This window comes from Prionailurus bengalensis, chromosome C2 (genome assembly GCF_016509475.1).
Source record: "Prionailurus bengalensis isolate Pbe53 chromosome C2, Fcat_Pben_1.1_paternal_pri, whole genome shotgun sequence".
NCBI lineage: Eukaryota > Metazoa > Chordata > Mammalia > Carnivora > Felidae > Prionailurus > Prionailurus bengalensis.
The window spans coordinates 82,731,973-83,308,688 of NC_057350.1; the positions used below are offsets into that span (position 1 = coordinate 82,731,973).

Genomic DNA, 576,716 nt, shown 5'->3' on the forward strand with positions numbered 1-576,716 from the left:
CGTTTTATTTATTTTTGGGACAGAGAGAGACAGAGCATGAACGGGGGAGGGGCAGAGAGAGAGGGAGACACAGAATCGGAAACAGGCTCCAGGCTCTGAGCCATCAGCCCAGAGCCCGACGCGGGGCTCGAACTCACGGACCGCGAGATCGTGACCTGGCTGAAGTCGGACGCTTAACCGACTGTGCCACCCAGGCGCCCCCAAAGAAGTATGAATTCTTTTTCACTAGGCAGTGAGAAGTGTTAAGGGTGTTTAAGGCCAGATATGATATCGGATTTTAGAGAGTTCTCTTCTCAGCATTCTGAAGGAAGGATTGGAGCATGGAGAGTCTGTTGACGGGGAAGGTATTTGGAATGCTTGGAAGTGGGAAACTAATACTTATTGAGCATCTGCAATCTGCCAGATCCAGTGCTAGGCTCTTCACATATGTTATCATATTTAGTGTTCACTGCAAGTGTATGAGGTATGAATTCTAATTCTCATTTAAGAAATGAGGCTACGTAACTTGCCCAAGATCACCCAGCTAGAGGTGGTGGTGGAGCTGAGCTTTGATTGATTCCACCTGCCTGATTCCAAAGCCGCCCTTCTTTCCTTTATGCTGAAGGGGATGGTGAGGGTCTGAATTATGCCAGCGGCAATGCTAGAGAGGTGTCCTCCCTCCCCACAGAGGACTCCTCATTTAATTGTACCTCATTTGGAAGCTTCTCCAACTACTTCATCATTCGAATTGTTTTAATATGACAAATTGACCAATTACTAACAGGTTATTTATAACCATAGTGAAATTAGCTGCTTGGTTCAATCAAGCCACCAAAAAGTAACTGATTTGTAATGACTTGATTTATCAAAGTGTTCAGAACGGTTGGTGTAAATAGATGTAACTTACATTAGCATTAGACAAATATGTGCAATAGAATAGGAAGGCAATATCTGATTATTCACAAATGACATCTGAACCAAAAGGATTTTAACCCTAGCTCGATCTGTAACCAACTGGACAAGTCATAGCTTTGAGTGCAAAAAGATGTTCTGGGAAACCTTCTGTTTTATTTTGCTGATAAAGAAACGGAAGCCCAGAAAGCATAAGGGATTTGCCAAGGTCTCCCAGCCAGAAAACAACAGAGCTGAAAATACAGACTTGGACCATCTGTATTTTTCTGATGCCAGGTCCTGGAGAACTTTTCCCACTATGCCTGCTGCACTGTGACAATGACCAGTCACTTAGCCTCTTGAATCCTCAATTTTCCCACAAGAGAGAGTTGGTTGGTGGGTGTATCAGTTAGCTTTTACTGTGTAAGAAACAGCCCAAAACAACAGGTTTTACAACAATTGTTTTATGTAGCTCCTGATTCTATAATGTGTCCTGGTGGCTGTTCAGGTCAGGACTGGCTCAACCGATTTCTACTGGACTTGCTCATGCTTCTGTGGTTAACTAGTGGGTCTTGGATGATCTAGTATAGCCTCACTGATAGGGGTTGGTAGACCATTGGCTAGAGATCAGCTGTTCATCAAGTGGGGCACCTTCATTTTCCTCCACAAAGCATTTCATCCTCCAGCAGACTTGATCAAGTTTGTGTACCTGGTGCTCTCAGGGTTCTACGCACAAAAAGAGAGAAACCCCACGGAGCATGCTCTTTGGAAATCTTTGTGATGCCAAATTTGGTATTCTCTCATTGGCTAAAGTCAGTCACATGATGTGGCAGGCAGCTTGTGGAGTGGTTCCCAATAATTCCTACCTCCTGATATTCATGTCCTTATGGAATCTCCCCCTGTGTGAGGACTGGACCTCAAGATTGGCTTCTAATGAATAGATTCATTAGACCTCAAGTCAATAGACTGGACCTCAAGATTGGCTTCCGTGAAAGTGATGGGGTATAGCTTCTAAGATTAGGTTAGTGACACTCTCTTTGACTCTTTCTATGTGCTTGCTCTGGTAAAGCAAGCTGCCATGTGTGTACTGCCTTATGGAGTGGTCCATGTGGCAAGGAACAGAGAGAGCCCTCTAGCCAATAACCAGTGACGAACTGAGACCCTCAGTCCAACAGTTCCTTGAAGAACTGAATCCTGTCAACAACCGGTGAGTGAGTGAACTTGGAAGCGGACCCAACCCCCATTGAACTCTAGATGACACCGCAGCCCTGCCCCATAGCTTCATTGCAGTCTTGTGAGACTTTCAAACAGAAGACCTAGCTAAGTTATGCCTGACTCACAGAAACTGAGTTGTTTTAACCTTGTAGTGATTGGTTATATAGCAATAGATAACTAATACACACAGCTAAGTTCAGAGTCAGTAGGGAGGGTGAGTATCCAACAGTGTGGTTATAGGAAGAGTTATTATATAAACTATTCACACATATTTGCAAACAATTTACTACAGTTTTCCAGCCTTTGGGAGTCTGAGGTGGAATGATTTTCACTACTTCAACATTTATTCTCTGTGCAAAGAACTGGGAACAAGATGGTGAACAAGACAGATTTCCTGCCCTTAAGGAGCTTACAGTTTGTGGCAGGGGAGGGGAAGAATGGGGAAAGACATTAGTTCAATAATCCCTTCTTTTATTGTTTGTTTAAAGTGATATTAAGGGAGAATGTGTATAACAGTCTAGGTTGGTCAGAGTAAAGCTTCTTTGAGAAAGTGGCACATAAGCTAAAGAGGCAGGCAGAAGAGAAAGAGAGGGAAAGAGGAAAATTCCAGGTAGAACGGTGACATTCTTAAAGAGGAGGCAGAGAGGTTGTCAGCAGATATGGGCCAAGTTCCTATTTATGATCAAATTGTATCTTATTATGTAATAATGATGTTATGGGTTATGGTTTTAGAGATAAATGCAAAAATGTTTATGGATGAAATTATTTGAGGTCTGGGATTTGCTTCAAAACAATCCAGTGGCAGGATAGGGGTCAGGAGTGGGTGGAGCTATAAATGAAACAAGAATGAGTTAATTAATACATTTTTGTGTATTTTTCGTTTTCCATAATAATACTTTAAAAACTTGTATCTGGGGGTGCCTGTGTGGCTCAGTCGGTTGAGCATCCAACTCTTGATTTTGGCTAGGTCGTGATCTCATGTTTCGTGGGATCGAGCTCCGTTTTGGGTTCTGTGCTGACAGTGTGGAGCCTGCTTGGGATTCTCTCTCTGTCTCTCCCTGTCCCTCTCCCCCTTTCAAAATAAATAAATATTAAAAAAAAAATTTGTATCGTGACAACACATCCTGAATGCTGTATGTATATATGTTTGAGAGGTCACAGGACACTTATTTTCTCCTGCTCCACTGCAGAGTAGAGGTTAATAGCATCTTTAGGGCAAGGGGATGGAATGAGTTTTGTGTTACAGAAAATGTAAAGGCTTCTCAGCTTCAAATCTTGTGGCTAACATAAAGAAGGATATTTGGGTAATTTATCTTGCCTCCTGGTTATAAGGTGCTATATTGCATTATTTCTCATCCTCATTTGTCACTAGCTAAGATGGTATGGTTTCATATGTAATAGAATCTTATAACGTGGTTTTTACCCTAGAGTAAAAGGCAGTGGGAGGATGCTGTTTAAATATTAGTAAAATGCTGAAAAGATTCTGTTATAAGGCCTTATATAATCTGGGAAGTATTAAAGAGCTTATGGGTGGGGAAGGAGAAAGATAGGGTAGAAGAGATGGAAATCCCCCTTTGTTAAAAAAAATTCTGGGTTGGCTTGCTACAGCAATACTGGATTAAGGATTTATTTGATTAAGTTTTCCTTTTACTCATGTTATTCTGAGGTGGGTCAGACTGAAATTAATAGCGAGCACAGATAGATTTTATGAGTCAGGGATGTATTTCATTAGGATTTTTTTCAGGACAGGGGCACCTGGGGCTGAAGCTGAAGAGATGATGCCTCATATTTATAACTGTTTCAATGTTATTGGGGGAACCGTATTTTGTGATTTTGATTTACATCTTTCTTGAAAATTCCTTTACCACCAAATTGAGTCTCTCCCTAACCCCTAATAAATGAAGACTTCACTAGAGTCAGATATATGCAAATTACATTTCCCTTCTCAAGCTAAGGTTAAATAAAAGGGAAAATTATCAAAGATTGCTTATGGCAGCAAGGATTTTCAGTGCTTGAAGATGAATTTTGTTATTTCAAAACCATGATGAGTCTCCTCAGTCAGTGCAAAGCAGGAAAGGAATAAAGTAACGGAGAAAGCGGACCTGGGCATAAACATGTTCCCACACAACATTTGTGCTGAAAGGCTTTGTTGGTGTTCCCTGAACCTTGGCAATTACAGGCATTTTCCTTTGCTCGGAAAAACGTCTGGCAAATACCGAGAGTAGGTTCCCTCCTATTCTGTGTTCAAGGCTAGGTTCTGGCCTTGTTGCAGGGAAACACTAATTCCTAACCATGCTATGCTCCCTGGGAGCAAATGGTTTGTTTTCTCTTCACTGAATCCAGCCTGGGGTGGGTTCTCAGCAGCTGAGCCTGGCATGGAAAATCTATTTGGAGCAACTTGTCCCCAGGAGGGAAGAAGGCAAGCTGATTGTGCGGAGGAGTCGCAGCCACCATCCGGGTCAGCCACACTCGCTGGCCAGTGCAGGCATCAACACACAGAGGCACACACAAGAGTCCACAGCAAACAGGAGTCCTGTTTGTGTGCCCACACCCGCATGTATCACGCATACCCAGCTCTACCCATATATGCACTGTGCACCCACACTTCACATACCAGTCACATGTACCACAATGACACACAGACACCATACACATATACACAACACGTATATAACCACATCCACCCGCACATCGTGTACAAATACACACAGCTGCACATACTACACAGACCACATATACTCCACTACACACACACACCACCCACAACCCACCCTGGTCATATACATCCATACCACATACTCCTGTATACACACACCTCATCACACACCATGTAATGTCAGTTGCATCACGCACACCACATACATTCCGTACATACCACGTACACACTTGAACACATCCAACTACACACAGATACCCACCACACATACTCCGCATAGCAACCATACACACCTACATACCACACACACACACACACACACACACACACACCCATGCAACACATTCCACACACCAGTCCTGTGCACCACAAATGCATCTCTGTGTCTGAGACACCCACACACCCACCCCGGTTACTTTCCCGCTCAGCAAGGCGGGGCTGCAGTCCCCTGCGGGACTGGGGCGGGCGGGCGCGCTCAGGGCCGGCGGGCCTTGGTTACCGCGGGCGGCGAGGCGGCGGGGCTGGGGTCTCGGGGGCCGGCGGCCAGAGCTCCGGAGGCGTGGCTGAGCGGCCGCACCCGGAGCCGGTGGCTTGCCCTGGGGTAGTGAGCGCGAGCGTGAACGTGCGCGCGCCTCCGAGGGGCCTCTGTGCCCACTCCGGGAGGTGTGTACTGGGGGAAACGCGAGCCGCTCGAGGGGAGACGCTGTGTGTGCGAGAAAACCTCGCTGGCGGATGCGCAGGGACCGGCCCCCCGAGCGGTTAGGGTGGGCGTGTCCTCGGTGCGCCCGGCCCTCGGTGGAGTTCTCCAGACGACCCAGCTCGGCTGGAAGTGTGTGTGGGAAGCGCGCGCGCAAGCCGCTGTGCGTGTGAACACCAAGCCGCCAAGGCGTGTGTGTGTTCATAATGGCCGTCCGTCGGTTGGGGTCGGTCTCGGAGGAATGAATGAGTGTGTGTCAGAGACTCGCTGTGACAGGAGGGGACGCCGCTAGTGTGTGCGAAGAGGCCAGGCTAGCATCGGCCGGCGCCGGTCGGCGCGCGCGTGTGTGCGCGTGCGTGTGCACGTGGGGACGCGGCGCGCACCACGGCGGAGGGAGGCGGGCGGCGGCAGGCCCAGCCCCCGGTCGCAGCGCCCGGGGCGGCTCCTCTGCGAGCCTGGGACCGCCGTGCTCCCGCCACCACCACCGCCGCCGCCGCCACGCGCTGGCGTGACTCCCGGCCCGCGCCCTCCCACGTCTGCAGCCTGCTCGGCTTTTTGCCCGCCCAGACGCCGCTTCTCCCGGCTCCCGGCCTCGGCTCCGCGGAGGGAGCGGAAATGAGTGCGGCGTCGGCGTCGGCGTCCGAGCGGGGTTGGAAGAGCGAGAAAGTGGACGAGGCTCAGGCCCTGGCGCGGAGTTGCGCTGCCCGAAGACCGGACTTCCAGCCGTGCGACGGGCTCTCCATCTGTGCCACGCACAGCCATGGCAAGTGCTTCAAGCTGCACTGGTGCTGTCACCTAGGATGGTGTCACTGTAAGTCGAGCCGCGTCTCCCCTCCTTCCGCCGCCGTCCCAGGGCGCTCGGTGTCCCGGGTCGCGTTTGCCACTCTGCGGTCGCGGGTCTCGGCTCGGCGGGGACTATCCAGCTGCTAGCTGGAGCCACCCTGGGCTCCCGGCGGGCAGGCGGGAGCTGCCCGAGGCGCCGGACGCCTCGGTTGGCGCTGCCTTGGCAACGAGATGAAATCCCGTGGGGAGCTTAGCTTTAGCCACTTCTACAAAAGGGGATCTCCCCGTCCCAGGAAAACTGGAGTTTTTTTTTTTTTTTTTCCCTTGCTTTTTTATCTGAAATGACCAGGCACTGTGTTGAGAAATGGTAGAGCGCCGTCAGAGTTGACAGCCAGAGGGGAAGCCTTTTTTCAGGGCTAGTGGAAATGCTCCCCTTTCTTTCTCACTTTTGTTTTTTCAGGCTGCTCGTTAAAAGAAAGAGCCCTTGGAAATCGAATTGTGGCCCATTTATTGTATCCAAATTGAGAAAACACTGAAGTGTAAGAGAAAGCTTCCGAGAAGTTAATATTAACAGTTTGGAAGGGTGAACTCCTTCAATACCTAGTTGTAGCGTATAGAGCCAATATATGAGACTGTTTTAAAATTACGAAATAAAATAAATGAAAGTAAGCTTTAATAATCTCAAACCAATTTACAAAAGCCAGAGCTAACTGGTCTAGACCTTTTTTCTGTGGTTATCCTGCCTGTGATTTTTAAAACGTATTAAACTTAAGTAGCCATTTAATCAGAATTCCACAATTTGATTAGTTCACGATATTAGGCCTGCTGTATCCAATAAATCATCATTTAAAGAAATATGTTATAAACTTAAGTTTCAACATACCCTTATAATAGAGGTTTTTGGAGTGTTTATTCAGGACACACATTCTGGAAGTGATCTTAAGTTAAAATTGTTTTTTCCTTGTTGGTTAGGAAAAAATGGCTCCCAACAAGAGATGCAGTACATTGACAAGTCCTTGTTTACGTTAATTGAACACAGGGGGATATTTTAAATTGAATTTATGATTTGAAGAATAGGAGAATTCCTGCCTTTTCTTTACATTGAACAGTATTGATTTTTTTGTGTTGTCTGCTGAAGGGTCAGGTTCTTCCTATATTTCATTATTCCTATTGCTCTCAGATCCATTCCTCATTATAAAGCATCAGTTCAGTGGGGGACAGGATACAAAGTTGGAAGTAGCAACTGTAAGAAACCTGTGATGCTGAAGCGCACAAGTACGATGAATCTGGTGAGAGTCCATTTTCTAGGGAAGTATAGAATCATAGTACAGAATATGAGGAACATTAAAGACGGTCAGGTCAGTGCCTGTCTTATTTCAGCAGTCTCTCCACTAAGTACCAACATTCCTGATAGGAACCTTGCAGCCTTCTCAGGTAGCTTTGATTCTTAAAAATAGTCTCATATGGAGCTAAAATCAGTTACTTTCTAACTTCTTTCCACTGGTCTTATTTCTACCTTATGAAATCATGTAGAACAGTCTAATCCTTTTTTAGATCATGTTTTTTTTTTTTTCCAGCCCTTCAGATATACATATGAATATTCCACGGACATAGACTGTCTTCTCTCTGTATTCCCAGCCATTGTCACAATGTCTGGCCTGAAATAGATTTGAAATTCATGTTCGTTGAGTGACTGAATGAAAGTAGCCATCGTTTTCCTCTCGGGCATTGTTTTGTCCTGTTTATAAATCTCTAGTCCCTTCTGCCTCTCCTTGTGTGGAATAGTATCCAGGCTCCAGAGCATCCTGGTTGTTCTTTTCTGAATTTGTGCCAGTATGGTTATGATCCTTTGAAGACTGTGACCCTTAGAAGGGTACGTAATATCCCAATTGTGGTTTGAGTCGAGCAGGACTGCTGTCTCCCGTGTGTGAGATACTGCTACTGCTGCATCTAGCAGCACATTAGCTTTTCTCATATCCTCATCATATTGAGCTTGCTGCTGTCAGATTGAACTACGATTGCTGTCGACTAAAGACATTAAGCCCCTTTTTTGTTTGTTTTACGTACATGGCAGTTAAGTCATGATGCTTGCCCATTGCACAGTTATATATGGATTTCTTTGGACTCTGACACCTTAGATGTTTTTCCCCATTAAATTTCATCTTCATTAGAATTATCCATTTATCTGGCTTATCGTTGTTTTTTCAGATCCCAGCTCTTTCTTAGTCCATATTTGAGCCCCCTAGTTTCATGTGAGTCATATATGGGATGCCAACAGTAGTATAGTAACCTTTTGCATCTTCATTCAAATTATCGATAAAATTGTTGAATAGGAGAAGGCCACATACAAGAATCCTGAAGCTCACAGGTAGGACTGACCTTTAAGTTGATGGCAGTTCATTAAGAAGCACTCATTGTTATGGTCATTCAAATAATTAGCTAGCCACTTAGTATTGTATTTATCTTATCCATGTGGTATAATGAGAGCCTGGTCATATACCTTATTGAAATCCTACCTTGTTGATATCTGACACTATTTATATTGCTTCTTTTTAATACATGATCTATCTATAAACACACTCTCTAAACAAGAAAGGAAATTTGATTAGTCTGGTTATTTAGTTTGGCTCCATAAATGCTTACCATTTTCTTTTCTTAGGGATTAGAAGCTATTTTTTAAATAAAATATCTGAATTAGGAAAGGATTGATGTCGAGTCTACTGGACTATCGTCAGTTCTTTTCTTTAAAAATCAGATCTACATTTATTTGCTTGTTTCCAGTCTTTGGCAACCCTCCGGGTATCCATGCTTCCTCCACTGGCAGCAATTCAGTGATCACATTCACAAGAAGCTTCATTTCATTGAGAGCAGCAGCAAGGTGCTTTGTTACAGTCTTCTGTCCTATACTGGAAATCAATTCTTCCTATCCCTTTTTTAGTCCAAATATCATTTTTCTTGAAAAGATGCAGAGCTCACACATTTGAGAAGTTCTACTTTCTTTTTGGCACTCACAAACATTACAGCATCAGTCCTAAGCTGAATTTTTAAATTCTGTTTAATGTATATTGAGCCCTTTTTTCTTTGTGAGACATTATTATGGAAGTTAGAGATATAAATATGAATGCAGCTGGACCGTGCCATTTAAGCAGAGTATAAGGACATGATTAATACTATGTTTATTTTTGTATTCCTTTAAAATCACAAATGAGGGACATCTGGGTGGCTCAGTCGGTTAAGTGTCCGACTTCAGCTCAGGTTATGATCTCATGGTTCATGGGTTCGGGCCTGCGTCAGGCTCTGAGCTGACAGCTCAGGATTCTGTGTCTCCCTCTCTCTCTGCCCCTTCCCTGCTTGCACTCTGTCTCTCAAAAATAAATAAACATAAAAAAATTTTTTAAATAGAATCATAAATGGTAAGGGTGAGAAAACTTATCAACTTGTCCACCAAATCAGAAAATGGTAAAATGACCACTTTGATACTTGAGAGAGGAATTTCAGAACAAATGAAGAAAGTTCAGTTATATATGGTTCGTGTTAAACTTGTGAAATTCATAACCTTAGGAAATAGAAAAGACTAAAAATATATACATGTTCATAAAACACATATAAAACATGTATATATTCATAGATGTGGTACTTGATGTATTATTAAAGGAAATAGCGTTTGGATAATGGCAGAGTTTGAGAATCATGTCTGGGAGGAAAACTATGATACGTACTGTAGGTGTCACTATCAAAAATAGGTTATTTAGTTGAAGAAACTATGGCCCTGAATGTGTGACTTTTTTTCTTCCCCCAGTAAAGAGCGATATTGGATGGAATTACTGAGTGAAGGATTCCAAGAGGAGTTTTGAGAGGAAAAAAAAGACATAGCTTGGCTAGGGAAGAGGAATGGGAAAGAATAAATCACATGCAGATAAAAAGTAGATTTTGTGGCGAGAATAGGTAGAACATGTAGAAGGCATAACAAATTAGATTGTTGAAATGAACAGGGAAGGTGGGTAGTCTGAGGTTTCAGTTGATAGAGACCTTCACATGATAGCAGTGATATGGGCAGTAGAGGAATGAAACTAGCAAGGGAGATTATTTTGTTATTATCGTAAAATAGAAATTCATTCAATAATATCCATAAATGGATTGGAATAGATTATTAATTTGGAGATAGAGGAAGAGAAAAGTTATAAAGGATAACTTCTAGACTTCCGCCTCATGCATATAGGATGGATGGTAGTGCCATTCATTCACTAACAAAAAGAAAATATTAAAGAAGAGCTAGGGTTTGGCTGAGCATGGATTGTGAATCCAGTTTTGAATCATGAATCCTGGGAGACCAGGAATTCAGTTTTGGATCTATTGAGTTTAAGCTGCCTTGTCATCACATAGTAATAATGTGAGTAGGCAATTGGATGCAGGGATCTAGAACTTAGAGGAGAGGTCTTCACTAGAGATAAAATAGAAGTCATTTACTTATTTTTAGATTACAGTTGTGGCCATGGTGAAGCCAGAAGATCACCAAGGGAGGGACTATGGTATGAGAAATGAAAATCTTTAGGCTTTCCCTTTAGAATGCTAATATTTAGAACACTAATATCTGGGTACAGGAGGACTTGCAGCAGCTTGCAGCAGAGTCCGGGAGGGAAGAAAAATATGGAAAGTTATTTTTTTGCATATTTTATTGCAGAAGCAGAGGGAAATGAGTGTTTTAAGAAACAGTATGAGGGGCGCCTGGGTGGCGCAGTCGGTTAAGCGTCCGACTTCAGCCAGGTCACGATCTCGCGGTCCCTGAGTTCGAGCCCCGCGTCGGGCTCTGGGCTGATGGCTCAGAGCCTGGAGCCTGTTTCCGATTCTGTGTCTCCCTCTCTCTCTGCCCCTCCCCCGTTCATGCTCTGTCTCTCTCTGTCCCAAAAATAAATAAACGTTGAAAAAAAATTAAAAAAAAAAAAAAGAAACAGTATGAAAATTAGGGGTGCCTGGCTGGCTTAGTTGAAGTGTGTGGCTCTTGATCTCGGGGTAGTGAGTTTGAGCCCCATGTTGGGTATAGAGATTACTTAAAAATAAAATCTTAAAAAAAAGAAAGTATGAAGATTAAATCAGTTTTCGGCAGCTTATTTCTTAGAAATTGGCAAAATATACAAATAGTGATTTTCTTTATTGCTGAAGAAGAGGGTAAAAGGTTTAGTCTCACAACAGTAACTTCAAAAATATATTTAATTGCAGGGGCACCTGGGTGGCTCAGTTAGGCATCTGACTTCAGCTCAGGTCATGATTTCACAGCTCCTGGGTTCGAGCCCTGTGTCAGGCTTCTGTGCTGACATGACAGCTCAGAGCCTGGAGCCTGCTTTGGATTCTGTGTCTCCCTCTCTCTCTGCCCCTTCCCTGCTCACACTCTGTCTCTCTCTCCTTCAAAAATAAATAAACATTAAAAAAAAAGAATATATTTAATTGCAGTATTAGTCACAGCTATTTGAGACAGTAAATTCTTCAAACTAGAAAGAAAAGAATAGAATGACAGGAGCTGAGAATTAGGACACAGAAATTACAGTTAATATTTATTGAGTGATTACTTTGTACCAGAGTAAGCTTATTATGCTAAGCACTAAATAGACAATTATGTCATTATGTCCGTTCTACAATTGAGGAAGGAGGCTTAGGGAAGTTAAGCTAGTAAAAGTAGAGCCTGGATTTGGATCCAGGCCTGTCTGATTCTAGGACCGAGACTCTTAACCACCATAGGTTCTACAGAGTAATTTAAAATTAATGCACACAATCAACAGTTTTTGGCTCCACCAAAGCCAGTGATGGGAAAAATTGTTAAGAAATGAGTGGAAAATTGTAACACTTGCAAAAATGAAATACAGAAGAATGAGAACTGTAAAGAGGTCATGAGATGTGATGGGGAATGACATCTAAGTTAAGAGTTAAGGAAGAAAAAGTGATTAGAAGGTGACAGGGGTGGGTGGGTAGTGTACGTGGTATGATGTTGGTGCCACCAGCAGAACTCAGAGTTGGCTTAATAAAATCACATAATGGATTAGTTCAGTTTTTTGCAGAAGACATCTTAAAAGATGTCTGTCTTTTTCAGATTGAAAGCAGGAAGAGTGGGACTTGATGTAGTCTAATAGATGGTATTAACATATCTAAAGAAAGACTGTCGCAGCAGAAGGTGGATGGGCAGCATGGAAATATAGAAAAATGGGTATTGGAGAGGCAGAATTTGGAAGTGTTTTTTTCAGAACTGTTCAGAGAAGGTGATAACACTGCCTAGAACTTAAATATCTGGTCTGTATGATTGGACTGTCCTACAAATATTTGGCTATAAGTTGGTTTCCTATTTATAGATTTTCTGTAGAGAGAGGAGCTGATTAGAGAATTTAACTCTTAGGACCTTTTAGCAAATATACTTGTCTCCACTAGGTAGTGTATTAGCATTGTGGTTTTTGTGTCATTGTATTTGTTTTGGTTTCCTGCTTCTACACAACTTAGGGTAAACCCACAAAATCAAGTTCTGATTTAGCCAGGGTAATGCCTGCTGGTTTTCCTAAGGGGCATCTCAATCATATCAATAGCAGTTGCTACAGAAAAATATATTTAAGAAGTTTGATGGTGAAAACTATCAAAAAAAAATGGAGTGGTAGTTTTATTGGATGAAGGAGTCAGCGGAAGCTTTTTTTTCCCCCTAAGAATGAGGCTTCTTATCATGTCTAGTGGCTGAAGGAAGAGGATATGGAGTTAAGAAGACAAGTGTGACATGAAGTTCTGAGTGAGATTCCTCAAAGCCTTTCAAAGAAAGAGAAAACTGATGGGTGTTTTTCCATCCACATGGTGCTTCAATCATAACACACATCAACTTCAACAATAACAATAACGGTGCTTATTGCAGGCATCTCTTTTTGCATGCAATCTTTATATTTGCAGGCATCATCTTTTTGCATGTGTCACCTCACTTAAACCTTAGAACAACCCTGTGAGGTAGGTATTGCTACTACCGTCATTTTTTAGATTAGGAAACTTGCTGAAGGTTACCTGTAGTCGCTTGGGCTGTATATGGCAAATGTACATCAGAATCTTACAAACCAAGGGCCAACCAGGGCTCTGGGGCACTTGGTTCCACTCAGGGTACAGTGAGGATGACCTTCAGCTGTTTTAAATTCTTTCTGGAATAAGCAGGAATTCAGTAAATAAAGTAAAATAAGAACCGTTTCTGATTTTAAAAGAAGGGCAATTGTATGCAATATGAGCATTTTCAGAGTGGTTGCAAACACTATAAAAACTGTGCTTTTAAAAAACTACTTAACAGTGTATTGTATAATATGAATCTTCAGTCACCTCATATCCTCAGCTGATCCCTAACTGGTGCAAACCCTTTTGGTTGTTGTTAGATTTGCATGCATACCATTAATTATTGCTGGCTTCCAAGCCTGTTGCATTTAGGGATTTGAACTCGATAGCTTTTGAGGATGTTTCTGTGGTAATTTCCTACTTTCCAAGACCCCCATTTTGTTTAGGTTTATTCTCTCATACTGTAGAATTTCATTTATTAAAAGAATATTATAGAGAAATGTTATTAATTCCAAACAATAGTAGTAACATATGTTTAACAATCAAAAGTTGTCTAGTAGAAGATTTGCTTTCTTGAAAAATAAAGAATGGTTTATACATAAAATGAGGAAGCCACAGTGTAATCCTAGAAGGGACAAGGGCCATGGAGTCTGAAACACCTTAATTGGAATCATGGTTCCTCCATTTATTGGCAGTGTGACCTTGGACAGGTTAGTCAACCTCTCTCAGTCAGTCTTAATGTTCCCTCTGGAAAACAGGAATAGAGGTTCCTATTTCACAGGGTGGTTGTGAGGATTAAGTGACACACGCAAAATACTTAGTGCAAGTATTTAGTAGAAGTGGCTTGAGCCCCTCCTCAAGAAAACCAAACAAACAATATATAGAAATACCAGCTAGTATAATCATCCTGAGGGCAGGCTCTGGCTTGGACTTGGTGTTTGAATGCTGGATCTGCCCACTTGACCAGTTATATGGTTTGAGGGAAGTTAACCTCTTTCAGTTTCCTCACTTTTAATATAGAGATAATAATAGCACCAGTTTCATGGTGTAATGACTGCCAGTCTCCAGCTCCTTCTCCCTTCCACAAATGTTTAATGTTTAATCTGAAATTCACTTTGTGACCATACTCATTTGTTCAGTTAAACACTCAAAACAGCAAAGGTAGTATATACATTGTGAAAAATATATTTAGAAATTAATCAGTTTTTTGTTACCCTCCATTGGAAGGTCTGTTTTGTAATAGTTACTATGTGATGACTATCTACTTCTTGTCATGAAATCTGACAATGTGCTCCAACTCCCATGCCCCTCCTGCATCCTGTTTTCCACCATTGTTTAAGCAATGGATAGTTCTGGTTTATTAGATATACCAGTTAATAGCTTTCATATATAGCAAATAAGGGTCAGAAGGTTTCAAAGGATCAGAATATTATAAAAGTTACATTGTATTAAAGTGAAATGAACATGTTTAATTTTAATGATTTAGAAGCTTTGATAGGATCCTGTGGTCATACTTGGCCATCATTTGGAATGCTGATTTTATATGGAAAAATGGCCAAAGTACTAGTTGATACAGTAGTCCTGGCTGCTAGAATGTTGGACAAAGGACACTTAATTGTAGTCTTTGCAAATTACTTAGGTGGACAGAATTTTCATTCTGTGTTTCTCCTGTTATAATTGTTGGTTCTTCAATTTTCTGATAGTTAACAATATTCTGTAAGCACACTGCCAAAAACGTTCAGTACCGGAGTGCCAACAATATATAATAAATCCCTCCAGCTGTGTCTGCACAATGCCCTAAAACAGTCCTTTCAGGACAAATTCTTTAAACTTGCCTAGTGCTTATAAAACTAGATTATTTTGGTGTGATACAGATGTGTATTTCTTCCTCTGTATCTCATTACAACAGACTTTAGTGAAATAAAAACACTGAGAGTGTAATGATTTGGTATTTTCAGCATGCCTTTCTTAAGAATGAGGACATTTTCCTATATAATTACAATACTAGTCACATCTAAGAAAATTAACACGAACTCAGCAGTGCTATCTGATATACAGTTTCCTTAATTGTCAACAAATGACTTTTATAGCTGACTTTTTAAAAAATTCAGGGTCCAATCAAGATTCATACATCGGATTTCATTATTATATCGTTTTAGTTTCTTTTAATCATTCTAGAATAATCACACTTTTGGGGGGATGACATTGAAATTTTTGAACAATCCAAGTTAACTGCCTGTAGCGTTTCCCATATTTTAAGTTTGCCTAATTGTTTAATCATGATTAGATTTAGGTTAACATTTTCATTGAGTTATTACAGAGGTGATATTGTATCCTATCACGTGAGAAGACATAGAATGTTGAGGTGTTCCACTACTGTTAATGCTAAGGTGGTAACTGACAAGTCTTTTATAAAGATACATTTCCCCTTTATTGTTTTTCTTTTTAAAAACCTTTTTTATTCCTTTTGTTTTTAGCATACTATCTGTGGGATACTTTGACAATGAATATTCTGTTCTCTAACAGATTTTATCCTAGTGATTTTAGTATTGACTGAGGAGTCTTAAGTGGATCACTTATTACATTGGTGGTTGCATAACAGTGATTTTCTAATTCTGCCATTCTTTCTACCATTGATGGAATTGTTTTATAAAAAAGAGGTTGGGGGGGGCACCTGGGTGGCTCAGTTGGTTAAGTGTCCGACTCTTAATTTTTCGCTCAGGTCATGATCTCACAGTTTGTGATATCAAGCCCTCATGTGGTACTCTGCCCTGACAGCACTGAGCCTGCTTGAGATTCTCATTCATTCATTCATTCATTCCCTCTCCCTCCCCCTCTCCCCTCTTTGTGCGCATGCGCTGTTCTGTCTCTCAAAATACATAAATACACCTTTTTAAAAAAAAAAAAAGAAGAGGGTTTTCTTTTCTACATGCATACCATCTTTTTTAAGTATTACTATAGATTACTTGGTTCTCTTTTATTTGTTATAAGTAAACATCATAACTCTTGATGCTCAAACTGTCTTAAATTTGGTCAGTGAGAGCCCCTTCAAGCTGGCTTCTGTGTCCTTTTGACATGTTCCTGTCAGTTTTTTGAGTACTTCCCTATTTTCTGGAACACATTGTTCCAGGCTTACCTAGTAATTTCTGTGCCTCAGACCAGAAATGCATTGTTTTTCTAAGGATCCCAGATTCCTTTTAGTGATGAATGGCATGGAAACCATTATCTGGGCTTTTGGTGTGCTTATTTCTCCTGAGATGTTACTGCATTTAGGCCCGTTCAGTGGATAGGGTGTGTGTGTGTGTGTGTGTGTGTGTGTGTGTGTGTGTGTGTCCGTCCGTCCATCCGTCCTTGTGTGTCTGCCCATGCCCATTCCCATCACATTTCCCCAATACATATTTGTACCTTGCTTCTCTCTGAGTAAAAATCCTGGTTTCCAATACATCATAATATTTACTCATTTCCTTTATTCTCAGCTACACACAGGATAGTGTAGGGATTAGTACATTAGTACCACTACCAACAACAAACTGATGAATAAAGTTCAAGAATCTTTCTTTGCATGTTTTGGTCTTTAGGCTATATCCTAGGAACAATGTATAGTCAGAGCACTCTGTTCAAAAGTTTCTTGAGTTAATTTTTTTTTCTGTGTTATCAAGTTCATTGATTTCTGATTCTAATCAATTTCATGTTCACATTTTAATTTTTTTTAAATTGAACTTTTTATTTAGAAATAATTTATAGCTTTACATGCAGTTGTGAGAAATAATACAGAGATCTGGTATATCCTTATCCAGTTTCCCAGTGGTAGCATCTTGCAAAACTGTACTATGGTGTCACAACCAGGAAATTGACATTGATACAGGCAAAATAATATTTCCATCATTGCAAGACACCTCGTGCTGCCCTTTAATTAATGTTTATTTTCAAGAGAGAGAGAGACAGAGGGTGATCAGGGGAGGTTTAGAGAGAGGGGGAGACACAAAATCTGAAGCAGGCTCCAGGCTTCGAGCTGTCAGCACAGAGCCCGATGATGCAGGGCTCAAACTCACAAACTATGAGATCATGGCCTGCGCCAAAGTCGGATGCTTAATTGACTGAGCCACCCAGGCGCCCCTGGTGTTGCCCTTTTATAGACATACTTTCCCTCTTGCCCCAGCCCCTCATTAATCTCTGGCAATCACTAATCTGTTCTCCGTTTCTATAATTTTATCATTTCCAGAAGGTTTTATAAATGAAATCATACAGTATGTAACCTTTTGGGATTGGCTTTTCTTCACTCAGCATTATCTCTGAAGATTCATCCATGCTGTTGAGTGTATCAATAATTTGTTCCTTTGTACTGCTGAGTAGTATTCCATGGCATACATGTACCATAGTTTAATCATTCACACACTGAAAGGCATTTTGTGTTGCTAGTTTGTAGTTATAAATAAAGCTGACATAAACAAACGTGTACAGTTTTCTGTTTGAGCAGAAGTCTTCATTTCTCTGGGATAAATGCCCAGGAGTGCAACTGCTGGGTTGTATGGTAGTTGCATGTTTAGTTTTTTAACCATTTTCCATAGAGATTGCCCCATTTTATATTCCCACCCACAATGTATGAGTGATCCAGTTTCTTCGCCACATTCTTGTCAGCATTTGGTGGTGTTGCTCTTTTTATTTCACTTTTATTTCAGCCATTCTGATAGGTGTGTACTGATAGTTCATTTTGATTTTAATCTGTATTTACCTATTAACATTCATGTGCTTATTTGCCTTTTGTGTATCCTCTTTGGTGAAATACATTTTATCTTTTTTTTTTTTTTTAGGACTTTACTTTCTTAGAGCAGTTTTAGGTTTACAGAAAAATTGAGTTGGAGGTACAGAGATTTCTCACATATTTTGCTGCCACACATGTGCAGCCTCCCCTACTCTACTATCAATATCACTCATCAGAGCAGTACATTTTTTACCAAAAGTGCACCTCCATTGACACATCATAATCACCTTGACTATAGTTTACCTTATGGCTCAATCTTGGTATTGTACATCCTATTTGGACAAATGTATAAAGACCTATATCCATCATAATATCACTGCCCTAAAAATCCCTTCTGCTCTGCCTCTTTATTTCTTCCCACATGTCCCTGCCAATCACTGATCTTTTTATTATCTCCATAGTTTTGCCTTTACCATAATGTCATATAATTGGAATCCTACAGTAGCCTTTTTAGATTGGTCTTTTTCACTTAGTCATATGCATTTTCATTTCTTGATAGCTTGGGTTTTTTTTTTAGTGCTGAATAATATTCCATTGTATGGATGTATTCCATTTTATTTATTCACCTACTGAAGGATATCTTGGTTCCTTCTAAGTTTTGGCAGTTACAAATAAATCTGTTGAAAATAACCATATGTGGGTTTTTGTGTGGATGTTTTTTGACCTCCTTTGGGTAAATACCAAGGAGGGAGCACTATTGCCAGATTCTATGGTAAGAGTATGTTTAGTTTCCTAAGAAGCTGACAAGCTGTCTTCCCACCAGCAGTGTATGAGATTTCTTATTGCTCTGCATCTTTGCCAGCATTTTACGTTGTCAGGGTTCCATATTTTGGTCATTCTAATGAATGTGTAGTGGCATCTCACATTGTTTTAATTTGTGTTTCTATGATGACATATAATGTGGGTGGACATATGATGTGGGATACTCTATGTGGAGTATCTTTGACATGCTTATTTGCCATCTGCATATCATCTTTGGTGAGTTGTCTGTTAAGATCTTTGGCCCACTTTTAAATCAGAGTTTTAAGAGTTCTTTGTGTATTTTGGGGGCACCTGGGTGGCTTAGTCAGTTGGGCATCTGACTTCGGCTTAGGTCATGATCTCACAGTCTGTGAGTTCAAGCCCCGCGCCGGGCTCTGTGCTGACAGCTCAGAGCCTGGAGCCTGCTTCGGATTCTGTGTCTCCCTCTTTCTCTGCGCCTCTCCTGCTTGCTCTCTGTGTCTCTCACTCTCAAAAATTAATAAACATAAATTTTTTAAAAATTTAAAAAGTTCTTTGTACATTTTGGATAATAATCCTTTATCAGATATGTGTAATTCTTTTTATTATGTATTACTGAATTTTATTTGCTAATAGCTTTGTAAGGATTTTTATGTCTATATTTACGATGGGTGTTGGTCTGTAGTTTTCTTTTTTGTATTCTCTTTGGTTTTGGTATCAGGGTAATAAAGGTTCATACAATGAATTGAAAAGTTTTCCTTTTTTCTGAAATAAACTGTTTAGAAATGATGAGAATTTTTCTTTTAACATTTGGTGAATTCTCTAGTGCAACCATCTAGGTCTAGAGATTTTCTTCTTGGGAGTTTTAAATTACTAATTCAATTTCCTTAATAGTTAAGAGGTTCTTCAAATTATTACTAATGAGTAAATTGGGGTAGTTCATTTTTTAAAGGAATTGGTTCATTTCATTCTAAGTTGTCAAATTTATATGTGTAGAGTTTTTGTAGTATTTCCTAATTATACTTTTGATGTTTGCATGGTCTGTAGTGATACTGCTTACTTCATTCCTAACATTGCTAATTTGTATCTTTTTTATTCTTTGTCAGTCTGCTAAAGGTCTGTCAATTGTATTGATCTTTTCAAAGAAACAGTTCTTTGTTTCCTTAATTTTCTCTGTTGTTTTTGTTTTCAATGTCTGATTTCTGCTGTTGTGTTTATTATGTCCTTCTGCTTGCTTTGGGTTTGTTTTATGCTGCTTGTTTTAGCTTCTTGAGGATGAGAATTTAAGATTGTTGGTTTGAGATTTTTCCTCTTTTCTAATATATGCATTAAATTTTTTTTAATGTTTATTTATTATTGAGAGAGAGAGACAGAGTGCGAGCAGGGGAGGGGCAGAGAGAGAGGGAGACATAGAATCCAAAGCAGGCTTCAGGCTCTGAGCTGTCAGCACAGAACCTGACATGGGGCTCGAATTCACAAACCGCGAGATGATGACCTGAGCGGAAGTTGGTAGCCAACAATTTGAGCCACCGAGGCGCCCCTAACATATGTATTTGTTGCTGTAAAATCCCTCCCACAGCACTGCATTAGCTGTGTATCACAGATTTTGAGATGTTTTATTTCCATTTTCATTCAGTTCAGTGTATATTTTGATTTCTTTTGAGACATCTTTCTGACTCATGGATTCCTTAGAAGTGTTGGGAGACTTTTCTGTTATTCAATTGATTTATACCTTGATTCTATGTGGTCAGAGAATATACTTTGTACGATTTTAATTCTTTTAAACTTGTTGAATTTTGTTTTATGGCCCAGTATATGGCCCAGGTGTCATGGGCAATTGAAAAGAATGGGAATTCTGCTTTTTTGTTGGGTGAAACTCTCTCTATAAATGTCTATTAGATCCTGTTGGTTATTATGTTGTTGCTTATTTTGTGTCTATGTATTATGTCAGTTGTCAAAAGAAGAGTGTTGATGACTCCAACTAAATTATGAATTTGTATATTCTTCTTTCAACTCTGTCAGTGTTTGCTTCAGCTCTGTTGTTTGGTGCATATACATTTAGAATTATCATTATCAAATGTTCCTCTCTGCTCTGGTAATGTTCTTTGCTCTTAATTCTACTTTATCTGATATAGGTATAACATAACTGCTTTCCTTTGACGTATGCCTCCATAATATATCTTTCCCCCACCTGTTGCAATACCACTGACTAGATTTCTTACACTGTACCTCTTATTCTCATGACTTATTCATTCTGTAACTGGAAGCCTGTACTTGCCACTCCCCTTCACCTGTCTAGCCTATTCTCCCACTGGCAGCCATCAATTCTCTAGGTTTCTAAGTCTAATTTTTAATTTCTAGGTGTGATTCTGCTTTTTGTATATTTACATGGTTTGTGTTTTAGATTCCACATGTAAGTTAAATCATAAAGTATTTGTCTTTCTGTGACTGACTTATTACCTTAGCATAATACTCTCATGTTCCACCCCACATGGCAAGATCTCATCCTTTTTTATGGCTAAGTAATATGCTATTGTACATATATACCACTTTTTCTTTATCCATTCATCTATTGATGGACATTTGGGCTGCTTCCATAATTTTGCTGCTGTAAATAATACTTCAGTAAACATAGGGATATGTATGTCTTTTTGAATTAGTGTTTTCTTTGGTTAAATACTGAGTGATAGAATTATTGGGTCATACGGTATTTCTGTTTTTAATATTTTGAGACCTCCATACTGTTTTCCACAGTGGCTGTACCAATTTACATTCCCAGCAGTGCACAAGGGTTCCTTTTCTTCCACATCCTTGTCAGCACTTATTATTGTCTTTTTGATTCTAGACATTCTACCAGGTGTGAGGTAATATCTCAATGTGTTTTTGATTTGCATTTCTCTGATGAGTAGAGCATCTTTCCATGTGACTGTTTGATATCTGTATGTCTTCTCTGGAAAAATGTCTGTTTAGGTCCTCTGACCATTTTTAATCAGATGCTGATGCTGATGGTTTGGTGTTGAGTTGTATAAGTTCTTTATATATTCTGGATATTAACTCCTTATTGGGTATGTCATTTGCAAATATCTTCTTCCATTCAGTAGGTTGCCTTGCCATTTTGTTGATGGTTTCCTTTGCTCTGCAGAATCTTTTTATTTTAATGTAGTCCCAATAATTTATTTTTGATTTTGCTTCCCTTGCCTTAGGAGACATATTTAGAAAAATATTGCTACCACCAATGTCAAAGAAATTACTGCCTGTGTTTTCCTCTAGGAGTTTTATAGTTTCAGGTCTCACATTTAGGCCTTTAATCCATTTTCAGTTTATTTTCGTTTATAAGAAAGTGGTCCATTTTAATTCTTTTGTGTATAGAATCCAGCACCATTTGTTGGAGAGACTGTCTTTTCTCCATTGTGTATTCTTACCTACCTAGTCATAGATTAGTTGATCATTTGTGTCACACTCACACATTTGAGTGTGAGTTTATTTCTGGGCTTTTTATATTCTGTTCTGTTGATCTTTGTGTCTGTTTTTGTGCCAGTACCATACTGTTTTGATTACTACAGCTTTGTATTGTAGTATATCTTGAAATCTGAGATTGTGGTACTTCCAGTTTTATTCTTATTTTTCAAGGTTGCTTTGTCTCTTTGTGGGTCTTTTGTGGTTCCATACAAATAATAGGATTGTTTGTTCTGGTTCTGTGAAAAATGCTGTTGATATTTTGATAGAGATTGCACTGAATCTGTAGATTGCTTTGGGCAGTATGAACACTTTAACAATAGTTTTCCAGTCTGTGAGCATGGGATATCTTTCTATTTATTTGTGTCATCTTCAGTTTCTTTCATCAGCGTTTCATAGTTTTCAGAGTATAGGTCTTTAACCTCCCTTGGTTAAGTTTTTTTGGCATTTTATTCTTTTTGGTGCAACTATAAATGGATTTGTTTTCTTAATTTCTCCGTCTGCTACTTCATTATTAATGTATAGAAATGCAACCAATTTCTTGGTATTAATTTTGTATCCTGCAGCTTTACTGAATTGATTTATTACTTCCAGTAATTTTTTGGTGGAGTTTTTAGGGTTTTATGTATAGTATCATGCCATCTGCAGATAGTGATGGTTTAACTTCTTTCTTTCTAATATGAATGCCTTTTTTTTTTCTTGTCTGACTGGCATGGGTAGGACTTCTGTACTTTGCTGAGTAAAAGTGGTGAAGCGGACATCCTTATCTTGTTCCTCGTCTTAGAGGAAAAGCTGTCAGTTTTCCACCATCAAATATGATGTGAACTGCTGTTTTTTCTTATATGGCCTTTATGTTGAGGTATGTTTCCTCTAAACCCATTTTGCTGAGAGTTTTTATCATCAGTGGATATTTAATTTTGTCAAAGGCTTTTTTGTATCTATTGAGATGATCATACGATTTTTATTCTTTGTCAATGTAGTGTATCACGTTTGTGAATGTTAAATCATCTTTGTGTCCTTGGATTTAATCCCACTTGATTGTGGTGAATTATCCTTTTAGTGTATTGTTGAATGCAACTTGCTAATATTTTGTTGAGGATTTTTGCATCTATGTTCATCAGTGATATCGGCCTGTAGAGTGTGTGTATGTGTGTGTGTGGGGGGTGTCTTCGTCTGGTTTTGGTATCAATGTAATGCTGGTCTTGTAAAATGTGTTTGGAAGCCTTTGTTCCTTTTCTACTTCTTGGAATATTTTGAGGAGAATAGGTATTAGCTCTTTTTTAAGTGGTAGAATTCACCTGTGAATCCATCTGGTCCTGTACTTTTATTTTTTTGGTAGTTTTTTGATTACCAGTTCAATTTTATTACCAGTGGTTGATCTGTTTAGATTTTCTGTTTCTTCCTGATTCACTTTTGGAAGACTGTATGTTTCTGGGAATTTACTTATTTCTTCTAGGTTGTCTAATTTCCTGGCATAAATTTTTTTTTGTGGTAGTCTCTTATAATTCACTGTATTTCTGTGGTGTCTCTTGTTCTCTTTTGTTTTCAATTTTCTTTATTTGGGTTCTTTCTCTTTTTTTCTTCATGAATCTGGCTAAAAGTTTATCAGTTTTTTTTTCTTCTCAAAGAACCAGCTCTTGGTTTAATTAATCTTTTTTTTGTTTGTTTAGTTTCTATGTCATTTATTTCTGCTTTGGTCTTTATTGTTTCACTTCTCACCTTATGCATTATTCTTTTTCTAGTTTGTTTAGGTGTAAGGTTAGATTGTTTATCTGAGCTTTTATTTGTTCTCAAGTTAGGCCTGTGTCACTCTGTATTTCCTTCTTAGAACTGCTTTTGCCATATCCTAAAGAATTTAGATCATAGTGTTTTCATTTAAATTAAATTTTTTTAACATTTATTTATTTTTGAGAGAGAAACAGAACATGAAAGGGGGAAGAGAAGAGAGAGAGGTAGACACAGAATCTGAAGAGGCTTCAGGCTATGAGCTGTCAGCACAGAGCCCAGTGCAGGGCTCAAACCCACGACCTGTGAGATCATGACCTGAGCTGAAGTCAGACACTTAATTGAGCCACCCAGGTGCTGCTCATTTAAATTTAAAGTGGCTGTCTTATATATAGCATATATTAGTTATGTCTTTTTTAATAATTAAATTTTTTTTCTTAATGTTTATTTATTTTTGAGAGATAGAGACAGAGACAGGACATAAGAGGGAGAGAGGCAGAGAGAAAGGGAGATACAGAATCCAAAGCATGGTCCAGACCCTGAGCTGTCAGCACAGAGCCTAACTTGGAGCTCAAAGCCATGAACTGTGAGATCATGACCTGAGCCAAAGTTGGATGCTCAATCCACTGAGCCACTCATATGCCCCATATTAGTCATGTTTTCTAAGCCACTCTGCCAGTCTTTCTATTTTAATTGCTGTGTTTAGACCATTTATATTTAATGTATTATTGGTAAGTTAGGGATTAGGTCTGCCACTTAATTTTTTGCTTTATTTGGTCTTCCTGTTTTTTGTTTCTCGTTATTTTCCCTGTTTTGCTGTGAGTTACTTGGCCATTTATTTAGAATTTCATCTTGATTTATCTGTAATATTTCTGAATATTCTCTTTATGTAGCTTTTTAAGGTTTGCTGTAGTGACTACATTATATATCTGTAGATTATCGTAGTGTATTAGTGTCCATTTTGAGTGAAGTATAAAAACCTTCCCTTTTTGTCATTGTTTCCTACACTCATTTATAATATAACTATTTTAATATAACTATATCTCTATATACTTAGAACCATGTCACACAGGGTTATAATTTCTGTATTAATTGTCAAATATAATTTAGAAAATTAGGGGTGGAGCAGGTAAGTATTTTTCTACATTTTGCTTATTGTTTTTTATTTTTTCCTTTCAAAAGTTTCTTCTTTTATTATTCCCTTTTTGTTTATAGAACTTCCTTTAGCCATTCTTTTTTTTTTTTTTTTAATTTTTTTTTTCAACGTTTATTTATTTTTGGGACAGAGAGAGACAGAGCATGAACGGGGGAGGGGCAGAGAGAGAGGGAGACACAGAATCGGAAACAGGCTCCAGGCTCTGAGCCATCAGCCCAGAGCCCGACGTGGGGCTCAAACCCACGGACCGCGAGATCGTGACCTGGCTGAAGTCGGACACTTAACCGACTGCGCCACCCAGGCGCCCCTAGCCATTCTTTTACAATAAGCCTGTTGGTGACAAATTCTGTTAGTTTTTTTTCACATGAGAATGTCTTGATTTCTCCTTCATTTTTGAAGGATATTATTATTATTATTGGGTATAGGATTCAGGATTGATGCTCTTTCCTTTTTGGCACTTGAAAAAATTGTGCTACTTCCTTCTGGCCTCCATGATTTCTTCTTCGTTTTTTTTTTTAATGTTTATTTTTGAGAGACAGAGACACGGTGTAAGCAGGGAAGGGTCAGAGAGAGACGCACACACAGAATCTGAAGCAGGCTTTAGGCTCTGAGCTGTCAGCACAGAGCCCAACATGGGACTCAAACTCACAAACCATGGAATCGTGACCTGAACTGAAGTTGGCCACCCATGCACCCCATGGCCTCTATGATTTCTGATGAGAAATCCACAGACATTTGTATTTTTTCACCTTATAGGTAAGGAATTTTTTCCCCCTGGCTGCTTTTAAGATTTTTTTTCTTTTTCTTTAGTTTTCAGAAGTTTGAATATGATGTTTCCTGGCCTGGATTTGTGGGGGCTTACCCTGTTTGTGGTTTGCTCAGCTTCTTGAGTTGGTATAATATGTCTCTAGCCAAATCTGGAAGGTTTTCAGCCATTATTTCTTCAAATAGTTTCTCAGCTCTGCTTTTTTTTTCTTCTGGCAGCTTCATTAATGCAAAACAGTAGATTTTGTTGTTATAATCTGATGGCTTCTGAGGCTTTATCCCTTTTTTAAGTCTATATTCTCACTGTTGTTCAAATTGGGTAATTTCTGTTGTATCTTCGAGTCCATTGAAACTTTCCTTTTCCATTCTTCTGTTGAGCCCATCCACTGAGCTTTTTGTTTTAGTTGTGTTTTTCAGTTTTCATATTGGTTTGGTTCTTATTTTTCTATTTCTTTGCTGAGACTGTTTCTTTTCTGGGGCTTGCTTTATTTGCCACTGCTTCAAGCATATTTATAATTGCTCACTGAAGTGTTTTTTTGAAATAATGGCTGCTATAAATTCCTTGTCAGATAATTCTGACATCTCTGCCATCTCAGTGTTGGCATCTATTGTCCTTTTTCATTCAGTTTGCATTCTCCCTGGGTTTTTGGTGCAACAAGTGATTTTTAGTTGAAACCTGGACTTTCATAAGACTCTTGATTCTTTTTTTAAAGTTTTTTTATTTTGAGAGAGAGAGAGCACATGCACAGGAGGGGCAGAGAGAGAGAGAGGGAGGGAGAGGGGAACCCAAGCGGCTCCACACTGTCAGCATTGGAGCCCAGTGTGGAAATTGAACTCATGAAACATGAGATCATGACCTGAACCAGTCAAGAGTCAGTCACTTAACTGACTGAGCCACCCAGGTGCCCTGTAAGACTCTTGATCTTAAACCCTCAGTTTTTACTGGATATATATATATATATATATATATATATATTTTGACAGTGCACTATGAAGGGAAAGGGACACTGCCTCATTACTGATAGGAAGAGGTAGAAGTCCAGGCACCACCTTCAGCCTTTACTGACACCTAGTGGAGAGGAGTGTTCCTTGTCTCCTTGTTTCTGGTGGATGGGAGTGGGTTCTGGCTCTCCATGTGGTCTCCACTGGCACCACAGTAGAGATGACCTCATTACCAGACTTTCCAATGGGTCTCTGACACCACCAGGTTGGAGTGTTGAGAAACCTTTCTCTCCAGATTAGAAGTCCAGATTCTTTCTCTCCTCTTGGTCTTTGCTGTGATGGATTGGGTGGAGTACACAGTTTTTTCCCCTGATGTTTGGTTGGAATAGAGTGATAATTGTCTTCAAGTTTTCTGCTCCTTGTCCTTTGGCCAGAGAGAGCAGACATTTGTTGGGGTATCTTTTGTCTGGTTCCATTGGCTTTTTGTGGTTGACATTTTCTCCAACCCTGGCATATAAACCCACACAAAGAAACTGGGAACTAACTGTCATGTTAGTCCCTGAGGACGCTTGGGTCCTGAGGTCACTAACTGGTCAGCCTTCTTTTCTCCCTTGTTAGGAGTCACATTCTGTCTTTTATATTTAATGTCTAGGGTTTTTAGTTGTACTTATTAGTAAGGAAGAATAGGAAAAAGTATGTTTACTTAATTTTGCTGGAAGTATTTGTTTCTATTTTCTTGATTTGATTTTAATTTTTGGATACATATTCAAAAATCAAAACTATATAAAAGAATACTGAGAAAAATCTCATTTGTATTTCTGTGCCTTCAACCCTATTCCAATTCACCTCCTCCTATTCATTTTTTATTAATTTTCTGTTGTATTCTGTGTTTCTTTTTGCAGAAGTATGTGTATTATATGAGTGCGCACATACATTTGTGTATTTATGTATGCATACATATTCTTATTTCTCCTTCTTAAACAAAGGCTTATCATACTGTATTACTTGTGTATTTATGTACACATATATATTTTTTCTCCTTCTTAAAAGCCTATATATACTCTTATTATTTACCGCATTGTGCTTTTTAATTTTGCTATTTATTCCTAAAAACCATTTCATAGCCAGATCCTTCTCATTTCTTTATGCCTGTATAGTGCTCTGTTGTGTCTATATGTGCAATAGATTTTTAACTTATTTGTTATTGCTGGATATTTTTTTGTCATATTTTGTTACAAATAATGTTGCAGTGCATAACTCGCACATATACTGTTATATTTTTGTGGTGGTGTTTCTTTAAAGTTTTAGAAGTGATGTTGCTGGACCAATTATAAACGCATGCATATATTTATTTATTTATTTTGGTATTGCCAGATTTTGCTCCATGTGGGTTGTACCATTTGCCTTCTTGCTAGCAGCATATAAGCATACTTATTTTGGGGGCACCTGAGTGGTTCAGTTTTTTTGAGCATCCACTCTTGATTTCAGCTCAGGTCATGATCCCAGGGTAGTGGGATTGAGCCCTGCCTTGGGCTCTGAGCTGAATGTGGATCCTGCTTGAGATCCTGCTTGCCTGTTCTCTCACAGCCTTTCCAGTAGAGTGTATTGTCAAGCTTTTGAGTTTTGGCTGGTGTGATTGGTTAGAAATGGTATTTCATTTTAATAGCTTTAGCTTTCATTTCTTATGAGTGAGGTTGAGAATATTTGTTTTCACCCCCATTTTTCAAAGATATTTCCATTGAGTAGAGACTTTCAGTATATTGAATATATCATTCCACTTTCTTCTCATCTCATTGGTATTGTGGAGAAGTCAGCTGTCAGTTTGTTCATTTGAAAGTTATTTCTTCACTCTTAAGATAGTCTCTTTGTCTTTGGTGTTCTATATTTCTTTGTGTGTCTATATGTGGAATTCTTTTTCTTTATTCTGTTTGGGATTTGTTTAGAGTCTTCAGTCTGTAGATTGATGTCTTTCATCAGTTTCAGAAAATGCTTGGCCACTCTTCAAATTTTATGATTTCCCTATTCTCACTATTTTCTTTTGAAACTCTAATTAATTGAATTTTATATTTTCACTTTATCCTTGTCTTTTAACTTTGGCCTCATGTTGTGAATCCGTTTGTCACTCTGTCTTGCATTCTCAATGATTTTTTTAGATATGCCTCTGACTAGCTCTTCAAGTGGGTTTAAGCTGTTATTAGTTTAATCCATTGAGTTTTTTACTTTATTGTGTTATGTTATAGACATTCTATTTGATAGTTTATGGAATAATCATTTTGAAAAGACTTGCTCATTTAATAGTTAACTTGTTTTTACTCATCTTTTCAGTTCCTTTTATTTCTGTAAATATAACAAGTATACTTACTTTATATTGTTTCTGATTGGTCCAGTAGTTGAAACTTTATAGATCTGATTCTACTGGATTTCCTAAGAGTCTTGTTCATTTGTATATTTTGTGATTTTTTTTTTTTTTAACTGTGAGTGCCTCCTTCTTGGGATGTTACCCATAGGAATTCCTCCAGACAGGATTTGTGTTTATTTTTGCCTGATGTCATATGGGTACTATTAGTACAGGATTGCTTTAAACTAAACAAATAGCTTGATGTATTTGGACCACTTAGGAGGATGAAGTTTGGTTAAACCTGTTGAAGGACAGCTTTTGCTTATGAGATATTATTTTGCTTCCTTCTCTCCTCATATGTCTTAAGTTTCAGATTTGTAAAATCCCTGCAGGAATATTTTTATTTCTAATTTACTGTTATTACACTGATACCAACTTTATGGGGAGTTTCTTCTTAGACTATTTATGGCAAGAATTAAGCTTTGTCTCTTGGACCCCGAGCTCCCAAAAGGTCATAAACCAAAGCTCAAGTTCACCTGTTTCTGCAAATGTCTGCAAAGTAAAAATCATGTTCATTCATACACTCATTTTTCTGAATTTCTACTTTTAATTAGATTTTGGCTTGATAATTCCATACTTTTTTCAGTTCATCAGCGTAGTGGGAATATTAAAATTTTTTTTGGCGTTTAAAAATTGTTTTTTTCAGGATTAGTTTGGTTGCCTAGTAAACCATACAGTCAGAAACAAATCTATTTTTAAAATTCCTAACATATGGTATGTCTTTTTAAAAGTTGCTTCAAAGCTTTTTTGGAACGGCATAGAATATAAATACATTCCCATATGAATTCATTATAGTAAAAGGCAGTAAGTATAATAATGATCTGGTTAACAGACATTAGACTGTAGGCAAGCTCTAACTATAACAAAATATCATCACTTGGTTCCTTTTGTGGAGTAGTAAGTGCTTCCATTCAAACATTGAAGAAATTATCACCTGATCATAGACTTAACTGTGGTTAATTTTTGGGTCAAATTATCACTTCTGTAAAATTATTTTGATTTGGGTAAGGCAATAGTCATTTGATTTCTTATAATTTTAGGCCAGCAGGTCATTTAAGAATTACTTTTTAAAGCCACAGTGCGATACCACTTCACACCCACTATGAGGCAATAACAAAAGGGAAGATAATAACAAATGTTGGCAAGGATGTAGAGAGGTTAGAACCTTTGTGCACTTTACATTGGGAATGTAAAGTGGTATCCATTTTGGAAAACAGCTTGGCCATTATCAAAAATGCTAAACATGGAGTTATCATATGACTTAACAGTTTCACTCCTAGATATATACCCAAGAGAAGTGAAACATGTCCACACAAAAACGTGTCCAAAAATGTTATAGAAGCATTATCCATCATGTCCAAAAAGTAGCAACAACCTAAATGTCCGTTAGTTGATGAATGAATAAACAATATGTGGTATATCCACACATGGACTGTTATTTGGCAGCAAAAATGAATGCATTACTACTGGTACATGACTACAATATGGATGAACCTTGAAAACATTATGCTAAGTACAATAAGCAAGCCACAAAATCCACATATGGTATGAGTCTTTTTATATGAAATACCCAGAATAGGGAAATCCATAGAGACAGAGAATAGATTAGTGATTGACACTAGCTGGAGGAGGGAAGAGTTGAGAATGTTTTAGGGTTCTCCAGAGAAGCAATCTATAAAAGATGTGCATGCACACACACACACACACACACAACACACACCATACACACACACACAAAAGATTTATGATGATGAATTGGCTCATGTGATTGTGGAGGCTAAGTCCTACAGTCTACCATCTGCAAGCTAGAGACCCAGGAAAGCTAGTAGTGTAATTCATTTCGAGTCTGAAGGTTTGAGAACCAGGGTAGCTGATGGTTTGAATCCCAGTCTGAAGTTTGGAGAAGATGAGGTGTTCCAACTTAAGCATGCAGGCAGGCAGGAAGTAAAAAGGAAAGAGTTCTTTTTTCCTTTTCTTTTGTTCTTTTTAGGCCCTAAAGAATTGGATGATGCTTATTACCCACATGGGTGCAGGGGGTGGATCTTCTTTACTACTTCCATCTAGTCAAATGCTAACCTTATCTGGAAACACTTCTACAGACACACCCTGAGATACTGTTTAACCTAGGCACAATGTGATCAGTCAGGTTGACATAAAATTCATCACAGAGAGTGACTGCTAAGGGGTATGGGGTTTCTTTTCAGGCTGATGAACATGTTATGGAATTAGATAATGGTGATGTTTGCACAACTTTGTGAATATACTAAAAACTGCTGGCTGATACACTTTTTTTTTTTTAATTTTTTTTTCAACGTTTATTTATTTTTGGGACAGAGAGAGACAGAGCATGAACGGGGGAGGGGCAGAGAGAGAGGGAGACACAGAATAGGAAGCAGGCTCCAGGCTCTGAGCCATCAGCCCAGAGCCCGACGCGGGGCTCGAACTCACGGACCACAAGATCGTGACCTGGCTGAAGTCGGACGCTTAACCGACTGCGCCACCCAGGCGCCCCATTTTTTTTTTTAATTTTTTTTTCAACGTTTATTTATTTTTGGGACAGAGAGAGACAGAGCATGAACGGGGATACACTTTAAAAGAATGAATTTTATAGTGTGTGAATTATATGAATAAAAATTGTATGAAAAATTTTTAATTTTATGTCTTATATTGAGAAACAGATTTCCTTCATTATATTTATTTTTAGCCCAACCCTCAGGAAAATATTTTTACAGGGTTATTTTGTTGTATAATTTATATAACATGAAATGACTTCATAAGAAGAAATCAGCAGGAAGAATGTGTTTTGTGTATGTGGGTGTGTTTTGTTTCTTGTGGTTGTTTTTTTAAGTAGTGTCAATTTACCTTAGTTAAAAGATTGTGTGTGTGTGTGTGTGTGTGTGTGTACATATATATATATATATACATTTTTTTTTTTGAGAGAGAGAGAGAGAGAGTGAGTGCACATGGGGAAGGAGCAGAGAGAGGGAGAGAGAAAATCCCAAGCAGGCTCCGTGCTGTCAGTATGGAGCCTGCTGTGGGGCTCCAACTCAAACCATGAGATCACAGCCTGAGTCAAAGTCAAGAGTCAGATGCTTAACCGACTGAGCCACCCAGTTGCCCCACTTGAAAGGTTATATTTTAAGAGGTGCATGGAAGGATAAGCCAGCTCTTATTTTAGTTGCTCACTTTCAGAATGTCTCTAAACCAAATTATCAGTGGATATTTAGCTTTCATTATATAACTAAGGTAGAAATATTATTTTTGTTTTAATCTGTTTATTCTTAATATAGACTTTACTTTTTGGGTGTCATATCTTTTATTACTCTTTAGGCTTCTCTTAACTCAGAATATGAACAAGTGTGTTATAATTTTTTGTTTGAATATTTATATATTTTGGTAATAGGAAAGGTCTAAAATTGCCTTCTTAATAGTAAGAAGATTAATATTATCAGATTTGTTAAAATAACTGCATTTTTTATATTTACCTTTAATAAGTTTGTACATTCATTATATTTCCACCTCACCTTTTTGCCCTGGTAAATTGTTAACCTTGCTCTTGTTATTAATTTTGTTGGATGGCACAGTGTTTGTCTTATTAACCATGTTGCTCTGCCTATGTTATATAGTGGCTATTTTATTTATTTATTTATTTATTTAAATTTTTTTTTTTCAACGTTTTTTTCATTTTTGGGACAGAGAGAGACAGAGCATGAACGGGGGAGGGGCAGAGAGAGAGGGAGACACAGAATCGGAAACAGGCTCCAGGCTCTGAGCCATCAGCCCAGAGCCTCACGCGGGGCTTGAACCCATGGACTGCGAGATCGTGACCTGGCTGAAGTCGGACGCTTAACCGACTGCGCCACCCAGGCGCCCCAGTGGCTATTTTTTTTTTAAGTTTATTTATTTATTTTGAGAGAGAGAGAGGGAGGAAGGGCAGGAGGGAATATGAGTGGGGGAGGGGCAGAGAGAGAGGGAGAGAAAGAGAATCCCAAGCAGGCTCCAGTGCAGAGCCCAATGCAGGGCTTGAACTCAAAAAAAGCAAGATCATGACCTGAGCTGAAGTTGGATGCTTAACCGACCGAGCCACTCAAGTTCCCCTATACTGGCTGTTTTTATAAAATAATTTTAGATTTATAGTCATAATTCTGTTAATTCATCATTTAGTATATAACATATGAGAGCCCTAATTATTTGTGAATAATATTGACAAGAATGTAAAATTGGAGAAACTTAAACTATCTGAGTTTAACTTGTTACTTTGAATATTTTCTATAATCCTTTTTCAAAATGGTCATCAACCTCTACAGAGGCTTAGGATGCTATGAATTCTATCTTTGGCAGTATAATTATTAGCAAGTTGTTTCTTAAATTGAGAAGTCCTATTTCTTAGTCTACCTCTGATTTCTGCTCTTTGTCCTACCTGTCCCTACTATCCATCCACTATTTACTTAGCACCACCTGTGTGTAAAGCCCTGAGCTAAGTGCTGGGAATATTGCCTTGAATAAGATACCCATGATTACTACGTCATGGTGCTTACATTCTAGCAGGAGAGGCAGGCATTAAACGACTTATTACACAATTAAGTGTTTAATTACAAGTGCCATTTTTATTATGAAGGGAAGAGAGCTTAGAGTGTGATACCAATGGGTGGGGTGATAAGGGGAAAGGCTTTTTTGAGAAAGTGATGCTTGAGTTGAGAGCTGACGTACAGGTAGGAACTATATAAAGGACTCTGGGGGAGTGGAAGGAAAAGAGAGAGCCATCATAAACGGGTGGTAGGGAGGGAAATGCATGGAGATCCCTTGGGAGGAAAGGAGATTGGTTTCAAGGAGTCAAAAAAAGGCCAATATCAGTCTTCATTGTTGTCATTTATTTGCTTGTTGGACATGGAAGTGATCTAATCAAGATTTGTATTTTATTTACTTAACTTTTATTTAACTCTTCATTTTGAACAATTTTAGACTGAGGAAAATACTATAAAATCAGTATACATTCTTTACCAAGATTTCCCCAAATATTAATATTAATCTTATATATCTATGGTATAACTATCAAAATCAGGCCTACCGCATGTTTTGTAAGACCTATAAGTTAAGATTGATTGTACATTTTTAAAGAGTTATTAGAAAAGGACTGTGTGATGGAGACCTTATGTGGCCTATACATCCTAAGATATTTATTATCTGGCCCTTTACACAAAGGTTTCCTGATGCCTGATCTAATCCATAGACTATTCAAATTTCACCAGTTGTCCTACCAACATCCTTTTTCTGCTCCAGCATCAAATCCACGATGCCATGTTGCCTTTAGTTGGTATGTCTCTTTTACTATGGAACAACTCCTCAGTCGTTCATGACCTTGATACTTAAATGACTACTGGCCAGTTATTTTATTGGATATCCCTCAACTTGGGTTTGTCTTGTATTTCCTCATGATTAATTTCAGGGAACATACAATTTGGTAAACTAGCTTTTTAAAAAAATGAACATTTTATATAGATTGCAATCACATTGTTACAGAATTGTATCTCTAGGTTTTCAATATGAGAGCAATACAGGCATACCTCATTTTATCATTCTGTTGTGCTTCACTTTACAGTAGTACTTTGCAGATACTGCATTTTTTACAAATTGAAGGTTGGTGGCTACTGTGGAGCAAGTTTATTGGTGCCATTTTCCAACAATATTGCTCACTTCGTGTTTCTGTGTCACATTTTGGTATTTCATTACATATTTCAAACTTTATCTTTCTAATGGTGATCTGTGCTCAGTGATCTTTGATGTTACTATTGTAATTGTTTTGGGGTGCCACAGACTGCCCATATAAGATGGCAGACTTAATAAATGTTGTGTGTTCTGGCTGCTCTACCCATTGGCCTTTCCCCCTATCTCTTTCCCTCTCCTTAGGCCTCCCTATTCCCTGATACACAACAATATTGAAGTTAAGCCAACTAATAACCCTCCAGTAGTCTGTAAGTGTCAAATTAAAGGAATAGTCAATTGATGTGGCAAACTTCATTGTTTTCTTATTTTAAGAAATTGTTGGGACTCCTGGGTGGCTCAGTTGGTTGGGCATCTGACTTCGGCTCAGGTCATGATATCACGGTCTGTGTATTTGAGCCCCACGTCGGGCTCTGTGCTAACAGCTCAGAGCCTGGAGCCTGCTTCGGATTCTGTGTCTCCCTGTGTCTCTGACCCTCCCCCGTTCATGCTCTGTCTTTCTCTGTCTCAAAAATAAATAAACATTAACAAAAAAAATTTTTTTAAAGAAATTGTCACAGCCACCACCTTGGTCAGCAGCCATCAACATCAAGGCAGGACCCTCCATCAGCAAAAAGATAATGACTTGCTGAAAGCTCAGATGATGGGTAGTATTTTTAGCAATAACATATTAAAAAAATTTGTTTAACGTTTATTTTTGAGAGACAGTGCAAGCGGGGGAGAAGCATAGGGAGGGAGAGACAAAATCGAAGAAGGCTTCCGGCTCTGAGCTGTCAGCACAGAGCCTGATGTGGGGCTCGAACTCATGAATCACAAGATCATGATCTGAGCTGAAGTCTGACGTTTAACCGAGCCACCCAGGTGCCCTAATAAAATATTAAAAAAAATTTTTTTTGTTTACTTTTGAGAGAGACAGAGCGTGAATGGGGGAGGGGCAGAGAGAGAGAGGGAGACACAGAATCTGAAGCAGGCTCCAGGCTCTGAGCTGTCAGCACAGACAAGGGGCTCGAACTCACGAGCTGTGAGATCATGACCCGAGCCGAAGTCAGATGCTTAACTGACTGAGCCACCCAGTCACCCCTCCAATAAAATATTTTTAAGTTAAGATATGTACATTGCTTTTTTTTTTATACATAATGCTATTTCACACTTAATATAGTATCATATAAACATAACTCTTTTATATGCACCAGGATACCCCAGAATTAATTTGATTTGCTTTATTGTGATAGTTACTTTATTGCAGTGTTCTGGAATGTAATCTGTGATATCTCTAAGGTATGATTGTACAAACCATAGATGACTCCTCTTCTGTCCCAGTGTTAGAATGATTATTTTTCTATAGATTCTGAATGGTGCTAGTCTTTTGTTTTCACAATAACAGGAGATAGTCTCTGATGTTATTTATAATGGCTTTTTGTTCAAGAACTGAGTACATTAGCACTGTTACCAAGAATGAAGTTTTGTTTTAGTTTTGTTGGTTGCTTTTTGAGATAATATTATTATATTTAGATTAAAGAGCTAATAAGGGTTTTATTATAATTTGGTTTAATTTGATATTGACTGATGCTACCTGTAAAGTGCTTTTATTATTTTATCATTTAGCAATATCAAGCCTCATTTAAATAACAAAGACTTATTAACAGTTTCTAGCAGCTTGAGAAGCTGTTTTAGAATTGATACGCATTTCATATCATGCATGTGAATTTCAGTTGTGCAAATTTGCTAAAGTGGTGATACTAATCTGTATATTTTATATTCAGGCTATGATGAGTGTTGTTAATTTCTGTATTTAAATTTGGATTTACTTTAAACAGAATTATGGATTCATAGGAACCTCCATGAAAAGTACAACTATTTTATGTACAACTATTTTATGTACCACTATCATTTTGATAGACCTTTATTTTGAGAAGTGTGTAAAAATGGTAACTTAATCACTAAATCATTGCATTTCTCAAAAACGTAATAATTTAAAAATCAAGCTTATATACTTAGAAACTTTCTGTTTAGGAAAAACAGGTAATTGAATTTAAAAATGTAATCAATGTGGAAGACCCTCAGTGAATATTTGTGGAATGATTTAACACAGATAACATTATTTTAAATTACTTGATTAAATACCATGCATTCATAGTGTGATAGAACTTATCTCTTAAATTCTGTAGAATGTAGAAAAGAAAGTACCAGAGATCATATGTTTCAGAGTTTTTCAAATTTTGCTACAAAGTAGGGTCACCCTTCCAACATGTGAACGTAACCTATTTATTTATTTATTTTAAAAATATTTATTTTTGAGAGAGAAAGAGAGAAGGAGCACAAGTGAGGGAGGGGCAGAGAGACAGGAGACACAGAATCCAAAGCAGGCTCCAGGCTCTGAGCTGTCAGCACAGAGCCCCGTGTGGGGCTCGAACCCATGAACGGTGAGGTCATGACCTAAGCCAAAGTTGGACGCTTAACTGACTGAGCCACCCAGGCGCCCCAATTTATTTATTTTTTAAATATTTATTTATTTATTTTTGAGAGAGCTCGTGTGCTTGTGCACAAAAGTGGGGTGGAGCAGAGAAAGAAGACATAGAATCTGAAGCACATTTCAGGCTCTAAGCTGTTAGTGCAGAGCCTGATGTGGAGCTCGAACTCACGAACCACGAGATCATGACCTGCACCAAAGTTGGATGCTTAACTGACTGAGCCGCCCAGGTGCCCTGAAAGTAAACTTTTTATATCAAGTTCTAAGCATACTGGCTTCTTATTTTATAAACAAAGTACAATAATAATAGTATCACCACTAACATTTCTTTTACATCCTTTTTTTTTTCTGTTCCTCTCTCTTCTTCTTTTTAACTCGTAACCAGGAATACTGTTTGATTTTTAAAAATAGCTGGTTATTTTGGGCTTTTTTTTTTTTTTTTTTTTTTTTTTTTTTTTTTTTTTTACTACTGGGCTCTTTTGAAAGGAATTTCTACCAAAAGTTTGCTACCAGATTTGAGTACAGTGATTGCTGAAGTAATTGACTTTACTACCTCTTGGATTTTTGTTTCCCTTACCATACTCAGTATTCTAAAATGTACAACCATTATTGTTTCTTACAAAGTCCCTTCATTTGTTAGTTAACTCTTCAAAGACGTTTTAACTTACATGTTTAATGCCTTTTGGCTCTAAGAGCTCTTTTTTTTTATTAAGTTTTTATTTTAATTCCAGTGTAGTCAACATACATTGTTTTATTAGTTTCAGGTGTACCATATAGTGATTCAACACTTCCATACATCACCCAGTGTTTATCATGACAGGTGCCCTCCTCATTCCCCATCACCAATCTCACCCATTCCTCCACCGCTCTCCCCTCTGATAACCATCAGTTTGTTCTCTGTGGTTAAGAGTCTGTTTCTTGGTTTCTCTCTCTTTCTTTCTTTTTTCCTTTTCTCATTTGTTTTGTTTCTTTTTTCTTTTATATACTTATTTTGAGAGTGAGCGTGAATGCGGAGGGGCAGAGAGAGAAAGGGAGAGAGAGAATCCCAAGCAGGCTCTGCACTAATAGTGATGAGGGCTTCAATCCCATGAACAGAACCATGAGATCATGCCCTGAGCTGAAATCAAGGCAGACACTTAACTGACTAAGCCACCCAGGTGTTCCTCATTTGTTTCTTAAATTTCACATATAAATGAAATCATATGGTTGTCTTTCTCTGATTTATTTCACTTAGCATTGTACTCTGTAGCTCCATCCACATCATTGCAAATGGCAAGATTTTATTCTTTTTTATAGCTGAATAATATTCCATTATAAATATATGTATATATTATACACATATATGTATATATGTATATATATGTATATATATATTTTTAATTTTTTTACGTTTGTTTATTTTTGATAGAGAAAGAACACAAGTGGGGAAGGGGCAGAGAGAGGAGGAGACACAGAATCCAAAGCAGGCTCCAGGCTCTGAGCTGTCAGCACAGAGCCTGATGCGGGGCTCGAACTCACAAACTGCAAGATCATGACCTGAGCTGAAGTCGGATGCTTAACTGACTGAGCCACCCAGGTGTCCCTATGTATATATTATACACATATATACCACATCTTTTTTATCCATTCATCTATCAGTGGACACTTGGACTGCTTCTATAATTTGAGTATTGTAAATAATGCTGCTATAAACATAGGGGTACACATACTCTTCTGAATTGGTGTTTTTGTATTTTGGGGGTACCCAGTAGTATGATTACTTGATTGTAGGGTGGTTCTATTCTTAACTTTTTGAGGAATCTCCATCGTGTTTTCCACAGTGGCTGCACCAGTTTGCATTCCCACTAACATGCAAGAGTGTTCCTCTTTTTCCATGTCCTCGCCAACACCTGTTGTTTTTTGTATTGTTGAGTTTAGCCATTGTGATAGGTGTGAGGTGATACCTCATTTAAGTTTTGCTTTGCATTTCTCTGATGATGAGTGATGTTGAACGTCTTTTCATGTGTCTGTTGGCCATCTGAATGTCTTCGTAGAAGTGTCTGTTCATGTCTTTTGCACATTTTAAAATTGAATTATTTGTTTTTGCAGTGTTGAGTTTTACAAGTTCTTTATATATTGTGGCTACTAACCCTTTATCAGGTATATAATTTGCAAATATCTCCTCCCACTCAGTAGGTTGTCTTTTAGTTTTGTTGATTGTTTCCTTTGCTGTGCAGAAGCTTTTTATTTTGGTGTAGTCCTAATAGTTTATGCTTGCTTTTATTTCCCTTGCCTCAGGAGACATATCTAGAAAATTGTTGCTATGGCCTATATCAGAGAAATTACTGCCTGTGCTCTCTTCTAGGATTTTTACAGTTTCAGGTTCTTAAATTTAGATCTTTAATCCCTTTTGAATTTATTTTTGTGTATGGTGTAAGAAAGTGGTCCAGTTTCATTCTTTTGCCTGTAGCTGTCCAGTTTTTTCAAGAGCATTTATTGAAAAGACTTTTTTCCCACTGGATATTCTTTCCTACTTTGTTGAAGATTAATTGATCATCTAATTGTGGGTTTATTTCTGGGCTTTCTATTCTGTCTTACTGATATGTGTGTCTATTTTGGTATCAGTACTGTACTGTTTTGATTATTACAGCTTTGTAATGTAACTTGAAGTCTGGAATTGTGATGCCTCCAGCTTTGCTTTTCTTTTTCAAAATTGCTTTGGCTGTTTGGGGTCTTTTGTAGTCCCATACAAATTTTAGGATTGTTTGTTCTAGTTCTGTGAAAAATGTTGTTAGTATTTTAATAGGGATTGTATTAAATCTGTAGATTGCTTTGGATAGTATGGACATTTTAACAATATTTGTTCTTCCAGTCCATGAGCATGGAATACCTTTCCATTTATTTGTGTCATCTTCAATTTCTTTCATCAGTGTTTTCATTTTAGAGTATAGGTCTCTCACCTTTTGGGTTAAGTTTTTTCCTAGGTACTTTATTATTTTTGATGTAATTGAAATGGTATTGTTTTACTTATTTCCTTTTCTGCTGCTTTATTAGTATATAGAAATGGAATCAGATTTCTGTACATTTATTTTGTACCCTGAGACTTACTGAATTCATTTTTCAGTCCTAATAGCTTTTGGTGGAGTCTTTTGGATTTTCTATATGTAGCATCATGTCATCTGCAAATACTGAAAGTTTTATTTCTTCCTTACCAATTTGGATGCCTTTTATTTCTTTTTGTTGTCTGATTGCTGTGGCTGGGACTTCCAGTACTATGTTGAATAAAAGTGGCGAGAGCGGACATCCTTGTCTTGTTCCTGACCTTAGGGGAAAGGCTCTCAATTTTTCCTCTTTGAGTATATTTGCTGTGGGTTTTTCATATAAGGCCTTTAATATGTTGAGGTATTTTCCCTCTAAACTTACTTTGTTGAGGGTTTTTATCATGAATGGATGTTGTACTTTGTCAAATGCTTTTTCTGCATATATTCAAATGATCATATGGTTGGGTTTTTTTTATTATTATTATTTTAGACAAAGAGTGCAAGCAGGGGAGAGGGGTAGGAAGCAGAGGAAGAGAAAGAATCCCAAGCAGGCCCCATGTCCAGTGCATAGCCAGAAGCAGGGCTCAATCCCACAACCCTGGGATCATCTGAGCTGAAATCAAAAGTCAGATGCTCAACTGATTGAGCCACCCAGGCATCCCAATCATATGTTTTTTAGCCTTTCTCTTATTGGTGTGTCACATTTGATTTGCTAATATTAAGCCACACTTGCATCCCAGGAATAAATCCCCTTGATCATGGTGAATGATTCTTTTAATGTATTATTGGATTTGGTTTGCTACTATTCTGTTGAGGGTTTTTGTATCTGTGTTCATCAGAGATATTGGCCTGTAGTTCTCTTTTTTTGGTGGTGTCTATCTGGTTTGGGTATCAGGGTAATGCTGGCCTCATAAAATGAGTTTAGAAGTTTTCTGTCCTCTTCTATTTTTTGGGAAAAGTTTGGGAAGAATAGATACTAACTCTTCTTTGAACATTTGATAGGATTTGCCTGAGAATCCATCTGGTCCTGGACTTTGTCTGTTGGGAGTCTTATGATAACTGATTCAGTTTCTTTGCTAGTAATTGATCTGTTCAAATTTTCTATTTTTTCCTGCTTCAGTTTTGGTAGATTATATGTTTCTAGGAATTTTTCCATTTCTTCTAAGTTGTCCAATTTGTTAGCATATAATTTTTCATAATATAGGCATATTTTTTATAGTATTCTCTTTTAATTGTTTGTATTTCTGTGGTATTTATTGGTTATTTCCCCTCTCTCATTTGTGATTTTATTTGAACCCTTTCTCCTCCTCCTTTTGCTTTTTTAAAATTAATTTATTTTTTGAGAGAGAGAGAGAGAGAGAGGGAGAGGGAGGGAGGGAAGGAAGGAGGGAGGGAGGGAGAGGCAGAGAGAGAGAGAAAATCCCAAGCAGGCTCCTCACTGTAAGTGTAGAGCCCGATGCAGGGCTTGAACTCATGAACCATGAGATCATTACTTGAGCCAAAGTCAGATGCTTATCTGACTGAACCACCCAGGTGCCCCCTTTCTCGTTTTTTCTTGATTAGTCTAGCTAGAGGTTTATCAATTTTGTTGATTTTTTTTTTTTCAGAGAACCATCTCCTAGTTCCACTGATCTGTTCTATTCTTTAAGTTTCTATATCATTCATTTCTGGTCTAATTTTTATTATTTCCTTTCTTCTACTGATTCTGGGTTTTGTTTGTTCATTTTCTAGCTCCTGTAGGTGTAAGCTTGGTTGTTTATTTGAGATTTTTCTTGCTTTTTTTTTTAAGTTTATTTATTTTTGAGAGAGAGAGAGAAAGAGAGAGAGCTCGCATAAGTGGGGGAGGGACAGAGAGGGTGGGGAGAGAGAGAGAGGGAGAGAGAAAGAATCCCAAGCAGGTTCCTCATGCAGAGCCTGATGTGGGACTCAAACCCACAAAACCATGAGATCATGACCTGAGCCAAAACCAGGAGTTGGACCCTTAACTGACTGAGCCACCCAGGTACCCCGAGATTTTTCTTCCTTCTTGAGGTGGGCATGTATTGCTATAAACTTCCCTCTTAGTACCACTTTTGCTGCATCCCAAAGGTTTTGGACCATTGTATTTTATTTTCATTTGTTTTCATGTAATTTTTGATTTCTTCTTTCATTTCTTAATTGACTCATCTATTGCTCAGTAGCATGTTATTTAACCTCCATGTATTTGTGGTCTTTCCAGATTTTTTCTTGTGATTTCTAGCTTCATAGTGTCAGGAAAAAATGCGTGGCATGGCTTCAACCTTTTTGAATTTGTTGACTTGCCTAATATGTGATCAGTTCTAGAGAATGTTCTGTGTGTGCTGGAAAAGAATATGTATTCTCTTTTAGGATGGAATGTTCTGAATATGTGTTAAATCCATTTGGTCCAGTGTGTCATTCAATGCCACTGTTTCCTTGTTGATTTTCTGTTTAGATGGTCTGTCCATTGATGTAAGCTGGGTGTTAAAGTCCCCTATTATTATTGTATTACTGTCTATCAGTACCTTCATATTTTTTATTGACTGTTTTACATACTTGGGTGCTTCTATACTTGGGTGCATAAGTATTTACAATTTTTATATCTTCTTATTGGATTGTTCCCTTTATTATTATATAGTATTTTTTTTTTGTCTCTTGTTACCATCTTTGTTTTACAAAGTCAATCTTGTCTTATATAAATATTGATACCCTGGATTTTCTCAGAGTTCTTTTGGAGAGTCTCTGCTCTATGACAGTGAACACATGGGCTGTGTCCCTTATGATCTTCCTTGAACTTTAATGTCATATTTGTACAACCTCTCAGACAATATGTATTTGCAGTATTTTATTAATTTTAATACAAAGCTTAAGTATTTTTTTTCTATTTCAGTTTTCCTAAAATATGAACTATGGAGATATTGTAAAGTTTATATTACTTACCTTTGTGAATTTGTTCTTTCTTTAATTACTTCAAGAACTATTCTTTGATTTGTTGATTCTTGTGTATATTCCACTTTTAGTAGCATTCTGACTTGGAAAAGACTTACAGAATGTGTGTTGTAGAAGGCATGGTGCTTTTTATTATTAAAAAAAAGAGACATTTTTGTTATTCAACAAATTGCTCTTGAATACCTAATGGTGCCAAGTACTGTTCTAGAAGTTGAGGCTTTAGCAGTGAACAAAACACAAAAATGCCTATTATTCTAGACTTTCTAGTTAGTGGTCATTAACAATGAGGTATAATTTTGATTATGAGATTATGAGATCATAGTCAATTAGAAAATACTTGTCTTTGGGTATTATCTTAGGTACTAGGAAGATAATTTCTGTGTGTACATTTCCTTTTTTTAATTAATGTTTGGATAACATGATCACAGAGATACTATACAAAGCACAGAGTTTGGGAAAATCATAGTCTTTATTGTCAGATACACCTGAGTTTGAATTCTAGCTTTACCACTTATATTCATTTGGCTAGGCAGTTTTGGATAAATAACTTATATGAGCTTTAGTTTACTAATTTGTCAACTGGAGATAATAGTTATATTGTAGAGTTATTGTGAGAATTAGAAATAATGTAGTATTTTGTAGCATCAGCAGCTACCATTATCTTGTCATTATATTCTTTATAATCCAGGTTCATAGCCAACAATGACAGCAACAATAGGAAGGCAAGGGCCTAAGCCCCAAGATTCAAAGGCTTCTGGATATCCATCTAAGTATTCAATTCGTTGGGATTGGGACTAGGTACTGACAATAAAGGGACATTTGGGGAGGCTAGTCAAGCCTTTTAGATTCAGAAAGATTAATCAGGTTAATGTCAACAGCATTGTCTTAGAAACATTGTTCTAACTTGCAATTAGGGTCCTAAAAAGCTATTACATTTTACTCAACACTTAAAAAATTTTCAAATGTTGATTTTATTGTGCTAATACTGGATACCTAAACTTGGGGTTCTTTGGGCAAGAAGAACAGATAACCAGGCACTGTAGAGCAATAGCTATGTATTTGCTCCTGAAAGAATCTCTTTATATAAGCCTGAACCAAGGACATGGGTGCCTTGATAAGGCTTTTACTTCAGCAATTTTCTAAAATGATACTGTTTATTTTGTTCAACATTTATTTATGGGGAGTGAAGAGAACTATAAAGTTGTATATCTTTATGTTCATAAGTAGAGTTTATTGTAGATTACTAAATGGAATATAACATTTTATTCTCACTTGCAAGTTGGAAAATACAGTAAAACCTTGGTTCGTGAGCATAATTCGTTCCAGAAACATGCTTGTAATCCAAAGCACTTGTATATCAAAGCAAATTTCTCCATAAGAAATAATGGAAATTCAAATTATTTGTTCCACAACCCCAAAATATTCATATAAAAATGATTACAGTGCTGTAATATAGTACAAAACAATAAAGTAAATACAAAATATAAAGAAAAATAAGTTAATCTGCACTTTACCTTTGAAAACCTTCATGGCTGGTGTGAGGGAGACAAGAGAGGAGAGGGTTATTGTGTAAGACAGCTTTCACTATCACTAACAGAATCACTGCTGTATATTGGCTCAATGGAATCTTTTTCTGCACGGGGTCATTGTATACATTTGCAAGGTTGTTGACTATAGTATTGATAAACTCTTGTCATATCCTGTATTTAATGTAACTGGCGATAAGGCAGCAGAAGAAAGGGTCTATATCTGCAGGCAGCCTGACCCAGAATGAAGCAAAGCATTCCTAAGCTTACTCTTGTATGGAAAGCAAAGGACTGTCTGTAGGCGCTTTGAAGTGACAAAAAATACACTAGTGCCAGTTGTGGGCACCTGCCAATGTTCTGAAAAATCACTGGTTTCTGCCAGACACTGGCCTGACACTGAGCATCTGAGCATGGGAGACAATCACCCACAATCCCACAGAGAGAGAGAGAGACAGAGACAGAGACAGAGAGAGAGGAACCATTGGCTCAGTTGTGATCATGTGACATTCGGCGTCACGTACTATTCTTATTGCAAGACATCGCTGGTTTATCAAGTTAAAATTTATTAGAAATGTTTGCTTGTCTTGCAGAACACTCACAGAGCAAGTTACTCGCAATCCAAGGTTTTACTGTAACAGAAATAGGTGACCTCAGCACTTTCCATTTAAAAAGCTGAGGTGCCTGGGTGGCTTAGTTAGGCCTCTGACTCTGGGTTTTACTCACGTCGTGATCTCATGATCTCATGAATTTGAGCTCTGCGCTGACAACATGGAGCCTGCTTGGGATTCTCTTTCTCTCTCTTCCTCTCCCTCCCTCCCTCCCTCCCTCTCCCTCTCTCTCTGCCCTTCCCCACCTTGTGCGCGCGCTCTCTCTCTCTCTCTCTCTCTCTCAAAATAAATAAACTTTTAAAAAAAGCTATCTACTTAGTATAACACATTCTAGCTCCATCCATGTCATTGCAAATGGCAAGATTTCATTCTATGTTAAGTGAAATAAGTCAGAGAAAGACAAATACCATATGATTTCACATGTGGGAAGCAGAGAGGTGGGAAGAGAAGAGAGGGAAATAAACCATAAGAAACTCTTAATGATAGAGACAAATAGGATTAATGGAGGGAGGTGGGTAGGAGATGGTCTATATAGGTAATGGGTGTTAAGGAGGGCGCTTGTGATGAGCACTGGATGTTGTATATAAGTGATGAATCACTGAATTCTACTCCTGAAGCCAATATTGCACCTTATATTAACTAACTAAAATTTTTAAAAAGCTATCTCTTCAGCCACAACAGTTCTGGTTTATACTTCTGTTTTTACTGTATCTTCATAGGAAAAGAACCTTATTAGGCCAGTAGTACCTTAAATTAGAAATAAAAGAGCATGCCCATGTGGAAGATGGGCTCTATGAGCCCTATGGACATGGGCTCCTATGTCTCTGGAAGAGACAGACCATTCTGCTATCCATTTATATGGACAGTTTGTCCCTATGTGTCAAGTGCATTCACTCTAGACTTATTTTTTGAGCACCTTTTATCTACCAAGCTCAGTACTAGATTTGTTAGAAAATAAAAATATGAGTAAGAAACAGCTGCTTCTCTTAGGAATTTAGAGTCTCTTAGAGATGGAAGAAAACTAACATTTAATGAACACCTACAGTGAAAAGCTATTTCACCTACAGTGAAAGCTGTTTACATGCATTGTCATATGCATTGTCTTATGTGAGTCTCTGTAAATGGGCAGATAGTATAGAGGTTCAGAATATGGAATCCACAGTCAGACTACTTGGGTTCAAATTCAGACTCCCAACACTACTTTTTCCAGCCAACTATCTTCTCTGGACTTCAATTTCCTCATCTGTAAGATGTAATAATACTACTAATAATACTAATATTATATATATATTAATTAGTATTATATATATTTTAAATAGTATATTATATAATAATACTAATAATAATACTAATAATAATAATACTAACCTCATAAAGCTATTGGGAGGATTGAATAAATTAATATGAACAAAGAGGTTAGAAAATTATGTGGTATGTAATAAGCACTAAGTAATTATTTATTTAAAAGTTAAATAGCTATTCATCAATTGATGGAACTGGAATTCAACTATCTCTTTCCCTTTACCTTTTAGTGGACATTGATATAAGACAATGGGACAATTTACTTCTTTTGTTAGAAGAAATAAAAAAAAGTTAATAGCGATTCAGAGGAGAGAGTACTTAGTTCTGCACTGGGGATTAGAAGGAGTCCTTAATCTGGGTCTAGATGGATGAGGGAAATTCCGTTTGGGAAAGGGATATTCTAGAAGGCAAATTCCTATAAAGCAGATACTATGTTTTTATAATCTTGTAGCTCTCATACCCCAAGTAGGAAGATAGTAGGCACTCAATAGCTAGTTATCAAACTGAATTGAACTTAGTAAGTGGAGAATGGAGAATGTATTGAAGGAGAATAGCTGAATGGGTCAAGCTGTGAGGGTGCTAGATCCTTGGTTACCTCCTTCTCTGTCTGTCCTGGAGTTTTACTTTTTGTTTTCATTTATCACAATCAGGAATGACCTCAATTATCCATATCCTATATCAATGTAAGTAAAAATCAGTGTAGGAAAAATTTCACAGTACTTTGTTATTCTGGTTTGACAGAGACTTGAAGAGAAGATCTGATAAAAAACAGTTGCTTCCCTTTCTTTGAAAATGTGTAAACATTATTTACTACTCTGGCCCACCAATGAAGTGAATCAGCAGATTTCTGTGGCTGGATACTTTGTATCTGGGTCTGAAATGATATAATTTGTTACTCCTGAAAATGGGAAGTGGAATAAATTAATTTAGAGAGACTAGCAGGGTGGAGGAAGTTACCTAGTGTCTAGATATATTTTGAGCCATTTTTATTGTTTTGATGTCATGGCATAGGATTTTTTTCTATTCTGACATTTTATATCCTAATTTCAAAGATGTGACAGGTTACATGTTATTTCTGCTTGCTTGTTTTAAAGTTATTGAACATGGGGATTTATTTGCAAGTTGTTTATTTGTTTTAAAGCATTTTTAGGATAGGGTAGGGATAAATTATTAAATCATTTCTGAGATTAAAGACCTTTCTTTCCACATGGATGTACACTATTGTTTCATGACCTTATTTTAAAAATGTAAAATGTAATGTTTTTAGAAGTATTGTTTCTACAACTACAGTTGTTGCTTAGTATCTGAGAAATGAAAGGTGTAAGTGTTGTGAATAACTTATTCACAACAGAATATAATTTATTTATTTATTTATTTATTTTTAAAAAATTTTTTTCAACGTTTATTTATTTTTGGGACAGAGAGAGACAGAGCATGAACGGGGGAGGGGCAGAGAGAGGGAGACACAGAATCCGAAGAGGCTCCAGACTCTGAGCCATCAGCCCAGAGCCCGACGCGGGGCTCGAACTCACGGACCGCGAGATCGTGACCTGGCTGAAGTCGGACGCTTAACCGACTGCGCCACCCAGGAGCCCCCAGAATATAATTTAAAACTAACTTCTGATTAGGTTTTAAAAATAAGAATTTGAGGGGGAGGGGCCAACATGGTGGAGAAGTAGAGGGAATCCATATTTCCCACGTCTCTCAAACAAAGAAGTGTAGAAGCCAAAGGACTTTGAACACCAGAGCCTGGGAGGAAAAGAGACTGAATCTACTAGGAAGAAAATGGGAAAGCGGGAGATAAAAAAAGGCCACGTGGGCATGGAGGGGAGGGACCCCCTTCTGCGGAGAGACAAAAGGAAGAGAAAGAGTGGCTAGGGAAGTGTAGGACTGTATCTGGACAGGAGAAAGACCTGGGACTGAGACTGAGAGGGATCCGATCTCTAACTGGGGGGCCTTCTTCGGACTGGAGCTGCTCCCTGTTTGTGCACCTGGGGAGGACGGCCTGGGTACAGTGGTAGGTCAGGGGCTCAGTCCACAGCTGGAAAAAGTGATTCCCTCCCTGGAAGGCTGCGTGATAGTACAGAACCTGCCTGCATCCACCACTCCCCGGCACAGTGGCTGGATTGAGGATGCAGTCTGCAGGAGGAAAAGGAGGCCATCTCCCTGTAGTGCTGTGGGAAAAGACAAAGCCTGCCTGCGTCCGCCATCCCAGGGGCTCGTGGCGAGGGCAGCGGCTCAGTCCACAGTAGGAGAAAGCTGTCCTCCCTGAAGTGCAGCGACACAGACAAAGCCAGCCGGGACCACATATTGCCGCACTAAGAGGAGCTTCCCTGGTGCCAGAGCACATGAAGCGGGACTTTGAATCCTAGCCAAGCACAGGGTTAGGGGAGCTGGTGGAGAGAGAAAGACCACCCCGTCTGCGCCCACGGCACAGTGAGGACGACTCAGACAGTCCACTGGGTCCGGATCCATGGAGAAGAGCCTGGGGAACCACCGTTTCTAACCCCCTGCCCCCATCACCACCACCAAGGTGGGGCCTTAGGGATCACTCCCAGGGCCCATAGTAGAGGTGGGTTCAGATTACGCCAAGCCACGCCCCTTTGCACTGGGTAACTGCGTTTCCATTGGAGCGGCACAGACCCTGCGGACAGCTACTACCTACAAGTGATGCAGCATTTCCTGGATTAACTCTAGGTCAATTCTGGATATATAGATATATTCTACCTTACCCCACCATTTCTCCTTCTTATATCTTCCCTCCCCTAGGCTGGTTACTCTGGTTATTGGTCTGTCTAAACAGGCATATTTAATCCATTGTCTTGATACCTGTTCTATACCTCCTTCTTTATACTCCTTTGTCTCTCTCTGAAATAATCAAGCCACATAGTTTGGGTAACTTTATCTTCGTTTCATTTTCCCTGCCTCCTTTATTTTCTTTCTCTCTCTATTAAGCCTTCTAGTCTCTCTGCCTAATCAGTGTTTATTCCCCCTGCCCCCATTCCTATCATTTCTCTCTTTGTATGTGCTTTTCCATCAGCACCGCCTCCACCCTCTTCTTTACTTGTAGTCAGTGTCTTTGGGTTTTTGTTTTTAGTCTTTAGTTTTTCGTTTTTGTTTGTTTGTGTTATTTGTGTGTTTGCATGTTTTTGCCTCCTGTTTGTTTTCCTCTACAGGGCTACTCCAAGGAACAAATCAAAGTACACCTAGTGGAGGGTCTGAAATATCACTACGAGTAGGGTAATAAAATAACCAAAGTCACGACAACAGAGAGCAAGTAACAGTCTCGGAAAAGACACCTCCTGAAGGGCTAGGCCCTGGACAGTGTATGACCCTCCTTTAATACAGTGGTGCTCGCAGGTGCAGAGCACACAACAAGCTTTTAAAATGCATAAAGGACAGAAAACTAGCCAAAATGACAAAATGGAAGAATTCTCCTCAAAAGAAATACCAGGAAGTAGCGACAGCTAATGAATTGATCAAAACCGATTTAAGCAATATAATGGAACAAGAATTTAGAATAATAGTCATAAAGTTAATTGCTGGGCTTGAAAAAAGCATAGAGGACAGCAGAGAATCTATTGCTACAGAGATCAAGGGACTAAAAAATAGTCATGATGAATTAAAAAATGCTATAAGTGAGGTGCAAAATAAAATGGAGGTGGCCACAGTCCAGATTGAAGAGGCAGAGGGGAGAATAGGTGAATTAGAAGATAAAATTACGGAAAAAGAGGAAGCTGAGAAAAAGAAAAATCCAGGAGTACGAGGGGAGAATTAGAGAACTAAGTGATGTAATCAAATGGAACAATATCCATATCATAGGAATTCCAGAAGAAGAGAGTGAGAAAGGGGCTGAAGGTGTACTTGAACAAATCATAGCTGAGAACTTCCCTGATCTGGGGAAAGAAACTGGCATTGAAATCCACGAGGCACAGAGAACTCCCTTTAGATGCAACTTGAATCAGTCCTCTGCACAACATATCATAGGTGAAACTGGCAAAATACAAGGATAAACAGAGAATTCTGAAAGCAGCTAGGGATAAACAGGCCCTGACTTACAAAGGTAGACACATAAGGGTAGTAGCAGACCTATCTACCGAAACTTGGCAGGCCAGAAAGGAATGGCAGGAAATCTTCAATGTTATGAACAGAAAAAATATGCAGCCAAGAATCCTTTACCCAGCAAATCTGTCATTCAGAATAGAAGGAGAGATAAAGGTTTTCCCAAACAAACAAAAACTGAAAGAATTCACTACCACTAAACCAGCCTTATAAGAGATCCTAAGGGGGACTCTGTGAGTGAAATGTTGCAGGGACCACAAAGTACCAGAGATCACACTACAAGCATGAAACCTACAGATATTACAATGACTCTAAACACATATCTTTCAATAAGACTGAATGTAAATGGACTAAATGGCTCCAACCAAAAGACATAGGGTATCAGAATGGATAAAAAAAACAAAAAACAAAAAAACACCGTAAGACCCATCTATTTGCTGTCTACAAGAGACTCATTTTAGACCTGAGGACACCTTTGGATTGAAAGTGAGGGGATGGAGAACTATCTATCATGCTTCTGGAAGTCAAAAGAAAGCTGGAGTAGCCATACTTATATCAGACAAACTAGACTTTAAAGGTTGTAACAAGAGACGAAGAAGGGCATTATATAATAATTACAGGGTCTATTCATCAGGAAGAGCTAACAATTATAAATGTCTATGCACCAAATACAGAAGCCCCCAAATATATAAAACAATCACAAACATAAGCAACCTTATTGATAAGAATGTGGTAATTTCAGGGGACTTTAATACTCTGCTTACAACAATGGATAGATCATCTAGACACAGAATCAATAAAGAAACAAGGGCCCTGAATGATACATTGGATCAGATGGACTTGACATATATTTAGAACTCTGCATCCCAAAGCAACACTTTCTTCTCGAGTGCACATGGAACATTCTCCAAGATAGATCACATACTGGGTCACAAAACAGCCCTTCATAAGATGAAAGAATTGAGATCATACCATGCACACTTTCAGACCACAATGCTATGAAGCTTGAAATCAACCACAGGAAAAAGTCTGAAAAACCTCCAAAAGCATAGAGGTTAAAGAACACCCTACTAAAGAATGAATGGGTCAACCAGGCAATTAGAGAAGAAATTAAAAAACATATGGAAACAGATGAGAATGAAAATACACCAATCCAAATGCTTTGGGATGCAGCAAAGGCGGTCCTGAGAGGAAAATACATTGCAATCCAGGCCTATCTCAAGAAACCAGAAGAATCCCAAATACAAAATCTAACAGCATACCTAAAGGAAATAGAAGCAGAACAGCAAAGACACCCCAAACCCAGCAGAAGAAGAGAAATAATGAAGATCAGAGCAGAAATAAACAATTAGAATCTAAAAAAACAGTAGAGCTGATCAGTGAAACCAAGAGTTGGTTTTTTGAAAAAAAAATTGATAAACCTCTAGCGAGGCTTCTCAAAAAGAAAAGGGAGAGGACTCAGATAAAATCGTGAATGAAAATGGAATTATTACAACTAGTCCCTCAGAAATACAAGCAATTATCAGGGAATACTATGAAAAATTATATGCCAACAAACTGGACAACCTGGAAGAAATGGACAAATTCCTAAGCACCTACACACTTCCAAAACTCAAACAGGAAGAAATAGAAAATTTGAACAGACCCATAACCAGTGAAGAAATTGAATCAGTTACCAAAAATCTCCCAACAAATAAGAGTCCAGGACAAGATGGCTTCCTTGGGGAATTCTACCAGACATTTAAAGCAAAGATAATACCTGTCATTCTCAAGCTGTTCCAAAACATAGAAAGGGAAGGAAAACTTCCAGACTCATTCTATGAAGCCAGCATTACTTTGATTCCCAAACCAGACAGAAACCCAGCAAAAAACAAAAACAAAAACAAAACAAAAAAAGAACTACAGGCCAATATCCCTGATGAATATGGATGCAGAAATTCCCAACAAGATACTAGCAAGTTGAATTCAACAGCATATAAAAAGAATTATTCACCATGACCAAGTGGGATTCATTCCTGGGATGCAGGGCTGGTTCAATATTCGCAAATCAATCAATGTGATACGTCACATTAATAAAAGATAACCATATGATCCTGTCAATCGATGCAGGAAAAGCATTTGATAAAATTCAGCATCTTTCTTAATAAAAACCCTCAAGAAAGTTGGGATAGAAGGAACATAACTTAAACATCATAAAAGCCATTTATGAAAAGCCCACAGCTAATATCCTCCTCAGTGGGGAAAAACTGAGCTTCCCCCCTGAGATCAGGAACATGACAGGGATGTCCCCTCTCACTGTTGTTGTTTAACATAGTGTTGGAAGTTCTAGCATCAGCAATCAGACAGCAAAATGAAATCAAAAGCATCAAAATTGGCAAATATGAGGTCAAGTTTTCACTTTTTGCAGATGACATGGCACTATACATGGAAAACCCGATAGACTCCACCAAAAGTCTGCTAGAACTGATACATGAGTTCAGCAAAGTTGCAGGGTACAAAATTAATATACAGAAATCAGTTGCATTTTTATACACTAATAATGAAGCAACAGAAAGACAAACTGTTCCCATTCACAATTGCACCAAGAATCCTAAAATACCTAGGAATAAATCTAACCAAAGATGTAAAAGATCTGTATGCTGAAAACTATAGAAAGCTTATGAAGGAAATTGAAGAAGATACAAAGAAATGGAAAAATATTCCGTGCTCATGGATTGGAAGAATAAATATTGTTAAAATGTCAATACTACCCAAAGCAATCTATACATTCAGTGCAATCCTAATCAAAATTGCACCAGCATTCTTCTTGAAGCTAGAACAAGAAACCCTAAAATTTGTATGGAACCACAAAAGACCCCGAATAGCCAAAGTAAAATTGAAGAAGAAGACCAAAGCAGGAGACATCACAATCCCAGACTGTAGCCTCTACTACAAAGCTGTAATCATTAAGACACCATGGTATTGGCACAAAAACAGACACATAGACCAATGAAATAGAATAGAGACTCCAGAATTGGACCCACAAACGTATGGCCAACTAATCTTTGACAAAGCAGGAAAGAATATCCAATGGAAAAAAGACAGTCTCTTTAACAAATGGTGCTGGGAGAACTGGACAGCAACATGCAGAATGATGAAACTAGACAGACCACTTTCTTACACCATGCACAAAAATAAACTCAAAGTGGATGAAGGACCTGAATGTGTGACAGGAAACCATCAAAACCCTAGAGGAGAAAGCAGGTCAAAAACCTTTCTGACTTTAGCCGCAGCTATTTCTTGCTTGACACATCTCCAAAGGCAAGGGAATTAAAAACAAAAATGAACTACTGGGACCTCATCAAGATAAAAGTCTTCTTCACTGCAACGGAAACAATCAACAAAACTAAAAGGCAACCTATGGAATGGGAAAAGATATTTGCAAATGACATATCGGGTAAGGGCTAGTATCCAAAATCTATAAAGAACTCACCAAACTCCACACCCAGAAAACAAATAATCCAGTGAAGAAATGGGCAGAAGACATGAATAGACACTTTTCTAAAGAAGATATCCAGATGGCCAACAGGCACATGAAAAGATGCTTAACATCACTCATCAGGGTAATACAAATCAAAACCACACTGAGATACCACCTCACACCAGTCAGAGTGGCTAAAATGAACAAATCAGGAGACTATAGATGCTGGAGGGGATGTGGAGAAACAGAAACCCTCTTGCACTGTTGGTGGGAATGCAAACTCTGGAAAACAGTGTGGAGGTTCCTCAAAAAATTAAAAATAGATCTACCCTATGTCCCAGCAATAGCACTGCTAGGAATTTACCCAAGAGATACAGGAGTGCTGATGTATAGGGGCACTTGTACCCCAATGTTTATAGCAGCACTTTCAACAATAGCCACATTATGGAAAGAGTCTAAATGTCCATCAACTGATGAATGGGTAAAGAAGATGTAGTTTATATATACAATGGAATACTTCTTGGCAATGAGAAAGAATGAAATCTGGCCATTTGTAGCAATGTGGGTGGAACTGGAGTGTGTTATGCTAAGTGAAATAAGTCAGAGAAAGACACCATATATTTTCACTCATATGTGGATCTTGAGAAACTCAGTAGAAGACCAGGGGGGGAGGGGAAGGGGGAAAAAAAGTTACAGAAAGGGAAGGAGGCAAACCATAAGAGACTCTTAAATACTGAGAACAAACTGAGGGTTGATGGAGGGTGGGAGGGAGGAGAAAGTGGGTGATGGGCATTGAAGAGGGCACCTGTTGGGATGAGCACTGGGTGTTGTATGGAAAACAATGTGACAATAAATTTCATATAAAAAAAAGAAACCAATTTGACAATAAATTACATATTAAAAAAATAAAATGCTAAAATAAATAAATATAAATTAAAACAAAAAATGAATTTTACATTCTTAACTGTATTTCATAGATTTGTTGATCATAAAGGTATAACATCTTGTTTGATGAAAAATTTCACTTTTTAGAGCTGACACACTCAACATGTGCTGTGGCAGGAGTACCATGGTCAGGTTTTAAGCAGTAATTAACTGTCTAAAACTCAGTATTATTTGTCACATCAAATTAATTTAATTAATTATACGATTATTGGTTTTGTTGCTTATATATTTCATTTGGAAATTAGTTTCTGCTTTGAAGTTGTATAAGAGCTATAAGCATAAGAGGTTTATATTTAATTTTGTGTTTCGGTGTTAGCATACTAATAAAATAATTGAAGCTTGAGCAGAAAATCATCTGGGCAAATTATCATGTGACTTAACTCATTAAAATCTCAGTCTCTCACGTTTTTTGCTTGTGTTGATCTGCTCTCCGTGTTTGCCACGTGTCGGTTAAATGGATTTTCTGAGGGGGTTCAGTTTACTTGTACATTAAAACAAGTGTTTTTATAAGGAATAATTTGTAGATCTTCTTAGATCCTTTCTGTAAGTTGATCTTACATATCTTTTCAAGGAGTTGGAGGTTAATTAGAGTTTTTCTTAAAAATTGAGATAAAAATGATAAAAACCTTATAGTTCTACCATACTTTTAGCTTTTCAGTAGTACTTTCATGTTTATTATATCATTTTTAGATCCACTGTTTAAACTGATTAATTTCTTTCCAGAAGTGTTAGCTTGTTTTAGGCTTAAGGACAGAATGCATTGGTGTTTTACTTTTATTATCACATCCTGTGGTTCTGGATAGACAGCCCCTAATGCTTTTCAGGCATAGAAAAGGGACATCATATAGGCAGTGATGGAAAGATATTTTCTGTTTTTCCTGGGTATGAGATAAAAGAGATGGGGAATTTCAATAGAAAAGATAAAAGATACCTGGAGAACTTTTCTGACACAGTAACATGGATTTTTAAAAAGCTGTGGAATCTCCTCTGGAGATTTGAATGTGAAGATTTAAAATAATATTTTAATGGTATAGTTATCAATGCAGTAAGGGAATGGACAAGAGATCTCTTGCATGTTTGTGAATTTGTGCACTGTACCTTCTCCCTGAAGCTGGTTTTGTGGCCATGTGACAGGGCAGTTGGACAGGCCCTACTCTTAGAAGGGCTTTGTGCTCAGTTTAATTATTTGCTGTTGTCATCTTGAAATTCTGAAAGTTTGAGGAAGTCTCCTGGATTTTCATTTTGCATTAGGAACTGTAGATGATGTAGCCTGTTTCCCAGCACTGTTTGAAGATGAGTTAAACATGTGAAAGTCCATTCTGAGCCTCCCCCAGTGCGCTGTGAGTTCTCTTTCCTATGTTATTTTCTGGGTCTCTCTTGTCAGCTGCATGTACCTTGAAGCACCCAGAGAAGTTATTTGGGACTCCTTGCTCTAATAGTAATGACTCCTTTCTATAGCTATTTTGTCACTTATCCCTGAATTTCACTTATCTGAAAATACAGTTCCTTTAATCTGGGACTCACGTATCCTTTCTATCATCTTGCAACAAATTCTCTAAGCTGTCTTACCTACAAAAACAACCCAGAGCTTTCAGCTGCCAGATTTTATTAGCTATGTTAAGACACTGGCAGCCTGAACTCAGACTACTATATTATGTAATTTGGTATTTTTTAAAATCAAGAAATAATTAAGTTAAAGATGGTTTTACAATGATAAAAATATATAAGAAACTGCTTAGTGAAGTTGAGCATTATAGAATTGTAAGATACTTCTCATTTTTACCTTTATTTTTTCATTGGTGCCCTTTTTGTACTTTCATGACCTTTGTTTTCTTTTTTTTAGAAAGTCAGGCTTGTTGACACATATCTCACATACAGTAAAATTCATACATTTTAAGGTGTACAGTTCTGTGCATTTTCTACAGACATATGCTGTTGTAAAACCACCCCCACATCAAGGTGTAGACTATTTCTGTCACCCCAAAAGATTCCCTCAGGCCCCTTTGTGGGCAATCCCCCATTCCTGGTCCCAACCCTAGCAACCTTTAATCTGTTTTTGTTCCCTGTAGTTTTGTCTTTTCCAAAATGTCTTGTAAATGGAATCATACAATATGCAACCTTTTTAGTGTACTTTTTATAATATTCCAGACTGTTATATAAATGGAATTATATAATATGTAGCTTCTTCCATTTGACATAATGCTCTTGATATTCCCATGCTGTTTACCGATGCAGTAGTTTGTTCCCATATATTGCAGTTTAGTATTCCATTGTGCTAATACACTACAGTTTCTTTATCCATTCATTAATTAGTTGTTGGGCATTTAGGTTGTTTATAGTTTTTGCTGATTAATAACAAAGCAGATATAGACATTTGCATGCATGTTTTTATGGGGACATAAATCTTCATTTCTGTCGAGTACATATCTAGGAATGGGATTGCTGGATTGTATATGTTTAATTTTCTCCAGAACTGCTAAGTGTCTTCCAAAGTGGCTGCACTGTTTTGCCTTCCCACCAGTAATGAATGGGTGTGCCTTTCGCTCTGCATCCTTGTCAGCACTTGGTGTTGTCAATTTAAAAAAATTATCCATTTAAATATGGGAGTACTATTATCTCATGGTGGTTTTAATATGATTTCTCTAATGAATAATGATATTGAGCATCTTTTCATGCATTTATTTGCCATCTGTTATAATCTTTGGTGAAATGGTTAAATTATTTGCTTAATGATTTGTTTGAATAATTTATTTTTTACTGTTGAGTTATGAGAGTTCTTTATGTATTTCAGTTATCAGTCCTTTGTCAGATATGTGTTTGCAAATATTTTCTCCCAGTCTGTGGATTGTCTTTTCATTTTCTTGCAGTCTCTAGTAAGGGGTTTTAAAATTTCATGACACCCATTGTAACAATATTTTCTTTTATGATAGGCTTTTTTTATGTTTATTTTTGTGTGAGAGAGTATGAGCGGGGGAGGTGCAGAGAGAGGGAGACAGAGGATCCGAAGCAGGCTCTGCACTGACAGCTGAGAGCCTGATGCAGGGTTCAAAATCACAAACCCTGAGATCATGACCTGAGCCAAAGTTGGATGCTTAATTGACTGAGCCACCCAGGTGCCCCTCTTTTATAGTTTATGCTTTTTGTGTTCTCTTTTATAGTTCTTTGCCTACTCTAAAGTCACAAAGACTTCTTCCCATGTGTCCTTCTAGAAGTTTTATAGTAGAAATTTCATATTTAGTTAATGTGATTCTTCCATTTCAAGTTAGTTTATACCTTGTGTATGGTGCTAGATATTGGTTGAGGTTTTTTTTTAAACACATGGATATTCAATTGTATCAGCACCCTTGTTGAAGATTCCTTTCTCCATTGAATTGCCTTAGTCTCTTTGCTGAAAATCTACTGGCCATAAATGTGCCGGAGCCATCTATTCTGTTCCACCAATATCAAAGTGTCTTAATTACTGTGGTTTTGTTATAGGCCTGAAAGCAGGCAGTGTGAGTCCTCCAGCTTTATTGTTCTTTTTCAAAATTGTTTGTGCTATTGTAGTTCCTTTTTCTTTCCATATATGTTTTGGAATCAGCGATTTTAAAACAAATCTCCTGGGATTTGAATTGGATTTGCATTGAATTTGCAGATCAATTTGGAGAGATTTGATTTCCCTTCATGTATTTTGAAGCTCTGTTGTCAGGTCTGTACATATTTAGGATTGTTATGTCTTTTTGGTCAATTGGTCCTTTTATGTAAGGGACTTTATGTAGCATCCCTCTTTATCCTTGGTAATTTAACCCTTGTTCTGAAGTCTGCTTTGATATTAATATAGTCATTGCAGCTTTCTTTTGATTAATGTTTGTATGGCATATTTTTTTATCCTTTTACTTTTAATAAGTTTATATCTTTAAAAAATTTTTTAATGTTTATTTATTTTTAAGAGAGACAGAGACAGAGACAGAGTGTGAGCAGGAGAGGGGCAGAGCGAGAGGGAGACACAGAATCCAAAGCAGACTCCAAAGAGCTGTCAGCACAGAGCCTGTTATGGGGCTTGAACCTGTGAACTACTAGATCATGGCCTGAGCTGAAGTCAGATGCTTAACCAACTGAGCCACCCAGGTGCCCCTTAACCAGTTTATATCTTAATGTTTAAAGTGGGTCTCTTGTAAATAGCATATTGTTGGGCCTTGCATTTTTTATGCAGTTTGGCATCATGACTTTCTTTGGTTGTCCTGCATGATCTGGCTTTGTCGTTTCTCCAGTCTCACCTATCTCATTACACTCTCTCTCCTCACTGCTGTCTATCAGACTATCATTAATTTAGTTTTTGGAACTCCTACCATGCTTTCTTGCTATAAACCATTGTTCTTGCTGTTGTCTCTGCCCTGAATATTCTTATCCTACACTCTTTTGCCCTGCAGCCCCCGCCCCATGCCATGCTGTAAACTTCTAGTAAATACCCTTCTTGTCCTTCAAGTCTCTTCTTCATAGACACCGTTCCTGATTTTCCTATCTAGAGCAGGCCCTTAATATCTGTAACAGAGTCATGCTTATTTCCTTCTAGCCATACTCCTAATAGTGCATGTCGGTTTGTTTACCATATGGGAGATACATGGGAGATATTGTAAGTTTAGTTCCAGACCACCGCAATAAAGTGAATATTGCAGTAAAGCAAGTCAAATGATTTTTTTTGGTTTTCTAGTACATAAAAAGTTATGTTTACACTGTACTGCACTCTGTTAAATGTGTAATAGCATTATGTCTAAAAAAAGTACATACCTTAATTAAAAATACTTGTAGCTAAACATATGGTAGCCATCAGCTGAGCTTTCAGTAAATTATAATCTTTTTGCTGGTGAAGGGTCTTGCCTGGATGTTGATGGCTGCTGACTGCTCATAGTGGTGGTGGTTGAAGACTGGGGTGGCCGTGGCAATTTCGCAAAATAAGACAATAATGAAGTTTGCTGCATTGATTTACTCTCCCTTTCATAAACAATTTCTCTGTAGCATGTGAGGCTGTTTGAAAGCATTTTACCAACAGAACTTTTTTCAAAATTGGAGTCCGTCTTCTAAAACCCTGCTGCTGTTTTGTCAACCAAGTTGATGTAATATTCTAAATTCTTTGTTGTCATTTCAACAGTCTTCACAGCCTGTTAATCAGAAATAGATTTCATTTCAATACACCACTTTCTTTTCTCATCCATGAGAAGCAACTCCTCATCCATTAAAGTTTTATCATGAGACTACAGCGATTTGGGCTCAACTTCTACTTCTCTTGCTGTTTCCACCACATCTGCAGTTACTTCCTCCATGGAAGTCTTGAGCCCCTCAGAATCATTCGTGAGGGTTGGAATCCACTTCTTCCAAACTCCTGTTAATGTTGATATTTTGACTTCTTTCCATAAATCACAAATTTTCTTAATGGCATCTGGAATGGTGAATGGTGAATCCTTTCCAGAAGGTTTTCAATTTACTTTGCACAGACCCATAAGAGGAATCACTGTCTATGGCAGCCATAGTATTATGAAATGTATTTATTAAATAATAAGACTTAAAACTAAAAAATTATTCCTTGATCTATGGGCTGCAGAATGAATGTTGTATTATCAAGAATGAAAACAACATTCATTTCATTGTTTGCCTCCATCAGAGTTCTTGAGTAACCAGGTGCATTGTCAATGAACAACACCACTTTGAAAATCATCTTTTTTTTCTGAACAGTAGGTCTCAATAGCAGGCTTAAAATACTCAGTAAACCATGTGTAGACAGTTGTGCTCTCATTCAGGCTTTGTTGTTTCACTTCTAGAGCACAGGCAGAATAAGTTTAGCATAAGTTTTGGATCCTAGGATTTGGGGGATGGTAAATGGACAGTGGCTTCAACTTCAAGTCACCAACTACATTAGCCCCTTACAAGAGAATCAGCCTGTCCTTTGAAGCTTTGAAGCCAGGTATTGATTTTTCCTCTCTAGCTATGAAAGTCCTAGATGGAATCTTCTTCCAATAGAAGGCTGTTTCATCTGCACTGAAAATCTGTTGTTTCGTGTAGCTACCTTCATTAATTATCTTAGCTAGATCTTCTGGATAACTTGCTTGCAGCTTCTATATTAGCACTTGCTGCTTCACCTCATACTTTTATGTGACAGAGATGGCTTATTCTCCCCTAAACCTCATGAACCAACCTGAGCTAGCTTCAGACTTTCCTTCTGCAGCTTTCTCACTGCTCTCAGTCTTCATAGAATTGAATGGAGTTAGAGCCTTGCTCTGGATTAAGCTTTGGCTTAAGGGAATGTTGTGGCTGGCTTGATCTTCTATCGAGAACATTCAGACTTTCTCCATATCAGCAATAAAGCTGTTTTTGCTTTCTTATCATTCATGTGTTCACTGGAGTAGCACTTTTCATTTCTTTTAGGAACTTTTTCTTTGCATTCACCATTTTGATCGCTGTTTGGTGCAAGACGCCCAGCTTTTGACCGGTCTCAGCTTTTGACGTGCATTCCTCACTAAGCTTAATCATCTCTAGTGTTTTGTTTAGAGAGAGAGCTGATTAGGAGAGAGGGGCAGAGGGAGAGAGAGAATCTCAAGCAGGCTCCACGCTCAGCACAAAGCCCAATGTGGGGGTTGATGCCATGACCTTGGGATCATGACTTGAACTGAAATCAAGAGTCAGGTGTTCAACCAACTCAGCCACCCAGGTTCCCCATTATCTCTAGTTTTTTATTTAAAGTGAAAGACCTACAACTCTTCCTTTCACTTCAACACTTAGAGGCCATTGTAGGGTTATTAATTGGCCTAATTTCAATAGTTTTGTGTCTCAGGGAATAAGGAGTCCTAAAGAGAGGGAGAGAGCAGGGAAACGGCTGGTCAGTGGAGCAGTCAGAACACACACAATATTTATTGATTAAGTTTGCTACCTTACATGGATGTGGTTTGTGGCATCCCAAAACAATTATAATAATAATATCAAAGATCACTGATCATAGATCAGTATAATAAATATAATAAATGAAAAAGGTCTGTTGCCACAGACCTTCAATTTGCACAAAATGCAATATCAGTGAATTTCAATAAATCCAAGTGCAATAAAATAAGGTATGCCTGTATTGTCTACCATCTCCAATTGGAATGCCAATATTATGAAGGTAAAGGGATCTTAATCTGTTCTCCATTGAATGGTTGGCATTCACTAATAAAATGTCTGGCATATAGTATATACTTAATGAACAAATTTCTAAAATTTGGCTCTAACAGTTATATAATATATGTATATTTGCATGTGTATGATACATGTGCATATATATGGTGTATGTTTATATGTGTATACGTTCATATATATGTGTGTATGTATGTGTGTGTGGTTCATTGTATATATCCTCCATTAGGCAGAACTGTGTTTATACTTGCTAAATTACTCTTTGCATATTAGCTGTCCCACATCTCAAGTAATCTGTAGTGGTGCTATTATATGACCAAGTATAGGATCTTTGTAAGACACTTTATAAAACTTAGCTTCATTTTTCTAAAAGTACCTGAAATTCTAAAAACTGCAGACATAACCAAGAGACACAAAACTAAAAATAGAGAAGTGATATACTTTTATGACAAATTCAGAATTAGATTAATTGAAAACCTAACTCAAAACTTCATAATCAGACATGCTTTTCAGTTCATTTTCCCATTTGAATATGTAATGAGATGTGGTGCAGTGTTTAAATTTGACTACCATAAAGTGGTAGTAAGCTAGTAGTAAGATGTTAGAGCTAATTTATCGTTAGTCCATTAGGATCAACAAACATTGGTGGTGGGAAGAGGGACAAAGTCTGCTTAGAAAGTAATTAGTACTTCTATTTTTAAGGGACATTAATGAAGACTTTAATGTTATGGGTGACATATTAAAGAGTAACTGATGGTAGTAAGGAATTTTCTGGTGAGATAACGGAATTTAAAGATAAAGGAATGTCCTTTTCCTGCTGCAAACCCAGATACATTTTGGATTAAATATAGCAACAACAAAAAAAATCTTTTCACGTATAGCCACGTTTGAAGGCTGGGGAGGCAAATATCCTTGAGCCAGAGGGAACTCAGAGATCGGAAGTTAAAGTCTAGAGGCCTATGAGACAGTAATTGGACTGGAGGTTGGCCTCTGGGGTTTTAACCCAGGCTGGGGATAAGAGTGGAGGTCATGGGCTGCATATATAAGTAGAAACTAGACAAAGACAGCTTACTGAAGATTTTTTTTAATGTTAGAGTGCATGTATGAGTTGGGGAGAGGGGCAGAGGGAAAGAGAATGAGAGTGAGAGTGAGAGAGAGGCGGGGGGGGGGGCGGAGAGACAGAGACAGAGATAGAGAGAATCTTAAGCAGTCTCCACGCTCAGCATAGAGCCAAATGCAGGGCTCCATCCCCTGACCCTGGGATCATGACCTGAGCTGAAATCAAGAGTCAGACTCTCAACTGACTGAGCCATCCAGGGGCCCCTAAAGAGTATTTTTACCTCATGAATCAAATCAGATACAAGAAAGAAACTCAAAAAATTTTAAATTAGTGTAATCCAATTGTTGCTCTTGTTCAGTAAAATAGAGTGATTGGGCAATGGATTATCTATTCAAATTTGAATGAAACTCAGTTTTTTGCCATTATTCTTCTTTTAGGTCTTATCTCTGCCTTCATTGAGTTTTCGTTTTATTGTATTTTTTTTTAATTTTTTTTAACGTTTATTTATTTTTGAGACAGAGGCAGAGCATGAACGGGGGAGGGTCAGAGAGAGAGGGAGACAGAATTGGAAGCAGGCTTCAGGCTCTGGGCCATCATCAGCCCTGAGCCCGACGCGGGGCTCGAACTCACGGACCGTGAGATCATGACCTGAGCTGAAGTCGGACGCTTAACCGACTGAGCCACCCAGACGCCCCTCGTTTTATTGTATTTTGATTAAAGTTGTAAGGTACAGAAAAGGGTAGTGTTTTGGCCATTAGCCTTTTATTTATTTCTTGAAAGCGTCACATGTTCTTGGTTAAGGAGAAACTAGCTCATAAGCATGGCAAATGTGTAGTCATTTATGAGCTGTGACAGAAGCAGCCAAATAATATAAACTTCTATCCTTATATTGTTTTAAAGATTGTCTATTAAAGAATCATTGGTGGGACGCCTGGGTGGCTCAGTTGGTTAAGCGTTCAGCTTTGACTCAGGCTCAGGCATGATCTCATGGCTCATGGGTTCGAGCCCCATGTTAGGCTCTGTGCTGACAGCTCGGCTACCTGCTACCAATTCTGTGTCTCCATCTCTCTCTGCCTCTCCCCTGCTCGTGCTCGGTTTCTCTCTCTTTTAAAAATAAATAAACATAAAAAAAAATAATCACTGGCAGAACATTTAATGTTTCAAAAGTCTGGAAGGATAGACAATGTGTTAAGAAAAATGAAGTTGCATTAGCAACCAACTCTTCTCTCAACATAAGGATGTAGGAGAAATTTACAGACATCATTATGTTGCCCATAAAGGGTTAACATCATTTAGAGTGGAATCCTTAAAGTATCCTTTCAATAATGGAATAACATGGTAGAGTGCTTCTTGAGATATCAGTATTTTAAAATGAGTCAGCTTGTACTGAGTGCAACCTTCAACTTTCTTATTTTCCTAGAACTGATTTATTATTGAAATTATTTTTAAATTTTTATTTAGTGTTCTGTTTCTGCTTTTAAGTTTTATTTATTTTTTATTTTTTAGTTTTTTTAATATTTAATTTTGAGAGAGAAGGGGGAGGGAAGGGGTAGAGAGAGAAGGAGACACAGAATCTGAAGCAGGCTCCAGGCTCTGAGCTGTCAGCACAGAGCCCAATGCAGGGCTTGAATCCACGAACTGTGAGATCATGACCTCAGCCGAAGTTGGAAACTCAACCTGCTGAGCCACCCAGGCACCCCTAAGTTTTGTTATTCTTAAAGCACACCAAGGAGAGAACATCGGTAAAAATGTTTTAAAAGCAATTTTGTAAGGTCACAGCCCTTTCTGGATAAGCTTTAATGTAATTTAAATGTTGGGGTTTTATTTCAGGCTTTATTTTTATCTTTGTAGTGTTTTCACTTAGTAGGGGTTTCTGCAGACAGGTGTGGACCTGTGTAATAAAATGCAGCATATGTACCTCTGTACTCATTCAAACATTAACTGAATGCCCCCTCTGTGTTAGGCACTGTGCTATCTGAAGAGTATATACAGATGACTGACACAGTGGGAGAGACAGGGAGAGATAAGTACAAAGAAAACTACAGTCAAGTGTGTATGCTGTATAAAAATATATTCGGGATGCTGTGAGAACACAGATGTGGAGTATCTAACTTGGCCTTAGAGATCAGGTTAGTTTTCCAGAGTAAATGATGCTGAGCTGCGTTTTAAAGGAAAACAAGAACTGGCCAGATAAAGAAGAGAAAGTTGTTACAGATAGAAAATAGCACCCTGAAAAGACTTGTAGATATAAAAGAACACTCATTTACTTACTTGACAAATCTTCATTGAGCATCTGCTGTATGCCCAGCTTATGTGAAACCTGCACTGGGGACATATTGGAGAGTAGAAAATACTTCCTGCCCTGTTGGAGTGTACAGTCTGTAGGAAAAAGAGATAAGTAATCACACAAATAATTTATAGAAACTATAGTTGTGATAAATTCAATGAAGGAGAAGTCCAAGGTGTTGTGAAAACATGTAATAGAGTTGGAGTTGGGGCAGTGTTCCTTGAAAAAGTAACACTAGACCAGACAACTAAAGGATAGGTTTGTAAACGAGCATTACACGCGGTTGTATTGATCTCATTTTTCCTGTGGTTATTAAACATAGGTTCTTGGGTATCTGTAAAGATCTTCAAGGAGTACAGAATGGTTGGAATTTAGGGTCCATATGGGAGAAGGAAAGGAGATGAGGCTGGAGAGGTGCACAGGAGCAAGATCATGGAAAGCCTTGCATACCAGTCTGGGAAGTTCAGTTTTTATCTTCAAGATGATGGATTGAAGGAACCATTGAAGGACTTAAAGCAAGGCTGAAAGAAACATAATCAGATTTGTGTTTTAAAAGGATCTTTTTGAGAAAGGTTACTGTGGAGGATAGGTTAGAGAAGGCAAAACTACATTAATACCCACTTCATTCTTTGTCAAGTAATACATCATACTTTTTATTAATATTTTAGTTCCTTTATTTCTGTCACATTAGTGGCTATTCTTCTGTCTTTATTTGTGATATACACACATATGATGAGAACCATGGTTTTTACCTTTAGTAGTAGGCATGACTTTTAAAGATTTCTCACAGGTCTTATAAGAGCAAGATTTGGAGAAAATGCATTTCATATATTTAAAAGTGATATGGCACAGCTCTAGAAATAATACTAATATTTTTAGGAGGAAAAACAAGTAGGGAATACCTAGCTTATGCTTCTGTTTGCATTTTTATCGACATGGTTGCTGATTTTAAACATGAGGTTCTGCTTCAATGAATGACTTACAATAATTATTAATATTTCCATAACTGTAATTTCTCTTCTATAAAGTGCTGGACTAGTTGAGCTGTAAAGACCTTTCTGGCCATTGTAATCTATGATTCCGTGTGTGGTTTTTCAACAGGTAGTCGCACTTTTGCTTTCCTGTACTGACACACCAAATTGAGGCAGTGATTCCAAACAGTGCGTGATTCTGGTACCTAGGGGACATTTGGCATGTCTGGAGACATTTTTGGTTGTTAGAACTAGGGGAATTGCTACTCATATCTAATGATGTAGTAAGGGCCCTGGATGCAACTAAACGTAGTAGAATGTAGAGAACAGCCCTCCCCAACAAGCATTAGCCCATTCTTTCAGAGGTGGTGGATATAGTTATGGAATACATTATGGTGATGGTTTCTGTGGGTATATTCTTCTCTCTGAACTCATCAAGTTGTGTACATCAAACATGAACAGCTTTTTGTATGTCAGTCATACTTCAACAAAGTGGTTTTGGGGGAAAAAAAAGAAGAAACTGTTCAGCTCAAAATGACATAATGACAAGGTTGAGAAGCCCTAAATTAAGCCAAGATTGTTAAGGCTACCTTTGGTTAAAATATAGTCTTTGAATAGATCTCTTCTGTTGTCTTAGTCACCTTGGGCTGCTGTAACAAATAGACCATAGTGGTTTAAACAATAAATACTTATTTCTCATAGTTCTGGAAGCTAGAAGTTCAGGATCAGGGTGCCAGCACAGTTGTGTTCCTGGTTTATAGATGGCCACTTTCCTGATGTAACCTCAGGTGGTAGAGAGATCTTTTCTTCTGGGTCTTTTCTTATAAGGGCACCAGTCCCATTTATTAGGGCTTCACCCTCATTACCTAATTACTTCCCAAAGGCCCCACCTCCTATTACTATCACAAATGGGGTTAGGATTTCAATGTGAATTTTGGGAGGACACATTCAGTTTGTAAAACGATATTTATTCACTCACTCTGAACATTGCCAAATGATAAGCACGTTATCTTTGTATTCCTGTGGAATTGTCAAATACAGAGTAGGCCTTGTTGAGGTATCTGGGAGGACCCAATAAAACAGCATTGCTCTTCATTTACTGAATTCTAAAACAGTTGCGAAGTAGAACAAGAGTAAATATTTGGGAACCAAAATATTACCCTCTTTCTAATAAAATGTGAATTAGAGGATGCAGCTTATATTTGTTGCCAGGTGGGCTTCTAAATTCTGAAACTCAGAAGCCTTATCAACATAGTCATAGCAGCACTGGACTGGGAGTAGTAACAGAGACTGTCCTTAGAGAACGAGGTCAGAATTTGTGTTCTCTGTGCTTGGTTCTTTCCCAGGAGGCACAAGGAAGCAGCTGAGCCAAGCATATACAGTTTATTCCTCCAAATTTGCCAACTAATAAACCATTCTGTCTCCTTGGATAGAGGGAAGAAAGACATAGATAGAGAGAGCCAAGACTTTGATACTAATTGAGCTCCCTCCATAGAGAAAGGTACACTAGGGAAGAGGAAGGTTTCTTCATAACAGGACTCAAGTGGTATAGAATCTACATATACCATGAATTTCTGCAGAGTCTAAAAGGGACTTTTTCTGGACTTGTGTGCATATGTGGTGTCTACCCATTAGTTAACCTACAACCAAAACAAGGAAAAAGAAATTTAAATTTTATATGATAAAAGGGACCTTCAAATATTAGTCAGTGGGCCTTAGTCTTGGTTGCACATTAGAATCACTTGGAAACTTTAAAAAATACTGATGCCAGCAGACAATCCCAGAACATTTAAAATAGAATCTGTGTGGGATAGGACCTGGGTGTTGCTGTTTTTAAAAGGCCACTCAAGAGGATTCTGCTGTATAGGCAAGATTGAGTGTCACTAATCCAGTCTAACCTTCTCATTTTATAGATAAAAACTGAATCCCAGAGTTTTGGTGACTTAACTAAGGCTATGGTTAGTGAGAGCTGGAGTAAGAATCTGGGCTTTTTCTACCTCAGGGTCTATGGCTTGTTATTGAAAACAAAGCTTTTGGGGCGCCTGGGTGGCGCAGTCGGTTAAGCGTCCGACTTCAGCCAGGTCACGATCTTGCGGTCCGTGAGTTCGAGCCCCGCGTCGGGCTCTGGGCTGATGGCTCAGAGCCTGGAGCCTGTTTCTGATTCTGTGTCTCCCTCTCTCTCTGCCCCTCCCCCGTTCATGCTCTGTCTCTCTCTGTCCCAAAAATAAATAAACGTTGGAAAAAAAATTAAAAAAAAAAAAAAGAAAACAAAGCTTTTGGTGGGTCCTTTTTTTTTTTTTTTTTTTTTTTCCCTCCCCAAATTTTAGCTCAGCAAAAGAATTTACAAAAGCACTAGTCTTATGTTGGGAGACTTGGGCTTTAATCCTGGCTCTGGCACTAGTTGGCTGAAACATTTGGCTTCAGTTTCTTTATCTTTTAAAATTAAGGGGTTAGACAAGATCATTTCCAAAGGTTTTTTAGTCAGTGAAACTCTGTGCTTCTTCTATAGTTTCACAGACTTATTGCTTCTTAGATGGTGTTAATTGCTACTGTGGTTTCAACTTTTACTAAGAATCCATTGTCTCAGGGAAGGAAAAATAACATAAAGTAGAGAGGAAGACAAACCATAAGAGACTCTTAAATACAGAGAACAAACAGGGTTGCTAGAGGAAGGTGGGTGGGGGAATGGACTAAATGGGTGAGGGGCATTAAGAAGGACACTTGTTGAGATGAGCCCTGGGTGTTATATGTAAATTATGAATCACTAAATTCTCCTGAAACCATTGTTACACTCTGTTTTAGCTAACTTGGATTAAATTTAAAAAAAGAATCCAGTGTCTAGCAAGTGTGATGCTAGCTGCTTTCATATACATGAACTCATCGTAATTGAAATATTTTAAGATAGAGCTAATGGGGAATCTTCAAAATAATTATTAAAATCTAGATATTACAACCACTTAAAATTATGTGTTGAAAATCTGAGCTGCTTTAATTTGTTTCATTAGTTTACTGTAGAAGTAGCCTCTAGGGATATGTTAACGTGGTAAAGAATATCAGGAAAAATGCTTCTAATTTTTCTTGGCTATTTCCAAGTCTGGGTGTATTCAAATATCTGAATAATTATTTCAGTCACTTTAATGTAATCCTAATATTTCTCAATATATAAGTAAAACCTGAAACAAAATTATTTAATCCAGTTATGTTCTTTTAGTTATTTTTATGTTCATTTCATCATTTTATAGTAATCAACTTAGTATTGTTTGAAATTTAAATTGTTAATTGTTTCAGCTTGTATTTCTAAGGGCAGGGCCTGTTCTATTCCAGGGATTAAGTTATGTACTTTTCCCTTCTGTACCCTACATAGCTCTGTCCCTGCCACTTAAGAAGTGGTTGGCTTAATTACCATTTTATACTCTGGTATTAACAGTCCACTGTGTCTTGTTTTTCCATATATATCACAAACTGGAATTTCCTTTTGGCACTATTTGATAATGAATTGTAATAGAAGGTCACTATGACTAATGAATAGAATTATTTCATTAAATGGTTCTACTAGTGTTATTTATAGTCAGTTATATGCTTATCCATTATTTTATGACTTGATAAGGTTTTCCTAACTTCTTTCTACATAAATCTCAGGTGAGGCAGGAATGAAGATCTTACTATTTTCAGCCATGTTTGAGAAAAAGGAATACTCTCTTTAGGCGATCATATTTCTTTCAACTCCTATTCCTATAATTCTATCAAAAAAAAGAATGGCACACTTCATTCTTTAGGAGTCTCATTTGTCTTTCATTTTAACTTTCTACATATTGTGTACCTTTTTTTCTAGTCTAGATAAAAGCTTCCACGGGAAGACAAATATTAGATATGCTACTTTACTTTTGCTACAATTCTCTATAGGACTTGTGTGCATGTCAAATGGCAATTATCAGTTTGGAGTAAAAATATTAAAAATTTAACTCCTGTTCAGTGATTCGGGTTTTGAAACAATGTCATAGGAGTTTTTTCCTGAACTTGCAGATTCTGGAATTTTTCTAAAGTACCATGATCATTATTAAGTATTATTTATTACATAGTGAGAGTTGGTTTATTACATAGTGAGAGTTGGTTGTATGTACTATGCAAAAGGTAAAATATTTTAATTACTGTAGACATATGGGGTCTAGAGATACAATGAAAAATATATTAGATAAAAATTTAAGCAAGGGGTACCTCTTGCAGTGATGGAGTTGGGAGAGGGCGGAATGAAATTGAGAATGAATAAACAGAGACGACTTCAACTATATTGCTAGTTTTATCTTTTAAACTGGATGGTGGGTACATGGGAGTCCTTTATATTTTTCTTTATACTTTTGTGCAAGACAAATATTTTCCAATGATTATTTTTAAAATGCTCAAAGTAAACTGGATGAAAATAGGTTGAATATGCAGACACCATAAGTGTAAATTTTTTTAGCCTATTGGGGATACTAATATGAATTATATATTGAAAAACTTTACAGAGATAAGTTTTCTAGTGAAATTTGAAAATACTGGAATTAGTTGGCAGTATAAGCAGAGTGTTTCCAGTCTAACAGGCAGGATGAAAGAAAGCAAGAATAGAGAAAAGGGATGCTTGCTGGGAAGTAAGGGAATAAGAGCCAGGTGGCAAATGACCATTGACTCAACCAATTTCTTTTGTGAGTCCGAATATTGTCACAAAATGAGCCATAAGGGACAACTGTGTACTTGACACAAAAGTCATCAGTGACACCTGCTGAAGTCTTGGGACTGGGAGGAATTTGAGAGTAAGGGAAACCAAAGACCTAACTTTTCTAAAGGAAGACCTACATAAATTTCACTTATGTCTTTGAATTTTTTGTTAATAAAAGCTTAACTTCTACTTGAGCATGTTGCTTTCCATAAAGGCTTAAATCAATACTTTTCACTACATGTGAAATTCCACATCTTTTTGGAGTAAGACTGAGTCAGAATCCAAGCTGTAAATTTCAGGCTGTCTGTGCTGGCAAATGAAGACTACCAGGCTCTTGAGAAGTCATCCAGACTATCTCTTGGCCGGGTTCCAGGGATATCCCAATTAAAACATCTCTTGGGAACTGAATTCCCTTTTGAGAAATTTGAGTTTAAAATACTTAACCATTTCACAAATCACAGAAAGCAAATATGCTTGCAAATTGCATAATGAAATATTTTTGTATGGTTTCCAGATATCTCAAGTTCGATCTCTGAAAAAGTTGTGAAGCCTTTTCTTTCTTTCTTTCTTCTTTCTTTCTTTCTTTCTTTCTTTCTTTCTTTCTTTCTTTCTTTCTTTCTTTCTTTCTTTCTTTCTTAATGTTTATTTTTGAGAGAAACAGAACATGAGCAGGGGAGGGGCAGAGAGAGAGGGAGACACAGAATCGGAAGCAAGCTCCAGGCTCCAAGCTGTCAGCACAGAGCCCAATGCAGGGCTCGAACCCATGAACCACTAGATGAGAACCTGGGAAAGTTGGACACTTATCTGACTGAGCCACCCAGGTATCCCAGGCCCTTTTAAGCTGTCTTCTCGGTCTGTAGCCTCTCCTTGTTTCCCTTCTTCCTTTCAGTGTTCACCGCTGTCTCTACTTTTATTGTCCAGTTACACTTTGTTTTTTCACTCCTTCTCTGTCACGGAGAAAGAATCTGATACTACTTACTGCTAATTGATTGATTATTCTTTAGTCTCTAAAAAGTTGAATGGTAGCTCCCAAAAGATACTGTCCAAATCCTAACCCATGGAACCTTGAATATGACCTTATTTGGAAAAAGAGTCTTTGAAGGTGTAATTCATTTAAGGTGGTGAGATCGTCCTGGATTATCTAGATGGGCCCTAAATCCAATGACGGATGTCTTATAAGAGACATAAGAGGAGAAGACATCAAAAGAAGGCCTTGTGAAGACAGAGGCAGAGATTAGAATTATGTAGCCATGGGCAGGGAAGCCTGGAGCCATCAGAAACTGTAAGAAGCAAGGAAAGATTCTTCCCTAGAGCCTCTGGAGGGAGCATGGCCCTGTTGATCCCTTGATTTTAGACTTCTGGCCTCCAGAGTTGTGAGAGAATAAATTTCCATTGTTTTAAGTCACGAGATTTGTGGTCATTTGTTATGGCAGCTACAGGAAGCTAATACAGATTTCATGAGATTTCTTGTTGGTGTCAAGGAAAGTGGGTATTGATCTACTTTTCTGGACCCTGACTTTTTAATCTGTAAATTAAGATAATTAGATTATATCTAAGGCCTTTTATTTCTATGAATGCTTTAGAAACAAATAATCTCAAACCAATTAAATGCTACAAATTCAAATTAGGGAGAGGGAGTGCCAGAGAAGCTGGCATTAGCCAGAAGAGGCAGTTTTTTAATAAAATTACATGTTTGTTTCTTCATCAGTGTAAGTGAAGAATACAGTTCTTCGTGTATTTGTCAAAACAAAATAAACTCTTCAAATCAAAAGAAAGTTTTAAAACCACCATACTAGAAAACAAAACAAAAATTTAAATGTTTATTTATTTATTTGGGAGGGCAGAGTGAGGTAATTCTACTATATGGTAATTCTGTTTTTAAACTTTTAAGGAACATACTCTCTTCCACAGTGGCCATAAGAATTTGCATTCCCACCAACATTCCACAAGGATTCTTTTTCTCCATATCCTCTCCAACACTTGTTGTTTCTTCTGTTTTTGATTTTAGCCATTTCAGCAGATGTGAGGTGACACACCTCATTGTGGTTTTGGTTTGCATTTCCCTGATGATGAGTGATGTTGAGCATCTTGTCATGTGACTATTGGCCATCTGTATGTCTTCTTTGAACAAACGTCCATCCATGTCTTCTGCCCATTTTTAATCAGATTATTTGTTTTTTGAGTGTTGAGTTGTGTAAATTCTATCCAAATATCCAAAATATATTTTAGATATTAACCCTTAATTGGCTATGTCATTTGCAGATATCTTCCCCCACTCACTAAGTTACCTTTTAGTTCTGTAGATTCTTTCTTTTGCTGTACAGAAGCTTTTTATTTTGATGTAGTCCCAATAGCTTGTTTTTGGTCTTCCTTCCCTTGCCTCAAGAGACATATCTAAGAAAATGTTGTTGTGGCTGATACCAGAGAAATTACTGCCTGTGCTGTCTTCTAGGATATTTATGGTTTCAGGTCTCACATTTAGGTCCCTGATCCATTTTGAGTTGATTTTTTTTTTTTTAATTTTTTTTTTTCAACATTTATTTATTTTTGGGACAGAGAGAGACAGAGCATGAACGGGGGAGGGGCAGAGAGAGAGGGAGACACAGAATCGGAAACAGGCTCCAGGCTCTGAGCCATCAGCCCAGAGCCTGACGTGGGGCTCGAACTCACGGACCGCGAGATCGTGACCTGGCTGAAGTCGGACGCTTAACCGACTGCGCCACCCAGGCGCCCCTTTTTTGAGTTGATTTTTGTGTATGGTGTAAGAAAGTGGTCCAGTTTCATACTTTTGCATGTGGCTGCCCAGTTTTGCCAACACCATTTGTTGAAGAGACTCTTTTCCCATTGCATATTCTTGCCTCCTTTGTTGACGATTAATTGACCATATAATCGTAGATTTATTTCTGGGTTTCTTACTCTGTTCTATTGATCTGTATGTTATCTGATCTGGTACCATACTGTTTTGATTACTACAGCTTTGAAGTATATCTTGAAATCTGGAATTATGATAATTACAGTTTTGTTCCTCTTTTTCAAGATTGCTTTTGCTATGCAGGGTCTTCTGAGATTCCATACAAATTTTAGGGTTGTTTATTCTAGTTCTGTGAAAAATGCCATTGGTATTTTGATAGGGATTGCATTAAATCTGTAGATCATTTTGGATAGTATGGACATTTTAACAGTTCTTCCAATCCATGAGCACGGAATATCTCTCCATTTATTTGTGTCATCATTAGTTTCTTTCATCAGTGTTTTATAGTTTTCAGAGTACAAGTCTTTCACCTCCATGGCTAAATTTATTCCTAGGTATTTTTTTTGTGCAATTGTAAATGAGATTATTTTCTTAATATCTCATTCTGCTTCATTACTATTATATAGAAATGCAACAGATTTTTTATATTGACTTTTTTATATTGATTTTGTATCCTGAGACTCCACTGACACTGAGCATCTTTTCATGTGTCGGCCATCTGTATGTCGTCTTTGGAAAAATGTCTATTCATGTCTTGTGCCCATTTTTTAATTGGATTATTCATCTTTGGGGATGTTGAGTTTTCTACATTCTTTATATATTTTGGATACTAATCCTTTATCACATATGTCATTTGCAAATATCTTCTCCCATTCACTAGGTTGTCTTTTAGCTTTGCTGATTGTGCTTTGCTGTGCAAAGCTTTTTTATTTTTGTATAGTCCTAGTAGTTTATTTTTGCTTTTGTTTCCCTTGCCTCAGGAGACATATCTAGAAAGAAGTTGCTATGGTCGATGTAAGAGAGGTTTTTGCCTGTGTTCTCTTCTAGGATTTTTATGGTTTCAGGTCTCACATTTAGGTCTTTAGCCCATTTTGAATTTATTTCTGTGTATGGTATAAGAAAGTGGTCTAGTTTCATTCTTTTGTATGTAGCTGTTCAGTTTTCCCAGCACCATTTGCATTTCTGTAAATATTCTTGAGCTTAGTTCTGGAAGCTAAGTCAGTTAATTAGAAATAATTTTATCCTATCAACAATAGCCAAACTATGGAGAGAGCCCAAATGTCCATCACCTGATGAATGGATAAAGATGTGGTATATATACATACTTGGGGTGCCTGGGTGGCTCAGTTGGTTAAGCATCCAACTTTGGCTCAGGTCATGATCTCACAGTTTGTGGGTTTGATCCCCACATCGGCCTCTTTGCTGACAGCTTGGAGCCTGGAGCCTGCTTCAGATTCTGTGCCTCCCTCTCTCTCTTCCCCTCCTCTGCTCACACTCTGTTTCTCTCTTCCTCAAAAATAAATAAATGTTTAAAAAACTTAAGAAGATGTAGTGTGTGTGTACACACACACACACACACACACACACACACACACAATGGAATATTACTTAGCCATCAAAAAGAATGAAATTTTGCCATTTGCAACGACGTGAATGGAGCTAGAATGTATTATGCTAAGCAAAATAAGTCAATCAGAGAAATACCATATGATTTTGCTCATATGTGGAATTTAAGAAACAAAACAGATGAACATGTTGGAGGAGAAGAAGAGAAGAGAGGGAAACAAACCACAAGAGACTCTTAACTATAAAGAAAAAACTGAGAGTTGATGGAGGGAAGTGGATGGGAGATGGACTAGATGAGTGATAGATATTAAGGAGGGCACTTGCTGTGATGAACACTGGGTGTTGTATGTAAGTGATGAATCACTGAATTCTACTCCTGAAATCAATATTACACTGTATGTTAACTAAAATTTAAATAAAAAAAATAGTTTTATCCTTTCTGGTTTTGCTTTTATGATTTGTTAAGTAGGTTATAAGCAGTGCTCAGTCAGGGCTAATTTTTCTCTAGTACGAGGCAAGACCTTCCTTAATACTGTCCTCAATGCCCTGAAAATTATGAATTTTTCTAATCTACCTGGTGGGGCCAGCTCTTTATAAGTGAGTAGTAGACCCTGTTCCCTCTGATCCTTTTCAGTCTTTTCTTGGCTGTGGTAGTTTCCTCATCAGTATGCTATTGAATACTCAAGGGGACCCTCTACAGGTCTCTGGGCTTATCTCTCTATGTAGCTCTCTCCTCCATGGTAGTCTAGCTTTCTTAGTTTACCGAGACTTTTAAGCTTTGTTTTTTTTTTACATTAATGAGAAATTTTTTGAGGTTTTTACTATTTTCTCCTTCCCTGTGCTGTGGCCAGGAAATTATCTCAGGGCAGTAAGTTTGGGGACTTGTAAGGCTTACCTTTTTTTTTTTTTTTTTTTTTTTTTTGTCTCTTGGCGTAATTGTCTTTTGTTCTCTGATGTTCATTGTCTTGAAAATCATTGTTTCATGTATTTTGTCTGTTGGGTTTTTTGTTATCTTGTTGTGAAAACTAATAACGTGGGAATCACCTTTGTCCCTTCATTTTCCCTTCCTTTACACATCAAATTAGCATGTCTCACAGAGTTTATCCCTTTCTAACCTACTCCTTTGCCATTGCCTTAATTCAATCTCTTTATTTCTCTCCTGCAACCTAAGTTGTCTTCCTGACCCTTTAGTCTGTCTTCATACTGTTGACAGAATGGTCTAAAACATAAATATTATCTGGCCCCATTCTTCTTTATTTAGAATCCTTCAGTGATTCCACATTATCTTCTGGATAAAATCTCTATACCCAGTCTCTATAGCATGCTCTAACACAGCCTTTTGTGATCAGGGCCTTGCTCATCTATTTGGACTCTTTTCCTTCTTAACACCTACGACTTTAAAGTGGTACTAAAGTGTTTTAATTCTTTGAAAACCTTTGCTTTTGTGCATCTTTGTGCTTTTACACGCCACACTATCTGCTTGGAATGTCTGACCTTTCCTAGCCCCACTAAGCCTCCAACCACCATACTCTGCTCAGACATCACCCCTTACGAGTGTTTCCTGAACCACCTGCCCTCCTGTGGTTGATTCCTCTCCTCTTTCTTTGTTCTTCCTCTGTGCTCTATATATCATCCTATTAAAACACTTGCCACATTGTAGTGCAGTTGATATTTCTGGACTGTTATCCAAGATAGAAATGACAGCCATTTAATAATAATCCTGAGTTATATAGGCATTTTGTAACTAGGAAAAGGATAAAGTATGCAAAATTTGAACTAGAATCCTATGAACAGTATCAAAACTCAAAATTCTTTAACATAATAATGGAAAATAAGTAAAATAACTGAAAGTATTTTAGGTACTTTTAACATACTTTTAATTTGATTTTACAGCGTTGGATTGGAACATAATACTCAGAATGCAGTTTGTCCTTATTCGCTGTCACACCAGAATGATAATGCATAAAGAATAATGTCAGGAAAAAATCGGTATTTAAAAATACTTAAGAATCTACACTGTTGGTAGCCAAAGTAAGTGGGGAAAAATCATGCTGACAAGCAATATTAGAACACGTGATGGAAAAATCTGAAAATAACCCATCAGTGTATATGAATTCTGTCATTTTGTTATATGTGAATGAGACTAGATCTAGGTATATAATTTAATCTATTAAAAAATATGTTACACATGTATGTATGCCCTTAAAAGAGGGAAATTGGGACTTCTCAGTGCTACTTCTCACCAGCTGGCAGGGAGACAATGATGAGGTAGAAGATCTCCTTTCGGGGTGGTATCAAGAAACAAGGGCACTGGAATAAGGAGTTGGGTATGTATTTTTCCTTATTAGTGGAAATTCACGTTGAACATATTTGATTATATTGCCATGCCAGTATCTTATAATCTCTTATTATCATTGCAGGTAAGTTGAGTCCTACTACATTAGAGGTGTCTCTAGAGAACAGAGCAAATAGGATATATGTGTATATAGAAAGGTTTATTATAAGGAATTGGCTCATACCATTATGGAGTCTGGTGAGTCTAAAATCTGTAGTGTGAGTTGGCAGGCTGCAGTCTCAGGAGGGCCAATGGTGCGGATGAAGTCCAAAGACAGTCTACTAGAGAAATCCCTTTTGTTCAGGGAAGCTGGTCTTTTTGTTTTAATCAGGACTTCAACTGATTGGATGAGGCCTACACCCACATTATGAAGGACAGTAAGCTTTACCCAGAGTTCACTGATTTAAATGTTAATCTCATACAAAAATACCCTCCAAATTGACACATGAAATTAGCCATCGCACCCACTGAGTGGCAAAATGAGTAGTTTTGTGATCAGTTTCCTCGGGCATTATATTAATGCATCTTTTTTTTCTTTGCGGGTTCATAAAAATGTTTACTGTAAAGGAAAATTCTATTTGCTTTTATCACATCATTTTGTAATCATTTGACATTTTGTGGGAAAACTATAGATCTTCTGAATTATCATTAATGAACCCTTGGGATATTTCTTTTGGTTAGAATGTGGCCTGCTTGTATTCTAGACAGAAGCAGTAATAGCCTCATTATTCTGTTTGACACCATCAGGAAGATCCCACCTAACATTTTAGGTTCATGGTCTGCAAAGGATTCACAGAAATAATATTTGGTTCTTCATTAGCAACATATTTTTTTAAATCCATAATTAGTATGCCTCTATCAAGAACATTTGGGGATCTCTGAGCCAGCCAAATGCACAGTTAGATAATTCCCAGGATGGTTTTATCTGCTTAGATTATCCTAGGCACGTCAGAACCACTGCATCTGGACATGCTTCATCCTTGCTGTGGGGCTGGTGACCCTGGAAGTGTTTTTAATCACAGCCTGTCTGTCAAAGGCCTGTGGCTTTGTTTTTCTGCAGGAGACCTATTTGTATTAGTGATATCTTTGTTCCCTTATATTTTCAAGTGATAATTTAAAGAGTTCATCAAACCCATAGAAATTTTATTTGGCCTTGAAAATCTGCATTATCATATTATCAGATCTCATAGATGTATCACTAGGCTAAAACCATACAAACATGTGCTGTGGTCATAAATTACCATACACACAATGTGGGCAAACAGCTCCCACAGTGCCCATCATGGTGCTGATTGTCTTAGGCTTCTTTTATATGCTGCTCCAGTTTGTCTGTTACTTTACCTGTAATCAGAATTTCTTTTCTTAAGTGGTTGATTCTGCCTTACTTTACAGGTATGGGTGATTCCTCTTTGTCCGTCTCCATTGTTCTCTTCCTAGGCAGTTGTATCCCAGGCTGTAGGGAAAAGAGCTGTATTACTATACTTTGCCAGCCACAGTGATGATCTGTTCTCACTCATAAAACTACTGAAAACCTACCCATTGATTTTTTTCAGTCTGGAATTAAGATTAACATATGTTGGTCTATTATGAAGCCTGGTTCAGAATATTCTTTCCTGTTATTTTTTCAGGGAAAGCACTTTTACTTCATAAGTTTTATATGTCATTCCTATGGAGGAGCATACTCAAGGATATTCAATAAGCTCTCTTTGTTTTATTGTTTTTTGACATTATTGATATAGAAATGTTAAGCAAATATAGCAAAAACAGTGCTTCTTTAAAAAAATAGGTTTTAGAATGCATTCTTCCAAAATCCCCTTCTGTTATATTAAAGTTAATTGTTTATCAGTTTTCTAATTTTCAACATCTAAAGAATTATTAGTATATTAATACATAACAGTATCTATTAATAGTCTAGGTTCCAAATCTATACACAACTTAATTTCTTAATATTGTGCTTATATTTTCTCAGTAGACAAGTCAGGAAAGTGCCACCTACCAGAAATCCCACACCCTAACCTTGATCACTGAATCAGTTTGAGTCCAATCAGGAAAATGGAAACCACACAATAGATTACTCGGGAAGTTTAATATAAAGAATTATTAAACTCTAAGAAATAAGTTAGTATAAGATGTAAGGAAAGTCTGTGTGGTTCCCATGGGTTGAAGGAAAATACCCACGAAGGATAAAGGTGGAAGGCAGTACCCTCCCCAAGGTTGGGGTTCAGCCCTCTGTTGGAAAAAGTGTCATTCTCCGACCGGACAGCAGAGAAGCTTGCTGCTTTACCAGGCTTTACTGGTATGCAGTTACTTGGCAAGCAGGAAGCAACCCTCTGGAGTGCAGGGAAGGCACAGGCAATCAGCAGTTAAGGGTGTGGGTGTGTAGAGGGAGTAGAGGCTTGGGTGGGCAGGAGGGCTTTGGAATGCTGGTTTCAATGTGGAGAGGGCCATGGGAAGCCTATCACCAGGCCAGGCCAAGACTGCAAATTTGCTAAGGAACTGCATGTTCTGAGTGCCTGGCTGGGGCAGAGCTCCAACAGATTTCTTCATGTCTGACCCCTCACATGTACAGCAAATGGTAGAGGAGCCCCTTACTTCTGCAGTGTCCCTCCAGTACCCTCTCCTGAGGAAATTTACCATCATGCCAACTGTAGTGGAAAATGCATTAAAAGTCGTGGGGGTGCCTGGGTGGCTCAGTTGATTAAGCATCCAGTTCTTTATCTTGGCTCAAGTCATGGTCTCATGGTTCCTGGGATTGAGCCCCAGATCAGGTTCTATGTGGACAGTGCAGAGCCTGCTTGGGATTCTCTCTCTTGAGGTTTCCTCTGTCTCTGCCCTTGTCCTGCTCATGTGCGCAGGTATTCTCTGTCTCTCAGAATAAACTTTTAAAACAATTATGTGCATTATAGCAGAGTGTATATTGAAGGGAATGTTTGGAATCGAGAGGCAGTTAATTGATATGTAGCACATTTCTTAAAATATTTTTGAGAGAGAGGGAGACAGAGTATGAGCAGGAGAGGGGCAGAGAGAGAGGGAGACACAGAATCTGAGGCAGGCTCCAGGCTCTGAGCCATCAGCACAGAGCTGGAAATGGAGCTTGAACTCATGAACCACGAGATCATGACCTGAGCTGAAGTCACACGCTCAACCAACTGAGCCATGCAGGTGCCCCGACATGGTAGCATATTTATAATCTCATTGTAATCTGGACCCCTTTTTCCCCTCTTTACTATTAGTGTGAAGTGGGGAGTGACTCCCTCCATATATTTACAACCCAACTATTGTCATGAAGAAGTAGTCCACAACACAGTTCCAAGTTGGGTTTTGGTGCCATCATCTGAGCCCCCTTTCCCCATTCAGGAGGACAGGCATATCTCTTCCTATTTTGCTTCCCTTATTGTACTGTTTTACAAATTGAAAGTTTGTGGCAACCCTGTGTCCACCAAGTCCATCAGTGCCATTTTTCCAACAGCATTTGTTCATTTTGTGTGTCTATGTCACATTTTGGTAATTCTAGCAGTATTTCAAACTTTTTTTTTATTATTGTATTTGTTCTGCTGATCTGTGATTAGTGATTACAGCTCACTGAAAGTTCAGATGATGGTTAGCATTTTTTAACAATAAAGTATTTTTAATTAAGGTATGTACATTAGCATAATGTGCATAGACTTAATGCTACTACACATTTGATAGACCACAGAATAGTGTAAACATAATTTTTATGCTGGGGAACCAAAAAATTCTTTTGAGTCACTTTCTTTCTTTTTTTTTTAAGTTTATTTTGAGAGAGCACAAGCAGGGGAGGAGAAGAGAGAGAGAATCACAAGCAGGATCTGTGCTGTCTGCGCCCAGCACAGGGTCAATCCCCTGAACCACCGTGAGATCATGACCTGAGCTGAAATCAAGAGTCGGGCACTTAAATGCTTAATCGACTGAATCACCCAGGTGCCCCGTCTCACTTTATTTCAGTATTCACGTTATTGCAGTAGTCTGGAACCGAACTCACAATATCTCCACGATATGCCTGTAGTTAAGTGGATAGTTAAGTAGAGATCTATTTAGTTGTGAATACCAAATTTGTTACTTCTTACTCCTTAACTCTTTGGATTCCGTGATTGGCACTGATTTTAAAATTGGCTGGCTTAGAGGCACCTGGGTGGCTCAGTTGGTTGAGTGTCCAACTGTTAATTTCAGCTCAGGTCATGATCCCAGGGTCAGATCCCGTGTCGCACTCTTCAGGAGCATGGAGCCTACTTGGGATTTGCTATCTCCCTCTGCCCCTCTTCCCTGTTCACGTGCATGCTCGTTCTCTCTCTCTCTCTCAAATTAAAAAGAAAATAATAGTAAAATTAGCTGGCCTAACCACAGGTCCAAGAGAAATGAAAGGTAATTATTACAACTGATTAAAGAAAAAACATACTTTCTTTTATATATCAAGAAATATAAATTCTTGTATATAATTATTAATAATTTGATTTGAAATTACATCTCATTGATAATTTAGAATGTATTTCATTGTGATTAATAAGAAAGTTCTAGAATGCCATATTGGTTTGTATAAATTTGGAAATTAAGTTTTTGAGTATGTACCTACATGTTCCCTACAAAAATAACCTACAACAAAGATACATTTTCAAAAATTCAGTAAAAATCTGCTGAATCCCTGCTGAGCCCCTGTGCTAAGCAGATACTTCAGATGTTTCAAGATCTTATTTTTCTTAGATCAGGTTAACTGGTTAGCATCCTTTTCTTGTGAATTTCTGAACTTTTCATCCCCAGATCAATAGATAAATGTGACAGATGTCTTATTCCATTTCCCTTAGCATTAGTCTGTCAAGAATATCTGTCCGTTGAATTAATGGCTGCCAATAACTTATTTGGGATCTGTAGAACTATATAGCTGTATGCTAGTAGAATGGTAGAAGCCCCACCAGGGTCATCATGTTCTAGCTCTCCAGTTTTGCTGCCTTCCTTAGGGAATTTCTTTGTTCTCAAATTTTTCTAACTGCAGTTTTAGAAATCTGTTGCCCAGTTTATGGACTGGGTAACTCAGCCCATATACTAGTGGTTTTTGCAGAAAAAGGTAGGAGGCTGAGATGGTCACATAAAATGCCCATAAGGTCAAGGCTTGTTATAAAGAAATCAGAGGTAATGACTATTATGATCATCCATCTTTAGATAAAAAAGGGTAGCACTCATAAAGCTTTTCTTACCTTGTAATGATCCGTAATTAGCCATTTTCTCATTAATTCCTCTTTCCCTCCATCAGGCTCATTAGTGTTTTCGTGCACTGTGATGTACAGACCCTTAATACATACTGGTTGAGTCTCTGTGTGCCCTGTCAGCTGCCATCTTTTTCTTTTTGAACATACCGTTTTCATCATCTCACTGTCAGTGGCTGACCCATCCTTGGGAGAAGACTCCCTCAGCTGTCCCTTTTTCTAAACAATTTACTATGTTTACAAAAGCTCTACAGAGCAGCTCTAGTGAATAAGTAGGACTTACAAATTAAGTGAAAAGAGGTAGACCTTATACGCTCCTACATGTGAAATAATGTTTGGCCACCTAAAAGGAAATGGTCCCTTGTTTGTGGCCTTATTTGGTCACCTAAAAGGAAATGGAAGCCCGAGAGTTCTCCTTCTCTGCCGGTTTTGTTTTAACTGTGGATTGTTTTAGCCAGACTTATCTGTTAGGATGTTTCTGAACTCTGGCCTTAGAAGAGGCTCTTTCCCAACTGGAATCATCTGTGTCTACAAGTCCAGGGAATTTCATTGTGCCAGGTTACTTAGCAGAGTATCTCCTATTGTATATAGTCTTCTAAGGCAAGGGAAGGGTGTTGCTCTCTTTCCAGATTATCTACGTGGTGAGACTGGTCTTGGTCATAGGAGAGCCTTGTGTTCCAGTCAGGCTGGTCACCCCACCATCCCTCCAATATCCCATACTTTTTCCACCCCTGGATTTTTGGAATGCCACTTTCTTTGGTCCAAGTCCCAGCTTCTCTTCAGTTTACATTCCATATTTTCTGTCTCTTTTTTTTAAAATGTTATTTTGAGAGAGAGAGAGAACGCATGTGCGCACGCACATGCGCACACAAGTGGGGGAGGGGCAGAGAGGGAGAGAAAGGATCCCAAGCAGGCTCTGTGTTGTCAGCACAGAGCCCAGTACCAGGCTCCATCTCACGAACCGTGAGATCGTGGCCTGAGCTGAAATCCAGAGTTGGATGCCTAACCAGCTGAGCCACCCAGGTGCCCCCATTCCATATTTTCTAAGCCCTTCCAGCCCTCATTTTTCTCTGCGGTCCTACACTGTGTATAGTACATGCCTTCACAGCTTAATACTTACCTTTCCTCTTGTGCTGTTTTGGATGTTTTGTATGACCCAACTAGATTGTAAGAGGGATGAATTTTATACTTCTTCTCTTTCCCCCTTGTTGTTTGCTGGCAGGCATTTGTAGAGTTTTTATTTCTTTTTCTTTTTTTTTTGTTTTGGTATTTGTTAAAATACACAAGAGTGTGTTACTTTTATCTGTCCTTAACTGTCCCTTAAACCAGAAGAATTGGCTTCAGGTAGAACCAAACACGGTTTAAAAAAGTATAGAGCCTTCACTATACCTCTGTTCAGACTGGCTGCTTTATAAAATGATAAATGTGGCAAACAGCTTCTCTTTCTGTTGTTGGTTTATGGAACTTTCAGAAATGATATTTTTAGGGAAGGTCTCACTATAACACCTGCCCATACCTCAAGGTGTCAGAAGTGTGGCTCAGAGCACTGTGGATTGTAGAAGTCTGTTGGTAAAGGGCTCCTGCCCAGTACCAGCTGCTAAGTGGTATTTCTTCTACCTCCTCCAGTTCGTCTCCCACTTATTTGACTGAAGTCCAGATCTGAGTGTGAAACTGGGAGAGAAGATGGTAGCTTAATTGTTAAGTCTGTTGAGTGCTTTGGATTAGCTTTGTGCCAAACTGTGAGAGGAGCAGATAGAAATGGAAGTGAGTAGAAAGGCAAAGCTGGTCACATTACTCTCTCCTTAAAGCTGTGCGGTGTCTTTCTAGCGTGCAGGATAAAATCCCCAATCTTTAACATGGTCTCTAGGGCCTTACATGGTCTGGCCCCCTCTTATTCATCATGCTTCAGCCACTCTGGCTCTTCTCCTTCTTTGCCTGGTAACTCCCACTCAGTCCTGAGGGGGCATTACTATGTATGGTCATCTCAAGGATGGCTTGCCTGACACCACCCTCCCCTCATCCCTCCCCTGGTCCAAATCATGCATCCTACATGTAATTGCTAATCACTAATTTTGCTTTTTCTATCGCTTTTGTCTATCACTTTCTATGGTTTGTAATTGTATGTTCAAATATACATATTCCTTCCATAAGGGCAGGGATGTGGTCCCTCTTCTTGCTACTTTAACCCCCTGACCCCTAATTTAAGGCCTGGCACACAAGTGAGGCTTAATAAATACTAGTTTGAGGGAGAAGTGAAAGCATACGTAAAAGTGGATTGTAGGGTTTGTAGGGTAGGTGATGAAGGTAGGGTGGCAGACAGCTGTGGTCAGAGAGAAGTTTACAGGCTAAACTGAATCAGGAAACTGGGTGCATTCAGAGAGTTGTAGAAACTGAGGACTAGGGGTGGTCATGGGCTTTGCAGGGCTTGGCCACATAGCAATCTGAAAAGCCAGTAGAGTGGCTTAGAGACTGGTAGGCAGCCCCTGCCTTCTGTAAGTAACACCAGTAATAGAATGTTTACAGTGTGCCAGACACTGAGTTAAAGCTTTTAAAAGGTAGACTCTGTGAACCTCCAGTGCCAACTGATCCTTCCAGCTCTGCAACTGGTCTGGAGCAGTTCTATGTGCTGCTCCACAGGTCCGTATCTTTTACTAGCCGTGTAAATTCCTTCAGTGAAGCCTGCAATCCTATTCTGGTGCTCGGTGAATGCCCTTGTATATTCTTACAGTTTTACTCAGTTATTGATTTCATTTTACTTTTTATCTTCTACCTTAGTTTGGAAACTTCTTGAAGCATCACTACATGTTGTATTTCTTTTTATTTCCCTGTAGTACCTGATTTAGTGGTATAAACTTGGTAGATATTCAATAAATGTTTGTTAAATGAATAAATAATTCATGCCTCTGGTATTCTGTCTCACTAGGGTTTTGTTTCACATTAATAAGTTCCATTGCACTAATGGTTATGTAGTTTGAAGAATGAAGAAACTACGATCTTGCATAAAGTTCTCATTGGGGACTTTAACATATTGGGCAGTATATGAACTTCAGTGTTCTCCTCGATTGAAGTACAAATACATGGTAGGGGCACCTGGTGGCTCACTTGGTTAAACGTCTGACCCTTTTTTTAAAAATTTTTTTGATGTTTCTTTATTTTTGAGAGAGAGACAGTGCGTGAGGGGACAGGGTCAGAGAGAGAGGGAGACACAGAACTGGAAGCAGGCTGCAGGCTCTGAGCTATTAGTGCAGAGCCTGACGTGGGGCTTGAACTCATGAACCACAAGATCATGACCTGAGCTGAAGTCAGATGCTTAACTGACGGAGCCACCCAGGTGCCCCTTGACTCCTTTTTTTTTTTTTTAAGTTTATTTATTTGGTGGGGGAGGGTCAGAGAGGAAGAGAGAGAATCCCAAGCAGGCTCTGCACTGTCAGTGCAGAGTCCGACACAGGGCTCAGATTCACAAACTGTGAGATCATGACCTGAGCTGAAATCAAGAGTCGGACACTTAACAGATTGAGCCACCCAGCACCTTAAGCATCTGATTCTCGATCTTAGCTCAGGTCTTGATCTCAGGGTCATGAGTGTAAGCCCTGCAGTAGGCTCTGTGCTGGGCATGATGCCTACTTAAGAAAAATAAAGTAAAACAAAAATATGATACATTGACTGCCAGTGGAGCAGGGTACAAGTAAGGCCACAAAAAATGTTGGTTATAATAAATATGTTCCTTTGTTTTTCGTTTGTGATATGCTGCTCAACTTAGTAAATGTATATTGCAGAAATAGCTGAATAAGGATATTTAACATTACTTTCAGTGTAATGAATGCCCTTGGGAATAAAATAAACATAATTGTGATTCACTATATAAAATCAAAGAACTGAACTGTGGATGCAATTTCCCTTAGGCCACTCAATTTTTTTTTTCAGTAGATTTACCTTTCTAATTGTGTTTTGCTTAGGCTAATTTTAAAATTACTTTGCATTCCCTGAGAGCAGTGTATTTCATGTGTCAAGGGGACACACATTTAATAGTCATAAAACTATCTGTAAAAGCAAAAAGCTCATTTCCCTCCCAAAGGATCTTTTTTAAGAATCAAAATGCACAACTGTTCTTTAAAAAATAGTTTAACAAAGTGCATACAGTAGCTTAACAGGGCATATAAATTATTTTTTACATTTACTGGGGTTTTATTTTTCTCTTCCCTTTGCGCTCTAGAACCAAATGAAAGAAACTCCTTCAAGGAAATAGATCTGCTGTTTATTTTTTAAATTTTTTTTAATGTTTATTTTTGAGATAGAGACAGAGCGTGAGCAAGGGAGTGGCAGAGAGAGAGGGAGACACAGAATCCGATGCAGGCTCCAGGCTCTGAGCTGTCAGCACAGAGCCTGATGCGGGGCTCGAACTCACAGACTTGAGATCATGACCTGAGCCAAAGTCGGACGCTTAACCGACTGAACCACCCAGGCGCCCCAGTCTGCTGTTACAAATTGGAATATTAGCTGTAGTTAATGGTAGAGAACAATAGTATAAGCTAATAAGAGCATTATCTAAACCTAATTAATGAAGTAATGAGTACCCTCATGAAGAACACAGATGTCACAAGGCTTGGGTCTTAGAACTGACTTCTGTTGTGTTACGTGATGTTGGAAAAGTAATTAAGTCTTACGTTTCTTCCTCCATTTTTTTTTTAAACCAAAGAACTAGGATGAGAACATAAATCTTTTTTAGTGTCTCATCGAGGCATTGTTTAAAAAGTATGTATTGGGGCGCCTGGGTGGCTCAGTTGGTTGGGTGTCCGACTTTGGCTCAGGTCATGATCTCGCGGTCCGTGAGTTCGAGCCCCGCGTCAGGCTCTGTGCTGACAGCTTAGAGCCTGGAGCCTGTTTCAGATTCTGTGTCTCCCTCTCTCTCTGACCTTCCCCCATTCATGCTCTGTCTCTCTCTGTCTCAAAAATGAATAAATATTAAAAAAATTTTTTAAGTATGTACTATATATTATTGCTAAACACCAAAGGGGAAGAATGATAAGGAAAGTTATGAACTCAGACTCCTAAAGAATACTAGAAGTTACTTATGTAGTGGTTTTGATCAGTCCTTGGTTGAGAAATAGCTGAAGGTGTTGGGCCAGGTTCCCAAAAAGAAACAAGATGTATGAAATTTATTTTTCACTTACAGATCACAACTGTTTTTTTTTTAATCTTGCTGTTGTATAGTCTATTTCATTATTAAGAAAGTGATTTCAGCTCCCTTGAAAAATATCCCAGATAAATTAATGGGTTTGTGACATTAATTTTTTATATTATTTTTAATGGGAATCAAGTACTGTAATGAGATTTAGTATTCACTTTCCTCTGGATGAGTTTAGTGAGTGATGGAATGAGTCATTAGCAAGCAAAGACTCTGCTTCCTGGGAATATTTTGAGAACAAACTTAAGAATGTGTTTAAGTTCGTAAGTGAAGGACTAGGGCTCCTTGGAGAAATGACTGATTCCTGGACTGGGGCAGGGGAGTACCAGATAAGCCAGTAACATCTATGGTGCCAGAAAGCATGGAAGTCTTCAAACAAGGATGATGGGGGCACGTTGAAAGGACTCAGGTGCTAACTTGAAGGAGCTGCCAGCAGTTAAATATGGGACAATTTGAGGAGCAAAGTAAATAATGATAGTAATGGATTACAATCCATAGAACAAAATAAATAGCTGTGAATCATATTTAATTTAAATAATTGAAAAAATAAACAAAGGGGAATTGCTTACATGGAATTCTATTAATAAATATAGGAGTAATGATGGAAATAGGAAATGACTGTTGGGAAAAATACTAACTCTTCAGTGGAGAAACCTGGACAGATACCACATTAAACAAGTGTTCAAAGTTAATATGAGATGGAGCCACAGCATGTTATCTCCTGATAAATAATGCACCAGAAAGGGTACAACATCACTTCTGTAGTGATTTTTCCCTGTTGTTTTGAATTATATTTTTTAGTTTGAAAAAATTAAGATTCAGATGTAGTTTTACAAATAATACAGAGATTCCATGTATCCTTTACCTACTTTCCCCTAGTGACAACTGTAGTTGCAAAACAGTAGTTCATTGTCATAACCAAGATACCGATAGTGATGTAGTCAAATTACAGAGCATTTCCATCACGACAAGGATTCCTGGTATTGCTCTTGCATAGCTTCACTGCTTTTTAAAATTGGGTTGCTTGTTTTTTGTTACTGAGTTGTAAGAATTCTTTACATATTCTGGATCATACGGAGTTTCCCCTCCATATAATGAATTATACTAATTTTTTTAGTATTAAAAATTATGTTAAAATATACATAAAATATACCATCCTGTTTTAAAGTGTTCAGGTCCATGGTATCAACTACATTCATATTGTTGTACAACCATCACCACTATCCATCTCCAGAACTCTTTTCATCCTGCAAAACTGAAACTCTGTACCCATTAAACAGCTTCCTGTTTCTTTTATCTACTGCCCCGTGACAATCACTACTCTATTTTCTGCCTATATGAATTTGATTAAATTAGGTGGCTTATATAAGTGATACCATACAGTATTTGTCTTTTTGTGACTGGCTTATTTCACTTAGCGTAATAGCTTCAAGGTTCATCCATGTTGTACCCTGGATTTCCTTACTCTCTAAGGCTGGATAGTATTCCGCTGTATGTATATCCCACATCTTGTTTTCCCATTCATTGATCTGTCAATAGACAGTTGGGTTGCTTTCTCCTTTTGGCTACTGTGAATAATGCTGCTATGAACATGGTTATGCAACTGCTGTCTCTTTGAGACCCTGCTTTCATTTGAGTATATGCACAGAAGTAGGATTGCTGGATTATATTATATCTAGATTTTTCTTTTATTCTCCCTCTACTTTCTACTTCAAACCCTGTCTATCTCTGAGTATCTTTTCCTTTTAGAGATTTAAGTTTTAAAAGTTCTCATCTACTTCTTTCTTTTTTGTTTTTAAAAGTTTATTTATTTTTGAGAGAGAGGGAGAGATAGAGTGTGAGCAGGGGAGGGGCAGAGAGAGAGAGGGAGACGCAGACTCTGAAGCAGGTTCCAGGCTCTGAGCTGTCAGCACAGAGCCTGATGTGGGGACCAAACTTACGAGCCATGAGATCATGACCTGAGCTAAAGTTGGACATTTAACCAACTGAGCCATCAAGGTGCCACTACTTACTTCTTTAAATAACATACTAGGGGCGCCTGGGTGGCTCGGTCGGTTAAGTGTCCGACTTCGGCTCAGGTCGCGATCTCGCAGTCGGTGAGTTCGAGCCCTGCGTCGGGCTCTGTGCTGACCGCTCAGAGCCTGGAGCCTGTTTCAGATTCTGTGTCTCCCTCTCTCTCTCTGACCCTCCCCTGTTCATGCTCTGTCTCTCTGTCTCAAAAATAAATAAATATTAAATAAATAAATAAATAAATAAATAACATACTAAACTCTTAATTAAAAGGACTGTTCAGAGAATAAAGTATAGTGGTTGTGGAATTTTGGCCAGGACCCCCCCTCCCTGCTTTGTCCATGGTATTGTAGTGTGTTAGTTCATTTTATTCCCTTAGTAAGTACAGTATAGCAGACATAATTGAATTTCTCTGATAATTCAGGATCTTGTGATGCTTTGGGGCTATCATTACAAACATAGATTCACAGTATAGTAAGCCACAGGGCAGAAGTTACCGGGGAATGGTGCAAAGTACAAACCCCTCTGGACTCTTTATAAAACTAAATCCTTGATTTCTCCTGTTAATTATGTATTTATAAGAAAATTAAACAATATAGTTTTATATAATTAATTGATGTTTGAAAGATGTTTACTAAACTTAGTTTCTCATCTGGCTGCCTCTGCTATTTTTCTTCTCTGCCTTCCTCTTTGCATCTGTGTCCCCATATCACCAGATAAATGGGCTGTCACCTAACTCAGAGTAAGCATATTTAACAAGTACAACTTATAGAAGCAAATGAAGTGTAGAATACAGTATTCTGCATACTTTCTCTCCCAGCTGCATTTCCCTTTCTTTTACTACACTTCAAGGAAGAAAAACAGAGTTTTCAAGAAGACAGGGTTAGAGAAAGGAAGAGGTGGAAGAACTGAGATGAAGAGGAAGAACAAAGACATTATGAAGAAGCAGAAAGGAGGAGAAGAGAAAGGAGGGTGGGTCGAGGGCAAGTGAGAGTAGGACAGGGTGGTTACAAAAGTTCCACAGTCAGTCTTCATGGAGTTCCTCCTTCTTTGAACTAAATAAAGCCCTGATCCCTGTGAGTCTGAGTAAGAATTTTCAGGAACTTCTACAGTTGTGACAAGTGGATAACTAAACCAGAGGTCACTTGGGCCAGAAACTTAATCAGCATTTTGCAAAAGGCATTTCTTGAGTGCCTGTCATCCATAGCCTCCTGAACTCAGTAACCACCAGTCCACTAACTAAGAATAGAAAAGACCAATGTCCATTCCAGATGATTTATTCACCACTGTGAATATAAGGGACTGGAAGATTGGAGGGGAGGTTCGAAGTTCTGCCTTCTTTGCCCCTTCAGCTGATAATGCCAGTGGTGCTTGGATGCAGAGGTCCTACTATACCAAACTCTAGTGATTTGAACTTTTCTTGAAAGAAATAGTACTGTACTTCCTTACAGATAACAGAGAAATAAAGGTACTGGCATATTTGAAACCTACTCCCCCAGGCAGGTGTGACGGATTCTTCTCACCTCTGTTTTTATCAGACCATTTAGGGTTTACATGATACATGTCCATGCTTTGAAGCAGACCTAGGAACCCAAAGGACTAACAGTTTTAAATGTACCTTTTCCATGTGTTACTCCAGAATGAAACTGAATATATTTTTGAGTAATTTAGTTACAATGAAATTATAGCATCTAAGCCTACACTTTTGTACAAGAGTCAGGAACCAGAAATAAAAAAATATAGGCAAGCTGATTGATCTTAATAGATTGCTGATGTTGTACTATTTATGGCCTAGTTTGCTTTTCTGATCTTAAATTGCTTTTCTTCCATGGCCTAAATAAATTGTTAAAAAATCTAAGGTAATTTTCCATACAAATGTGATTTCTGTCCTAGAATTTCCAGTCTGACCGAGAAATAAACAGGAGCCAGGTGCATGCACAATGAGTGAATTGCTTGTAAAGAGATGCTCATGACGGGCTCATAAATCAGTAGTTCTCATCCGGGGCGATTCTGACCCTTAGGGGTCTATGATAATGTCTGGGAACAGTTTTGTCATACCTGTGGAGGAGGTGCTCCTGGCTTCTAGTGGGTAGAGGCCACGGATGCTGCTAAACATCGTACGGTGCATAGGACAGCCCTCTACAACAAAGAATCGTCTGGTCCAAAATGGCAATAGTGCCATTAGGTTAAAAAGCCCTGTCATAATTATGTGCTGAAGATACAGTATGGACTGGTTGATACTCAACTACATTAGGAGAAACCCAAGATGGTGCCTACAGTTGTGGCCACTGTTTCTGAGTTTTTCAAGATTTTTTTTTTTTTACTTCCAGATTTCTATATTGAAATCATTTTAGATTTACAGACTGGATAATTTCCATCTCTATCTCTGTTTCCTTAGCACTTGGTACACAGGATCCTGGCTTTGCAAATGTTGAGTGAAGTGAAAGAACAAAGAAAGACACACATTAGGACAAGATCGGTTTAGGTTGCACTTCTAGGTGTGCTGTGTGAAGCCCTGCTCAGAGCAGAGGGGAAGGTGTGGAGATAAGCTTCTTGGTTTCCTAGAAACACTTGGTAGGTTACCCCCTACACCACCTGTGCCTTTGTTTCTGCTTGGCCTGGGCTGCTTAGTACCAGGGGAGCTGGTGTCAGGGAGAACATCTCCTAATTAGGCCATTGATGCACTTGGGCCTTGAACGAGATCATTTCCCACCTTATACCTTACCCCAGCCCTTGCCAGTGGCTGGGACAGTCCTGTAGGCCATTACCTGTTAAATACGCATGTGTATATGTATTCCGATTAAAACAGAAACCTAAAATGTGAAAGTCTTCTGTAATCCTGATAATAAATTGGTATATATTTCTCCAGTTTTTAAATGTATGTATTAGCATAAATATTAGCATATGACTATTAAAAATAAAATGGAATTATAATTTTATAGTATGTTATTTTACAGTGTGTTTTTACCATACTTACATACTTACAATACATATATTGTGGGCTTTCTTTATTCTAATGTAAGGGATAAATCATTTAAGACTGTTGTTAAAATAAGAATTTTAGTATATACCCACTTCAGAAGTACTAGAAAGACATCAATATAAATTAAAATTTGTAGTGTGTGAGTTTTCTTAGATGGAAATACCATGATGTTATTATGTATCATGCTATATTTTTCATTGATTATAACAATGTAGAATGATTCTATTACTGGTTTCTTTTGATGGTGAAATATTTTAAAAAACATTCTGAATCCTCAGAAGGAAACCATTATAGCTGTGTTAATGTACTTTGTGTAATACTCTTAGATTTCAACCACTTTTTTTTTGTGTTCCTCACAGGCAAGTATGTGTATCAGCCTATGACCCCTGTGGAGCAGCTTCCAAGCACTGAGATTCCTGCAAAGCCTCGGGAACCCACGAACACCATTCAGATCTCAGTCTCACTCACTGAACACTTTTTGAAATTTGCATCTGTCTTCCAACCACCCCTCCCCCCTGATTCACCAAGGTACTGTATGATCTCAGACCTCTTTATCGACAACTATCAGGTTAAATGTATTAATGGGAAGATGTGTTACGTGCAGAAGCAGCCGGCGCCACATTCCCACAAAATGAGCCCTGAGGAGGTCTCTGCACATGATGCCTTAATTTCAAGAGAGAGCAGTACACCAAAAATAGATCACTGCTCTTCTCCCTCAAGTTCTGAGGACTCCGGGATCAATGCCATTGGGGCTCACTATGTGGAATCATGTGATGAGGACACAGAAGAAGGAGCGGAACTGAGTTCAGAGGAAGATTACAGTCCGGAGAGCAGCTGGGAACCGGATGAGTGCACCCTTCTGTCCCCTTCACAGTCAGATCTGGAAGTGATTGAAACAATAGAAACCACCGTGTGAGAGTCCGAGCAGGAAGCCACGGCCTCTGATCCATGCTGAGCTTTTGTACTTTGGTCTGATGGATCCTTTTTCCACTGCAGTTGGTATTTTCTACCCCTCTCTGACAACCATAGTGGTTCAGTGGTCTGCTGATTAGCTTCACTCTTAAATTAGTCTTAGAACTAAGACCTTCTTTTTCTTATAAATGGTTTTCTTTTGTATCTTGACTTATTTTCTATGTAGCATCTGGTGTCATGAATTGTGACCCAGCCTTAATTTCACTGGGAACTCTGAAAGCAGTGAAGTGATGATTACCATGGATCAGGTTGAGGAGCTACCCACAGCGAAGGAGACAGTATTTTCTACATAGCCAGTTCTTGACACACACACACACACACACACACACACACACACACCCCACTTGGCGTTCCTTTTGGTGTGCCCACAGGCACCCCTACCCTGCTAGTCTCTTATGGGAATCAGCTCAGGAGCGGGGAACAGAGTGTGCACTGTAGATGCCATTCTGTCTCTTTTCTCTTCTCACCACCTGCATCGGTCTGGGCCCTGTTGTCTCAGTTTATTTCTGGGAGGTTACTGGAGGTTCGCTCGACCCCTAGTTATGGCCAGTGTCTGCATACCCTGCGTGACCTGGGGCAGAGCCAGACCTTCATTTAAGAAGAGATGACGCCTTCAGTTTCATGTTCAATCCACCTTTAGCTGAGTGCCTACGCTCTGCAGGGTGCACAGTGGGATGCAGACTGAGTAACACCTGACTCCTACAGGAAGGGGCCTGCAGTCCAGCAGAGGGCTGTGCTAACACATGCGGGTAATGGTACCCAGAATGCTCTGGAAACCCAGGGGAAGGAGAGTACTAGGCATGCAGCTGGAGAACGTGTTGCCACGTTTGAGCTGGCCTCTTGGGTGGATTCCTCAACATTTCCCCATTTTTCTTAATTGTTCTTCAAATCTGGGGAAAACTTTTAGGAAGTTATATAGGTATTATATTTAGGAGGCAGCCACATCTGACGTCTTAAGAAAAAAATCAATAGTTTTAGTTAGCATGGAAATGCTAAACACAGCAGTCCTTTAGGGATTAGGAATGAATCTAATAGGTTTGATTAATTCTGCTTCATTTGGTTGTATGAAGCATTAGAATGGCTTAGGTGAGAAATTGATTAGAATTCAGTATGATGCATGGATTTTTTATGCAAATGCAAAAGCAGTTGAAATAGTTTGCTGCTAAGTCAGAAGATATTTTGTGTAATATTCATTCACTTTACTACAGTAATATTCATTGTCTGTTGTACATGTTCTCTCTTCGCACACACACAAAATAGTGAATAATTCTTTCTTACTTAGCTCTCTTCCGAATTCTCCTAATTTCCATTTATACAAGGTGTTATTGTGTGAGTTGCTTATCTGCCATTTCTCCACGTCTCCTCTCTGTGAGGCGTAGTTAAGAGTTCAGGAAGTTTAAAATACAGCCTGATACACCTGCCAAAGTTTGGAGGTTGAGAAATACTTCTTATGCCCTCACTTTCTGTGAGCGTGCTCTCGTGGCACTATCTCGTGCTCTGTCCGCATTTTGGCACATCTCTTCTGTGTCACTTTAGTTTGTATTTTAAGAAATAAGACAAGGCCTGTTGTGTTCCACCCTGAAGCCTCCATTTGGCATCCTTCACAAATCACTCTAGGCAGAGTCTGCTGTCTTGGTCGTACATGTAGTTCAAGTGATTGGCTAGAACACTTTGTTAGGTCTAGGTGCCCAAAACAGTGCTAGGGTTTAGAAAACAGAGTACACGTATTCCTTTGAAAGCAGTGGCAGTTAAAGCTTCCTGTGCTAGATGAGAATGCAGCATAAAGTTCCCACTGACTGAAATGTAAAGACTCAACAAGTCAGACCAGTAAGGTGGTGAGAGGAGCTCCAGGAACAGCAGGCTCCAGGAAAGGGCAGGTGGAGGAGGGGGTGCAGAGAGGGCCTTCCCCGGCCTGATGGCTTAGGGACAGACATCTGATGAGCCTGTCTGAGGTTCTCAGTGCCTCCCATGATTTACTAGCCAGCTGAAGGCAGGCATGGAAGCCCAAATCCCATGAGCCGAGCAGTGTAGCCAGCCACTGTGTACTCAGGATCGAAGCAGCGACCCCAGGGTCCTGTCTGCACCTACCCTGTGGTTGAGCTCAGTGAAGCCCCTGGGTGGGCATATGGAGGGTCTCCTTTCTCCGCACAGTTTTATCAGTTCTGTACTCTGGGCTCACATTCCTGTTCATTAAACTGATCAGAGTCAACCACCAGGTCTCCAAAGCTGTGGAAATACGTGGTCACAGGGCCATGTTTCTGAAGCTGGCTGTGTCAGGGTTGGGGCCTTCATCTGTAATATCTATGACTTTTGCCTAGGTTCCTGTTTTTTAAACTCCTGAACTGCCATTCAGATTACCCATGATTTTAATGAAATTTTTGGATTTAATAATGGTTGATAATCACTTTAAATATTTGCACAATCTCTTTATAATTAAAAATTCACTAAGCTTCACTTACTACTCTTTTATAGAATTGAAGATGTTCCATTGGATTCTAAATATCAGATGCTCCTGGATCTCAAAATAGCCTTTTCTGAACAAGCACAAGCAAGGGTTTCTTTGTCATAGCACTGTTAATAATTCTCTGAAAATCATACATGATTGAACCAGAATTGTTTCTTAATGCTTGCATTCCAAAAACAACTGATAAGGATATGAAAATGGGTATTTACAACTTAAATTCTAGGCCTATCTGTTATATATTAGATAAAAGAATTTCTCTGTAAACCTGATATTATATTGCTCATTTGTATAAGCATATTTATAGGCACTTTAGAAAATGTTTAGACTGCAATGTGTATTATAGACATCGAACACAGTCATGTTAAATAGTCTTTGGGTTAATACTTGTACGTTGACAGGTACTAAAACTTAATTTGAACCTGGTAGTTCACTTGGAGTGAAGGGTTGGGCTGTGTGGATGGAGAAAGTGCTTTGGGGGCTTTTATGGAAGCCTGGCACCGTTCCCACTTCCTGAAAGTTGATGTACGAGCTGTTAGGGTGGAAGATGCAAAAGAAGTGCTGTATGGAATTCAGCTTTATTACCTAACCAAGACTTACTTTGGAATTTTCCAGTTTCAGATATTCTAACTCTTCTGAGAAATGACAAAGCAATTAAAATGCTTTTGTGGTTATAACGATTTGGTACATTAAAAATGAGGCTTTTACAATCAAACCTAGGTATTTTTTACCTTGTAATTTTTAAGATTTGAAGTAAGAATCTGAGGAAAACCATGAAGAAAAACGGTTGCTTTCCTGGGAAAGGAAGACTTGTACTTCAAGGTAATACAAAATAAAACCAAATAAACCACCCAGACTAAAACAAAACGGTGAAGTCGTTGTCCTCAAGTACCTTTTGGATTTGATCTCAGATTCGATACTGTTGTGGGGCTGGTGCTTTTATTTTTTAACCTCTACTTCCTGGCCGATTTGAAGCAGTTCTTTTGAGACTAATCAGAACAAACTCATTTTATACAAATTTCTCTATTTGGGTATAGGACACAACCTATTTTAGAAAACTGCCAAAATACCCAGATAGGTTTGGCGGTATAAAGACTATTAGGCAGGGGGTCGGGGGGAAAGCACAAGTTAAACTAATATTTATATGTCCGCTCTTGATTATTCCATCTTGTTTGCAAAATTGTACTGACATGTTTTGGCCTTTCACATGAGGGAAACAACATTTTAACAGTTTTCTTTCCTATCCCCTCTCCACAGGAGATGAGGGCCAGAATTGAGGAGGACGGTTGCATTTTAGGTTTGTCTGAATAGTCTGGGATTGTGTCTGTTCCCACAGGGGAGGAGAGGGGAAGGAGGTGGGAGTCCTCACTGTCTCAGTGCCGTGAACTCCAGGGATGTTGGTATTTCTCACATCCAAACATAATTATGAGGGCACGCCTCAAAATTAATTTTGGGATTACCTTTTAAAAATGTTACGTCACTGCTCCCTTTCATTACTCTAGAGACTGGAGAGTTGACTACCGTGAAAGGGCCATGCTTCTGTTAGTGCTTTGAGTTCCTTTTTCTGTTAAGATTGAAGCAGTGCTCTCTTCACAGTATGAACAATTCTGAAAGCGGATCATCACTAGAGGCTTTAATATTGACCTTCTGTATCGTTGTGTCCACATACACTTTTTAAGGCTGTTCATACCTTGCAATATTCACTTACTGTGCTAATTTTTTCACCTATTTCCAAGTTTTAAGCACAATGTTGACCCCTCTGTAATTTCCTAAAATTATATTCTGTTTTCCTAAAGACAGCTCAAGTTTCCTCTATGTATAATATTTTAGGAAGATACTTAACTTGTAAAATAAATGTAATTTTTTTCTTTTGTACCAGCACAAATCTGATATTTTGGAGTCTGGAATATTCTGTCCCCCTCACTTTCTCCTTTGGAGAGGTTCTGATTCAAATAACATTGTGAACTAAAGAAAACAACCCGCATTTATAAAACATGAAACTTGTATACTGAGTGCTTAGTTTGTGCTAAGAAATAAGCAGTTTACATCATTATCACACTTAGACTTTAAATGTTTTTTTTTTTTTTTTTCAACGTTTATTTATTTTTGGGACAGAGAGACAGAGCATGAACGGGGGAGGGGCAGAGAGAGAGGGAGACACAGAATCGGAAACAGGCTCCAGGCTCTGAGCCATCAGCCCAGAGCCCGACGCGGGGCTCAAACTCACGGACCGCGAGATCGTGACCTGGCTGAAGTCGGACGCTTAACCGACTGCGCCACCCAGGCGCCCCATCACACTTAGACTTTATAAAAACTATGAAGTGCAGGTAAGTGTTATTATCCATAATAGGCACTCATGGTCAACTGCTCACAACGACTCCCAGAACACTTTGTAATAGGAACTTTTTTATCAGCCACATGAGGTTTATGCAAATAAAACTTACATTCCCCCATGGTCTTTATTTCACACACAGCTACGGGCTTGCATGTGGTTCATATGTGCCGTGTGAGACACTTCTACCCATAGGTCCCAGGCGGTGCACTTTGTCACCCAGGCTCAGGGTCCAGACCTCAGAGTGGCAAATCCAGAAGCTCAGTTCTTTAATTCACACCTGGAAAAGAGCAGCTTGTGGGCTGGATTTCATTAAGTAACTTCACTAGGGACCGCTAAGTAAATTCATTTATCAGTAATAGTAATAATGCCATTGTTAATATTATTAATAGTTATAGCCCAACCTTACTGCTTTCCACAAGTAATCCTTAAAGCAGCCCTCTGAGGGACATTTCAGTACTGCATTTCACAAATCAGGAACAGTGCTCAAGGAGGATATATTTTTGCCCCAAATGGCACAGCTTGTAGGTAGTAGGAGTCAGAATTGAACCCAGTTACTTTGGCTCCAGAGCTCACGTTCTTGGCCCTCTGCCTGAGTTGCTCACTCGTATAGCACCTCTTCCCACCCTCACGGTAGTTGGAGGCTGAGTCAGGAGGCAGCTAGTGAACCTGGGAGCAGAGTGGAGGGTGTTCCATCCCTGTCCCTAACCCAGCGAACACCTTCCCACGGGCTGGTGGCTCATTCCTCACCCAGTGTGGCTGCTCTCCAGGTGGTGTTGGGAGAAACACCAACAAGATTCCTTCCTCCCTCCCCCTTTTCTGTGCTCCACACAGACCTCCTCCCAGCGCGTGTATGCACGTGCGCGCGCGCACACACACACACACACACACGCCAACTTACTGCAAATATCTCCATGCTTTGATGAGGCTATTGTTTCTTCCATGTTTAATCACATCTTGACGAGCATTCTAGCTCTTTCTGCCTTCACGAAAGATGACTTGTCTCAAAATGACTTTTGCCGACAGCTAATCTCATCTGTGTGTGCATTTTACTCACTTAACTCTACATAATTGTATTGCCAAGTTCTAGAAGGCATCTCATTGTAGCCTCTTAAACAACTGCTGACTACATACACTTTTATTCTGCAATAAACTTTAATTTAGCATCTCGTCCTCATTACAATTCAGTCATTGCGAACTGCTAATGCCTTTAACCTGTGCTGTGCTGCCTCAGTTCTGCATTGAATGCAAGGAGTGAGGGAGGACCTAGGAACTCAGGCTTGTTGCAGTAGAGTTCAGGGAGGTGTAATCAGAGGTCAGATGGAATTCTGCAGGAATCAGATACAGGAACTGTTGGAAATAGAAGCAAAAACAAGGCAAAGCAAGTATGCCGGATATTAGTGGTGTTTTTGTTTGCTTTTTTGAATTTTCCTGGTTCTCTAAAATGAGTTGATACTACTTTTATAATCAGAATCCCAGTAAATTATTTTGAGGACGATGAGTCCTAGGACAGTGAGTACAGGTGGAGCATTTGCTGGGTATGTGGGGTGGAAATGGAGAGCGCGCAGGTCTGAACAGTGACTCACCTACTCAGGCACCTGCTGGACAAGACTAAAGGCTGGACTGGGGAGTGTGTGTCCTTTAACTAACTGGCCTCCACAGGCAAGTGACCCCATTCCAGCCCTCCAACCATAGATGGAAAGTTCTCGCACTGGTGGGTTGGAGAAAGAGGAGAGGATTTGCTTCTCATTGTCTTTCTCAGTCCACAGCCTGAAGCTCTGCGTGTGAATTTGGAGATGGCAGATCAGAAGGCTTGGCTTTGGTGGGAAGCCTCAGCCCACTTTATCATCTAGTGTAAGACCCCAGATAATTTATCACAAGAAAGAGATCTGGAGCGTCATTGTGAGATGATGACCGCACAGCACCGTGAATCAGCAAAGCACTGCAACATCAGAATGGGATGTGACCAACCATTTCCCAAAAGGTCAGCTTATCAGCCACACCCAGTAACTCTGTGTGGTCGGAGGGACAGGATAATTTTGTGAGTTTATGGATGAAGCAACCAATAGTTAAGTCAGCTCTAAAGGTGGGTAAGTTAGTCATACATGGCTGGTAAGTGGCAGGGCTGGAGCTCCAAATGTCTGCTGAGATTCCAAATCCAACTGGGGTGACTTCCTCATTGTTGAGCCTGTGCAGTCAAACCCTCCTCAGGCCTACTCCATCCGCTCTCCCTCACCTGTCTGTCTCTTCCTCAATGCACGCCCAGGCCTACCACAGTCTGGACCAGCCCTGGCTCTAGGTGGAGGCATCAGCGAGCCACAGCTCAGCCCTCTGGGCATCGCCTGGTGTTGCCGTTGTTGCCAAATTACTCTGGCTTGACCTGGGCCTGGGTCTGGCCTTGGACCTCAGATACTGACATGTGCTCAGGGGTGGTCCTGGATCTAAGAGCTCTGTTGGGGATTGCCCTCAGATTGTAGCACTTTTTAATCAGCTGCTTCTGCCTTCTCCCCTTCCTAGCCCTGTTAGGGTGGGACCTTTGATACCAACTGCTCTCTTAGATATTGCATGTCCTCAGTCATCACCTGTTTTGGATTTGCCTCTTGGGGCCAGTTTGCTTCAGAGGACTGTGTAGACACTGACTCCGATTCCCAGTGACGAGTATCTGATGTCTGCTTAAACAGGGCCCCATGCAGTAGACAAAGTTTCTGCCTTCATGTTTAGAATCTGTATGAACTGTGATGCCAAAATTCACAGAGCAAGTGTAGACACATCCACATATCTGTAGAAGGACCTGGAAATTCCATTGTAGTATGTCCATAATGCCTAAGAGGCCACACAGGCCAGGAGATTTTGGGAAGACCCTGGGTGGGAAACTGCTCTGTGTCTGTAGGGAGTGCTCGCTGAGGCTAGGATGGGATTTTCACAGGGATATACACAGCCTGTCCAACCTTAGAGCCTTGAATAATGAGAGGTGACCACAATGATGCACTGAGTGTATGGAGAGGACACCAGGGATTTGAGTTTCCCAAGGAACTCAAGGCCCTAGATAAATGTGGGAGCCACAGTGGGCATCTCTGGATAGATAGGTCATTGAGAGGGCAGTGTAAGATCATTGGGTCCAACTAGAATTCACTGAACATCCTTTTAGATTACTGGGGGTCCGAAAGTTGTCAGTTCTTTTTTTTTTTTTTTTTTTCTGAAATTTATTGACAAATTGGTTTCCATACAACACCCAGTGCTCATCCCAAAAGGTGCCCTCCTCAATACCCATCACCCACCCTCTCCTCCCTCCCACCCCCCATCAACCCTCAGTTTGTTCTCAGTTTTTAACAGTCTCTTATGCTTTGGCTCTCTCCCATTCTAACCTCTTTTTTTTTTTTTTCCTTCCCCTCCCCCATGGGTTCCTGTTAAGTTTCTCAGGATCCACATAAGAGTGAAACCATATGGTATCTGTCTTTCTCTGTATGGCTTATTTCACTTAGCATCACACTCTCCAGTTCCATCCACGTTGCTACAAAAGGCCATATTTCATTTTTTCTCATTGCCACGTAATATTCCATTGTGTATATAAACCACAATTTCTTTATCCATTCATCAGTTGATGGACATTTAGGCTCTTTCCATAATTTGGCTATTGTTGAGAGTGCTGCTATGAACATTGGGGTACAAGTGGCCCTATGCATCAGTGCTCCTGTATCCCTTGGATAAATTCCTAGCAGTGCTATTGCTGGGTCATAGGGTAGGTCTATTTTTAATTTTCTGAGGAACCTCCACACTGCTTTCCAGAGCGGCTGCACCAATTTGCATTCCCACCAACAGTGCAAGAGGGCTCCCGTTTCTCCACATCCTCTCCAGCATCTATAGTCTCCTGATTTGTTCATTTTGGCCACTCTGACTGGCGTGAGGTGATACCTGAGTGTGGTTTTGATTTGTATTTCCCTGATAAGGAGCGACGCTGAACATCTTTTCATGTGCCTGTTGGCCATCCGGATGTCTTCTTTAGAGAAGTGTCTATTCATGTTTTCTGCCCATTTCTTCACTGGGTTATTTGTTTTTTGGGTGTGGAGTTTGGTGAGCTCTTTATAGATTTTGGATACTAGCCCTTTGTCCGATATGTCATTTGCGAATATCTTTTCCCATTCCGTTGGTTGCCTTTTAGTTTTGTTGGTTGTTTCCTTTGCTGTGCAGAAGCTTTTGATCTTCATAAGGTCCCAGTAATTCACTTTTGCTTTTAATTCCCTTGCCTTTGGGGATGTGTCGAGTAAGAGATTGCTACGGCTGAGGTCAGAGAGGTCTTTTCCTGCTTTCTCCTCTAAGGTTTTGATGGTTTCCTGTCTCACATTCAGGTCCTTTATCCATTTTGAGTTTATTTTTGTGAATGGTGTGAGAAAGTGGTCTAGTTTCAATCTTCTGCATGTTGCTGTCCAGTTCTCCCAGCACCATTTGTTAAAGAGGCTGTCTTTTTTCCATTGGATGTTCTTTCCTGCTTTGTCAAAGATGAGTTGGCCATACGTTTGTGGGTCTAGTTCTGGGGTTTCTATTCTATTCCATTGGTCTATGTGTCTGTTTTGGTGCCAATACCATGCTGTCTTGATGATGACAGCTTTGTAGTAGAGGCTAAAGTCTGGGATTGTGATGCCTCCTGCTTTGGTCTTCTTCTTCAAAATTCCTTTGGCTATTCGGGGCCTTTTGTGGTTCCATATGAATTTTAGGATTGCTTGTTCTAGTTTCGAGAAGAATGCTGGTGCAATTTTGATTGGGATTGCATTGAATGTGTAGATAGCTTTGGGTAGTATTGACATTTTGACAATATTTATTTTTCCAATCCATGAGCAGGGAATGTCTTTCCATTTCTTTAAATCTTCTTCAATTTCCTTCATAAGCTTTCTATAGTTTTCAGCATACAGATCCTTTACATCTTTGGTTAGATTTATTCCTAGGTATTTTATGCTTCTTGGTGCAATTGTGAATGGGATCAGTTTCTTTATTTGTCTTTCTGTTGCTTCATTGTTAGTGTATAAGAATGCAACTGATTTCTGTACATTGATTTTGTATCCTGCAACTTTGCTGAATTCCTGTATCAGTTCTAGCAGACTTTTGGTGGAGTCTATCGGATTTTCCATGTATAATATCATGTCATCTGCAAAAAGCGAAAGCTTGACTTCATCTTTGCCAATTTGGATGCCTTTGATTTCCTTTTGTTGTCTGATTGCTGATGCTAGAACTTCCAGCACTATGTTAAACAGCAGCGGTGAGAGTGGGCATCCTTGTCGTGTTCCTGATCTCAGGGAAAAAGCTCTCAGTTTTTCCCCGTTGAGGATGATGTTAGCTGTGGGCTTTTCATAAATGGCTTTTATGATCTTTAAGTATGTTCCTTCTATCCCGACTTTCTCAAGGGTTTTTATTAAGAAAGGGTGCTGGATTTTGTCGAAGGCCTTTTCTGCATCGATTGACAGGATCATATGGTTCTTCTCTTTTTTTTGTTAATGTGATGTATCACGTTGATTGATTTGCGAATGTTGAACCAGCCCTGCATCCCAGGAATGAATCCCACTTGATCATGGTGAATAATTCTTTTTATATGCCGTTGAATTCGATTTGCTAGTATCTTATTGAGAATTTTTGCATCCATATTCATCAGGGATATTGGCCTGTAGTTCTCTTTTTTTACTGGGTCTCTGTCTGGTTTAGGAATCAAAGTAATACTGGCTTCATAGAATGAGTCTGGAAGTTTTCCTTCCCTTTCTATTTCTTGGAATAGCTTGAGAAGGATAGGTATTATCTCTGCTTTAAACGTCTGGTAGAACTCCCCTGGGAAGCCATCTGGTCCTGGACTCTTATTTGTTGGGAGATTTTTGATAACCGATTCAATTTCTTCGCTGGTTATGGGTCTGTTCAAGCTTTCTATTTCCTCCTGATTGACTTTTGGAAGAGTGTGGGTGTTCAGGAATTTGTCCATTTCTTCCAGGTTGTCCAATTTGTTGGCATATAAGTTTTCATAGTATTCCCTGATAATTGTTTGTATCTCTGAGGGATTGGTTGTAATCATTCCATTTTCATTCATGATTTTATCTATTTGGGTCATCTCCCTTTTCTTTTTGAGAAGCCTGGCTAGAGGTTTGTCAATTTTGTTTATTTTTTCAAAAAACCAACTCTTGGTTTCGTTGATCTGCTCTACAGTTTTTTTAGTTTCTATATTGTTTATTTCTGCTCTGATCTTTATTATTTCTCTTCTTCTGCTGGGCTTAGGCTGCCTTTGCTGTTCTGCTTCTAGTTCCTTTAGGTGTGCTGTTAGATTTTGTATTTGGGATTTTTCTTGTTTCTTGAGATAGGCCTGGATTGCAATGTATTTTCCTCTCAGGACTGCCTTTGCTGCATCCCAAAGCGTTTGGATTGTTGTATTTTCATTTTCGTTTGTTTCCATATATTTTTTAATTTCTTCTCTAATTGCCTGGTTGACCCACTCATTCGTTAGTAGGGTGTTCTTTAACCTCCATGCTTTTGGAGGTTTTCCAGACTTTTTTCTGTGGTTGATTTCAAGCTTCATAGCATTGTGGTCTGAAAGTAAGCATGATATAATTTCAATTCTTGTAAACTTATGAAGGGCTGTTTTGTGACCCAGTATATGATCTATCTTGGAGAATGTTCCATGTGCACTCGAGAAGAAAGTATATTCTGTTGCTTTGGGATGCAGAGTTCTAAATATATCTGTCAAGTCCATCTGATCCAATGTCTCATTCAGGGCCCTTGTTTCTTTATTGACCGTGTGTCTAGATGATCTATCCATTTCTGTAAGTGGTGTATTAAAGTCCCCTGCAATTACCACATTCTTATCAATAAGGTTGCTTATGTTTATGAGTAATTGTTTTATATATTTGGGGGCTCCGGTATTCGGCGCATAGACATTTATAATTGTTAGCTCTTCCTGATGGATAGACCCTGTAACTATTATATAATGTCCTTCTTCATCTCTTGTTACAGCCTTTAATTTAAAGTCTAGTTTGTCTGATATAAGTATGGCTACTCCAGCTTTCTTTTGGCTTCCAGTCGCATGATAAATAGTTCTCCATCCCCTCACTCTCAATCTAAAGGTGTCCTCAGGTCTAAAATGAGTCTCTTGTAGACAGCAAATAGATGGGTCTTGTTTTTTTATCCATTCTGATACCCTATGTCTTTTGGTTGGCGCATTTAATCCATTTACATTCAGTGTTATTATAGAAAGATATGGGTTTAGAGTCATTGTGATGTCTGTATGTTTTATGCTTATAGTGATGTCTCCGGGACTTTGTCTCACAGGGTCCCCCTTAGGATCTCTTGTAGGGCTGGTTTAGTGGTGACAAATTCCTTCAGTTTTTGTTTGTTTGGGAAGACCTTTATCTCTCCTTCTATTCTAAATGACAGACTTGCTGGATAAAGGATTCTTGGCTGCATATTTTTTCTGTCTAGCACCCTGAAAATCTCGTGCCAATTCTTTCTGGCCTGCCAAGTTTCAAAAGAGAGATCAGTCACGAGTCTTATAGGTCTCCCTTTATATGTGAGGGCACGTTTACCCCTTGCTGCTTTCAGAATTTTCTCTTTATCCTTGTATTTTGCCAGTTTCACTATGATACGTCGTGCAGAAGATCGATTCAAGTTACGTCTGAAGGGAGTTCTCTGTGCCTCTTGGATTTCAATGCCTTTTTCCTTCCCCAGTTCAGGGAAGTTCTCAGCTATTATTTCTTCAAGTACCCCTTCAGCACCTTTCCCTCTGTCTTCCTCCTCTGGGATACCAATTATGCGTATATTATTTCTTTTTAGTGTATCACTTAATTCTCTAATTTTCCCCTCATACTCCTGGATTTTTTTATCTTTTTCTCAGCTTCCTCTTTTTCCATAACTTTATCTTCTAGTTCACCTATTCTCTCCTCTGCCTCTTCAAGCCGAGCTGTGGTGGTTTCCATTTTGTTATGCATTTCGTTTAAAGCGTTTTTCAGCTCCTCGTGACTGTTCCTTAGTCCCTTGATCTCTGTAGCAAGAGATTCTCTGCTGTCCTGTATACTGTTTTCAAGCCCAGTGATTAATTTTATGACTATTATTCTAAATTCACTTTCTGTTATATTATTTAAATCCTTTTTGATCAGCTCATTAGCTGTTGTTATTTCCTGGAGATTCTTCTGAGGGGAGTTCTTCCGCTTGGTCATTTTGGATAGTCCCTGGCGTGGTGAGGACCTGCAGGGCACTTCCCCTGTGCTGTGGTGTATAACTGGAGTTGGTGGGCGGGGCCGCAGTCAGACCTGATGTCTGCCCCCAGCCCACCGCTGGGGCCACAGTCAGACTGGTGTGTGCCTTCTCTTCCCCTCTCCTAGGGGCGGGATTCACTGTGGGGTGGTGTGGCTCGTCTGGGCTACTTGCACCCTGCCAGGCTTGTGATGCTGGGGATCTGGCGTATTAGCTGGGGTGGGTAGGCAAGGTGCTCGGGGGCAGGAGGGGCAGGCTTAGATCGCTTCTCCTTAGGTGATCCACTTCAGGAGGGGCCCTGTGGCAGCGGGAGGGAGTCAGATCCGCTGCCGGAGGTTTGGCTGCGCCGAAGCGCAGAGTTGGGTGTTTGCGCGGAGCGAGCAAGTTCCCTGGCAGGAACCGGTTCCCTTCGGGATTTCGGCTGGGGGATGGGCGGGGGAAATGGCGCTGGCGAGCGCCTTTGTTCCCCACCAAACTGAGCTCTGTTGTCAGGGGGCTCAGCAGCTCTCCCTCCCTTTGTCCTCCAGCCTTCCCGCTTTCCGAGCAGAGCTGTTAATTTATGACCTCCCAGACGCTAAGTCGCGCTTGTTGTGGGAACACAGTCCGCCCGGCCCCTCCGCTTTTGCAGGCCAGAGTCGGGGGCCCTGCCTGGCCGGCGAGCCGCCCCTCCGCCCCGGCTCCCTCCCGCCAGTCCGTGGAGCGCGCACCGCCTTGCCGCCCTTCCTACCCTCTTCCGTGGGCCTCTCGTCTGCGTTTGGCTCCGGCGACTCTGTTCTCCGAAAGTTGTCGGTTCTACCCCAAAGGATTTATTCTCACCCCATAATCAGCGTATACAAGAGTCAGGCTATGAATTCCTGGAGCTGTAGTATGTTCCTGGAGTCTAACAGGAAATAACGTGGGCCCCATGTTATGTCTGATAAAGCCATTCAGAAAGGCTGTATGGGGTCACAGAGAGGTCAGCAAAGGGGAGGGTGAAGGGAGAAATCACCGTCTCAGGTGGAAGTGAGGGTGAGTGTGGGAGTGTTGAAGGGTGATGGCCTAACAATCTCCTTCTAGAGAGAAGAGGCTGGGTTCACAAACCATGAGGTACTGGGGCATGGCACGCCCCCCAGACCATTAGGAACAAATCCTGATCTTTGAGATGGATGTGGTACAGAGTTCTGAGGGAACAGAAGTCAAGCAGGAACAGATGTCAAGCAGGGGGCTACCGGACTATTCAGTTAGGGAGAAGTGCCCCAGTGTGAAGCCGAGGCCCAGCCCTACCAGCAGCTTAACAAGCAGATCCTGCAAGGCTCCTGAGCCAACTACCTACCCCCTGGTTGGGGCAGGAGATAGATGTCAGGGCCTGTGCACCAAAAGCCAAGTTTAGGAAAGGACTGTGCAAGGGTGGTGTGCACATCTCCTGTCTTACTATCCCATGGTCCCCCGAAGCTGTAGACATTCGTTAGTTCATTCAGGCAGGCTGTACCCTTTGACCCTGAAAACTCATTCCTAAACTTATACCCAACAGAAGTGTGTACATATATTCAGCAAAAGACAGGAAGAAGAATGGTAATATCTGGAAATAATCCTAATGCCCACGAACAACAGAATGGATAAATTATGGTAGATTCATATGATAGACTACTATACAGCAATGAGAATGAATAACAATTCTCACCAACATAATTGGAGTGAAAGTCATTTCCAGAAGAGTACATAATGTATTTTTATAAAGTTCAAAATAAGCAAAACTATTTATGCCAATGGAAGTCAGGATAGTGGTTAACTTGGGCGACATGAACAGAGAATTCAGGGGACCTCTGTGGTCCTGGTCATTTCTTTTTGCTTGATCTGGGTGCTGGTTATACAGGTGTGTTCACTGAATTAATCCAGCTGTACACATAAGGGTTTCTTAACGTTTTTGGCCCATAAAAAAGTGACTTGAAAGAAAATGTGACATATTACATTTTAAGCACTGTGCTATGGAAGACATGGGAGTGTACAGAACACAGTTCTGCTCTCAGGAGTGATGGAGACAGGCAGGAAGCCACCCAGGTGTGGACAAAAGGTAAGTCAAACTGCCATTTTCCTCACGGAGTTGTGGAAGGCTTCATAGAGTATCAACGTGTGAAGGAGGCTCATGGCAGAAAGAGGGACCCCTGGGATATAACCTGATGAGCCAGGTCTGCCCTTTGGGAGCTGAGGGGTGCTCAGACTCCCCAGGGCCTGGAGTTGGCTGTGGGCTGCCCAGAGGACAACACACACAGGACTGCCCTGCATCTTTGGGCACATCACAGGCTTGTGATTCTGGAGATGAACCTTTAGAAAAACATTTTCAGTGGGCAGAGCTAAGTGGAAACATACTGTTTCTAAAAGGATCCCCAAAGCTCTGAATTATTTATTCACTAAAGCATTCATCATTGATGAGGCCCCTGTTGGCTCTCCTCTTCCACAAATGCCTTCCCTCCTCCTCACCACAGAAGGTTCTAGTTGGCAATGTTATCCTTGTAAAGCATCTTCCCACCCATCACTTGGACCTTTGCTATAGATGGAGCAGATTGCTTTTATTTTTATTTTTCAGAAGAGCAAACAGCCTTCCTCAGCTGACAAGTGGGCCCATGGTGGGGCTGTGCCCGCAACCCCAGGCTCCTGATTGGCAGCCCAGGGCTCTTTCTAGTAGTCCATTCTGGCTCTTGTGGAGAACTGAGTGAGACCCTATCCCCCTGATGGCAAGAGCGAGGGGCAAGTATGGTGGGAAGGGGAGCATTCAGTGGAAGCTGGGAGTTGAAAGTAACCGTTTTCAGGTGGGCCAGAGTAATATTCAAATACTTACCATTTACCAGGTACAAGGAAGAAAGAAAACTGTGATGGACACTGCTGTGTTATTGACCAGCGAGAATCCACTAACCTCTCCCATCAGGGCCTTAATGTCCTTTCAGAGGATCATCTCTCCCTCCCCCACAGGGAGCAGCATGAGAAGAGACTGTTTAGACCAGGTACCTGCCCTCCCCAAATGGTAGCTGAAGGGTCTATGGAACCTTCTCTCCTAGATCCTTCCTTTACCGCCTGTCACAGCCAAGGGGTGAGCAAAGCAGCTGGGGCTCGGCACTAGGGCTGGAGTGGGGGGTACTTAGAGCTGTCTGCTCTTCGTCTGCTCCTTGATCTTGTGAGTTCCTCCATTCCTCTCTGTGAGCTCCATGGAGATGTCAGCAGAACCACTGCTGTTGTTGACTGGAGTCTAGAAAGATTTCCAGACAAATCTTTGCCCCCGAGGAACTGCTTTGAAGCAGGACCTGACATCACTGCAAGGTAGAACATCTGCTCAGTGCCATGGGAGAGGTCAGGGACAGTGGCTTCCAGATGGCAGGGATTGGGGCTCAGCTCAGGCCTGCCACATCCCCAGTGCCCAGTGCTGCCCAGCACTCAGAGTCCGTTTCTCATCTACTCTGAGGTGAGACCAGAGGGCTCTTCAAATCCAATCCAGAGTATACTCTTAGGAAGGCATGACCTGAATATAAAGATGCTGTAATGTATCCATTGGTGCTGTGACTTGAATGAGAAGGTGAAGAACTAAGGACTGATAGAACAGGACAGGGGCTAAAGAAGAGTGATTTGCTGTTTACTGGCCCTGATTTGAACAGAGGTTCTGATATTCCAACTGCTTTTGCTCTTTAGACTATATAATGAAGAAGGGCAATCACCAAATTTTGCTTTGAGAATATCAAGTGCCTTTGTCCTTAATTTTAGACTCATCAAGAAACCTTCTGATAGGTAATTTGGGCAGGGAGCATCACTAGATCTGGAATCACAGTTGAGTTCAAATCTCTGATTTGTTCCTTGAAATATATATATATGTTTCATGTGTGCAGCTTTATAATTCAACATCTGTATGCACTACAGAGTGATCACCGCACATCACCAAACAGCTGGCCCCTTCACACATTTTGCTCACCCTCCAACTCCCCTCCCCTCTGCTGGTAACCACGAGTCTTTTCTCTGTATCTATGAGTTTGTTTTGTTTTATCTTGTTTGTTCATTTGCTTTTTTTTTTAGATTCCACAAAGGAGTGAGATCACACAGTATTTGTCTTTTGCTGTCTGACATATCTCACTTAGCATAAGTGAATAAGAATATCAAGGTCCATCCATGTTGTTGTAAATGGCCAGGTCTCATTCTTTTTTATGGCTAATATTACATTAAAAAATATTTATTTCATTTTAAGAGACAGAGAGCTAATGGGAGGAGGGCAGAGACAGAGAAAGAGAGAGAAAGGATCCAAAGCAGACTCTGTGCACTGACAGAGTGTGTCTGTTTTTGTACCAAAACCATACTATTTTGATTATTCTAGTTTTGTGGTATGACATCAGGGAGTACAGAATCTCTGGCTCTGTTATTTTTTTCTCAAGATTGCTGTGGCTTTTGGGGATCTTTTGTGGTTCCATGCACATTTTAGAATTATTTGTTCTAGTTCTGTGGAATATTCCATTGGTATTTTGAATCTGTAGATTCCTTTGGGTAGTATGGACATTTTAACAGTATTAATTCTTCCAATTCATGAGCATAGAATACCTTTCCACTAGTGTCTTCTTCAGTTTCTTTCATCAGTGTCTTAACAGTTTTCAATGTACAGGTCTTTCACCTCCTCAGTTTATTTCTGGGTATTTCATTCTTTTAGATGCAATTATAACTGGGAATGTTTTCTTAATTTCTATGTTTTGTTGTTAGTGTGTAGAAATGCCACAGATTTCTGTATGTTGATTTTGTATCCTGTAACTTCACTGAATTCATTTATCAGTTCTAGCAGTTTGTTTGTTTGTTTGTTTGTTTTTTGGTAGAGTCCTTAGGGTATTCCACATAGAGCATCATGTCATCTGCAAATACTGGCAGTTTTACCTCTTCCTTTCTGTTTGGATGCTTGTTTTTTCTTCTTTTTGCCTAACTGCCTTGACTTAACTGCTTTTGGCCTAACTTCTTTTTGCCTAACTGCTTCCAAGTTACTTTGGATTGGACTTGAAGTATTTGACTTCCAATACTATGTTGAATAAAAATGGTAAGAGTGGGCACACTTACCTTGTTCCTGTTCTTAAAGGAAAGCTTTCAGCTTTTCACCATTGAGTGTGATGTTAGGTTGTAAGATTGTCATATGTGACTTATTATGTTGAGGTACCCACTTGGGTACTTGATACCCACTTTGTTGACAGATTTATTTTTAAAAAAAAATTTTTTTTCAACGTTTATTTATTTTTGGGACAGAGAGAGACAGAGCATGAATGGGGGAGGGGCAGAGAGAGAGGGAGACACAGAATCAGAAACATGCTCCAGGCTCTGAGCCATCAGCCCAGAGCCCGACGCGGGGCTCGAACTCACGGACCGCGAGATCGTGACCTGGCTGAAGTCGGACGCTTAACCGACTGCGCCACCCAGGTGCCCCTGTTGACAGATTAAAAAAAAATGTTTTATTATTTATTTTTGAGAGAGAGTGTGTGTGTGAGCGAGGCAGGGTCAGAGAGAGGGAGACACAGGAACCAAAGAAGGCTCAGTGCTGAGTGCAGAGCCTGGCGCAGGACTCCTACTCACGAACCATGAGATCATGACCTGAGCTGAAGTCAGACACTTAACAAACTGAGACACCCAGGCGCCCCTATTGAGAGATTTTTTTTTAACCATAATTGGATGTTGCATTTTGTCGAGTGTTTTTTCTGTATCTATTGGGATGAATATATGATTTTTATCTTTTATTTTGTTAACGTGACATATGTTGATTGATTTGCAGACATTGAACCATCCTTGGATGGTATACTGGGAATAAATCTTACTTGACTGTGGTGTATGATCCTTTTGATATACTGTTGGATTTTATCTGCTAATATTTTGTTAAGAGTTTTTGCATCTATGTTCATCAAAGATATTGGCCTGCAATTTTCTTTTTTTGTGGTGTCCTTATCTGGTTTTGATATCAGGGTAATGCTGGCCTCATAAAATGTGTTTGGAATCTTTCATTCCTCTTCAGTTTTTTGAAATAGTTGGAGAAGAATAGGTAGTAAAACTTTGAGTGTTTGGTAGAATTTGCCAGTGAAATCATCCAATCCCTGACTTTTATTTTCATTGGGAGGTTTCTGATTACTCTTTCAATCTGCTTACTAGTAATTGGACTATTCACATTTTCTGTTTCTTCATAATTCAATCTTAGAAGAATGTATGTTTCTAGGAATTTATCCATTTCCTCTATGTTGTCAAGTTTGTTGGCATATAATTATTCATAGTAGTCTCTTACGATCCTTTGTATTTCTGTGGTATCAATTATAACTTCTCTTTCAGTCTATTTTTAAAGTTTATTCATTTATTTTGAGAGAGTGAGAGCATGCGTGAGCTGGGAAGGGGCAGAGAGAGAAGAATGAGAGGGAGAGAGAGAGAATCCCAGGCAGGCTCCACACTAGCAACATGGAGCCTGAAGCAGGCCTTAAACCCACAAACCATCAGATCATGACCTAAGCTGAAGCCAAGAGTCGGATACTTAACCGACTGAGCCACCCAGGAGCCTACTTCTTCATTGTTGATTTTATTTATTTGAGTCCTTTTTTCTTGTGCTGTCTAGCTAAGGGTTTGTGGATTTTATCTTTTCAAAGAACCAGCTCTTAATTTCATTGATCTTTTGTATTGTCCTTTTAGTCTTTATTTCATTTATTTCCATTCTGATCTTTATTATTACCTTTCTTTCACTCCTTAGGTGTGAAGTTAAATTGAGATTTTTCTTGTTTTTTGAGGTAGGCCTATATTGCTATGAACTCCCCTCTTAGAACTGCTTTTGCTGCATGCGATAAATTTTGGTATGTTCTGTTTCAGTTTCCATTTGTCTCTAGGTAATTTTTTATTTCTCCTTTGATTTCTTTGATGACCCATTGGATGGTTAGTAGCATGTTATTTAATTTCCACTTTTTCGTGGTTTTCCCCATTTTCTTCTTGTAATTTCTAATTTCATACCATTATGATCAGAAAAGGTACTTGATGTGATTTAAATTTTCTTGAATTCACTGAGACTTGTTTTGTGGCCCAACACACGACTGTCCTGGAGAATGTTCCATGTATATTACATCTGTTTTTGGATGGAATGTTCTGTATATATCTAGTAAATCCATCTGGCCTAATGTGTTTTTTAAGGCCAATGTTTTCTAATTGATTTTTTGTTTGGATCTATCCATTGATGAAAGTAGGGTATTAAAGTCTCTTACTATTATTGTATTGCTTTCAATTTATCTCTTTAGATCTGTTAATATTTGCTGTATATACTTTTATGCTATGTTGTGTGTATATACATTTACAAATGTTACATCTTCTTGCTGGATTGACCCCTTTATCATTATGTAATGCCTTTTCGTTCTCTTATTAGTCTTTGTTTTAAAGTCCATTTTATCTGATGAGTATAGTTACTCCAGCTTTCTTTTCATTTCCATTTTCATGGAATATCTTTTTCTCTTGCTCCACTTTGTGCATGTCTTTAGATCTGAAGAGAGACTTTTGTAGACACCGTATAGATAGTTCTTGCTTTAAAAAAAATCTATTCACGGGGCACCTGAGTGACTCAGTTGGTTAAGCCTCTGTCTCTTGGTTTGGGTTCAGGTCATGATCTTGCAGTTCGTGGATTTGAGCCCCGCGTCAGGCTCTGTGCTGAGAGCTCAGAGCCTGGAGCCTGCTTTGGGTTCTGTCTCCCTCTCTTTCTATCCCTCTCCCTTCTCAAAAATAAATAAACATTAAAAAAATCTATTCAGCCACCCTATATTTTTTGACTGGTGAACGTAGTCCACTGACATTGAATGTAATTACTGGTAAGTATAAATGTATTGCCATTTTATTGTTTTCTGGCTGTTTGGGTAGATTCTCCCTCCCTGTTCTTTCTTTTCTTGGTCTCTTCCCTTGCAGTTTGATGTCTTCCTTCCTCCCTTCCCTTCCCTTCCCTTTCTCTCTTCTTTTTTGTGTATCTATTGCAGGTTTTTGGTTGTAGTTACCATGGGGTTCATATATATTGACACAAAGAAACACAGAGCAGTCTATTTTAAACTGATAGTTGCTTAAATTTGAACACATTCTAAAAGCACTACACTTTTACTGCCCTTCCCCAGTTTTTTAAAAAATTTATTTGGTGGGGGAGGCGCAGAGACGGAGAGAGAGAGAGAAATCCATGCTGAGCATGAAGCCCGATGTGGGACTCGAATTCACGAACTGTGAGATCACGACCTGAGCTGAAGTTGGATGCTTAACTAAGCCACTCAGGCACCCCCAGTTTTGTTTCCTATGTCCTATCTTACATCTTTTATTTTGTGTATCTCTTAACTACTTATCATAGGTACAGTTGATTTTATTATTTTTGTCATTTGACCTTCATACTAACTTTGTAAGTGACTGATCCACTGCCTTTATCATGTGTTTGCCTTTACCAGTGATAATTTTTCTTATGTTTTCTTATTTCTGGTTATAGCTTTTTCTTTTCCACTTAAAAAAATTGTTCTTTAACGTTTATTTTTGAGACAGAGACAGAGCATGAACAGGGGAGAGTCAGAGAGAGAGGGAGACACAGCATCTGAAATAGGCTCCAGGCTCTGAGCTGTCAGCCCAGAGCCCGATGCGGGGCTTGAACTCACAGGCCGCGAGATCATGACCTGAGCTGAAGTCAGATGCTTAACCGACTGAGCCACCCAGGCGCCCCTCCACTTAAAGAAGACTCTTTAACATTTCTCGGAAGGTTGGTTAAGTGATTAACTCCTTTAGGTTTTTTGCTTGTCTGGGAACCTTCTATTCTAAATGATAATCTTGCTGAGTATTCTTGGTTGGAATACTCCCAGTGCTTTAAATACATCCTTTCAGTCCCTTTGGGCCTGCAAAATTTCTGAAAAATCAGCTGATAGTCTTATGGGATTTCCTTTGTGACTTTTTTTTTTCCTTGCTGCTTTTAAGGTTCTCTTTTTAACTTTTGCAATTTTAATTATGTCTTCATGTGGCTCTCTTTGGGTTCATCTTATTTGGAATTTTCTGCTTCCTGTACCTGAATGTCCATTTCTTTTGCCATGTTAGTGAAGTTTTTAGTCATTATTTCTTCAAGTAAGTTTTCTGCCCCCCTTCTCTCTCTTTTCTCTTTCTGGGACCTCTATAATGTGAATTTAGTATACTTGATATTTTCCTAGAGGTTCCTTAAATATTGTTTTTACAAAATTCTTTTTTCTTTTTCCTGTTCTGGTGATTTCCACTATTCTGTCTTCAAGATTGCTGATCCATTCTTCTGCATCATCTTATCTGCTGCTGATTCCATGTAGTGTATTTTTCATTTTAATTATTATATTCTTCAGCTCTGATTGGTTAGGTCTTACATTTTCTTTGTTGAAGTTTTCATTGTGTTCCTCTATTCTCCCAATTTCAGTGAGCATTTTTATGACTATTACTTTGAGCTCTTTATCAGATAAATTACCTCCATTTCTTTAGGGTTTTTTTTTTTTCCTGGGATATTTATCTTGTTTGTTTGGAACATACTTCACTGTCTCCTTATTTTAGTTTTATTTTCTGTGTTTGTTTCTATAAATTAGGTGGAATAGCTACCTGTCCTGGTCTTGAAGGAGTGGCCCTGTACAGGACCATATCCTGTGTAGACTGTGACTGGAAGCTTTGGCAGGCTGGTTGGAGGTAAGCAAGTGGGCTAGGTTTGGGGTGGGTGCGGTGTCCCAGGGCACTCACTTGGTATGGTGGTTGAAGCTGGAGTGGGCATAGGCCAGGGAGTCCTGGATGCACTGTGCTAGGGCCACCTTGATGCCAGAGTGGCATGGACTGGGGGATCTAGGGTGTGCTTTGTCAAGGCCATCTTGTGGGGTAGTCCCTGGGTACCCTGCCTAGAGCTGCCCTGGCAGGATGGCTGGAGCTGGAGCAAGCTGGGGGTCCTGGGGTGAATCATGCCAGGGCCACCCTGGTGAGATGGGCACAGGCCAGAGGCATCCTGGGGCACACCATGTCAGAGCTGCCCTTGCAAGACAGCAGGCATGGGCTGAGGGGAATCCTCAGATGCGCTGAACTGGGGCTGTCTGGCTGGTGGGATGACTGGGTTCGGTGTGTGCTGGGGGTGGAGGGAGGAGTCCCAGAGTGCACTGTGCCAGAGCTATCTTGGGGGGATGACTGGAGCTGGTGTGGGCCAGGGGTTCAGGGTCCACTGGGGCAGCCCTGACAGGCTGGCTTAAGCACCTGGTCCCTGCTCCTGCTTGTGCTGTCAAGGTGGAGGAAGAGTGTAAAAAATGACATTCACCGTGCCTCCTATCCTGGAGAGTTCCAGCAGTTTCCTGCCAGTTTGATGGATGCCCTAAGGTTAGTAAACGGATTTCCTTTGCTCATAGTTTAACTAACCTGTTTTTCACTGTGCCTCAGGGTAGATGAATCTGGACTGGGCCCCTCAAGTGACATCTCTCCCTATTGCAGGTTGCTGCTTTGAGGGTGGGGTTCTCATGGTATCGTGTCTCCTACTGTTCTCTGTGTGGTCCCTCTATTGTTTGTTGGGCAGAGACTGCTCAATCAGCTCTCACTTCTTCCTTAGGAGGAACTGCTCTATTATATGTGTGTCAGTGGGAAGAGATGAGTTTAGGGTCTTTCTATGCTGCCATCTTGGGCCACCTCCCTTAATTTTACTACTTTGGTCTTTTAACCTTCATGCTGGCTTTGTAAGTGATTGATCCACTGGCTTTGTTATTTTTCCAGTGAGATTTTTACTTTCCTATACTTTATTGGTGCCATTTCTTCTCAGCTTAACGAAGTCCCTTTAAAACATTTATTGTAGGGCTGGTTTAGTGGTGATGAACTCCTTTAGCTTTTACTTATCTGGAAAGCTGTTAATCTCTCCAATTTGGAATAATCTTGCTGGGCAGAGGATTCTTGGTTGGAAGTTTTTTCCTTTCTGAACTTTGAATATGTCATGCCATTTCCTCCTGGTCTGTAAAGTTTCTGCTGAGAAATCTGATAGCTTTATGGAGTTTTCCTTATATGTAATAAGTTGTTTTTCTCCTGCTGCTGATTTTGTCTTTATTCTTAATTTCTCCATTTTAATTATAATGTGTGTTGGTGTGGATCTCTTTGTGTTTTTCATGGACTTGGATGTCTGATTCCTTTCCCAGAGAAGTTTTCAGCCAGGATTTCTTCAAATTATTTTTCTGGCCCTTTCTGTCTTCCCCTGGGATCTATATAATGTGATTGTTATTCTGCTTGATGTCTGTTAAGGTATCTTCATTTTTCTTAATGCTTTTTTTATTTTGCTGCTTTGTCTGGGTGAGTTCCATAGGTCCTCCTCCAGCTCACCTGATCTATTCTACTTCATCCAGTCTGCTTTGGAACCCCTCTAGTGTATTTTTCAGTTGTTATAACTTCTGTTTGGTACTGTCTTATATATTCTCCTTGTTGAAGTTCACACTGCGTTCATCTGTTCTTCTCCTGAGTTTGGTGAGCATCTTTATGACCATTCCTTGGAACTCTTTATGAAGTAGTTTGTGTATCTCTGTTTCCCTTTTTTCCTGAGGTTTTGTCTTGTTCTTTTGTTTGGAGATATTCTTCTGTCCCCCTCATTTTGTCTGTGTGTGTTTCTGTTAATAGGTAGGTCAGTGACCTCTCTCAGTCTTGAAGGAGTGGCCTTATGTAGGAGATGTCCTGTGGGACCCAGAAGGGCAATCTCCTTTTGTCACCAGGCCAGGTGCCTAAGGGTGTCCTCTATGTGAGCTGTGTGCTCCCTTCTATTGTGGTGGGCTGTGACTGTGGTCCATTGGTAGGCAGGGCTGGCCCCTGGCCCATCTGTGGGGTGTATCTAGGACTACTGGAGTGTGTTGGGTGGGGCTGTCAGTGGAGTATACCCTTTCTGGGGCTAGCAGATTAGAGGGAGAATTCCAGGATGGCCCCCAAGTACTGGTATTATTGAGGTAGACTGAGATTGTAGAAGTGGCTCATACCAGTGTCTCCGTCCCCAGGGGGAGTTTCTGCTGTTTCCCGCTGCTGTGACGGATGCTTTAAGGTTAGTAAATGGATCTCCTTTACTTATGGTCTAGCTTTTTAAAATGGTGTTTTTGCACTGGTCTCTGGGTACAGTGAGTCTGCAACTCAGCCCTTTAAGAGTGCGTTTTCCATTCTCTACAGTTTTATAGTTTTTCTGAACATAATCCTCATTGAGTTTCAAAACCTGGTGTTTTGGCTGTGGAGGATCTAAGGTTTGGGGTGCCTGATGTAGAGCTCAAATCCATCACTCCTCAGGGAAAAGTTCCATACCTTTGAGATCCCTCCTAGTTGTGCTTCCCCATGGCTGATGTGTTTCCCCCCCTGGCAAGTCCACATCTCTGTGTCTCCTCCTTCCCATCCTGATGTTACCCTTTCAGCCTTTGTCGTGGAGGCTTTGGTCATCCAATTTTCAGGTTCCTTTCAGAGGGCATTATTCCATATGTAGTTGTAGATTTGTTGGTTTGTGGAAGGAGGTGAATTCAGGGTCTTGTTACACTGCCATCTCGAGACCAACTCTGTTCTGCCATTTCTTGAGTGTGTTGCCTTGTAATAATTATTTATCGTGTGGCTCTCAGCTTTTTTATCTGTAAAATAGGGTTGAGACTATGTCATGTAACTGTAACCAGCATCCCATTGGTGATCACTTAATGCTCAAACACCTCCCCTAATTTGACCTCCTTTCACATCCCCATCATGAGGCAGCTAGCTGCCTGTGCAGCCAGGTCTTGGGAGGAGTTCCATAATAAAAGCTAAACTCACATTTTGGGGGCATCTGCTATATGCCCACACAGTGCTAAATGTTAACATGGATTGTCTCATTCAGTCTTCACAATGGCTTTGTTAAAGTCGAAGCTTAGAGAAGTGATCTGCTCAGGATCACAGCACATGGCAGGATCGATTTTCTATTCAACGTCAACATATTTGCTTCTAGTTTATGTATCTATTTCCTGTGGGCTTGGTTAGTGTAAGCCAGTATTGATCCCTGAGTGAACAGATGAAAGGAGCACCTCGACCTGTGAGGTGGAAACCTGGTCTCTGTAGTTGTGACCTCTTGTGGCTGTTGGTTCAAGGATGTCCAGAGTCCCAGGGCCAAGGAATGGAAAAATACTGCTCTGGCTCATCTACTCGCTGCCATAGGAGCACTTGGGTGGCTGGGCCACTCTGAATGGAGCCTGTGATGGAGCTGATCATGTGAATAAAGGCAGGGTTGCCACAATCAGGGTCCCTGACTTTGAATTAATAGAACCAATTGTAGCAACAAGGGTTCTGAATGTCCTTCGTGACTTAGACTGAGAGCTAGACAGACAGCCAGAAGGCCTGCAGAACTTAAACACAGAGGCATTTATTGTCAGAGAGGGCAAATCTTACACTCAAATGGGTTTTGCCATATACGCATCAAAAGGGAGATGCCCCCACCTCCCCCCACGGTGCAGGTTCCAGTTATCCTGTGGCCTGGCAACCCCTGTTCTCTTTTCCCAACAGCAGCAGAAGTTGAAGTCCCTCCAGGTTACCCAGCAGCTAGAGGGGATGAGGCAGGACAGACTCCTGAATGCCATCTGCCTTAGTCCCACCTATTCTCTAAGCTTCAGGGAAACTGGAAAACGTCCCAACTGGCAAAGCGTACTTTCTTAAAAAGCTGGACAAAAGTATGGGACATTCCGTTGCTTAACAAAACAAAATCAACTGGTCTGGTGACCTGATGCTGCAGCAACATCTTGGAAGAGACAGGGAGTCTCCCTGGGGAATGAGGGGCAGGAAGAAAGGCCCAGGCATAGATGTCCCCCTCGGAACCTCTGCTCAGAAGGGGGCAGACGGAGGGGCCAAGCCAGTTAGAGAGGGGGTCCCTCCCTGGCTGCATTAGGATGGTCTCTGGTCTTCAGTGCCAGGCCTCAGTCCTCAGTCACAGGTGGGGGAATGAGCTGCAGCTGGAAGTTCTCATTCTGGAAGATGCTGTTGAAAGCAGGGCCACTCTGGGAGCCACTGAACGGCCTGTAGCTGTCACTGCTGCGATTCTGGGAGAGTTCTGTAAGGAGGGCCAGCTGCAAAGGAGGGGACACACATCAACCAAGGTGAGTAGGGGAAGACACTGTGGGTGGGTTTCGCAGGGGGTGTGGAACAGAGTGGAGGGTCCTCAGTTCCTTGGCCTCGAATACACAAGGGACAGCACTGTGCTGCAGGGTATAGACCCCAGGGCTGCATCTCACAAACAAGTAATGTGACTTCGGGCAAGTTCATTTCACTTTCAGGGCCCAAATTTCCTCCTTTAATAATGATGAGACTGCACTGGGGATGTCTCATTCCGAACCTCCCTTGCTCTGAGCACTCCCACCCTGGCTAGCACAGGACCCTGCCGCCCCCTCCCCACACACGCCCTGAGCTGAGGTTCTCAGCAGAGCTTGTTCCACACTCTGCCTCTGACCTCTCCTTTGCAACCTGGATAGCTCCAAGTGTCCAGCTGCCACTTTAAATTCAGGGACTCTACCTGTCCTCTTAGAGTCCTGCTTCCACCAATGACACCAGCAAAACCCTCTGTTAGTGGCTCTGTTCCGAAAGATCAGGTAAGGTTAATACCAACCCACTGGGAAGCCAGACTGTCACTCTGAGGGCCATCCCTTTTACCTCAAAGGCTTTCTGCAAAAGTAGGGAGCAGAGAGCCTGGCCCTCATGATCACAGAAGAGACAAATTTTACACCCAAAGTCCTTCACCTGGACAGGGCAGCTGTGAGGAGTGAGCCATCCAAGTCTGTGTCAGGCTCTGGACCCAAAGTCCACAGGTACTTCTGATAGTCCAAGGTAACTGTAATGAGTGCCTTCTAGGTGCCAGGCACTGTGCTAGGTCCTTTACATATGTACTATTTTTTAAAAACTTATATAAACATTAAAAAATACGGTATTTTGAGAGACAGCGAGCATGTGCGTGAGTGGTGGAGGGGAAGAGAAAGACTCCCGAGCAGGCTCTGCACAGTCAGGGCAGAGCCCAACATGGGGCTCGATCCCACAAACCATGAGATCATGACCTGAGCAAGAATGAAGAATTAACCAACTGAGCCACCTAGGCGCCCCCACATGTGTACTATTTCTAATCTTCCACAACCCTCTGGGTAAAAAACCCAGAGCCCCAAGAGTTAAATTAACTTGCCCCAAGTTACTCTGTGGTGAGTGGCAAATGGTAGTGTGGGATTCAAACTCAGGTCCATGTGGCAAGTTCTGCTCAGCTGAGCCACCGACAGTTGTGCCTTCCCTAGAGGTAACTTGTCTATCACCTGCTCCATACTCACCTACCCTGCCAGGAACCCGGTCTTCTGGCTGACCCAGCAGCTGTTCTCTGATCCTGGCAAGGGGTTCTCTCTCCATCCAAGCACTAATGGCACAAGACTCGCCTGTCTCATTTGTCACTTTTGTTGAAAATTTACTACCAGGATTATGGTAACTGGAGAGACACCCAAAGGACCTCTAAGTTCAAAGTGCCAATTCATCTAAAGCAATCCAGTGACACGTGTGGGGCCCAATTCACAGCACTGGCTCAGAAGCTCCAAGTCACTCAGCTAAGGACACACAGGAGGTACACTTGCTCAAGTATATGCACTGCTGGTCAAGCAGGTTGCAAAGAGATGTCCCTCGCTCTGCTCGAGCCCCATCTCGTGCCACTTCTTATCCTCTACAACCCTCTCAGCTGCCCATCGGCCTGTGAAGTTCTCCGCAAGAACAATTCTGTACAGTGCTGGGAACAGAACGGGCGACAGATGTTACATAAACTCAAAGTTCTTTCACATTCAGACACTGTGAGGTAGAAAGATCAACCACAAAGATATTTTCTATTTCCTAAGAGAAGACATTTCTGTGTTCTACTTCTGTAACTTTGTGATCTGGAATCAAGGAGTCCTGAAAAACGGCTCAACAGTTTGAAGCCGTGGACCTTGCTGAGAAGGCCCAGAAAACCAACTCCTGGGGCAGAGCTTGGCTGAGGCTGAGAAGGGACACAGGTGATGCCAGTTCAATAAAGCTGCTGGACCACATTCAGGAGACCCCTGGAGAAGTCCCCTGGGATAAAAACCAACTCTCAAAGAAGGAACACAAGTTTTCCTCTGGGCTACCAAACCACCCAGCAGGCATCTGCATAAGAACAGGGTGGGAGAAGGGAGTCCAGGCCTAAAAGACACACAGTCTGTGCAAGCTCAGGATAAGCTCAGAGGACAAATCTGGCCGGACAGGAATTTAGGTATGACTTGGGGAGTGGAGAAGGTGGTAATCTGGACTCCACCTTCAGGTTACAGAGGTCCAGGAAAGTGTTTAAACAAGAGGGTAACAAGACATTGGGGTCTGGAGTGAGCACCCAGACAGCAGCATGGAGCAAGGACAGAAGATCTGCAGCGGCCTCTGTGAGTGACAGTTTGGAGGGGAGGGGAAGGGAAGAAATACAGAGGAGGAAAAAAAAAGATGCCTACCCGATCTCTGGGGGAAAGGGCTGTTGTGGGGTTTCTGCTCTGGGTGACTGGACAGGCCACCTGGAGATAGGCAGTAGGCAAGGAAGGACAGGCTGAGAAAGTTACTGAGCACGCCTGGGACGGGCCTGTGGGGCACCCAGACGGACGCTGGGGCATGACTGCTAGCAGCTCTTCCAGTCTGTTCTCTTCTACAGTTCTAGACAGGCACTCAGAGTTTGAGCTCAGGGCCTTTGGAATGAAGACCAATCTTCCTAGTCTCCACTGCAGTTCCCACTGGCTCTGTATCCTCTGCTAAATCCAGAATGCTCCCTGGGGCTGGGGCTCCACATGGCCTTAACCAGGGTTCCAAACTGAAGAGGCAGTGGGAGGACCTGAGGACACTGCATTTCCCAAACAGTATCTATAAATAGGGAAATACAAATCTAAACCACTACATAAACATTACCCGGGAACTTCCTCGGTAGAGACGGCAAAGTTGATCAAACGCTTGGATTTGCTGTGGGTCCAGAACAGGTTCTGAGGCTGCCTGTAAATTAGAAAAGATAAGGTAAACAAAACCCATGGTCGGCCTCTGCACGTGGCCAATGCTGAAACAGAACAGGGTCTTCCTTTGTGCTTTTCAGAGGAAACCCACGCCACCAGCAAACAGATTTTACTGAACATTGATTAGAATTGGGCGCATCTTTTCCTCCTCAATATTTTTACTGTCTTTGGGGGGGAAACGTACTAAGAGCTCAGAGAAAATGGAAGCAAGAGTACCCTTGAAATCACTCATGCCGGCCTAGGGTGGAACTATGTTACCGCTTCAGCCCCTATCTGGGTGAAAAGGATCTCGTTTTCGGTCCAGAGAGCAGCTGTCAGTGACGAGGCTCACACCTCATGCGCTTCTGGAATCCCACAGTTGTGGCCCCAAAGTAACACTTAGTTCTTGTGATGCTGTCAGTGGTGTGGGGATGGCTGAGGACAAGGTGGCTCGGTGGAAATCCTGGGAGGGGCGGTATGATCCAAAACAGCCCGAAAGAGAACAGTAGACCCATGGAGGCTCTGTTTTTCATTCTGTTCCATGTCTCTGAGTCTGCCAGACACATGGAGAGATCATTCTCTAATGAGAACGTTTAAACTTGCCTTGACACTTTTTATTTATTTTTAAAGGGGTACCTGGGTGGCTCAGTTGGTTAAGCAACCGACTTTGGTTCAGGTCATGATCTCATGGTTTGTGGGTTCGAGCCCCCACATAGGGCTCTGTGCTGACAGCTCAGAGCCTGGAGCCTGCTTCAGGTTCAGTGTCTCCATCTCTCTCTGCGCTTTGCCTGCTTGTGCTCTTTCTCTCTCTCAAAAATAAACAGAAAAAAAAAATGAGAGAGAGAAAGCGTACTTTCAAGTGGGGGAGAGGTAGAGAGAGAGGGAGAGAAACAATCCCAAACAGGCTTAGCACCGAGTGCAGAGCCTGGCACAGGCTCAATCTCATGACAGTCAGATTATGACCTGAGTCGATATCAATAGTTGGATGCTCTTGTAGGAAAAATATCGTATTTTTGGAGATAAAGTGTGTGGAGTGTTACACTTCTGACAAACACTAGGTAAAATACGCAGGGGAGATCCAAGCTAAAGACGATCTGTAAGTCTAAGAAAGACTATACACCTAGCTCCAACAAAGCAAAACAAGAAAAAAATATAATTATCTTTGAGACACTTAACGAAAAACATGGTTTTGCCACCTGGTTTCCTGAATCCCTTTAGTATTACTAAATACTAAATAATTACTTGCCACTGCCACAGTCCATATGACAAGGGACCAGCCACCCCCATTTCACCTGTGCTTATTCCCTGGTTACTCTGTAATAAGGTTTAACTAGGAAGGCCCACCCAGAAACAAGTCAGCAGTAGACTGAGAAGGGTGTTGGGAGGTGGGGGTGATGGTGAGGGGCAAGGCAAGTTAATTAAAAAGAAGATTTAAATGTTAAGTTTGCATATGATCAAGCGGCAAGAGCCAGAAAAGGTCTCCCCTTATAGAAGTATTTTTATAAAACAGTCCTTTGCCTTGAAGGGATATTGTAAGAAAAAAATCTCATGAAATGTACTATTGTACTTGCTACAAAAGTGTGGATAGTACAGGCCACTTACAGCGATCCACTGAAAAAAGTCCCATCAGACTCTGCACTGAGAAGAGCTGTACTGGACCCAGACTTGCTAATAATTGTATTTTCTTTTCTGCTTTTATCACTAGGGAACGCAGGGCTAAAGAGTCAGCTGCATAGACTAGCAACTGCTGAGGACTTGGTGGCACACATTTATGTATGCAATTACAACCCAGTTTTATATTCTTCTTCAATCATATAGTTGTTTTTTTTTTAAATCTAATTTCCTCATTTATTTACTTCATTTATGGATGTATTTTGGAACCAACTCAAATCATTGAGGCCGGAAAGTGAAGGCCGGGTCAAGTCATAAGTAGAAAATGCCACTGCTAAAAACAGAATCATGCTTTCACCACCCCCGCTGCCCCCCAGGAAATACTATGTGGCAGAAGAGTCTATTCCAGGCACAGAATAAATGGCTCCAGCCTCTGGGAGTTTGCTCACCGAGGCAGAAAGTGCAAAAGTCAAAAATGATGGTCCAGCTCATGTTTTATGAGCCAGTACCTCTCAGATTTTAAGGTGCATAATAATCACTGAGAGGTCTGGTTAGCAGGTTTGGGGTGGGGTCTGCGATTCTGGGTTTCTAGCATATCTCCCCCACCCCACCCCCCACCCCCCGGAGTGCTGAGACTGCTAGCTAGTCTAGCTAGTGTCAGTCTGCACTTCCAGGCCCAGGTGCTAATCTGTACTGCAAGAACAGTTCAGGGCAGCCAGAGACGTCCCGTCCTGAGTCCTGTGGTAACAGGAGGCTCTCGGATTACGAGTATTTTGCCCCCCATTGATTCAACTGTACCAAATCAACCACTCAATTAGCATTTCTTTTTTTCTAATGCACTAGGGATTAGTGGTTTTCAACTAGTGGTTTCAATTAGTGGTTTTCAATTAGACTAGGGATGTTGGTTTTCAACACTTACTAGGTTCACACGCACCTACCAACCCTTGGATATAATAAGAAAATTATTTAATAAGGATGTTCCTGCCACATGCTTTGTTTTGAATCTTATGGAACTGCAAGCCCTACACCTATTTTACTAAATAAGTGCTCACGACTGTGTAAACTGAGGAAGAGAAGGCTAGGAGACTTGCCTAATATGAATAAAAATTTCGGAACCAATTAAGGGTCCATAAACAGGACCTTTACCTTATTAACCCTAGTCCTCCCCTTGTCTGAGGAAATCCTCAGCGTCCTAGAGCCTGGAAAGCAAGAGCTTTTTGGTGAATGTACTGACTTCTTCCCAGCCCGCTGTTGTGGACCTGAGCTGCGGCCTCCAGCCCTGCTATCCCTCCTGCACACTGGCTCCCCCCATAGCCATTTCTCTGTTCTCATGGAGTGTTTGTGCAGCCTTTCGTCCATGGGAAATCTTGGGAAACCAAGGACCGGTTTTCCCTCTGATATCTGTGAATGCCTTAACCTCCTTTATTCTACATTAAGTCCTAGTTCAGGTTCTTTTGAGAACGGGGGGTGGGGGTGGGGTGGGGGGGGGAAGGGGCAGAGAATCCGAGCGGGCACTGCTCTGGTAGGTTAGCTCAATGCAGAGGGTCACCTGAGCTGAAACCAAGAGTCCACATGCTTAACTGACTCAGCCACCCAGGCACCCCAGTCCTATTTTAGCCTTAGAACTCCAAATGGTGAAACACTTCAATAAAATAACCATGATTTTGAAAACAAAAACAAAAACAAAACTCTAGTTCTCCTTTGCTAGGAGAACACATAAACACACACATACACAGACTCAGAATTTCCAACAATATGACATGCCCAGATCAGTGTGCAGTGGTGGCTTGTCAGGGTCTTACTCCTCCTCGAGGCCCTTGAACTCCTTGGAAATACCAAAAGAAGGAGTTTCCAACAATGGCATCTTTCAGAAACTGAAAAATGCAGTTGTTCCACGGGTGTGAAATAACTGAGGATTACAGGTCCTATCTTACAATGCAAGCCATCATCCTGGACAACCAGAGACTGAACTAAGGAGTGACTGCTGGGGCTTCCCCGGAACCCCCTGGAAGCAAAGTCACTGCAGGTTGGAGACGCCCTGTTCTTGCCTGAGCCATAACGCTGTCACTGCAGTAAAGTTAAGGCAAGTCATTTGAGGCAAAATGGGAGAGCTGGTTGTAGACGTGCCCGGGACCTAGTAGACGTTCACCTGATTTAAAGGCCTTCCTAGAATAAGACAGTACTTTTAAAAAGGAAGCATTCAGGAAATGACTAGTCAATCACTGAGGCAAGCATTTCTGTACTCTTTTTCCTGGTGCAGGCTTGAAGAGTGGGATGGGGAGACGATGAGAGGAGGGACAGGGTCTCTGGGATGGCAGCTTGTGTGCTGAAGACCCGTTTAGCTGGTTTGTGCCCTGCCTATGCAGGCTCCTGCCCTATCACCTCCAGGCCTCGTGAGCGGAAGACCCAGTTCTACGGTTTAACAAGTATCTCTGGAGTCCCTGCTATTATCAGGCCTGAGGCACAAAGATGAACAAGAAGAGCCTAACATCCCAGCATCTGTGGGGCATGAAAACCCCGCAAAAAGATTTCACCTTCTCCAGTGCCGATAAAATAATATATGGTTGTTATTGTGCCTCAGCAGCCTCTCAAGCTCTGCTTACTCGCCAGAGCAGGCCTCATTTGCAACATGCTCTCACATCGTCTACATAAACCAACAGGACGTCCCTGCTATTGCAACATTTTTGGGCCCAGATTACACCTTTGCACGTGAGACATGGAAGCGTCAGGTCGGCACGCTCTCCGGAACGCCTCCTCCGTGCGCCCCAGTCCTGTCGACCGATCAGCTTCCACGTGAACCCTGCAGAACCGCTGTGTCACATTCACGGTGGTGTGATTCTGTTAGACCGTGAGCCACCTGAACACCAGTGCGGTGTCTTGGTCACTCTTCTGTCCCCCATGCTCCATATCCAGCAAACGCTCAAGAAACTGCTGCTGAACAACCACATACCCTGGTCCATTTGGAACTGTCCATTTTAGGTGTCTGAACCTACAGTCGCTTGGCTCTCCTGGTCCAGTGTGAAATCACTGGCCCTTGTCTTCCTGTTTCAAGAACTCGGGACCTGTAAAGATTTTTTGTGATTTCTGGCATATCTGCCCTATATCTCAGAGAAGACGTCAATGTCATTTTATCTAATTCGCTTTCGGAGCAAGGATTATTTTTAAAATATCAAAAATATAGGTATCAACCCTTTTAAGAGGTAGGAAAATTTACCAAGCAAGTGGGGACTTGTAGTTAAAAGCCTCTTTCTGGTGTTGCCTTAGTACTTCCGAGGGCAGACCTTCCACTTGGTGTGACTGTGGCCTGTGGTGGGGGGGAGACCGGGCCTGCTCCCCATGTGTGGCTGGTGGTTAAGAGCTTACACACTGAAGCCATCTGCCTAAGCCCAAACCTGACATCGCCACTCACCAGACCACACGTAGGCAAGTTACCTGTTCTGAGCTGGTTGGTTTTTTCGTTTTTCTTTTGTAATGTGGGATAAACTAATAGCTGTGCCACAGAAGGTGGCTGGGATTGGGAAGTGATGCATACAGCACTTGGGAAATGCCCAGGGAGCTGTAAGTTCTCATTTGGGGTTATTTATTGGACGAGGCACACAAGGGCCCTGCATGCACAACCACACCCAGAGCCAGTCTAACACGGGACTCTGGTCGTGCACACCTCCTCCTAATGTGGCCAATGAAAGGGAAAGAAAGCAGACATAGAGCGCAGTGCAGTCCAAAGTGGCAAAGGTGGCAAAGGAAGGGGTGTCAAAGAGAGGGAGTGGGGGGAAAGCTTTACAAAAAGGAGAGCTCCCCAAGGACGGGGCCTCTGTCTTCTCCTGCTTATGGGCACCCGCACTGGATTTGGCACAGAGCACTTGTGAAATAATTGCCTGTGGGTGAGATGCAGGAAGGGACGGGAAGGGCAAGCAAGCATTTCTCTTGGTCACATGCTCATAGGAGCTTTCTCAAGCCCTCTGCGGTGCAGCAGGAACACAGGCACGGACTCTGGCAGACCTGGGCTCCACCAGGATTCTGCAACAACTAGCCGAGGGCCTCTGGCCAACTTATTTAGCTTTTCTCAGTCTCTGTCATTATCTGTAAACTACATTGCAGAACTGTTGTGAGGACCGGAGGTAACATGTGGGCCTGGTGCCTATTTGATGTTCAATAAACGGCAGCGATTACTGCAACTGTGTCATCTATACTCCCAGGAGAAGAGCCTCGGGGAAAGAACAATGGGCTGGGACTCAGGAGCCCTGAGCTCTAATTCTGTCACAGCCCCTTACATAACTTGAGCAGGTCATGGCACTCCCCCGGGTCTATATTCTGATCAAGAGGCAAGGTCACCAGGGGCCACTCTCTACCACCAGGGAGAGATTACCATGAGATAATAAGCATTTAGAGCACAAAGGTTTCAAGTAAGTAAGTAAGTAAGTAAGTAAGTATGTAAGTAACATTTACTGAAATTACTCATGGCAAAGGAGGAGTTAAGATGGTGGAGAAACACGGGGACCCTGGGCTTTCCTTGTCCTTCAAACAGAGCTGTTTTGAGGTCAGACCACTTGAACACCCAGCAAACTGATCTGCAGAGTGGCAGAAGGATCTCTACGGTTGGAGGGAGACAGGTGGCAGGTGCACGGTGTGTGGATACGAATGGGGGAGAAAAAAGAGCATTGCCGCAGAGCGGAGGGAACTCTTCCATGGAGAGACAAAAGGGAAAGAAAAAAGAAAAGGGTTGAGAAAGTGCAGCATTGGATTCACACAAGAGGAAAACCTCTCTGGACCACAGACTGGGCAGCGAGAAGTACTGAGTGTCCCGGATCTTTTTTGTAAACAGCGTTTGGAGCTCAAAATCCAAGGTTTTGGAAGTGCGTGACTTTTTCCAGAATGGAGCCTTGGCATGTGCTCCCGGGCAGGAGGGAGCTGGCCTAGAGAGCATAGCATAGGGTGGTGTAGAGATCTCTGGGGCACACTGGGAAAGAACATTCCCCTTCCTAGAGTACTTTTGGAAGAGGGTTTTTTGCATCCCCTAGGATAAAAGACCCTGTAGGTGCCAGCCAAAGGCCTTTCATCAGTAGAGTAGAGAGCCTCTATTCTGGAAGATGGGGGAAGATCCATGCGGTGCCAGCTCCTTTAAGGCTGAGTTTTGAATCCCAGCCACACGTCAAAGAAAAAACACAGGAGATCTGTGGCACAGGGCAAGCTAAGTGCCCTTGCTACTCTGTGAGGGGGGCCTGACAGCAGGGGTTGAGATCCTCGGTCGGTCCAGGATGAGAGACTGGGGTGGTGCCATTTTCCCCCAATACCAACATGGTGGGACCTCAGAGAACACCACAGTGGCCCCAGTGAAGATGGGACCTACTTACACCAAACACCCTCCCCCCAACCCGTGCCTGACAACTGTTCATTTACTGGGGCAAGAAGGACTCTGAGCCAGCACAGGGGACCTCTCCTCCAAAGACCAGCATGGGCAGCATTCCCTATGCCCTAAGTGCACTGAAAATCGTGCCTCAAAATGACACTGACAGTTCTTTTTTCTTTTGTTGTTCCTTCTTCTTTTCTTTTGGAATCAAGCTCAGAGTTTCTTGTTTGTTTTTTTCAATTCCTTTTCTTTTTTTTTTTTTTTTTGGATCAGGCTTTTTTTTCTTTCTTTCTTTCTTTCTTTCTTTTTTTCTTTCTTTCTTTTTCTTGTCTTTGTCTTTGGAATCAGCCTTATGGTTTTTTATTCTGTTTTGTTTTTGTTTTTGTTCTCTTCCCTTTTCTCCTTTTTTGGGATCTGGCTCCCCCTGCTTTTTTCCAGGATTGTTTTAACAAACAAATCAAAGCACACCTAGTAAAAGGTCCAAACACTCCTCATGGCAAGCAAGGAGGAGGTCTGCAGAGGACTGAGCAGTGGGAAAGGGCAGCCAAAACCCAACAGCAGAGTGCACACAGCATACACCAGAAACACTTCCTAAAGTGCCAGGCAGGCCCCGGACAGTGTACGACCCCTTTTTGATACAGCAGTACGCTCAGGTGCAGGAAACATGCAAGCTTTTAAAACACACACAAGATAGAAACTTAGTCAAAATGACAAGATGGAGGAATTCCCCCCCAAAAGAAAGGTCAAGAAGAAATCACAGCCAGGGACGCACTCAAAACAGATGTAAGCAATATATCTGAACAAGGATTTAGAACAACAGTCATGAGACAGGTGGCTAGGTTTGAAAACAGCATAAAAGACACCAGAGAGACCCTTGCTGCAAGAGACGAAAGGCCTAAGAACTAGTCAGGATGAAACAAAAAATGCTGTAACTGAGATGCAAAATAAACTGGATACAGTGAGAATGAGGAGGAAGCAGAGGAGAGAATAGGTGAAACAGAAGATAAAATTATGGAAAATAATAAAGCTGAAAAAAAGAGCGAAGAGAAATAACTAGAGCACGAGGAGAGACTTAGAGCAACTAAGTGATTCCATGAAATGAAACAGTATCTGTTATCAAAGGAGTCCTGAAGAAGAGCAAGTAAAAGGGGCAGAAGTTTTATTTGAACAAATCATAGCTGAGAACTTCCCTAATCTGGAGAAGGAAACTGGGCACAGAGACCCCCCCTCAAAATCAACAAAAACAGGTCAGCACCATGACATATCATAGCAAAACACAAAGATAAGGAGAGAATTCTGAAAGAAGCTAGGGACAGAAGGTCCTGAACCTACACGGGTAGACACGTAAGGTCAGCAGCACACCTGTCCACTGAAACTTGGCAGGCCAGGAAGAATGGCAGGAAATATTCAATGTGCTGAATGGGGAAAAATATGCAGCCAAGAATTCTTATCCAGCAAGGCTGTCATTCGGAACAGGAGAGATAAAGAGTTTCCCAGACAAAACGAAAGGAGTTTGTGACAACTAAACCAGACCTGCAAGTAATTTTAAGGGGGACTCTGAGTGGAGGAAAAAAAAAAAAAAAAAGACCAAAGCAGCAAAGACTACAAAGGACCAGAGGACATCACCAGAAACACCAACTCCAACACAATGGCACTAAATTCATATCTTTCAATCATGGAAATGGACTAAATGCTTCAATCAAAAGACATAGGGTATCAGAATAAAACAAAAACAAAAAACCCCAAGATCCATCTAGATGCTGCCGACAAGAGACTCATTTTAGACCTAAAAACACCTGCAGATTCAAAGTGAAGGGATGGAGAGCCATCTATCATGCCAAGGGACAGCAAAAGAGAGCCGGAGTAACTATACTTATATCGGACAACTAGATTTGAAAATAAAGACTGCAACAAGAGATGAAGAAGGGCGTTCCATCATAATTAAGCGGTCTATCCATCAAGAAGATCTAACAATTGTAAATATCTATGCCAACTTAGGAGCACCCAAATATATAAATCAATTAGTAACAAACATAAAGAAACTTACTGATAATAATACGATAACAGGAGACTTTAATACCCCACTTATAGCAACGGACAGATCATCTAAGCAGAAAACCAACAAGGAATCTAGGCTTTGAATGACACACTGGACCAGATGGACTTAACAGATACATTTAGAATATTTCATTCTAAAGCAGCAGAATACACATTCTTCTTGAAACTACTCGTGGCTTTTACTGCACAATTATATGCAAACTAGGGCAACCAACTACAGGCATTAGAGACACTGTCACAAAGACCCAAGATAGCCTTGAAGAGGAATAACAGATTTAGTCTAAGATGCTGTACAGAGAACGTGATTTGCCAAATCACTGTCATGCACAAAATCAAAGTGGGAGCAAGCAGATTTGAATTCGATCCCAGTATGGCAAATCTATAAACACAAAGCACCCTTCCCAGTGTTCCCAGACCATCTAACCCCCCAGCAGAGGACTGATTATGAGTGATTTTCCAATTGGAAGAGAAGGAAAAACACATTTGATGCTATCTGCCAGAGCACATTTCTTTCTTCCCATGTAATATAGTGACAAAAGCTGAAAATTAAACTGCAGCTAAACATGAGAGGGATAAACGGCAACAGCCCCGGAAATGACCTTGTAACACTCAGTGTTAAAGTACATCTGGTGGAAAATGAGGTCCCGATGATGGAGGAAAGCCCTGGGCAGAAGGACACTGGACTAAGATAGTGTGCCAGCACATGTCAGAAGCTCAATGACTCACATGGGGTAGAAATGAGAGCTGTTAATTACCTCAGCTGGAAGGAAGGAAAACAACCTAAGACTTTCAGGAATCCACAGACTTAACTAGAGCATCAAGCTTCACTATAGGAAAGCCGCCATGACCCACTCTCGCCCTAAAGGCTGGATTCCTAGGAATGGGGATAACATAATACTAGGGATCCTGGATACAAAGGCTTTCAAATCACACATGAAGCCAGGGCAGTCACAGAATCTCTACAATAATTAAGGTCATGAAATCAAAACCCCAACATTTCTTCTCCTAAGCATCTTCCCACACTAGCACACAAGCAGGCCAAACCTAGTTTACCAGAGATGTGGGATGCTGGATATGATTCTGGAACAAATTATTTGTCTTTCCTGCATTCCAGGAAACTTCTGGCATTTTTGTAACGTGCTGGTAGGGGTGGAGCTGGAGGTGGAGTAGGACGAGTGGAATGAGAATCGTATTTCCTCACTTCTCCCCCTCCCTGCCTGCTATTGGCCTCGCTTTTAAATCTTTCTGTTACAGGCTTCAGTCAGACTTTTGCTACAACCTAAGCTGTTTCAAACTAGAGGTCCTTAATATTTTGCCTGCAATGAAACCCTGTCCTCAGAGATACGTATGAGTGAAGCCACATTTCCTTTCTCCCTGCAAACAGGAAAGGAAACACCCTTAAAATTCCCATCCCCAGCACAGTTTGCTCCAGACAGAACCCTCACCTCTCACTCATCTTTATTTCCTAAGGTCACAACACTCTCAATAGGTCACAATTAATAATGAACTAGGTAACGAAATAATAAAATAAGCACGTGTGTTGCTGAGCTGAATGGAGAGAGGAGGGAAACACCTGGCGGAATCTCTCTTAAGGAGATTTCACTTAGAGTAGTAACCATAGCTTGCTCTAGAATGAACAGCTCTCGGGCAGAGAGTGCATCAGGTGGGAGATGGAATTTATGAATATCTGACTAGAAAATACCCATAAAAACCCCAAAACCTTTAATACTACAATTAAAGAGAAACAACACAGGGGCGCCTGGGTGGCTCATTTGGTTGAGTACCCAACTCTTGATTTTGGCTCAAGTCACAATCCCAAGGTCATGGATTAAGCCCTGTTTTAGGCTCTGTGCTGAGCATGGAGGCTGCTTAGGATTCTCGCTCTCACACCCTCTGCCCCTCTCCTACTGGCATGCTGGATCTCTACAATAAAAAAAAAAAAATAATAAAACAATAAAAAAAAAGAAACAACATAGTGACTTCTCAGCAGTAGGAAAAAATGCTGGATTAAGTCAGCTAGGATATGAAAGGAGTAACAATAACCACTACTACAGCAGCTAAGTTATGGAGCAATCACTACTGTCTGCCACTGTTCCAAATACTGTGCATGTATTATCTCATTTAATCACCACAAAAACCCTATGAGGCCAGTACTTTATCCTTATTTTACAGTTAAAGCAAATAAGGTCCTGGGGTGCAGCGCTGTGCCTGAGGTCACTGTGGTTGGTGGTGGAACTCACACCTGAATTTGGGCAGTCCAATTCCAGAAGTTTCTTTCATTTGCCTTGCTCTTGGCATCAGTCTGGAAGAGGTCAGACAGTCCCTTTCAAGGGACACAAAAGGTGGTGTCAGGAGCAGAGCAGGACCAACTGGGGACCAATATGCCTATGCCGTGCTCTTAAAACACTGATGGCCTCTGACCTCTTTGGGATTTTTCATGATTCTGCTTTCTAGTTAAGGAAACTGGGCCTACAAAGTCTTAATAAAAGAACCAGGAGGGAGAGCAGCTGATGAAATGAGCTACAATGATTAGTGTCACGCTTAAAAATACATTTTGGAGAGGTAAGCTGCAGAAGACCAGTGAAAGTTGACAATATTAAGAACTAAGCTAAGTTTTTAGAACAAACAATCCTAAAGTTTGTATGGAACCAGAAAAGATCCCCCACCCCCAGAGCAATCTTAAAAAAGGAGAACAAAACTGGAGGCATCACAATCCCAGATTTTTTGTAGTATATCTACAAAGCTGTAGTAATCAAAACAATATGGTATTGGCACAAAAACAGATACAGGGATCAGTAAAACAGAATAGAGAGCCAAGGAATAAACCCATGATTATATGGTCCGTTAATCTCTGACAAAGGAGGCAGGAATATGCAGTGGAAAAAATACACTCTCTTCAAGAAATTGTGTTTACAAAACTGGACAGCAACATGCAAAAGAAAGAGAAACTGGACCACTTTCTTACACCATACACGACAACAAAATCAAAATGGATGAAAGACCTAAATGTGAGCCTGAAACCATAAAATTCCTAGAAGAAAGGACAGACAGTAATTTCTCTGACATTGACCATAGCAACGTTTCTCTAGATAGGTCTTCTCAGGGAAGGGAAACAAACAAAAAGCTACTGGGACTACATCAAATAATTTCCTTCCGCACAGCAAAGGAAATAATCAACAAAACTAAAACACAACTTACAGAGTGGGAGAAGACTCTGCAAATGACATATCTGATAAAGGGTTAGTATCCAAAATACATAAAGAATTTATACAACACAAAACCCCAAATAATTAAAAAATGGACAGAAGACATGAACAAATATTTTTCGAAAGAAGACATCCAGAGAGTCAACAGACATGAAAAGATGCTTAACATCACTCCTCATCAGGGAAATGCAAATCAAAACCACAATGAGAGATCGATCACCTCACACCTGTTAGAATCGCTGAAGTAAACAACTTATGAAACAAATATTGGTGAGGATGTGAAGAAAAGGGAACCCTTGAGCACTGCTGGTGGGAATGCAAATTGGTGCAGCCACTGTGGAAAAAAGTATGGAGGTTCCTTAAAATATTAAAAATAGAATTACCATATGATCCACTGCTGGGTATTTACCCAAAGAATATAAAAACACTAATTGAAAAAGATATATGCACCCCTATGTTTAAAACAGTATTATTTACAATAGCCAAATTATGGAAGCAACCCAAGTGCCCACTGATAGATGAATAAAGATATGGTGTGTATATATAACAGAATAATATCCAGCCACAAAAAAAGAATGAAATCTTGCCATTTGCAACACTGATGGATCCAGTGGGTACAGTGCTAAGTGAAGTAAGTCAGAGAAAGACAAATAACATCTGATTTCACTGATATATGAAATTTAAGAAACAAAACAAATGGACAAAGAAAAAGAGAGACAAACCAAAAAACAGACTCTTAACTATAGAGAGCAAACTGATGGTTACCAGAAGGGAAGTGGTTGGGGAGTGGGGGGTGAAATAGGTGAGGGGATTAAGAGTACACTTATCACGATGAATGCTGAGTATAGAATTGTTCACTTGAAACTAATACAACACTGTATGTTAATTATACTGGAATTAAAAAAAACAATCTAAATTCTTCATTGACAGATCTCAGACACAACACACAGTGAGAAGGCAGTTTTGTACACACACTAGGTGCTCATGAATATTTTCTGCCATTACAGAAGAAATTCTGAACTTGGCTCTGACACTAACTAGTTGTGTTGATATCCCTGATGTTAGAATATCTCGTTTATAAAACAGAGAAAATATCTGCATAGCCTACCTCATGAGGCTCTCGTAGGGATCAAAGTGGGGAGGGGAAAATGGAGAAAATACATTTCCTGTCATCTCTTTAGTCTCTGGCCTTACTCTAGCTGCTTTCATGTTTAATGCATACATTAGCCCAATGAGGTAGACCTTACTGTCTCTAATTTACATGTGAGGAAACTGAGGTTCAGACATGTCAAAAATTACAGCTTGTAAGGCACATGTTAAATTACCTCCCGATGACCTATAACGCACTATACACATGTTGGTGACAAATGTAAGGTGCTATGTATGTATGAGGTGTTATGGACTTCCCATGGACCATCTCAGCTGCTCGGTGTGCTGGGAGTGCATTTACCTGAATACCCATCAGGATCCTTGGTGGAATGACTCATAACACTAGCACCATGTCATGCTGCGTCATTAAATAAAGGAACGTGATAAGTTTTGTTTGGCTTGTCTATCCTTTTTGCTTCCTCACAAAAATTATTGTCCCCACTTGGGTTTAAAGTCTCTGATACCTGAACATTCTACCTGTTCATGCTTGCCTACTCCTTGCCTAATGTGCTTTAAAAGGCAACAACCTGGGGAAATCTGCCATGGCAAAAACTGAAAATCTCATTATACCTAAAAAAAAAATGGACTTTTAAAAAGTTTTAGACAACTGCACAATGTAGTTTTAAACTTTAAATAACTAGTATCACTCCTGGGTCAAATTCATTAAAATCTGTCAATTATCTTGACAGGGATTATTATAATTATTACAAAAGTTTGGTCATCTTAGTTTAAATGCCTCACGGGCATGGGAAACTCAAATTCTCAAACACATTAAAGAAGAACTGCTTGGGTGTTGCTGCCCCCGGTGTGATGCAGCATTATAAGCAGAAATAAAAAAAGGCAATACTGGGAAATAAAATGGTTGACAACTGGGCTAGGACCCCCACCTCCTTCCTTCCTGAGAGAACTGTCTTGTGCAAACTCAGGTTCTTGCTTCATGGTGTACTGTGGTCTTTCCTTTTTGTCAGCAGAGGAAGATCTAAAAAAAGTCCAGTAAGGGCTTTATTGTTGCTTAGTTAATTTCATTTCACCATTGGCTTCAAATATATTGAAGGTGGTGTCAGGATTCTCTTGTCTGGAGAGCTTAGTATCTGAATATTGGCAAGTTTTCAGACATCTCTCAGAAGCTGAGTCCCCAGCTTTCTGAAATGCAGAAGATTTCTCTCTGTTTTATTGCCTGTCAAATGTTTTTGGCTTATCCTTCCTGTGTTTATTCTTTAAAAAAATTTGCATATACATGCATATTTTTATTTCTTCTTTCTTACAGAAAAGGTAGCATAGTATACTACTCTTTTGTGTTTTGCTTTTTTTTACTTAACAATATACCTTGAAAATAATTTTATGTTACAGAGATGTTATTTCCTTTTTTTTTTTTTTTACAGTTGTATATAGTACTTCATTGTGTATATGGGCCATGATTTATTTATTTGATCTCCTATATTTGGATATTTACCTAGTTTCCGGTATGTGGCAATAAAAAAATTGATAAATTTTTTTATGATAAATAAAAAATAAAAAATTTAAAAAAATTAAAAAATAAAAAAAGTCTAGTAAGATTTATTTTTATGGTAAGTAGAGTTAAAAGAAAGATTCTTAGTGGAGTGGAATTTTTTCTTTTTTTTTTTTAATATGAAATTTATTGTCAAATTGGTTTCCATACAAGACCCAGTGCTCATCCCAACAGGTGCCCTCCTCAATGCCCATCACCCATCCTCTCCTCCCTCTCACCCCCCATCAACCCTCAGTTTGTTCTCAGTTTTTAAGAGTCTCTTATGGTTTGCCTCCCTCCCTCTCTTTTTTTTCTTCCCCCTCCCCCATGGTCTTCTGTTAAGTTTCTCAGAATCCACATAAGAGTGAAAACATTTGGTATCTGTCTTTCTCTATATGACTTATTTCACTTAGCATAACGCTCTCCAGTTCCATCCACATTGCTACAAAAGGTCATATTTCATTTGGAGTGGCATTTTTCTAATGCTAATCAGAAATCCTCCTTTGTCTTATCATTGACCTTTTTAAAAAAAAAATAGAAACAGGGAAATCATTCACTTCATATATGTAATTAAGGCCTGCTACCCTTTGATTATCTAACTGACTATTGCCTACTTAAGAAGAAAGTTGAACAATTATCTTGATGGATGTCACTGTGGGATAGCAATTATGACAAAGAGCTCTTCTGAGGGCAGGGTCCTTAATGATTTTCTATCAGAGCCAAGATTGCTGGAACATTTTCAGTTCTAGTATTCCTGCCCATCTTAACTAGATAGACCTAAAAAATGATTACCTAACAAGAGGAATATAGAATCATATGGAAAAGCACATTTAACCCTGAAATTAGCAAAACCCAATAAAAGTTCACAATGTAATTACAAATCAAAAAAAAAAAAAAAAAAAGAGCACTGATGCCCTGTGGTTGTACTCTACCTAGTTTAGATGTCAATTCACTGGTGAAAAGAGAGAAAAGCTTTTGGACCATTTCTCTCTGTAGAACTTGGTTGCTGGGAGGAAAAGGGCAGGAAGTGGAGTGATAATATGGAAACTGAGTGAAATTAATAAATTAAGTTATTGTTTACTGTACCTTAAAAATCTCCCCCCAAACTGCAGAGATTTCCAAATCTTGCCATTATGAAGTAATGGTACTGAACTAGCCTAGCTCTCCCATAATAATATAAAACTAGCCAAAATACATATACCTGTTGTTTTCTAACTTTGGACAAAAGGCGGAAAAGGACTATAATCCTTGACAGAAGAGAAACATTCAAAGTGAGTCCCATGATTTCCCTGGAATTGTATCTGGAGACACTTTCTGGATTGTGGCACATGGAGACACTTTCTGGATTGTGGCACAGGGAGGGAGAACCTAAGCAGACCATGGAAGTCTTGCTGAGCTGAGGAAATAGGAGTTTGGGGATAGGAATTAGGTAAATTTGAAGAGGAGGAAGCTGAGTTGAAATTGAGCTGAGCTAAAAATCTATATAGGAGTCCTCTGAGGTTTATGGCCTGATACTCAACTGCACATATATGGGCAAGACTCCAGAAGCCTTGCAGAGAACAGGTGCTAGAGAGCTATGAGTTAAATGGAGATTCTAGAGGTTGCAAAGTCCTAGAAGATATGAAAATACTAACCAGGCAGAGTGCAAGGACCTTGAAAAACACTCTGGGTATCCAATGAGACCATCAAGATGCAGGGGTATTCTAGACCTGCCTGAACACAACTCAGAAGTCTCTAAAGGAAGACAACAAAATCCAGATGCTCAACAACACTGCATTCACAATGCCAACCACACAATCAAAAGTTTCTAGATACGTGTAGTAGGAAAACATGATTTATAACCAGGAAAGCAATTGATAAAAACAGACTCAGAGAGGACAGAGGTACTGAATTAGCAAACAAGGAATTTAAAATATCTGTTTTATAGGGGTGCCTGGGTGGCTCAGTTGGTTAAGTGTCTGACTTTTGATTTTGGCTCAGGTCATGTTGGAGATTGAGCCCTGCATCGGGCTCCACGTTAGGCATGAAGCCTGCTTGAGATTCTCTCTCTTTTCCTCTCCCTCTGCCCCTCCCCTGTTCATACTCTCTCTTGCTTTCTCTCTCTCTCTCAAAAAAAAAAAAAAAAAAAAAAAAAAAAAAGCAAGACCCAATTATATACTGTTTTCAAGAGATGCACTTTAATACAAAAACAAAAATAAACAGCTAAAGGATGGAAAAAAGATATATAATCAAAACATGAATCACATGAAAGCTTGAATGGCTTATGTATAGAGAATAGATTTTGATACAAGGAGTATTACTAGAGGTAAGGAAAAACTAAAGACAGACAAATCAATAGTCACAGTTGGAGATTTTTAACATTCTCAGTCAGTAGTTAATAAGATAACTAGATAAAAAAAATCAATAAGCATACAGAAGATCTGAGTAATACTAACAACTGCCTTCACTTAACATTTACAGGAATTATACCCAACAACTGCATATTACAGTTTGTTTCAAGTGCACAAATAATGTTCAGTTAGGTAGAATGTATGCTTGCCCATAAAAAAGTCTCAGTGACTTTCCAAAGAATTATATCATACAGGGCACGCTCTCTGACCGCAACAGAATTAAAATAGAAATTCTTAACAAGATATCCAAAGACGCCTCAAATATTAGAAATTAAGTAACCAATAAGTGAGCGAAATAAATCACAAAGTAAATTAGAAAATACTTCATGGGGCGCCTGGGTGGCGCAGTCGGTTAAGCGTCCGACTTCAGCCAGGTCACGATCTCGCGGTCCACGAGTTCGAGCCCCGCGTCGGGCTCTGGGCTGATGGCTCAGAGCCCGGAGCCTGTTTCCGATTCTGTGTCTCCCTCTCTCTCTGCCCCTCCCCGGTTCATGCTCTGTCTCTCTCTGTCCCAAAAATAAATAAACGTTGAAAAAAAAAATTTAAAAAAAAAAAAAAAAAAAAGAAAATACTTCAAGGTGAGTTCTAATGAAAATACAACATTAGCAAAATTTGTTGGATGGAGCTAAAGTAGTGCTTACACAGAAATTTACAGCTTAGAAATTTCATATTGGGTAACAAGAAAGGCTTAATATTAATGACCTAAGTCTCCACCTTAGGAGGCTAGAAAAAAAAAGTAAGTTAAACCATAAGTGAAGGAAGACAAAATAATAAAATGGAAATTGTAGAAAGGACACTGAGCGGATGATCTAGACAGCAGATTTGATAATGCAGAAGAGAAGATCTGTGAATTTGAAGACAACAGAAACTATTCAATTTAAGCAGACAAAAAATAAGGTAAAAATAATGAAAAAAGTGTCAGTGACCTGTGGAACATTACACTAACATACATGTAATTACAGGTTGAGAAAAAGAGATCTTGGGGCAGAAAATATATTCAAAGAAATAGCAGCCAACTGTTTTCCAAATCTGATGAAAATCATAAACATACAGATCCAATATATTTAATGAACACCAAGAAAGAACACAAAACCACACCTAGTCATGCCACTGATGAAAACAAAAGATAAAGCAAAAAATACAAAAGATACAAAAGATGGGGAAAAAGATGCATTATAAACACACAAGGTGTTATTGGTTGGCTTCCCTGGAAAAAAGACTCTGAAGTGGAGATCTGTGTGCCAGAACTTACTGGTGGGTAAGTTCTTACTTACTTGGAATGGAAACCTACGGAGAAGTAAAGGAAGCAGAACTAGGCATAGGGAGAAGTTCTATTGCGATGCGATTACCACAGAGGCCCTCAGGTGATCCCAAGGAGAGCTCTGGAGCTAAGATGGCCTTGAAGAACTATCCTGCATTAATTAATTAAGGGGGTTCTGCCCTTTTTAAGTCTTCAATGACTAGTCATCAGATGCTGGCTGCTCTCAGGCAGAGAGGCTGTCATTGTTGGCAAAGTAGATCTCTTTAGCTGAGGACAATTCCTAGAGAAGGAAGAGCTGATAGCTATCAGTTGCTAAAACTCCCAGCAGCAAAGGGAAGGAGAACTTCTCATTCTCCTGAAAGATGGGAAAAGAAGGTGTCATTGCAACCAAAAGAAGATAACAGTAAGAATTACCACCAATGACTTATTAGAAACAATGCAAATCATGAGACAGTGGAACAGCATTTTAACATGAGCTGAAAGAAAAAAATATATAATGTGATCATCATGGACATTTTTCAAGTAACAATCAATAAAAACTTCTCGAGGAGGAAAGTCCTTACAGATCCCTTTGTGGGATGAACTTGCACTTTGGCTCAGGAGATTCTTGGGTCCTGTAGTGCCTGTCCAGGACTCCTAGGCCTGTGAGTAAACTGTGCCAGACATTTACTCCCAGCACACAGGCCTCTGCACATGCTCTTCTCAGTAAGTTTCATGGCAACCACTGTAGTCCTTACCAAATATTTCTGACACGACAGTGTAAATTGTAAGGAATCACTATCCCGAGTACATATGAAACATTTCCCCTGGGAATCGAGGTGAATGTGAGAGGCAAAAACTGAGGCAATGCAAATGTGGGTTTCACTGTAATGTTACAGGAATGCTGTGAAGATTTTCCAATTTCAATAAAATGTCTGTTTTAGGTATTGGAGATTTCACAAAGTTTCATTCAAGATTCCTCCTCCCCAAATATGTTAAGCTATTACTGAATTCTACTCAGATATATTTTCATTATTTTTTTGACACCTTCAACTGTTCATTTTTGTCCTTTTCTGCTGTGTGCATATTGAAAGCTGCCTTAAAGCAGCAGAGGAGCCAGGTGAGGTATAACATTTACGAAAAACAACAAATCACAAGTTAGAAACTTAGTCCAGACACCAAACCTGTAATAGAAGGAAGTGCACGCCAAGTGCCAAATGAAGAACGGGCAATGACTGCTGCAAGAACTCAGAGTAGGAGGGGATCGGTTCAAAGCCATTTAATTCATGACTCTGAAATGCAAGTGGCCTGAGACTTCCTAGTCTACGCACTCCACCACTATGCCAGGTGCTTAGTTCATATCTTGACCTCTCTCTTCAAACCTCCAACATTTCTCACCGCCCCCCCCCCCATTCTCAATTATTTCCACAGATTTCTATTCTCTCAGTGAACTAGAAAACAAGGATGAAGAGAACCTCCGAGAGTGTTCACCACCACACCCACCAGGCTGCATGCCCATGCACAGTGGTCCCATTATTCCTGGGACACATCAGGAATTCTCCTGCTTCAAGACCTCTGCATTTGCTGTTCCTTCTGCTTGGAATGCTCTTTCCTCTCATGTTCACATCGACTGTAACTTCACAGTTTTTAGACAGAAAATATGACCTATCAACATTCCATGACCACTCTGTATAAAACAGCAATATCCTTTTTATCTCCCTCATCATGCTTTTCTTCCACAGCCTTATCAAAATCTGAGATACCTTCATATCATATCATATCTTCATTTGTTTAATATCTACCCCCTGCCACCAGAATGGGAGCTCTGTGAAGGCAGAGACTGGTCTTGTTTCTTACAGGATCCCTGGCACTTAGACCCATGCTTGCTACATAGTAAGTGCCCAATACATATTTTTTGGTTTTTTGTTTTGCTTTTTTAGAGAGAGAGGGAGAGAGCTGGAGCATGAGCGGGAACAGGGGAGAGGGGCAGAGGGGGAGAGAGAAAGAATCTTAAGCAGGCTCCATGCTCAGCAGAGAGCCCAACACAGGGCTCGATCCCACAACCCTGGGATCATGACCTAAGCTGAAATGAAGAGTCGGGTGATCAACTGATTGGGCACCCCCAATACATATTTTTTGAATGAATGAAGCAGAACTTGAACTGGAGGCTAAAAACAAAGTATTACCTAAGAGGGGAGAGAAGGAAGGACATACCAGATTATGAAAAGGCAAGGAAGAGTAGATATATGGACATGGTATTGGTTATGTTTAGGAAACCATGAGAAATTTCCTTTGATTAAAGAAGAAAGAAAAGAAGATTAAGATATGTGGGCTGGTGTTGCATCAAAAGCTGACACTGTCAATCTAAACCAATTTAGACTTAACTTTGTTAGCGATGGGGCACCACTGAAGTTTTCCAAGCATTAGAAGAGGTGGAGAATGAACTGGAGCCCCAGAAGACAGAGACTGTGGGGTTGATGAAGACTTTTGGAACAGTGGAGGTACACACTGACTGGGGATGAAGACACTGTGGAGGTAACTGGGAAGCACAGAAAGCCTCTGGGAGCTCAGTGAATGCAGACAGAGGGCACTGTAACTGGAGAATTTCTTCCTTCCAAGGAATGCAAAGACATTTCTGTATAATTTTATTTTATATTGCTATGAAGTTGCCAGAGACAGACATGGACTGTCCCATTTAGTGCCATATAAACTGAGTCAATAAATGAAAAAGTGATGTGACTTAAGCCTATAGAGAGGAGTCTCTCCTTTTAAAAATATGCTGTATCTGAAATAATATCTACCATTAGTAGATATTTCACTGCAAAACAGGGAGCTACGGCTTATTTATGGCACAGGGGAAGAGCCAATGTAAATTGCAACTAGAATGCCCCTAGAATAAGTGCAGAAAACAACAAAACACAAAAGACCCAGGGCAGTCGCTTTTGATAGAACAGACTGTAGTAAGGACCAGCTTACATTTCATCTGCATCTTTTCCTTCTACTTTAACCAATGATTTCTCGCTGTTTCTTGAACATACTCAACCCGTGTTCTGATATTACATGAAAGGAGTATAAGCTCTCAGGGATGGCACATTCATTGATTCGGAACAGCAGTCCAGACAGAAAGCTATATTCTATGGTAACAGTCTATCGGACACTCAAGAACAACACATACATTAGAGCAGCTCAAACTCTGCAAAGCTCTGCTGTCTGGATTCTATGACCTTTACAAATGGATGATCATTCAGCACAGTGCAATTAAGAATGGCCTACTGAGTTGTTTTAATGCAAAATAATAGGCTGTTAGTTGCTCTGTCAAATATACTGAAGAGAAAAAAAGACACCTGCCACGTATTGTAGGAAATTCCTAAAAGCTTCATCTGGAAACACTGTTGGAAGGGAAAGGCCCATTTGTAACTCGATCAATACTCTTAACTTCAGTAGGGTCCAAAAGTCCAAGGAGATGGTGGACATGATGACATCATTTCTTTTGATAAGGGAGTTCACTTCCATACACTGAGAGGGTACAAAGATGGAGTAAAGAACCACCACTGGCCCTGACACAGTCTCAAATACAATCCCATTGGGAGAAAAGAAACTCTTATGATCTGACTCCATTCAGTGAAAACAATCTTGTCAACTGTTCATGATGGAGTGTCATATTAGAAGCAGAAAAATCACACCCATTAACTCTTAATTAACATAGCATGGTGACTAATAAAGAATACTATCCAAGTCTCTACCCTTGGCTTTGTTGTATACAAATATTTTATCAGTGACATGGAATGAAAACACGTGATCCCCAAAGGGATAAACTGAAACAATAAGAGTCTTGCACTTGGCTCTACAAACCAACAGGAGTTACATAGGATGGGATCAGTACCATGTGTGAACAGATTCAGGAGTTTGCGATCAATATAATGGCTGCTAAAAAAGCTAATATGCTTCTGGTTTCATTCATAGAGCCTAGAATGAGGAAAGTGATGATCTCATTCTGCTCTAAATTGACCTCCTGAAGCACCTTGGTGATGGCTGGAGATGAGGTATGACAGGGTAGAGGTGAGTAAGGAACAGAACTATGAATGTTCTGCCTTGACAGGAGAAGACTAGGGGCTGGGGATTCATGATTTCAATTACATAAAGCACTGGGATGGTTGCTATCTAAAAAAGGACTTAGACATCTTTTTGATGGCTTCTAGAGGCAGGGCCAGGATCAAAGGGTAGCAAGGTGTCACCCAGAATAAGGAAGAACTTTCAAAGATGGAACGTCCTGCCTTAGGACGTGGTTTTCTTTTCTTTCTTCTTTTTTTTTTCAAGTTTGTTTGTTTGTTTATTTGGAGCAGAGGAGGAGCAGAGAGAGAGAGGGAGAGAGAGAACCCAAGCAGGCTCCATCCTGGCAGAGCCAGACATGGGGCTCATTCTTATAAACGGCATGATCATGACCTGAGCCGCAATCAAGAGTCTAATGCTTAACTGACTGAGCCACCCAGGTGGCCCAGGAGGTGGTTTTCAATCAGATGCAGGACACTGCTTGTTAGAAATGGATGAGGAAAGAGATCAACTCCTACTAGCATGACGGTATGAGATACTCTGATGACCTTTTCAGCACTGACGCTAGCTAGCTAGCTACACCTGTCTGTCTGTCTGTCTATCTATCTATCCATCCACCCATCCATCCATCCATCCATCCCAAAACAACCATTTATAGACCTTGGAAATTGTCCTAAGGGCAAATAGCAAATGAAGAAGTAACTCCTTCAAAAAAAAAATCTATGTAAATTCAGTAAGAAAGTGGAGTGTGTGGTTTCTGAACCAAGACCTCTCCCTCCTCCCACCTCAGCTTAATGAGGTAGAGACTTTACTGCAGAGTGTTGCAGCCAAGAACACCGGCTCCTTCTCTCCCAAGCTCCTAGCTGGACAGCTTTGGACTTTAGCACTTCTCATCCTGCCTTTAGCTACATGCTGCTGAGGCCAATTAGGCAAGCATAGTCAAGGAGTGTTGGGGCTCCATTTTCCCACCCACACTCCACTCACAGAATACAGGCTTTATCCTGGGTGCTGTCCACTGAAAATACTGGCTCTCTGATCAGCCCTGCTCCAGTCTGTGAAGCAGTGGTTCCATGACAGGAAAGGCAACCCAAGCAGACCTCAGGCTTTTCCCCCTTGCAACAAGAATATAAATCCCACAGTGGGCATGCCATTCAGAGAGAATCTTGCCATTGTACCTACTTCCAGAAACAGAGTCCTGGTTCACAGATTATTCCTTGGGGAAGAAGCACACAGTACAACAGGTCCTAAACTCTTCTCAAAGGAACTGACTTGGCTCTCAACTGTGTGGAGAAGTTCAAACCTAAGTGTATCGTAAGAACAGTGGAGGGTGTGGTGAAAGGCAACTGGGAGGAGATTCATAGATTTAATGTAGACACAACCTAGACTAGACGAGCTAGTCTGTAGAAGAGAACTGACAGAAATGATAGCTGGGAGGAGCCCTAACAAGGTCAAAACAAGTATCAAAAACAGACCTCAGAAACTATTCCTTTTCAAAGGAGTCACAATTTCACTGGATGACTGTGTAGAGCAATTTTTGCAGCCAGGACATTGTTGAAAACAACAGAGCAATCAGTGGAGTTTAATGGCTGGGTGTGGTCAAGGAAAAAGAGAAAGAGAGCCCTACCAATACCACTGCCATCCCCCCAGCGACTTTGGGTAAACCCAAGGCCATACCTCCTAAGGAGCAATATGAGAGGCTTAACACTTGGGGATGAGCAGAGGCACAGACTTCACTAAAATAACCTAACCAGTCACTAAGTGTAATAATAGTTTGGGCTGCAGCAGTCTGGAGTGGAGTGGATCAAATAAGAGTAATTCCACGAGTGGGGGAATCAATGCAGAGTTTCTAACCAGAAATTACAGTTTCTAACCAGAAATTACAAGGCATGTAAAGAAATAGGAAAGTACGATCACATACTAGGGGAAAAAAGGCAAACAAACACAACCTGCCTGAGAGAGTAGCCAGATGTTACATTTAAGAGAAAGACTTCAAACCAACCATTATAAATATACTTGCAGAACCAAAGGAAAGCATGATTTTAAAAGTAAAGTATGATGCCAATGTTGCACCAAATACTGAGTGCCAATAAAGAAACAAACTACAAAAAAGGATCAAATGAAACTTCTGGAGCTGAAAAATAACTAAAATAAATTCAGGAGAGGGGCTCAACAGTAGATCTGAACTGGCAGAAGAAATAATTAATGAACTTGAAGATAAATCAAGAGAGTGTATGCAAGGGGCACCTGGGTGGCTCAGCTGGTTAAGTGTCCGACTCTTGATTTTGGCTCAGATCTCATACTTTGTGAGTTCAAGCCCCACATCGGGCTCTGAGATAATGGTGCAGAGCCTGCTTGGGATTCTCTCTCTCTCTCTCTCTCTCTCAGTTCCTCCCCCGCTTGTACTCTCTCAAAATAAATAAATAAACTTCAAAAAAAAAAAAAGACCCCACAAAAAAACAGAGTATGCAAGCTAAAGAACACAATGAAACAATGAAACTGGACAGAGAAATTCAGGACACCAACAGTACAACAACAAATATGTAATGGAAGAACAAAATGAGAGGACAGAAAAGGGAGAAGAAAAAATATTTGAAGAAATTATGGTTGAAGAGTTCCAAATTTACTGAAAAACAGTAACCTACCCACCCAGGAAGCTTAACAACTCCAAGCAGGATAAGGGCAAAGAGATCCATAAATACCTCACAGTAAAAATGCCACGAGTCAAAGTCCTGGAAAAAAGCTTGAAGAGAAAAAAGACTAGTCATTTACAAGGGAACCCCTGTAAGATTAATAGCTGAATTCTCAGCAGAAACAATAGAGGCCAGAAGACAATGGGATAACACAGTCAAAGTGCTACAAGAAAAAACCTGTCTATCAATAATCCTATATCCAGTAAAGCTATCTTTCAAATATGAAGATGCAATAAACACTTAACCAAGTGAACAAAAACTGAGAGAATTTGTTGCTAGCAGACTCACCTTATAAAAAATACTAATGTAAATTCACCAGTCACTGTTCACAGGGTCACTAGTGGAAAGCAATTCAAATCCACATAAGAAAATACAAAAGAGAACTGGTAAATATAATTATGTAATTTTAATATACAGTACAAATGAGTGTATTTCTTCCTTCTCAAAACTGATTTTATAAGGCAATTATATAATAATACAATTGCATACATTGTACAATGTAATGTTGGCCTATAACATGCAGAAATGCAATGCATGGGACACATAATATATTTGCACAAAGGAGATGAGTGGGGGCAAATGCTTTACTGGGTTAAGAAAATGGCTACAGACTATAAAGCAGTAATTATCACAATGTGTTATTTGGTTTGTAACACTAATACATGTATTATGTATAAAAAATATCACAGAATGCAGGAAAAGGCAATAGAGCTAAATAGGAGTAACAATTCTCTCTATATAACTGGAATTAAGCTAGTTTAGACCAGAAGCTGAATCAGAAGAGTTAAGCTGTATAGGGTAAACCCTAGAGCACCACTATAACAAAAAAACCAAAACCAGAAAAAAAAAAAAAAACCTCAAAAACATTTAAAGATTTCACCAAAGAAGATATAGAGATGGCAAATAAGTGTATGAAAAAATACTCAACATCATATGTCATTAGGTAAATGCAGATTCAAACGAGACACTGCTTCACACCAATAGGAATGGCTAAAATCCAAAACACTGACAACACCAAACACTGGCAAGGATGTAGGGTAATAGAAACTCACATTCACTGTGTGGGAATGCGAAAATAGTGCAGCCACTTTGGAAGATGGTTTGGCAGCTTCTCAGAAAACTGAACATTCTTAACCATACAATCTAGCAGTTGCTCCTTGGTATCTACCCAAATGGGCTGAAAACTTATGTGCACACAAACCTCTGTACGCATGGATGTTTATAGTAGCTTTTTGACAACTGCTAAAACCTGGAAGCAACCAAGATGTCCTTGAGGAGGTGAATGGATGAGTGACAAACTGTGGTATATCCAGATGATGGAATATTATTCAACGCTAAAAAGAAATGAGACATCAAGACACAAGAAGACATGGAGGAACCTTAAATGGGTATCACTGAAGTAAGAGAACCAATGTGAAAAGGCTACATACTATGCAACTATATGGCACTCTGGAAAAGGCAATACTAGGGAGACAGTATAAAAAAGATTAGCAGTTGCTGGAAAGTCTGGGTGGTGGGAGGGAAGGATGAATAAGTGGAGCATGGGATTTCTGGGGTAGTCTAACTACTGCAAGATGCTGTAATGGTGGCTACATTTCATTCTACATTTGTCAGAACCCACAGAATGTACAACACAAGGGGTGAACTCTAATACAAACCATGGACTTTTATTAATAATAATGTAGCTATGTTAGCTCATCAATTATAATAAATGTACCAGGGGAATGCAAGATGTTAATGACAGGGTAAAGTGGAGGGGAAATTCATGGGAACTCTGTACTCTCTGCTCAATTTTTCTATAAATCTAAAATTGCTCTGAAAAATAGCCCATTAATTTAGGAAATCGTTAGAGAAATCCAAATGCTACATTAGAAAATATTCACTTAATACAAAAGAAATGGGTGAGGCATTGATTTGCATACTGGGTAAGATCTCTGAGATCCTTTGAAACCCTTAGCTAGTCTTACTTTTTAGGCCAGAAGATGTGCATAATTATCAGCAAGACAGTACCAGAAACAAATCGTCCCCAGTGTCCCTCTCTGTAACTATTTCCAGCTGACATTCTCTCCCTCTGCAGGAGGACTCATGAGCAGGTTTCAGAAAGGCCCAGGCCATGGACTGCAGACCATAACCATGGAGAAGAATAAGAAAAGAACACGGCAGCAGCAGGAAGGCCCAGGACTGTGTTAAACTTCACATGAGCCCACAGTTCCTGGAAAACAGCTACAGTTAAGGAAATCATCATACCCTGTTCTGGGAAACAGCTTACTGCAAAGAGCCCTCCTTTGCCCTAAGTCTGAGACAAAATCCACCATGCTACCAAGTTCATCTATGACAAAGCCAGATACAGACCCACCAAATTTCCATTCTTTACCTCCTAAAAGACTAATGGAACTGTTTGTCCCGATTCAGGGAACAAAATGTTAACTGACGACCAAGCTTTAGTTAAGCTTCTTTCCTTCCCCAAGCCTTTGACACACCCTCAACCTGAGCCAGCCTACAACCCCTCAATGGTTCCTTCTGAGAATAGGCTGACTGTAAGGAAACATTTCTAGTTAACTATCTGATTCTACCACCGACTCCCTCATATCTGATTCTTTCTAGCCCTGTTTACTAGCCCCTGTAAATAAATTCCTTCCTTCCTTCCTTCCTTCCTTCCTTTCTTTCTTTTCTTTCTTTCTTTCTTTCTTTCTTTCTTTTTCTTTAAGTAATCTCTATGCCCAACGTGGGGTGGGGCTCAAACTCACGACCTCAAGATCAAGAGTCGCATGCTCTACCAAATGAGCCAGCCAGGCACCCCTGCCTGATTTTTTGACACGCTTGTCATCTTAAGGTCGGACTAGTCTCCTAATGGCAAAAGCCCCTCCTTTTACTGCAATGATTCTTTTGAATAAAGTCTCCCCTGACTAAAGTCAACATTTTTGTTTTTGTTATTTTTTTTATAGACAATATACTCTATTAGCTCAGGCTAGATGTTAGGGTCCAGCTGAAATCACCCAGCACATCAATGAAAATGTCACTTGAGTTTTATGCAACCGTAGGCTCAGAAAAGCAGCCCAACTTCTCACCCAGGGCGGGAAAAGCTCTGCAGGAGCTCTGAGTGGCAGACCTCCTGCCAAGGATCAAACACCTCCACTAACAGATAACGAATGTGCCATCTCAGAAGGCAACTTCGTCCCCTATTAGAAAATTCTCGTAATTAAGCTGACATTTCCATCTCTGTGGCTGTGACCCACAGGCACCAGTTCTGTCCTCTGAACTACACAGAATTCCTATGTTTCCTTTTAAGTCTTTCCGCTGTCTGAAGGCAGCTGCACCTCATCTACTTCACATCGGTGTAACAAGGCACCTGGCCCGTAGAGACCGTCCACTCTGTCTACGCCCAAAAAAAAAAAAAAAAAAAAAAAAAAAAACCAAATCTTGTCCTCAGTTTGCTTATTTTAAAGAAATTTTTAAAATGTTTTTTAAAGCTTATGTATTTATTTTGAGTGAGTGAGAGAGAGAGAGGCAGAGAGAAAAGGAGAGACACAATCCCACGTAGGCTCTGTGCTGTCAGTGTTGACCCTGATGTGGTGCTCGAACCCATGAACCATGAGATCGTGACCTGAGCCCAAATCAAGATTTGGATGCTCAACCAACTGAGCCACCCAGGCACCCCCTTTTAAAAATCAGCAGAGGCATGGAAGTCACATTTGGATATTAAGTTCTACTAAGAAAAATTAGGAAAGAGGCAGCACACATCCAGCAAGGGCTATCTATCACTATTTGTTCAGGAGGGTCCAGTCAGCTGAGACATTGCAGCCAGCTTTTCCTGTTGTTATGGAAACAGTGCCTCTGTGAGAGGCTTTTTCCCTTAAAAATAACCCCTCAGTCTCCCCCCTCCAATGATTCAATAAAAATCATGAGTGAGTATAGTCGTCCACATTCCTGACATGAGTGGCAAGACTGGGAACAGACTATAAAAATTTTAACCCACCAGAACACTTGGACAACACAAACAAAACAAAACAAAAAAACTGCTCCAAATTCTTATAATATACTTGAATACTTGAGAAACTGCTAATCAATTTCTAGGAGGCTTGGCTATTAAATCCAACAGTTTAGCACTATTAACTTGTAAATGTGTTGACAGAAAGAACTACATTTCACTGACTTTTGTCCTTCCAAGATCAGGCATCTTGAGGCATGTTGAATACTGACTAAATTTACCCAGGCCTATCAGAAAGGCCTTCCACTCTGCCACTCCCAGTACCTTGTTCCTAACTGGAGTAAGTCACTCTGGAGACACCATCAACTGTGGACTCTTCCAGTGGGTTCCACCAGCCTGAGGATACTCTTTAGCCAGAGCTCCTGGTCCCTCAGACTTCTGCAAACACACCAGCAGAGACAGCTCATCTCAAACAGGAGATGGCTCAGGGAATATAACCATGCTTTTGTGATTGAGATGTAAGACAAAATTGCTTTCTCTGGTTATTGTGCGTGTAATAATCCCAACCTTGCTACACAAATTCCTAGTTGGTGTTTCTTTAATACTCAAGAAAAGATCCATCAAAGCTGAGTGGTTTTTGATGCTGCCTTCAACTAACTCTCCAAACTCATTTATCACCTCAAACATTCTCAACACCTCCAATTTTAATCTCTTCTAGTGAGTTAATTGCAAGGGACTTTTACAGTAATTTTTATCTTAGGAAAATGCTGCCTGGTCTTGAAATTTCTGGCCATCCATGATCAAACACTGAAAAAGTCCTAGGGAAGCATGTGTATCCAACTTCATTGAGGTTATCAGACCTTCTGAGGAAGAAATTTTATATACATAAGATAGATATTACACACAAATCTTATATGCCATATACATATGCATTTTTAAAAAATATCTAAAATGCAAAATGCTCATGTTGCAAACAGATGTTATGTACATATATGCATGGAATTTGCAGATTCTGACATGTGGCAGCAGAGTGAAGAGCGACTCCTACATGAGACAACGACCTCAGGAAGTTCAGCAGAACCCTACAGAACATGCCTCTATTTCCTCAGCACTTGAATCCAGCTCTTGACAGAGCCAATATTGACAACACAGTCACAAACACTCTCTTCAGTTATTGGTCAACAGAGGCTCTTTGGCTCAAATCAAGAACATTATTGCTCCTTTGTGTTTCTTACACATGTCACTTTTGGCAGTCAACTGCTCAACAGACACTGCTGGTGCCTCCATCTGCCAATGCCACTTTGACAATGTAGCTCCAGGATGATAACCAGAATATACATGTAGGTGTACATATATATGCACACACAAACAAAAATACATACACAACTAGGGAAGTACCGATTAGGTATTCAGTTTCACAGTGTACTCTCTCAAATGCTGCCGATACAGCTCAAACAGTAAGGGACTGACCATGCTGGGAATATACGCCTGGCACAGCAGTGATGATTCATTTGTTCGTTCTCTATTTATTCAGGCCCAGAAACTTCTTTTCCCCTCACTTCCCATATATGGAATCTCTTTCATGTACCTCTCATTCACTCAACAACTACTGATTGACGACTTCATTCTACACTAAGGGATTCAACAGCAAGCAAGACCGACGTAGTTCCTGCCCTCATGAGGCATACAGTCTCCAATGGGGGATACATATAGATAAGGAGGCAATTTCAACATAGCCAGGTAAACATGTTGGTAGGTGGGGACCAGTTCAGGCGCTATGAGAGAAAGCTCAATAAAGGAAAGACACCTAGCTCACACGTAAGGTGTCAGAAAGAGTTTTGGGGGGAAAATACCTAAGACCTGAATCTAATTCATCTCCTCTTTCCATTAATACAGCACAGACTGAGGACCTTCTTTCTTGCCTGGACACGGTCTATTCTTCTGATCGATCTTTCTGCCTTTAATCTCACCTTTGACAGAAACCTTTATCTTCAAGATAAAAAGCGAGCTTCACACACTAGGGCTCTTTGTGATCTCCCACTTATTTCACCAGGCTTTTGCACGCTCCCATATTTAAGGCATACAGAACCATTTCTGAAGTGTCCTGTACTCACCCATGTCTACCTGAAATATCTCTTCCCTTGTGTTTCAAGGCTGATCAAGCTTTATCTTCTTTGGGAAACCTTCCCTGACCACTTATTCTGAGAGAGGCAACTGTTCTGATATGTATTTTAGCATTAATTCAGACATCATAAATAGTGTGATATTAAGGGGCGCCTGGGTGGCGCAGTCGGTTGAGCGTCCGACTTCAGCCAGGTCACGATCTCGCGCTCTGTGAGTTCGAGCCCCGCGTCGGGCTCTGGGCTGATGGCTCAGAGCCTGGAGCCTGTTTCCGATTCTGTGTCTCCCTCTCTCTCTGCCCCTCCCCCGTTCATGCTCTGTCTCTCTCTATCCCCCAAAAAAATAAATAAACGTTGAAAAAAAAATAGTGTGATATTAAGTATGTGCTATTTTGTTTAGGGTTCAACTTAGGGACACTCAGTGGCCCCAACCTAGAATCCGTGCTTCAGAGATTGCTAGCTAACATGAATTCCCAAAAGCATCTATTAAAAGTTCTTTAGCTGTCCATAGCTGTTCACCAACACCTAAGACTTTGCTCATTACCTCCAAACAAACAAACAAACAAACAAACAAACAAACAAACCCAGAAATTTTTCTGCTGGTGAGATTAATGTCTTAGTAATCAGAATGATAACTATGAGAGATAGACTCTCATTGCTAACATAAAAGGTATTCATATATATTTTTATGCAGTGAATAAAATGTTTTAGAAATAGTCCCGATTCTTGAATGGAGAGTGAGTCTGTACCTGATCACTTAGGAATGCCACCGGGGGCCACCTGTGTCCAGTCATTCTAGGCTTTGGAAGTTTCTGTTTGTCTGATGCTGATTACAAGAGGATGAGAATCCTACTTCTGTAACATTGCTACACCTCTGACAGTGGTTAGACAGATAGCTAGGACATTCCCAAGTTTAAAATATAGGTTACAGGAACCAATTTCTAAATGAATATTTAATAAACATCTTTAAGTACGGCAGAATTTGCTTTCATTATAATCTAGTAATAAAGCTCTAAGGGAGCAGCTAAGTATTTCTCAAACTTTTTCATTGGGATTTTTACATAAAGAGCATAAGAGCTGTAGTAAATCCACCTAGTCATCCCCAACCAGCCTCTCCTCTCTGCTCTTTGTACCCTGCACACCTTCCATGGCATGTGTCAAACTGTATGGTAATGTCTACCTTCCCCACTAAATGCTGAGGTCCTTAAGAACAAAGGCTATTTTTCATCTCTGTTGCCCCTTGCTTATTTATTAGCTCAGCATCTACATAAAGAAACACCTGTTGGATGGACAATAATACAAAGTAGCGTAACAGAGTGACAAGACATCTAACTAGGATGGGGGGAACTTGTGTTTTAACACTAGTTTTAGCAACAGCTGAGTTCTTATGTCAATAATTTACCAGGTTAGGCACTTAAATAGTATCTCATATTAATCTTCAGGATCCTTCTGAGAGGTAGCACCATCATTTACAGCAAAGGAAGCAGAGAGACTGGCTAAGAAAGTTATTCAGATAAGTAAGAGGAAGAGTCAATATTTGAACCCAAATCTGGCTGAATCTAAAGCACATTTTTAACCTCTACTTTAGAAGTGTGTTCCGTAGCTCACACTTGAAAACTTAGGTGAAAAAAATCTCCCTCTGGATTCCAATTTCCTCATCTGTTTACTGAATGACACCAAGCGTCTCCAGCCCTCTCCACTCCTCAGGTTACAGTGTGGCGGTTCCAGGCAGCGACAACCAAAGCCTCAATCTTGCCTGCCTTTGCTGTCCTGACAAAAATGGAAGAGATTTTCCTGTGCAGCATGTGACAGGGCTTTTCACCTAACATATCCTCTTCTCATTCTTTTTTTCTTTTAAAAACGTCTCAGGGGATTCTGCAGGCAGAGAAGAGGGATCCGTTTTTGGCACATTGCTTTGAAGCTAGAACCTGCTGTTAGTTAACAGAGCCAGCAAGTTGTTATTTTTGTTCTACAATTCTTCACTGACATGGATGCTGGCTGAAATTATAAAAAAGGGCAAGGAAAGAAAACCTACATCCAGGGACACTTCAATTGTCAGAAAAATAAAAGTGGTAAAAGAAAACAGTAAAAATGTCAGCTTGTTTACCACATTTCAACTGCACTCTTGCAGCTGTACACAGAAAAAGATTTTAAGTGCTTCTCTTGACATCATCTGAGAATTGCTCAACTGAAAGACTCACACCCTACCTGTGCTACAAATTTTATAGTCAGGGATTGAAGTGGCATACGTAAATACCACAAATATTTACTGAGCACCTTCTTATGTAGTACGTGCTGAAATGTTAACACCTCGGGCCAGTTTTCTATAGGCACAGCTATCTGGAGGGAAAGCACATCAGTAAGGAAAGAGTATCTTGAACCATCCTCCTTAGAATATCTTTCATATGCACCATTCAATGATCAGAATACTTGCCTGGTAAAGCAAATGGTAATTCTAGAACAATTAAAGTTCTTAGTTGGCAGGAGACTGATGCTAGGCCCAAATCCCCACTTGGCTTCTCTGGAAAAGCCAAGGAATTCTGGTGAAATGTCATTGAGGTATTTAATCAGAAAAAACTTTTGACAGCATTAAGATGATTAAAAATCAGTGTCATTTCGAGAAAGTTGTTCAACAGAGAATAAACACACAGAAGGAGGAAGGTGGGTTTGTGCCTTTAAAACTCACTGTCTACAAATGAGCAAAGGAAAAAAAAGACCAAGAAACAGACTCAACTATAGAGAACAAACTGATGGTTACCAGAGGGGAGGTGGGTGGGGTACGATGGGTGAAATGAGTGATGAGGATTAAGGAGGGCACTTGTGATGAGCACTGAGCCATGTATGGAATTGTTGAATCACTATATTGTACACCTGAAACTAATATAACACTGTATGTTAATTATACTGGAATCAAAATAAAAATTTAATAAATTAAAAAAAAACCCTCACTTACCTTCTTAACAGCAGGATCCCCTTTGGATGGAGGACAAGGAGGAGACATTTTTACCTGGAAAAAACAGGCAAACATTTTATTTTATTTAATGCTTTTTTTTAGAGAGAGAGGCAAAGAACGGGGGGTGGGGTGGGGGCAGCGAGAGAAGGAGACACAGAATTCGAAGCAGGCTCCAGGCTCTGAGCTGTCAGCACAGAGCCTGATGTGGGGCTCGAACTCATGAACCATGAGATCGCGACCTGAGCCGAAGTTGGATGCTGAACTGACTGAGCCACCCAGGCACCCCAAAGGCAAGTATTTTAATACACTTTTGGCTATAATCTAGTTTTATTTGACCCACACTCAAAACAACTCAACTAGAATTGGTATAACCGAGATAAAATAGACCTTTTCAGAGGAACAATGAAGAGATTTTTTTAAGTCCCTATGAAACTTTTCCAGAGATCAAAAGTCAGTAGTTAGCCAAGATTAAAATATGATTAGTGTAAGAAAAGTAGAACAGATGGTCCAGACTGGTTTTAACCAAATAATGGGGAACCAAATAGACACAGATCTTTGTTGACAATGTTAACCAAGTGACACACTATGCAATAGTCAGCATTTCTTGCAGAGGCCAACTCAAAGCATTCTTTGTGATATAATAGCCCTTTTTAAGTAAAACAGGCACAAAAGAGTTTGATAAAATAGTGAAAGATTTAGAAGAAGTATCAGCCAAACCATAATAAAACAATGTTTAGCTCAAGGAAGAGAAGACTGATGGTATAGGGATATCTTGAAATATTTAGGGTTGAAAGAGATTGTCAGATTAGAAAAATCAGCAAGACTCAACTACACGTTGCCTGCAAAAACCGTATTTTAAATATAAAGGCACAAATAGGTTACAAGCAAAGGGATTGCAAAGACAGCACTAGATTTCAGAGCAAAGACTATTAGCATGGATAAAGAAGATCATTTCACAATAATAAAGGGGTCCAATTCATCAGGAAGACGCAACAATCCTAAATGTCCATGCATCTAATAGCTTAAAAATACATAAAATAAAAATTGATAGAATTGAAAGGAGAAAAAGATTTTATAGTTATAGATTTCCATATCCTTCTCTCTCAATATTATTAGAGAACAAGTAGGCAGATAATTAGCAAGGATTTAGAAGATTTACATGATACAATCAACTAACTCGATCAGTTGGACATCAACAGAACACTCCACCCAGCAAAAGCAGTACATTCTTTTCAAGTGCATGCGGACCACTTACAAGCCACATAGACTATTTTATACCAATAAAACAATTCTCAGCAAACGTAAACAGATCCAAGTGATACTAAAAAGTTTCTCTGGTAACGATTTATCATGGAAATAACTTAGAATCAGTAACAGATCTCTAAAAAAAATTCCCAAATATTTAGGAACTATTAACCAAATAACCAATGGGTCAAAGAAGAAATCAAAAGGAAATTAGATCCTAGAAACTGCCAACCTAGCAAGAATGAATCATGAAGAAACAGAAAATCTGAACAGCCAATAACTAGTAAGGACACTGAATCCATAATCAAAACCTCCCAACAAAGAAAAGCCCAGGTCCAGATAACTTCATTGATGAACTCTAACAAACATTCAAAGAATTAACACCAATCCTTCTAAAACTCTCCCAAAAAATTAAGGAGAAGGGAACACTTCCAACCTCATTTTAGGAGGTCAGCATTACCCTGATATTAAAGCCAGAAAAGGACACTACAAGAAAATTACAGGCCAATATCTCTGATAAACAAGGATGGAAAATCCTCAACAAAATACTAGCAAACTGAATTCAACAGTACATTATAAGGACCATATACCACGATTAAGTGGGATATATCCCTGGGCTGCAAAGATGTTTTAACATATACAAATTAGTAAAGGTGATATGTCACATTAACAGAATTAAGGGGAAAAAAACTCTGATCATCTCAATCGATGCAGAAAAATTCTTTGCCTTCTCATGATAAAAACACTCAATAAACTAGGATTAGAAGGAAACTACCTTCTTCTTACATAATACCTACCTTCTTACATAATAAAGGCCATGTATTAAAAAACCTCCACAACTAACATCACACTCAATGATGAAACATTAAAAGCTTTTCCTCTAAAATTAGCAACAATGCCTGCTTTCACCACTTCTACTGAATATAGTATTGGAAATTCTTGCCAGAGCAACTGGGCAAGAAAAAGAAATAAAGGCCATTCACATTGGAAAGGGGAAAAGTAAAACTATTTCTATTTGCCGATGACATATTGTATGTATAAAACTACAGAATCCACAAAAATATCAGTTAGAATAAACAAATAAAGGACACAAATCAGCATATAAAAATCAGTGTGTTTTTGATGAACAATCTGAAAATGAAATTAAGAAAACAATTTCACTTACCACAGCATCAAAAAGAATAAAACACTTAGGAATAAACTTAGCCCAGGAGGCAAAAGACTGGTACACTGAAAACTTTTTATAAACTGTTGCTGAAAAAAATTAAAGGAGACAAAGATAAAAAGAAAACATCCTGTATCCATGGACTGGAAGACTGAATTGTTAAGATGTCCATACTACCGAAAGCAATCTATAAATTCAAGGCACTTCTTATCAAAATCTCAGTGACATTATTGTAGCAGGAATCTTGCACAGAGAGTCATGACACTGAAGCTTTTCTCCCCAGGAAGCAATTTTATTCGTGCCGTCACTGCTCAGTTTGGTTCCTACAGAAGAACTGAGCCCCAAGCACCACGTGGTGTAGTTTTTGTACACATTTTTTACTTCTTTGTCTCCCACATATGGTAACAGACAAATACGCAGTCTGATTAAGTGGTCTCATGTTACAAGGTCATGAGGGATGTTGTCATGTATGCTTATAGCCAGGTTGCCTTGAGGTTTTTTTTTTTTTTTTTTCTTAGTGAGGGGACCCTACCACATTATAACAGAAATAGAAAAATCCATCCTAAAATTCACATGGAACCTCATGGGACTCTAAATAGCCAAAACAATCTTGAAAAAAACCCAAAGTTGGAGGTCTCATATTTCCTAGTTTCTAAATTTCTATAAAACTATAGAAATCAGAACTGTGCTACTGGGCTAAAGACATACAGACCAATGGAATAATGAGACCAGAAATAAATCTTCACAGATAAGGTCAAATGGTTTTTGACAAGGGTGCCAAGACCCACTCAAAAGAGGAAAACAACAGTCTTTTCAATAAATGGTACTGAATATGCAAGAGATATCCATATGCAAGAGAATCAAGTTAGACTTTTACCTTACACCACATATAAAAACTAACTCAAAGTGGATCAGAAAGACCTAAATACAAAAGCTAAAACTATAAAACTCTTATAAGAAAACACAGGGAAAATTTCATAACACTGGATTTAGCAATGATTTCTTAAAAATGACACCAAAAGTACAAACAGCAATTAATAAAAAAGTAGACAACTGAACTACATCAAAATTAAAAATTTTGCATACCAAAGGACACTTATAGAGTAAAAAGGCAAGTCACTGAATGGAAGAAAATATTGGCAAATGCCACATGACAAATATCCAGAATAAGGGATTAATATCTTGAATATACAGAGAATGCTTAAAATTCAATAACAAACCAAAATACCAGATCAAAAATGAGCAAAGCACTTGGACATTTCTCTAAAGACATACAGATAGCCAATAAGCACACGAAAAGATGCACAACATCATTAGTCATTCACAAAACGCAAATTAAAAATACAATGAGATATCATCACACACATACCAGAGCAGCTGAAACTAAAAAAACTGACTACACCAAGGATGTGGAAGAACTGGAACCCTCATGTAATGCTGGTAGGAGAGTAAAATGGTACAACCACTTTGGAAAGCAGTTTGGTAGCTTAAGATGATAAACACACATTTGCCATATGGGTCAGTCATTCCATTCCAAACGTATTTACCCAAGAGAAATGAAAGTATATGTCCACACAAAGACTTGTACACAAGTTTTCAAAACAGCTTCATCTGTAACAGCCAGAAACTGGACAAATGCAAATATCAACAGGTGAGATCATCAATAAGTAATGGTATATCCTTAGAACAAATCACTACTCAGCAGTAAGAAGAAATGAACTCTTATAAAAATATGGATGAATCTTAATTATGCTAATTGAAAAAAGGCCAAAAAAGTATACTTCCTTGATGGTTCCACTGATCTAAAATTCTAGAAAATGCAAAATAATCTACTGTAACAAAGCCAGTCGGTGCCTTCTGGGGAAGAGAATGGAAGAACTGAGTAAGTTTTTAGTAGTGAGAGGGTCACTCTCACTTTAGTAGTGAGAGTCGTAACAGGTCTGCAAAATGACCTTGATTGTAGTGATGGATTCAAGGATATATACATGCCGTATTTGTACAATCTGTATGCGTGTATTTTATGTTAATTATACTTTAATAAAGCATTTAAAGAAATTTATAGGATAAAACTAAAACAGTGCTTAGAGGAAGAGATTTGTAGCTTTTTATACTATCCTGGAGAATAAGAAAGGTTTAAAACGAAGGACCTATGCAAGCGAGAAAAAGAAAATCAAAGTAAAACCAAACTAAGTTGAGGGAAGGAAATAAGGAACAGAAATCAATGCAATTGAAATAAAACAAAATAACAGAGAAAATTAACAAAGCCAAAAGTTGGTTCTTTGAACATATCAACAAGACTGATAAATTCTTAGATTGATCAAGAGAATATAAATCAACAATATCAGTAATGAAAGATATACTACTACATACTACAATACTTACACACATTTAGAAGAGGCTATTATGAAAAATTTTATGCCAATAAATTTGACAAATTAGAACATTTTCCTTGAAAAGCAACTCAATAAAATGGACTCAAGATGAAACAGGAAATATGAATAACCCTATATTTATTAAAGAATTAAATATTATCTAATCTTCTCATAAGGAAAACTCCCAAGTCCACATGCTTTTAGCAGTGAATTCTAGCAAATATGAAGTACACAGAGACTAATCTGTACTAATATAAAATTAGAACATCAACTCGTTAGTTTACAAGGAAAAATATAATCCTTATTGCAAGTAGTTCAACAGACAGTAGATACGATCTGTCTAGGATGATGCCACAGAGGTAGAAGTATTAGACAAGCAACTGGATTCAAGTTCTCCAGCCCTTTCAATTCTGATGGTCTACTTCTAAGAGTATACATGCTAAAGATACTTCTTATCACTGTGCCATCAGGCTATTCAAATAGGACCATACTGCAGCCTTTTTTCTTTTCTTTTCTTTTCTTTTCTTTTGTCTTTCTTTCTTCTTTCTTTTTTTCTTTCTTTCTTTTCTTCTTTCTTTCTTTCTTTTCTTTCTTTCTTTCTTTTTTGCCTTTCCCCTTTGACTTTCAGAATAAGTTTAGAAAACATAACCTCAGCTCAGGGGTCAAAACTGCTGGCTGTTCAGACTTTCCTTTCAGTCTGGTCGTTCAGCAGGTCTGCAAAAATTAGACTTGACAGTCTTTGCTTTAACATACCATGACATTAATACTCTGGAATTCACTACAGATGTATGATATAGCTTGCTAAACGTTATCCAATTTTAACTACGGGTATGCTCTTTTTGAAAAGAGAGAAAATAGATTTTCAAAGCAAAGTAGGTATTTAAGCTTAAAAAAATGACCTCATGAAAGAATCTGCAGATTTTTAAAAACAAGCCAAGAACTAGATGTGATGCTGGACAATTTATCTGTGAAAGCTGTTCTCTGGAGATTAAGTTAGAGAGTGTTTGAAGTGGCAACAGAAATGGTTCAGCATTGCTCATGAAAGGTCTTATTTTTCATTTAACAGGATTCCTTCTGGAAATGCCTCAGGCAATGCAGCTTCAAAGAGACACTTTAAATCCAGGTGTGCAGACACCAGATCTGGGGATATGGACGATGTATTAAGCTATGGCCTTAGTAATGCTGAACTGTGGGGGACCTGGGTGGCTTACTCAGTTGGGCATCCAACTTTGGCTCAGGTCATGATCTCACAGCTCGTGAGTTTGAGCCCCGCGTCAGGCTCTAGGCTGACAGCTCAGAGCCCGGAGACTGCTTGGGATTCTGTGTCTCCCTCTCTCTGCCTCTCCCCTGCTAGCGCGCTCGCTCGCTCGCTCTCTCTCTCTCTCTCTCTCTCTCTCTCTCTCTCTCTCTCAAAAATAAACATTTAAAAAATTTTTTTAAATGCTGAACTTTTTTGATTTTTGTTAAAATGATTTCTGACTTAGACAAGCAATCTGATCTGAAGTTTAATAGCAATATGAATACCTTCTTTATCACTTTGTTAAACAAGCCTTGGTTTTTCTGATTACTAAAGGAATACATGGTTCACTAATAGAAGTTTAGAAAATAATAAAGAGCAAAACAAAGGTAGTAAAAATCACAATCTAACCACACAGCAGCAACCACTATTAACATTTGGAATCACGCTGTTTTGTGATCTTTTCATGTTACATGTTGAAAGTGTCTATTTCACCATATCAGTATTCTTCTATGATTTTTCTATGAAGCAGTCCATTCACTGTATAGATATGCTGTGACTAACTTCACCGACTATTTGGAGGTTACTAGGACATGTGTTTTCAAAATTTTTTAATTAAGAAAATGTTGTCATAAACATCTTGACACATACTCTTGATGTGTTATTTCTATTGCATATACATTTACTAAGTCCCTGCTTCAAAGGGCATAGATGTTTAAAAACACATACTGCCGGTTTTTCTCCTGACAAGGAAGATGGATCCACAAACCTGCTTCCTAGGATTCTGAAATCCAAAGACTCTGAAACAAAAAAGATTTTTTTTTTAAACTTTTGGCACTGACAGCAAAATCCAACTGGAAGTGAAGTAAGTCTATTTATAGTCTTTATTTTTCCCACATAAGTGTTTGATTATGGGATGCTGTCCTAGACTCTACTGGGAATGTTACATAATATACAATATATATACTGTATTACTTTTCTTTTAGCACTTCAAGGATGGCATTTTATTGTTTCTTTGTTTCTTGAGAAGTCAGCCATCAGAAACTTCTGCTTGCTCTCTAAACATTTTTCCCCATTTTGTTCAGAGCTAGGGCTGTTTGGCAGAAAGGCTGTTCAATATAGGTAACCCTTACCATTACTACAATTGGACCTTGTATTACATTTCTTTAAATACTCTTCCTGTATGATTCCTGCCTCTACTTCCTCCAGGACTTTAATTACAGGTGTTGTCTTTTGGTACCTGAAGTTGTTCCACAGTTCACTGCTGCTTTATTCATTTTTTTCTCTTTGATTTGGGATATTTTCTGTTGCTATGTATTCAAGTTCACTAATCATTTCTTCTGCTATGTCCATTATGCTGTTAATCCCATTCAGTGTGCTCTGCAGCTCAGACACTGTAGTTTTAATCTCTAGATGTTCTATTGCCTCTTTATAATTTCCATAACTCTATTGAACAGGTCTAGTCTCTCCTCTAGCTTCCTGAACATATGGAATACAATTATAATAACTGTTTTAATGTTCTTATTTACCAATTCTATCATTTGTGCCATTTCTGGGTCTGTTTCAATGGACTGCCTTTTTTTTTTTTTAATTTTAGAGAGAGCTCACTCACATGAGGAGGGGGAGAAGGGCAGGTGGAGAGACAGATCATCTTAAGCACGCACCACACTCAGCATGGAGCCCGATGCAGGACTTGATCCCATGACGCTGGGATCATGACCTGAGCAAAAATCAAGAGTAGGACACTCAACCAACTAAGCCATCCACGTGCCCTAAGGATTGCTTTTTTCCCCCCCAATATATGAAATTTATTGTCAAATTGGTTTCCATACAACACCCAGTGCTCATCCCAAAAGGTGCCCTCCTCAGTACCCATCACCCACCCTCCCCTCCCTCCCACTCCCCATCAACCCTCAGTTTGTTCTCAGTTTTTAAGAGTCTCTTATGCTTTGGCTCTCTCCCACTCTAACCTCTTTTTTTTTTTTCCTTCCCCTCCCCCATGGGTTTCTGTTAAGTGTCTCAGGATCCACATAAGAGTGAAAACATGTGGTATCTGTCTTTCTCTGTATGGCTTATTTCACTTAGCATCACACTCTCCAGTTCCATCCACTTTGCTACAAAGGGCCATATTTCATTCTTTCTCATTGCCACGTAGTACTCCATTGCGTATATAAACCACAATTTCTTTATCCATTCATCAGTTGATGGACATTTAGGCTCTTTCCACAATTTGGCTATTGTTGAGAGTGCTGCTATAAACATTGGGGTACAAGTGCCCCTATGCATCAGTGCTCCTGTATCCCTTGGGTAAATTCCTAGCAGTGCTATTGCTGGGTCATAGGGTAGGTCTATTTTTAATTTTCTGAGGAACCTCCACACTGTTTTCCAGAGTGGCTGTGCCAATTTGCATTTCCACCAATGGTGCAAGAGGGTTCCCGTTTCTCCACATCCTCTCCAGCATCTATAGTCTCCTGATTTGTTCATTTTGGCCACTCTGACTGGCGTGAGGTGGTATCTCAGTGTGGTATTGATTTGTATTTCCCTGATGAGGAGCAACGCTGAGCATCTTTTCATGTGCCTGTTGGCCATCCGGATGTCTTCTTTAGAGAAGTGTCTATTCATGTTTTCTGCCCATTTCTTCACTGGGTTGTTTTTCGGGTGTGGAGTTTGGTGAGCTCTTTATAGATTTTGGATACTAGCCCTTTGTCCGATATGTCATTTGCAAATATCTTTTCCCATTCTGTTGGTTGCCTTTTAGTTTTGTTGGTTGTTTCCTTTGCTGTGCAGAAGATTTTTATCTTCATAAGGTCCCAGTAGTTCATTTTTGCTTTTAATTCCCTTGCCTTTGGGGATGTGTCAAGTAAGAAATTGCTACGACTGAGGTCGGAGAGGTCTCTTCCTGCTTTCTCCTCTAGGGTTTTGATGGTTTCCTGTCTCACATTCAGGTCCTTTATCCATTTTGAGTTTATTTTTGTGCATGGTGTGAGAAAGTGGTCTAGTTTCAACCTTCTGCATGTTGCTGTCCAGTTTTCCCAGCACCATTTGTTAAAGAGACTGTCTTTTTTCCATTGGATGTTCTTTCCTGCTTTGTCAAAGATTAGTTGGCCATATGTTTGTGGGTCTGGTTCTGGGGTTTCTATTCTATTCCATTGGTCTATGTGTCTGTTTTTGTGCCAATACCATGCTGTCTTGATGATTACAGCTTTGTAGTAGAGGCTAAAGTCTGGGATTGTGATGCCTCCTGCTTTGGTCTTCTTCTTCAAAATCACTTTGGCTATTCGGGGCCTTTTGTGGTTCCATATGAATTTTAGGATTGCTTGTTCTAGCTTCGAGAAGAATGCTGGTGCAATTTTGATTGGGATTGCATTGAATGTGTAGACAGCTTTGGGTAGTATTGACATTAAGGATTGCTTTTTTTAAAGAAAAAATTTTTAGAGCAGTTTCGGGTTTGCATCAAAATTGAGAGGAAGGTACAGAATAGCGCATACATCCCATGCTCCCACACCTGCACAGCCTTCCCCCTTATCAACATCCTCCACCACAGCAGTACATCTGTTACAACTGATGACACATTACACTGACACATCATTATCACCCAGAGTGATATAAACCCAGTTTATATTAGGGTTCACATTTGGTGTTGTTGCCTTCTATGGGTTTAGACAAACGTGTAATGACATATGTCCACTACTGTAATATTACACAGAGTATCTTCACTGCCCTAAAGTCTTCTGTGTTCCATTTATTCATCCCCCCTCCCCACTGGCCCGTGGCAGCCACTGATATTTTTACTGCCTCCACAGCTTTGCCTTCTTCAGAATGTCATACAGTTGATTTTTTCCCTCCTCTTTATGACTTGCATTTTTCCTGCTTTCTTGCATACGTGGTAACTTTTGATCAAATGTCAGACATTGTGAATTTTACCTTGTTAGGTAAAATATTTTTGTAATCTCTACCATACTCTTGAATTTTGTTCTGGGATGTGGTTAAAATACTTGGAAATAATTTGGGGCACCTGTCTAGCCCAGCCAGAAGAGGATGTGACTTCACCTCGGGGTCGTGAGTTCAAGTCCCATGGTGGGTATACAGATTACTAAAAAAAAAAACAAACCTAAAAAAAAAAATAAATACTTGAAAATAATTTGATCTTTTTTAGGTTTTAAGTTTTGTGAGGTGGGATCAAAGCAGCCGTTAGTCTAGGGTTAACTTTTCCCCCAATATGATGGTCAACACATGACTTAGTACTCAGTGCTGCCCTGTGAAGGATGCAGTGTTCCAGGCTGGCATTATTCCTGGCTGTATGTCAATCTGGGGGTACTGCTACCTCCAATCCTTTTGTGTGGTTCTTCTTCAGGCCTTGAGTGTTCTGCTTCTTCATACATGAGTGGACAATATTCAACTTAATACTGAAGGTTGTCTTATGCAGGTCTCTGGGGCTTCTTCCCTGTGCAGCTCTTTCCTGTTCATACTCTGTTCGGCAACCTCAAGCCACCTCGCCTTCTCTGGACTCCAGCTCTGCCTCCTCAACTTGGAGAGACCGGTGAGCTCTGCCTCGGTTTCCTCTTCCCTGTGCCATGGCTAACCTTTCTGCTAGCAGTATACTAAGGATGATCCTAGGGCTTACGTTATTTATTTCTCATCTCTCAGGGGCCACACTTCTTCACTGCTCAATGTCCAATGTCTTGAGAACCACTGTTTCTAGATGTTGTCTATTTCTGCCCAAGAACTCCAAATGCATCCTGTCAGAAATTGAAGTCCCTATATTACTTTTTAAATAAAAAAACTTCTCAATTCTGAAACCTATCTTGTCAAAGGGATCTGGATAAGGGATTGTGCACTTGTACAAACATACCTTCCCACTACTAATGATTAAAAAGTGTCTGCCTCTTCACATCCTTAACAATATAAATACGTATCTATTTTGAAATGTGTGCCAGTTTATTGTGTATTTTTAAAAATTAGCCAGTTTAATAACTTAAAAAAACGGCATCATATTGTTGTTTTAATTTGTATTTCTTTGATCACTGGTAATGAAGTTGAACATTTTTTCACATTTCATTGAACACTATTATTTTTAAATGTCACTTGCCCACATTCCCATCAAAGCTTTAGTTCTACATAAATACTGGAAACACTTTTTGGGTACTATTGTTATCCTCTGGTCTTTTGGACATAAGCCTTTTCTGGATCAAAGTGAAGTGTGCAAACTTTCAGGGCTTTAAGCATCTGTTAAACCACTCTGGCAGTGGTGACAAGGGAGGTGCTCACAGAGACGTGACTGTCTATCCATTTTCCACAATCACCGTCAATACATTACATGTGTCCTCTGTTTCAAACCCTTCAATGTTTCCTACTACTTTAAGAATAAAAAGTAAACTCTTCACCAGATCTTCGAGGCTATTCAGGACATGGCCCTGCCTACCTCTTCAACCTCATTCCTTGCCACACTCCTCTTTAGTTTCTATGTTTCACCCACTGATCTTTTCTCAGTTCCTTGAACAAGTCAACCCTCTCCTCAGTTCCTCTGTGCTTGCTCTTCTCTTGCTTGGAATATTCTTCACATGGATGGTACTTTCCTGTCCTTCAGATCTTAGCTTAAATATCACCTCTGCAGATGGATATTCCTGGACCACCCTCCAGAGTAGGTTTCCCTCATGCTATTCTTCCCATAACATTCTATTCTTTCCCGATAGCACTTACAACCTATCACAATTTGGAGTTACACATGCAATTACAGTTTGCTTACAATTTAATTATCGTCTAGCTCTCTTCCTGTATGGTAAGCTACGTAATGGTAGGAAATACGTTTTCAGGTTTTTTTATTGTTGTTGTTGTTCAGTAATGTATACTCAGTCCCGAAAATATAGCATTTGGCCCAAAGTAGGCATATGTTAAATACTGGCTGAAATAATGAATCACTTAATACTAGGGTATAATAACAAGATTACTGGAAAATGGGCAAAAGTCTCCTCAAAGAGATTCATTTAAATTAGAATCATTTATCACCTCTCTGCACATCTAAGATACATTAACCCTCATTTAACTTGTAAATTTAAGTTACAGGATATTCTTTTGAGAAATGCTGCTATCACCAGATACTGAAATTTCGTTGTTTAGCATTTAATTGGAATCTAATGTTTATAATGGGGAATTGACACTCTTTAAAAACGACAGATGAACACAGGGCATTAATACCAGTGTTCTGATTTCATTAAGCAGCTGGTAAAACAAATCTTCAATTTATAGTGGGAATCCAAATTAAATAAGAATTGGACAATGGTTAATAGAAAATTATGACCAGTGAGCCCAAATAAATGTCATGTACTGAGTAATTTCTTTGAAGTTGTAAATACTCTCCTCTGACATCATTTATAAATTTACCCCAAAAGACAAAACATTTTCTTAGACAACTCTAAAAATCAAAATATAAAACCAACCCCAAGTACCAAGAAAAGTATCAGCTTATTTCATTTAATTCTTTTCTGTTCTGATGATTAAAGAATAAATAGGCAGTTATAGGTTTATTTCGAGTCTTCTTCTCATGTATGTACCTCTTATAAAAAAAAATAAACAAAAAAACCCACCTCTGATATTTGACTAATGTACCTGCCTCTCTATCAGTAAGAGATGATTTATCCAACTCTGAAAAGTTATCAAGCAATACATTATAAAACTTTCTGATAAGTCTTTAAATGTTGCTGGCACGTAAAATGTGTTAGCTTACTACCAGCTCTCAAGAATTCTAAGCATACAATCTAGTAAATCTTCAATTATGTTTCTTTGAATTTGCAGCATGTTGTCTGTTGATCAACAATTATTTTAAAAATGAATACCAAGTTAATTTCTTCTATTGCTCATCAGTGCCAATGAAGATGGTTTTCTGCTACTATAAATTTGATAAAGGAATAGGAAAAGAAAATTTAATAACCTAAGAAAACTATTATATTATATAGCAATACCATTTGTTGAGAAAATATACTAGAATGATAAGTACTTCAGTTGAAATTAATTCTCCAATGTATGTCATCTGTGGGTAATACACACAGAAAACAAAACGGCGAATCAGAGAGACTTACAAGGTTTATTTGCGGACCTCAACACTTCAGACTAAGCTTTGTAAACCTGAGGCAATGATGGAGATAAGGAAGAAAAGACGGAGTCATTTTTCTGGCTTGTAAAGAGTAAAAGTAGTTATTCCATAGGAGAGCAGGCTTCCTGGGGGAATAACTCCCCTCATGTCTGTGCCGACCCGTTTGGAGGCAACCAATCTGTCAGAGTTATTGCTTATATATACTGACCAGTTGTGCAAAAAAGACATGAGGTAAGGAGCAGAAGAAGACAGGCCTTCTCCACCAAAAATACAGTTCTCAGGGTAACTGTTCCATCTTGTTGAGCCAGAGTTAGAAAATGACCATGGAAAAAATTACCCTAGGTCTTGGAAAAGAATGAAACAAAAAGGGATTTGACTGAAGGATCATAGAGGCAGCGAGAAGGTTCAGTATCTCCTGGGAGTAGAGAGCAACATGTGGAAACTGACTGGCAATCTCAACCTGATTCTGGAGTCACTGGGCCCTCACCTCTGTGATCCTCCCTGCACTGGCTAGGAACTTAATGACCAGGGTTGACATTTTTCAAAGGAAATCGAGAGCACAAAGTGCATGAAGTACAACTTTCATAAAATACAATTTAATAAAAACCATCATAGACAGAATTAGTATTTTCATTTAAAATTTTCTTATAATTAAAAATGGAATGGCTCACACGTGGTAAGAAATCTTAATTAGCACAGCCAATATGGTATGGATGTATTTTAAAAATCAGCTTTACCAGGTTTCAATCAAGTCAGAATGCTAAAAATAGGAACAGGCTGGAGGTAGGAAAATTGGGGGTGATAATGGTCCTATAAAACCTTGAGTTCAAATATTGGCCTCCCTTCTCTGAGCTACATCCAGTTCCTATAAAATAGGGAATATATCACTCTCATAAAATTGTGGAAACTAGCATAAACACATCTTCAGCATATATTTGATAAATTTAATTTTCTCATTCCTTCTTGTGTTACCAATCCACTAGATCTTTTTACAGTATCCTAGTAACACAGACAGCTAGAAGAAAATTTAAGAAATCCCAAATAGGTCTTACTCTAGAACTACTGCTTCATATGATTTGAGAATCATTGCTTCATTATTAGCAAGTATCAAAGATTTAAAAAAAATTTTTTTTAAGTTTATTTATTTTCAGAGAGACAGACAACGGGAGTGGGGGAGGAGCAGAGAGAGAGACAGAATCCCAAGTAGGCCCTGCACCATCAGCAGAGCCTGATATGGGGCTCAAACTCACAAAACCATGAGATCATGACCTGAGCCAAAACCAAGAGTCAGATGCTTAACTAACTGAGCCACCCAGGAGCCCCAACGAAAGATTTTCAAGAGGATCTGACGAGTAATCTTACTGGAGTTTCCTGAACAATGAAAAAACTGAGTCATCTCTCTTCCCTTCCAGAATGGGATTGCCTCATACAGCCTCAGAAGTAAAGCTGCCTTTGACATGTAGGTACAACTTCAAGATAATTTACCTTTTCTAGATGTTCTGAGAGAAGGCAGGAGGAAAGTCAATGAAATAGATTACTATCTTTCTTCACTGTATGAGGTGTGGGGACGCTGGTACAAGGCAACCAATGTACTATAAATGGCTTCAGGATTCGACACCTATTTAGGAAAAATTTCTCAGCAAAACATGGAATAAAAAATAACTTCCTAAAACATGATATAAAGGTTACACACTAAATGTCTGTGGTTAACATTAAACTTAATGATCAAAAATTGAACACTTTCCCCCTAAGATCAGTAACAAGGCAAACAGGTCTATTCTTATCATTCCTATTCAACATTGTACTGGAGGCCAATGTAATAAGGAAAGGAAAAGAAATAAAAGGCATAAGATTGGAAACAAAGAAATAAAAGTCTTCATTTGCATATGATCTGATTATCTATGTAGGAAATACCAAAGAACCTATAAGAAAAATATTAGTACTAACAAGTAAGCTTTGTAAGGTCACTGGTCACTGGACACAAGATCAATATATGAAAAGAAGTTGTATTTCTGTATCCTAGCAATGAACAATTAGAAAATTGAAATATAAAACTGTAAAATATGTATCAAAAGAAACTACATACTTATAAATAAATCTTAGAAACAAAACATGCAAGATTTACATGCCAAAAACTATAAAGCATTGGTGAAATAAGTCAAAGAAGATTGAAATAAATTGATAGATATACCATGTTAATGGATTGGAAGACTCAATATTGTTAAGCTATCAACTCTCCCCAAATTGATCGATCAACAGATCCAACACAATCCCAATAAAATTCCAGCATGACTTTTTTTGTAGAAATTGACAAGCTGATTTTAAAATTTATATGGAAAAGCAAAGGGATTAGAACAGCCAAATGTTAGTAAGAACAACAAACTTGGAGGACTCATAATACCTGATAGATTTACTATAAAACCACCATATTGGAGAAAGGATAAATAGGTCAATGGAAGAAGAGAAAGTCAAAAAACAGACCTGCACATACATAGTCAATTGATTTTTGACTAAGATACCAAGGCAATTCAATGCAAAAGAATGAACTTCAATCCTATCTTGTACCCTAGTAAAAATTAACTCAAAGTGCATCAGTGGTTGCCAGGGATAGAGAGTAGGGGGAAAGACTGGCTACAAAGAGATATGGGGGACTTTTGAGAGTCGGTTATAACACTGCTCTATATCTTGATTGTAAATGTGGCTGTCAACACTCTCAACAATAGCCAAATTGTGGAAAAAGCCTAAATGTCCATCAACTGATGAATGGATAAAGAAATTTATGTCTGTTCCTGAGTTGGATCCTCTTCTAAACAGGCAAATATAAAGTTCCAGGAGTTGCTCCTGGTGCATTGTCAAACTGCAGGGGGATTGATCACGGGAACCTCTGACTCTGCCAAGTCAGACAGAAGGGTAGGTAACTGGACATTCCATTTACAACTGATGTTTGAAGTAAGGGTAGGCTCAGGTGAATGAGCCCTTGAACCTGTGGAATCTGACGCTAACTCCTGATAGTCAGTGTCAGAATTGAATTACTGGACACCCAGCTGGTGTGCAGAGTACTGACAGAATTAGTGTCAGACCTGGTGTTGGAAAAGATACCACGCATTTGGCGCCAGAAAGAACTTGAGAATACTTATTCAAAGTCTGTTTGTAACTTCATTGGTTGTGTACTCCCTGAGACAAATTCGTGTCTACTACTATACCCCCAGCATTTAGCACAGTGCCTGGCACGCTGTTTTGTACATACTTGACGAATATAAATGAACGTCTACCACCAGAGTATAAAAATTCTGAACTGTTATCTGGGAGAAACTAGGTCAAAGTTTTTTTCTGGGTCTACCTCTGATGCAGCACTGAAAGCTGACAGAACAAGGACAGAAGATCAACAGGTTCCACTTTTCACTAAGTGATGTTAAGGCCAACTACAAGGTGGGGGCACAGAGGAAGGAGCAAGAAATGGCAACCGTGACACCTCTTCTCACTCCGAAGAGGAAATAAATTGAGAATAGAATAATGATCAAATGCTGGTCCTAGCAGCAGCTCCTCCTCCACACTGGGCCCCGCGTGTTGTCAAGTTCTGTTCTCCCAAAAGTTATTAAGCAGCAGAGTTCAAATGCACCACTGCCTGCTTAAGAAGGAAAAAAGAAAGGCTGTCAAATGAACAAAAGTTGTATCTAGTCCATGAGTCGAACTCCAAAGGCAATGACAAATTCTCAAATGAACACTACTGCATCAAGTTCTTTGAAGAAAGTTACCCAGCTGAGAGAGCCACGCACAGAGCACATGTGCACTTAGCTTGTCCACTGGTCCCACTGAAGAGGGACAGCTCTGCTCTCGAGCACACAGGTAGCCATCAGTACTTGCTGACCTCTCACTTTGTCAAAGGCTTAAGGAGGCTCTTGTATGTACATCCCCCCCCCCGCCCCCCACCTTCAAGTAGATCTTAAACTTTTTCAGAGAAGAAAATGTCTTCTGCCTTTAAAATGTCTTAAATCCCTATTTTCAGCGTAGGGCAAGGAGGAGAAGTTCTTCAAATACTAAATAGAACTGAACAGAAGGTGTCATGCACTAGATACCAACGAGGTAAAGTTGCTGAGGTCTACAAGAAAAACGAGGCCAGGCCCGAAAGACCCTGGTAAGAAAAGACTATCTCCATCCTGCCGTGAAAACAAGTCTTACCTGTGACGGGGCTGTCTTCCCCTTTTTAATTTCAGATGAATTTTCACTTAATTTCCCTACTTTGTTACTTGAGCTGCATTTGTAGCATGTCCATCTTGTCCGCCCCTCAGTTTCTATGGTGCACTCTTTGTTTTGCAGACAGAATGAGTGATACAAATGGCCACAGCTGCAAAATAAAGGCAACCAATTTGCACTTTTCCTTAACATAAAATCTCCAAACATAAGCTATGCTAGAGTGTATTTATAAGTGGCAAAGACTTCCGGTAAGTTGTAATACACTGACTGTTGTATAGTTAAGAAGAAAGGAAATTTACTTGTTGCCGTCCTCTCTTTTTTAAAACCCAGACTCAAGTATTTGCACACCTACGTTGGGAGCAGGAACAGAATCACAATTCTCTTGACTACAAACCACGTGGGAGATGACTTGAACTTCTGTTCATTTCTCAAACTATGAAATGTTTTTAGCAAGTATGAAAAAAATGCAATTGGGGAAAGCCCTAATGATTTAAGTAGCTTGGTAACAACATGAGTGGTCTGCCTCATCAAATCCAAGGCAACAGTTGTGATTTGATTAATACAAAACTGTCAGGGCTGCAGTAATTCTTACACTATTCCTAAGAAGAAACTCCCTGCTGATTGCTAAGTGAGCCTCCCTAAAGTGAGTGTTGAGTATAATTCTCTGTCATCTTTACTGATTGCTCCTCAACTCTCCAGCCTGAAATGTTGGACTACCTCAGAAGTCAATTCTTTTCTATAGTCTTTATAGTCTTTCTCTACTTTTTTTCTTCTAGAGCTACACTTGCTCTTTCAGTGATTACTCCAGGTCCACAGCTTTAAAATGCCACCTATGTGTGGATGGGATTTCTTACAGGCATCTTAACTCTAACATGTGTCAAACCAAATTCTTGATTTCACTCTGCTCTATCCCAACCGCATTGCTCTCATCCAACCCTTCCCACCTCAACAACTCCATCCTTCCAGTTTCTCAGGCCAAAAAGTTTGGCATCATTCTTCACTATTGTCTTTCTTTCACACCTCACATGCAATCTATAAACAAATCTTATCAGCTCTACCTTTAAAATATGTCCAGAATCCTACCACTTCTTACTTCATTACCACCACCTTGGGCCATTTCTCACTTGGATTACTGCAATAACCTAAATGGTTTCCCTGCTTTCACCCTTGAACTTCTGTAGTCCATTCTCAACATAGCAAAGAGAGCCTTAAGACATAGGCCAGACGTCAAACCTATCCTCAAAACCATCCAATGGCTTCTCATCTCAGAGTAAAAGTTTAACCCTTTATAATGACCCAGTTGCTATATAATTTGGCCTCTGTTCTTCTGAAGTCGACTGTTATCATCTTCCCTTTCCTTCACTCTGCTTCGCCAGCACAAGCCTACTCACTCATTACTCTCCAAGTATGTGACCAAGCTCTAGCCTCAAGGTGTCTGCCCTTGCTGATCCTCTGCCTGGGGCACCCCCCTGATACTGCACGGCCACTTCCCTTAGGTCTCTACTCAAATGTCACTAAACTAGTGAGACTTTCCCTAGTTACTCTTTAGAAATTAGTAGCTCCCAACATTCCTTTACACCATATTTTATTTTATTCATGGTAATTATTACATTTTTATTAATTTTTAAATTGTTATTAAGTCACCTTAACAGTGATGGCTTCCAAGACTACTCTGTATAAAATGTCTTCCCCCACCAAACACTCTTTTGTGGGCTTCTTGTGTGATGAGAGCTTCTTCCCCTTCCAACTACCAAATCTGCTAATCTTCCTGTGTCTGTACTAATAGAAGTTATAACACTTATATAGCTCTTGCTATGCCAACACGATTACAAGTGTCTTATGTAATTTATCTCATTTAATATTCACAATAAGCTAAGAAAAAGGTACCATTATTATCCCAATTTACAGATAAGGAAACTAAGATGTAAAGAGATTAAATAACATGTTCAAAGTCTCACAGCTAGCAAGTGGCAGAAACAGGATGGGAACTCAAAAAGCGTGGTTCCAGAGTCCATCTTTTATTGCCTTTACCCCATATAGTCTCCCAAACCCTAAGCAGAATGTAAGGTCTATGAGGGCAGAACTTTGCCCTGTTTTGTTCACTGCTAGAAAGACTGACTAGAGCTGTGTATCCACATGTATACCTGCCTGGTAATACTATACATGTCACACACTGTATGTGTAACATTTCCTTCCCTTGATTACCTAAAGACAATGATTTCATCTGCCATTTCTTGGCGTCTCTTGTACTGCTGCAAACATATAGAGCAGTAATCCTGCTTGGGATTCAGTCCTCTGGTGACTGAGGCTCTCAGGTTACACAATGACCAATGGAGATCTTGGTTTAGAAGGCTAGTAGTTGTTTCCAGCAGAGTCTAGGAAAGACCAAAACAGAAACCAAACACACAAAAATGGTTCTTTAAGTGAAAGAGATGGGAGGAGGTGAATGAGGAGAGACACTTGTTTGGTTTTTTACCACAAACAACTGAAATTAGAATATACTATCTGGGGCACCTGGGTGGCTCAGTCAGTTAAGCGGCCGACTTCAGCTCAGGTCATGATCTCGTGGTCTGTGAGTTCGAGCCCCGCGTCGGGCTCCGTGCTGACAGCTCAGAGCCTGGAGCCTGTTTCGGGTTCTGTGTCTCCCTCTCTCTCTGACCCTCCCCCATTCATGCTCTGTCTCTCTCTGTCTCAAAAATAAATAAATGTTAAAAAAAAAAAAAAAGAATATACTATGAAGGCATCACATTAATAAAAACAAACCCCAAATACTCCCAAATTTAAGTGGTTAACTTTAATGTGCAAGAAATGACAAGGGCATACGTCTAGAGTCTCAAAATATTTATTAAAAGGCTTTCATTAGTTTCTACTGAGAAATGTGTGCTCTGCCATTCTGTGGCTTAACTCAGCACTGATGGCTTTCGAATGACTAGATAAATACAAACCTATTTTTTAATTACGTTTTTCTAATAAGTTCCCTCTGAATGGCTCAAAGTGTTACAACAAACACCAAAAACTCCGATTTTTTTTTTTATAGAAACTGCATCCATGGCAATATTTCAAATAACCTTTCACTGAAAAAGCTAATGGCCGTTCCTCACTTTTCATCTCCCTTGGGCAGAAAGATCACATTTTCCTGATCAGCACTTACAAGTCATTTGAATCTACTTAAGACTGTGACATCTGTCCGTAAGTCACATAAAGACATTTTCATAGCTATCACATTAAGTCATTTTAATACTTTGTGTGCTTATGTTGCTTACGTACTCTATCTAATTCTCAACATTCATATCTATCATTCAGATGTGCAGCTGGGCTCTTTTCTGTCAGTCCCAAAGGGGTAGACATACTGCTCATCCTCCTTGCTATAAGCCTAGTCCTTTAATTTTACCTGTAATGGAGAATTTTTAGGTCTAACATTCTTACCACTGTAATTCTTTCCAATCAACCCTATCTTTTCCTGCTCTTCCTAAGTTTGCAAACGTTTTCTGCCTTGTTCTCAGCTTCCCTTCTGCCCACACGGAGTGCATGCCTGCAGGGGTATCTGTTTCACTGGGCTATGCTTGGCAAAACTGTAGTTCTTCATCACCCTAAGAAAAGCTCTGTCGCCCCAATTTTTCTTTTTTTCTCTCAGATTATTAAAGAAGGTGATACTGTATCTACCATACCTAAATGGTGCTTTTCTTAGGTGGCTTCATGAGTCACTTTGAAGTATACTAAGAAAAAAATCTGTATACCATGGTGGCTCCTACTGAGAATCAACGCTATAGGCAGTTTTGAGTTAAACAAAGACTAATGACCACTTTTGGTTAGTGGCAATCATCTGCTTCAGAACGTTTGAAAGAAAATTCATTTAATTTTATTTTGCAATTTCTATACTCATGCTGACTCTTCCTTTTCATGGTTACATTCTTCCATTCAATTATTTTCCAGAATATTTCTCACACTTTTCACTTAGAAAAAAAGAACTGTTCCATTCCCAATGAATAAAATGAGTCCAAATTTGATACATTTCCACATTCTACAATATCTCTGTGTGTGTATACACATATTAATTAAGGCCAAGAGATTTATAAGCTTTTAAAAAGCATACACTTCAATCTACCAAACTTCCATTAAATAGGAATTTTTAAAGAAAAAGTATGGGTGTAAAGAAAAAAGAAATAGCTTCTTTTTACCTTCGGACAGCCTCAGAAATAGAAAGCTTACTTGTTCATAGTTAAAGGTATCCAACATTCCCAGAATGAGTCCCTGGATTTCTCCAAGTTTTCCTTTTCCGTAAACTGGATCCTAATTAGAAAAAAGTTGCAAACGTGTAATTTTGTTCTTGATATTTTAAAATCACTTTAATATATAAGTTATCAGAAAGAGCCAAACACTCAAGTACTTTTCTACAGTCACAAAATATTTATTCTTTCATGAACCTTCCACTAGAAATGTGTGTCAGTCTCCCTCTGTCCATCATAAATATTTTGAAAAAAAAGATAAAATAAAATATAAGTGATATGAGCCCCTTACCTAATAATCTCTTTGCAAGTGTAATTAAAGTTCGCCCTGGTTTTGTTTCTGCAAGAAGCTTCCTCTCCTTCTTTATATTAAACATCACCCATGCCTCTTTGAGCTCTTATTTATCTGCTACATTAAAACCAACGTCCACCTGAATGCCAGAATCTGTCCAACAACCCCTTCTATGACCCACACCTGGCCCCCTCCTGGCTCCCACCAACTAAATCGTTTCATTTTAGGAGATTAATTTTTGGATCCAAGGAGCAACTTTCAGTTTTTTAAAGCTTTTTTCAATAAAGTCACTACTGATCAACAACACACACTCAGACAACCAATCTCCCCTTCACTGCTTTTCCTATGAGGTATGCCAAGTAACATGTTTAGTAGGTACAATCTGGAAAAAAAACTGAAATGTATAAAAACAATTCAAAAAATAGACACAAAAAACTGAAATCCAGCCACACAGAGATAAACACTGTTGATATTTTGATGCACATTTTTCCAGTCTTGTTTCTGGGAAAGGAGACAAAGGGCAAGAGGGAGAGATGTATTTCTTAGTGTACAAAATTTGAGCATTTTACATACTTTTATAACAGTATATTGTGAGAAGTTTCCCATATCAAATATTTCATAACAGCTACAGAATATGAATCATGTAAAAATATCACTTGTCATTCAACCCTTCTCTACTGCTGGACATGTAAATTTGCCTCCCCCTTCCTAACTCCCACTCACAATTGTCAAATGCTAGTGGCTGTAAATTTTAGTCTAAATCTCTCATTCTTTCTTTAGGGATTTCTAGAAAGGGAATTACAGATTCAAAGAGGGTTTTTATGGGTATCGATATATACTGCCAAATTGCTCTACCGCTAAGTTGTATTATGCAACTTTTATCTCCATCGGCCTATTTGAGTGATCATTTTACCGCACCTTTGGCTAGGCCCAGAATTATAATTAAAACATTGCTAATAAATGAGTATGTCAAATCTATTACTTTACTCTAATATGGGATTATGTCTGACATAAATGATTCTCCCATGCCAAACAGGGGAGCCCAACCATACAGTAATGATGAATATAGCTATTTATTTAAGTGGGTAGCACATGCCAAGCACAGTACTCCGTACTTTTTATATGTACCATATCATTACACTCCTTCCAGAACATTTATAAATGAAGAAATTCAAGCTCAGAAAGGTTAAGTAAAATTCTCCAAGATCACAAAACACAGATAAACTGGGATTTGAACCTAGGTACTTCAGAAACCATGTTTTTAATTAATATGTTATACTGGTCTCCCAAGTAGATACATAGACTGATAAACTAAATAATAAGCTAATGTTTGCTGGAAAATGTAGGTAACATTTCTGGCTACTTCTTAGAGAGTGTCAGTTATTAAAATCTTGGTGCATTAAGAGTAATTTGGAGTTTAGATGTTAAGAAAAGACTGTAAAACAGGAAAAACATTGGAGAGAGGTTCAGAAATGTGAGAAGAAACTGTTTTTCTGCTCTTATACCACATAGTCTGAGTATTTGCTTCCTTTTCTCTTCTAGGCTCCGATGATGGCTCTTGAAGACTGGTGGGCACAGTTTCTAACCAAGATTGTTTTTCAGTACTTTCAGTTGGGTGAGAGCAGCACAAGATATTCATCTTTTATTAGAAAAACAACTCAGGCCATATACTCACCAGATAATTTTTTGTTTTCTTTTTTTTTTTGCATAAAAATAGATACATGTTAATGCTTCTAAGCTTATACTCAATTATGCTTTTGGTCAAGCTCTTAATAAATACACCTATTTCTCACAGTATCAAGAGACAGTGTAATACTTTTTTACAAAAAATATGTATTACAGTATCTACCATACTATATACATCCAACGCACTAATAAGCTCTAGCACAGAAAAGCTCTGTCATGGGGCGCCTGGGTGGCGCAGTCGGTTAAGCGTCCGACTTCAGCCAGGTCACGATCTCGCGGTCCGTGAGTTCGAGCCCTGCGTCGGGCTCTGGGCTGATGGCTCAGAGCCTGGAGCCTGTTTCCGATTCTGTGTCTCCCTCTCTCTCTGCCCCTCCCCCGTTCATGCTCTGTCTCTCTTCTGTCCCAAAAATAAATAAACGTTGAAAAAAAAAATTTAAAATATTTAAAAAAAAAAAGAAAAGCTCTGTCATTTGTTTATGACAAGGGTGGTTTGGAGAATAAAAAGGTCTTTAAAAGGTTAAATTCTGGGGAAAGGAAAAAATCTTTATAGGTCATGTCTATATTTGTATCAGTACATTTCACTTTAATATGCATAATTTAAAAGCAAAATCATGAAAATTACCTCATGCTGTGGCAACATATAAATTATAGAATGCAAAAGGGAGCTCAAGGCTTCTAGCACAGCATGTACACAATCCACTAGCTTTTCCAATTATTTCCCAAAGATGTCAGTTAGATTCTTTAGCAATGAATAACTACTGAGGTTTCTCTTCAACTCATTTTTTAAAAAGTTCTTTGGCAAAAGACGTGATGACCACTTTCCCCCATCTTGCTTTTTCTGGAACCTACTGTAACATGTATGTGGTTTGTTTTATAATTAAAATCATTACTAATCAAGCATTACTTTAAAATATGAATAATGCCCTCAGCAGGTTAGCATATAGATCATTTGTTTGCTTTAATTTCCTCAGTAAGACAGTCATAAACAGCTTCTCAGAACACAAGAATTACTTTTTGCCATAGAGTAAAGATCAATAAAACCAAGCGGGGAAGACAGAATATATGTAACATAAACATGTTCCCTTAAAAACACTAACTTACCATCTAATGTTCATGGAAGAAGCCTGCACAATTCAGGTGCCAGGCATCAGTTTGAATAAACATTTAGAGGTCAAGAAGATGTTTGAGAACCTCTTATCATGAGAACATCTCCTCTGGAAAAACTAATTACGTGAGCAACTGCTCGTCTAAATAACTGTCACTCCCTCTCTTCTCTCCAAGGGGCCTGATAAAGGGAGGTGGACCTGAAGTACACCAGGGCTGGTGTGGGCTGGTGTTAGGTATGGGAGGCCTAAAATTTGGAGTTCAGTTAATGTTCTAGCTATGCCCACCTAATAAGTGAGTAAACTAAGGAAAGTTAGTTAATGTGAGTAGCACATTCCTATTGAGAAACATGGGGATATCACTACTTCCCCAGCTTAGTGTATACAGAGATCAAAGGAGATAAAGAACACAAAAGTGCTTTATAAACTGCTTAGAACTACCCCAAAACATGAGGTGACTGAGCCAACTAATATTTGTTGAGTATGGACTATGAACATAGGAAATGTTCTAGAAAATATTCTCCTGGAGAAAACAGTGCATTAAAAACTGGGGCAGACAAAAAAATGATAAGGGACAAGATTTCAAAAAAAACAAAACGGGGATGCCTGGGTGGCTCAATCAGTTAAGTTTCCAACTTTGGCTAAGGTCATGATCTCAGGGTTCGTGAGTTCCAGCCCCACATCGGTCTCTGTGCTGATAGCTCAGAGCGTGGAGCCTGCTTCAGATTCTGTGTCTCCCTCTCTTTGCCCCTTCCCTGTTCATGCTCAGTGTCTCTCAAAAACAAACAAACATTAGAAAAAAAAATGCCCCAAATCCTAAGAACATAAAAATTCCGGTTAGAGTTCTTGATAACTTAGATGTAAAGGATCAATACCTTGAAAGACACTATCTACCAAAACTCATACAAGGAGAAATAGATAAACAAGGCCTGTGTCTCTTAACCAAACTGAATCCTTAATTAAGAACATTTCAAAACAGAAGGCACCAGGCCCACATGGTTTTTCATTGGTTTATTCTACCAAATATTTAAGAAGAAATTATATCAATATTCTACAATGTTTCAGAAAACAGAAGAAAACATTTTCTACTTATTTGATGAGGCCAGCATTACCCAGACAAAACCAGACAATCTCTATCAAAATGCTAGCAAGTTATTTTATGCATAGAGACAAAATTATTCTATAGTTTATATGGAAAGGCAAAAAACCCAAAATAGCTAACACAATACTGAAGAAGGACAAGATCAGAGGACTGACACTACCTGACTTTCGGATTTACTATGAAGCTACAATAATCAAGACAATGTCACACTGGCAAATGACTAAACAAATAGATCACTGGAAAAGAATAGAGGACTCTGAAATCATGCCCCATAAATACAGTCAACTGACCAAAGGCTATTCAGTGAAGAAATGGACAGTCAGTTCAACAAGTGGTGCTGGAAGAACTGGACATCCACATGGAGAAAAAGAACTCCAGACACTGACCTTCTATCTTTCACAAAAATTAACTCAAAATGGATCATAGACCTAAAATGTAAAATGCCGAACTTTATAACTTCTAGAACATGGAGAAACAAATCTAGGTGATCCTGGGTTTGAGGATGAGTTTTTAGATACAACACTAAAAGCACAATCCATTAGGGTGCCTGGGTTGCTCAGCTGGTTAGGCATCCAACTCTTGATTTAGGCTCTAGTCACAATCTCATGGTCATGAGGTTGAGCCCTGCATTGGGCTCTGTGCTGTGCGGAGCCTGTTTGGGATTCTCTCTCTGCCCCTTCCCTGCTCGTGTGCACACATGTGCATGCTCTCTCTCTCAAAATAAACATTAAAAAAAAAAATAAAAGCACAATCCATGAAAAAAAACCCTGAAAAGTTGGACCTCATTAAAATTAAAAAACTTCTGGGGTACCTGGGTGGCTCAGTCAGTTGAGTGTCCAGCTTCGGCCCAGATCATGATCTCACAGTTCGTGAGTTCAAGCCCCACATTGGGCTCTGTGCTGACAGCTCGGAGCCTGGAGCCTGCTTCAGATTCTGTGTCTCCCTCTCCCTCTCTGCCCCTCCCCAGCTTGCGATCTGTCTCTGTCTCTCTCAAAAATAAATAAACATTAAAAAATTTATCAATCAATCAATCAATCAATCAATCAAATTAAAAAACTGCTTCATGAAAAGATCTGTTGAGAGCATGAAAAGACAAGCTACCAACTGGGAGAAACAAGGGCAAAACATATCTGACAAAACACTTGTATAAAAAATATACAAAGAACTCTTAAAACTCAACAATAAAAAGAACCTCCAAACCCGACTAAAAAGTGGGCCAAAGATCTGAACAGACACCTTACCAACGGGGACACAGATGGCAAATGAGCAACATGAAAAGGTGTTCAATGTCACAGTTCATTAGGGGACTGCACGTTAAAACAATGAGAGACCACTACACATCTATTAGAATGATTAAAATCCAAAACACTGGGTTTATGGACACTTGCTTTATAGCCCAGAGTATGGTCTTGGTAGATACTGCACGTACAGCTTGAGAAGAATGTGTTGTAATTGATATGTAAATGTCAACTAGGTCAAAGCAGTTAAAATTGTTCAGCAGAAAGGTGTTGTCATCTTTATGTTTGGTCCTCTACCTTTTTTGTCTGGCTGCTTTTAAGCTTCTCTGTTAATCTCTGATTCTGAGCAATCATGATGCGCCTGGTAGTTTTCCTCATACTGCTCGGGTTTGGGGTTATGGATCTGTGTGCTAACAGTTCTCCATAAATCTGGAAAATATGCAACCAGTATTTCTTCAAGTAGTTTTTCTGCTCTGACTCCCTGTTTTCAGGATTCCTTTTTATTTTGGGCTGTTTGAAATTGTCCCACAGCTGGTAACTCTGGTTCATTTTTTTTTCCAATTCATTCTACTTACTTTTATTTTGGATTGTCTATATTGTTATGTCTTCAAATTCACGTACCTTTTTTCTGTTTTGGTGTCCTTGTCTGCTAATTCTAACATCCAATGTCATATCTGGGTTTCATTTTCCAACTTTTTTGCACACCTTGTAATTTTTGATTCAGTGTCATATGCTATTGGGACCTAGATATTTTTTTATTCCTAAAAGCATTTTTAACCTTTGTTCTGGGATGCAATTAAATTACTCGGAAAGTTTGATCCTTTCAGGTCTTGCTTTTAAGATTTGCAAGGCATGGCTGGAGCTATGTGTAGTTTAGGGCTGTTGCCTACTACTGAGTACTTCCGAGTACTTCACCCAATGTTCGGTGAATTATGAGGTCTTCTTCCTTCTAGTCTTGTTGTTGGTCTTGTGTGAGTACAAGTATAATTCCCTCTGATCCTTTCATGTGTTTCTTTCCCTGGCCTCCCTAGTTTCCTGAGATTGTGTATGTTTTGAGGAGGGCCTTTGGTCTAATTCCAGAGTTCTTTTGCCTGGTACTTGCCTGAAAACTCTGGGCATCTTGGACTCCTGACTCTCAGCGCCATCTCCTTAAAGCAATGAATATACTGGAAACTGGCTGTGATACCCCTTCCTGCACTATTGCCTAGAAAGTCTTTCAAGACATTAAGCTGGGGCAAACACAGGGCTTACTCTGTTTCCTGTCCCTCAGGTATCACTGGCCTTCATTGCCTGATACTCAGTGTTTTTTTTAAAACTATTTCATGGGGCGCCTGGGTGGCGCAGTCGGTTAAGCGTCCGACTTCAGCCAGGTCACGATCTCGCGGTCCGTGAGTTCGAGCCCCGCGTCGGGCTCTGGGCTGATGGCTCGGAGCCTGGAGCCTGGAGCCTGTTTCCGATTCTGTGTCTCCCTCTCTCTCTGCCCCTCCCCCGTTCATGCTCTGTCTCTCTCTGTCCCAAAAATAAATAAAACGTTGAAAAAAAAAATAAAAAAACAAAACTATTTCATATACTTTGTCCATTTTTTGGGTTGTTTCAGGCAAAGGAGATAAATCGGGCCTCTGTTACTCCATCTTGGCCAGAAGTGGAATTCTTCCATCCTTGACCTTTTATCCACTCTAAAAATATTAAGTACCTACTGTATGCCAGGTGCCTCTGAGCTAGGTGATGGTGACAGAGTACTAGCAAAGTATAGTCTTATTCCCAAGCCCTTCTGTTCTAATGGTAAATAAAAATCAGTAAATAGGGGCGCCTGACTGGCTTAGTCGGTTAGGAGTCCAACTCTTGATATTGGCTCAGATCATGAATTCACTGTCATAAGAGTGAGCCCCCCCATCAGGCTCTGTGCTGAGCGTGGAGCCTACTTGGGATTCTCTCTCTCCCTCTCTCTCTGCCCCTCCCCTGCTCTCTCTCTCTCTCTCAAAATAAATAAACAAACTTAAAAAAATCGGTAAATAGACCTGATTCTTAGATGTTTTGTAACTCCATTTTTGGCCTTCTGCTTTCTTTGCTAATTCACTTCCTCCTAAAGTTCACTTCGTTTCAAGTACTGAACTACTACTTCTGTGTTGATGACTTCCAAGTCTATGTCTCCACTTTTATCTTTTTCTATAAACTCCAGTCTTGTATTCTCCCACGGCTCATTGTTAGTCAACCACACTAACAAGTTCTTCTTAAATTTCCCTACCTCTAAACATCAAAAAGTCAAGTGGATTCTACTAATTTCCAAATTCATCTTCTCTTAGCCATTCTATGTAACTCAATTAACAAACTTTGAGTACCTAATACATTCTAGGTGTTTCTATGCCTTCAGTCTTGATCCCTTCCAATTTATCCTATATAACATACACGGTGAATGATCTTTCTAAAGAGAAACCTCATTCCATCATTCCTCTGCTTAAAATCCTTTGATGAGAATCTACAAATTTTAAAATAAAATCCAAAGTCCAACCTTATGGTTCACAAAGCAATTAAAGGCACAATCCCTGCAAGTCTCAAATTTCAGCTCCGTGACTCACCTTTATTCTTGTCTTATGTTCCAAGCATACTTAAACATTTGCAACTCCCCCAAATGTACCATGTTTTACCTCACATTCTTTGTATATATAGTTCACTCCGCTTAGAATAGTGCTATCTCCTTTTTCCCCCTGATTCCTTTAGGCTATTTAAGATTCAGTTCAGACATCTCCTCCTCCAGGAAATCTTCTCAAATTACCCAATCTGTTTCAGAGATAAACTTTCTTTCTTTCTTTTTTTTTTTTAAAGTTTATTTATTTTGAGAGAGAGTGAGCATGGGAGGGGCAGAGAGAGAGGGAGAGAAGGAGGGAGGGAGGGAGAGAGAGAGAATCCCAAGCAGGCTCCACACTGGCAGCACAGAGCTCAATGTGGGACTCTAACTCATGAACTGTTGAGATCATGACCTGAGCTGAAACCAGGAGTTGGCTGCTCAACCGACTGAGTGACCCGGCGCCCCCAGAGATGTACTTTCATTGGTACTCCTCTGCTAAAGTTATGTAGAAACTCAACTCATTCTAATTTATTCAAAAAACAAAACTATTATGAAGATACTGGGCTCTTCTAGGTCAGGAGCTAAGCCTTTCATCCACACAGGAAATGACCAAACAGGGAAACATATAATAAATGAATAATTAATTAAACTCCTCAAAAGACCAGGCAGTGAAACAACTGAAAAGCTTATATGACATAATAGGAAAGAGAATAAATTAGGAGGTGAGAGACTTCAGTGGTAGCCTGGGTTTTGCCACTAACGGCGGGCCACGTACTAACTTTTCCATACTTTAGTTTCTTCCTTCATCAGGAAATTTCCGTAGTAGCCCTCTCTACCTCAAGAGGTTGTTGTGAGTTTCAAAGGGGATACTATTTGTGAAAACACCTTGAAAAAATAAAAATCTCCATACAAATATAAGGTAGAGTTACTATTAAAGTAATCACAGCATGCAAATAAGGAGAACAAACTGAGGTTTGATGGGGGGTGGCAGGGAAGGGAGGGTGCGTGAGGGGTATTGAGGAGGGCACCTTTTGGGATGAGCACTGGGTATTGCATGGAAACCAATCTGACAATAAATTTCATATTAAAAAAAACTGCAACAAAGTAAAAAAAACCTGCAACAAATTTAAAAGGAAAAAAAATTAAAAATAAAATAAAAAATAGCATACACTCCTTATTAATGGGAGTAGAAGGTGGCAGGTACTTTTTCTACTACTGAAGGTAGAAATATGATAAGAACGCAGTTAAAATGAATGCCAAAAAAAAAAAAAAATGAAATGACTGCCAATATAGCTCAAAATAAAGGGAAGGTTTTCTAATATCAAAAGCCTTCAAAGTCAGGAAGCTTGAAAAACAAAATTTTTAAAATCACCAAGAGAAAAATTGATTTTTATTTATTATAATTCATGTATCATCAAGTGTGGTTACAGCTCAACATAAAGCAAAATGCATACACTGAGAGAGGAGCCACTTTCGGCTTTAAGATTTCATTTTTTCTGATTTACTTGGTAAAGTATTCCTGCCTTACGAAAATATTACTTTATATATGACTAAAAAAACATTATGACTAAAGTATTCCAAAATGGATATAAGAGAAGCAGTCTATGTCAAAGACTTATCCAACACATGATAAGGACCGAATGAGATAATGCATGTAAAGATACATAAGCTGTGATGAGAGACTACGGATGCAGCAGTCTGTATCTGCAGAGGCCCAGACACTTAATACCAGACTGAAGTAGAGCTTGGCGAGCCTTAAAAGAGAGCTGACAGGGACATTCTTTATGGGAGAAAAATCATCTGAAAATTAGAAAGACCAATGGTATCACAGTGCTGTTGGATTTTTTCTTTCTCTTTTTCTTTTTCTTGGCGTGTCTCATGCTGCATAAGATGAAAGAAGACAAAATGGATTCCAAGGATAATTCCCACTGTTTCCCCAAAAATGTTCACAGGTTTTTCACAAAATATATCATAGGGTATTTTTAGCGTTCTTTTGATGATGCTGGGAGTGTGCAGCCCTTTTTGCTGAGGAAAACAGGGTAAAATAATGTTTCCTACAAAGGCTTTGGACACAAAGTCGGCTAGAATCTAGAACAGGGGATGAAATCTTGAACATAACAACATTTTTTATGATGAGCTAGAAAATTTAAGTTACAACCAATAATTAGGAAATGCTGATATTAACTTCATTTGTAAGTTATCTTTTTTTTTTTAATCTAAAAAGCATATTTTGCTGGAAATAAATGGTGATTCTCTCCCAGTTAGCATATGAATAGGAAGCTTGTACATCTGAATCCCAAGATAACAGTGAACATCTGAAGGCTGCACACCCTAACTGAAGCTCATGGGTGTGTGCCAGGCAAACCTAGCCTCCTGGAGCACCAGGAAAGGTTCAAGGACGTCTGTCCTAAGTTAGATATTTAGCAAGCCAAAAATCAGCTGCATTACTCTAGAGACCCATGTAAACATTAGCTTCATTTGCCTGTTATTTAAACATAACTAAAATATTCATTGAAGTTGATCAACACTGAATCCCGCCCCCCCCTTTTAAACTCACCTGTAAGATTCTTTGCAAGATGGATGGAAGGGCAATAAAAGCTGCCATGCTGTTTAGAACTTGCATGGTCAGAGATCTCAGAGCTGTTACAGTAACAAAATGTTAACATTAAGGTTAGTTTAAAATAAGAGGTTTTGGTTTTCCCTGTAAGTTAGTGAAAAATAGTGGATTTACCTAGCTTCCTAGAAACTTAGCTAACCGGGGCCAGCTGGATATTTTAAAGTTACTATTGATAAGTAACAAAGCTACTATTATTCAAGACAAATGACAGAATTGGTGCCATAGAAAAAACTGAATATAAAAGGGGAGATTAACACTACACTATGATTTCATTAAGAAAAACAGTTATCATGATAATTTTTAGCAGATAATAATTGGCGATGGTGTAGGTGGACTCGATAAACCTACCTTCAGGGTGTAGATGAGGTGCAGCTGAACCAGACAGCTTCTGAGGGGCCATCATTGCCTCCAATAATGGAAACCAGAGTGCCTATAATGTCAGAGGAAACCACAGCGCTCTGTTATTTTTAAGATTAGCATCAGCATAGTGTTTTACAGGTTGAAATGTGCCTCTGACATACATTTGTTTGCAAAAAAAAATTTTTTTTTAAAGAAAAGATGGAAAACTTGACTGGGAAGAGAAAAGACAGTAAGAAACAATGACCATAGCTCAAACAGATGTCTTTACCATGCACCCTGGGAAAATAAAGAAACTGAAGTCCGTAAGTCTAGACCTTGGAACTATAATCTCCTGTGTCTCGGGAGAAGGTAGGTTCAAAGCAGACACGGCAGAGCCTCCAGCCAGGTTCTTGTATACTATGCTATAAAACCGTCACTGACCAAGTCTAAATAACCCTATGTACTGCAGGAGAGAACAGAGAACACCCCCTCCACTACCCATCTCCACCCCCTCCCCCATTTCTCTTTAGCGATGTCAAGCAAGATCAATCAATGAAGGTTATCCAAAATTTGTTCCCACTCTCAAGCATTATTTTGTATTCCCTTAGTCATCACAGACCAAGAAGTAGAAGTTAACATTATTTCAATTAACATTTCCAACCACATCAGTAGATAGATCATCATTTATTCCTATTATGTTGGGTGCTCTATTAAATGATTTACACAGATTTTTTCATTTCAATCTTTTTTTTTTTAATTTTTTTTTTCAACGTTTATTTATTTTTGGGACAGAGAGAGACAGAGCATGAACGGGGGAGGGGCAGAGAGAGAGGGAAACACAGAATCAGAAACAGGCTCCAGGCTCTGAGCCATCAGCCCAGAGCCCGACGCGGGGCTCGAACTCACGGACCGCGAGATCGTGACCTGGCTGAAGTCGGACGCTTAACCGACTGCGCCACCCAGGCGCCCCTTTTCATTTCAATCTTGTAACAGCCTTACACCGTAAGCATGACCTTCACTTGAGATAAGAACTGAAATTTAGAAAAGTAATTTGCCAAAGATAACACAGTCAGTAAACTGGTGCTGTGACTCCAAAATCTGTGTTTTCCTAAGCCTTGGGAAAAATCTTTATCATCAAAAATCAAACTAATACATTTCAAAACTTCGACTACGGTTTCTTGTTGGATAATCATTTACAAAAGCTTTATTTAACTCTATGTCTTGGGAGGAACCTATTCCTGCAAACATCTGGGAATCATGAAGAAAGGTCAGAGCAGAACAAGAGTGGTTCTAGGAAGCTCTGTAAATACAGAAGGGAAATGTGTCACCCATTACCTGACACTGTACAAGTCCTATGGCAGTGGAGATATGGGAGCCCCTTACGGCAAAGGAGACAGGCTGAGGGTCCAGCAACTTTCCCACTGGGTGACCTCCCAACTGAAGAGCTCTATTGAAGAGCTAAGATTTTATACTGATGACTTTTCATGCATTCCAGTTCTTAAGACACTGGTTTTAACTTGGTTTTTATTTTATTGAAATTTTAATTTATTTTATCTAGTACTCATGAACTTTTAATCTTGTATTTTATTCTGAGATAGCTTTACTTAGCTTATCTTTTAGTTGCCTATTTTAGCTTGTTTTTATAACCACATCACTTATTTCTGTGTATTTTAATTGTGTAATTTAATTGTATATGGCAAAATTTTTACCTTGTTTTTTATATTTATTATGTTTATAAATTTGGTTTTTAAATTTTCTTATTTAATCCAGACAATTTAGAAGAAATACCTTTGTAAAGATTAGTTGTTTAATGAGTATAAATGGCAGCCTGGGGGGAAGCATGGTTGTAAGAGGTAATAGCCATGAAATGTGTTCACATCCTACTTCCAGGAGTTATTCTTCTTTAACTAAATCTGCACATGAACCATCCCCTGAAAGCAACACAACTAAACTTGAATTCCTTTGTTATGTTATGTAATAAACAGCTTTCTTCTTAGGGAATTATATGCACAACAAAGCCAGATTCTTTATTACATGTGTATCAGGAAAGCCTTGTAAACAGATAAACAAAGGTAGGACAGGTAGAGATTCAACTTGAGAAAGGACAAACAGCCCAACTTCCTGCAGTCTGACTTTTACGTAAATACTTGTAACATTAAATCTTGTGATGACAACTTTTAGAAAAAGATACTACAAACAGTTCATCATTAAACTTTCGAGTACTTCAAATTTTCTAGTTAGTTTAGTGTCTGTGGCAACAGCTTTTGCTCTCTCTCTCCAAAACAAAACAAAAACAAAGCAAAGAGAATCAAGGCAAACAACCATGAAAATCCCCCAAACTTAATGTTTTGGTATCACACAAAATCAGTCTAGCATTTTTCAGACAATAAAGTAAGAAATTAACATTCAAATATTTTTGTTGTTGTCATAAAACTTGTTCAGAAATGAAGCAGAAACCAATTGTTGGAGAGTGGGGTCATAAAGAGAGTAGTGAGCATGTGTGTGTCCGCACGCGTGTGTGTGTGTCTAAGACAAGGATAGACAGACAGACTTTTCTTACAGGCAGCCAGTGAATGGTATAATAATAGTCTTAAAGAATGAAAATTTCAAAGGATAGGAGGAAGTCTAACATCTAATACCTTTATTAAAACAAATTCCAACTCAGACAAAAAAAAAAAAGAATAAATTTTCCTTTGGCCACATCAAAGGAAGCATTGTTCCCGTCTGATTAAGAGATACGGAGTTCAAATACAGTCAGAATAATCCCTAGAGTTCTGGAGGCATGGATTTTTATAACTAATTCTACCATTAATGCATGTGAATCTGGACATATTTTCAGCTTATGTGAACCTAAACAGCCCTACTTAAAAGACATAATCATTGTTTTTTGCTTAAACTGTCCACGAGAAGTTGCGAGAGTCTCAAATAAGACACTGGAGAGGAGATGGGAGGGTTGAAAAGTGAAAAAGACTTAGAATTAAGTATATATGAACACAGCTTTAAGAATTCTACCCTATTATGTTCTCTACCAAAATATAACCATGTCCAAATACAGCCAGCTAACCAAAAGATAAATGAAAATAAAAACTTTAGGAATGGAAAAATCATGGCAAAAAGGACTGGTGTAAAGCTTATCATCCATTTAAAAAAGGTTGAACAATTTGTGGGAATTTTGGATACAGAAAAGAATGTGTTACTAGCCTTAATGAAGTAAAATAACATAACCTATTAAAATTAAGAGGGATGGAGAAGAGAGGTTGGAGCAAGCACGAGTTCGTACAAATTTCCTTACTGGCTTCGCATCACAGATACTATAAAAACTGAAATGTAATTATAAACATAGTAATTCCAATCTATTGCAGTCATTCAGATTTTTTTTAAGCTGTAGTGATATTTATTAAGAGATAGTATGGTGCCGAAATATTGTTTGAAATTCAGAAAGTCCTCAGTTTTACCTAAGCTTCCTAAATGAGTTGGACACTATATTTATTTATAAAAGCAAGTATTAGGTGATCCAGTTTTTCTACAATCATGTTAACCTAGGCAGATAAAAAATATCTAGACTGATGGTCACCAAATGATAATGATGGTTATTTCTGGGTGATAGGATTTTATAGGGTAATTTTTTGTCAAAGTTTATTTATTTATTTTGAGAGAATGGGAGCAGGAACAAAGGAGGAGGAGCAGGAGGGGCAGAGACAGGGAGAGAAAGAGAATCCCAAGCACACTCAGCACTATCAGCACAGAGGCTGACACAGGGCTCAAACCCACGAACCGTGAGATCACGACCAGAGCCCAAACCAAGAGTCAGACACTGAACTAATGGAGCCACTGAGGTACCCTTATAGGGTAATTAAAAAAAAAAAAATTCTTCTATGTAACTTTCTGGATTGCAGGATTTTTAAAAATGATAACTACTGGGGCTCCTGGGTGGCTCAGTTGGTTGAGTGTCCAATTGCTGTTTTGGCTCAGGTCATGATCTCAGTTTGTGAGTTCGAGCTCCACATTGGGCTCTATGTTGACAGTGTGAAACCTGCTTGGAATTCTCTCTCTCCTCTCTCTCTGTCTCTCCCCTGCTTGCACACAAGCACTCTCTTGCTCTCTCTCAAAATAAATAAACCCTAAAAAAAATGATGAATATGTATCATATCACATAAAAAATTTTTTAATAAAGAAACAAAAATCACATCTATTATGTAAATGTGTTTGCTGTACACATTTATCTTCTAAAAGGTTTTCAAAATTTATGGCCTAATTAAAAAATCCTCAACAAAAATGTAAAGCAGAAATTTACCCAACTGATAAGAACAGAAAACAAAAATAAGTTTATTACTTTCGTTGTAACATGTATGGCTAGACATACATAAAAAAATTTCTCCTACTTCCCATTTCGGAAAGCCAGTAAGAGAAAGGGGCTAGGTGGTGTCAAGACAGAGGCTGCAGCCTGGAGAGGCAGGCACAGAGGAGTCACGATGCCGTATCACACTGTAACTTAACTTCCTTTTTAAATTTATCTTTAATGTTTTTATTTCTTTTTGAGACAGAGGGAGACAGAGCATGAGCAGGGGAGGGGCAGAGAGGGAGGGAGGCACAGAATCCGAAGCAGGCTCCAGGCTCTGAGCTGTCAGCCCAGGGCCCAAGGTGGGGCTCCAACTCCTGGACTGTGAGATCATGACCTGAGCTGAAGTCGGACGCTTAACCGACTGAGCCACCCAGGCGCCCCAACACTGTAACTTAACTTCTTAAAACTGAAGCAGAATTTGGCTGTCAAGTCACATCTCGCCCCCTTAGTTTCTGCTTCGCTGCTCTAACTCCCACCTGCACCAGGTGCTCAACTCTACCTCCTTCCGTTTTGTGCTCTTCCTTGTGGCAGTCTGAATCTGTTACAGCAATGGTTCCAGTCTTGGCTATACAGTGTAATCATGTGGGAAGCTTTAAAACACACTGACAACTGGGTCCCAATCCAGAGACTTTAATTTACTTGATCTGGGGTGCAGCCTCAGTGCTGGGATTTTTCAAAGCTCCCCAAGTCACTGTAATGTGCAGCCAAGGCTGAGAAACCATATCGCAGCCTTCTCTGACCTTTTCCAGCTCTGTGTCCCTGGAGGGGTTCCCTCCAGTTCCTCACGCTCACTTTCCTCCACAGGGGATAGAAGAGATGATAAATGAGGACACGTCCAACAGTATCACTACACAGAATACACAAAATCTCAGTCCAAAGAGAACAAGGACATCTCGTATTCATGCACCTAAATTCTGCAGCACAGCCAGATCTAGGAATATAAAGCTTTTTGTGAGAACAAAGAGGACAGACACTCCTCATAATACCTTTAGGAGGCTTGTACTCCTGGGAGCACTAAACAGTGATTAAAATCCAGCTGAATTAAACTCAGGTGGCTCAGAGGGCAGGGAAAAGAGAATTAATTCCGGGTTTCAGACCAAAACAGACTTTTTAAATATGCCTAAGTAGTCATTCTCCTACCTCTCTTTGCTGCTGGTTCAAATTATGTGAATTCCTCTGGCAAAGGGCAATTGTCTCTACCATGGTATCTTCAACATCCTTCAACGAAAGGTCCTCGTTGGCCTCTAGATTCAGAAAAATTGTTAACAATACTTAAGGATACATTACTGATAATCTCAGAGCTTCTGGAAAAAATTAAACTATTTTTTTCTTTGCAGAGCCCTAGTTTTCCATTATATAATTCTTATATAATACCATTCTTCCATAAGAATGATACCAAGGCTTAGATTAAAAAACAGACAATTTAGCGTAAGAGGAGTTTTCCATGTAAACATCTGACACTCACAGCACATATAAAGCACATCATACTTAACATTTTAATATGTTTTGGCTATGTTAAAGTCCCAATCCTCTGTTTGTGGGTTAGTTAGTGGAAAGGTTACTTTTCACCTTTCTTGCTCTACCATTTCTTTTTCCATTTGTTTGTTTGTTTGTTTATTTCTTCATTCTGAGAGAGAGAGCATGTGTGTGTGAGCGGGGAAGGGGTATTGGGTGAGGGAGAAAGAGAATCCCAAGCAGGCTCTGTGCTGGTGGCATGTGACACGCCAACGTGGGGCTCGAACGCATGAACCATGAAATCATGACCTGAGAAGTCAAGAGTCTGACGCTTAACCGACTGAGCCAGTCAGGTGCCCCTTCCATTTCTTAAGTGTAGGTTTAATATCTTAGGCCCTTTCCTTTTCATTTTTCAATAATTCCTCCCCTCCTATGGTTTCGACTCTTAGGTTCTTGCTAATAAATAAGTTTATTTATTCATTTTGAAAGAGAGAGAGAGAGAGTGCATGTGTGCATGAGCAAAGGAGGGGCAAAGAGAGAGGGAAGAGAGAGGGGAGAGAGAGAATCCTAAGAGGCTCTGCACTGATGTGCAGAGCCCCAAACGGGGCTCGAACTCACAAACTTTGAGATCATGACTTGAGCCGAAATCAAGAGTCAAACGCTTAACTGACTGAGCCACCTAGATGCCCCACTAATAACTTCTGAACATACACCTCCAGCCCTTATTCTTTTCATAATCTGCAGGGTGATTTTTTGACAGACTCTGTCAGACTCTGCTTAATCGATGACTACAAGCACCTTGAACTTGTATGTGCAAAACCCAACCCATTTTTCCCACCTCAAATCTTCTCCTCCCCCTTCCCAAACTAAGTTAATGAAACCATCACCTCTAAGTCAGTTTATAAATCTCCGTCATGTCTGATGCCCCACCCCCCTTCACCCACATGTCCAACTAAATTGCCACTTTTGCTGATTTTACTTTTGTGCCCTCACATGCCATGACTTCTGCCCTGTGGCTCTCTTCACCTCATGTTCACAACTGCAACAGCTTCTTAATTAAACTTCTGACTTTCAAATCTTGCTTCCCTCATTCTCCTTTATACTGTCACAAACACATCAGTTCTATCCACAAAAATCATTAAAGACTTCCAAGTTTTAAAAACAGAACATAAATAAACCTCTGACCCTAACTAAACATAGTAACAGTCTGGCTCAGGTTCTCGCCCTCTGTGTTCTTAGGTCACTGCACCAGGTCTTACTCCTGAGGTTCCTGACCAGGCACTTTCATAATGATGTGCTCCTTAGCCCAGATGCTTTTTCCTTGCTTTTCCCAATCAAACTTCTATTCACTATTCCAGTCTTACTTGACAGGTCATGTCTTTCACAAACTATCTTTGATTCATCAGTTTCAAACCATTCCCTAAGTTTCCACAATCCTTTGCCACTCTCACTGTACCTCTTTTATAATACTTGATTCTTCTAGCATTTGATGTTTTCATTTACCTGTCTCCTTCACAAGATGCTAATTCTTTGGATGACGGCTATGTTAGCCATCTGTGTATATAATCCACAGGAACTAGCACAATGTCTTGCAATTAGCAGAACCTCCCAAATTCTTAAGTATCTAGAAAAATATTAAATCTGAAAGTAAATAGTGGACATGAGACCATTACTGAGAAATTTATTTTCACTAAAATTCAAAGAACTAGCTTCTCTATACATATCACTTGCAGTGATTTTAGGGAAACATTCTTCTTACTTTTCCCTCAATCTTTTATGTAATGTCTGCAAAAATTTTTAACAAGGAAAATATCATAAATGCAACAAATCTCACATAATCTGACTGAACAGAGATTGACAGTACAAAAATAATTATTAAATGTTTAGCTGAACTAAATATGGAAAAATCACTCAATTGTATGCTGAGGTTCCAAAAAGATTCAGTATAATAGCAAATGACCCCAGTACAACACAGACCCTAACACCTAGGATCTAACCATAAAGAATATAGATAAATAAGTAATTTATAAAGAATTAGGGTAAACGTGTTTAAGGAAATGTGTGGGCCACGGGCTCCAAGAGAAGTGCTGATTGTTAAATACATAGGACAATCTAAAAATTGCCTATCAAATGAACTTTGGAAGAGTTATTTTGAAAATGTCAAGTGATGTGAAAACATATAATCCAATTCAAAAGTGGGCAAAGAACTTGAGTAAACATTTCTCTGAAGATACACAAATAACCAATATGCACATGAAAAGGTGAAAGGGTGGACCTATGCCGGCCGACTCCATCTTGTTCTGTGTCCTCCACCTTGAGTGACTATGTCCCCTATGTGCCCCCTTTCCGGGAAAATCGCAGAAACCTCAGACCACGCCTCCTCCCCTTGAGTAACCTCCGCTCATCCTTCAAACTTCCAGATCAAAACATGCCCGGTGACCTGCGTAACAGGACTCCGACCCTTCCCTAGCCAATTGGCCGAGGCCACAACCCTTCCCCAGCCAATCGGCTGAGGCCACAGGCATTACCTCACCAGCTGCCCCTAGACTCCTATAAAACCTTTGTGCTTTTGAAACTCACTCTCTCTCTCCGGTATCTCACCGCTGCAGGTAGGGGATTGAGCTCGAGCTAACTCCAATAAAGGCTCTTTGCTTTTGCATCGGACTCGGCTCCCTGGTGGTCTTTGGGGACCACGAATTCTGGGCATAACAAAGGCACTCTACATTACTACTCAACAGGGAAATACGAATGAAAACCACAATAAGCTACTACTTCACACACGAGGATAGCTACCATTAAAGAAAACAGAGGGGCGTCTGGGTGACTCAGTCGGTTAAGCATCCAACTCTTGATACAGGCTGAGGTCATGATCTCACGGTTTTGCAATTGAGCCCATATGTGGCTCTGTGCTGACAGCATGGAGCCTGTTTGGGATTCTCTCTCTTCCTCTCTCTCTGCCCCTCCCCCACATGCATTCTCTCTCTCTCTCTCTCTCTCAGAATAAATAAACTTAAAAAAGAAAACAGCAAGTGTTGGTGGGGACTTAAATAAACTGGAACCCTGTGTATTGCTGATGGGAATGTAAAAATGATGCAGCCACTGTAGAAAAAAGCAACCCAACTGTTGCTCAAAAATTAGAAACAGAATCACCATTTAATCCAGCAATTCCACTTCTGGGTGTATACCCGGAAGAAAAGAAAGCAGTGTTTCAAAAAGATACCTGTACACCCATGTTCACCGAAATATTATTCACAATGGCCAAAAGGTGGAAGCAACTGAAGTGTCCACTGACAGACAAAAGGATACAAAATGCAGTTGGTATATACATGAAACGAAATATCATTCAGCCTTAAAAAGGAATGAAATTCTGACATGTGCTACAACATGGGTAAATTGTGAAGACATTATGCTAGGCCAGCAAGCCAGACTTAGAAAAGGATAAATGTTGTATAATTCTACTTTTATAAGATACCTCATCAAACTCACAGAGTGAGAAAGTAGAATGGTAGGTGCCAGAGACTGACGGGGGGGGGGGGGGGGGGGGCAGGGAACGGGAGTACTTGTCTAATGGATACAAAATTTCAGTTTGGGAAGTTGAAAAACTTCTGGAGATTGATGGTGAGGATGGTTGCACAACACTGTGAATGTACTTAATGCCACTGAACTGTACATTTACAAATGATTAAGATGGTAAATTTTGTGCTATGAATTTTACCACAATTAAAAAAAAATAAATCTAGTTTCTAAAATGTCCAGGAATAGGGAGTTGCGGCAAGATGTCGGCTTAGGAGGACGCTGGGCTCACCGCACGTCCTGCTGATCACTTAGATTCCATCTACACCTGCCTAAATAACCCAGAAAACCGCCAGAGGATTAGCAGAACAGAGTCGCCGGAGCCAAACGCAGACGAGAGGCCCACGGAAGAGGGTAGGAAGGGCGGCGAGGCGGTGCGCGCTCCACGGACTGGCGGGAGGGAGCCGGGGCGGAGGGGCGGATCACCGGCCAAGCAGAGCCCCCGAGTCTGGCTTGCAAAAGCGGAGGGGCCTGACGGACTGTATTCCCACAACAAGCGCGACTTAGCGTCTGGGAGGTCATAAGTTAACAGCTCTGCTCGGAAAGCGGGAAGGCTGGAGGACAAAGGGAGGGAGAGCTGCTGAGCCCCCTGACAACAGAGCTCAGTTTGGTGGGGAACAAAGGCGCTCGCCAGCGCCATCTCCCCCGCCCATCCCCCAGCCGAAATCCCAAAGGGAACCGGTTCCTGCCAGGGAACTTGCTCGCTCCGCGGAAACACCCAACTCTGCGCTTCTGCGGAGCCAAACCTCCGGCAGCGGATCTGACTCCCTCCCGCTGCCACAGGGCCCCTCCTGAAGTGGATCACCTAAGGAGAAGCGATCTAAGCCTGCCCCTCCTGCCCCCGAGCACCTTGCCTACCCACCCCAGCTAATACGCCAGATCCCCAGCATCACAAGCCTGGCAGGGTGCAAGTAGCCCAGACGAGCCACACCACCCCACAGTGAATCCCGCCCCTAGGAGAGGGGAAGAGAAGGCACACACCAGTCTGACTGTGGCCCCAGCGGTGGGCTGGGGGCAGACATCAGGTCTGACTGCGGCCCCGCCCACCAACTCCAGTTATACACCACAGCACAGGGGAAGTGCCCTGCAGGTCCTCACCACGCCAAGGACTGTCCAAAATGACCAAGCGGAAGAATTCCCCTCAGAAGAATCTCCAGGAAATAACAACAGCTAATGAGCTGATCAAAAAGGACTTAAATAACATAACAGAAAGTGAATTTAGAATAATAGTCATAAAATTAATCGCTGGGCTTGAAAACAGTATACAGGACAGCAGAGAATCTCTTGCTACAGAGATCAAGGGACTAAGGAACAGTCACGAGGAGCTGAAAAACGCTTTAAACGAAATGCATAACAAAATGGAAACCACCACAGCTCGGCTTGAAGAGGCAGAGGAGAGAATAGGTGAACTAGAAGATAAAGTGATGGAAAAAGAGGAAGCTGAGAAAAAGAGAGATAAAAAAATCCAGGAGTATGAGGGGAAAATTAGAGAATTAAGTGATACACTAAAAAGAAATAATATATGCATAATTGGTATCCCAGAGGAGGAAGAGAGAGGGAAAGGTGCTGAAGGGGTACTTGAAGAAATCATAGCTGAGAACTTCCCTGAACTGGGGAAGGAAAAAGGCATTGAAATCCAAGAGGCACAGAGAACTCCCTTCAGACGTAACTTGAATCGATCTTCTGCACGACATATCATAGTGAAACTGGCAAAATACAAGGATAAAGAGAAAATTCTGAAAGCAGCAAGGGGTAAACGTGCCCTCACATATAAAGGGAGACCTATAAGACTCGTGACTGATCTCTCTTTTGAAACTTGGCAGGCCAGAAAGAATTGGCACGAGATTTTCAGGGTGCTAGACAGAAAAAATATGCAGCCAAGAATCCTTTATCCAGCAAGTCTGTCATTTAGAATAGAAGGAGAGATAAAGGTCTTCCCAAACAAACAAAAACTGAAGGAATTTGTCACCACTAAACCAGCCCTACAAGAGATCCTAAGGGGGACCCTGTGAGACAAAGTCCCGGAGACATCACTATAAGCATAAAACATACAGACATCACAATGACTCTAAACCCGTATCTTTCTATAATAACACTGAATGTAAATGGATTAAATGCGCCAACCAAAAGACATAGGGTATCAGAATGGATAAAAAAACAAGACCCATCTATTTGCTGTCTACAAGAGACTCATTTTAGACCTGAGGACACCTTTAGATTGAGAGTGAGGGGATGGAGAACTATTTATCATGCGACTGGAAGCCAAAAGAAAGCTGGAGTAGCCATACTTACATCAGACAAACTAGACTTTAAATTAAAGGCTGTAACAAGAGATGAAGAAGGACGTTATATAATAGTTACAGGGTCTATCCATCAGGAAGAGCTAACAATTATAAATGTCTATGCACCGAATATCGGAGCCCCCAAATATATAAAACAATTACTCATAAACATAAGCAACCTCATTGATAAGAATGTGGTAATTGCAGGGGACTTTAATACACCACTTACAGAAATGGATAGATCATCTAGACACACGGTCAATAAAGAAACAAGGGCCCTGAATGAGACATTGGATCAGATGGACTTGACAGATATATTTAGAACTCTGCATCCCAAAGCAACAGAATATACTTTCTTCTCGAGTGCACATGGAACATTCTCCAAGATAGATCATATACTGGGTCACAAAACAGCCCTTCATAAGTTTACAAGAATTGAAATTATACCATGCATACTTTCAGACCACAATGCTATGAAGCTTGAAATCAACCACAGAAAAAAGTCTGGAAAACCTCCAAAAGCATGGAGGTTAAAGAACACCCTACTAACGAATGAGTGGGTCAACCAGACAATTAGAGAAGAAATTAAAAAATATATGGAAACAAACAAAAATGAAAATACAACAATCCAAATGCTTTGGGACGCAGCAAAGGCAGTCCTGAGAGGAAAATACATTGCAATCCAGGCCTAGCTCAAGAAACAAGAAAAATCCCAAATACAAAATCTAACAGCACACCTAAAGGAACTAGAAGCAGAACAGCAAAGGCAGCCTAAGCCCAGCAAAAGAAGAGAAATAATAAAGATCAGAGCAGAAATAAACAATATAGAAACTAAAAAAACTGTAGAGCAGATCAACGAAACCAAGAGTTGGTTTTTTGAAAAAATAAACAAAATTGACAAACCTCTAGCCAGGCTTCTCAAAAAGAAAAGGGAGATGACCCAAATAGATAAAATCATGAATGAAAATGGAATGATTACAACCAATCCCTCAGAGATACAAACAATTATCAGGGAATACTATGAAAACTTATATGCCAACAAATTGGACAACCTGGAAGAAATGGACAAATTCCTGAACACCCACACTCTTCCAAAAGTCAATCAGGAGGAAATAGAAAGCTTGAACAGACCCATAACCAGCGAAGAAATTGAATCGGTTATCAAAAATCTCCCAACAAATAAGAGTCCAGGACCAGATGGCTTCCCAGGGAAGTTCTACCAGACGTTTAAAGCAGAGATAATACCTATCCTTCTCAAGCTATTCCAAGAAATAGAAAGGGAAGGAAAACTTCCAGACTCATTCTATGAAGCCAGTATTACTTTGATTCCTAAACCAGACAGAGACCCAGTAAAAAAAGAGAACTACAGGCCAATATCCCTGATGAATATGGATGCAAAAATTCTCAATAAGGTACTAGCAAATCGAATTCAATGGCATATAAAAAGAATTATTCACCATGATCAAGTGGGATTCATTCCTGGGATGCAGGGCTGGTTCAACATTCGCAAATCAATCAACATGATACATCACATTAACAAAAAAAAAGAGAAGAACCATATGATCCTGTCAATCGATGCAGAAAAGGCCTTCGACAAAATCCAGCACCCTTTCTTAATAAAAACCCTTGAGAAAGTCGGGATAGAAGGAACATACTTAAAGATCATAAAAGCCATTTATGAAAAGCCCACAGCTAACATCATCCTCAACGGGGAAAAACTGAGAGCTTTTTCCCTGAGATCAGGAACACGACAAGGATGCCCACTCTCACCGCTGCTGTTTAACATAGTGCTGGAAGTTCTAGCATCAGCAATCAGACAACAAAAGGAAATCAAAGGCATCAAACTTGGCAAAGATGAAGTCAAGCTTTCGCTTTTTGCAGATGACATGATATTATACATGGAAAATCCGATAGACTCCACCAAAAGTCTGCTAGAACTGATACATGAATTCAGCAAAGTTGCAGGATACAAAATCAATGTACAGAAATCAGTTGCATTCTTATACACTAACAATGAAGCAACAGAAAGACAAATAAAGAAACTGATCCCATTCACAATTGCACCAAGAAGCATAAAATACCTAGGAATAAATCTAACCAAAGATATAAAGGATCTGTATGCTGAAAACTATAGAAAGCTTATGAAGGAAATTGAAGAAGATTTAAAGAAATGGAAAGACATTCCCTGCTCATGGATTGGAAAAATAAATATTGTCAAAATGTCAATACTACCCAAAGCTATCTACACATTCAATGCAATCCCAATCAAAATTGCACCAGCATTCTTCTCGAAACTAGAACAAGCAATCCTAAAATTCATATGCAACCACAAAAGGCCCCGAATAGCCAAAGGAATTTTGAAGAAGAAGACCAAAGCAGGAGGCATCACAATCCCAGACTTTAGCCTCTACTACAAAGCTGTCATCACCAAGACAGCATGGTATTGGCACCAAAACAGACACATAGACCAATGGAATAGAATAGAAACCCCAGAACTAGACCCACAAACGTATGGCCAACTCATCTTTGACAAAGCAGGAAAGAACATCCAATGGAAAAAAGACAGCCTCTTTAACAAATGGTGCTGGGAGAACTGGACAGCAACATGCAGAAGATTGAAACTAGACCACTTTCTCACACCATTCACAAAAATAAACTCAAAATGGATAAAGGACCTGAATGTGAGACAGGAAACCATCAAAACCCTAGAGGAGAAAGCAGGAAAAGACCTCTCTGACCTCAGCCGTAGCAATCTCTTACTCGACACATCCCCAAAGGCAAGGGAATTAAAAGCAAAAGTGAATTAGTGGGACCTTATGAAGATAAAAAGCTTCTGCACAGCAAAGGAAACAACCAACAAAACTAAAAGGCAACCAACGGAATGGGAAAAGATATTCGCAAATGACATATCGGACAAAGGGCTAGTATCCAAAATCTATAAAGAGCTCACCAAACTCCACACCCAAAAAACAAATAACCCAGTGAAGAAATGGGCAGAAAACATGAATAGACACTTCTCTAAAGAAGACATCCGGATGGCCAACAGGCACATGAAAAGATGTTCAGCGTCGCTCCTTATCAGGGAAATACAAATCAAAACCACGCTCAGGTATCACCTCACGCCAGTCAGAGTGGCCAAAATGAACAAATCAGGAGACTATAGATGCTGGAGAGGATGTGGAGAAACGGGAACCCTCTTGCACTGTTGGTGGGAATGCAAATTGGTGCAGCCGCTCTGGAAAGCAGTGTGGAGGTTCCTCAGAAAATTAAAAATAGACCTACCCTATGACCCAGCAATAGCACTGCTAGGAATTTATCCAAGGGATACAGGAGCACTGATGCATAGGGCCACTTGTGCCCCAATGTTCATAGCAGCACTCTCAACAATAGCCAAATTATGGAAAGAGCCTAAATGTCCATCAACTGATGAATGGATAAAGAAATTGTGGTTTATATACACAATGGAATATTACGTGGCAATGAGAAAAAATGAAATATGGCCTTTTGTAGCAACGTGGATGGAACTGGAGAGTGTGATGGTAAGTGAAATAAGCCATACAGAGAAAGACAGATACCATATGGTTTCACTCTTATGTGGATCCTGAGAAACTTAACAGGAACCCATGGGGGAGGGGAAGGAAAAAAAAAAAAAAGTGGTTAGAATGGGAGAGAGCCAAAGCATAAGAGACTTAAAAACTGAGAACAAACTGAGGGTTGATGGGGGGTGGGAGGGAGGAGAGGGTGGGTGATGGGTATTGAGGAGGGCACCTTTTGGGATGAGCACTGGGTGTTGTATGGAAACCAATTTGTCAATAAATTTCATTAAAAAAAAAAAAGGGGGGGGGGAAAAGGGGAAAAAAAAAAAAGAAGCTAAGTAGGTTTTAGTGCCGTATTGGATACATGAATAAAAGGTTCATGATGGAAAAAAAAAAAAAAGTCCAGGAATATAGGGGCTCCTGGGTGGCTCAGCTGGCTAAGCATCGAACTTTTGATTTTGGCTCAGGTCATGATCTCACAGTTCACTGAGTTCAAGCCCTGCATCAGACTCTGCCGAGCCTGCTTGGGATTTTCTCCCTCCCTCCCTCTCTACCCCTCCCCCACTCGCACACTCTCACTTTCTCTCTCAAAAGAAATAAACATTTTTTAAAAACCCACTCAAGTGTCTAGGAAAATAATGGGAATTTTGTATCTATCTGTGGCAAGGCCATTTAACATTCCATACTGTCAAGTTTTACTGCTTTGTGCTAAAAATTACATAAATTCAGTGCAGAAAACACTGGCTATTCCTCATTAGAAGCTCTGATTTGCTATTGCTTAGCATATTACAGTAATATTTAGGTATATTAGTAATATTTAGTAATATTTAGGTATTACAGTAATATTTAGTTATGCACCTTATTTATATATAACTAAAAATTGGCAGAGAAATATAATCAAAAAAATAATACCAGTGAAAAGTGCCTACTTTTCTGTACCCTGAACTCCACTGATGGCACCACAAAGCCACAATGGTTTACATGATTTCCTATTAGGAGCTCTTGAAAACAAGCTAAAATTGGGATCAGTGTTCAAGTATTTATGTGGATCGATGTAATTATTAGTCAATAAATGCAGTTTGTTAGACAACATCTTTTAAAACATGGGGTCCATGGGAAGAAATAATTGTAAATTATACTCAGGAACTTACTTTCATCTTGATGTGTTATCTCCTGAAGTTTGCTTTGTAGTCTCTAGGAGGTAAAAACACAAAACAAAAACACAGGAGGTAAGAGGAACACTGTTACCTAATCCACAAATATTTGAACTACATATTTTACAAGAAAAAACCTAAAGAAACAACAAGGTTATAAAGAATGACCCTTACTGTCATTCAGAAGAGAATTCTTGTGTATATAGAAAGCAGAGCTAGCAGTACTGAAGGGGACCCAAAATACCAAGTGTCACTTAATCTGCCCCGCTCTGCTTCTGTTGTACCACCATATAGTCATCAGTGACATTCTCTAGCAGGGTAATTAGGAGTAGGATTTATCCGAGCTTTGTATAAGGGAATAAAATTCACACTGGGCTATGAGAAAAAGGGGTGAGAGGGAATAAGAAAGAACATACAAGACTGTCTGCACAGCAGAGGGCACAGCCTTGAGTGTGGCACCTCTAAATATGCAATTGCAGTGTCCACTGCTCTAACCGAATACTAGGATCCTCAGAAAGCATTAACTGATATTCCAGCATTACTGATATTCCAGATATTACTATACACTGAGAGTGACCTTTAATATATCCCTCCTACTCCAAATTTGCTCTTTGTCTTGAGGTCCCTTATAGGCTAAAAATCATACAACTGTCATCAACCACTTCCTCTTATTTCCTCCATACTATATTCAAAGATCAAAAGTTCTCAAATCCAATCCTCTTCCCACTCCACCACCACCACCGCCTCCAGCTCAAGCCTCACAGATTCACACCCACACTACACAGCTTCCCAAGTGCTCTCTGCTTCCTCCCTAAGATGAACCTCCCCCTTTTCTACCTGCCCCTCAGTCTCCTACCTAACCAGAGCAGTCTTAATGAAACAACATTGTATCAGTTCCTTCGCTTATAAACTTTTAGTTGATCTTGTGTGAACGACAGAGTCTGTCCTAATTCTTTAGGGTGTCCTACAAAACCTTCCCAGATCTGCACCCAGCCTTTGCTTCTAGCCTGCCAATACATGGATAGTGGAGCCCTAGTAAAATGCTGGCTGCTCTCCCAGTCTTTCGTATTTCTTTGTACTCCTATGCTTTTGTAAATAATGGTGTTATTCCCTTCAAGGATATACTGCCTCTCTTTCCCCCATCCGTGCCAGGAATACTTTTAACTATCCTTTAAAACTAGATTCACGATATCTTCAACAAATAGACGACAAGGAAAAAAGAGATGTAGGGATAACTTCTACATTAAAAGAGGTTGAGAGCTTACACAAAACCTCTGTGGAATATTCTTCCTGGCCTGTTTTATGATTACGCAGCTAGAGAAAAACTAGAAGCCAATAAAGAAATTCTTTTTTTTTTTCCTTGCTCTAAACATCTTTTTTAACTTAAATTCAAGTTAGTTAACATGTAGTGTAGTACTGGTTTCGGGACTAGAATTTAGTGATTCATCACTTCCATATAATCTGACCTGTCAGATGCCGTTTAGTTTTGTTGATTGCTTCCTTCACTGTGCAGAAGCTTTTTATCTTGATGGGGTCCCAATAGTTCATTTTTGCTTTTGTTTCCCTTGCCTCCTGAAATATGTCTAGTAAGAAGTATAGTCACATTTTTGCTGCAGCTAAGGTCAAAGAGGCTGCTGCCTGTATTCTTCTCTAGGATTTTGATGGTTTCCTGTCTCACATTTAGGTCTTTTATTCATTTTGAATTTACTTTTGTGTATGGTGTAAGAAAGTGGTCCAGTTCCATTCCTCTGCATGTTGCTGCATGTATGCTGGATACACATACATACATATATAGGAAGACAGGATATCCCTAATCTATTCCTTAGCTAGATAGCAGTATATAAAAAACTGATACAATACTTCACACTTATTAGAATGGCTACCAACAAGAAAACAGAGAAAAGCAAGTGTTGGAGAAAATGTAAAGAAATTAAAAGCCTTTGTGCGTTTCTGATGAGAATGTAAAATGGTGTAGCCACTATGGAAAGCAGTATGGCAATTCTTTAAAAATTAAAAATAGTATTTTCATTTAATTCAGTAACTCCATTCTGGTTGTATGCCCAGAATAAATGAAAGCAGAGTCTTGAAAAGATGTTTGTACACCCATGTTCATGGCAGAATTGTTCACAAAGTTTGAAAGGCAGAAGCAACCCAAGTGTCTACCAACAGATGAATGAATAAACAAAATTTGGTATATACATAAAATGGAGTACTATCCAGCCTTAAAACTGAATGAAATTCTGGCACATGCTACAACATGGGTAAATCTTTAAGACTTTATGATTAATGTATACAAAAAGGCAAATACTGTGTGATTCCATGTATGTGAGGTAGAGTAGTCAAATTCATGGAGTCATAAAGAATGGGGGCTGCCAGGGGATGTGGGGAGGGAGGAATGGGAGATTACCATTTAATGGGTATAGAGTTTCAGTTTGGGAAGTTGAAAAAGTTCTGGAGAGGGATAGCGGTGACGATTGCACAAAAATGTGACTACACTTAATACCACCAAAATGATAAGTTTTTATTGTAGGTATAACAATTTTAAGAATGGATAAAAATTTTTGTGAAAAACTGATAGAACATCAACTGTTGGTGAGAATTAGCAACCCAAACTCTTATACATTATTGGAGGGGATGTAAAATGGAATAACCACTTTGGAAAGAGGCCTGGTAATATTTTATAGACCTAAAACCTAGACCTATCCTATGACCTAGGGATTCCAGTCCTTGGTACTGACATTTTCCTGTGAAAATGAAAATATTTGTGTACAAAAGTGATCGTAGTAGCTTTACTCTTAATAGCCAAAAACTAGAAATAGCCCAGGTGTCAATCATCAAGAGACTGAATGAATAGTAGTATATTCGTACAATACCATTCAGCAATAAAAGAAACGGACTACTGATACATCTCAAAAATATGGTGAAAGGAGAATTATACAAGACTACTAAGGGAGGAACCCATGAATGCATGAATGCATAAAATAGGTAAAACTAATTCACAGTGAAAAAAAAAAAAGAACAGAAAAATGATGATCTGTGGGGGGACAAAAGTGGGAATGCGTATGAAGAGGCATGAAGGAACTTTCTCTGATGAAGCTAATGTTCTCTACCTTGTTAGGGACTAGGGACATAGGTGTATGCATTTGTCACAACTCAGTACATGACACATTTAAGACTTGTGCACTTTATTGTCTATAAATTTCACCTTAAAAGTATACCAGAAAGAAATGTTCTACCCAACGACTAAACTCTAGTCATGATAAAAATAGTTAGTGGTAAGATGCAATACTGTCTGCAACTTACTTTGACACACAAGAAATGAAGATGGACTGATGAAAACTTACACAATGCTACAGGTCAATTATATCTCAATAAAAAGACAGATTGATGAATGGAGGCGTGGACAGAAAATGACAAAGCAAATATAGTAAAATATTACCTTTAGCATTATTAAGAAGGCCCCATGAATATCTCCTTTTTTTTCTAATAGATAGGCAGTGACTTCATGAAGTTGATACTTCTGGGTAATCTAGGAAAGAAGAAATGATAAGGATTTTTGTTCACAAATCTTGATTGTGGAGAGGATCCTCCTAAAGATGAAAACAATATGACAGTAAATAATGAATTCATACCTCAGTAGTACATTACTTTCCAGTGTAATATGAAATATTGGACTTTCTAGTGTTAGAAGTTGCCCATCTTGGCAGTTCTAACTAAACCATGTTCATTCACTTTTTTCTTCACTATTGTTTAAAGTTTTCATTTACCTGACTGAGTATATCCACTGGAAAAAAGGTAACACATATGTATAAGTGAGATCTTAATAAGAATCAATAAACTAAAAGTTTCTAATTAGTAAAAAAGAAATACCAAGTAAACTAAGAAGATAAATGAAAGGTATTAAGTGCAGAAAATAATGCTATGGGAAAGAAACAACAGAGAAACAATACAGAGTTTCAACAAACCCCAAAATAGTCTTTGAAAAGACTAATAAAGTAGAATAAAACTTTCTTAGCAGCAAAAACAAAAAACAAAAAACAAAAAACTTTCTTAGCAGCAAGAACAAAGAGAGGCACAAATAACATTATTAGCATATAAACAGGTTCAAAGGAGAAAAGTGTGATCATCTCAATAAATGCAGGAAAAAGTATTTGATAAAATGCAGTACCCATTCTTAGCAAAAACAAAACACTCTTACCTAAACTGAGAAATGAACTCTTAATTTATTAAAAATTATCTATCAAAATCCTAAAATAAACACCATATTTAATGTAAAATGTTAGACCCATTCCCTTTAAAATCAGAAACAAGGCAAGATTGCATACTATCACTGTTTCTAAATAATATCCTGGAGCTCTTAGACATCTGGTAAGAGAGAGAAAACATTGTAAATGTAAAAAAAAATTTTTTTTAAAGAAAAGAAAGAAAAGCTAAAGACAAGAAAAACTACCATTATTCTTGAAAAATAGTATTGTCATTAAAAAAATCTAGAAACTATTTAAATGAAGAAAGAATTCAGATTCTTTTCGATACAAAACAATGTATAAAAATTAGTAACATACAGCAGCAGCAATCAACAAAGATGTCATTTCAAAAACTTTCCTTCCACATTGTTAACAAAAAGTGTAAGTATCTAGGAACAAATTTAAGATAACATTTGCAAGAACCTCCTAGATCATATAAAAGTTGTTGAAACCTCACTAAAGAATGTAAAAGGCTTTTAAAAGACAACCATGTTCCTGAATGTGAAGACTCTACGTTGTAAGATGTCAATCTTCCCTGAATTAACCTATAAATTCATTGTATATATTTCATCAAAATGCTGGAAGTTTGTTGGTTTTTTAATTTTTTTTTAATGTTTATTTATTTTTGAGAAACAGAGACAGAGCAAAAGTGGGGGAGGGGCAGAGACAGAGAGGGAGACACAGAATCAGCAGCAGGCTCCAGGCTCTGAGCTGTCAGCACGGAGCCCAATATGGGGCTCAAACTCACGAAACGTGAAATCATGACCTGAGCCCAAGTCAGCCGCTTAACCTACTGAGCTATCCAGGTGCCCCTGTTTTTTGTTTTTTTAAAGGAAGATGACAACATGATTCCTAATTTGATGTAGAATAGTAAGAGCCTAAGAGTACACATGAATTTTAAAGAAAAACAATGAGGAGGGAAGACTCTTCTTTCAAATAATAAGCCTTATTGTGAAGCTATATTATTTAAAATATATGGTAACAGTAAAAGGAAAGACATGACCAAATGAACAGAAGAGATTCCACAAAAAGATCCATGTATATCTGAGAGTTCAGTATACAGCAGAATGGCATTATGAATCAGTGAGGAAAGGATACCAGAAATACCACATACACCACCGGTTATACACAGGGGGGAAAAAAATACAGAAATCCCTCCCTTGATCTGTTTACAAAAATTAATTCCAGATGGATTAAAAGCCTAAATGTAAAAAGCTAAGGTATAAAACTCGTATAAGAGGATATCTTTTATACCATCAAGGTAGAAAAGGAAGACTCACACACAAAAATTTAAACCTTAAAGGAAAAGAATGATAAATTAAAATAGAAGTCACTAGAAACCAAATTAAAGAAATGTGCCACAATACACTGGAAGAAGGCATCCCCAACATATAAAATCAGTGAAGGATTAGAGATGCAGAAATTAGAATTTCTACAAATCAGTAAGGGCAAAAACTCAGTAGAAAAATGGGCAAATGATAGGAACAGATAATTCAGAGAAAAAAAACCTGGAAGTCATTAAACATATGGAAAGATGTTCAATGTCATGAATAATCAATGATACCCATCACGCTGGCAAAAATTAAAAGTCTAAGAGTGTAGGGCTCCTGGGTGGCTCAGTTGGTGAAGTGTCTGACTCTTGATTTCTGCTCAGATCATGACCTCACAGTTTATAAGTTTGAGCCCTGAGTCAGGCTCTGCGTTGAGGGTGTGGATCCTGCTTGAGGTTCTCATTCATTTTCCCTCTCTCTCTCTCTCTCTCTCACTCCCACTCTCACTCTCATTTTCCCTCTCTCTGTGCCCCTCCCCAGCTCTCTCTCTCTCTCAAAAATAAATAAACTTTAAAAAAAAAAAAAGCCAAAAAATGTTAGGAATCAACTAGAATGTGGAAAAGTAACAAATCCCAAAAACATTGATGGTGAGAATAGAAACAAACAGGAGATCAACTTGGCAGTAACAACAGAATAAGCTAGTCTACTGTCTAAGTAATTCCACTTCCAGGTAATTACTTAGAGAAAGCTCACATGGGCACATAAGAAGGTTCATACAAAGATGTATAAGGTAGCATTGTTTAGGATGTGAAGGAGTGGAAACAATTTGAATGTCTATCCATAGGGAAATAAACTGTGGCATACTCATTCAATTGATATATGATCATTAAAATGAATGAGCTAATTCTACATGTATAACAATTGATAAATTTTAAAAATTTAATAAAAAAGCAATTTGCAATAGGATATGTTCTATATGATACCATTATTACAAATTCTATAAACATGGAAGACTGTGTCAGGCATTTTTTTTATTTTTTTATTATTTTTTTAATATGAAATTTATTGTCAAATTGGTTTCCATACAACACCCAGTGCTCATCCCAACAGGTGCCCTCCTCAATGCCCATCACCCAACCTCCCCTCCCTCCCACCCCCCATCAACCCACAGTTTGTTCTCAGTTTTTAAGAGTCTCTTATGTTTTGGCTCCCTCCCTCTCTTTTTTTTTTCTTTTTTCTTCCCCTCCCCAATGGTCTTCTGTTAAGTGTCTCAGGATCCGCATAAGAGTGAAAACATATGGTACCTGTCTTTCTCTGTATCACTTATTTCACTTAGCATAACACTCTCCAGTTCCATCCACGTTGCTACAAAAGGCCATATTTCATTCTTTCTCATTGCCACGTAGTATTCCATTGTGTATATAAACCACAATTTCTTTGTCCATTCATCAGTTGATGGACATTTAGGCTCTTTCCATAATTTGGCTATTGTTGAAGGTGCTGCTATAAACATTGGGGTACAAGTGCCCCTATGCATCAGCACTCCTGTATCCCTTGAATAAATTCCTAGCAGTGCTATTACTGTATCATGCATTTTATAGGAAAAATAAACATAGATGGGAAGAATATGCTTCCCATCTTCAGGTTGGTGGTAACCTCGGGGGGCGGGGGAGGGGAAAGAGGATGATTTCTAAAACAAACAACAAAGATTTAAACCCAGTATGTCAAACATGAACATCTATAAAACTGGGTTGGTGGGTACATTGATATTTGAAATTCTGTACAATTCTATATACTTTAAATATTTTACACTTAAAAAATTTTTAAAGTGTGTGAGTAGTTCAGAAGGTGGCATAGGTAATACAGATTACTGTTTCATAAGTATTGATAATAAAGGAAAGGATATATAACAGTAGTTTAAAAATAAATTTTAAATACTAGCTTCTTATTGATTAGAATATGTATGTGTGTATACGTACACGCATGCACACACACACGTGCACATAGTCATGTTCATGTGGAAACAGGAGAAAACAAGGGAAGGGACCCAAGGCAATGACCATGTTGAGACTACTGACTGTCACTGAGCCTGTCTTATGCCCAGCAAGCTATCTAACCATCAGAGCCTACAAACAAGAGCTTGGTTTCTCTTTTAATATATTTATTGTATTCCTTTGTCTTGGCTTGTGTGTTGGCTAGAACGTCTGTGAAACTTGATTAGTAACAGCGATGGACATGCGCTGTTTCTGACTTTACTGGAATAAAGGGACAGCAGTTTACCACAGCAATGTAGAGCAGGCACTGTGGAGGCAGACTATTTGGGTTCGATCCCGGGGGCTATGTTACGTTAGTCTCCTTTTGCTCATGTTTAAACTGGTGAATGGTTAGGATGAGTTTACTCACATCCACTCTGCATTCCAGGTCTTACCTGGATGGTTTCCTCCAGGCGGTAGCACTCAAGGACCTGCAGCGTCTCTATAACCTGGCTTGGGTCGAACTGACACAACAGCTCAATGAACTGTTCCGTAACAGAGGGAGGCATCTGCAGTGATTCCTGATTTACATGAATACCTTCCCTGAAAACATAAAGAGAAAGAGAACGGCATTAATTCATCACATCTGTCATTAAGTATGTAATGACAGGTAAAAAGTACGTCAACCTTAAAAGCAAAACTCCCTTCTGGTGATATAAAATCGTGAATTGAAAGTCTCACTTTTACTTAGGGTGTTAGGGTGAGCTGTGTATTATATCAGACACAGTCTAAATCACAACAGTTCTCAGTTTATAGTGAATAATTAAGGAAATAATATTCAGTGAAAGCTCCTCTAAATAAATACCAAAGTTGTACTGTTGCTCTAGAAGAAACAAAAATTAACCAAGGATCCACGAGTAATTATATATAGTAAACCATCTTCCACTTTTAACAACTGGCCCTACCATACTTCGTTGGTAGCACCAATCACACCATGTTGTAACTACTTCTTTAATTATCTTTCTTATCTAAAGACTATAAACTTTTTGAGGATAGGTACCAGGTATCTTCTCACTAACGAATTCGTAAAGCCTGCATGTTGTAAGGGCTAGTTATTTACACGCTACTAAAACAAATTTATAAAGTGGATCAGTAGTAGGACACACAATATTCATGTGTTCATTTATTTTGTATGTCAGCTAGTCACCAAAGCCCACTATTCAGAATACCTACAACAAAAGCTAGAGATACTGGGGTGCTGGGGTAGCTCAATCGGCAGAGCATGTGACTCGAGCTCAAAGTTATGAGTTCAACCCCTAAGTTGGATGCAGAGCTTTCTTTAAAAAAAAAAAGGGGGGGGGGGAAAGCTAGAGAAATACAGAATTAGTTTTATCATAGTGGACACTCAACTACTGGTGGCCAAAAGAAATTATTTAGAAAATCAACTACTGCTCATTACAGACATACAAATCGTCTTTAAAAGAAGTCAGTTCCTTTTGAGAGCCCTATCTTTTCTTCACCTCAACTAAAGCTCCTTATATAAAGAACTGGAATAGGGTTAATAAGATACAAAACTGCTTGGGAAACTAGCTTTGTGAAGAAACGTTAAGGCAGATGGTTTAAAGCAACATCTCCCAGCTTTTCTCACATCACGCATACAGAGAAGGACAGCATTTGCATGGCCCCTCAGAACAAAGTAAGACTGATCACAGGGGACTATGGGTGCCCCAAGACCCACCCCAAGAGCTGAGGGGATCCGTCTCTAGGCACACCTGTGACCCATGTGCAGCACACCAACAGTCATAGGCGGGAATCTCTGACTCCGCAGAGAACAATTTGAAGTTATAAAGGTCCTATAAATAATGGTAAATAGCCCTTCTATTTTTACCAGTAAGAGCTTTCAGCTACAGAAAGAGGAATTATATTTAGACATAGGAAATCTTTCCTAAACTAAGAGTTTTGTGACACTCAGTCCCTACCAGAGGTTGACTGATGAACTCATTAATTAAGCTCTGCTGCTTGGAGCTGTCGATACTTGCTGATGGGCTAATTCGGTATGTCCTCAAATTGGCTGTAAATCTCTAAGTTCGAGTTTCATTTCGTTAGTTCACAGCTGCCTTTAAAGCAGGATTTAGGTAAGTAACTGGTTATTCCTTAAGTACAGCATCACCTTAGTTCTTCCTATGTAACATGAAAATTATCTTTTTAAGTGTCTAGGTCCCAACTACACTATAAACTCTGAGAGCAAAGACTGCTGCATTAAATGTCTCCCAGCACTCACACAGTCTTGGCACATAATAAATAAGCACTCGGTAAATGTACACTGAATTGAACTGGACAGGCAATAATGTGCTGTCTTCAAAAAAGGGGAACCAAATACAGGATAGAGGGGTGCAAATGACAAGGACTAGGGCTATGAAATCAGATTCAGCTGTGAATGAATGCTGTCAGAAAGCTCTACACGGACCAAACAGAAAATGCACATGATAATCACAGGGCAATGATGGGTCTTTATGTAAGATCAACGTTTTGTCCCAACAGAATATGCCCACGTAAAAGAAAAAGGGAATGCTAATCAATGATCGTTAACATTAAGGTGAGCTGGTGCACTTCTCAGATGTTTATGTCATATTGTAGGTAGTGTTAATATTTTATCTACGCCACACTTCTGTTACTATGTCTTATAAATGCAAGACTATGGAGCAAATTAAGACTAGACATAAGCATCTGCCAATAAATCCCAGTATTTAATTCTTTCCAGAACACTTATTGACAAAACTCTTTACAAGTACTAAGGATGTGAATATGCATCAAACCAAGCAAATCACTCAGATGAATAGATTCTGATGCATTCATTTGTGAGGGAAATAATATGTCTGCTGGGAAATGATCAGGCAACATCAACATAATGAAAACTTTAATAAACTAATACGTATGCACTTACACCCATTTCTGACTGCTGCTTCACAGTCTTGCACATAAATACAAATTGTTATATTCCCTTCTCAAAGCTACTTCTGTTACTCTTCTATTAGCTATCTGCTTTGCCACTGTTAACTTTAGTGTATCAAAACTATATGTTTTAGCTCTCTCATAAGAGACTGTTAAAAACTGAGAACAAACTGAGGGTTGATGGGGGGTGGGAGGGAGGAGAGGGTGGGTGATGGGTATTGAGGAGGGCACCTTTTGGGATGAGCACTGGGTGTTGTATGGAAACCAATTTGTCAATAAATTTCATATATTAAAAAAAAACTATATGTTTTAAACCTAAACCTTATCTATTCTTTTGGGAATTTCTATTTTAATCATAGCAATGACATATAAGGTATAAACACTTAAGTATATATAAAAGGTAGATTTTTATAAGGCATACACTAGACTTTCTCTTGTCATTTTTTTAAATTTCAATTTTATTTAAATTCTAGTTAACATATATTGTAATATTGATTTCAGGAGTAGAATTAGGGATTCATCACTTACATATAACACTCAGTGCTTATCCCAACAAGAGCCCTACTTTATACCCATCACCCACTTAGCACATCCCCTGCCATTTCCCTCCATCAACCTTCAGTTTGTTCTCTATAGTTAAGAGTCTCTTACGGCTTGCTTCCATCTCTCTCTTTTTCCCCTCCCTTCCCTGTGTTCATCTGTTCTGTTTCTTAAATTCCACATATGAGTGAAATCATATGGTATTTGTCTTTCTCTGACTTATTTTGCTTAGCATAATACACTCTAGCTCCATCTACATCACTGCAAATGGCAAGATTTCATTCTTTTTGATGGCTGAGTAATATTCCATTGTGTATATATACCATATCTTCTTTATCCATTCATCAATCAGTGGACATTTGGGCTCTTCCCATAGTTTGGCTATTGTTGATAATGCTGCTATAAATATCGGGGTGCATGTGCCTCTTCAAATCAGTATTTTTGTAGCCTATGAGTAAATACCTAGTAGTGTAATTGCTGGTTATAGGGTAGTTCCATTTTTAACTTTTTGAGGAAACTCCATACTGTTCTGCACAGTGACTACACCAGTTTGTATTCCCACCAATAGCACAAGAGGATTCCCTTTTCTCCACATACTCACCAATACCCGTCGTTTCCTGTGTTGTTTTAAAGGAGAGTACTTATATGCCTTGTGAAATACATGCACACCAACCATACCCAAAAATTCAGGTTGGGGAAAACATTCACACTTACTCAGGTTGTGATAAATAATTTAAAATTATGATCTTGTACATTTGGCTGTTACTGGGAAGGATAAACGATGCTCCAGTTTTGAATAAATGACGTCATTAAAATGATTCTAAAATTCTGATAAAAATATTTGACAAAGAAAATAAATGTTGCAGGGAGATGAAAAAAAGTCTGGTCTGGTCTCTCCCCTTCACTCTAAATACTGCACAAAAATAGGCCAGTCTAGACTACTCTACATTTCTGAGGGAGAGAATTTCACAATCTCCCCGTAACTTGTGCTGACAACTTAGGGCCACCTCAGCTTAGCCTAAATCCTGACTGCTTGAATTCTCTGCTCATCCCCATATAACCAGTCCTTAGAGGTAGTGGCGTACTGATGACTGCGTGGTACCTTTTAGACTGAAAACTCAAATACATCATTCACAACACACAAGAGTGAAGACAATTATTGTCCATGGTGTTATCATTCTAATCAAGTTGTTTTACAAGGTTGTTAAGCTGAGCTTCCAGTTTTCCTTCCATTTTACATTCCTTGTTAAAAATGCCACAATGTAATCCCATGTCCTTTGAGCAAAACATAAGTGAATGTGCCAATCTGCCTGAAAAACACTTTAAGAGGCATTATTATAGGCAGCAAAGACAATACCCACAAAATGCGCATGGAATTGTAACAACAGTAATGCCTCACAAACCAGACAGGAGACTGGCTTAGGTGGAAACCCATCTGTTGCAAGAAAGAACATAGTAGGTGTGGCTCTCCATGATGGCTCTCTAAGTCAGGCAGAGATGACAGTATCCCTCATACAGAACAGCCACACTTCCTTATCAACTTTTATGAGGCGCAGACCAAAGCAGACAAGGGCACCGTTCTGTCTAATGGCAAAGATTCTGCCACATCAAATCAATGTAACAGCAGATGTAATTCAGGTCTTCAGGGGACTTGTTCACTTTCCATTTCCCTAGTCTGATACTAGTGTCAAAGATGTCCTTCCCAAAACTTAATAGAATTTTTGTTCTCTTTCTGATATTCACAAAAGAGAAAGTGTATTGTTTTCAATGTTCTCCTGCATAAAGAGGAAAAATGGCTTTTATAAGCTAACAGAAATAAGAGCCTAATGATTTTCATAGAAAAATAATTTAGTTCCATAACCTCATCAGGTATAAAGAGTACCTGGGGATGCCTGAGTGGCTCAGTCAGTTGAGCGCCGAACTCTTGATTTTGGTTCTGGCCATGATCTCGCGGATTGTGGAATCGAGCTCCACGTCAGGCTCTGCACTGATTGTGTGGAGCCTGCTTGGCAGTCTTCACCCTCTCTCTACGCCTCCCCCACTTACACACTCTCTCTCCCAAAATAAACATTAAAAAAAAAAGTGTATCTGAATCATTCCAATGTTGTACAGACTTCAATTAAATCTCACAGGGTAAGCTAAAACAACTTTTCCAAAATACTACTATTAAAAATGGTAATAAGAAGAATGCTGAGGTTATTTGTAATGTGTACTTTCTTCCTACTGCAAAGGTCTCCCTAACACTGAAATATGCCAGTGATCCCACTAGCAAGGATTGTCTTAACGTGGCCTAACTCAAAGAAAGACTGGGAAGGTGCAGGTCCTGCCACCTCGGCATAATACCTAAATAGGGGCTTTGTAGGTCTGGATGAGACGCCTGATGCCATTCTCTCCCCAAAGTGATAGATGGAACTCGAGAGACAAAGGGGATGCAGTTCTGTGACCCCACTGCAGAGACATTCTTTCAACAGTTCTCAGAAGTACGGTTTGAACTGATGCTGGGTCAGACTACATAAATCTGATATCCACATATAATTCTGAACATATAGAGAACAAAGACATTTAGTTTCTGGTCTGGCATGTAAAGAGCTTGAAAGTTAACACCTCCATCCTCTCAGGAAAAATGCTGAGCAAACAGAAAATCAACAACTCTTGTTCCATCTACCTGAGAGCTGAAGTGGTGGGGCCAGCTGCCACCCCTGAGTTAGAGAGCAACAGACAGGTGGGTATAAATGATCACAGCCTACTGGAGCAGAAGCCACCACTGCTGGAGCTGGTACACTGGGGTAGGAGAACTTCAGCCGTCAATGACAAAATGCCAGAGATTCGGTGTGGACAGACTGAAGAATTAAATATCCTAGGGGGCCGAGTCTTGGGGGGAGTTTCCCTACTTTCATGGATTTTATCTTGAGGAGCTACCAGGTTCTCATTGTGAAGACCAGAGAAAACTCCAGTCATGCTTCCAGTACCAGAGAGGAGAAAAGTGGCCGTTTAAAAATATATCCAGAGCATTTTGTTCTTCTTAACAAGGCCTGCTATGGACTGAATTATGTCCCCTGCAAATTCATACGTTGAAGTCCCAACTCCCGATATCTCAAATGTGACCTTATTTGGAAACAGGACTTTGTAGATGTAATTAGTTAGGATGAGGTTATACTGGAGTAAGGTGGACTCATAATCCAACATAACCAGTGTCCTTAAAAGAAGAGAAAATTTTGACATAAACGTACATACAGGGAGAATGCATGTGAAAATGAAGGTTGAAATCACGGTGATGCTTTCACAAGCTAAGGAATGACAAAGATTGCCGGCAAAGCACCAGAAAGTAGAGGAGGAACATGGAACTCTTTCTCACAACCCTCCCAACACTTATCTTGGACTTCCAGTCTCCACAACTGAGACAATAAATTTCTGTTGTTTAACCACACAGTTGTGGTACTTTGTGAAGGCAGGCCTTGCAAAGTAATACAACTGCCCTCAAGGGAAACTATTTTATCAGAGACTAACCAAGCTGAGGGAAGAGAAATAACCACATCCAGCCCTCTCTAGCCTTCCTGTCTCACTTAAAGGGGTACAAGGGGGTTACTGAGAAGTACTTGGGAGGGTCACTGCCAGAGACACAACTCACCAAGAGTGAACACTAATCACAGGACTGAAGAATGCTTCTCCTCCACCACACCTCACCACTACATCAATAGGGCATGCCTATATAATAACAGGGGAAAAGAACTGAAAGAACTACACAGCTCAGACTTTATGAAAAGTCTCTAGGGAAATCTAAAGACAACCAGGGAGAGAAAAACATGGGACACCGAAGTAACTTTCAGGGTCAGACAACTACCGCTACAGCAAACAGTAAGCAAAGCCTCACGCTTAACCAGATAAACATAAAACTTCACACCAAAGGCCTATTTGCCATAGTTCCTTTTATGCAGTACATCATCTCCAGCTTTCAATAAAAAGTTACAAGACAACATAAAAAACAACAGTTTGAAGAGATTTAGCAAGCATCAGAACCAAACTCAAATATGCCGGAGATGTTGGATTTATTACATGGGATCTTAAAACTTATGATCAATATGCTGAGGGCTCTCACTGGAAAAAGTGACAACATGTAAGTACAGATGGGTAAAGTAAGCAGAGAAATGGAAACTCTAAGGAAGGATCAAAAGAAAATGCTAGAAATGAAAAAAACACGAAATAAAATTAAGAATGCCTTTGATGGCCTCATCAACAGCCTGGATACCGCTGAGGAAAGAATCAGTGAGTTTAAAGGTGTGTCAATAACATGTCAATAGAAATTCCCAAACTGAAGCACAAAGAGAAAAGAGACTTGAGGGCAGAAAGACCCAGAACAGAATATCCAAAGACTGTGGCACAAATATAAAAGGTAACGCCATAAGAAGAAAGAGAAAGTGGGAAAGAAATATTTGCACAGCAATAATGACTGAGAATTTCCCCAAATTAATGACAGATATCAAACTACTGATTCAGGAACCTCAGAGAACACCAAAGAGGACAAACAGCAAAAAATCTATACCTACGCATATTATATTCAAACTGCAGAAAATCAAAGACAAAGAGAAAATCTTAAAAGAAGTCGGAGGGAAGGAAAACACTACCTACAGAGGAGCAAGGCTAAGAATTACACTACACTTCTCTCCATAAACCATGCAAGCAAAAGACAGCAGAATGAAATATTTAAAGTCTTGGAAGAAAAAACCCACCAACCTACAATTGTGTATCCAGGAAAATTATCTCTCAAAAGTGAAGGGGAAATACTTTCTGAGACAAACAAAAATTGTGAGAATATGTCATCAGTAGACTTGCCTTTCAAGAAATGCTAGTTCTTCAGAAGGAAGAAAAATGATATAGGTCATAAATCTGCATCTACATAAAGAGCATTAGAGAGGGAATAAATTAAGGTAAAATAAATGTTTTATTTTTCTTATTCTTAACTGATCTAACAGAAAACAATTTGTCCTGTGCTCACTTCTGCGGCACATATACAGAAGACAATTTGTCCAAAAGAATAATAGTTACAATGTATTCAGTGATTATGGTTTATGGTTAAGTGAATGACAGCAAATATTATAAGGGATAAGAGGGAGGAATTAGGAATCCTTTATCATAAGGTACTGATACTACGCATGAAGCACTGTAGTGTTATCTGTTACTGGACTTGGATTAGTTATAAATGTGCACTGCCAACTGAAGGGCAACCACTAAAAGAAGTAAAAAAAGAAGTATAATCGATATACTAAGAGAAGAGACAAAATGGAATCATATAAAATGCTCAATTAAAACCAAAGGCAGAAAAGTAGAATACCAAAAAAAAAAAAACCCACAAAAAACAAAAAAAAAAGAAACAAAAAAACAAGGCAATGAAAGCAACAAATAAAAAATAGCAACATAAATAGAAAAGAAAGGGTAGGATTACAAAAATCACGCAGAACCTTAAAATGTGTCCTTTTCACTGAAAATAGAAAACAAAAACAGGTGTTTGGAAAGACTTCTTTAAATACACATGAAGCAATTAAAAAAAAACCTTTAATATGTGGCACTTATATCTTAGTTTTGTTTCAAAAAATTTAAAAGCAAAGAGCAGACCCTTCCAAACTACTTATAATTGCTCTCATATTTATTATTAACATAAGCAAATCTGTGGGGGCAAAGAATATAGTGAACATTAAGCTACCAGTCTACAGATCTGTCTACATCTGTACATGTCCTCTTATCAATCATATACACATACAGTATGTATGCAAACTATTTCTTGTTAACATATTTTTCCAGTTTAGCATTATTTTTACATTCACATTGCCATGTTTGCCAATTTGGTATTCACTTTTGCTCATATACCTTAGTATTTACTTAGTCACCTCCCCATCCTCTTTTATAAATAGCTTTTTCACTATGCAAATGCGAATACAGTTAATTTAATATCAGCCACATTTTTTTCACAGTATTTCCTTAAAATACTTTCCAAAATTGAAAACACTGGATCAAAGCACATATATAACTTTTAGAGCTCTTAATAATTTTATATATATATATATATATGTATATGTATATATATACACGTGTGTGTGTATATATATATACACACACATACATAAAGTGCATACATTAAATTGCTCTCAAGAAAACAAAGTGGACTAAGGGAGAAACACATATGCAAAGGAAGGAATGACAGCACATAGTGCCTCCTCTAATCAAACAAGTCAGAACTGGGGAGGAATAAAGGGGCAAAGAGAAATGGGAGAAAGGAAGCAAATGAAGCCAGACAGAAAGGCCATGAGGAGTTTGTATTTGGCCTTGGATAATGGGAATGGAAAGAATTCTGAGAAGGAGAGCTTTGAAGGGTGGTTAGGAGGCCAGCAGGAGGGATCAGGAGAGAGACACTGTGTGCCTGAACCAGGGCAGTGGGCAACAGAACAGAGGAGGACTCCCATATGTACGGAGCTATCCAAGAGTTTGATGTCATGACTGGTTTTGTGTGGTATGGCTAAGGTAGAATGGAGTAGGTAAAGCAAAGTGAAGAATCCATCATCACTCTCAAAATTTTATTGAAGACACTTAAACATAATTGCCTGCTTGCTTGTCTATTTCCTCCATTAGAATGTAAATTCTGTCAAGGCAGGGCATCTTATTCACTATTTTACTTTCCATGCCTGTCAGTGTGCTTAGCATGCTGTAGTTACTCAGTCAATTGTTAAGTGAAATAAATGGGTGGAGAATGCCATTTGCTAGGAGAGAAAATAAAAAAGAAACAGGTCTGGATTGAGAACATGTGAGTATAATTTTGAGCCATTTCAACCTCTAGCACAGTACTTAGCAGACAGCAATTTCGTTACAAAGAAGTACTGATTATAGGAATAAAGAAATAAATGCAGGCAGGCTATTTTCTTTTCCTTCCTTCCTTCCTTCCTTCCTTCCTTCCTTCCTTCCTTCCTTCTCTCTCTCTTTCTGTTTCTTTCTCCTTTCTTTCCTCCTTACCTCCCTCTATATCTAGCTAGCTAGCTAGCTAGCTAGCTGAAAAGATTTGGACATTAGGAAATGATATGTTAGGATTTAAAAGGTTTAATCTGAGCTTCTGGCAAAGTACTAACCAAAGACACTAAAGGGTTCGAAACAAGTCTCCTCAAAATGTGCCACTTTGGCATATGGACTGTTCTGAGCTGACGGCAATCAAGACCCTGTGAGTTCAAGAGAAACCTTTGCCCCTCCATTAACTGATGTGAAAATGTTGGGGTTTGGAGCAAACGGTCAAGAAAGAATTCTTGAGGTGTCTTCAGTGCAAAAAGGAGGGTTTTATTAAAGCATGGGACAGGACCTATGGGTAGAAAGAGCTGCAGTGGGTTGTGAGGGATGGCTGATTACATACTTTCAAATTGGGAGGGAGTCAGAGATAGCATAAATCTCCAAGGAACTTGGAAGCAAGGCTTCCAGGACCTTGAGGGGCTAGCTGTTGTTAGGAAAGGTCATTTACCAGTGTCTAGTAAAACCCTAGTCATGAGATCCTTAGAATGTATCTCAGTGGGCTATATGCTTGGAGGATGATTGCTGGCATCTCTCTGGGGCGGGGTGGGGGGGGGGGGAAGGAGGGACAGGTAGAGATAAAGGAAGTTTCCAAAGGAATTTTTACCTGTTAAAGGTGACTTACAGGATCCTGGAGGTTGGGTTAATATTAAGATAAGGTTGTCTTTTGCCCTCAGCAAAATATGAACACTGAGGCACGTCTCAAGGACTGGTCAATGGGCTGTAAGTTGTAAGGAAATTTGATTTTTTTCTTTTGCCTTTATTGTCCACATCATAAACTATCTAAAAGAATCTAAATTTGGAGCTTTTCCCAGAATAAGAGTTATTATCAGAGATCAATTTTCTCTGAAGTGATCCATCTGTATGGCAGGGCAAATACCTAAATACCCAACATCTGCTCTTCTTCTTGCCCTGTGAAGTGCCCTCCTCCCTGCTGAAGCCCCAGGCCCCTATCCCACTCCTTAGTTCAGGATGGCATACAGATCTCACTTTACCTTTCTGTCTTTGAACCTCTCATGTATGTAGGGGTTCTATACATATGAAATTAAACCTGACTTTCTCGTGTTCATCTGTCTCATCTCAATTTGATTCTTAATCCAGCCAGAAGAACCTTTGAAGGGTAGAGAAAAACTCACCCTAACAATATGATATCTGGTGGTACGCCCAGCCAAGCTGATAGGCACTCAATGAAATAGAAATGAATTTTCCTACATCAAAGTTCATGAACATAATGTTCTAATTTTTTATTCTAATTTTGAAATATGCTATTTCAACACTGAGGGTCAACATCTTTTTTTTTTTAATGTTTATTTTTGAGAGAGGGACAGAGCGTAAGCGGGGGAGGGGTAGAGAAAGGGGGGGAGATGGAGGGAGAGAGGCGGGGGAGGGAGGGAGACAGGGAGGGAGAGAACTACCGAATCTGAAGCAGGCTCCAGGCTCTGAGCTGTCAGCACAGAGCCCGACACAGGGATCGAACTTAGGAACCGTGAGATCATGACCTGAGCTGAAGTCGAACACTTAGCCAACTGAGCTACCCAGGTGCCAAGAGAGTCAACATCTTAAAATGTCCCCTCAAAATTATCCATAGAAACACTGACAGGTTCAACTTTAATCCAATGTATAACCATTTCCATAATCTATGTTTTGCTCCTTGGTAAAGCTACTCATTTTCTCAGCAATGCTCAATTTTTACTTTACTTTGATTAAATATTAGAAATACAATGTGACTTTTATGTGTTTTTTTTATTTCCTACAAGAAAGTCATACCATATATTTCAGAGGTCTCCAGGAGATGGTTAACAAAGGCTAAATTGACATTACCAAGAGAAGCGTACTGAGGAAAATATTGTGAATATAAATATACTTGCACATTTTCTTTACTCCTTATGTAAGCTCATAGCCCCACAAAAACCATCAGTGTCCTTTGTATTATCCTTCAAGCATTCCCACTGCACAAAAGGCCTACATCTGGATGTAAATATATCAGGAGAACTCCCATGAGAATTCTCGGCAAGCAGGAGTGCACACAGTGAGTGGGGGTGGGGTGGGCTTTATGTAGCAGCTGTCCCAAAGAAGGGAATTGGAAGAGAATGCAAATCCTTTCTCTCCCAAGCTGTTGGCCTCAATTCAGGCAAGTAATTTGTTTCAGTAGGATTAATTCCCCCACCAAAAATTATCTAATCCTTCTATGTACAGATGCCACCAATATCTTTATAGGTCAATTAATTCTACTGAGGACATTATTTACATAGTAAAGATAACATAAAGAAATTGAATAAAGACAATTTATGAAGAGAAATATACCTAAGAATTCAACTAGATGATTTGTCCCTTTAAAAATGTTACTGACGAAATAAAAATCTACCCCCTCCAGAACAATTCAATAAATACTCAAAAATGTTAAATCAAATATGCATAAACTATATATATATTTCTATACACACACACACACACACACACATACACACACACAATCGATGAGGATTCTACTAACTCAGGTTTTGGGGGGCAAAAGTAAAAACAAGCAATATTCTGACATGACACACACATGTACAGTCTTCATCTGAAAATGACTGTTTTCTTTCATTTTCCTTACTTGCCAGAATGCTGCTAAAAGAGCTTCCTGAGTGATAGAAGGAGAACCTGGTTGTTAAAAAAAAAGTCTGTTGCTTAAGAACAAAAAGGGAAGAATCAAAGGCAAAAACAGCCTCCATTGTGGGCCAGTGAAAAATGCCAGTCAGGGCCAGTCTACTTATGTTTGATGCTCTTTTTCCTCTAAGTATCTTTTCCATACTCCCTTGTTTCCCAGAATGTGACAAGACCCTAATCCCCGCCTTTTGTTTTTCAGGTTAGTCAACAAGCATATTTATTTAAAAAGGCTAAAATGTGATGGACAATCATTCAGAGTAATGACTATGTTGATATTCATATTACCTAATACTGGTATTTTTTTATTTAAAAATAGTAAGATTTGGTAAATATCATCTTCTATATTTTATTACATGTGAGAAAAGGCCAAGCTCAAAGCTGAACTTCCTCTGTCCTCCTAGCTTGAGTCTCCTCAGGTAGGATGGTTGGGGGAAAAAGGACTTGATCAAATAAATTGTCCTACGGGAAGAGGCTCCAGGTGCTAGGAGAACAGATCAGACACAAGAGAGGAATAGAAGGAACTGTGCCATGGGAAAAGGGATGCACAGGCGCCAAAGAAAGGGCTGGGACTGGATGCCTCCTTCCTCAGCCTGCCCAGAACTCCCACCTCTCTCTCACATCTCTGTTCCCAGCTCCTCCCATCCTTTTTTCCACCAACCCCCAACTCTGATATAAGATGTTTTCATCAGTGAATTCTAGAAGTAGACTTGGGCCCATACTGGCTCCGAGGGACAGCCAAATGATTAATATAAATTAACAAAAAAAAGCTATCTAGCCTCAGTGATATTCTGAGAACAGGAAATTAATACATAAGTAATTTGACGTCCATCGACTGATGAATGGATAAAGAAGATGTATATATGAAAAATGGAATATTACTAGGCAACCAAAAAGAATGAAATCTTACCATTTGCAACAACATGGATGGAACTAGAGTGTATTTTGCTAAGCGAAGTCAGTCAGAGAAAGACAAATACCATATGATTTCACTCATATGTGAAATTTAAGAAACAACAGATAAACATAGGGGAAGGGAAGGAAAAGTAAGATAAAAATAAGGAGGGGGGCAAACCATAAGAGACTCTTATTTTTTTTTTAATTTTTTTAATGTTTATTTATTTTTGACAGAGAGACAGAGCATGAGCGGGGGAGGGGCAGAGAGAGAGGGAGACATCATCTGAAGCAGGCTCCAGGCTCTGAGCTGTGAGCACAGAGCCTGATGCGGGGCTCGAACTCACACTGCAAGATCATGACCTGAGCCGAAGTTGGACACTTAACCAACTGAGCCACCCAGGCACCCAGGAGACTCTTAAATACAGAGAACAAACTGAGGGTTGCTGGAGGGGAGGTGAGTGGGGGGATGGGCTAGATGGGTGATGAGCATTAAGGAGGGCATTGTTGGGATGAACGCTGGGTGCTATATGGAAGTGATGAATCACTGGGTTCTACTGCTGAAACCAATACCACGCTGTATGTTAACTAACTTGAATTTAAATTAAAAAACACCACCACCACCACCAAAACGTAGATAATTTGAAAATGTCTTGAACAGGGGTGCTGGGGTACACAGTCAGACTGATTTTCTAAACGTGCATATGCACATTTGGATGACTGAATTTAAATGCAGCATAGCGTGCTCTAGATTTAAATGACTGAGATTTCAAAAATTAGTACACAATCAACAAAACTACTGGCATTTTGGGTATGTAAAGATAGCACAGAATACTGGAATAACCCAAACTGACATGAAGACTAAAGCAAATGTCTGTTTTCAATGACTAGTGTACGTTCTAATGCAACATAAAAGTTTGTATGTCTCGTGTGAAAACTATGTCATACTGGAATATTATACTTATGCCACTGAGGCTTAACTCTGGGTGTACATCAAAAATAGCCCCACCCACAATGATTCTGTGAGTTTGGGCCCAGATGTCTGTATTTTTACAAGTTTCTTAGGTGATTCTGACACATACTTCCATTTAAGACAGAGTGACTGTCTTAGAGGATGTTAAATATTATTCCACTCAACTCCCAATGCACTCCGCTTAGTCACAGCAAAATGTTAAGATCTCACACATAAAGCTGCTTTGCTTACAAATCCATTACTAATCTCATCATCTCCCTGGGTTAGTTTTTATTTGATGAGTACCACAGCAGCACTTAAAAAAAAAATTAAACTTTGCTTCTCATACCACCACATGAAGTTATTAAAAACTAACACTTGAAATAAGTATTTAAGAGGTAATAAATTCAGAGGTGAGCTGGGAACTAGGTGTTTACTTTCAAAGTAAAACTATCAATCCACAGCAGTATGGAATAAAGAACAGGAAGAAGTGAAGTCAGGAATAGAAAGGGGAAGCTAGATGGTCATCAGATTCCTCCTGAAACATGTTTTCATGATTTTTTTTTACACTGATAACAACTCACCATGTATGCTCATGTTTGAACAGAAAAAAGTATTCCCTCAAGATATAATCGATATTCATCATATATTTTGTATAATCTATGAAACTGTTAATCAAAAACTAACACTAAGAATCAAAAGCTAATTATACTATTTGGATGCCATGGGCCAGTTTCTTCACCTCAATTTATTTCTTTTGATTTTTCATCTACATAAAAAAAAAAAAAACAAATTTATGAACATACCTTGGGTCAAGAAGACTCCTCAAAAACTTGAAAAGCAAAACCTGGTTCTGAATGAAAAAAAAACAATTAAAAATACAATTAAATATTAAAGAACATATTTTCAAACTATGCCATGGTAAAGAATGACTCTAAAAAATCTCTAAAGTGCACACAATTCCATTAAGTCTTCTGTACAGATCTAAGAAATTCTAAGGACTCATTTGGAGGTCATTTCCTCTCAGTAATTCAAATCATTGTCACACATTCCATTTTGAGTGCAGAAGAAACACAAATGCCTTGTTATTGCAAAAAAAAAAAAAAAAATGCCTTCTATTAAGGCATATATCCCCTCGCAGTTTTCAGCACAAGGACCCTGGGACCGGCAGATGCTCTGAACTACTCTGCAGATAGTGGGCTCTAGCTACACGGACGGGTTCAGATTGCTTCACCTGGGCCTCCTTGTGATAATGGCCTATTGCAAGGCAATTAATCTAAGTAGGGTAGGAGTTTGAGTCCCAAATAACAACCACCACCAAAAAAAAATCCAACTCCCCAATGTAATCAACTACAGAAGAGATGGCACACTGCAACATTTTAGCAATTAATATGCCATAAAATCTGGGTGCTGTTTCTTCCACTTATTAGCTGTGTGACTTTGTGTAAGTCACTGACTCTCTTGGCAATTCAGTTTACATATGTGAAAAAAGAGAACGACAGTATCTTTTCTTTCCTCTGCACAAGGTGTAGAGAATTAAATGAGATACACCTTAAAATACACTATGGAGGCACCTGAGTGGCTCATTCATTTGAGCATCTGACTCTTGATTTCGGCTCAGGTCATGATCCCATGGTCGTGAGATCAAGTGGCCATGATCCCAGGATCATGGGATCGAGCCCCTCGTTGGGCTCTGTACTGAGCATAGAGCCTGCTTGAGATTCTCTCTTCCTCTCCCTCTTCCCCTCTTCCTTGCTCACATGCTCTCTCTCTCTCTAAAAGATAATAATAAAATAAAATAAAATAAAATAAATGAATTAATATAAATAATGTTTTAAGTTCTTAGGAAAGCTAAGCAAAATTATTATAGCTTAGTTTTTCTTTTTGATACATTCAAACTTCATGTATATAAAGCAGGGGAGTCTCCAAACTAGAAAGGATCAATGTAATTTAGAGTATGAGATTTTAAATACATTTATCAGTCTTTGATTTTCTATCTCTTCCCTAGTCTATAATTTTGTTTCATTTTATATGACTTTCCTTCTGGTTATAACCTAATATTCTGGCTTTTTTTTTTTTCATCTCAAGAATTCTGAAAACGAGTGGTCAGAAGCATTATCTCTTGCCACCAAAAGTAAAGGTGCTTTATAAAATTTGTGTAGGATTCTCTCATATTCAGTAAAGCACTGCAATAAAATACCTCATTTCTTTAAAAGAAATGTGTGAACACTCCACAAACAGTCCACAATCAAATAGCCACCCTTTTTAAAATCTATGACCCTTCAGCTTTTATAGGTTTGCCTGATGAGTGACATTATATTTATTTACTTGGTCTCTCTGCCTCTAAGTATCGTTAGAGACTAAGAGAAATAGAAAATCCGGCACTGGATAACCTTACATTTTAAATGACAGTAACAACACTAAAGGTCAGGAAATACATTAGAAACTGCTGACTTTTAAAGGGGGGGGGTGGCTCTGTGATTTGAGAAGAGTTTTATCAGAAGTGTCCTCCTGTCCCCACCACTAGAATGGACAGGATGACTCTCTATGTACTTCCTCAGTATCTTGGGCAATGCTCTACATCATTCAAGTCCAACTATTCTGCAACTGTCTTTTGGCTTCTCTTCTTCCTTCAGCACAGGAATACATGTTTATGTTTTTTCCTCAGCACTTAACAGTGTTTTTGGTCCACAGCAGGTACATAATATTTATTGAATTCATGGACGTGTCTTTATCTTGAGTTAATGAACCTAATCATGCTGGGCAGCCAAGCCTGATGTCTGGGAGTCACCTTTAAACTCTCCCATCCCTTTCAATTCATTTCTAAGTCCCACATGTTTTACTTCACAAACACATCCTGAACCCACCCACACCACTGTCACTGACTTAGTACCCCTCCTCACCATCTTTTGCCTGGAACTTTCACCTTCTAACTGGTCTACATGGTCTCTGTCCTCCATCCTCTCTTTGCTAGTCTGTTCCATACACTACAAAGTTAACTTTCTGTAAAATCAATCTAGTGATGGCCTTCTTTTGCTGAAAAACTTGAGTAATTCTCTAGGACACAGAAGACACAGTATCATTTCTTAGCACTACACATAAAATTGTTCAGTATCAGAGCCCAAACTCTATTTTCTGGCCTCAATACTTTTAACTCCTCCCTCCAACAGACCTTTTCTGGCTTAACCTAATGCTCCTCCAGGCATCATCTCCAGCATGTCATACTTCACAAAGACCTGGCCGTTATCTGGATATACATATTGCCTTGTGCCTTCAAGTCTTAACATACTCAGGACCTTCTATCTAGAAAGTGCTTCTCAATTCTCTGCCTAGAAAACTGATGCCAATCACTCAAGACCCAGCCCAGGCATTTCTGGGAGCTCTTGTCTGACCTCACAGTTGGTGGTCTCCTCTTACTCCTCATGTTCCTACAGTATTTTGCCCCTGTGTCTGGTGTAGCACTTATAACCTTGCATTTTGGCTATATAAGTGCTTCTTTCCTCCACAAGAAAAATTAAAAGACTGCATTTTTATTTGTCACCCAAGGCCTACCATACTGTGGTACATCGTGGGGCCATAAGTGTTTAAGTTAATAAATCCCATCTTTGTCTCTCATGCCAGCTGCCCCCACCTCACTGCTTTGGTTTTCATCTTGTATAGTTATCCCCTCCTACAATCACTGCCACTTGGGGACTCTGGGTCATGCTTTATGTTGCTGTCATTGCCCTACTGTCTACCTCTATCACTTGAGGCCATAATGACAATGAACAAAACTCACTACTAGCACTGCAATGATAGTGACAAGTGGAATAGTAAGTCCACTAAATAGTATTTCAAACTGAGCATCTCAATATTCGACATTAATATAACTGTACTGTAGTTAAGATTTTCCAAGAAAAATTCTAAATAGTCAGCATTAACCCACTTTGAGAATTACACATCTGAATGAATAATAAATAACATCAGCCTCAAAGAGAATACAGCTATAGTTCCTATAGCCAAAAAAAAAGGGGGGGGGATCTTCTGTGGATTACAAATTCTAAAATAAGTATAGGGTACAGTTCTGTTTCTGTGATGTTACTATTTAATATGCAGAAAGATGAACTCCCTTGTTTCTAGATGTAGAGATTATCACACAGATGTAGAGATTATCACACAACTGCTCCCAAATATACACATACACAGTGCAGAAACTGCTTAAATGGCAACTATCTATTGAAGAAATTACCACAATCAAAAGCTCATAGGTGGATATTCAATAATTGTCTTTCTACTACATGTTTCTTCCCCATATATTTTTGCAATATTTACCTGAAGTTTTTTAATGACTATTTCAATCTGTTCAGAAAAGTGAGTAGCAACCAGCTCTGCAGCTTTACAGGGCTTCAGGGATACAAGTTCCTAAAGTGAAAGAGAAACAGAAAATGATCTTTAATGTTAAGTTTAAATAGAATTTCCATAGATGTGAAGCATGATTACGTACTTCAGCATTTTCAAGAGCTTCTACACTGCACTTCAGAAGACCTCACTATAAGGTCTCAATTTAAAGGCACATTGCAAATAAACAAAATTAGAAATATGCCATGTAAAAAATTACATTTTGATATAAAACGTAATTCAGAATGTTTAGTAAATGAAAGCACTAAAACTCTGGATGTAAGCCTTGATATCTACAGGATGAACAGAAGGAACAAAAGCTTTCCTAAATTTCCTGCCGGTGAATTTCACCCTGGAGCTTAAAGTAATAACTTGAAACAAGGAAAAAAGAGTATAGTTGCAAATTTTCTAGCTACGAATTTGAAAACTTTACTTCTGATGCCAGTGGATTTTGAAACAAGGAGTATCTTAAAACAATGTAAGCTCACAAGTCTTAAATGAGACTAAGAGGTTGACCGCTGTTTATTAACTGCTGTTAATAAGATCCATTTCTGTCAAATTAAAGACTTCCAATCTGCCCCCTCCTTGAACCTTCCTAGACATTACTGGCTACTTATGTTCCTGAAACTCTCTTCTAACTTGTTTTCTGTAACCTACTCATCTACCATTCCAATTGCATGTTCATGTTGATAAAATGCAAACACCGACTAGAGATCAACATGGTAAATTGTCAAATAAAAATTAGACAAGTTATTGTGTAACAGTCAATTAACAGTTAGCAATGAGAAAAAACCTACATTGATTTTTAGCTACTAAAGAAACTGAATGAATACTCAAAATTTTTCCATATGGAAAACTCCAGGCCCAAACAGCTTCCCTGGTGAGTTCGAGCAACTATTTAAGGAAGAGACAATTTCCAACATTAATTAGCCTCTTACAGAGAACAGGAAAAACAACAACTTCAGCACATTTTATAACACTAGCAAAATTTTTGATACCTAAACCCAATAGGACAATATAAGAAAGGAGAACTACAGATCAGTCTTAATCATGAACATTGATATAAGCATCCTAAAACAAAACAAAATCCAATAATATTTAAAAGGATAAGATCAGGATCAAGTTGCATTTATCCACAGAACTCAAGTCTGATTTAATATCAGTAAGATTTACCATAAATATAGAATAAGAAAGAAAAGGTGAAAAATTCCTTCATGAAAAAACTGTTAGCATACCAGAAAGAGAAGACTTCCATAAAATAAATAAAAGGATACAGAGTCTGACACAATATACTTACAACCTGGGAGGGAAGGGACTAAAGAATGGGCTCAAACTTAAGTGACCATCAACCTAACATAGACTGCTATGTGCATAAGATGTTACATATGAGCCTAAGGTAACCACAAATCGAAAACCAGTAATAGGTATGCAAAAAATAAAGTACAAGGAATCCAAGTATATCACTAAACAGAGTCGACAAACCATGAAAGAAAAAAGCATTAGAACAAAGGAACAGAGAAAAACTACAAAAACAACCATAAGATGCATAACAAACAACAGTATGTAAATACCTATCAATAATTACTGTGAATGCAATGGGTTGGATGCTCCAATCAAAAGACACAGGGTGACAGAATGGATAAAAAACAAGATCCATTTAAATGCTGCCTATAAGAGATTCATTTCAGACCTAAAGACACATGCAGATTGAAAGTGAAGGGATAGAAAGGAATTTATTATGCAAATAAAAGTAAAAAGAAAGCTGAGGTAGCTTTCTTTAATTTATTTTGGACAAACTAGACTTTAAACAAAGAGTGTAAAAAGAAACCAAAAAATAAAAATAAAAAAAAGAAGACACTATATAATTATAAAGGGAACAATCCGATAAGATACAATTGTAAATATTTATGCAAGCAACATGAAAGCACCCAATACATAAAGCAGTTAGTAACAAACAGAAAGTAACTGATAGTAACACAATAATAGGGAAATTTCACACCCCACTTACATTAGTGGACAAGATGGTCTAAACAGAAAATCAACAAGGAAATAGTGGTTTTGAATGACACGTTGAACCAGATAGATTTAACAGATATATTCAGAACGTTGTATCCTATAACAGCAGAATACACATTTTTTTCAAATGGCACATGAAACATTCTCCAGAGTAGATCATATGTTAGGCCACAAGTCTAAACAAATTCAAAAAGATTGAAATGCATCTTTTCCAACCACGATGTTATGCAACTAGAAATCGACCAAAAGAAAGAGTGTGGAAAGACCACAAATACATGGAGTTAAATAACATGTTACTAAACAATGAATGGGTCGACCAAGAAACAAGAGTAAATAAAAAAACATGGAAAATGAAAATGAGAACACAAGGTCCAAAAGCTTTGAGATGCAGCAAAAGCTGTTGCATATAACAATACAAGCCAACCTCAAGAAACAAGAAAAATCTCAAATAAACAACCTAATCTTATATCTAAGGAGCTAGAAAAAGAACAACAAAGAAAACCCGAAACAGTAGAAGGAAGGAAATAAAGATCAGAGCAGAAATAAATGATATAGAAACTAAAATAAACAGAGCAGAACAATGAAACCAGGAGCTGGTTGTTTGACACAAATCAACAAATTGATAAACTTTAAGTCAAACTCATCCAAAAACAAAACAGAAAAAAAAATGGAGAGGGCTCAAATAAACAAAATCAAAAATGAAAGAGGAGAAATAACAACAGACACCACAGAAAAACAAACTGTAAGAGAATATTATGAAAAATTATATGACAACAAATTGGACAACCTAGAAGAAATGGATAAATTCCTAGAAACATATAATCTCCAAAAACTGAATTAGGTAGGAACAGAAAATTTGGACAGATCAATAACCAGCAATGAAATTGAATCAGTAATCAAAAAACTCCCTACAAACCAAAGTCCAGGACCAGATGGCCTCACAGGTGAATCCTACCAAACATTTAAAGAAAAGTTAATACCTATTCTTCTCAAACTATTTCAAAAATCAGAAGGGAAAGGGGCACCCAGGTGTCTCAGTTGGTTGAGCATCTGACTTCAGTTTAGTCACGATCTCACAGTTTGTGAGTTCAGGCCCCACGTCAGGCTCTATGCTGACAGCTAGGAGCCTGGAGTCTGTTTCGGATTCTGTGTCTCCCTCTCTCTCTGCCACTTCCCTGATCCTGCTGTGTCTCTCTCTCACTCTCTCAAAAATAAATAAACATTAAAAAAAAAAATTAGAAGGGCAAGGAAAGCTTCCAAATTCATTCCAGCATTCTCTGATACCAAAACCAGATAAAGACCCAATGAAAAACAGAACTACAGTTCAATATCTCTGACAAACACACATGCAAAAATTCTTAACAAAATATTGGCAAACTGAATCTACCAATATATTAAAAACATCATTGACCACAATCAAATGGGGTATATTATATTCCCAGTATGCAAGGGTGGTTCAACATTCACAAAACAATCAACATGATACATCACATCAACTAGAAAAAGGATAAAAACCATATGACCATTTCAATAACTACAGAAAAAGCACTTTAAAGTACAACATTCGTTCATAATAAAAACCCTCAACAAAGTACGTTTACAGGGAATATATCTCATCATAATAAAGGCCATAGATGAAAAATCCACAGCTGACATCATACTCAATGGTGAAACAGGGAGCTTTTCCCCTAAAATCAAGAACAAGAGAAGGATGTCCACTCTCACCACTTTAATCAACATAGTACTACAAGTTCTAGCCACAACAATCAGACAAGGAAAAGAAATAAAAGGCATCTAAACTGGTAAGGAAAAAGTAGAACTTTCACTATTTGCAGATGACATGATACTATATATTATAGAAAATGCTAATGACTCTACCAAAAAACTACTAGAATGGGTAAATGGATTCAGTAAGGTCACAGGATACAAAATCTATATATAGAAATCTATATATAGAAAAAACACAGCTTCTTCAACAAATGGTGCTGGGAAAACTGGACAGCTACACACAAAAGAATGAAATGGGACCACTTTCTTACACCATACACAAAAATGAACTCAAAATAGATTAAGGACCTATATGTCAGACCTGAAACCATAAAAATCCTACAAGAGAACCCAGGCAGTAATATCTGTGACATTGGCCATAACAACATTTTCCTAGATATGTCTCCTGAGGCAAGAGAAAAACAAAAACAAAAATAAGCTATTGGAACTACATCAAAATAAAAAGCTTCTGCACAGCAAAGGAAATAGTCAACAAAACAAAAAGACAACCTACTGAATGGGAGAAGATATTTACAAGTGACTTTTCCGATAAAGGGTTAGTACCCAAAATACATAAAGAAATTTGTATAACTCAACACCAAAAAAACAAATAGTACAATTAAAAATGGCCACAAGACATCAACAGACATTTCTGCAAAGATGACATACAGATGGCAAACAGACATATGAAAAGATGCTCAACATCACTTATCGTCAGGGAAATGCATCAGGGAAATGCAAATCAAAACCACAATGAGGTATCACCTCATACCTGTCAGAATGGCTAAAATCAAAAACACAAGAAACAGCAAGCATTGGTGAGGATGTGAAGAAATAGGCACCCTAGCACACTGTTGGTAGGAATGCACACTGATGTGGAAAATAGTGTGGAAGTTCCTCAAAAAATTAAAAATAGCACTACTGTATGATACAGTAATTCTACTACTGGTTATTTACCCAAAGAAGATGAAAACACTAATTTGAAAAGATATATGAACCCCTATATTTACTGCAGCCTCATTTACAATAGCCAAATTATGGAAAAGGTCCAAGTGTCTTTTGACAGATGAATGGATAAAGAAAAGATGGTATACACTGGAATATTATTCAGCCATAAAAAAGAATGTAATCTTGCCATGTGCAACAACAATGGAGAGAGTATAATGCTAAGTGAAATAAATCAGTCAGAGAAGGACAAATACCATATAATTTCACTCATATGGAATTTAAGAAACAAAACAAAGGAAAAAGGAGACAAGCCAAAAAACTAAAAAAGCTAGAGAACTGAAGGTTACCAGAACAGAGATGGGTGGGGGATGGGTGGAATAGATGGAGATTAAAGAGTACACTTAACACGATGAGCATGGAATAGTGTACAGAACTGATGAATCACTATATTGTACACATGATATAATATAATATAGTGTGTTAACTACATTGGAATTAAAATTTAGAAATTAAGAAATAAAAGTATAAAAGGTCAAGAATAGCCAATACTCTTGGGGCACCTAGATGGCTCAGGTGGTTAAATGTCCAACTCTTGATTTTGGCTCAGGTCACGATCTCACTGTTTGTGGGTTCAAGCCCCACATTCAGCTCAGCAGTGACAGAGCCTGCTTGGGATTCTCTTGTTCCCTGCCCCTCCCCCACTCACACGCATATGCTCACTTGCTCTTTTTCTCAAAATAAATACATAAATTTTTAAAAATAGCCAACACTCCCTTAAAGATGTCAAGATTAATTATAAAGCAGTAATATTTAATAGTGCTGTACCAATGCAGAGACAAATAGAGCAGTGAAGCAGAATAGAGTGCTGGAAAACAAACATATACATCCTTGATATACTCCTGACAAAGTAACACTGTTGAACAATGGAGAAAGGTAACCTTTTAAAATAGCTAACTGTTGCTGGGAAAACTGGACATCCATATTTTAAAAACTAATTGGACACCCCCCTTACATCTGTACAAAAACTGCTTTCAAGTGCACCTAAGATTCAAAAACAAAACCAAAATAAACAAGAAAGCTCTTAGACAATAATATAAGAGAATTTCTCCTTCGGTCTAGAAGGAAAAAACTGATTTGATTACTTAAAAAAAAAAAAAAAAACTTTTCTTAAAAAGAACTACATAAAAAAGCCACAGAGTGAAAGATAACTATAACACGTATCACTGAAAAAAGACTAATATCCAGGATGCGTGAAATTCTCCTCTAAGTACAAGAGACATTCTAATAGAAAAATGGGTCAAAGACTTGAACTGACACATCACAGAAAGAGAATTTAAATGGCTAATAAACAATGAAAGGCTATCAATCTCATTAGTAATTAAGGGTATGCAAGTTTTAAACATAATAAAATATCCTTATACATGCACTAGATTGGCAAAATCTTATTTTTTTTAAGTTTTTTTTAACTTATTTTGAGAGAGAGAGAGAGAGAGAGAGAGAGAGAGAGAGAGAGACAAAGAGACAGAGAGCAGGGGAGGGACAGGGGAAACGGAGACACAGAATCCCAAGCAGGCTCTGCACTGTCAGCACAGAGCCTGATGCAGGGCTCAAACTCACGAACCATGAGATCATGACCTGAGCCAAAATCAAGAGTTGGACACTTAACCAACTGAGCCACCCAGGCGCCCCTAGATTGGTAACATTTTAAAGTCTAACAAGGATAAAGAGCTAATGGAAAATCTCATACAATGCCAGCATCTGGTGAAGTTGAATATACTTATCCCAATTAACTGGCAATTATAGGCCCAAGAGTAGAGATTGTCAAATGTTATTAGCATGCATCAAAATCACCTGGAGGGCTTATTGAACCATAATGCTGGGCCCCAACTCCAGAGTTTCTGATTCACTAGGTGTGAGCAAAGACTGAAACTACCTTTCTATCAAGTTCTCAGCTGATGCTGTAATGCTAGGCTGCTCTCAAGAAATGCTGTGCTTAAGATGCATGTATAATGATCACAGAATGACTATTTTTATTTTACTTTTTTTTTTTATTTTTTTTAACGTTTTTTATTTATTTTTGAGACAGGGAGAGACAGAGCATGAACAGGGGAGGGTCAGAGAAAGGGAGACACAGAATCTGAAACAGGCTCCAGGCTCTGAGCTGTCAGCACAGAGCCCGATGCGGGGCTTGAACTCACGGACCGTGAGATCATGACCTGAGCCGAAGTCGGCCGCCCAACCGACTGAGCCACCCAGGTACCCCCAGAATGACTATTTTTAATAGAAACTAGAAAGAATAGAAATGTTCACTAACAGTAGAAATGAATAAATTGTAATATACTTGTAAAATGGAATACTACACAAGAATTAAAATGAACCACAGCTACCTACAACAGAATATACAAACTTCATAGAGTAGAACTTCATTTACTGAAGTTCAGAAAAAGGCAAAACAAACATATGTCTTTTTAGGGATGCAGGCGTGTACAGTAGCAATATATAGAAAGGCAGGAGATTATCAGAAAAACCTGGGATTATCAGGATCGGCATATTAGGGGAAGCAAGAGACTCTGATCAGGAAAGGATACACAAAAAGGGTCTGGTGTATTGGAAGTAATTCAATTTCTTGACCTGGGCCTGGGACGTTTGCTTTTTAAATGTATTATTAAGTTGTACATTTGTTTTATGAACTTTTTGGGGATGCTTACATATTTTAAAATGAAAATATTTAAAAAAATCTAACGGAACATGTTTTGTCCATATTGGAAAAAGCATCGAAACTAGCAATTCTTTACCTGGAATCCACAGGCCCAATCTAAGAATGCCTTTTAGGGAGTCTATGGATCCCTGCAATAATAAACAAAATTATGTATCTGTGCACATGCAAAATATTATGTGCCACAGGTCCAAATCTTTCATTAGATTCTCACAAGAGGTCTATAACTCCAGAGTATTAAGAAATCTATACACTGTGTATACTGTCAGAAAATTTTATGATGAGGATGTTTCCCCCTACACATTGAATATTGACTTTATTCACATTCCTGCAGCCACAGAGGTCCTTCAACAAAAAATCTGTATGTTTGTAATTGTGGCCTTAAGAGATATTAAAAAGTTCAAGGTGAAAAAATGTGCAGATGTGGAGAAAACAGTCAGCAGAAATAATTGTTGTGCAACAAAAACCCTTCTAGTTTCTCCAATATGAGTTTTCTGCTGAGTAATTTGTTTGCTCATTGATTAATTCATCACGTTTCACATTATGCAGAGACATAGCTCCATTTTCCGATGTCTGGAGTCCATGTGCTCAAACCACTGCATAATGCAGATGAAGTGAAATGAAGAATGAGCCATAATGTAACTACGGGGACAAAGGGGATGATGAAAGGAAAAAGAATACAAAATGATTAAAGGAAAAAAGATACAACTGAAAATAGGGAAAGGTTTTCTTGAGTTCTTTCCACCAAGATATATTCATTCATCTTGTTAGCAGGAATATGGTAACATTAAATAACATATATGTTCGCAATCCTACAGATAAAAAAGTGTGGCAATTACTTCAGACCACATATCTGGTGATTGAGCCACCTTGCACACCACATGTTTCCCATAAGATGCTGTTCACATTTCTGATCTCTCTAAACTTTATAACCACTGGGAACTAGAACAAAGAATTCACATTGCAAGCAATGTTTCAGAGCTCATCCTTTCTTATCATTTTCCATATGGATGACATTTTTTTTTTAAAGATACTGAATAATCATATCTTTCACTACATCTCTAAACCCATCACCAGAAGTTCCCCCATCAGCTGACCCTTGCTACAGGAAGAAAAACTTTGTAATGTCTTATCTCCAAAACTAGGATTATCTCAGCATCTTTTGTCATAGTTTTTTTTTTTCAATTACCAGTAATCCATAAAACAGAATAGATTCAAAAAACCTATAGATCTGTTGGTTTCTGAGGTGTTGTGTACACGATGAACCTAAGGAAATGAACGTGAGGACTGATTCTGGGACCTCTCTTCAGGACTGATTCTGGGACCTCTCTTCAGATTCATCATGATCACATGTATTAGTCTCTCCACTTAAGCATCTATAAGCTTGTTTTTAAAAAGAAGTTCTTGCTCTAAAGTCAACTCCTGTATTCTTGTAAAACAGCATGCATAAAGAAAATTGGAAACGTTGTTCTGTTACATATGGAGAGGGAAATGCATCAGAGAGAATAATGTACTGCAGTAATGTTTCTAAAAGTCCACTGGGTGACTGGGGGGAATGGCTCCCTATCACATATCAGGTGCAAAGACAAGTACTACTCCCAGAATCATTCTAAGAAGGCTGTTAAGAACCCACTAATATTCCAGTTTGTCAACCAGCTGATTGAACTTAGGTTATTTTCAGAAGTTATGATATAATACATTGTATATGACATGGACTTTATGAATACAAATATGAGGTAAAATAAATTATGTGAAAAAAGTTAATTTTCAATTAGATCAACTTAATAATATGACACCTGCTATTGCTTAGTTAGCATACACTTAATTTGGGAGATATCCATCCAAATGGGGAAGTTTAAGAAACTTTGTTGGCTCAGCACCTCAATATGATCCATTGCTTTCTGCCATACAGACTGCTTTTCCTCTGCACTGTGTCCAGGAATGGATAAGATATTGTGAATGTAGTTAAAGACTTCTTCCTGAAAAACACAAGGCAATATATTCATTCATTCACTGAAGCAATACTGAGTCACTATCTACTATCTGTACCTGTCTTGGTAAGTATCTATTATTTGGAGATGGAAAACCACTTGTAGATAAACTGCTGGGAAACTGACACTAAAGACAATGAGTCATTGTTTAAAGTTTAGGATAGACTCCTGGCAGGAGCAAATCCATTCCAATTAATTTTGGTCCCCATTTCATTAAGCTAATGAAAGAATATCATACTTTTGTCTTTAGTGGTTCCTATCCACATTCCCAATTCAATCTCACACCATTCCTGCCCTTTTGTGTTACCCTTGTCCCTATCTTGGAATACTTTTTCCACTGGCTCTTTGCTTGACTGGCTTCATCTCAAATTCCAAAACTCAGTCTGTGTGTCACCTCCTCCGAGATTCCTTCCCTGGCTGCTCTGTGTATGTCAGTTCCCCCAACATCTTCTCAAGTTGCACCCATTTTCTCCTTCCTAGCACTCATCACAATCTGTGATTACATATATGATTTCCTTATGGTCAGTCTCCATCACTAAACTCTAAGTTCTAAAATTATAGAAAATATATGTTTTAATGATCAATGTATACTTGGCTAATAGTAGGCACTTGATAAAAAAAAAAAAATCTGTTGAATAAATGAAAAAAAACCTTGAATCAGCAAACATGTCCCAATAGGTGTACTGAATAGTTATACCTACTTACTAGTTATTTCTACTCAATAAGGGGAGGGGAAGACTGAGCAAGAAAAAAGGGTAAAGTAGTCTCATAACTCACCTCCCTCAGTGGATCACGTAAGTAACAATCAATAATTTTGTCGTACTGGTGTTCTCGTTCATACATAAACTCACAAATTTGATAGCTAGAACATAAAAGGAAAAAGTTCAGAGTACCAAACAGGCAGGTGGTTATTAGCTTATTGTTTCAAGAAGTTTGCTCATAGAAGTTAGTGTTAAGAAAATGAATACAGATTTGATTTCTACTGTGAAATGAAGTTACAGTAGCTAAGGGAGAGTAGTATCTGCCATTCCTCTAAATACAGGTTTAAGATGCTGCTGAACACTCAGTTTATAAGAAATTTCAAAGCTGGGTACAAAATAAATGTTAAAGCAATAATGTGTCACACAAAAAATAGTTAAAATATTAGTTATCAATTAACTATATGAATTTTCTCTGTTGACAATTAAATATGTCAAATGAAATATTCAACAAATCAGATAAATAGTAGTGTTAACACATCATATCTCATTTGCTATGTTAAATTCTGCATTGTTTAGAATATGTATGAATAAGGCAACTCAAAAATCTATAAAATGATGGAAATTTTAAGTAAATAAAACTAAAATTATAAATCATAAGACTGTTGTTTCTTTTTCACACTAAAACAAATGTACAAACACTTCAAATTTACTCGTTGTTAATTTTTGCAAATGTTACTTACTCATTTCTAGACTTGAAAGACAAAAACTTTGCACTTAGGTTTTTTTTGTTGTTATTTGCATAGCTTTTCTTAATTAAAAATTGGTAACTTATCAATAAACCAGGCTTCCAGTTACAGAAGTTTCACTTAGTAATTCTATGGGGACTAATGTATGCCTTAAAAACAACTTACAACTCTGCTTTTTCTGCCATACGGATGAGCCGACTCTCTTCAAACTGAACTATGCCTCCAGCCTGCAGCAATTCTAAAAGGACCTGAATATTTAAAATAAATGAGTAAAACACTTTGGAATCTACTTTTATTTACTAACTCTCTAAGAGTCCATTCAGCCACACAAAATGTAACTTTTCCTTTTTTTTTTTTTTTTTTTTTTTTTGGTCTTATTAGTTGATGTTTTGACTTGGCTTTCCCATATACGAAGTACCAGGAGGTACCCTTATGTTGATCACATTGTAATGAAGTCTTACAAAAAGATAAATGGTTCTATTTTTCAAACATGGAAGAAATGCCACAGTGTTTGTAAATAAATCCTTATTAGAATATCTAATATTCTAATATCTTACCCTCCACTAAGCCAAAAATGTCCATATATATTCTTTCAAGAAGTGAATTTTTGTCTGGTGCTTTCATGTCTCACGGTTCTTTAAAATCTACTGTCCATAGGTAGTATCCATGCTTACATGTTTAATTTTTCTACTTAAACATTAGGGTTTTTCAAAACAGCATTATTCATAAGAGCCAAAAGGTAGAAATAACCCAAATGTCCATTAATGGATGAATGGATGTACAAATTATGGTATATGCATATAATGGAATATTACTCAGCCTTAAAACAGAATGGAATTCTGTCACATGAAATAACATGGATGAACCTTAAAAACATTATGCTAAGTGAAACAAGCCAGTCACAAAAGGATAAATATTATATGATTCTATTTATATGAGGTACCCAAAGTAGTCAAATTCATAGAGACAGAAAGTAGAATGGTGGCTGGCAGGGGCTGGGGAAGGTGGTAATGGGGAGTTAACGCTTACTGCTTAATGGGGAGGCTCAGTTCAGGAATTCATGATTAAGTTCTAAAGATGGACGGTGATGATTACCGCACAACAATCATGTATACTTAAAGCCATTGAAATGTACACTGAAAGTGGTTAAAATCAATTTTATGGCATACACACACACACACACACACACACACACACAAATAAAACACTGGGGTTCATATAATTAAGCTTTAACCACACCAGGTAGCTGAATAAAAAAGTGAATAGGATGTTGAGGTTGATTCATCAATATTTTAAAATTAAACTCAAAATACAACAGAAACATTATACAGTCATTAGAACAATATGAGAAAGCTCTCTCATAAGAGAATATGAGATCCAGAGTAACATGACCCTTCCCAGAACTTCAGGAAACCATTTAACAAATATTTTTCTAACATAGAAAACTGATAATTTTTTAAAGATTTTTTTAATGCTTATTTTTGAGAGAGAGAGAGAGAGAGAGAGAGAGCGAGCGAGCGCAAGTGAGCAGGGGAGGGGAGGAGCAGAGAGAGACAGAGATATAGAATCCAAAGCAGGCTCCCGGCTCTGAGCTATCAGCCCAGAGCCTGACATGGGGCTCAAACTCACAAGCTGTGAGATCATGACCTGAGCCGAAGTTGGACACTTAACCGCCTGAGCCACCCAGGCACTCCCAGGAAATTGATTACTTTCAAGTTAAGAAAAGACAAAAAAGCAGAAAAGAAATAAAACCTATCTAAAACTTACTGTTCAGAACCTTAATTGAGTCCATTTTGAGCATTATAATATACTGTAGTATAGAACTTTGGAGTGAACTCATCTACTGGGAGCCTCAATTTGGAATAATATAATAGAAATGCCATCGCTGGAGCCAGTCTTAACAATTCAGCAGAATTAAGTTTTCAGGAACTGTATAAGCCAGTTGTTAAACATAGTGATTGTTAAAAATTAAATTATACAAATTTACAATTAATTAAATTAAAAAAGGTAATTAATACAATTCACTACTTCCTAATTATTTTACTACATTTTACTGTGTATGCTCTTGAGGTTTGTTACTGCATCTATGTGGTAGAAATATTATACCAGGGTGTGGCACTGTGCATCTCTTCCCAATTGATGTTCAGTGACATCATGTTGGTAGGCTGAAATCAGCCATGGTGGGAGTACTTACACTATGGAAATCGACACATGTTATAAAAATCAGGGGTTACTATATTTTACTTATTTTAAAGGGATGTAAAATAAACAAAAAGACACATGTGTGACATGGAACCTATCTGTCCCACAAAGCCTAAAATATTTACTCTTTGGTCCTTTACAGAACAAAAACAAAAAAAAGCAAAAACCTGCCAATCCCTGGCTAAGACAGTGATGGAAACAAGGTTAATAAGGCCATCAAATTTAAAAGTGTGCTTGTCACAATCATCACACTGCACATAGCACAGAAAATTAAGGCCTTATATGTTTCCAGTATTTAAGAACTGATTCAGCAAAGACATCAACTGACAAATGTACGAAGTCCTGCCATGCTTTCACTCCTGTACTTTCATCTTACTCACTTAAATATTGAAAATATCAACCAACATTCATGTCAGAATTACACCTGGGGAACCAGCTGTTAAAATTTTATCAGTATACCACCAGAAAACAATAAAAAATACTGCATGCAAAAATTCTTACATATAGAGTACAAGAGTGCTGGACTAGAACGGAAGGAATTGGGTTCTAATCTTAGTTTTGAACTTGAGCAATTTACTTCATCAGTTTTCTGTATTTCTCAAATGAATCGAGAAAAAACCTTAATAGTCTCAAAGGAGACTCCCGATAATAGAACATTACTATACAAGGATTACTTTTCAAGGTTTGACTTGTACATTTAGATTTGGTTTTTATTTCTATTTCTATTTATTTTAGTTATTTATATTAAAATTCTTTATCATTGTACATAGCAACACCAAGATCCACTTTTCCTGCCAATAGAGAGATAGGGGCAAAGTGAGGGGTCCACATTATTATTTATATTCAATATAATTTGAGATAATCAAAATTCTAGCAACTGTCTTATCTTCCTAAAATAGTCAGTCTGCAGCAGTCACTGGGCCACAGCTGTGAGGAGAAAAGGGTCACTGCTGCTATCCTAAGTTCTTTAGCCAAGTCTCAAGAGTCTCAACCTCCCAGCTGTGCACTATTACCATAAAAAAGACCAGCGTAGCTTTCACAGTACTTATATTTTGTAGCTTGCTTGTCTGACAAAGTCTAGCCATAACTTTATTTTTTTTTCAATATATGAAATTTATTGTCAAATTGGTTTCCATACAACACCCAGTGCTCATCCCAAAAGGTGCCCTCCTCAATACCCATCACCCACCCTCCCCTCCCTCCCACCCCCATCAACCCTCAGTTTGTTCTCAGTTTTTAACAGTCTCTTATGCTTTTAGCCATAACTTTTAAATAGGATGACTCTCTTAGTGCCCACACTTATAGTGGGTAAGCTTTGAAAGAATCCTACTCCTAGAAGAGACTCTCGAGAAAGTGGCCTAAGTAGAAAAAAACGGTAATCCAACAGTTACTATCTCACAGTGATTAGTGGAAGGACAGATGGATTCTAGTCTCCAGAAATGTTTAGCCCTAATGCAGTGGGGCTATAGAGTACTCCCAAAGTTCAATGTCCCAATACTCAAGATCTGGCAGCATTTCTGGTTCAGAACCATAGCAGCTACAAGTGGTTATCAGATAAATGGCCCTAGTGGAAAGCAGGATACAACAGGTGCCAAATGTTGCTACTTAATGGAAAAGGATGAAGTATTCCCTGTGAGTCATGCTGAATGCAAGACAGGTCCAGTCTTCCTAGGAATTTAGTTTGATGTGAATTCTTTATAAATGTACTCCTAACAACCATCTGCACTATTTTCTAGTTGCCACTATCTAGCTTAGTATTAGGGTTTGGCACAATTTTCCCCCCTTATGTTTCATGAGGTCTAGCACAGAAGGGTTCTTTCCAGCTTATTCTGTCCTCTTTCCCATACTTGAGCAATAAGAGTCCCAGGGGTTCATACCTGCTGTCTTTCAGAGTGTCGGGAGTCATCATCAGGACTACAGAGGAATTCAAGGACCTGGTCAAAGGAAAGGTATTTTTTTTTATTGGAGACTAGCATGCATGCCATAACATTGTATAATGAAAACAACAATAACTACCCCTTCTATATCATCAATTCATCCATACTCAGTCATAACAAATACCACAGATATATGGTGTCTTCCCAACTGACTGGCCTATTACATGGCACCACAGGCTCAAGTATGCTATCAATTTAATATGTATCTTATCTTTACTGTTCAGAAACATGGCTGGAAGGGAGCGCTACCAGCACACCTTAACCTTAAGATCCCTGATACCATGGACCAAGAAAAGCATGGACTTCAGAGTCAGGCCACTTGGATTTCAGTCTCAACTTTATTAACATGTAATAATAGTATTTATTGCTAAGAATCACACTTACTAAGTATGATCCTGGATGAGTGACATAACCTCTCCAGGCTTTAGTTTCCTCATCTGCAGAATGGGGGTGCTCGGGGAGCACTGAGTTAACATACACATATAAAACTCTAGAAGAGAGCCTGGTGTTATAAAGTGCTCAATAAATGCTTGTCATTATTGGCAACTTTCTCTAGAGATAAAGTGTTTTTTTTTTTTTTTTGGCCACCCATGTATTGATATGCAGGAGCTATTTAACTGGGATTAAGAGAGATCTTCAAAGTCAAAGTCATTTGTAGGGACATTGAGACTTTCTAAAAGAAATCTCTCTTACAGATGATCAACATCAGAGACTTGCTACCGATGAGACAGGTGACTTCTAAAATTGAAAAATTCTTGATCAAAGAAATCTAGGCAATTCAGAGAACACAATTAAAAGAACAAAATCTCTATAAACCAATCTCCACAAGTCATACCCCCCATGATACCAAGTTACTAAGAAAAGTCATACTACACAGGCACAACATTAAAAGAAACAACCAATTTAATCCAAATCAAAACTTCAACAGGTTTCTACCTGATAAGATATTTATCTAATTTTTTATATTAAGAAACTATATAGTCCAGTGAACTTTTCTGTGAACAGCAAACAGCATAAAAACAATTCTAGCGCTCATCATTAAAGACACTCACCTGATCAAAAAGGGTTCTGTTTACAAACAAGGTATTGTCAGGCTTTGCAAGCTGCCGGGCAAGGAACGTAAAGAGACACCCTACTTGTGAAGGAGTAAAATCTGAATTCTCCACCATAACCTAATGAGCAAAAGAGACCATTTATTCAATACATCAACTGGTTTGACACAAAATTATACCATTAGAAGGGGAAGAGGGAGCCTCATTACTGGAGACTCATGGAAAGATTCTTTTATAGGCTATGCAACGATTGAGTTCAATGTCATTTAGAGAAGGAGCAAAAACTATTCATATTCTGAAAGGAAAACATTTTCATGATTTTTGGCATATTTCTAGGCACAATTTGGATAAGAACTGAATTGCAAGAGAGGTGATTTCAAAGAAATAATAATCATGTTTCCCTTTGGAATTCTTAAAAGAGACTCCTACTAAAGTTAAATTTAAATTAAAGTAAACCTACCAAAAAGCTGCCTACCAACACAGAGAGATCAAAGTCATTCTGGGGTTTAAAACTAAGGTAACTTGAAGGCACAGGAAAAGATGTCCAACATCATTCATCATCGGGAAAATACAAATCAAAACCACCATGAGGTATCACCTCACACCTGTCAGAATGGCACGTATCAAAAAGATAAATAATCCAAGTGTAAGCAAGGATGTGGAGAAAAGGGAAGACTCATGCAGTGTTGGTGGGAATGTAAATCAGTGCAGCCACTATAGAAAACAGTATGGAGGTCCCTCAAAAAACTGAAAATAGTATTGATCCAGAAATTCCACTTCTAAGTATTTATCTAAAGAAAACAAAAACACTAATTCAAAAAGATATATGCATCCCTGTTTACTACAACATTATTTATAACAGCCAAGATATGGAAGCAACTTAAATTCCATCGATAGATAAATGGATAAGGATGTGGTATTTACGGGGCACCTGAGTGGCTCAGTTGGTTAAGTATCCGACTCTGGCTCAGAGTCACAATATCACAGTTCGTGAGTTCAAACCCCACATCGGGCTCTGTGCTGACAGGGTGAAGCTGCTAGGATCCTCTGTCTCGCTCCCTCTCTGCCCCTCCCTCGCTTGCCTGCACATGTGTGCGCTCTCTCTCAAAAATAAACATTAAAAATTTTTTTAAAAAAAGAAGATGTGGTATTTATATACAATAGAATATTACTCAGCCACAAAAAAGAATGAAATCTTAACCATGTGTTACAACATGGATGGACACTATGCTAAGTGAAATAAGTCAGAGAAAGACAAATACCATATGATTTCACTTACTATGTGAAATCTAAAGAACAAAACAAAACAGAAACAGATGCAGAACTAATTGAGGGTTGCTGGGGGGTGGAGTGGGGAAGGGGGTTGAATAAAACAGGTAAAGAGGATTAAGAGGTACAAACTTCCAGTTATAAAACAAATAAGATACAGACAGGAAATGTACAGCATAGGGAATATAGTCAATACTACTGTAACAGCTTTGTATGGTAACAGATGGTAACTAGATTTACTGTGGTGACCATTTCATAATGTATGTAAATACTGAAATCACTATGTTATACATCTGAAACTAGTACAGTATTGTATGTCAATTATTCTTAAATAAAAACATTTTTTTAAGTAAGATAACTAGAGAGTGAAGGCATCCCAAAAAAGACGTCAGCTAGCCCAGCAATCAGTGAAGTGAATGGCTTCTGCCCTGTCTATAAGCAGTTCCTTAAACAGATGGTTTCATATAACAGGCTGTTTATGATCACACACAGTTATCAAACCATAATCGTTCCTCTGCTTTAGGTGAGCTCTCACCTCCTGAGTACCTCCTATGAGTGAGATGGTATAGCAAATACCTTCAAGGAAATTATGAGCAAGAACGCAAGGTGAAACAGGTAACAAATCTTAAATAAAAGGTACAATGCAACTAACATTGTCATAAAGGAACAAATGGCTACAAAAGCACAGTAGGGAAAATGAGAGAAGGAATTTGAAAAGAAATGAGGAAAGTAGGGGAATGTGAGATGACAGAGTAACCCACGACAGAGAGAAGACTGTGAGCAAAAGCATGGACACTGGAAAATACAAGTGCGTGCAAAGAAACTGGATTTCTTTAGAGTGCAGCCACATGCAAGAGGAGGAGGGAGATATCAGATTGAAAAGATGAGGCCTTGAATACATTCTAAGGAATCTAGAGTTTATTCCATAAAAAAACTGGGGCTCTAGTGACCATGTTCAACCATGAGAGCTTATCATCATCAGGATTGGGCTTAGGAAAATTATCCAGTTGGAGAACAGAGTGAAATAACACAAGGAAGAATTAAAAGGCAGGGAGCCCAAGCAAGATGCATATGACTGCAATGGAGTCTCTCCTCCAATGGATAATTGGGGTCCGAACTAGGGCAGTGATCATGAAAACAGAAGCAGGAACAGGTGCAAAAGACGCCACCGGAAAGAGGCAACAGGACAAGGATTTATCTGTGTGGAAATGTGTGGCTTTTAAAAAGGAGGAATAAACAATGACAGACCTTGAGCCTGACAGGCAGGTAGGACGATGATGCCATTAGCAAAGAGAATACAGAAGACAGGGAAGGAAGATCAGGCATTGTTTTGAATTAGCTAAACAACAAATTGTCTCATCTATCAGAAGTCCTAGGTCCCCTCTCCCACTCTCATTCAAAGATAAAATGTAAGATTCCTCCTGTTATAAAACATTCCCTTGGGGCCCAGCTTTTGGCCTACCTCCTTGTACTTTGCTAGCAGTGTATCCCTTTCTTTAACTCTCCTTGCTTTAGTCCAGCAAACACAGCTTGTTCAAGTGCATAATTCAGCATTACCAGAGTATGAGAATATTTCAAGTTATAATCTGTGTATGTGTATATCTAAATTCTAATTGATAATAGATAATTCAAAGAGCTTTCTCCAGCTTTAAAATACTCAATCATCACTCCCTTTCAGTGTACAGGTGCTTTCCTGGGACTCAACTCTTGGGCCCAGCCAGTGCTCCTCTCTGCTTATTTAGCCCTTTCTTCTGGTTTCTGGGTGTGAACTCCTTAATTATATGATCCTAGAAATAACTCCTGAGAACAGAGTTCTAACTCTCAGCCAATTCCCTTGCCACCTCAGCAAGCGTCTCACCGGTTATCATCCTCGAAATTCTGGCCCCTCTCTGTTTCCTTTCTTACCTATTCCAGGGGCCATGCTTACAAAAATTCTGAGTAATCTTATACAAAGTCACAAATTAACAGCTTTTTACTTCTAAATCTGTAGTCATGCAGCACACATCATATCACCTTACATTCAATGTTCATCCAGTGTTCCCTGGTCACTGCCTACATTCCTATTTTCGCTGGCCCCATCAGTACTACACTTGTTAGTGCAACTCTTTCATCAAAAATGAGAAAAAAACTCTCAAAAGTTCATTCTTCATTGACACAAGATAAATACTACCAAAACAATATACAAGGATAGCAATTCACCAACTCTAATAGTTTAAGTACTTTATGAAGCGTCAGGCTCTTCATTTGGATCATTCCTCCAACTTAGTATAGTTTTAAATTCAAATTCCAATTCAATAAACTTGCAAACATGCCTTGAACATCTACTAGCTTCCATTGCGCTGGACACGTTAAAACAAGGATACACATAAAAAAAAAAAAAAATCTTCACAGTCTCTATCTATAGGAAACTCAGTCCCAGGCAGGAAAACATAGATGTAAACAATTACCATACAGTGCGCCGCATATAGTATAAAGTGTTGTATGAACACAGAGAAGGGGCAACTAATCCAACTGGAAATACGGAAGAGGATTCTAGATTCTAAAAGAGTTTCTCATGGATGATATTTGAGTTATGCCTTGGACAATGGTTAGGAATCTGCCAGGCAGAGAAAGGGAAGGAAAGGCATGATGGGATAAAAGAAAACTACACAAAGAACTTAAGACATAAAGATGACACAGAAAGCTCATGAATTGCAATAACTTAATATAGTTGAGAAGTCTGTAATATAGAGAGTGTGTTGCAGGCGGTGTGGTGGAGATAGGAGAGAAAAGTTACAGAGAAGTAGTCAAGGACCAGAAAATATAGAAGGATCTTGGATGTCATGTTAAACAGCTTTAGATGAGTATGGCAGAAACTAGTACTTGTGCTCCAACATCTGTTCTTCCTTCCTAACTTAGAAACAGAACTCCTCATTTTAGGCTAAACACATGGTAACCCACAATACAGAGTACATTTCTCAGTCTCTCTTAGCAGCTGAGAAGCAATATATCTAAGTTCTGATCAACATGTTATAAGCAGAATTGTAGTACACAACTTCTAAAAAGTTTTCTTAAAGAGAGGGAACTCCTTTCTTCATCTCTTTCTGCATTCAGGCTGGTTAGAATGTAGAGGTGATGGCTGGAACCCAGGCAGATATTTTGGACCAAAAGACAGAAACCATGTACTAAGAATAGTAACAGTGAAACCAGAAGGCATCTGCATCCCTAATGAGTTTGTGAAGCCACTCTACCAGATCAGGTTGCCTACCTGCAGACTCCCACGGAGAAAAATAAATTCCCATCACAATTAAACTATCGTTATTTTGTATTTTCTCTCACAGCCGAACTCAATTCCAACTGATCCAACAGGGAGTCAGAGAAGAATAAAGGAAAGGCAAGATCACAAATGAAAGGAAGACAAGATTAGGTATTGAGAGACTATTTAGGAACTCCAGGTAAAAACTCTTCATACTACCTACCTGGATCAAACTGGCATTCTTTGGGGGCTTAGCAAGCTTATTCTCATATTCATCACTGCCTATCTTACAAGGTTAATAAATAGCTCAATTAAGATAATGTATATAAACGTGCTTTGAAAATTATAAAGAACTATTATAAATGTAATGCATTAATGTCATACACAATTGGAGAACATTTAATTTTGGTATCTTGTCCAAAATAATTGAAAACTCCCTAAGAGGAAGAAATCTCCATTCTACAGCCAAATGAACAGGATGAAAATTCTAAGCTTTCAACTACAAGAAACTGGCCTGGTTCAAACTGTGCAGATGGAAAGGAAAAGCATCTGTCTCTGCATTCATTCATTAGCAACAGCATGGATCTCAAAATAGCTTTGGACTGAATTTAGTTAGATTTAAACTGAGATGATCTTCTCTGTGCCTCTAATCATTCTGAAGTGTTACCACCATCTCAGTGCCACGGTCAAACTACAGCAACACAGCGATGCTGGTCTGAGACAGAAGAAGATTCTTCACATTAATTATTTGCTTAAAGCATTCTGAAGTCAGTCACCATTATTTCACAAAATCATATTAATATAGTAATTACCACAAAATGCATCTCTCAAGGGCAGTACCCTGTATCCTAGTAGCAAGTCTACAGCTGAGATACAGTAACAATTTTTTTTTTGAATTAATGGTTAGTTTTTCACTCAGGTTTGGAAGACAAAGACATCACAACAAAATTTCTTTGGACATACTGCTTTATTAAATAAGATTATTTTTGCTATAAAACAATTCAACTTTCTTAAACATTAATACAAAGACATCTATTCTCTGAGTACTCACTTTCAACAAAATGTCCACAATTCGTTGTTGATATTCTACAGCTTGCTTGTCATTTTTAAAATCTTCAAAAGTCTAACAGGAAGAAATTTTTAAAAATAATTATTATTTGTAACATTTGAAGGAAACAAGATATTAATTTCTTACTAATAGGCAGGTAAAATCCCCAATAAGATAACCATTCCTCATCAGGTTTTTCCTTCTATACCTTTAAAGAGTAAGTTGTTTTTAGTAAGTTAGCCAGAGAGCTATAGCATTTAATACTGCATGGTATTCTAGGACTTTAAAACCAGATAACAAGTATAAAAGTATAGTAACTATCATACAACCAAAGAGTGACTTCAGAAAGGAGGGCAAAGTTTACAGGCAATGAAAAAGAAGAAACACTAAGGGTAAGAGGCAAATTTATGAACAAGGGCTTGAGAAAATACATGTTACATGCTCAGCCATCATTCCATTTATGCTATTTAGAAATAATAACTGAAGTACAGTTTATTAACTTTCATGAAAAATAACTTTCATGATTTTCATTAAAACTAAAAAAAATGATGCTCAATGACAGATTTTTTTTTAAATTATGGTAAAACTGTCACAATGTTAAAATCCTCAAGCCTACATATAAGGGCTAAGTATCCCATTTTCAAAACACACCAAGTACAGCACTCTTATGTCCTTGCACAAGTAGAGCCAGATATATTTAGAACAAAACATGTACCAAAGTAAATGACAGCATCGGATTCTGAAAATACCTAGTACCTATAAAATGCATATATGAAGGAATTAAAATTGTTTTCACTACCAAAAAAATTAAAACAAAAATATTTATTGAATAATAAAAGTGATGAAAGACTTGAAGATCTTTCCTGTGGTTTTCACTTAGCACATGTGGGTCTTAGAAATACAGCAGTAATTTAGTGCTTATTTTCCTGAAACAATAAAATAGACCACATAGTGTCCCAAGAGATTTAAAAAAAGGAATTTTAAAGCCATGAACTTTCAAGACTACATTATGGTTACATTCAAACCAAAATACTGCTGTTCTTTAAGTAGGTCCTAAATTTCCCCAACTTCTGCAATAATACTTTGGATGAGTATGCCCTTCCTTCTCCTCTCTTGACACACACTAAGTGCTTTAAACAAATGATGCTCATCTGTCTACTTAATGACAGAAAAATAAAATCTTTTCTTTTTTTAAAGCTCTTTCTTCAACGAGACTGCTTTGCTGCCAGTTAGTTGAGAAAAGTTGAGATGAGTTACCAAGGAGACTGCAGGAACTCTCAGTCTGTAAACTCAAACAGAACATATTTTAATGTTTAAGTGGGTTAAATTTTACCCTGCCTGAAGACAGAAAGATGAACTACAAAGTCTCTCAGTTCTATCTTCAGGTTTATGAACACACTAATACACACTAATACAAACACATACCTCCACCCCCACCTCAGCCTGCGAAAATGAGATGTCACTCTGCAGGTACAAATAAAAGGTACTATCTGCTACAAGTGCTATTTAACTAAAAATCATGGAGAAATTAACATATGTATTAAAAACAACAGCAGTGACAGCTAGTAAGAAAAGAATTTCTTATCCATTTTCCTTTTGGCAGCATGTATTCACTGCTTTGAAACATATTGAAAGTTTACTTGTATAAACATAATTAAGTGGTGATATACTATAGTATGAATATTATGATATATATAATGACATATTTTGGTTGTAGTTTACAGCTGTCACTAAAATGGCATGTCATTGTCATTATCACTCCATTGAAGATGCTTCCAATTATACAATGCTTGTTGGAGGAATAACATGTCCTAATGGAGAATGACAGTTTGTGAAGCACAAAGACCTACAAGCCACCCAAAAGCACAGACATGACCACAAGTAAAGTAAGAGAAATCAAATGTATATATGAAGAGAACTAATAAAATTTAAATAAAAAAGTAAACGAGATCAGAGAAAAGATGACAAATAGAGAAGATAAAGAAAATACAATATACAAATAATTGTAGTTTAAGATGAAACAAAATAATGAAGTAGAAGAAGCATTTAAATCTGTAATTCAAGAAGACTTTCTTGAAATAAAAGGACTTGAATTCACACATTGAACAGGCCTATAGTATACATGGTATGACCCAGAAAAGTCAATTCTGAGTGATATCTTAGAGTAAAACTATCAGTCTTTAAAGACAAACTAGACTGGGAGAAAACATTTGCTAAGCTTATGTAATCTGACAAAGAACTTGTATTTCAAATTTGTAAAGAACTTTCAAACCTAGCAAGAAAATACAGAATTTTTAAAAATATGAACAGATATTTCACCAAAGAGAATATATACAGATGACAAACATGTCTTCTCTGCTAATATATTTTAATGAAAAGATGCTGACTGACATTAGTTAAAAGGAAAATAGAATTAAAACGATAATTAGATACCACTATACACCTTTTAGAATGGTCAATTTAAAAAAATAAACTATAGCAAGTGTTGGTGAGATGAAGGAACAAACTGATACCTATACTACTAGCAGGAATATAAAATGGTAGAACCACTTTAGAAAACAGCCTGTCAGTTTCTTACAAAGTAAAATAAAACACTTAACAAATGACCCAGCAATTCTAGTCTTTGGTATTTACTCAAGAAATGTATGTCCACACAAAGACCCATATGTAAATGTTCATAATAGTGGTGTTCAAAACAAGAACCAAGAACCATCTACTGGTGAACAGATCAACAAACTGTACACACATAAAATGGAAAATTACACAGCCATAAAAAGGAACAACCTGGTTCAGGAGAATATGACAGCAGAGTAGAAGGATCCTAGACTCACCTAGTCCCATAAATACAACTAGATACCTATCAAATCATCCTACATACCTCAGAAATTGACCTCAAGATTGACTGAACAAACTCCACTAAAGGGAGAAAAGAGGCCACACTGAAGATGGTGGAAAGTGTGGAGACATGGTTTAGAAGAGAAACAGCAGCTCCTTTGGAGGGGAGGGAGCCGTAGTCTTGGAGAAGAATGAGAGAGAAAGGAGCACACAGGGGAAAGCACAAGGAGAACGTTTCTCCAAAGCCATTAGCTTGGAAAACAAGAGGGGCTGAATTTCACGAATTCTTGCAATCAGCAGGGCTTAAAGCCTGGAATTTTATTTTTATTTTATTTTTATTTATTTATTCTAATATGAAATTTATTGTCAAATTGGTTTCCATACAACACCCAGTGCTCATCCCAAAAGGTGCCCTCCTCAATACACATCACCCACCCTCCCCAGACTCTTAAAGACTGAAAACAAACTGAAGGTTGATGGGGGTGGGAAGCCTGGAATTTTAAAGGTCACAGGCTTAGCTGTGATAGAGCTGGAGGGCACTGAGGGGCTCCTGGAGAGAAGGTAAGCAAGCAACTTGGGGGCAGACAGTGTGGAAGCAGCAATCTCAACAGTGGCTGAGGCACATGGTGGTGGGCGGGGGGGGGGGGGGGGGAGGGGATGTACATTATTTGCTCTTCTCAGAACTCTTCCTGGAGAGGCAGCAGTCATGGACACACCACACCTCTTTGGGAAACAAAGGAGCTGGCTAGTGCTATTTTCTTCTCTTGCCCCTCAGCAGAAACACAGAGCCACGTGTGGGAAGCAGTGCAGTTCTGACACCAGGCTGCCTAACGTGCTTACAACAAGCCCCACACCTCTGTACTCTGGTGGAACTGCCCTTCTCAGTCACACCTGCATCAGTTCCAGCACAGTGGGCCCCCCCTTAGAAAACCAACACAAACCCCCTGCCCATACCACATCTCCCGACCAGAAAGTTTTGCAAGGCCTCAGTTCCAGTGGAGGTGGTGACAGGTCTCATTCCACAAGCAGATCAGAGCACACTTAGTTAAAACTGCCCACATGCAGGCCAGGACCAAACATTGTCTATGGCAGGCAAGGAGAGCTTCTAAGACCACTGGCCTGAAGGATAGAGCAACCAGAAAACAACAGCAGAGCAAATAAGCACACACTAGATACATTCCCTGAAGCACTAGGTGGGCCCTGGGCACTACATTACCTTAAGGCCATTACTTTCAGGAGCAGGACACACAACTAGCATTTCTAACACACATAAGGCAGAGATTTAGACAAAATGCAAAGACAGAGGAATTTATCCTAAAAGCATACAATAAGGCCGCAGCCAGAGATTGAAGTGAAAGTGATATAAGTAACATGCCTTACAGAGAATTTAAAGCAACAATCACAAGGATACTCACTGGGTTTGAGAAAAGAAGACATCAGTGAGACCCTTACCACAAAGAGTTAAAGAAGAATCAGAGACAAAGAGGGCAACAAACAAGATTAGAAACATTCTTGATGCAATGAAAAGCAGGCTAGAAAAGCAGAAGAATCAATTAATGACCCAGAGAAAAAGTAAAAGAAAGTAATGAAGCTGAACAAGAGAGAAAGAATTATGTTAAGACCAGACATAGGGAACTCAGGGACTCTATCAAATATAACAACATTCATATTACAGGAGCCCTAGAGGAAGAGAGAGAAAAGAGGGCAGAAAATTTATTTAAAGAAATAATAGCTGAAAACTTCCCTAATCCAGGGAAGGAAACAGACATCTAGATCCAGGAGGCACACACAACACCCATCAAAATCAACAAAATCAGGCCAACACCAAGACATATTGTAATTAAATTTTTAAAATATAGCAATGAAGAAAAGAATCTTAAAAGCAACAAAAGAAGTCATTACCTTACAAGGGAAAATCCATAAGGCTATCTGGAGATTTTTCAACAAAACTTGGCAAGCCAGAAGGCAGTGGTTTGATATATTCAAAGTGCTGAATGGGAAAAATCTGCAGCCAAAAATACTCTATCCAGCAAGGCTACCATTTGGAATAGAAGGAGAGATAAAAGCTTCACAGACAAACAAAAACTAAAGGAGTTCGTGACCACTACACCAGCCCTGCAAGAAATAGTAAAGAGGACTCTTTGAGCGGAAAGAAGAGGACAAAAGTAACAGTATAAAAGCACAAAACACAAAGCAGTAAAAATGAGTATTTCTCTAATATTCAGCCAAACAACTCACACAAGAAAAAGGATATAAAATACAATAACATATACCCAAAATGTGCACAAAAGGGAAGAGAATGGATACAAAGTTGAACAACCATCAACTTAATAAGAACTATTATTTGCAGAAGAGGTTATATACAAACCTAATAGTAACCATATATCAAAACCCACTAATAAACATGCAACAAACAAAGAGAAATCCAAATATATCACTAAAGAAAATCAGCAAAACTCAAGAGAAAGACAAGACAGGATCAGAGAAAAATCTCCAAAAACAACCACAAAGTAAGTGATAAGATGGAAATAAATACATATCTATCAGGAATAACTTTGAATGTAAGGGGCTAAATACTTCAGTCAAAAGACATAGGGTGTCAGAATGGATAAGGAAACAAGACCCATCTACATGTTGCCTACAAGAGACTCGTTTTAGATATAAAGACACCTTCAGACTGAAAGTGAGGAGATGGGAGAAATATTTATCATGCAAATGGATGCCAAAAGAAAGAGTAGCAATACTTAACACTGGACAAACTGGACTTTAAAACAAAGACTGTAACAAGAGACAAAGAAGGGCATTATATAATAATAAAGGGAGCAATCCAGCAAGAAGACGACATAACAATTGTAAATATTTATGCAGCAAACAAGTAGCACCCAAATATATCAAACAATTGGTAACAAACAAAAAGGAACTACTTGATAATAATACAATTATAGTAGGGGCCTTTACCACCCACTTAGATCAATGCACAGATCATCTAAACAGAAAAGCAACAAGGAAAGAATGGGTTTAAATGATATACTGGATTAGATAGACTTAAATATATATTCAGAACATTCCAACCTAAAACAGCAGAATGCACACTGTTTTCAAGTGCACATGGAACATTCTCTAGAATAGGTCACATATTAGGTCACACAACAGGCCTCAACAAATGCAAAAAGATTAAAATCATACCATGCACCTTTTCTGACCACAACACTACAAAACTAGAAGTCAACCATAAGAAAACATTTGGAAAGACCACAAATACAGGAGGGTTAAACAACATGCTACTAAACAATGAATGTTCAACCAGGAAATCAAAGAAGAAATGAAAAAAATACATGGACACAAATGAAAATGAAAACACAATGGTCCAAAACCTTTGGGATACAGCAAAAGGAGTCCAAACCTTTATAGCAATTCAGGCCTACCCCGGGAAGCAAGAAATATCTCAAATAAACAACCTAGCCTTACAACTAAAGGAGCTAGGAAAAGAACAAACAAAATCCAAAAACAGTAAAAGGAAGGAAATAATAAAGATAAGACCAGAAATAAATGAAACAGAAACTAAAAAATGGAACAGGGGCTGAATGAAACCAGGGGCTGGTTCTTTGAAAAATTAATAAAATGGATAAACTCCTAGGCAGTCTTCTCAAAAAGGACCCAAATAAATCATAATGAGAGTAGAGAAATAACAACCAACACCACAGAAATACAAACAATTATGAGAGATTATAAAAAACTATATGCCAACAAATTGGACAACCTAGAAGAAATGGATAAATTCCCAGAAACATATAAACTACCAAAACTGAAATGGGCAGAAGCAGTAAACTTGAACAGATGAATAACTAGCAAAGAAATTGAAACAGTAATCAAAAAACTCCCAAACAAGAAAAGTCCGGGACCACATGGCTTCACAGGTAAGTTCTACCAAACACTTAAATAAGAGTTAATATCTATTCTCAAACTATTACAAAAAACAGAAAAGAGAGAAAAACTTCCAAATTTATTCTATGAGGCCAGCATTACCCTTATACCAAAACCAGATAAATACACCACTAAAAAAGATAACTAGAATAAATAAACTTTAAAAAAAAAAAAAAAAGAAGGGGTGCCTGGGTGGCTTAGTTGGTGTCCTCTGACTGCGGCTCAGGTCATGATCTCATGGTTTATGAGGTCAAGCCCCACATCGGGCTTCACACTGACAGTACAGAGCCTGCATGAGAGTCTCTCTCCCTCTCTCTGGCCCTCCCCTATCTGCTCGCTCTCTCTCTCTCTTTCAAAATAATAAATTAACTTAAAAAACATAAAGAGAGGGGCGCCTGGGTGGCTCAGTCAGTTAAGCGTCCAACTTTGGCTCAGGTCATGATCTCACGGCCCGTGAGTTCGAGCCCCGCGTCGGGCTCTGTGCTGACAGCTCAGAGCCTGGAGCCTGCTTCACATTCTGTGTCTCCCTCTTCCTCTGCCCCTCCCCTGATCACGCTCTCTCTCTGTCTCAAAAATAAATAAACGTTAAAAAAATAAAAAATAATAAAAAAATAAAGAGAACTAGAGGCCAATATTCCTCAGGAACACAGATGCAAAAATTCTCAATGAAATATTAACAAACCAAATCCAACAATATATTAAAAAAAAAAAAAGCATTCACCATAGTGAAGTGGGATTTATTCCTGGGTTGCAAGGGTGGTTCAATATTCCCAATCAACGTGATACATCACATTAACAAAAGAAAGGATAAGAACCATATGATCCTTTCAATAGATGAAGAAAAAACATTTGACAAAGTATACCATTTTTCATGATAAAAACCCTCAACGAAGTAGGTTTAGAGGGAACACACCTCAACATAACACAGGCCATATATGAAAAACCTATAGCTAAAATCCTCCTAAATGGGGAAAAACTAAGAGCTTTTCCTCTAGTGTAAGGAACAAGATAGGGATGTCCACTCTCACCATTTTTATTCAACATAGTAATGGAAATCCTAGCCACAGCAATTAAACAAAAAGAAATAAAAGGCATTGAGAGCATCGAAGTAAAAACTTCGAAGAAGTAAAACTTTCACTATATGCAGATGACATGATGCTATATATAGAAAACCTTAAAGATTCAACCAAAAAACTGCTAGAACTGATAAACAAGTTCGGTAAAGTTGCAGGATATAAATCAACATACAGAAATCTATTGCATTTCTATATACCAATAACAAAGCAGCAAAAAGAGAAATCAAGGAATCAACCCCACTTACAACTGCACCAAAAACAGTAAGAGAGCTAGGAATAAATCTAAGCAAAGAGGTGAAAGAGCTGTACTCTAAAAACTATAAAGCACTGATGAAAAAAATGGAAGATGACACAAAGAAATGTAAAGACATTCCAAGGGCACCTGGGTGGCTGAGTCTGTTAAGTGTCCAAATTCACATCAGGTCATGATCTCGCAGTTCCTGAGTTCTGGCCCTGCATAGGGCTCCATGCTGACAGTGCTGAGTCTGCTTAGGATTCTCTCTCTCCCTCACCCTCTGCCCCTCCCCTGCTCATGCTTTCTCTTTGTCAAAATAAATAAACTTTAAAAAAACAAAAAGAAAGAAAGAAAGACATTCCATGTCATGCACTAAGAACAAATACTGTAAAATATCTACACTACCCAAAGCAATCTATAGATTTAACGTAATCCTTATCAAAATACCAACAGCATTTTTCATAGAGCTACAACAAATGATCCTAAAATTTGTATGGAACCACAAAAGATTCCAAATAGTTAAAGCACTTTTTTTTTTTATGTTTATTTATTTTTGAGAGACAGAGTGACAGAGCAGAAGGGGACACAGAATCTAAAGTAGGCTCCAGGCTCTGAGCTGTCAGCACAGAGCTCAACATGGGACTCGAACTCATGAGCCACGAGATCATGACCTGAGCTGAAGTCGGCCCCTTAACCAACTAAATCACCCAGGCACCCCCAAAGCAATCTTGACAAAAGAAAAGCAAAGTTGGGAGCATCACAATTCTGGATTTCAAGTTTTATTACAAAGCTGTAATAATCAAAGCAGTATGGTACTGGCACAAAAACAGAAACAAAGATCAATACAACAGAATAGAAAACCCAGAAATGAACTCACAATTATATGGTCAATTAATCTTTGACAAAGCAGGCAAGAATACGCAATGGGAAAAAGACAGTGTCTTCAACAAATGCTGCTGGGAAAAATGAACAGCTACATGCAAAAGAATGAAACTGGACTATTTTCTTACATCAAACACAAAAATAAATTCAAAATGGATTAGGAACATAAATGTGAGAACTGAAACCCTAAAAATCTTAGAGGAGAACATAGACAGTGACATAAGCCATAGCAACTTATTTCAAGATATATCTCCTGAGGCAAGGGCAACAAAAGCAAAAATAAACTACTAGAACTATATTAAAATAAAAACAGCAAAGGAAGCAATCAACAAAACTAAAAAGGTAACCTATGGAATGGGAGAAGATATTTACAAATGACATATTTGATAAAGGGTTATTATCCAAAATATATAAAGAACTTATAAGACTCAACAGCTTAAAAATGAATAATTCACTTAAAAAATGGACAGAAGACTTGAACATTCTTCCAAAAGATGACATACAGATGGCCAACAGACACATGGAAAAGATGCTCAACATCACTGATTATCAGGGAAATGCAAATCAAAACTACAATGAGATTTCACTTCACACCTGTCACAATGCCTAAAATCAACAATACAGAAACAACAGGCGTTGGTGATGATATGAAGAAAGAGGAACCTTCTTGCACTGTTGGTAGGAATGAAAGCTGATGTAGCCACTGTGGAAAACAATATAGAGGTTCCTCAAAAAGTTAAAAATAGAACTACCCCATGATTCATCAGTCATACAACTGGGTATTTACCCAAGGAATACAAAAATAAATTGAAGAGATACACGAACTCTGATGTTTATAACCACATTATAATAGCCAAATTATGGAAAAAGCTCAAGTGTCCACTGATTGATGAATGGATAAAGAAGATATGGTGGGGGTGCCTGGGTAGCTAGTTGGTTAAGCGTCTGGCTTTGGCTCACATCATGATCTCAAGGTTTATGGGTTCGGGCCTTGCATCGGGCTCTGTGCTGACAGTTGAGAACCTAAAGACTGCTTTGGATTCTGTGTCTCCCTCTCTCTCTGCCCCTCTCCACTTATACCTTCTCCTCTCTCCATCTCTCAAAAATTAATAAACTTTAAAAAAATTAGAAAAAAAAGAAGATACGGCATGCACGCGCGCACGCACACACACAATGGAATATTACTCAGCCATAAAAAAGAATGAAATCTTGCCATTTGCAATGGCACAGATGGAGTCAGTACTATGGTAAGTGAACTAAGTCAGTCAGAGAACACAAATACCATATGATTTCACTCATATGTGGAATTTAAGAAACAAAACAAATGAGCAAAGGGGAAAACAAAAGAGAGAGGCAAACCAAGAAACAGACTCTTAACTATAGAGAACAAACTGATGGTTACCAGAGGGGAGGTGGGGGGGATGGGTTAAATAGGTAATGGGGATTAAGGAGTACACATGTGATGAGCACTGAATATTGTATGCAAATGTTAAATCACGATACTGTACAACTGAAACTAATATTATATTATATGTTAACTAACTGGAATTTAAATAAAAACTTATTAAGAAAAGGGCCAATCTATTAATACAAGCAACAGCACTGATAAATCTCAAAAGCATTATTTTAAGTGAAAGAAGCCCGAAAAAACTACAAAGCATATGATACTATTTATATGACATCCTGGCAAGGGCAGAATTTCAGTATTAGAAAGCAAATTGGCAATTGCCAGGGGCTGGCATTTAGGATGTGATGGAAATGTTCCATGTTAGTTGTAAGAGTGGTCACAAGACCGTATGCATTTGTAAAACTCTTCTCTTGAAATGGATGAACCATACTATATTTTATATAAATTATACCTCAAGGAAGCTAAATTTAAAAACCTTACTTTAAAAAATATTCCAAAGTGAAAAAAGTGGTAAAACGGGATTTAAAAATCTGTCACATAAATTACAAGCCCCTGAAAATGTTTTTTATTAAGACATATTCACTGAATTAGGAAAGTTGGATGATGAATCAATCGTGGCAAAATAGGTAGTGAGTCCAGGATTTTGGATCCTAGGTCTTGTCAATTTCTCCAGCTCTGGGACTTGGGCATGCAGCCAACACATGATACAAGCATGTAAGAAAACCTCCACGTGCCTTTCAAGCATTTCAAATTCATTAAGTCCAAAAGAGAATTAATATCTATATGTTTCCCCATCGCTCACCACAACCTCGTCCTACCCCTCATCTTCTGAGAAACCAGTTTCTCTTCTGATTCCCTAATGAATAAACCACCATATATACAATTAACCAAGTCAGAAATCTAGGAATCTTTGACACTTCCCATTTGTCTTATCCTTCACATCCAGTGGCACAATAGGCCCTATGTTTTAGGCCAATTTGCTTCCTAAAATATCTTTCAAATCCCTTCACATCTTATTATTCCTGGTATCACAGCCTTAATTCAAGCCACCTCTATACTATACTTAGATTACTACAAAAATTTGCTAACATATCTTCTTGCCTCCAAAGTTGTCTTATTACAACTCATTTTCATACAACAGTTAGGGGGAGTTTTTCTAAACTACAAATCATGATATTCCTCTAATTAAAAGGTTTCGGTGGCTACCTACTACTCTAGTGTAGAAGTCTAAACTTCTCACCATGGATTAAAAAACTCAGTCTCTTCCTACCTTTTCGATTTGTTTCTCACTATAGGCTTCCTTACACCCCAAGATGTGGTCATACTGATTTTTTTTTTTTTTCCAATTCCTTAGTATACATTGTTCTGTCTTGTTTCCAGGCCTTTTTATATATTCTGTCCTTCTACCTAGAATACTTTTCCCTAATCCTAACCTAATTTCTATCCATCCTTTGAGACTCAACATGAACATCATTTCATACAAGAAACCTTCCTTAACCTTCCATTAGATTCCTCTCTTAGGTGTGTGTACGGCATCTTGCACTTCACCAATGGCACACACTACACTTTGCTATAATTACTTATCTAAAAGTCTAGAAGCTCTCCTCCACAAAGGCAGGGTTTATATCTTGTCAACCAAGGGTACACTCCCAGTTAGTACAGTACATGTGACATACTAGGTGCTCATATTTGCTATGCAAATGAGATTGTACTGCAACCGTACTATCAATCAATCCTCAATTCAGATATCAGCACAATTCCAAATGCTACCAGAGCCCTTAAAAAAAAAAAAAGGAAAATTAGTTAAAATTCTTTGTTGCTCTCTACTACTTTTTCTCTACCCCCTGCCTCATCACTTTGTTTCTTTTTTCCTACATGCCAGAGACCAACTATTCTTATGTTCTCTAAGGTTGTTTAAGGTTTCTTTTTTTTCTTTTTTAATTTGTTTTAATGTTTATTTATTCTTGACACAGAGAGAGACACAGCATGAGCAAGGAAGGGGCAGAGAGAGAGGGAGGCACAGAATGTGAAGCAGGCTCCAGGCTCTGAGCTGTCAGCACAGAGCCCGACGCGGGGCTCGAACCCACGAACTGTGAGATCATGACCTGAGCTGAAGTCGGACGCTCAACCGACTGAGCCACCAAGGCGCCCCAAGGTTTCTTAAACCAATCAGATCTGACTTCCAGTTCTAAGTTTCTTTTCCCTTCTTCCTATGCAATTAAAATTACTACTTCTGAAGCCAAATATTCAAATAAACTAATTAAAAGAATAATATAACTGGGAATCTTAACTTTTTCATAGGCTTTCTTTTTATTTAACAGTTTATTACATTATTCAATTCATAAATGTACTGTATGCTCATTAGAGAAATTTGCCCTATCTCACAATCACTAATAATATTTAAGTCTTATTTCCTTCTGGTCTTTTCTCTCTAAATATTGTGCATATGCAACATTTGTGTGTTTTATACATTTGTGGGTCTATTGTTTCACTAACCACTGTAATATAAGCACTATCCATATCATCAAAAGCTTTTAAAAAAACAACTACAGGGGCGCCTGGGTGGCGCAGTCGGTTAAGCGTCCGACTTCAGCCAGGTCACGATCTCGCGGTCCGTGAGTTCGAGCCCCGCGTCGGGCTCTGGGCTGATGGCTCGGAGCCTGGAGCCTGTTTCCGATTCTGTGTCTCCCTCTCCCTCCGCCCCTCCCCCGTTCATGCTCTGTCTCTCTCTGTCCCAAAAATAAATAAAAAACGTCGAAAAAAAAAATAAATAAATAAAAAAATAAAAAAACAACTACAATACTATTTAATTGGAATGATATATTATGTGTTATATAATTATTCCCTTGGGGGCATTTTCATAGACAACCTGGCTCACCCAAATCCATCTTTAATTAAACATGTATAAGGATTTTTTTTCAGCACGAAGCTCCCAGATTCCTTTTAAATTCCAGTTATTTCCATTCTCATCACCACTACATGTCCTTCAACCTTCTTCCATATGCAGTATATGAAATAATATAATTTATGAAACCAAAAATGTACCACACATCTAATTCTGCTTTAGCTTTTTGATAAGGATGTGTTAGAAAGAGACAGAGAGACACAGGGGAGTGGGGGGAGAAGAAGGGACAAAAGGACGAGGGGGAAAGGAAGGGAGATAAAGAATTATAAAATATGGGTGGCGCAACAAAATTAAACATTTTGAAATGTTTACTGCTCGCTGTCAGGTTATCAAAACTGTATCTGCATACACATCTTTCTTTCCATTAAAAAAAATTTATTACCCTGGTTCCTCTAAAAACATCTTAAAATCACATTATCTCTTACCAGTGCCAATACATTTAGAAATTCTCTTGTGTCAAAATGTAGCAAAGTCCGAACATAGGGGTAGATTTCTTCCTCAGGGGAGGCTTCTGCTGAATGCAGGCGAATCAGAAATTCAAAAACCTTCAAGTTTAAAAAAAAAAAGTTGACGATCTTCTCTCCTTACAAAGTATCTTGCTGAAGCAACAACTGCCAGTTGGACAAAATAAAGGCAGGTGGAATTTAGTTTAAATTGCCACCATGTTGTAACTTCTCTAACCTGATTCCGCTATCATTACTGGCTGTAGTGATGGTGGGTAGGTTCTCTCCTACCATAGCAGATAGCTCCTGACTCACATGTAACCTTCAATTACAGTTCATCTATAGTACATATTAACAAGAGGTGTGGATCATAAAACAAGAGGTGTGGATCATAATATAGTACATATTAACAAGAGGTGTGGAAATAGCACCAACCTGGTTTTTAACCAAGGGAACAAGATCTTCAGGGATGTCACCAAGGGGATAGGCTCGGCCTGCTAGACAACAGCTAGAAGAAAAGGAGAACAGATTTGGTGACTTGTAATGGGCTAACTTCCAGGTAACACATTGTTTCTCAAACCCAAGATACTCATTTGGTGTTTAAGCACACTCAGCTTTTGTCACATCAAGTTCAAACTTGATCAAGATGAAAGCCAGTTCAGAAAATGTGAGCAACAGGGATGGTGGTGAAATAAACACATCCCGTGACAGAGTAAGCACTTTCATTTCTTCTTATTTTTCCTAAAAGAAACCTACGCCACGCTAAGTGGACAGGAAGGAATGAGAACAGACTATCTGAAAGTCTCATACTCAGCACCAGAAAAATACCTAATGGCACCATTACGCTATGTTTTACCAGTGAAAAGCCTAATGTTCTCACAAACTTCAAACCAATGGCTCTAAGAACAGTGATTAAAGACAGGGAACAAGCTAGTCTAACAAAGGTCTGGAAAATGTCTGCAACAGAACAAGTCTTCAGGGAGAGGAGAAACTGATGAGAAATTAACTATACAGTTTTACCTCCAAATAAGACCTTCCTTATGGCTAATGTTTTATGGTTTATGCCTTGCGGGTTCAACTATAAAGATGTCTTCTGAATATGTCCTCGTTCTGGGGGGGAAGGCACAAATTTTAAACTTCTTTGAACAAGCCATCAATTTTGAATGTTGGATTAGAGACAGCATATTCTAAGAAATTTCAAGTACAGACAATAAAGTACTGGGAAGATGCTGCATATGTTCTTCTAAAGAATCGATGTAACAAGTGTGAAACAGGTCTCAAAGTTAACTCTGGCACTAGATAGGAGCTAAAATGATGCTTTGGCAGGTTCTGCCACCTTCTGCCCTGCCACCCTGCCAGCCAGCTATCTGTCCAAAAGTTCTATTGGGACATAATTCTGAGCCTCCATAGTTTGTGGAAAGAATTCTGTTTGAGGAGTAAGGAGAGGAGATAAAATTTTCACAGCTTAACCTCTGTCACTAACTTTTTCATGACCTAAACACATCTCTTGCCCTTTTATAAAAAAGAGAGAGAACACATATTCCACAGAGTTTCCAGTGCTAAAAATAAAATACTCTACCACCAGGCTTTCTCAACCTCAGCCTTATTGATACTTTGACAGAGATAATTCTTCATTGTATGGACTACCCTATGCACTCAGCAATATCGCTGGCCACCACCCATTAGATGCCAGCAGCATATCTCTCCCAGCCCCAAATGTGACAAGCAAAAATGTCTCCAGACATTGCCAAAGATCGGGGGGGGGGGGGTGGGGTGGTGTACCAATGGGGGACAAAATCACCCATGGTTGAAAACCACTACTGTACAAGCAATAAAACATGAAAAGCACTATACACATAGGACATGACAGTACCTCTAAGAATACAGGGCGGGGGGAGGGAGAATTATAGAAAAAGTACATGTAGATAAATTAAAAAAAAAAATCTCTTACCTAATATATACAAGCAGCTTGTTGCCCATAACAACTTGCTCATCTAAAACAGAAAAAGTATCTTCAGCAATTCTCTCAAAACCTTTTCAGAAATAAAATCTTTATGTGGAAACAAAAAATAAAACTTGGCATTTGAGTTAAGTATCTTCCTAAAGAATACATAGAGAAAAAACCACCTTAATTCTTGTTTTTAGAATTTCCATTAGATTCTTTTCACAGACAAAAAACCAATGAGTCAATGAAGCATACAGAAGAAGGAATACATCTGAGGGTAGAGAACCATATATTGTTGGCTTAACCAATAGTTTGGGACCAGGGTAAAGTGTAGAGCAGGCAGTTAGTTGATGAGTTAAAGGTCATGACCAATTAAGTAATATTAAGGACTAATAATGTCTTCTCATCTGTAACATGGACTCTTACCACCCACTGTGCTCTAGGGTTGTGAAGGCCACTGTTCACAAATGTTTAAAATAAGAGACTTAGATTAAATGATCTTTAGGACCCTTTTTATTCTAAGTTACATCTAAAAAGTAAGATTCTGTCACATGATAATATAAGTCTATCTCTTGGTTAAAAGAAATCAGAAATATAATTATATCAGGTGTAGGCAAAGGGGTCAAGGGCAACAAGACAATAAAGTAAAAGCCTCAAGAGTGGGTGAAGTGACCAGTAATTCTTATGGTGTGCAGATTATAGGGATTTGCGATTGGTTATAATAAACTGAAATTTCTACTTTTGGTATATCAATAGTGAGCATAATGTAAGCAAGTGTACATCTCTTAATCAGTAATCCTTTCTAAATACAATAATGCCTTGCATTCTGAGTAACTTGTCCTGTGAGTGTTCCACGAGACAAGCAAACATTTCTAATAAATTTTAACTTGATAAACGAGTGATGTCTTGCAATATGAGTAGTACAAGATGCTGAATGTCACATGATCACAACTGACCCAGTGGTTCTTCTCTCTTTCACTTGCAGGATTGTGGGTGATCGTCTCCCATTGCTCAGATGCTCGGTCTCAGGCCACGGTGTTTGGCAGTAATCTGTGATTTTTCAGAACGGTGGAAGGTGCCCACAACTGGCACTAGTGTATTTTTTGTCACTTCAAAGCACCTATGGACAGTTCCTTGTTTTTCCATACAATAGCTTAGCAATGCTTTGCTTTATTCTAGATTAGGCTGCCTCCAGATATAGACCCTTTCCTCTGCTGCCAGCTACATTAAATATAGTATATGCCAAGAGTTTATTAATACTGTACTGTAGCCAACATCCATGCAAGCATATACAATGGACTGCATGCAGAAAAAGACTGAAAAGAAAGGCGGTAAGAAGGAGATGATTACAATGGAAGTTAAGAAGGAAATCATCAAAGTATGAATGAGGTATGCAAGTGGCCGATATTGCAAGATTTTATAAGAAGTCTGTGTCTGCATCTCACCTGCAGAGAAGGAGGAGAAAAAGGCAGAGAAATCCCTCACTTCAAATGAGATTAGGGAGATGTATAAAATGTGGGAAAAGTACAAAATTTTGTAGAAAAGCACTACCCAAATAAGGCTGTAGCAGTGAGAGCAATGAATCTATTTAACAACAATACAATGTCACATTTCCACAAAATTCTCAAAAGGAGGCAAAAGAAAGCGTCACTGGATAGGCTCCTTGTTAAAGTTGCACAAAACAAAAAAGATTCCACTGAGGCAATAAACAGCAGTGATTCCATCAGTGATAGTGAAAGTCATCCTGCACAATAACCCTCCTCTCTCATCTCCCTCACAGCAGCCATGAAGGTTTTCAAAGGTAAGTGCAGTTTAATTTATTTTCCTTTCTATATTGTATTTTCTTTATTATTTTGTATTATATTACAGTATTATAATCATTTTTATATGAGTATTTTTGCGTTGTGGTACGAATCATCTGAGTGTCCATTATTTCTTCTGAGGAAATTCACTCTGGTATACAAGTATGTTTCCAGAACAAATTATGCTCGCAAACCAAGGTTTTACTGTACTCCAGATCTGTGTTGTCATAAGTGCAAATAAACCTGAATTGCTTGAAATTATGAGTAACTATAATATGCTTCAATTCCAATTTTTTTAATTAATAAATTTCATTTTTTAGAGACGTTTCACTAGGTTCACAGCAAAAATGAGAGAAAGGTATAGATATTCCCCATATATCCCCTATCCCCACACCACACAATCTCCCCCACTATCAACATCTGCTCCAGAGTAATATATTTCTTATAATCAATGAATCTACAGTGACACATCATCACATGAAGTCCATAGTTTACATTAGGGTTCACTCTTAATGTTGTGCATACTATGTATGGGTTTTGGCAAATTTATGCTGACATATGAACACCATTACAGTATTGTCAGTTGTACAGAATAGTTTCACTTTTGTAAACCCTCTGTGCTCAGCCTATTCATCTCTCCCTTTTCATCAACCCCTATCTCACAGTTTGTGAGTTCAAGCACCATGTCGGGCTCTGAGCCAATAGCACGGAGCCTGCTTGGTATTTTTCTCTCCCTCTCTCTCTGCCCCTCTGAGGCTTGCTATCTCTCTCAAACAAACAAACAAACAAACAAACATTAAAAAAAAGGGACATCACACTAATGAATGAATGGGTTAACCAGGGAATTGAAGAAGAAATAAAAAAGTACATGGAGGCAAATGAAAATGAAAACACAACAGTCCAAAACTTTTGGGATGCAGCAAAGACAGTCTTAAGAGGGAAGTATACTGGAATTCAGACCTATCTCAAGAAGCAAGAAAGGACCCAAATACACAACCTAACCTTACACCTAAGGGAGCTAGAAAAGGAACAGCAAATAGAGTCCTAAAACCAGCAGAAGAAGGCAAATAATAAAGATCAGAACAGAAATAAATGATTAAAAAAAAAAAACCCATAGAATAGATCAATGAAACTAAGAGCTAGTTCTTTGAAAGAATTAACAAAATTGATAAACCCCTAGTCAGACTTATCAGAAAGAAAAAAGACCCAAATACATAAAATCAGAAATGAAAAAGGAGTGATCACAACCAACACCACAGAAACACAAACAATTATAAAGGAATACTATGAAAAAAATTATATGCCAATGAACTGGGCAATCTGGAAAAAAATGGACAAATTCCCAGAAACTCACATACCACAAAAACTGAAAGAGGAAGAAATAGAAAATTTGAACAGACCCCTAACAGCAAACAAATTGTATGAATAATCAAAAATCTCCCAGGGCACCTGGGTGGCTCAGTTGGTTGAGCGTCCAACTTCGGCTCAGGTTATGATCTCATGGTTTGTGAGTTTGAGCCCCGCCTCAGGCTCTGTGCTGCCAGCTCAGGGCCTGTAGCCTGCTTCAAATTCTGTGTCTCCTTCTCTCTTTGCTCCTCCCCTGCTCGCACTCTGTGAGTGAATAAAGATTTAAAAAGAAAAAAAAAATCTCCCAATAAACAAGAGTCCTGGGCCAGATGCCTTCCCAGGGGAATTCTACCAGACATTTAAAGAAGAGTTAATACCTATTCTTCTCAATCTGTTCCAAAAAAATGGAAATGGAAGGAAAACTTCCAAACTCATTCTATGAAGCCAGCATTACCTTGATTCTAAAACCAAAGACCCCACTAAAAAAGGACAACCACAAGGCCAATATCCCTGATGAACATGAATGCAAAAATTCTCAATAAAATACTAGCAAATTGAACTCAACAGTACATTAGAAGAACTATTCACCATGATCAAGTGGGATTTATTCCTGGGCTGTGGGGCTGGTTCAATATTTGCAAATCAACATGATACACCACATTAATAAAAGAAAGGATAAGAACCATATGATCCTGTCAATAGATGCAGAAAAGCATTTGACAAAATACAGCATCCTTTCTTGATAAAAACCCTTAACAAAGTAAGAATAGATGAAATATACCTCACATCACAAAAGCCATATACCAAATACCCACGGCTAGTATCTTCCTCAATGGGGAAAAACTGAGAGCTTTCCGCCTGAGATCAGGAACATGACAGGGATGTCCACTCTCACTTCTGTTGTTTAACATAGTATTGGAAGTCTTAGCTTCAGCAATCAGACAACACAAGGGAATAAAGGCATCCAAATCAGCAAGGGGGAAGTCAAACTTTCACTCTTCGCAGATGACATGATACTGTACATGAAAAACCCAAAAGATTCCACCAAAAAACTTCTAGAACTGATCCATGAATTCAACAAAATTACAGGATATAAAATCAATGCACAGAAATCGGTTGCATTCTTATATACCAATAATGAAGCAACAGAAAGAGAAATCAAGGAATTGATCCCATTTGCAAGTGCACCAAAAACAGTAAGATACTTAGCAATCAACCTACTAAAGAGGTAAAAGATCTATACTCTGAAAACTATAGAACACTTCTGAAAGAAATTGAAGAGGACACAAAGAAATGGAAAAGCATTCCATGCTTATGGATTGGAAGAACATTGTTAAAAGCCTATACTACCCAAAGTAATCTATAAATGTAATGTAATCCCTATCAAAACACCACCAGCATTTTTCGCAGAGCTAGAATGAACAATCATTAAGTTTGTACGGAATCACAAATACCCCAAATAGCCAAAGCAATCCAGAAAAAGAAAAAACTGGAGGTACCACAATTCCAGATTTTAAGCTGTATTACAAAGCTGTAGTCATCAAGACAGTATAGTACTGGTGCAAAAACAGACACATAGGTCACAGGAAAAGAATAGAGAACCCAGAAATGTATGCACAACTGTATGGTCAACTAATCCTTGACAAAGCAGGAAAGAATATCCAATGTAAAAAAGACAGTCTCTTCAACAAATGGTGCTGGGAAAACTGGATGGTGACATGCAGAAGAACGAAACTGGACCACTCTCTTACACCATACACAAAAATAAATTCAAAATGGATGAAAGATCTAAATGTGAGACAGGAAACCATCAAAAACCTAGAGGAGAAAATAGACAGCAACCTCTCTGACCTTAGCCAGAGCAATTTACTAGACACATCACCGAAGGCAAGAGAAACAAAAGTAAACATGAACCACTGGAACCTCATCAAGATAAAAAGCTTCTGCACTGCAAAGGAAACAATAAACAAAACTATAAGGCAGCTTATGGAATGGGAGAAGATATTTGCAAATGATGTATCTGATAAAGGGTTAGCATCCAAAATATATACAGAACTTAGCAAACTCAACACCCAAAAAACAAATAACCCAGTGAAGAAATGGACAAAAGACATGAACATACACTTTTCCAAAGAAGACATCCAGATGACCAACCAACACATGAAAAGATGAGATACCACCTCACACCTGCCAGAATGGCTAAAATTAATAACACAAGAAACAACAGGTGTTGGTAAGGATGTGGACAAAGCAGAACCCTCTTGCACTGCTGATGGGAATGCAAACTGGTGCAGCCACTCTGGAGAAGAGTATGGAGGTTCCTAAAAAAACTAAAAATAGAACTACCCTACGGTTCAGCAATTGCACTACTAGGTATTCACCCAAAGGATAAAAAAAATACAGATTCAAAGGGAACAAGCACCCCGATTTTTATAGCAGCATTATCAACAATAGTCAAACTATGGAAAAGAGCCCCAAAGTCCATCAACTGATGAATGGATAAAGATGATGTGGGGTGTGTGTGTGCGCGTGCGTGTATGCATGCATGTGTGATGGAATATCATTCAGCCATCAAAAAGAATGAAATCTTGCCATTTGCAATGACGTGAATGGAACCAGAATGTATTATGCTAAGTGAAATAAGTCAATAAGAGAAACAAATATGATTTCACTCACATCTGGAATTTAAGAAACAAAAACAGATGAACATATGGGAAGAGGGGGGAACAACATATGGGGGGAGAGGAAACAAAATGAGACAAGCCACAAGAGACTCTTAATGATAGCGAACAAACAGGGTTTATGGAGGGAGGTGGGTGGAAGATGGGCTAGATGGGTCATGGGTATTTAGGAGGGCACTGTAATGAGCAATGGGTATTGTATATAAGTGATGATTCACTGAATTCTACTCCTCAAACCAATATTGTACTGTATGTTAACTAAAATTTAACTTAAAAATAAAATGTTTCTTATATACAACTTTTAGTTGAGTCTTATTTTTTGATCCATTCTAATAATCCCTTTCTTTTAATTGGTGTATTTAGACTATCGATATTTTAAATGATTATTGATAAGTTTGGATCAATGCCTACCATATTTTACTGTTTTCTATTTCTTGTCCTTATTCTTTATTCTTGTTTTGTCTTCAACACTTTTTCTGCCTTTTGAAGTTTTAACTGAGCATTTTATATAATTCTGTTTTTTCATTTTCCTAGTATATCAATTATACATCCTTTTTTAAGTTGTTGCTCTCAAGTTTGCAACATAAATTTACTAATGATTTACAATCCAAATAGATTTACAATCCAAATCTACTTCCAAGTAACACTATACCGCTTCACAGGTACTAGAAGTATCTTACACTAACAAAATACTCTTAATTCTTCTCTCCTGTTCCTGTGTCCTTGCTCCCATTCATTTCATTTATACATAAACATAAAACACACAAGCATCCGTACACACATAATCAAATATATTGTTATTATTATCTTGAACTATTACCTGACAGGTCAATTAAGAATAAGAAAAACAGAGTTCTTCTTGAGCCAAGCTGTTTGAATCTTGTTGCTTGGTGGTGTGGTCTATATATGCTGTGTTTGGAAGGAAGCAGGGGAGTGGGTTCCTGACCTCAGCTGGCCTCGGGGTAGAGGACACCACTCCAATTACACCCCAGAACTGCAGTCCAGGTCTCAACATTGCAACATCCCTAGACTCCATGACCAGAAGACGCCATTTGCAGAGGCTCATGGCAGAGCAGCTTGTAAAAGTCGGGGTACATCCTGAGAAAACTGGGCAGTATGTTTCTGGAAACTACTATTGGAGCTAAGCTCTTGGTTTCTCTGCTGGACCACAGATTTCTGGGGGGTACACTCAGTCCCCTAGATGTTGGCTGACATGCCACTGTCTTTGAAAAGACTGCGCATCACTGAGGCAGTTCCCTTTTCCCAGTAAAAAGTCTGGAGCCTCAGCAGTGGCTGGTTAGAGGGGAATCAGGTTGCACTTTCTCTACTCCTCATAGTTTCCCTGCTTGTCAACTGAGTTTCCTCCTGAGGAAGATCATTTCCCTCACAAAGCCCAGGTCTCTGCAGACCAATTAGCAAGGGGCACTAACAGCCATGCATGTCTGTCCTGGCAAAGGCCAATGTTTTTTGAAGAGAGCTCAAACTCCCTCCCCAGCCCATGTCTAGTGAACACCAGAGCAAGGAAAGAATCAAGTCCATTCCCTGTCCTCCTCTCCTCTGTGAACTGAATTTCAGAAATTTTTTTCTACACGCAACACAAAGCGTCCAGATTGATAAAACAATAAGGAGGGGAAATGTGTTTTGTTTTGTTTTATTTTTTCCTGGAAATTTTGCTTCAAATTTTGCTGTACCATAGAGCCCAGAAAGACATGTGTTCTCATTTGCCTGCCTGACTCCATGGTGGCGTCGCTTTTATGTTCCATTCGTGGCATTCGAGTTGCTCTCCTTTACAGCCCTGTTTCTCAAGTTCTGTTCAAATTAAACTCGTGTAAAACTCTCCGTGGTGCTGGGAGCAGCATGTGTGTTGCTGCTGCATAAGAATCTGTACTTGGATGCCGATCTAGAGACCTGATGGAATTGACAGTTGTGTACCCGTAATCATTAGTGGCAATGATGGCATTCTGAAAAGCAATTCTTATACAGTAAGTTCTACAATTCTTTGGAAAAAAGAATAAGAAAAATAAAAGTTTTTGTTTTACCTTCACTTATTCTGATGTTCTTTCTTGAATCTGAGTTTCTTATCTATATTATTTTCTTTCTCTCTAAAGATTTTCTATTAATATTTCTTGTAAGACAGGTCTATTGGCAACAAATTCCCTCTATTTTTGTTTGTCTAAGAAAGTCTATTTCCCCTTCACTTTTGAAGGATAATTTTACAAAGGATACAAAATTCTATGTTGATGGGCTTTTCTCTCAACATTTTAAGTATTTGTTCCCAACACTTTAAATATTTACTCCACTCTCTTCTTTCTGCATGGTTTCTAAGAAGTTGGATGTCATTCTCATTTTTGCTCCCTGTAAATAAGGTTCTTTTTCCCTGTGGCCTCTTTCAGAATCTCTAGCTTTAATTTCTGCAATTTAAATATAATAGCCTAGGTTTGGGGTTTTTTGTTGTTTATCCTGCTTGGTGTTCTCCTAGCTTCCTGGATCTGTGGTTTGATGTCTGACATACATTTGGGGAAATCCTCAGTAATTATTGCTTCAGATGCTGCTTCTGTTCCTTTCTTTCTTCTCCCTCTGGCAGTCCCATTATGTGTAAGTTACACCTTTTGTACTTGTCCCACAGGCCTTAGATGTTCTCTTCTGCTTTTTTCAGTCCTTCTTCCCTTGGCTTTTCAGTTTTTGGTTTTGTTTTGTTTTTAAACTTTTCTGTTATGTCCCCAACCTCAGAGATTCTTTCCTCAGCTATGTCCAGTCTATTAACAAGCCCATCAAAGGCATTCTTCATTTCTGCGAGCTTTGTGGCATTTTAACTTTACCTAGTCCCATCTCCCTTTCCCCAGCTTTACCAGAGCTCTGAAAACCAAAAGCCTTGTACAAATCAGCAACCTAATGGCCACTTGAGGGGACAAAATAGGTTGGGAGCTTGCCCACACAAAAACTTATTCATATCTAAGGGTGATGGGGGGAAAAGACAATATAAGGGATACCTGTGGTTAATAAAACTGTATCTCTACTTTATCAGTGTGAATATCCAGTTTTGACATTGTGCTTTTGTTCTGCAAGGTGTTATCACTGGGGGAAATTGGGTAAAGAGAATACCTGATCTCTTGTGTTATTTCTTTCAACTGCACGTGACTCTATAATTTCCTCATAAAAAAAGTTTAATTAGAAACAAAACTTGTTCACTAATGTAGCAGCATTACTTAGAACAGCTCCAAATTGTAAGCAACTCAAATGTCCATCATCTGGTGAATAAACAAATGACAGTATATCCAACCCATGAAATACTACTCAGAAGTAAAAGTGAACAAAATATTAACACATGCAACAAGATGTATGTATCTCTACAAACAAGTGAAGTAAAAGTGAAGAAATAAAGCTAAGTGAAAGAAATAAAACACCAAAGATCGCCTACTGTATGACTCCACTTACAAGAAATGTAGTGACAGAAAGTACATCAGTGATTGCATGGAGGTCAGCCTGGAGGAAAGGCTTGAGTACCACAGGTAGGAGGAAACTTTTTAGTGTGAAGGAACTCTAGCTCCTTCTACCGTTTGATTATGGTGTTGATCATATAATTATATATGATTATCAAAATTCATACTGCACACATAAAATTGAATTTTATGAAATTTTATGAAAAGAAAATTTTATGAAAATTTTATGAAAGAAATTTTATGAAATTTCTTAAAATAGAAAAAGGAGAAAAAAATTAAGACTTAGAAAAGTAATACCTGTTAGTGTTCTTCCTGCATTCAGAGGAGGAGAAATGACTCTGAAAAGTTTCTGCATTAAAATTAAAAATAAAACAATCACCATCATTTTAAAAAAAATTGTATTTTCAAAAAACAATCAAGAATCTTATACTATTAATCACCTTTCTCTGAATAAATCAGTTATTTGCTATTGGGATTAAATACAAAAACTTTTAAGGTGGACACAAACTATTATTCAAGAATCACTAGGAAACAACTGTTATCATATTCCTCACTGAAAGAAACCATTTAGTAAATACCAGTTAGGTAAAGGTGTTTGTTGAGTTGTAATTTGATATAAATATCCTTAGGCTCATCAAAATGATTTAAAAAAAAAAGTGAAGGGATTAATAGCCCACCAAAATGGCAATGAAGATTATTTTAAACTGAAAACATCTGAACAGCAGACACAAAAGGAAACATTATCTAAATTTAAACACAGCCTCTGAAAACACAGTAAGATTAATGATAAAACTACATTGGCCTTCCTCAGAGGGAGTTTCCTGTTTGGGAGAGGACAGGCCCTTAGAACTGGGAACTGCAAATCAAACTGTTCATTAGCCAAAAAAAACCCAATCCTTATTTTCCTAGGAAGGCCCTAAATCCCTCCCTCCCCGCTAACCAACATTTTGTTAAACAGGTGTATAAACCTTTAGTTCCCGCCAGCCAGTAAAGTCCTCATTACTAAGTGCTCCCAGTACTTGTGTGAATAAACCTTTCCTTTTCTCCTGTTAATCTGTCTTTTGTCAGCTAATCTGCAGCCCTCCTCCCCCCACTGAGACCTAAATTCCTAGAGGAAGTGCCTTCCCTCCCAACACAAAGCACTACTACAGCCTACACTTACTGTAGCTGCAGCCACAGCTACAACTAAGGAAAGATTTCAGAGACCCTGGTAGTCATCTCAAATATGATGACGCTGTCATTCCAGAAAATCTAGAAATTCTCAAGAGGCAGGAGACCTTTTAATTTAGACCTCTTTAAGTGCTAAAATAATTAAACTTCAAATAATGACAAGTGATTTCCTTGTGAGCAGAAAGTTACAAATACGGAATCACAGAACACACCTACCTAACCTCCCATTGCTAAACTCTCCAAATGACTATTTAATAACAAATACCAAGCTCTTTCTGAAAACCATTAAACTTGAAAACCTCTCTTAACACAAAACAAGGCAATCTTAATAGCCCACAGCCCATCTGAGATGTGTAGATATAAATGCAAAACAGATTTTGAGGATTAAAACACACACACACAAAACTAAAATTTAAAATGCAACAATAACAAAAACCCAGCAATCATTTTTATCACCATAGAATATATCAAATTAGAATCTGTTTCTAAGGATTATTTTGAGAGAAGGCAGAATTGTAGAGGCCGCTTTTAGAGAATGGGCTTGGGCAATGGAAACCTGATCAAGGTAAAAGGGCCCACGGCAACCAAGACCAAGGAGCTGAAAGCAAACAGGCAATTCAAATAGGTTCATTGAGCGACCCACCTCAAAATAGCCACAGTCCCTAACTGACCAATTATAACCACGCACAGTTCCTAAGATTACCAAAGAAAAGAAAATTCCATTTTTCCCATATTCCCTGACTTCACCCTGTAACTGTGGCCACTCACCACTGCCTTTGCTGTCTCTCCTTTGCTGTCCTGCCTGCCTTCCACACCTTTGCGGTGTATTCAGTAAACTTTTATCTCTTTTTCTGCCTTGGGTGAATTCTTTCACCACCTGTGCCACCAGCCCCCATGTGATCAGAGCACCCCACATTTGCAACTGGGATGTCCAACATTTGGTGGCCCAAATGAGACCCTCTGATGGCCTGGAGCTCTCCCCGGATTCTCTGGGAATTTCTTGGGGCTTTCCCTCCGCGGACCATCCAATTGGAGGATCCCACAGAAACTGCATTAATTCTTCCTAACTGTGGTTTAAGAGTGAGACAAAACATTTTTTGCATGTAGGGAGGTCCTGGATCTCACTGAGCTGACAGTTCTTTCCAGGGATGTACTGGACTTCGGAGGAAAGCAGCTGAGAGATGTTCAAGTGTAAAAAATCCTTACTAGACACACAATCAGGGTCAAAACCAGGGGAAGAGGGCTGTGGCACATTTTGGAAACTGACCAAGAGAAGAGAGGGACAACCAAAACTGGAGGAGTTTTGAATTAGAGTAATATTCACCTACCTACAAAGCTAAGGGTGTTTAAGAAAGCATGAAATATCACAAGACAACTGCTGACTTAGCAATACCAAAGACAGTTTTGGATAGCCATTAAATACGCAAAAAAAAAAAAAAAAAAAAAAAAAAAAGGTTGACTGGATGCCTTCCACAGATGCCTGGCTCTTCTAAGCCAGGTAATTAGTCATTGTAATAAAACAATGGGCTCGCAGGGTGCTACATATATCCACAATCCATTATCTACAATTCTGTCCTCAATTTAAGGCAAATAACAGTGGATACGGCATTTGGTTCTTCTTAAAATAAGACCAAGTGCTTTTTAGTGATTAGGAGAATAAATTATAATGCATGCTGTTAAGTGCTAAACTGGAAAAAGCAACAAATTAGCAATTGACAAATAAAGATATTCCACCATTATGAGGACCTTCCCCCAGCACAATATATCTACAAATAATATTTCTTAATAGTACATTTACTACACAGTAAGTATATGAATATTTTATGCCTTTTGGAAAACTTACTATAATATCAAAAATTCTTAAACAAACAAACCAACTTAGTCTAACAGGCAGGCATTACTTTTATCTATTGCTCCCTGGGATTTAAATACCTATTTATGCAGACAAAAAAGAAAGCAATGGCAGAAGGTATGAAATTCAAGGTCACCTAATGCACCAAGCTAAAATGGGTGCAAGTCTAATAATATATCTACAAGAAATTAAACAATGATTGGATGAAAACAGAATCTATTCAAAGTAAATGAATAGGAAAAAAGCCATTCATAGACAAATGTGTGTCCAAGTTAGGAAATATCTTACCTCCATTGGACTAATAAATTCATTCATGCCTCTGTTGTAAACATAGATCATAGCATCATACAGACGATTTTCCCAACACATGAGAACTACCTGTAAAAAGAAGAGTTGTCTCACCAATTATTTTCCTTAAAGCTTTAACAATGGAGAAGATCTTAAATACTCTTCCCTATCTATCTTAGTCCTTCTCTGAAAAAAACTGAAGTACAGTTGACCCTTGAACAATGTGGAGGTTAGGGGCGCTAACCCCTCCTCATCCCCACACAAAAACCCATATATAACTTTTGACTCCCCCACAACTCAACTATGAATAGCCTACAGTTGACCAGAAGCCTTATTGATAACATAGCCAAGTAACACCTATTTCATATGTTATGTGTGTTATATTCTGTATTCTTACAATAAATATAGAGAAAATATGTTATTAATAAAATTATAAAGAGAAGGAGATACATTTACAGTACTGTGCTTGCATTTATTGAAAAAAATTCCACATATAAATATATCTGTGTAGTTCAAAATCCTGTTGATCAAGGATCAACAGTACTCAAACACAGTGTCAGGGTAACAGCTGTTGTAGGTTCAATACTACTTTTAATTGTACAATGGCTACTTTCAAACATCCCCAATGTCTATTTTTCTCTCCATCCTCCCCCTTTCCATACTCATTTTGCCCTTGGTCAATAGCTTTACAAATTATTTACTGAACACTTATATTCATTCAGGCCCACTCCTAGGCATCAGAGATAAAGTGATAGATCAGACAAATCTCAACTTAGTCTCTACCCTTACAGAACTACTGTTCATCTTGGACACTTAACAAAAGAAGGGAGGGGCAGAAAATGATATGTGAGTTACACCTGGGGAAGTTACTCAATTATACAAATAATTCATTTACAAATGTGATGTGTTACAAAGCAACCTGACGTGCTCTAGAGTATTCAGAAGGTTATCCCTGAGGAAGCAATATTTAACTTAGGACCTAAAGGATGCATATAATGAGAGGCAAAAGCAGAGATGAACTCTAGGGACTATGTGGGCTGAAGCAGTAAGGATGAAGGTCTACAGAAGAAAGAAGCTTGAAGTGTTTAAGGATGGAGAGAACTGATCTGTGAAAATATTCAGAAGAGGAACAGTGGTGACCTGCAGTGTATAGTACTTTATATTCTGTTCCTATGAGAGTTACACTCCCGACAGACAAGGGAAGAGGGCTGTTAGAAGAGCAGAGGTTGGCAAAGGAGAATGATAAGGACCAACCAGAGAATTAAGAGGAAAAACAGAGTGAGGTGTCATGGGAGAGTCTTGAGACTGAGGCAGGTTCTGGGACTTCTTCTCTTCTCTCACTAACCACCCTATGAGCCCGTGCTGTGATCATACATCTCTGTACTGATGATTAACACATTTACGGCTTTAGCCCTACCTCCCCTCTGATCCATATATCCAACCACTTACTTGGTATCTTCACCTGAATATCTAATAGCAATCTCAAAATAAAACAGAATTCCTGATTTTGTCTCTCAAACTTCGACCTATCCAGTCTTCTTAGAGGCATCACTACCTGCATTTATCTCAAGCCAAAAAAACTAAGTGTCATCCTTAAATTCTCTCTTTCCCACACTTCCACACTCTTGCATCTGATTCATTAGCAAATCAATTCTACTGCCATAACATATCCAAAATCAGGCCATCTCTCTCCATCTCATTGCAACCATCTCTGGTCAAGACCACCTCCTGAAACAGTGTCTAATTAATCTTACTTCTTCTGATCTTGACTCCCACCTTCATTCTGTTATACCTAAGTAAACCAGAGTCATCTTGCTTAAAACCGTTTAATGATTTCCCAGAGCACTCAGAATAAAATGGAAAAATCTGGACCTTGCCCTGAAAGGACTACCTCTCTGTTTCGACCAAGCTCCAAGTCTATTTGCCCTTTATCTGTAACTTCAACATGAGGGGTTTTTTTTGTTTGTTTTTTTGTTTTTTTGGTTTTTTTTTTTTTGTTTTTTTTTTTGCATTAGCTGTTGCTTTTGCCTGGAACAATCTTCTCCAAGATCTCTGCATTGCTGATTCCTTCTTGTCAGATTCCAGACTCAATGTTACTTCCTTAGGGAGATTTTCTACAGTTAACCAATCTATAAGGTAGCCTCACATCCTCTATCATATTGACTGACTTTTAACATAACACTTATTTTTTTATACTTCTGGTTTATCTGTTTGTTGTCAAACTTTTTGGCTAAAATGTAAGCCTCTGAGAGAATAAGCACTGTCCACTAGGGTCACTGAAGCATCCTCGGAGCCTTACACTCAATGCCCCTCGAATTAATAACAAATGAGTAAGTAAAATGTGAAAAATATGACTTGATATAGTGAACATGGAGGGCATAGCTGATCCACTAAAAGCAAGGTTGAAGAGTTATTAGGATGTGGGAAAAATGGAAGTACAACCTAGATGATGCTTTCAAGACATTCGGCTATGACTAGGAAGAGTGACATGGGGCAGTAACCTATGGCGAAGAAGGAAAGAAGGCTTGATATGAAGAGAAGGGAAACTGAAGAGATTTTTTAAATTGTTATTTTAACATAAAAAACACTAGAGCATATTTATGTTTACATAGTGCTGGGGAAAAGCTAAAAATATTGGGAAGATAAGAAATGAGAAATTTCTCTTACACTAATATGGGTAAATCAAACTAGATTGATAACATGCTCTCAAATCACTTTAACTATTACCTGACATGAAAACTCTGCCAAATTACCCACACAACAGAAAGGCATACATAAACGAGTATCTGGCTTTACTTAGCAAACTCACAGCCATTCATAAAGAGCTTCCAGGAAGAAAACAATAACTATTTCTCCAAGCCCTTCATTTCTGTGTGACTTTGCACCTTTTAAAAAAGTACTTTTGGTCAAAGATCTTTAAGTCATCATATTTTAGCTCAATAGGGCTTGCTTACTTATTAGGACCTTGTACCTTTGCAGAAGTGGCATGCTCATTACTAGGGCTAATATGGAACTGAACAGTTAAGAGTGAAATGTCTAGGGGCGCCTGGGTGGCTCAGTCAGTTGAGCAGACGACTTCGGCTCAAGTCATGATCTCGTGGTTTGTGAGTTTGAGCCCCGTGTAGGGCTGGGTCCTCACAGCTCAGAGCCTGGAGCCTGCTTCCGTTCTGTGTCTCCCTCTCTCTCTGCCCCTCCTCTGCTTGCACTCTGTCTCTCTCAAATATAAATAAACATTAAAAAAAAAAAATAGACTGGGGCGCCTGGGTGGCTCAATCGGTTAGGCGTCCGACTTCGGCTCAGGTCATGATCTCTCAGTTCGTGGGTTCGAGCCCCGCATCGGGCTCTGTGCTGACGGCTCAGAGCCTGGAGCCTGCTTCGAATTCTGTGTCTCCCTCTCTCTCTGACCCTCCCCTGCTCATGCTTTGTCTCTGTCTCAAAAAAAAAAAAAAAAAAAAAAAAAAAGAGTGAAATGTCTAAGGCCAAAATATATAATGCTCCTCAATTTAGGACTGAAAACTTACTGTAGAGACCTCAGATACACTTGGAGGTAGATTATCAAACAATGGGCTGGCTGGTCAAGCTAAGACATCCTGTAATTTGCTTCTTATACTGTGTTCTGCATTTCAAAACTCAATGTATGAAAGTTATGAACACTGGACATATAAAGTACCTTTCTGAAAAATGGCATCATATTCTTAAAAGTAAAAATATTCTATTATTTGCGTGGAAGTACTCATAGTTGAAATTCACTTGTAGGATGAAAAATGTACTAGTGAATAAGCAAACGGATGAAGAAGGGTTAGTCAATAAGCATTTATTGAGCAACTACCAAATGTAAACTTTATGCTCAGTGCTTTGGTGGATTTCAAAGAAACAGAAGACTCTTGGCTTGCAGGAGTTCATAACCTAGCTTTCACTAAAGACCAGTCCTAAGAAATATTGACAAAGACAAGTTTAAGAGACATCTTACCAAAAGCGCTCCGTAAACAACTGGAGTTGATAGAAGGCACAGTGAGGCCCAATCAGTCAGGTAAGTATAATCAATAAAGGAATGTTGTTTATTCCATATATTAGTAAAGTTTGTATAAACTCACCTGCTGAATATCTAGGCTGGTGATATCCATATGTACAATGAGGGCTTCCACATTTTCCATTAACTTTTTATCTTGGAAATGAACAATCAAGTCTTTCATTACCTGGGGGGTCATCCCCACCAATTTATCACTTAAAATATATGGTTCAAGGCACTCCAAAAACACTCCTTTAGCCACTGAATTCTCACTTAATTTGTCATACATCTGGCTAAATAAAAGATCCCTGTAACAGAGAAAAAAAAAAACTTTCAGAAATATTCTGAACATCCATTAAATTCAGCCTGCTAACTATATGTCCTCGTTTTCCTATTTCAACAAAGCTTAACAAAACAAGTTTAACAAAAACAGTAACAACAAGAGTCTCAATCAATTCTCCCAATACTTTTACAACCAAGAAAAGCTGAATAAGTTAAATTATTTGCTATAAGTCACATAGCCAACATGTGATGGAGTCAGAATTCGAACTCAGCCTGCTGACCTAAATCCTGTGTTGAGTCTATTATGGCACACTGCTTCTTAAAGCAATGGTGATATGGCAGTGGGTAATAAAGTAAACATGATAGAGTAGAAAAAATATGAAAAAGGACTATTCCTAGGGGTGCCTGGCTGGCTCGGCAGAGCATGCAACACTTGATCCTGGGGTCATGAGTTTGAGACCCATGTTGGGTGCAGAAATTACTCAAAACAGTACTATTCCTAATTTATCCTTTCCCCTTTCCTGGTATCTAAATATTCCCAGCTCATATACAAAGCCAATATGCTTCCTGATCTAGCTCTTACCCCTTGATTCCCAAAGGGTTTAGGCAGGGATTACTGATAAGAAAGGAAGAAGAAAATATTCACTATTTTAAAAATATATCTGGAATTTATTGTATTGCAGAAACAAAATTTTTTCATTATTCTAAATGCCACCACACTCAATAATTATACTTTCTTTATTTCATATTTCTTCTGCAAGTAGTCCATGAATAATTTTAGAGTTATACTCATTGTAGATATAATTCCAAATTCTTTCATGAACATTATATAATACACATCATTCTATGATGCTACCTACCCTTAAATTTACCATTTTGTCTCACTCACAATGTTTCAACATGCTGAAATATTAGAATTTACCTAAGTATTCCTGTACTCACTTCTAGTATTTTACTATCATGAATGATGACACAATGAACATCTACATATACACTCTTTCCCATCTGGGGGATTTAATTCCTTAGTCATTCTACTTTTAGAAATTTATCTTAAATCAAAAGATATGAAAAATCTTGTGGTGGGGCACCTGGGTGGTTCAGTTGGTTAAGCATCTGACTTTGGCTCACGTCACGATCTCATGGTTCGTGAGTTCAAGCCCACCGTGGGCTCTGGGCTGACAACTCAGAGCCTGGAGCCTGCTTCCAATTCTGTGTCTCCCTCCCTCTCTGCTCCTCCCCCACTCATGTTCTGTCTCTCTCTCCTTCAAAAATAAATAAACACTTAAAAAAATTAAACAAGAAAAATCTTGTGGTATTTGAAATTACTAAATCATCTTCAAAAAGTATCATAGCACCAATTTACACTGCTACCAGCAATGTAGAATTATACACTTTCACCAGACAATTGTGTTTGATTCTACTACCAGATAATTTAATAAGTGTAAATTAAATAATATTGCTGTCTTTAATTCTTTGACGACTGGCAAAATTAAATGTTTTCCATGTTCCCATTCATACATTGTATTGCTTTGTTTTCGTTCACCTGGTTCATTCATTTCCTTTTTTTGTTTAATACAAGAACTGTGCTAGTTCTATTTATCTCTTCAGACTATTTTTTACTAAATGTGAAAATAAATGTTTTTGTAAATGTTATTTCTTTACATGTGTGTCATGTCGCTCGTGAAAAGTGGTAGCTGGTTCATCTACAAGTGTGGTCTTTCATGACAGTTCCACAAAAAGGCCAAGGAAGATTCTGGGGGCAGTAGGAGGGGGCCCTTGCCTCATCTGAAGTCTTGGAAGAGGGCAGATGATAAGAGAACTGGCTACAAATGCACCAGAATGACATACCACTCTTCAGTAAACAGTTCCTGCAATGTCCTGGGAGGGAAATCCATATCCATTTATTGTTTTTTCTCATATCCACAAATGTAATTTTTATAACAGTTTTCCCCTTGCTGCATATTCTTCATGTTGGTTTCATTTTAATCAATAGTCCATCACATTTTTGTGATTACCAATTATTAACCAAGTAAAAGTCACGGAGATTAATAAAACTTTACTGCTACAAAGAGTTACCACGTAACTCTAATGAATATAAAGAAAATGCCATATTTGCTAGCTCTTCCACTCTGTAATGTGTTGTTAAAAACAACATGCTAGGGAAGACAATTATATATTTTAGTTCAACACCAAAAGCCCTGGAGAGGAAAATTAAACAGTGAAAAATTCAGTAAACAGAGCATTAAAGGTGACAAACAGCAGCATGAATTGCTGGTAAGATTAATGGCAAAACCATATATTTCTTTCTTAACCAGTCAGAGGCTATAAATAAAGAAGAAAAATAAAACTCAGCAACTCTTATTGCTATCTCTACATTTAAAATAAAAACAAAACAAAATATAAAGACATGTTCTCATCATTTTGGAAGAATATTTATTAGAGCATCAGGGAAGAAGAAAAAAAAAAAAAAAGTGTTTAGCTCCTATGTTTCTTTCTATATTTAGGAATGATACTCCAGAGTGCTGACTCTGTTACCTGGAAGTCCTAACTTTAAAACTGTTTTTTATCACTTCAAACTTACCCACCCTGTAGCCAGTAGAACACAAAATCCATTCTGAATAATAGAGGACCAAAGAGGTTGTCTTTCCATGTAGCTTCACTTTACGTTAATACTCATATTAAAGACATTATTGGGGGTTTACCATTCATAGCTTCAAACTGATTAAGAAAATGGCCAAATTCACTTCATGCATTATCAATTTTGCAATTTAAAAAATGAGAAGAACTCAGCTTTGATTATAAGTACAAACTCAGACTGTCAGAAACAGAGCAAGAACGTCAATCCTTAACACTTGCCAGTCTTTACTACACATCCAGCCAGAGCTAAATAAACAAATCCCCACTACATTTAAGTAGGACTTGAATCCAAAGTTGGTTTGGGCTGCTCTCTTTATTTATAAAAGTAATGACAAAGTTCAAATGAACTTTAAGAAATTATGTTCAAAATGTTCTATTTTCTGATACAAGGATCACGGTTTGTAAAGATTTCCTTTAAAAAGGCATGGCTTACTTCTGGTGATGGTTGTACAACTCTGTGAATATACTAAAACCTACTGAATTGTACACTTTAAAAAGGGTGAATTTTGTGGTATGAATTATATAGTTCGATGTAGCTGTTATAAAATAGAAAAGGTTTTTCCCCTAGCTTTGATGCTTAAAATATTAACATGCAGTTGTCAGGAAAACAGGATCTAAAACACCCAGTTCCTCAACTATGTTTGATAATTAAGATCTTTCTGTTTCTCGAACAATAATACTGATGTTGAACAAGACTAAACACACACCCTGGCTATCAAAAGACCACTTCAGGTTCACTTTAGATTTAACAGAAATATTTTTGGTTCAGATTTATATATAATTCAAGTCATTTGAATAATGGTTTCTTTTTGGATATCGGCTTACAGTGACATACGCTCAAAGTGGTCAAGATCATGTACGTGCAGCACCTGTTTGGTTTTGTCTTCCAATGGCTTTATTGAAATACAATTCACATAAGATAGAACCTATTTTTATTATTTTTTTTAATGTTTATTTATTTTGAGAGTCTGAGAGACAGAGAGAGAGAAGAGCAAGTGAGCATGAAGGGAGGAGGGACAGAGAGAGAGGGTGAGAGAGGGAATCCAAAGCAGGCTCCACGCTGTCAACACAGAGCCCGGGGAGGGGCTCAATCTCGCGGTTCACGAGATCATGACCTGAGCTGAAATCAAGACTCAGACACTAAACTGATTGAGCCACCCAGGCACCCCCCCCCATAGCACCTATTTTTAAACAATGTTCAAAATTATGATTATAGTTCAAGTAAACTCTGGACCTATTTTCAAAATAAATTGAAATTATGGCTACTATTGTATAAGCAAAATTACAAATCATTAAAGGTCCTACAAAAAGCCTTGAGATGTATCTTTTGTCTAATACTAAAAAGAAAATATACACTGCCAAACTAAAGTGAAATTGTGAAATAAATCAAATTATGGGGGTGCCTGGGGGGCTCAGTCAGTTAAGCATTGGACTCTTGATTTCGGCTCAAGTCATGATCTTGCAGTTCAGGAGTTCAAGCCCCACGTCAAGCTCTGTACTGACAATGCAGAATCTACTTAGGATATTCTCTCTCTCTCTCTCTCTCTCTCTCTCTCTCTCTCTCTCCCTCTCTCCTGTCTCTCTGCCCCTACCTTGCTTGCTCTCTCTCTCAAAATAAATAAAAGAAAAAAATTATTTTAATAAATAAAAAAGAAATCAAATTATGAAAATAAAAGTACAAGTCTTCAAAAACAGAATTTCCTGTCACTTCTGATTTTAAACAATTCACAAAAAGACTATAAAGCCAAATTTTAACCAAAAAAAAAAGATGTCTGTAACATATTGGTCGGTATGTCCTACAGAGAAAAAGAAGTGTAATTCCTGCCACAGTAAAAGGATTTTACACTATAAAAGAATTCTTAAGTATGAATTGGAATATACATACACACACACACACACACACACACACACACACACTAGTTCAATTAGTATTACTGCTGGGTATGGATAGGCTTCTATGAATTATGATACTGAAGTAACTAACAGTGATCATAGGGTATTGGTCATAGTACTCAGTCAAAATCAATTCAGAATATGTATTGTGTCTATAATTTGACTCACACAAGAAACAGCATGTGAAAAAGGACTAACTATAAAAACAATGTACTCTACCAGAGGATATTAATATAAAAAGCTTCTGGGGGCCAGACTGAATGTCTGAGTGATGACTCTAGAAGTAGAAGAAGTTACCTGAAATTAGCTGAGTACTACATTATGTTTTGTAAAATTGTATTTGTGTTATGCACAACCTAAGCATTCCTTAAAGCCATCTTAAGGTCACAGATACTTCAGAAATCTGGGAATATAAAGAGAAGTCCCTACAGAGAAATGAAACCAAACATCAAAGAAGATGGCATAAAGAGACAGTGCAGTTTAGGAAGAAAGATGTCATACTGGAATGAAACTACATACATCTTACAATTACCGCTTCAATTTATCCTAGGGAATTGAGTACTTTTAGCCTGACTGTCTATGGCAACTCTAAGAAAAAAATTGCAAAAACCCTACCATTTGAGAGTGATGACACTGAACTATTTTTATATCTAATCCACCTTTAATCACTGCATGTTTGGAATGGAAGGAGATTGAAAGATGACCTAGACACAAAGAATCAAAGTTGATCAACTGGCCTATTTGACCCCATACACAGAATCTTTCTGATGAAAAAGAAAGCCAGTATGGTGAGAAGTAAGCAAGCATAAAAGCATACCATCTAGAACACAAAAGGGAACATTTGACCCAATGCCTAGTATAACAGCCCCACACTTCCTTATACTTATAGCTAATGGACAGCAAATTGTATAAATAATTTAAGTTTTCTAGAAAGCTAAGAGCCGTGATATACTATTCAGGAAATGTACACATATTTCTGGCACTCAGACCTGAGGGAAATTTTTCCTATAGGCCCTCATAGAAGAGAAAATGTGTAACATAAAGCCATGTTTCAACAATACCCCAATCATGAACACAACGTATTTCACTGGATAATTACATATAACACTGTATAGCTAAAACACTGGAATGAACTTAAGTAAACAGAAGCTATAGTTCTTCATGACTTAAAGGTCTGACCTAGCAAATAACTGCCCTCTTGATAACATTCACTGATACATACTTTCTAAAGCATGATGCAGGCTACCTGGATATCAATCCATGCATCAGCTCAGGTTGTACAAGGTTTTGCACTGGGTCCTCAGTTGTTCTCTACCACTCAGAAACAAACTAGTGGTTAAAAGCAAGGACTCAGAAGCCAGACTGCCTGTACTGGAATCCTATCTTCGCTCCTCAAAAGAAGTGCGAGTTAGCTTTGGCAAATTATTTAACGGCTTTCTGCCTCTGGAACCACCTATGTAAAGTGGAGCTGAAAATAATACCTACCTCGCTATTACCAAAATTAGACAAATTAATGTAAAGCGCTTAGAACAATACCTGGCATGGGGGAAGCTATTATTTTAAGTGTGAAAAACTGTGAACTAGCAAAGATGGGTTAATTTAAATGTACTGATTTCTCCTTGACAAAAGGCTCTAAAAACCAACACTCCAGAGGCACTCTGAATTTGAATTTTGCCCTGTTTTGGGTGGTATGTAATACTGTGTTTTAATGCTAGTTCACGAAAGAAGATATATATACATATATCATATATACATATACATATACATATCATACATATACATATACATATATATGTGTATATATATATATGTATATATATATGAAGGACATGAATCATACACTTTTAAGATCTTTTAGTAGGACTACCTTGTTGTTAGCCATGTTTGCCTCCACTATCTGGCCACACAAACACACAGATGATACGCCCACACCACCTATTTTGGAAAAGTTAGTTTTACTGGTAAATGCACTGAAAATTGTTAAAGAATCAAATTTCTGTAAATTAAACTAAAATACATCCAAATTCATAGAATTCACAACAGTAAATTACCATATAAGCAACAGGCACTGTGGGTTCAAAATAATTGGATCTGACAGGCAATGTATACTTACTTTCGCTCTAGCAGCAGGCAGTAATCAACTATGACAGGCACCATGTCCTGAAGAGAAACCATAAAGAAAGCATCACAACTCTGTCCCCTTTGTCCCTTGGTTACATGTAACACATACTCAAAGTGGTCTGCTAAAGACCACTGGTAGAATGTTGGGAGAATATAACTTTATACCGTGCTTTATGCCATATCTTAAAAATGTGAAAACACTTTTACCCAGTAATTCTGTCTGGAAATTTATCCTGAATACATTTGAGAAAAAAAATGTTTAATGCATTAAGGTGTTCACTGTGCAGCCCTATATCAGAAGCAACAGGAGAAGAGGGAGGACAGGAAGAAATTGCAATTAAATACACATACAACACGGGAAAACAGTTAAGTAAATCTGTCTTTTAAATAAAATATTAGGTAGATTTACAAATTTATAGTTTATAATAACATAACAAATATTAGGTGACCCATATGTATTTATCTCCCAACCTTATAAAGAAAATTTGCAAAGGAAAAGAAAAAAGAGAATACATCAAATTGATAATAGAATATAGTTGGTCCTGTTGGTGGCTCAGTTGATTAAGGTTGTGCATATTTTGTCACAAGCCTCCAAACTAGCTATTTCAAGGTTGATTTAACTTCTCGGTTTCATAACATTTTGATTGCTTTAAATTCATCTTGTACAGACTTGTACAACTGAATGGCAACCCATAATTTTGGCCTTTTTCAAGAGAAACAGTCTGAGGGAGAAACAGAACCTTATTATTAGTGGAAACTGTCAAGTAACCAAGCATTAGATTTCAGTAGCACTCTTTCATTTTCTGCTGGCTGCAGGGAAATGGTTTCCTTTAAAAAGAAGGCCTAAATTCTAGGTAGAAAAAAATCCCACCAGGGAAGAAGGCACTATGTGAAGAAGAGAATACTATATGCTAACACGTGTTTGACAAAACAAATAAAACCGAGGAACCCTTATCATTTGAGAGAGGTATCAGAAGGACTTAACAACCTTAAAAGGATTATGGGGCTATCCCTGACCCATCCATTCTGCTTCCTTTAGTCACCAATATTCCTTATAATAAGATTTAAAATCTTATTTAGATTCTTGAAAAACATGAACTAAAATCACAGAGAAGTGTTAAATCATATTAAAATCATGTGAAAAGTGTTAATGCTACAGCAACTGTCAACCCTGCATGAGAGTACAGTGGGCCAAATAATTTGGAGAGAAAAAAAAATCTCCCTAGAAATTCTGGGGGAAAATTTTAATAAACATTCCTTACAGTACACAGCTGAGTTCCTAAGAAAGTGAGGGCAATACTCAAGAGTCGAAAAGTGAAAAGGGAACTGAAAATCAAAGCCATAAGCCCAAAATTGTCACAGAGACTGTCTTACACATTTGTTGGTCTCATCAAAAGCTTGGATTTTAATGCCAGAAAGATTTCTCTAAAAATTTTTAAAGAAAGATTGCCAAAATTAAAGATTATATATAAAAACAATAATAAAAGTGATACATGTTGAATTGATAGTCTTATGTCTATAAGTTGTCATTTTTAGAACACTCCAACAGCATCAAAATATACAGTTTTCTCAAGTATATGGAACATTTACTAAGATAGATAATGTATTTTAGGCCATAAAACAAGTTTCAAATTTAAAAAGATTTAAGTCATACAAATTACGTTCTCTGACCACAATGGAATCAGAAATTAACAAAATAAAGACTGAAGAGATGACATCACTATAGATTCTCCAGATATAAAAAGGGTAATTAAAATGTCATGAGCAACTTTTACCCAGTAAGTTTGACAACTCAGATGAAATGGCCAAATCTCTTTAAAGATAGAAAATACCAGAAACAGAATACATAACCTCCTAAAAATCTCCATTTGTAGTTAAAAACCGTCCTACAAACTCTTTTTAAGTTTTTATTTAAATTCTAGTTAACATATAGTGTAATATTGGTTTCAGTAGAGTTGAGTGATTCATCACTTACATGTAACACCCAATGTTCATCCCAACAAGTGCCCTCCTTAATACCCATCATCCATTTAGCCTATCTCCGGCTCACCTCCCCTCCAGCAACCTTCAGTTTGTTCTCTATAGTTAAGAGTCTCTTATGGTTTGCCTCATTCTTTTCTTTTCCCTTTCCCTATGAAATGTTTTGTTTCTTAAATTGCAAATATGAGTGAAATCATATGGTATTTATTTTTCTCTGACTTATGTCACTTACCATACAGTCTATCTCTATCCACAGTGTTGTAAATGGCAAGATTTCATTCTTTTTGATGCCTGAGTAAGATTCTATTACACACACACAGACATACACACACTTCCTTTTTGGGCTCCGTCCATAGTTTGACTATTGTTGATAATGCTGCTATAAATATGGGGTGCGTGTGCCCCTTCGAAATATTTTTCTATCCTTTGGATAATACATAAGAGTGAACATAAATGTCCTTATAAAAAAAGTCATGTGGTTATACATGTATACATGTATACATGTATACATGATGTATAACCACATGACTTTCTCCCAGGTATGCCAGGTTGGTTTCAAAAACCAATCAACATAATTCACCATATTAACAAATAAAAAAGTAAACTATATGACCGTCTCTACAAAGAAAAACAATTTGACAAAAGCCAACAACATTTATATTTCTTAGGATATTAAGAATAGAAATTCCTCAACCTGATAATGAGCATCTTTGAAAAACTACAGCTATCATCATATTTATAAATCAAAGACTGATGCTTTCCCACTAACACCGGGAACAAGACAAAGATGTCAATTTTCAAAATTTCTATTCAACATTAATACTGGAGGTAATACTGGAGCCAGTGTAATAAGGCAAGAAAGAGAAATAAAAGACTGCCAGATTGGAAAAGAATAAATAATTCTGTCTTTATTTGTGGACAACATGATTATCTTTGTAGAAAATCTGGTGGAATATACAAAAAAAATATTAGAATAAACAAGTTTAGCAAGGTTGCAAGATGGAAGATCAAAGTACTAAAATCACTTGCATTTCTATATACTAGAAACAAGCTGAAACAGAAGTAAAAAAAAAAAAAAATACCATTAGCGTCAAAAAAAAAATATTATGCAACTACCAAAATGGAAAAAAAAAAAAAGACATTCTTTGTGAACCAGCATAAAAAGATTTCCAAGATATATTAAGCAGGAAAACAATACAAAATCACAAGGAAAAAATTTGTGTTAAAGAAGGAAAAAAATATGAATGTGTGGGTGGTTACAACTATGTACATTTGCTTGTATTTATGTAAAGAAAATCTGGAAATCTACATGAAAATTAGTAACAATGGTGAGAGGCAGGTGGAATCTGGGCAGATGGCATCAAGGTGGCAGACTTTTCATTGTATACATTTTTATACTTTGCAATTAAAAAAAAAATTTTAATATTTATTTTGAGCCAGAAAAGAAAGAGTGAGTAGGGGAGGGGCGGAGAGAGAGCCCCAAGCAGGCTTCGCACTGTCAGTGCAGAGCCCGATGTGGGGTTCGATCTCATGAACTGTGGGATCATGACCTGAGGTGAGGTCAAGAGTCAGACACTTAACTGACTGAGCCACCCAGGCACCCTATACTTTCTGATTTTTAAATTATACAAATATATAACTAATACAAAAAATTGAATGACACAGGTAATACACCTATGTATAGTCGACCTCAACACTACAGAAATAACTGGCTAGAACATTAAGAGGACACACACAAATATGTATAAGTCATATTTATGTAAACTGTATTTATATAAAGCATCTACTGTAGACCAGGGCCATTGCTAGGTGTTAATGATACAGATTTAACAAAACAGACATACATTATAGTCTGGTACAAAGATTTTTAAAAAGTAACAACGAGGGATGATGAAAGTTATGAGAAGGGAAATACGAAATGCCAGGGGAATGTTAGTTAGGAAGGAGGCCTAACTAACCTAAGTCTGCCTTCCTTGGAATGGGATGTTTAAGTGAATACCTGACAGACAGCAGTGACCAAGCCAACTACGGGGATGAACGCGCCATCCAGTGAGAGGGAACAGTAACTTGCAGGAGTCCAGACATAGGAGACAGCAGAGAACCTTGGGGATTGAGAGAGACAGTACGACTAGAGCATGGAAAGAGAAGGCTGGCAGTAGATGCGAAGGGGCATGTGCAAGATTCTGGACTTTATTCTAACATAATGGAAAACCACTGAAGGGGTTTTAAGCAGAGAAGATTAAAAATTTAAGAATTGGGGCAGTTTTACAAGTGGTTTAGAGTCTCAGAATACATGTGTAGACTTTAATTACTTCTTTGCAAGTCTCTACTATATGCCACTCGCCAACTTCCATTCCCTGCAGCACTTCTTAGTTCTCTTGGTCTAACCTCTCTCCAATTCCAAATTTCTGTTCACTCCCTTCTCTTTCTTTATCCAACGAACTTTGCAATGCCTTGAAAAGCGTACACATAGGAGACTCCCACTTCTAGGGAGGTGGACCAGACATATTTTTCCCTATCTCTCCTACTAATATAACTAAAATCCCTGGACAATATATACAACACAAACCTAAGACTCTGAAAGGTGGAAGAAGATGGCGGACCTACCAGGGATCTCAGGACCTGAGGAACAACACAGTGGTGAGCTTTCCGGTTCCCTTTTATCATATATCCCAGACTTGGAAGTGAAGAAGACTGGCAAGATGGAAATGCCCAGGCACACATATAGAAAAAGGCTCAACGAAAGCTACTCTCTCTAGCCAAAAAACCAGAAAAGAAAGAATCTAGCGGGGGGGGGAAAAAAAAACAAAACCAACCAACAACCCTTGTAACAGTATCTGCTCTATTCTGGTCAAACACCACAGAAAAAAAACTGTGCCCCCACACCCACTGTGATGCATAGTTTTATGTATCAAGTTGGCTGGACCACAAGGTGCCTAAATATTTGGTCAAACATTATTCTGCTGTGTCTGATGTGTCATGTTTTTAAATGAGATTAACATATGAGTCAGATTCAGTAAAGCAGATTGCCCTCCCTAATGCAGAAGGAAACATCTGTTCTTCTTGGGTCTCAAGCCTGCCAGCTTTCAAGCTGCAACTACATCACTGGCTCTCCTGGTTCTGAGGCCTTCAGAGTTGGACTGGAACTACACATTAGCTCTCCCAGGGCTCCAACTTGCCAAATAAAGATACTGGGACTTCTCAGCCTCCCAAATCCAGTGAGCTAGCTCCTTATAATCTCTTTATTTATATATTTATAGTTATGTTTTATGGTTGAGGCAAAAATTGTAATACTGTGTGATGTGGTTCTATATACACATAAAGAGAGAAAGAGAGAGGGAGCGGGGGAGACATGTCTATACCCCCTAATGGTTCTGTCTCTCTGGAAAACCTTGACTAATATACTCACCCATGCCAGCCAAAGCTGTGTGGAAAACCTAGATTTCTACTCTCCACAGCACATAACAAGGTATCACAGTCCTCCCTCTGCTGAGCAGGGTGTTATCAGAGAAGTCTATGAAAGTTGGGACTTCCAGTTCTAAGAGTGCAGTAACAAACCCCTACTCCTCCCACATGGAGATTGCTACTGGAATTCATGTAATGGGGCCCAATGGAGTGGTGTCAGAGGAGACTTACAAAATAATTAGAATTTTCAGCAATGCCCAATCCAGCAGTAGTGAAGCTACTCTCACCATGTGTCAATGGAGGCCACATGGGGAGCAGTACTGAGACATTCCCATCCCTAACTAGTTAGTGAAGTACCAGAGAAGGCCTAGTAAGGGGCAGGAACCCCCATCTCTGTCCAGCAGTGAGGATGAGCACCCTCTATCAGGTATTAATGGAAGTTGAGTGGGGAACCTATACTTTTGCCCCCACCTAACAGTAAGAAGGTAGGACCCCTTCCCTTACCAGAGCAGTACCAGAAGAAAGCAGCTAAAACAGAAAGTTTAAATAAGATTTGGAGTCTCACAGTAAGATCTGGACATCCACAATGTCTAGATTTCAAAAGGAAATCATAAATCATACCAAGAACCAAAAAGATCTCAAACTGAATTAAAAAGCAGTAATCAATAGATGCCAACACTAAAATGACAGAGATGTCAGAATGATCTAACAATGATTTTTAAAACAGCCATGATAAAGTTGTCTCAATAAGTAACTGAAATCTTGAAACAAATGAAAATATACAAAGTTTCATCACAGAAATAGAAAAAGATATAAAGAATAACCAAATGAAAATTTTAGAACTGAAAAATACAGTAACCGAATGTTTAAAAAACTCTAAGGACTCAACAACAGAATAGATGGTTCAGAGGGAAAAAAAAAAATGAATGAACAGGAAGAAAGGAACAAACAACAGAAATTTCCAATCTGAAGGAGAAAACAGGCTGAAAAAAAAAAAATGGGACACTCAGGGACTTGTGGGGCTAGAACAAAAGACCTAATGTATCATAAGAGTCTCAGGAGAAAAGATAGAAGGTAGAACTCAAAAAGTCCTCAAAGACACAATGGCCAAAAATATCCCAAATTTGGCAGAAGACACAAACACACAGATTTATGCAAATATTACAAATGTAAAGGAATCCACACCAAATACATTTTCAAACTTCTGAAAACTAAAGACCAAAAAAAACCCCAGAAATCTTCAAAGTGGCAGGAAAGAAATGACACCTTAGCTATAGGGAAAAACAATTTGAATGACTGGGTTTCTCATCAGAAACCATGGAGGCCAAGGCAAGTGGCAGAGCCGTATTTTTCAAGTGCTGAAAGTAAGTAACTGTCAACCTGGAATACTAAATTCATTGGAATATCCTTGAAGAATGAAGGGGCAATCAAGACATTCTATGATGAAAAGACTCTACTGCCAGCAAAACTATCCCCGAAGAATGGATAATGAAGGTTTTCTAATCAGAAAGGAAACAAAAGAGTAGACACCCTGGAACACTGAAAGAAGATGATAAGCAAAAATAAAGGGTAAAAGTTAATAGGCTTTCCTTGTCTTAAGTTTTCTTAGGTTTTATGGTTGAAGTAAAATTACAGTACTGTGTGATGCGGTTCTAAATGAAGATTAGGAAGGGAATACAACTCAGAAATAAAAAGCAGCAAACTACTGACAAATGCAACAACCTAGATGAATTATCAGGGAATTATGCTGAGTTAAAAAAAAAAAAAAAAAAAAGCCGATCCCAAAAGCCTACATACTATATAACTCCATTTACATGACATTCCTGAAATGACAAAATCATAGAAATGGGAATAATTAATGGTTGGCAGGGCCTAAAGAGGGGATAAGGATGGGAGGAAAGAAGGTGTGGCTATAAAAGGGCAAAATGAGGGATCCTTGTGGTGATGGAAATGTTCTGTATCTTCACTGTATTGGTCAAAATCCTGGTTATACAGTTGTAATACAGTTTTACAAGATGTTCCCGCTGGAGAAAACGGAGTTGAAGGTACTTGGGATCTCTTTGTATTTCTTACAATTGAATGTAAATCTACAATTATCCCCAAACAAACAAAACTAATTAAAAGAAAAAAGAAAGAGGATACACATAGTTCTCATGCCTGCCCCTAGCTGTTCTCAACTCACTTAGAGCTAAATCACTCAAGATAATGCTTTCAATCTAGCTTCCTAAAGAAACCAGGTCCTTATCAATTTTGAACATTTGTAACTATAAACAAGATAAAATACTACTTAAAGCCAAATCTATTTCCATATATTAAACCTTCCTTTCCAGAATCTAATTATGGAGAGACAAGGCAGGTTGTCCAGTGTATTATCCCTGGTGGCAATCTCCTAGACACCTGAAAATAAGTTAGGTGGGACTAGTAAGATCTCTACCTCCCAACTGCAAGGACTAAGCGCAGACTCAACTTTGCACAGGATCTGTAGGCAAAACTGGGCAGAGGACATTCCAGGACTAGTCTACAATCACCTTAAGCAGTTGCTGCCCAAGATGATCACCCCGCTTAACCCATTTAGAAGGCTGCTCTCACAAGAGCCCTAAAAGAAAGGAGAGCGGAAAAGGACAGGTCCCTCTCTTGAAGCAAAACCTTCAGACCATCCAGCCAGACCTGGTCTGGAGAGACACATGCCTCTCCACAGGATATTAAGAGATCAAGGGCCTACATGCAAACTTCTGATCCTTCTGCCATTAAGTACAGCCTGTGCTATACGCTGCTTATGGCTATGTGCCTGAAGTCTTTCAGTGCAAACACAGTGAACCAATACCTGCTTTAAGAATATTCCTCTTAGTCTCAAAAACTTGCAGAATGTCTCTAAAAAAAATGCCTGAATTTTTGGTCTCCAAAATTAAAATCAAAAAAAGAAAAAGCAATTATTTCTCTAATCTCTTCTTCAATGCACAGTCCTATCAACTGGCCTAGGTGAACTGCTTCTCTTGTTAGATATTTGTATAAATTTAAAATTAAAGAAGCAATATAGATATGGGAATAAAACACTGAACTGACAGAAAATCTATATTTAAGCCTGTCAATTGTCTGAATGAGTGAATAGATCATTTTATTGCACTGTGACTATCTTACCATCTGTCAACTGAAGATATAATCTCTGGCTTTCCCTCTTTCATAAGGATGACGTGAGAAGAAATGAGCAGACACATTCCTTTGCTTTTTGGAACAACAGCATTAATTCTCATAATTTATATTCTAGAAGTCAATCAGGCAATGAAAACTGCATTATTTGAAAATGATTCAAAATTTTAACAAACCCTACAATGAATACATACATATTCATATATATGTATACATATATGTATATGTGTATGTATATGTATATGTATGCACACACATACACACACACACACCAAAGTACATAAACATTGCTATACACAGATCAATAGATCTTTCTCTGTGGGCTATCAAAACTAGGCAGCTGTATTCCTGTATTAGTACACAGACACCATGAGTAGCTATGTAGATACAGGTATTTCTCTGTATGTGTATGTGTATATTTGTACTTTTCCTTTTTTTTTCCTCACAGGTATGACAAAAAAATAATCTTCTAGGAAAGACTTGACTCCCCAGAACCAACATTCTAATCAAGCCTCAGGAATAAGGTGATGTACTAGACACCAATACTTATTATTCACATCATCTCAGGGAAACATGAATTAGGCAAAGAAGGCTCCTATTGCTTCATTCTGTGTTTAGCTTTTAGAGTCTGTCCACTATTTGGCATGAACTCCTAATACAAAAACATATGGCAACAGCTGCTATAACAATGGCCTTGAATGATCTGCAGCTCATGGAGGTGGAAATGAAGCAGAAAGGAGAGTGAGAACAATTAATGTAGGGCTTTACTTTTAAGAGCTTTTAAAATTATATTATTTTTCAAATTATTTTAGCTTGATTTATATTATTAAAATTCCCCATGTTTATTTATACCTCTACCTATTACATAAACAAACATGACTATAATAAGATAAAATACTCCAAAATACATGAAACTGCTTCCATAGTTAACTGACCAGCTTCTGAGTTTAGAACGGTTAGTAGAGAATTCTGATAGGAGAAAAGACAACAGGACAGTTTCAAGAAGTCGTTAACTGTTGAATGCTATGGAGGACCAATAAGATGAAGAATAAAATGGTCCACAATCATTCAAATACGATTACCGTGATCATACTAAAATGAATTCATTTTGTATTTTTTTATACATTTCAATATCTTCCTAAAATTTATATATTACTTAGTCCTCTCTGTTTCAAAGTGAGCCAGTTAACAACATATTGGTCTGAGAGTATCAAAGAACGAAATGTGCATGAAACCTAAGCAGACTGTAGGCTCAAAGCTCCTTGTGCCAGACAGCCTGGGTGCCTACTGTGATTCTGTTTATTGGTTGTATGACATAAGGCAAGTTATTCAACCCTCTGTGTGTCTGTGTACACATGCAAACATTTGTAAAATGGAGATAAATAATAACTACTCCTCAAGTATATTATGAAGATTAAATAAGATACTTGCCAGGCACACAGCACATAATAATATTTGTCATGATTATGAACATCTGTGTGATTGTACTGAGTTCTATTCTCAGTTCAAACCTTCCAGAGTTAGATTTAAACATATGCCCAAGGGGCACCTGGCTGGCTCAGTTGGTAGAGTATGGGACACTTGACCTCAGGGTCATGAGTTCAAGCCCCATGATGGGCATGGAGACTACTTAAAAACAAACCAAAAAAACTACATATGCCCAAGACAAGCACTATATACAACACAAACACATATTTAAAAAAAAAAAAATCCATCAAGAAATATTTCTCAGATTGAAGGGCACTAAACCAGATGCTGGGAAAACAGTGGTGGCTCTAATTCCTTTTAATCCAACTAGTTACTATACAAATATAGTTAAAGGTTCAAATCTTTTCTCAGATAAATAAAAGCCACAGCCTATCAAAAAGTTACTGTGAGATCCAAAAGTTACTTTCTATAGTTAAGAAAGGATAAAATATTGATTGATCTTTGGAGAAAATAAAAAATATTGAATGGTATTATATATCCTGACTCTAAGGAAAAGGTGAGGCTCTTCATCAAAGGTAAAAATTAAAATTGAGGCAGCAAGCATGAGTGCCACCTGCTGGTAAAATAGAAATTCTCAGTATTTTGACTGAAATAGAAACCAGTTGTACTAGAAATTTCAACTCACTAGATTAGAGGTCATCTGTTTCCAACAATCATTTCTTCACACTGATACAGAACATCAGCTCTTCCTGCCTGACAAAGAACGTCTTTAGTCAGCTGGTCTTCCTCCATTTCAATAAATTCAACAGTAGGAGGCACATAAATCCAAGAGCATTTTTACATTATCCCTGGGTAATTTCAGACTGAAATACACATCCTAATTTCCACCCACTTATACTAGCCCTCCTTTTGCTGCAATACAGTAAACCCCTATTTCACAGCCCATCATCAACTGAAGGCAGACATGTTTCCACTTACTCCTCAGATTAAACAACCCCACTATATTTTTTTCAGTCATTTTTTAAATCTCCCACCATCCTGGTTGTGGATGTAGCTTAATCTGTCAGTAGTCCATAAATACCTCAGAGCTTTTATTTCCAACCAATAGCTCAATGGAACTATTCCTTACCTTTATCTTGGGCCTTAACACACTATTAACTCATACTAAGTTTGTGGTCAACTGAAATCTTATCCAGCTAGATCTTCCCAAACCAGTATTCATGTACTTAAATTATTTGGATCTAATGCAGTCTTGATGTTCATCCTTGTTGAATTTTATCTCATGACAATTTGGTTCCATTTTGTCAAGATCATTTTGAACTCAGACTCCTGGTGCCACCCACCTATATTTGACAAGTCACTCACTAAATCGTCACCCCAAATCAATTATAAAAGATTGCACAAGGGGGAGCCTGGGTGGCTCGGTCGGTTAAGCGTTCGACTTCGACTCAGGTCATGATCTCACAGTCCGTGAGTTCGAGCCCCATGTCAGGCTCTGTGCTGACAGCTCAGAGCCTGGAGCCTGCTTCAGATTCTGTGTCTCCCTCTCTCTCTGCCCCTCCCCTGTTCATGCTCTGTCTGTCTCTGTTTCAAAAATAAATAAACGTTAAAAAAAATTAATAAAAAAAATTGCACAGGAAAGAGCCCTAACATGTAATTAATACCAAGCCACCAAAGAATACTCTTTGGGTAGGTATGTTTATCTAGCTACAAATCTACTTACTATTTACTTATCTATTTACTACTCATCAATCTATTTCAGCCATTAGGATAATGGAAAATTTAGACAAATGCTTTAATGAAATCAAGACATTATGTAATAGGCATTCCATGGATATGCTGTCCTCAAATTCCTTTCAAAACGGCAATTTATGAGTTTAACGTGGTCAATTTCAAGCAAGCTCACAGAAAACATTCATACACCACACTGGAACTATCAGTGGATAATTTCTTAAGTCCACTCTTCCTTTAAAAAAAACTCTAGGGGCGCCTGGGTGGTGCAGTTGGTTAAGCGTCCGACTTCAGCTCAGGTCACGATCTCGCGGTCCGTGAGTTCGAGCCCCGCGTGGGGCTCTGGGCTGATGGCTCGGAGCCTGGAGCCTGTTTCTGATTCTGTGTCTCCCTCTCTCTCTGCCCCTCCCCCATTCATGCTCTGTCTCTCTCTGTCTCAAAAATAAATAAACGTTAAAAAAAAAAAAAATTAAAAAAAAAAAACTCTAAGAGCCAACTTATTTAATTATTTCATGACTGACTAATTAAGATCAAACACTTAAAATGGCAGATTCACAGCCAACCATACATGGATTTCACTCATCCTAATGGGCTGAAGATCATCTTTTTCAGAAGAAAATTGTCCTCCTGAGTGAAATAAATTGTGTCTCCTCTGCTGAGGCATCCATGCTTAATTGAATATGCTTTATTTAAAAAAAAAACCGATCCAAGGTTACTTAAAAATTATGAACAATGACACAGACTGTTCAAGCAGTATCCTGGGTTATAATTCTACTGAGTTTTGAGTTTAAACAATCATTATGCAACTAACTATATATCACATATGCTGGGCTTCAGCTTTTTAATATATTTTTAACTAGATTTTTCCACTTTAAAGACCATTCTCTTTGCTCATGAAAATGGGAGCAAAATAAGAAGTGTGCTTCTTCAGTACAGTATAGCAATCCAGATGTGGACCCTGAAGCCCAACTTCCTGAATTCTAATCCCAGTTCTATCATTTATGAACTGTGTAACCTGGAACAGGTTACTTAACCTCTCTGTGCCTCAGTCTCATCTATACATATGAATAATAACAGGACTCATCTTAGACAGTTATGAAAGAATTAAATGAGTTAATATATGTAAAGCATTATTAACAGTGCCTGCCACACAGTAAGCATTAAATGGCTTAGATGTCTGCTGTCATTCTCATCCTTGATCATCTGTTAACATCACCCCTTTCTCACCGATCTTTTCCTTGCACTTGTTCTGAAAATAACCATACAGAACACTAGTTAGGTAAGAGCTGGGCTTTGAAGTCACAAAGGCCTGGATTGGAGTACAGACCCCAACACTTACTAGCAATGTTACCTTGGAAAATCACCTAATTTCTCCCAACCTAACTTTCCTCACCTATGCATTGGGATTAAAAACAGTATCTATCCCCATGGGGTTGCTGTGAGAATTAAATAAAAATTAAATACAAAAAACTTTACACAGTGCTTGGCATGTAGAATATACTCAGTGAATCTTGGTCACAATCCCTTATTCTGTAACCCTTAGCATGTTAGTAGGCACAATCCAGGTACTATTTTCCTTTCTGACAGTCTTACAGGTTCATGCTGCTTTTTACATAGATCTTTGATTATCTGCCTCTCTCCATCTTTTGTAGCTGTTCTGTGCTTTGTAGACAGATACTTCTCTCAACATTCGTCCCCATTTCCATTCTCTTTGAATTTTTGTGGTTATTATGTCAAAATTTAAGAATTTCCTGTTCTTTGTGAATCCATTTGTATTTTGAGGCCTATAACCATGAGACTGTGCCCATAGTTTTCTTCTGAAACATGTACTTTCTCACAGGATTCAAGCTGAGCTTATTTTGCAACATTATTACAATCTTTAAAATAAAGTGGTATTTTTTTTCCCTTGGGAGTCTATCTACTCTATTCCCCCAATTACTGGTAAAAAGTAAATCCAGAATAATGGTTCACCATTGTTTCCTTCAGCTTCTATGAGACTAAATCATTAATAAATAAAAAAATTTGAGGAGATATTCTTTTAGCAGAATAAAACTTCCAACATATATCTAGAAGTTGAACAACACATTACTACTACAGTTTGCTTCTCTGTAAATTTTATAAACTGCATTAGAAGCAATCATCTATAGGGGCGCCTGGGTGGCTGAGTGGTTTCAGCATCCACCTCTTGATTTCAGCTCAGGTCATGATCTCATGGTTTGTGAGATCAACCCCCGTGTTGGGCTCTGTGCGGAAAGCACAGAGCCTGCTTGGGATTCTCTCTCTCTGCCCTCCCTCACTCAGGCTCTTGAAATTAAAAAAAAAAAAGAAAAGAAAAGAAAAAGAAAAGAAACAATCATCTATAGTCCCTGTCATGCCAAGATTCTTTCATATTTCTCCACCAGAACATCACTTTTTTTCCTTTCTTTTATAGCTCTCTGCCATATCCTTCCCCAGCACTGTGGTTTCTGTATCACACATACACACACCCCTCATTAGCCCCTCCCAGTGTTCCCTATGGTTTTTTCTTTTTTTTTCAACAAGGTGTACCTTTCAATAGCCAGAGTTCTTTCATAAGTACCATCTCATCACTTCAAGGTAATAGTCATCCCCTCGTTAAAATACTGTATTCTATTTACACTGCAATGGTATACAAAATTTATATACAAGATATTGCTGCCAAACAGTATTGTCCCCATGTGCTTTCTTTTTGCCGTACGCCTTCCTCTTAAGTTATCTTTTTCCGTAATTTTATAGGGGCTCATTTCTCTATTTTATTGATAAATGTAATGAGCTTGCAGTCAAATAGTAATAAAAGTTACCCTGCCAGAAGCCCACTACTATGACATTAAAGAGTACAGCTCAGGAAACCAAATCCTTCCCTCATACCTTCCATCTCTAGCCTTGTCTTCCAAAGTTACTAGCATCAAATGGAGACATGGAAATAGATAAGCTGTGCCTGCTCTTTAGAACTTCAAAACCCTTAGATGTCTTTTAAATGTTTCCATTAATGTAAACAAGAAAAATAACCTTGACTGGAGTGCAAACTTCAAGACAGCGAGGACCATGTCTATTTTACAAACTGTATGTCCAGTGCCTAGTACATGTAAGACCAGGAGGTGCACACTTTGGCCCATGGACCAAGTCCTGCCCACAGCCTGTTTCTGAATGGCTCATAGCTAAGAATGGTTTTTACATTTTTTAAGCGTTGTTTAAAAGAAAGAAGAAAGAAAGAAAACAAAGAGGAACATATGACACAGACCATATGCTCCCCACAAAGCCTAAATTTGCCCATCATGGCCCTTCTTAGAAAATGTTCGCTGACTCCTGTATTAGACCCTCCAATATTTGTTACAAGTGAAGGCAGGGAAGGGAGAGGTGAGGGAGCTCTAAAAAATGGAGAAGGACAAACAGAAATTTGCAATAAATATAACTGGTGATCACTATAAACAGTAAAACTCGCATAACAAAAATTGTACATGTCTTTAAACTGTTCCTTGACTTCCATTTTCAATGAGTCCCAGAAGAAACTAAAGATCTTTCACCTGCATGTTTTAGAGATCTTTTTGTTTTGTTTTGTTTTGTTTTTTAGGTAACCAAGCTGTTGCTGATTCACAGGTGCTCCTAGGAGAACTAAATTTAAACCTTGGTGGTACACCTCTTCTCCAACTAGCCTAGTTAACATAAATGTTAGTCATCAGCCAGGTGTCAGCCACTGGGAGGTGTCAGTTCATAGGTATATACCTATAGGTATATATGAGGTATATACCCTCATGTACACATCCTTGCCATCCACAAGGCACTAGAGCTAAGCATCAACACTCCACATTGTACCACCTATCCCCATGTTACCTATTACTTCAAACTTTCATTATTTAGAATGCTCCAAAAGCCCTGCAATAAAGTTTTGAATGCTGAAAATGTTTAACCAAAACATGAAAGCCCTATTCTCAAGTAATATAAAAGAGCAGTATTAGACCTATTCATAGCAATGTCTATTAGAAGCACATGCAAAGGTGTACCTGAAAATGCTGCTCCATCACTTGGATTTTTCCCTGGTCTGGACACTTTTTCAGAGCTCGATCTGCATAGTGGAATAGGATTTCTACCATCTGTAAGGAAAACAGCCTTGTATAGAAAATCAAACTATATCTCTAAAATTTTTCAATACTTAATATATGTAGGCCCTCCTAAATAATACAGAATTGAGTTTTATTAAAGATACAACTTTAAAAAAATTTTTTTTTCATGTTTTTATTTATTTTTGAGATAGATAGAGACAGAGCACAAGCAGGGGAGGGGCAGACAGAGAGGGAGACACAGAATCTGAAGCAGGCTCCAGGCTTTGAGCTGTCAGCACAGAGCCCAACGCAGGGCTCAAACTCACGGACTGTGAGATCATGACCTGAGCTGAAGTTGGACACCCAACCGACTGAACCACCCAGGCACCCCAAAGATATAACAAAATTAAAAAAAAAAAAAAATATATATATATATATATGTATAAACATATAATTACATGTTTTATATATATATATATATATACATATATAAAATTTAAAAAATTCAATGGCAGTTTTTAACAGTCTCTTATGCTTTGGCTCTCTCCCACTCTAAACTTTTTTTTTTTTTCCTTCCCCTCCCCCACGGGTTTCTGTTAAGTTTCTCAGGATCCACATAAGAGTGAAAACATATGGTATCTGTCTTTCTCTGTATGGCTTATTTCACTTAGCATCACACTCTCCAGTTACATCCACGTTGCTACAAAGGGCCATATTTCATTCTTTCTCATTGCCACGTAGTACTCCATTGTGTATATAAACCACAATTTCTTTCTCCATTCATCAGTTGATGGACATTTAGGCTCTTTCCATAATTTGGCTATTGTTGAGAGTGCTGCTATAAACATTGGGGTACAAGTGCCCCTATGCATCAGTACTCCTGTATCCCTTGGGTAAATTCCTAGCAGTGCTATTGCTGGGTCATAGGGTAGGTCTATTTTTAATTTTCTGAGGAACCTCCACACTGTTTTCCAGAGTGGCTGCACCACTTTGCATTCATTTGACAATAAATTTCATATATTGAAAAAAAAAAATTCAGTGGCTTTATTTCCCAATATTTTTTTTTAATTTTTTTTTTCAACGTTTATTTATTTTTGGGACAGAGAGAGACAGAGCATGAACGGGGGAGGGGCAGAGAGAGAGGGAGACACAGAATCGGAAACAGGCTCCAGGCTCTGAGCCATCAGCCCAGAGCCCGACGCGGGGCTCGAACTCACGGACCGCGAGATCGTGACCTGGCTGAAGTCGGACGCTTAACCGACTGCGCCACCCAGGCGCCCCAATTTCCCAATATTTTTAACCTCCGACTAATTTCTTGCAGCCTCAGAGCTAGTACTGATTTGCTAATCTCCAGGTTCTAGACTCAGTAGTACCTCTGTTGCTCAGGAAATGAAAAATCGAAGTTAAGGTCTTCAGAAAGCTCTGCTGTAGGTCTTTGCCTCGAGAACACAGACAGAACATAAATTCCTAAAGTATTTTAGCTAATACTGAGACAATTAATCATTCATGAGTCTGAAGAGTGACCAATTTCTATTCATGTTTTCTATATGCTTACACTTATTTTGGAATGTAATTTTTACCAATGCACTTGCACAATAAAAACAGAGACGAATGACTATAATAAATGAATTTAAATTCAACCAGGTCTAGATTAGGAAAACAAAGTCAATATTAAACATTGGCATTAATCATATTATGCTAATTAATAATAATAAAATCAGCCATCTCTGTTACCTCAGGCAACACAAACACTTGCATGTGTAGTATTTCTCATAATTACTTATCTGTTCATAAAAACTAACAATTGTCAACTTTCTATAGGCTATATATAATCAGACTCATAAATAATCCAGATCCCTGAGTTTTTCCGTCCTCCTTTCTGCTGTCCTTTGGCTCTTTTTTTTGTTTTGTTTTGTTTTACAATTTTATCATCGTCATAAGGGAGTGAGCAAGGGAAAAAAAGAAAGGTGGTAAGAAGAAAGTTTAAAAGAATTCAAGATGACACCAGGGAATTATACACTTGTTTTTTTACACACTCTCTCCTTGACTGTAGCCATTTACCTAATCATGCCCCAAAATTATTAGCTGATACCAAAGGCAAATCTGTATTGTACCCTAGTAAAGCCCCTACTAAAATACTCACCCGATCTGCAACAACAGCCTTTCGCTTACTGGCATCCCCTGATAATCCTGCAGAGAAGCAAAATTCAGCATAAAAACAAAATCCATAATGTGCTAACAAAAGACATAATTATAACAATCCTTAGATATCAAAGTATTGGCTAATATGCCATAGTAAGAGCATCTCACATCTATTGGATCAGATAACCTATCAACGTACTTTCTTTTTATTCCAACTATAAATTCTCCTTATGAAATTAAAGGATTTTAAAAGCAATATTTAAAATTCTATCCCCTGTATTTGTCATTAACCTTTTTCACTGGAAGTCTGTAAGGTTTGATGACATCTTGTTTAGAAAATATTTGAACACTATGCTAAAAAATGTCCTATGAGTGATTAGTATTCATTTTCTCTACTCCAGAAAAACAATGTCTACTACACTGGTATTCTGTCAACTTACCCACTACTGCTTTTGCTTTTCCTTCATGGAAAGACCATGCAAGAGCCAAGGCTTCTGTAAGACAATCTTGTTTCAGAAGATGATCCACTCTCTAAAATGAGTAAATGAGAGAAGCTAAACCCCTTTGTCTGACCAACTACTAGGTAGAATTCCTATTCTACCTAATACCTTTTCAGACGTTATTGCTTAACAGCTAAAATTATTCCAATAATCATGTGACTATCTTATTTCTATGAAAACAATTTCTTAAAGCACTACATAGTACAGTGATTGTATGGGCTAATACAGGTAGCCACAAGGCCTAAATATGAAAAGAGGAAACAGCTGGAATGTCACTGTAACAGAAAAGGTTAGTTGTTTACCACAACATCCATTCACACCCTCCTCCCTTGTTTTTAAAATTTTTTAAATGTTTTTATTTATTTTGGAAGGAGAAAGAGAGATAGAGCGTGAGTGGGGAGGGGCGGGGGTGGGGGGAGAGACAGAATCAGAAGTGAGCTCCAGGTTCTGAGCTGTCAGCACAGAGCCTGGCGCGGGGCTCAAACTCAGGAGTCGTGAGATCATGACCTGAGCCGAAGTCAGACAGACACTCAACGGACTGAGTCACCCAGGTGCCTCCATTCCCTCCTCCTTAGTAACAAATCCCAAGTTTACCTGAGACAGCAATATACCAGCAAAAGGACACTTCTAAGACTCCCTTGTAGCCACTTGGGGTCATGTGACTAAGTTCTAGCCAATGATAAATAAGTGGAAAAGTTTGCCCTTCCCTGGGGATAACCTTAAAAGGCAGGCGCCAGCCATTCTCTTCCCCTTCCTCCTTCCTGGAATGTGGACTTAACAGCTGGAGCTCCGTCAGCCACACTGGAACATTAAATGACTTTGAGACTAGAATCCACACACAAGAATGGTGGAATAGGACAGTCTACTAAAGACCACTGAGCTGCCTCACTAGCCACAGACTACCTACCTCCAGATTGTTTTTACATTAGAGAGAAATCTTATTGAAGCCACTGTTATTTTAAATTTCCTGACTTTTGTAGCTAAATCTAATCCTAATTTATAGTCAGTATTAGCAAATCAAGTACCTAATAGTTATAAAGATTCTGATGTATACTTCTGAAATTAAAAAGCACAAATCCAAATAATCTTTTCCTGCAAAGTCAAAACAGAATGTTAAGATGCTAATCAATTCAACAGCTCTAACATATAAAATTACTTTGAACTCACCTCTCTCCAGCTTCTCAGCATCATCACATAAACAGACTAGAAAATAAAGAAACAATAATTAAAATGATCATCTTTAACAACTTAGTTTGGGAGACACATTTGTCCCAGTCCTGCATCTCATTTTACATCTCTTTAGGTAAAAATATTTCATAGTACAATTAGAAGTATTTACTAAAGGGTTTTCAAGGGCCCACATTAAAGAGTAAATCAAACAAATATTTAAAGTTAAGTCTGCAGTCCAAGGAATTAATTCCACAGGCAAGAAACAAAGAATGCCCCAAATCCCTGTAATATTTTGAATTTTAATAATGAATATTTCTCTAAGTTAAAGAAAAAAAAAAGCAAGGAACAAATTGATACACAAACAAGTTCCTATTCCGGTGATTCTATTTTAAGTCAAATACCTCAATGCATTTTAATATATCCTAAGCTGATCTAAGCTAAAGGACATGACAAATATACATGATAAGCTATCTTCCTCATCTTGAAAACCATAAATGTAAAGATTATGAAAGTATATCCTTGAATCAAGAAAATAAGCATCCTAGAACCTAAATGAAAGTCAAAATGTCTGAAAGGCAAAATAAATTAGCTAAAAATCATAACTATATACCCCTGAAAGGGGCACCTGGCTGGCTCAGTCATTAGAGCATGCAACTGTTGATCTCAGGGTTGTGAGTATAAGCCCCACACTGGGCACAGTGGTTACTTAAAAAATAAATCCCTTAAACGCACACACACACACACACACACACACACACACACACACACACACACACACACACCCTAAAAGTGTTAGATTCCTGATGATCAATATGCACTTTGTAACGCACTGCTCTCTGTACCAGCAACCCCCTTCAGCCGCAACTATCCTGGTACAAACAAATGTCAAGTCAGAGTGGAAGAGCTTACTTTTGTCCCCAAGTAAAAGATCTGACCACCGTAACTACTGATGGACTGATAACAAGCCTTCTCTCCAACCAAAGCCTATTAAAAAAAAAGTAAAAATAACATGTATTAGAGAATTGACATTTTAAAGAATGTCAATTACACAGACATTTTAGATCAACAGTTTTATCCCACAAATTAGTGAGGGAAAAATGTCAGTCAAGCGCCAGTCAGTGAAGTGGCAGAAAAGACAAAGTGCAAAAAGTTAATTCTCTGCCTACCCACGGCCTTTTTATTTTTCAGAATAATACAAAAATGGGAAGAATAAGCCAACTTTCTAAATCTAAAGGGAGAATGCTGCAACCTGCCCATTACTGGAAGACAGGTATTCACTGCTTCTGACAAAGAATAGGGCTGTTTGAAAATGGCACCTCCATGTTCTTTGAAATAAACACCAATATAAAACACAAGAAGAAACTGGAAGACAAAGCAGAATAATATATGGAAGTCAGCATAGCCCAGCAAAAGAGAAATGAAACCTACCATGTGATAAATTTGGATTGCCAATTTTGGCTCGGTCACTTAAGGTATGACCCTAAACATGTTTCAAACTTCTGACATTCATTTTTCATCTTTGAAAAACCATGCAGTTTCTATGAAACTTAAATATATTAACATTTATAAATGTCCCAAAATATGCAAACGGCCAATAACTGATAACTAGGATAACCTTTAAACTTAAGCTATGAAATTTAAAAATATATCCAAAAGTAGAGAATACTCTTCATCCATTAATCAGCTTCATTAATTACCAATATCATCACCAATCTTGTCTCACCTATATTCCCACTGACTCCCCTATACATAGTATAATTTTGAGATGAATCTCAGACTTTGAGTATTTCATTTATAAAAATTCAGTATATGCATAAATTAGTCCTTTTTTTTTTTAATTTTTTTTTTCAACGTTTATTTATTTTTGGGACAGAGAGAGACAGAGCACAAACGGGGGAGGGGCAGAGAGAGAGGGAGACACAGAATCGGAAACAGGCTCCAGGCTCTGAGCCATCAGCCCAGAGCCTGACGCGGGGCTCGAACTCCCGGACCGCGAGATCGTGACCTGGCTGAAGTCGGACAGTTAACCGACTGCGCCACCCAGGCGCCCCTAAATTAGTCCTTTTTAACATAACCACAACTTCATTAGCATATTTAAAAAAATTTAACAATCATTCCTTAGTATGAAATATCCAGTGTTTAGATTTCAAATGGTCTCATAAATGTCAAATGTTGTTGAGATTTTTGTTGTTTTGTTTTTGCTTTTTCTACATTTCATTTGACTAAATCTAAGATCCAATGAAAGGCCACATGTTGGAGCTGGCTGATAGGTCCCTTAATTTTTTTTTAATTTATAGGTTTTGACTCCATCTCTCTCAAACCTTTATTTTCCTTGAAGTTAACTGTTGAAGAAACTGGAATGCTTAATTCCATAGTTTCCCACTATCTGGATTTTGCTAACTGCACCCACATGGAATCTTTTTTTTTTTTTTCACATGGAATCTTTTAACATGTTCCTCTGTCTTCCATATTTTCTCTAGAAGATGCTTGATCAGAATCAGCATCTTTGATTTTGGGGGGTTTTTTTGGCAATACTACTTTAAGTATGATGTTAGCTTTACGATTTTGTAGATGCCCTTGATTATCAGGTTGAAAAAGTTCCCTTCTATTCCCAGTTTGCCATGAATTTTCTCAGGAATGGCTATCGAACTTTGTCAAATACTTACTTCTGAAATGATATTATGGTTTTTCTTTTACAATCAACTAGTACGGTAAATTATATTGATTTTGAATGTTAAGCACCCTTGCATGCCTTGGATAAATACCATTTGCTCATTTTAGTACTCTTATTATACATTGCTTGTTTCTATTTGCTAATATTTTGAGTATTTTTGCTTCTATGCTTATGAGGATATTAATCTGTAGTGTTCTCTATTGTAGTATCTTTGTCTGATTTTATCATCAGAGTCAATCTAATCTCATAAAAAGAGTTGCATGCTCCCTTTTCCTCCATTTTTTAAAGATTTTTGTGTACAGTTTTGTTTTTTTTTTTTTTTCCTTAAATATGATAGACTTCACCAGTGAAGCTGTCTGGGCCTGGGGCTTCTCTGTAGAGAATCAATCATTTCTTTAACTGATGTACAGTGACTTAGACTTTCTATTGCTTTTGAGTCAGCTTTGGTAATCTGTGCATTCCAAAGAATTTTTCCATTTCACCTAAAGTTGTTGAATTCATTGGCATAAAATTATGCACATTATCTTTTTAATATCTATACTCTCTATAGTGATGACACCTCTTCCATTCCTGATACTGGTAACTGTGTCTTCCCTTTTCCTTAATTAGTCTCACTAGAGGTTTATCAATTTTATTTCTCTTTTAAAGAATCAGCTTTTGATTCCTTTGATTTTCTCTAAGGTCTGTCGATTTTTTATTTAACTGATTTGTGTTCACCTTTTTATTTCTTTCTTCAATCTAAGTTATATTTCTCTATTTCCTTAATTAAGGTAGAAGCTTAGGGCATTAATTTGAGATTTTTCTTCTTTCCTAATATACGTATTTAATGCTATAAGTTACTCTTAAAAACTGATTTAACTGTAGGCCCCAGATTTTGATATGTTGTAATTTCATTTTCATTCAGTTTAAAATATATTCCAATTTCCTCTGAGATTTCTTCTTTGACTCATGGGTTATTTATAAAAGTGTGGTTTAAATTCCAAATATTTGGGTTCTTCCCAGACTTACTCTGATGATTCCTTCAACAATTTATGAAAGTTTGTTTTATGGCTTATATAACCTATACTGGTGCATACTCCACGTGTTCTTGAAAAAAGTTTGTAACTTGCTTTTGTTTGGTGGAATATTCTGTAAATGTCACTTAGATCAATTGGTCAATCAATAGTGTCTAAGTCTTCCACACCTTTAATGATTTTCTGTCTACTAATTCTATTAATGACCGAAAGGAGTTTTGTGTAATTGTGGTTTGTCAGTTTCTCCTTTCCATTCTGTCAGTGTTTGCTTCACATGTATTGGAGGTCTGATATTGGGTGCTTAAATCTTTAAGATGGTTTATCTTCTTGTAACCCCTTTTTACCAATTTGAAATTTCTCTTTATCTCAGACAATATTTCCTACCCTGAAATCTAGTGATTATGATTAGAGTTTGCAGGGTATGTCTTTTTCTATCTTTTAATTTATCTACGTCTTCGTACTTCACGCGTTTTGTCCACAGCACAGATTTGGTTCTTAAATTTCTTTATCCAGTCTGACGATCTACCTTTTAATTGAAATCTTTAGACTATTTCCACTTGCTGTAATTGATATGGTTGGCTTTAGATTGATGATCATATTAACTGTTTTTTCTACTTGTATTGTCTGTTCCTATTTTTTAGGCTTCACTGAATTTAATATTTTTTAACATTCCATTTTGTCACTACTATTAACTTATTTAGTTACACATCTTTTTTCAGCGATTCCTCTAGTGTTTACAACATGTAACTTTAACTCTATCTACATTTAAGTAATATCATACTATTTGATGTATAATGTAAATCCTTATAATGATATACTTCTATGCCCCACTCCCTGCTATGCACTATTTTCATCACACACACTACTTCCACATTATCATAAACATTACATTATTTTTGTTTTAAACAGTCAATAGCTCTTGTTAAATAACAGTGCTGAGATATAATTTATATACCACATAATTCACTCATTAAATGTAAAATTCAATAATTTTAATACATTTACAGCTGCCCAACCATCACTAAAGTCCAGTTTTAGAACATTTCCATCAATCCACAAAGACCCCTTGTATTCATTTCCAGTCAACCCTTATTCCCACTCCCACTCTCAAGTAACCACTACTCTACATCTATCTCCGTAAACTTGGCTTTTCTGGACATCTCCCAGAATCAATCTTTCCATATGGCTTCTTTCACTTAACATAGTTTTTGAAAAGGTTCATCCATCCATGTTGTAGCACATGTCAGTAGTTCATCCTTTTTATTGTGGGACAGTATTCTATTACATGGCTATGTCACTTTTTTTTTTAATTTTTTTTTTAATGTTTATTTATTTTTGAGACAGAGAGAGACAGCATGAACAGGGGAGGGTCAGAGAGAGGGAGACACAGAATCTGAAACAGGCTCCAGGCTCTGAGCCATCAGCCCAGAGCCCGATGCGGGGCTCGAACTCACGGACCGCGAGATCGTGACCTGAGCCGAAGTCGGACGCTTAACTGACTGAGCCACCCAGGCGCCCCAACTATGTCACTTTTTATTCATCCACTTACCAAGTGGTGGACATTGGACTGTTTCCATTTTTTGGCTATTATGAATAATGCTGCCATGAACATTTGTGAACAAGTGTTTGTGTGGACATATTTTCACTTCTCTTGGGTATATACCTAGGAGAATTGCTCAAATGAATCCTCATGAATATGTTTAACATTTTGAGGAACTGCCACAATGTTTTCCACAGCAGCTGTACCATTTCCCACCAGCAGCATATAACAGTCCCATTTTTTCCTTATCTTCACCAATATTTATGACTGTCTACGTTTTTAGTTACAGCCGGCTTAGTGGGTATGAAGTGAATATCTCATTGCGTTTTGATATGCATTTCCTTAATGATTAACAACGCTGAGCATCTTGGCTATGCTTATTGACCATCTATATATCTTTGGAGATTGCTCAAATTGTTTCTGATGAGGAATCTGCTTTCATACTTACTGTTGCTCTTCTGCATTTAATGTGCCTTTCTTCTCTAGCTGCTTTAATATTTTTCTCTTTACTTATTTTGAACAATCTATATACGGTTTTATTTTACTTGTGCTTGGGTTTGCTGAGCTTTTTTTAATTTACATCTAAGTTAGTTAGCATATAGTGCAACAATGATTTCAGGAGTAGATTCCTTAATGCCCCTTACCCATTTAGCCCAACCCCCACTCCCACAACCCTCTCCAGCAACCCTCCAGCAACCCTCTGTTTGTTCTCCATATTTGAGAGTCTCTTATGTTTTGGTTCCCCTCCCAGGTTTTATATTTTTGCTTCCCTTCCTTCTGTTCATCTGTTTCGTATCTTAAAATCCTCATATGAGTGAAGTCATATATTTGTCTTTCTCTAATTTCGCTTAGCATAATATCCCCCAGTTCCATCATGTAGTTGCAAATGGCAAGATTTCATTCTTTTTGATTGCTGAGTAATACTCCATTGTATATATATACACCACATCTTCTTTATCCATTCATCCATCGATGGACATTCCATACTTTGGCTATTGTTGACAGTGTTGCTATAAACATGGGGGGTGCATGTGTCCCTTCAAAACCGCACACCTGTATCCCGTGGATAAATGCCTAGTAGTGCAATTGCTGGGTCGTAGGGTTGTTCTAGTTTCAATTCTTTGAGGAACCTCCACAGTGTTTTCCAGAATGGCTGCACCAGTTTGCATCCCCACCAACAATGCAAAAGAGATCCTCTTTCTCCACATCCTCACCAACATCTGTCATTGCCTGAGTTGTTAATGTTAGCCATTCTGACAGGTGTAAGGCGGTATCTCATTGTGGTTTTGATTTGCATTTCCCTGATGATGAGTGATGTTGAGCATTTTTTCATGTGTCGGTTGGCCATCTGTAGGTCTATTGATGTCTTTTGCCCATTTCTTCACTGGATTATTTGTTTTTTGGGTGTTGAGTTTGATAAGTTCTTTATAGATTTTGGATACTAACCCTTTATCTAATATGCTGTTTGCAAATATCTTCTCCTATTCCGTCGGTTGCCTTTTAGTTTTGCTGATTGTTTCCTTCACTGTGCAGAAGCTTTTTATTTTGATGAGGTCCTAATAGTTCATTTTTGCTTTTGTTTCCCTTGCCTCCGGAGAGGTCTTGAGTAAGAAGTTGCTGCAGCCAAGGTCAAAGAGGTTTTTGCCTGCTTTCTCCTCTAGGATTTTGATGGCTTCCTGTCTTACATTGAGGTCTTTCATCCATTTCGAGTTTATTTTTGTATGTGGTGTAAGAAAGTGGCTCAGGTTCATTCTTCTGCATGTTACTATCCAGTTTTCCCAGCACCACTTGCTGAAGAGACACTGTCTTTATTCTATTGGATATTCTTTCCTGCTTTGTCAAAGGTTAGTTGACCATATGTTTGTGGGTCCATTTCTGGGTTCTCTATTCTGTTCCATTGATCTGAGTGTCTGTTCTTGTGCCAGTACCATACTGTCTTGATGATTACAGCTTTGTAATACAGCTTGAGGTCCGGGGTTCACTGAGCTTCTTGAAAATTTGTGTTTATAGTTTTGGAAAGTTTTTGATCATTCCTTCTTCCATTTTTTTCCTCTTTTTTTTAAACATTTTTATTTATTTTTGAGAGACAGAGAGAGACAGAGTACAAGTGGGGGAGGGACAGAGAGAGAAGGAGACACAGAATCTGAAGCAGGTTCCAGGCTCTGAGCTGTCAGCACAGAGCCCAACATGGGGCTCAAACCCACAAACCACAATATCATGACCTGAGCTGAAATATGATGCTTAACCGACTGAGCTAATCAGGCGCCCCTCCTCTCCTTTTCTTCAGAGATTCCAACTGCTCATATGTTAGCCTACTCAATGTGTCTCACAGGTCACAACTATTTTTTTTAATTATTTTTTCTGTGTTTCATTTTGGATAAATTCTATTGCTCTATCTTCAAGTTCACTAATGTTCCTATAATGTCTACTCTCTAACATTAATCTCATCCAGGGCATTTTTCATTTCAAGCACTGTAATTTTTATCTCTAGAAGTTAGATTTGTACTTTTCTAAATATCTTTCATGTCACTACTTAACTTTTTGGATATATGGACTGTAGTTATAATAACTGTTATGTCCTTGTCTGCTAATTCTAACATCTGTCTCCGGTCTAAGTCAGTTTTGATTGATTTGTCTCCTCACTCTAAATTGTGTTTCTCTTCTTCTTTACATGCCTAGTAATCTCTGACTGAATGGCAGACTCTGTGAATTTTATCTTGTTGGGTTCTGGACATTTCTGTTTTCCTATTGATATTCCTGTGCTTTTGGGGGGCACCTGGGTATCTCAGTTGGTTGAGCGTCCTACTCTTGATTTTGGCTCAGATCACGATCTTGTGGCTTGTGAGATGGAGCCCAGTGTCAGTCTCTGTGCCAACCAAGCAGAGCCTACTTGGGATTCTCTCTGCCCCCTCCATGCTCACACTCACTCTCCCTCTCAAAATAAATAAATAAAACATTACAAAAAAATATTCTTGTGCTTTGTTTTGTGAGGTAGTTAAGTTATGTGGAAACAGTTTGATTCTTTCTGGTCTTGCTTTTAAGATCTGTAGTAGGGACCAGAGCAGTGTTTATTCTGGTCCTAATTATTACCCACTACTGAACCAAGATATAACCTGAGTATTCTACCCAATGCCCTAGAAATCATGAAGCTTTCCATTCTGGCTGGTATAAACAAGCCAGTGCGAGGACTGGATACAGTTCCTTCCAAACCTATCACACAGTTCTTGGAGTTCCCTCATATGTATCTGTTGATCAACTGTCTGCTGAATACCCAAAGGGAACCACAGGTATGGTGCTGTCTGTCCTCTCCAGTACCCTGTCCTACACTGTCCTGTAAACTCAACCCACCTTAGTCTTCCATAGTCTCAGTTTATAGAGTCCTTCGGACTCCAAGTGGGTCCCTCACCCCTGAGCTACAGCCTAGAAACTCTCTCTAGGCTAGAAGCTAGGATAATGACAGGGCTCATGCCGTTTGTTTCCCATTTTGTCAGAGATTGCTGGCCTTCACTACCTGGTAGCCAGTATCTTGAAAAGTTTTTTTTTTTTTTTTTTCTTTCTTCTATACAGGAGAGTAATCCAGTGCCCACTAATCCATCTTGGCCAAAAGTACAAGTTCAAAGTCAAACACCATTTTTAATAACCATTCTAACACAAGAAAATACGTAAGTGTGGGATAATAATTAGTCTTTAGTGAACTCTACTGCATTACCATTTCTTAGTCTGGATTTTCTTGGTTTCTAAATTCTGAGGATGGAAGACCCTTTCACATATTTTTTAAACGCTGAAGTCCTAATATCTCAGCGAGATGTGACCAGTGGCTGCATATCACACAGTAGATGCTCATTAAGTATGAACATCATTACTTTTTTCTTCCAAGAAATTAACCAGGAAAGCCTCTAAACTTCCGGCTTAGAAATTATTGCTTTTGGAAACAAGAGATCACAATTCAAAGAAATTTAACTGTAAACTGCATGTGTAAAACTGCCTTTAGCAAAAGGCTATCATTGTGGTTGCTTAAAATACAGTAAAATTAACACTAAGATCATACTTCTGTGTCTTCCTTCTCTCTCGACTCCTACATTTGATATACCTGTTTCTAAAGAACCTTCTTTCCTCCTCTCAGAGCCATCTTTACCTTTTAGTTCCCACAGCCACCACACCTGCTAAAGCCTTTACCAATCACCCAAATATTTCCAAAGCCTCACAGGCTTTTTGTCTCCAGTCATTCGGCCCTTAAATCTATCAGGCTTACTGCCACCATATTAAACTTCGTAAAATATTCTGCTTTTATAATTTCTTTCTCATAAATTTTCAATTTCATTTTATTATTTTAGCATAAAAGTTAAAATTCTTTGGTATTATATTAGTCACATTTTTTTAATAGAAGACCACAGGAATTACTGTTTTAGTTCACATCCCTGAAGACTCATAAACACACCCATATCCACTTCAATCTAGTGGCTTTTAAAGAAACATCTAACTAACTCCTCAGTTCCTATTTCTAAAACAAACAACAACAAAATACCAAGTTTATCAAAGCAGTACTAAGATAATGGATTGCCCTTACCAGTGCCTGGCTAACATTTCCTCCGGTGGCTAGGGATTTGAAATGGCTGCTGTTATAGACCAACTGAACTTCTGAGATCTCCACTGTTTCTAATTCCTCTTGAGTCTGCCGATCGATCACATGCAACTTCTCCACGCTGTCCAAGAGCACAACTGTACGTGAGTTTATCCACTGCAAATCAAGCACACCACAAAACAAACGTGAGGCCCATCCGACATCATTCAAGACAAAAAGGAAGCCTGGCCACTCAGGTTAAATTACGTTGAGGATTTTATCCATTCAGTAACTTGATAACAATCACAGCAAGAACTACTCTGGTGACAGTAATGGCTACACTGTGGTGGGTGACAGTGCGCAACACAGTATTGAGTCTGACGGTGTTAAAATGACTCCTGGTATTTAAAAAAGGTAACTAAGAGCTTTAACAGATATATTACAGGATATGTCAGTTTCAGTACAATTATAAGGTACACTGGCACAAATGACTTAAGGAAAATGACAAAATATGCATTTCTTGTGTGTCTGATATTAATTTTTAAAAAGGGCAAACAAACCTCCTAAACCTAGGTGGTCAAATGATTGTTAGCGTTTATATATGTTTTAAAACAGAAGCTGTTTAAAACATGTATTTCCTTTAAAACCTCCCTACCAATTACGGGAGAGTCTATTTTTCTATGTTCCAAATTTTCTTTAATAAGTACTATTATAATTTTAGAATAACTTAATAATAATATTAAAAATCTTCTGAAGGATGCCATTTTGATAAATTTCTTGGGTTTTATATAAGATTTCTTATTTTCAAAATGATTTTTTTTTTAATTTCAATCCTTCCCCAGGAAATAAATGGAGTTTTAAAAGCTGCTCAATTAGAATTCTAAATAAGCCAGAATAGAGTGCTTCTCCTACACTCTCTCTGGCATTCATGTTGTTTTATTTATATGACCTATTCCATGTCATCAGAGATTATCTGCATAATGCCATATTAAAAAAAACCAAGTTAAAGTGGATACATTTTAACATGCTGAAAATGCATTCTGTCACCGTATAGTGGCTACTGTAAGGGAAGGGTGTTTCTCTGTTTTGGTTTTCCCCCCAAAAATTATCTCTCACAGAACAGGGAGTTTGATACTCAAGACTTTACAAAGAGCACTTACAAGGTGCTCTCTTCATTATTTTAAAAAACAAAGTATCATTTAGGAAAGACACATTATTAGCCTTATACAACCTTAGCGTTAGTTTTTATTTTTTTTTTACAGGGAGAAAAATCTAACGGTCATACATTTTACAGAGAGATCATCAGTTTTGAAAAATATTTATCATCCTATTTTTTTTAAGGAGGGTATACATCTGTTCTTTATTTACCATTCCACTTATCAGTCAGAACCAGTGTTGCTATCTTCTTTGTTTGGATTTTTATAAAGATAGGCTCCTTTCACAAATACAAGCAAGGTCATCATCTAGGTAATTCAAGTCAAAAATTACTTAAATATCTTCACAGAATACAGGAGAAAAAGAATACCTGAATCCAGATTACCACTTATCTGTAAAATATCTTATTTGAATTTTTACAGACAGGTTTGGAACTCTTTGCAGTATCAAACATGAAAACAAATCACAGTAATAATAGATTTGGCTAAGTTTTAGCCATGTTCACAATTCTGTTTTTTAAAATAAACTTTTTATTTTTTACTACAGTTTTAGATTTACAGAAAAATTGAGGACAGTGCAGAGATTTCTCTTACGGTCCCGCACACAGTTTCCCCTACTATTAACTTCTTGTATCAGTACAGTTGCCAAAATCAATATTGATACATAGTTTTAACTGAGATCCATACTTCATTCAGTCGCTTCATTTTTATCTAATGTCCCTTTTCTGTCTCAGGCTCTCATTCAGGGAACTGCATTACATTTAGTTGTCACGTCTTCTTAGGCTCCTCTTGGCTATGACAGGTTTTTTTTTTTTTCATACTTCCCTTGTTTTCGATAACTTTAACAGTTTTGTTTTGTTTTGTTTTAGAGAGAGAGAGCACACAAACAGGGGAGAGGAGCAGAGGGAAAGAGAGAAACAATCTCAAGCAGGCTCCACACTCTGTGGAGCAGATGTGGGGCTCGATCCCACAACCCTGGGATCATAATCTGAGCCAAAATCAAGAGTTGGATGCTCAACCGAGCCACCCAGGTGCCCCAACTTTAACAGTTTTAAAGAGCACTGGTCAGGTATTTTTTAGAATGTAATTCATTCAGGATTTGTCTAGTGCTTTTCTCATGAGTAGACTTGAGTTATATAGGTTTTTGGAAAGAAGACCATAGAAATAAAGTGTCATTTTAATCACATCATATTAGATGCTTTCACAGGTCACCTGGTTAAAACAGAGAATGACAAAGAGTGTCAGCAGGCATAGCAATTATTTCGAAGATTAGACCCTCACGACTGCAACTGCTGACATTGTTGTAAACAAGCCTTTTAATGGTAACTTGTAAAGCAATGCAGTTAGTGTCGCATCATGGGTAAGCCACAGGACAAATGAAAACACCTACTGCCCTCCTATTCAGAGAATGGCTACTTGTGGTCGAGGGAAAATTTTCCAGGGACAGAATTACACGCAGATTTTAGAAGTGCCATATCTCAAATATCTTAAACAGAAGTAATGATGAAGAATTCTAGGAAACTGTTAGATAATTCAACAGGGGCTCTGGTGATGACAAAGACACTGATGTCTTACATTCATGAGAAGAACTTGAACAAAATTACTTTATGAAATAAGTATGGAAAAAAGTATTATTTCTAAATTTATAGTCTATATGTGAGATGAAAAGACAATGTGCAACTAAATTAATAAACTGTATATTATAAAGAAAAGATCATTTCATCTATATCCTAAAAAGTTACATATCATCGAGTTAGGGGAGTAACTTTTTTTAGCCATTTTATTAGAAAAATGAGGCACTGTCTCTTATCTAAGGTTGCCTATATTCATGCATATATAGAATATTTCACTGGATATTGATATGCCAAAAGGATTAATGATAGAAACCTAGAAATATTACAATTACACTATTTACAAAATGGACACACCATTTGAAAAAGAAAAGATAAAATTTGATACAAAAAAGACATACTCTCTTTTTTTAAACCAACAAGTTGCTCAGGAAGGACTGAGAGGTATCGTATAGAGAAAATTCTGCTAAGCTTTTAGCCACGAAAAAAGAATTACATAAACTCCTGAACCAATTAGGATAAGCCCAAAAGTACAAAAGTGTGTTTACCAAGAAAGCCAGGCAATGATCTTTAAGAAATTCACCCAAATTCTTCTGAACACCCCTTTGAACTAATCAGGACATCAAAGAAAACTTTTCCTAATCCTGTCGGTGTTCAACAGGACATAAGGCTGAAAGGCAATTAAAAATATGATGGCATCACACCAAACTCAGACTCCATTCAGTATAAACAGAACTTCACTTCTGTCCATATTTTACATAATCCTAAAGGTCATGGTTCATGACAGAAATCCTGGTAGCTCAAATACACCACGAACTCAAAACAATTACATGAAATGAATGGGGCACATCAATGTGAATAATACTCACGGTGAAGTTGATGAGGTCATAGTAGAGGTGAAGATGCTTTTGCTTAGTAACATGTATTGCTCCAGACTCATCTCTCTTCACCTGATGATGAAATAAAAACCACCTAAACACCAGCTGCTTTTTGAGGGACTTGTTTTTAGGTACTTAATTATACTCCACCTAGAAAATGATTTCCATTCACATTATGGATAAGCCCAGAAATATTGGCAACTACAGAAACTATTACGCAAATTAAAAAAAAAACATTCACACCATGATCTGTAGTGAAATCCAAGGCATATGTGACAGTGGTCTAGTTGTCAGTACTTCATGTATTTTCACTCTACTATAATTCAGAACAAACTAACTTCATCCCATCAGTGACTGTACTTAGCTAGAGTTAAGCATAAAATGGGATTGACAACATGGCGTGATAGTCAAACAGGTCATTAAAAAAAAAAAAACAAACAAGAAGGAGGCTGTGACAAAACTAGACTTTCCTGAAGTATGCTATTACAGCTCAAATAGACCCAAAATTTCCCAAGAGAAGCTCAAGTGTCAATATTTTATTAACGTATGTGTACATACAGTCTGTAATCTTTAATCATCCTTATAATTTGCTTTCTCTACTTCTACTCCAAGGTGACAGAGCACTGAAAAAGAGACACAGTAGTAATCCAACCCTCCTGAAATGCATGACATCCCATCCAACCTGGGTTCTCTTACACTCCCCCATAGTAGTGTTCTAGATGTCTTCCTTTCCCTTTAAGCCCCAATTTCTCTTTCCCTTTAAGCCCCAATGTCTCTTTGCTCCAATCACTTACAGTGTTGACCTCTCCAGACACCTTAACAACTGAGACCTCTTAATGCAGGCCCTTCATGTTCTCTCATCTTTGGTTCACTAAGTCACTTCCCCTGTAAGAAATGATACTCTAGCAGAAGGAGAATGTGTTTCAGCTCCACTATTATAGCTGTGTGACCGAGGGCCAATCACTTACTCTTTCTCAGTTTCCTCCTTTGAAAAATGAAAATAAGCACCAAATTGTTCCCTATTTGGCATATGCTGAAAGTGTTTCACACACAAACAAACAAACAAACAAACAATAATGCCAGCGTTACCTATTCTCCTAAGATTCACTGGAGCCCTTGCTAAAGAAAATCCCTTCATTTCTATACACTCTAAATCCCACCCCCTCCACCACTGTTTAATATTACCCCTCCCTTGCTGGCATATTCATTCACACTCCCTTTAAAGGGCCCTTTTCCTTTTGCTATCCAACATGTTTCTGACTTTTCTATCTTCAAATTAAAAAACAAAAGCAAAAAGCCTTTCCTTGATTTGTTTCTTACAGACATTTAATCATTGTCTTTCCTCTTTTGGCTAAATGCAATGATTATGTGAATTTGTTCTCCTACACACCCATTTCTTTAACAAGGCTCTACACTGTGGCTTCCACCTCCATTCCATTGATATTCAGTCCTCTGGAAAGTTTCTAATCAAGAACATTTGCATATCCAGTGGTCTTATCTTCAGTCTTCCCCCTTGATCTTTATTTAATAATGCTATTACCCTGAAACTGACACAGGTCCAGAAACCTTTCCTATGTCTCCCGTGTGACGCCATACCATCTTACTTCCCCTTCTACCTCTGGGTGCCTTTATTGGAACATTCTTTCTTGACTTTTTTTTTTTTTTTTCCTTTCCCTTGTGAGTGCCCACCAAGGTTACGTATGCTCTGGCTTTTGATCTTCACAGCTTCAACTACATCTCTATTCTGAAATTCTCACTTGCACTGCAGACCTGGATTGCCATCTGCCCAGAGGACATTCCCTGAGAGAACACTTAAGAATCACACCTTCACTTCTATCTCAATACATTCAAATCCTCAGTAACCCTAACCTTTCAAACAGTTCATGCTTCTAAAATGCAAAGTCAGAATCACAATGTTTCATTCATGTCCTTCAGTTTCCAGATGCAGTAAGATAAGCTTCATCTTTCCTTTAAAATGTCATCCCTAACTCTCACTGCAACCAAGCATCCTGGTCTAAAAACCTCACACCTGCTTTGACACAAGAACAAAACCCTCCATTTCCCTGCTACCACCTATAATCTATTCTTTCTCCTACTTCTACATTGATCTTCCTAAAATACCACTTTAATCACATCTTTATCTCTTGAATTACCTAAGAACCTGTGACAACTCCTCATTACCAATCTAGGCCAATTATGTAAACTAGATCAGGGGGTCACCAAACTTTTTCTGTAAAAGGCCACGTAATAAATATTCTAGGTTCTGTGGACTATACAGTCCTGTAACAACTGCTCATTCCTGCCACTGTAGTGTGAAAGCTGCCACAAATAATACATAATCAAATGGGCATGACTGTGTTCCAATAAAACTTTATTTAAAAAATCAAGCAGGGGGCGCCTGGGTGGCGCAGTCGGTTAAGCGTCCGACTTCAGCCAGGTCACGATCTCACGGTCCGTGAGTTCGAGCCCCGCGTCAGGCTCTGGGCTGATGGCTCGGAGCCTGGAGCCTGTTTCCGAGTCTGTGTCACCCTCTCTCTCTGCCCCTCCCCCGTTCATGCTCTGTCTCTCTCTGTCCCAAAAATAAATAAAAACGTTGAAAAAAAAAATTAAAAAAAAAAAAAAAATCAAGCAGTTGGCCAGATTTGGTACACAGGCTTTTGTTTGCCACACCGAATAAAAATCTACACCATATATTCAACTTTATTTTCCACAGGTTTCTCACTCTCATTAAACATTTATTAAGCATCGACTACATATAGGCACTATCCTCACTGCTGGAATCCTTAGACTTATGGAGCTTTCACTCTAATGATGAAGAAAAATATTAGACATGTAATTTTAAAAGTGCTGAATATTACCAAAGGAGAACACAGAAGGTCTTATGGGTGTACATAGCAGGGAACAGTTCAGGAAGTCAGGGAAGACAATGTTAATCATTATTTAGGTAGGATAAAGCGGAAGAGAGCACAGAGCTTCCCTGGCAGAGGTGAGAGCATATGCGAAGACACCAAGGCTAGCACCTGGTTAGAAAGCTCTGCCAGAGCCACAGCTAAAAGAAATGTCAGTGGTTTAGGCTAGGGAAGCAGCCATGGGGGAGTAAAAAAAAAAAAAAAAAAAAAAAAAAAAAGGAGTAAATTCAGGAGATGTTGGAGACAGAGTCAAAAGGAAGCAGTGAAGAAGCAGAAATGAAAGGAGAAAGGGAAGTGAAAGGCAACCCCTAGGTTTCTAGCTGGAGAAACTAGGTGAACAGTTATGTCCTTGCTTCACTGAGCTAGGAAACCCAAGAAGAGACTATGCAGACATTCTTACCTCTATAACTTCAGTTCATCTTATTTCTCCCAATATGCATACCCACCCCTCCTGTGATATTGGCCATATATCCTTCACAGAGTCTTAACAGGGCCTACCCAGTCCGTACAAATCTCTCCATACTCTGAACTTACATCAACTTTTAGTTCTCGTCACATAGCTGAATCCTTAAACATAGTGGTCTCCCTAGTAGTAATGAGCATACTGGTTTTGTCTCTCAAACAATACTTGAAGTTATGTGAAAGAAGAAATGTTTGAGACTTCCTTCAACTGTTCCTATGTCAGTGTAGAGAACACAGAACGTGACCAATGATACCTGTTGTCTAATAAATACAGCATATGTAGATAGGTAAGCCTTTAATAGACACATGTACATTCATATATTTAAAATTTTTTTTTTTTCAACGTTTATTTATTTTTGGGACAGAGAGAGACAGAGCATGAACAGGGGAGGGGCAGAGAGAGAGGGAGACACAGAATTGGAAACAGGCTCCAGGCTCCGAGCCATCAGCCCAGAGCCTGACGCGGGGCTCGAACTCCCGGACCGCGAGATCGTGACCTGGCTGAAGTCGGACGCTTAACCGACTGCGCCACCCAGGCGCCCCATCATATATTTATACATACACATAAACCATTATTTGTTGGTCAAAGGAGTTAGAACTGAGGAATACACCATGAAGGGGCATGGAGCTGAGGTGATCAGTTGTTTTCTGTGTTAATCACTAAAGCCCTAAATTAAAATAAATGGTCACTCTCTCTCCAAAGAATTATAATAGCATATTTCTTTGACACAATCAATATTAAATCACTGGTAAATCAGGAAAAAATATTATGATAAAAGACTTTTTAACAAATCTAGTATCATATCAGGATTTACCAACAGAAAATGAACAACATCTCCTCTGCAGAAGGCAAGCATGGGATTCACGTAATTATGTACTGCCACAAAGTGCCAGGCCAGCAACGGAACACTGGAAGGATCCATCTAAGTGAAGAGAAGGCCAAAAAAAACAAAAAAACAACAAACCATCACAGTTAACAGACAGCAAGAAAAAGAGAAAATTAATTAAAAACAGCATCTGACTACTGTTCCTTGATAAAACATCTCCCAATTTCTCATTACAATTCCAGTGAAGCAGGAACTGACTGGGAGGTGTCATGAGGGTACTTTCTGGGTTGATGCTAATCTTGACAGAGGTTTGGGCTACAAAAGTATATATATTTGTTAATGTTCAGCAAATGTATATTCAAGATGTATGCATTCCATTGCAAGTAAATTCTACACCAAAGGAGAAACAAATATTCAACTCTAGCTAAACATAATAATGCATGTTGCATATTTAGGCAAAAGAGTGTTTACTTCTGCAATTTAGTTGGAAATACATTTAAAATAAGTGATGGGTGGACAGAGAGATGGCTAAATATATAATAAAGTAAGCTATTAATAACAGAATTTAGCTAGTAGGCATACAGGTGTTCAATGTAAAATTCTGTTTCTTTTTTTGAAAATGTTAACATTGGTAAAAACGATAAAAGACATTAGGAAGATGCAAACACATACCACCATGATAAACCTCACTTAGCCAGGGAAGCTTAGGTTTCTTAGGTAAGAAATGTTAATAAAAATCTAAGCTAGCTGCACCATCTGAAAGAGCAGATCTGCTTCCCCAGGGACCCAGAGATATACAGAGTACCAACAAACAAACAGAAGAGTGATCTCCCTCAGTATCGGCACTGGGTTTGCAATTAGTCTTGGCTCTGTACCATCGTTCTCCATCTCATCCTATCAATACCTCTCCTCACATATACACTGGAAGATCACAACTCTCTGAAAACAACCAAGCAGGAAAAGAAAAGGAAACTGGGGTATTCATAATCGATTCTGGGAAGTATCATCCCCCAAAGTAAAATACTAGGCAGAAGCCAAAGAAAGCACAAGTAGTAGCAATTTATGCTAGATCTTATGATGGGGTGTTCTCTATGTGTAGTTCAGTAGCAAAGCAGCAGCTGTTTATGAGAGAACAACTTAAAACAATAAAGGTAGAAAATTAAAAGTCTCATGATCCCAGAACACCACTCTAGTCACCAGTTTATGCTGCTTTGGTCACATGAAGGTTAAGTCCAGACAAATGATCTTTGGGCAGTGACTTCCATTCTACCTCATTTTCTAACAATCTCACAGAATTCACCACATACAAGTCATTTTCCCCCTCCTGGATTGGTCTTTTTGCTAATAAGATGGAGAGGTTTACTCACCCGTCCATAGGGAAAAGTCATCCACACTTTCAAGGATGGTTTCAATCCAATGACCAGTATCTTTAGAAGAAAAATTTATTTTTAATGTTTATAATTTTCTATTTTGGGTATTCAAAGCCTCTAAAAGTTATGAGTTTCACCTTCTAAATACACTGACCTTTGTTAAGGATGCCATGGCCAATAAGGAAAACTGTGTGATGGGATGATCTTTCAACTCGGGCTTAGAATGAAGAGGCTCAATACAGCAAACTTCACCCTTGGAACCACTGAACAGACACCTAGATTCACACGTTCTCACTCCCATCACTCTCCTGCAAATGTAACCAAAACACTCAGAATTGATTTAGTAATGAGATTCAAGACACTACCATCTCAAGCATGGACTATTACAGTAGCCTCCTAACTCCTATTCTTGCCTCCAACAATCTAACTCCGTAAGACAGCAACACAATCTCTGTAATGTAGAAGTCAGATTTATCACTCTTCTCCTAAAAACAGCCCAATGCCTGGCCGCTGTACATAAAATAAAATCCAAACTCTTTACAATTTTTTAAAAGTTCCTGTATGATCTGGCTCCTACCTTCACTGCTCTCCCACTACTGCCAAAGTCACGCTCCAGCCACAACTGCCTTCTTCCCATTGTTCTAGCAAGCCAAATTTGTGCTTGCTTCAAGCCTTTGTGCTCGAACATCCCTCTGCCTAGAACACTTCTTTGCATTTGTTGACCAGATTATCATTCAGGTGTTTGCTCAAGTGTCACCTTCCTGAATTATCTTCAGGTGCACTCCAGCAAGCTGACTGGTCTTATTCTCTTCACAGCACTCATAACTATCTGAACTTACCTCATTTATGTGTTCATTTATTGTCTGTATCCCTACCCCAGCCCCAACTAGAAAGTAAGTTCTATCAGAGGAGCAACCTTGTCTGGTTCACAGCTGCAAGTCTGGTGCCTAGAACAATGTCCACCCATAGGAGATGCTCAACAAATATTAGCAGAATTAACAGTACTTTGTAAGCAATTACCTTGTGCTTAGCAGTGTTAGAAAGTATAAGAAATATAAGAAACATAATCCTTACTCTGAAAACTTATGGAAACACAGTACACATTGAATTTCATGTTCTACTTCTTTTTTAAAATTCTGCCTTATAATTATTCTCCCATGTATCCAAACAGTCTTTACTCTTAAAGAGAAATAGGGCAATTCGAAGGTAATAAAAACCTTTCTACACCTGTCTGTTAGGGTTATAATCACCCAGACCTGAAGCCTAAACCAAAATTAGTGACATACTCCAGAATTATGCTTCCTAAGCCTGACAGCTCATATGAATTCCTTGGGGAAGAGTTCAGCATCCCAACTCAGACCTACTGAGATAGAATTTTGGGACACCAGGCCTGGAGCTCCAAATGCCTCCCAGGTCACGATAATATACAGACATAACCTATTTTCAATCACATGGGTTTTCCAGACCTCTTCATGTTTAACTTCAAGTCATTAAACCAGAGTTAGTCTTTTGATTTGATTTCTCAACAAATGTCCATTAGTCTCTTACTTAAATGTCAATTCAAAAACAGAGCCTCCGCTGTCATTGCAAATTGCAAGAGTTGGATCATCTGTAAACTAAACAGAGAAGAAATTAATTTCTTACAAATTTTTCAACAACCAGTCAAGTATCAAAAAGGTAAGGGAAAAAACTTTCACATTTTAAAAATCTAAAAACAAACATATTCAATAGCATTTGAAATCACCTAAACTTGATTTAGCTCATCATCCTAAATACTCAGAATAAAAATGACTCACTGTCTTCAAAAAACTGAGGCTTTAAAAAAGTAAAACCACCTTCGATCAGGATAAAAGAAAAATAAAAACTATGACTCATAGGGGCGCCTGGGTGGCTCAGTCGGATGAGTGCCTGACTTCAGCTCAGGTCATGATCTCACAGTTTGTGGGTTTGAGCCCCGCATCAGGCTCTGTGCTGACTGCTTGCTCAGAGCCTGGAGCCTGCTTCAGATTCTGTGTCTTCCTCTCTCTCTGCCCCTCCCCCGTTCACGCTTTGTCTCACTCTGTTTCTCAAAAATAAATAAATGTAAAAAAAAAAAATTAAAAAAAAAACAACTATGACTCATATAAGCCCTAAAGTTTTCCACTTGGTTTCTTAATGTTAACTTTTTCTAACATGCTATTAAACTGAATAGGATACACTGGATACATTTGCAGTTGTCTAGTTTCCAAGAACAAAGACACAGTGAAAGATATTTGCTATCTTTGGGAAATAAATTTGAATATGTTTTCTATATAACTGAAGAATTAACCCATTTAAAATAGTTGAACTTTTTTTTTTTCAACGTTTATTTATTTTTTTTTGGGACAGAGACAGACAGAGCATGAATGGGGGAGGGGCAGAGAGAGAGGGAGACACAGAATGGGAAACAGGCTCCAGGCTCTGAGCCATCAGCCCAGAGCCCGACGCGGGGCTCGAACTCACGGAGCGCGAGATCGTGACCTGGCTGAAGTCGGAGGCTTAACCGACTGCGCCACCCAGGCACCCCAATAGTTGAACTTTTTATGTAACTCTACCAAAAATGTGCTTCCACCTGATCTTTGACAGGGTATACTTCAGTTATTATTACCTACTCTGGAAAACCCAAAATAACGAATAATGTTCACAATGACAGCCTTAAGGGCTTATGAGGTATGGTAAATATGAATGCTGTATGATACAAAAGTGAGTAACCTGAGTCATTTATAGTGACTAGTCTCCCTAACCCCATAGGTTGGTAAGCCATCCCAAAGCACATGTCTTCATCCTCTTAGTCAGGGACAGTTGAGGTACCGGAGGCTACTGTAAAATTATTTTTCCTCAACCCCACACACAACCATAACAAAGAAGACCCACACCTGTGCTCTCAACTCTCCTAGCTGAGCAACTGCCAGAGTGGGAGGTATATACCTGGAATGTAGGAAAAGCAGTTGAACTTGCAGTTTTATTAGTCTTCTACTTATATGTATGTGTTTTGTAATGTACTTAAATATTAGTACAGTAGTACATTCATACTATTTCTTAAAAAAAAAAATATATATATATATATATATATATATATATAAAGGATGTAATCCCAAATTGTTATTGATGGTACACAGGGTTAAGTTTGGAGAACAATGAGTAAGAGTACTAAAGCACACATGGCCGTTGTCAATCCAAGACCCAGGAAGTATTCAACCATATACATCACTTGCTACTTCTTACTGCAATGCCCAATCTCAAGCAAAACAATGGCTACTACTTCTATGCTTTTAAGTTTATTTTGAGAGACGGGGTGGGGAGAACACGTGTGCACCTACGTGTGTGAATGGGACAGGGAAAGAGACAGAGGGAGAGAAAGAATCCCAAGCAGGCTCCATGTTGCCAGCACAGAGCCTGATGTGGGACTCAATGTTACAAATTGTGAGATCATGACCTGAGCTGAAATCAAGAGTTGGACGCTCAACCAACTGAGCCAGGTACTCCTGACTTCTATGCTTTTCACCTCGGCTGTATTCCTCTCTTTCCTGTCGGCCTGTATCTCTTCTGTTTCCTATTGTTTCTCTCAAGGATTTTGCTTTTTGCTGTAAATGGACTATCCTTTTACAAACACCACCAATTAGTTATTCCTTCAAGCAAACATTTATTGAGCAGCTACCATGCATAACACAAAAATAAATGAAAAACAGATTCTAGTTTCAAAAATCTTCATCTATTAAAGGATGTAAGACATAAAAACAAACAACTATAACATTTTAGAAGTTGGCACATACCATAGGAAAGGAGGTCAAGAAAAATTGCCATGATGTTCAGAAAGAGGAGAAATTCTACTTTTACTGGTCTGGTTGTTTTCGTTGTTACTAAATGCTTCAATGCTGCTCTGTCACAAAAGACTTTTATGTAACTAACCTAGATGCAGACACATAAACTCCAGATGCTTACAGACTTTAAAAAGCATATGTATGGATAAGAGAGGTCTGCTCAGCTAAGCAACCAAATGTGTACATGATTAAAATCTAGAAGATCTGATTTTAGACTTCCCCAGTTACAGTCCTTTACCTTTTATGCTTCTGAACATGGGCTTGACAGCATACAAAATCCAAAGTTCACATTGTATTTATAAATGAAATCTGTTACCTAGGTTGGTTTATTTTTTTCAGATTGTAAGGAGAAAGCCCAAGATGCAAATCTTAATGCTTTTCCCTTAGAGGCCTGAAAGAAAATAAACCAACAGATGCATTTTTAAACATAACGCGAACCTTGGTTCTTTCACAGTTGGTGCCTTGAACCTCGGGTAATTCTCAACCAAGTGTCACAGAGCAATGCTGGTGGGTAAAAAGACCTTTTTAAATCTCCCCATGAGTTTTCAGCAGGGTAATGCCTGTCTACTGACAACCTGTGGTCCAGGATCACATCAATGTTCTCTTTCTGCTACTCATCTATACAATAGGCTAGCCCATCTTCAGTTCTAACCTGGAAAACATCCCATTGGGCTAGTAAAAAAAAAAACTTCATTTTCAAGGATTCTGTTTATAAAGAAATGTGCTTAAAGATGCATTCAAAAGCATAATAACTAAAATGATCAGACAAAGTAAGCAAAGATATTACCTTAATATGCAATATTGCTGTTCCTGGAGGATGAGCATCTGTTATTGATCTTAGAAGTTTTCCACTGGCCAAATCCCACATCGTGATCTACAAGACAACTAAATGCTTCAAAAACCAATTTATTGCTCTTTTTTGGACTTAAGTATCCTGCCTTCTGGCTGAAATAATCCATCCCTGGTCTATAAACATTGCAGGCAAAGAACTATGAAGTTGAAACATAATTGAAGATTGCAGATCCATTAAAGCACAGGGCCTTTGTTCTGTCTTCATCTTCCCTTCATCCTGCCCAACCTACTTTTCCCTTCAGATTTCAAATATTGCTCTTATACTGAGACAAGTAAAAAACTTCTTTAATGAGTCAATCTCTTTAGCAATGGTAAACCTTATAGGAAAGGCTTACTGCCAAACTAACTAGTGATGTATAAGTCAGAAGATGAGAAAGGCCAAACCTTACTGCTAGTTTCGTAAGTAGAAAGCAATACCCAAAGAGCTATCCAGTAACACAGCGATGAGAAGACAGAAAGCAGAATATAGTATATTTAAAAAGCAGCAACAACTATCTACACTACTCTAAGGAAGTAAATTTTGGTGTCACAGCCAGGTTGGTTTATAAAAGCTATTTACTTGTAAATATGGATAAAATAAAGTTCACGTTTACCTGTCCCTTAGCAAAGCCACAGAGAAGTCTTGAGCAGTCGTTGTTGATACTGAGGGCAGAGATGGCTCCATACTGACCTCCAACACTAGTGTTCCCCAGACAGAGTCGCAAAGCTTGATTCTGATCTAAAAAACAACATATAAAATCAGGTGAAAGAAATGGAAGATTGAAAAAAAATATAGTATTAGCTTGTTTTTAAAGACTTGGGAGGTAGCAACAATCACAAGAACCATATGATGAAGCTACATTCATTTTAATGTATTTACTGAGTGTCTACTAGATGCTGGGCATTGAGTTAGACACTAAGAATGAAGAAAAGGGGAGCCTGGATGGCTCAGTCGGTTAAGCATCCGACTTTGGCTCAGGTCATGATCTCGCAGTTTGTGAGTTTGAGCCCATGTTGGGCTCTGTGCTGACAGCTCAGAGCCTGGAGCCTGCTTCAGATTCTGTCTCTCCATCTCTTGGCCCCTCCCCTGTTCATGCTCTGTGCCTATTTGTCTCTCAATAATAAATAAATGTTAAAACAATTTAAAAAAGAATAAAAAAACCAGTTATCTACAAATAAGCATAATGTAGAACATGCTAACAATAAGTGAAAAAATCCATAAGTATCTGTAGGTCTTTGAACAAACCAACTATCTTTCATCTGTCTCATTCTACAATTGTATTTCCTGCTGTTTTCAGGATGCGAGGTTACAGAGAATACCATCTTTTAAAGTAGCTTTAAAATTTCAAATATCAAAATTTATTAATTTGGAATTTGGCTGAAATTTACATTTATATTACCCATGAAGAAAAGGTTTCCTAAGGAAATTAACAATGCAAAGAAAATTACAGAGTAAACATTTAAACTACTTATTTTTCAAGCACCAACATTTGATATGCTAAAAGCAAATAATTCAAATCTCTACTAGATTAAGTTACTTAAGGGCAAGGATCTTGCCTCAATCACCTCTGATTTTCTCCAGGAGGTACTTAAATTTATTATTTAATAATTAAAAGAAATTCCTCTAATGTTCTCATAGGCAACGCTTATTTTGTATAGAGTTCATTATTGTACCTACTTGAAAACAATGAAATAAAAAATTTACGAAGTCACACCTACAGGGGCGCCTGGGTGGCTCTGTTGGTTAAGCGTCCAACTCTTGATTTCGGCTCAAGTCTGATCCCAGGGTCATGGGATCGAGCCCCCTCTGGGCCTCCACACTGGCGTGGAACCTGCTTAAGATTCTCTCTCCCTCTTCCTCTGCCCCCTTCCCCACACGCACCTGTGGTCCCACATGCTCATTCTCTCAAAAAAAAAAAAAAAAAAAAAGGCATATCTACAAATTTTAACTGTTTGGGGGGAAAACTCACCATATTTGCATAGAACCTCATGACCTATTTGGCAATCTATGACCTCATTTGGCAATTGCTTGTGCCTCCCTTAACTACTTACATGCTACTCTCTGGAGATAAGTATGTCTTACTTCCACTATTAGACTATGTTCTCTCTAAGGGCTAAGATCATGAGTGAATTAACATTCCCAGAATACCAAGCCTGGTGCCTTGCACTCAAGAGGCACCTGACAATCATCTGAATAGCTTCCACATTTGCAAATCTTCTGTCTGTAAGGGTAAAACTAATTACCAGAAAGACCCTAAAGATACTCATTCTCAGATCTAGGTAGTAATACCATGTAGACCTTTTGCTTGTCCAAAGTGAATACTATACAGTTTTCTGTGTTCCTAAACTGCGCAAATAGCAATCCTCACCTACCAAAGGAGCTCTGACACAATTAATGGATGTATCATATCTGACATACAGAAAATATTCAGTGTTTTCTGAAACCATCTTATTTTTTTATGTTTTGAAAGTTTTTATTTAAGTAATCTCTACACCCAACATGGGGCTTGAACTCAGAACTGAAGAGCTGCATGCTCTTCCGACTGAGCCAGCCAGGCACCCTTGAAATTATTTTAGATTTCAGCCTTCTAAGATGAATATTCAAAAAGGAAGAAAATTCATAAATATACAAGGTCTTATGTACTTAAAAAGTCATTATCTTTACCCACATCTAGAATTATTATAATTACTGATTTTTTCCCCTTACTTTTTCTTTACTTAAATTCTTTTCCTCTCTCTCCCAATTTGATGCAAATTATTAAAATGTCCTTTATTCAGTTTTCCCAACTCTGAACATGACACCTCATTTTATTTTACTTTACTGAAACTGCCTGCCTAAAATAGTGTTTTCCATGATCTTATCTTGTCAGGGCTGCCTTTTACAGTTAGTGGATTATCCATGTATCTTATTTTGCAAACTGTCAAGACAGGATGGTTAGGCAACAGTGTTCTATATATATATACCCTATTTGGGTCCTGCATGTAGGCAACAGACGGAATGAAAGGCAGACAAAGACAAACATTCCTTATCAGCCTCACAAAGAAGCCCCTTAAGTCTGGGCTACCTGCCTTCCAGGTACAGAAAAGCGATTGAATAGCATCCTGCTGGGATCCTTTGTGCTTTGAGATCCAAACTGTACACATTCTGATCCACCAATACTTAAAGATACTACTGCTTTCAGATTTAGCAAAGTTCACACATTAGACTATTTTAAGTATTCTTATAACTCAAGGAGAGTAAGAATAAAATTAAGGAAAACGATAAAGAATTACCATACCATTAAGAGAGGAAATAAAAAGAGGGAAAGAAAAACTTCTAGATTAAAAAACCCAAACAGGACTCTCCTTTCCTGACTATGGATCCTGCGTACTAAAAACCAGCTAAGAAAGGGGACCAAATTATCAAACTTGGTCATTCCTGAAGTATGTATGAAGTTTACATCCCACAGGACTGTGTTAATGAAAGCATTCTCAACTTTTTCCCTTGATTTTTACAACGTATTCATTATCTTCATAATGTTCCTTTATATGGTAAGCATGGCAGTGAGGAGATAGTGTATAAAATGTAACCTGGTTTTTAACTCCACAAAGATATTTATTAGTTCATATTGCTGTCTTTATACATTCTATATTTGTGGTACCAAAGTAATAAACCTATCAAGCAATTTAGATGAAATTCAGAAAAGGGAGAATTTCTGTGTAAAGAAGAAACCAGAATCTCATGGGAGAGGTTTCTTCTACTGAGGTAACTAAACATTCTTTATCCCAGATTATTCTGGACACTTCTGGGAAAAGGTATTTGGTAAAAATAAACATAAAACCTCTTCCAAACACTTGAATTCTAAAGTTATATGGAAAGAACAGAAGGATCTGGACAGAAGTAAGAGATGAAAATCAGAGCTCTCCATATTGCACTCCCCCAGGGGGGCTCTTGATCACCTTAATTTTTAAGGAAAAATTCTATTTTTCCCTACTCGCCAAGTCTGCTTTGCCTATTGTTGGGAGAAACCATTAAATTAGCAGTACATCTAATTTCATTTACAGAGCCAAATAAAATCACATTTGGTTGGCATTCTCAACTTAGTTTTCAAAAAAACTTGAGTGGGTCCTTATAAAGCAAATAACTCCAGGCAAGAAATATGAAATGAGACTATCGGTTTTCCCATAAACTTCACAGAGTTGGCACAGAGTTTAAATAAGAAAATGCCTGTGAAAAATGTGAAAACTATCAAATGGTACAAATGCAAGGAATTATTGTGAATGATAATAGCTTGCCAATTAAGACAACGTGAAGTCTAGTTATCACAAACACTGCAATGTATTATATCTGTTTATTAGTATATCTTTCAAAGTATACTTTGCTTAGGGCAGATCTCCTCAGCATATTCTGGGCTTAAGAGTAACGTGCTAAATAGCAAAGAAAAGCCACAAGTAATGTATAAAGTCTGTAATAGCCATAAAATCTAAATCTGAACATACTTCAAGAGAATTTCTGCTCTTTCCATATACCAAAATTGACCCCATCCTCTATTTCTCCATCCCTAATTTGTTTTAACTAGTTCCCAAAGACCTTCAAAGAAGGAAATAACTAGATCCTAGAAGAAATCAAGTTTAATTGTGTGTATAGAGCTCTCTTATTGCCAGCATTCATCATTCTTTAATTCTACTCTTTTCTTACCCTTTGTGCATATTAAAATATTCTCTAAGACCAAAAGAAAAGAGAAGAGGTATTATAAAATATGTTTCATCAATGATCACAAAACAGGTGAAGCACTTTACCTGTCCTCCACCTAACCAACACACAGAATTGGGAGTGCTCATCCCCTCTGGAAAGCTCACTGAAAGAAAGAAGCCCAGGATACAGAGAAACCCCATGGCTAACTGGCTATCATCTAGAATGATGACGCTTACAAATAAGTTAGCAGTGTTCATTTATAAACCTGCTCATACCACCGTAATGTTACTGGATTTTAAAAAATTAAACAATATGTTAACTGATGAAATACAGTGACCAAAAAAAAAGTTGTTTCCATGAAAAGTAAATTAATGCTCACAAAAAAAACTTGGTAAAGGTGTTTCTTTGAAAATCTGTCCCGTAATAAGATGTGGACAAGACAACTGGAGAAGATTAAAGAGTTGTTTTGTAAAAATCTGTAATTTTTACAGATTTTGTAAAAATCTGTAACCTGTAATCACTCCTCAACTGATTCACAGGTGCCTAAGCTTTTACCATTTTTTCTTTTAAGTAAAAGTGCAAATTTTATATGACTCATTACTAATGCAGGTTATTCCAAAAAAGAGCCGCAGACTTCCAACTGGCAGATACAAACTCAAAGAAAAGTCTTTGGACTGTATCAAAGGATTAAGGAGAAAATGAATATTTGTATATTTTCAATTAAAATAAAACACTGAAGGTACACATATCTTTATAATTTTTAACAAATCCCTGCTTTAACCAGTTTGTTAGCTGGATTTTTTTTAGTAAGCAGTTCATAAAAGGGCACCAACTGTAACTGACAGCATTCTCTTTCAACACTAAAAAGGTCAAAAGAAAAACAGTCACTCATGCAAACCAAAATTACTATACCTTTTCCTTTGAATCCATGGAGAAAAGATCAAAAGAAAGAGAAAAGCAAGAAATCAGTCAAAAGTTCAGAGAAAAGACAGGTAAAATTTCAAAAGTATAAGTGACAACCTTTAGTTATTTCTGGGAATGATACTAAACGTGATTAACTGATTTACGATTACATTCAGATATTGGTTATGGCAAAGAGAAAATGCACAATATTCAAATTATAGTACAATAAGTAAATCCAAGTCCAGTAAGTTTGGTAGAAGTAAAAACAACTTCAAAAAGATAATCTATGAAAGTATACTAACAATCCCCCAAAATAGGAAACTGAGAGCCCCGGAATAGAGACACATCTTTACAAAGATTTGAATTTTTGAGATCCTGTATAATAGATAAGAACCAAGATATATAATAAATATCATATACCTACAGTCCGTAAGAATAGGCAACATACATCACCTCTAAGAAGCTTATAATTATCACTATTTTAATGACCCACCTCTAATCCAAAAAGAAAGTAATGTTACTTAAAACAAACATAATTCTTCTGCTACATTTTTCCTACAATCACCAAAGATATTTAAACAAGACCAGATTTAACCCGACCTCTAATCTAGACACTTCATAATATCATTATTCTGACATTTGTTACTGCCATTAAAATGAGTTTCAATCCATTTGTTAAAACTCACTGTCCAAATAATCTGATTCTCCAAAAATAATGACAAAAAGTTAATAACTGCATGCTTAAAACCCCAAAGCATAACCAGAATATTATCATCCTTTCTCGAAATATTCACTTCGGCATACTTTCTCTTGCATGAGACTGTAGAGAAAGATTACTGTTTCATCATATCTACAAGAAAGCTGTTGAGGGGCGCCTGGGTGGCTCAGTCAGTTAAGTGTCCGACTTCAGCTCAGGTCATGATCTCATGGTTCCCGAGTTCCAGCCCCGTGTCGGTCTCTGTGCTGACAGCTCAGAGCCTGGAGCCTGCTTCGGATTCTGTGTCTCCCTTTCTCTCTGACCCTCCCCTGCTCGAGTTCTGACTCTCTCTCTCTCAAAAATAAATAAACATTAAAAAATTTTTTAAAAAAGAAAGAAAGCTGTTGAGACCTAAAAAATTAAGAAGCAGGCCCAAGGAAATTAAGGAGACAGTAGCAAAAGACATCACATACTCTTCTGTTGGTTTTTAAAGTATTCATTTTAATTTGTCGCAGTAGCTTTACATGGGTTTGCTTATAAACAGACACATATTCCTATAACTTTGTGGTAAGGAAGGGATGTCAAAGCAGACAGAGTTGAGGAAAAGTGAGCATTAGTAAGCAAGAACAAAAAAATCAACTTGCATTCTGCTGACAGACCAACATACACATTATACTCGATCCTCATTCATCTTAGTTCTTCTATTCTTTTCTTCATATATCTTGGAATTTGCCTCCTTTTCTCTCAGGACAGACTTGCTGAGAATGGTGAAAATGCACTGATGTAGGATTCAGTGTTTCTTAATTCTGAACTTGGCTCTGTACAAATCTCTTAACCTCTCTGGTTCTCACCCACCTCATGTAAAAGAGGACTGACCTAAAAAGTAAGATCCTTTCCCCAAATTCTTTTGATCTAACACCAATTCTGCTCCCAAAGGAAAATAAGCATTCTTACACCTGATAGGACAGCAGGTGGCTAAAACTTCCCAGAAGCAATCAGGCTATATCACAAGTGTTTAAAATGTTCATACCCTAATTCATTCATTCATTCATTCATTAAATGTATAAAACCTGGAAAAAATAAAAAAAAAATAAAATGTTCTGACGTTAAGTAATTCTACTTTTAAGAATTTGTCCTAAAGAAGTAATCAGGTGCACAAAAATGCAGTTACAAAGATGTTCATTGCTATACTGTTTGTTTAGAAACAACCTATAGTAGGAAATGGTTAAGTAAATTGTGGTGAGTCCATTTAAAAGAATACTGTGTAGCCATTAGAGATGATGTTAGAGATGAATACATAATTACATGGAAAGATGTTCATTATAACAAAAAGCAGGTTACAAATTCACATGATTCCATTTTAGATGTGTACATATACACACACATGTACAAAATAAAAGATTAAAGAGCCATATAGAAATGTCAGGGATTATTCCAGGATGCTGGAATCTGCTATTTTATATCTTTAATCTTTTGCTCATCTCAATTTTCTACTATAAACACGGATCAATTATAAAATAAGAAAAAAATTTATTGAAAGAATCAATTCTAAAGTACTCTCAAAAGAATTATATTTTTGTGTCCATTCTTCCTACCTCCAAACAATAAAGCTCTATTTAAATCAATCACCTTTGAAAAATCGCATGATAATTTAGATTATTTGTAAACAGGAATTCAAATTGTTATGAATAGGAATTCAATATTTATAAGTAGGAATTCAAAAACTGCTCAAAAACAAGGGAAAATAACCAGTTTTTCATTCATACGGTAAATAATGATGTAAGCCCCACAGAGATCAAATTGCAGTACTGTTATTAAAGTATTCCCAAGTGATCCTTCTACAAATCCTGTAGATTCCTTAATAAAATACAGTGTTATTGGGAATTCCATTTAGGAGAGATGCGAAAGACTTAAGATTCAGAAGAGAACAATTAAAACTGCCACACAAATATTATCTAACAGTTTTTAAATTAAAAAAAAAAACAGAAGAAAATGTACTGCTCATTGTGCTAAATTCAAAAGCAAAGAGTAATGAAACTAGGGTTATTTCGTCTCAGGTAGAAAAAGAAAGAGAAAATACTTAAGACTATCATCTAACATACAAATGAATGAATGTTATATTCTCAACCAACAAACACATGTGATTATGGGCTAGAAAATTTTCAATTTAGAGGAATTTACAATGTAAATAAAAAAGAACTTATTGTCAGTTTGAGTTACTAGGAAAGCCTGTGAATCTCTTTTCCTGAAGATCTGCTAGGATATGATTTAGAATCAAAAATCACCACCACCACAAACTGAGGCAGACAAGATGACAACCCAAGGTCCCTTTCAACTTTATATTCTTTCTGTCTAGGTCTGTAGAATCAAAAGATAGGATATGATAACTTATAAATTCTTAAAGAAGAAAATCAACTTGCAATGAGCAACAAAATCAACTTGGGTCAAGCAATTTTAACTATAAAACTACTGACTGCTACTTTTCAAGTCTTCCTGTTTATGTTTTTGTTTTTTTTACAAGAATATAAAGTTTACAATTAAACTGTTATTAAAAGATATAAAATATAAAAGGATTCACAATAAAGAAAGTACTTAGAAAATTTACCAAATATTAAAGCCAATCCATGAGATGTACCCACTGCTATCAGACTGGACACTGCCTGAGAACAAAAGGGAAGATTATGTTTTGAGATATTACATCGAGGATCTTGAAACAATGCGAGTTGAATTTGTTGGTTTTCTTTCCTCTAGGCACCAGATGACATACCAACTATTATAAATAAGGAGAATTTCATCTAGGAGGCAAAAGGGGAAATGAAACTCAGGACCTTTTATTTCTGGGAATCCCTCTAAATTTACTCTAAGGGTAACAATATCAAAATATCATATGTTCAACATTATAGGCAAAAACACACCACTTCTATTCTAAAGCAATTTAAAAAAAAAAAAAAAACTCAGAGGTCCAGACAAAGTAGGAGGCACTTATGCTACCCAACCAAGAGCCAGCTATGAGGTGTGGGAAAGGGGTTGATAAAGCCCTTCAGTTTATTCACAGGAGCTAAAAGGCACCAGAAATATTCAAATTTCAGCCCACTTCCTCACCGATTAACTAACTAATAAGAAAGCTACAGGAGGCAGCTGGAAGTATTCAAGAAAAGAGGGCACTAGTGTGCTTTCAATATCCCCGGTTCTCTATAATCGCACCACAGATTTACTATTTGGCAGGCCTGGCAATGGAGTTCAGAACTATTAAATGTACTATTTACCACAAAGTGATTTCACCAAATGCTGTGTTCCACTCCCTTGTAACCAAAGGGAGGCCAAATCACAGAGGGAGCAAATTTACTTGGGCATGGGAGGACCACATATAAATAAACCTGGAAAAGGCTAACCATTCTTCCATTATATGGAAGAATAACAACACACTAGAAAGAGAACATTCAATATGGAAAAATGTTAAACCTGATTACTGGCAGTAAATGACTTACGATTTATTATCATAATAATTTATGCAATAACTCTGAACATTAGAAGAATAAATCTAAGAAAACCCAATGAAATAGAATGCTTACCTTTAAAGGATTAAAGTGTACTTACAATTGCTGTAGGCAAGCCAGCATCAACTTTGTCCTAAGTGAAATAAAAAAGTATTTGAAAACATACTCTCATTTTTAAACAGAAAATGATATAAGCCCCTCTCTTTACATAAACTTTAATCCAAATCAATTCAGATAAGAGATGGGATCCTCATTTTTGCCCCCAACTAAGAGAAACCACAAAAGTTGTACAGACCAAGAAAATATAAAGAGCATGAAAGTGGATCATTTTATTTTACTAACGGTAACAAATGCTTTAAGAAAGGCATGATTATAAATGAAAACGTAAGGAGAAAGAGAGGAAAGAAGTCCTATTTTCAATAACATGGATACACTCTAAGTAGTATAGGTTACAATGACAGGAGTACATAAAGATTTTAGAAAAGGGAAACATGCTATAGATATTCTTTCTCTAAGCTTCCTATCCAGCAAATTATCTAATAATCCTTCAATAAAACCCAAGCTGGGTGTATTCAGTCAGTTCAAGCAAGCATCAGAAAATTAAAAATTAAGTGCTGGTCCCAGCTCCATACCAGTAACTCTATGACCTAGGGAAAGTCACCTAACCTTCTGGGTATTAGCCTCCTCATCTGTTAAAGGAAATAGCAAATAATGCCCTATGTACCTCAATAATTTGTCCTGAGGTACAAATTATATGTAAAGTATCATATAAATGTCCAGTTATCTATTTAATGCTTCTATAGCTTTAAATAGTAAGAGCTTACAATAATTAGCACCATAGTAGCAAAGAGCTTTCATGTACATGTATTACACTATTGACTCTCAATCTGCAAGAGATAGATAAAACATGTATTATTCTGATTTTCCAGACTAAGAAAACAGAAGTTTTAAAAAGTGTACCTGACTTGCCCAAGATTTTTCAAGAAGTGATAGAAAAGTATGTCTCAAACTCAGAGTTTCCAGTTCCCAGACCTGGCTCTTTATATCATTTCTATAGTTCTTTTCTATGTCTGTCCCTGTCAATGTGGTCAATTAGTTATTATAATCTCTCAGAAGGCAGAATCAATTTTATCCAACTTTACAGAGTGTCCTGGGAACTAACTCAAGAAACTTACTCTAGTGCATGGGAGTATGAGGAAGAACAATCACAAGGCTGCTATGTTCAATGTTCTGGATGGAGGATATACCCCACTCTGTATGGATATGTGTATGTAAAGTACACCTAACATGCTTGACAATTAAGATGCATACAATAAATATCTGATGAATGATTGATTTGTGTCCTGGATAGGGAAAAAGAATGAAAGAGCAGATAAAAAGCATACTATATTCAAAATGGAACCTGAATAATGAAATGAGAAGTCAGCTTCCTTTAAAAGCCAAAAAACAAGGGGTGCCTGCGTGGCTCAGTCAGTTAAGTGTCCAATTCTTGGTTTTGGCTCAGGTCATGATCTCACAGTTCTTGGGTTCGAACCTTGCATCAAGTTCTGTGCTGACGGTGTAGAGCCTGCTTGGTATATGTGCTGCCGAAGCAAGCACAAGCCTGCTTGAGATTCTCTGTCACTCCCCCACTAGCTCTGTCTCTCTCAAAATAAATTAAAAAAAATTTTTAAGCCAAAGAAACAGACATATGGGAAGCACTAGAGATTACAGAGTTGTAGTACTGGTGTGGCAACATCTTAGGGTAACGATTCTCAAAAGCCAGGCTACCTTGAAATCACCTAAGATACTGATTCCCGTTATACTGTTAAAACGCAGATTTCCTATGCTATACTACTAAGATTCCAATTAAGCACGTTTGGGTGCTCAGGAATCTGCATTTCAATCAGTACCAGGAGATTCTTACACAACGGACGCATTTCGGAAAAAACACTGTGCTAAGGCATCTCTACTACCTTAGGCAATCATAAAAGTGATAAATACCCTTTGAAATTAGTCTAAACAAATTTAAAATACAGTCATCTGTCATATTACTTTCATTTGTGAATCAGAAGTTCACAATTCCAAAAATTCCATCTCTCCTAACTGTTCTCTATGCGTATGGACGACAAAGCCATTGTGAGCAAGGCCCCAGGCAGCCCTAATAACACCACTATCCACATGGCTGAAGGCATCATTGAACAACTATTCAGGAGAGATGCCCAAAAATAAAACTAGCTTTACATGTTAACACACCGAACATCACAGAAAAGCATACAATTTAAATTGAGCTGGTAATCCAAAATTAGGAAGGCAGAGTATGAAGACTGTCATAGGAAAAGCAGTTTTCATTTTAAAAGACCAAAGGAGCTCAGCCATAGCAATGAAATAAGAACAGAATGCAAACACTCTGGGATTTATTAGAATTTTTCCCTCCTCTTCAAGAGGGAGAAGAAACCCTTTTAAATAACAGATTTATCTAATCAATGTTCAGCGTCTGAGTTTTAGTTCAGTCTCCATTATTCAAAATATTTTTAAAACTGCACAGGTGGGTCAAATGACTGTTCTGGTTCATCTTGATCTTGAAAGGAATGAATTTCATCACCTACATAAGGATTAAATTCAGAAAACGTCATGGAAATGTAATCCTCAACAGGTGGTTCCCATTCTAGCAAATATGAGTTACTCTCCACCTAAAAGAGGAAGGACAATTGCCCAGGTTTCCTCCATTGCTTGACTATCTATTTAAATTGACTTCATGATATATAAGCTGGGTCGGGGTATACCAACTGCCCACAGAGGACACTTTCTCTTATTTTTTCTTTTTTTGTTTGTTTGGTTTGGTTTTTATACGAGCTTTCTCTTATAAATATGACGATTGCAATGCAGTTATGATGTTGTGATGCTACTCCTGTATCAATCTCTTCTTACCCTTTTGGGAAATCAAAATTTTGTCGAAACTGAATTTGCAAAATACCAATTAAACTCCATAAAAACATTAAAAAAGTCAAAGTTCCTGGGACATGAATATGTCACCGTGGTCGCCATCATCATCATCATTATACATAAGATCTATACAATGAATTCAGAAAACTAAAATTGAAAGACTACATAAAATTATAGGCTCTGAGATCAAAGAAAAATTTGATAAAGCCTACCAGAATCATCATCTATTGTCTTGATGGTCTATTAAATATTTTTGCATGAAATCAGTGCTGTAAAAAATGTTCAAAAAAGACCGCAGATACTCTGTTCTAACCATTATACTCTGGCCACATTCACCAATACCACCCCCATTTCACAACAAAGCAGCACTACAGTTGGAGCCAGAAACCCCAATTTTGAGTAATTATTCTGCTATCTCCAAACTCAATGATGTAAGACAAGTTAATAGATCACCTTTCTGAGTCTCTCTTCTCATTTGTAAAACAGGATATGGCTTTCCTTACTTTCAAAGTTGTAAGAGTAAATAAAATAAGGTACATGAAAAGTTTTGTGAATTACAAAAAAAAAATCAGTTGTAAAAGATTCTGATCAATCATTTCTCCATATGAAAAGACTAAAAAAAAAAAAAAATGAGCACTCTAACTCAACCAAATACACAAGATGGCAACTAAACTGAAAAGGAATTTAAAGAAAAGGCAGATAGTGTTCCTTTTAGGCTTGCTGCCATATTTCATTTAGGCACACCAGAGACTCTGAGCAGACCTTTATTTCATGGCTGCACTAATTTCTATGTCAAGATGTATAGCCATGTCTTATGAGTCAAAAACAATCACACAAAACCCATGAAAGCCAGATTCTATTTTTTTTAAGCCTCGGGCCAAGAGAAGTGCTGTGCTTTGTTTTATGCTCATTCCTGCTTCATTATGCCATTGCAGGTTACAAAGCTGGGAAAGAGAACAAAATACTTACAGCTGCAGACACTATCTGCGCAGAAATTCCCTTCAAAAGTGAATGTCGCATAACTGACCCATGGAGTGAAAAAGAATCAGGTAATTTCTTCTTCCTAAAAGAAGCGGGGGGGAAGCATTTAAGAATATTAAAAAAAAAAAAAAAAGTATTTTTTGAAAGACCAAAAAACACATAAAAATAAGGAAAGCAGAAAACAACACTGAATGTAATTTGTAGCTCTGTTTGCAAAGAGGTATTGAGAGCCTGACAGTCCTAAATTAAGATGTTGTACTAAACCCACCTTGAACCCCAGAGAAGCACAAGTAGGAAAGTGAATAAAGCCATCACTCCTTTTTCATTGATTCAAACTGTTCCCCACCTAAAATATGGCAAGAGGTTTTACTCCTCACCAGAAGGTTGCCTGCCCTGCCCTACTTGTCTACATTACCTCTCCCTTCCTTCCACCCTTGCCCACCTTTCTGGCCTATCTGTAACTGCCCTCTCTCATTCTTCAACCAAGCACCTCAAATTCCACACTCCTCTCTGCTGCTCCTACTAATAGATCCTTTCACTTACCCAACTCATCAGCATTCAAAAAATATCATCCTTTACCAAACACTGAGCACCTCCATCATGTGACTAAAAGTATGCCTCAGGCATACAAAAATAAGAAAGGCAAGGTTCCTACTCTCAAGGACCTCACGGCATAGCTAGAGGGACCAATAAGTAACTCACTCTTAAAAGATAAATGTTAGAGGGGCGCCTGGGTGGCTCAGTCGGTTGAGCGTCCGACTTCGGCTCAGGTCATAATCTCATGGGTCGTGAGTTCGAGCCCCGCGTTGGGCTCTGTGCTGACGGCTCAGAGCCTGGAGCCTGTTTAGGATTCTGTGTCTCCTCTCTCTCTGCCCCTCCCCTGCTCATGCTCTGTCTCTCTCTGTCTCAAAATAAATAAAACATTAAAAAAAAATTTTTTTTAATGTTAGAAAATAACAATGGATGAAGCACTATAGAAATGAAATAAAGAAGAATTTAATCCTATTTATTGGGGGGATATCAGGGACAACTATAGAAAAAAAGATGTCTGATCTAGCCTTGATAGACAACCAGGAGTCTGGCAGGCAACAAAAAAGCACAAACAGAAATATGAGGATGTCAATGTGTGCTGTGTGTGGAGGGAATGTAAGTACCCAAAAGGCACTGACCAGCAGGATGGGAGTGGGGGTGCTTAGAGATTAGGTCAAAATAGTGAGCAGGGTCCAGACTAATGCTACGCAAAAGAGTTCTGACATTAAATGAGACCAAAAAATAAAGACTATATATATATATATATATATATATATATATATATATATACATATACATATATATATATATACACACACACACACACTCTTTTTTAGTATAGTTGACAATTTACATTAGTTTCAGATGTACAACTTAGTTATTTGACAATTTTATACATTGTTATGTTCACAAGGATAGCTAGCAGCTGTCCCATTCCATTGTTATTAGAGTATCACTTATTGCATTCCTTATCCTGTGCCTTTTATTCCTGTGACTTATTCATTTAAAAATATCATAGGGCCGCCTAGGTGGCTCAGTTGGTTAAGCGTCTGACTCTTGATTTTGACTCAAGTCATGATCTCACAGTACAGGAGTTCAAGCCCCATGCTGGGCTCTGTGCTGACAGTGCAGAGCCTGCTTGGGATTCTCTGTCTCCCTCTTCCTCTGCCCCTCCCCCACTCACAAGCACACATGCACGTGCGCGCACACACTCTCTCAAAATAAACTTAAAAAAATCATTTAAATTATCATGGTTCCATACAAATACTGAGATTTTGTTCTATTTCTATGAAATGTGCCACTGGGATTTTGATAGGGATTGCACTGAATCTACAGATGGTCTGGAGAAATATGGACATCTTAACAATATTAATCCATGAACACAGGATATTTTTCCATTTATTTGTGTCTTTAATTTCTTTCACCAATGTCTTATATATAATTTTCAGTGTATAGCTCTTTCATGTCCTTGGTTAAACTTATTCCTAAGTATTTTCTTGCTTTCGATGATACTATAAATTGAATTATTTTATTCCTTTTTCAGATATCTCATTGTTAGTATTTAGAAACACAACTAACCCCAATTAGCCAAAGCAATCTTGAGAAAGAAGAACAAAGATGGAGGCATCACACTTCCTGATTTCAAACTATATTACAAAGTCAAAACCAAAACAGTATGGTACTTGCATAAAAACTGACACAGAAACCAATGGAAAAGAACTGAGAGCCCAGACATAAATAGTTATATATACAGCCAACTAATATTTGACAAAGGAGCCAAAAACACTCAATGGGGAAAGAATACAGTCTCCAATAAATGGTGTTGGGAAAACTGGGTAATCACATGTAAAAGGAACTATACCCCTATTTTATATCACTCACAAATTTTATATGAATTAAGTGGATCAAAGACTCAAATATAAGACTTAAGCCATAAAACTCCTAGAAGAAAGCATAGGGGAAAAGCTCCTTGACCTTGGTCTTGAGGGCAATGGGCTTTCTGTATATGACACCAAAAAAGAAAAAAGAAAAAAAAGGGGGGGGGCAATAAAAGCAAACATAAATGAGACTATATCAAACTAAAAAGCTTTGGCACAGCAAAAGAAAATCAACAAAATTTTAAAAACCCATGGAATACAAAATATTTGTAAACCAGGGCACCCTGGGTGGTTCAGTCTACTGAGCATCTGACTCTTGATTTTGGCTCAGGTCATGATCTCACAGTTAGTGGGATCCAGCCCCACATCAGACTCTGAGCTCACAGCACTTAAAAAAAAGTGCTTAAAACTTAAAAAAAAAAAAAAAAAAAAAAGAAAGAAAGAAAGAAAGAGAGAAAGAAAATATTTATAAACCATTTATCTGTAAAAGGTTAATATCCAAAATATATAGTAGTTCTCCTTTATCTGGTTTCAGTTACTTGTGGCCAACCACAGTCGAGAAGCAGATGATCCTTCTTCTGAGGTATTGTCAGGTGGTCAACAGTAGCCTAACCTGATGTCAGGCCTTCATCCTTTACCTCACTTCATCTCATCACAGAGGCATTTTATCATCTCAAGTCATTGTTAAGAAGAGGGAGTACAGTACAATAAAGTATTTCAAGAGACCATGTTCACATAACTTTTATTACAGTATATTGTTATAATTGTTCTATTTTATTATTGATTGATTATATATAATCTCTTACTGTGCCTAATTTATAAATTAAACTTTACCGTAGGTATGTACAAAAAGAAACATAGTTTATATAGGATTCAGTGCTATCTGCAGTATTTACAGGAAGAAACATAATTTATATAGGATTCAGTACTATCTGCAGTTTTAAGCGTCCACTGGAAGTCTTGGAATGTATTCTCAGTGGAAAAGGAAGACTACTACATACGGAACTCTTACACCTCAACAGCAAAAAAAACCCAAACAACTGAAGTTAAACACAGGCAGAGGATCCGAACAGACATTTTTCTGAAGAAGACACACAGGTGGCCAAAAAGCATATGGAAAAATGTTCAGCATCACTAACCATCAGGGAAATGCAAACCAAAACCACAATGAGACACTGCCTACAGGGATGGCTATTATCAAAAAGACAAGAGATCACAAGTATTAGTGAGGATTTGAGAAAAGAGAATCCTTGTGTACTGGTGGCAGCCACTATGGAAACAATATAGGGGTTACCCCCAAAATTAAACATAAAATTACCATATGATCCAGAAATTCCACTTCTGAGGATATATCAAAAAAAAAAAAATCACTATCTCAAAAAGATATCTCCACTGCTGTGTTCATTACACCATTATTCACAAGAGCCAAGATATGGAAATAATCTAAGTGTCCACCTTCAAACAAATGGATAAAGAGGTGAGACAGACACACACACACACACACACACACACACACACACACACACACATTATTCAGCCATGATAAAAAAAGGAAATCCTACCATTTGCAACAACATGGACGGACCTCGAGGGCCTTATGCCACATGAAGTAAGTCATACAGGGAAAGACAAATACTATATGATCTCACTTACATGTGGAATTTTAAAAAGCCTACCTCATAGAGGCAGAATAGAACAGTAGCTGTCAGGAGCTGGGGAGTGAAGGAAAAGTGTAGATGTTGGTCAAAGGGTACAACCTTGTACTTGTAAGATAAGTTCTGGGGATGTAATGTACAGCATGATGTAACAGCATTATCTAACAATAATGTATTATATACTTGAAAATTACTAAAAGGGTAGATTTTAAATGTTCTTACCACAACAGAAATAGTAATTATCTGAGGTAATAAACCCTATTAGGGTTAACTAACCCTATTGTGGTAATCATTTCACAATACATAGTATATCAAAGAATCACATTGTATATGTTACATTTAACCAATGTTATACATCAGTTATATTTCAATAAAGCTGGAAAAAAAAACATTTATCTATTTGTAGGAGATAGTGATGAACAGGTAAATATATCCAGCCATGGTCCCTATCCAACAAGAGTTGACAACCTAAAGAAGACAACACTAATACAGGCAACATTTAAGAAAGGAAAAATACACATGACTTTATCAACATTAAAGTTACACACGAATTCAATAAAGTATTTACATTATGCTTCCTCCACTTCTCTTTCCTTTTCATGTGCTCTCCAAGAATTTGGAAGGTGAAAAGCAGCCAAAATGAAGTTATTTAGGGTTAGAAATCTTTTTCCCAAATCTTGAATCATTTTGTGATTCTCCTCTGAACCCATTCCAAAGGAATGAAGGAATGCTGGAGCTGACCTGAGAGTGGGAGGAAGGGGGCGGGGAGTGCAGAGAGCACAGGGTGACGAAATGAACCTAGCTCCATGTTTCCACCACAGACACAGTGCCAAGTTTGACCAATGCTTCCTCCGAAGGCTCTACTGCTTCCGGAAGTCCCTGCCTGTTATTATGGCTTCCTGCTGGGGGTGCAGAGGACAGTGGTCATGGCATGCACCTTTTCATTATTCTCTCCCCTCAGTAGTGCCAAAATCTTTAGGGCCTAATAAGCATATTATTTCCACCCAAGTGGGCCTTCCATTCCCTATGCAAAGGCTTCAGCAGACCATACCACACCAAAGAGAGATTTACATTTTAAATGATCAAATATTTCAACCATATGCCAGTGTGATTTACATGAATACCTACCTTTTTAAGTTGGTCCTGTCACCACTATCTGAACTTGCCACAGACGAAGTATCATAGGAGTGGGAATCAATAGTATCAATGTTTAACAATGTAGGGTCCTCCAGAACAAAAGACTCCTCTTCATCATCAGTCTAAATTGGAAGAATATGGATCAATAAACTCACAATTCCAAATACCCTGTAAGTCAGACAAGCATAAATGTGTTCTCTAAAATGCTCACATGCTTATTTCTGCTTTTCATCTCTTTTCCAAGCATTGTTATTGACTAGAGAAGCATAGAAAATTAATTTCCAAATCTAGATAGATATCTGTCTCTACAAAGAGTTCGCTCCAAAAATTTCTTCCTTGTAGCAGGAAGCAGCAGAAGCAGTTATGCAAATTATTGTTAGCAGCAAAACACTTCTTAAAATTCAAACCCGTAAATAAGCTTTACTAGTTAACTAACAGCCAGTAGCTAATTAGAAGAAAACAAATACCACCTGATTACAAATAGTATCCCATGAGAAATAGGACAAACAAAAGAAAAGCATTCTGGGTTAGGAAAACCATAAGGGACCCTTAAAAACTGAGAATAAACTGAGGGTTGATGGAGGGGCGGGAGGGAGGGAAAAGTAAGTGACGGGCATTGAGGAGGGCACCTGTTGGGATGAGCACGGGGTTGTATGGAAACCAATTTGACAATAAATTTCATATTAAAACAAAAAAACAAAACAAAAAACAAAAAAAATAAAATAAAAAATAAAACAATGTGAAAAAAAAAAAAGAAAGAGCATCTGCAAACACAGTGATTTCATAAGGTGAATTTTACTCCTAGAAAAGGAAGAAGTCCCAAATGACTGGAATATTATGAGGAGTTAGAGTGATCCTAGAAAGATAAGCTAGGACCAAATTATAAAAAGCTTTATATTCCATGAGCCAAGTGACAGCAGGGCCTATGTCCTCCTTGTCTACCACTATATCCCTACTGCCCAGTACAATGCCTGGCATATAATTACTACTCATTCATTTACTGAATTAGTGTACTGTATAGAGTAGTCAATAGGAAGGAAACCGAGATGTTTAAGAAGTAGGCACACATGATGGGACCAACGTTTTATAAAAATAAATGGGGCAGCAGGAAGATGGATGAGTGTAGTCAGGGAAACTGAGACAAAGAAACTATTAAGAACCTGTAACAAGGTAGGGGCACCTGGGTGGCTCAGTTGGTTAAACATCTGACTTCAGCTGAGGTCATAATCTCGTGTCTTGTGGGTTCGAGCCCCACATCGGGCTCTGTGCTGACAGTTCAGTACCTGGAGCCTGCTTCGGATTCTGTTATCTCCCTCTCTCCCTGCCCCCCCCCCAACCCCCACGCACACGCACGCACTCTTTCTCTCTCTCTCAAAAATAAAAAATAATTTAAAAGGAACCAGTAACAAAGCTATTGCAGTGTCAAGGGAAAAGAAAGAGGAGGGCGCCTGGGTGGCTCAGTCCATTAAGCATCCAACTTCAGCTCAGGTCCTGATCTCATGGCTGGTCAGTTCGAGCCCCACGTTGGGCTCTGGACTGACAGCTCAGAGCCTGGAGCCTGTTTCAGATTCTGTGGCTCCCTCTCTCTCTGCCTCTGCCCCACTCGTACTCTGTTTATCTCTCAAAAATAAATAATAAACATTAAAAAAATGTTTTTAAAGGTGGGGAGTGGAGCTTAAGAACTCGTCAGAAGAGGTCAAGAGAAGGAATAATGAAAGAGACATTACTGAGAAAACCCAAAGTCCCTGGCTACCATTTTTTTTTTTAACGTTTATTTATTTTTGAGAGAGTACACATGCAGAGGAGGGTCAGAGAGAGGGGAAGACGCAGAATCTGAAACAGGCTCCAGGCTCTGAGCTGTCAGCACAGAGCCCAATGCAGGGCTTGAACTCATGAACCGTGAGATCATGACCTGAGCCAAAGCTGGATGCTTAACGGACTGAGCCACCCAGGTGCCCCCCCTCCCCACTACTATTTAATGGCAGGGGATGGGAGGTGGGGATGTCAGGGAGAAATCAAAGAGGATTCCAAGGTTTCTAGCTTGAACAACTAGGCAAAAGGTAATACTTCTGAGATAAAAAGCAGAATAGCAGATAAAGCAGAATGAGGAGTTCAGCTTTGAACAGGTTGATTCTGAGCAACAGACATTAAAGAAAAATGTTCTGATCATACTCCTCTTTCAGCTGGACTATGTTCTGCCTTACCATTTCCATTAAAACTCATTATCTCCACTTTCTCCACCATTGCTAGCCACTACTACCTTTGCTGAAGTTACCAGCCAAATTCACAGGCCTATTTTCAGGTAACGTGCCCTTGTCCCCTTGGCATCATTTAACACTACAACCATTCCCTCCCTACTTCTTGGAACTTTCTCTTCCCTTGGCTTCCAGTGCATCCCTTTTCTGCTACTCCTCCCAACTTACGAGGCCTCTTCTACCAGTCATGTTCTCTATTTTCTACTCAGCCAAACCTTTAAATCATGCTATTCCCTGGGATTATATTCTTAGCTCTCTTCCTACCTCACATACTTTCTATATGAGCAAGCTAATCCATATTTATAGCTTGAAGTACTATGTCATGCTAATGACTCCAAAATCTGCATCTTCAGTATCAACATTTCTCTTGAGGTTCAGGCCCATATTGCCAACTGCTTTTCATATATCTACACACATACACACACACCTGCTAAGAACAAGATTAGAACCACAAGGAGAGACGGTCTCTTGAGAGCCGGACAGAGGTGGGACAACTGCCTTAGGAAAGGAAAGGAAAGAACTCAAAAATTAGAACTGCAGCACCAAGAAGCAAGAGGGCTAATCAGAATCTTACCTGATTTTCTTAAGCACCCTGAGGATGCAGTTAAAGAAAACAGATCCATTAAATGAAGCCAGGGTTGAGGACTTACAAAACACATGAAAGAAAAAATGAAAGAAGAGAACTGAGCTTATCAATAAGGCTGAATTTAAAACTACTAGCTACACAGCAGATATTAATTTTCCCACACTGATGCATAAAATCTACATAATCCTTTCAAATTTCATTGTGTGTCTGTGTGTCTGTATGTGTAAACTAATAAAGTGATTCTAAAATTTACATGATGCAGAAGACCAAGAATAAGCAAGGCAACCTTGAAGAACAACACCAAAGATTTGAAACTACTAGTTATCAAGACCTATCATAACAAACATTAGAATGTGGTATTAGGGCAAGTATAGAAAGACCAATGGAATCAGACCCACACAAAAATGATCACCTGATTTAAAACAAAAGTGACACCACAGAAAAGAATATTTTTTTTCAGTAAATGGTGCTGGCTCATACCTCACACCATCACACACAAAAAATTCCACATGAATCACAGACCAAAGTTTAAAAGGTAGAACAATAAAGATATTAAAACAAGATAGTATCATCATGACCTCAGAATTTTCAAAATTTTCTCAAAACAAGACACACAAAAACACTAACCATAACAGAAAACCAAAATAAGCTGAACTACATTAAGAACTTCTGCTCATCAAAAGAAACCATTAAAAGAGTGAAAAAGTAACCCACAGAATGGAAGAAGATATTTGTAATACATATACCTAATAAAGGGCCTATATACATCACATGTAAAGAACTCCTACAGGGTGCCTGGGTGGCTCAGTCGTTTAAGCATCTGACTCTTGGTTTCAGCTCAGATCATGAGTTTACGGTTTCAAGAGTTCGAGCCCCACATCAGGCTCTGCATTGGCAGGGTAGAGCCTGCTTGGGATTCTCTCTCTTTCCTTCGCTCTCTTCCCCTCCCCTGCTCATGCTGCCTGTCTCTCTCAACATAAACTTTAAAAAAATTTTTAAAAAGAACTCCTGTAAGCTTAAAAAAAAAAAAGTGAGCAAAAGACATGAAAAGGCAATTCACAAAAGAGATATCCAAAAGCCCAAAACCTATGTCAAAATACCCAATTTCATCAGTCTTCAAAGAGAGAAATTCAGATTAAAACAATGATGTGATACCACTGTACATGGATACAGTGAAAAAGAGAAAATTCAAAAGTTGATGAGGCTATGGTATTCAGCACTCTCATATACTGCTGCTGGAAGTATGTATTATTCCAACCACTCTAAAAAAACCTAAGGCGGGGCACTCAGCTCAGTGGGCTGAGTGTCCGAATTCGGCTCCGGTCATGACCTCACAGTTTGTTAGTTAGAGGCCCACATTGGGCTCGCTGCTGTCAGCACAGAGGCCACTTCAGATCCTCTGTCTCTCTCTCTCTCTCTCTGCCCTTCCCCCACTTGCACTCTCTCTCTCTCTCTCTCTCAAAAAGAAATAAACATAAAAACAATACCTGGGGCAATATCTACTAAAGCTGAACATACCTGTATCTGACGACCTAGAAATTCTATTCCTAAGCATATAACAGAAATGTGTGTGTATATATATGTGTGTATAAAATTTTTTTTTTTTTTTAGCGTTTATTTATTTTTGAGACAGAGAGAGACAAAGCATGAATGGGGGAGGGCCATAGAGAGGGAGACACAGAATCTGAAACGGGCTCCAGGCTCTGAGCTGTCAGCACAGAGCCTGACGCGGGGCTTGAACTCACGGACTGCGAGATCATGACCTGGGCCGAAGTCTGCCGCTCAACCGACTGAGCCACCCAGGCGCCCCTATATATGTGTATAAATATACCTAAAGACATGAATAAGAATATTCACAGCAACTTTTCATAGTAGCCAGAAATTAGATATTATACAAATGCCCATCAAAAGTAGAATGAACAATGGTATACACATAATATAAAGAGTTTTATGTATGGGAATGAATAATTACATACAAAAATATGAGTGAATCTAATAAAATATGGAGGAAAACAGATCAGACACACAAAAGCACATACTGTATAATTCCATTTATATGAAGTTTAAAGCAGGCAAGCTGATCAATGCTAGAAGTTAGAACTGTGATTATCCTCGGCTTAGGTACTCAAGGGGCACAAGAAGAGGTTCTGGGGTGTTAGTGATGTTTTATTTCTTCATCTGGATTCTAGCTGCACAGAGTATTCAATTTGTGAAAATTCACCAAACTATACACTTACAATTTGTGCACTTTTTCTATATATATGTTACACTTCAATAAAAAGTTCAAAATCAATTTCTGGCTGCACTGTAGTAATGAAGTGAAGCAGGAATTTCCCAGACTGGAAGACTAGGAAGGATGAAGAGACTTGGTCCTGATTAGGCCAAAAAATAGGTTTAACGGAAGAAAAAGGTGGGGAGGTGGGGAGGTGGGCAGGCGGCTCTGGTGAAAGAATGGAATTTCACAATTAAAAACCTCAGAGGGAGCACAGTTTCAAATAATGACAAGGCCTAGTAACATTATTTCATACCCTAAATTCTGAGATTTAGGATATCTCAATAATCTCTAACTTTCCATCCTATAACATATCTTGGATGCCCATTTCTTCCCAGCTTCTCTTCAGGTTGACATTAATGAACATTACTGAATATGTACACCCACATATCACATATCCTGGAGCAAGTGCTTACTTACACTTTGCATTTTTGCCCTTTCCATTTTGTCCTTTTCTAAAATCATTTTAATACTTTCTCCCCCTGTAGTCTTCATAATGTTCTACAACTTAAATTTTATTTTTACTTTCACTTATCCACCTGCCTAGCTCCTTGGAGGTGTGAAGGCTAGCCAAATTGCAGTCCTATGTCTCTCCCAAAGTCAGAGACAGTCATACAACATTTTATAATCCTGGCATCTAACACTATGACCCAAATACCTGAGGCACCCAAATTACTACTGAGGATGATAACAGTATTACCTTCTCAGTAAGCCACTAATGACTGTACTTACTGTTACTTATAGATAAGTAAATTGTGCAAAGATGGTTTTTCTTCATTATGAACCTGTTTCATTCATGAGCATTTTCTTCGCCATTTGTGCACAAATATGATTAAATATGGCTTTATACACAACGTTCTAATATTACTTTTATTTCACACTTAGTGAAATGAGGATGTGATTAAGATGTTAACAAAAATGACTAAGATTACGCTCTTCATCTCTAAATGAAAGATTTCCTATTAGAAAGCAATAAATATCACTCTAATTGGTTAATCTTTCATTTACCAAAGCCTTGTCAGAGTTTAAAATGTTTAAGTCTTAGCACAGATCATACATTTTTGAAGTTAAAATATATTCAAAGTAACAGCAATATCAAACTGATGCAAAAAATAGATATCAAAGTCATACAAGAAAAATAAAAGATACAATTCACAGAGAAAGTAGTTCACATCCTACAAAGTGTTGCCTATAACCCCAAAAGTATAGGTAAAAAAGTAACAAAAACCAAGACTCAACTTATTCAAAGCTATGGGATCAGTGGGCATTTCTTTGGGGGAACCTATGCACCGTTATCTTTTAGAAAACTATGGATCTGAAGTAGATTAACACACTTAAAAAATCTTTCTTGTATTAGAACCTAAAACCTCCGAGAGGAGTCTTAAGCAAGTTTTTAAAAGATCAAGAAGACAGAGTTAAAGAACTGTCAGCAGACACAAGGTACATAAAAACTCACATACTTCACCAACATGTTACTGCCACCAAGCTCCTTTATAAAGTCTTTATGATCCGCTAATTCAGAAAGTAACATCATTTCAAAACTCTGACAAACTTTTTAACAAAGATGGCACCCATAAGACAAACTGTGCAAGTTTTGTTTTCTTTACACAGAAGAGTGATGAGGTGCACTTCAAGGCTGCAGCTGCTCTCTACTATCAGAGGATGGGTTGAGTATCACTCATAGAGAGGACATTATCGAAACATTATACAAAGCTCCAGAGTGACACGAATTTAGTATTTTAGCTTGCTTCATAAAATATTTTTTCAAATCTACCAAGTATGAGGCATTGTACTTGGCACAGGCATGAAAAGACACGGCTTCTGCCCTTGAGAAGTTCATAATCTAGGTGAGCACTGTCCAACAGAACTTTCTGCAACAATGGAAATATTCTGTATCTGTTCTGTCCACCTTAGTAGCCACTAGCCACATGGGGCAACTGAGCACCTAAAATACACCTTGCACAACTGAGAGATTGAATTTTTCATTTTTATTGAACTATAATTAATTTAAATCTAAATTGCTCCATGTGACTAGTGGCTCCCATACTGGACAGTGCAGATCTAGATACATACACTATAATTAATCCAAAAGCATTAAAATCAATTCCATAAAATGACAATGATCATTAATACATACTTACCTCATTGAGTATGCTTTCCAGTGTTGGAGGCGTATCAACTTGAGGAATATCAAATTCCTTGTCATCAATCTAAATAGAGAAAAGAAACTAATGCTCATATAATGCTGCTCTCCTCTTAGAATTGTGGGAGTGCTTTAATTTATTAGAACCATTACCAATTAAAGAGATAAACATACCAACAAACTGATCACGCAGAGCACCAACCCAATAGTCCACGTTAATAAGGTCAAAAGACTACAGAATTGTTTCCTCTCCTATCCACATATTCAGTGGTTATTAAAAACAAATATGCAGTAACTGCAACATCCTGACAGCCCTTTCCAGAAAGCTTCTGTTCAAGGATTCAGGCATCTGCATTCTTAAATAGTATAAAACAGCATGTCTTACAACAAGCCCCAATTTTCTAAGTGTAAAAAGCAATATACAGAACAATGTACAACATCATAAGCAATATACAAAGGTCTGACATTGCATTTCTTAGTTATTTCATAAATTATGGTGAGAAATGATTAGGTCAAACAAATTGCCATTAAATATTCTCCTGGTCACAAAAACTTATTAATATCAAATCAATGGGAGGAAAGTCACTTCATAAGATTTCTAAACCTACCACTAGCTCTGTGACCTTGAGCATCTAGTTAACATAGTCAGCTGTACTTCAGTTTCTTCCTCTATGAAGTGGCTTATCAGAGTGTGTGAAGCTCGAATGAGAACATATGTTAAAAGTGTTTCATAAATGGTAAATGTACACAAACGAAGACTGATATGATCTCATAAACCTGTTCATAGACTTCTACTAATTCATGTGAAAATGATAAAAAGTCTTTAGGTTCTAACTCTAATCAACGTTCTGGTTAAATAACATCATTTGACAAAAGTTGAATTTTTACCAGATCATTTTTGAACTCCAGTTCCTTGTCCAGATCTATGTAAGAAAATTTTGAAAGCGAAGCTTCAAGATTGAAAGACTTATTCAGTTCTTCTTCTGTAGTCTTGGCACAAAGGCTCTGTTCCACATTTTCATGGTCTGGTTCGTTTTCCATATTTACTTATAGTAATTGTAGTTCAGTCAATCCAAGCAAGTTTTTGTTTGTTTTGTTTCGATTTTTGGCCTTAGATCATGATGACCTGAATGATCTGATCTCTTTTTAAAAAGAAAAAATATACATCATTTAGATTTCATCAATTGGACATTTCAAAGATGTACTTGGTTAGACTTGTGTGGAAATGGATTCTTCAATCACCTGACTGTGAAGCAAAGAGAAATCAATCCTACGGTTTGAGGTATGATACTGGGGAAGAGCTTCTATGGAAGCACAGAGGAGACGTATCTCACTACGGAGTCTGGGAAGGGGTCCACCACCCAAAGTCATTAAGTCTGGTGACAGTGATAGACTTGGGATAAGTTCAGCCACTAGACTTGGGACCAAACAGATTTATGTTTTAAGAGAATAAGGGTAAATTGGTGTCAAGAACTGCAATTAACCACCCCCCCCCCCCACTTTACACTCCTAAACCCCACAAAACTCCAGTTCCCCTGGAGAAAAGCATACACATCAGTTTTGTTGTTGGCATCCATCAACAGTTGGCTTAACCAACTGAGCCACCCAGGTACCCCAATAAATAAGCTTTTTAAAAAAATAAAATAGAGTTGAAAATTAGTTGCTGTTGTTTTTTTTTAATGCCTAAAATTCACTGACAATTTTATCCAACTAGGCTCATTGTTTTTTAGTACTGATGATGAATTTCACTTTGTTCCAAGTTTCATTTTTATCAGATTAAAAGAAACGAGTAACTACTATATGTAAGACATGTAGACTCATGAAGACAGATTTTTCAAGAGCTGAAACCAATTTTTCTTGCTAGTACATTTGGTATATTACCAAATACAGACTAATTTCTTTCACATGTTACAGAAGATAGACTAAAGCTCTGTTCTACAAACACATGATATCAAATACATTCCTAGAAGACATAAGTGAGGGCACTCTGTATCTGGCAACATTTGAAAGTAGCTTTCCAATCTCAGGTACTAAACATATTTCCCCTTTTGCAATGAGCCAAGGGCAGAAGCAATATTAACAATAATATGACTTTCTTCGAAGAGTACTGAATTGACTCATGACAAATTCCTTGTTAATAAGGTTCTCTCGTATTTGCTCCACTTAGGAAAAATGATTACAATTAGTCAAGGAATGTTCGCAAACATGCACAATCTAATACACATTCAGTGATTCCTGAGGACAGTTATTAAGTTTTATCCTTACACATTAAAAAAAAGAATGGAAAAGACAATAGCCCCCCCCCCAAAAAAACACTTTTATTTAAATGATTTAATAACCTAAAATATTTCACTCTTCACATTCGTCTTTCTAAAACAACTCACAAAGGAAAACAATTTTTTTTCTGGCTCTTTTTTTATATCTCCTATCTGGTATTAGTTAAGAGGTTCTCAGGGCAGCTCAGCATCTATGAACACCAATACCACATTCAAGAAGTTTCAAGTAATCAAGCATCCCCTAAACAAAGAGTACCATCTTGCCATGCTACCGTACTCCACTTTCAACCTTCACTTCGCCAAGTTCCTATTATTGTGATATGCTGGCAAAGTGGAAAGAACATAAGCCAAACAGTCCATTAAAATCAGGTTTGACTTTGGGCTTTACCAGCTCCAATCTGTGACCCTGGCTAATTTGTCTACCCTTTCTGAGCCACTCTATTTCTTTTTTTTTTTTTTTTCAATGTTTATTTATTTTGGGACAGAGAGAGACAGAGCATGAACGGGGGAGGGGCAGAGAGAGAGGGAGACACAGAATCGGAAGCAGGCTCCAGGCTCTGAGCCATCAGCCCAGAGCCCGACGCGGGGCTCAAACTCACGGACCGCGAGATCGTGACCTGGCTGAAGTCGGACGCTTAACCGACTGCGCCACCCAGGCGCCCCTGAGCCACTCTATTTCTATATCTTGGAAGATGAAATATCGTGGCCATATATGTTTTTGCCCATAACAGCACCTCTTGTTGGAGGAAGGGCTCCTTCAAACCATGTGGTTCTTGTGGAGGCTGCCAATCAAAACTCCCCTAGTAACAGAGACTGCATAATGCAGCCAGAGTGCTTCAGGGGGATTCATTAAAATGGAACCAGTGAGGAAAAGCTGCTTCCACTGTGTTCTAAACAATGAATAGTAAGGCTGAGCAGCACCCCCACCCTACACCCCACCCTGTTCTGCAGAAAAGGAGATCATTTATTCAATACATATCAACTAAACACATACTATAAATGCCACTGGAGATCCACCACTATGGACTCAATTTACATCCTAGAAACAGATTCTCTAACAATAATAAAATCAACCTACAAAAAGAACCAGAGAAGATGAGGAAGGGGTGTCCTGATACCACTCAGGCCCCCTTATTCCAGTCTTGTATGATGTTCGCTCTAGCCACAGTCTTCTGGTGGTTTGGCTCTATAAGCCAGCATACTCTCCCAACTCTTTTTTTTTTTTTAACTTACAATGGAGAGTCCTGACTTTTAGGAATGCAGCTACCTATTTTGCAGAGCTACTGTGAGGAATATATTAGATTATGACTATAAAGCATTTAGAATAATGCCTGGACACAGAATAGGTTTTCAAGAAATACTAGCTATTATCATTTAAAATTTCCTCAAGATTTCCAAATTCTTCCAGAGCTAAACATCCTGAAACAATATCCAGTACTTCTGTAACAGTCTGGCCAGTGTTAAGCTTATCATAAGGATACCTCACTGGAAGAGTACACTTACTTCTGCTCTCAGAAGTTTCTTTATGAGCTTAATGTTAAGGGTTTTATCTAAGACTAGTACAGCCCCCAGTAAAGCATCAGAGACCCTTCAGGAAAAACGTTTAATTATTATAATAATTGTCATATACTACTAATTCATTCTACAATTGTGCTTTTAGGGGTGTCTAGGTGGCTCAGTTGGTTGAGTATCCGACTCGTGATTTCAGCTCAGGTCATGATCTCAGAGTCCTAGGATTAAGCCCCACATCAGGCTCTGTGTAGAGTGTAGAGTCTGCTTGGGATTCTCTCTCTCTCCCTCTGCCCCTCTCCCCAGCTCACACTCACTTGCAGGCTCTCTCTCTCTCTCTCAAATAAATAAATAAATAAATAAATAAATAAATCTGTGCTTTTACATCAACTTCCTCTTTTATCAGTTACCAGCAATTACACTTTTTTTTTTTAATTTTTTTTTTCAACGTTTATTTATTTTTGGGAGAGAGACAGAGCATGAACGGGGGAGGGGCAGAGAGAGAGGGAGACACAGAATCGGAACCAGGCTCCAGGCTCTGAGCCATCAGCCCAGAGCCTGATGCGGGGCTCGAACTCACGGACCGTGAGATCGTGACCTGGCTGAAGTCGGACGCTTAACCGACTGCGCCACCCAGGCGCCCCCAGCAATTACACTTTTATGTTAGTGAGCAAATTTATGCAACCCAAATAGACCTAGGAAACAAAAGGTCACCATGCTCAGATTTTCTTTAAAAAAGGAGTCCAATTTTTTAGAAATTGAGCTGTGCTTGAATCTACCTGCGGTAAGTAAAATACCCAGTGATGTCTGTCCTGATCTCCAGAACCTATGACTCTGTTACCTTAAATGGCCAAAGGAACTTCACAGAGGTGATAAAATGAAGATCTTGACTTGGGGAGATTATCCAGGATGAGCCATGTTGGCTCAATGAGGGTCTTAAAAAGTGGAAGAGGGAGACAGAAGAGTGTGTCAGAGAAAGAGATAAGACAATAAAAGCAGGGTCACAGAGACGTTGTGTTGCAGGCTTTGAAGGAGGAGGGAGGATGCCAGCAGTCAAAGAATTTAGGCAGTCTCTAGAAGCTGCAGAAGGCAGAAATGGATTCTCTCCCAGAGCCTCTAGAAGGACCCCAGCCCTGCACAGCTTGATCTTGGCCTAGTAAGAGCAGTGCTGCTCTCGTGAACTAAAGAACTGTAAAATGATAAATCTGTGTTTTAAGCTACATTTGGGGTAATTTGTTACAGCAGGAATAAGAAATGAATACACTATCCGGGTGCCTGGGTGGCTCAGTTGGATACGCAGCTGACTTCGGTTCAGGTCATGATCTCACAGTTTATGGGTTCAAGCCCTGCATCAGGCTCTGTGCTGACAGTTCAGAGCCTGGAGCCTGCTTCCCATTCTGTATCTCCCTCTCTCTCTGCTCTTCCCCCACTCCTGCTCTGTCTCTCTCTCTCAAAATTAAATAAACATTTAAAAATTAAAAAAAAAGAGGGGCACCTGGGTGGCTCAGTCGGTTAAGCATCCCACTTCGGCTCAGGTCATGATCTCACAGTTCATGGGTTCGAACCCCGCGTCAGGTTCTGTGCTGACAGCTCAGAGCCTGGAGCCTGTTTCAGATTATGTGTCTCCCTCTCTCTCTGCCCCTCCCCTGTTCACACTCTGTCTCTGTCTCAAGAATAAATAAACACTAAAAAAAAAAAATTTTTTTTTAATAAAAAGAAAAAAAAGAAAGAAAGAAATGAATATACTATCAAACTTCAACTATTTTGTTTCTGGTCACATTGCCAATATTCTGAAATACTAATCCCTCCCTCATGAGTTTGTGTCCCCAAATATTTATTGAGCAAGCTCTTCATTCCAATATGCAGACCAATGATGAAATGCTTAATATATGACGCTTCCTATTACACATGATGCAGACACTGCCTACAGATATCACTTAAGTGATATTCCAGTACTACTGATAATTTCCTTTCAAGACTAAATTCTACAACTAGCTTTCCACCCAACCATCCTGCAATCTAGTGTTTCTATAGCTCTTAAGGAGATGCCAAGTCAGACAGTACCTGCAGACAACACAATAGGTAAAATCAATTGTTTCTTAGTCTCTCCCAGAATGAAGTCACATTACTCTGACAGGAAATATCATAAAATCATGATTACCCAGTATGCTGTCATCTTCTGAGTCCTGATAAACTAACATTTTAATAGTTCTGATTTAAGATTATCTGACATCTTGACAGTTCTCAAGGCTATTCCCTCTTAACTAATAAGGTTATTCCCTACCAAGTAATAATAGATTCAAGGATCATTTAAAAATAAATATATGTATCATATAAACAGCAATGACCCCATTTCAACCCTGGTTAACTGAATAAGAACTCTAGAATGTAACCTATATTAGGCAGGGTGACTATGAAACTCTTTGACCAGTTTTTTTTTTTTGTTGTCACGGTTTTGTTTTCACCTCGGCAGACCTTCCCAACTGTTTTCAAATTCCAGGATCCTATTTAATTCACTGACATTCCTTTCCTCCTAAAAGTGTCATATGAGACACTTTTCACATTATGATGAAATCGAATCAAGTTCTGTTTTCTTTTTATAACTTACTGTAGCCCCAGAAAGGTATCACGAAATCATGGTATGGAAACAATTTTACATTCCAACTTTGTTTCCAGCTTTCCCAATCTAAGTATTTCTCTTCTTTCATGGCTTTGTTTTGCTTTGTCTTCTTGTGGTTTGTTTGTGAAGAAAAATACAATAGAGGATTAACTTCTATTTGTTTTCTGTGCTCTTTCTCTAGTAAATGGACTCATTCTGAACAGCTCCCCAATGCCTACCGTATGAAATTCCAAAATCTAAGCCTAGGATTCCAGATATCACATGAGCTGACCCTACCTTCCTTTACAACAAAAGGTAACCTGTAGTCAGAGTCCTTCAAGAAGAGCTTCCCCTTTCCCTCCATGTCTGCTCGTGCTAGTTCACCTGCCCTTTCCTTTTCCTCTCCATTTATCTAAGTTCCTTCTTTCCTCCCTTCCCTAAGCATCCTCTGAATCCAGAATCCATGTCTTCTTTACAACAGTGCCTTGGCGCTTTCCTCATATTGATTCATTAACTTACCATGTGACTATGTCTTTTGTCCCCAACAGAAGTGAAGCCAGGCTTCTTTGTATACTCCACATCAGTAGGCTCACTGAGTTACATAGCTATATAGACATTCAATAAATATTTGCTGATTAACACAAGAATTGGAAGACAGGACTAACTAACCTGTGTTGCAAATTAAATGTATCAGTTTTATTACCTATAATTGTTATTTGACTCACAGCCTATAGGAATCTGTGCCATAGTAAGCCAAGTTATAATTGAGCTCTACCTTTCTGTAATCAGGCTTGTCAACTACTGATCATATTCATCCCTCAGATATCAGCTAAAACGTTGCTTCCTCAAAAAGACTTTTTTTGTCCTGCTCAACTAAACCAGGTTCCCTGTTAATATGCACCTATAACATTGTTCTCCTCTTTCACTAAACTTGTCACATTGCAATCTTTGTTTCAGTGTCTGAACCGTGATTCCCTTCCCTCAGGAAGGAAAGGAATGCAGGTTCCAGGAGAGCAAAGACCAGATCTACCTTGTTCACCAATGTATTCCCAATGCTAATCAACCCATCAATCCTTCCCTCCTCTCCTCAATCCCTGCCCAACACCCCCCCCCCCCAATAAGCAGCCAAGCAACACTGCATCACTGGCTTCTAGAGCCCCAAATATCAGTTCTGGTCATTCAAAATAAGATATGGTTAGTCATTCTACCCCCAAAGCCTCCCACCCTGCAAGTGCCATTCTTTGCATCTAGGTGAGATTTTTAAAAATCCGTAACACTGCTTTTTAAAAAATGATCATTTAGTTCATGTATAACATGACACAAACTCCACAATTTCATGTGTTTTGTGTTCTTTTACATTAACTCAGACTACAAAACCAAGATGAAAACAATGGAGATGCATCCTATGTCCATTCTGTTTACAGGAATTCAACTATTATCTTCAGCAAAGAGAAAGAAAAAAAAATGATTCACAAATACATGGGAACTCTGCACACCATTCCACCCAATACTATACACTTCAGGGTGAGCACGCGACAGGAGATGGATATCTGCTGCCCTTTTGGTCTCAGTTCTTGAATGCCTTGTACATAAGTGATCCATTTCATCTGTGCCCAAAATAACAAATAGCATGCTGTTCCAACATGGAGGAAAAACTGGCTGCGTTGCACTTCCTGAGAGACAGGTCTCCAACCTGGGAGACTCCCTCCCAGGTATTTTTCAGGAGTACTCAAGTTTCACCTTACTCATGGACTTCAGAAACAGACTCTCTGTTAGACACAATGCTACTATACACTCAGATGAGATGCATATTTGGCTCGAGTTTCTTTCCAAGAATAGGCACATTTAAGCCCACAATGCTCAGAGCAGCCACTATGAAAAAGCCCAAACCTGTTTCCCTTTCTCTTCTCTTGGTAAATGTCTAAATGAGAAGAGTGGTTATTTAAAACTTAGGAAATACATATAGAACAACAAATGTTAAAAAAAAAAAAGTGAGGGGGGCACCTGGGTGGCTCAGTCGGTTAAGCGTCCGGCTTCGGCTCAGGTCATGATCTTACAGTTTGTGAGTTCGAGCCCCACATCAGGTTCTGTGCTAACAGTTCGGAGCCTGGAGCCTGCTTCAGATTCTGTGTCTCCCTCTCTCTCTGCCCCTCCCCTGCTCACGCTCTGTCTGAGCATGGTGCTAAGTTACTGCTATGAACCATCAGGCACAACCTTCAAGGTGCCACATTCTAAAAAAGAAAAAACTGGGGCGCCTGGGTGGCTCAGTCGGTTAAGCATCTGACTTCTGCTCAGGTCATGATCTCACGGTGAGTTCGAGCCCCACGTTGGGCTCTGTGCTGACAGCTCAGAGCCTGGAGACTGTTTCAGATTCTGTGTCTCCCTCTCTCTCTGACCCTCCTCCGTTCATGCTCTGTCTCTCTCTGTCTCAAAAATAAATAAACATTAAAAAAAAAATGAAAAGCTTTAAAAATAAATAAATAAATAAGAAAAAACTAATCCCTATCATAATATACAAAATAATGGTAAGATCCATGTCTACAAACATCTATATTATGCATAAACCCTAATATTATTCATCAATTTTATATCAATGTGTACAGAGGTGATAAGTGAAATGAGACAGGAAAAAAAATCACTTCTTTCCAGCTTCCAGTAGGCCCTTAGTATTATAAGAATTACTCTTCAAAGACCCACCCCACCCTTAGAGAACTTCTCCTAAGAAGTACATGGGCTTTGTGTAGACTGAAATATATTCCCCTTTCTTCTTTCCTAAATTGGTACGAGTGAATTCTTTTCAGTTAAATGCACAGAAGATAGGATTCCATTCCGTTGTAGGCTGAGTAGATGGTAGCCTTCCCACTCATCTTAATTAGCTCCCAATTAATTGTCATCTCAATTTCTCTTGGTTAGGGGGTCGAGAAGGATGTGGAGTCACAAGAGATTTTTTTTTTTAAGAGCAAAAGGAAACTTACTGAACCACAGAAGAAAAACAAATTTGATTATGGTTAAAACATCCCTTCAACATCTTTCCTTTGGAAAACTGCTCGTCCTACACTCCAACCTAGCCGGAAGAGTAGGACATGACATTCTGGTATCCGTTCAGCCAATCACTATCCTTCCCTGGAATCTGTAAATACTGAAGGTAGGAGTTTTCTCTTTGTTCTGGGAAGATGTTAACACAGGGGCTCTTACACAGAAATGAAGATAATTCAAACATTAATTCAAGATTCAATTAAGACTCGAACAGTTTGAGTCTATATCTATATATAGATTACACCTGACGCTGTGAATCAAGACACTATCTAACCGCTGTGAAAAGTAGAAACAGATGGAAAGTTAAACATACTTCCTTAAGTTGAAAACGCCTTACTTTTAATTCACCTACATAACTGACATTTGGTATCACAATGGTTGACATCTCTATGAAAGAGTGACAAACGGCTATAAAGTGCCGAGAAGCTTCAATATTCCGAAGACAAAAAACATCCATCTGCTGATGCTGGTCCAGGTGCAAAGAAAATATATAAAGGATAATCAACATACTATTATCTTAGCGCTCTAGAAAGAATTTTTTCACATGTCTCTTTAACGTATGAAGCCCAATAGTTCAACCAGAATTTCCCTGGTTCTATGGAACAGGCCACCTGTTGACAGAGGATTCGGTATCCATTTACTCTCTCCTTAAAGTTAACCATAAGCAAACCCATGTCTTCCACAAACATGTAGATTCTCCATCCCCATTTGTATTAGACTTCAAACACACACACACCTGACATGTAATTAACTACCTCTCAATCACAGACATCTGAAGGAGAGGTGGTGCCACAAGTCAACCTCCATGATTGTTTTGCTTGTGTTTTCTTTTTATGGGGGGGGGGGGGGAAGAGTGTGGTAGACGGTGGGCATGCAGAGGGCACAAGCCTTCCTGTCCATTTCTAGTATGAGTCTAATATTAGGAGGTCATGGAAGAGGCATGCCTAGTTGAAGAAGGTTCCCAGCTCTTCCTGACAACCCATGGCCATGGAACCTCCCTAGCTGACCCTACTTCATTACACCCTACCCTCCCTTTGAAGCACACCCAAACATTTGAGGCAGCTCTGTTTCCCTCTTTCCCCAGATACCACACTTGGGAGAACACAACAGGACACAGGAGTGGCCTCAAACTTTACAGACCCACCTGTCCTCCTGCTGCCCTCACTCGGGAGCACACTTGCAGGCAGAGACAACTGGAACCAGCCTCACAGGGTGCACATCAATCCTAAGAGGTGGACACCTCATCTAAGCCCTGGCCCCACGCTTGGGGAGCACACTTGTCCCAACCTTCAAGAGACAAAGTAGCCTACACCTGTACCAGGGGCCTGAAAGGCGGATTGCACATCTGTTTCATTCGGGGGAGGGTGATCACCCGCCGCCTAGTCTCACAATCAGGAGAAGCGGGTGCACCTGTCCCTCGGCCTCACCTTTGTTAGGAACAAGTGTAAACCGCCTAAGCCAATTCCAGGCCAAACGCCGGACACGCCTCTCCGCCCCAGTGTCAACCCTGCCGAGCTCGTGGGCCCCAGTCCAGTTAGTCAGCCTGGGGCTGCTCCGTCAGTCACTCCAGGGCCGCGCCACCGCGCGGGGGAAAGGGCCGAGGCTCAGAAACCCGGCGCGTTCTCCTCCCGCCAGGGGGACAGCCCCTCACTGCAGTCCCCACCCCGCTGGTCCGCTCCCAGGAGATTCTTTACCTGCGCTCGCGGCCATTCCAGCCCAGGACCCGCGGCCCACGTGACCCCGCCCCCTGGCTCCAGCCTCACGCATGCGCAGTCTACACCACTGATGGCCACGCTTCCGCTTTCTTCCCCGCACTCTTGTCACTCCTGGGCGGTCCGCCCCCCTACACCACGCCCCCATTTAAAGGGCCAGAGATTCAATGTCTCACACCAGGGACTTAATGGGTAATTAACATCTTGCGGAACAGGAGAGTGGAAACGTCAGTGAAGCGCAGACCGGTACATACAAGTCTTTGAAATGGGAATACAAACGCCTCCAGCCCTATGTCAATGAATTCATCTGGCCTTTAAGAAAGAGACCCTACCTCAGCCAGGCAAGAAAGGTAGTTGATTTCCAGACTTTTGGAATTTGTAACCAGTAAATTTTTACTTAATCTTTTTAAAGACGCACAAAGAATCGCCAGCTTTTTATTTTGCCAAGTAAGGACAATAAATATACACTAAAAAACAACTATTATTTTCTAACTTATGGTCAACATTGATCCACAAAAAATACATCTTAACACCAAACGTATAGGAGAGACACTCTCAAATAAAGGAGATATCTTTTAAATGGATAAAAATGTATGTTTATTTCTCTTATTCCTCCTGGAGAAAGATGAAAGCTTTCAGGACAGACTGGATTTTAGAGCCACCACTGTAGATAACCCTAGCCCCAAAGCACAGATCTTATGCTTACTGGGGCCTATAGTAAAGAAAATGGAAGGAGGAAGAACAGAAGATGCTCCTAGAAGGAGATTTCGAAAATATTCAGTTGGGAAGACATTATTGCACAGCAACTAGGCACACTACACTTCTGAGCCGCTGAAGGACTCAGAGATGGGTAAGACACAGCCCTGCCCCCAGGGCTAAGAACTCCATATAGGAACCTAGCTACAATGCTAGTGCATTGTAATGCAAGTCAGGCTCTTTTAAGTGGTATAAGAAAGGTATGAGACCATCACTTTAGGACAGAGATGAAGAAAAATAACTATTTTCCTGAGGTGGGCCTCAGGAAGCTAAAAGGAGAAGTTGGAAGGGGGAACCAACTACGACTCAATGTCAATTACAGGAAGAATTGTCAATTACAGACCCCAACAGAAGAATATTCAACAGAGCGAATCATCGATTACAGGACCCAACAGGGAAAGATGTACATTGCATTTCCTCCGAGAAATCAACTACCCCTGGGACTCAGCCAATGAACAATCTGAATCCCTGCTTTCACCAATGGATTTTCCTTCAAAACAACCCCTCCCAACTTACTTCTTCTCCATTAAATAAGTTCCTTGGCTTTGGTGGACTTGCCTATAGTTCTGCCACAGCTTGCTTGTCTGGAAATGCAATTCTTGGTTATTCCTTAATAGACCCATTTTTGCTGGTAAAAACTTGTATTTTTCAGGTTAACACTATGCATTTATGCATGTATACACACACACACACACACACACACACACACACACACACTGTGTGTAAATCCTAGACAGTAATCACCTTTAGCATGTGCAATACAACTTGGCATTTTATATTTTAGTCTTTTTTTTTTAATGCTGGTTACTAAATTGATTTCATGACTCACTAATGCATAGCAACCCATAGCTTGAAAGTACAGCATGGAATATGTTAAAGGTACAACAGGATATAAGGCTGGAAAGACAAAGCCCAGATCCAAGGAGGACATTGAATGCCAAGCTGGGGGTGTCTGCTCTTCTGGTAAGAGGCCCTGGAGGTTCTTAAGCAGAGAACTGCTTAAAATGGCATGACTATAACTGTGCCTTAGAAGTCTGAAGACCTGCCTTCAGTTCTCAGTATCACATTTTTAGAGGAAAACTATTAAACAGGAGCCTGGCTAGAAGAGAGTCAGCAGGCTGGTGAGATCAGAAACTCTGTCTAACAGAGAACTGTTAAAAGTGTTGGGCAGAAAGGAAATTGGCAGAAGTGGGGGACTGGATTATGATACTGAGGGGTGGGGAAGGTTGTTCCCTGACCTTTCTGAATCTGTACAGCAGTTTGAGATGTATTCTGTGTAACTCTAGGGAGTAAATCTAGGACCCTTGCTGGATGTTATAGGGAAATGATTCCAAATCACAATAAGAATTCTTTTAGGGCAGTCTAAACTGACACAGTCTGTTTGCATTAATTAAATTAAAATATTGTAGGGCACGTGGGTGGCTCAGTCAGCTAAGCATCCACCTCTTGATTTCAGCTCAGATCATGATCTCTCAGTTCATGAGATCTCTCAGTTCATGAGTTCATGAGATTGTTGGGCTTTGCGCTAACAGCAGGGAGCCTGCTTGGGATTCTCTCCCTCTCTCTCTTCTCCTCCTCTGCTGATGCTCTCTCTCTCTTTCAAGATAAATAAATAAACTTTAAAAAATTAAAATATTATATGCTTATTATATAAAGCTTGGAAAATTCAGGAAATATGAAAAGTAAAGCAGAAATTATCCACATCCCAGGAAACAGCACTTTTGGCTTATTTTCTTTGAGTCTTTTTCTTTGCACATTTACAGTCTTTTACATAATAGAACTATATAAATATATAGTTCTGTGTACCGGTTTTTTTTTGGTTTTTATTTGGTTTTTTGCTCAGTGTTGTATCTTGAGCACCATCCACTGTTATTAAAATTTGTCACAAATATTCTTTGTAATGGCTGCACAATTGTTGATAATATAGTTTATTTCTTAATTTTTTGACATTTAGGGGGTTAACTATTTTTTCACTGTTAACAAGAACGTTGACATGAATATCCTTATACAGAAATCTTTGCCCACATGTAAAAATTATTTCCTTAAGATAGAAACCCTATAAGTGAAATTACAGACTCGAAGTCTTTGAAAGCTCTTCATTCTGTGAATACCTTCTGCCAAATTGCTTTCCAGAAAGGTCAGGCCAGTTTTCATTCTCACCAGAAGTACTCAAGGGTGCCCATCACACATACCCATCAGCATTTATTTTATCTTTTTAAAAAAGCTTTCCCAATTTGATAGAGGAAATGGCCTCGCATTTTAATTTGTATTGGATTACTAGCAAGATGGAATGTGTTTATAAATTTATCAACCCTTTATAGTTATTCTGGGAATGCAATTTCACTGCCTATGTTTGGATTTGTGATTACCAAATAGTACTAAGTGAATTGTTGCAGACTTATGAGGAAAAAAAAAAAAGAGAGAAGAACTTTAAAAATAAATAATGTGGTCACACCAAGTTATAGCTGGATTATATTGTGGTATACCGTATAAACAAAGGTTAGTAGAACTGAGTCATCAGAAGGTATGTGGTTAAATACGGCTGTGCTCTTGTGATCGGTAAAATATTCATGTGGTGAGGGGCAATTTGGGTTCAGCAAGATATCATTCCTTATGTTAAATCAACATTATAAATTTTAATTTTCTCATTTGGTAGTTTTGGTTTTTCGTTTTTTTAAGTAAGTTCAACATGTAGCTCTAACTCACAACCCTGAGATCAAGAGCCTCATCTGCTACCGACTGAGCCAGCCAGGCGTCCCTCTTTGTATTTAATTTATAAATTTGTTTTGGTTCTATAGATACATAAAATCTACAAAAATAAGGAGGCTTTTCCTTAGTTTTGTGTTTCCATAGGTATACATATACATATGTAGGCGACATGATAAAAAATAATTTAAGCTGACTTTAGGGATCTGGGAGAATCTTTTTCCCTTACAAGGAATCTGAACATCATTTAAGTTTGAGAAACATTGATTTAGCAGGTTTCTTTAAGTTTCATTCGCAATGATCTAAACATAGGCCCTGGAATTTTTTTTAAAGGGAACATTTTAGCACTGTATGTTCACTGCACTACAATTAAAATAAAATTTAAAAAAAGAAACCAGAAGAAAAAAATAAAAATAAAAAAATAAAATGGTAAAAATGGTGTCAGGTTTTATACCAGAATTTTTTATATGGAATATTGTGATAATTTTCTTGCCTTTGGAAAGAGCACCAAAAGTTAACTATGTTTAGCATTCAGAGAGTATGTTTTGGCTTAATATGTACCATTTGTCAAAGTTAACTTTGTGTAGGTAAGACCTAGACAGAAGAATGTTTGAATTATTAAACTCGTCTTTTTAAGTAAGACAAAGCAGTTGAGCAGTTGGTAATGAAAATGGAACTTCTGTGAACTGGTCTTAGAAGAAATTTAACTAATGAGACAAAAAACTCACGTGTGATGTAAGAGCCTGGGAGCATGCAAGTCAGCAAAGGCTGGCTGTTCTGATGGCCAGGAGCTAGAAAGGGAGCAGCAGCCAAGGGCTCCTGCTGTTGGATGATGTCCCCGTACACAGTCCTAGTCCTCCAGCTCTCCCCACAACAGGAAGGATGAAGAGCATGGTCCAGGCACTGCTATTAACATTGCATCATGAGTAAGCCACATTTATCCTGAAGGTAAAAATGGCTGGTTCCTGGTAACAAGGGGCAGAGACTAGGAGATGGGTTGTGTCGTTTTTTTCTTTGCTCACAATCACAAGATAAATTGGGCTCTTCTCCTTTTTTAATAAGGAGGCTGATATACAGGGTTCTTAATGGAGTCAAAATATCCAAGAGAAGTGAAATTGGGTGTCTGTAAGTTACTCAGGCTCATCCAGATGTCATTCTCAGGTGCCCTCTGCCTGGAATGCTCTTCTCCTCCAAGATAACCACATGGCTCACTCCCTTGCCTTCTTTGGGGCTTTGCTCAAATGCCACTGCATTAGTCAGGGCAATAAATACAGGCAGATGGCAGAGGAGTATTCTCCATCCAGGTCTCAGGGACCCAGCTTCTTTCCATCGGGTGATGCTTTCAGCTGAACACATGGCCTCCAAGTTCTCCAAGGCAGGGGGATGGAAAAGGCCCATTAGTTCTCAACTGCATTGGCCAGAAAGTGACATGTGCCCCTTCTGCTCATAGTCCATTGGCCAGCACCCGCCACCTGGCCTTGCTTTACTACAAGGGAGGCCAAGAAGTATCGGGAAGCCCTCAGAATATCTGCAGAGTGCATGCAGTCTCTTCCATGGTCATCTCCATAAGGTCTTCCCTGACTACCCCTACCTCCCCCAGCATTCCCTTACCACCATTTTAGGCTTCATTTTTCTCTATAGTACTTATCACAGTCCAACATGCTATGTATTTTACTCATCCACTAAGTTTCTGTCTTCTCCACTGGTACATAGGCATTATGAAAATTATAATTTTTGTCTTCTTCATTTATGGTTTTCTCCCTAGCATCCAAGACAGTACTTGGCATATGGTAGGAGCTCCATAATTTTTTATTAAACGAATGAATGAATTCTGCAATGACAGTCTATATTTGTATGTGGAAAGGGTATTGCATACACTGACCTGAGGATGTTTCCTAAGGAATAAAGAACCCCCTTACAGCATACAGAAGCATGTATTGAGTACCTACTATGTGCCAGACGCCATGCCTGGTGCCAGGAACACAGACGTGAGAAATAGTCCTTGGTATCTGGCCAGAAAGAAACAATAAAAATGGAATACTTACTAAGATCCATAATAGAAATAAATTATGAGAGCTCAAAGGCCAAATGCTTCTGACCTTTAGCAAGAATCAGATTTTAGATCCAAACATTACTAGAATAGCAACAATCACAAAAGAAGCGGTGGGTGGGGGAAATGGGTAGGGGACTCAGGAGTAATAAATTGCTTCCCAAAGTCATAAAAGAAATAATAGCTGTATTTTCTGCCATTTTGTATTCTCGACAAGTTGCCTTCCATTTGCCATTCACCCATTCATTCTAGTGCCCTCCCATATCCCTCTTTCCTTCAGCTTTAGAGTATGTAGCAGCCCATGTGCATTCACTTCAGAGACACTTGGAAGGTCTCACTATTTAAAAGCATTTCTCTTTCTTATAATTTCACAATTCCAGAAATGCCATCACTTGAAATCTGCTTATTTTGTCTTCCAGCCCCACCTATACTTTGCAAAAACCAAGCACAGCATATCAGTCTTTTGAACTGAGGACTGCCATCACAGGAGCCCTGCTGGAACTCATGAGCAAAAAATGGATGGAAAGGGAGGTCCAGGACTGGAATCTGGTATAGAAAAGGGAACCCTGGGCAGGCCCTGAAGAGGACTGGGCATTAGACCAGGGAAAGGGCAAGGAGAGGGTAAAGAAGATACAACAAAAGCATCAAAGGTAAATTTGACCTATTTCACCATCTTTCATGGGTATAGTCTTGTTTACATAGAAGGACACAAACTATCTCTTTAACACACACACAAAAAGGAAGAGTTGGGCTCAGCTGAGAATGAGAGAAAATTCAAAATAATAGCAATGTTCCACTATGTCAGGACCCAGATTGCTATCTCACTGTTCTACCATGGAAAGCCTCAATTCCCAAGGCCATCTCATGGTCCAAGACATCAGCTGCAACCGTCACATTCACTTTCCAATTGCCAGGGAAGAGAAAAGGAAGGGAGAAGGTATGTAAATTATCTACTGCTTTGTAACTACTCTAAAAATTACAGGCTTGAAGCAGCAGCATGTATTACAGTTTTTGTAGAACAGGAATCTAGGTGTGGGTTAGCTAAGTCCTTTGGCTTAGGGTCTCTCACAAGCTTACAATCAAGGTAGTGGCTCAGGCTACAGACATCTCAAGGCTCAAATTAGGAAGGAGCTACTTCCAAGGTCACGTGAGTAAAGGCAGGCTTTGCTTCCCTGCAGGCCATTGGACTGAGGGCCTCAGTTCCCACCACCGGTTTTTGGCCAGAGGTGCCCTCACTTCCTTGTCACTTGGGTTTTTCCACAAGGCAACTCACAACATGGTAACTTGTTTCATCCAAGTAGGCAAACAAGAAGAGCCATCAAGAATGTGAGCAAGATGGAAGTCACAGTCTTTTGTAAGCTGATCTTGGAGGTGACTCCACATCATTTTTTGCTACATTCTATTTGTTAGAAGCACTGGCTCCAGCCCACACTCAAGGGGAGGGGATCATACAAGAATGTGACTTCCAGAAAGTGAGATCACTAGGAGCCAAATTTTAGAAGCTTCCACCAAATAAAATTGTGCCCATTCCCTTCAAAGATGGTTACCTGAAATTGCCTTTACCAGTTCTGTCCGCATCTAGCTGCAAGGGAGGCTGGAAAATACAGTCTTTATTCTGGGTGACTATCAGCCCAGCTGAAAATTAGGGATTCAATCCTGAAAAGGAGTTACAGAATTCTAGAGAGTAGAAGCCTTGGTTATTCCATGCAGCAGCCACGGGTATTGAGGAGGAGGATAAATATGGCTGGGTAGAATTATAGAATCAGAGTTCAAATCCTACCTGTGTCACACCCTATGCTGAGTGAATTACTTAACCACACCGAGTCTCATTTCTATGTTCAGACTAAATGAAATGACCTATGTGAAACATTTTGCACTAGGTAGGTTCTCAATAATTATCTGCTAAAAATCTGTTTCAGAGATAGCTTAATCTCCCAGAAACTGTTAAACCAGGCTCTGACAGCGAACCAGCTTGCTGTGTGACTCCATGCCATTCATCTTGTTTCTTCTGGCACAAGCTCCCTGTCGGTAAAAGTCAGTACTAAACATCTGCCCTACCTATCTTAATAGGTTGCTGTAAAGATAATGTGTGCGAACATTATCGATTTTGTTTTAATTGCACGCAAACTTAATGTGGCACTAGTGACCACCAGGTGGCAGTGGGAGGTAATGGGCTTAGGTTATGGCCCATGGCCACCAGATGGTGCTGGCATTCAGCAGATAACACCCTGGCTTTTCTGGGAGCCTATGGAGGAGCACCAAAGGGCCCCTGATGGCCAGTGCAAACCCCTACAGAGTAGAGAATTGAGACTGGGGAAAGATTTGTCAGCAGGGGAGGGAAGTGTTCCATTGCAATAAGGGCTTGGGGCCAGGCTTCTTGATTCTCAGCTCAGGGTAGCTCTTATCCCTACACATTAATGATGGTCTTATATTCTCTCTAGACTTGCACTGGAGACCAAAGATGCCTACTGCCTTCTAGTTCATGAATTCACCAAATTTTAAAAGCCTAAAAAATGTCCACAAACATCATCTATCTCTCTGGCTATGTAGCATAGTGGTTAAGAGTCAGACTTCCATTTATATCTGTATAGCAGCAGGCTCCTCACTGCAATGTTGGGATAAGAATTTCTACCTGATAGGGTTGATGTGAAATTAAGTTAAATGAGATAAAATATGTCAAAATAATAGGTAACATTAAGGAGTCCATACTTGTCTAAGCAGTTTACATATAGAGTTTACATACACAGTAAAACCTTGGATTGTGAGTAACTTGTTTTGCAAGTATTCCACAAGACAAGCAAACATTTCTAATAAAGTTTAACTTGGTAAACGAGCAATGTCTTGCAAAATGAGTAGTACATGATGCCGAATGTCACATGATCACAACTGAGCCAGTGGTTCTTCGCTCTCTCCCTCTCTCTCTCTCTCTCACTGTTTCTCTCACTGCAGGATTGTGGGTGATCATCTCCCATGCTCAGATGCTTAGTCTCAGGCCATGGTGTTTGGCAGAAATCAGTGATTTTTCAGAACATTGGAAGGTGCCCACAACTGGCACTAATGTATTTTTTGTCACTTTAAAGCACCTATGGACAGTCCTTTGCTTTTCCATACAAGAGTAAGCTTAGGAATGCTTTGCTTCATTCTAGGTCAGGCTGCCTGCAGATATAGACCCTTTCTTCTGCTGCCTTATCGCCAGTTACATTAAATACAGTATATGACAAGAGTTTATTAATACTGTACTATAGTCAACATCCATACAAGTGTATACAGTGGCCCCCTTGCATAAAAAGATTCCATTGAGCCAATAGATAGCAGTGATTTCATTAGTGATAGTGAAAGTCATTCTATCCAATGACCCTCCTCTCTCTTGTCTCCCTCACACCAGCCACAAAGGTTTTAAAAGGTAATTGCAGGTTAATGTGTTTATTTTTCTTTATATTTTGCACTATATTACAGTATTGTAATCATTTTTATATGAATATTTTTGGGTTGTGGAACAAATCATCTGAGTTTCCATTATTTCTCATGGGGAAATTCGCTTTGATATACAAGTGCTTTAGATTACAAACATGTTTCTGGAATGAATTATGCTCACAAACCAAGTTTATACTGTATTTTATTCATTTAATACATAATATTTAATATTTAATTTAAATGATTTAATCATTATGGGAACACTATGAATTGAATGAATCATTTAATTCATAATACATAACATTTAATTCTCCCCATAACCTTATGTGGTATCTACTATTACTAGGTCCATTTTACAGAGGAAGAAACTGAAGCACAGAGAGGTTGTAGCTTGCCCATTCTCATAGCTATCAGTTAAGGAGTTGGATTTAAACCTATCTTCAGAGCCCATGCCCTTAACTTTATTTATTGTTTGGCAGAGATTAAATACCCAATAAATGACAGATACGGATCCAGAGTGGCCAAGCTGAGGACTCAGGCTTGAGGGACAAGGGTTTAGAAGAGAAAGATAACCCCAACATGCCTACATTTCCAGAATGGTGGGAGTAACACACAGTTGGAAGAAAAATGCTAAGTACCCACGTTCATAAAACAAAGGTAACTTACAAAATTAAAAAAATAAAGATAACTCAAATACAGCAGGTGGGATTTAGACTTTAGACACAGAAAAAAAACAGAATTTGAATTCTGATCCTGCCTCTTGGTAGACCTCAGGCAAGTTGTTCAATATCTTGAAGCATCAGGTTCTGCATCTAAAAATTGAAGCTAGGGGTGCCTGGGTGGCTCAGTTGGTTGAGCATCCAACTTCAGCTCAGGTCATGATCTTACAGTTTGTGAGTTTGAACCCCACATCTGGCTTGCTGCTACCAGCGCAGAGCCTGCTTCAGATCTAATGTCCCCCCTCTCTGTGTGTCCCTCCCTGGCTCCTGCTTGTGCTTTCTCTCTCAAAAATAAATAAAACATTAAAAAAAAACTTTTTTAATTGAAGCTAATACTCTACTTTGCAGAATTACTGCATTAGAAGCCAATGTGATTAAAATGCACATTTAAAAAATGTACACAGTAGGGCAGACATTTGATTATTACAATTCTCATTACTCAACAAATATATATTGTGCTAGTTGAAAGGGATTTAAGATGCTAAGATATTGTCCCTTCCCTCAAAGAAGAGGAGAGGTGATGGATGTACGTACCACTCGTACCACTCGGTAGAAAGTGCCTTAGGGAGAGGTGAAACATGCAATCGTCATTAGAGGAGGCCAAGATGTTTTTCTAGCAGTGACAACTGGAGACATTTTCATGGGTATGATACTGAAGAATAGCCTTGAAGGAAGCAAGGAAGGTGAGGAGAGCATTCCATAAACTTTATTAGCAAAAGTAAGGGGGCCAGAAAGAGCCTGTTTGTTTGGGGAGTAGTAAGCAGTTCAGACTGGAAGTATGAGTCAGGTTTAAGAGTGTAGCAGCAGAACGAGAAGGGAATTTCTGGTTAGACTTGGCACATTAAACTTATGCATTTGACTCCGTTCCTAAAATGACAGTAAAGGATAAAGTGTAAACCCACAAGAACTCTAGGAACAGAGAAGAGACAATGGCTGGTGGGAGATGTCAAAAACAAAAATTAGAAGATGAATGGTAGTTGGATGAGTATTGACTGACTTAGTAAAGACAAGAAAGCTGCCTACAGGGCAGGGAGGGGGCTGAGAAGTTTTCAAGAAGGAAGCCAACTTGATATGAAAAACGAAAACAAATAGAAATGTTTAGAAAATAGAGGTGTCAGGTAACCCTAAAGCTGATGGGATGGGGCTGGACTGAAAAAATCAGTATGAGTTGAAAGTCCAATTCCTTGACCCAGCCCTGTATCCACATGGCTTTCTCTACCCACCCAGCAAAATACAGGAGGTATACTCTCTGGAGAGGTCAAGGAGAGAGGTCTGGACTTGGGGAAGACACTAAGCAAGGCAGATGGAAGATGTCAATCACCGTACTGAAAACAGGGGCATTATGTGAGAACTTCATCCCGAGCAGTGTGATCACCTACCTCTTCCCGTGCTGAGCTCCCAGAACACTGAAAACCTGGCTTACATTCTAGGGGAAAGTGATTAGGGAAGGGGCTGTGGGGTAAGCCAGCTGAACCTACAGAATGACCTACTGATACTGACATTTGGTTGGGGGTGGAGGACTGTGTCCAGTAAAAAGGTCAGCTTCCTACCAGATAATCCTGAAGTATAGTCCACCACTCGACTGGCCCTGTGCACACAAAAGAGATTTTAGTGTACTCAGGAGAAACAGACAATTTAAGGAGATTTTTCTTTTAATTAACACAAACATTAATATCCTTAGAGGGAAAGAAAACCATTGCACCCATGAAACAAGATTAGGGAGCTATAGAAAAAAGAAACTTTAGAGGCTTGGTTTTTTGTTTGTTTGTTTTTTAAGACTCTTGGAGATAAACATAGCTAAAAATTTTAAATTGTATAGGTTTGGAGGAAAAAATTAGAGGAAATCTCCCAAAAGTAAAACAATTACAGGTTTGTTTGTTTTGTTTTTTTTAAAAAAAGAACTAATAAGAGAAAAAAGACAAGAACACTAAAGGATTATTCCAGAAGGCTCACCACTAAAACAGGGGTTCCAGAAAGAGGAAACTGAGAAAAATTGGGGAAATAATAACCAAAGAAATGACTTAACATTTTTTTCTAGGACAGTTTAAAAAAAATCATATTAAGGCCCATCATTGTGATATTTCAGAGATCAGAAATAAAGAGCAGATCTTCAAAGCTTCTAGATAGAAATATCAGGCCACATACAGAGGATTAGGGTTCAGAATGTATCAGACTTGTCAAAAGCAATGCTAAAAGGGCATGAGGAATCTTATTGGGGTGTTCTAGAAAATATGCATTTAGAAAATGTTCTGGGGCCCCTGGGTGGCTCAGTAAGGTAAGCATCTGCCTCTTGATTTCAGCTCAGGTCATGATCTCACAGTTTGTGAGATGGAGCCCCATGTTAGGCTAACAGCGTAGAGCCTGCTTGGGATTCTCTCTCCTTTCTCTCTGCCCCTATCCCTGCTCACACCCAATTTCTCTCTCTCAAAGTCAATTCAAAAAAAATTTTTTTTAATAAAATGTTCTAAAACTTGTTTGTGATGATGGTTGTACAACTTGGTAAATATAATAAAAATCATTAAAATACACACTTGAAATGGGTAAGTTTTCTAAGTCCAAAAATAAAGCTCAATATTATCACAAAAAAGAATTCACAAAATAAAAAACTGTAGGTTGATATATAAGGCATTTCAAATATAAAAATGGATAAGCATATTATAAAATGGCTACTAAAACAATTCATGTATAAATATTCAACATATCATTCAAATAAATTACTATATAAAGTTAAACAAAAACAAATAACAGCAATGCTGGATGGAAGCTGGAAGACAATTGAGCAATTTCTTCTAAATTTTTAAAGAAAGTTATTTTACATCTAGAATATTCTAGCCATTCAAGGTGTCAATAAAATGTGAAGTAAGTTCACATTTCATGTCAGGTTTCAAAAACTTGGTCTCTGATGTATCCATTCTCATAAAGATATTAAAGGATGTAATGAGGTATAAACCAAGGAAGAAAACATAGGACACAAGAAAAAGAGAGAATCTAATACAGGAGAAAGACTGAAGAACTTTCCAGAAAGATGATGAGGGAAGTTCCAGGATGACACTCGTGCAGGAAACGAGGAAAGAAACCAATCCAGATTGAAGCAGGAAATCTTCAGGCTACAGGAGTGAAGTTTCCAAGAAAATAATGCAACATACATATAGATAACCTGATTCATTTGACTAGAGAGCGAGACAGAGAGAGAGAGAGTTCTAGCCTATAAGAAAGACTGGGGATGAATTAGTGATAAGTACATAGAAAAAAAACTAAGCAGAGAAAAAAAAAGAAGTATCAACCTTAGGGGGGAATATTATTTCAAAAATAAATGTAATCACACATAGTTTATAATGTCACTCAGCTGTGAGCAATGTTTACTTAGTCATAATAACGTAAATAGTGAACCTTGATTCAACTAAAAATCATGCTTCAACAATACTGGGAGAGAGCAAGAGAGAGAGAGAGAGAGAGAGAGAGAGAGAAAGAGTTCAGGCAAAGGGCCTATAAGAGAAATAAATCCCCATCTTCCTATGGAAGTTGTCTTAGTTTGAATTTCCCCAGAGGCAGACCCTGAGACAATGATTTGCCGACAAGTAGTTTATTTGGGCAGTGCAGGGGACACTCAGAGAAGGTGACACAGGGAAGGGAAAACAACAAATAAGGAGTGTGGGATTAGAGGGGACCTGGGTGGCTTAGTCGGTTAAGTGTCCTACTCTTGGTTTTGGCTCAGGTCATGATCTCAAGGTTTGTGGGTTCAAGCCTCACGTCAGGCAGCGCGAAGCCTGCTTGAGAGATTTGCTCTCTCTACCTCTCAGGCAGCGAACTGACATTCTAGGAAATGAATATTCCATTTCCCCTACCTTGCAGTCCTCAACTAATGACTCTCAGGGGTTGGTGTATAAATACATCTCCTCCCTCCCTCTCAGGGGGAATAATTCTGGGGGGGGTGTTTTGTCCCATTTCCCAGGGTCTTCCCAGCGGGACTAAGTTCTAATAACTCACAGTGGTGTCTGGCTTAATCCCACATGCATGTTTTTTAGGTTTATTTATTTATTTTGAGAGAGAGAGAGAGCATACGCGTGTGCACGCACATGTTTCCTAGAATGTCAGTCTGCCGCCTGTGAGGACAGAGCCCCAAAACCTTCAGGCACAGAGATACAGGCCCTGGCAGCTGGAGGTGAGGAAGTCTGCTTCACAGGAAGGTCTAAGGGGTACAAGTGGGGCACTGACAGCATCTGAAGTAGAAGTCTATAGATAATGTCTAAACTGGAAACATCTAAAATTACAATGCAAGCCTTTACCTCCATCAGACAAATGAAGGTAAATACCTGAAGAAAAATAAATGTTGAAGCAACTACCTTTGAGAAGTCAGAATCAGAAGTGGGGAGAAATGAAGCAAGGAGCAATTTGTTTTGCATTATATACATAGTAGGGCTATTTTTAACTTTTAAAGTTAGGACCTTTTAAACACTGTAGTAGTTTATGAAAATTCAAATGACATTAACCTAAAAATTACCAGACCGGTGCAAAGGAAAATGGAATCATGATCCCAGGGTGGGACAGGGTGGCAGGAGATCAGACACCAGCCTCAGCCTTGACTTCTGAACTCAGCTTCTCTCAGGGTTTCTGAGAGCATCAGGTGCTGGCAGGAGGATGGCTATCATGGGGCACTGGCCCATGGGTATTCTGCCCCGTGACTCTTGTCTGGTCTAGGTGACGGGGAAAATGGTGCTGTCATTTATAGGCACTGAAAGCAAGTTTGGGAGGAGAAGGTGGTGAGGTCACTTGGGGATATGTTGAGGTGGGGTAGTTAGGAGGATCCCTGGGGGAGAGGTCCATCGGCCAGCTCAGGAGAGGAATGAGGGCCTCAGGAAGTTTCTGGGTAATTGTTCTGAGCCAGATAATAGCAGATGGTGTGGGGACCAGTGAAGACCATCCAAGCGACAGTCGAGTGTGGGAATTCGGGGACAGAATCATGACACATCCAAGGGTGAGACAGAGGAGATGGTGAGTAGATAAGAAGACGTGATGACAGACATGTGAAGAGAAGTATGAGGTCAGAGATCAAGTTTCAAGAGCCGCAGTCATGGGTGTTCAAGGCTGCTGTGCTGTCATCTGGGAGGATGAAACACAAACAAAAGCTCTTGTATTTAGCATGTGCTCTGAGGTGGTAGAAAAACCTCTGCCCGTGCAGTCAGGGGACCTCACTTTTGGTCCTCTTTTCACCTCTAACCCTGGGCAAGTTACTTATCTCCCTGAATCTCAATTCCCACATCAGCACAACTGGACTGACAGTCACGGGCAGCACTGCAGGAGTTACACACGCTTGGGAGACACAAATGCTTCCAGACTGCTTGGTAAAAAGCCACTTCCCTGAGTCCTTCAGATGTGACCTGCTTTGCCTCCACATTCCCGGTCCCTATGCTGGGACCGTTCCCCTTCCTAGACCTTCCTCCACCAAGGGAGGACACTCTCGCAGCCTTATGACCTGCACCCGTTCCAATCGGTTGGGCCCATACTATATTGGTTGCTAAATATTTTAACTATCACCCCTGCTAATAATACCTTCCCTGCCTACTTGATGGTGACCTGGGGAGGATCAAATGAAATAACAGATGTGAAAGGCCTTTGCACAGCCTCGAAGCGCTGCCACATATTGGCTAAAATGTTGTTTTAACATCAAAATGCAAAAGTAGTGCTGCAGAGAGATGCGGTCGCAGAGGGCATAGACACAGAGCTGTGATGAATTGCAGGGCCGGAGACGGTGAGGGGGAGGGGAAGGAGGGAGCTGCAGGGCAGAGAAGGGAGAGAGGAAGGGAGGGGCTGAAACCAGGCCGATTGTACCACCTCCATCCCTAAGTCATAGAGATGTATGCAGGACACAGGGGGTTTGAATCCCCCACCCTCAACCCCCATACCAAATCCAGCTCAGACCGTCTGCTGGGTTTTTGCTCTTGCACCAAGCTTCGTGTGTGTGTGTGTGTGTGTGTGTGTGTGTGGAGGGTAGGGAAAGCAGAGGATGTAAGTTCTTATGCCTATGTTTTTGTTCATGCAGCTTGACGTGGCCTATCTTTGGTAAAAGCCCCCAGATGACAGAAATCCAGCTATCTGGGCGTTTGGGCCTCCTCTAGATGTCTGACATTCTTAGAGCCAAACCCCACATGTGGCGGCTTCCTGTAATATCAATCCCAGTAGGCCTCTACTCTCCCTAGGACCTCTACCCTCTCTCTACAAACATGTTCAAACACATTTCATCATTCGATGTTCACAGGCACCCTGCAAATGGGGTAATGTTATTCCTGGTTTACCGTTGAGGAAACTGAGGTTTAGAGAAGTTAGTTGACTTGCCAGAGATACCCAGGGAGCAAATGGCAGGGCCAAGACTTGGACCCAGGTTTGTGCTTGTTTTCTTCTTCTTTACTAAGGAGACAGGATTTACTGCAGAGAAGGGCGAGTATCAGTTTTGAAAGAAGGAGACCCTTCTTTTTATTTTTTTTTATTTATTTTTTTTAATAGTACTTGCCTTTTAATTTTTTTAATGTTTTTATTATTTATTTTGAGACAGAGAGAGACAGAGCATGAACGGGGAGGGGCAGAGAGAGAGGTAGACACAGAATCTGAAACAGGCTCCAGGCTCTGAGCCATCAGCCCAGAGCCCGACGCGGGGCTCGAACTCACGGACCGTGAGATCGTGACCTGAACTGAAGTCGGACGCTTAACCGACTGAGCCACCCAGGCGCCCCAAGACCCTTCTTTTTAAATTCAGATCCTCTCACTCCAAGTCCAGAGCCCACAGCAATGACTCTCCTGGAACAAGTGTTGCTTCAGCCAAAAGAGGAATTTTCCAGGAGGATCCACCACTACCCTCGTGCCTAATAATTTCAACATTGCCTCCATCTCTCTCCCATCTACCCTGTCTTCTGTAGTCCTCTTATCTTGCGCTCCTCTGCTTAATAACCTTCAAAGACGTCTGATTGATTGCCTTTAGAATAAAATTTACACCCTGACAGAGAACACTGGGCCCTTCGAAACTAAGTCTGATCGTCTAGCCCAATGGTTGCAAACTCAAAAGCCCATAGAAGCCAGGTAGCTTACTTAAATAAATGGATGAAGCAGGCCAAGGCCCAGGAATGCAAGAAAGTGGTAAGGGTTACAGCAACCTAGGGCACACTGTCCATCTGAAGGAGGTAGCAGCTTTCCAGCTCCCAGCAAAGGTGGCCGTATGTGAACACAAGCGTAGGGTTACCTAGGGTTATCTTCTGCTTTTTCAAAAAGACGCAAAAGTCCAGAGTTTTATGCAAAATCACTCAATTTTTAAATGTTGGGACAATTAAAAGATACATCTTTATCTATCCCTATACCTATCTCTATACCTATGTCTATATATCTATATCTATATATCTATATCTAATACAAGCCAAACAACTCATATTTTCAGGTTGAATTGGGGCGGGGGGGTGCTGCCATTTTGTGATCTCTATTTTGGGCAATCTGGTCCACTCATTATTCCCCAAACACACCATATATAGCTCAAGTCTCAGGATCTTTGCTCACACTGTTCCCTCCAGCTAGAACATCATTTCCTCCCTTACCTCATCTTGTCCCTTTGACAAATCCCTACTTATCTTTCAAGACCCATGTCAGCTGTCACCTTCTTTCTGTGACTGTTCATGACCCCCTCTGCCTCCCACACTAACTCCAGGCAGAGTTAACTGCTCAGTCATCTGCATTCCCAGCACACTTCATACTAATGTCTAATAACACCCTTATCACCTGGGTTCTTACCAGCACATGAGGGGACTCAATGTGCTCATTCCCAGAGTCTGACTCTGGGACAAACTGCTTAGTTTAAGTACTAGGTTAAGTACTTAACCTTTCACTGCCTCCATTTTCTCATTTAATGAATGGAAATAAAAACAGTGCCTACCTCAGAGGCTTATAAGGAGGAGTAAATGTGTGCATGTAAATTGCCTTCTACAGTCTTTGCAAAATAAAAGTGCTTGCTCCTATTTTAGCTAAACCGAAAAAAAAAATCCATAAACACTTCCTGAGCACCTACTGTGTGCCAGGTTTAGGGGGTGGGTACCTCATTTCCATGCTCCCTACGGGAGGTGAAGTGATTTATTTAAGAGCAAGTTTGAGAGAAAGACCTGAGCATGCCAAGTTCAACCCCTTACTCTCCATTTCTCTCTCTTGGAGCCAGTCTGTCTGCAGAACACCTACATTTGGATTGCCCCTTCAGGTGATGGTTCCAGAAGAGGCCTGCAGTGTCTAAGCTCCACCAGCTCAACTCAGGGAGCCACATCAGAAAGTCCACTGTGTCCATGCATTCAGCCTCATTTTCTATCCCAAGTTTTCCAAAGATAAAGCTTATTTTTCTATTTGTGTGATTCTCAACAGGTCCTAAAACCAAGTTGAGAGGACAACCAAGTTGGCTCCTCCAACAGAATCCCGTGCTGGGGACATCCAGGTGAATGAGAGAGACAGCCTTGGCTCCTGAGTAGCTCAGTCTGGCTCCTGCCTGGCCCCCGGTGGAGAAGAGATTCTCTGAGATCATGTAGTATGGGCTGAAGAGCACAGGTGTCAGAGTCACACAGATCCTTTTGAGTCCCAGTACTGTCCTAGTACCTATTAGCTGGGCAAGGTGTGGGCAAATTTTTCTGGATCTCAGTTTTGTCCTTGGTAATTTGGGGTTGTGGTAAGGGTCAGGACCCATTCCAGGTCAGGACCCATTCCAGGACCCATTCCAGGACACATTCCCACCAGCACTCAAATGAAAAGTTTTGACATTTTGCCCCATCATGTTGCCTCCTACAGCCTACTCTGTCTCAATACGTAGGGACTCTGTCCTTCCGCCACTCAGGTCAGAAAGCTTGGAGTCATTCTTCTCCTCCCCGCCCCCCATATCCAATCCACCAGCGAATTCTGTTGGCTTCAAGAAATACATCCAGAATCTGACCACTGCTCCTCACCTCGCCTGCTGCCCCCCTGGTCTAAGCTGCCATGTCTTCTCACCGTGGCCACTGCAGTAGCTTCCTCAACGGTCCCCTGCTTCTGCTCTTCCCTCCTGTACTGTACTCGCAGCCCAGCAGCCAGATGGAGCTCATTAAAAATAAGTCAAAGCATGTCCCTCCTCTGTTCAAAACCCTTCAAAGGCTTCCCATGTCACTCGGAGTGAAAGCCAAAGTCCTTACAATGGCCCTACTCGGCAATATCTGGCCCCCAGCTGCCTTCCTGATCCAATCGCCCCGCTTTTCCCCTTGTTCTCCCTGCTCCAGCCAGGCTCCCTGCTCTCCGAGGCCCTCAGGCCTCCGTGCTGCTCCTTAGATATGCCAGGCAGGCTCCTATCGCAAGCCTTTGCACTTCCTGTTCCCCGAGAGCCTGAGAATGCTCTTCCCTCAAGGAGCCACATGGCTTGTTAATTCATCCCCTTCAAGTCTCTGTTCAAGTGTCATTTTCTCGTGGAGTCTTTCTAATTTTTTGAATTGCAACATCCCTTTCCCTTTACCATCTGTCTCCCTTAGTTGACATATTTCCATCATGCAATTGGCATTCTATCTAGGGCTGCCGGGTCAAGGTACGCAGGTTGGACACCTGGCTGAGGGAGCAAGGGTGGGCTCGGGCTCTGTACACTAAGCTGCTCACCCAGGCACAGAGTTGCCTCTCACACCCAGAGGAGTGACTCTCCCCTAACTTGCATGAAGATGCTGTATAAGCTTGTGGATACCCAAATACTATATATTTTATTTCTTTTCTTATCATTTGTCTTCCCATCCTCTCTTACCAGAAGGTAAGCTCCACAAGGCAGGGATTTTTGTCTGTTTTCTTTACTGCTATATCCCCAGCTCTTATAAAGGCACCTGGCACAAAGTAGGTGCTCAATAAATGCTAAACCAGTGACTAGGATGACCGTTTAACAGGTTTTCGTTGTATTGAATTAAACGTTGACCCAAAAAAGAAAAGAGAATCATACCTTCATTGAATTCTCTTTCCAAATCTCTCATGGATTCCCACTGTCTGGTAGAGTGAATATTCTGAGCATCCATTGCCACCTTCATCCTGTCCTCTTTGATCACTTTCTGCTGTGTCTGACAGAGTCTGGGTTTGTTGCCATCCAATACTGACTTCGTTTCTCCTGCATTAATCACACTTAGCCTTGCCAGCCCCAGATCCCGCCGTCTAAAGTGTCCTGTCATTGTGTTCCCGAGGAAGAGCTGTCTGAAGGACGGGGGGCAGAGAAGATAGAATGGTGGCCAAGGCCATCCAGATCCACGTATCTTATTGCCTGCTGCCCTCTCCACACCTGGGTGTCCCTCGGCACCCCCAATACATCATGTCCAAAATTGAACTCATTGGCTCCCTACCTTCACCCTCCCACAAACCTGCTTTTTCTATCCCAACTGGTGGCCATAGCAGTTCCCAAGCCAGAGACCTAGGGCTCGTCCTCACCACCTCTCACTCCTTCCTCTCCCAACCCCACATCCAAACAACCACCGAGGCCTGTCGACTCAATGTTCTAAATGAATTTTCAAAAAGCTGTCCACTTTCACTGCCTTAGTTTAGTTCCTCATCATCTTACTTGTTCACTGTGACAACAACCTCCCAACTGTTGCCCTCTCCTACCACCCAAATCATCCAGTGGCCAGAGTGGTATTTGTTAAGAGTATATCTGACCTTGTCACCATCCCTGAAGATCCCCTTTAAGGGTGCCTCATGACAAGGGGGTGAAGTTTAAGCTCTCAGACCCACATGGTCTGGCCCCTGCCTGCCTCTCCAGCCTCACTTTCCACTCCTTCCTGTGCTTACACTCCTTGCTTCTGCAGAAACCAAGCTGCATATGATTCCTAGGACATGCCATGGGACCTCAAGCTCCCCTGCTTTGTCTATGCTCTTCCTCCTGCCTGCAATGCTTTCCTATGCCTTCTCTCCCAGGCAAACTCCTTTTTCATTTAATATCTTAGGAAGTCAGCGGAACGTAGGGGCATCAAATCCTGCTTTCCCACTTACTAGCTATGTCAACTTGAGTTACTTTTCTAAACCCCCTGCGCCTCTGTTTCCTCCTCTGTCAAATGAGAATACTAACAGAACCTATCTCATTGGGTTTTTCTGATTGTTAAGGGAGTTAATTGATGGAAGACTCTAGCACTGTGTCTGGAACATGGTAAATACTTAACAAATGCTTGCTGGTTTTTAATTATGTGTCCCTTAAATAAACCCTTTCTTCCCTCTTCTATGCCATTTCTGTACCTTGTTCAAATGGCCGTCATGCATGATGAGAGATGACAGAACACTCATCTGCCCCTCAGACAGGACTTACTAGACTGGGAGCTCCTTGAAGGCCAGTCTTTACATGTCGGCTCAGTAAAAATTGACTCCATTTAATTGACCAAATGAAATAAAGACTAACCTTTAGCAAGACATTCAGAAGGGTTGTGCCAAGAGGGAATGTTGCAAACTTTCTTCTTCCAGTTCATGGCTGTGTTGCACCGATTATGCTCCATGGGGGCCTGGCAGCCTTCATGGCTAAGGGTGCCCGTCTCAGCATTCCACATTGCCCCTGGCTGTCCTCAGCACTGTCTTGCGCCAGGGATTCTGGGCAGGAGGCCTCCCTTCTGTGCTGATGGCATACAGGCAGCATTCCAGGGCCTGGTGGTGACATCCGGGCTCACCATCTACTGCTAAGGACCGCTAATAGGGAACGTCCGATGAACTTGCCTGGGAGCCTGGAAGCAGGACTGTGAGGGGTCCAGACCTGGAGCACACAGACAGCTACACCCTCCTCGTGCTCCAAGCAGCCTCCGCGTGGGCTGCAGCTAGATGTTTCCTTGTTTAGGGCTTTGACAGCCAGCCTCCCAAAAAGCATGCTGGGTTTCTTCCTTCACTCATTCCCTACTCTCTTGGTATACACCACTATTGAACATCAGGTACCTCTCACCTTAGTGGCAAAAATCAGTCTTTTCACCTTTCCGTGCCTTTGGGAAATGTGGGCTGCATTTCTGTCTCTCTCTGTCTCTCTCTGATTTCTTATACAATACAGCACAAATGAACAACTGCCCCCCTCCACACACACCAATCTGGAATTTCTGCCGTCATTGCTGAATGTCCAGAAGAAACATGCTTCTAAACATTTGCTGACTGTTCTTCCTTTGCAAGAAAAGGCTCCCAGCGCTCTGCCCCAGCTCCTGCTATCCATGCCAGACCCTCCCTCAGAAAGAAGTCCTGGTCGGAGCCCCTGTCACATCTCACAGGGTGTGCCGAACGGGCTGCCCAGGGCACGAAAACCCCATTTTTGAGACCTAAAGAGCCCACCACTTTGTTAGCATTTTCAGACCCTGTTAGTTTCCATCTGTCTCGTATTTACAATTAAACATCAAAACTTCCCTGCTCAGCCTGGCTATTGAAGTGAAGGAGAGGAGCATACCCAAGAACATCACTGGGTCGGGACGGAAGGAAAGCTCGAGTTTGCCAAGTACTCTACAGACAGTAATGCAACGAACAAATCAGGAACTATTCATGCGTGTGTGTCTGTGTCCGGCTCTATGCAGAAAGAAGCAGACTAAGGATAAGAACAGATGACGACTAAGTTAAATTACCCTTTGCTTTGTTCCTCGGAACGGTTGGGCAGGAACGCTGCCTCCCACGCTGTTCCTGGTGTTTTGGTGGCCTCTTCCCATGTCCCTCCTTTCTGTCTGCTTTTTCTTTCGGAGAGCCTCATTCTCTCTCCCACCCTGCTGTTCCCTGTCCCTTGCCTTCCACCTCGGTTTGCCTTTCTCCAGGGGCCATTTCTCTCCTTGAACTTGATTCTTCAGTCTGCCACTTCCTGGCCAGCTCTCCCCTCTCCTTCCCGAGCTCTGTCCCCCATCTCTCAGCCATACCTTAGTTTCCCCTCTTGCTCCTGTGGTTTCTTAGTGCTTCCCCTCCGACTTTAAGTTGCAGACAGTGGAACTGTGAAGGAAGTGGACCCTCCCCAAGTAACTTCTACTCATAGAGGCTCGTGTCCTTTTGGGGGAGACTGCCTGAAGAAGGCAAGTCCACCATTGTTCAGGGCAATTAGCCACCATGGACTAGATTCATTGAAAGGTTGCCCACGAGTGGGAGGCTCTTGGGTACAAAAGCCCTATTCGCGATAGTACATTTTATAGACACCCAGAGGGCTATAAGAACCTCTACCCAGACACCTCACTCTGCAGGAGACAGCATCCCTGTCAGCTCTAAAGGAACAGATTTAATTCCCTCAGATTAACCATAAATTGGGAGTATCCCATATGCAAACGAGCTTTCTGAAGTCTCTCTATAGAACAGCCCTTCTTCTTCCACGAAGGCCGGAAGGGATAACCTTAGGAAAACTGTGTTTCAGCATCCTCCTGTGCCTAATTACCAAGCTCATTTCTTTCTAATCATTTTTATTTTAATGTAAGAATATGGTAAATGTCAGAATGTCATGAGATGAATGTATGACATAATTTATTTTTGCAGGGGAGAAAAATGGGACCTGAAACACCTATTTAAGTCAGGTGTTCTGAAAATGATTAAATAAGAGGAATAAAAGTAGGACCTAAGTGTAAAATACAGCTCAAGAGGCCTAGTGCCACAGATTCAACCTGCTTATTACACTGTACGATGTGAATAATTTATCACATTTTACCCTGCACTAAGTACTGTTGAGGATTAATCTTCCGTTTATTTGCAGACCACATTAACCCCTACTTGCCTCCATGTGCCGCTTTCCTGGGGGAGGTTTGGGGAAAGTCTGTGGAATGCTCTTGTGCACACATTAGCAAGTGATGGACAGCAGTAATTACCCTAACTAATCAGCCCCTCCCGGGAAGTCATCTGGGACCATAAGGTACCCCTGTCTCTTGCTCCTGGCACTTTTCTCTTCAAGACTTTTCAAGCCCTCCCCCTCTTGGGCTGTCCTCTCCTATTGTCATTTTCTCTCCGCTTCACCTTTTTTTTTTTTTATGCCCTTGGACTCAGAGCCAAAGTCTCCTTCAAGACCTCACTGGCCAGTCCCACTGGCCAGTTTATCCTACATATGACCAATGTGCCTACAATCTGATTTTCACTCCAGCTTTGCTGGGCTTGGAAACCTTCAGTGGAGGGCCCTGCTCGAGGACACGGACCTACCTCCTTCATCCAGCACTCAAGACCTCCCTGGGTCTGGCAACACCATCTGTTCAGCTTCATCTTCTACTTCTCCTTTCCAGATACCTTCCCTTTTGACAGACCAACCCCTAAACAGCCAGACTCCCACCACCACCCTTGCCCTCCTCCCTAGGGAAGTGCACCTCTGCCTTTTCTGCATCCTGCCTGCCTGACATCCCTATTGTGCCATGAACTCACCCCTGATGGCCCCAGACGGCTCTGAGCTTCTCCTTCCCGCCAGCCCTGTCTCCGTCCGGTGCATTGTGGAGTGCCCCTTGGACTGACTTCGAAACAGCAGTCTGGTTGGTAGCAGGAACTGGGGACTTGTCTCAGAGCTGTGGTGGGCATTCAGGTGATTCTGTACAGATCAATAAAAATAGCAACTTTTCTAATGGGGCTTGTAGTCACATTTTACACAAGACTAAGAAGACATTGACTGCCTATGTCCAAAAAGCACTGTCTTTATTTAGTGGTTTTTTTTTTTTTTTGGCGGGGGGGGGTGATTTGCAAACAGATCCTTTGTATGTAAAACCGTTAGATATAAAGTGCACCTAGTACCTGTCACAATTAGGTATAGCTATGACCCCAACTTTTGGAACCATTTATTGACCTCATTTTCTGCCATCTTATTCGGTCTTCCAGATGTCTTAGAAGATCTGTTCCTGCTGCTTTCCAATGCAGCAGCTCTCTAGGTCTGGTGTACTAGGAGCATACAGCTTCATCTGCTTCTTCTGCTGCTCCTGAGGATCCCACACCAGGCCCTCCAGGGCCTCCACCTCTGTGTCCTCCCTACTCACCGAGCCTTACAGTGCCAACCTCCTGTTTACTTCCTTTACTCCCACTGGAGACAATCTCAGACATTATCTTATACTTTAGGATCTCAACGTCATTTTTCCTTTGTCCATTTTCCAGTCGGGGCCCCTTGCCTCAAATCCCTTGTAGAATGAGGTAGGAAATGAACGAACAAGAGAATGATGTGTCTCTCATGCCCTCACCTGTGTAACGATATCATTGTTGCCCTTTAGTGGCCTCTCACAGACATCACATCACATTAGCCCTGAGGTTACGCAGCCATGAGAGTATCACCCTTTCCGAGGGACTTTGAGGCCACCCTGGAGCACCCCGTGTTTCTGCCTGAGCCAGGCTCAAAACTGAGGTTTACAGGATCCCACAGTAAATGACCTTCACTCGTACTGACCGACATACTTGGCTGAAGGACAGAACAGGGACAGGTCTGTGAGCCCAAACAGGATGGGTGGTAGCTTTCAAGTGGTTCTTCTTTGTGGTGAGTAGCTCAGTTTCTATGCCTGGAATGTGCTGGAGAACTGCCTTCCGGTCCTCCCCTCATCAACTTCCTAGTGACACAGGTTACTTCCCCATTCACTTCCTGTCCAGACTCATTTCCAGCTGCAGTCTCAGCCCGCAGGCCCAGCAGGCACCTGGGAAACAATGGCAGGTGACCCAGATGGCTTGAGGTCAAGGCCAGCCCAGTGCAGACTACAAGGAGCAACTCATGAAACCCAAAAACGTATAGTCCCAGGAGTTCTCACCAGCTGGCCAGGGAGGCAGAGGCATGTGGCCAGCTGCCCTAGGGTCACCATCAGGTCTTATAAATGGTCAGCCCCAGGATTCCAAGGACCAGACGGACCCAGGGACACCGCATCTCCAGAGTGGTGATTCAATCTGCCCTTGGATGGGGCCACTGATTCACACAGGCCACCCTGACCCCACTGCTCAGCAACTTAACTCAGCATCTGAACAATCAGAATCACGCATAGTCTAAGTAGAATTATTCACAGTCAAGGAAGCAAATTCAGAGGAATCTAGAAATCTTAATGAATTCTCTGCACTAGAAGAAAGGATTAGAATCTAGGCAAGGTAGAGGACTGCAAAGAGAAAAAACCCTCAAGTGTGACAAGAGAGGCTATAATTAAAATAGCAAATTGCAATTTCGGGGTGGGGGGAGGGTGATGGGGGGAGGGTGGAAGGGGAGAGATGAGTATAAAAACCAAGGGACACCCAATGAAGCATCTGACAGAAATGATTCCCAGGGACGTTCTGGGGAGAAAAATCCATCTGGAAACAGAGAAAAGGAAATGAAACAAGAATTTGCTGCATTATTTAAAGCTTTCTGTGGTGGGGGTGGGGGGTGAGGGACATTCAGGAGAGAGGAGGTTAAGGGAGAAGAGAATGGAATCGCTCTACCAAAGGGGATTAAAGGAATCGTAAGGGCTTTTTAAAATGACTCAAGCAAAAAAAGGATGCAAATAATTGTAGGCTGTGAAATTAATGGTGACCAAGATTCTTAGTTCATTCTTTAAATCTGCTTAACAGGAAAAATGAAGGAGAGAGACATTTGTATGCCTGGGGAGTGATGGAGTCCTTGAAAATGCAGTTCCACAGAGCACTGACAAAACCAGATGCATGCCAGAGAATATGTGTCCTGGGATAGGGCAGAGCTGGCAGGGAAATTAGACTCCACGGCAGGGGCAATCTGCTTACATAAAAATACCTGGCACTCCCTCTCTTGAATGTTTGGCTTCCCGAATATTTGACTCTTTCGTGGAAGTCTCCACAGCATGTCCAGAAATTAGCAAAGTCCAAAGATGCTCTTGTAACAAACTACATGGGAATTAGAGGGTCTGGGTTTGAATCTTAGTACTGTCACTTACTGCTTTGTGACCTTGGGCCAGTTACTTAACCTGTCTGAGTTTCGTTGCCTTATAGGTCTGTGGTAAGGATTAAATGAGACTAAAATATGAGCAAGTGCCTATCACAGTGTTGGGTCCATAGTAGGCTGTCAGTGAAGGTTCACCGAATCTATATTTTTCATTCCCTGCCAATTTCTTTGGTCCAAAGGACCTTCTTCATTGAGTCCTGCCTATGGAATATACCAGTTCCTAGGACTGCCATTTTATAGCTCACTAGAAAACACAATGGCCTAGAATCCTGGGGGAAGCACAAGTCACTGGGAGCCCCAGCAGGGGCTTAACATCCTCTCTCACCTAAAGGTTAACATGTGCCACTCTCACCTTGGTCAGCCCCGCTGCTGCACGCAGCCACTCAGTCAAGCCCACCACGGTGTTTTACCACACGATGGTCTCTTCACCCCACTCTGGCCCTGCTCTTTCTCATCAGCCTTTTCCAGCCCCTTCCCGGCATTACGTCCACACCTACGGCATGTTTGTACATCCTGGGGCTCAGACCACGCATGCTAAGGGACTCCAGCAGATGGGACCCAGGCAAAGGAGGGAGGCTGTGTGGAGGAGAGAGAGTAACAGTTGGGAAACAAACTGGATTTCCAAGCAGAGAGTGATGGGACTTGCCCTGGACCCAGGGCCAGCAGTGGGGTTATTGAACATTCTAGGGAAGGAGTCAGCAAGACCCCTTGATGAAGTAGTTCTGAGGCATGAGGATGAGAGGGGAGCCTAAATGGACCCCCAACCCCATCAGCCGGGAGTACAAGGTCTGTCTCCAGGGCCGATAGTGGTGGATGATTTCCCCCTACCGCCAGGGCTGTGCCCAACTGCTGTCGGCCATTTTACTCCACCTGCTTTTAAATAGCTGAACTGAACTGTTCCTTCTTTACCAAGGAGTCCAGTGGGACCTGCAGGGTGTCATTGGCAGTGGAGGGGTGTAGAAGATGAGGATCCTCCTAGGGGTTTTGTGCCCTATCCCGAAGCCGGCCAACCTTACCACGGTTCTAGCAGGGCGTCTGTGCTCAGCTCGTGCTCCTGAGCTCTGATCCAACCACACGCGCAGCGGCAGGCAGTGAAGAGGAAACTAACCATCACTCTCGTGTCCATCACGTCTAGCTTTGTGAGGAGCATGTGATGTATCCACCAGGCCCAGGATTCTTCAGTTTCATTAGCCCCCTGAGGCCCACCAGGCATCACTGTGCATCTCTGGGGAAAGAGAACCCTGTTCCCTGGAGGATGGGAGAGGGCTGCTTAGCTCTTCAAACCCCTAACTTACCAGTCTTTTTGTGGTCACCCCCCGCCTCAACCCCTGCCTGGTGTACCCACCTCTCTATAGGCTGTCTGGTCTAGTTGCAAACTGTACTAATCAAATAAGAGTCAATTACAAGACTGTGACTTGGAGTAAATCATTTAGTGCCTCTGAGCCTCAGTGTCTTCATCTGTAAAATGGAGACAATTATATGTATTTCATGAGACTATCAGTAGGATAAACTGGAAAATGCAACTGCCACTTTTTTTGTGAACCGTAAACTCCAGGACAAATGAATGTTAATAATCGATTGTTGATGCATAGCCTGGGAAGTCTGTCAGCCCACACCCCTTGACTGAATCTTTCCTAGGTTCCTTCGCCTGGAAGCTGGGATGTTATCTACTCACCCCCTTCTTTTTTAGCTTCTATTGTACTCTAAGCTTACCTCTATAATAGCATTAATCAACCTGCATTGAAGCTGTTGCTTTGCATATCAATCTCCTACAGTCTACTGGCCACTCCTTTCCCTGGCCCACAGCAGGGGGCTCATTGCCTGTTTGATGAATGTGTAGACTGAGGCCCTGGGGAACTGGGGCTGAAGATGCCACACATGGCCACCAGGGGGCAATCAAATCCTTCCTAAGCAGGTCAACTTGAGTCATTGCAGAGGCTCTTCTCAGAGGGAGAGCAGCTCTGCAAGAATTGCTCTCTGGTGGGTGAAGGCCAGGGCCTAGGGCCTGCACCGAGAATTACCCTCTTTGTGACTGACATCAGCTCTGTGCAAAGACAGGACCATATTTACCAAGGTGTTCTGAGTCTTCATTTCTGCCTGGGGCCTGAGTTTCTGAGAGGAGAGGCCCAGGTTGTTCTGGGGCCTCCCAGGTTGTTCTGGGGCCCAGGTGTTCTGGACCCACCCACCCAGATGAGCTCTGCTGACAAAGTCCGAGGGACAGTGTACATGTTGTGTGCACATATACGTGTAAGTCCATGCATGGCATGGTTATAAGAGCTCTTGGCTCCTCCGTGGAGATCTGGCCATTCACTTACCCTAATAAGCAACATGGCAGACTGCAGAGTGTCAGATAGCACCAAGGCCTGGGAAGTAGGTCTAGTCCACTTGCTGACCCACTGTGTGGCCTAAGCAGGTAGCTGCCCCTCCCTGGGCCCTGTCTCCTCACCTGTGAAATGAAAGCACCGAGCTAGGTAACTAACTAAGGGCCCTTCTAGCTCTGACATTCATCCTTTGTATCTCTAAGGCGTGGGATGATTCAAGTTCAGGGACTCTGGGTAATCTTGGGGATACTCAGACTGGGTTAGAACCTGAATTCTCAGGATGGGCTTCTACCACCTCTGGCCTCCTATCGGGGCAAAGCCCAGACTCATTTGGGTGGTCACCTGCCCACTCAGGTGGGGCTCAGAGGGGAAGCCTTCTGAATACCTGTGGGGATGCTGTCACTTGCCTTTGTCTGTGGAGGTGTCCCAGGTGGGATAGCCCCAGCAGTTCTCCCCTTGCCCTGTGCTTCCCCTGTCCCCACTTCTCAAACCACCACGGCTCTCCTCTGCCATCGATGTTGCTATCTGCTGGGCAGGTGAGAATCGGCGACAGACCCACTGGTCTGGGACACTGACAACAAGCAGAGCCTACAGCCTCGGTCTCTGGGGGCCTCGAGGGGCCTGTTTTCTCTGGGACCCCACCCTATTCCCTCCTTTTACCTTCAGGCAGGACAGGCCAGACAGATGAAAATCTACCCAAGCACAAGCTGCTGTTGAAATAAAGGCAGAGATGTTTCTTTATAATTTTCCCCTTGAAATAAACCCAGACTTAAGAACAACAGAAACACGCAAAATGTGTTTTTAGTGGAACCCAGATGGAGGGCTGGAAGCCCAGCGGGCTGTCTCCATAGAGGGTTCTTGTCTCTGGAATTCGATCCTCTCCTCCCCAACCCCCTCACCCCCAACCCTTGGGCTTGGGCTTGGGCTTGCTGGCCTGGGGTTGGCTCCTTGGGGCCAACTCCTTGGGGTTGTTCCCAGGTGGGCAGAATGCTCCCCCCATCACCCTCCGGACATAAGGCTGAGTCTGGCATCTAGAAAGATCTGTGGTTTCAGAGGTTTGGGGGAGGGGAAAGGGGACCAGGACCAACTCAATCCAAACACCTGGATCTGCCGAAACACAACAAAGAGAGTGAATTAAGACATCTGAAAAAAATATCTGAGGAATTCTCCTCACCCACATGGCCCACTGCTTCTCGTTAAATTGCTACAGTTCTCCACATTAACATATGCAAATCCAGCCCTGTGCTGATGACTTAGGAAAGAAAGGTAAGTCCTGACAACCACCTTCCACCCCAAAATTGGTCAAAGCATTCCCTGTGGGATGAAGATATGTCACCATTCCCACTTTAATTCTACTTGAGAGTCATAGCCTTGGGATGGTCTGTGTCCTTGGGAAACAGATGTGAGGGTTTGAGGGGGAAAGGAGGGAAACCAATCCTGCAGGGGCTGCCTCCTCTATGAAGTGGTACTGGTCATTTGTCAACAAATTTTCCTGGACACCCACCATGTGCCAGAGGCTATACTGTGCGCTAGGGCCACAGAGGTGACCAAGACATGGGGCCTAGCCCCAGATTGCTAGTGATCTGGTGGAGGAAGAGGAGGAAACCAGAGATTATAATGAAATAACTGATGGAGGATGATAAGTTCGGTCATGGATGGTTTGCCTCTGGGACCTCCAGGTAAAGCTACTTGGATAGAGGGCATCTGACACTCAAAAGCGAAGTTTTTGGTGAGAAATAGAGACTTGGGAGTTATCAGCATAGATGTGGTGGACAAGCCACTTGGAGAGAGGAGCGGAGGGCTGGGAGCCATTTTGCAGGAAGGGGGTCATGTGGGCTTCCAAATCATTCGTAGAGCCCGGTTTTCTATTTCACTTCCTCCCGAGGTCATTCCTGACCACAGCCCTTCCTCCTGGCCACCTCCTCTCTCTTACTTTCCCCCTTTTCCCTTTTTCCTCTTTGTTACTAACTGGTCTGCAAGGTGATCAGAACTGAATAGCAGGTAAGGATGCCCTGAGGACAGGGACAGTGCCCCTCTTGTTTCCCAGCTCCCAGCTCCCTGTCTAGCATATAGGGGGCCCTCAGTACAGAGGGCCTCGGTGTTTGTTGCCTGAATAAGACCAGGCTGGCATTCCCTTTTCTCCCTCCCTTCAGGCCTGTGCAGGGCCTCAGTGCTGCTCTGAAAAGGAAAGGGAGCACCAGGGAAATGAGCGGCAGGGGGTCCTGCCAAGGCCCAGGAATGGGGAGGAAAGCATCCTCTCTGAATTTCACCTCCCATAGTCAGCCGCGACACTTGGACCGAGTGAAGCTGCGTGCTGTCCCTGGGGACCCTCACACATGAGCCCTGCTCCATATGCATCGAGGAGCCGGCCAAGAGTGGAAGGAAGTGCCCAGACAGAGGGAGACAGAGTATTAAAATTCCACCGACAATTCCATGGGAAGGAGTTTACAGTTCCTAACTGACCGTAAACCCTTTCTCCTGACAGGTCTTGGAATACATCATTTTGGGCTTTCCCAGAGCAGCTGACACATCGCAGTAACGCTTCTCCAGAAGTCAGGGTCTGCTGATTCCAGCGGGGACGGGAAGGCAAGCTGGGAGCAGCTGAAATGGCCCCTGTCTCCTCTGACTTCAGAGACCGAGGGCAGGCGGCCGGCTGAATGGAGTACAGGCTGTCCAAGTGCAGCCCTGAGATTCCCAGCCCGAGCCAGAGAAGGTGGTTTGTTAACCATCTGCCTCTGGGCGGAATTCTGTTCACCTAGTGGGGGGAACTCGTTTTCTCTCAACAGAAAGCCCCGAGTGTCATGTCGCATATGTCTTTTATTAATAAAAACGAGAAAATGGAGTCATTATTACTGCATAATTGCAGTTCATTTGCTAGGCCAAATCTTTCAAAGCCCAGGTGCTGGGGGTGGGGCAGGGAGAGAAAATAAAAGGGACCTTGATATGAACCGCTTGGGAACCACCTGTGTAGGGGGCACTTCGGGAGAGACTCTCAAACAGCAAAGTGCCTGAAGAGAATCGGAGCTGGCGTGGGTAGCAACATGCACACTTCTGTCAGTGCATCCAGACTGCACCACAGCCCTGGGGTCGGCTCCAGGAATCAGGTGACCTTAAGCAGCAGGACCCTACCCTCCTGGAGGCTCCTTTTCTCTTCTTTCTTTGTCTTTTCTTTTCTTTTTCCTTTACTTCCTTACCCGCCCCCCCCCCCCCCCCCCAGGAAATCAGAGCTCATATTCTTGCCCTCCTTGGCTCCCAGGGTTGTCCTGGGAATCAAGTGACATCCATCATGGATCTCTTCCTTCCTTCCCTCACTCACCCAACAGTCATCCACCCAGTCTATTTATGGGCCAGACGCTGTGCTGGGTAATGAGATACAAAAAAGAATAAAAAGTAAACCCTGCCTTCAAGGAGCCCACAGTCTAGTGGGAGCCACAAAGAGTATTAGATAGGAATAATGATGCAATGATGTCCACAGTGCTTTGGAAAGCCAGAGAAAAGGCACCCCACTCACCTTGTTTAGAGATGGCTTCAGGATGGTGATGTCTGAGGTGACTTGTGAAAGGCGAGCAAGAAAACTGAAGATATAGCACATCGTTTCCAAAATGTGGACATGATCATGGTGTATATGACCTTGGAGGCGGACCTCGATGCTCCAGTCTGAATATAACTATCGCTGTGCACGTTTTATGAGCATGACTGCCCGGTGAGGCTATAAAAGAAGGAGGGGTGGCAGCCAATGGGGGACTTTTGCCAGGCTGCTTTGCCCCATGTGGAGGACAGCAACTTGTCTCCTTAAGTCATTTACACTACCTCCAGTCTGCTACGGATAAAGCCTGCTCTTCGGACCAGAACCTCGATGTGAGCAAGAAGCCCCAGGTGGGCTGTTAGAATGTCATCTTTCAGGCTTGTCAGAGAAGATATTAAGATGGGAGATTGGCCACTTTTAACATGGTGGCCTCCACGTGAACACAGCAGGGGTCCAGGCCAAGTGTATATAAATTGCTTCGGCCCTCTAACGCAAGAACAGAGTTAAGAACAAAGCTAAGGTAGAACAAGACACCCATATTTTGGAAACATGCCCATCCTTATGCTGTCAACGTTTTCCGGAATTATTTTCTTTTTGGCCTCCTTTGATATTAAGTAAGCGTTTTCTTTTCTGAGATATAATTGACATAACATTACATTACTTTCAGATATACAACATGACTCAATATTGGGGTATATTGGGAAATGATCACAATAAGTCTAGTTAACATTCATCACCACACAGTTACAATTTTTTCCTTGTGACGAGACTTTTAAGATCTGCTCTCTTATCAACCTTTAAATATGCAACTCACTATTTTAACTACAGTCATCACACTGTACATTATATCCCATGACTTCATTTCTTTTTAAATGAGAAGGTTGTATCTTTTGACCCCCTTTACCCAATGTGGGTGGTTTTTTTTTTGTTTTGTTTTGGGGGGGGGATTGGGAGGTTGTTTTCTAGATTGCACATAAAGTGAGATCACATGGTATTTGTCTTTCTCTAGCTTATTTCACTTAACGTAATGCCCTCAAAGTCCATCCATGTTATCACAGTGGTAAGATTACCCTTTTTCTTGACTTTTATTTTATTTCACTTGAGAGAGAGAGAAAGCATGAGTGGGGGAGAGGGGCAGAGAGAGAAAGAGAATCTTGAGCAGGCTCCACGTTCAGTGCAGAGTCCAATGCAGGGCTCAATCTCATGACCCTGGGCTTATGATCTGAGCTGAAATCAGGAGTTGACTGCTCAACTGACTGAGCCACCCAGGCACCGCAAGATTACCTTCTTTTTTATGGCTGAATAATATTCCTATGTGTGTGTGCAACATATATATTTTGTATATATAATTTCACATTTTATTTATTGATCCATTAGTAAACATAGGTTCCTTCCACGCCTTGGTTATTGTAAATAATGCTGCAGTGAACAGGAGGGTGCAAATATCTTTTTGAGTTACTGTCTTCATTTCCTCCAGGTAAATACTCAGAAGAGAACTTGCTGCTAATTCTCTTTTAATTTTTTGAGAAACCTCCATACTGTTTTAAAAGTAGCGTTATTTTTAAAGATGCCAGTCTCCACCCCAGAGAACCCGAACTAGAACCTGAAAGGAGTGATCTTGCACTCTTGGGAGCCTGCACGGTGGTGACAACAAAAATCGGAGGCGAGAATTTCTTCTATTCTCAGAAAGATGAGCTCAAGAGATCCAAGTTCAGGCCACATTGTCAGCCACCCACCTCTCCCAGCTGGAGTCTCTCCTTCCAGCATTCTTCTGGGTCACACTTTGGAGCATGTCTGTATTTCTGTGTGTTTCTTTTCACAGAGAAGGCATTTCACTTAACATGCCTGTAAGAAAATAAGAACAAGACTAAACACTGAGAATTTCCCTTCTCCAACACAAGGGAGAGGTCCCAGGAAAATGGGCTGGGATGCGTTGTCGGGACCTTTATAACCTGTCACGCTGTGGATGCTAGATGCTATTTATTGTCTCTGCCAGCACCGCCTGGGGTTCCCACACCAGCCGGTGGTGCAGCCAGGGGTCCTGCCAGAGAGGTGGGTGGGCAGGCAGGAGAGTCACACAAGATAAGGTCTGTTTCCTGGCTGAACTAGGGGAGAAATGTTTATCCCTCACCTCTGGGCCTCTAATGAATTCCAATTCAAGCCACACAAGCCTAGGAATCCATAGTTTTAATCATTTCAAAAACTAGCCCCACTCTGGGTAAAATTACAATGCGCAAGAAGCTCAATGGAGCTTAAAGGCCACAACCTCATTATCATTTCATTAGACTCACATTTCAGCAAGATGGAAAGAAATGTTCTCACACACCACCCCCTCCCACGGCTCTCTTCTCCTCCCCCAGCCCTGTGGAATAACTCTGGAGGACAGAGATGGTTTACAACAGCTGTCAGCTACGAGAGCCACTGGCCCACTCCCATCATGCACTCTGCCCGAGGAGGAAGCTCGGTGCAGCCGCTGGAGACCTCAGCGCAAATCAGTACAAATGCTTCCCAAATCAAGTTTGCAATCCTGCGAAGTTTAGTAAAAACAACCCTGCTGTCAGTTTGGCTTCTCACAGCTGGAGGGGTCAAGCCATCAACACAGTATAAACCCAGGCCAGCAGAACCTTGTCCTGCCCAGGGCCCCAGACGCCCTCTGGGAAGCAAAGGGTTTGAAAATGTCTTAAACTTTCCCAGTTTGTTTATTTTCCAATGTTTAATGATATTGTCCATGCAAAGGAGCAGAACCCCAGCTCCTGCTAACAATTAAAGAGGTTTCCTAATTTAGGAGAAAATGTGACTTAAAAAGAGAAAGAACTTGCACAGGAAGTAAAGCACATAATTCACATTGAGAACGCGTATGCAGAAGAGCCTTGAGTTGCGAGGGCCCAGACTGGATGGTGAGCACGTGGCGTGAAAGCCGTTTCAGGAGCACTGACCTGACTGGAGGCCATCTCAGAGCAGGCTGGCAAATGTCTGCTTCTCTGGCACACCCCTGTGGTACCTTATCACCCCAGCCCCACTTCCAGTTTCGTGACTGTGCCTTGTATCTGCCACCCAGGTGTTTACAGACCTCACCAATCCCGTAAGTCCAGCGGGCTCCCATCAGTGAAATTACCCCATTCCGAGGCCTCTTGCCCCCACCTGCCACAGGCTCACTCTGTGATGTGCAGGACTCCTCGGAGGTGCCCCGCATGTGCTCGTGAATAGGATGCCATCAAGAGTGGATGCCAAATCCTGCCAAACATTCACCGTCTCCCCCCTCTTTGCTCTCTGATGCCATGTGGCCCACCGTCACTTGCTGCTGGCTTGGCCTGTAAGAATGCTGCTGCCTGTGCCCAGTGCCTCGTCTCAAAGCTCCTCAAAAGGGTGGTGCTGCCCACCTGCTATCCTTGGCGCACTGGAGCCTCATGGTGTCCTGCGCCCTTCCCGCTTCTGTCACACCCTGTCACCTGGACACCAAACACCACTGCCCTCCCTGAGTCTTACAGGAGCCTCTAGGAAGTAGCCCCATTGGCTTCTTCTGAGGCCTCTCTCTCCACAGGGCTGAGATGCTAGGGTAGGTAGAGGCAGGGGTGCAGTGAGGTGCACCCCCTTCCACTTCTCTTTCCTTCCCCTCACTGCTAATAAATGCCTGTGCCCCAGGCTTTCCCCCAGTCCAGCAGACACATCTGAATCCCACAGGTAGAAATGGTTTAGGCTGGAGCTGGGTTCCCTACTACATGTCCTCAGACCAGCAGGCCTCACCCTAGGCTGCGTATTAGAATCACCTCGGGAGCTTTTCCCAAATCCTGTGGCCACGCCTACACCCCACACCAGGAAATCAGAATCTCTGGGCACAGTAATTTCCTTTAATGTTTATTTATTTATTTTGAGAGGGAGAGTGTGCATGTGAGTGGGGGAAGGGCAGAGAGAGAGGAAGAGAGAGAATCCCAAGCAAGCTCCTTGCTGACAGCAGAGAGCTCAATACAGGGCTCAAACCTACAAACCGTGAGCTCATGACCTGAGTTGAAACCAAGAGTTGGATGCTTAACCAACTGAGCCACCCAGGCGCCCCTGGGCACTGGTAATTTTTAAGTCTCCCTAGGTGATTCCAAAGTGCAGCCAAGGTGGAGAACCACTGCCTTAGAGGAATGAAGGGAAGGGAATATGAAGGCACAGAAGGCAAGCCCAAAATTGAGAGTCCTTTCCCTGTGATGGAAGAGAACCGAAGCAAGCCAGACCTGGTGCCACACCCCGGGACACACACCGAGAAAACCCAATGATTCTTTTGCCAAACCTGCCAGTGACTCCTGCTGTTGTTGTCAGTATCTCTTTCAGCTGAGTCAACCTACTGGGAGAGTCAAAGAAGACAAGCACAGTTCAGACCTGGTGGCATCCCAGGCGCCTGGAGGGAGGAGGCCTTGTTGGTGGTTGGGGCGGAGACAGAATCCCGGGATTAACAGTGCACCGGGAGAGCTCTGATCTAACCCTGTGTAGATTTCCAAACTCTCCAGCATAGCTAGCCCTCTGCCATCCAAAACAAGGTGACCAGGGACAGGCCTGCATTAGATAGGTGCGCAGAGTTCGTTCATTCATTCATTCATTCATTCATTCTTCTGTTCCTTCCTTTGTCCATTTGTCTATTTGCTCACTCATATCTAAGCATGTCAGAGCTGTATGTAAGGACCTCAGATATCAAATGCAACCCAGTAGCTCCTAGGCTTTGTTTTCAACTGGGGAATGCTGGTTTAAGTGGCTCCATAGGGAAGCATAAACAAATACAAGGACAGTTGCTCTGGTGAAAATAGGACAGGAGGCCCTGGGGCTGGCCTGCTCACCTCCCTTCTCCTGTGGGGGCTTCACCAGATTCTCTTGTTCAAGGAGCAACAGGGTGTGGAAAGTTCTCATCTTATGAGGACACTGAGGCACAGAGCAGGATAGTGCCTTGTCCAGAGCCACATGGATTTCATGGAACGAATTTTACTATGCTAGGTATGGGGGAGTAAGACACAATCCTTCCAAAATGGAGAAGCTTACAGACTAAATTAATACCTCTGAACAAAACGTCCTATTTCATCAGTAAACCCACCTCTCTCTGTTTTCTGCAGAAAGCCCTTCCCGGGTTCTTCCTCAGTACATGGCACTCATGGGAAGCCTTGTCCTTCAGCACCCACCAGGTCTGATTCATGTCCACCCAGGATACATACTGCCTACACTCACTTAAACTGTCCAGTTTGTGTTACTGGTTGTTAAATGTTTTGAATATCATACTGGATTCCACCATCAAAGTTTCCAAAGAGTAAGAGCCAGATAGTAACAGAAAACTTCAGTAACTAGATCAGCAAAACCTGCCTTCTCACTGCAATTATTTGACACCAGATCCACTCAAGATCTTTCATATAAAGGGGAGACCGTTTTCTTCATGAGGGGATTTCCATTGGGAACTTTCTGGGCATGGCCTTCCGAAGATGCATCTTGAGCACAGAGCAGCCAGGCTATCTTCTGAGATGAATTGAAAGCCACATGGTGCCTCAAGACCAAGACAGGCCCGAGGTCAGCCCCTAACCCTTCCACCGGCCGGCAGTGTTGTGTGCGTGCCAGACAGGCACCTCTCGGGGCTCGGGTTGTGTGTGTAGTGTGTGTGGACTTCCCAGGAACTGCCCTCAGCTGAAGGGAGCTAGCTGTCTTGCCTAAGCGATGCCCAGAGGGTACAATGACCCAGCCCCATGGCCTCGATGGGGAAACCTCTTTGAAGGGCCACCCAAGCTTCAGCATGCCCCATAGGAGCAGCTGAGGCTTCCTGGCAACCCCACTGCCATTTAACCGCTCCCTCTGCCCAGTCTGGCTCCCATGACTCCCTTATAGGAGTTGTTCCATGAGCATTCCCCAACCAACCTTCTGCATTCAGGTCTTCCTCTGGAAGTCCATTTCCAAAGAACCTGACTCTCAAAACTACACATCTACAAAATGGGGGCAATAATCCCTACCCCTCAGAGCTATTGTGAGGGTTAAATGAGCTCATTGTTCACATGACATTTCCTCTCCAACATAGTGCCTGGAATATAGTGAATGATCCATACACACTTACTCACTTCCTTCCTCTCTCTATTCTTTCTTCCTCCAAGTATGTTTATAAGTTTTATAATGAGTGTTCTCTCTCTCCTCTGAGGGAGACATCTGGCTCTCTGTTCATTGGTAGGGCAGAAGTGATTGACATATTCCACACCCAGTAAATGCCCAATCCCTTCTTTGTGTTCAGGTGTTCTGCATAGCTGTGCTCACCCCTCATACCAAAACATAAACACACACACACATGCACACACACACAACATTGTGGAATTCTGCAATCTTTGGAGTTTTACAAACATCCGAAGCTTTACACCATCACCACAGCACACACAGTCCAAGAATTGCTTGTGTAGAGACGTATATAAAACAAGTCAGGCATCCCAGGAAGGAAAGATCATTTCCTGGTGGTGGAATCAAGGAGGTCCTCATGAAGGAAGTTGCATTTGTCATAGATTTTGAAGGATGAATAAAAATCCAGCAGGCAAAGAGGGTGGGAGTAGATTTCTAGGCCAAAGGAATGATATGGCGGTCAACTGTGGAGTTGGGAAAACACAAAGCATGCCCAGACAAGTCCTACAATCTTGGCTCAAGACAGGATTTTGCAGAGGAGGACGAGGGGGAGGGGCCAAGCCTGGGAAGACAGTTTGGGACCTAATTGGGTGGGGCCCTGAATGTCAAGCTGAGGCTGGAAGTAATGGGGTTCCACTGACTATTTATGAGAGGTGAGAAGAGCTTTAGGAAAATCAGTCATGGAGAGAATTGAATGAGAATGACACCAGAGGTCAAGAAATCAGTGCAGAGGCTGTGCTAATAGTCAGGGCAAGAGAGGACACCCCTATCTGGCAGGGGCATTGCTCTGTCAGGAGAGCAGGAGTCCCAGGGTAAGAGTGCTGACTTCTTTTTCAGATCACCACTATTAAAACCTTCAGGGGCAACTGTGCAAATAAACTCATCTCCTGATCTTGGGATACGCAACAAGTGAGCTCGCTCCCCAACTATAGTTTGGGGAAGTGAAAGAGGAAACCAACCTCAACATAGTGTGCCTGACTCACTGTTTCTGAGCGACCTTGTACACAACTCTCTGAGCCTGCTGCCAGTCACCTCCTCTGTGCACACCTTACATCATAGGAATGTAGACACCAAAAAGGAGTCCCATGCATGAAACACCTAGAGAAACTTCTCGAAATAGGACAGACCCAGCCTTATTCCTCACTTGGCCTTGGGCAAATCACTTAACACCTTTCTGGGCCTCAGTTTCCTCATCCATAAAATGAATAGTAACTATCACCATCCATTTGTGGGACTTTTATGAGATAAAATAGCCTAATAAACCTGAAGGTACTTAAAGCTCTTTGGAAGCAGGTGCTAAAGAAAGACAAGATGTAATTGTTGATGCTGTTATGTAATTGGTATTATAATTGCCACCACCCCTGTAGCCTTGTCTTTCTTTTCCCTGAAGAGCCCAAATACCGTTCATGGTGTTCTGTTCTTCATGAATAATTCTCAAATGCCTCCTCTTGTTTAGATGTGGACGTATACCAGAAAGCTCCACAGATACTGCCTACCTGAAATGGACCTTGAGTCAGATCCTGCGAAAGCCAGGAGGAGGGCCTGGCTGAGAGTACCTTGGGGAGGTGGCAAAAGGGAGATGAGTCACCACTGCTCAGCAGGGAGGCTGCTGGTGTGTTGGTCAGGGAAAGACAGGTGACTCAAGGTGGGACTTTCTGGGCACAGAGGACCTATGATCACTCACCCCTCTAATTCTTCCATCTCCTTCCATCTACCTCGATCCAGAGGCCACCCCTAGCCCATGTCTGGTCCCACGGCCTAGAAATCTAACAGCGTAGTTGGTGTGACTCAGCAACCATGTGACCTAATTTTCCTCGTCTGTAAAATGGGTCTGATCTTCTCTGAGCTATCTGCCTTACAAGGCTGATGTGAAGAGGGTCCCCTGGGCTGAGGATGCAAGAATGCTTGGTGACAATAACGTGTTGTACCAACGTAAAGGGCTATTTAAGTGGATTTTTCAAGGCTATGTTATAAGATTATCTGTTGCCTGGGGGGAGGGGGGTGATTTTGGCTAGAGGCCATGAGGAAAGCTGTGGGGATCCCAGAGTGTCAGTTCCCTCCAGACTCAAAGTTCCACACTTGGTCTCAGCCAAAAGGCCAAGAAGCGATCAGACTCAAAGTTCCAAAGCTGGGTAGAAAGTGTCTCTTGAAGGTGGTGTCCAAGAGAATCTCTCTTGGTGTTCTGATATAAAGCAACCCCGCCCCCCCCCCCAAAAAATCTCCAAAACCCAACCATAAGACCAGGACAGTATGGGAGTCATCACCTTCCATCAGCCCATGGCTTGGCTGTTCTCAAGTGTCTTTGGACTGTGTGCCCAGAGGCATAGAGCTGGCCGGGTACAGTGACATCCACCCACCCAGGCCACAAAGGAGCATGGTGGGAGATGGCAGTCTTCATTTAACTAGGGAGAAGTCAGAGCTGAGCTACCAAGAGGCTTTAAGTCCCTTTCCTGTGTTGGGGGGCCTGCCCTGAATGGAGAAAGGAAGATGTCCCCAGCAGCAAAGTACCCAGTCCTCCCAGGACAGCAAACATCCAGCAGGAACAAGGGCAAGGCCAAGGGCAGAGCTTGCTTGCTGTCTCTGGCTTGGATCCCCTCCTTACAGGTGGGCTGGGAAGGGAGAGGAAATAGGTTAGTGTTCTCTAGGAGAAGTAGCCTAGGAAGAACCCTTTGGGACCTCCTCATGGGGGTAGGACAGGGTTGATGGATTGGTGAACCCCCAAGTCCCTGAAACACAGACAAATTCTCCAATGCACAGAGAAGGTTTGGACTATAAAGACTCTGCCCCTGACTTCTGAGGGTTCCCCAGCCTCAAATGATTCCCTAACCTATCAGACTGGGGTTTAAGTCTTTAATTTGATGGCTCCTATCCCTTAAACCAGATCTGATCATACTCCTAGACTGCCAGTCTGACCCTCCATGTTAAGGACCCTCCATAACCATGCTCTCCTTCCTTGGTGTAGTGGCCATGAGAATGGGCTTGGGAATCAGACTGTCTGGGTTCAAATCCCAGGTCTATCGCTAACCAGCTATGGGAACTTAGGCAGCTTATTTAACCTTTCTGGGCCACCACTAACTCATCAATATTTGGGAATAATAGTGGGACGCACCTCAAAGCTTTGTTATAAGAATTAAATGTATTAAATGGCTCAGCATAGGGCTTGCCACCCAGTAAGCACTCTTGTCTTGGCTCCTTTGGAAAATCACCCTCCACTGCCTTTTCAAGATGGGGCTTCTGATCTATCTTTTACAGGCCTTCTTTTCTCTCTGTCCTGCACCTTCCTCCACAGTGACACTGTCCCTTGTCATATTGGTTTTCTCCTGACTTCCTGGTCACATAGTAGCTTATGTAAGCTCATGGGGCAAGCTAGCCACCATTCATCCTTCTTGGAAACCCTCAGTTCTTCACCTGCCTGGGCTTGAGATCCTTCTCTATGAAGCTGTGCCCCTCTCATCTTTTATAAGCTCAAAATTCATGACTTTCATGAAACATGGCATAGTGTTTCAGAGAAGCATAACCTCTGGGCTGAGACAAACCAGCTTAACCTATTATCAGCTGTGTGACCTTGGGCAGGTTACCTAACCTTCCTTAGTCTCAGTTTCCTGATATGTTAGATGACATAGGTACCCCTCCCTCACAGGGTGAAGGAGAGGATAATGTAGAATAACACCCTCCCCCGCCGGGGCCTGGGGCAGTGCTGGGGGCAGTGCTGGGGGCCTTCTCTCCCCTCCACCCTGCTCTGATAGCACCTTCTCTTTGTCCTCCAGCCCTCAACAATCTTTCCAGCCAAAATTAGCTTACTCTGTGTATGTTCGTGGGGATTTATCATGTGGTGGTTACTCTTTCGTTCATTCAACATTTATTGGGCATTTACTATTTGTTCTACACTGTGTAGGCTCTAGAGATGACTATGACCTAACTCCTGTCCTGGAGAACTCACAGAAAATTGAGAGGCTCAATATATGTGCAGCTAATCTTGTGGGAAGTGTTACATGGGGGCCTGTATACAAGGTACTAGAGATCACAGCCTATGGAGTGACTAACACTGATTTCAGCAGTCAAGGGCTTAAACCCAATTCTGCAAGCATTGACTAAGCCCATGCTGTGTGCCAGGCACAGTACTAGTCACCAGGGATTCAGGATAAAGAAGACAATGTCTCTATCCTTAGGGAATATGGGGTCCAGTGGGAAAGTCGGACAAGAAGATGTAAGGATTATATCATATGAAAAGTACCTGTGTGCCCAGGGTGCTATTATGTAAGAGGGGGACAACTAAGTTATGTAGCAAGGAAGACTTCCTGGATGAGGTGACATCAAGATTTGAAGGACAAGTAGGAATCGGCTAAACAAAGGAAAGATAGGAAGGTCTGCCCAGAGGGAGGGAAACAGCCTGTGCAAAGTCCAGGAGGAGTGAGGCCAGGTAAAGGGTTCAGAAACTTCAAAAGTGTTCTGTAATTCTGGATGCACATGCATGAGGCTCTGAGCTTCTGGAAAGTTCTTCTTTCTCTTTCTCTCTCGAACATCCTATCTCTGGTCAAATCCTTAAACCCCAGCTCCAGCTCCCCCGTTTCCCAGAGGCTTCAGCCCCTCTGGTGCCCTAGTTTGGAGTCATGCAATCCAGACTCCTAGGAAGCTGCCAAAGGAATAAGGGGGAGACCCGTGGTGGGTGCTTAGGCTGAGCTGGAAAGGGAAAAACTTCCCACCCCCTGCTCCCTATGAAAGGACACTGACCAAGGGCCAGGGTTAGCCCTGGGTTGTGGTCAGTCCATGGTAACAGCTGCTAGATAGCAGGAAAAAACCTGCTTCCTCAGTCGAAGCCTCCCCACCCCCAAGCCCTCGGCCTCTCTGCTCTATGTTTGGTCCCCTAGGGCTCCGCTCCTGCCAAATCATTTCCTGCTAATTTGGTCAAGGTAAAGGTCCCCTCACCTTCCTGGAGTTTTACCATGCAGCCAGCAGGCTGCAGAGACTCCCAGCATACCCCACACCTGCTGTTGGGGCACAGTCACTGCATACACACGCTCACATATGTGCACACACTCCTCTCCCACATGCAGACTCACAGAACTCACAGTCACACACAGCCTCTCACCCCCCTTAGCCATGCATCTGCTCATAGACACACACACACACACACACACACACACACACACTCAAGCACTAGGAGGGCACAGCTTGCCTCTGTTCTGTGAGTCCCCCGTGGGGAGGATCAGCCCCTCAGAAGGTTTCGAGCCTCCAGCCGAGGGACGGACATCAAGCCCTGCTCCAGAAAGCCCCAGGATCTCTCACTGAAAAGGTACCAAAGGGTTAAGAAAGAACATTTCCAGGGAGTTTGCCTCTTAATCAACACAGTTAATTCTTTTCCTTTTACAAACATAAATTCTTGGCAGTCACTAACCAAGAAAGAAAGGGGTAAGAAAAAAAACCTTAACCCAACATTAGTCAAATCTTTGCCTCTTCCCATTTTTTTTTTTTCAAGTTAAAACCCAGGGGAATTCAAAGCAATGAGAGAAATCCCAACCCAGATGGAATGTTTTTGCTAATATACGTCTGCAAGTTATTTAAATGTATGTTTAAGTGTGCATGCGTGGAGGTGGGGGGGAGGGTGTAGGGAATGTGAGAGCGAGCAAGTATGGCTGAGTGGGTGTGTGTGTGTGCATGCGCACGTGTGACTGGAGCAGACCCTGGCTGTCCTCCGGCCCCAGCTCTCCCGTCTAGACCTGAAGCGGGACAAGGCCATTGTCCAGGACTGTCCTTGTCCTGCCACCTAGGGTCTCCTGGGACCACAGCCCCTGTACCTGCCGCCCCACCCCCAGCCCCAGGATGGCCTGGGGGACATCTTCTGCCAACAGTAACCCACCCACCATACACTTTCTTGCCCTTCTTTCCTGCATAGTCAGAAGAGCTAGGGCGGGAAAGGGACATTTTAGAGGACCAAGCGCTCACCACAGAGCTGCCCCCACAGTGGCCCTGCTTGGACTGGAGGTCCGACTTGGGCTCTGTTCCTGACCTCTTGCTACCCCCTCTCAGAGCTCTTGTATGATCTTCAGACCCCTGTCATAGTCCCTGTCTACTTTTTCCCTCACCCCCTTGGAACCCCCCCAGATGACAGGCCTGACCCTCCCATACACCCCACCCCAGCAAGGGTCCTCACCTCCTCCCCAGAAGCCCCTCCCAGCTGGGCTGAGGGTGCAGGGGCTTCACGGACCACCCCCTCAGCCCCTACCTGCCCCAGGCACCCTCTCTTCTACTCCCCCCCATGAGCCAACTTTAATTCTGTTAATCTTTTTTTCTGAAATTGCTCCTCTGGCCCCCTAATCAGCTGTGTGGGTTCCAACTTCCTGATTTCCAGGGGAAGATTAAGCAGCTTTCTCCATCTAAAGGCTTTTTGGATGCCTGGGCCACCCCACAGGCTGGCTAGACCCCCTCGGTGAGAGGCCTGCCCTCACTCTTCTGAGCCTCGGCCCACCCTGAGTCCTGGGCCTTCCATGAGGAACTTCCCATGCCCCTACCCTGCCCTGGCCCCCCAGAGACTCCAGCCCTTCTGTCATTTCCCCTCCACACAAAGGCCTCTCAGCTCCTCCTGCCTGGGCCCAAGGCCTGGAGCCCACCACCTACTCTCACCAGCTCTTGGGAAAGGAGTACAGCAGCAGGGGTGGGGGGAAGTGCTCAGGGGCTGGAATTTGCAGAGACTCCTCACTCAGTAGCTCCCTTCCTCCACCCAGTTTCTCCTCTGGCTTCTCTGCTCTTCCCACCCGCTCTTGCCCTCAGAGGCCCTTTTTCTGAGAACGTGGCCATCCATGGTCTCCCATGGCTGAGGAGGGGACAAGATGTACCAGCTTTCAGCTCTGCACATGAGTCACCTACACTGCTCATCTCCTTGAGCCATGTCAGGATCTGGTGCTCATCTGAGTCCCGGCAAAAAGAAGTCGGGATCACAGACTGAGTGAGGAAGGGCCATTGGGAGGGGAGATGGAGAGAGAGACAGAGTCCAAGGGAAAGTAGCAATGAGTTTTGGACTGTGTGTCATCCGAGCTTGTCTGACATGTAGCTAGGGGATAGTGTAGCTTACATCTGACTTTTGACATGGAAGAAATAGTTGCCTGGAGAGGAATCTCTGAGACAGAAAGAGGAAAAGAAGACATTTGGTAGAAAGTGTCCAAGAATGCCCCCTTATCAGGGCTACAGCTTCCTTCTGAAATGGGTGGGGTCTTAGGACCTCCACCCCTGGAACTGACTTCCTAAGGCCTGAAGATGTCAGGACTCTTCAGCCAGTCTTCAGAGAGTCCATGAATCCCCTGACACCTTGCAACATCTTTGTGAATACGGGCATTATTATAAGAACCTCCATGACCTTAATCGTGTTCTCAAAAGGATTCCTCACTCCATGAGGCTACCAACCCATGAACTAGAGATTAACATGAAGGTGACACTTGAAGCTGTCCAGGGTGACCCAAAGAACTGAGCCAGAGTGGCTGAACCAAGTGGACTGGATCAGGCTCAGGCAGTAACGCGAGTCTGAGGAGCTGACCTTTGCTTCTAGGTGAGTGCGTGGGGACAGGGGTCAGGGGGTCCCCAGAGATGAGCTGGGTTCGTGGAGACCGCATAGAAAAGCTGATCTCTGCCAGGTGAAATCCTGGGGTGCACATGACACGCTTTCCCTGGGCTGAGCTAGTTTTTGGCTTTGTCTACTGCAGCCCTAACAAGTACTGCTAAAGCAAGCCCTTAGGTCTTCCTGGGGCTTCAGTGAAAAGTGCACAGGAGGGTCTGCGCACAGAACTTTCACAACATGTACAAAGTTCATCTGTCTCAGAATAAAAGCAGCATCCACTCAGGGTGCCTGGGTGACTCAGTCGGTTAAGCGTCTGACTCTTGATTTTGGCTCAGGTCATGACCTCACGGTTTGTGCATTTGAGGCCTGTGTCAGGCTCTGTGCTGACAGTGCAGAGTCTGCTTGGGATTCTCTCTCTCTCTCTGTCTGTCTCTCTCTCTCAAAATAAATCAAATAAACTTAAAACAAATAGTGTCCTGTCTTCCAAGGGCTGTGAGCACACGTGTTCAGCACTGATGTGGGTGAGTCAGAGCCATTACAGAAAAAGAGAGGGGAAGGTCATCAATACCAAGGGACTGTTTGGAGGAAATGATAGCTGCTTGGCAAAAGGCCCCTTGCCTACCTCTGCGCTGACCAAGCTGTAGGACCTTTCTGGGTCACAGCTCCCTCTCCCGGGAAATGACGATGTGGGGCGGTTGGGTCTTTGAGCACACCTTCAGCGCTGCCATCTTGGAAATTTAAGTACCCTCTCCTGTCCCCTTCCTGGAGCTCTTGTGTGGGGCAAGTGGAGATTATCTAAGAGCCACAGGGCGCCTTCCCAGCCTTCTCCCATGTGCCTCAAGACCACCCGCCCAGGGTCTACACACAGCCCTCTTCTCTTACAAAGTCAATTTCCCTACAAAACGGGCTGTGGGAACAAGGTTTTCCTCTTTCTTTTTTGACCTGGCCACTCTTTTGCTTGCTTTCATGCTCAGATTGAGCACATTCAAACAAAGGACAGAGCTGGGGAGCCAGGCTCAGACAGGTGCAGAAGGAGCATTCTGGCACCAGGGGTACTGGCCGCCACAGAGGACAGCTGGGAGGTGGGGGGCGTGAACTTTCCCCTGGCCCTCTGATGAAGCGATAACCTTCCTCTGTTCTAGGACTGCGTGCTGCTGTCCTAGATAACCTCCCAATCTGGCTTCTGGAGCCTGATGGATCCAGAATGCACGCTAGCCCATGCGTGCCTGTGTGGTTTAGATCCGTATGTGTCTATAGCTATGTGTATAAATATAGATAGATGGGTACAAACCAAGGGTTTACGAGGTGGCAGCGATGCTTTCTGCCAGGCTGCTGCCAGTGCCTCTAAGAGGGGAGCTCCGGTGTCTCTCCCTGCAGGTCTTTCCTGTCGCTTCCGCCCGTGACTCCTTTCCCCATTTCCCCACCCCAAGCTGTCGCACCACCATCTCCTCCCTCGCTTTTCCTCCCCGAAGCCAGGCTGCTGCTATATCTTCACTTTTTCCTCCACAGCAACTCCGAAATCTGTTCCTTTCTTGGTCTCCGCCCCCACCCCCCATTGGCATCCCCCTCCTTGTCTCTCCTGTCTCCCCTGTCTCCCCCATCTCTCCTCTCTTGCCTCTGCTTCTCCTTGGTTGTCACCCTCCCTGATTCTGTGCCACCTCTGTCTGCTCTTTGTCCATCTGTCTGTCCCTCTCTGTGCCTGTTTTACGCGCAGCTCTGTCTCCCAGCCCCTCCGAGTCCCTGTCTGCCTCTCTCTGTTTTGTGCGTCTCTCCATCTCTCAACAAGGAACCCAGCCAGGAACTCCTCTGGGAAGCAGTGTTTCTAGCCTCCTCCTTCTAACCTCGCCGTCAAGCTGACTTTTCATCTGGCCCAGGCTGGGAGCAGAGCAGAGGCTGCCCAGAGTGGGATGGACCTCTTTGGCCTGTGAGAACCAGCGGGCCATGGGAAGAACAGCTGGGCTGGGGACCAGTGATGCAGGCCTGCCTGTTACTAAAACGAGTGGCAGCTCTGGCTCATTTGCATGTCAGGACTCTTTTACATAAATCTGCATGTCAAGCTAGAGGCCCTGGAGCCAGGTAATGCAAAATGATGCAAAATAAATTAATCAGTGTGCCCTGCTGCAGGTGTAAGCCAGCCCTGTCTTCCAACTGCCAGCGCAAATCCCTTTGGGCTGATTTCCTTACAGGGTAGGGGGTGGAGAGTGGGGCATGGGCAGGGTGCTGGGCCACAGTGGGCAGGCAGTGTTTCCCCAGGCTGTGGAAGGCCTCAGGGGCTGCCTGTTGTCCAGCCTGGCTCCAGAATGGCCCTCAGAGAGGATGGACCCTGACGGCTGGAGACGGCTGTGAAGCCAGCCAGCCTGGACCACGGCCTCATCCAGGCCCTGGATACTCAGACTCCAGAGCTGGGGAAAAGGTGGGTGCAGGCTACACCTCATCCAGGGGGAAAATTGAGGTGCAGAGAGTGGAGGAGGGATTATTCCAAGGCTGTCTGGCTCCTCGTGGTGGGTCTGGCTCAGAAGCCTGCACTTCAAGCCCTCAGTAAGCAGCCTCCCTGCTCCTCACCACTGGCTAGAAGTGGGTGAATTTTACTGCTCCATTTAAGGGCTCAGAGGTGACAGTCTGATCTTCTTCTCCAGTCCAGCCTTTGGGAGCACTGCCCCGTTCTAACCACCTCGGGAGACCCCTCAGGCTTCCCTGACCCAGACATGGAGTCCTGCTCCTCCTTTAGGAAGAGGCAGCACGCGAAGGAGATGGTGGCCATTCTCCCTCTGTGTTGTCCAGCCTCTGGGAAGCGTGACTTCTTGGCTCCCCTCTGGACTGGGAAATGACACAGAAGCCCCAAGGCTTCTGAGAGGAGACCCCTTCATATGAAAGGGGGATGAAGGGCAGGGTCACTAGCACCAGAGCCTGACCCATCCTCAGCTCCGTTTCTCCTCCAAAGGCCAAGGTGAACTAGCCTTGGGAGCCCCAACACTCCCAAAGACCTCGCACCCTCTCCAGACACAACCCGCAGGTTGGTCAAAGGAGAGCCACGGCAAATCATTTTTGTACCAACTATGGCTGCTCTCCTTCTCCTCTGCTGCAGGAATCTGGCCAATAGGGCTCCATCCTGCCATTGGAGCGTGCAGACCAACTGCGCCGTGACGGCCACCTCAGGGGGCAGGGCATCCAGTGGTTAAAAGCAGGATCTTTGGAATGAGCCACATCTCTGTCTGTGTTCTGCTCCTACGATTACCAGCTGTGTGACCCAGGGCAAGGCACCTGGCCTTTCTGAGCCTAGTTTTCTCATCTGTAAAATACGGGTGGTTTTATGTCCTACCTCATAGGGTTATTAGGAGGCTTAAAGGAGACAAAGCGTGCACAGCACCTGGCGCAGAGTAAGCATCTATCTATAAATGCTGGCCATTACTACCACGGGCAAATACGAGCAGTCCAGTCTAGGGCAGAGGAAAGGGGAGGGGAAGCAGAAGAAAGTCCACCTGGAGCCCTTCGTCTGCCTTGGCTTTCCCTGTGCCCTCCCTTCAATTTATTCTCCACGTTTGCACCAGAGGCAACATTCTGAGACACAAATGCTGTCATGCCACTTCCTGGCGTTAGACCTTTTCTGACTCCCTATTGCTTTTCGGATAGAGTCCAAGCTCCCTGACTTGGTTTTACAAGGCTTCTGCTTATCTCTGAGTCTCACATCTCACCTTCTTGTAACCTAAAGTCAGGCCTGTGGTTACTCAGACACACACATCTGTGCTCACCTTCAGGCCTCTGCACGGCTGGTCCTGACCCCAGCTACTCACCTCTTCTCTTAGCTTAGAAGTTGCCTTCTCCAGAACACTCCCACCCTCTGGCTAAGGATGGAAAGAGGAATATAAGGGGCTCCTCGCCCCTGGGGGATTTCCCCTGAGAGGTCTAAGCAGTAAGGTTGTCCAAGATCATCTAGTGACTTCGCCTTTGGCAGAGGAGAAACCTGGGTTCCCGGAGGGAAGGGGCTTCCCACCCACCCCTCTGCATACTTGGGCAAATCAGTGACCCTCCAATCAGTGACTCCTCCTCTGACACCAAGTGCCTCTCATTCTAATTCATCTGCATGTAATCATTTAATCACTTCTATGAAGGGAGAATGAATAAACAGAAAAGACTTGGGGACCCAAGGGAATGAATTCCAAGCCCCAGTAGAGACCATGAGGGATTACGTATTCGGGGGCAACAGCTATTTTATAGCACCCCTCGAGTATCCCCATGGGGGCGTTCATCTCCTTTTACCTTCTCGTAGAATTCTGGTCTGCGTCATCTGCCCAGTGAGTAGGGGCTGGGACCAGATGAGACCCAGTCAAGGCCACCATGGGAGCATGAAAAGCACCCAGGATCAGGAATCAGAAGACTTGAGTTCAAGTGCCACCTGCTAGCTGTGCAAATGGGCAAATCACTTAACCTCTGCACCCCAGTCTCCCCAACTGTGGTGAGGCTCATGTGAGGTGATGGATGTGAAAGTGCCTTCTAAACAGTTCGACATTCAACATGCTTTTTTAATGAGCCGGGACAAGCCCAGGAAGGTTCTGATCAGAAACCAGGCTTTAATGTCCACAGTCGATTGCTAACCCACCCTGTGCTCCTGTTCACATTCTGTGCCTAATCTGTTAGGGACTGAAAGGTGCTGGGCTTATAAATATTTGTTCCTTATGGCCAGACTTTCCTGGGTTTTATCAGCCTGGCTGATAAGATAATCCTGCCCTGTGGGGTGAGTTCTGGCACCTGGCGTTCTGCATTGCAGGTGACCTCTCAGACCTAACTTTTTAATACCTAGCAAGGCAATACATCGGCTCTCAAATTACAGGCTGGAGGTGGAGGGGCTGTCCAAGGGGGCCTCTGAAATTAATTCTCTTTGTTTCTGAATCTGATGTCTAGAGCTGACCAGAGACTCCAAATTAACACCTTTCATGCCAGATGGTGACTGGGTCTCCACTGGCTCCACTAAGCTCAGAACCAAAATGGTTTTGAAAAGACTTGAAGTGAGCACCCTTCTCCTTTAATTAAGTGCGAAATCTCCGTATCTGTTTCAGCCTTTGAAAAGTGAAACCCAGGAAGGCAGCTTCCCCAGGCAGAGAGGAGAGGTGTGCAGAATTAATATTCCATCTCGATTTTTCCTGTGTAATTTAATAAGTTGACTAAGCTTATCAGGGGGACCCGGGCTGCATTTAGCCACTGGGTGAGCCAGACTCCTGCCGCCTCACTTTCCCAGTCAACAAAGCTCACATTAGAACGGTTGACTGGTCAGGCGAGGTGAGTCAGGGTTAAGGTGAAGAGCTGGGACCAGGCTCACCTTGCTCAGTCACATGTTACCATTTGGCAACCCGTCCCTCCTCCCTCAAACATGCTAGCCGGATCCTCGATCCTCACGGAATCCTGGGTGCAGCCTGAGCCACACCTGCCCTCCCAGGCGTTGTCCCTCCGGTCCCAGATGGGCCCACTGCCTTCTGCCACCCCAGCCTCAGGTGAGACTGATCGGAGCAAGGTATGGACTTGCTAGGTATTAAAAAACAAACAAAAAAGGAACTACTTGGGGACTGCCCCAGCCCTGTACCTCCAGGAAGAAAGACAATTGCCTGGCCTAGCTGAGACTTGACCTCCAGTGGGCCCTGCTCCCCACCCTCCCTCCCACCCCCTTTCTCTCCCTCTTCTGCAGGGCTGGAGGGCAACCCCAGGGCTGCTTCCCTCTGGAGTTTCTCTCTCCCTCAAGGAATCTGATTCACAAAAGTAAAATTCTCACAGAAAACTCCAGAATCCCTAGAAAGAAATCCTTGGGACCCAGTGTGGGAAATATTACTCTCTCTGGGTATTTGTCTCTTTTTGAACATCTCCTGAGCGTCTGCTCATCTCCACAAGAAGTACATGGAGGTGGGAAGGGGGGAGATACCAGTATAGCATGTTCTTCCCGTAATAATAGAACTCTAGAGCTAGAAGAGATTTCAGAGATCAACTAATGCAACCCCTCTTTTTTACGGGATCGTCTGAGGTTCAAGGAGGAAAACTGGTCTGTCCAGTGAGTTCTAATAACTAAGGCAGGGCTGGGGGGTGGGGGGTGGGATTTAGCTCTGGATGCCCCAGTAGGGTAGTCTATCACGTTCCAGGGGTTTAAAGCAGGGGCTCTGGACTTGGATGGACCTGAGTTCAAAGTCTGGCTCAGCTTGAGATTTGGCAAGTATTTAAAGCTTCTGTTGGCCTCAGTTTCATCATTTGTAGAATGGGGATGATAGTGATCACCTCACGGGATCAATACATGAGATAATGTGTGTCAGTGTCTGACATGCATTACATTAGCACATAAGCTCCCTGAAGGCAAGGGCTTGGTTTCACCTACTGCTGTAACCTCAGAGCCTAGAACATGCCCTGCCCAGAGCAGCAGTCAATAAATACCTATTGAGCGGATGAAAGCAGCATATGGTTCTTACATTATTGCCCAGAGTATTTTCTTATGCAGCTTCAATCCCCGTTTCTTTTCTTCTCCTGGACACCTTTCTCTGCCTACTCCTTGTAGCAGTGTGGATTGTACATGAACATTCCTGCACACACACCCACACCTGCACGTCCCTGTGCTGCTCTGCTGCTGTCTGTCCTGTGTCTCTTCTCACCTGTAGGGGGAGAAGGGAACCATGAGGTTGAATCCAATCCTTACTTCCCTACCCAACACCCCCTGCCCCACCCCCACCACTGCCATCCCATTGGGTGATCACATTCTTGCCCCTATGTACCTGAAATCCTGCCCCCCCCCCCCCCCAGTATCCTTGGTGTCGCCTAGCAAGCCAGGGGTGGTTTAAAAAAAAAAATCACCACCAGTTTTTGCTTTCCAAGGAGGGCTGTCCACTTATTTTTGTTTTGTCTGATTCAAAACGGACTGACGCAATTCCCCTATGCTCTGACAAATAGGGACCCTCACCAAAGAAGGAAACAGAGCCAGAGTGAGAAGAGAGCAGGTCAGAGGCTTTCTGGAGACTTCTATGGTTCCCATTAGAGCACAGACAGCTGGACAGTTCTCTCCTGGGTTCAGGCCTGGAGTTTCAGGAAAACACAAAGACTCAGAGACGTGCCTTCATTTGAGTCATTTGGGTGGAGTTGCTGTTTTTATCTGTGGTATCTTCCCCATTTCCCTCTGCTTCCGAGCTGGAAGCAGTGAGCAGAGAGTGGGAATACCTACCCGCTTTCTCCTGCCTTTGGAGTCTAGGACACTGAGGCAAGATACAGAGAAAACGCTACAGTTCCTCTCAAATCCTGCTTTGTCCCCTTTCCACCCTCCTGCCCCCGCCCCCTGCATTTAGGGATTTCATTCATTTTGAACTAGTGATCATCTTGAGGAGGAAAATGCAGGAAACTGATAGACTAGATTATAACACAGTGTAAATAACTCAACCCTGCAAATTAACATAGGCCCACAAGCCTGGACCTGAAAGAAGCAGACCACAAGCACGGAAGAATGTGTCTAATAGTAGCAAATAACCATAACAAATAAGGTCTATGGTCTGCCAGGGACTGGATTGGTGTGACCAAAAGACAAATGGTAAAGTCTGTAGGGGTTGGGTGTTTGTTTGTGCTCTCCCTTGATGTGTATGACCAAAGAACAGATTCCGTTTGCTTTCATCTTCTTTTTAATAACTGAACAAGGGTCTCCGTTTATTAAATTAATGGAAATGTTGGCTCTGTGCAGGTAAGTAGTTTCCATCCTTTTGAGGTTGGCCTCCCCCTGTTTGAGCTCAGATCTTACTAGGCACAGTGCCTGATGCCAGTAAGTGTCCCGTACCCCTGCCACTGCCCACCAGCCAAGCAGAGAGGCCAGGCAGGGTGGTCCACCCAGTGGGGCTCCAGTGGGCTGGAGCAGGGGGCAAGGAACAACTCTTACCACAATTATGGGCGCTGGATGTACCTACCCCATTGAGAATGCACCATGCACATCAAGTTCAACAAACTGATGCAGAGGTCTATTATGAACTAAATTCCATGCCCTGCCCACCCCTAATTTGTAGGTTGAAATCCAATCCCCAATATGATGGTATCAGGAGGTGGGGCCTTTGGAAGGTGAATGGGTCATGAGGATGGAGCCCTCATGAATGGGATTAGTGCCCTCAGAAAAAAGACCTTGGAGAGCTCTCTCACCCCTCTGCCACATGAAGACACAGGGAGAAGACAGCCATCTTCAAAACAGGAAATGGGACCTCACCAGACACTGAATCAGCTGGTCCTTTGGTTTTGGATTTCCCAGCCTCCAGAACTGAGAAGTAACGGTTGCTTAAGCTACCCAGTCTATGGTGGTGTTGTTAGGGCAGCTCCAACAGACTAAGACAGAGTCTCAGAGCATTACAGGAGCGAGAAAGAGTCTGAGGTGGTCGTGAGGGCTGGAGTGCATAGCAGGGAGTCACAGAGCTGGGGAGGTTCTCCCCTAGCCTGGGACTTAACCCCAAGAAGCTTGCTTCTGCTTGGGCCACAGGAGCCACATAAAAACCCTGCCTGCTCATTAGTTCAGTGTCTATAGCTCGGTTCTGCCCCAGACATTGGCTCCCACTTGCTCCTGTTAGAAATGAGCCCATCGGGGCGCCTGGGTGGCGCAGTCGGTTAAGCGTCCGACTTCAGCCAGGTCACGATCTCGCGGTCCTTGAGTTTGAGCCCCGCGTCAGGCTCTGGGCTGATGGCTCAGAGCCTGGAGCCTGTTTCCGATTCTGTGTCTCCCTCTCTCTCTGCCCCTCTCCCATTCATGCTCTGTCTCTCTCTGTCCCAAAAATAAATAAACGTTGAAAAAAAAATTAAAAAAAAAAAAAGAAATGAGCCCATCAGCCCACTCAAATGAGGGGACGCGGAAACTCAGCACAGTGAAGCGAGGCTTTAATCAATGTCTAGCAAGAGGCTTTAATCAATGTCTGATGGACAAGCACACTCGGGGCAGTTACAGCAGATAATTTATCTCCTACCATGAAAGTCCCTCCCCTGGTTCCTCATTGGCTGAGAACTACAGAGGTTACAGCCGTACCTGGAAGTCGTCTATGCCCATGTAAGGCAAAAAGTAGTTTGATTGGAACAAGTGTACATTCCCTGAGGTGACCCAGGGATTTTCAGTCCCTCCTCCCTTTGTTCTTTTGCATACGCTCATTGCAGATCCTGCAAAAATAAGCCCACGAAATGGAGAGGGGAAGCAGAACCAGGAAGTGAAGTGTCTAAAGGTTGGGGGCTCCATTTTGGGGGGGGCGGGGTTGTACATTCTTCCAATAGGTTGTAAACCTACTGTTAACTAGACAGCACGGCTTCTATTTGGTATTTCTGAAAATGAATCATCTCCCTTACTTCTCACAGTCCCAGGCTGTCTCTCAGTTCAGCTTTCCAGGCTTGCCGTACCTGGGACTTGGCAGCCTGGTTCCATTTCTGCTTCATGACTGTCTTGGAAATCCCATAACCTCAGTCACCAACAACTACCCTCTAAGCACCAAAATCTACCTCAGACCCTACATCCAACTCAAGTGTCTGGGACGCCACAACATGCCAGACTCCTAGTGGGGGTAGGGAGGGGGCTTGTGGGGAAGAAGGAGTGGATCAAGATGGGCAAGGAGGAGAATGGTTTGGGTGAATATTAGGAAGAGAGTTAAAAATAGACTCCTGCGCCATGTGGCATGAGTGGGTTGGGTTCTTTAAAGGACTACCGGAGTGAGATTGAAACATTAAATTGATTTCCAACACCCTTTGGCATAAGCAGAGAGTCCCTGCTGTGAACCCCAATGATGTGGCCTCCATCTGATTCTTTTGGCTTTTAGGTGTGACCTCCAAGGAATGACAGAAGGGAATGATTTTTGAGCTGAGAAGAATGTATTCAAACTCCATGCAGTGTTGCGAAAGGTCTTTTTTTGTTAGCTCTGTTTTTGCTCTGAGAAGGTCTTTTTTTTTTTTTCTTTTTACTTCTGGAGGTCTTGATGCTTACAGCAATCACCTGGCTTTTTCTGGTCTGGAAGTCGTATCTGTCTCCTCACCAAGGGCCTTGCTTCCACTTCATAACATCCTCCATTTCAACTCTCCATACTTGTCAGCAGAGGATACACTCATAGGAAACAATTAGATCTATGAACCAAGCTATCAATATTTGCCTTCCTGCCCCGTCATGGGTCATAGGCTCTGACGCAGAAGTGATGCTGTAAGAGTCTGCCTGGTTACCCCACTCACCTCCCCAGAAAGTGCACGCTGGTCACTCATGTTGATCCAAACAGAAAACAGCCCTTTGACGTCACCTCAGCTTTGCCTCCTGTTCTCCACAAGCCCAACCTTGGAAAATTTCCTATTCGGCTTTAAAAAAAAATGAATGATAACCTGAATGGAAACAGAGATAGCCTATTTATCAGAATTTCATATGATACAAAATGGAATCACTAAAAATAGGGTAAAGGTGTAAGGTTCCAAGTCAACCTCGACAGGACTCGACTTTAACAAGATGACATTTACTAGTGGTCAATGAAAAGTGCCCCCAAAATAGCACAGCTATATAATTTCAGAGTTTGAGAGATAGAACTAACAGAGCTACACATTGACCTGCAAGCTCAGTAGGAGTCAAGGGCACAACGTGACTCTCAAAAAACCTAAAGCAAGTTTAGGCTGCATCATCAGAAATGTCAAGAACAAGAGAAGGAGGTGATGATCCCGTTCTCGGCTCTGCTGGGCCACACCTGACGTGTTGTGTTTCCCTTCTGACACCACTCCAGGATGAACACTGACAAAAACTATCTTGTATTAGAGGAGTGGAAACAGGAAGACAAAGAATCTGGAAACTATAACAAGCGAGGACCATGAAAGAGCGAAGGAAGTTTAACGCCAAAGAGGAAAAAGATTTAAGGGGGCCTGAAAACTGTTTTTCAAGTATGTTAACGACTAACCTGTACACAAGAGATAAAGCTTCCCTGTCCCCAACTCTAGAGGACAAAGTAGGTCCTCTGAGTTGGGGAGCTAAATTTCAGTCTGGCCTGAAGAAGAATTTTCATTCCCAACTGTGAGAATTGTCCAAAGCTAGGATGGTCTGCCGGATGAGGTAATGATTCCCCATTACTTGAGGTATTCAGGCAAAAGCTGGAGGTTCACATATAAGGGATGCTAAAGAGAGAATTGTCGAATTCGTCCGAGGAGTAGTTCAGATCCTTTCAATTCACAGCCACTCTGACTCTAGGGATTGTTATTATAATTTATTATACTGTCCCCTACATGAAAGTATCAAATTCCCTTTGTTAATGCAATAAAGCTGATGAATTTCGGAAAGGTTTCCCAGTTCTTTTCAGACTCAGTTTTAAAATTTCAGACAAAGAGGGCGCCTGGGTGGCTCAGTGGGTTAAGTGTCCAACTTTCGCTTGGGTCATGATCTCGCGGTTCATGGGTTCGAGCCCAGCCATTGGTCTCTGTGCTGACAGCTCAGAGCCTGGACCCTGCTTTGGATTCTGTGTCTCCCTCTCTCTCTGTCCCTCCCCCACTCACACTCTGTCTCTCTCTCTCTCTCTCAAAAATAAATAAACATTAAAACATTTTTTAATAAAAAAATTAAAAAAATAAAATTTCAGATAAAGAGCACAGACTCTGGAGACGACTGCCTGGGTTCAAATCTGGCTCTGTTACTTATTAGCTGTGTGACCTTGGACAAGTCACTTAACTTCTCTGGGCCTCAATTTCATCATCTATGAAATAGGGATAATACTAGTACCTGCCCCAGAGGGACATGACGGAGATTAAATAAAGTAGTATTTGAAAAGCACTCAGAACACTGCCGGCATATAGTAAGGACTGTGTTTGTTTAAAAAAATAATGTAAAATGGCTGAAAACAGAGAACAGGAATGGTCTCAAATTTAACAAACAGTTCACGGATGTCTTCCTCCTTTACCGACCATCACTAGCAGCTCTAGCTGTAAAATAGCCAAGAGCCCAGAGGTGGCAAAAAAAAAAAAAAAAAAAAGAATAGAAAAATCACAGTCTCCCTAAGCTCTCAGGGGGGAAGCAAAAGCTTCCTGCTATTGGCTTACGGTAACCTCTGAAAAGGCCTGTGTGTTTAATGACGCCAGCTTATCCCTACCTCCCCCACCTCTCCTCTCCCTTGGAGTTGCTAGGAGGCCAGGGGTGTGCTGCATTGTAATAAAGCAGTGCCTGGGGACGGCGGGGGCCAGAGCATGTTAGATATACAGGGTCTGTCCGCAGGAGCTTAATATCCTCTTACTGGAATAACTATTGTCCCAGCTTCTCGACAAATACCAACCATCATTAATAAAAGGACTAATAAAAGCATTTATTGCGCGCAGGCAATGGCCTTGCTTTTTCTAGCTCCAGGGCCTTGGCAGAGGCAGCTGTTGAGGATGAGGGCTGGAAAAGCGAGACTCCCACTGCAGCCAGGGGATCAGCCCCCGCTCCCAGCCCCGACCCAGCACCCTTCCCAAGGGGTGGGCAGCCAGAACAGTGAGAGACTGGAACATGAAGATAATGCCTCATGAAGGCATCAGACTCCTGGGTCCTTTTTGGTGGCAAATATGGGGTGGTGATGCCTAAAGAAAAAATTCTTATTATGACATACTTTCAAGACGCTTAAAGCACACCATCTTGCAAGATTATTAACCCCATCTTACTGAGAGGAAAACGAGGTACAGAGGGATTTAGGGGCTCACACAGCCTCACGGTATATGGCATCCTTGCCAGAACTAAAGCTGGGCTGCAATATTCTTGACTCCCAAATCCAGGACCGTTCTGAAATTGAAAGAGGGCGAGGCCATATCTATCTGTGTCCACCTCCGAAGGGGGATCAGTGAATGCTGGGCACATCATCACTGCTTCTCTAAATTATTATTGTTGTTATTATAATAACTAGTGGGTAGAGTTGAGTGGGTGGTGGATACCAGATAATTACCAAGACCCCAAAATTAAAGTGTGGAGTCTTTACTTTTCCACGGCTGCTCAAAGATGAAAATGAAAGCTGGCCTCCAGGGATCCCTGGGAAGAGCCCTCATCTTGAGATAGAGTGAGTCCAGAAGAGGCAGGCAATGGAGAAAGGCCAGGCCCAAAGGCTTAGGAAGCCAGCCGTGGAGACCCTAGGAGACCCTGTGTGGGGGGCACAGTTGCACGGGAGGCCGAGGAGGCACAGTCAACAACCTGGGTTCAAATTCTGACCCTGCCACTCTTTTGTTGCTCGACCATGGGAGCTCTGTGAACTTCAGGTACCTCATCCTTAAAAAGGAATAATAATCATCCCTCACCCTAGGGATGTTGTAAGTAAGGATTAGAGGACAGACTCTAGAACTACAAAAAGGAAGGGGAAGGTTCTTTCCCCTTCTGGGCCCAGAGCTTTGCCGGTGTCTTTTTCTCAGGTCTACCCTGGAGAACAACTCTGGCTTCAGTTTCCCCCTATTTGAGACAGGGCAATAAAACCCCTGCCCTCAGCTCCTCCCTGCCCCCCAGGGTTGTCAGATGGATGGAGGAGATACCACCCTGGGAGCAAAGGTGGGAGTTAATAATAGCACCCTGGATCTCTGTTATTATTGTCATTATTCGGGCTCTGTCCAGTAAGCAGCGGGGACCCGGGTGACTCACTGTCTGCACGCTGCAGCCCTCGTCAGCCTGTTGGGACTTGCCTGCCTGCCAGGATGCCTTCACCCAAGAGGCCTCCACCTCTTTCCCAGCTCCTGTTGGCAGTTCATGGTCTTCCATCGCTGGATGGGAAGGGAGCATGGGGGGGTGACCTTTGGGAATCGAGTACCCAGCTCCCGTCCCATTAGCTGCAGCCCTGCCTGACATCAACAGCCACAAGATGAGCCTAGGGTAGGGTGGGGTGATAGGAGCCGGAGCGTCTAAATGTTGCAAGGTTCAAACCATCAACTCCTGGAGAGATCTCCTGATTCCTGTGCAGTAGCCCTGAGGAGGGCAGGGACCAGGGAGAGAGGGGTTCAAGAGAGAGGGCGCCCAGGCCTCAGTCTGACCCTGTGACGGCCCTCCCAGGTGGGGTGGGGTGGAGACATGATATGAGGGGCAAGTCCCTGCCCACCTCCAGGGGACGTGCTCTGTGTGGCAAAGTTCTGGCATAAGGAGCTGCCTGGAAACTACGGGTCCATCAAGGATGATTCTTAAATGCTGTAACCCAAATACCGGGGTTCTAAACTCTCAACAACTGCTGGAGTAGAGAAAGAGAACTGGGGTGCTTCTGACAGCTACACAACAACCCCCCACTTGCAAGCACTCTATAAATGTGAACTGAACATCTGTGACTCGCCCGCACACACCCCTGCAGTTTCGTGGCGAGGACACAGCTAATCATAGCTGGCGTTTGGGGGAGAAAGAGGGATTTTGCCACAAGCTCCATGACAGACTGTCTCCCTCCCTCTCCAGAATGTTAAAGGAAGTATGACTGGCTGGGAGGTGGATGAGAGGGAGTTTCTGTCTCCCTGAGGATTGGCGTTGCCTGGGAGAAGAGCACACCTCCCAGAAGGCCATGAAGGTCAGGTCCGATCCCCTGGTTCCTGCTCAGCAATCACACCAGGAAGACCAGAGCTGGAATCCATCCCTATGTTCTATCAGTGATATGTGCTTTGGTTTTGTGTGGGTTTCTTTTAAAGCTGGAAGGGACCCAATTATAGGTAGGACATCTAGTTATATCCCTCACTCTTTACATGAGAAAACTGAAGTCTGGAAAGGCTGAAATGACTTGTCCGAAGTCGTTTGGGATCTTAGACACACAGCTGTAGCCCTGACTCCACAGTCAGTATGCTTTCTATGGACTCCTCTAAATCCATTTTGAGTCCTTGGAAAACCACAGCAACAGCCACCCGTCAGTGAACGTCTAATATGTGCCAGCTACTAGATTAGCTGGTTTTGTGTATATAGTTCGAGACAGAAAGTAGACGGGTGAAGGGGAGGATGGAAAATGATGCTACACAGGTAATTCGAGGCCCGCCTGAGGAAGGTCTTACTGCCAGGCTAAGGAGGGCACCGCTCGAGAGTTTTAGCTTTGGATGTCTGCTTTGGAAGAGCTCTGCGATTCTCATTCCTAGCTTGTTGATACATATTCTACCTCTGATTTGGCCTGACTCCCCCACCCTCCCCCTAACTCTCCACATTGGCCTGGGCACCTGTGAATGTGTTTGTCCACCTGCAGTTCTAATTAGGCCCTCCGGGGAGTCTCACACCAACCACCAGCTGTGGTCACAACCTCCAGCTCTTCACCTCTGCACAGGAACTTTCTCGGCACTCCTCTGGTGTTCCCCTAGTTACTGGATGTTAATGGAGTCTTTACCCCTTGGCATTCGGCTTGGTCAGGCCTGGTTAGATGGCCCCTTCAGTGGGGCGGGTGTGGAATCCCTAGCTGGGCCGTGGAACCACAACAACCCCTTTCCTGTCCCTGTTCTGGTCCCCGCTCTTGGCCCACCTCAGGCCAAGCTCTGCCCCCATCAAAACTAAAACTACCCGGCCCCAACTCCCACCCTAGGACGTTTTCAATCTTCCTTTTAGAGCAACATGCCTTCTCTGCTTTCTTCCTGGTTGGCTTTTCAGTTCACCCTACTCTGGGGGTGCCTGGAATACAGTGGCATGCTTAGTTCTTCCAAAGTTGAGAGGAGATCCTTGCCCCCATGTATACTTTCATTTTCAACTCAGGTCATCCTCCCCAAGGAAGCTTCCTGAAAGAGAAGACAGACGATTCATTTTGGAGCCTGACAGTTTTGAACACTGGCTGTGTGACCTTTGGCAAGTTGTTTCCCTTCTCTGAGCTCCTGTTTCCTCATCTGTAAAATGGGGACACCAGCCCTCACTGCACAGGGATTAAAAGAGGTAACACGCAAGACGCCAATCAAGGAACGGCTAAGTTCAGCTGAGAGCCTCAAGCAGGAAGGGACACATTCCTGTGCTTCCTCTTAGAACCGGTAGCTTTAGCTTCTAGGACCTAGGGGAAAAAAACATAAACAAAATAGAATGCATTCGACCAGGGCTTTGAGCTGTTGCAAATGACTCCGTAGTGAAATGGGACGGAGCCCACCCTTGGAAAGGTTCCCCAGGCCTCTGCCACCCGGAGGAAGATGTGTCCTTCCTGCTCCAAAGGGAATGAAGAACTCCAGCCAAAAGCCAAAGCCATCCTCCACAGCCAGGCAGACAGGTGGCTCTGGGGCTGACCTTTGCCAGGCCCGGTAAGCAACATAGTTTCATTGTTCCACCCGGCTGCAGAGCTGGTTGGTGGAGTTGGCTTAGAGAAGGATATTTTGTATTTGGCTTTTGGAATGACTAATGAATGAGCTGTCTCCACTGCGGGAGAATTATGCCACTTAAGCAAAACCCAGCCGGGCTGGTCGGCTCAGAGATAGCTAATAGGAAATGCCTGTCAGAACACTGACGCTTCAAAGCCAAATATATTCTCACTGTGTTCTCTGTTTGCTAAGTTTACTTTATGCAAAATATAACTCAGCTGAAAATATGTCGATGGCAGAAAGCTTGCTCCTTCCCTCGGTAAGAAATTGTGACGACAAAGAGGAGAGCGGCTCCTTGTTAACCCTACTGGTCCTGTCAGGCTGAAGAATAGTCAGACTGTTGGCGTGGCCAAAGAGCACATACCTCCACTCGGCAGAAAGTCTGCACCAGTAATGGGCCCATAGCAACGAGAGTCCTCAAAATAGAGGCAAGTGTCCTCCCACGAGGCTTCCAGACAATGAGAACAGAGGGAGTGTGGGCAACATGAGCACAAACCGCCATTTTGTCAAGCTGCAAGGGCCAAAAAGGACCCATAGGGCACATTTGAATTTTTGCCCTTAAGTGGTCTTACCCGCCAATGCCCACTCCCCAGAGGTGAGGTACAAAGTCCTCCAACCAAGCAGCAACCGAGGAAAATCAACAAACTCCAGAACCCCAAACTGGGTGGCAGTGCTTTGGGAACAGAGTTGATGCTGGAGCAACCAATCTGTGGGAAGAGGATGGGATGGGGAGTCAAGGCGTTTCTACTTCTTTTCCCTATGTGACCTTGCAGGATGCACTTCCTTTCTTCTGGCCTTGGCTTCACCATCTATACATGGAGAGAGACTGGACCAGCTCAGCAATTCCTAGGGTCACACTGACTTCACACTGTCTATGGTATAGGATAGAAGAGAGGCAGGAGGGGTGCCTGGGTGGCTCAGTTGGTTAAGCATTCAACTTCAGCTCAGGTCATGATCTCATGATACGTGGGTTCGAGCCCCGCGTCGGACTCTGTGCTGAGAGCTCAGAGGCTGGAGCCTGCTTCAGATTCTGTGTCCCCCTCTCTCTCTGACCCTCCGCCTCTCACACTCTGTCTCTCTCCGTCTCTCAAAAATGAATAAATATTAAAACAAACAAACAAAAAGACGAGAGGCAGGAGTGAGGTAACAGGACCCACTTCTCCATGCTCCAACCCTCTCCCTCTCTCAAGGATTGCCAGGGGTTGCCATGAGGAATCGGGTATAAAGACAGGATCATCCTTATAGTTAGAGATAGCTAGGATTTCTCAACACCTGAAGTGGGAAAGATTCTCTGAAGCCACGACCAGAGACATTAGTATACGGAGAGGCCTTGCTGAGGAGGAACAAAGACATAGGGGCTCCTACAGCCTCTGACCTGGAAACACCCTACTCCTAGAGGGCCACAGCCACCAAGCCACTCGGTGGCAGCTCGGTTTCCCTTCCCAAACATCCTCCCCAGATGAGAGGTCTGGCCCTGCCTCGTGAAAGGCGTTTTATTTACTCCTTTGGGATCAAAGTGAGAACGGAGCCTAAGGAAATTTGGGCTTCCCAGAAGGACCTGGAGAAAGCGTAGCATGGAGCACCTATAGCGTGCCAGGCAGTGGGGATGCGGATAGGAGTCAGACACAGCTTTGCTTTCAAACAGCTCGGTTTCGGGGCAAGACGGGTCCCCATTTGGGGAAACAAAGAATGCTGTGGGGTCAGTCACATGACTCAGACATCAAGCACATTAGAGGCTCAGAGAGGCAAAGCCCTTGGGCAAGCTGCTGAAAGTCTCTCCACCTTGGTCCTCACCTGTAAAATGGGGACAATGGTGACCTACCTTAGAGGACCAGAGGCAATATAAATGCCTACCCTACCACCTGCCACATTTTAATCGCTCGATAAAAAGGAGTTACTATTTTTATTGCCATGGCTTAGAGGTGAGCTTCTCAACAGAATGGGTTCCAGGTGAGCAGGGACTCATCCATCCCTGTAGCTGCTGGAACCAAGCCTGAGGTGTCTGGACCTCCCAGCTAGCTTTTCCTGGGCTGCCAGCCATTCCTCCATGTACCCCAATTTGCCACACAAACAGTGTCCTTTTCTTTGTGTGCAAAGAACCCTGGAAAGCCCTGCCTCATATCCTCAGAGAAAGCTCCAGAGCATATGAGGCCTTTGGTGAGGTGGGGAGAAGGGAGGGGGGTCTGCTGTAGTGGAATCCAGTAGAACAGCAAAAAACCTGGCACAGAGGGTACGTGGCAGTGAGTCTGGGAGCAAGAGGCAGCTGGGAGGTCTCAGTGCCCCACACAATGTCTTGCATATGGGCCGCCGGCACAAATTATTAGTTGAGTGATTGATTCTGCTCTAAGTGGAGCAGAGTCCAAGTTGGAAGATGTTGAGAAAAAAAGGCTGGATAATGTCCCATCAAGGGCGGCAGGAGAAGTGACTGGACAGGGGTCACGAGGCAGGACCCAGGCCTGTGGGGACACGCTGAGGCTTTGGGGCATGTGCTCCTTGGGGACAGAGGGAGACAGGGGGCAGGAGTCAATGCACACAGACTCAGGCAGGCATCAAATGGCAGACAGGGCAGAATCAGCATTGAGCAGGTCAGCAGGGAGCTGGGACCCAGCAAGGAGTGTAAGCCAACGCCAAGAAAGCCCTGAGCCAGGCTCGGCCAAGAATAGGGACGGACCTGAGAATTTGGGGGTCCCAGGGCCACAGGGAAAGGTTGTCACTGGTGGATAGAAGCAGGGCAGCTATATGATGCCCAGGAAGCCAAGCAGAAGAGTTTGGACTCACTCAAGCCACCTTAGAAAGCCATGAAGTGCACAAGCAGGTTATCGTAGCCCTTCAAGCTTGTGGGGAGATGGTAGGTGGTGAGAATCACACAGGGACCTCCACACACACAGGTGAGGGCAGAGTTTGGGCTATGGAGGAAGCTAGGCTAAAGCGACTGACATGACTTCCAGGTTGGCCAGTAGCACCAAGCACCGTGCCCAGAGGGGCAAGCGGACGTAGCTCACTTGGAGTTGAGCTGGAAGGATGGTCCATTAGGCAGGTGGGGTAGACAGCAGGAGTCCAGAGGCTGAAAGGCAGGGGCAAGCTGGTTGGGGGGCAGCTGGACCTCAGTGAGGAGAGGAAAGCAGTGTCAGCCAGCTTGTGCAAGAACAGTGAAGCACATGCGCTCTGGGCTCAGACAACCCTGCTTTGCATCCCAGCTCCCTCACCTGAGTGGACATATGATCAGAGGCAGTATCCACATCTCTCAGGGTCCTTGTCTGCCCTTCACAGGCGTGAAGATCAAATAAGGTCATTTGTGGGGCTTCTGACACATGTAGACGCTCGCAAACTTGTACCTGTTCTAACTATGATTATGAGCCCCTGAGGTTGTCAGCTTCCCAGGAAATGAAGAGGGATTTAGAGTTTTGATGGGTAGAATGTGGCATCAGCCCAGCCCCTGGGAGGAAGGGCAGCGAAGGGAAAATCACAAAGCCTCCAATCTCGGATGAACCCTGTTCAGATCCTCCCTCCCCCCAACCATCTGTGAATCCTGTAGCAAGTGATGTAATCTCTTCAAGCCTCAGTTTCCTCAGGTGTAACACGGATGTACTAGTATCCGTCTTTTGAAGTTTTTATGACAATTAAATGTGATAATGTATGTGAAGCGCCTGACCCATGGGTGCTTAATAAATGGCTACCCTATCGACGAGGCTGATATGTGAGGGAGGTAAGGAAGGATGGGACCCAGGGGCATATTGGGGCCCAGGACTCACCCCCTGCACCCTGGGGCTTGGATTTGTCACAGCAGAAAAGATTTTTTTCCTTGCAGATGCAGACGCATCCAGAGCTAGGGGGGAGCTCCACAGGAATGGACCCTGCCAATGCACTCTGATGCTCTGACAGGATTCCACCTGCCTGGACAGGATTGGCTCAGGAACCTGGGAAGCCATGTCTGACAGTGGAGGGTAGTGGTGGCTCCAGCTGGGAAGGACCCAAAAAAGAGAGACTAAGGGAGGGACTGGTAGAGGAAAGAGGTATTTTCTAGTAGCATTCTAGGTCTTCAGTTCCCTTCTCTGTAAGATGAGAATAATCGTACCTGCCCCGCAGGGTCTGTGGTGACTCTTAAATTAGGTGACTGACACACAGAAATCCTGGCTGTCAGTAAATGTTCAATAAATGGGGCTGTTGTTAATAAGAACATTAATAACAAGGTGAATCTGGGAAATACTTTGCAGGAATAAATGATAAGACTTGGTGTCAGGGCATGGGAAATAGCTTAGCTCACACGTGAACAAGTGTAATGTGATCGAGCATCTTCAGGGGTCAGAATTGGAATTCCCTGCTGGGAAAGAAGGCTTGGACTGGAGTGGGATGGGGTGTCCAGTCCCAGCAAAGGAGAATGCTGAAGTCACCTCAAGTCAGGATATACGGTGCCGTTTAGGAAAAAAGCACTTGAGTTCAGTCTCTGGGTTAAATGTTTCCACCTTTATTTTCTCCTAGATTCCCTCAGACAGCAGTTGGAAGGAATCCCCCAGGACCCCAGAGCCAGAGCCAGCATTGGACCCCAGGTAGTCCTTGGTCCCACACTCTAGGAGAAAGATCCTGGACCCAAAGAGTAGAACACAGCAAAACGGCTGCTCAGTGAACATCTTCCCTTTCCCTATACTGAACAAAAACCTCAGTAGACACCTTACCTTTTCCCCCTTTTAAGTGGCAGCCCCATTGTAAGCAAGGGGCTGACAGGACACGACCCCAGATAGGAACAAAGGAAACCCTCCCACCAGCTCTCTTGCCAGGAATGAGCTGAAATTCTTGGAGAAGTCTCTGAGCCAAAATTCTCAGGGAGAAGACCCAGAAGACTGCCCATCAGGTGAGAAAACGTAGGCAAAATGTAATGTGCAAAATCACGAACCAGAAAATCATCCAGCAAGCCCGCATCCAGCTATGTCTTAATGAGGCAAACTCCAAAGAAGTTTTTCCTTTAATCTGGCATTTGAAATGAAATGCTGCTAAGAAGCCCCCACCTCACTCGCCCCACCCTTATATGTTGCCATGACTACCCAAGTTCTTAGAACATGAAAGAACTACCTCAGCATTTCCCTCCAAAACAAAAGAAAATTATTCCAGGTTTCTGGGCAAAGAACTCCAAGGAATGGGACCTGTTACTGGATAGCAGGTTCTTCAGAGTTGCCAGTGATGAAATATGAGCCTCCGGGGACGGGGCCTTCAGAAAAGCTGGGGAAGGAAACTGGGGATGACGGGACCCCAGCGTTCGCCCCTGCTTGCAAAGCTGTACTCTGCCGTCATTGCTGGCTCCCTCCCCTCAGCTGGGCCTCATTTGCCCCTGCAATGAAGCGCATTAAAAGAAAACACATCCTCTCTCCAGATGGGAAGGGCAGGAGTTTGGAGGGGAGCAGGTCCTGGCTCAGTAGACCCCAGGGTTGCAGCAAAAAATGTTCTCTACGCCAGTTTGTTCCTGGAACAGGTGAAGTGAGGCCAACCTGTGGCATGATGAGGAAGCCCCTGCAAATCCCCCTTGAAAGCCCGAGGTCCTGCTAGTGAGGGCCAATCGAAGCCTTCCCTTGGATCCAGAAAGCCAAGCCAAGGAGGAGACGGCTGGACAGCCACACTGCCCCCTCCCATGCCTGAGCTTCAGGTGAAAACCCAGGGCATTGTCCTGACACCTCCCTCTTTCTCAACCACAACATCCGATTCTTCATCATATTTTGAATCTACTTCCTAAAAGTTTCTAAAATCCATCCACTTCTTTTTCTCCCCAGTGCCCCTGACTTGGTTCAGGCCTCACCGTCTCTAGTCCAAAGAGATGCCTTCAAATCATCTGCACACCAGAGTCAGAGTGGCCATTTAAAAACCCAATTGTAATCACATCACCTCCCACCCAAACTCTTCAGGGATCCCGTTGCCTTTGGGTTAAATTTCCAAACTCCTCAGAAGGGCACGGAAGGCCATTCATGATGGCCCCCTTACTCCCTGCCCTAGCTTTAAAGAATGTATTTTCCCAACTGGCGGTCTGCCCCCCCTCCGGGACTTCACAAACAGTTCTCTACTTGGCGATGCCTTCCCTAACTCAGTACGCCCCGTGTCTACTGTTTGCTTCTCAAATGCACTCTCTGCCCTGCTCGGTGCCCCCAGAGACTACCCTGCAGGATCACATCAACAAACCCCAGTGCCCTCTGGCTTCTGGTTGGGTTTGACCAATAGGGAGCACCAGCAGAGATTCAAGGATAGAAAAGAGTGAGGATAGGGCATTTAATGCCTCCCTGTAAGGTCGTATTAGGCTGGCTGGTCCCAGATGGAAGGTCACTCCTTCTTCCAAGGTGGCCTATACTACACTGCGTCTTCCCAGAGTACAGTAGGTCCCCTCCCCACTTCTTCTGGACTAAAGGCGGTGATAACTCCGCTGCTGCTCCCCCTGGGTTTCTGTGCTACCTGTGACATTCCCCATCCCCTACCTACACCCTTGCAAATAACCCCTTTGTACACAAACCTTTCTCAAATTATCCAAACTAAGTGTGTTGGGTTCCTAATATGGTCATCCTTTGTCTTTGCTAAATCATAACCTTTCCTCAGGACTAAGCACAGTCAACACCTCCTCCAGGAAGGCTTCCCTCTTCTCCCCAGTCTGGGTCAGACCTGGGTTCCCAGAGCCTCTGTATAGTCCTTTGTCACAACTTTGTCCACACTTTATCGCAAAAGTCAGTCCTCTGTCCTAAATCTGAGCCTCTGGAGGGTGAGGACCATGTGTTGTTTGTTCATTCCTGCACCCCAGTAGCTGGCACAAAGCAAGAGCTCAGAAAATATTTGCTGAATGAAGAAATAAAGAAGCACAGAGTGAGACCCTGCCAAAGATCCATAAGAAACACAGAGCAGGGGCGCCTGGGTGGCTCAGTTGGTTAAGCAACTGACTTGCTCAGGTCAAGATCTCATGGTCCCTGAGTTTGAGCCCTGCATCAGGCTCCATGCTGACAGTGTAGAGCCTGCTTGGGATTCTCTCTCTCCCTCTCCCTCTGCCCCTCCCCCACTTGTGTGCACGTTCCTTCTCTCTCTCTCTCTCAAAATAAATAAATAAACTTTTAAAAAAATGAAAAGAAAAGAAACAGCATCCCTTTGTGTGTTGCCCATGCTGTAGGAGCTGGCATCCCTGAGCCAGAGTCAGATCACAGACCAAAGGGCCCAAAGAAAGGCTGTTATTTAAAAACACCCACCTCCAGGGCCTGGAGCCCATGTCAATGACTATGGGGAAAGAGTGAGAAAGTTGCACTGGTTTCTATTTCAACAGCTGTGTTTCCTGGGCCAGGGGGCTAGGGGAGAGTGGCCAGCCTTCCTCAGCCCTGGGGAGACAGTGGAAGTGTCCACCCTTGAGCTGTCTGTCCTTGAGTGCCAACCCCTGGATAACTCATATCAACTTACTGAAATAAGTTATTAAAAGTCCAGGGGCTGTTCCGAAGGACCCCGCATCACTCTCCCCAAAATACCACCAAATCACTCACTCATTCATTCCCTCAACAAAGTTCATTAGCGGTCTGCTCTGTGCAAAACACTTCCCTTTGATTTAGTCTGTAGAGATTCTACCAAAAAGGGAAAAGACATTTTTTCTTCCAGTCTGTGTCCCAAGCCCTGTAAGAGGCTTGGCAGGGTCAGAGGATGGACTTCCAGGTAGAAAGGCCTCGGTCACCTGGACAAATCAAGGCGAACGGGGCAGACATAGTGGGTGGAAGGCAGAATAGTGAACTAGAATAGTGAGAGCGCTCTAGAATATGTGTAACCTTGGACAAGTTACCTCACGTCTCTGTGCCTCAGTTTCCTCCCGTGCAACATGGTGGTCATAACACGAACAAACTCATAGAACTATTGTGAAAATTAGATAAAACAAAATACCCTCCAGGTGGCTGCCTAGAGCAGAGGGGCCCAATCCTAGCTGACCTGATGCTCCCTTTTATAGCAAATATTTTATAGCAAATAAGACCATCTTGACTATGCTGAAATGAAATTTAGAGATAATATAACCCACCTACACACATAATTTTTAAAAGAATAAATGTACTGCTATAACTATGGGATAAAGAATGAAAAGGAAATAATTCAGAATAAGATAATATGCATTTTAATCTGTAAATGTTTGAGTATAACTACACTAGAAGATATAAGACGATTATACCCACTTATAATGAATAAGTTTGAACTTAAGAGAAGTAAAAAACATTGACTGGAACATTATGGGTACTTCTTTGTAATTGACGTTCTGAAACAAAACTAAATAAGTGCTATATATTCATGCAGTTATGTACGAATACAGATATGTTATTTTGGCAACTCAAATACCATGAGCACTTTGCTACTGGTATTGTGGTTTCCTGACCTGGTGAACAACTCCTGGGCAGCATAAAACACAGCATTCTCTGGATTTATATGATGTTAGCATTTATGAAAAATTCAGTGTATATTAAAACTACAAAAAGTACTTTGTGTTTACATACAAAATGGAATGACATTCTAAGCTCAGACCAACGTAGAGATTTTCTACCTATATGAATATCCGGTGGAGCATTCAAAAGTCATATGAAGGGCAGGACAATCTTCATTGTGCAAAACTGCCCCACGTAAGGCAAGAAGTCTGCTTCCCTCTGCCTTCCCCAAGACGTGCATGGTCAGCAAATGTTAACAAACATAAACACACCACACATGTATAAAGTGCCTCTAGGCGGCAGCACTGACTCCACTGAGGATCACTGGGCCAGAGTTTATGGGGTTATCCAAATGATAAGGACCAAAGAATGATAGCCACACAACTTCCAGGAACACAAACGAGACAGACAGCATTAGGTAGCCTATCAGCACATCACACTCTGACCCCAGTGTTTTGTTGTATCCCACTACATTTGCGTTTCGTTGGGGCGGTAGGCTAACGCCATTCCCCAATGGGGGGTGAGGTCTCTGTTGAGTGTGAAGAAGAAATCAACACCAAAATAGGCAGAGCTCTGTCACCCATAAATACCAGGTAGACTGGTAGACTACCCGATAAAGAAAAAGTCTCAGCAAACTGCTGAGACACTTGTATTTTTCTCCCCCTACACAACTATTGGAATCTCTTTGAAAAGTGTATCATCAGCACTCTATAAATAACCATTGGCGTGCTCACCTATGTCTCTATCGTGAATCAACACCACAGAGTATTTCACAATGTTGTGACATTATGCCTCTCGACTGAATGTATCTTAAGAAAGAAAAAAAACAACAACAACATTGTCTTTGGTGGCTATAAACCACCCTCCTAGCAGTCAAGGCAGTTAGGTGAGTTGGTGTGTGCCCACTCCATTCCTTCCCGCGTGCAGCCTTGATGATCAGTAAAACCTTATTTAAATCCAAGGTCCCATTTCCCACAAAAAGAGGCAATCATGTCAATTCTCCCAGGAAGAGGCAGCTCCTCAGACAGGAAACTAAATTCAGACAGTGGCACCCGGCAGAAGGGGAACTCTCATCTCCTTCTTGGCTTCATTCTTTTAGTGGATCCATCTGAACATTCAAGAGGGCAGCTGTCCAGGCTTCTGCCCCACAACCAGGGCTGCTGTGATGGTACTGACCACACAGGGGCATCCCTCTCACTAGGAGAAGGCAGGCCCTGAGCCCTCAGGATCAAGTCCTGTCTTGTAAATGAGATTATATGAAGTCATGTTACTCTTTCTGTTTCTCTTTTGTTATCCCCAACTTGCAATAAAGGCTGGTCTGAAGGATCCAGTCTATGGATCCTATGTGTGTGTGTATGTGTATTGGAGGGTGGGGACACTGACTAGTGTCCATGATGAGTGAGAAACCACAGGGGAAAAGTCCAGTCACCTCTCTCCACAGAGATTCTCCCTTCATGGCTAAGCTTGGAGGAGTTGGTTTTAATTCATTAGGAAAGGTGGTGACTCTTCCCCTTGGGCCTGGTGGAAGCAGGTGAGAGATCTAGAAGGGGACTCAAGCCCATAGGCTAAGCCCACAGTCAGGTTATCAAAACTGGAGAATGAGATGAAGACTGATCTTGTAGCAAAAAGACATGATGTTAGGATGTCCTGTGGGCTGTATTGAGCACACTTGTATCTATTTCACCAGGTAGCAAAGTAGGTCCACCAATAGTTGGTGGGAGTGAGTCTGCCTTTGAGAGAAAGTGGATTCATCCATGGATAGAATGGATCCACTGAAGGATGCCTGGGTGGTTTAGCCGGTCGAGCGTCTGACTCTTGATTTCGGCTCAGATCATGATCCCAGGGTCTTGGGATCAAGCCCTGAATTGGGCTCTGCACTGTGCATGAAGCCTGCTAAAGATTCTCTCTCTTCCCCTCTGCCATGCTCCCTGCTCACTCTTTCTCTCTCTCTCTCTAAAGAAAGAAAGAAAGAAAGAAAGAAAGAAAGAAAGAAAGAAAGAAAGAAAGGAAGAAGGAAAGAAAGAAAGAGAAAAGAAAGAACAGAAAAGAGAACAGATCCACTGAGGCTGGGAACCAAGCAGGCTTGACATGTATCACCTACATGTGTTTTGGACTGAGAAGGGCTCAAGAGGAAAAGAGAACACATAAGCAAATAAACAAAACAGAAATAAATCTACAGGTATTTTCTCAAAGTTTGTTTCTCATCACCTCCACTCTCCTCAGGAGTCAAAACCAGTGTGGTCCCAGGAAACCCCTCGAAGCAGGAGGTATGAGGGAAGGGACTGGGATAGCTCTATTTTTTTTTTTTTTTGAAGAAAAATTGCCAACACCATTTCCAAACGTCCCAGAGGAATGTGACTTTCAGGGCTACAGAGACCTGAGAATTGGAGCTGCTCTACTCAGCCAGCAACAGCCTCTGGAACATCCCTGACATCTCCACCATCTAGCCTTCTGCTCTATAGTGACCCCCCAACCCCCAACTTTATGCACATTCCACAGAATGGAAGACCACTGAGTGTGAATACAGATCTCACAAAGCCAGTGCACTCAGCCAATGGTTCTCAGTCCTGCTCACAAGTTAGAATCACCTGCAGAATTTTGTTTTGTTTTTTTTAAACACACCCAAGCCCGGGCCCCACCACCAGAGATGCTGATTTAATTGGTCTGGGGTAGAACCCAGGCGTGGATATGCTTTAAAAACTCTCCAGGTGATTCTAATGTGCAAGCAGACTTGTGAACCACTACATTATACAACAGGAGAGGCCCTCAGGCCCTCACTCAGATCCCAGTTACTCTTAATTTATATACACTTCTAATAATCCAGTTGTCTGGTTTCCTAGCTGGTATAAGATTAAAAGCAGCATATTTAGAAGGGGAGAGAAAGGCTGTTAATGAAAAAACACTAAAAGCAGCAAGACATAACAAATGAGAGTCTGATCACAAGTGTAAAGATAGAAAACCTATAAAAAGCACACACAGCACTTAACCCCTCCCCTCTCCAGCATATCCTATTTACAGTAAGGGCTGCAGGAGATCATGAGACAGTTGCAGCGTGAAGGGCAAATGATGTATGTTGACCGTGATACGTAAGGCATACGTCAACTGTTGCTACAAACGTTACTTCATCTAATTCTCATCACAGCCCTGTAAGATAAGTGTTATTACCCCATTTTACAGATGAAGAAACCAAGACTCAAGGAGGAGTATGAGCTTGCTCAAAGTTGCACAAGCATGGAGATGTGATGATGGGATTTGAATGTCAAATGTTGGTTAGTTTGACTCAAAAGCCCACATATGTTGGTAAGTGCCATATCTGCCTGTTTAGTATGATAACTGATATTTCCAATGATGACCCAAAATCTAGAGCTGTACTACCCTCCGTATCCAGCTGTTCAAGATGTTCATTTTAGGAATAGTTACACACACACACACACACACACACACACACACACATATGCCTTTTAACAGTGATGAAAGGACAGGGTATCCATTTGGGAAATAAATAAATAAAGAATACAAGTTATTTCCCAGCTCACACCATTTATCAAAATTAATACCAGATGGGTAAAGATGGAAATGAAACCATAAAGGTACTAGAAGAAAATAATAAGTGAATATTTTATAATCTTAGGATGGGGAAGAACTTTCTAAATATGTCAACAAAAGCAGAAACCATAGAGGAAAAGATTGATAGATTTGACTACATAAAAAATTAAAAACTTCTGTACATCAAAAACCGCCATAAATTGAAAAAATATTCAACCTCACTAGCATTCAAAGAAAGCAAATTAAAACGGCAATGAGAGCCCTTTTTTTTCCCTTTTTTGCTGATCAGATTGGCAATGATTAAAAAGAATGATAATACTGAGAGTTGGCATGGGTGAGGGGAAATCAACACTTGTACATCGTTGGAGGGAGTGTAAATTGGTACAATCTTTCTAGAAGGCATTTTGGCAACATGTATGAAAAAAGTCTAAGAAGGCACATACCTTTTGGCCAGTAATTCCATGTATAAGATTTATCCAAGGGAAAGGATTGATCCACTAAACACAAATGCACAAATTAAAACATTATTTTTTTAAATTACTAGAAAAACAATAGAACCCCTTTATAATCTTAGAGTAGTGAAGACCTTTTTAATTGATTAAAAATCCAGAAATCATGAAATAAAATACTGATTAATATAGCAATATAAAAATCTTAAAACTCCTGTATGATAAAAGCACCATAGTTAAAAAAAAAAAAAAAAGTAAATGACTAACTGGAGGGAAAAAAATCACAACTCGTTCCACAAAGGGCCAATCACTATAGTACATACTTTATTTCGTAAATCAAGGAGAGACCAGCAACCCAACAGAAAAAAATAATGTCTCCAGGAAAAAAACAAAAAACAAAAAACAAACCAGATGGCTTTTAAGCACATGAAAGAACATTCAACTTCATTAACAATAAGAAGAGTGCAAATTATAGTTGCAATGATATACCCATTTTTCATGGAGCAGATCTGTTCATATCCAAAATACACTTGATTGGAGGAAGTTGTAGGAAAATAGGCCTTCTCGTACAATGTTGGTAGGAATACAAAATGGTATACCCCTATGTAGGCCAATTTGGCACTTTCTATTAATATTATTAATATATTTACCCCTTGACTCATCAATCTCACTTTGAGAATTTTTCCTGCAAATATATTAGCACACATACAGAAATTACATTTGCATGTATCATAGCATTCTTCGTGATACTGAAAATTTGGGGACAGCCAAAATGCCCAATTAGACGAAATTGCGTAGATATTATGGTCCATCTACACCATGATATACCAGGAAACTCTCTACGTACTGATAAGGAAAAGTCTATGTTACACACTATTAAGTTCTGTTTTAAGTGAGTGTGCAACTTCTGTATAAGAAAGGGCATGGCATACATAATTACATTTGCTTGTATTTTCAAAAGGGAACATTGCAACTATTAAAAGCAATGACCTATGGGAGGGGAAATCAGAAAAACAGATGAAATAGGGGATGGGGATTAAGGAGTGCACTTGTCGTGATGAACACCGGGTGATGTATGGAATTGTTGAATCACTATATTGTACACCTGAAACTAATAAAACCCTGTGTTTTTTTTAAAAAAAAAAAGAAAGAAAGAAAACCAGGTGAAGTAGGACATGCACGGAAGCAAGAATTCTCAATGTTGTTTTTATGTTGTTTTTATTTTTTTTTTTAGTTTATTATTTATTTTGAGAGAGAATGGGGGAGGGTCAGAGAGAGAGAGAGAGAGAGAGAGAATTTCTGCTGACAGCACAGAGCCAGACTCAGGGCTCTAGCTCATGAACTGTGAGATCATGACCTGAGCCAAAACTGGATGCTTAATCAACTGAGCCACCAGGCACCCTATATTACTTTGATTTTTGAACTATGTGAAGGTATTGTCTATTTTATTTTCTTATTTATAAAAGGTTTTTTTTGTTGTTGTTAAGTAATCTCTATGCCCAAGGTGGGCCTCGAACTCAGCACCCTGAGATCAAGAGTCACATGCTTCTACTGACTGAGCTAGCCAGGTGCCCTAAATATGGTCTATTTTTAAAATAAAATTAATTTAATTTATGATGGTTCAAATTCATTTGTGTTGACATGAAAGATTTTCTAAATGGATTTAGCGCATGAAGTAGGTTACAGAAATATATATACAAGAATCTCAATTTTGTTTTGTTTTGTTTTTTTAATTTTTTTTTCAACGTTTATTTATTTTTGGGACAGAGAGAGACAGAGCATGAACGGGGGAGGGGCAGAGAGAGAGGGAGACACAGAATCGGAAACAGGCTCCAGGCTCTGAGCCATCAGCCCAGAGCCTGACGCGGGGCTCGAACTCACGGACCGCGAGATCGTGACCTGGCTGAAGTCGGACGCTTAACCGACTGCGCCACCCAGGCGCCCCTCAATTTTGTTTTTAAAATAATCATTATCTATATGGTCATGTTCTTATATATATATATATATATATATATATATATATAGGGAAACAGGAAAATCTAGAAAGATAGATTATAAGATATTAGCAGTGGTTACCTTCAGTTGGGGGATTTAGGATTATTTAGTTTTAATTTTTTTCTTTTTATCTACATTTTTTAATTTTTGTACAATGACCATATTTTATTTCCATAATCACAAAATAAAAGGAAAAAGACTTGCCTTAGACAAGCCTCAAGGAAAAATAATAACCCAGGAAAAATTTGTAAAATGCCAAAAATTTTAATATCCTTAATATTTAAAGAATTCTCTCAAAAATATAATAAAAAAGAATACTCCAGAAAAAATTCAAATAAAAAACAAAAGAACAAATAAACATATATATATATATATATATATATATATAATTATACAATGTATTATTGGAAAGCAATAAAATAATATTGAACACTGTTAAGTGGCAAGGATAATCATTATATGTTAAGAAGGAAAAGCAGGCTGGCAAATAGTGTTATTTTAATAAAAATATATTTATACCAGACTTACAGACTGTACTGGGTGCATATATTTGGGTACACATATAAATATATGCATAGAATAAAATCTGTAAGGACAGGCTCTGAAAGATAAATAGGTATGATGTCTGAATGGTAGGAATATAGGTGCTTACTTTTTTTCGTCTCAACTTCCATTTTTCTGCAATGAAATGGTTATTTGTATAATATAAAATAAAAGTAAATACAATGTGTGTTTTTTTATGTTTATTTTTGAGAGAGAGAGAGAGAAAGAGGGAGGAGCAGAGGGGGAGGGAGGAGCAGAGAGAGGGAGACAGGGATCTGAAGCAGGCTCCACACCATCAGCACAGAGCCCCATGCAGGGCTCGAACTCACAAACGGTGAGATCACGATCTGAGTCAAAGTCAGACGCTTAATCGCTTAACCGACTGAGCCACCCAGACACCCCAGTAAATACTATTTGTAATATTGCCTTGTGAAAGATTTAACCACAAGTTCATCGCATTGTATTTAGTAAAGAAAAACTGAAAACAACCTAAGTATGTAACAATAGGCTTTAAAGGCAACAGGGAGTCTGTGAACTCCACAAATAATTGTTATAGAAAAATATTTATTAGTGTGAAAGATGCAGTTTGTAAAGAAGTATGTATTATATGTACATATAGCAGAATATGCTATAACTCCATTAAAAAATGTATATGCTTAGAAAAATTGGGAGAGGATACACACCAAGGTATTTGTTAACTGTGGTTACCCCTGGATAGCGGAATTATAAGTGTTTTTTGTTTTATTCTTTTGGATGTTCAGGGGTTTTTCAATGCTCTACAATGAACCCTTCTAAAATGAGAAAAAAATAAAGCACCAAGAAATGTTTGCATGCTTTAAAAGAAGAATTCTTTAAGAGACAAATTCTAGGGGCACCTGGGTGGCTCAGTCGGTTAAGTGCCAGACTTCCGCTCAGGTCATAATCTCATGGTTTGTGGGTTCGAGCCCCGCGTCAGGCTCTGTGCTGACAGCTTGGAGCCTGGAGCCTGGAGCCTGGAGCCTGGAGCCTGTTTCAGATTCTGTATCCCATTCTGTCTCTGCCCCTCCCCCACTTGTGCTCTGTCTCTCTCTGTCTCTGAAAAATAAATTTAAAAAATAATAAAGAAAGAGACAAATTCTAAACTATCTAAAAAATGTCACCCCTCCAAAAGGAGAGAATGGCTAACTAAGGTGTGGGCCACCTCTAGCTACTGATGATAGGGAGAAGTAATGCTTGGCCTTGGTCCTAAACCGAGAGGCCATATTCTCTCCATCCTCCCTTTGAGTCTCTCTGGACCACTGGGTGTTGGCCACCACATTGGCACAAAGGCCCTGCCCACCGGTAGAGGAGGCAGGGCCTATCTGCCCCCACCCCTACCAGAAAATCATTGGTCCAACCACCTGCCTTCCGGCAGTTAAGCAGTAAACCTGCTGGGCTGGAAGGTGATTGGCAGGCGGTGTGCCAGTGAAGTGACCAGGGCACGAAGGTCCTCTGTGCAGAATCATTCCTGGCCCAGGCCCTCCTTTGGCTGCTTCTGCGACCACCTCCCTGGCCATCCTAGAGTAATCACTCAAGAGGAAAGAGCGGCTTGTTGGGGAGGTGTGTTGTAGGGGTGGGCATTCCCCTCAGACGGTCCCCTCCAGAAGGGCCAACGCAAAGAGGTGGGCTCTGAGGCCCAGGTAGCCCCATAGGCCCTTCATGCCTTCTCAGAGTTTATTACAACATTCTCTTCACTGGACTCCTGCCCTCAGTCCCTGCCCTGTCCGATCCTTCTTCCAAGCCCCTGTCGCCCTTCTTAAAATACAGCTAATCATTTTATTGCTGGGATCAAAACATTTCATCCAAAGGCAGTACTTCTCAAACTCCCCTCCCCACCCCGCTCCCCCCGAAGTGCACCAAGAGCAGACAAAAGAAATGCCTTCAGGTCCCCCAGGGGACCACTTCGCCTGAAGTTCCTGCCAGCACACCCAAGCGCTCTTTGAAGGCTTCTGTTTTCTCTTAAAAATTCATGAGAGTTTTACATTCTATTCCATGATATATCTGAATTTCTCTTATTATGAAGATGTTTAAATTTATTCACCTCAAGGAAAACTGATGCTCCTGAAAGAAATACTGTGTGTACCTGGAGGCTCAAGTATCCTCCCTGGAGAAGTACCTACAACCTAAAATCCAAACTCCCGACGGGCGAGGCTCTTTACAATTTGGCCCTCACAAACCTCTCGGCTGCCTTCCCACTGCTCCTCCGCACACCCCCCAGTCACTGGGCCACCTGGACTGCTGTCATTTCCTGATACGCCAGGTCCCCCCCCCCCCCCGACCCCGCCTCTGTGTTCCTGCCCAGACTCCTCCTTCTGGAGTGCACCCCACTCTACCTGCTGACAACCCACTCTCCTCAAAGGCCTCAAGGGGAATCAAACACCACCTTCCCCATGAAACTCCTCTGAGGGCTCTTGACAGACGCAGCATGAGAGATCGCATGACGCCGCCAGTGAGAACAGCCTGGGTTTTGGAATCACAAGACCGGGGTTCAAATCTTGCCTCCAACTCTCGACACCAGGCAAACTGCCTGATCTCCTCTTAGATCCCGTTTGTACAATGGGGGATAATCACGCTTCTCTCGCAGGGCCGTTACAGGGATTGAAGCGCATTCAAACAACAACGTAGTGCCCAGCACATGCTCCCTTCCCCTCCCGCCAACTCCTATAGCATGTTATTTACACTACTCATGTGAAGAACGTAAGTTTACACATTCTTTTTTTTTTTTTTATAATGGCTTCTTTCCCCTAAACAGATCAGTGGCTCCCTATGACCCAAAGAAGCTTCTTGTATTACCCCCACGATCTCATGGCTTGAAAGATTTTGGTTATTAAATCAAACACATTTATGGAATAGCAGCCTGCTTTTCGAAGTTCTCTATCCTATTAAGCTTTTTCGAAGACTGAGAGTGGTCCCAGCCTTTCCTCTCCTGCCTAACTTTAGGGACTGGGACTTGGGAGCCACCCATGGAGACCATAAACACCTTGAGACCACAGCTCCGTCTTCACACTTCTCACGGCACCTTGCTCAGAGCCTCGCACTTAGAACACACCTAGTAACTGCTTGTGGCATAAACAAGAAGTTTCACACAGATGACAGGGGGGAAAAGCCCTCTCGAAATTAGCCAGTTGGTGAGCAGAAAGGGGTCATTGTTATGGGAGGCAGAGCTGGAGGCAAGCCCTGCTCCCCCCACCCACCCGCAGCAGCACCCCCAATTATACCAGCTGGCCTCCAACTTCAGCGTGTGAGCCGATTAAAAAGCGCCCTCTCTTCAGTGTCTGGAAACTCCTGCAAGGAAAGTTTGCTGCCCAAAGTTGGCTTTTGACTAGAGTCTTAATAAGAGGCCTCAGCAGGCTACGGCTAGAGAGACAATGTCACTTAGAGGAGCAGCTTGAAGCGGCAGTTAGGAGAAGAATTATTTTAATGAATACATTTCCTTTCAATTGTATGGGAATATCAAGATCCCATTAGAATAGGGAAGCAATTAGAACTAATAAAGATGAATGCACAGTGCTCCGTGCGTGCGGAATAACAAGCAGCCAACAAAGGGACTCCGGAGAGCCTGCTCTAATCCAAATGAACTGGCGGCCAGCGGAGGGGAAACGGCTCCGTTCAGCTGCTCAAAGCCCGTGGGTCCCGCGCATTCTGATCACGGCCAGCGAATGGCGCGAGTTGGACCTCGGAGGTGGGGGTTGAGGGCCCCCGCCTTGGTCCTGGCCTGGCCTCTCCGGGATAGAGATGGGCCGTTGGCAGCCCCTTGGCGACGGCCATTCAGACTGGGGCCCTGGCTCGCAGCCAGCCTCACGCCTGCCCCTCGCACTGGGCCTCATTGTGTCCAGGTGGCAAATGCCTTCTCGCCAACTCTCCTTCGAGGTTTAGAGAGGGGGTGGGACAGTGGAGGAGGGAGAAAGGGGCCCTGTGCCCCCCTCTCCTGCATCTCTCCCCTCCCCGGCTGGCCCGGGTCTGCTCCTCCTCTGGGGTGGGTGTTATGTTACAGATACTGGTGGGTCACAGGCAGCCTAACACAGAAGCACTGTTGCTTACACAATTGCTCTTCAAACAGTAACAAACAATTTTCATTACCCAAGTCAGATCGAATCATCCGCCTAGCCATCCTGCCTCAATCCCAGCCGCTCATACAGGACCCATGGCTCTGCCCATTCTGCTGGGACAAAACTGGGCTCCTTTCTCCCCCTGGCCCGGGGACAGAGGACAAAGCTCTTCCTCTGATCCCGTCTTTGAGCCGGATCAGCGGGATGGCTGTCAAAACTGTCAGGAGAAATAGTGAAGACACAAGCACCTGTGCAGACTGGGGCTCACTCAAATCTGGGGTGACATGTTACTCAGCATCTCTGTGAAGAAGGCACTCAAGAGTTTGGAGGACTCTATTGCCAAGTTTAGAAGGAATCCAGAGAGATAACCCTGGCCGTCCACCAAAGCATTCGCTGGCCTTAGAAGGAGTGTCAGGACTTGACATTTCTTTACTTAATCTTTTTTGGCCAGACAGTTTTTTCAACCAGGAATGTGTAAACTCGTTCCAAAATGTCTGCATGAGAGACGAGTCACACTCATTACAGAGATTTTTCTACCACTTCTCTTACAAAGAAAAAAAAAAGTCTGTAACATTTAATATTTAATGATAGAGCACTTTAAAAGTATGTTTACATTTATAATCTCACCCTCAAAATAACTCTGCGGACAGGCAAAGCATGGGTTGTCGGGCCTAAAGATGAGGAAACAGTAGCCCAGAGAGGTTAAGTGTCCTGTGCGATGTCACAGAATGAGTGACGAGGGACACCAGAACTCAGATCTTCTGATCTAGTTCAGCGCTTGGTTCTGGGACACACCCTTCCTACACCCACAGAGTGTTAGACATTTCCAGGGTAATTCATCCTGCAATTCTGCTTTTCCAGTGTAACTCCCTTATCCCTTTCCGCATACTAAACAGTAGCCTAGACTACTCGAGGTTACAAAAGATCATCCCTCACGAAGGTTTCAAGGTAGTAGTCACCAAAGTCTTTGTTTTGCTGTCCACCCCCCAACCAAATATGTATACATTTCCTCCCTTGTAATAGCTTAGGTAAGGATTGCTTTAAAAGTCCGCCTGTCCAATAGAAGATAGGCACAATCGAAACTGTAAAAATGGCTGCCTAGGTCCCTTCCGGTAGAACATTGTAGCATCCAGGGATTGGCAAATGATTAAACAAAGCCATTCACTTTTTATACCACCACCCCCCCCCACACACCTCTTATACCCAAAGGCCTATTCGTTTGGTACTTTAAAAATATTTTTAAAAATAATTTTGGGGTATAATTTATATTTTGTGAGATGCAAAGAAATTAAGGGTACAGTTCAGTAAGTTTGGACAAATACACCCAAATCAAGACAGAGAATATTTCCATCACTCCCAGAAAGTGCCTGCATACCACTTTCCAGCCAACCCCACTCCAGACCTCCACTGTTCCAATTTCTATTGCCATAGATTAGGTTAACCTGTCTTGAACATCCAATTAACTGGAATCATATTGCATGTAATCTTTTGTCTCTTTCTTCTTTCACTCAACATAATGTCTGCCAGACTCATCCATGTTGCTTCAGTGGTTCCTCCTTTTTTTGATGGGTAGCATTACATTATTCACTCAGTTTTTAAAACCCAGTCATATTACTGCTAATTTGTCCCTCAAAATTCTTTCCATTCAGTGTAATTCCTGTATGCTCCTTTCCATGCATACATCTCCTGCCTATCTCCTTGGCAATTCTTGAATTGAAAGAAATATGGAAATGGCCTCTTGGATCTCTAGCACTGTCCCTCCAGTGGGAGTGGTTCTCTCTACCTTCAGGAGAAACAGATAACCAGGCAGTCTAGCAGGGAGTACATGAAGAGAGTCATGAGTACAGTCTTCAGAATAGAGAGATCTAGGTGGTTGTGGCTGGTCCAGCTCTTCACAGACAGTTGGTTAGCACTATTTTCCCATTTGTAAAATGAGGATAATAATATCTTCTTAGTAGGGATTTGTGAGGACTAAATTATATTGTACACAGAATGTTTGGCACAATGGAAACTCATAAGAAACAGCCTCCAGCTAGGCTGTAATAAACATCCTTCTCTTCATTCACACACTTTCCATTTTTATCATATAGTATTAGTGGATATATATTTTCAGAAGTCTTTAAAACGAAGAGCTCATGATTATATCTAGAAAAACCAAACAGATATTTACTTAAAGTAAATGTTATTTCCTATGGAAACAAGTAAAGCCTTCTGTCACTTATTCAGTGACAATTACGTAGTGAATGCTGATTCTGAGGGGTTCTTCAAGGGTTAAAGACATAGCCCTAGCTTTTAGGATGTTTGGTTTTAAAGGGTAACAAGGTAAACACAAAAATAATAATAATACAAAGCACAGTATGGTCAACAATAATTAACATCGATTAGTATGGTGGCTAAGAGCATGGTCTTTAGAGTCATACTCCATGGTTCATATCTCAGTCATGGGATGTTGGGGAGTTACTTAACGTCTTCGTGTGCTACTTCGCTCATAAAATGGGAATGATAATACCATTTCTGTGGCAGGGCTGTCATGACTAGATGAGTTAATACATGTAAATACTTAGCACAGTATCACACACTAAAATATGCAATAAGTAATAGCTAATAGTTTCACTTATGGAACACTCAATATGTGTAGAGCACTGCATTAAATATATGCGTCACTTCACATAATCTCCATAATACCGTTACGGCTATTATATCCATTTTACTGGTAAGGTAACTGAGGGGCAGGGTGTTTAGGTAACTTGCCCAAGATTACATAGGTAGTAAGTAGCAAATGCCAGAGGAGAGACAGATCTATAAAATGGGGATGATGATAACAATAGTACTTACCTTAATAAGAATTAAACTAATATTTTAAAACTGGTTAGAATAGAGCCTAGTACATAATAAGGTCTATATAAGTGGATGTTAAATAAATGTAAATTGCTATGGTGATTGAGAGATGGCAGTAAATAACTTCCACACATGGAGATTAAGGAAGGCTTTGGAAAGGTGACATTTAAGCTGAGCCCTGAAATAGAAAAAAGGAAGGAAGGAACGAATGAACGAAGAAACGAAAGAAGGAAGGAAGGAAAAGTGAGAGAGAGAGAGAGAGAGAGAGAGAGAAGAAAGAACTGGGGGTATGTCGGGGCACCTGGGTGGCTCAGTTGGTTGAGTGTGGGACTCTTGATTTCAGCTCAGGTCATGACCTCAAGATTGTGGGGTCAGACTTCATGCTGAGTGTGGAACCCGCTTGGGATTCTCTCTCTCCCTCTCCAGCTCTGCACCACCCCCCCACCCTCCCATGCGTGCTCTTTCTGTTTCTCAAATAAAATTTGAAAAAGGAAAAAACTGGGGATAAAAAGAGAACAAGTAATGGGACTAGCTAAGTTTGATGAGGTCAAAGAATCTCCCCATTCCTCCAGTCAGTGGCTAATTCTGCCAGCTGTACTTCATTATATCTCTTATCATTTTTCTTTCAGTCCTGTATAATATGCTAGCCTCACTCCGTCATTATCCATTTTACAATATTTATGGAGAGCCTCTAGGTGCCGGGCACTGTTCTGGGCACTGGTAATACACCAATGAACAAGACAGGCCAAGTCTCAGTTCCTATTCTGCACTATAATAATACTCCAAACTGGATTCTCAGCTTTCGGTGTCCCTACTCCAATCCATCCTGCAAACTGCCACCAGGCAAACTGCAAAGATATAGATCTGGCCCCAACACTCCCTTGCTTAAACTCCCTGTAGTGTTTCCCATCGTGTTTAGAATAAATTTCAATATCCCTAGTGTCCTCTTCAAAGTTCTTCACTAATTGGCCCCCACAGCCTTATCTCCCAGCCTTCACCTCCCTGCACTATGCACTTGAACCAGTAAAATCGCTGAAAATCCTTGATACACACACTTATAAATAAGCACTTGCTGAAAAGACGTGGTTAGTACTCCATCCCTATTTCAACCTTGTCCATGGAAACATTTCCCATTCTGCGTGCTTTGGACGAAAAAGCCCTAGTTAGCCCCTCCGGCTCTGGAGCCTAAAAGCGCAGAATGCACACTTCCCACCTCCCTTGCACGCAAATCCAAACCCAGAGGGAGCCGGAAGGGGAGGGGCTTCGCGCGGCCCCGCGGCCTCCATCTTGGCTGAGCTGGCCGGAAGTGGCCGGGCGAACGGGTGCGCGAGCGCGCATTGAGCCTGCGCCGGGGCCGCGCCGTAGGTGTTCTGTGCCGCGGCGTTGCGGCGACCGTCCCGGGTCCTCTGCTGTGCCGCCCAGCAGCCCGAAAGCCCCCTCTGACCTTTCTCCTAGTCCTCCTCCCGCCGCCTCAGCCATTGTCCCACCCCTCCGCCGGGGTTTGCGCAGCGGCTTGCACACCCCTCGGCCCGTGTACGCGCTCTGCACCTGCATTCCCGAAAACATGTTGCAGAAACCCGAGAGCGGGGCTCTCCCCATCCCTCAGGCCGAGGGGAAGGATGGCGGCCGTGACGGTGACACCCAGGCCCTGACCGCCTCTCAGGAGGAGGCCCCGAGTCCCCTCCTGCAGGAGAGCTCCAAGGAGGATCTTGGCGCCGGGAGGGAGGAGGGGGCTGCGGAGCCCGCCCTCACCCCAAAAGGCGCGAGGACCTTGGCAGCCAAAGCTTTGGCCCGGCGCAGGGCCTACCGCCGTCTGGATCGGACGGTGGCCGAGCTGGTGCAGTTTCTACTGGTGAAGGACAAGAAGAAGAGTCCCATCACTCGCTCCGAGATGGTGAAATACGTTATCGGAGACTTGAAGGATCTGTTCCCTGAGATCATCGCAAGGGCCGCAGAACATCTGCGGTATGTCTTTGGTTTCGAGCTAAAACAGCTTGGCCGCAAGCACCACACTTACATCCTGATCAACAAACTAAAACCTCTGGAGGAGGAGGAGGAGGATCTGGGAGGAGATGGCCCCAGATTGGGTCTCTTAATAATGATCTTGGGCCTTATCTACATGAAAGGTAATAGTGCCAGGGAGACACAGGTCTGGGAGATGCTGCGTCGGTTGGGGATGCGTCCATCAAAGTATCACTTCCTCTTTGGGTACCCGAAGAGGCTTATTCTGGAAGATTTCGTGCAGCAGCGATACCTCAATTACAGGCAGGTGCCTCACACCAATCCGCCGGAATGTGAATTCTCTTGGGGTCCCCGGAGCAACCTGGAAATCAGCAAGATGAAAGTCCTGGGGTTCGTGGCCAAACTCCATAAGAAAGAACCCCACCACTGGCCAGTGCAGTACCGTGAGGCCCTGGCAGACGAAGCCGACAGGGCCAGGGCCAAGGCCAGAGCTGAGGCCAGTATGAGGGCTAGGGCTAGAGCCAATCAAAGGGCTGGTATCCACCCTTGGTGAGGGCCAGCGGATAGGTGGCCAGCAGGGTCCTCCTGGTTATGAAAGCTACTGTCTGAGTCATAGGTAGTATCGTTGGGTGTAGGCCGTTAATTAGAAGTTGAATTTGTGTAACCACGTTTTGTATCTTGCTATGTTTTGTTACATTTTACATACCGTTACACTGATGTTTATAAATGAGATTGTTCTACTTTTTCCTGTAGGATTTTGTTGTAGAGTTTTGCTGGTTTTGTAAAATGGATTGAAAACTTTACATCTTATTGTGTGATCTTGGACAAATTACACAGCATTGTAATGCTGTACGTTAATGGTTTGAAGGAACTCAGCAGTATAGCTGATTGGTATCTAGCTTCCTGATGCTTTTTGTCTATATTGTATAAAGAAAAAAGACTAGCATGTACCTCTATTTGCTTAGCTATTATAGTACCTAGAGAAAAATGAAAATGCAGTAAATTAGAAGTCTATCCTGGTACACTTAATAAATTAAACATTTGTTGAGCATCTGCTTCTGTGTGGTGTTTGGGGCATTTGGGGATAGCATGCTAAACAAGATAAAGGTCCTACTTTTCAGAACTGGAAAGGAAGTAAATAAACCAGAAGTTACAGTGCAGTGAGTTGAAGGCTACAGAGGGACCCCTAACCCAGCTGGGTGATTGGGCTTGCCTGAAATTACCTGTAGTCAGACTTTAGGGGTACAGGGGAAAGATAGGGCATGTGGAGGGGAGGGAAAGGAAAAGAGGAAGAAGTTGGGAGTGGGAAATGGGACTGCTTAAAAGAACTGAAAGTCACAGATATTCCTCAATAACATGGGAAGAAAACTTGATACGTAGCAGAGCTGAAGAACATCCTACCTTCCACAGTGCTCTTGTTCCAGGGCAACTCATTACAGTGCACAAACAGTGATGGTGACTATTAGCATTTTGGTCCTCTCCATCTCCCTTCTCTCAACCTCTACAAGGTCCCCTCTTCTACCGAAGCTGTCAGAGATCAAATACTGTAACAATTCTAGAATAATATATCATGTGGGTGGAGGGTTCATGTGATATCCCCAACTACCCCAAGAAGTTCCACTTCAAGATTTCTCCCCTGGCACTAGGAAGCCTAGGGCCCTCATCCCTGTTTCCACCTGCTGCTTTCCACCTGCCACCTCCCATTTGGAGGAGACGTGTAAAGCATTGCTCACATTCTTTTTTTTTTTTAATGTTTATTTTTGAGAGAGATAGAGCTCGAGTGCAAATGGGGGAGGAGGGAGCACAGAGAGAGGGAGACACCAGAATTGGAAGCAGGCTCCAGGCTCTGAGCTGTCAGCCCAGAGCCCTATACGGTTCAAACTCATGAACCATGAGATCATGACCTGAGCCAAAATCAGAAGCTTAACTGCTTAACCGACTGAGCGCCCAGGCACCCCAGCATTGCTCACATTGTTAACTAGCCATGAAGGGTCATCTACATAAGCAGCTGGGGGCCTCTGCAATGCCTGCCACCTTCATTCTGGGGGTAAGTCCTGTAGAAAAGATACATAGAGTAATAGGGAGAATAAAAAACCAAACCAGAGATGGGTGTAGAGGGGACTGTGAAACCAGCCCCCCTGCAGCTGCCATAGACGGAAGAGCTGCTTTTCTTCTCGTTACTGCCCGTTTTCCCTGCTTTCAGCTGTGTTCAGATAACATTTCTGAGTATGTTAAGGTTGGTGTGGAATACAAATAACTTTGGGACACAGGCCCAGAGATCCAGCAAACCAGATGGAGACCAAAAGCTCTAAGTTTATGGACAAAAAAGTGTACTAGTGAATCAAAAGATGACTTCTGGACAGTTCATAATTCATTAAACAGAACTATTGAGTGCCCACTATATGCTGAGGACTTTGCCGGGTTACAAGATTCATTTGGGAAGACTGGCTTGGCCCTCAAGGAACAGTGACGGTGATAATTTCTCACATTTGCATTTTCTCACCAGCAATGTGTGCACCTGAGGGGCAGATCACTTGCTGATTTGCCTCAGGTCTCTAGGTCAGCCAAAGGCAGCACCAAGACTAGAACCCCAAGCCCTCGGTCCCCCAATCTAGTGTGTTTCACTTTAGCACATTGTTCTCCATTCCTGGCTTCCAGTATGTTGTGCATGGTTTTAGTTATCACAATTCCAAAACACAGGCGGGGCCTGTATAATTATCTCCAGTCGCCATGGTAGTCTTTATGGCAGTGACCTAGCATAGGGACACTCCCCCATTTTACCTGTAGCAGACGTGACTGCCGAAACTCGGACATGTAACACCTAGCAAAGACAGTGCTAATAACAGTACCATTTATTAAACATCTAATATAGGCTAAAGGCATTTCCCCCCTGCTTTTCACAACCATACTGCAAAGTAGGTGTTACTAAATACCTCCATTTTATAGACGGTAAAGATGGGAATTCTGGCCATTTATCCTTGCCATTATTTACCTAAGAGAAGCCTGGTTTTTAACGCTTTTTAACAATTAACGGCAACTTTACAGGGTAGATACCTGTTCCATTTTGCACGCAGCAAAGAGAGGTAGAGAAGCTAGAAAGTTCTCACAGCGTATAACAAGGATTGCCACTGAAGTCTGAGTCAAAAGCTTGCACTGTTCACTATTTTACATTTCCTTCTTTTTTGGGAGTCTTTCCAGGCTTGGGTCATCTGCCTCTGGGCTCATGTTCTTCCTTTAAACACTGCTGTCTCTCTGGAGATCCGAACAAGGATTATGTAGCCAGGCTAATTATGACAAGACACTGGCCTGCAGGAGGGTAGAAAGGAAGCTAAAATAAAGTTGAGGGGTTATCTGTTAACGCTGATTGTAGCTCTGCTCACTCTCTCCCCGGTGTGCTGAGCATCGACTACATGTAGAGCGTGTCTCTGTGCTCAAAGTCAGCATGTTTTGCCCTTTATAGACCATGTTACCTCAGTCTTGTTTAGTCTGTTCTCTCCACTACACCTCGAATTAAGACATTCACGCCATGGGACAAGCAAGTAACCTTTGTGGACCTGCAAATAGGATTCCCAGCATTGCTCCCACATGGTACAAAGGGCTGCCAGAACTCGTACCCTTGCCTCAGCGTGAAAGATCTCCCGTGTCACGGGTGTCATCATCAGCTTCTCAGAAGTACTGAAAGTATGGCCTCTGGGCGCATGTGGAGAGCAGACATTGGCCACAGTGAGGGCAAGAGAGGACGTCTCTTGTTGCTTACGGTCATTCACATGAAGGGGAAAAATGGTCCGGCTCCCCCTCTCCCCCTTCAGGCACAAGCAGAACTAACGTTTGCTGGGTGAAACGGTGGCTGAAGAAGCAGGGCATTGCTGTGGGGGGAGTGGTGACCATTGGATTATTCCAAACCATACGTATCACGCTGCAACTCGGAAGCAAAGCCAGTAAAGGAAATTTCCTTGAAAACTGTGAATCGTGTCTTGAACAATGGGAAGCTCTCAGCTCAACCACGGCCTCTGCAGAGATCCTGGCACTCGCCAGAGTGGGGACTTTTGACCCACTGGAACTTGGAGAATGGGTGTTTGGAAACAGGCTCAGGTTGATTATAGCCCCAACATGTAGCAGGCGCATAGTGCCCCAGAGGTGGCAGGCAGCTCATCTAGAGCCCCTGCAAATCAGGCCTCAATTCACAGGCTCAATCACAGTTTCCACTTGAGATAATTATGCTCCTTGCCTTGGTCATGGTGGCAATTGACGCTTGTACAAATTATTCCTCAAATTGTGCAGCCCAGCAGAGATGGTAACAATCATCTCCCAGCAGAAACAGAGTGTACTAAGGTTAGGTATTCTGAAAAGTGTCCTAATCAAGGCCTTTTAAAAATCATGACTATGTGCCTTTGAACAAGGAATTCCAAACTCAGAAGACTGAAACTCTAGGAAAAAGTTTAGTGGGTGACGGGAGTAGTGGTCAGCTACAATCGACACCGCACACCACATTCTACCAACTGAATGCAGACCCTGCCCAGTTCCCAAGCCAGTCGTGATCGACAATGGTAACGGCCAGCATTTATTAAGCCTAACCAGCATCAGGCATGATGCTAAGGATGAAAACTGCTTTGTCTCACGCATCTGCACAACAGCCTCAATATTACAATGCTATAAGGGAAACCATAAGGAAGGAATAATTCCTTCCATTCTGTCAATGCACAAGTTAAATGACTTGCCCAAGCTCATGACGTAGCTAGTGAGCAGCAGATCTAGAACTTGAACTTAAACGTTCTGGGTTCTTGTGGGCATTCTACCCTTCTGGTCTTCGGAAGGCTCTTGGGGAGCAACGTACCCCCCTTTGGGAAAGTGGAAAGAAAAGCTCTCATCCTGCTCAGTTATACCATAACCTGGAGCACGCAGGCTAGGGAGTAAAGTGATGAGGGAGAGGGGCAAGGGGACTTCTCTGGTTGTAGGGTTATGGGCCTTTGCTCACAAGAAGGGAGAGGAATTCTTGAGGAATGAGCCCCCTAGGCACCAGTTCTGTGCTTCCCACAGTGGGGGAGTTAGTGCAAGGGAAGCAGCAGCCTCAGCCTGAAACTATTCAGGAGCCCTCCTGGGTGTCGAGCACAGCGAGCGGTGGCCGCATCCCCTGGACCCACGGGGACAGAGGAGACCTGAGATGGAAAGCTCCCGGCCCCTGAAGCAGACGGACCTGCATTCCAGTCCCACTCTCTGCCACCTGAGCTACCTAACCTCTCTGAGTTTTGGCTTCCTACCTCAAAATCTGTGAAAACTGAATGAGGGAATTACCAAGCACCTGCCACAGTATCTGGCACATGGTGACAACTGTTATCATGAAAGGTATTGACTCGTTCAACAAATATTTTGTGAGCATCTTCTCTACGCGTTAGGCACGTTAGACACAGATGCTAAGGAGTGAGATTACAGCAAAGAACAAAAGGGACAAAAATCCTTGTGCTCACAGAGCTTACATACTAGTATTAGGAGACAGATAATAAGGTAAAGAAGTATAGCACACAGCATGTCAGATGGAGATCTATGTCCTAGGGAGAAATGAAATAGGACCAGGGAACAGGTACTGGAAGGGTGTGCAATTTCACATTGCCTGGTTAGGGGCTCCTGGATGGCTCGGTCAATTAAGCAGCCCACTCGATTTCTACTCAGGTCATGATCTCACAGTTCATGGGATCAAGCCCCACATCGGGCTCTGCACTGACAGTGCAAAGCCTGCTTGGACTCTCTCTCTCTCCCTCTCTCGCTCTCTCTGCCCATCCCCTGCTTGCGCTCTCTTTCTCTCTCTCAAAATAAACGAACTTTTTAAAAAATAAAAGAATAATTACAATAAAATAGCCTGATTAGGGAAAGCCTCTCTGGGAAATGATATCTGAGTCAAAACTGTAGGTGATAAGCAGGAAGCCCACAAGCTCTCTGGGGGGACTGTGGAACGGGGGTGCTGGCAGATGGCACAGCATGTGTGAGGGCTCAGGTGGGAGCAGGCCAGGCAGGTTCAGAGAAGCAGCTCCCAAAGCAGAGTGAGCCGAGAGGGAGGGGTCAAGTAGAAGGTCATGCGAGTTCCTTTGGCACAAGTGCCTGAAACAATGAATGAAGATGGATCTGTACCCAAGCGTCACCATAGGAGTTCACCAGGGGAAGAGAGCACCGTGACCTTAGGCTGTGCCGAGGTGTCCTTTGGGCCCAGAAGGAGAAGGAAAGAGAAAATATTCTCCCTCCATAGCTTTTGTTTCTCTAATTACAAATGCTTATAGTTGAAAACTTGGAAAGTTCCATAAGAATATAAAGAAGAAAACACATTCTCAGGAATACTGGCACCCAGGGGGCACCTGTGGTTAATGGGGTGGCATGGTTTTATGTCCATCACTACGGTATTTGGTTTTCACCTGCCAAGGGTGTAAGTGATTTGTTGCTATTTTAACAATGAGTTACAATGACAGTGAGCCTTACTCTTTGCAACATTTCCTTCAAATATTTTCGGGAGCTCCCAGTGTCTTCTCTGATAACATCACAAATCATCTGTCCACACCAGTCACCATGCCGGGCTCATGGAGGCCCATGAAAGGAGCCTCTGCTGGAGATGCTCCTTCTGGTGTCCCCCCCCATCAATGGCTGCTGCCTCCTGTGATGCCCCCAGGATTCTGGAGAGCTGCTGCGTCTAGACAGAGGTGGACAGAGCATCTTTCTCCCCCACTCTTAGCTAAGGTATGTCACCCAGGTCCCAAAGCAACAGTGCCAGGACCTCTCCAACCTCCTCAGGAAGCCTGCTTGTCTCTGCCTGCGATCTCTTGCAAGTAACTCTCTCTTTTTTTTTTTTTCAACGTTTATTTATTTTTGGGACAGAGAGAGACAGAGCATGAACGGGGGAGGGGCAGAGAGAGAGGGAGACACAGAATGGGAAACAGGCTCCAGGCTCTGAGCCATCAGCCCAGAGCCCGACGCGGGGCTCGAACACACGGACTGCGAGATCGTGACCTGGCTGAAGTCGGACGCTTAGCCGACTGCGCCACCCAGGCGCCCCGCAAGTAACTCTCTAAACTTGGGCTGAAAATAGCCAAGTCACCTACACAGGGACCAGTCTAGGCTTCCCCCTCCTCCACAATTCCTCCCCTCAAACCTTAGGAGAAAAAGGAATGTAAAGGCGCTCCCTCTCTCCCTAGGGATGGCTATTTACATTGCTGAACCAGAACATTCAGGCTGATGATGACCACATGGTTTCAGGTTCACGCTGCTTTTCCCCAAAGAAAAGGCTACCCCAAAGGTGAACTAAATTCTCTACCTCTAGCAAACTGCTAGCAACTCTAGCTCCCTCCTCCCCTCTTCTCCCACCTGCTCAGCATGTTTTCAAAACCAGGAGTGTTACATGGTGTGAGAGATGGCTGGGGTTTAGGTAAAACTTTGGGATGGGGAAAAGGATTCCAGGCAAGGGAAACCATCCCAGCAAAGGTACGGTTGCAGGAGTGTGCACAGCGTCCTGGGAACTGAGAGGGGACCGGAAGGTTGGAGCAGAGTCTGTGGAAGAGAGGAGAGGGAGCTGTGGCTGAAGGGAGCAACAAAGAGGGGTGGGGGGTGGCCGAGGGGGGCAATGAGCACATGGCAGTACTCTAGGAAGGTGAACTGGCTGGTCAGGAGGGGGTAGCTGGAGGCAGAGAGGACAAAGGGGAGACCCTGGCAATAGTCCAAATAGGAGCTGATAACAGCCTGACTGGCTGGGGGACTAACTTGAAATGATTTGATAACTGGTTAGCTGTGGGAAATGAAACAGAGGGACGTGCGAGGCACGACTCAGCAATTTCAAGCTGGCGTGATTGGAAGAAACCGGAGTTGTTCGCCAGAACAGCTGGATGCCCAGAGGGAGCTGGCCAGGGGTCAGGAGACAGATGTGGCTTCAGGTACATTGAGTCTCGATTGCTCAGCTGGATATCCAATGGACACTTAACGATGGAGCAGAGGAGGGACACTGAGGCTGCAGGTAGGCGCTGTGAGTCAGCCTCCCAGAGCACATAGCCCAAACCAGACTTTCTGCGTGTGGAAGTGTCTAGCCCAGAAACCTGACCCACCTCTCCCCCGGTCATGGGCGAGAAAGCGAGGATCTTGGAAGCCCCAACAGATCACACAGAAATGCAGTCCTGCCCCCACAGATGGCTTTGGGGCCTGCTTCTGGATCCATCTTCTAGATTCACTTCTACAAATGATCCGCGGGCTCAGATGAAGGTCTCCGCGTGGCCAGGAAGTCATGAAGCTGGGGAAAGAGAAGCTGCAGTTTGTTGTAGCTGGGTGTCAACGAAGGGGCGGCCACAATGCTTTGTGGACACTAGAAACAGAACTTCAAACAACAGAGTCACAGTGCAGCTGGAAAGACTCATGACAGACCCAAGCCAAGGCTTAAACAGCCAATGCACTGGGACTCCAGACTTAGTGGCCTTTCTGTCCCTGCCTTATAGCAGGCCTTCTTGCTTAGAAAGGAACTTTCCAGGCAACACCATCACCTTTAATCAGACCTGAGACATCTCCACAGCACAAGATATACTCTGAGGGACAGGGGTTCTCACTCAAAGAGAACCCACATGTTCAGACCTCACCCAGACACAAACATGAACTTGGCACACACATGTAAATATATCTCCTCCGACTCCATAGAAGAAATGAAGAAAAAATACCATTTGGCAACCGTCATATACCATGTACTTTGCCTAGAGCCCTCCAAGTATTTTCGCATTTAGTCTCACAACAGTTATGAGACAGAGATTGTTTTCCCATTTTATAGAAAACTGAGGGTCAGAAAAATTAAGTATCTTGCCCAGGATCACATACTTGGAAAATGGCAGATGGGGGCGTCCGAGTGGCTCAGTCAGTTAAGCGGTTAAGCGTCCGACTTCGGCTCAGGTCATGATCTCACAGTCTGTGAGTTTGAGCCCCGCATCGGGCTCTGCACTGACAGCTCAGAGCCTGGAGCCTGCTTTGGATTCTGTGTCTCCCTCTCTCTCTGCCCCTGCCTGTTTGTGCTCTCTCTTTCTCTCAAAAATAAACATTTTTTTTTTTAATTGAAAAAAGAAGATGGCAGATGGTTCCTGACCCACGTCTGCCTGTCCACTCATGTGTTATTCTTCTTCCCTCTTCACAGAGGTAGACACAGCAGGATCATACACACAAACACACCCACCCCCTCTACACTACAAAATCCCCATAGAATGTAAGCTCCTTGGAGGCAGGATCTTCATTTTGCTCACTGATATATCCCAGGCATCTGGAACCGTGTCTGGCACATAGTACACACTCAGGAAATATTTTGTGGCTGTTGTCAAATGAATTACATGAATATATGCATATATAACACTCACCTATGCACATCTACACACACACACACATACACACCTTCACATACACTTATAGACACATTAAATTCACCACCTGAAAGGAGATCCCAGGTAAGCGGGACCCAGCGCTCAGAGCTGCCTGGCAGGCCTGCTCCTGGAGGGGTGACCTCGGCCTCACGAGCCCACAGCTCATCTCCCCAGTCTCCTCCCCGGAGCAGGCAACTGGCGTTAGCACGGCCCATGTCCTTCTCTCCCTAGCTCAGTCAAAACAAAGAATTTTCCTAAAAGATCTCTACTGAGAGAGAAAGCGGAGAACAATAAATCAAGAAACTGCAAGGTCCTGAGTGGAGGAGTCGACAGAGCCAGATTCTTATCCTCAGCCATGCCCTCCAGTCTGGCCTCAGCCCGGCTCGGCTGCTGAGGCAGTCGGCTCGCGGAGCCTGGGCCCTGCTCGGATGCCAATGACTCAGATGCCCGGCCCGGGGGAGGAGGGAGTTGGCACAGATGCTCGATCTGGAGGATTCTCTCTTCCTCCAGATACTGCTTCTTCTGCTGTCGGGGCACAGACCCTTCTGCCACGTTGGCCCTGGGCAAACTGTAATTTTACACCCTCCTTGCCATCTGCTGTGCCCTGGGTTTGTAAACCAGGCTGGTCCAACCCAAGTTACTCGGTAGGCCTGTGTAAATCCCTTGATTAAAACCCGAACAACCTTAATTCCTTAGAGTCTCAGGGCTCTGCCTGGGAAGGCTCCTGACTACCTCTCGGCCTCATCCCACTCCACCCCTTCATCTGGTCTCCAGCAACATTTACAAAGCTGTTCTGATTGATGTACCAGAGCCCAAGATTCCAAGGATCGATTTATCCAGATACCTCAAATGACTCCAGATCAGACCACAGACTAGTGCATGAGCATCACCAGGCCTCTGAATTAAAATGTGAATTCTGAGCCTGCCCAACACCAGCTGAATCAGAATCTCTGCAGGTGAGGCCCAGAATCCAGCACTTTGAACAAGCTCCCCAGGCAATTCTCACACTCCAGAGTCCAAGAAGCACCACTCCAAATCTCCTACATTCCGTACCTACCCTCATGTATATGTAATAATAGCTAAAACATTTATTGAGCACCTACTATACGCCAGGAGGCATTTTCACATATCAACTCAGTTAACCTTCACAACAGTGCTATGAGGGAAGTGCATCACCCTTCCCACTAACCTGCGCAAGGGGGCACAGCCATGGGTGGGAAAGCCAAGAATCGAGCCCTGCCCCGTGACCTGGGTGCCTGAGCGTAACCGACACGCTCTCTCCAGTACACACTAGTTTACTCCCACACCCCCACCGACTCCCACACCGACCACACACAGGACCCTCACCCCTGAGAGCCGGCGGCGAGAGGAGACTGGGGCCAGGGTATTTTCGAAGGCTCCCGGTCTCTTTCTCACCCCAAGTCTGGCGTACACAGACCTGAGCCGAGACGGCCAGCAGCCACAGCCAGCAGGGCCAGGGCGTTGGCGAACCGCGGCTCCAGGGCTCTGGCAGCACCCGCAGGCCCTGAGGCTCGGCCCCGCCTGCTGCAATGCGTGTGCCTACTACAGGCGTCAACTGCCGGGGGCCCCGCACCCTGCGCGCCAGCCTCCGCTGCCCAGAGTGTCCTGGCTCCCCGAGACCTGAGCCCCTGACAGGGCCCTCCTGGAATGCTGCAGCTAGAGAGCAGATGTGCTCACAGCTCTCTCCAAAAACTAGTCTTCTTAGGAATCCTGCCACGGGGAAAGGCAGGGGGGTGGGGGAGGGATTGGAAAAACAACCGAAATACCATAACACAGAAAAGCGATCCAAATAAAAAGCAGCAACTGTGTATCTGGAAGGAATAAACTGAGGAGGAGAGGCGCAGAGTCGAGCAGCGTGGCCACGAGGCTGCCAACCTTGGAGGCCGGGGGGGGGGGGGGGGGGGGGGGGGGGGGGGGGGGGGGGGGGGGGGGGGGGGGGGGGGGGGGGGGGGGGGGGGGGGGGGGGGGGGGGGGGCTGGGCGGCAGCCACCGACTGGCCACAAGGCTGCTCTGGCCGGGGACTGGGGTGCGGGAAGAACAGAGTCTGGGCTGACTCATGGGCATGAAGAGTGGATCTCAACCAGCATCCTCCTTCCCAGAGCTCCAGGCACTGTGTTCTTTAGTTCCCAAAGCCCCAGCATTCAGACATATCTAGAGTGTTCTTCTCACTGTTCTCTGCTTAGGCCCACAGAAAGAGCCAGACCAGCCTCACTGGTATTCTGTGCAGGGGCAGAGAGGACTTTCTCAGAAGACGGCTGGGATGCTCTGACAGTGAAGGAAGCAAGGTGGGAGAGATTTAGTTTGAGGCCACAGAACGCAGAACTAAAACACATCCCCACCCACTTGTCTCCCGATGAGTAGTGCAGACTTGGGCAACTCACTTATGTGCATGGAGCCCAAACTTCCTCACCGTAAAATGGGCTAATACAAGCTCTCTCTGCACGGCTCAGGATCAAACAAGACTGATGGGATGGACAGGGTATCAAGGCTTGGTTCGAGCACAGAAAGCAAGATGGTGGTTGGTCACCACATATGGAGTCGGAGAATCACCTATTTACTAGCCAGGAGACCTTGGAGTAGACAGCTAAACCATGTGTGCTTAAGAGAACCAAGGCCTAGGTGAAAAGCTGTTGAAAAGCTTTTTTTTTTTTTTAATTTGAGAGAGAGAAAGCATGTGAAAGTCAGGGAGAGGGGGTGAGAGAGACAGAATCTTGAGCAGGCTCCATGCTCAGCATGGGCTCAATCCCATGACCCTGGGAGCTGAAATCAGGAGTCAGATGCTCAATTGAGTGAGCCACCCAGGCGCCTAAAAAGCTTTTATAAGCAGTAACTGCTACCAACTCTCACTCCTAAGCCATGCATCAGGTACAGAAATGAGCATATTCACATACCTGTCCGTATATTTCTGTGACGTGTTATTCCCATTTTACCGATGGGAAAACAAGGCTCAGGAAAGTTAAGGAACTTCTGAAAGCTGGCAGATGCAGGACTTGAACCATATCTGTCTGTGGAACCCATGCCCTCTCTCCTACTGCAACTTAGTGGGCAGGGATGGGCAGTGTCACAGTTGGGAAGCTGAGAGAGGAGACTGAGTCCTGGCAGAAGAGACCACTGGGGACATCAGGCAGCAGCGGGCTGGGGCTCTGGGGTTGGCCACTGCAGGAGGCTTAGTGGAGGGAGGTACCCAGACCTGGAGGAACTAAAGCCCCCAGTGTCCCCATGACAACCTGAGGCCAGGCGCCCAAGGGTTCGAAACTGATATAAGCCACCATGAGGGAGATAGCCAGACAGGGCCTGGGGAACAAAGCGGGGAGCATGAGAGCTGCTAAGTAGGTCAGCAGAGCATCAAACTGTTGAGCGAGACAGGTGAGAATCTGGGAACAAGCTGGATTATTAACAGATAAAAGGAGGCCCACATAGGTCACCAGGATGGTGCAGAAATAAACTCCATAGCCACTGGAGAGGCCTCCACTTACATCGCTTGCTCTGTGAGACCATGAGGGCTTTCAGATGGACACTTTATTAAGGCCTAGCCTCCAGCACAGAAAGCAAGATGGCGGTGTGTCACAGGATATGAAGCCAAAGAATCAGGTTTGAGACCTACTTACTAGCTATGTGACCCTGGAGTAGCCCCTTAACCTCTCTGTTCTTGAGAGAGCCAAAGACTAGAGAGGAGCAGAGCAAAGAGTTTCCCTCCGTGTCTGCTCTCCAGGCCCTCCTCCAAGCCCCTGCCCCTCACCCCCTCTGTAAAGTCTGCCATTCTGACAGTGATGAGCCACTCCCTTCCTGGTGCCTCGTAGCCCCTGCTCATGCCTCAGATGTGCCCACGGTTTTGACCATTCAACTCTAACGACCAGCGACCAGCACGTGTATCTGTCACCCACCAGGACTGTGGGCTTCTCAAGGGCAGCCCATCATGTGTCTGAGAGAGGGGCTGGTTAAGTGTTTGAGAAATGAAGGAGGGACTGAGTGAACAAAAAATTCACCAAGGGAGTTTCCTAAAGCAGGTAGCGGTCGATTTGGGTCTTAAAGAGAGTTGCTGTATTTGGATAGTACCTTTTCTTCAAAGAAATCAAAGCCAAGCTCTTCTTGGCTCTTTGTGCCTGAGTTAGTCAGCCATACCAGTCCCCGAGTGCTAGAAGAACTCTTTTAACAATGATTATTTACTTAATGAGCATATACTACATGGCAGATTGCAAAGCAAAAGCTAAGAATATATGGGCCTTGTCCTCAGAAGTGTAACTGTGAAGTGACTGGGAATGGGGTATAGATAAACACATGGATAATTATAATCTGTGACCACCTAGAGGATTCCATGGCAGCATATTAAAGAGATAACCAATCCATGTAGGAGGGAGCAAGGAAACATAGGACTGTCATGTGTGGCTGTTCAGGTTGTGCACTGCACTGTACAAGCCAGAGTGCTCCCTGGGGTTGAGCAATGCAGGGGCCCCGTCCTTCTAGGCCAGCAGCATCTGAAGCCCTGCTGCCACCTTCAATCCCCAAATGCTAGTTCATCAATTTGGCCCCATTGGGTCTTTCTTCTCCTCCTCCGACTCCCCTCCTCTCTGAGAATTCCTTTCTCCAGTCTTCCAGAGAGGGTTTATTCGGGGAAACTCCCCCCAGGAGCCCCTGCTATCCGTTTTCTCCTATTAGCTCTATAAAGCAAGCTGACTCCTTTCAGAGAATTACATTTTTGGGAAGTGTGATTCATGGGGAAAGAACTCTTTCCACGGCTTTCTAACCTTTGATGTGACCCCAAAAAAACCTGTGGCTAATACAGAGCGATCTAAATCTCACAAAGCTCATAAACACAAGAGCTGCGCTGCATTGGGCCGTGAAAAAAGGCCTCTGGCTAGCCAGCTCCTGCCACCAGCTGGAGGAATTTTCCCCATTCTCACCCTTCACCAACAGCCCTCCCTACAAATCCTCCACTCTCCTGTCAGCTCCTGCAGGGGCAGTGTCCCAGGACCCCAGTGGCTGGGAGAGGGGCTTGCCAAGGCCCCCATGCTCCACCGGTCTATAGCTGGACCCAGAACTTCCACCCCCCCAGTTCTGATAGGATAGGCCTCAGTTGTTGAGCAAGGGGAAAAAAAGAGGCCAGGGAAACATGTAAAATACAGCCTCTTTGATGCGAAGAACAGGTGGGGCCAGAAGGGTGCCTGTGAATTGTAGATGACATATCTGCAGAGGTCGTACCCATTGTGGACACCAGCAGCCTGGCTGAGACTGAGGTTTCTGGAAGTTTCCTGAAAAGCGAAACAATATAAAGGAAGTCTATCTTTCCCATGAAAATAGGGACTAATAGATATAAAGACTAATCCACCAGCAACAAATTTAATGGACTAGAAACCGTATACCTGTTCCGTATATCGCATACCTCTTTCTAAAGCAGGGTATCGCACAAACAGGACAAGGTGGTAACTAATGAGATAATATAAATGAAACGCCTCGCGGAGCGTCTGGCTTATGGTAGGTGATCAATAAACGGTAACTGTTATTATAATGCCTTATTTTATTATTGGAGAGGCACGAAGCAGAGCAGGGAGAGGGGCCATAAAGTTTCCAGGAACTAGTGAGAGGCCCTGCCTGCCTGCCGGCCCGGGAAGGGGCCCGGACCTCCGGGCTAGGGTTTCACATCGGGAAGCTGGCCGACTGCAGAGGACATTTGGGCTCCTGCTGCTCATGCTGAAAATAGTAGCACCACACAGCCGGCCACAAAGGTAGAGGACCGGGCAGTGGCCAAAGTGAAGTGACTGCTGGCCTCAGGACACTTCTCCCAGGTCTTCCTTTCCTCCCCGACACCCCCACACCCTGCCAGCAGCGCGCAGCAATGTTGAAGTCCAGGGCTCTTAAGGCAAGTGTTCGTCACTGGGTTTGGGCCTCACAGGTGGTGGGATCCTAGGCCACCACTCTCTCTCTCTCTCTCTCTCTCTCTGCAGGCGGGGAATGGGGCCTGGCGAGCTGCCAGCAGCCGTCTCCCAGGCCTTAGCGAGCCTGCCCCCATCCCTCGCCTTCTAGCTGGTCGGTGACATGGCCGCTGACCCAGGCGGAGGACAACTGGAAGAAGGGGATCATTTCCTACCCCTCTGAGCACTGTGGGGGTCTTGCCCTCTGGGAGGGCTTTCCAGGGATCTCTCGTCCCCCATGGCCAGGGGTGTACCAGAAAGGAGACTTTTGTTCTCTTCCAAGGATGTGGCTGCATTGTAGGAAGGACTTGGTCATGCGTGTCCCTGTGGGGCCACCTCAGGTGTGGGGCCAGCTAACCCCCCCCCCTTGAAACACCACCCATGGCAGGGAGGCATCTGCCTTCTCAGCTTGTTAATTTCACACCCAGCACCTGGGGAAAATTACCTCCCCTCCCCCTCTGTTTTCCCCACCTCCACTTAAAACGGATTCACACTTTCTCTACTGAAGGGAGAACAGAAGGGATCTCCTTTCTGTGTGTGCAGGGAGTCAAAACAAAAGGAGAAACCCCAGGGACTTGTCACTGAACACTGCCCCCACCCCATCTCCAACCTCCATTTACCCTGTTTACTGTCCAGGATTTTTGGTCAGGAGACATCACTTTATCACTTGTGTGTTCTCACTATTTACTCCTTTTGAGCCTCAGGGGCTCATTGGTGAAATGAAGATAACAATAGCACCCCACGAGGTTGTTCGAGAGGAGTAAGAGGAGGCATGAGAAAGTGCGTTGCAAACTGGAGTGCCACACGACAAATTGTTGTGATTAATATGACAGAACTGCAAGTACTATAAAAACAGCCACTGTCCCCCCTCCCACCCCCACAAAGCAGTACCCCCAAAGCCTGTGTATGTTTCTAGACTGGAGTGTCTGTGTCTTGCTGCCCAATCCCACAGTGGGGGGTGGCCAGGGTGAGCATGGGGGTGGTCAGGACGGGGCAAGGTGAGGACAGCCCTGCCACCATCATCATGCAACCTCCGTCAAGAGGACCGTGATTGTAACGCCCTAAAACGGAGTGAGGTTCTCTCCCCAGGGACTGCCTCACTCCTCCAGAGCCAAGTAGACATAAAGAAAGGGAGAAGCGGGGACTCAGGAACCAGCCTTAAGTCATGCAGCTTCCCCAAAGCCAGCCCCAGAGGCAGGGCCCTAAGAGCAAACCATCAAAAGGGGCTGATCCCTAAAATCAAATCCAAGGTGCCCCCCAAACCCCAAGAGCTCAGCTTGGGAGGGGCCAAGGTGACAGAAACCCCAACAACAGCTGTTGTTTGTTCAGCCTGTGCTAAATGCCTGGCGTCCATTTTCTCTCATTTGACCCTAATCATAGCCCCACCAGACAGGGTGCCATTCTTCAGATGAGGCTCTGATCACATGTAATTTGCCTGAGATTGCTCATTTAGTTAGTGGCGAAACTGGTCAAGATTTGAACAAGGTCTAATTGGGTACAAAGCTCAGAATCACTGTACTCGCTGCCTGCTTGCCTGTGGGCTGGCCCCAAATGGCAGGGTGGGCTGGGCTAGCTTCCGGGCGGGGTCCCCGGGCACACCAGGGAGGGTGGGAGCCTAAGTGGAAAGGAAGGTTGTTCACTCTCAGTAACTGCACTTCTGGACACCGACCCACCCTGCACGCACCGGGCTCAGACCACGGGGTGGCCCTGCCCTTGTGCCTGACTGGCTTAAGTGTCAAGGGTGGCCTGCTCCAGCACTTAACTCCAAACATAGGGGAGGCACTGGCAGGTTCCAGAAGGAGGTCTTCCCACTTCCCTTCCTGCAGAACAACAGGAATTAGATTATGGAGGCCAAAGGACCCTGCTCTCCGAGAGGAGGACACAGCCCTTCAGACTTGGACTCCCAGACAGGCTGTGGAAAAAAGTGCCCCAAGCCCTCATCCCAGGGAAGGTGCTGGCCAGCTCTCCAGGGTGCCCTGTTGAGTTCCCCCCAGCTCTGTTCTTGTCATCTCCCAGGAAGGGGTAGGGATGAGGTGGCCTGGGCTGAGCCAGAAGATGAAGGAATGCAGATCAAATCTTATGGTTTCTGTTGGGATGCGTCACCCCAAAGGAATTTTTCTTTCCATCTATTATAAAAGTCGTTTGGACATATTACAGAAAATTTGGCACATACAAGAACTATCTGTAATTTCACCACCACAACACAACCACTGGTAACATTTTCATGTGAGTCCTTCCCTGATCTCCCACTTCTTTTAAGACTTTTAATAATGGTAATTATGTCATTTCCAGAATGTGCATCTGGATTTTCCCACCACTTGTCACGATATTACAATCTTCTTTCCACGTCACCATGCAGGAGGCCTGCCCTCCTGTGCACGGCTGCCCGTGAGTCCATCGTGTGAGTGAAGACAAAGGCTTTCACCATCTGATTTAAGAGTGTTTGTATTTGCAGTCATACAAAAGTAGAGAACTTGAACCACATTTAGCCAAGCCTTTCAGAAACCACCTATTTTGAAAAGAATAAAATTATATGGACTCAGAGGTGGTCCAGAAAATCCAGGCAGCCCTTGATTGTGGCAGATTGGAGAGGGGTCCTTCTAGTAGGGGAGGCACAGCTGGGGTGGGGTTGGGCCACCTGCCAGCAACCCAGGAAGCACAAAAACCAGGCGCCTGGGACTGCTGTCTTTTCCAGAGCCTTCCTGCACTCTTTCAGGGCCTGCCTGGGGTAGGTAGTCCTGAATGCTGTGGCCCACTGCTTGGAGCAGAGCACAGACCCCAGTCATCTCCAGGTGGGTCCCAGTCCACCAGTTTGCTCAGGGACACTCTCAAGCAGACACTTTGAGGGTTCTTCAGTATTTATCAAGGGGTACTGAACGAATCATGAGTCCTGTTGCAAACAGGAAGAAACCATCCCTGCACCCAGAAGCTTATATTCTAGTTACTGGAGAATTTAAAATGAAGTCAGGCCACACAGGTGGCCAATGGCTCACAATCTGGAGTCAGACTTAGCTGGGTTGAGTGCATCTCCGTGGTTCCCCTCCACTTACTGAACAAGTAAGTTGCTTTAACCTTTCTAAGCCCCAGCTTCCTCATCTGCAGAATGGGGTTAATCTAATTTACCTCACAGAGTTGTGGTAAGGATTAGAGACAATATATGTAAAGGGCCAGACATTTGGTGGGCTCCCGGAAATGTTGCTTATACTTAAAGTAGCACAAAACACATATAAGATGCTAAAAAGATGCCTCATAGACCAAGGGGGTCAGAGCATTGAAGGGTGATGAAGTGAAGAGTTCATCCAGGGCAGGGATCTTAACCCTGGCTACACATAACAATCACCTGGGGGAGCTTTGAAATTATATAGATGACCAGCCAGGCCCCACTCAGACCAATAAAGCCTGGAATGAGGCCCAGGGCTGGGTATGCTTTTTAAAAGCTGGCCAGGTGGATCTGTGTGCATCCGGAGTTGAGAACCACTGCTCCAGGGAGTGTTTGAAATGGGATTTGGAAAGGAAAGATAAGGTAACCGACATGCATGGAGTTTACTTGTATAAGCTAGGTGCTTGCACAGTTTGGCTAATTTAGGTTCTCCCAAGAATCATCTAAAGCAGGTACTTTTTTTTTTAAGTTTATTTATCTATTTTTGAGAGACAGAGCACACATGCACACAAATGGGGGAGGGAGAGAGGGAGAGAGGGAGAGAGGGAGAGAGAGAGAGAGAGAGAGAGAGAGAGAGAATCCAAAGCAGGCTCCAGGCTCTGAGCTGTCAGCACAGAGCCCGACATGGGGCTTGAACTCACAAACTGTCAGATCATGACAAAGGGAAGCAGAGGTTTAGAAAGGTCACTGCCCACTACCCAGCACACTTTTTATGCATAGTAGCCACATTTTTAAAAAAATTAAAAAGAAACAGGAGAAATTTTAATGATTTTTTTTTACTCAATTCAGTATATCCAAAATATTACTTCAACATGTAATCAAAATAAAAATTATTAAGGAGATATTTTACATTACTTTTTTTAGACTGAGTCTTCACAACCTGGTGTATATTTTACACTTCTAGCACATCTCAATTTGGATTAGCCACAAGTGTTCAACTTACCACATGTGGCTAGTGGCTACAGTATTGGACTGGTTAAAGGGACAGTTGACCTGGAATCCCCCTGGGCAGATAGTAAGAGGCAGTGAGAAAGACCTATGGGTGGGGGCTGAGGACTTTCGGGATTAGCCAAGAGGTTCTTAAGCAAGAGTGTGTCCTGGGACCTGGTGACTGAAATGACACTTGATGGCTGGGGAGTTTGGAGATGACCCACAAGCCAGAACAAGAAGTCCCACTGGACAGCCACATGCAAAAGAATAAAATGGGACCTTTATGTTACATCATACACAAAAATCAACTCAGAATGGATTAAAGACTTAACCATAAGACCTGAATCTATAAAATTCCAGGAAGAAAACCTAAAGGAAAAGCTCCTTGACATTGGTCTTGGCAATTAGTTTTTGGATCGGACACCAACCTTGCAGGCAACAAAAGCAAAAACAAACAAATGAGATGACATCCAACTAAAAAGTTTCTGTACAGCAAAGGGAACAATGAATAAAATGAAAAGGCAACGTACAGAACAGGACAAAATATTTGAAAGTCCTACATCCAGAAAGGAGTCATATATATGCATATATATGCATATATATATATATATATATACACACATACACATATATTTGTCTCACAAATCAATAGCAAAAAAAAAAAAAAAAAAGAGTAACCCAATTAAAAATTGGGCAAAGGAGAGGCTCCTGGTGGCTCAGTCGGTTGAGCATCTGACTCCAGCTCAGGTCATGATCTCACAGTTCATGAGTTCCAGCCCTGCATTAGGCTCTGTGCTGACAGCTCAGAGCCTGGATCCTGCTTCAGATTCTGTCTCCCTCTCTCTGCCTCTCTCTCTCTCTCTCTCTCTCTCTCTCTCTCAAAAATAAATAAATATTAGAAAAAAAATTTAATTGGGCAAAGGACTTGGATATTTTTCCAAAGACATACAAATAACCAACAGTTATATGAAAACGTATTCAACCTCACTAAACATCCAAGAGACGTAAATCAAAACTGCAATGTGATACCGTCTCACAACCGTTAGGGTTGTCTATTATCCAAGACAAGAGATAACAGGTGTTGTCAGGATGTGGCGAAAAGGGAATCCTTGCAGACTGTTGGTGGGAATGCACAACCCACATTGGTACAACCATCATGGAAGACAGTATGGATGTTCCCCCCAAAATTAAAAACAGAACTACCATTTGATCCAGCAATCCCACTTCTGGCTATATATCTAAAGGCAATGAAATTACTACATCAAAGAGATCTCCACTTCCATGTTCACTGCCACATCATTCACAGTAGCCAAGGTATGGAAACAACCCAAGTGTCCATTGACAGATGAATGGATAAAGAACATGTGACACACACATATATGCACACACATACACAATGGAATATTATTCAGCCATTAAAAAAGAAGGAAATTATTTGCAACAACATGAATGAAAGTATAGGGCATTATACTAGGAGGAATAAGTCCAAGACAAATACTGAATGGTATCACTTATAGGTGGACTCTAAAAACAAAGTCAACCTCCTAGAAATAGAATGATGGTTGCCAGGAGCTAGAAGGTAGAAGAAATAGGGAAGTGTTGATCAAAGGGCACAAACGTTTAGTTACGAGTACATCCTGGGGATCTAACGTCCCAGGAATTTGCTAAGAAAGTAAATCTTAGCCCTTCTTACCCCACAAAAGGCGGGAAACTATGTGAGGTGATGGTTGTATTGTTGATTAACTTGATTGTAGTAGTAATCGTTTCACAACGTATACAGATATCAGATCCTCACACTGTACATTTTAAATACACACAATTTTATTTGTGAATCACACCTCAATAAAGCTGTGCTGCGGGGAAAGTCCAAAGAAGAAGGAAACCCCAGCAGGCGGCTAGCCCCATAAATAGGACTGGGAACCTTGGCCCCTGCCCTCAAGGGCCTGGAGGAGACCCCAGGCAGGAGCTGCAAGTGTGAATTTACCGCTGTTTTACAGTTCTTTTGGTTTGGTTCCCCACTCACGGAAGCAGACTTACACCAGATCCTCCCCTCCTCCCCCGCAGCCCTGCAGCCCATAAAGGGTAATGGAGCTGAAGTTAAAATAGTTACATGAAACCCACCTCATTTGAAAGGGCACCTGCTTTAAAGGCCAAATTTCCTGAGCCCAGGTTTATACATTAAGCTACAGAAAGACCTAATTAATTCAGACCCCACTGACTCCGAATTTGGGATAAAGCCGGCCTCGGGCCGGTCTGAAGACTTGCGTCTTGCACTATCTATGAAGAAATGGTTTGCTAAGCAAATAAATAGTGCAGGCCAAATTACAGAGACAAGTCTGGTTTACTTAAAAGTGTGTTTAAGGACTGTAAGAATTGCTTTAGCAGCCTCATTCACAGAACGTTAATGAGATCATTACAGCTGGTCCTCATCTATTTATTTCAACATTTCAGTTTTCCAAGCACCTTCATACACATTATTTGACGTGACCCCTTGGGTGGAAATCCTTTTACTTTTCAGTCTCCAGGAACTGACTTAAGGGTTGGCACACAGTAGGCACTTAATGGTTGCCAGGTGAATGGAGGCAAATAATAGCGGTCCCATATTCCAGGTGAGAAAAATGAGGCTCCATTTTTTTTATAATGTGTCTTGGGGTGTAAGTTACATTGTAGCACGGTTAGTAAGTAAAACTGCGGTTTAAGCCATTCCTTGCTTTCTGGATCTTTCCACTCTATTATACAGTAGTCTGCAGAGGTTCCACTTCGAGACCCCCATGGATGTCTGAAACTGCAGATGGAACCAAAGCCTACAGATACTGTGTTTTTCCTGTATGTACATATTCATGGTAAAGTTTAACTTCTAAATTAAGCACAACATTAGAGACATTAACAGCATTAACTAATAATGAAACACAACAATTATACTGTAAAAGTTATGTGAATGTGGTCTCTCTCTCTAAATATCTTTAGTAGGCTGTACTCACCCTTCTGCCCGTGATGGTATGAGATGATAAAATGCCTACACGGTGAGATTAAGCAAGATGAATGGCATTTAGGCATGGTAGGCATTGTGACATAGTGTCAGGCTACGACTCACTTTCCGATGACAGTCAGGAGGGTCATCTGCTCTCAGACCAGGCATGCTGACCTCGGGCAACCGAAACTGCAGAGAGCAAAACCGTGAATAAGGGGTAGTCCCTGTGCTGTCATCAGGATTATAACTTGACAGCGAAGTTTGAGGAGGAGTCTGTTTTTAGGAACAACAACAAAAAGCCCAATTCTTCTTGGATAAATAGACTTTTCTCCAGGTAAGGGCAACAGTGAGTTCTGGAACCGGTGGCTCTCCACTACCCACCCCCAGTCCCCTTCTGTCTCGAGCATGGGAGGCCTTTCTGAGCAGGCCTGACTGTAACACAGGTCATCTACCAAGCGTGGCTGTTGGGATGTCAGGACCAGGGTAGGTGCGTTTCCTCCCTGTGGGGGGAAGAGCTGGAAGAAATGGGAACTGCTCCAAACGGATCTGGGCCAGGCCACTCCAGGCATCACTTCCCAAGGCTCCAACCTCCCCGGAAAGGATGGTCTCTGTCCTCTGGGTCTCCCTTGTCCCAGAGTCAGGAAACAGCCTCTGTCCACTGGGTCTCCCCTGCCTCCGGACTGGAGGGAGGAGGTTGGTGAAGCGGGGAAGATGGTTGCTGTCTCTCCCTGCCCTTTGTGCTGGAGGCTCTGCTGGCTTGGAACACTGCACAGAGAAAATTCCCTGACCGTGAGATCTACAGGCTGCAGGGTCCCGGGGGGAAGGCTGGGCCTGGGGCTCTTTCTTGCTGCAGCTGGAAAGAGGGGTTGGGTTTCAGTGAGCCGGGCTGGGGGAAGGCAGCCTGCCTTCCAGGCGGTGAGGGAGCTGGCCCTGCGAGTCAGTGGTGCCGACAGCTTCCTGTCGAGAGCTGGGGGTCCACGTGACCGCTCCCCACTCTGTGGATTAGGGGGTGAAAGGCCCAAGGGGAGGGAGAACAGGAGGGGCACCCAGGCGCTCTCTGGCCTGGCTGGAGGAGTGAGGCAAAGCCTCAAATCCTTTTTCCCTAAATGAATTCTGCTGTCTCCTTGTCACATGGTCCAGCCAGCCACCTCTGTCTGGGGAGGGGGGAAGGGTGCAGTGAGCCTTGGCACTGATTGGAGCCGTGGGCTTCCCCCCAACACCTGGCCACACACATCCACACCGTGCTCAACAGGGAGGGAATGTAGTAGCCTCAGACCTACTCGGTGAAGAGGAGACAGGCTTTGACTGTGACAGGGGACAGACTGGTGACTGGGGTGAGGGCAGTGCACAGGGCTCCGACCTCCCTGGCCTCTCAGCCAACTGCTCCCTCCAGGCCAAGGTCCCATGAATCAGGCCTGGTCTAGAGATGCCCTTGTTCTGTTCAACAAGCATTTACTGAGCACCTACTGTGTATGGCGGTGAGCACAGAGAAGTCAAATACAGACTTGCCTTAAGGAGAAAAACTTGAGATGATAAGGTGTGAGTGTGACAGGGTGCAGTGGGGCACAGAAGAGGGCACCCAGCTGGGCCTTGGGGCTCAGAGTGAGCTTCTGGAATAGATGGTGACTCTGAGGAGGGAGAGAGAGGCTATCGGAGGGGAGGACAGTTCGGAAGGAGTCCCCTGAGGACCCAGCTTGGTGGTGGATTTCCAGGGGCAGCATCAGACCCACCTGTGTGCAGTCACCTTTCCCTCTCCATCCCTGTTCTGGTCACTGCCACTGCTCAAGAGATGGCCTAGAACCAGGGATCCGGGCAGCACCTGACAGCTTCCCTGCTGGCCCGGGGTTGGCCAGGGTTTCTGGGTCAACTAAGTTCACTTCTCCTCCCCTGCCCACATCTTTGTGAAGGATGCATTGGAGGGCAGGGCGAGAGAAGGGGCCGCCACTCGGGCCACCGGGCCTCCATCACCCTTCCTCCGCACCCCCGGGGCAAAAGCCCACACCACCGGGCACCTCACCGACGTCTGAGTGTGTGTGCTGGTAAATGCCACCGCGGAACCTTGGAGCCTCTGCCGCCTCCGCTTTGGGATTTCTGGTGTGGCTCTGTCTGCCCTGTGGGTAATTTTCGCTCCAAGTTCCAGGTGTGTTGTTTACACAGCTCAGCCTTCCATGGAGTTAGGACAACAGGCTTTCCTTCCCACCAAAGGCGCTATGAAAAACACCCAGTCTGAGGGGAGAGGCGGGTGGTTGGAAAGGCCACGTGTGCTGTGGCACCTCGTTCCACAGGTATTCGGGCACCTCGTTCTGATGGTGCAGAATACCTGTCTGTGATGCCTTCCTCAGAGCTGGCTCAGCCCCAGTGCTGGGATTTCCATTTCCTGGAAGTGGCCTGGGACTCTGAGGGCACCCATGTTCTGGAACCTTTACTGGGGGTTCTGGCTCTAAGAATGAAGTATCCCTGCATGGGGTCCTACAGGCCTAGGATCCACCAAAAGGGGAGGTGATGGGAATGTATCCCCCTCCAACCCAGCTACCAGCTGCCACCTTCCTGAGGACCCTGGGGAGGACGAAGGAAGCTGATGCTGGATGTCCCACAGGCAGGATGTTGGCAGATTATGGGTAGGGGATGGAGTGGGTGGAGAAGAGGAGAAAGGCCATCTGCTCACTTTGAGGAGGGTCTGGAAACTTCTCCCTCAGGGGAAAAGCATGTTCTGCCTCTGGGTCTTCTCTTCAGCACCTTTATTTCCCTCTCTACCGGAAAGATCTGGCTTCCCTCTTGCTTTATGTAAGAACTATCTAGATGCAGGGAGCAGAGGTCTGGATGCTTGAGGACTCTGGCGGTTATTCCTCAGGGTCGCATCCTGATGTCCCCGGAGAACCTGGCTCAATGCTCTCCACCCTCCAACGAATCTCCCTGCTGCTTTTTTTTTTTTTTTTCCTGCTTTCTCCTCGCCTTCTGCCCTCCAGCCCCTATCCCTCCAACACACTCTCCCTCTGGGTCTGACTCTTCTCCACTCACTCTGCATGTTGCTTGTCCCTGGCCATCAGCCAACAAACACTAGAGCAAATCCTCTCCCTTCCCTGAGCCTCTGTTTCCTTGTCTATCAGGGAAGAGCAGGTAAGCGTGGGGAGTTACACTGTCCCGAGAATCCCTTCAGGCCCTTCCCCTCTAAGATCTAAGGCACCTACCTACTGACAGCCTGGGCAAGATTATGAAAAGAAAAAAAAGACTTCTCAGTATGTGCACCAGGCCACCTGACTCCTCCAGCCCTGGCCAGTTCAGGGCTGGGGAGCAACAGGTCGGACGACAGACAGGGACAGAGATGACCCCGCACCAGTGGGGAAAGGGGGGCAGCAGGGAAAGGAGATGAGCCTTCTGTTCTGCCCTCTCCCTTGATGAGTTCAAATACTCTTGAGCTCTGACAAATTCCCAAATGTTTCTGAGCCAAGAACCCCCCAAAGGAGTGGCTCAGTGTCTGGGGTTACAAGGACTTTGTTACTCCAGCAAAGCATACTACAAGCCATTTACTGGTTTAATTTAATTATTTACGATAACACTTCAGAGTAAAAACTACACTTGTCAAAATAAAGGGGACTTTGTGCTGCAATGACCCAAATTTTATTGTTGCATTACTTAATGCAGCGAAACCTGGTAATCGGCACCAGATCTCCCCGCAACTCGAGCAAATCAGCAACTTGGGCAAATCAGCACCGCATGAGGAGGACTGAAATGGATTACTGCTTCCTGGGGGAATTATTTTAAGCTATTTTAACAAAAAAGGCATTTGAAGCCCATTCTCCCACCCTAGTCACATCTTCTTTCCCCCAAATAAACTGGTTTCCAGACCCATTTGACTATTTGCCATTTCCTGTGTGCCCTTGGGTTGCCTGCCTTCCTTTGCACGTGCAGTCCCCTCTAGGATTCCTTCCCCACCAACCACTAGTCTGTCTGCACAACAGAACGCCCTGATGAATATTTAAAAGAATTCAGATTCCCAGGACCCACCCTGAAGAACTCCCACGGAGGGTAAAGTGCCCCTTCACCAACGTCCCCACCCTGTCAGGCATTTCCTCCTCCGTGGTTCACTAGCATTTTGCTCTTTTCCTATCCGTCTCCACTACTTGACTGTCAGTTCCTTGGGGCCAGGGACTGTATCTTTTACCTCTTACCCTCAGCAGAGCAGAGTGTCTGCCCAAGGGGGAGATCGCTAAGGGGGGCTGGCTGAGCGTAGAGCAGTACTTTGAGGAACTAAGAGATTGTGGGTTACACAGACCCAATGCAGGACTCCAACTCTTGTCCTCAGCCCACACTGGGCCCCTCTCTTTTCCATCTCATGCCTGTAGGACCACACTCTTCCTTTGGCAGAAGTGGCTTTTTTGGCCAAATGACCTTTGAGGATGGGAAACTCCTGGCTGTGCTGTGTCATGGGCTTTGGATGTTGTGGATTCACAGCAGAGGATAACGGGCATGTAATCTGGCTTTGCCATTCACAGCAAGTCTGTTAAGACTAGCTTTGGATACTTACTCCTTATTAACAGCCCTCTCCCTTGTCCCAAGGCTAACAGTTTCCCCTCAGTCTCTGCCCCTCCATTATTCACAGCAGTGACGGGGGAGATGGCAGTCCAAGTGACCCACAGTCAAGTCTACTGATAAGTGCCCCAAACAAGGATGGCTCCGCCCATTCGTCCCATCTATCCATTCGTCCATCTATCTGTCAGTCATTTAGTGCCAAGTCAGGAGGAGGATATCAAAACAACAAACCAAACCAGGAGACCTGACCCTTGCATTTAAGGGGCTTACAAGGTGGGAAGGCAGGGAGTGGTTATAATTCCAAGGCTCCAGTTTTGCTCTTTGTCCTCAACTATTTCCATCTGTAATGAGAATAACCTCCCAACTTGCTGATGCTTTACATATATGAACCACTTTCCGTGGGGCCTGGGCTTGCTCACCCAGAGAAGAGGATTCCTCCGGCTTGCCATCTCTAAAACCAATTTGGACCAGTTCTGAGGTCCCTTTCTACTCCAGTCCAGTGTGGGTTTGTTCAGGAGGAACTCCTGGTGCAGGGACATCTGGGGGCTCACATTCTGCAAATTAATGGCTTCCTGGAGGTGGTTGCTAAGGAACCAGGAATTTTCAAGGAAAGCCTAATAAGCCATAGAGTCAGACCTTGGGAACCACCCAAAGCAATGGCTTGGAACCCTGGCTGCATATTACAATCATTAGAGGACGTTGGGGGCGGGGGGATGGAGATTTCTGAAACCCCCTTGAAGCAGATCTCTGGGAGTAGGGCCTGGGTATAGTTCTTAAGAGCTCCTCAGGTGACCCCAATGTGCAACCAGGGTTGAGAACCATTGATCTCACAAACTGGCCTATTCTGTGTTTGAGGGACTTGAGGCCAAGGGAGGTATAACAAAGCAGAGACACATGTAGAGAGCAGAAGAGAACACACACCAAGCTCCCAAAACCCCTGCTTTCCCATGGTGCCCGCCTGCTTACCCACTTCTCTGTGTAGGGTTAGTTCTCTCTGGACTCACCTCCGAAGATGTGCTATCCTTAGAGATCCAGCTCTGTGCCCATCTGAGGACAATGCCCAGAGCTGCCAGCCTGGATGTGTCTTTTCCCACTCCAGGGCGGGTGGGGGTGGGGGGTTGCGGAGAGCAGAAGGGCCGGTGGTGGCAGGTCACAGCAGGTGAGGCTGGGGCTCCCACCAAGGGTTTTCTCCAGAATCAATTCGGATTGTTTGTCTTAAACAAACAGGGTTTGTTCCAGGAAGACGTTTGTCTGCATGGGGCAGCAGCGCCATTCATCATGGTGGCTCTGGGGCTGGGGGCAAGATGTCAGCTTTCCAAGGCCCAGGCCCACAGAGAGCAGCCCGGGGGGCTGCTCCCCTAGGAACAGCCTGGAGAAGATGTCAGGAAAGCTAATGAGCAACCGGACAGCTGCAGCTTGTTAAAGAGCGCCCGGGGCCCATTGTAACTGAGACCTTTAAATATACATCATAGTCAAATAAACATCATCCTCCCAATGGCCAGTCCCTCCAGTGCCAGGCCAGTCCGGCCCAGCCCACCCAGCGCCTCCCCTTCCTCCGTACCTTCCTCCTTCCTTGACTGGAAATGAAAGGATTACAACTGGGAGAGATGGATACAGCCACGTTCTCTGACGAACCCCCTCCTGCCTCCCTCTAAATAGAAACAGCTGTACCCCATTGCAGCCCTATCACCCTGTTGAGGTCCCTGTGGGTTTCAGCAAATCAAAACGGCACTGGAGGTCCCTGGACAACCTCTGTAGGTTCACCCCCCTCACTGGTCAGAACCTTCCAGAACTGTCGAGCACTGGCCTGGAATGCTTGGTCCCTGGTTCTCTATTCCTATCCCCCCTTCAAAAACCACCCCAGAGGTCACCACCTCTGGGAAGCCTTATCAGACTTTCCTCGGCACAGCTAGTTGCCTGTTTTCTGATCTGAAGATGTGGTTCAAGCCTCTGGGAGCACTTGAAGTCCAGGTGAATCTAGGAGGTCCGTGTCCCCTGCCCCACTGAGCTCCTGGTATGGAGACCAGTTTTGATTCAGGTCTGAATCCCCAGAGATTAGCACAGTGGGTGACACCTGGGAGGATTCAGTAAGTGTGCACAGAATTGACCCCCTTGTACTCATTAATGGTCTCATCCATCTGCCAGATGTGTTAGGTATCAGGGTGACACATGGTAAGTGGGGCTCTGAACAGAGCAAACTATCTCCCTGCAGCAAGGCAGGGAGGAGAATGGGCAGGAGGTCACGGGGCTGTTCTTAGGGTAGTGTCTGTTGGGCAGCAGTACTTACAGGTTCATTAGGGAAGGGAGCCTGTCCAGAAGAAGTCTAAGAGCCGAAGAGTAGCATGGGAAGACAAATAGGACTGCAAAGTGGAGGGCCACACTTCCCTACCAGAGCATTTCTCCTCCCCACAGCAGGCCTCAGTTTACCACTATACCCATATCATCTCAGTGACCAGCAGCTTCCCACAGTGCATGCTACCGCATCACAAGGTCCCTCACCTCCCCCATTGTCCCTACCTACCGCATCACAGGGTCCCTCACCCCCCGCCGGTGTACCCCACCTCATCACAGGGTCTCTCACCTCCCCCACTGTCCCTACCTCATCACAGCATCCCTCACCTCCCCCAGTGTACCATCTCATCACAGGGACCTTCACCTCCCTACAGCACTCTCCACCTTTCTACAGTGTAGCAGTAGGCATTCTATATCATACGTCACCACGAATACCATAGAAGTGCAAGGTATGGTGTTAAAGTCTGAAAGGCTCCTCCATGGTCAGCAGAGGCAACCTTATCTCCCAGCTCATTGGAGCTCAAGCTCCAAGCTCGCTGGGGGAGGAACCAGAGGGAGAAAAGAGACCCAAGACAAATCAAACAGAATGGGTCTCTGTATGCCCACAGGAGGAAGCTTGAGCCAGCCCAGCCACCTTGACCTTTCTGATATAGACATTCCAAAAAGAGTGTGTGTGTGTGTGTGTGTGTGCGTGCGCATGCCCATGCATACACATGTGTAGGAAATGACATCTACTGAACATTTACTAATTTTTACAGTCCTTGTGCTAGGTGCTTGATACACACACACACACACACACACACACATCATACATATACACACACATTCAATCTTCATAAACCCCGGAGCATGGTATAATTGAATTTATTTTACAGATAATGAAACTTGACCCTTATCCAGGGTTATATACCTTGCAAATTATAGAGCTAAAAGCTGGGATTTGAACCCTGGTCTCCCCAACCCCTAAAATTTGTTACCTCAGGACACATATAGGCTGAAGATCATTATCTTGTGTTGATAGTGAAAAAAGCAGAACATACCAGATGCAGTGGGCAGGTCAGACAACCTCTAATTAAAATTGGTTGTAGGCATCCTGCCCTAGGGATGATCCAGAAGCTGCTGCTGACCATGTATCTCTGTATACCAAGCTTAGTACAGAGAAGCATCACTGCCTAAGGGTGCCCAGTCTTACCAGCCAGTTCCTCCAGGCGATAAGCAAACTGAGCGCCTCGTGCAAACTCGCTCTCCTCAGGATCCTTGCTCTCCAGTCAAGCCAGGCTGCCTCCCAAGTCTGGACCTCAGGTCAGCTACCTCAGTGTGGTCCTTTCCATGTCCCTGTCCCTTCAACCTGCACTGGGTCTGCAATGCCGGTGCCCAGCACCAATCACTCCTGTCACCTTTCACATCCCTGCTTCCTGGGCGTAAAGGCCTGCAGAAGCAAAGTGCATGGAGTTCAAGGTTGTGCTGTCTAACTGATTGCCTCTCCTCTCCTGCTCCCTCAACCCTCACAATATTGGATATTTCAGAGCATGGGCTGGCACTTCCATAGCTCAGAAGACTCGATAGGGTCGAGCACATTACCTGATACATAAGCCATTGGGTATTTTTGGGGAAGCCATTTACAATGTAAAGACACTCAGCCCTGTGGCCAGGTAGGGGTTGAAATCCCAATTCCCTCAGAGATACTGTCTACTTCCTAAGCCCTACACCCTTGAGGCTGTATCTGCCGGGGAAGGAGGTGGAGTGCTTTTTCTCTAATTCACACAAAGGGGCTGTGTATATGCTGAGGGTCCTGCTGGTGCGAGAGGCACACTCTTATGGAACAAATGAATGAATGAATAATTCTAACCTGTTCTCTAAATCTTAGCCATAGCAGATGGGGACAGAATTTCCTTCTAGGTACCTGTCCCCATCCCCGACTCTATCACACCTCTGTTTCTCTGTCCACTCTTCCCACTTGCTCTGCTCTGAATACGAAATGTCCTTCACACTTTTCCAAAAGCATCCCCATTAGGACACAAGGCCCCCAGTTCTGCCTGCATGGCGCCCTTGCAATCCCCTTCTCCCCTACTTCCTTTCCTCCTCCTCTTCCTTTCATAATTCTTCTCCTTTACTTATTTTTAACTTTAAAAGGATGTAGTAAAATATATATCACATACAATTTACCACTTCAACCACGTTTCTGTGTGCAATTTTGTGGCACGAAGAACATTCACACTGGTGTGCACCCATCACCACTACCCATCCCCAGAACTTTTTTCATGAAAATTGAAACGCTGCGCTCATTAAACAACACCACCTCATTCCTCCCTCCCCCCAGGCCCTGCCCACCACCACCCTACTGTCTGTCTCTTTGAGTTTGACTACTCCAAGAACGTCTCAGAAGTGGAATCGTTCGCCACGTGTCCTTTGTGCCCAGCTTATCTCACTTAGCATAATATCTTCAAGGTTCATCTATGTTTCAGAATTTCCATCCTCTTTAAGGCTGAATAATATTCCATCATCTGTATATACCATACTTAATCTCTTCACCTGTCAGTGGACGCATCGGCTGCATCCAGCTTTTGTGTATGGTAAGTGATGCTGCTATAAACACGGGTATCCCCCACTTCTTAGCATCCTCTTTATCTTCACCTTTATTTGTTTCCTTCCTTTCCAGTTGGAAACCCAAACCCACACAATATTCAGCAGCCACTAAGCCTGCATTCCAGGACAATCCTAGTTTCATATCATTTTTGTCTGTTGTCCCCACAAGCCACAAAAATGTCCCAGAAATTCCAATACACTTTCTCCCTCTGTCTCTTATATCCAGAAGAAACACAAAAGTCCTTTATAAGATCTTGATTTTTTTTTTTTTTTTACTCAAGAAATTTCATTACCTTTAAAAGTCCCTCCCACGTTAAATAAAGAGCAAACATCTTTGCTTGGCCCTGCTGCCTCCAGGTATCATCCCCGTCCTTCTATTTACTGCCAAACCTCTCTGAGCGTTCCACGCATGCTTCTTCCGCTTCCTCACCCCCTGCCACTTTCTTAATGCCTTGCAATCTGGCTTGGCGGAACAACTCTACTGAAGCTGTTCTTGCCAAGGTCACCAGTGACTTCTTTTCCAAACAAGTTTCAATTGTTCTAGTTCTTGGTTATCATATAAATACTTCATCGTAGAAAAAATGGCAAGTACAGAGTAGGGCGGAGGAGCAGAAAAAGGATTACCCTTCCATGATCGCACTACCACGAGCAAAGGACTATGAGCACCTTGGCATACTTCCTTCTAGTCTTTTTTTCTTTATTCCAATCGGTTTCTTACTTTTTACCATCCTCATCTTTCCTGATCCCTGCGGCGCTTAATGTTTTTGAATATTTACTTCTTGAAACTCCCTCCTCTGGCCTGCTTCTCTGGTTTCTGCTCCAGTGTTACCACCTTTGCGAGCTGCTTTCTTCCTGAGTTTCACCAGGATTTAAATGGTGGCTAAGTTGAGGTCTCTGTAAGCGTGACAAGGTATGTCCAGCCAAGTAGTGACCCAGGGCACATCACTATTGGAATTCAGGAGTAAAATTGAAGTGATGAAACCAGGTCACCAAACCCCAAAGTGGGGTACCTCCACCCCCTCATCTGCCTGACCAACTCCCATGATCCTTCAAATCCTTATTCAGAGGTCAGCTCTTCTGTAAGGTCTTCCTTGACTCCCCCAGGCAGGGCTGGTCACTCTCCCCTCTGTTCTTGCCTCTTTCCCCTTAATGTGCTATCCATCCTTCCACCAAAGAAGTAACCACCTTACTTACAACAGATCTACTTACCTGACTATATTCCTCTCTAGACTGGGAGCTCCTTGAAGGCAGGGACCCTCTGTTATTGACCCTTGAATTTCCTGGATCTAGTGGAAAGCTCACTGGCCAGTTCTGAGGCCCAGAGAGGGCAGCTGAGTTGTCCGAGGTCGCATAGGGATCTATGACCGAGACCACCAAACCCCAGGCCTGTGGAACTCCCGGTCCTGAGTTCTTTCTACAACACCATGATGGAACCACGATTATGTAGCATTAAGAGGGAGGGTATGGTGTGCCTGCCAGGAAACCTCAGACATCCAAATGCAAAGGAGCAACACAGGACTGGTAAGGAACGTGAAGGAAAGCAGAGACATGATCAGAGCTGTATTTGCACCTGCTGCTGTGAGAGGTGGTCCTCGCTGCCCTATCACCCACCTCACCAAGACTAACTCAAGCTCCCAGATTGGAACTCTATATTCCAGGAAGCCCTTCCTCAAACATAAGTCCCCCAACCATTTGGGCCAGATAAATAGAGGAGGCTCAGTGTCCTACCCACTACACAAAAGCCAGAGAGAGTTCAGAGAGGGAATACACAACTAGGGTTAGGAGATCAAGGAAGAGTCATAGAAGAAGAGCCCTTGGAGCTCATCCTAAAGGACAGGTAGGATTTGACATATAAACACACACACACACACACACACACACACACACCACAATGTTTTAAATGTTTTATTTATTTTTGAGAGAGAGTGTGTGAGCAGGGGAGGGACAGACAGAAGGGGACCAAGGATCCAAAGCTGACTCTGACAGCAGCGAGCCCAATGCGGGGGGCTCAGACTCATGAACCGTGAGATCATAACCTGAGCCGAAGTTGGATGCTTAACTGACTGAGCCATCCGGGCGCCCCTAAACACAAAACATTTTTAAAGCAGGAAGGAAACAGCAGGAGCCAAAGCATGGGAATGAGCTAGTGTCGGGTGCTAGAAAACAGCTAATCAGCCAGCAGCTTCTGGGATAACCCTCCTTGGCTTTAAGAATGCTCCCAAGATGCTCCTGAGTCATGGCCCAAACTTTCTTTCCATGGATACAGCAGTTCCAGCCATATGACATTTGTGTCATGTGGAGCATGGGACGATGGAAGGATTGCGGGCTTTGAAGACCAAACAACCAAAGCTGAAATCCTGGTTCTGCCTTTGACTGGTTCTAGGACGATGAACAAGTCAGGTAATGTTTAGAGCCTCAGTTTCCTCATCTGCAAAACAAGGATTATAATACCTACCTTGGGCATCGTTGTAAGGATTACATGCAGTAATCTTGAGCATGTAGTAGCTGTTCAATAAGTGGTACGTTACAGCAACCTCCTCGTAATTACTGTTTTAAGGACTCCTATTTTCACACGTAAACAATGCTGGCGAACAACCCAGTCATTGGAGGGAGTTAGTCAGACTTCTCTATCCTCACCCTTTGCCATGTCTGTTTTTGCTGAGATGAGAGGGAATCAGAAGAGCTGGGTCCTTAAAAAAAGACAGAGAGAGAAAAAAGAAATCAAGAAACAGACTCTTAACTAGAGAGAACAAACTGATACTTTACCAAAGGGGAGGTGGGTGGAATCGGGGAAGGGAATTAAAGAATACATTTATAATTAAAAAAAGAAAGAGAGAGAGAGTACACTTACCGTGATGAGCACTGAGTCATGTATAGAATTATTGAATCACTATAGCATACACCTGAAACTAATATAACACTATATGTTTACTAACTGGAATTTAAAAAAAGACTTAACAAAAAAAGAAAAAGAAGAAGAAGGAGAAGGAGAAGGAGACCTGGATCCTTGTTCCACTTGGCTACGTGACCTTGAGCAAAGCATTTCAAACTCAGTGTCTCCACCTGTAAAATGGGACTGGTAACCACTACCCCAAAGGCTTGTTGGGAAGATTCATGATGCATGTGTGTTACAGCCACTGCCAACATACTCCAAGTCCTCAGTCAAGGTTTTGGAAATCTTTGCCCTCCCTGTCACCCTCCCAGAGCCCAGTGTGCAACCCAGGGCTAGGCTGCGGGTCAGAGTGGCTGGGTGGTGGGTGGGGTGGGGTAGAGGCAGGGCCCAGAGCTGAATGCATAAATAACCAGCCTTCCCAGTCTTGCTTTAAAAGTCCTGGTCTCCAACCCTTTAATCATGGAGCTGCTCTTCCCTGGCTACCCTCCAGGTCCCGCCCGCCCACTTCCCAGGCAGAGGAGTGCCTGTGAAGGGAGCCCTGAATCTTTGCAGCCTGCCTGTTTTGTATGGCATGCTCATGAATAGATCCCAGGAACCCAGGGGGCTGTCTCTCAGCTGACTCACCCTGTACCCAACGTCCCCCACCCCACCTCACAGGCTAGGCTCTGGGCGCCCCACATCACCCCCTCTCTGACCAGGCCTATCCTTCAGCCCTGCCGGGCTGGAAAATGGGTTTGAGAGGACAGTGTCCTCCGTGGTGACCACATTTTACAAACCAAAGCATCAATCCCCAACGCCTGATAGTTCCAAGTGTTCTCATGGGACAATGGAAACCTAATATTAGAAAGTGAGCCAGTCTCAGAAAATCCAGGACATGTGTTTACCATGTTGATTACCAGCCCCCCTCACTGTAGGCAAACCTCTCTTTAGGCAAGGCGGAGTATTCCTTTGGGATCAGGAGTGAGAAGTATGTTGGGGCTGGGGGTGGGGAGAGGGGATTGCATATGAAATCACATTTGGCAACTTGAGTCGTATTTTTAATGCACTAATGGAGTTGGCTTCTTGAAGAAAAGAACCAGTGATTCTTTTTCATATGGGAATGAATTCATATGGGAAAGAGTTCCAATATAAGGAGCTATTTTTAGATCTGGGTATACTAGATTTGCTTAGACTGAGGCTCACGAGTATTCAGTTTGCAACCCTTTCATTTGAGGTTTCCTTCTCTGAGGATCCACGGTGTTGAAATTCAACTGCCAGCCCTGTCATCTGCACTCCTCCCCAGTGGAGAGGGGATGCAGGGCAACACGGTGGAGTGCACGGTACCTGGGCATTGGCACCAGCGGGGCCTGGGTTTGAATCTCCTTCCACCACCTCCCAGCCAGATAACACACCTTACAGTCTGCTTTGGCCTCTGAGCCAAAGCTCGGAAGGATGGAGCTGGGAGGGGGGTGGCGCGCAATATCCTTCCCTGATAGATCGGGTGGGAGAATTAAATCAGGTCATGTTCATAAGTCACTGAGCATTTGCTGGGGCACAGAAGAGATGAGACCACAAGATTCCCTCCCCCCAGGACTCTGCCTTCAGAAGTTCTTAAAAAATAACATCTGCCAGCCTAGGGAGCACATCTGTCTGTTCCCCGACACACCATTAGGCCCTGCTAACCTGAGCACATCCTGCTTTTGTAAATCATTTTCAACCAGGGCTCCCCTTCTCCCAGATGAGCCCCTCCTCCCGAGTCTGAGCTCTGGCAGACAATGAGGCTGCAAGATTAGAGCCGACCAACGCACCTTGGCGAGAACGCCCGCTGATCACTGCTTCCCTGCGCCCAGGCGTGGCTAGCCCACGGCACTCTCACAAGTCACAGCATCCTAGAATCCTATGGCTGGGGATGTCCTTGGAGGCCTATGCTTTCTGCTCCCTGCGATACAAACAGGGAAACTGAGGCCGGGGGGAGGCAGCCCGTATTCAACGTCACACAGCTGGTTAGTGGCAGAAATGAGAGTGGGACTCTTAGGGGACACAGAATGTCCTCTCTCTCCTGTTTCCCCCTGGAGGGCTGCAGGTCTGGCCTCCCTGGGAGCCTGCATTCCATCCGGGCAAGAACTGTGTCCCTCATTAGTCCACACCCAGAGCTCTGAGTAAGTGGTGTTGGCTGATGGCTGACAGAATTCTTCACAAAGGAAGATTTAAAAAGAGCTTTGGAAGCCTCCTGGTTTTCCATCCTTGTCTTTGGGAGGCAGTGTGGTGCCGAGAAAGAATGCGGATCTGGAGCCAAGACACTTGGGTTCTGTAAAATGCAACAAGCTCACATATACAAAGTGACCGGCACAGTGCTGGGCTCAGGGAACGTGCTAGACAGCGGGGGCCATCATCTGGTATAATAGTCCTGATTCTGCCACCGAGTGACCTCGGGCAAGTCAACAAACCTCTTAGAGTCTCCGTTTTCCGGAGAATAGGAACAATAACATCCCCAGCTTACCTCCCGGGGGAAATCAGTTCTCCCAGGGATTTTGCGGGGCTTCACAGAGGAGGTGACACTTGAGAGAAGAGATGAGTTTACTACAAGTTCAAGGGTGAGACAGGAATCTCAGGTTGAAGGAGCCACAAGACGACAGTGATTCAGGGAGAAAAGTATGGGATGGATAAAGAGAATCCTTTCTGGTGGCCACTAAACACAAAACCCAGAAGCTTCTATGTACACACAGTCTTCACTCCCCCATTGTCACCCAAGGACTGGGGGCCTGAGGAGAACCAACGTGTACGGAGCCCCACGGCTTGCCCTGCATGTAGCATACCTTGTTTAATCCTCCCCACTGCCCTGCTGGGCTTGACACTATTCTCCAGACAAAGGTTAATTGCCTCAGGTCAAGCAAGTGGAGAATGGAGGTGCTGGGATGAAACCCCAACACACCCAGGGCCCGGGACATCTCTCTGTGAGCCACAGGCCTGAACATCATTCCTTCAGGTCCTCCTCACATCCGGAGAGCTGTCCTCACCCCTAGCCTCCGTGCCTTCAACCCCACTCCCTGGAAGGACCTCCAAGTCAGTGTCCTTGCCAAGACTCAGGAGCAGGACTTAAACTGGTTCCTCTGACACGGACATGGGTTACAGGCGTTTGTGTCTGTGAAACCTGTGAAATCGGGTGCAAGCCCATATGTGTGTGTGTGTGTGTGTACACGCATGTGCACACGTGTGCACAAATGTGCGCTAATGTGCACTTTTCTGAGGAGCAGCCTCCAGCTCTCACCAGCTCTTCAAGGAGGGCCACACCTCAGCATGGTTAGGAACCTCCAGGCTCCACAACCTTCCACAGCTGCGACACCAGAGAGACCCTTGAACTCCAAGTGAGAAATGCGGCCCACCTGAGCACCTACCAGCTCCAGGCTAGAAGTCCTTCAGGCTACAGGGAAGTCACATCTTGACAGACTCAGTGCCCTCACGTGGGTTGTTTCTGTTGCATCCTCCATGGAGGCAGAGCAAGAGGCTGGTGAGCTCTTGCGGGTGTTATAGGGGAAATGGAAATGAAGGGGCAGACTGGGATTTGGGCTTCTGGAAGTATCCAGGGTGGGGTGTGTTGTGAGATGAGCAGCTGGCCCTGGGCCATGGGTGCTGACAGAGCAGAGAGGATCTGCCCTTCCCCCTCAGGTTGGGGCAGATGAGGAGTGAGTGACAGCAGCAGGTCCAAGCCAAGTGGCCTGAAGGGGCTCTCAGGGGCTCTTCAGCCACCACAGAGGCCCCGGAAATACCAGGGCTGGGAGGGGCGATGGGGGGGTGGGCCACCTCTCCCAGGCACCCTTTGCTGCCATCAGACCCATTGCGTCTCCCCAGCCAGGCCCCGAGCTTCCTTTCCTATCAGGCTCCAACACCACACTCAGAAAGACCTTGTATGTTTTTCAAATTAATGCAATTAAGAGCATTAAAGTTTGCAAACGATAGAGTTTTTCATTTTCCCTTTATTTGATTAGAGAAATTCCCACCGCACGGTTCTTCCAAATGAAACCCAGACCCGAGGCCCATTGTTCCGGGGGCTTCCATGAGAATGTGTTACCTTTCAATCTCACACACTAATGTGTTTAGCGTTACAGTCCCCCCCGGGCGGCTGCAGGAAGGATCTGGAGCCTTGATTAAAGCGGTCTTTGCTGGGCAGGAATGTGGGCTCCTCCACCGGGGAGTCACGGAGGGGCTGGGTGTTTGCTCGGCAGGCCTCTGCTCACAGGGCCGGTGGGCTGGGGTCTGGGCTCAGGGGCAGTTGTGCCTCCCTGCCATTAGGCATTTCCCCCTCTCTACCGCCTTTCCTCCCAGACCTCCTGTACCACCAGCTCCAGCCCCAACATACATGTGACGACACAGTCCCCACCCATACATACCCTCTCCTCTCCTCTTTATCACCCTTCTCGACGCTCCTCTCCTCTTGCCTATCTTCTGTCCCCCCCGGCTGATGCTGGGCTTCCTGGCAGCCTCTCTCCATGGTCAGCTGTGTTCAGAGGCAGCGTTCAAGACATCACACTGATCACTCTGTTCCTCCCTCAGTTGGGCCCAAAGCTCCAAGGTGAAGAGCAGAATTAGAGCCAAAAGTGAAAAATTGATTAGAGGAATATGTAAGGATAGGCCTGGGAAAGGGAGGAGGGCGGGTCGTAACCCCTGTTAAAAATGCGACAGAGTGCCAAATTTAAACAGGATGTTAAGTCTACACCCCTCCCACCCCAAATCACCAAAGGCTCAGTGCTGGGAGGCCCAGGTTCCTTCCTCCTCCAACTGGAGCGGCTGGTCCTGGCCCCAGGATGGCTGCGTAGGCTGTATTCTGCCAATGCCCAGGGACGGGAAGCTGGCGGGACTTCTCTGCCCCGAGAGCTCGTGTCCTGCAGACCTTCAACGGTCCAAACCAGGGTCCTAGGAGACACCATCGAGACCTGGCCCAAATTAGGCAAAACTGAAAAACAATTGGGCTGGTGAGCTAGAATCCAAACTAAAAATAAGCCTGTCAACTCTCAGAGGCCCTGCCACTCCTGGGTCCCAAGGAGTTGGAGGACTTGTGAGAGAAACATGATCTACCTTCACCCCCTGCCAAAGCTGCCCAGACCCTGCTGCATTCCAGATGCCCCAGAGTCATTCCACAGGCATCCTTGTGGGACCATGTCCCGTGGAGCAGAGTGGGCACTGGAGGGGTTCAGAAAGGAGCACTGTCCTCCCCCAGGGTGGTCAAAGAAGCACGGGGCCTAGGTGTTGTCCCTGGTGGTAACATTCTCTGAGGGAGAAGAGTCTCCCGAAGCAGGACCAGCAGGGACCAACTCACACTTGCAAACAGAAAGTCCCCTGGCCCCACTAGACTAAGAAAGGGGCCTAACCCAGACTGAGCCATCCCTTACCATCTCCCTTCCAGGCCTCTGCAGAGCTCCGTACCTGGTTGTACCTTGGAAGTCCCAGGCCATTCGCATGCTCAGATTTGCTTTTGAAGAAGGCTTCTCTATGGAGAGTGGAGGCAGGGAGGCTGGTCCCTTGGGGCAAGGGAAGATGGAGCTGAACAAAAGCTATGGTAGAGGGTGGGGAGAAGGGGGAAGACCAGAGGGATGACTCAGCCAGTTCAGAACCAGGTCCCCCACCTCCCACCTGAGCTGCTGCCTCATTTATTCTCTACTGAGTCCTAGGGGAGAAAAATACCCCCACATGGGCTGGGAAAGTTGGGGGACTGATTTGCAAGGCTAAGTGAGAGGAGTTCACTGTCCTTTTGTGCTCGCAGACACTCACTCAGGCAATACTTGGCCGATGAGATAAATCCACCTACACCTTTAAGCTGTACCTCCCCACGCAGGGCCCAGAAGGTCTAACCCTTGGATCAGTCCCAGGGTTCTGCCGCAAACATCTGCCAGGGCCAACAGCCCCCAGGTAGCAGATGCATAATGTGAACTGCATTTGGATGAAGAAGGAGTTGGAGAAGGCAGTGTGAGGGAATCTGGATTGCAGGGGAAACTGCTCAGGAATTTGGCTTCATGTCCAAGTTGATTCTTCCTAGACAATCACCTTAATGTGGGTATCTCTTGGTTACCCATGCTTCAGGGAAGGATGGGGAGGGGGTGGATGATACCAAAGGTGAATAATCCAAAGACTATTTCTGATTATTCCTGTTGGACTTTGCCAGTTGGCTTTTTTTTCCCCCTGCTGGGAAACTTGCTTTCCTAAGCAGGATTTTCTTTGACTATTTTTCAAAATTTACTCATGATTTCCAACCACGAACAATGCTTCCCCGAGATGACCAGGCTTGGCTTTATCCTGAGCTCCATTTAAACCACAAAGACAGAAAGCAGGGGGTGGGGATGGCGATCAACTGAGATGGTGCTGGGGGTCAGGCACCCTTACTGAGGGGTGAGAATTGGTTGTGGACAAGTCCCAGGGTACTGCCATGGGAAATTCTAGTTGCTGGGATCAGTGCCTGCCCACTCTGTCCCTGTCCATTCTCCACGGGAAGGCCCTGAAAGGACGTGGCCACAAGGCATGCAAAGGCCTAAGTGGTGGCTAGGTCAGAAGCAGAAAAGCAAGCTTGAATGATATGGGGTTGGGGTGAGGGATAGTGGCCCAGGTAATAGGCTGGTTCCCACAGAAGATGGGGAACAGGAGGCTGAATACAATTTCCAAAGGGTTATGGAAACATTCTAATCTAAGCCAGAACCTATATTCCTGTACAGCCGCCAGCACAGAGGCTCAGAACAATACAAGGGCCACTTAGGAGCCAGTGCCCATGCACCGGGGGCCTCTGTAGTGCCCACAGAAGATGGCGAAAGGCACGGTTCTCTATCCTGTCCACATCACTCCATCCCCCTTAACTCACAGTCCAAGAGGCACTGCAACAAGGATTCTTCTCTGAGTTTCAATTTTCATGGAAATGAACCATTTTATCTCAGAACACAGGGTGGGGTGGGGGGAGGAATGAATTCCCTTTCCTTAATGCAGATGGACTAAATCCCTTCGCTTCTTACTTTAAAAAAAGAAATCCAAAAGCTGCTGCCATTTGCTCTGTTGGATGCCAGCTGATAACTCAAAGCCAGGAGAATAAATTCAGAGGCTAGGTGGCTTGTAGCTCCTCTGCCTGGGCCCCCAGTGGAGCTGCCTCCGCGACCCCTCCTGGTGGCCAAGGGTCTCAGGAAGGACAGAGCAGGCCTGGGGATGGGGGACAACATGACTTTGAGGAAAGTGACCAGACTTGAGCAGGAGGACTGGAACTCTTTGAGCCAAAAGACCAGTGCCTTCAGGAAGGGTTTCACAAAATACTGACTAGTTTGCCATAGCTTCGGCCCAGGCCTGATTCAGTCAACATCAGCCCACACATGGTACAAATCCTCAAGCCTGTATTCAGCAACAACCTAGCATTAATTGACCGAGCTCTGACTCTATGTCAGGCATTTACATGCACTCCCTCACTAATAATCCTGAGAGTAGACATTAGCATTAGCCCCACTTTGCAGATTGCGGAAACAAGGCCCAAAAGATTAGGTAACCTCCTTTAGGTCATGCAAAAAATAAGTAGCAGAATCAGGATTCAAACTCGCATATCTGATTTCTGAAACTGTGCTCTTCACTGCTAAGTTAGGTCCATCTTACCAGGCTTTTCCGCTTTGCTCCTCATATGGACATTCCAGTTCAGCCCCAGAAGTGCACCATCTGCTAGACTCTCCTCTACCTGGAAGGCCCTTCACCCTGGCCTCCATCTATGACCTTCCACACTGACTCATTGTGCCAAAGGTCTGTTTCCTCTTCTGGGCCCCCTTGGCATTTGTTCACCTTAGTGGTCCTCCAAGAATATCTCCAGACCAACAGCAGCAGCAGCAGACCCCACCTCATACCTGCTGAATCAGAAACTCTGGGCATGGGTCCCAGCAATCTGTTTTAACAAGCCCATCAGGAGATTCTGATGCACACTCAGCTGGAGAACTAGTGGGCGACCTCTTGCTTCTCCAGACCCCATCAGTCCTGGTAACATTTAAGGATAAGGTTAGCTCTTGCTGTAATCTTTGACACCTGAGCCCACATCATCAGGTATATTATAAAGGAATTCTGAGCAGCTAATAATGAAATCAGTGAGGATTGTTTTGGCTTTCTGCTGCTGCTTTCTGCTCCACTGCTTGGCATCCTGTTCTGGAACAGAATGACCATCGCCACACGGGCATTATTACTACTATCTTCAGAACGAGCTTCAATACCTTCAACCACTCCCTCCCCACCTCAACTGGGGCCTGAGCTATAGGGTCTCCATAAAAATCACCTGGAACCATTAGTATTCCATCCTCAAAGAACCTCTCCAGACTTTGTTGCTGAACTGCTGCTTAACTCCCTTCCTTGAAGTTTCTCACCACAACCCACAGCCAGGCCCTGGCCTAGAGGATGACCTTCCAAACCCATTTGTCCCAGATGTGCAATCAGACAACTCCACCCTTACTGATGAAATCTCCATCTCTGATTATGGTATTTTCTATGTCTCCCTTTAATTCTGTCAATGTGTGCTTCATGTGTTTGAAGCGCTGTTATTAGTTGCATACATACTTATGTTTTTACTTCCTGATGGATTGGCCCTTCTACCATTGTAAAATATCCCTCTTTATCTCTGGTAATATCCTTTGGCTTGAAATCTATTCTATCTGATATTTATACAGTTTCTCCAGTTTTTGAATGTATATCATTTTTCATCCATTTATTTTCAACATATCTGTGTCTTTATATTTAAAGTATCTCTTGTAGAGGGGCACCTGGGTGGCTCAGTCAGTTAAGCGTCCAACTTCGGCTCAGGTCATGATCTCACAGTCCATGGGTTTGAGCCCTGCATTGGGCTCTGTGCTGACAGCTCGGAGCCCGGAGCCTGCTTCAGATTCTGTGTCTCCTCTCTCTCTGCCCCTCCCCTGCTCATGCTCTGTCTCAAAATAAATAAAAACATTAAAAACATTGTTTTTAATAATAAATAAAAAAATGTAAAGTATCTCTTGTAGATTACAAAGGTTTTTTTTCCTTTATCTATTCTGACAATCTCTGCCTTTTAATTGAAATGTTTAGTCCATTAACATTTAATGTAATTATTGATATGGTTACATTTAGTTTTATTTGCCTCCTCTGTTTTCTATTTCTCTGTTCCTTCTTCTCTGCCTTCTCTTAGATTTTTAGAATTCCATTTAAATTTATCTATTGGATTTGTAGCTATACCTCTTTGCATTAATTTTTTTATTACTGCCTCAGGGATTACAATATATATCCTTAACTTTTCACAGTCCACTTAGGGTTACTATTTCAAGTAAAATGTAGAAACCTTGCAACCACAGAGGTCCATTACTCTCCACCCCCGTCCTTTCTGCTATAGTTATCATGTGTATTTCATCTACATATATTATAAAACCCACAAGACAATGTTATAATTTTTGCTTCAAATAGTCATGTGAACGTCAGAGCAATTAAGAGGGCTTATTGCCAAAGGGAATCTCAAAATTAGAAGAAGCTTTCTTAGAAAGCTAAATCAGCTCATTCTTAGCAAAAAGGAACCTGGAGTTTTTAATGTTCCTTCACTCCGTTCTAGCTGATGTGGTCCTAAGTCCACAGGGCAGAACCACAGTTGATTTATCCTTTATCTTGTCTTTAAGAGTCTTTACCCAGTCCCCTGAGACCTGATTATCAGACTCAAAGTTTTTTTCAAAGTTTTTTAGGAGTTCTTGGCATTCAGACATGATAACCCAGAATTCCCAGATTATGCAGATTAGGCCTCACCAACACCTTGTCTCTCAAAAGAGGTACTTTCTCCCATGTTATTACTCCTATGTATTATTATTCTTCCATGTTATAGTGTGTGGTTTTTTTTTCTCACCTCTCCTCTTAGATTATAAATCCTGAAGGTAAAGAATATGGTCTTATGCATAGTAGGTACTTAGACAACTTTGCTGAATGAGCAAATGAACCCCAAATACATTTTCTGGCACCTCTGAGGACAGATGGGCACAGAAGGGAAAGTGTGCTGGGAAGAGAGGGAGGTCCATGTGTCTGCATCTGGAGTGGTGGGAAATCATTTCCAGGGACAGGGGGTATATAGCCAAAAACATCACTGTGGATTGATGGGGGGGATCACAGAAAGCCTGGGGTTGACTCTGATGAAATGTAAATGTGGGAGTGGAGAATGTGAAGGCTGCAAAGTGGAAGAGGGGGAGGCTACCCGGCCAGGATGTGTGGGTGGGACCAGGATTTCCAGCATGCTCACATGTACCTGGAGGAAGTATGTGCTGGGCCACCCAGAGCTGCTGACACTGCAGCCTGGAGGGCTGAAGCTTTTTAGAGAAACCATTAGTCTAGTGACAGGGAGAAGAATGAAAAGGCCGCCAGGGCCAGGGTAAGCACAGGGCTGTTCCACAGGGCTCTGGGCCACACCATAAGGGAGGCAAATGGAGGTAATTCATCTGGGTACTTCTAGGAGACACCAGGGAGTGAGGGTTCAAGGGGGTGGAACTGAAGCTGGTCAGAAAGGCCCTTTGCCCTGGAACCAGGGGACCTGAGCGTGTAGTTTAACCCAAGCCTCTGGGAAGAAGGGTGTCCTGACAAGACAGGGTCTTCCCGGGGTCAGGACAAAGGAGGAGGCCATGACTGAAAAGATGTGAAACTGGGAGCGCCTCTGAGTCATGCCCGCAGCCTGTGCTGAGCTAATTGAATAACATAAGACCTGCAATACCTAATTTCATATGAAATGTGATAATCGAGTAATGGGGCAGAATTCTGCATGTGGCTGGGAGAAAAGCTGAGAGGGAGGAGAGGCGGGGCAGGAACTAGCCGCAGCACGTTTCGGCCTGTGTGAGCCAGCGAGCCAGTCTGCTGGGCGCTGCCAGCTGAGGTGAATGAAATGTCTGTTGTTTCAAGGCAGGGGGAAAATGAGTGACCGTTATTTAGAGTAAGGAATTTGTACCCAACGTGGTGTGAGGCTAAACAAATCTGCCAGTGAGACTTGACCTGTTACAATAACCTTAAATGTCTGGGGCTCACACGAGGAGGGTGAAGGGAGGGCACGTGTGCTTATGAGAACCTACTATGTGCACATCCCCGTGGCAAACTGGCCACCAGTGGAAGGCAACACTATGACTCATCGGGTTCTAGAACGGCACTGGGAGATTTTTAGGTTGCAGGAATTTTCCTATTTTACAACAAAGAATGGCTGCCTCCTTTATGCATTAAACTTTCTTCTAATACCATGTGGTAAGCACGATTACAAAAAGACAGTGCAAGCCTTCCGTTAGGGTTCCGGGGATTCAAGCTAAGAAGAGTGTGAATCCCAACCCCAGCCCCCTTCCACAACAGGCAATGTCTGAATATTTGAAAACACACTTCTCCTTCCAGTCCAATCCAGCTAGATCGCCGACATCCAAGCTGACTGTCGTTTCTAGTTGATTAAAGGCCTGGACAAACTGGATCTTGAAAGAATTCAAAGCAGATTTGAATAACTCCTAAAGGCCTTCTCCAGCATGGGAATCGGAGGCCATTTCCCCAAGCCTTCCTCTCCCATGATGGTCTCTTGGCTCGTCAGCAAAAGTGCTGAGCTCTTTCTTGTCTGGGTAACTATCCAATTCTATAAGGTGATCCTGCTTCTCTGCCCAGTGCAAGAGATGGCAGGGCTTATCCCAACTTTTATAAATTGGGTTGCTCACCACTTTAGGGGAATTCTGCACTCAGCAAGGTCCCTGGTCAGGATCAGTTGATCAGAATATCCCATTTTGGACTCTACAGCATGAATGGTTCTACCTGGACACAGGTTTAGGCAGGTCTGTTCTGGTTGAAGTTCTTCTTCTTCTTCTTCTTCTTCTTCTTCTTCTTCTTCTTTAAACATTTGTATTTATTTATTTAAAGTAAGCCCTACACCCAACGTGGGACTTGAACTCATGACCCCAAGGTCAAGCGTCACATCCATTACCGACTGAGCCAGTCAGGTGCCCCAGTCCTGAAGGAAGTTCTTAAGTGAGGACTTCAAAACAAAGGAATTACTGAATTCCTGGTGAATAGCCAAATCACAGAAAGAGTCAGCTACAACTTTCTTAAACAACTAAAGTAAGCATTTTGCCTAATTACAGGGGTAAGGCATGGCTGTCTTTCTGGTTCTAGCGGCCCATCCCTGCTCCTCGGGTCAAGGGTAGGTGAGCCTCATGCTGCCCCTGAACCTCAGTCATCTCCATGGTGTCAGTTTCTGTCCTCTGCATCTGCCATGTTGCCAGGCACCTGGAGACCCTATTTCTATTTTCTTAATACCTGGTGATTATATTGCAATACTTGGCGGCGGGATTGGCACAAAGCTCAGGAGAGCTCTTCTGCTGCCAATTTTCAGCATGCTTCTCACCCCCCAACCTCTCATCACATCACCCTCTGCTGGCTCACACTTCTGCTCTCCCCAGTCCTCTGCTGGCCTTACTCCCCTGGTTCCTGCACCAGCATCGCAACGCCCACTCGTAAGGCTCTGGCAGGACTCAGCAGCCCTCGGGCCCAGGCTGCCTTACTGCCTTGACTGTGCAGGCTCCAGAGGCTGGGCTGCAAGGCCTCCTTGTGACAGCGCCCTTTGGCCACGCTTGGTGGTCAGGGCTGACAGTTGGCATTTGGACGCCCACATACTTTTTTGTTGTCATTACATATCAGCCCTGTGATCCCAGTTACATACCTTGATTGCTTTCTGATTGGTCTTTTGGCCAAAAAAAGTTCCCTCAGCCTAGCGTTCTTGTGATGACCATAATCATGCTGGGCCACTAGTTCATAAGCCCCATCATTATTAGTACCCTAATGGCTAATCAAATATTAATACATATTTTGTTTAATAATTAGAATGATTAATGATGATTCATTATTAAAATATCATCATCAGTCCGGGCCTCCGCTCAACTGCCTGAGGGCTTTGGCCAGCTTTTGCAAGTGGTACCTGTGACCACTGGTTACATGTGGAACTCTGACCCCTGGGGTAGCTGAGGCCTTTTGTTTTTTGTTCGGCGATGAATGTTCATATTGTGCCTCGGCGCCCACTGCTTCCTGTGCCTCCTCCCCTTGGCTCTCCTAATGTCACATGACTGTCACAAGCTCCCACACATGCATATCACACAGGTGTAGGTCAATGGGTAACCCCTGAAAAACAAAGGGGAAAAAAGGAGGAATGCTCTATGTTTCTGAAGGCTGTTAGTGGGAAAGCTCCATGGTCACATTATGTTTTCAGTGTATGAGGGTGGGCCTCCTAGGTGGGTTCACACATTAGCATGGCACCTATGGGTTCTAGAGTGTCGGGTGTGGAGAAGAGAAGGAGGGCCTAGAACAGGCCTTCGGAGAGTCCAAAGCACTGGCCTTCATACTCATAGCCTTCCCTCCAGGTACTCGGGGTGGATATGGTTGGTCCCCCCACTGCCGGAGAAGAAACTGAGGCCCAGTGAGATTACATGACTTGCCTCAAGCCACACAGCCGATAAAAACAGGAGGAAAATCTGGGTCTCCTGTCGCTTCAGCCAGGGGTTTTCTGTTCTGTTTTCTGAAACAGAGGTAAAATTCTTTCTCTCACCCTCTCTCTCTTTTTTCTCTGGTGTTTCTGGGGAGATGTATGGCTGGTTCCCAACTGCTTCGAGGAAAGCGGCAAAAATCACTCCAGCTAAGTGAGTTTGGGGCATTGACAAAGGAACTCTTGGCTTTCCAGAGGCTACTAATGGGAGCGGGGGCGGGGCTTAGCTGGGGACGGATAGAATCACTTGCAAAACCCTAATAAATCTGCAGGCCCAGCTGTTCCTCATCTGATGATCCTGAAGGGAAAGTGTGAAATAGTAGAGATGCTGATGGGCCTGGGGGGCCCCTTCAAAGGCAACCCGGTTTTCCCAAGGACCCCGGAGCGGGGGTGGGAAGTGTCCGGAAACGTCTGAAAGGCGTTTGTTACAGTTGGGAGGCCTAAGGCCCCCAGAGGCCATATGCACACGTGGAGTGTGCCTGGGAACGCCCCAGGCCTAGAAGTGCTGGAGGGGTGGTCAAGCCATCCTCTCCCAGAGCAAGAGAGCATGGGCTGGGAGTCGGCAGCCCTGAGTTTGAATCCCAGCTCCCCCGTTCACGGTCTGTGTGGGCCTGAGTGAGATGTTTAACCTCTCTGAACTTCATTTTTGTCACTTGTAAAATGCGGATAATAATCCTCCCTTCGGGATTGCTGTGAGGATTAAACGTGCTAATGTATGTAAAGCTTCTGGCACAGGATAGGGCGCAATCGAAGTTCTTTCCCTTTCCTTCTTTTTCCTCTTTCCCCTGCCCCAGGGAATCAAGTGAGGCCCAGCCTGGGAAGGAGGAGCAGCCCCCTACCCCACCCCCCCACCCCACCCACACACTCACCTACTCTGCTGGGTGTGGATGGGGGTGGAGTCTTGCAGAGCAGTGTTCACACCTCCGTTGCCTCCCCAGCTCCCCTCCAGCCCCTGCAGGGGCAGGCTGGAGGCCGTGGGTGGGATTGCAGAGTAGTGTCCCTCCTGACCTGACCTTGATCATTCTAGGCCTACAGGAGCTGGGGGCGGAGGGGGGTGCTCAGTCCTGCTGGGACTAGAGGCTTCCAGAGAATGAGCCGTGGACCCCAAGGCAAAGGGCACCCTCTCTGTGGCTGAGGACTCTGGCAGGAGTTGAAAAGCCTTTAATTGGGTTCTGACTCCTCCATTCCCTAGGTGATAGTCACCCATCGTTCCCAGCAAATGGGCCAGCCACAAGCCTAGCCTCTGAGAGCAATTCCAGGGAGATCTAACCACAAGGACACCAGGCCCTTGGGACATCCTTGGCTACTTGAGCTCACACGGCCTAAGCCAGGATGTGAGAGCCCTGCATTCTCTGGGCTTGAGAATAGGTTCAAGACTTTCACCCGCTGGGGAACCCCAGGCAAGCTGGGGAACCCCACTGATTGGAGGTCGCACACCTTCAAAACGCTAACACTCGTCCAAGAGTTATGAAGCTTGCCCAGATCATCCTCCTGTATTAAGCCCTGGTTTGGTGACTTGGCCCAAGTGACACTAGTTGGGGCCTGTGGTTTTCTTTTCAACACTGTAAACAGAAAAGTATCTATCAGGTTAGAAAGATTAAGGCCAGGTCAGAGTAAGGAGTTGGGCCTTTGCTGGGTTGACAATGAAAAGTGATGATATGTTAGGAGAATGATGCACTCAGAATACACAGTAGAGAATTTTAGTTAGCCATGCATAGATGCTCAGGTCTGGCTCCTGGAAGAACCTTAGACCCAAGCCTGAAAGGCCCCAGCTCTGAGCCTCCTTGTAGGGTCTGCATAAGCTTCTACCCTCATTTGGAGATCAGATGTCCAAAGAATGGGGCAATGGTGCATGATTTTAGAAACCATGGATGCACTTATGTTTGTGTGTGCTCGAATTCAGTGCATGTGCACAAGGCCCATCTCATTACGGAGTCAGGGAAAAAGATGCCAGCTTGATTTATAAATCTTGGGCATTTAGACATATGGCATGTAAACCTCTGTTAGTACTCTCGTGCTGAATCCTGCAAATGTTAGTGGCAAGACTAACATAAGAATGGCCCCTAGTAGATGCTCAGTAAACTTTTGGGGAATGAATACTTGACCCAACGCTCACAATAACTCAAAAGAAGGAGAATTGGCAGAGAATGGACCAAACTGGCCAGAATTTCCCAGAGACCAACTCTTCTGCTGTATTTCCAATTCTGTTGAGACAAACAGCATAAATTCAGTGAAGCCTGCCTGATGGGCTCTCTGCACATAATTCCCCTTCCTGCATTTCTTTTCCACTGTTTCCTGTCTTGGATTTTTCTCTTTCCTTGTCCCTTTGACCTTTTTCCAGCTCTGATTCCCTCCCCAGCACTTTCTTCAGTTGCTCAGGCGGGTTGTTCTCTCCTTCCCACAAGTCAGCGGCAGAGGTGAGGAGCCATGGGCCCTGCACTCACAGGCCTGGCTGGAACTGGGTTCACCTGGGCTTGCAGCCTCAGAGCAGATCCTGGTACTGACCTGGGCTCCTCTCTCCTTCTGGAAACTTCTATATGGTTCAAAAATGGGCGAGGTCAGGAGACAGCAGGGTGAGATGGGGAGCAGAGGTGGTAGCCCTCTTGAAACAAAGATGGGTGGAGCTGCGGTAAGTAAATGTGACGAGAGCCCTTAAGCCGCAGAGTAATCCAGGAGGGCAGCCCAGCTGCTCCCCTCCGCATCACTTGCTGCCACTGGCTGCCTTGTGTCCCAGCCCCAGAAGGAAGTCCTTCCTCATATCTAACCAATACCCTTCCTGCTGTGATTCCTGCCTACTTCCTTCTGGTCCATGTGGATGATGCTATCCTCCTCATCTGTCCACTGGCACCTCCTCAACAGGTCTCTCCTCCAATCCCTTCAGCTCACAGGCTCCGGGGAGTGAAAGCAAACTTTAAGAGGATGTTTAAAGTTTGGCTTCTCATCACCACATCTCAGCTGAGTCCATAAAACCGCCTTATAAAGCCCACTGGCCAGCCAGCTGCCCTCAGCCTCAGGGGCCTCCCTGTTTTACGACCGGCCCCAATTCAGACACCAGCTGGATGTAGGAACTCGCTGGCTTTTATGAAGAGATGTTAACGAGAAGCATCTCTTCCCTTCTGTCCTGTTCCGAGTCTCTACTCCTTCTCTCATTCATGTGCTTCTTCAGTCAACAACCGTTTACCAAGCACCTCCTCGAGACAGGCTCTGGGTCAGGCCCTGGGGTGGGGGAGATCACAGGTCAGAGCTGGGGTGAGGGGTGGTTCTACCTTGGAAGGGCTGACCCCGCAGGAACTAGAACCTGGGTGGAACCTCAACAGTAGCTGTAGTAGCTAGATCACACTGCACTGTCAGTGTTTGTAAATTACACAGTAATTGTGAAACAGTGTTGGAAAAACAAACAATTACAGAGCGCCTGATAAGAGCTGCCACAAGATGTGCTCAGAGAGCTGGGAAGCCTTGCAGAGGAGACTCCAACTGTGCTGAGGATCAGGGAAGTCTTCCCAGAGGAGGTGCCCTTTGAGCTGTTACCTAAAGGATACTTAAGAGTTTGCAAAGCGGGCAAGGTGGGGCAGGTGGAGGAAATGATAGCAAAGGTCAGGCCTTCTTTTGCTAAAGACTGGGCGTGAGGGCTGGGTAATTAGTGCTGGGCTCCCAGCAAAAAGCCCGGGAGCAACAGGGGGTCAAGTCTTTCCATCTGTGAAATGGATAGTGTTAGTTAGTTAAATGAAAAACCAGAAGTACTAATAGCTGGCACGTGACTATAGCCTTTCATCATTTCTAGCCATTTTCATATGCATTGCCTCTCTCTGTGCTTACAATGCTATTTTAATCCCCATTTTGCAGATGAAGAAACAGTCTTAAAGAAGTGCGATGACTTGTGGCTGGAGACCCAGCTGGCGAGTAGCAAGTGTGGAGCTTGTATTCCAAAGCCAGGGCTCTTTCTCTGGGTCAGTTTGGAGGTGCTTAGGGGAGTGCTGAGGGATGAAGGTGAGCAGTGGGGAGGAGGAGCCAGGGCAAAGAAAGCATTCCCTCTTAGGAGCCTCTGTTTTGGTGTCTGTATCCCACTCCTCTCTGTGCACCACCTAATACTGGGGTGAGCGCTGGGGTGTGGCAGGTGAGAGAATATAGGCAGGTAAAATCTGAGATTCCTCGATTTCTCTGGGAGCAGGGGAAGGAAAAAGAGGACCGCCCCCCCCAAAAGTAGACTGGAGAAGAGTCTTCTCACCTGGAGAAGAGTCCTTGGCAGCATCACATTTATAGGGGTCCCTAGACAAAAGGAAGGATTCAGGGAAAAGACACCAGGATCAGCCATGAGCCCCCAGGGCAGCCACTGTCTCTGGGTGGGTGTATTCAGGGACTGAATGCCCCCTTCTGGCTTGCCCTTGTGCCCTCCCACCTGCAAGGGGCCAGTCCACGCCTCAGATTTGTATGTAAAACCCCAGGGACTAGGGAGAAAATCTGAACCCACAGACATACCTCCATAGTCAGCTGCTCAGAATGGAAGGGGTGGAGGGAATAGGGACTCAGGCACGCAGCATCACACTGTCCCAAACACGTGGAGGCAGTCGTAGACAGACAACAGCCTGCACTCATACCTGCTCACCTGGACTGGAACACACACAGCCCCTCTCCTCCCACCCTAAACGCAGCCACACACCCCGCCGCCCACAACCCTCTCCTATATACGCAATCGAATCCCTATCCCACCCGCACGCACGGGCCCACTCATCCTCACACACAAGTATGAGCACCACATAGGGCGACTAGCATTTACAGACTGCTCATACACACGAAAGCACCACTCCCCAGGTCCACAACAGCATCCAGGGCCACTTGCCCTCTCAGGTATATGACTATGTATGGAAATAATGTTCACACACGGCCCTGTGGGCCGGAGATAAGGGACCCAGAGAGCACTGGGGTTTAAGCTGAGGTGCCCAGCAAGTGTCCCCAGCCTGGCTTCCCTCAATCTTGTCATTCTCTTCTCACCCCTTCACTGACTCTCAGCTCTGGCAGATAAGAGTTGACCTGACCGGGACCAGGTCTCCATCCCTATCTCCAACCCCCTCTCCCCTCCTTACAACCCTGTAAGTGCCTGTCAGGACAGCAGGGACACATGTAACATTACCCTCCCCCTAGCTCTACCACCATGCCCAGTACCTGGGGCCAGAGAAGTGTGGGGTTAAGAATGGCTGCCTGGTCCCAGGGTCCCTTCTGGTGGGGGACTGGGTGCCACCGGAAGCCAGAAACGTTCCCACCAGGGCCTCCCTCCTCAGGCCTCTGTAGGGTGGGCTGGGAGGGTCGGAAGGGGGTGAGCCGAACCCCCAGTGGGAAAAAGGGGTGGCATCTTCTGGCCAGCAGTGTCTAAGTCTCTCTCTCTCTCTCTCTCTCTCACACACACACACACACACACACGCACACACTTACACACTCACACTTTCATACATTCTCACACTCACACACACTTACACATACTCTCGCACACTTACACACACATGCACACCTCCCCCACTGTAATTAAAACAGTTGCTCCAGCACCAGGGGAACGGCCGTGATTTATGAATGGGAGTTGGTGTAGAGAGATTCCAGCACCATCTGCTTGGAAGCAAACAGGAAGCACTTCAACGTGCTGCAGACCTGGGGGAGGGAGCCAGTTGGTGGAACAGGCTCATAAAAGCCCGTCCTAACGGCCACAGGTGCTCCTCCCTGCCCCCACCCCCAGCTCCCCTTGGTGGCACACGCTCCCCTAGCTAAGGCCATGCTGCCCAGAGGTGGCGTGGTGGAGGGAAGAGCCTAGACCTTCTAGCAGACCTGCGCGCAAATAGGGAGAGCTACTTACAGCTGGGCTCCAGTGTATTCTCTGTAAGATGGAGGAAACAGCAACAGACAGCTATAATGTACTAAACATTTACCATGTGCCTGACCAGGTAAACTGTCTTAGCCCCATTTTACAGATAAAGACACTGAGGCTGTGGAGGTTAAGAGACAGCTCCAAGTTAATGCTAGTGAACCGCGGGGCCACAGCTTGAACCTGGGTCAACAGAGGTCTCTGCTCTGAACCTTTTTTCCCCCACAATGCTCCCCAATATAGAAGTATTGGGGATTAAAAGAGTTAAGTATTTTTAGTGCCTGGCCTATGACAGGTGCTTGGTATGCGTTAATTTTCTTCCTTCCAGGGATCTAGTTCTGGAAGCCAAAAGATTGAAAGACCAAGTAGGGAAGAGAGCCGGTGCGATATGCTGTGATTAGCACTTGGTGCTTTGGGCAACAGCGGCCATGTCAGGCCAGTCCTGAGAAGTTTAGAATCATAATCTAATGTCACCTACAAAAACAAAAAGAGAGAGAGCTACCACCTTTTAACACCCAATTGTTGTTGTACTTCACAGTGATGAGTTTTTGGTTGTATGCAGGGCTCATAAAGAACTGTCACCATTATATGGCCAATCTGAATTTAGTTTTTCTCTTCTTCCGTTGTCAGTCCCCAGCGTACTTAATTATATCTCCCCAGTAGTCGTTCTCAACTAGAAGATTCAGAACCACCTGACATGTCTAAAAATTCAGCAGTCCTGACCCTCGTCCCCCACCTGCTACCTCCAGATCCCTGGGTGTAGCCTCTAACCTTGAAAGGTTCCCCACGTGCTTTCAGGGTAATTCCTACCCCCCTTCCCTCGGCCTTCTGTTTGCAAGTCCTAGCCCTTCAGATCCAGAAATCAATAGGAATTCATTGACTCTATAACCAGAATGCAAGCTCCTCCCCACAAAGGCCGTGTCTTACTCATCCCCACGGCCCCTTCAGAGGTCTTGCCTTCAAGAATGAAGTCGTATAGGAAATACAGACTCTTAGCAACCAACTGGAAGACTGGTGGACACACATGCCAAATGGAAGGACCAAGAATCTTGCTATCAAAGTAACTGATAGCAAGAAGGAGAGATGAGAAAGGAGGTGACACCTTTTGGGGGGCGGCCTTGAAGGTCAAGCAGGATTTTGATAGGGGCTAGAGGGGATGAGGCATTTCAGACAGAGTAAGCTGCCATGATAACTGGATACCACCATGCCTTAGCCTATGACCTAACACTCAGCATCTCTTGGTATTGGCTTAATTTTCCATGGGGGAGTTGAAAGATAGAAAAGTTCTGCATGTCCCAAGGAGATGGGGAAGGGGCAGAGAAGGCTGGCAGATGGTATAGATTGGTCCAGAACAGCCCTATGCTGTCAGTATCCCACGCTGTAGTGCCCAGGCTCCTCTGTGCCGTGTGCGTGGCCCATTTTTCAGCATATACAGGATCCACAATATATAGGGGCCACAATCCACTCTACACACAGAGTCCTGCCCTACCACCTGGAGGGGAGAAAATTTAAATATTGGGGTGTGTATACACAAAGATTAAGCAGAGTCCTTCAGACTCAAAGAACAATGGAGGCCAAGAAGACAGTGAGCAGGTGAGCCTGCAGGGGGCGCCTGGCCAAGCTGGAGAAAGAATCAACATTCCCCCACCTTCCTCCACCACCTCAATCCATTATACTTCCTCTCCCGCTCAGAATCAGACCTCCGGGGGCCCACCGTCCAGCCAGTATGCTCTTTACCCAACCTGGCCTTATCATCTCTCCACCCACAGGTCACCCAACAACTTTTGAGGACTTGGTCACCGGTTCATAGGCTTCCTCTGCATCCTAACACCTGCCATCATGCTAGGTAACTTGAATGTCCACACAGACACCCCGCCTTCCTCACGTATCGGCTCCTCTACCTCCCCATCTTCAGTGACTTTCTTCTCGTCACCTCAGCCACCCCCACATACTTCCTGGAATGTCGCCTATAAAATCTTAAACTCCAATATCCTCCTCTTGGACCACAGCTTCTTTCCTTTCCTCCCACAAAACCTGGTCTCCTCTCACTGAGATTTCTCCAATTCCCGCATTCTGTCTTGCTCATTCAACTATGGGACCAGAGCACTGGCTCTGGACGAGGCACTCTGCCAGGCTGTCAGCTCCTTCCTGGCTCTCTTCCTCCCCTATCGACCTGCCTGTGATTGGCCACATCATTCATTCTCCTTGGCACCCTCGATTCCCACACCCCCTTGCCCTGCCTTTCCCAGCCCTGGAGGATTCCAGTCATCTGCTTTCTCCATCATGATTCCCAGGCTACGAGAAGGCACAGGAAAATAACCCAACCGTGCAAACTGGTGCCACTCCAGATTTATGGTCCCTGACGTCAGCCAAGCCCTCCAGGCTGCTGGGCCCCTGGTGGTCAGCTCCTGTTCTAAACCTTTACCACCCTTCCAGGCTTCTGGCCTGCCCCTGCCTCACATATACTCATCAGAGAAAATAGAGATCCTCCAACCAGACCCCACCCCCCGGTTTCCTCCGCTCCTCCTTTGGACTTAACCCAGACCCAACCACACCTATTTCCAATGCCCTGTTTTCACTCCACAGACCTCCAGCTCTCTCTCAGCTGCTGTGACACCACCAGCCTCTTCCAGACTCCTTACTTTCTGATCACCCCTTCCCTATCTCTGTTGTTCATTCCTCCTCCTCTGTCATTTGCCTCTGTGTTTGGTTCCCAGGACTCCACCTATGACTACTGGTCTTGCCCTGGCTCCTGCACCCCGAATTTTCTCATCTAAGCCCATGGCTTCTTGCTCCAGTAGCTCTGATATCTGTAGCTCTGTGTCCAAGCTTGTCCTGCTGTCCTGGATGTTTGCCTGTCTATCCTGCAGCAACACCAAAGCAGCATGTCCCCAACCAGGGCTCTTAGCATCTTCTTCATATCTCAAACCTCTCCCTCACACCTTCCTTGGTCCCTGGATGTTCAGCTATAACATCTCTGTCCACCCAGCTCTCCAAGCTAGAGAACTGGGACTCACCTCAGCTTCTTCCCGCCCCTAGCTCCATCCCCAGTCACCACATCCCATCCACCTGTCTCAGAGATGGCACCCAGACCCACCCGTCACCCGGCCACTCTTTTCTCCAGTCCCATTCAGTCGTTTGCAATAGCCTCCGACTGGTCTCCCTCCCTCCAAATGCTCCTTGCTCCCAAGGAGCATTGCTCCAAATTTAAGCTCTGTATTTAAGCCAACCATCCTGTGAGGGCTCACAGAGGCCTTCACGTGGACAAGTCCAACCCCTCCCTGCTTGCCTTTCCTGCCTCCTTTGCCTGCCACCCTCAACTCACTGCCTCCAGGACACGCAGGAACTGCCCAGAAACCCTGCCTGTGAACGCTCTCCCTCCCTCTTCCTTGACTGGGGACTTGACCCTCCAAGAGCTAACGGAGAGGTCACCTTCCCAGACACCCCAACTCCTGAGGCAGAATCCACTATGCTCTTCTCTCTGTTCCCCTGTCCTCAGTTTACCCAATCTGTGCTATCTCTTGGTTTCTGTTTGGGGCCTTCATGAACAATGCCTGCCACGAACATTCTGGCACTTGAATTCACGTCTGGGGTGCTCATATCTTTGACTTGACTACCTAGATACTGGTAGGCCGCTACCAAAGAGGTATTTGAGAACCCCCGTTCCACAGCTTCCCCAATACTTGGTTTTAGCAGACTTTTACATTTTTGCTAATCTGGTGAATACGTAATAAAATCTCATTGGGTTTTTCTTTAAGTTTATTTTTGAGAGAGAGAGAGAAAGAAAGAGAGAGCACGTGCAGTAGGGGCAGAGAGAGAGAGAGAGAGAGAGAGAGAGAAAGAGAAAATCCCAAGCAAGCTCCATGCTGTCAGCTCAGAGAGCAACGTGGGGTTCGAACTCACGAACCATGAGATCACGACCTGAGCTGAAATTAAGAGTTGGTCACTTAACTGACTGAGCCACCCAGGCGCCCCAAATCGCACTGGGTATTAGTTAGCATTTGTTTCATTACTAATCAGGTCAGACACCTTCTCATATATTTATTGGCCATTTGAATGTTCAATCCTCTAGGCCAATTTTTCCACTGTGTTGTCAGTCTCCTGCATAGTCCGTTGTAGTTCTTTACACACCTTCCCGAGATGAGCCCTTTGTTGGCTGTATGTGTTGCAAAATCTTTTCCCCACTGGGATTTCCCTTTTACTCTCTTAATGGTGTCTTTTGAAGAACAGAACTTCTTGATTTTAATGTACTCAAATGTATCAGTCTTTCCCTCTATGGTTGGTGCTATTTTTGTGTGTTGTTTAACAAATCTTTCCCTGCCCTGAGGTCATGGAGATATTTTTCTACATTGTCTTATAAAAGCTGTCTTGTTGTGCTTTTCACATTGAGGCCCATGTTCCACCTGGGATCCCACAGCACTTTGTACTTAACTGCTAGAGTACCGCTAACTCCATCTGTTTATGTGTCTGTCTCCCCAGCTAAACAAAGACTTCCGTTAGGGCAAAGCACAAACGCATTTTTTAAATCTCTGTGTCTGGGGGTCTTAATACAGTGCCTTGCACATAGTAGGTACTCTATAAATGCCCTTAAGTACACAGATTGCAGAATCTAGGTAGAGCTGCTTCCAAACTGGAAGGCCTTCTCTTCTGAAGGCTCCTGCCTTTGCTGACTCCTGCCCTCCCTTCGATACCTAATGTTCATTCCACAATATGCATCAAGCAGGACCCGGGCACAATCTAGATATGTACAGCTAAAGATGGTCAAGTCTCAGACTTCAAGGAGCTCACCACCTAGCACTTGGCTTTCTGGCACTGCCCAGAGGGCCACACGCTGATCTGGGAAGTCAGACAGACCTGGGTTCAAATCCCAGCTTAATCATCTGCATGACCTTGGGCAAGTCACTTCAGTTTTCTGGGGTTTCGGCTTTCTACGTTGTTAAAGGAAGAATAACAGATCACTTCCTGGGTTGTTGTGAGGACCGAATAAACCGTAAATATAAAAATACCAAACAGGTGCTGGACGCATGGTTGGTATCCAAAAGATTGTGGAGTAAAGGACAGAACGAATGAATGAATAAGTGAATGAAGTGGGACAGGGGACAGAGAGCTGGAACTGGCAGGGGCAGCCGGCAGGATGCAGGGGCCGCTTGCGGGTCTGTGGCAGGCCTTCCTTGTTGTCACAGTAACTGCTGTCAGCAAATGTCTCCAAGACAGGAATCCCCTTCAGGGCTCCCTTCCCCAGCCCACTGCATTTGTTGACTCAAAACCTCTCCACTGCCAATTTAGCCTGCAGTAAGGAAGGGGGTGGGGAGGGGGAGAGAGGTGTAGGAGGGGTGGAACTGTATAGAAAGGGGTCTTTGTCTTAGTACTCTGTGGCATTTCGAATTTCAGCGGAGTTTTTTTTTTTTCTTTTTAAGCCTCCTAAAGAGTTGAGTGGGCTGCACTTGCAGTGGGAGGTATCTGAATTAGACTTCAGGGAGGACTTCCAATAGGCTCTGTGTTGAGCAGCAGGACAGTGGAATGCGTTGCCAAGGCCCTGGGAAATCTACCTGGGGCTCAGGCATAGATGCAAGGCACCCTCCGTGTGAGGGTCTCCAAGGGGCTTAGCCCTGTGGTTCCCCAGAAGCTCCCTTCCTGCTGAGAGTAAGAGGCTCCACGTTCAGGAAGCTCCTCTGGACCCAGCAACCCCTGGCCCATCTGGCTTCAAGGCTTGGACCTATCGCCCCCTGCCATTGGGTCTCCCTTCCTGGGGCTCCTGTTGGGGCAACTCTGGATCCTGAAGGGACCAAGGCTCTCCTCTGACTTGCAGAGCCCTTCCAACCAGCCCTGCTTTCCACCCACAGTTCCCAGCCCAGGAGAGGAGCCTCACTGACAGGCCCCGGCCTGCCCTGGTCCCCTCAGAGCATCAGGCTGGAGCCTTCCCCCCTCAACACCCTCTCTGTCCCTTTAGGTGGTTTCCTGGCTCCCTTCATTAGGTGTGTACATGTTTGTTGACCTTCTCTCAGGTTCTCCCGTACCCATATGTCTGTCTGTCTGTGTATGTCTCTCCTGACACCTGCCTTCCTCTCTCTGCCTCTTCCTGTCCTCTCTGCCTGCCTCCCTTTTGTCTCTTCTATTCATCTCTCTGACTTTCTCTTCCTATGATTTCGTTTCTGACTTTGAGCGTCTGTAAACGTTTTTCTGTGTCTTTCAGTCTGTCTTTGAGTCTCTCTCTTTTGGTGACTGTGTCTCTATCTCCTCTTTTTCTCTCTGTCCCTCTCTCTTTCTCCATGTGTCTGTCTCATTCACAGTCCCTGCCTAGGCCTCTAAGCCTCTGTCTCTGCCTCTCTCCCTCTGAGCCTCTCACTCTCCTGGACTCTCAGCAGACCAATGTCAGAGCCAGAGCCTGTCCAGCGCCCCCACCTCCGGCATCTCTGCTGGGGTCAGTCTGCCAGGTGAGAGTGCCCTTGTGTCCCCTTGCCCAGCCCTATGAGCTGGAGTCTCAGTGGACTGCAGCCCATCTTCACTCAGCACCTGCTGAGGGATCCTTTCCCCCCACTCTTCCAAACTTGAACTCAGCACCCCTCCCTCTCCCCTCCAAAGACCCCAAGCCCTGGCTGTGAGCTCAGCACTGCTCTGAATTCGTGGGGGCTCTCTGGCAGGAGCTCCACACCACCCCCCCACATCCCTTGGGAGTTCACAGGCCAGATGAGGTGATCCCACACTCATGCACAGGAAGCCGTGTGGACCATGCAGGGCATAAGAATCTGAGGCCTGGTGTGGGCCACAGACTGGAAAATCCCGAAGGAAAGAGTCTGTGTCAGAGAGGTGAGGCTCGTGCTGGCCAGGACTGAGTCAAGTGGAGAGGACGTTCAGATGAGAGGCCTGAACTGGCAAAAGCATGGAGGTGGGAATAACTGAGGGACCCTTGAGGGGCAATAGTGCTGTAAGCATCTAAGAGCAGAGAGAAGATTGAAAACCTGGCAGGTAGAGGGACGCAGAGCTTTCACAATGATATTCACCCCAGGTAAAGAAGAGAGAAAAAGCATTGTAGGGAATGTGGCCAGGCAGGCAGAGAGGCACGGAAGGGCCTGCTGTGCTCAGGGAGCCACTGGCTCTGTGCAGTGGGGAGTGGAGCTGTAAGGGACAAAGAACCAAACGAGGAGGCTGGCGTGCCACCCAAGGGGTCTCCCCTCTACCTGCTGGCTACCAGGGAAGGGTTTGGAGCAGGAGAATGACATTGTCAGGGTTTTTTTTAATTTCACCTTTTTTAAAAAATTTATTTTTGAGAGAGACAGACAGAGAAGGGGAAGGGCAGAGAGAGAGGGAGCGAGAGAATCCCAAGCAAGCTCCGTGCTGTCACAAACTGTGAGCCAAAATGAAGTCAGATGCTTAACTGACCGAGCCACTCAGGTGCCCTGTGGTTTTTACTTTTTAACATATCACTGACAGCCGTTTGGAGGATGAACTGGCAGGGAGGGAAACCAAGGGTGGGAGGCCAGCTAGGAGCTACTGCAGTGGTCCTGGCAAAAGCTAAAGAAGGGCCTACCAGGGCTCTGCTCATGGGAATGGGGACAAGAGAATGCTTGGAGGGCACCGGCTGAGGTAGAATTTTGACCCCCAGCCAGAAAGGAGAAGGCAGAGAGGAAGCTAGGGATCTTCGAAGTTTCCAGCAAAGGAGACACAGGGGAGGAGGAGGTATTTAGAGGAAAATACCAAGCACTTTGGGTTTGACATATCTATGGGACTTCCTGGGGGTAGAGCTCTCTCCCCCAGGGCCCCTCTTCAACTCCTGGCAGGTGTGGAGGCCTAGAGAGGGCCCAAGTGGTGCAGAGAAGGCCAGGAGCTGGCAATCCCTAGGGCTGAGCAGAAGCTGGGCATGGGTCTGATCTATTTACGGCTGGTTCCAGCTCCTAAGCAAGAAAGGGGTGAGGAAACATTGCCTGGTGACCTCTCTTGACTATTGCTTCCTCAGTGTCTTCTCACCCACGCCCCCTACACACACACACACACACACACACACACACACACACACACACACACAATTGGGTCAGCAACACACCAAATGTTTCAAGCCAACCAACAAATATTTTCAAATGCAAATTCCCTTCCCTGGTCCCCACACAACTGCTCTCTGAGCAGCTGGAGGTGTGAGGGGGGAGGGGGGGTGGTGGTGGGGAACAGCAAAAATAAATCCCATTTTCTGCTCCTTTTCAGTGCCGGGCTACAATCCCCTACTAGCTTCCCTCCCTCTCCGAAGATGGGGGATTCGATTGGTCTCAGGTTTGGCTCTGTCTCACGGGGAGGGTGATGGGCAGGGCAGGGACTGAGCTGGGGGTGGGGAGTGGAAGTGTTCAGTGACAGGGCTAAGAATAACAGCCTCCATCAGGCCCGGCACCCTCTTCCACTTGCCATGGCTCAGGTTGTTCCGTGTGTGCAGGAGACAGACAGACAGATACGGGGTGTCTGCACAGGGCCGTGTGTGTTTGTGCATGAGACAAGGACCAAAGCTGGGGGTGGGGGGCGGGGGTAGAGCTGACAGGCAAATGGCTCGGACGTGACCGGGAAAGGCTGGAGACAGAGCAGCCCTGTGTGACAGCAAGCCAGCCGAGAGAGGGAGAGAGGGAAAGCACCAGCCAGCATGCTCTGTGTGTGTGTGTGTGTGTGTGTGTCAGAGGCTGGAGTGGGTGAGGGGAGCATGCTGTGGTGAGAGAGGCTGTGGTGTGGGCGAGAGAAGACCGGACAGGCAGGGGAAAGCTGGGTCCCAGTGTGCGTTTGAGTGGCCACGGTGGGGGAGTGGCAGGGGAGGGCCTGGCAGTTAAGCCTCTCTCTGCCTGGAACCATGAAGAAGCCACCCACACGGGGCAGTTGAGGTGCTGCCTTCTCCTCTCCGAAGGGCAAATGAAGAGGGAACGTGTGGTGTGTGCTCACTCATGGGTGTGTCTGAGGGTATGGAGTCTGTATTTCGTGAGGGTGTGTCTTGTACGAGTGTCAGGGTCTGTGTACCTGTATCTCTGCACGACTGTGCGTTAGAATGGGTCTCTGTGTATAGAAATTTGTGTACATGTCCGTTTGTGTGTGTGTGGTCTTTAGAAGTCTTGTGTATGAATGTGTAGGTCTGTGCGTGAGCACGTATGTGTATGCACACGAGAGTGTGTGTGTGTGTAGCTATGAGCCGCAGAGGGGTAGGGGTGGGGTCAAGAGCCTGCTGCACTTCCTGCCCTGCCCAGGATGGGGCGAGAAGAACGAGCACCAGTGTCTGCTGACCACGATGAGTCCACCCGGCCACCTCCACTGTTAGCTGGCAGGGCAGCGATGCCTCAGTTTACCCGAAGCCCGTGTCGGGGGAGGGGCATACATTGGAATTTCTGTATGGGAATCACGAATGCCGTGGGAGGTTCTCAAAACAGACTTACGGTGCCTTCTTTGTCCAGCGGTGCGTCGTGTAGAGTGTGGTGCCCCAGCCTCTTGTCAAAGCAGCCGCCTGGGAGGATGGTGTCTTCCCAGGACTTTCAAGGTCTGGGCCCCCCGCCTTGCCTTCAGCCACCAGGAGGGTCCACCTAGCCCAGGTATCCATCCATCTGTAACATCACCTAGACGGGTTCTTTAATTCACGACTTTATGAAGCCAACTAAATGGTTCATTGAGAATGACTAAACTCAACCTTGGAAAGAAAATCATAAACATTTTACTACCTGGCTAAGCCAAGCATGATTACATGTGGAAACTATGGACGCTACTCAGTGGGATTTTGATATTAATTTCCAATTTCCTCTTCACTGAGGAACTGTTGAAAAGCCCGTCTCTGTGCTATCCAGGCGAGAATCCCCATTCCACACACCGTCCGCGCACACTCGGCTGCTCCCCGCCCTGTCACGCCGTCCCCCTGCCGCGCCACGCTGCTCTTCTGGAGGTCTGCCTTGACCCGCAGCCTGCAAGGGTGTGCTCGCTCTGGGTTAATTTGAGTGCAAGCTCCGTCGGCTGTATTAAGGAAAGCTGCTTCAGCTGGCCATTCTCTCTGAAAACAGCGGTAGCCTCTGTCACAAGGGGTCCCTCCCTCTGTGGGCTCCCTGCTGAGCCACTGCTCTCTGTCCTGTTCCTAGGCACGGGATGCCTGCCCACTCGGGCCTGTCCTTTCTGCTCTGTGCACAGGTGCCAGCGTTGCATGGAACAAGTAGCTTCAAGTGGGAAATCACTCTGGGGTGGGGGTGGGGGGGCCAGAACACGGTTTGGAGACAGGCACGCACACCTCAATTTATCTCTCAGCCCTGCCGCTGTGTGACTCTGGGCAAGTTAGTTATCCTGTCTGTGAAAAAGGTATAGTCATACCCTTCTTGAAGATATGAAAAATGAAATAACATATTCATATAGAAAGGCCATGCACCTAGAAGGCATTCAGTAAGTGATACTTATCACCATTCTACCAACAGAGGGGATTTGGAGAACATCCACTGTTCACCCAGCTTTGGCTGTACCTCAGATCCCCTGGACAGCTGTTTGGAGTGCAGATCCCTGGGCCCAGGGCCTCTGCCTCGGTAGGTCAGGCCTCAGGCCCTCCATGCGCTCTGGCTGCAGGATGCCAGACAGTTTATGGAAAAGGCTGGGCTCTGCCCACCTCCCTCCCCCTTGCTTGCATTTCAGAGGCCCTAATGTGCGCCAGCTCCTGGGGACCCCATCGCAGGTGAGGGCCCTATTGAGTTTGACATCGTCCTCACCCGAGAGCACCCTGGCGGCCGCTTTGGTTTTGATTACAGGCGGCCTGGCACCGGGTAGCCGTGGCCTGTTCACCTGAACTGCCGGCACAAGGCACAGATGCTAATTACACGGGTAAGTACTTACAGATTTCCCAGGAACAACAAAGATAATTTGTTTGCTGCATGGCTTGTTAGGAGGGAAGCCGGGCTCTGGTGGCTGGGTGGCTTGTAGATTAGGCCCATGGCCTTTCACCTCCTCCTGCCCTTGCCTGCTGGTTCTCCCAGCTGTGCTGATTAGAAGCAGGAGAAATTAAGATCTCTCCCTCACCACCCCCCCCCACCCCCCGCCACAGGCTGGAGGAGGTGGGGGGAGGAAAGAGAGATCTGGCTGCGAGGCTAGGCCAGGCTGAGGACATCTAGCAGGAGTCCCGCCTGCCCAGCCTGGAGCACGTGGAGACAGTGCAGACAATGAGCCGGAAGCAGGGCTTTTTCTCTGGGTCTCCCTGCGGACACACACAACATTGCTGCCATGGCTGGTGTGCGATGCCAGCAGGCAGGCCGGGTGGGGGGCAGAGGAGGGATGAGAAGGGGTCATGCACAAGGGCTGTGGGAGCTGGGGCAGCTGGAAGAGCTGGACAGGGAACTTCCTGGGGCTCCCACAAACGGTGGCAAGAGGGTGGCTGCCACGGGGAGGGGCACCCCCTGCCCTGGCCTTGACTGTTACGGAGTGGGCGGGAGTGGCACTCTATCCAGCTGAGAACAGGGTCGTGCCAGATCTCTGGGTCCGAACGGCATTGTGCACGAGGAATTTCGCCATGGAAATTAGCCAGAGCCCATCTGCCTAAGAGCAATGCGAGAGGCCCCATGAGAAGCCAGGCATCGGGGCGGGAAGTCCTCTCTCTCCTTGCTTCCTTCTGCCTGAGGGAACAAGAAGGATGGGATAATTACTATAATTATTATTAATGTTGGTATCCCTTATGCGTTTATGTGTCTTTATGGTTTTACACACTAATAGTCACTATTTATCAATGGCCTACTATGTGCCAGACAATGAAATGGGTGCTCTGCATATGTGATTAGGCCTATAATATAGAAGCCATTAGCTCCATATTACAGATGAGGAAATTGTTGCTGAGTGAGGTTAAGTACCTTGATCAAGGTCACACAGAAAGACACAGAACAAGGATTTGCACCCAGGGCCCCAAGTCTTCCCCTGGCCTCGGGTGACAAGCATCCCTTGATGGGCTCCTCCCCTTTGGGACACTGGGGTGTGTCAGGACCAGAATGCAGGTCTCTGCCTCCCTAGCACATGGCTTTCTCGGAGAGGCTGGTAAGTGGAACAGACTGGGGACGGAGAATGAGTTATGTGTCCCCTGTCAGGTATGATGATGAGCAGACTTACAGGGGAGTCCACCCTTATTCCGGGAAGGTGGAAACCGCATCAGAAAAACCTTGCTCTGTTCCAGTGAGAAGAGCCCACATCCTGGGCCTCACACCCCTCATTTCTCTTAAGCTGCAGGTGACTTTGCAGATAGATGGAAACTCTGTATGGGGGCTGGGAACCTGGTCTCCCCCCAGTACAGAGGCCAGTCTGGGGTGGGCATCGGTATGGGACCTGAGCAGCCAGCAAGCTGTTGGGCGGGGGGGATGAGATCAATAAAACGACCATGCCAACCCTTTGATCACCTGCTCTCCATGGCCCCGGACTTGCTCTCACACTGCATCTATTTATATCTTTTCATTCTGGTTTCACTAAGCATCATGCCTCTATATCCCCCTTGAAAAAATGTTAAAAAGCTGCTACTTTGGGAGAATTTGTTCAAGGCAAGTAAATTCTGCCCATGGCCACCCCCTTCTACCTCTCCACTTCTATTCCCGGGCCTAAGACTTCAACCCCTTAGCTGTTGAGAAAGAAACCTCTCCTGACATCATTAGTGTGTCCAAAACAGCCGTTTGCACATATTTGTGTTCCTTCCAATTAAGGTGATTCATTAAACCTCTGGCAGAGTTCATTTTTATTCCTTGATAAGAAATTTCAAATAAATACCTTCAGTCATGGAAAGAATCCTTTGACAGAGCACATGTCCTAATTTTGGCTGATGGAATGTAGTCCTCAAATCATCAGCTGGGGATGTGCAGGAGAGACCTGGGGGCAGTTCTGCAGACTTTGTGCAAGGGATGTGGGCAGGCCAACTTGACTCTGGTCACTTGGTGGGAAGCAGGGGAGCTTGCACTCTAGCCTGGGGGGCCTGGGGACAGCACCCAGCTCCCAAGGTTTCAGCAGGCCCCGCAGGCCCTGCAGCCCAGAAGTGGAGGCTCCTTTCCCTCGCCTGTTGTGGAGTGGGGTAAGCACCAGCCTCAGCGAACACTGAGTTGCTACCCGGATACAAACCAGCGCTGTATTTTCTGTTCTGAGTGACTGGGGAGGAGTGCCATCACTCCAGGCACCAGGCCTCCACAGAGGAGGCCACGTGGCTACAGAAACACACCTTGACGGAGACTCGGCATGCTGAGTCTATCCTCAACTCTGCAACATGATGATTTGGGCTCCTCGATGCTCCTCTCTGAGCCTTGGTTGTCTTCAAATGGAAGACATTTCTCAGGCACCTACCATGTTACCAGATTTGCACTTCTAAATCTTACCAGCAACCCCAGTTGGCCCCATTTTACAGATGAAGAGATTGTTGCTCAGAGAGACGGACTTGACGAAAGCCGTATGACTATAAGGGAAAGATCCAGAATGAATCCAGGACTCTTGGCTCAGGATTCTCTTGAGACCTCAAAGGGCACCAGTAATCAGCATTGCCTGAGCACAAGGTCCTGGCCTGGTGGCTCTCCTGAAAAAACAAACAGGGCTCAGGCCTCCAAGTCTGAGGCCCACTGGGAGCACCCAGAGCTAGAAGGGGAATACCACCAGACTGTGGGTGGGCAGGCAGTAAATGTTCCGGGCTGCAAAAATCCACCACTCCGATTCCAAGAGACAGCATTGAACTCTAGTGGAACAGGACTAGAATCTGAATGCCAGGTGCCGAGGAGATAGGACACGGTGGTAGAGTCCTAGATCTATTAGGAAGCATTTGCCTACAAGCAACAAAAAATCTAACAGTGGTTTAGTCAAATAAGGGGTTGTTTCTCCCAGAAAACAGGAAATTCGAGGTAGGTGGTTGATGGTATTAATTAGCCACTTAAATAGTACTATCAAGGATCCAATTTCTTTCTGTCTTGCCTTTCTGCCACCCTCACTATGTTGGCTTTTTGTCCTCATGCTTGTCTACCCTTATGATATTAATGTGGCTGCTGTAGCTCCACACATTACATCTGCATTCAAGGAAAGAAGGAAGGAGAGATGGTAGCAATGGCATTCCCTCCCATAATCGGGAAATCAGAAACCTTTAGCTTCCCAGTTGAAAGATTTGATAAGCAGGTTGAAAATGAAGAAGAAAGGAAGGAAGGAAGGCAGGGAGGAAGGAAAGTAAGAAGCAAGGAAGGAGAAAGGAAGGGAGAGACCTGGGGGAAGAAAAGAAGGAAGAAAGGAAGGAAGGAATTCTTCTCAAAGCCTCCCCTTACATCTTTTTGGACAGAATGGAGCCATGTTGTCACTTTTAGCTGAAAAAGAAGCTGGGAAGCAGATTATCTGGCTTTTACCTTCTATGGTGAGAGAAGAGCAAGTAAGAAGGAGATTGAGAAAAGCTATTGGGTTTACCACCAACAGAACCTGCCATACAATTCTCCATCTTGGCCATGTCATGGCATTCAAGGGATAAATCACACAAGTCTGTCCCAGTCCGTGCACCTTTACACATGCTGTTTCCTGGAATTGGGACCCTCCATCCCATTTCTATACCTCTCATATTTGCCTAACAAAGCCCTCAGTGTATTCTGGAACTATACTTTTAGAAGCAATTTGGCAACATGTTTCAAGGGCCATAAAAGTGTTCATAAATTTTGACCCAGTATTTCCACTTCTGAGAATTTATTTGTTCCAAGGAAATAACCCAAGGGGTGGGGGGAACTACATGCTCCAGGCTGTTCTTTGCAACTTTAGAAGTAAGAAACAACCTAAAGATCCACCAATAGGGGAATGGGTAGTTAAATCATATAGTACACTCATGGCATATTGCACAGCCATTAAAAGTGATCGTTATAAATTTCACTTAGTAATATAAAAAAGGACTATGATATAATGTTACATTAAAAAACAAAACATATAGGAGCGCCCCTTCCCCCCACCCCCCCACCCCCACCCCGGCTCAGTTGGAAAAGCATGCGACTCTTGATCTCAGGGTCATGAGTTCAAGCCCCACGTTTGGTGTAGAGATTACTTAAAAAATAGATTTTTTAAAAACCTTAAAAAAATACATATAATCAAATACATTATTCAAACTGCATACTTGTCTTAGACAGCCCAGGCTGCCATAACAAAATATCATAGACTGGTGGGCTTGAACAATTGAAATTTATTTCTCACAGTTCTGGAGACTAGAAGTCCAAGAGGTCAAGTTGCTGGCAGGGTCCAGGCAGGGTGAAAGCTCTCTTTGGGTTTCAGATGGCTGTCTCCTCACTGTGTTCTCACAAGGCCTTTCCTAGGTGTGTGCAGAGAGAGAGAGAGAGAGAGAGAGAGAGAAAGAGTTCTGGTGTCTCTTCTCCTCCTTATAAGGGCACTAATCCCACCATGTGGCAACACTCTCATGACCTCATCTTATCTCCCAAAGGCTCCGTCTCCAAATAGCACAACATTTGGGGGTTGGGCTTCAACATATGAATTTTGGTAGCATACAATTCAGTCCATAGCAATACTTACACTTATGTCTGCCTTGTGGACAAAGACTTGAAGGGAATTCACAAAAGTCATTGATTTAGGGTGATGGGATTATGGGTAGTGTTTTTTTCTCTCTGTCATTCAAAATTTCTGTAATGGTCTTATGCAGGTTTTTTTAAAGTTTATTCATTTTTGAGAGAGAGCACACGCACAAGTGGGGGAGGTGCAGAGAGGGAGAGGGAGAGAATCCCAAATAGGCTCTGCACTGTCAGCACGGAGCCCAATGTGAGGCTCGAACTCACAAACTGTGAGATCACGACCTGAGCTGGACGCTTAACCAACTGAGACACCCAGACGCCCATGGTGTTATGTAGTTTTTAATATAATGCATGTATTGTGGGGTAGGATAAAAAATAATCCATCTTTTTTTATGTGGCCTCAGCTCACATGCCGCCTTCTCTAGAAAGCCTTCCTGGCTTTTCCCCAAAACACCTTTGCTGAAGTTATTTTACTGGACCATGTGCTCTTCTGGAGCAAGGGCCATGAGTAATTCCTCTTTGTTCCTGACTACGATAGACCAAATGGCATAGGCTGAGAATTCAGACAAGGAGCCCAGTGTTAGGAGTTGGAGAAGGGTGGGTGATGTGTGCAGTCAGGAACCAGGCATGGGATTTGAGCAAGAGGAACACCAGCAGGTTCAATCTTGAACACAAGGGACACAGACTGCTGGGCACTGAATAAATCCAGTCTTTCTAGTAATTTTAAACTTAGTACTAGTAGGAGTGGTAGGAATAGTAATACATATATACAAACTCATTGTAAAAAAAATTAAAGTGTTTCAGATAAAGCCCACCTTGCTCTTACACAATCCTACCTCCTTCCCCAAGGATTGTCAGTTTGGTATGCACCCTTCCAGAATATTCTTACTTATGCACATAGTTTCAAAGCAAGTGCCTGTGTTTACATAAACGGAGCCAGATTGTTCTGTGACTTGCTTCTCTCTCATTATGAGACCTTTTCACTTCAGGATGCAGAGGTCTGCTTCATCTGTTTGAACATCAGAAAACCATCACTAACGTGGATATTTAGAAATGTATCTAGCTCTTCCTCTATTAATGAGCATTTGGGCTGTTTCTGATTGTTCACATTTCTGCCACTGCCATCCTGGCCCCTGTGACCGGGCAGGTGTCTTCATGCTCCTGGAGCATCTCTCCAGGCAGAGGTGTGGGATCGCTGTGGTGAAGAGTCTGGACACTGTGCATTTTCACAGGCGCTGCCAGACCACGCTCTATAAACACCCTGACAACTTCCATTCTTACCAACAGCGGAAGAGGTGTCTGTTGCCCTTAAATTGTTGCCAATGGTAGCTATTGAGAATCTTTTTAAAATTGTGCAGATCTGATGGGTGAAAAATGTTAACTCAGTATTGGTTGACTTGCATGTCTTTGATGACTAGAGTGGCTGAGCCTTTTAGACACTTAATTGGCCATCTGCAGTTCCTCCGAGGGGAGCTGTCTGTTACCGACCATCGCTCATTTTTTCTAGGGTGGTTTATCTCTTACTTTATTTGTGGGAATTCATTACATATCCTAAATATGAATCCTTCCATTTTTTCTGTCTTGCAGATGCCTCCTTCCAGTGTGTCACTTGTCTTTTAACAGTATTTATGGTGTCTTTTGTCATTCAGCAGTTTCAGATTGGGACATAATCAATGTTAGCAGTCTTTTCCTTTATGGTTTCTGTGTTTTATGTCTTGCTAAAGAAAGCCTTTCCTACCCCAAGGTTATAAGCAAATTCTCCTATATTTTCTTTTAATAGTTTTATAGCTTTGTTTTTTCACTCTGAGCTCTCTAATCCATCTGGAATTTATTTAGTGAGTAGTATAAAGCAGGAAGCAACTTTCTGCTTTTTCACAAGGATAGCCAATTGTCTCCACAGAATTTATTGAAGAGCGCATCATTTCCCTACCATTTTTATTTTTTTTAATGTTTATTTCTTTATTTTGAGGGAGAGAGAGAGAGAAAGTGAGCATGAGCAGGGGAGGGGTAGAGAGGGAGAGAGAGAATCCTAAGCAGACTCCGGCTATCAGCGTGGAGCCCAACACAGGACCCAATCCCACCAACCGTGAGATCATGACCTGAGCTGAAGTCAAGAGGTGGGTGCTCACTGAGTGAGCCACTCCCTACTGATTTTCAATGCCACTTTACCACACCGGATTCCTCTTTATACAAGAGCCCTTCCTACACTCTGTTCTGTGACCTTGATCCTCATGTCTTGTCCCATGTCAGCACACCACCATTTTAATTCGCACAACTCGGTGGTGTTTTATTATCTATAGGGCATGTCACCTTGTTGTCCTTCTTTTTCAAGTATTTCTTGGCTATTCCAACTGTTATTCTTCTTCCACATTAGTTTTAGAATTGGCTTGTTAAATTTCACACACACACTCACAGGGACAAATCCTGTTGTGATTTTGATTGGCATTATGTTGCATTTACAGAATTATTTGGAATTATTTGGGCAGAAGTGATATCTTGGGCAGAACAGTATCACATGTTCTCACTCACGGGCTCTGTCTACTTACGGCTGCTTTTCTGTCTCGGGCCTGATTCTGAGCCAACTCCACTGCTTCCTAGCTCTGTGATCTTGGGGGTGCTCAGCCTCTGAGTCCTGGATGAGGCAGGAGTACTACCTCCTGTCCCAGAGCTGATGGAGGACTGACTGAGAGAAAGTGTGTGAAAACACTGGATCTTGAGCATTTTATTTAAGTTGACCAACCCAGGACAGTGAGTTCTTTGGGTGGGTGTGTGTTTGTTCGTTTGTTTGTTTGAAGTGGGCTTTACACCCAGCATGGAGCCCGATGCGGGGCCTGAACTCACAACTCTGAGATCAAGAGGAGAGCTGAGAGCTGAGATCAAGAGTCGGAAGCTTCACTGACTGAGCCACCCAGGTCCCCCAACAGGGAGTTCTTTGAACAGTCCTAAGAGGAAGAGGAGAACCCAATGGTTTCATTTCATTAGATTCAGGGGGTTTACAGGGTGGAAGGTCGGCATGGAGAGACAGTCAAAGAATGAACATGTTGAGCAAGCACTGTGTGAGGTACTTTACATATATTACCTCATTTGTCCTCAAAACAAGCTGGTGAGGTAGGTACTATCATCTTCTTTTTATAGCTGAGAAAACGAAGACTCAGACAGTGACCTGTCTGGACTGAGTCAAGGCTCTACTAAGCTGCAACCTCTGTCCTGTCCTGTCCTTCCTGGCCTTAAAGCCAGTGCTGCTAGAGGGTCTGCTGAAATCTAATGAGCATGGGATAGACTTAGCCCCAAGACACACACGTGAGCATTCAGCACTTAGCACCGTGCCTAGCACATATTAGGAGCTTGTTGAATTAGATTGGGGCAAAGTCCAAGTGTTATAATGTGAATGCTACAGATAGTACAGTAACTGCTAGACAGAAGAAGAAAAGGATCTGTGGACTGGGGAAATCAGGGAAGGCTTCCAGGTAGAGGTGAGATTGGAACTTGGCCCTGAGATATATAGAGGATACAGACAAACATAAAACAAAAACAAAAAACAAACAAACAAAAAAAAACCCAGAGCATTCCAGAACCAGAGCTAGTGTGGCCAATCAGAGCTAATCGAAACCGACTGGCTGGATAGGCAGTGTGAACAGAGAAAGGCATTTGTCGATGACTGAAGGCTTGGTTAGGCTGGGTGGTGTCTCCAGGCTGGAGCAAAGCTGGGAGGCCAGAGGTCATGGACTTGGTATCTTCTAGATGCATCTAGTTCCCCACAGTGTCCTAAGGTGAAGCTTCACTCTCCACAGGCAGCCCTCACGACCCGTTGCCATGGCACCAAAACACACAGACCAGTGTGGGAAGCCAGCTGGGAGGGGCAGGAAGGGGCTGCTTTCCCCATGCACAACGCCTGCCCCACACTGCATGCTGACCCCATCTCTTCACTCTGACTTTGACCCCCTACTCCATGCATCACTGGGTATACATTTGGGCATCTGGGAATGAGCTGTGTTTCCTTAGGGGGGTGCCTCCGCCTCTCTGAACTCAGGATATATAGTTTCCAGGTAGGCACAAATTCTCCTGATCACAGCATGGTCCATTTTGCTGTCACTCAAAACTGCCTCACGGCATAGCCACCATTAACACCTTCACACACTCTGAGAGGAAAAGAGAAATAACCCAGTACATGCCAGGTGCTTTATATACACACTGCCAGGTTGAGTTTAGGGGTTTAAAAAACCAAAGCACATCAGTTCAGGTCCTCTAAGAAGCCAGACCCTGAGGTGGGATTAGATATACATGAGCTTTATTTGTGGAAACATCTGTAAAAAGAAAAAGAGAATCGAGCCAGAGAAGCACAGAGCTGTCAAACCATGACATGGGTCCGACCTCTGTGAGGGACAGAGGGAAGGAAGGACTGTCAGATGAGCAAAGTCTCAGATTACATCATGATTCTAAGGAGGATTCGGCCAAGCCAAGAGCAGTCCCTGAGCTAAAGTCGTCCCCAGAGGAGGCCTGCATCTCTCAGGAATGGGCCTGTCTTAGTGCCCCTGCTGTGCTCAGTGCTCAGTGAAGGGGGAGCAGCCCATGAGAAGTGTGGCCACAGCACCAATGCACAGCACCCGGCCTCCTTGGTCAACTAAACTCCCTGCAGCTGAAGATCTGAGTGGCGCATTTTCATGACTGCCACCCAAAGCAATGTGGCACTACCACTTTCTAGATTCTGACATGACTTAAGCCCAAGAGAGGCTAGACGTCAAGGCAGAAAGAGGAGCTTGGGCAGACCTCACTGTAAGGCTCCTGCACTTACTAGCTGCATGATCACAATCAGGTTTTTCACTCATCTGACTCAACTTTTCTACAAGATAGGGTAACAACAACCTTTTTCGTGGGTTGCTAAGAAGATATTCGAGGGCCCAAAACCCTCTCTTCCCCAGCTCCACTGGAGGAAAACTAGATGCAACTGACTGAATGAGAACCTAGGTCAGAGGCCCAGAGAGGGAAGCTCCTTCCTTTTTCTGAAGGGAGGGTCAAGAGGTCAAAAGACTGAGAAACCAGGATAGAAAGGAAAGCCTCCCTGAGGCCCAGTCAAGGTAGACAGAGAGGTGGTATGGTCATTTGCCAGGAAAAGTACAAATTCTTCTGCACCGTCTGGATACTAAGTGCTTCCTAATCTCATAAAAATGTACAGGTTCTGCAATTATCTCAAAATAATAAGTTTATTCACAAGATGTATCAGTTAAGAATGTCTTCAGCTGCAAATATCAGAAAAGCCAACTAATTGTGTCTCTCCCCCCCCCCCCAATAAATTGTGTCTTAAGCAAGCAGGTCATTTAATTACCTCACATAACAACAGGTTGGAAGGTAGCGGGGGTCTGGGGTTTGTTTAGCTCCTCCATAATGCCATGATGCGGGATCCATGTATCTGTGCTTCTCTTGACCTTTGTCTCATGGTCAAAGATGGGTGTCACAGCTCCAAATATCACACCCTCATAAAATAGTGTCCCAAACAGGAGGAGAAGGAAAGGTGTACAAGGGGCCATTTTTTCTTCTCTCATTTCTTCTTTTCAAGCAGACAAACTTTTCCAGAAGCCCCCTAAAGACTAGTCCTTTGTGTCTCATTGGTCAGAAGTAGACCACTCCTCAACCAGTCACTGGCAGAGGTATCTCTGGGCACATGGCTCCTTGAACAAGACCAAGGTCTGTTAGCAAAGACCGCAGGGTTATTCCCTCTTGAGGAGGCAACAAGAGCATCTTCCACAGGAAGAATTTCTAGAAACAGAATGAATCTTTCTATCCTTCTGAGCATAGCTGAGGGGTTGCACAATTATATAAACACATATAGTGTAATGGGAACAATGATAAATAATGTACATGACACAGGAGTCAGGCTAAGAAAGGAATCCATTCAATCAATGCAGGGCGGGGGTTCAGGGGTGACTAGAATAGTGGACACAGTCCATTACAGTGGAGCTGACAGACTCTTTGTCCTGAGGGTAGGAACAGGTCAGAGAAACCCTCACAGAATCTACGTCTGAACAGAGCACTGCCAAATGAGTAGGAGTTCCTAGGCAAACTGAGTTGGAGATGAGCAGACGCAACCCATGAAAAGCTATGTGTGTGCAGGTGAACAAATGGTTCAGTATTCCTAAAGGTTAAAGTTGAAGAACGGGCAATGTGTAAGACGAGGCCAGATCACGCAGGGTCCGGGAATGTGGATCATGAGGAATAGTCATTCAGTAGCCACCGAATAGCTTTAAGCAGGAGATTGACTGAAAGAAACAGCCTCTTGTAAATGATTAGGACATGACAACATGAAGGGATCTCAAAAACATTTTGCTAAGCAAAGAATACAAACCATATAATTTCATTTACATGAAGTCTATAGAAGAGTCAACATTCACCTCTGATGAAAGCAATCAGTGGAGTGATGGGCCACAGGACAGGGGCTGACTGAGAAGGATCACAAGGAACTTGAAGGGATGATAGAATTTTTCTGTATCTTTATCGTAGTGGTTACACAGATGTAATGTATTCATTAAAATTTGTCAAACTGTATGCTTAAAATATGTGCATTTTATTGTATGTAAATTATACCTCAACGTTAAAAAAAAAGTATTGGTGGGGTGCCTGGGCGGCTCAGTCGGTTAAGTGTCTGACTGTTTCAGCTCAGGTCATGATCCCACTGCTAGTGAGTTCAAGCCCTGCATCAGGCTCTATGCTGACAGTGAGGACCCTGCTTGGATCCTCTGTCTCCCCTTCTCTCTGCCCTTCCCCTGCACATGTGCCTGCGCACGCTCTCTCTCCCTCTCAAAAATAAACACCTCAATTAATTGATTGATCGATTAAAAGTATTGGTGAAAAGTATCCCGGTGGGTGGATTCTAGGAGGATCTGGGGGTAGGGAGCCCCTGTGAAGGCTGTGGGCACAGTCTAGAAGGAAGACCCCAGGGCCTGCACTGAGGCAGGGAGTGGGAGCAGAGGAGGGGGGCTGAGGGGAAGAACGAGGCTGTTTGAGGCACTGGATTTGAGAGGGTCACAGGAGGGAACGAGAAGACTTCCCTTCTTGTTATTCCAGCTTCTTGCTACGAAGAAGAGCATTAGTCACTGAGACAGACTCCAAGGGAGTAAGGAGGAGTGAGCCCAGATGTGGAAACACTTGAGCTAGTGATGGGGATGTCTTTGGGACATGGCTATGTGTGGATTTAAATTTCAGGGAAGGGGATGGGCCGGAGAGAGTTTGGTTCTCAAACGTATGGAACGTGGTCATCCGAAAGGACCAAACTGCATGGGAAGAGGTGGGAAGAGGCAGGAGGCAGAGAGCCCTGGGGAGCTCCAACATCTAAGTACTAGTCAGAAGAAAAGGTTCTAGTTCAGGAAACTGTGAAGGACAAGTAAAACACAAGAAAAGGGCTGAGGTAGCAGATGTCATCACAGGGGCCAGAGGGAGGAAGGTCAAGGAGGAGAGAGTGGTCAGTTGTATTAAATGCCTCAGAAATGTCCAATAGACTCAGAGAGATGTATGGATAAATCTGAGACCCACACACATGGGTATAACAGGCGGTGTTCAGACTCCCATGTCCTGACTCTTGAATCAGGGCTTCCTATAGCCTTTGGATCACTGGGCTCCAAAGGAACAAGGAAAATGCAGGAAAATTAGGGCACCTGGCTGGCTCAGTCAGTGGAGCGTGGGACTCCTGAGCTCAGGGTTATGGGCTTGAGTCCCACGTTGGGTGTGGAGATTATTAAAAATAAAATGAAAGAAAGAAAGAAAGAAAGAAAGAAAGAAAGAAAGAAAGAAAGAAAGAAAGAAAGAAAGAAAGAAAGAGAGAGAGAAAGAAAGGAAGGAAGAAAGAAAAGAAAAGGAAATGCAGGAAAATCTACAAAGTCCCCTCCTCATTTTTTTTCAGTCAGCACCACCCATGGAGCCTCCATGTCTGAATTGTGGCTCCCTAGAGCAGTGGAGTACCATGTAGCAGTTTTAAATAAGAAGGGGGACCCGTATGTACTTCTGAAAGACGCCCACATGGCTGACTACATGTTTTGTTAAAGGAAATTATGCATCTGGGAGGATGAACATCAACATGTCACCAAGGTTAATTCCGAATGGTGGGATCACATTTGATTTTTGAAACTGCTTTTAAATGTTTGCTAATCTGTATTTTCCATTTTTTTTTTAACATAAAAGAATTTAATCTAGAGTGTAGAGGGTGTTTAGCTGGATCCCGGGGGAGAAGAGAACAGCCCCATCTCGGCAGTGGGATGTTCAAAAAGGGGTTCATGGGTTCCCACTGTCATAGCCACTATGAAAGGCAAGGGATGAGGTCCCAAGCTCCTCTCAGGGATGCAGGGACATTGGTCAGCCAGGCTGAGTGCAGAAAGTCATCACTAGGGAGGCAAGTCTGAAGACCACAGCAGAGGCCTCAGAGCGCTGGGCCCCCTGCAAGATCCACCCAGACAGTGGGACCTGGGAAGACTACGGGCCCTCACAGAGTACAAAGGCTCCCCCTGCCCCACATGGCCCATCCTAGACATCCCTCTCTGCCTCTGCATATCCTGTTCCACCTGGAATGCCCTTCTGTATCCCGGTTCTTGGCAAACATCTTGCTAACTCCAAAGACCCCGCTCTAGTATGGCACACAGCATACCGTGCACACGCCAGTGTCTTCATGCCTCACAACTGCCACTTCTATGTAGTTGCCCTGATTTCAGGTCTGTGTACCATACTAGCCAGTGTGCCCCCCAGGTCGTCCTCACCCCGACTCTCAGGAAGACCCATCTACCCTGTGAACCCGCAGCTGTCAGGGCCCCAGACAAAAATAGAAATTCTAGAGGGAATGAGGGAGTCTGAGAATGAACAAATGGGTCCTTGCACAGGGAAAACCCTCCACGTTAACCAAACACTCCTGGTAAGCGTCCACACCCAAAGTCGGGCACCAGCCACCCGATCCAGGTACTAGTCCCCTCCCCCTGTGGTTACCCCAGTATGTGTCCTGGGGAGCAGGTGCCAACTAGGTATGACACACACACTAAAGCTGCTGGAGAAAGGAAGGGCATAGGAGAAAGGTGACCACTGCCTGAGAGAAAGGGAGGAAAAACAGGAACTCAGGCAAGATGCAGAAATTGGCCCTTTCTAAAAGCTTTCCGCACCAAGCTTTGGGAGCCAAGATGAAAAGCACAAATACTGAGTTTAAGAACCAAAGGCACTCTCTAAGGAGAATTGGACATTTCCACATAAGGCAACAAAATTAGGAGAAGAGAATGAAACTCTCCTGATGCATAAACCAGCTAAAGGAGGCCCGGAGATTACTTGCTAGTTATGCAGCAAGCTTCCCAGAGAGCTAAAATGAAAATGGCCGTGCCAAAGAAAGTGGAAATCAGGCCAGGTTACGAAGGAGGGGCACATACAAAAAAAATAACAAAAGCCTGCGCAGATAAAATCAGAAGAGTCGTTCAGAGAAAGAAATGAGATACAACTTGCACAAGGCGGCAAAAGAATGAGAAAAACATTTTCTAACTATAACAGGCCAACGAAAGGGGATAAGGAGATTGCTGGCTCCTTTTGAGTGGGGAGAGAAAGCCTATAAGCAATGACACTAAAAAAGCAGAGGCTTTTATTTTTTTTCTTAGCCTAAAAAGGTCAGCTGTGATCTGAAAACTGAAAGAGGCACCGCATGGGATCATGAGAAGGCAGGAAGCCAAGAGGGAAAGAACTTGTGTATTCACATCCACAGGCCCTGATGACTTACATGCTTAGGTACTTAAGGAATTGGCCCAAGGTGGAGTCAGCTCACTAGCTCTCGCTCTGAGGGGATTTATGGAGAACTGGTGAGGAGCCTGGAGACCGAGGGAGACCCAGGCAGCCTGTCCTTGCCTCTTTTTAAACGTGGGGGAAAGCAGATGTCTCTGGAAGTGCGTGGCCCATCATCCGAGCTGCTATAATAGAAAACTACTGGGACACGTCGTCAAAAAATCAATCTGCAAACACTAGGTCATAAGGAATTAGGTAATAACCAGCACTGCTTTCCAAAGAACACATTCTGTCAGAGTAATCCAATTTCCTTCCAGGACAGAGTGATGGGCCTGGTAAATCAGGAACGGCAAGAGACACATCATCGTCCTTAACTTAAAGAACACGGCATTTAATTTCATCTTCTATGAGAAACCTCAAAAGAAAACCTGGGGAAATGGGGTCAACAATTGGGCTTTCTGGGTTTGGACAAACGACAAGAGGTTGAAGGGTTAACCCAAATAGCAGTTCTTTATATTCTATGTAGTGTAGACGGATTAAAATGGGCAGAGGTAGGGGTGAGCGGTAGCAGGCGTTGGAAGTACTAGGGGAGGTGAGGGGTGGCGATCAGGGGCGGTGACCATGGTGGAGTTGGTCCCGGTGTTCCCGGAAGTGGTGAGGTGACGGTGGAGGAGTTGAAGGTGATGATGCTGGTGGAGGTGGAAATATGGTCATGGTAGGGGTGGTCGTGGTAATGGATGTAGTGATTGGCCATGGAGATGGAGGTCACGGTTGAAACAGAGATGGAAATGCTAATAGCAGTGGGGGTGGAGGTGGTTGTTATAATGGAGATATTGATAGTGGAGGGGATAGAGGTGACGGTGGTTGTGGTGTTGACAGAGGTGACAGTGGTGGTGGTCATGGAAATAGCAACCAAACCTAGACCAGACGTAGTAAATCTGAGTTTCACAGCCATGCTGTTTTTAGCCTTTAATTGACACCCACAATAGGCTGTTCTTTCCACATCTTTGCTGAAAGAAGCTGGCACAAGACCCTAGGCCATTCTGGGTTCAGCCCCACTCTGACCACCTCACTATTACCCCATTAGTCCTGGGGCAACGAGCCCCCTCTGCCCAGATAGGATGGGTGACCACAGACCCTAAGAGGCCGGTGTGAGGGGAGGATTTCCTCCAGCCCAAAGAGGTGGGCACAGCCTGAGATTCCCTGCCCCCTCCCCCTGCAAGGAGAGGAAAGACTTCTAAGGCCAAGTGGAGGCAGGCTGCCCGTGCCCAAGAGCCCCCCCTGCCCAGGAAACTGTGCAAGCTAGGGTCTGGGCGGGACTTTTGCGGGTTCTGACTTTCACACCTTTTTTGAATCTGAGTTCGATTACTGTAGGCCAACGACTAGGGGTTGGGAACAGTGGGCTAAAGACCTCCCTCCACTTTGGTTTCTGCCAGGATGTGGCTGTTCTGTTGACTGGAAATAAAATTTAAAAAACTCCAGGTCTGTGGGGCAGTGTGCCTCTGGAGTCCCGGGGGCTGCAAGAGAGGTGGGTTGCTGGAGTCGGCATAGGCTTCGTGGCGTGTATGGTGCGAGAGGGGGTTGCCAGCAGGGGCTGGACTCCCTGAAAACATTCTCGAGGCTGCAAACTCGGCTCCAGATTGAAAAAAAAAATTCTTGCCTACTTCCTTGCTGTCTGTAGGACCCTAACTGGCTGTGTGACCTTGGGAAGGCCCTTGAGCCAATTTGGGATTCATGATGTTCTCTTATATATAAGAGAACTAGCAAGTTGGATGAGATAATCCTTATATTTTCAACTATAGGTCTAGTACCCTAAATGTACTTCACACCTCAGCTCTGTCCCCAAGCCCACCCTGCCCAACCCTCTCAAGGCCCAGCTCAAAGCCACTGCCACTTTTCTTTTTTTAAAGTAAGCTCTCTACTCAAGGTGGGGCTTGAACTCACGACCCCAAGATCAAGAGGCACAGACTCTACTGACCGAACTAGCCAGGTGCCCCTCCAAGTCACTTCTGTCACAAAGCCCACCTGTACCCAGCAGGCACAAGTGACCAACCTCTTCCTCTGTTACACCCTGTAGGTTTTTCCTACCCTCTGTCTTGAACTGTCAGACAGGAGGGTGCCAGGCTCAGTGCCTTCACCAGCTTGTCTGGACCTCATAGGCTTAAACCTCCTTCATCTCCTGTCCCTCTCAGCACCAGCACGCATCTGGCACACAGGATACTGCAAGCATAAAGGGCAAGTGAATTTTCCACCTGAAGAAACTGAGACCCCAAGTGACCACATGACTGAGACTAGAACCCAGATCTCTCCCCAGCACATTGGCAGACATGACGCCATAGTAAAGAGCTCACGCCACAGTGGTCCTTGCACGGAGTCTCCCAAACTTGTGAATGAACAGACCTCTTAAAAGGGAAGGTAATTCTCACAGACCCCATCTGCAAGCTCCCAGCAGCTCCCAGCAGCTCCCAGGCCCATGTTGGTGCACACCAACTGAAGGAACTGAAATCCTAGTCCATGAAAATGTTTAACTTCAGAGCCCTGTCCTTATAATTGCTAAAATATTTTAATACCAGTGGAATCCAAATTTTAAAAGTATTCAGAGAACTTATTCTGAGGATAGATACCCTAGTTTGTGACACACTGTCCTAGCTAACAAACTAATTCCCAGAAAGGTGTGAATGACATATACCCTCTTCACTGTTGCTAGGTCCCAGGGTACTTTGCATTTTACATGTACCTTTGGATCATGTGGCCCAGTAAGGTGAAAAGGCAGTCTTTGGGTCACCCAGAATGGTAGGAGGCTCTCGGAACCCTTTAAAAGCTTGTCTAGGACAGCAGTTTATGCTAATATGCAGGTTGGTCATGTATATGCGGTGGGGGTATAGAAGGGGAATGGGGAAGGGGAGAGTTTCCAGGTTCTGGTTATAGGAAAAGTATGGCATGCTCAGATTCCCCTTCCAAACTGCCACTCTGTGTCCCGGTCAGCCCTGCTGATGAGGGAGTGCCTTTCGCAGCACTGCATGTGGCTCCCTGCCCGCACGTACCCCACAACCACACACACACACACACACACACACACACACACACACACATTCTCCCTCCAAGCTGCACTCACATGTGCTCTCACCTCTACAGAGATGAGGCAAAGCCTCTAATCCCCAGAGAGGACCAGGAGTCTAGGATATGTGCTTTGTTCTGAGACTTGCCATGTAACCTTGGGCAAGTACCCTCTCTGACCCTCCATTTCTCCATCTATGATGAGAGATTCAGATTGGATGGTTTCAGAGATCCTTCCAGCCCTGGCTATTCTGTGGTCGTGTGATTTCTCCTCTCCTTACATTGTGAAAGGCCCTGGGGTGATGTGGAAGGGGCAGGAGCTTTTGATTCATATGGATCTGTGTGTAAATTCTAGCTCAAATTCTTTTTAGCAGCGTGATCTTAACCAACGTATTCAGCTTCTCTGAACTTCACCTTCTCATCTTTAAATTAAGGGTAACACTTACTATTACATACGCTACTTGTAAGCATCAGAGACAAAAACAGTATGCCTGGTCTGCTCTCAATTAACGGTGGTTATTATTATATTAGCTAATGAAGGCCATAAAAAGTCATATGTGGTGGTTGGAAGCATGGACTCTGAAGCCCTGTGGCCTGAGTTCCAATCCCACCTAGCCACTTTAAAAAAAAAAATTTTTTTTTAATGTTTATTTTTGACAGAGAGAGAGACAGAGCATGAATAGGGGAGGGGCTGAAAGAGAGGGAGACACAGAATCCGAAGGAGGTTCCAAGCTCTGAGCTGTCAGCACAGAGCCCGATGCGGGGCTCAAACTCACAGGCCGCGAGATCATGACCTGAGCTAAAGTCGGAAGCTTAACTGACTGAGCCACCCAAGTGCCCCCCACCTAGCCACTTTTAGGCTGTGTGACCTTGGATAAGGAACTTAACTCTATGTTTCCATGTCCTCATCTGTACAGTGGGGATCATAATTATACCTATCTCATAGAATTGTTGCAAGTATAAAATTATTTGATAAACTGAAACACTTAGAGCAATGTCATACAATAAGCACTCAAAAAAAAAATATCAGCTATGGTATTATGAACAGGCTGGGGACAGAAGTCCATATGGATCTGGGGAGGGTACCGCCAGCACTTTATATCTACTCCCTCCCCACCTTTGTTGAGTCTGGAGTCCCATTCTTTTCCCATCATTCACCTCCCCAGCCTGAGGCTCTCCCAGCTTTCATTTCGCACCCACAACCCAGTAACCCTCATCTTCCCTGTGCCCTCCCTGGAACCTGCCCTCCTCTGCCCCACGTGGCCTGTTTGCCTTCACCAGTGGGTATCTATCTGGCTGCTGGCCATGAGACCCTAGATACCCAGACCTCACCCAGAGCTCTGGGGGTCCTGATCGACACGGAGCATAGGAATGTGCACAGAGAAAGCAATTCCGCTGCTTCCCTTACCTAGATCCTGAGAGCATCCATTCACTGGCATTAAGTTCTTCCTCAGGGCTGCCCTAAATTTGCTACTCATTCTCGAGCTCTTCTTCAGGTCTTCACAAACGATGCTTTCTTCTGCTAACGGGCCTGTGGCTGAGCTGTATAGGCTCAGGAAAATAGAAATGAAAACCAAAGTGAAAAACTCTTTTTGTCCCACTAGATTGGCAAATCCGTATATACTCTATGATACCCAGTGGCAGGAATGTGAAAGAATGAGCACGCTCATATTTTGATGGAGGGAGTATGAATTGATATCGCCTCTTTGGAGGGAGGTTTAGTACTAACTGTAAGAATTTAAAACAAGCATATTCGTGGGGCACCTGGGTGGCTCAGTCAGTTAAGCGTCCGACTTCGGCTCAGGTCATGATCTTGCAGTTTGTGAGTTTGAGCCCCGCGTCGGGCTGTGTGCTGACAGCTCAGAGCCTGGAGCCTCCTTCGGATTCTGTGTCTCCGTCTCTCTCTGCCCCTCCCCCACTTGTGCTCTATCAAAAATATATAAAATGTAAAAAAAATAAAATTAAAATGAGCATATTCTTGACCCAATGATGCCACTTCTAGGAACTTATCCTATAGAGCTGCCCAAATGCAGGATTAAAGGAGAACAGCATTACAATGTGTGGATCCAGGAAAAGAACATAACTGGGGCTAGTTCTGCAATCTACTAATGGTACTTATGGCGATAACTGTTCCCAAATCACCGGTCTCTGAATAATAAAGCTATAGAAATACTTCTGTTTGCACAAAGATATTCTTACGAGGATAGATGTGCACTATAGAACTGTTGTGACTGCAAGACTTTGGAGTCAATATAAATGTCCAGAGGGAGGGGACTAGATAAATAATAAGTGGAATATCTATATAAAGGAATACTATACAACTTTAAAAAAGTATATAGACATATATATATATATATATATATATGCATGGAAATATTAGGAGAAAAAATAACACGTTGCAGGACAACATATATGGTTTGATCTCATTTAGGGAAAGAAAAAAAACAAAAACAAAAATCCCCACCCTTTCCCCCTCCTCTCAGCTGGGTGGAGGCTTCCTGCTAAGTTCAGGCTGGCTCAGGACAGGCTGCCCTGGGTCAAAAGCCCAGCCTCTTCCTTCCAGCCAAATGGGTCAGTGCCCCAGGATGGCCACACCTGGGGAAGGAAGCACTGCTGAGGCCCCAGGGTCAGGTCTCTTGCCCCATGGAGCACAATAGAAGCAGCCTCCATTCTAAAGCAGACAGACCTGGGTTCAAATCATGTTCATCAATTACCAGCTGAGTGACCTTAGGCAAGTTTCCTCACCACTCTGAGCCTACATTTCCCCATTTATAAACTGGGATGCTAACACCTGCTGCACTCTGTAATGGGAATTAAATGAGGCAATGTATAGACGGGTGCAAGACCATCTCAGTAAATGCTGGCCCTCTCCCATCCCCACAAAAGCTTCTTTTACACTGCTTTCAAATTCCTGCAACCCAGCCTCAGCTGTGACCCTGCTCATCAGCACTTCCGCCACCCCCACTCTACTCCTGATCCGGTCTCCATAGTGGACTCTTCCTAGGTCCACTTACTCCTCACTCAGTGACAACACTGAGGCCTCCTCCAACAATGAGTTGAATAAGACCAATGAAGACTTCCCTCAGGGTTGAAATATCCTCTCCTACCCTCCCCCAAATGTGTCTCCTGTTCTTCCGACATGTGCCCTAGCTCTCAACCCTCACCGGCCTTCAGGACATGACCCCATCAGTCATCTCCCCTTTCACATGGCCATCCCTCCCTGCCACCCCAACCTTATGATTAAGCTCAGGTGGGTGCCACCATAAAACACCCATTTCTCTACCCTGCTCCCCACCCCATCTCCCTGTCTTCTTTAACCACAGTGTCACCTCCTTCTGCCTTCCTGCCATCTATTCGGGGACTTTTGTTCAGCCTCCCTCCCCTGGCCCGCCTCATTTTCACCTCTGGGCAACGGTGGAGACAGCCATAGACCCCTGGAAACGTGCTCCTGGCTTTTGCGACTCCGATGCTCTGCACCAGCCAGGATTCTTCTTTCTGCCACACACCTCACTCCTCCTGCAACCCATCTCCCCTCTATCCTCCGGGAGCAACCTGACCGCCAGATTTCCTCTCTTCTCTGAATGATTGAGCTTGGGAAAAAAACGTGACCCGAGTTGCCGGTTTTTCAGAGAAAACTGAAGTCCCCAAGTAACTTCCCCAAAGCCACACAGCGGGTGAGCAGTAGAGCCGGGTAGTCTTTAATCGTGGAATCAAGTGCTTCCGGAAGTTTCTGGCTCTCCGGAACTTCTTCCCTTCAATTCTACACACTTTCTCGGCCCTAGAAAAGTTCAGCCAGGTGCATATTAGCATAAAAACGTCCCTAATTAGTCTCCATTTCCGCCCGGGTGGGTCAACCCAGCCGCCAGGATCCCAGCCTCTGGCCCGGCACCCCTTCCCAACCTCCCCGGTGCCCAGGAATCTCCGAGCACCTGCCCGGAGAGTGGGCGGGCGGCGAGCGCTGAGGCCCGGCCCCTGCAGCACACTGGGCCGGCCTGGCCCGGGACGCCCACCTCCAGCCCCTCGCCCCCCGCTGCCAGGAGCACGCGGCGCGCACCGCCTGAGCGTGGGAGGGGTTGGATTGACCTTGGCAAGAAGCAGCGAAGCCCTCAAAGGCCCCGGCCCCTCGCGGCCGCTCCGGCGCCGGGGCTCCAGTTTCTGCTGCCACCATCTCTGTTTCTCGTCCAGCCAGGGCCCGGGGGAAGGGTGCTGGGAGGAGCCCGGCCCGACCCCCGGCAGCAGCGCTCGGCTGCCGGAGACGAGATCTGATGAGAATGTCTTCCTGCAAATTAAGCCTTCTCGGGACTCTCCATCCGGTGCCGGCAGCAAGCCCGGCGCGCGGGGAGCCAGGCTTGGGGGGCGGCGGAGGGGCCGGCGCGGGCGCAGCAGCGGCCAGGGCTCAGCACCCCACCCTCTGTCCCCGCCCCCTCCCGCCTGCACTCGGGGTCGGAGCGTGGAGCCCACCTACCACAGCTCCCTGAAAGAGGGCAGCTGTGCCTCTCTCCTCTGCCCCGCTCGGGCCACCGAAGGTGTTCAAGCACCCTGTCTCCTACCCTTTACCCGAGGAGAGAAACCCTCCTGGGTTCCGGTCCTGGCTCCAACCCCAAGCTAGCCGTGGTACTCGGACAGTTGCTTCTCCCTTTCCCCAGGCGTAAATCAGGGGCAAGAGCACCCTTTGCCTTCCGCTCTGGTGAGGATTCATGATCCCGCATGCGAAGGACCCGCCACAGTGCCCAGTACAGAGTGAGCCTAGGGTCCTACCCGGCTTCAAGCCCTGGAGCTCTGGGACCTCCTCCCACCTCCATTGTTTGCACGTTAGCTATCTGCGTTTTTCTGTGCAAGGGAAGCTAAGTAGAAGAGTCTGCAAGGAGTGTGAGAATTTCAGGTGTATTTGGGAAAATAAGAGGTAGAATTTTGGAACACATTGCCATCCTAGAAAAATACTAGACTCCGAGATTTTCTCCAGGAAAACAAAAAGCGATAATGAAAGATCTTCACCTTTCTTTGGCTGTGAACCTATGGGTGATAAATCTCATTGTTGTTTAATAACTTACTTTTATCCCCCATTTTACAGAGAGGGAACGGATTCCTCAAGATTACACAAGTGTTTAAACAACGGAGTTCCCAGTTGAACACAGCTCCTCTCATTCCAAGTCCTGTGCTCTTTGCTATTCCATGTCTTTGGACATGACTATTTTGTACTATTTATAGTTTCCGTACTTATCACGTTTTTCCTTAGTATTGGCGAATTAAAAAAAAAAAAAGACTCCAACCTGTTTTAACTGTGCTAAAAGGAAGACAAAAAGCAAAGTGGGTGTCTATACTTGCATCTGGGTTCAAAATACGTGACAGGGTGTTGGGGTGGGGTCCGGTGAGCAGAGTGGCAGGGAAGTGGAGATCCCAGGAGCCAGAGTGGCAGGGCATCTAGAGAAGCCGCTGGGGATCCCCTCTGGCTCTACGAAGAGTTGGTGCCTCAAACCCAGCTCTCCCACTCTTCCCACACTGGGGATCCAGGTCAGTCGCAAGTGCCCAGCCCCAGGCCAGCACAGCCCTGCAGTGGGAAGGATGCTTGGCCCAGAGGTGGCTCAGCACTCCCCTGCTCCCCCTTGGGGATGTCTGCCCGGCAGCCAGGGCGGGATGCACCTCTGGGAGGACAGACAGAGAGGCATTCAGGGGTTTAGACGGGGAGAGACAAAGGTGGGGAGGAAGCAATGGAATGAGAGGGAGAGACAGGAACCCAGAGGAGGAACAAGGAAGCTATTCAGAGTTAAGAGAGGGGAGGCCGCCGGGGAGAGAAAAGATGGAGAAAGAGGGGAGAAAAGAGAGACAGACAAGCAAAGGGGTGGTGGGCAGAGGGGGAGAGTGAAGGAGTAACAAAGATGGGCAGAAAGGAGACAAAAGAGAGGAGAGAAAAGGAGAAGCAGAGGAGACAGGGAGAGGCGACAAAAAAGAGGAGAGGAGAAAGGAAGGAGGCAGGAGGGGAGGGAAGGAGAGGGAGAGGAGACGCTGGCGGGCGGGGGACGGTGAGGCCGCGGGAAGCGCTGGGAGAAGGAGAGGGAGACAGTGAGCTCGACGCGTAGGGCTGCGGGGCCGGTGGGTGGGACCGAGTGCTAAGCCTTTTCTTTCTCTTTTTGGGGTGGGCGGCGGATCTCCGCCGAGATAACCCAGCCAAGCCCCCTGCCCCGCGCCCCAGCGAGGGGCCGCAGCTGTATAAATACCGGGGGTGGGGGAGCGAGGCTGCTGCCCAGGGGTCAGCGACACCGGAGAAGGCTTTGCTGTCATTAGCTAATTGAGCCCCAGATGTTAAGAAAAGGTTACGTCCTCCTCCGGAGAGTTTTTCTTTTTAAACACTTTACACAGACTCCCCGGCCAAAATGGCCGGGAGGGCCGGCCACCCCCACCCCGGCCTCCCCTAGCCCCGCCCCCCAGGGCCCCCGGCCCCCACCCCGACCCCCCCATCCGGCTCCCCGAAGCCGCCAGCCGCGGCTGCTGCCCCTGTAATCCAAGTGGCCTGCCCGGAGGCGCGGCGGGGACCACCGGCGGTGGAGCCAGCCCCCAGCCCGGGCCGCGCCGACTGGGAGGTCAGCCCGGAGGGAGGGCGGCTGGGAGCGGGGGACCCCGGGGAGCGGGGCTCTCAGGCTCTTAATCCCCCTGAAGGTTGCAGATCAAAGACGCTGGTACCGAGGCAAAGGCGGTGCGGGTGGGGGCGGGGGCTGGCTCGGGCCGCAGCCTTCCCCCTGCTCTGCGGGCTGGGGCTCCCTGGCCCAGGACCCCAGGCTGCCAGCTCAGCGGAGGGGGGAGGCTCCGGCTGCCGGCTGCCGGTTGAGGACCGCAGGCCTGAGGGAAAGTTGCCCAAGCGCCCCCACAAGGCCTTCATGGAACTTGCCCCTCCCCTGGGGCTGAGGAAGGGTGTTTGTCCAGACCACTCCCAGGGAACAAAACTGTAGAATGCCAGGCACTTGATACATATTATTTCATTTACCCTTCACAAAAACCCAATGGGGTTTTTTAATTGTTGTTATTATTATTAGTTCATAAATGAGGAAGCGGGCTTCTAAAAGGTTAAAGACACTTGCCCAAGGACACACATGGCTAAAAGTGGCAGAACTAGAACCCCACAGGGCTCAAGGCCTTGCCTTGCTTTTTCCCCTCACTACTCTCCTCCAAACCCCCTACCCTTCCCTCTCCGCTCCCATCCCCTTCCTCTAGCCTCCCAGGCTTCTTCAGCCCCCGAGAAGGGATCCACCCACCTGTGGCCCTGGCAAGCGGGGTGGGGTGGGGGAGCAGCATAGTGCCAAGGGCGTGGCCAGTGTGGCAACAGCTACGGGCTAAATGTGCGGGATGGGGCTGGGCAAGCATGTGCCTGGGTTGAATCTGAGCTGAAGGAATGTTCATGTTGCCCCTGTCCCAGAGGTGGGGCTCCCTGCTCAGAATAGAACCAAGCAAGTCAGAGCTGGAAGGGGCCTTCAAGATGATCTGATCCAACCCTCTTGTTTGATAGATGAAGCTGAGCCCCAGAATAGTGATGCGTCCTCGTCAAGGTCACACAGCGAGTTGGCGGCAGAACGGGAATGAGAGCGCAGGCCTTCACTGAGTGCCTGCTTGGTGCCCCACACCCGACTAGCTCTGCACACGTGATCTTGTTTAACCCCGCAACAACACTGCAAGGTGGAGATTATCATGTCTGTTCTCGAGATGAGGAAACTGAGGCTCGTGTCCTAGGTCTCCCAGTGAGAAAGTGGTAGAACTAGCTTTGACCTCAGAACTTCCTCACGATTTCCCTTCCCATGCCTCCCAGACTATCAAGGTTAAGAGTGGAGACTGAGGGATGGGGCGAGATACGTGCTCAACAGCTCTAGAGACACAATAGGAAGGGAACACAGGCTGGGAAACGTCTCATCCTCAGCTTTAGTCTAGACCAGCTCTCCATGACCTTCATAAAGTGGCCCAAATGTTGAGGTCCTCCCCAAATTCCATTCTGAGAGGGTAAGTCTGGGGGCGGGGGGGGGGGGGTGGAAACAAGGTGGTTAGTGGCCCTTCACAGTTGTGAGGGTCTGGAGATTCAAGAGAGGTCTTAATCCACAGGCTTCTTTCTGATTTCCTACCTAAGGTTCAGCTGAGAAGATGAACAGGCCCTAAGGCTTAGCTGCCCCACCCCAGACCTACACCTGGCTTCTGGGGGCAGCGCTACTGCAGCTCCATAGTCAGACTCCAAAAGCTTCATCCTCATACCTCTTCCCCTTCTTAGCCTCCTTCTATGATCCTGACTTACCATTTCTTAGCTTTCTACTGGCTCCATTTCACTCATTTATCCATAAATGCATTCAACAAAAATTTATCAAGTACCTACTATGTGTCACCATTGTGCCGGCCCTGGGGATACACCAGAAAGCAGACTGCTCTTTAGAAGCTTGCAGTCCAGCAGGAAGACAGAATTAACTACATAGATGTGTAAATAAATTTGTAATTACAAATCGGTGTTGTAAAGGAAAGTACTGGGTGCTTTGAGAAGTTATAACAATAACATGCCTGAATGTACGGATGAGATGATGATTAAGACAATAATTACCCAAACAGGGGGGCTGAGGCAACTCCTCATTTGTAATCATGCCCACAATTCTACAGTGGGTCTCCAGTCCTCCCCCAATGGTGACCACCCAGTCTGTCCCAGAGGGTCCAGCTGATGATGTGGGTGGGAGTGGGATGATTAGATGATGGCCCCAGTGTCAACAGTCCCCTCTGCTAGCCAGCTCAGGATTGGGGAGGGCCCAGTCCAGAGCTGGTGAGGAAGCTGGGAGAGAGGCAGGTGAGGGCCAAGGCTTGAGTCTGGGAGCACTGGGAGAGGAGGGGGCAGTGTGCCTACTGATGAGTGTGTGAGCCTCCAGCATCACTCCAGGGAAAAATTCCTCCTGCTCTGCGTTTTGACTGGGTCCTCCCGTACACACACTTAAACAGATGCAATCTCCCTGACTCTTTAGGGAAGGGCTGGACCAGCCCACAAAAAGCATAGTAGAGCTGGACAGGTCCTGCCTTGATATCAAACAGCGTTGGGCTCAAATCCCACTTCAGCCAGTTTCTGACTGTGTGACCTCAGGCAAGGCTCTTGGTATCCCTCAGCCTTCGTCCCCTTTGAGGTAACATGAGCCTCTGCCACGGAGGGCTGTGAGGATTTGATAAACTCATGTGCGGAAAGCACTGAATATAGTACCCAGCCCATGGTTCACCATTAATGAGGGACGGCTGTCACTCTGATTATATAACCCGATAATTAATATATAATGGTAATAAAAGAAACCTCACTCATGCCCTCTGGGCTCCCACCTGGTTTCTGAGCCTCTCTGGGAGGTCACTCTCAGTTGGCCTCCCGTGAGAAGGAGTTTTACAAGTCTGTGAAAATTGTCCCAGCAACCCAAGAACCTCTTGAGGTCCAGGCAAGGCACACAGTAGGTATTCAGCATTGACTGGGGTAGGTGGGGGGAGGTGGAGAAGGAAAGCCTGGGAAACCCCCATGTGTGCTGCCGGGGGTGGGCACAGCACCTCTCTGAGCACAAGGCCGGCCATCCCACCACAGTGAGGAGCTCGACATGCTATGCTGTCCTGGCTCTACACTCTTCAGAGGCTGCAGGGACAAGCTGGAGAGGTCTGACTTAGTTGAGCCTTCCCAGCCAGACAGGGAAAGTCATAGCCACAGCCAGCACGCTGGCTCAGCCTCTGCAGGGCACAGAGTGCACCTGGAACCCATTAGGCCTGGCCAGGCCCTTGTTCCCTCTTGGCATAAATAGAGTGAAGAATTTGTTTTGACTACTTCAAATTGGGCAGATTTTAGGGCCTGAGAATTGGAAGTCCCCAATGCCCTGATGGACAAACAGACCAAGAGACAGAGGGCTGAGGCAGCAGGAAGAGAGTCCAGTCCCGTTCCTGTTCCTTGTTACCATCTCTGCTTAGCTGGGCCTCCGATAATGGTAATCACAGCCATGCTCCATGGAGTGCGAGCTGCTTCCTCAAGTGTCCTATCTTCTCAGCAACCATGCAAGATAGAAATTAGAATCCCTGACTTCTAGGTGAGGAGGGCTATTGACTTGCCCCAGGTCACTGAACTAGTAAGTGGCCGCTCTAGATTCTACACCAGGTTTGTCTGACGTCAAGGCCAGTGGAAATCTTTCCAGGGACCACCACGAAGACTACAGTGGGGGATGGGGTAGAGCCCGGGGTCACTGTCAGAGACACAAGGCTCACAGAGCTGAAGTCGCTCAGATCCTCACCCCAGCCAGAGGACAGGAGTCTTAACCTCTGCACTGGGCTCCCTCTCCCAAGTTACCAGCTCTTGACCTCAACTGCCCCAGGGAGTTGTGCCCCCCAGGTCAGGGTTGGGTTGACCTTGGCAGGAGGGAGAGTCTGTGGGCCCTGGGATGCTGCCAAGACCTCGTGAAATGAAAGGGAACCTTGTCCTGTCCCACACAGGGCCCATTCTCTGAGCACTCTTGAGCCAGCCTGGCCTCCATGGACCAAGACCTGATCCCTCTGTGCCAGCTATTCATAGACTCACAGAAGAGCATCCGTCGCCAGGGGCAGGGCCCTTAGAAGTCCCCGAGCCCAGCCCATAAAGTTTACAGTTATGGAAACTGAGGCCCAGGGAAGGGAGGGACTCCGTCAAGGCCACACAGTGAGTTAGTGGCAGAACAAAGACTCAAGCCCCATCTCTGGCTTCTGAGGGCTGAGCCTTTTCTCCAGGATCCTGGACCTCACTCCAAATAGGCAGCCCTGCTTTACTTCCCTCCCTTATAGAGACGTCCACAGCTGTGCTCCCTGACCCCCTCTTCGTTCCCCCAGAAGGACTGGCAATAAATACTTGTTGGATTCTCCATTTGTAACTGTTCAATCTCAATACCCAAGCTAAAAGGGCTGCCTTTTGAGGTAATGAGTGCCCCATCCCTGGGATGGTCAAAGAGAGGCTGGATGACCACCTACCATGGAGGTTGCAGAGTGAGGAACTTGTTGTCTGAGAAATGGTCTCCCTAGACAGCCCCAGCTGACCTGGCTGGTCTCCTCATAGTCCCAGGGTGACCCAAGTGAAGATGAGGCCTTGTAAGAGCAAGAGACCCAGAGGGGCTGGCATCTAGTGGAGGTGACAGGTTTGTAAAGGTACTGTCTTTTTTTTTTTTTAATGTTTATTCATTTTTGAGAGGGGTGGGTACAGAGAGGGGACAAGGATCCAAAGCAGGCTCTGCTGACAGCAGAAAGCCCAATGTGGGGCTCAAACTCATGAACCATGAGATCAGATGAGCCAAGTCAGATGTTCAACCGATTGAGCCACCCAGGCGGCCCTGTAAAGGTACTATCTTTACAAGGATACCCATCACCATTCCCTGTCCTCCAACTTCTCATACTTCCTTGACCATGGTGGGGGGGGGGCGTGGTCAGCAGTGTGGTCCCCACAAGAGCCACCCAGCAAAGTACAGGTCCTCTTGGCCCTCTGATTCCACTGTCCCCTGCATCTTGGGACACAGTCCCTTGAGGCCACATCAGGGTATGAAATTCTAGAGGAAAGCAAGGCCTCCTGGGAAAAGGGAACCCCAGCTAGAGATTTTCAAGGGGGACCAGACCAACCCCCTCCCAACTCCAAGCTGTGCCCTTGACATGGCCCAGCCTAGTGGGTCTGTTCAGACTCAAGAATAGAGACCTGGAGTAGTAGCCTGTACTTGCTTGCACACTCCCTAACCAAACACATCTACACTCTAGAGATTTCCTGAGACCTAGAAAAGGAGGTGAGTCTGGGAGTGGAGAGAAGATGGGTTGGTCAAAGATATTTTCCTGGATAATAATAATAGAATGTAGCTGCAAAGAAAACATTTTCTAGGAAACAAACACTGCTGCCTTTCAGCATTCTCTCAGAGGAACAGAAGATACCTCAAAAGTCAGCCCCTTTTGTTGGCTGAAATATCTCGATGTATCATAATGGGGATCTGGTTGAAACGGGGTGAGGCCCAGGTCCAGCAGGGACCCAAGGGCAGCACAAAGGGATGCTGAGGGGCTCTGGCGGTAGCCACAGGAATCTGGATGGGACAGACTGGGAGGCAGGAATGGGATGCTGTGAGGTGGTACCTAGAGGGGAAGGCTGAGGAAAGACCATGCTGGACCCCTGCAGGCAGAGGCCCGTGGATGGCAGGACTAGGCGGTTAGGGTAGGGTGGTGGATCTTCAAGTGCACATGGCTGGCCACATTGTACTGGCTGTATCCTCCTTCTGTATCCCAGCCCTTCAGTGATGGCCCACAAGGCACAGGCCCAGAGTTCATGTGTCCCCAGCGGGGCAGCAGCAACAGCTCAGATAAACACCAGCCACGGCAGGAGGGATGAGGGGGAGCAGAACCACTGACATTTCAAGAGTCTAGGCAAATACTGAGGGGGTGGGTTTGCGAGTGCTTCTATGTTTGGGAGCTGGGGACACCTGATCATTATTAATACTTGAGTAATAAAGGAAAGAGGTGATCCTTTGGAAGGCTGGGAGACTTGCAAACACCCAAGAGGCAGACACAAAATCAACAGCCTTTGACTGAGAATCTGCCCCGCCAGACCCTTTACACTACATTGTCTCCTTCATGCTCACCACAGCTCTGCCAGGGAGGTATTATTATGCCCATTTGACAGATGCAGAAACTGAGGATCTGAGAGGTTATGTGCCCCACACAAGGCCAAAGTTATTCAAGGGCAGAGGCTGGACTCTTGGCTATTGTCCTGGCCGCTCATGAGCAACAGGCTTTCCTCTGCCAAGCACTGAGAAGGGCTGTAGCAGCGGTGCCAGGGGACTGAACCAACCCCGCACCCTCATACGCCTGAGGTAACTGAGGCCTAAAGAAGTGAAACAACGTGTCTGAAGTCATACAGCTCCTCAGGAGTTGAACCAGGCCAGAATTCAGGGCAATAAAAGTGTTCTAAATTGCTGACCAGAAGGGCATTCCTCCCCCCTCCCCATGCCGCCCCCATCAATCTGTCACAGCCACCCTGGTTCAGCTCCTGTAGTTGTGAAGTTGTTTTCTTAGACTCCTCCCCTGCCACACACACACCTGTTGTTTTGGGGGGCTTGAGGCAGGGCTGTCTGAGCAGGATGCTGCCCCTCATTTCAGCCTTCCCTCCCCCGCAACCCATCGGATGGTCTGTGCCCCCCTCCCCTGCTGCAGCCCCCAAGGGACCCTCGGTCTCTGGTTTTTGTCAGGCCTGAGAGCGGGTGGGATTGATTTATGAGAGGAGCCCCTACCCCCACCTCACCCTGAGCCCTTGGTCCTCCTCCCCCTTCTCCTCCTCTTCCTCTTCCAACTCCTCCTCCCCTGCCTGACTGCCTGCTCAGTTTTCCACAGAGTCAGGATTTCCCTGGGGCCGGGGGCTCCAAGCCAAGAACAACACAAGACCGGTTCCCCCACCTCCCCTGCCCCTCCTATCCCCCTCCAGCTCACTCACCCGCCACAGTGGCCCCTCAGTCGAGAGGAGGGATTGAGAGTAGAGGTCCAGGCCCAGTCTGATCCCGAAGGAGGGGCCAGAAGCTGACGTCCCTCCCATCGTGAGCCACAATTGCCCCCCCTTCCCTTCCTGAGAAGTGCCTTTCTTCTACGGCCCCCATTGGCGCTTGCACAGAGACTTTGCAAATCCACACTGGGATGTGAGGAGGACAGAATTCTGAGAGCTCAATGAGGTGGGGTGGGGGTGTCTGGAGTGGCGAACAAGACTTGTGACCCACACTCTAAGGGGACAGGTTGGTGAAGACCCTTGGGGATCCATACGGAGGGCAAAGCAGAGAGGACTCTGGGATCCTCTCTTGGCTCTGGGAGGTGGAAGGACAGAGAGGCCTCTGAGACCCCCACACTGGAGGTGGGTGGGAATAAGTTCTCCCATTGGTTAGTGGGCTCAGGGAGAAGTGGGGGGGGGGGTTCCGAAACAGTTTCTCCTTCCCTCTCCATGGAAAGGAACTTGAGTCACAAAGGAAGAGATGGGAACAGAAGGAAGGACAAAGGCAGACTCTTGCATGATGGCAGTAGTGTTGAAGAAGCAGTAAGCCAGATGGACCCCTGGGCTGGGATCAGAGCAGGGAAGGATCAGGGCAGAAAGAGGGTGGGGAGGTGCGGGGGTCACTGCTTATTTCCTAGTCCTACTTCCGACTGGCTCTGAGACTTGATTTTGGCTCTTGAGGAGGTGTAGAGATATGGAGGTATGGGGGTGGGGTGGCTGAGAAACCCTGTTTCCTCCCTAGAAAGAGGCCCAGACACCCAGACCATGGCAGGCAGACACAGAGCTTCTCCCTAGAAAAGAGTTCCAAGACTCTCTGCCTTTGGCTAGTGCGAAGAGCCTACTGTCCTGTGCTTTGCAACTCCCTCTCTCAGCCCCAGGCACCTCCCCCTCCCCCCATCAGACTAGGTCTGCATCCCTCGACAGGCTGCATGAACCCGGGTGACCCCTCCAAGGTTGCCCCTTTCACACAGCAGCTCCTTTGATGAGTCTCTGAAGGCTTCGGTTTTCCTCTGCTGCTGCAAGCCCCTGCCTGGCCCCAGAGTGAACCCCCCCAACCCCCCCTCCCCCCCACCCTCCCCTCATTTCTGACCCATGCCTATCCCTAGCTCTGCCTGGGAAGGAGAGGCATTCCCCAGACTGCCCAGAGCACCCCCTCCCTCCCCACCAGAACATCTCCCTAGTTAGAACAAGGAATGAGAATCCGCGTTTTAAGTCACACCTCAAAGGCTCAGCGATGGACTCCTTCCCACCTAGCCCTCTTGCTGAGTTCATCCTTGCATCTCAGGCTTAGCACAACACAGGGGACTCAAAAAGGAAACAGAAAATTTTGAATGAGTACTTGGTAAGATGGGGAGTCACAGAGACTTCTCTGCCTCAGAGGTAGGGCAGGAACAGGGGAAGGATGTAGGAGGATCACAGCTGGGCAGTCCTAGAGAGTGTCGTCGAGGGGTGGACACCTTCCCTCCAGGACAGGCAGATGGGTGGCTGGGGCACCTGACTTCTCCCTCCTATACCACTGCAGGCAGTCCAGGGGAAGACAGGGGGACAGCTGCCCCCTCCACCCATCACAGCTCCGACCTGGTCTCTAGGGAATACACAGGGGGAGTCCTGTCCAGCCCCTCCCCCTCAGCCTGGGCCCAACCTCCTCCACTCCCCAAGCAACCCCCCTCCCCCCAGGCCAAATCTGGCCAATTTGTTCTAAGACTGGGTTCTGGTTTCATAGCCTCATTTGAATGATTTCCAACCAGAATTCCTGCCTCCTTTGCAAAGCTCTGCCCTCCCATCCCCCAGCCTCCCTGCCGCCTGGGCTGCTGCCTCGGCCAAGGCTGGTATGGAAGGAGAAGTGATGACCTGACCACCCCCACCCAATCTGAAACGACACAAGCCATCCCCCCTTCCCCTCTGGGCACTCCTGGCCTCCACACAGCTTGCAACCCCAAAAAGGAGGCTGCCGGCTCAGCTCTGTCTCAGGCCTGAGAATGTGGGAGCTCAGGCTCTGTTGGCAGTCTCCTCTGGGGCCTCAGTCACCCTACCTGTGCCAGGAGCAGATGATGTTCTAGATCTGAGCCCAGAACCCAGCCCTCCCCACAATAGCCTTTAGTTGCCAAATTAGAGTGAATGCCATACTACTAGCCCTCCCTGCCTGCCCCTGAACACATTCTCTAGCCCCCAGGAATAGGAAACGCTCTGTTTCAGATACCAGAGAAAGGGTGTCAAGAGGAAGCTTCCCCTTAACAGCCAGACTTGTGGGAGTGGGGGGGGGTGGGGGTGGGGAATAAATTACAGGCAGCCCCCAGGGTGCTCTTTCATTCTTACCAACAGAGAGATCAGGCAGAGATTCTGTTCCCTGACCTCTTTCTAGTGACTGTATTCTGACCCAGAGTCAGAGCTCCTTGGGGTAGGGGGTCTCTCTTCCTCCAGGCCCTATGCCAAGAAGGTAAGCCGAAGGAAGTTTCTCCCTTTGTTTACAAAAGAGGGGTATGAGGCCCAGAGATATTTAGCAAATTAAGATCACACAGCAGGACTTGAGCCACAGGCTGATGTGTCCACCACCCCACACTGCCAAGTCTGGCTCCGACTGGAGGGCACTCCTCAGCCCTCCTCCCTCCGAGGGGCAGCTGAGCAACCATCTGCAAACCCCTCCCCTGGGAGGTGATCCTGGAGATGGGTCCAACAATCTGTTCTGCAGTTCAGGTGTGTCATTTCCTGAGCCCTCGGGTGGGGGCTGGGGTTGGGTATGGCCCTGCTGGCACCTGTTCGGCACCTTCATTTCACACATGCAGAACCGGGCTTCCGGTACAGGGCTGCAAGTGCAGCCAGGAGCCCTGGGGCTGAGTTAAACAGAACAGCACCCCAGTCCTCCCCACGCCACGACAGCCTCTTGCCTCCTCTTCTAGACCCCTGTGGGCTCCCTCTCTTCAAGGCCCCCCTCTCAGGTACCACTCTTATCAAGTCTCAGACAGCCTGGGTTCAGATACAGGCTCTAACTTTTACTAAGGATGGGACCTCAGGTAAGTTCTTTCCCTGAGCCTGTTTCCTTATCTGTAAAATGGGGGAATACTGTCTTCCTTACAACGTCAAAGGTTGCTATGAAGAAAACTACATAGGGGCGCCTGGGTGGCGCAGTCGGTTAAGCGTCCGACTTCAGCCAGGTCACGATCTCGCGGTTCGTGAGTTCGAGCCCCGCGTCGGGCTCTGGGCTGATGGCTCAGAGCCTGGAGCCTGTTTCCGATTCTGTGTCTCCCTCTCTCTCTGCCCCTCCCCCGTTCATGCTCTGTCTCTCTCTGTCCCAAAAATAAATAAAAAACGTTGAAAAAAAATTAAAAAAAAAAGAAAACTACATAAAGTCTAGGGGCGCCTGGGCGGTTCAGTAGGTTAAGCATCTGACTTTGGCTCAGGTCATGATCTCGCGATTCGTGAGCCTGAGCCCTGTGTCGGGCTCTGTGCTGTCAGCACAAAGCCCACTTCAGATCCTCTGTCGCTTCTTTTCTGCCCCTCCTCTTCCCACACAGGCTCTCTCCCTCAAAATTAAGCATTTAAAAATTGTTTAGAAAATACAGATTAAAAAGTTTATATATATATATATATGTATACATATATATATATATATATAATTTAAAAGTCTAATACAAGACATAGTCATCCCCTTCTCCTCCCTTCACATATCCTGTGTTTAAGCCTAGTACAAGCCCAGTTTAGGAGGAAAAAGTGTCCCCAGCAGAGTCAAAAGTCCAGCTATTCAATATCATAGATATCTCTGAAATCCAAGGCAAGATTCCCAGCCTCTGTTCTTTCATCTGAAAGCATAAACATGGTGTAGATAAAAATGAGACAAGAGAGGGGCGCCTGGGTGGCGCAGTCGGTTAAGCGTCCGACTTCAGCCAGGTCACGATCTCGCGGTCTGTGAGTTCGAGCCCCGCGTCGGGCTCTGGGCTGATGGCTCAGAGCCTGGAGCCTGTTTCCGACTCTGTGTCTCCCTCTCTCTCTGCCCCTCCCCCGTTCATGCTCTGTCTCTCTCTGTCCGAAAAATAAATAAACGTTGAAAAAAAAATTAAAAAAAAAAAAATGAGACAAGAGAGGTGAAATAAAACAGTGGGAAGGGAAGGGTACAAACCCCAGTTTCTGGCTTCCTTGAATGCCCATGACCCACACTGAGGTCTGGTTGTGAGAGAAGGCCCATTCCTGGGTCAGGAAGAACCCTCTCCCCATTTTTCCTCCCAGGGCCATTCTAGGGTCTCCAGGACTCATCCTCCACAACAAGCAGCTCTTTTTTTGTTAAGCACCAAGCTGGGTGCCCTGCCTGCTGGCACCTGGCCCAGAAAAAGGAGTCAGGAGCTCTGGGGATGGTCTGGCCTCTTCAGGGGTTCCAAGGCTAGCTCTCACTCCCACCTGCACCCTGATGCTACTTCTTTCTGCTCAAGCCTTGGAAATTTCCAAGGACCTGAACTTGTGGGGACAGGAAACAGGACACGGCTTCTCAAGGTGATTCCCATGAGGCTTTGCTGGTACCTGGAGGCCATGGGGACCCTAGACCTGTGATGTAATCATCCTCCCAAACCCATACTCTCCTAAACAGACACGGTGCAGAGGCTCCTGAGTTTATCTTCCCCCAGAAAAAATAAATAAATAAATAAATAAATAAATCTACATACTTTATTACCTCTTAAAAGCACTTTGTTAATGGCCTACTATGTGCCTCACACTCTTTGCATCGTCTTGTTTTATTCTCTCAATAGCCATGTGAGGTGGAGGTTAATTAGTTCATTTTACAGATAAGGAAACTCAGAAAGGCTAAGTGAGTTGTCTAAGGTCATATAGTTCCCATGTAATAGAGCTGAGGGCTTACAGTTGCATGTCTTCAGAGGTGGATACTGTCTTCAAGCTCAAAAAGGCTTTATTTCCTCCATTCTACCCGAATGCCCCTTCAAAAAATTCCCTTCTCTGCCTGAGAATAGATATGGCTGTCCTGCCAGCCCCACAGAGCATACCTTCCCACTGACGCTGTGCCCCTAACACTTCCTGTGATGCCTGTTAATTTCCCACTCTGATCACTACTTCCAACCCTGGCATCTGATTGGGTCCTGGGCCTCTAGGGTTAGGCCTGTTAAAGACACAACAGGGGAATGAAGGAGGAGCCCTCACAACCACCACTTGCCTTTTTCCTGCCTGGTTGTTTGAAAGGGGCTTTCCCTGGACATCAAGGCAGAAGAACAGAAAGAGAAACTGAATGGTTGAAATCCATTCCGCAATGTCTCTGTACTTGGGGGTGATGGTAGATGAGGACCAAGCTTTGGTGCCTTGTTAGGGGTGGGGGGTGGGGTAGGACAGGACAGATTCTATATACTACTGTGGAAGAAATGGCCAGGAGAAGGCATAGATATATCTAAAAGAAGGTGTAGGGGCCATAATTTGTGAATTTTCTTACTCTCTTTTATAGCCCTAAATATAGGAATTCCTTCCTTTATCCATCGAACCACCTAAACATCCACTCATCCATCCAACCATCCATTCATCTAATCATCTGTCTATCCATTCATTCACCCTACCATTCATCTGTATTTCCATTCACCCATTCATTTATCTACTCATCCACCCATTCACCCATTCATCCAGTTATCTATCTTTTCATCTATGCTTGTGTATCCCTTAGTCTTTCCATCTCTCCCATTTTTCCTTTCTTCCTTCCTTCCTTCCTTCCTTTGTTCTTGTATTTTGAGAGAGAGAGAGCCTGGGGAGGGGCTGGGATGAAATCGAGAGTTGGATGCTTAACCAACTGAGCCATCCAGGCACTCCATCCATCCATCCATCCATCCACCCATCTATCCATGCATTTTCTCATCCATACACCTGCTTGCCTATCCTTTAATCCAGTCATCCATCCATCCATCCACATATCCATTCATTTATTCATTCACCTACCCATCATTCATTCATCCAACTATTCTTCTTTCATACATACATTCATTCACCTATCTATCCATCATTCCATCTATCCTTCCATTTACTTTTTCATCTACCCATTCATTCACCCATCCATTCATCCACTTATCCACATATACACACATGAGTACATGTTTATTTTATTCCACCCATCAATACATTCATCTATTAACCCATTTATACAGAATTAAATTAAATAATTTAATAAAGTTCTCAGCACAGTGCCTGGCACAGTAAGCATTCGATTATGGTAATCACAGTAGATTTTAAGTTTTATTTAAGAAGCAGAATAGTATGAGAATAAGAAGTATCAGCTCTGGAACAAAACTACCTGGATTCAAATCTTGGCTCTGTCACTTACTAGTACTATGACCTTGGACAAGTTACTTAATTTCTCTTAACCAAACTTTCCCATCTGTAACACAGAAATGCTAAGATACATTTCAGTTGAGAGTTAGAAATGTAGAGTTGTCCTGGAGATTAATTACTAAATGTAATACACTTAGAATGGTGCCCCACACATACTAAGCTCTCAACACATCACTATTACTATCCATTCATCCCTCAGGCATTATTGAGCCCTTATCTTGTGCCAGACCTGGGCCCATCTTCCTGTGAGACATGCATCATCAAGAAGGAGCATACATCAAGGCAGAGAAGACAAACAGGAACACTTACAATGTACTATGATAAGGGCTCTCAGAAAGGCATGAAGGATGCTTGCAGGAGCAGTGAGGGAGGCATTCCCCACACACCCACCTCGGCCTCTTCTCTTTACTCTACAACTCTCGAAGGCAATCTTACCTGTTCTCCAAACTTGATCACTGGCCTCCATGCTCAGACCTCACTCCTGAGCTCCAGATCCATATATGCAATGCCTGCCTTACTGGGCATCTCTCCTTGAAAGCTCCAAACTTAATCCACTGTTCTCCTTCACCTATACTGTTCTTCCTGTACTTTCTGAATCTATAAATGGTCCCAAAGTACACCCAAATACCCAGTCCTCAGAATCACCCAGGCTCAGACTTCTATTGTCTCTCCCCTCCCACATCTTGCCAGTCACTAAACATGTTGCTTCTTACTTCTGCAAGATCCCTTACACCTGCCTCCTTGTCACCTCTACAACACCTCCTCCTCACCCCATCTCCATCTAGGACCTTATTACCCTTCACCTACACTGTGGCCTCCTTCCCTGCCTTCCTGCTGTCATCTCTGTGTCCTCCAGTGCATCCTACACCTGTCTCACTCCACTTCCCATGACACCGTTCTCATGTCACTCAAAATCCATCAGTGACACTTGAAATATTTCTGTCACCCTATTACCTGTCTTTCTCCTCCACTGGATTGTAGGCTTCTTGAGGGCAGCTCACTTACCTCTACTGCCTGAAGCTCAGTGTCCGGCAAAGAGGAAATCTCAACAGGTGTTCGTTGAGAGGATGCATTATTTTAGTAAACTAGGAGGTGAGAATGGAAGAAGCTGCAACTGGGGGACCTGAGTAGTATAGAAAAGTCTGTACCAGGTGCTGTCAGAGAATTTTGTTAAAAATTAGCAAAACAAGTGCTCGCTTTGGCAGCACACCTACTAAAACTTAGCAAAACGAGAAAAGGATTGGTCAGAGAGGTCACGGTGGCAAGTCCAAGTTGGGTACACCCCAGAAGGCCCCCAGGTGGGGAGAAAAAGGGATTTGGGGACCAGAGATTTCAAAACTGGGCAGACAGGAGGAAGTGGTGAGAGACTGGAATATCAGACTTCCAGTCTTGGAGATGGCTAGATGATAATAAGGATCAATGTGTAGCTCAGTGTGTTGTTGAAGGCCAATTGGAAATGAAGAAGATCACTGGAGGGGGCGCCTGGCTGGCTCAGTCAGTAGAGCATGCACTCTCAGGGGAGTGAGTTCAAGCCCCACGTTGGGCATGGAGCCTACTTTAAAAGAAGAGGAAGAAGGAGAATAAGACCACCCAGACCGCCGCCACCACCACCACCACTGGAGGTGAGAGGTCAAGCTAGAGCTGAGAAGAATCTGGTCAGCCAGGCACCCCAAGTCCAAGAAAGAAGGCTGACTGTGAACATGAGGCTCAGAAAAAATGAGGGAGGTGAGGATGAGAAGAAGGTAGTGTAGGAAGATTTCAATAGTGGAGGTGGTTTCAAAAGTAAGCAGAGAGGACGTTGGGAGCACAGTGCTTGGGAGTGGTGCTGGGGTGGCAGTGCGGGTGGGAGTCGCAGGGTATGTGGGAGGCCGTGGTGTCTGGGGAAAGTCAGCTTCTGTACCCCCCACATTCCTGGAGACACACCCTTGCCTGGTCCTCCAGGCCAGTACCTCTCTCACCTGCCCCAAGTTCAGTGCCCAGAGGAGGGAAAGGGGTTCAGGGACAATTGTTTCCTGCCTCTCCTTCTCCCTGTCAGGGCAGGATAAAGTGGGGTAGGGGGTCTTCCCCAGCCCCCAGTAGTCAGGATCGGGGCAGCCACCTCTAGGCTGATGTCACAGCAGGCCTTCAGCCAGAGCCTGAGTCTGTTTTCATTCCTGCCCCATGAGAGGGGAATAATTAATGAGAAACAGAGAGGGGCAGGGAGGGGAAGAGGAGGGACAGAGCTCTTGCCTGTCAGACCTGTGCCCCCACCCCCAAGCTGGAACCCTATGCATTCCTGGACTGTGCTCCTACCGATGCCTTCAGTGCCTGGGACCCAGCTCTCCTCTCTCCTCTTCCCTCTCTGAAAAAAGAAAGCTTAGGTAGCCGTTGCCGCTGTGTGCAGAGCCCTCTCCTTGTGGGGAGAGTGTCAATTTGAAGTGACCCAGGAAGGGCCTGGGTGTGCATACAGGTGCAGCACTTCTAGGTTCCCCTGGGCCCTCTTCCAAGGTATCCTGCTAGAGTGGGAAGAACCCAGAATAGTGGATAGGTTAGATCCAATTCAGATCTTGGCTTTGCCGTTGACTGGCTCTGGGACCTCAGGCAACCCATGTAATCTTTCTGAGCTCTTCTGTAGAAATGGGGATAGAACGCATCACACGTACTCAGAAATGCCTGTGGACAAATGTGCCTTGAGGCAGGGAAGAGGTAGAGCAGAGGGCTACAGAAGTGGTGACAGGGTGCCCAAGGAACACTGCAGAGCTGTAGAACTGCTGGGACCAGGTGCCCACGACCGGCCCTCTGGGCTATGAGAAGTAAATGGCCGAGCTGGGGATGAATTATGAGGAAGGGAAGGCTTAGTCAATGGCATATGTCTACGACCCTGTTTCTTCCTCATCCTCTGAGTTAGAATGGTCTCCGCGCCCCTAGACTGCCCTGCTCGTACAAGCCCCAAGACTTTTGCACAGACTGTTTCCTTCTCCCTTCCTGCTAACTGCTAATAGCCTCTAAGGCTTAATTTAGGTCCCCTTTTCAAGCACCCTTCTTTGACAGAATTTCCAGCCTGAGTCCCTTCCTTACAGTTCCTGGTGCTTATCTAGCTGCAGCACTTACTGTACCACATTGCGTCAGCGGATTTATCTATCAGTGATCCCCTCTGAGCTGTGTGCACCCCCAAGGAATAGGAGCTATAGCTGGTTCACCTCTGTATCCCCAACTCCATACACTGGGACTGGCATACAGAAGGGTCCAACTGAATAAATGAATGAGTGAGGGAGGGAGTGAATGAAGATATGCTCAGGGTCAGATACCAAAAGGTTAAAAGGACTTGGAGGGCAATGGGGGCCCCAGCTCCCTCTCCTGGGCACCAGATAACTGGTTAAAGGACCCTCAGCCTTGCCCAAGACTAGCTCAGGTCTCTAGAGCTGTGATTTGGTCCCACATCCATTAACATTTACCTTGACTTGTAACTTTATACATTTCTTGGTATGACTATGTGAATAACATCCATGTTCCTATTAGACTGAGTTCTTTGAAGCAGTGGCTATCTCTATTTTTGCTCATCACAAATTCTTAGTGCCCAGCAAAGCACTTGGCACATAGTAGACATCCAGTAAACTTCACCTGAAGAATGAGTGAATATTGGGGAGGAGCCCCCCAGTCTAAGCCAGATCCCAGATCAGTGTGCTAAGGGGATAGATGCAGAAACCACATTCCCTCCACAACTTGCTGGATTCTCTACCTCTTAATGGACTTTTGCACCCTTGTTGCCTTCAAACCACCCAAGCCCCAACAGTCCTATCCCAGGAAGTGGGCCAGGGCCTGGGCTAGGCCTGCAGGAAAATGTCTAGCACCCTGTGCATGGAAAGGGGATGGTGGATTTCCCCAAATGCCTTGGTTTATTCAGCTCCTGCTATGCGTCAAGCACTATTCAGCATTTTCCTATCTTTTCCTTTAAGTTACTTACACTTCATACTAATAAAAATATTAGCTGCAATTTTTGAGTACTTCCTATGATCTTGGCACATACTTTACATTCATTAACCGACTTAATGTTTGTAACAGTCTCATGAAGTAGGAATGATTACTACACCTTTTTACAGATGAGAGCATTGAGGCACAGAGAAGTCAACCTGCCCAAGGTCACAGACTAAGAAGCTGGGCCTTGACCCCAGGTCTGCCTAGACTCTAAATCTGTAGCCCTTCCCACTGCACTACCCCAGTCCCCCCAGATTTCCAGTTTCTAATCCAGGGTCTGGCCGCTCAGGCTTAGATCTAAGGGCTGCTGTCCAGGTCCTTCTCCCTGGAGCCACCCCTGTTGGAGGGAGACACTGCTTAGAGCAGTTTACTTTCCCTACCTGTCCATACTCTGAGTTTAGGTCATTTGGGGCTGCAACTGCCCCTCTGGGGCAGATGGGATAAGAGAGGTGTGCCAGAGTGCCTCTCCCCCAGCCTCAATACTCCCTCCTTCCACTGGCTTCCCTTTTTAAGCACTAACTTGGGAGATCTAATTTTCTGCCCCCAGGAGTGTGTAATTAACTAAGACTGAGCAGAATAAGACTGCGCTACCTCTCATTCCTTTTCCGTCCCCAGAAAAGACAGACCCCTCCTGAATACCCTCATTCTTTCTCTCCCCTAACCACGCCCCACCCCTCCCTGCATCACTGCTCAGAGGTCTTGAGGACTCAACCCAACCCCCAGGGAGATACAGGTTAGCTGGGTTAGGCCTCCCAGGTAGGAATGCACCAGAGCAGGGCCTTCAAGGAGGGGTGGGCTTTAGTGCTTTGTGGTCTTTGCATCCCTTCCCCCACCTCTTCTCAGTCACGGAAGCTCTAGCCGCCTGTAGGTTGGGTAGTTGGGACAGAGGGTCTTTTAACAGAGGACGTGTGAACCTGAATAAAGGACGTGACTTAGACACATGGTGTGCGTATGGCTTGGGTAAGCGTAGGGTGTCCCTGTCTGCTGTTTCAGTGGTTACGTGAAAGGAGAGAGGTGGGCATGCAAGGGAGTACAAATCTGAACACACATGGAGGGAGGTATGTGCGGTGAGCTGCATAGGGCACATCCAACAGAATGCCTTACGTACCCCGGATTTCTGGAGTCAAGACGTCCCTCGACATCCCTAGAAATCTTCGGCCTGGGGTGCACACACCAAGTGCCCTCTCTGTAGGGCTCCTGGCCCCCAGTTCCTCCGGTGGCGCTCCACGTCCACCATCCCGCCCTCCTTGCGGACCCAGTAGGGGGCGATATCTTACCTCTCCGGGTGGAGCCCCCATCCCAGGCTCCCGCTAAGACTATTAAAGTGACGGGTAGGGCGCTGAGGGAGTCAGTCCAGGAGACATGAGCCACGGACCCTTCCTCACCTCGGAGCCTCAGGAGCAGGAAGTGGATACTTGAGCAGGCGCTTGGAGGGCCCCTCCCCTTTATCTGTACCCTCAGTCCGGGAATGCGGCGCGGGGTGTGCAGGACGCCACTCCGCACCGCGTCCCCTCCCCTGGCCGCCCGAGACACCTCGCGCTGTTGACAGCTCTGGCGCCTGGGTCCAAGGCGACCTGGGGGGGTGGGGGGGGCGGGAGGGGAGCGCACCGTCCCCGTCACCTCCCACCCTCGGCAGTCCCCTGCCAGGGAAGGAGGGTTCCGCGGAGGAGCTCGGTGCCCACCCACCTCCCGACCCTCGGGGACGCGGAGGACAGAGCCTGACGGGGCGCCCCTCCCCCGGACCAGCCACTGCAGCGCGGCGCTCGGCTCCGTGGGGGGAATACTAAGGAGCGGGCGCGGCGGGAGCAGCGGAGCGCGGGAGCGCGCGGCGGAGGGGCTGGAGCGGGCGGGGAGCCCGCACCGCGAGCCGCCCGCCGCCGGCTCCCCTGCGCCTGCTCTCAGCTCGCTGGCCCGCCCGACTCGGAGGGCCTGTTCCCTTGCGCCTGAAGTAGCTACCCCTTGCCTCCCCGTCCTCAGCAGCGCCACCCCCGGACTACCTCCCCCACTGAGAACTCTGCCCTGCCAGGAAATGTCCGGGAGATGTGTGGGGCCCGCGGCGCGTGAACCCGGAGATCTACGGGGCTTTGTCCACGCCCCTCCCCCTACCGGGTCCAGCCAAGACTGATTTAGGGAATGCGGGTACCTTGGAAACCTGTTCCACGCCCTGCAGAGGTTTACTGCCAGAGTGTCCCTCCTGACACTGGGAAAAACGACTGCACTTGCCTCCCTCCAACTTGTGTGTTTCTGCATCCAAGGGGCCTCTGAGCGCCGCCCCCCCCCCCCCCACAATTTCTCCTTTGACATTTCCAGAAGCTGTTTTCCTAATCCTCTCCCTGGTTCTTGTTATTTATCCTCTGAACCTTTCAAGTGTGCAGGCAGTCTCTGGGTGGGAATCCCAGCCCCAGGACTCACTTACTGGCTCAGCGACTTTGGGCAAGTTACTTAACCTCTCCCTTTCCTCCTCTGTAAAAAAGAGATAAAAATACTTCCTTCCTTGGCTGGTTGTTGTGAGATTAAATAAAGATCCATGTATAAATGGACCATTTTAGCCCAGTGCCTGGAGCATAGTAAGCGCTCAGTAAAGAGTACCCACACTTCCGGTCTGATGCTTGCTGAAAGGAGCTAGCCTCTGCATCTCAACACCAGTGGCCTCTTGAGCCCTTTGTCCAAGGCCACGTGACCTTGGGAGCTGACCAACCCCTTCCACCCTCCACTCCCTCAAAGACAATGGGTGTGAAAGGGCTCTGTCACACCATGCCAACTCCAGCATCTGCCCTGGCCCCAGGAACACCTGGGCCTGAGAAGGCAGGAAGTCAGGAGCAGTTTGCTTTCTACTGTTACCACCCACTTCCAAGAAGTTAGATGCAATAAGGCCAAAGCACAAAAGGGAAGGTGAGCCTGGCTAGGCCCAAAACTGGTCTCCCAATGACTCCAGAGAATTCTGAAGAGGGCTGGCGCTGAGGGACTGTGAACCTGAGGTCATGAGAGAATCCCGCCTCAGGAGGTGCAAAGAGAAGGGGCAAGAGAATCATCTTATTGCCTTTATTCCGCTGTCGGCCCAGCTGGCCCCACTGCAGGGCATAGGGCCAATCTTTTACACGCTCACCCATGCTCTCTGTGCAGGTCCGTGCATGCACAGACACACACACACACACACACACACACACACACAAACACACTCACATACACACCCAAACTCTGGCTCTGAGAGTCAGTCTCTGGGGGGCAAGGGGCTACTCCTCAGCCTGCCCCTGCCTGCCCTTTTATGACAGCACCAAGGGCGGGGGTGGGGCAGGGCCCTCAGCCCCCAGAACAAGTCCCTGTGCAAACTGGAGGTGCCAGCTGGCTTCAGGATGGGGTGTCACATTTCCCCATTCCTGGAGTCCCCTCCTCCAGTTCCTGAGGGAGGGACTGCTCTCTGCCTACCTGGGGGGCCAGACCCCTGCCAGGGCTGGGCCCTATAGAACCCAGGCTTATCCTCCACCTGACCCTGCCAGGACCTTCAGCACTGAAGAACAGCGAAGTCTGAGGTGGTGGGTATCCCCCACTGGAGAGCAGGAAGGCCTGGGCCCTGAGGGGCTTGGGGAGGGGTCATCACCCCCTCTCCTAATCCATCTTCAATATGAAGAGGTTTGGGACACACTTCCTGGGGAGGGAGCACAGGCTTGTAGGAGAAGTCCCAGCTTGGGCCTTCCCCAAACTTCCATCTTCTGGGCCACAGCCTAAGGCCAGGCATCCAAAAGTCCAAAAGTCCAGCCGGCTGGTCAGAGTCCCTGCACAGTCCTTGGGGGAGTACCCACCCCGTGGGAGTCAGGTGTCAGACCTGCACGGGCAGTGTCTGGTTCATCTGCAGCCGCATGTCCTGGATACTGCTAAGGATCTTCTTCTGGTGGCCAGCCAAGGTGACCCCAATCCGCAGCAGGTCTCTGCAGATGGACCAAGGGCAGGGTCAGTCCCTCCCCTCCTGCCCACCACTCTGGGCCCTGCACAGGTCCCCCTGCCCTACCCCACCAAATCCGAGGCACACTCACTCTGCGGTCATCTGAGCTACCAGGTCAAAGGATGCAAACCCCGCGCTGACAAAGCTCTCCTTGTACCGCCCCATCTTGATGGCATCTAGCCAGTCACCAACTGTCGTGAAGGTCGTGTAATCCGGGACCGTGCGGTCTAGGAGGGGCTGTGACATGCTGTGGGGAGAAGAGAGAGACTTGGTGAATCCTGACGGCAAGGGAAGCAGGGGTAGGACTGCTGCCTCAAAAGCAGAGTGGGAAAAGAGGCAGAAATACTGACCCAGACTGGGCACTGGCGATGACCTTGAGGCTGGCAGCATTTCGGATGAGTTTGTCCAGGGTGTTGACGATCTGGGAGAATTTGGGCCTGAGGTTCCGGTCCCGTACCCAGCAGTCCAGCATGAGCTGGTGCAGTGCCGTGGGGCAGTCCATGGGTGGGGGCAGCCGGTAATCCTGCTCTACAGCATTGATGACCTGAACAGAGAATAGGGAAACCTGGAGTGAGCCGCCGTTTTGCCCCACAAGGGCTCCCACCCACCTGACCACTCTGGCTGGCCCCACTCACATCCTGGTTGCTCATGTCCCAGTAGGGTCGCTCTCCATAGCTCATGACCTCCCACATGACGATTCCATAGCTCCAGACATCACTAGCAGAGGTGAACTTCCGATAGGCTATGGCCTCTGGGGCAGTCCAGCGGATGGGGATCTTCCCGCCCTGGTGGGGGGGGCACACGCCCTTCACCCTATGACTCGGGGCTGGTCCCCAGCCCCGAGCCCCTGCCTGGTTGGCCCCGCCCCCGGTCTCCCTCCCAGCTGCTTCCTGTACCAGGGAGCTGGTGTAGGTAGGATCAGAAGGATCATCCTCCAGGAAGCGGGAGAGGCCAAAGTCTGAGACTTTGCAGACCAAGTTGCTGTTGACAAGAATGTTGCGGGCAGCCAGGTCTCGGTGCACGTAGTTCATCTCGGACAGGTATTTCATGCCAGCGGCAATGCCCCGCAACATGCCCACCAGCTGGATGACTGTGAACTGTCCGTCGTTGAGCTAGAGGCAACACACAGGCTCAGGTGGGCCCACCACTTCCCTACTGGCCCAGGGCGTGCCCAACTGTGTGTATACAACATCCCAGGAAACCCCAGTGAGGATCCAAATAGCTCCGACCACTCTCATTTTACAAACAAGGTAGCTCAAACAGAGAGATTAAGTAAAGCCTGAGGTCACACAGGCAGTAGCGGACGGAGTCAGGATGAGAACTTTGGTCTTTCTGGCTCTGAGGCCCTGGCTGCTTCCCTGCACCATGCCACCTCGGTGAATATTTGCAGACTTGAAGAGGGTAGGGTCTGTCTAACCTTGTGGGAGGGTGTGGTCTGCCCAACCCAGTTCTCTGGGGGAGGGGAGGGAGTTGAGAGAGCTGCCTCTTACCCGGAGGAAGGAGTCCAGGGCACAATTCTCCATGAACTCGGTGAGAATCATGACTGGCCGACTTTTAGTGACCACGCCCTCTAGCCGGATTATGTTGGGGTGGTCAAACTGACCCATGATGGAGGCCTCACTTAGGAAGTCCCGCCGCTGCCTCTCCGTGTAGCCCACCTTCAGCGTCTTGATGGCCACAAACACCTCCCTGCGGCCTGGCTGTTTTAGGCGACCCCGACAGACTTCCCCAAATTCCCCTGCAGGGCAAAGGGCACAAGTAGGAAGTGGCTTCTGGGTTTGGCCCTGTCCCCAGTGCATGCCGGTCCCTCCTCAGGGTAACCCCAGCCTCTCCTCCCCACTGTGCCCCAGGGGGACTCACCAGCTCCAATCACTTCCTCGATCTTGACACAGGACACATCGATTTCCTTGGCAAATTCCCGCACCGCCTCATTAGGGTCCTCGTAGGTAAAAGGGTCAATATAAACCTTCATTCCAGGAGCAACTAGAGGAAAGAAAAGTGGGCATGAGGGACTTTGGGCTAGGGCTGGGGACAGTGAGGGAACTCTTCAGGCTGCACCCTCAGGCCCAGGGTACTGCCCCATGCTCTCACCCTGATGGGAGCACATTTTGCACTCTCCCTACTAAGTCTGCTCCATATTCCTCTCTGCTGGAGTCCCATTTGGGCCCCTCCCCACCATCCCCTCCGTGGGAATCAGTGACCATAAAAGTTAGACACCGAGGAACTTATTCTTCTTTCTCTCTCATCTCTCATCATGTCAAACCTCTCTCAGATTCATTCTTCCCCTCATTCCCACTGCCCCTGACCTTATCCAGACCTTCAACACTCAGACTCTTGCAATAGTCTCCCAGCTGGGCTCTCTGCCTCTGGACTTTTCCCACCAATCTATCCAGCATACCTGTCTTCCTAAAACAATACTCGCATTGTATTACTCCGAAGCTTGAGAGCCTTTCGGATTACCTATGGTGGAGTCAAGTCCAAACTCCTCTGCCTGCCTTTCACGACCCTCTGATGACTGGCCACAACTACCCAGCCTTGCTCCCTGGCAGCTGTCAAACCAGTCTTCTCACTGCCCCCACAGTCGGGCACTCTCCCCACCCCACCCACTGCCTTCCAGAGGCTCCTCTAGCCAGGAATGCTCTCTCCCACCTGTCTAAACCCTGCTCAACCCGCCTGGCGTAGCTCAGCCCAAGGCCACCTCCTCCAGGAAGGCTTCCTCTTTCCTGAGTTCTTACTGTCCTTGGTAACAGGAACACCCAGCTTAACACTTAATTGTTCTTTCCTTTTTTTCCTGTGTGTATGATTCTTGTCTTTCTCATAGGATTAACTGCCTTTGAGGAAAGGGGTCACTTCTCATTCATCTCTGGGGCTAGCAGGAGTGAGGCAGGGGCTCAGGAAATAGCCCTTGAGTGGAAGCAGGAGGGGCTGTCCGGGATAGAAGTACAATGGACGAAACCCCAGGCAGGAAAAGGGTATCTCCCAGCCCCACAGGGACCAAGGGAATGTTGGGGGCCGGGGGAGGAAACAGGGTGAAGAGACAAACTCACTGTATTGCTGTAGCTTCTCTGTGTACTCCGAATCAGAGCTGTGCCGCTGCTTCCTGGAGGGGGCAGGATGGAGGCGAGGCCTGAGACAAGTCCAAGAACTCCCTTTGTTCAGGGAACCCTCGGGCTCACAAGAGGGGCAGGGCGCACAGGGGACGGCCCGGTGTCTGGTCCCACAGTCAGTGGTAACAGCAGCCACCGGGTCTCCGGGTAAGGGGCTTGGTGGACTTGGTCCCCCAGGGGATCTGCCAGGAAAAAGGCAGGGGACAGTATGAGGACATGGGCGTGAACTAGAGAGAGCCTTGCCAGCAAGGAGAGCCTGGGCCCACCAAGGGCCTCTGTGGCATGGGGGCTCTACAGTGCCAAAGGGAAGCTCTTGCCAGCCCATGGGAGCAACTCGGGCCTGAGAGTACCTGAGGCAGACGACAGCGATGACCACGACAGCCACCACGAAGACAAGTCCAGCTGTGGCAGAACCCACAATGAGGGGAAGTTGCTCCTGGAGCTGCTGGGCACCAGAGCCTGGAGACCAGGAGGGGACTGGTAAGTGGGGGGATGGAAAGTATTAGGTGAGCGGTAGCAGGCGCAGTGGGCTACGTACCTCTCTCACTTGTGGTCTCAAACTCAGCAGGACGGCTGTACTGCCCGTAGCCAGCTACGGTGCGGGCACGGACCTGGACCACATAGCGGGCATCAGGCCGCAGCCCGTCCAGCTGCACGGAGTTCTTCTGGCTGGTCACCGTAGAGGCAATGCCCTCACTCTGCAACACCAGGAGGAATGAGGCACCTCAGTGGGTCCTGAGGCTCATCAGCCCCCGCCAGCCCTGGGCCTACCTGTGGCTGCCTCAGTACCTGAGACCTGGCTCCCAAGGGCCCCTGACCCTATCTGGGGGTAATCTTCTCACCCCAAGGCATCCTCCTGCCCCTCAGGGCTCTGACCTTCTCAAAGTACTTCATCTCATAGTCCAGGATGACTCCGTTGGGCCGCTCTGGGGGTGCCCAGGACAAGGTCAGGCTGCTGCCTGAGCTGCTGTGCAGATGTAGAGTAGGCACTTCAGATGGAGCTATGGGAAGAGACAGGGCGGGGGCTCACAATGGGCTCCTTGGGCCCTGGCATCCTTCCCAAGGACCCAGTTCCCATGGGACCCCTGGTGGTCCACTGACAAGCCCTGGGCAACCTAAGCTCTGTGTGGGAGAAAATGACCCAGGCCCTACCCTCCCGTGTCTCCTCCTCACCAGCCTGGTTGGTGGTGATATTCACAGCCGCATAGCGGGGGGGCAGAGGGCTCTTGCCCGAGACGCCATTGACTGCCTGCACTTCAAAGGTGTAGCGCGTGTGGGCCAGCAGATGGCTGATGTGGACCCGGCGCTCTGTCAGGCCCAGCTGCCGAGGCACAAACTCCACATTGTCATCACAGCGAGAGCAGGTTGAGGCACCCGTGGCCCCAGGGCCCCCACGGCACTTCTTGCAGATGACGTTGTATAGGAGGTCGTCCCGGCCACCCAGGTCCCGGGGTTCGCTCCACTCAAGGATCAGTGAGGTCTCATTCACGTTGGAGATCACACCCCGAGGAGGGGATGGCACCGCTGGAGGGAAGGTGGAGGGAGAGGGCAGTGAGCTTGGGCCACAGCACCACCCTTCCACCCAGAGTTCCTGCATACTACAAGCTGCTTCCCACCTCCTTGCCTTGGTCTCTGCTCTAATAAGCAGAATATCTCTCCTACACTTCTTCGCTGGGAAGACTGTAGTTAGCCTTTAAGGTCCAACTTGAGGTGTCACCTCCTTTTGGAAGCCTTCCTTGATTCTTCCTCCTCCTGTCCTCTGCACTTCCGTAACACAATTCCTGGGCATCCTTCCAGCCCAGCACTTAACACATTATATGGTCATTATCTGTTTTCACATGTGCTTCTCCCACCAGGTGGCAAGTTCCTATAGGACTGTGACTGTATCTTATTTTCCGCCACATTCCAGGCCGCCTGGCACAATGGCTGGCACCAAAGGCCGCAGCAGGGAGAAGGCAGGACACTAGGCTGCCCCAGGGATATGAGGCCAACGGTTAGCATTGGGCCAAGAGAACGGCAGTTCTACACAGCGCGAGGAGCAAGGGACTAGAAGTCCCAGGGACTCCTGATGCCTGGCTAGGAGCTCGTAGGCATTTGTTCAATGTTG

At 42.3% G+C, this 576,716-nt stretch overlaps 4 protein-coding genes and 3 long non-coding RNA genes across 18 annotated transcripts in view; 3 read left to right on the plus strand and 4 right to left on the minus strand.

The window, feature by feature from the left end:
• The first annotated feature begins 5,809 nt into the window (after positions 1-5,809).
• Positions 5,810-98,786, plus strand: CC2H3orf70 (chromosome C2 C3orf70 homolog). Its single transcript, XM_043594691.1, has 2 exons — positions 5,810-6,249; positions 93,828-98,786. The coding sequence occupies exons 1-2, from the start codon at positions 6,054-6,056 to the stop codon at positions 94,382-94,384; spliced, it is 753 nt and encodes a 250-aa protein (XP_043450626.1). The 5' UTR covers positions 5,810-6,053; the 3' UTR covers positions 94,385-98,786.
• Positions 98,787-120,757: 21,971 nt separating this feature from the next.
• VPS8 (VPS8 subunit of CORVET complex) lies at positions 120,758-375,671 on the minus strand. Of its 9 annotated transcripts, none has more exons than XM_043594699.1 (49): positions 375,579-375,664; positions 365,353-365,606; positions 364,463-364,531; positions 357,200-357,330; positions 351,997-352,090; positions 348,203-348,235; positions 347,211-347,265; positions 343,918-343,923; positions 338,945-339,069; positions 338,287-338,373; positions 335,209-335,276; positions 333,815-333,968; positions 333,658-333,717; positions 332,279-332,386; positions 328,084-328,164; positions 324,496-324,666; positions 315,611-315,685; positions 314,699-314,734; positions 313,472-313,562; positions 313,033-313,079; positions 310,851-310,940; positions 295,133-295,179; positions 288,293-288,515; positions 284,199-284,288; positions 281,186-281,237; positions 271,625-271,667; positions 270,109-270,181; positions 269,656-269,775; positions 255,969-256,040; positions 250,414-250,533; positions 249,302-249,358; positions 245,388-245,470; positions 244,553-244,637; positions 243,665-243,763; positions 234,272-234,361; positions 230,767-230,813; positions 215,391-215,538; positions 210,887-210,976; positions 207,445-207,487; positions 196,588-196,691; positions 191,115-191,196; positions 190,707-190,789; positions 180,146-180,226; positions 178,142-178,311; positions 175,922-176,087; positions 158,634-158,687; positions 135,661-135,741; positions 124,326-124,406; positions 120,758-121,474 (listed from the first exon to the last, which is right to left on the minus strand). In XM_043594699.1, exons 2-49 carry the CDS (start codon positions 365,503-365,505, stop codon positions 121,325-121,327), a joined length of 4,368 nt encoding a protein of 1,455 aa, XP_043450634.1. In that variant the 5' UTR covers positions 365,506-365,606; positions 375,579-375,664; the 3' UTR covers positions 120,758-121,324. The 9 variants fall into 9 exon arrangements, 7 of the variants coding, with proteins under 7 accessions (XP_043450634.1, XP_043450627.1, XP_043450629.1 ...); XR_006299413.1 differs by lacking the exon at positions 135,661-135,741 and adding an exon at positions 123,022-123,156 and having other exon boundaries at positions 121,371-121,474; XR_006299414.1 differs by lacking the exon at positions 135,661-135,741 and adding an exon at positions 128,964-129,075 and having other exon boundaries at positions 121,371-121,474.
• Positions 375,672-460,911: 85,240 nt separating this feature from the next.
• On the plus strand, positions 460,912-462,629 carry MAGEF1 (MAGE family member F1). Its single transcript, XM_043594700.1, has one exon. It carries the CDS (start codon positions 461,181-461,183, stop codon positions 462,129-462,131), a length of 951 nt encoding a protein of 316 aa, XP_043450635.1. The 5' UTR covers positions 460,912-461,180; the 3' UTR covers positions 462,132-462,629.
• A 68,028-nt stretch (positions 462,630-530,657) lies between these two features.
• LOC122491653 lies at positions 530,658-545,321 on the minus strand. The gene is made up of 2 exons (XR_006299416.1): positions 545,213-545,321; positions 530,658-530,801 (listed from the first exon to the last, which is right to left on the minus strand). It is a non-coding gene; the product is annotated as an uncharacterized LOC122491653 (long non-coding RNA).
• Positions 530,716-545,305, plus strand: LOC122491652. Its single transcript, XR_006299415.1, has 2 exons — positions 530,716-530,805; positions 545,217-545,305. It is a non-coding gene; the product is annotated as an uncharacterized LOC122491652 (long non-coding RNA).
• Positions 545,322-545,683: 362 nt separating the features above from the next.
• LOC122491654 lies at positions 545,684-548,161 on the minus strand. Its single transcript, XR_006299417.1, has 3 exons — positions 547,888-548,161; positions 547,207-547,582; positions 545,684-545,730 (listed from the first exon to the last, which is right to left on the minus strand). It is a non-coding gene; the product is annotated as an uncharacterized LOC122491654 (long non-coding RNA).
• Positions 548,162-570,590: 22,429 nt separating this feature from the next.
• Positions 570,591-576,716, minus strand: part of EPHB3 (EPH receptor B3) — a 19,931-nt gene continuing 13,805 nt past the window's right edge. The window contains exons 5-16 of one of the 4 annotated variants that reach the window (XM_043594704.1): positions 575,783-576,133; positions 575,486-575,610; positions 575,148-575,307; positions 574,960-575,068; positions 574,550-574,629; positions 573,363-573,485; positions 572,993-573,240; positions 572,399-572,614; positions 572,138-572,287; positions 571,853-572,046; positions 571,594-571,749; positions 570,591-571,488 (exon numbers count right to left, since the gene is read on the minus strand). In XM_043594704.1, the coding sequence (XP_043450639.1) occupies positions 571,380-571,488; positions 571,594-571,749; positions 571,853-572,046; positions 572,138-572,287; positions 572,399-572,614; positions 572,993-573,240; positions 573,363-573,485; positions 574,550-574,629; positions 574,960-575,068; positions 575,148-575,307; positions 575,486-575,610; positions 575,783-576,133 (2,021 nt within the window). In that variant the 3' untranslated portion in view covers positions 570,591-571,379. Of the gene's footprint in view, positions 571,489-571,593; positions 571,750-571,852; positions 572,047-572,137; positions 572,615-572,992; positions 573,241-573,362; positions 573,486-574,549; positions 574,630-574,959; positions 575,069-575,147; positions 575,308-575,485; positions 575,611-575,782; positions 576,134-576,716 lie in introns of all 4 variants that reach the window. The other 3 variants (XM_043594705.1, XM_043594702.1, XM_043594703.1) reach the window with 3 other exon arrangements.

What these genes read in the sequence shown, in the direction of transcription:
- CC2H3orf70 (XM_043594691.1), top strand. Translation starts at nt 6,054, where the DNA reads ATGAGTGCGGCGTCGGCGTCGGCGTCCGAGCGGGGTTGGAAGAGCGAG. An exon ending in TCACCTAGGATGGTGTCACT is followed by an intron (nt 6,250 to 93,827) that starts GTAAGTCGAGCC and finishes TGTTCCTCACAG; the next exon opens with GCAAGTATGTGTATCAGCCT.
- VPS8 (XM_043594699.1), bottom strand. Translation starts at nt 365,505, where the DNA reads ATGGAAAACGAACCAGACCATGAAAATGTGGAACAGAGCCTTTGTGCC. An exon ending in TTGTGGACATTTTGTTGAAA is followed by an intron (nt 250,534 to 255,968) that starts GTGAGTACTCAG and finishes TTTGCTCATTAG; the next exon opens with GTTATGGTGGAGAATTCAGA. An exon ending in ATGGCAGAAAAAGCAGAGTT is followed by an intron (nt 244,638 to 245,387) that starts GTAAGTTGTTTT and finishes TTTATGTTCTAG; the next exon opens with CTATCAAATTTGTGAGTTTA.
- MAGEF1 (XM_043594700.1), top strand. Translation starts at nt 461,181, where the DNA reads ATGTTGCAGAAACCCGAGAGCGGGGCTCTCCCCATCCCTCAGGCCGAG.